This window comes from Cupressus sempervirens, chromosome 8 (genome assembly GCF_028749045.1).
Source record: "Cupressus sempervirens isolate cs-2001-9-10 chromosome 8, ASM2874904v1, whole genome shotgun sequence".
In the NCBI taxonomy this organism is placed as follows: domain Eukaryota; kingdom Viridiplantae; phylum Streptophyta; class Pinopsida; order Cupressales; family Cupressaceae; genus Cupressus; species Cupressus sempervirens.
Window position 1 is genome coordinate 618,373,065 of NC_143125.1, and position 576,716 is coordinate 618,949,780.

The 576,716-nt window shown below is 35.1% G+C and overlaps 2 protein-coding genes across 12 annotated transcripts in view; one reads left to right on the forward strand and one right to left on the reverse strand.

The window, feature by feature from the left end:
* OHP (one helix protein) overlaps positions 1–3,308 on the forward strand; it is a 13,455-nt gene extending 10,147 nt beyond the window's left edge. Inside the window, exon 4 of the mRNA XM_089798587.1 lies at positions 3,050–3,308. Within this exon, the coding sequence (XP_089654713.1) occupies positions 3,050–3,118 (69 nt within the window). The 3' untranslated portion in view covers positions 3,119–3,308. The remainder of the gene's footprint in view (positions 1–3,049) is intronic.
* Positions 3,309–65,987: 62,679 nt separating this feature from the next.
* Positions 65,988–418,034, reverse strand: ATVPS33 (Sec1/munc18-like (SM) proteins superfamily). Of its 11 annotated transcripts, none has more exons than XM_089798593.1 (23): positions 417,510–417,803; positions 417,371–417,410; positions 416,944–417,024; positions 409,179–409,376; positions 380,861–380,971; positions 380,664–380,729; positions 362,396–362,503; positions 362,222–362,266; positions 353,819–353,875; positions 333,617–333,754; positions 326,241–326,335; positions 288,681–288,732; positions 288,506–288,562; positions 259,785–259,847; positions 259,585–259,691; positions 258,875–258,997; positions 226,011–226,092; positions 225,682–225,755; positions 184,610–184,690; positions 152,805–152,862; positions 152,598–152,638; positions 95,842–95,938; positions 66,268–66,402 (listed from the first exon to the last, which is right to left on the reverse strand). In XM_089798593.1, exons 1-23 carry the CDS (start codon positions 417,560–417,562, stop codon positions 66,340–66,342), a joined length of 1,890 nt encoding a protein of 629 aa, XP_089654719.1. In that variant the 5' UTR covers positions 417,563–417,803; the 3' UTR covers positions 66,268–66,339. The 11 variants fall into 11 exon arrangements, with proteins under 11 accessions (XP_089654725.1, XP_089654719.1, XP_089654718.1 ...); XM_089798592.1 differs by lacking the exon at positions 66,268–66,402 and adding an exon at positions 81,741–82,164 and having other exon boundaries at positions 152,598–152,629; positions 225,682–225,752; XM_089798590.1 differs by lacking the exon at positions 66,268–66,402 and adding an exon at positions 81,741–82,164 and having other exon boundaries at positions 225,682–225,752.
* Between the last annotated feature and the right edge of the window lie 158,682 nt (positions 418,035–576,716).

Genomic DNA, 576,716 nt, shown 5'->3' on the forward strand with positions numbered 1-576,716 from the left:
TTTATTGCTGGCTGGTGAAGTCTGATTTGCCCTCAAAGCTGTTGCAAAATTTCCAAAATATGCAGTTAAAAATTAGATTTGTCCTGGAAAATTTGGCAACATATCGAACTACTGCTATATTCCTATTTTGTTGATGAATGATGACTAAAATTATGTGCAAAGCAGCTGGTATAATTGACCTAATACTCAAAATGTCTTATTTTCTCCCTCCCAATGTGGAGCTCAGATAGGCTTGACTGAAACAACTCAGATCCAGCTCTGTATGGTGTTATAAAATTAACCAATTTTTTGGAGATCACTGAATTAATCCTTAAATATGCTTGAACAATGCACTGATGATATTTGTTTGCAAAAACTATTGTAGCAACTTTGTCACAAGCTGTAAATATCTCAAAATTTTCCACAAATCAGCGTAATTTTGAGTCCTAGATGGAATTACCAAAGGCTGGAAGCAAGGGTTGTTGTCCTTGATACTAAATGTGAAATTCAAGAGTGTTTCATTCATATATGCCCTAGATTGAACAATCTAATGTAATATAGACACATGCTTATTTTTATGCTTGAGCACGCAGTTTGGAAAAGGGGGCCGTTCTAAGTAAAAACACCTATCCTCCAGAGAAGCTGAACAACCATGCTGGTGAAAAAGATCAAGATCAAATCCATATTTATGTGGAAGGACCTCAAACTGGCAATGCAATAACTGCATAAGGATAAATCTTATCTCAACAGACATTGAATAACCTAAAACTAATGCATTACATAATCAAGCCTATAGGTATATACCATTTATTGACATGGATAACTAAATATTTAATATAGATTAGTTTGATATAGTTTTTATTTGATGTAGTAATGACACACGTAGGGAATGCCTCTGATTTTAGTTGGTGTTTGCTAAGCCTATTTAGGGTAAGCCCATAGTCATCTAGAGATGTGCGGCAGGGTATGTGTATTGGCCCAAGGATGCCTCGTCAAAACGTGATGCCCAAACAGACGATTAAGGACATGCCTATGCTAGATTGATACAGGTAAGTGGTAGATATAGGGAAAGGTATTGTGACAGGGTCTTCGCCCATGAACTAGAGTTTTGTGATGACTTTTATGTGTAGCCATGAATAGACTAGTCGGTAGGCAGTTAAGAATTATACATCCATGCAGTGTAATATATATCTCCCTCAAATTTACATAACAAACTTCAAACACTCATACAATATTCATATCACAAGAGAAATATGTAGAACAATTCTATATTAACCCATAGTCTAAAATTACATCAACAATCTTTGCCATGAGGCCTGACAGCTAGAAGTGGACCTCAATTTTGCATGACAATAAACCCTAGATACAAACTAGTGGATGGTTCTGCAAATATGATATTATGATTTGATTTTCTATACAACACTTTCTATGATTTTCTAGACTCTTGTTCTTCTTGTTGTCTTAATCAACTACTTGTCTTATATGTAAAATGCCAACATTTATATAGAGAAGGATGACGTACTATCTTTGTGCTAATAAAAAATGTTGGACATTTCCCTAGGCACACAAGATAATGATCACAGGTCCAATGTTAAATGAATTCTCTTGTAACTTTATATTGTAACTGGACATCTTGTTATGATAGTGTAAATGACCCTTCTGATGAGAGTGGCAAGATGCAAACTATGAAGTTCCTTGTAGATTTAACCTCAAATGTCACTGGGACCGATTATCTCATTGTTAACATTATTAATTGCCATAAAATTCAAATGTATGGCACACAACTCAAATAGGCTTCATTAAGGCGTTCTTACAAGTCACACTGGTTTAAACCTCAGTTAAAAGTAAAACTTGAACAAAGATGTGGACTTGTAAAGGACACACTTATGATGCTCTGATATCAATGTGAAGGCATTCTGATGAATTTGCAGTAGCATGCATTCAATTACTGCCTGCTGGATTCTGTACTCTGACTGCAGCAAGAAATGTTGATGAAGCAAGAATAAAATGAGTCTGGCAACTAAGAAAACCTGAGAAGTACAAGCAAGAACCTAAGCTTGATGTGAATTCGCTCGTACACCTAGGATACTCCTATATGATTATGAGTTTTAACTACAAATAAATAACACCCCGAGGAGGTATAGTAAGCATTCTTTTTCATAAATCTTCATTAGAGAGAGATTATTCTCCTCACAACTCTTTCTGAATTCTATATCTATCCTTTTTTGATGTAGTGCTTTCCTGATCTGAAATATATATTTAAAAAAATTCTTCTAACAATCTGAAGCCAGATTGCTATGCAATTAATGATCTTTTTGGAAATATTGGACACAAATCCTATTTTTTTCTCGACTGAATAAAATCACCCCCCTCACCCTAAGACCATAGGCGAAATTTCCTGGTCATATATTAAACTAAGCCAGTTGCTTTTCTGACAAGGCTTACTGATTAATATAAGATTGTGCAAGATGCTGTATACTTATGCTGTCTTTTGTAAATGTCAGCAAGAAGGAATACTGTTGCATATCTTTGGTGGTTGCAAAGTTATAGCTTTCCCAAACAGTGAACCCAAGCAGAACAGGTCAGAGATTTTATGCCCCCCTTACATAGGAAAGAATCAAGAGAACCACACATCTGTTGCAATCTCTTATCTGGAAAAGGCATTGGAGAGCAGTCTTCCTAGAAGAGGACTCTCCTTTTTAGTAAGGACAATTTGAACAATGTAGGAAAGAGTTAACATGCCATATTTAGATTTTTTGGGCATAGCTGCAGACATTTTTATTATACTCTGTGCCCCCTTTCAAAATTATGCTTCCATTCTGAGCCATATCCCTCCTGTCTAGGTCAGTATGATATTTTTATGAACACAAAATGCACTTTTTTCAAAAAAGGAAGGCAGATGTTCTGTAGTTTTCTTTATGTCTTTGTTGTTTGTGTCATTTGTGTTGTCAATTTTCCTAATTAAAATGAGGATGCACATCTATCCTTGAAACTTCATTTGTATTTTGCAATCCTTTTAATATAGTAGTATCATTGTGTATTATTAATAAGTTGTAATTGTGTAATACAGATAATGCGGAAGGGAATACTACAACTAATTGGTATTGAGATTGGGAAAGGCCTTGATCTTCCTTTATGATCATTTGAGCATGACGATCTAGCAAATTATTTTACTCCTTTTATGGCATTTACATTGAGCTCTAGTGTACTACATACATCATTTTTAATTGGCCAGAATGTCCCATCCGCATCTGTTTACTAAAAGATAAAATGTACTACATGTAAAAAATTAGATGGCAATGCAGCTACTTGAATGATTTCTTGTTCCAGTCTTCTGCTCAATCTATGGATTACAAGTTTGGTATTCAATATTTTTCCATATGATCCAATTTTCAGACCGGAAAGATAAAGTACCATATCAAATTTGAGGCAAATAAAGAAAAATGAAATTGAATAAGGATGTTAGAATACCAAATGTTGAATGCCTCGGATCAGCTGATCTCTCTAGCTTTTGAGAAAGCAAGCCAGCTACAACTTTCGTCGGAACGACAACTTTTAACTTGATTGACAGGTCTAGTATATGAGCAAAGCATGTGTGCTTGTTCATTGACACTAGCAAAAGGTTTTCTGGGTTGGGTCATTTGGTAAATATCTTGCATAGGCGAAAAGTCCAATTCCATCCTTGGGAGGTTGATAGCCACTCAATTTTGCTTTCTCAAAGAAAATATCATTGGTCTTAGGTTTCGAGTCCCAGTAGCTAGTCTTCAATAAATCTAGCATCATTCAAACTGTTCCGTAAGAATTTTGAAATTTAACAATTAACGAACAAAGATAAGATGAGGATTTATATGCAATACAAAGTTGCATTACTGAATTCCTTTTTCACAATTCTTGAATTTCCATCTTTGTAAATATAGTAGCTCAAGGGTTTCACATTGTTTAAACAGAAGTGTTAAAATAAAGCTGAATGCTAGGGTTGTGTCATGAGACACTTTACACGTAAAGACTAGATTTCTTTCTGTCATGTTAAGGTCATCTATGAAGGATGATGTCGCTGTTGGAAATTTTGATGCATCGAGAATTTAAGGGCACCACTATTGGAGGTAATTTGGATCCTTGCAAATAACCACACAACGGAAACACACCACAAGATACACAATTTGATACCAAATGCAACTCTTGACTCACATGTTTACATGTAATGTGCTCGGTTGTAAGGCCTTTCGGGTTAGGGCCAAACACAAAAAGTAATTAGAAAATAGTTCAACAAGATCCCTCAAGATCCAACTCCACACTAATCCTAGCTAGTCCAGATCTGCACTCTGGAAGAAAACCCCAAGGAAATCTCAACTAGGGCTTGCAAGCCCACCAAGCAATCTCTTGATTTACCAAGCCTCATCTACTAGCCCTCCTCAAATTTTGCTCCTACACTTCATCCTCTTCTCCAAGCTAGATGACAATGACTAAAGACTCTACAAAATCCCTTACTTATACCCAACTAAGCCACAAGTTTGCCTAGCCGAATACAAATTAAAATAAACCTTTACATTTAATGCCCATGCAAGCCACAAGTCGGCTGCAACACAAATTAAATACATATACACAAATTAAATGCCAAAAGTCGGCTCATTGACAACTTGGGCACCATAGGAACCAAGACCAAATCGAGTGTTAGAGAAAACCATGTCGAGTGTCAGCGTTCCACCAGACTAAACCGAGTTCCTTCATTGATCGAGCACCAGTATGTGCTAAGTCCTCCAGAAGCAACCGAGCCCCTTCATCGATTGAGCTAACTCGAGCAACATTATTGCTGAGCTCCCAATACAAACCGAGCTTCCAGTATCTGCCGAGTGCCCCAAGCTTCGTCGAACATCTTCATTAACCGAGTCCTCGGTTAACCCAACAACCCAAGCCAACTTAGTAATGACCAAGTCACACTTTGTTCTATGTCCGAGTCCTCCAACTCCAAGGTCAACCACACCAACATGCAGGATTGTAAGCCAACCAAGCATGCTCTTGCATCAAACACCCTAGGTTCAAAAAGATGTTCCCAATAGCTGGAAGAACATCTTCTAGGATTCAACACATAAATCCCAAATTGGTTATTCACATACATATCTTCCAAGTCCTCAACTTGTACACCTTTTCCCTTGATCTTCTACTTCTTCACATCCATCTTCGGTGTGCTATAGGTCTGCTTTCCATGCTGATCTCTAACCCTCTCAGAATCTACCAACTCAACTCAGTTGCCAATACTCAGGCTCCTTCTATCGAGTTCTTTATTCTGTAAAGGAATTAGGGAATGCTTCTTGCCACCTTTCACAATTGAAAACACATTCTTGACACAATCATGCACAACCCTGCAATCATAGTGCCAAGGGCTACCAAGCAACACATGACAACTTTTCATGTCCACAATATCACACAACACTTATATTGCCCATCTTGGAAATCAACAAGGCATTGCTCCCTTATTTTCAAAGCATACTCACCTTGCAACCAGCGAATCCTATAAGGATAAGGATGTCTCATTCTCTTCAAACCAAGTTTTTCAACAAACTACTTCCATTCACAATCACCTTGCACACTTTACCACTAGCCTTACAACAAGTCTTGAACAAATTAGTCCTTTAACAAGAGTCCAGTGTCCTCTGACCAACCAGTACTCATCAAGCTAGTAAACTCTCTCCTTGCTCAGGTTGACTGTCATGGCCTTCAATCTCATTCACAACATCTCTTCTGTCACAAGCCTTAGGACATTCATAAAATCTATGTCCTACCTCTCCACATTTGTAGCAAGTACCCTTAAAATCACCTATACCTGTCCTTCTATTTTGATCAATAGGTTTTGGTTCATCTTCATCAGTCAGTTTAGCTTTTGCCGAGCTGTCCTACTTCTCATTCATTCTAGAATTACCTTGACTTTTCCTCTTCAACTTGTCTTCTACCTTAAGGGCATACTGCTAAACATCCTCAACCGAATCAATCTTCAACATACCAACCTCATCGTGGATATTGAATCTCAAACCATTGATGTACCGAGCTACCTTCTCCTTTGACAATTCTCTATGCCCAAACCGAATAGTCAACTTGTAGAACTCCTCGTTATAATCTTACTTCAAGTTGATTATTCCTTCACCCAAGTCCTGGTGCAAACTGCCTCAACTTCGACACTTGGTCTACACACTCAGGACAACTGTGGTCTGATACCATCTGATGTAGCGAGAATTCAAGGGTACCCCTATTTGAGGTAATTTGGATCCTTGAAAATAACCACATAATGGAAACACAACACAAGATACACAATCTAATACCAAATACAACTCTTTATTCATAAAACAATTGTTTACAGGTAATGTGCTTGACTGTAAGGCCTTCCAGGTTACGACCAAACACAAAAAGCAATTACAAAACAGTTCAACAAGATACCTCAAGATCCAACTCCACACTAGTCCTAAGTAGTTCAAATTTGCACTTTAGAAGAAAACCCCAAGTAAATCTCAACTTGTGCTCACAAGCCCACTAAACAATCTCTTGGTTTACCAAGCCTCAGCTACTAGCCCTTCTCAAAATTCACTCCTACACTTCATCCTCTTCTCCAAGTTGGATGACAATTACTAAAGACTCTACAAAACCACTTATCTATACCTAACTAAGCCACAAGTCGGCCTAGCCCAATACAAATTAAAATAAGCCCTTACATTTAATGCCCATGCAAGCCACAAGTCGACTGCAACACAAATTAAATGCCAAAAGTCGGCTCATTGACAACTCGGGCACCACAGGAACCAAGACGAAATTGAGTGTTAGAGAAAATCATGCTGAGTGTCGGCGTTCCACCAGACCTAACCAAGTTCTTTCATTGACCGAGCAACAATATGTGCTAAGTCCTCTAGAAGCAACCAAGCCTCTTCATAGACTGAGTTAACTCGGGCACCAGTGCAAATCGAGCTCTCGGTATCTGTCGAGCGCCCCAAGCTTTTCCAAACGTCTTCATGAACTGAGTCACTTGGTTAAAACAACAACCTAAACCAACTCAGTATCGACCGAGTGACACTTTGTTCTATGATCGAGTCCTCAAACTCCAAGGCCAACCACACCAACATGCAAGATTGCAAGCCAACCAAGGATGCTTCTGCATCAAATTTACATGCAAATGACATATCATTTGCTTTCCAAAGCTTGTGTAAATAACCTGTATGGTAGTTTGGGGTCTACAGTTAATATGGGCTACCTCACTGGTAAACAAGGAAATGGGGATCTTTAATGTGACTGGTTCACGACCCTTGTAGTATATTAACTCTAAGCTATTCTGGATCAAATATCCAATAAGCTCGATGAATAGATTCCTATAGCAATGCCATTCACGTTAGTTTTAAATCACACAATACAGATACATGTAGCCATATTGTTAATAGAGCAAGCACATGAAAGCTTGTGCACTTATATCACGATGTTATTTGCTATTTTTACAAATCTCACTAGTTCTTAAGAAGTGATTTTACTTTACCTACTGGCACTAATGAACACCAAAATTAATAGTTCTACAATTAGAAGGGAAATGTTCTTGACTCAACATAATGTGTTAACAATTATACATGAAAACATATGTCATTAAATAAAATATATAGGCTAATCAAATAATAAATCTAATTACTCATTATTAAACCCAATAAATGAATTTTAGTTGCATTGCTTCTGGATTTGATTGTGCTTGTAGTTTTTGCATCCAAAAGTATTGCAACTAAAATATGACATTAAATAAATGAGTTTGGACTCGAAACAATGAATTTTCGAATTAAATATTAAAATAAATACATTTATCTAGATAAATTGAAAAATAATGTAGAAGCCTTACACAATAGACTAGCAACACATATTTCTAAGATGTACAAGTGATTGTCTCAAAATTTGTAAATTGGTTGTGATTTATTAGTTCAAAATTATGTATTTGGAGATACTCTTATAGTGTAGAAGTGAACTCTCAGGTAGACTAGAACCTCAACCAATGGAGTGAATTAACAATAAAATGATAATTGGAATTTACTGGCCTTGAACTTCTGGCATATATGCATTTTAGTTAGGATTAGTGATATCTGCAAACATTTTGGAGGAATCTATTGAAGCAAGAGGGACATGCTCAACTCAACCAAGCCTATGTTTTAACTATTTCAGCCCAAGAACAAGATTTGAAGACATCAAGCAAGCATGCAGAAGGCTTAAGATGATCTTGGAAGCATGAAGTGGGCTTAAGATGACATGCACACAAGCAAATGTAGAAATGATTCTTCTTTAAACTCTTTGACCTAGGCACTCTTTCACATTTCTACATTCTTAAACTGATTTCAAAGTAAAATAAATGACATTAAATACACCAAGATAGTGTATATATCAGCATAAATATATTTATGTGAGTTGAGTTAGAACAATTAAACCAATAGGATGCTCACAAGAGTGTGATGCACACAGTTTCTCAAAAAAATGACACATACAATTTCTCAAGAAAATGATGCACATGATCACCTTATCACATATCCTTAGAACAAAGGCCAAATATGTCACAAGGATACATTTTAGACATTCACTCATGCAAAGAACACTAACACCCAACTATGCAACCAGCCTAAGATTGTCTATCTCTTAGAACTACATTTGTCTAGATCTTTTGCAACTTTCAATGAATAATGTGATGGGTGAAAGATAATTGTTATCAAGTAAAAGTTAATGCCACAATATTGAGTCCTAATAGCACTATGGATTACTACCCCATTCCTCATGACAATAACTTTTTCTTCATGACAATTTATTATCATCTATTGCTTCTATATATGGTATTCTATTCACTACATTGAGGTATTCCTCTCTAGGACCTGCCATCTCTTCCTCAAATATTTTGTTCTTGTCTACACTTATTGCGAGCTTAATTATTTAATTTTTTTCATCCTTACCAAATTTAGTTCTTCCTAAATATTTCATCTCAATCCATTAATACATCTTGCAACTCTTTGCTTGCTTGCTTCACCATATTTATGTCCAAGTCCAATAATCATTTTGTAAAATTGTTACCTAAGACTTTGTAGATTTACAAGAATTATATGCCATTGACTTAATTTTTCTTCTATTTCTTTTTACTTGAGATGCTTTCCACTAAACAATATTGTCCCGCCTTGTCAAGGAACTCTGAGAGAAAACATAATTCTAACCTTGGGACATATGTAACAATGTTTTCTCAAGAACAAATGGAAATTCTATAAACACAATTGTTGTAGTAAATTATAATATCTTACTTATTCACAAAGTACACAATTTAAAAACGTGGAAAGGACAAAGCATTCTTAAACTTACATTTCATGATTGCAATACTAAGCCTTTGCTTAACTCTAGTCCTCTAAGGCTTCCCTTAATGTTTTCAAACCAGAATAAGAGATACGAACAATAGGAATACAATAACAGATGACACCATAAAATATACTGTGAAAACCCTCCATCCGAGGGTGAAAAACTCAACCCCACAAAAATAGATCCTGAATACACATAATTTGAATACAATGCTTTCATGCCTAATCAGAGAATAAGCTAATTGAATACACATAATCTGAATACAATACTTTCATGCTTAATCAAAGAAATCGCTACAGGAGATACTATATTTCAGAGAATGATTACTGATACATATCCATGATTATCTTACACAGGCTTAACATTGTTTAGTGTGGAGTATATCACTGTTCAATGTGGAGTATATGCCACGATAAGAAGATCACATGCTTAGAACTGAATGACGAAGGATCACACGAAAAACTGAACAATGGAATCAAAGCATCACCCTCAAATTGGTGAGTAGTAATAATAAATAGAGAAATTGAATATGATAGCCAACACATACACTCCATAGGTGGAGCCTTCAATAGGAAGGTAAAATGGACAACCTCTTGTAACTGTTAACCTCTTCGAATGCAAGAAATAACTACTCGTGTGCCAATGTAGGAGACTCTTTATATCCCATCGATTGTCACTTAAACAATACATGGAGCCACTTCAAATGTCGTGGAAAGATCGCCAATACACGACAATACAACATTCAATCACGACGACTCTTCAATCTTCAAACATGGACGCATCATACTCTATGCAGGATAAATAAGAGTAATAGTAATAACCCCCAATGTAGATATTTAGCTAAAGATAAAAGATGTTTAAACTTGTACACAACAGTTCATCATATATAAACAAATGAAATACGAGGATACCATGCTTGACATCTCGAGCAAGAATAGCAACCAACGATTTGAATATGATACAAAATTATTCCTATAATTACAATAGTTTCACCCATTTGCAAAACTATTAATGCAAAGATAAAATAAGATAAATAACATAAGGAATCAATACACATAAGTATAACATAAGACACAAAGATTTAACATGGCTTATCCAATCTTGGGTTACATCCACCAAATAGAGAGTCCAATCTTATAATCTAGCAATGAGAAAATTATAGTTGATATATTTTACATAACTCCATTACATATTTGTAGGCCTTTGGGCAGTTTACCTATGTCAATTAACAAGTATACCCTAAAACATGCTTGATGCATCAACTTAGGGAAATGCTTGATGAGTCAACTTGAAAATGCTTGATGATTGATTAGGCACCATAAACCAATAATCTCCCACTTGGGGACTTAATCAGGCTCTACACAAAATCATATCCCACTTGGAAATTGATCCTGTGGCAACACCTCTACCTCTAAACCTCTCACTAGATTGATGCACTCTAGACTCTACTATTCCTTTTATTATTTTCAGTCCTGAAGACCAACCAAAGTTGAAGAGAAATTCAACTTCTCCTTTGTAACTACCTTTGTAAACATATTTCCTAGATTTTCATATGTATGTATCTTTTCTAGCTTTGGTTGTCCATCATCTAAAATTGACCAAATAAAGTGATTCCTCAGTTGTATGTGTTTGGCCTTCAAATGTAAGGCACAATTCTTTGTAAAATGAATGATGCTCCAGATGTCTATAAACTAATATTTTTTTGTTTGTGAGCATCCCAACTCTTCCATGAAAAATTACAACAATGTCTTCTCCTTTGCTGCTTCTATAGAAGTAACATACTCTTCCTATGTAGTGGATAAAACATTCACCTTCTACAATCAAGAAATTCAACTCACTATTGTCCTAGCAATAGTAAATACATATCCTATAGTACTCTACCTAGTATAATCCTATACAACATAACATTGTAAATCAATATTAGATCCTCCAAAATGCAAAGAATTACTTGATGTACCTCTCAAGTATTTGAGAACCCATTTTACTTCATTCCAATGTTCAATTCTAGGATTAATCATATACCTACTAACGACTCACACAATATGTGCAACATCTGTTCTAGTGCATACCGTAACATACATTAAACTATATATTGTGTTAGACATTGAACAACAGTCTAAGGCTCTCATTGAGGATGCTATTGCTTATCAATTTAGGGGCTTTTGACTCACTCTTCCGAGGCTTCATGCTTGGATGTCTAAGCATTGGGAACCATATATTATAGATTATGTTAAGATCTCTCCTTTGGCTAAAGGTTTCTTCATTGCTTTACTTGGGAAAACCACTTCCCTCTAATGGTAAAACCCTAGCATTAAGATTTTAACCTATTATGTGAATCCATTTGCAAGATGCCAATCTAGGTAAGACTTCCTAACTTTCCACTTCATCTTTGGTTGGACTCTATTCTTGAGGAAATTGGAGAGGCCTAAGGGAATTTCCAATGGTGGACTCAAATTTTCCAATATGTTTCATTCAACCTATGCAAGGATTCTTGTTGCTATAGATGCTTGTAAAGGCCTTCCGACTAAGACTAAATTGTGTACTTCAAAGGGATCTTGGGTTCAAACTTTAGATTATGATAATCTTTTTAGGTGCAGATAATGTTTTAAAATGGGCATGTTGCGAAAAAGTGTAAGATTGAAAAAATCAAAGCTAAGAAACCCTCTTCATGGTGGAAGGGTACTTCATTGCAACAGTACATAGTGGTGAAAAATTCCTCTCCCAAGGAGAACATTCCCACAAAGGCTACTATTTTTTATGAGGGATAGGAAGGGGATGGTTTTCCTTCTTCTGTTGCTATGTTGGAAGATGTTTTTCTTATTGGTTTGAGTTAGATGGAGGTTGTGGTGCCTTCTGGTTTTGCTCAGTGTAGAATTTCAGAACTTGTGTGGGATAGCTCTGTTTAGCAGAGTGTTTGTGGTACTTGAATTGCTAATGGATCCACTCAACCATCTGTTGATGGTACTCCAATTGTTGGTTCTGTCCAAGGTATTGATGTTGTGCTTGCTCTATCTGACGTGGTTTCTCTAGCGAGGATTACTTGCACTGGTCCAACCTAGGTGTCTCATTTTAGATCCTCTATTTTGGATTCTCAGGGATGGCAGTCCAAGATTGCTATGGTAGAGGATGGATGGATTCTTGTAACTGGAAAACATTTTAAAAAGGCCCCTCCTCAATTTGACATGACCCTTCGATCCCAAACAAAGGGATGCAAAGGAAAATTTTAGCTTCTCTTTTGGATGGTAGGTTGTGGGTTCCTATTGTTAAAATACCTAGTTGAATGATGTGGCCATAATGTGTATCTTTATGATTTATCTTCTTCTTATGTCTTAGGGTTTTTACTCTTTTCATTTCTTTTGGGTATAGATAGGGTTGCTAGACATTTTCTCTTATTCTGTGGCAACATTTGGCTTGTTGTTGTGTTCTTGTCCCCACTCTTTTTGTATAGGGTTTTAAGTCCCTTCAAAATCTATTTCTTACTTAATAAAAATCATACATTAAACTACCTATAGTTGTAGAATAAGACACCTTTTACATTTTATCTACCTCTTTTGTCTTTTTACACATCTCCTTAGTCAATTTCAAATGACTACACAAAGGTGTGCTAACATCTTTTGCGTTCACCGTATAGAATCTCTACAATACCTTTTATATATAATTATCTTGCCAAAGAGTTAACTTTCTATTCTTCCTATCTCTACAATATTTCATACCAAGGATGTTTTTTATCTACTCCCAAATCCTTCAAATCAAAAGAACGACTTAATTGTTATTTCAACCCCTTAATATGATCTATGTTATACCCCTTTACAACCATATTATCAACATATAATCCTAAGATAATGTAGTTGTCATTGTTCTAACACAAGGGTCTGAATGACACTAACTGTAGTCATGCTTAGTCATAAAGTTGTCAAATTTAATATACCATTGTTGAGATGTTTTCTTTAAGCCATTTAATTTTTTCTTCAACCTGCACACTAAATTCTCCTTACCTTTTACCTCAAATCTATGTGATTGTTCCATATATTTTTCTTCTTCCAAATCACCATGGAAAAAAGTTGTTCTAGCATCAAGTCATTCTAGATGCAAATCTTCAACAACCACAATACTTAAACAATAGGATTGGAAATTATTCTAACAACTAGAGAACAAATTTAATTAAAATCAATGCCCATTTTTTGTGCAAATTCCATTACAACTAACCTAACAAAGAGGGAAGAAACCTTTCAAATGGTACCTAGCCTTAGTGATCGTCTAATATTTATTGGAGTTTGTGGTAATTATTGTTTTTGTTGTTATAGAACACTATGGACTACTGGAAAATTATCTTTGGAGTATCATCCAACATGACATAATCATTTCTTTCTTCTTATTCTCCTACAACATATCTTTGTACAAACTTTATCATTGAATATGTCATCCCCTGTTCTCATAGTTTTATGATTTTCAAAATCCATAAGTGCATAGCCAAATTCATCAATGTCATATCCAAAGAATATTCAACCCAAAGGTGTAGGGTGACCTCTATTAATTAAATAAACAATAGTGTTACAATTGTGTTAGGGAAAATGTGGCCTACACTTAACTTTTATAAATCATTACATCTAGGACCATGATTAATCTAAAATAGATTATTAGTTCCTAGAAATTGACTTATAGCTTCCTATTTGAAGTGTGTAAAATATATGTTTATTTACTCTTAGAGTCTAGCAATGATATTTCACAAGGCTCACAATGGAATACAAGATTTAAAGAAGAATAATGCAATAGGTATGCAAAGACCCCAACATATTCACAATGCAAATGATTAAATTAAAATGAGATGCTAGGTTATGAAAATAAATTGAGTTTTAGCCATTTAAGAATTAATCTAGATGTAGTTAAGTTAACATGAGATGAGAGAAATTAGATTGATTAAACAAAGCTAAGATGTTAGATTGAAAGGATTAGATTCAACAAAGCAATAAGTAATATTGAAGAACAAGCAAGATGCAAGAAAAGATTATCTTATCTTACATCTTTCTTGTTTTTCAATATTACTTATTGCTTTGTTGACATCAATGACAGGACTTTCATTCTTTGAACCAACAGGAACCGCCAATTTTGCATCAATATTATTTAACCTTTGTGACATTAATGACAAATTTCCATTAATCTCCCCCTTTTTCATTGATGGCAGTACCAAATCTTCTGAATCCATCCTTTCAATCTCTCATTTTTGAGGTTGGTGCCTTTGTCCCCTCTAGGTGAAGGTACTATTCAACATAGACTGATGGATTTGTGACATGTGCTTAACCACCTCCTGTGGATCCTTGTCTCTATCTATTCTGACATTCATTGAAAACTCGAGCTTTTGGTGTAATGGTAATAGTGATTCCAGCAAGTGTTATCAGAGCACTAGGCTACAAGTTCAAATTGCTTGGGTCATGCTGAGCGGGGGACTGTTGGGAAGTTGGTGCCTCCATCCCCTCTAGGTGAAGGTACTGTTCAACATAGACCAATGGATTTGTGACATGTGCTTAACCACCTCCCGTGGATCCTTGTCTCTGGTTGTTGTGACATTCATTGAAAGCTCGAGCTTTTGGTGTAATGACAAGGATGATTATAACAATCCTTGCCAACTAGGGCGGAGAACCTTAGTGACACCACTAGGGTCCTAAATCAAGTCATGGATCCTATAAATTAGGTTTAATTTGTGAGATATGATCGATATATTTCGGAAAATAAGTTTTGGGTGATTGGATGAAGGAAAGGGAGGACTTAGGTGGTTAGTGTAATGTTTAAAATGGACACACATTATTTTGAGACCTTTTAGCCCTCCTTAATGTGGTTTTGGTCTCTTTTGCTCCTCTCCTCTTCCATTTCACTCTTCTGTGTCATCTCTTTCTTTTCGACATGGTCTTCTAGGTGTCATTTTGATACACTTTTCACCATATCTCCTATTGAGCTCACTATCTTTCAGTTTCACTTTCACCACCTCCTAACACTTTCTGTGGCCTTCTTGTCATGCCTCGGAGACTAGGTCAACCTAGGTGGACCTAGTCTAGACTAGGTTGACCAACGTCAACCTAGTCTAGGACTATGTCAACCAAGATCAACCTAGTCTAGGACTAGGTCAACCCAAGTTGACCTAATTCTTTATGATTGTGGGTTTCAAGGCTTGAAAGACCTCGAGTTTGCCAATTAGTTTAATTAACTCCCCAATCGGCCTGAGTTGTTTCTTGCCCAAAAATGAGTATAAAAGGACACTTGGGTGTTTAATTTTCATATCTCATTCTTAAGTTATTACACATTCTCAAGACATACACAAGAAAAAATTTATTCAAGTCATTCTTCTTCAAACAAGCATCTTTAAGCATTCAAGTATAAGTATCTCCTTCTTGCATCAAGCTTCTTCCTTCAAGGTGCTAGTGAGTTTGGCTCTAAGGAGAAGATCCATCATTCCAATCCATTTAATCTCTTCCATTATTCATCCATGACATGTTACATATATTTTCATACATGAGGTTTTGGCTTCTTTGATTTCCTTATGGTTTCTTTCAATCAAGGCTATTACACTTATGTACTTGATCATATATCAAAGTCAATTGCATCTTTAAAGGTAATTGTATCTATCACTTGATATTATTCATATCTTCTACATGCAAGCATTTCCTTGTTAATTATGTTTTATTTATGGTTAATTCATTAACCTAGGGCTTGACCAAGGAAAGCCATCATCAAACCCTAATCACAAATCCCTTATTTTCTATTTTATTTACAGGATACCAGTCAAAACTTACAGATCTAGAATCTAATTTTCAGGAGATTTTTGGAGAATTTAGTTACAAAATTGTTGGACTACATCAACCTGGTTGTAGGGTATTCTTCCAAGTTGACTTAGACTTTCAATACCCTTTTTTAGGGAGATTTTTGGGTATTGTTCATTTCGTGATTTTATTCTAATACTCACAAATAAATATTGAGAAAAGATTCAAATTTGTGTTCTTTGGAGCTAAACTACATCTTCCTCTATGGATTTCAAGGTGAACCTTTCATATTTTATTTCCTTTCATTACTTTACCCTAGCTCTATATCTTCATTGGGTTGATTGTATACACATGACATCTAGATTTACATTATTTAAGCAATTAGTTCAATTTCAAATTCACATTATTCTATCAAGGACCAAAGAGTACATTTCCTTGTATTGTATACCCCTTTATAATTTGAATTTAATATTGGTGTCCTTCTTCCTTTTGGTCCTAGCTAATCCAATTTGGATAATAAGTGGAATAATAGTTAGAAATCTCCCTATTTTCCTTAGATACATATTTGAATGGCTTAGTGGCCTAGAAATAAGGAGTCCTACAGTCCTATTAAAGTGTCTCCATTTCCCCCAAAATAGTTGGATCCTACCTCGATCTTTATGCCATGAAAATAGGATAATTAAAGAGGATAAATTAGGTCTTACCCCAATTCAACCTATGATAAATGTGAAGAAAGGGGAAGAAAGGAGTGATGAAAGGAGATGATAATCTCACATTAATAAGTGTTTTTGATTAAGGAAAATAGGTTTTGAAGGGTGCCTGAAACCCTTTACAAATCAAATAATATTCAATGAAGCCCAAACAATATAACAACAAACCTTAGTAGAAACAGGTCACCCGACAAACCAAGGCAACTAGGGTGGCCTCACAGATAACACAGTTCACTACTACCATATAAACAGGTTTTAAATGAGAACCTGAAACCCCATGGTAACAAGATAAGACATTAAATCTAGGACCATGTCATACTACAAAATAATAGGCCAAAGAGACCAAGATACCCAAAAGACAAAAATGAACAACCTCAAAAAGACCAGGTGCTCAATAGGAAAAGAAAACTGAGCCTCCAAATTTACCTTTAGATCCCATCTTTTGAGAACGTGAAGACATATCAAATGATGGAATAGAGGGCTTGACTTTTTTCCCTTTAACTATTGTCCATCCATCCTCCACCATTGCATCAGTCTTTAGCCATGCAAAGTCATCCACACCACAAACAATCTCCAAATCACACTCAGCCAGGGAAGAAGAACCACCACCACACGAAAGAGGGGCAATAGTTCCCCCAGGAGCCAAACCCCATGATGAGCAACAATCGAAACAACATTAGTAGCATCTGCAAGAGGGACACTAGTATTGGCCACCTCCGAAGGGGAAACATTTAAATCATGAGGAGTAGCAACATAGTCTGCCACCAACGAATCCTTAGGAGAATCAACCAACCCACCCCCAACAGAGGGAGCTTTTTGAATAGTATAATGATCATCCGAAACCCCCATCCACCAAGAAGGAGACTTCTTCGATCGAACCTTTCCAGAGGAGCAACATACTATGAGGTGACCAATCTTATGACATTTCTAACATCCAAAAGAAATGCCCTCATAATCAAGAAGCTAAATCCAAGAGCCCTTGGAGGGGCCAACTTAATCATTTTTGGGAGCCCCTTAGAGACATCAATCTCCACAAGAATGCGAGCATATGTTGTCCAAAATACATTGGAAGATGCAGAATCAACCATAAAAAATCTCCTAGGGCCTTCCCCACAGCCTCCAAGACTGAACCCAACCATAAGTGAAGGGGAAGATTAGGCAACCTTACCCACAAAGGAATCTTGTTGAAGAATTTAGTCGATGGATCAAAATCCACAAACCAAGGTTTGGCCATCAAAGTGTACCTCTCCTCCCAGGAGAAACCACGCCACAGGATGATATTTCGATCATCAGTAGAAGCAAATTTAACAATAAAAAGCCCCTTGCCACAGGGAAAATCTGGAGTAAATCTGAAATGAAAGGCTCTCAAAATTTGGAAATTCATGCATTTAGATTTGATAGAGGGCCAAAAACCCCTAAAATGAAAGATTGTAGCAGTAGAGGAGAAATCCTCTACATAAGTAGAAATCTCATCGACAAGATTAGACTCAAGATTTATCAAAATGGGGTTACTTACTACAATAGGCTCAGCAACACAAGGCCCCAGATACACTGACTAGCCACCTAGACTAGCCTCGTAGGTGGCCACATCAACATAGGTACTGGTTGACCCACCCACAACACCAAGCAACCAAAACTCCCCACCAACAACAGGAGAAGCCCTAACCTGAAAAGCAGCAAAGGGGCAGCCCCCCGCCTTGGGCAAAGGGTGAAACTCTCCCTCCAAAAATGCCTGAGAAAGGCTAGGAGAGGCCCGATGGACAACATCCCCGTCCAAAAGAACAAACAAGGTAGGAAAAATAGATGTAGGAGCGAAAGCTGCAGTAGAAGATGAGACTAGAGTGAGAGTCATTGAGCAACATATCTAACTACAAATTTTTGGGGGAAAAGTGTAGTCCTATACCCTAGGCCAGTAGAGTAGGTACTTAGCACAAAATTCTTGTAAGGGAAATTGACCTATAGCCTTTCTCCACTATGAAGGGGAGTTGAACCTATGACCTCAAGGAAGTAGGCACATACCAACTCACGTACAAGTGGCAGCTAAAAACTTTGGGTGGAAAGTCTAGCCCTATATCCCAGGCCAGCAAAGCAGGTACTTGGCACGAAAGCTCCATAAGGGAAATTGGCCTACAACCTTTCTCCACTACGAAGGGGAGTCAAACCTATGACCTCAAGGAAGTAAACCTTAAGGCACAAACCAACTCACCTGCAAGTGGTGGCTATCACATTAATAAGTGTTAACCCATCATTAAATTAAAGTTCTTCCAATTTAAGATGGTACAACTCCTAACATGGTATTAGACACTTTTAACATGGTGCAATAATTATTAAGATAATATTATGGTAAGCTCTTAATAGGGTACCTTATTACTATAGTGATGAGTTGTGGGTACCATCCCCACAACAATTTTTTCCTCTAACCAATATTTTTTCTGTGAGACCAAAATACAATATTTTTGATTAAGAAAAACAAGTTTTGATTATGAGTTTATGCATTTGATGTCTTATTACTTGTTCATTACTTTACATTTTGATAATTAACACCAAGTTTCAAATTATTGGTAACACTATGAACTATAGTAAGAGATCTCGGTGAATGCATTTTACATATTACTAGTTTACCTTGTGCAAGTCAATTAAAATTGAAGTTTTTGTGGTATTGATTACCCCCCCCCGCTCTCAGTATCCTACATGAATATTTCCAACAAATAGTATTATCAAGACTTAAACAACAATAATTATTCAACAACCAAAGAAAGACTACCAAAAGAAAAAGCAACCAAGCTATAAATAACCTAGGATACAAGAAAGATGAGTATCATTGCCTATTCCTCAACCCTTAGGTTACTCTATAAGTAATCTTTTGACACCTTCTCCCACTTCCATTCCTAGCCTATACTAACATTAGGAACATGCGTGAGACACCAAATACTATTTTAAATATTATTTCCACCCTTCACAATTTATTTATTTATTTAGGTTATCACTTGATTACATAACTTATCAATGCTCTGACAACAACTTAAAGCCTCGACCCACATTTCTAATCCACTCACCTACTATACCTAGTTTCTTTATCCATGAGATAAAAACATAAAAAGTGTATAAATTAATCACATGTCACCATGATAAAAATCTATGAGTCCCATAAGAACATATAAACATCTATTTTCAAGTTTAGGAAACCATGTATTTCCCTAGATACACTAGACAACCCTAGATCTCAACATGTACTTAGACTTATTTAAAAGACACCATGAAGCATCAATATCACATAATATAATTAATCATTAATATTCAAAGTATTTGTGATCAATACATCAAATGTTCATATTCTAATTTTCCTCTCATCTACACCTAAAACCCTAGAAAACTTCATTTCAACCAATTTTGGCCAAATTAACATGTTAGGCATCTATTTGATGAAGATACATAGTTGTATGATGAAGCTACACACATGTATGATAAAGGTATACAATTAAAATGTAGAAAAATGCACTTGACACTTTGAGAAACACAAATGCAAGTTTATATGATGCATTGGGAAATGGAATCTAAAGGAGAAAAATTGAGATCTACCACATTTTCTTGTAGGAAAGTAGACAATTAGCCCTCACATGGATCTAACATGTGCAAAACTTGATTTACAAGAATATGTTTGGAGGAAAATGAAGGAAAAACACATGGGAAGTTTCTACAAATTACTATATCATTTCTATAGTACAGACAGACAATAGATATGATTGACAAACATAAGGAAATGACATAAAAGAACATAAAAATACTAATCACATAGTCCTCTTGCCCTTTTCAAAAAACAATAATGCATTAATTACACAAACACATATAGAAACTTAGTTTCATTTCCAAGATTTGATCTTACTTGTGGTCATGCCTACTATTACATATTGAGGAAGAAAAGGATGATCCCAATACAATCCACACATCCTCCAATCCTTTATAGAAAATCCTAAAGTACACCTATCTGAAAGGCAATTAAAAATTGGCTCACATTCTCAAAATTCTCTCACAAGGTATTGATTTGAAAAGAGAAGAAAATATTCCACAAAATTAAAAAGGAAAATTGTTACATGGTATCAAAGCCATAGGAGTCTCATTTCATAGCCATGAGAGAGCTATTTGTCTCATATTTTGGAGGGTCCTAATTCAAATATTAAGTTTCAGTAGTTATTGGGAGAGTTTAAAGAAAGATCTAAGCTCACTATTATGTCAAGGTGAAGTTTCTATGAATTTTGACTATAAATTTTCCTATATTAAGAAAATATCAAAATTGAGGCAAAAATATTTTGTAAATCGAACTTGGTTAGCCTGATCTGTAGATTAAGTAATATATTTTTTAGAATTTTGTTTCATTTCCCATCACTATTTTTTGGATCTGGAAACTCAAAAATTATTTTCTTTCTAGTTTTTGGCATATTATTTTTCTATAAAATTTGTCGGCATGAAGGTTTGGGTAGTTAGTCAAAAACTACAAAGCATTGTCAAATAAGTCTCAAAATTTATAGATTTATGCACATTAGATACAAGCGGATCACATCTAGTCATCATCGTACATGGGAAAACATTAGTCCACCTGTATCTCTTTCTATACAAATAACACATTATTTATTATAAAAAATAAAAATCCTCAATTTTTTTTAGTAATTAAACAACTAAAAAAAATGCGATGGGCTCTGCTCCTACTCCCATGAATTGGGCATGTTTTCCCCCAAATCCACCTAGGTTTTACAAATAGTGCAAACATTTTTGGTGAACAAAATATACATTATTTTTCTACAAGTGACTTCTTCTATTTCCAGATGGAGAAGAATTAGATGGAAGATGGATCAAATTTTGTTGTCACAGAGAAAAGAAGAACAAAGTACAACCGAATGATGGACAAAAATAAATCCCTCTAGCAAGATTTCAAAACATTTAGGGAAGAAAGCAATTCGGTAAACATTTAAATGTCTTCACTCCTCTCTAGACTATAGTTAGGGAAGGCAATAAAGACAACCTTAATTCACCTCTTAGATCAGAGAGAAGAAAGGATGCCCTAATTTGGTGCCTCTAGAAACTATAAAGCACATGTGAGAAGTCAAAAAGCTAGATGGAGACTAAATTCTTCTTTCAAAACATGCAGTTGGATATGTTTAGAAGAGATTTAAGGATCAAGGACTTTTTGCGTATTGGACAGGACCTGGAATGGAGGTATGTAATGTAAAAAACTAGCTAAAATGCAACGTAGAAAACTAGATAAAATGTTTCCTAGGTAAGCATATCAATATTAAAATCATGGAGAAGGAATTCATATATTTAGCTTGTGATAGTTTAGATCTTAGAAATGAGCTCCTATATGGAAATTCTTTAGTTTTCAATGGTCATTCTTCTAAATTTCTAGAATGAACCCCCTTCTTTGATCTAAAAATTTAGTTGGATTCAAATTAGAGAAATAAATCTTGCTTCCCAATCTTCCTATTGAATTATTGGTTAATGAAATGATTAGGACAACTGGTTTTCCTCAATCCAAATTGATTGAGGCCAATATAATTTTCCCCATCAAGCACTCGTCATGGGTAGCAAACCTTGTCCCTATTAGGAAGAAGAATGGAGAAATTAGATTGTGTGTGGACTTTAGGGACCTTAACCAAGCTTCCCTTAAAGATCACCATCCTCTCCCTTCCATGGAGCAGATTTTGTCCAAGGTCAGTGGTTCAAGGAGGTTTTCATTTCTTGATGGATTTTCTAGCTACAATTAAGTACTGGTCAAAGAGTCTGATAGGTACAAGACTGCATTTACCACCAAGTGGGGTAACTATGCTTATTGTAAGATGCCATTTGGGCTAACTAATGCAAGTGCTACATTTTAGAAGGCAATGCAGATGGCCTTTAAAAGCATGATTGAAAAGCTTGTATTAGTTTACCTTGATGATATCATAGTGTATTCAAAGAATGTAGAAGATCATTTTGATCATTTAAGACAAGTGTTCTCAAGGTGTAGAGAGTTTGGGGTATCCCTTAACCTGAGCAAGTTTGTCTTTGCTACCAATCAAGGAAAATTATTAGGACACATTGTATCCGAGGATGGTTTAACCATTGATCCAAAAAGAAAAAAAGAAATACTTGCTCTCCCTCTTCCTAAACATAAGAAAGGGTTGCAAAGTTTCCTTGGTAGGATAAATTTTGTGAGAAGATTTATCCCTAATCTTGCCACCATGGTAAAACCCCTTACAACTATGCTCAAGAAAAGCATGGTATTTGCATGGACCAAGGAAGGGAAGGAAAGTTTTGAAGAGATCAAGGTAGCCATAGCCTTAGCCCCTACTCTCATTAATCCAAACTTTGAAAAGGATTTCATCCTTTATACCCTAGGTGGTGAGTCAAGCATTTCTGCTGTCTTGACTCAAACGAATGATAAAGATGAAGAGTAGCCCACAACCTTCTTTAGTGAGGGGCTTAAAGAGTATGAAGAGAAATACAACTATGTAGAAAAGAAAACCCTAGTAGTCATCAGAGCCTTAAAGAAATTTAGACACCTCCTGTCTCATAATAAAATTCATTTGTTAGTATCCCATGCCAGTATGAAAGATTTCCTTTTGAGCAAAGATATTAGTGAGAAGCGAGCTGGTTGGATTACTAAAGTAATGGAATATGATGTTGACATCCAGATCACCAAGCTAGTAAGAGGGAAAGGGTTATGTAAACAGATGATATCACCTAAGGAATCAGAGGAGGAAGTTGCTATGATACTAATGGAGCAACAAGAAGCAAGAGGTGATGACCCAAGGAACTGGATGGATGATATGAAGAATTTCTTATTAGGCAATGGATATACTCAAGGGTTAGATAGAACTAAAAGGAGGCAGTATAGATTACAGTCAATTCCTTATGTTATAGTTGATGGTATCCTTTTTAGGAGAGATTTTAATGGAGCCCTATTAAGATGCATTGACATAGACCAAGCTGAAAGAATGATCAGAGAACTTCATGATGGTCCTGATGGTGGTCACTTCTCAGCAAGGATGACTGCAATGCAGGTCATGAGGGCTGGTTACTACTAGTTGTCCCTATTCCATGATTGTCATCAGTATGTGAGGAAATGTGAAAAATGTGCTTTCTTTTCTGGTAAGCAAAGGCTTGCAGCTCTTCCTCTTCATCCCATTCAGGTGGACCAACCTTTTGCTCAATGGGGATTGGATTTCATAGGCCATATCAATCCTCATTCTAGTTCTGGTCATAAATGGATTTTAGCTACTACAAATTACTTTACCAGATGGACAGAGGTAGTTGCATTAAAGGACACCATAGAATCTTCAGTTATTGAGTTCCTTGATGGAATTGTGACTAGGTTTGGTGCCCGTTCAACCATTATTTTAGACAATACAAAATCTTTTTTGGGAGCTCAGATTTGTGCATGGGCAGTTGATCATAATATCTACTTGAGCACATTCTCAAACTACTATCCTCAGGGAAATTTTTTGGATGAGTCCTCCAACAAAAATCTAATGAGGATTATGAAAATAACTATAGAGGATAACCAGAGATGTTGGCATCAAAAGTTGAGGACTGCACCATGGACTGACAGAATAACACCTAAGAGGTCAATAAGAAACTCACCATTTATGTTGGTATATGGCAAAGAGGCAAGGCTTTCAATTTTATTAGAATTCCCATCCCTTGAACTAGCTTATCAGCTGCAACTAATTGAAAATGATGCCATGACAGTGAGAATGGCAGAGCTGATGGAGCTGGAGGAAAAAAGAAGTCAGGCCATGTAGACCTTAGAGACACATTAACAACAGGTGAAAAAGAGTTTTGACAAGAAGGCTAGGGTCAAAACCTTCAGAGAGGGTGATTTAGTTTCGAAATGAGATGCAGACAAGGAAAAACCAAGGAGGCACTCAAAATTTGATGCACTGTGGAGTGGTCCCTATCTGATTGTTAGTTGCAAGCAGGCTAATGCTTTTCAATTAAGTAGGCCTGGTGGTGAAATTTTGCCTATCCCAGTCAATGGGATCTATCTCAAACCATGTTTCTAATAGGGCTCAAAGCTTCTTGTACATATTAGAGTAGTTTCCTTTCTGTTGTTTTTCAGTTTTCCAAGAAGTGCATGAGCAGATGTGTTTTGTTGAGTTTGCAGAGTTGCAGAGATAGAGATTTTCAACATTGCTGCCACAGAGGTAAGGTTAGGGTTTTATAGTGCACTGATCCACATTTTTCATGACTCTGTAGCCCAATGGATGCATAAGGTCACTTGTTGTATGCATAGCCAGCTTGTGTCCCCTCTGAGTCGCCAGAAATGTTACCTATTTTGCCCCCGCCAAAATTTGAATTTCAAATGCAGGCCCACCCAATGGTCACCTTCCATCTTTAATATTATTTTATTGCCATGGAAATATCAAAAAATTAAAACGATCAAACTTTATAGTATTTCCTATATTCCCTAAGTTTATTTCCTTTGGCCTGCAACTTTTCGTGCCATCAGATCTCTGGCGATCTACAGTGGGCGCTTTCTCGCATTTTGAAAATGCACTACCTTTACGTAATGCGGGGAAGCCCCTTTGCGACACGTGGATCGGTGGGTCCTCTCGTTTTGTGTGGGCTACAGGAAGGAAGAAGGTTAGTCCAGCTGGTGATTCTATTGGCGCCCGCTTTCCTGCATTTTGAGTTCTGTCAAACTTCCTGATAATGCGGGGAAGTGCTTTTCGGTCGCATGGTAGGTGGGTCCATCTTCTTTGAGCTGCTGCAGACAGGGTGGACAAGGTGGCAGGGTGAGTTGACAGTTCGATTGGTGCTCGCATTCTCGCATTTTGTCTTTTGTCAAGCTTTCTGACAACGCGGGCATGCCCCTTTGTGACACCTGTCCCATGACCTCACATGTTCCTGGTTGTACCTTCTACCATCAGATCTTCAAGGATCAATGGCTAGCACATGGCCTCAATAAGGAGTTGCAAGGATGTTAAACAATGTGGGCATGCCCCTTTGTGACGCGTGGCTGGTGGGCTCGCCTTTCTCAGAAGTGGAGGATAGCTCATCTTCCCTGGCAGTTGTCAGGTGAGTCAGAGTACAAAAGAGGTGTTTCATTGGCCCATTCAACTGACTAGGTATGCAGTCCTACACAGATTTTGATTGCCGTAGATTCAAATGTGATCAAGGACTGGCGCTTTCCTACAATATGAAGATGCGAGGGAATTAAGGAATGTAGGCAAGCGCCTCGCTATCATGTGTCTCTATGGGACCTATTTCTTTTGTGGGTCACCAAGGTGGTGCCAGTTGTATGCCAAGATGATGCCAGTTGGGGGTCGGGTCAGGTTGAGTCAAATGTCAAAGTGTTTTGTGGGCCTAGGTTTTCGTGGACAAGCACAGTATATGAAGAATCTCTCCTAATCGTTGATCTTGTGGAGATCAACGATCAGTGCTTTCCCGTAATATGGAGATGCAAGGACTTTAAGAAATGCAAGAAAGTGCCCAAAGGACACGTGTCTTTGTGGGCTCGACCAAGGTATTAACAATGAAGGCAACGTAGTTAGGGCTGGCTGCTGGTAGTTACATCATGGTTAGGGTTTGAGGAGGTGGCGCAGTTAGTTGAAAAGATGTGGTCAACCTCATGGAGACTTTGCGGGGTGGCAAAATAAAAAGAAATCATTGGCCCACATGGCTCATTTTGGTTACAGTGTTCTGTTGATTGCTGATTTTGTTGACTGATGAGCTAGAAACGAAAGAAATCAAGTTTTCCCGTGCAATCTGATCCTTGTGATGAATTCCAACCACCCTCGAATGAATGCTAATCCTAGGAGAACACTCCACCACCTCTGATCCGATCCATCTACTTGGTCAGACAATTTAATGGGGCCGTTTTTGTCTTCTTAGGGCCCTGTTCCAACAAATATCAGATATCATTGCATCTGGATCTCCATGATTATTCTCTGTAGGACTTAATGGTAGTGGTTGTAGAGTAATCTTAGTTGAGAAATACCTCAGTTATGCTTGAGCTATAAAGGCAATTTTTGTAGATTTTGTAAAGGTCAACTCTTCTCTGACTTCTCTGATATTGCTCTACAATTTCATGTGTAAATTCTCTTTACCTCTGAACTGTATGACATTCTACCTTATCTCCTTCAACGATTGATGTAAAGTGAAAGGACTATTTGCCTCTCATTGGTGTATTATAGAGATCTGTAATCTTGCATGACTGTATCTCTTTTGGCCTATGAATGGTATATAAGTGAATCCTCTCTTTCTTTTTGTCATTCATTTGGATTTTTTGATCTACATGTGATTGTTAGATTAAAGCAAGTCTAAATGTGTATATCTTTTGGTGTCATGATGGTTCAATAGTGCATGTATGGGTAGAGATTGGTTTGAACACTCTATTTTGGTGCATCACCTCCTTAGGTTAGAGTAGGTAGATTTGTTTTCATGCCTTCCTTCTCCCTTTTCCTCCCCAAGAGTAGTTAGGTGCACCCTAATAGTAAAGGAAGCTGACCTTCTCCAGAGACTCAACCTCATAGTTCAAGTCCCACAGCTTGGAGGTTGTTTCCATGTTTCACAAGGTTGTCCTCAAGTAAAAACTTTGGATGTGGGTGCAAAATTTTGTGACAAGAGTAGTGACTAAATTGAAAGTAATCAAAAAAAAATTGAAGGAAATGAACTCATACATCTTTGGTAACATCTTTGAGGATAACCTAAATTTGGAAGAGAAATTGGAATCAATCAATAAGGAAGATGTGGAAAATGGAATGGGAGAGGTATAGTTCCTAGAAGAAAAAAAAGGTAACCTAGTAGTATGAAGAAGTTCTTGCCAAGGAAGCGGTTTTTTGGAGGCAAAAATTGAGGGAGGTATGGTTAGAAGCCAGGGACAACAACACAATTTTTTTTCGTAATAGCTCAAAACAAAGAAGAGCAATGAAACAAATTAGTACCATCAAAGGAATGAATGATGATATAAAGAACTCCATGAAGAGATAAACCTTAAAGCAATCTCTTATTTTGAGGGAATTTAAATAATGGAGTAATCTCTATTATGTCTTCTCAATGTAGTGTTCTTTTAAATATACCAAAACTAGTCTTTGAGGATCAAAATAAGTTTTGAGTACATAAAATAATAATTTAGAGGTGACATCATCCCTTAAGAAAATGCATTTGGACAAATCACCCAGACTAGATGCTTTTTTTGCCATTTTCTTTTAGAAATGTTGGGATTTCATAAGGGAAGACATTACAAAGGCCTTGGAAGGATTAAGGAACTCTGGTAAATTATTACATGACGTCAACAATACCTTTATTGCATTAATCCCTAACAAGCATAGTGTGGATTATTTTAATGACTTTAGGCCCATAGGTCTATGCAATACTCTTTATAATCTTTTTGCTAAAATCTTGACATGTACACTTTAGAATATTTTATCTCATATCATAAGAGAGGGACAAATTGGGTTTGTGCTTGGAAGATCAATATATGATGGTTTTATAATAGGCCAAGAAGCTATCCATTTGATTTAGAAAAATAAACCCCCTAGTATACTCATAAGTTGGATATTAAAAAGACATATGATAGGGTAGACATGTACTTTTCATGCAAATGTCTTGAAGCTTATGTTTTTTGTAAGAAATGGATAAAATTAATATTTGAATGTTATTATGAAAGGCTTTTTTAGCATCTCTCATGGAGTTAGATAGGGGGCCCTATCTCCCCCTTTCCCTTTATTTTGATGACAAATGCCTTAAGTAGATCAATCTCACAATATAGAAGTGAAGGGGAAATCAAAGAAATCCCCATAACAAGTAGAGAGGACCCCTCTACACATCAATATTTTGTGGATGATACTATGTTATTTGGAGAAAGCTCGATTAGGGAAGCCCCATCCTTAAAGATATTCTTGAAAATTACACCAATGCACTAGGTCAACAGATTAACAAAGATAAATTAGATATCTTCTTCTTTGATGCTGCATCTAGTATGGAGGCAAATATATACACTATTTTGGATTTTAGCAAGGGGACCCTACCCTGTAGATATTTAGGCCTTCCACTAAATTCGAGTCAAAATGTTTCAAAGCTATGGGATCCACTAATAGAGAAACTAAAATTGAAAATGGCTAGATGGAAGGTTAAATGACTATCCTTAGTAGGTAGGGAAACTATGTTTTCCTAACCTATTTACCAGCTCTCATGTGTGGACTTTCCAAGTAACAAACTCGATGACATTAATAGTTACCTCAGGACCCTTTTCTGGCAAGGTAGTGCATAAAATATTTTTTTTTTACTTCTCTCCTGGGACCAAGTTTGTAGATCCAAATATCTAGGAGGACTAGGCATTAAGACCATTAAATTTCAAGGAATGGCCTTGGGAGTGAGGTTATTATGGAAAATGATTAGATACCTCAACCTTAAATGGGTCATAATTCTAACAATCAAATTCTATCTTCCCCTAATCCAATTAATTTCTTAAGAGAACCTAATCTTCCCAAGGGGTCAAGATTTTGGAACTTAATGCTGAAAAGCAAATCTATTATTCAGGATAAAATTTCTTGGAATCTTGGGAATGATAATGAAGCTCTGTTCCAGAATGACTCTTGGGGGGATATAAATGCCTTGTTCACTACCCTTCCCTTGTGCAAATGAAATCTTATTCAAAATCCAAGTGGGGATCAAAGGTTAGAAATTATGTTCTTTTTGAGGAAAATGGGTTGAATTGGAAATGGAAGGATTTAGATTCCAAAGACATTCCCTTAGAAGAAAAAAAACCATTCTTAAATCCATCCTAAAATCAAGGAAAATCTCCTTTAAAGAGGGTAAAGACCACCTTATCTGGGATGGTGGCAATAATGGAGAATATAGTTCAAAAATTGGCTATAGGTGTCTAGAATCAATCCAAGTTTTTTCTAAGACTCTTCTTCCTCTCAAACTGTGTTGGGATAAGTTTTTCCTTCCTAAGGAAAACTTTTTCTCTTGGATAGTCCTTCACATGAGAGCCCTCACAGAAGATAGACTTAAAATTTTTGGTATTCAGGGTCCAAGAAGATTCTCTTTATGTGAATCCGAGGAAGAATCAATAGATTGTCTATTCCTTCTCTTCCTCTAGGAAGCTCATGCTTGCAATGACTCTATTTACAACTAGGTGGAGGATGGATTTTCCAAGATGTATCACTAGTACGTTATCTTCTTAGCCTTTACTTATATATGATAGCATTTACCACCCCTATGGATCTCCTCCCATTCCATATTTCTTTGGGAACTATGGAAGGAGTGAAACAAAAGGTTATTCCAAGAAAGTAAGATGATTACTAATAAACTTAAGAACAAGATTGAAACCTCAATGATTGAATTAAAAGGGAAGAGTGGATGGAAGTCTTTGAGAGTAGGTTGGTTTGAGCTCAACTTTGACAGACCATCAAGAGGGAACCCATGTAAAGCATGTATTGGATGATGTATCCATAATGACAAAGGAGAAAAAGTTGCTAACATATCCAAATACACTAGAAAAGATACCAGTAATAGGATAGAGATTCCTTCCTTAATGGAGGGTCTTTTGTTATGTAAATCACTGAGTATTAAAAATTTGGAATACAAGGTGATTATGCTATAAACATTAACACTCTAAGAAAATGGACCTTACAAGTTGGAGGCTAGATGCAAAATTGGCAGAAGCCTTAGAGCTTAGAATTTTTTATAAGAAAACTATTACTAATCACATATAATGAGAAGGAAATAAGAGAACATATGAGTTAGCTAACCTAGGGATTAATGCATTCCTCAAAACCATTGCATAAAAACTTAACTTCAAACCCCTTGTGGTTTTTAGTAAGAATGACCCTAAGAAAGCCTATAGTAACAATTTTTTATTTTAAAAAATTAGTAATTAGCTCTCTCTCATTAATGACTCCCTTGTACACTCTAAAACTTTGTGAGATAGGAAATTGAGGCCCATAGATAGGCTTTTATTATATCCTTTATTACATCTTTCATCTTGGTTCTAAAAATCGTACTATTACTAAAATTACAAAGCAAGGAGATGGATTTTTTATTCCTATTAATGAAAAACAACACCTTGTAATCATACATTCTTCAAGCCTTCTCTATTAAGAAGGAAATTGAAATGTTTGTGCCAAAATTTGTGGAGGTGATGGATACTGCTTCGTCAAATGATTGATCTAGAAACTAGAGCTTTCAATCATAACCTATGGATTAAACATCCTTAAATAGCATCCAAAATACTCAATTGAAATCATTTAATTCATCAACTAGGGGCATAGACCTTAAATGGTATCTATAAATTATATTCTCTAAACCCTCCCAGTTTCTATGAGTAGTCTATGAGGATGAAAATATTAAACTTAATAGAAATGGAGATACTAAAATTAAGTACAAAATTAAGTAACTAGTCTAGAGTGCAAGAAATGAAATACAAACAAGATTATACTCTATTTGCCTTTGCTATGGGAACAACCAATAGTTATGTCACCAATGGTTGCAACAACAATAAAGTTCTATCTATTCTAAACAACAATAAAAGACTACTCCTACTAATTAGATTCACTCACCAAGTGGCCCCCTTTGATGAGTGAATGAATATAATCTCAAGATAAAGTGTTGGGAAGTAACAAGGTCATTTTTATTGATATTGAACCATCAACAATACAAACTATAAATTGAATGATGTTGTAAATTGCAATCACTTCTGAACTACCTCCAAAGGTTCAAATTAACAACTTATTTATATCATCAAAGGAAAACCCTTCCCTAAATCTACGATCCTTCAACAAGAAAGATTTAACAACATCATTAATGAAATACATCAATGTAGAGAATGTTCTTCCTAATTGAACAAGTCTTCATCAAATGTAGCACACCATAAATTTGGATTTGAGGATGAGTGGTTATCAGTTGCATCGACCTGAACATGATAATTTGTCATTACTTCCATTGATTGTACTCCTAGTTTTCTTTGACTTGTTCCTGAAAGATATTTGTACACATGTCAAATATTGAGACATATATTCATCTCAATACCTCATAGAAAGCACAAAATGCATAGATAGACAGATCATTGCTCATGACATACATATGGCTACATGAACCTACCCCATAAAATTTTGAAGGAAGAAAGTAATATCTACCAATATACACACATATGATCTCATTTATCACACATAAGTTCTAATTATGAAACCATATTATGTCTTTCAAACCATATAAAAGTACAACAATTATGGGTTTACATAGAACATATAATAAAATGTGTTTTGAAATTAATGGAAAATACCCTTCAAATAACTATAAAACCCATAAAACTATACTATTTCATAGTCCCATCATTCCCCCCAACCTAAGGTCTTGCTGGTTCCCAAAAAGTATATGATTTTTGATTCGAGCTTTCATTATGAAATCTACTATAATACTCTCTTGCTCTTCCTTTGTCCTAGATCTAATAGTATTCTTTAGAGTCTCTCAGCTACTTTGAAATCTATACTTTAATAGCTATACCATGCTCATTTTCATCTTCATGAACACCTAAGAGTGGATGCACGAGAAGAGGGGGGTGAAATCTAATTGGAATCCAAAAGCTTTGTCTATCCCTTTCCAATAATACATACTATGGAGCTTGTCTATTGCCATAATAAACTTTTGAGGTGAATGTGGCTCTTGGACCTGTAAATCATGGAGAAGTCTTATCCATCTTTGGATAATTGATCTTTCTACCTCTTATAACTTTCTTGTCCATAATTCTTCAGATTATGCATAGGTAATATTTATGAGAGGCTTAATATGGTTCTTCCCTACTTTGCTAATTGCCATCTTCATCCAATCATAGTAGTAAGTTCGTGGGTCCCTTGCTTTAGGCCTAAGATACAGTGATGCTATCATTTACTCTTCTTTGTATGGTTTGGCTTGATTTTCTTTGGTAATTTCATTCTAGACCCAAGACATGAATTCTCTTAGCTGAAAATCTCCTACATACATCAAAGGATTATTGCAAGAGATTACTAGATTATACATTTCTATTTCACACAATTTTTTTTTGATTACCATAGAAGATTGCTTGAATGCATCATATAATTCATGAGGTGTACTCAAAGAAGTGGTGAAACTTTGAACAATTCTAGTCATTTTATAATTCAACATCTATTCCAGAATGAATGGAGTGTACACATGCCTGGGAGACCTACATTTCAATAAATTAGGTATTATTGTGGTTATTGAGGGACCTTATCCTTGAGAACTATGATCTCATCCTCTTTGTCTAACAATTCTCATTGTTGATTATTAATAATCTGCTGCAGTTTCTTTTTCTCTTCCAACCGCATGTCTTTTTCCATCAATTTTTTGGGTATAGATTCAATCCTACTGCTAATGAAGTAGAGAGATTTGGAGGAGGCATTGAACATTGATGATCAATATTAATCCATCTAGCTCCTATAGCATCTTGTGGTTCATCCTTGTCAAGCTCATCAATTGGATATTTATTCCATAAAACTAATGCTCTTTCATGGTTATCATTTACTGGCTCTTGTGGAGGATTTTTTACCTCCATTTGTTGGGCTACTTGTAAGGAAATATCTAACCCTTTATTAGCTATCTTCTCCATAAATTGATCAACAATATTTACATTGAATGGAGGATAATTGTCGCTAAGATCTTACCGGTTATCATTTGTGCCTGTAGGATCTTCCTCTTGTTAATTTATAGAAGGAAAAATGTTTCATTATTTAGAACTCCCTGTTCATCATCATATTCATGCAAAGCATGGAGATCCTTCACTTTTATATGAAATAGATAGTTATGGGGACCAAATTCGTCATTACTATTATCATCATCAATGTACAACATCTTCATCTACTTGAAATTGACCTGAATCATGTTGATCATTATGTTAAACATTTTTTGAACTCCCTCTTGACATCTGAGTTTGTTTAGAAGATTTGAGTATTTCTTTTTCAACTTTAGAAACAACAATATGAATATGATTCTCAATAGGGGTATCAATTGTGCTAGAATTTCTAGCAAATTGTTCACTCCTCACAAGTATTTCAAACAAAGTTTTTGATGTACCTTTTTCTTCTTTCTTAAATATTCTCCTTCAATAGATGCTATAGGAGCTTCTTTTTGGACATTCTTCCTCTTAACAGGAGGTGAGAAGGTGACATTAATATATTCTACATCCCATGATTCCCTTGGTTTCTTTATGTTTTTACCTACTAGTTCCTCAAGTGCTTCTTTCCCAACTCTTTTTGTAGAAGACCTACTTGTAACACATGTTTGAGGCTAAGGAGTTGTAGGGTTTTCTTCATAAATAAAATTTTCCTATCCCTTCCTCGAGTTGGAAATAGATGGTGAGTTTTCTACCATCTTTTTAGATGACCTAGGGTTTTCAGACGAGCCAGAGGGTGAAGGTTCAAACTTTTCTATTATTGTCACAATACGTGTTGCTATGGTAACCCTTCTCCCTACTCCTTGACCTTTAGGCCCTATTAGTGTGGGTGCATATCCACTTGTTGTTAAGAAATAATGCATGAAATAATAGAATTTTTTCAAAGCCCTTTGAACTAGTAATTTTATCAAACAATGATTAGACACAGAAAAAACTCTTTTTTTCAAAATACTGAATAGAATATGTGAAAGGTTTAATGACCCGTTATCATGACAAAGGCAACTGAGAGACTTAAAATGCAAGATGTGCAATCTTTGATGCCTACCCTCATTTGTAATATATTGCATGATGTAGAGGGAAAATTGATCATAAGGTTCTTGTAGAGATATATCTGTCATTCCTTTCTTTCTATCCACTTCTAACTACCTATCTGTGAGTAGGGTAAATTGAGCCTTAACTGATCTTGGGTCAGAATCTTCTTTGAAAATTTCCCCATCTTGTGTAAAACCAAGAACTTCAACAATTATGTCTTTGTTGCATTCCAATCTAATCACTTTAACTATGGCAATGCCATTGATAGAGAATTTAGAAATTGGAATGCTACTTCATCATCCCATGTTGTAAGTTTTAATAAATATTGCAAACGCTCCCAACCTTTAAACAAAGAATGACATATATCATCTTGTAGAAGAATGTCATAAATTTTTGGATCATGATTTATAATTTCTCCTCCCATGACTACTATCTTTCAACATTGCCAAATTGAGATAAAACCCACAACAAGAAACATCACAAACTTGGCAACAAAACTAGTTAAAAAAATTTATAGAGCAATTTAAAATTTTTTTTTCTTGAAACTGACTAGTGAAATAAAGAAAATTGGACGGGTTTTAAAAAAAATTTAGTTTTCTTAGATAATGTCATATCACCCTTAAACATTAACTCACTCATGTGCATCCATCACTGAATGTATTCATTTGTACATTTTGCTTGTATGAGTAGGTGTCACATCAACCTGATTTTAAATCACATAAAAAAATATGGCATGTCCTTTTAATTATAATACCAAGCTTGACCTATCATGTGAAAATGAAATCATATTGCATAATTAATAAGAAATATTACGAAATGTCCCTCCCTCCAACTTAGATAAGAACATGGGTCCCATCGTGCAAATATGAGCAAAGATCACTATGTACATAATAACACTAAGGTATGAAATTAAAGAAGATAATTATATGTACAAAGACATAATTAACTTGGAAATGTAGTTGATGAAATATTTTTTCTCTATAATTTAATGTTGAAGTGACGGTGATATGGAAAAGTGGAAAAGAGAGAAGGTGAGATGAATTTATTATAGAGAAGGTGAGGTGGTTATTATGTGTCCTTGAGTGAAGTCAAAGAGATGATGCAATCTAGGTAGAAAATCCAGATGCTATGGTTGGAGGAGTATTTGTCTCTTGAAATTAAAACTATTATAGGAATTCCTCCTTTATTTGTGGATTCTGATAGAGCTTAAGCCTATGATCGTTCACCAAAAATTTGAAATAGATAGGATCAATTGTGAAAAGTTGTATTTCACCATCGCCAAAGACTAATATTATTTCATAAGGTCCCATCCATTGTGTTTGAAACTTTCTCAGAGTATGTTGATAAAAAGAATCATACATTAGTGCTCAATTACCAACAAAAATCTATTTATCATTGATAAACCTATCGTGCCACTTCTTCTTTTGCTAGACAATAACTTCAATATTGTATAAGGCAGATTTTCTATATTCATCTAGGTAATTCAGCTATAGGATTCTTTCTTGTTTTTCCTTAGAGAGATCAATATTGAGTTCTAGGGTTGTCCTTAGTGTCTTGTGCTCAAATTCTATAGGCATGACAACTTGTTTACCATAGAGCAATTCAAAGGGACTGAAGCCAGTTGTAGTCTTCCATGTTGTCCTATAAGCCAAAATTGCTTTAGGTAGATAATATGTCCACCATTACTTTTTATGGATAGCTACTATTTTGGTCAAAATGACTTCAATTTCCCTATTGGTAATTTATTCTTGCCCATTTTCTTGAGTAGGATAATGGGAAAATGTGCCATGTCTAATAGTACATTCATTCACAAGGGAAGCAATCAGATTGGAAGTGAATTGTGCACCCTGATTAGTTACTATTTCCCCAGGGATAACAAATCTAGTGAATATTGATTCATACAAAATCTTTACAATATTTTTGTCCATAGCATGTTTCATATGTTTATCTTCCACCAATTTAGTAACATAATCTATACAAACTAAAATGTATGATTTCCTATTTGATGAATGTATGCAAAATTATGTTACTATGTCTAAATAAAAAATCTAAGCCAATAAAAGAATACACAATGAAGGATTGTAAATCAAAATCAAGTCTTTACCTTTTCTTACCATAGGCAAAGTACCTACACTATCATCCTAGTCTTGAGTCATCTTGATTTAGTGAAAGGGAAGTGGAAGAGGACTTAGTCACCTAGAGAAATATGTCTTAGATGTTAAGTAAATCAAGGCCACATCTCCTCTTTTGGCCCCATAAAATAAGAAACATGGGTTTGGACAAATATAATTTTAAATAATTAATTAAAATTAATTATTGGTGCAATTATGAGATGGCACATGACATGGACTAGAAGACTCAATCATTTGAGAGGACTCCAATAAAAACATACATAATGAAGAGGACTCTAGCTTTAGAGAGGACTCCATGGACAAGTGTCTCATGAGCCCATTTTAGTAGGATTATCTATAAGACTAAGGATAGTGTATTTGACTTAGATGAATTAGTTTAATAAATTAAATAATTTATTAATACTAATAGAGGAATATTATTAATTAAATACACAAATATTTAATTAATCAATAGAAAGAGAATTAACTTAATAAATTAAATAATTTGTAAAAGTTAATATTAAATCAGAAAATTTAATTTTTTCTAAACTAGCCTACCAGCCTATCAAAAATATATCAAACCCTAGCAATCTATCAAAAATCCTTGCTAAATCTATCAAATTGATTGACATGGATTGACTACCTACCGACTCCCCATAATCAACTGGCCATTGATATCTCCAGACTCACTCAAATAGGTGCTCTGCAATTGGGTAAGGCATCTTTTCTCCACTCACTCTACTCCAATCTCCTAACACAAAGTGTACAAATAGTGACAAACTACTTTGTCCTTATCCTACTTATATCCATGGGACCCATTGCTTGGGAGTTTAACTCTTCAACTTCCATCTGCCTACTTCTTCTTTCACCTTCGCCATACATATTTCTCCTTTTGAAAGTTTGATCAAATTAAATTTCTCAATCTTTCAAGGGGTCATCTCGTCGAGTTCAAGTCATTCTAAATACTGGGGCAGGGGCAATAGGGTCAAGCGCTAACTATCTTTGAAACAATGCATTGTCCACACATTATTCCAAAGAGAGACATAATTTATACACTTGAAAGCTACCAAGTCAATTAATTAAATATTTTACCATTTAATTAATTAAATTTCCTCTATTGAATTTTTAAAAATATTAAATTTATTAAGTTAATTCACCTCTTTTTCAATTAATTAACTATATTAATATTTAATTAATAAGTTTTCTGCTACTAACTTTTATAAATGATTTAATTTATTAAGCCAATTCACTTTTTATTTATTAATTAAATACTTCTTTATTTAATAAGTAGTATTCTTTTATTAGTATTAATAAATTATTTAATTTGTTAAACTTATTCATTTAAGTCAATTGCACTATTCTTTGTCTTCTAAATAATCCTATTAAGTAATTTATTACTTAAGTACTATGCATCTATGAAACATAGCTGCGTGTTTGTAATTGTTGGTAGAAATGAATAGAAAGCATTAAGAATGTGAAGAAAATGATTTAATTGATAGGATAGAACAATGTTCAAGTGTTTGTGTAGAAAAATGATGTGGCCAAATGTAGGTATCATTATGGCAACATTAGTTAGAAATCCCATTAGGGATAGACAAAAGATTAATTTGTCGATAATCATGCAATAAATATGTGATAGGACCAGTTGTTTGATAGAACATGTAGAACAAACAATTTTAGGGTAACTAATGTCATTTTCTATTTTTGTTTAGGAGGACCTGCCAGATATTCTCATGTCAAGGAAGATATTTCCAGACACATGGAGTTTCATGCATTTATTGACTAAGAGTGATCGGGTATTGATTGTGGCATGTTGACTACATCATGATTTTTAATTTCCTATAATTAGGGCCAATTTTGGATTATTGATGAAACTTGCAAAGAGGTGGCATTTAGAGACAAGCGTCTTTCATCTTTTGACTAGAGAGACGAGTGTGACATTGGAGGACGTTTATTGTTACCAATCAATGATGTGATGATAGTATGAGAAGCATGGGGGACTACAGGAGTGTCATGATGTTTTTGAGGATGAGGAGTTAGAGGATTATGATATTATCTAGGATTTCATGGTAGAGGCTTATGATCCATTGCCTGCAGTACTAGCATGTATGATTGTAGGGTATATTTGTTTTGATAGGAGATCTAGAGGATTCCTCATGGGATGGTGACACACATTATAGGGGATGATGGAGGAGGGTACTCAATTCACTTGGGGAGTGTGTATTAGCCCACCTATATCATGATTCAGATTAGGTGGTGTATCATGGGGGTGCATCATTATCAACAGGGGTGACTTTGTTACATTTATGGGCATGGGAGCATATAGTAGTGACACAACCTGTTCACATGAGATTTAGAGGGGGAGGGCAGGCTTATGTTCACCTATATACTTTGATAAAGCCCCAACCTAGGTTGGGACACTTAAAGCATTGGAGGTATATGTTAGATACATTGGATAGTATTACACGAAGACCTTACTTGGATTGTGAGGCATTAGATGATGGGATAGAGTTGGGATTTTGTTTTTAGATGAGATGGTTGATTAGATAGACACTACATATCCTAGAGAGACAATTAATGGGTCGTATCTAGAGATAGTTTGGATGTCTGCAAAGGATGCCCCAGGACATGACCAATTTTTCTTTGAAACATTAGGAGAGGAGGGACTAGGGACTGATGTCATTCTATGAGGTTGCAAGACATGAGTTTTTAGATATACCATCCTAGGCTTAGACCATGAGGAGGGATGTGGTAGATCTTGGTATGCCAGAGGAGTATGAGAGGTATCTTCAAAGATACCTAATTATGTAGATATTATCATCCCTAGATGAGTCACCCCTAGTAGTGAGAGCCAACCAAAGAGGACAGAGGAGGAGGAGATGAGTTAGGAGAGGAGGAAGAGGAGATGGAGGTGATGGTGGTGATGATAGAGGTGATAGGGGAGGAACATGAAAAGTTAGGACATCTAGAGTGTTGGTACAAGGTATAGGAGAGATACCAGCTGTATATGAGCAATGCTAGTATGCTAATAGAAACCAAATTTAAATAAAGCTTCTACAAAATAAACAAAATTCATAAACTTCAAGATAGACTAAGATGATCTCTCAATTGAGAATATGAGCCATTAATGGACTCTCTCAATGAGAAGCTCTCTTGTTGAGTGGCTTTGTCTAAATAGATAGGATGTATGCTCAAGCTTATGCTTCAAAAAGGCTTCAATGGATGATTGTGGATTTTTGGTGTGGGTAGATGGCTTTAGTATGGATTTGGCTATCAAAATAGCATTATAACTTTACTTCATGGATTGTGTTATTTTGCAAAGGGGAAGGATCCAATTTATAGGCAAGAGGCTTGAGGGATTGAGGGCTAAGATGCAAGGATGGGAAAAAGCTTATGGAGGGCTTAGATTGCATGAGAGGAGAGCACATGGATTGTGCTTCTTTATAGCCAATCAAGGAGTGACACATGTCACATGGTGAGAGGATGGAGGAAAGGGGAAGGATGAGTCAACAAATGAGGCTCAAGGGATAAAATCTTCATAAAGACCCTCATAATGACTTGTAAGAGCAATAAAAGGGCTTGTAAGAGTCATTTATGACCTAGTGGACTTCATAAAGTTTTATGGTTGAGATATTTTGAGGGTGATGAGAGAAATTTTGACTTGGACTTGATTAGGAAAGTTTTAAGCTTGTTTAGGCTTGTGCAAATGATTAGAGGATGGATTAGGATGGTTTAGGATTAGCTTAGGGATAGGCAAGTGGATGGCATTTAATGAGGGTGGGTGAAGGAGGAGATATTTGTTAACTTTGGCTTGGGTTAGTAAGTCTTAACCCATTTTTAGGGAATGTGACAAGGTTAGGAGGGGATTAGGATTAGGTTTAAAGACATCTTCTAGAAGAGTCTAGGCTTTGGATGAGGATGAAGACTTTCTAGAATAGTCTAGAATTTCCTAGGATGAGGATAAATTAGTTTTTTAGGAAATAAATAAAGTTTTATTTATTTCAAGGGTTTGGGTTGAGGAGATATTTATTAAAACTTTTTAAATAAACATGAGGATTAATATTTAATTTTAATTAAATATTTTCAGTTGGGGTTAGGGGTAGGAAATGATGAGATTAGCCTTTAATCGAAATTAAAGAAGGATTAGAAGATTTTGGAAGAGGTTATTGGTCATAAGGAAATTGGCCAAGTTTTGGGCAAAATTTTTTTTTAATATTTATTTTAGGATTTTTGGTCAATTTATTAATTAAATTATTAATAAATAAGGAAATAATGTTTAAATAAGATTTAAACATTTTTGGGAGGGATTCCTTAATTAAATATTTTTAATTAAGATAAAGGGATTTAATGGCATAAAAATTAATTAATTAATTAAATAATTAATTAATTAATAAATGATGATGTCATCAGGATTTTTTCAGAAAATAAAAATACTTTATTTTCTAAAGGTTTTTAGGTGTCTACACCAGCTTCTCAGCTTCATCCAATACATGGGTGAGGTCCTATACAGATGTCAAGAGCAACCAAAGAGGGAGAGTTGGAAAAGAGGTCTAAACAAGATGATATGATGTAGTGGTAGCCTCAAGATGTGGAGATGGGTGAGGGTGGAAAATATGATCTAGGGAAGAATGAGGAGATGGAGTTAGAGTGGATAGCATTGAAGGCATTTGTAGAGGTAAAAAGGTAGGTAGGCATAGTATCTTAATAGAGAGATTGGAGGGACAACTGGTGGTGGCTCTAAGGGAGTGAGATAGGGTACTAGAGAGATTAGAGAGGGTAGAGACCCTATTGGATCAGATGAAGAAGGCTCATGAATTGGGTTTGAATGTAGAGAGAATGAGGCTTATGTTGTTAGCGGGTAGGGAGATGACCTATTGGAGGGATGCCTATGAGAGAGCTATTCTAGAGGATCAGTGGATGGGGAGTTTAGAGAGAGTTCATACTATGGGAGACCATCAGCCAGGCTACAGAGGGATAGTGAGGGTGTAGCCTCGAGAACACCAATGCCAAAGAATGGAGGACATACATAGACTAGTAGGGATACTAGTGGAGCTAGATCATCGATGCCTTGATGATAAGATAGATAGGAAGAGTCAGGCAATAGTGTTAGGCATTATGTATACACTTGTTTGTACATAGACCATGTATTTCAAATCATTTTTTTATTATTATGTCATATCATCTACTATTGGACATTGCATATTATTTTTGATCATGCATAGACATAGGACTATGGACATTGGACACTTATTATTTTTGTTGTGATCTTTATGGATTCTCCATGATGCATATATATGATAGAAAATGACATGTTATGATGTAGGATGTGATATGATATGATTTGGCATGATTTCTAGTTGCAACTATATACATGATTTATGAGGCTCATATGATGTGATGCAATTGGATTTTCTTATGTTCTAGATGTTTTATTTTGATGAGATGAAAATGTGGTAAATGCAATATATGTTATGAAATATTTCTAAGTAGTTAATGGTAGATACTATGTGATTTTCTTATGTTCTTAGATGTTTTATTTTGATAAGATGAAAATGTGGTAAATGTAATATATGTTATGAAATATTTCTAAGTAGTTAATGGTAGATACGATGTGATTAATGAACATGCATTATATTTTACCATGTATGGATGCCTAAAATGACAATGATAATAGAAAATGAGTAATCAGGGATGATAATAATGAGTTAACCTAAAAATGATAAATGGATGAACACACAAATGTAAAAAAATTATAGAACTTTCTAATGATGGAAATTGACATGAAATTTAAATATTTTGATTAATGTATTGATATCTTCAATTTGGATAATAACGAAGTCTCACCCTAAAAGACCTAATGAAAGAAAACAAGAAACTTAGAAGAAATAATTTATACTCTATAAAAAGGAACTCACATAGTCCAAATGAAATGAACTTGGATATAATGAAAAATGAATATGGGGAAACATGGAAAATTAGACTAGATAGTTAAAAATGCAAACTATAAATGCAATACTAAAGCTTACATTCTCTATTTCCTTGTAACATCTTGTTTTTGAAGGTAAAGTGAAATTTTATCATCATTCGACTCTTTATTGTTGTAAGGGAACACAAGCATCATGGGATAATTAAACTAGTATGACCAGAGCATTCCTTACATGGATTTTAATATTAAAAACTTGACAAGCATCTAGGTATAATTGAATTGAGATGACCTAAGTTTCATTTGCATAATCAATAAACAAGGAATGTTTTCCCATTCATCATATGGACGAGTATTTGAGGTAAAGATATGTGTGAATGTTTATGATCGAAGTAATAGTTTGACAAACAAAGTTGTCAACATGGAATGCTCATTAGATGCACGAGAGTCATTTGGCAAAGATACCCCAAAATAAAAGTTCAATGAGTGCAATAGGAAACATCCCACAAACAACAAACACAGAAAAATATCACATTCCATCCCAACTATTCTAGTCACACTAGTAAATGGGAGTGATTAACTTGTACAAATGAGACATGTTGGAATAACATAAGAACATGATAACAATGAAATTGAATTGCTGAATGCATCTACTCTAATAATCAATCAAAACTGTCACTAGATGCAAAAAAATCTTTCCAAAGATCATGTTATGGTTTGATTTGATTATTTAGATTTTTGGTTAAGCTGAAGTTGTTAATGTGGGTGCAAGTTTTGAGTGAACATTACAAGTTATGCATCAATATTTTGAATCCAATGATAAACACTAATCATTTGTTTGTTTGTTGTCTGAAGATTGTTAAAATAGAATCCTTTTTTACCCTCTTTATAGACATGGTTGGTCAAAGGTTCACACTTCCAGAACTACGTTAAGGACATGCCCACAATTAGGTATTGGTCTGACTTATTGATGGAGAAAGAATTGAAAGGAGATATGGATGAAGATCGAACTAGACCAAGCTATGATGGAAATTCTACGATGGAAATTTATTATGGATATATACATGGTGGATAATTTATTATGAATATATATAGAATGTATGATAATTTTGGATAAATGGGATGACAGATGTAGACGAGGTGATTGAAAACTTAGAAGAATCCTAATAGATATAAGAGCTAGTTTTGTCACAAATGTTGCCTGTTGCCAGGTTTTCACCATTTTTTTTTTCTATTTAAATATTTTATGAAGCTTTTTCAATTGTTTTTTTAATTTTCCATCCCTTGTATTCGGACTTTAGGCATAAAATCTCATAAGGTGTATGTTGTTGATAGGTTCATACAATAACTCCTTGTCAAAAGTTGATAATTGATATGCCCTAGATCTAAATATTGTTGTGATAAAAAAAGGACCTAGCTAATTTGCTTCAAATTTGCCTTTCTTTTCTCTATGAGTTTGATTCTTTGGATTTTCTTGTAAGACTAGATCACCCACTTGGTATTCTCTAGGTTTAACTTTTTCATTGTACTGATGGGACATCCTTTATTGATACACTTTCATATGGTCAAAAGCTTTGTGTCTCTTTTCATCTAGTAATTCCAACTGTTGCAATCTTGATACTTTATAATCTTTAGATGGAATAAGATCCCTTAACGTCACTCTGAGATATGGTAACTTGACCTTGAGGGGGAGTATATCTTCTTTTTCAAAGACAAGGGAATATAGAGTGCCTGTAGTAGGTGTGTGGATAGAGGTGCAATATGTCCATAGTGTTGGATTAAGTTGAACATGTCAGTCATGACCAACATCATTGATAATATTTTTAAGGATCTTGATAATGGTTTTATTAGATACCTCAGGTGAACCATTTCCTTGTGGGTAATATATGGAGGAGGAATGATGGGTGATGTGAAATGTCTTGCATAGTTCTTTGATATCCTTGTTTTGGAATTGTTTACCATTATCTATGGTTATGGATGTTAGAATACCACATCGACAAATGATATAGTTAAATTTGATGAACATGGAGACTTTTTTTCCTATGGTAGTTATGAGTGGAATGGCCTCAACCCATTTGGTAAAATATTTGGTTGTTATAATGATAAATCAATGGCCATTGGAAGATGGATGAATTTCCCCAATGAGGTCTACTGCCCACTGGTGTAAGGGACATATTGTTGTAAAAGGATGAAGCTCCTGAGCTAGTGCATGAATTAGTTTCCCATGTATTTGGCACTTTTTGCATTTTTCTACATATTGAAAGGAATTTGACTCCATTGTAGATCAATAATAACCTATCCACATAAGTTTCTTAGCCAAAGAAAAAGCACTCAAGTGTGACCCACATATACCCTCGCATACTTCATATAAAGCAGTTTGAGATCATCTTGTTCAAGATAATGTAAGAGAGTAATGTCAAGACCTTGTCGATAAAAGGTATCAACAATTAAGGTGTAGTGAGATGTTTGGCAAAGGAAATTTCTTTTTTGGTTTTGGGATAAATCAGGTTGTAGTGTATTGTTTTTTAGATAGGCATGGATTTTTTCCATAAAATTAGGGAATTCTGACTGATGAGATGACATACGATTAAAGAGTTAGGATCATCATAAGAAGGATAAGATAATGGTTCTGCTAAGAACTCAAAATGAGCTTGTGTTTTTTCCATATCAAGCAAGGAAGGAATCATTGCCATAACATCTATAACTTTGTTGTCTTATCGGAGAATCTCTTCAAATGCGATCACTGTGAAATATTGTTTTAAGTCATCTGCCATACACTTATATGGTAGTAGCTTGCCATCTTTGGTCTAGTATTTATCATTAACTTGATTAATGATCAATCGGGAGTCTTCATAAATGTGCAATTCTGTTACTTTTTATTGTATTGCCAATTTGAGTTCTGTGAGCAATGCTTCATATTTAGCTATATTATTCATATAAGGGAATAAAAGTTTGTAGGAATTAGGGGTAAAAGTACAAAGTTCTGTCACCTTTTAGGTTGACTTATCAGAATGACTAAATTTGAGTATTTCTATCTAAAAATTAAAATTTCTTAAACATATGATATAGATAAATTCATTCCAGCTAAGTTATATATGGTCTCACACTTTTCCAATTGGAAATATTTATTAAATGCAGATTTTATACTAGTTTGTATCCAATTACTAAAGAAATAAATTTATTTCAGAAAAGTGGCATTTCAATAACTCTTACTTATTTTTATGTTATTTTTTTAATAACATATAAAAATCATTTCATAGAGCTCAGACTCAAGAATATTTTCATATAGAGTTTATAGTATTTTAATTAGATATAGTACATTGTGATTAACAAATTCTACAAGCACGTATTTAAAACTCGAAAAGATGTCAATTTTGAGAAAGAAAAAATAATTAAATCATATCAAAAAAATTTAAAATTATATGACGTTCTAGAAGAGAGAGCCCTCTTCTAGAATGCATAATTTTTTTCTTGGTTAGAATAGAGTTGTTTTTAAAATGTGGTGGAAGATGAAAACTATCAATTTCGAGTGAATTGAAATTTGAGTCATTATAAAAGAGAAATTATAGGTTTAAATCTGATTTTTATTTTTGATTGTTCTAGCTATATATGTTATCTATAGCATAGTATGCGATCAAAGGGAAAGAATAGAAATTTCATATAGTTTTGTGGTGGGAACTAGACCCCTAATTTTTAGAGTTTTTCAATAGCTTAAAATAATCTATAAAAATTAGGAAAATTTATCAATTCTTATTCCAAATAATTATTAAAAATTATAATCCTAAACTTTATCAATTTCTACACATTTTGTTAGTTTACTTCATTTTCAAATTTAAAATAATAAATACCAATTTCATGTTATTGATAGTGAACCATTATACTTTTGTTAGCTTTTTCCTTTACAAAAGGGTGACATTGGTTTGTGCTTTTACCCTTAGATATTGTGCATTCTTGTGGTGTAGCAAAGAATACTCCAACCCCTGTACCATTTTGGGTAAATCAACCATCAAAATATAATTTCTAGGATTGTGTCAATATTTGCACGATCTTGGCATCAAGGAGCTCAACCTATATTGGATGGTCATCTGATAGTGGAGAATTTGCTAATTGATATGCTTTCCTTTATGGTTTTTTAATCCATATACTCAATGTCAAAGTCACTTAGTACCATAACCCACTTTTCTAGTATGTCTGTTAATGTTGATTTGCTAAGAAAATATTTCAAATGACCTATCTTTGCAATTAGCATGCCTTTGTGAGATAACATGTAGTGTCACAATTTATGTGTAGCAAAGACCACTACCAGACATGTTCTTTCAATTTATGAATAGTTAAGTTCCTATCCCACTATTTCCTTCATGGTTCTATGCTAATAATTCTCCAAAAGATTTTTAGTCACTAATATGTATGAACAAGTAGTTTTTCATGAATTGGTGACATCAAAGTTAGTGGATTTGTCAAGTACTATTTGATCTTGTCAAAAGATTCTTCACACATGAAATCCTAGTGAAAATGTACATTCTTTTGTAACAAGTTCATAAAAGGATAACTTCTATCAGCCAATTGTGAGATGAATCTCTTGATGGATTGCAATCTTCTATGTAATGATCTCAACTCACTTATGTTTTTCAGAGGTAGAATTTACATGATTACCTTAACCTTACCAAGGTCTACTTCTATTCCTTTTACATAAAATATATATCGCAACAATTTTCATGTTGTAATGTCGAATGCATATTTCTTGGGATTTAATCTAACATTGTACTTTTCCAATCTGGTGAATATCTTGTCCACCACTTGTAAATAATCTTGCTTGGTTTTTTATTTTCCTAAGATAGCATCAACATAGTCTTCCATTATGGTACACATCATGTCATAAAAATTTGTAGTCATAGCCTTGAGATATGTAGAACTTACATTATTGAGATCAAAAGACATGGAATTTCTACAATAAGTAGCCTAAGGACATGTGAAAGTAATTTTCTCTTGATCTTCTGGTGCAATTTTTATTTGGTTATAACCAAAAAAATCCATTCATTAGAGATAATATTTCATGTCTAGCTATAAGATCTCCAATAGTATGAATGTTTGGTAAAGGAAAATCATCTTTTGGACAAGCTCTATTTAGATCTCTGAAGTTAGTGAACAACCTTGATAGACTTGTTTGGTTTTGAAATAGGAATGATGTTTGATATCCATTCTACATAATCAATCATGATGATAAAACTAGCATCCAATGTTTTCTTTAATTCAACTTTGATTAGAAGTGCCACATGTGGATGCATCTTTTTGAGCTTTTGTTTCACTAGTTTGACTCCTGGAGATATGGATAAATGATGCATTATGAAATTTGGATCTAGACCTGACATATCAACATAGGACCATTCAAAATTGACTTTTTTAGATTTGAAAAATTGTATAAACTCTTGTCTTTCTAATTCTAATAAAGCTATCACTATTTTAGGATGCATTGAGATTCTTTTGTTCCAATGTTGACATGCACTATTGGTTCAATGAGAATTTCTAATTTCTCTCGATATAAATAATCATGAAGAGTGTCAATCCTTTCATCTTTAGGCAGCTCAGAGAGGTTTTCACCTTTAGATATATCTTTTCTTTTCACGATTTTCGGATCTAATACTACCATAGAGTGGCTTTCACCATTAGATCTATTGATTATTTTTATATTTTTAGAGCTTAAAGTATTCACACTCTCACCAAAATTACCCATGTCATTGAGTTCAATAGGGAACCCTTTCTTGTGAGCTCCCCATGGTATATGATCTCTAATCTCAAGATAATCTATGATTACATCATTATTATAGAAAACATCCAATTCAAGAATAGGAGGTGAAGCCTAGCCAATAATTTCAAGATGTATTAGTGGAAAGATATCATTTGGGTCATGTTCCAAGGTGGTAATGGTATTATTAGAGAAGTTCTCAAGGTTTAGGAATGTATTGACAAGGCCTATTTCCATACTCTCATTTGAAGCGTCTTTTTCTTGAAAAATTTCTTTTTCTTCATGATTATCACGATTAGCAGAATATGAGATTAACTCTAAGGAATTTGACTGTGAACTTTCTCCCTCTTGGTATGTATTACTATAAGCATTAACAATGTCAATTATTTTATCCTTAGGGAGGATAGATAACTCATTATTGAAATCATCTTCATCTGAATTAGTATCTTCTTATTTATCTTTGATTTGATCTAAGAATTCTAGGTTTGTTTCCCTTTTGTTTCATATATTCAATCTTATCCACATCCTAATCCTGTGGTATCTCTTTGGTAATTTGGATTTTCAAAAATGAGTTGCAAGATACCTTCTCTCTATAAGCCAAGAGGTCCACTTCCTCTGTATCCCATTTTTACTACTATAACACATGCTTTCCCATACTATTTAGGAGATATATGTTCATACTTGATCTCTTATTTCTTTTCTTTGTAAAGGAGTTTCTCAACATTTTTGTCATTTGCTTCATTTGTTAAGGTGCCTCTACTCACAAAAGTGCCAAAGAGAGTAATGGGATGGTGCAGGAACACACCTTGGAAATCTCCATTGTTTGGCTTGTACTTGACTCTAGCCAAGTCAAGAGCATAGGTTAGTTTTCTTTAGACCTTAGAAGGCCATTTGCATTGTTGGCTACGTGAGTTAGTAACGAGGACTAATGTCACACAAATAGCTATTGTTAGTAGTTTTCAATTTCTTAGTGTTTAGAGGTAATAGTGAGTTTGAGTCTTTAAATATCTCCTCACATGTAGGATAGGTAGGAAAAATTCTTTAAGGTAATTTATGATGTTTATAGATCGACCTAGAGGGGTTAGAGGTCCTAGAAACAAGGGAAATGGCATAAGTGCAAAGATGCCAAATGTTGCTAAAAAGTTGTCATGGCAACATTTGCAATAAATTGTAAATGTTGCAAGAAAATCGATTACATTGGATCCCCTAAATATGAGGAGTGGAAAATCCATTAAGATGGCCTAAAAACTAGGAAAAAGGAATCTATCACTAATGAAAGGCTCAATCTTGAGAGGAGACATTGTAAGTAAGTTTTGAAAAGAAATAGAGTGACTATGACTATGAGCAATAGTGTAGACCAAGAATTTTCTTCTTATGTGATGTTATATGGATTGAAGGAGTTAAAATTGCATGAGATCCATGTAATAAAATTATTTTAAAGTTTTTTTCATTGTTTGTTCTTAGAGTTTAGAGTTAGTTTAGTTGCGCTAGTAAATTGTTTTGCATACAACCTGTTCACTCGATCTGTGCTGATCAATCCGTGAAGAAATGGTTGCCCCATGAAATCTAACCATGGGAAACACCTGAGGGTAGATGGAAAGGTTAGGGGACTCATCAATGTACATATCTATAGGAGTTGGAGTTGTGAAAATTTGGGAAGCCATTTTTAAACTCAAGCCCTAGGCGAGCTAGGAAGGCTCGGCTAGAGGTTTGATAGTGGTGAATCAATGATTTCATGCAGGGGATAGAAGTATTGTATAGAAAGTATAGTTCTAGGAAGGGGATATTCATATCTTAACATATTTAGGAGGTCGAGATCCTACCAATCAATTTAGGTAAGTTTCCAAGCAAGTTTGTGGTCCAACCCTAGGAAATAGGTCTTTTAGTCCTATTTGACCTACATAATAGGAATCACTTGTATGAATAACTTAGGGTTTTAAGACCTATTAAATATTTTAGGAAATCCAAAAGGGTGTTAGAATCTGGAGTTTATTTGTTAAGTTGTTTGGAGAGTTTCTACAAGAAAGAGGAATTAGTGGATTACTAGGGCTAATTGGAACTAGGCCTAATTAGGCTTTTTGAGTCAAAAACTTGAAATTGCTAAGGAAGAATTCTAAAGATATTTCCAAATGGCCAAAAATGGAAGAAAATGGAGTGATCTCATGATGTTGGATGACCCTGCAATGAGGGATGTAGTTAGGGAGCAAGTTGCAATTGGACCCTTCTAAGTGAGTGTGGAGAAGAGTACTAAAATAGAGTGTTAGTCTTCTGAGTGTAAGCACAAAGGATTAAACTCTTGGAGAGGAGTTTGGATTGGTGTTATTTAATCACCTAAACCAATCAATGACCTAGGTGGATAGGTTCCTAGAAGAGACAAGCTGGGTCTCTTGAGGAGTAGTGCAAGCAACCCTTGGAACACTCACACCATATTGGTACCAAAGCTTGTTTAGATTAGGCTTGTGGTTCATGTTTCAACCTACATAATTAGTGGGAGATAATACACCAAGTGGAATAGTAGAAGACATAACCATGGTGACTAACATTGAGTCAGCCAAGAAGGTTGAAGAACAAGAAGAAGACAACAAGTCAATAAGGGAAAGAATAGCCCAAATGGAACAACTCTTGGGTGAAGTCCAAGACAAAGCTGATAGGATCAAAGAGAAAATTGACCTAAAGGAAGAAAAAGAAGCAAGGGAGAAGGAACTAGAGTTGGAAGAAGAAGCACTAACCCCTGAGATGGTTCTTCCTGAAGAGCTATTCTTAAAGGCATTAAAAGCATTGAGTGACAAAGCTCTAGAAGGAGTACCACTATTTAGTGGAAAAATGGATCTAGATTTAGTTGTGAGCTAGATTGACAACATTGAGAACCATTTTGAATGTGATGGTATCTCTAAGGCACACAAATTTGTGGTGGCCAAGTCTAGATTAAGAGGTCCAACTCTTTCTTGGTGGAAGTTTGTGAAAATTGAGAGAGAAAAGGATGGGAAATCGTATTGTTACATGGGAGGGTATGGTAAACAAAGTGATGTAAACCTATCTTCCTGATGACTATGAAGTTCAACTTCATAGGAGAAGAAAAAATCTTAGACAAAAAGATTTGGATGTCCAAGCATACATTGAGAAATTTCAAAATTGTGTTTGAGGTCCAAGATAATTGAAGATGAAAGAATTAAACTTGCAAGGGACTTGAATGGCCTTAAATGGTCAATTCAACAGGAGATGATCCTAGTGAACTTCAAAACCATTAGGAAATGTTATCAAATGGCCTTGAAGATAGAAGAGAAAAGCAAGAGGAAGCAAGAAACCTCTAAAGGTAAGGCTAAGCGCAAGGATAATAGAGGTCAAAGAGGTGGCTATGGTGGAAAAATTTAAGATTCAAGGACTCAAGGTGATGTGAAATTCAATGAACAACAAGAAGGAAGCTCAAGTAGAGGTGGTAGAGGAAGAAACTCTAATTCTAGAGGAAGAAGTGGTGGAAAAGGAGGAAGAGGCAACTACTTTTCTAATATGAAGTGCTACCATTGCAATAAAATGGGGCACCTAGATTATAAATGTCCAGATAAAAGTGGTTCATCACAAGGAGGTGACAAGAGGAAAAACTTTGTTCAAGACGAGTCCAATACAACAAACAAGCATGTTGAAGTACCATTGAATTCAAAAGAAGGGGAGAACCTCATGATGAGGAGAAATTTGATCAAAGAGCCAATGAAGGAGGAACCAAGCCAAAGAAGATCTTTATTTAGAATAAAGTGTAAAATGATGGGGAAAGTGTGTAGAGTCATCATTAACTCAGGGTCTACTGACAACATTGTGTCAGAGGAAACAATCAGCAAGCTAAAACTAACAAGGATACCCCACACTAATCCTTACAAGGTCACATGGCTCAACAAAGGACAACATGTGTTAGTAAATGAGTAAGCATGGGTGGAGTTCTCAATTTTAAGGTATAAGGATAAAGTTTTATGTGATGTGTTACCTATGGATGCATGCCATTTTCTCCTAGGTAGACCTTGGAAATTTGATTGCCAAGCTATCCATGATGGAGGAAAGAACTCTTATACCTTTAAGAAGGATGATGTGGCTTTTAAAATACAATCATTGGCTTTCAAAATACAATCATTGATGGAAGATGCTAAAGCAAAGACAACTTGTCCAAATGTGCTCATGTTGAGTGAAAAAGAGTTCCTACAAACCATGGAATAAAGTGAAGGTGTAGGTTTTGCATTGGTGTTGAGACCAAATGCGGGAAATGAAGATAAGGAGACTAAGAAGGTAGAGTTACCTAAAGAGATTCAAGGGATACTGCAATCTCACCAAGGTATTGTAAGTGAAAGAGAAACATCAACCTTACCTCCTAAAAGAGCTATAAGCCATATGATAGACCTAATTCCATGAGCTACCCTACCAAACAAGGCAACCTACAAGATGACCCCTCAACAAAATGAGGAAATAAAAAGACAAATACAAGAACTCCTAAACCAAGGCCTAATTAGGAAGAGTATTAGTCCATGTGCCATACCCATTGTACTTGCAACAAAGAAAGGAGGAACTTGGAGGCTTTATACACATTCAAGAGCCATAAATAGGATAACCATTAGGTATAGGTTCCCTATTCCTAGGGTTGAAGACCTAATGGACTGTCTAAGTGAAGCCAAGTACTATAGTAAGATAGACTTGAAAAGTAGTTTTCACCAAATAAGGATAAATGAAGAAGGTGAGTGGAAAACAATCTTCAAGATCAATGAAGGGCTGTATGAATGGCTTGTCATGCCATTTGGATTTTCTAATGCCCCCTCCACATTCATGAGACTCATGAATGAAGTTCTCAAGGAATACATAAGCAAGTTTGTTGTAGTGTATCTAGATGATATACTAATTTATAGAAAGACAAAGAGTGAGCAACTAGAACAACTTGACATTCTTTTCAAGAAGCTACATGAGGAGAAGTTGATGATCAACTTGGAGAAGTGTGAGTTCATCAAAATAGAGCTAGTGTACCTTGGGTTTTTTCTAGCACATGGCCAACTGAAAATGAATAAAAGCAAGGTTGAAGCTATCATGAATTGGCCTACTCCAAAGTCAACAAGAAAGGTAAGAAGTTTTCATGATCTTGCACAAGATACTATCAAAGGAGGAATGAAAACCAAGTTTGTATGGAATGATCATGCAAACAAGAGTTTTGCGTTGCTGAAGGAAAATATCGCTACACAACCTATTTTAGTGCTATCAAGCTTTGAAAGGCTTTTCACCATTGAATGTGATGCTAGCAATGTAGCAATTGGGGCTATTTTAAGCCAAGAGGGAAAACCAATAGCCTTTCATTCTGAAAAGTTGAGAGGAGCCAAGAGGAAATACTCATCCTATGACCTATAAATGTATATATTGGTCCAAGCTCTAAGAAAGTGGATGCATTATTTTTTTCCCAAGGAACTCATTGTATATTCAAACAAACAAACACTTAGTTTCTTGAATTCACAAGAAAAGTTAAGTCACAAGCACATGAAGTGGGTTGAATACCTACACGCAGATACCTTCAATATAAAGCACAAGAAGGGTGCTCTAAACAAGGTGGCACATGCATTGTCTAGAAGGGCACTCATACTCCAAGAAATTCAATTGAAGAACATGGGAATATATCATTTCAAGGATCTATATGTAGATGATGAGGTCTTTGTTGACATATATAAGGTATGTGCTGAATATAAGAATCATTTTCATAGTAGTTATACTGAGTATACTTTGCAAAGTGATCTTTTGTTCAAAGAGAATTAGTTTTGTGTTCCTAGAGGCTCTATTAGAGAGAATTTGATACAAGAAAAGCATAATGGAGCTTTGAGTGGACATTTTGGGATCAATAAGACCCAAGATCTTGTTTCAAGGTTTTACTATTGGCCTAGAATGAATCTTGATGTTAGGAGGTATGTGAAAGTTGTGTCATATGTCAAAAAGCTAAGGGCAGTTCTACAAATGCTAGTCTTTACCAAACACTACCAATTCCTACTAGGCCATGGGAATGTCTAAGCATGGATTTTTTAGTTGGGTTACCCAAGAAAAGAGGAGGAATGGATAGTGCATATGTGGTTGTAGATAGGTTTAGCAAAATGGCTCACTTTGTGCCATGTAAGACCACTAGTGATGCCACTCACATAACTTCCCTATTTTTCAAAGAAATTGTGAGAATTCATGGGTTACTAATCAACATTTTGTGAGACAGGGACACTAAGTTTTTGAGTCATTTTTGGAAGACTCTTTGGCAAATATTTGGCACCAACTTGTACTTTGGATCAGCCTACCATCCCCAAACTAATGGTCAAACTGAGGTTGTAAATAAGAGCCTTGGAAATTTTCTAAGATGTTTGACAAAGGAGTACGGTCAGTAGTGGGATCAACTAATTGGGCAAGCTGAATATTCCTACAATGACACCATCATTTTTTCCATTTGCTTCATCTGTTAAGGTGCCCCCACTCACAAAAGTGCTAAAGAGAGTAATGGGAGGTGGTTCCAACCGTTGTCTTCTTATCAAGGATCTTCAATATGATCCCACAAATAGTCTTAATTTTGTGATACAAAATGTTTTTCCCAAGGTATGTTCTCCCATTCTTTGTTCCTTGACATCAATTTTGATGTCTGATGAGTTGGAAGTAGATGCTAGAATCTTATGATCTTAGCTGAGAGATGTGGATATAACCCAATTATGTGGTATTAGACAATCTATTGACAACTTCAAGGTATTTCAATATTGAAAAGGATAGGGATCCCCTTTAGTTGTTATCTCTTGTCCATCATGAGCGAATTTTAGACAGTAATTAAATGTTGAAAGTATTGCTTGCATAGAGTGAATCCAAGGACATCCTAAAAGAATATTGTAGGCTAGTCCTATATCTAGGACTTGACAAGGTAGGTCTTCGATCATGACACCAACTCTCATAGGTAGCATAAATGATCCATTAGATGCCCTTTCTTGTTCATCATAGGCTTTGATTGTGATTTTATTTTTAGCATCTACTACATTTTTGGAAAATCCCAATGCAAGGACTAATTTTAGAGTACAAATATTCAATCCAACTCCTCCATCTATAAGGACTCTTTTGATCTTATGATTTTTTACAAGGACTTCAATGTGAAGTGGAACATTATGAGTTTGATGAATGGAAAGATCATCATTTTCAGTAAAGCATATGAAATGTGACGTAGTCAAATGTCCCACCATAGTTTGGAATTGAATCTGATCTAGATTGGTAGGTACTATGGTATATAATAGAGCTTTTCAAGAATTTCTCTATGTGATGTTGATAACTGTAGAAGCTCTAATATTGATATTTTAGTTGGTATTTTCTTCAATTGGTCCAAAAGGTTGTATTGTTTGGATTTTCCAAGTGTAGACTTTGGTACATAGAGAACTTTTGTTTGAGACATAGATGGTTTGGATGAAACAACTTGTAGGGTGACCTTAGCTTGATTCCTAGTAGTAACGTTAACTGGTTCATATTCTTCCTTCTCATGAGATGTAATGAAATTGGGATTAATTTGAGAAGGATAACATTTAGATAGGTTGTTAATGTAGGTGTAGGACGTAGTATTGTAATTGGCTTTGACTATCATTTTTATTTTTAGAGGTATTTCCTATATCATGATCTTGAAGTGGATATTTGAATGCCATATGTGTCTCATTTGAGGTATGTCCATCAACTTATACTTTACTGCTTTCAAGTAAGTCTTGTATCGCATATCAATCTTTGGTAGTCACTTGTTTATATGAAATTCACAATAGTCTTCATCGTTCCACCATGGTGGTTTCACTTTTGGTTCATAATATTTCACTTCAAGAAATGTGATAATTTTTTGAGTGATTAACTTCCTTAAAGCGAATTCAAGAGATTTCCCTATGGGAGTAAATGTTCTTTTCTTGGGTATAAGAGATCTTCTCATGAAAGATTGATCGTTTTGGACATCTTGAGCATTTTGATTTGTTTGAGGTGTAGCAAATTTTTTTCTAAGATTGAGTACTAGTTGTGATGTTTGGACATTTCGATTATCTACTACTCCATCACTCACAACTTTTTTGCTTTTGTTCCAATATTTGGATTTGTCATTTTTGGTATTGGAATTGTTGTTATTTGTATTTGAAGAGCTAGCATTGTCTTTTTTCTAAATTTTGAGTTCTCCCTTTTGGACCATAGCCTTTTTCATTTTTACACCATTCTCAATGAGCTTTTTGAAGTTTGGTAGACATTGTACTCTATAACTCATGTCTAGTGTAAGATTTTGTATAAGGATATCAATCTTTTCATGTTTAGGAATGATTCTTGGATATTTTTATAAGAGGTGATACCATCTTTGCAAGAAGGTAAGGAATGGTTCCCCATTCTTTTGTTTTGTGTTGCAAAGGTCTAACATAGTCACTTCATGTCTAATATTGTAGGAATAATGTGTTACAAATATATCAACTAGCTCATTAAAAGACTTAATACCAATTGGTAAATTAGAAAATGATTCCATATTTTGGCCTCCCAAACTTCATGGAAATAGTCTCATAAGGTAAGTATTTTCATAAGCTACTTTAGTGCAGATAGTTCAAAATTCTCTAACATGGTCTTATGGATCTATATTCCCTTTGTTTTTGTCAAATTTGGGAACCTCAAAATGAGAAGGAAATGAAATCATGACCAAACTTTTATCAAAATGATATGGACTTATGTCTTCTAAGGTGTACATCTTGGATGAAGATCCAGTTTAAATTTCTTGAATTTTTTGTTGAAGCATTTGGATTTGCTATGCCAAGGGGTCTAATGATAATGTATATCCATATGGTATATTTCCTTGAATATTGATTCCTTGAGGATTTGAACTTTAAAATTTCATTCTAGGAATGTTATAGCCTTGTTGATGAGATCCTTGTAATGTTGAATTTAGTTGTTGAAAAGGACATGATTGAACATAACCTTCAGAAGAAACATGTCGGGGATAACCTTTTTGTGTAATGCCTTGTGGGGTCATCCCTAGTTGATAAGATCCTGGATATGTTAGGTTTAATTTTTAAGAAGGACCTTGTGGGGTTATGTGTTATGGACTAGGGTCTTGTTGGGTTACACCTTATTGAGGAGTACTTTTTTGGATATAACCTTATTGAGGAGGTCCTTGTAAAGTTACCATTGGTGGACTAGGACGTTGTTGGGTTATACCTTTTTGAGGATTACTTTGTTAGCTATAACCTTGTTGAGGAGATAGATTATTGAAAACCATTAACCATTTTGAATTTCCTTCTTGGCCCTTAACAAGGGATCCATTATGAATTCTGCAATATATCACGGTGATCATGGAGAGAACGAAAACTGACTAGGAGACAACCAATCATAACATGCAGACAAAATCAAACATTCAATCCCATTCTGGGTTTGCACAATAGGTTCGACATTGAACCAGACTAGGGAGAAGGTGGATTTTTCCAATAGGAGATGTCAGCCACAACACCATAACATATGCCCTTTCAAGGCTAAAATCTCAAGAACTTCGATTCTTCCACATATGCCCTTTCGAGGCTGATATCACAAGGACTTTCGATCTTTCACTTTTTAAGTCCCAAAACTCAAAACATGGTTTGTGTTGACAAGTAGGGGCCCATAACACTCTACTCTCTTTCCCTCTTCTCATCTTGAGAAGAGACTCTGCACTATTAGAGTCCAATTAAATACCTCCTCCCGTACATGGCCACTACTACCCTATCTGAGGGTTAGTAATGTCAATACAACCCATACAATCCATTCAAAAATCAAAGTAAAATACAAAGGAAAACATTTACGAAGAAACTCATTTCAATCCCTCTCAACATATTCAACACACACACAAACATACATATGCAAACAAAATAACTTAAGCATGCAACAAAACATGAACAACATGAGCTGAGGGATTCCTACTTTCAAAATTGGGTTATGGCAATTGAACAATTTGAGATGAGCATTCCCTTCCTTCTCCTTCTCCTTCAATCCTGAATTTCACTCTAAAACTAGAGGTTGGGTGAACACTCAAACCCTCTCAAAATTGCCTCTAAATAAGATCCTAAACTCAACCACTCTAAAAAGCAATAATTCCCCCACTTGCCTATTGTTTTAGAGGTTTCTAACTCAACTAGACCTAAGGCTAACCTCAAGGTGGAGTTAAAGTTATCCAACTCATGATGGAAACAATCAATTTTCGCAATAAAGCAAAAATGGGGTTTTCAACTGACCATAAAAGTCAACAAAAGGGGCTAGCGGGGTGGAAAATGCCCCCAATCCATACCCATACCCCTTGGGTACTTAGATTTCATGATTTTTGGCCTTGAGGATTAATTAGGGACCTATCAAAAGCTAAGAAATTTTAGAATTTACTAACAACCTTCAAAAAACTATTACACATTAATCCTGATTAGGGTAATTAACCTCGATTACTAACTAATCAACAAAAAAGTCACTAACCTAGTTTGAATTAGATCTTTAGGTTACTCGACTAACCCTAACTATCATGCTGGAATGCATATATAATTTATGAGTGTCAAGCGACACTGAAAATTCACTATTACGAAACATTAACACTTATTGATTATAGAATGATACATTCATACATCTCACAATACAAATAAAATATGAACAATGAGGTATGCATCTTTTATTAGACTCAACCCTGGTTTCCACAAACAATACATAGGGTTCAATTTCATTTCTCAGTTAGATTTTCTCGGCTAAAATATCCTACACTCATTGCACACATTAGTAGGTCAAGAGAATCACATACATATATTCAAAACTTATCTGGATAGTTACATAAATCAAAACATGAACCTTTCATATAATTAACTATTTAATCCATTTCTACTCATATTTAATCATTAGTAATCACATAATCAATATAACATAACTTATTCATTAAATTAGATTAAAATACTAGAATAATCATCGTTAGACATGCATATACCTAACATCATAAACATCACCAAATAAGGAATACTGAACTATCTGAAAGCACCAAACCTAATCATCGAGATACCAAAATCAACACTCTTATGATTAGGTGAAAATGCCTCATATCATTGTTAGTGAAATTTCAATGTTTAAACATATGAGATAATGTAGTAGTTCTCGAATCACTGAGTATTAAAAAAAACATGGATGTATCAACTGATCTCAATTTCATTAGGACATTCACAACATAAAACATTACTTCATATCTGATTAAATCTCCTATAACATTTTTAATGGAGGATTCATAGTTGATAAGTACATACGAAGAGGGACCTTACAGAAAGCTACCAGAATGAATAACAAATCATCAAAATATTAGAAATTTAAGATGCAATCAGAAAATTATATCAAATTCTAAATACTGAAAAGAATGCATAGTTTTGCAAAGTAGAAGCTTAGTAATAAGAAACAAAAGTGTGGACAGAAGCAAGGTGTAATGAAAATGAACAGAAGTGAAGATATATAAAATGAATGCATGGAATGAATGAATGAATGCAGGCTTCTGTTGATCAGATGTGCATTTCTAGTGAATAGATGCACAGAAAAAACAAGTGTGCCAAGAATGAACATAAGCACTGGAGTATGCAACTAATGTGTAGTTATAAATGAAAGTACAACATAAATCAATGGATGCACAAGTTTGCAGAATGGAAGTGCCAAAATGACCTATACATCACCTGCACATGTAAAAACTTCAAACAAAGATCAAACTTTGGGGTCTAGGCCCCATGGTGGGCACCAAAGATGTATGAAAAATTATGTGACTATGCCTAAATAATAAATCTAAGCCAATAAAAACATATACAATAAAGGATTGTAAATCAAAATAAAATCTTTACCTTCTCTTACCATATGCAACGTGCCTCCATTGTCCTCCTAGTCTTGAGTTGTCCTTTTTTCATGAGCCCTCAAATTATGATTAGTTCCCTTCTTGAAGATTTCTTAAAGGTGTTGGAGATTGTGAACTTTAATGTAAGATCAAATGGAATGAATCTAAAATTGCTAAATGAAGATGAAGATGAATGATTGAGATGCAAATGGATCTATAAAATTGGAGACGAATTTCTTGGATAGTCTTCTCATGCTAATTCAGAAGTTGATTGTCATTCTAGATGGATGAAATGAGGAGAGAGAGGTTCCTTTTATAGACTCTAAGTAGACCTTAGCCTAAGTGGCAACATCCGATGGTAGAAAGATGACTTTGGATTGATGAATGGATGAGACTGATTTGGTTGGAGAGATGGAGGAAATTAGGGATTTTAGTTGAGTTATGAGAGAAAAGTTAGGGAGAGGAAAGACACTTGACAACCATCTCATCAAGAGCTCTTGAGAGGAATCCAACTTTAGAGAGGACTCCATGGACAAGTGTCTCATGAACCCCCTACTATTTGCATGAGATGGACTGACACACTCCAAGTTGGAAAGGGAAGTGGAAGAGGACTTAGTCACCCAGAGACATGTGTCTTAGATGTTGAGTAAATCAAGGAATCATCTCCTCTTTTGGGCCCATAAAATATCACATATGGGCAATGATAATTATAATTTTAAATAGTTAATTAAAATTAATTATTGGTGCAACTATGAGCTAACAAATGACATGGACTGAGTAGGTGGACTAAAAGACTCGGTCATTTGAGTGAGTGGATAATTAAGTAATTTAAACAAATTACTTAATAGTATTATTTAGAAGACTTACAATAGTGTAATTGACTTAGATGGATTAGTTTAATAGATTAAATAATTTATTAATACTAATATAGGAATAATATTAATTAAGTACAAAGATATTTAATTAATTAATAGAAAGTGAATTAACTTAATAAAATAAATAATTTATAAAAGTTAATGGGGGAAAAGTTATTAATTAAATATTGAAATAGTTAATTAATTGAAAAAGAGGTGAATTAACTTAACAAATTAAATAGTTTATTAAGTTAATAGAGGAAATTTTATTAATTAAATATTAAAATATTTAATTAATTGACTTGACAACTTTAAGTGTATACAATGAAGGTTCTATTGGTCTAACAAAATCAATTCCCAATTTTCCAAAAGGTGAAACAATCTCTTGTGCCTGTAGGGGCATTCCATCAGAATTAGGTTGTCTTCCCATCATTTTCCATCTGTCACACTCTTTAGTATACTTTGTTGCATCCTTGTGTAGAGTGGGCTAGTAGTAACCGATTGTCAAAATTTTGAAAGTTGTTCTATTGGCTGCAAAGTGTCTTCCACATGACTCACCATGGCATGCTCTCAAGATGTCATATATTTCATCTTTCCCAATACATCTATGCATCACTTGATCAGGTCCAATGTAAAACATACAATCAACAATCTAAGAAAAGTTAAAAATTTTCTCTACCAACAATCTGTGCTCTCTCTAGGTAAGAAATAGGTTGGTATCATTCCTATAGTAAGATAACTTTCAATATTGACATACCATGGGTTTTGTGCTGTTAGAGAATAAATATTCATCTAGAAAGCTATCATTAATTTCTATAGGATTGTCTGGAAGATGTAAGTGTAAAAGAAAATCAACTACTACATTAGCTTTCCCTAGCTTCTCTACTATAGTCAAATCAAATTCTTGCATGAGCAACAACCAATGAGCCAATATTCTATAAATAGTAGGCTTAGTCATCAAACAGTTGATAGAAGAGTGATCTGTATGCATAGATATTTCATAACCAATTATGTAGTGCCTAAACTTGTTAAGTGCATAGATAATTGCAAGTAACTTCTTTTTAGTTACAATATAGTTAAACTCTGCTCCTTGAAAACTCTTACTGATATAATAGACTACATGTTCAACAACTCCTTCTTTTTGCCCCAAGACACCCCCTATAGAATAATCAGAAGCATTAGTATGGATATGGAATAGTATGCTCCAATCTAGACCAGGTTACATAGGTGTTGTAGTGAACATTCCCTTTAACTGATTAAATGTTTTTTCACACTCTCAAGTCCAATGAAAATCAACATCCTTTTTCAAAAGATTATATTATGGATCTGCAAGTTAGCTGAAGTCTTTGATGAATTTCCTATAGTAACCAACATGCCCAAGGAATATTTTAAAATCTTTTTTATTTTTTATGAGTTTACAGTGTGCTAATTACCTCAATCTTAGCTAGATCAACTTGAATACCCAAGGAGGAAATATGATGTCCCAAAAAAAATCCTTCCTCCATCACATGTAGTACTTTTCACTATTTAGAGAAAGATTATAATCTTGACATGTTTTGAGAACCTTCTTTAAGCTATCTTATGCATCCTCAAAGGTGGAACCATATACAATAAAGTCATCGATATATATTTCCATGCAATTAGTAGATACGTTAGAAAATATATACTAATCACAACTCTCAGAAAAATGGTAGGTTCATTACATAGACCAAAAGGTAGGAATGAATAAGAAAATGTTTCCCAAGGATAGGTGAAGGTGGTTTTATCTCGATCCTTGAGTACTATTTTTATTTGATTGTAACCACTAAACCCATCTAAGAAGGAAAAATATTTCTTACCAGCCAATATATCAATGACTTGATTAATGAAAGGTAAGGGAATATGGTCCTTCTTAGTTGCTGAGTTTAGCTCCTTATAGTCCATAGAAACTCTCCATTTACCTCCCTTTTTAGGCAGGCACTATAACCAATGGAGAAACCCATTGACTATCAGAGATTGGATAAATGAACCCTGTGTTTAATAAACTTTGTAGTTTAGTTTTCACTATATCTCTCAAGAATGGATTAATTCTTCTTTGAGGTTTTCTAACTGGTTTACATTATGGACTGATATAAATCTTCTGAGTGTAGAGTTTAGGATCAAGGCCCTTCATGTCAGCATAGTCCCATGCAAATACTTTCTATTTTTCCTGTAGCAACTTTAGAAGGCTTTGTTGATAGGTTGGGAAGAGGCTTTTTCTAACATTCAAATCTTTTCCAGGATTGACTTCAACTTTGGATATCTCATCCAACATGGCTATTTCCATTGTTAGTACATTGATTAGTGCTCCTAAGTCAACTAAAGCATTTTAAACTTGAACCTCATTAATAAAAACAATAATCACATGACTTCTAGGATTTGAGTATTTGGGATTGGATAACTTATCTAGCATCAAGTCTAACAATTGACCCATAACATGCACTATTGAAGGATACTTTTTCTTCCTACCAGGTTATTTAATGCAAGTTTCTCTAATGGCCTTTTCATATGCTGGAACCTCTTTAATAGCATCCATCAATGGAATTATAACAATCATCTATGTTACTGATTAAGTAGCTCTTCTATGAATGGATTTTTAACAAGAATAGTAGGATTAGAAAGACTTGAGGAAAGGGTGGATTCTTTTCTATAGGCATAGTTGTTGTAGGAGTGGACAATGGAGTAGGTAAATCCTCATTTTTAATAGGAGAATCATTAGCATCCATGTCAGTAATGACATGACTCTTGGGTGCAGGAAGAGAAGTGTCTAGCCGTAAGTGAATGTCATTAAGAGTAATAGAATATGTCTACTACTTATTGGTTTTCTTACTATTAAGATTGAGATTAGGTTTAGCTGGAAGGTGTGTTTTCTTTGGTTGAATTGCATTGGATACAGAAGGAGGAGGTGGTATGGTCTACTACCGAGGTAGTGGTAGTATGGTTTGCTAGTTAGCTTGGTTAGGAGTTCATTGACGTGATTGCTACCAGTTTCCTCGTGGAGGTTTCCATTAATTAGATTGCTTCTAGGATTGCTGAGGTTGTTGCCACTGGTTATTTTTCCAATTTTGATAAGTTTGATGCCATTGTTGATTAGGTTTCTGCTATTGATTGGATGGGAGTTGTTTCCATTGGTTATTCCATTGAGGTTGGGAATAAATAGACTAACTATTATTTTGATTAGGACCTTGAGGTCCATGATTTGGGAAATATTGGTTTTTTCATTGACTATTATTATAATTAGAATTATTCAAAGGGTCTTTAAGTATACTTGTCTGTGGGCCCAAGGTTTGCATTGAGAAACATAGAGGGCATCCCCATTCTCATCTATGTTTTTGAATTCATTTGGCATTGGATGAGCCTCTAGACTGGCCACCATATTACACTTGCAACTCCTCTTCTTTTCTTTGTAGTGTGGGAAAAATTCAATGAGCATTGCTTCATCTTCATTATGCTTCCTTTTTTCTTGCACAGTGTCCAGTTGTGTAGAAATATTATTTATAATGTCTTGCTTAAAATTAGATAATATATTAGAAATCACTACCTTTGATACTCTAGAACCATTGATTTTACTAGCTATAGTCCTAACTCCTCTTCGTTTCTTCACAACTTCTCTTAAGTAGTTAAGGCATATTGTCTTGATATATTGCCAACTTCTTTGAGTGATATCACCTCCTTCCTTTAGGTTCAATGCTTCAAAAATTTCATCACTAACACATTTAAGGAAAAGATATTTTTTGTGATTCTTCATTCAACTAATGTTGAGTGTTCCTTTGTAGATTGAACATGAACTTAGAGACATAATCTTCTAATGTCTCATCCTCTTTCTATGAAATTTTAAAAATTCCATCCCCTTTCATATCATAACCTCTACAATACTCCTTATATTTTGTAGGGAACAAGTTCTTTATTGCATCTAAGTTCGCTACAACATTTGCACCCAACCCCATAAACCATCTTAAAGTTTCCTCTTTTGGAGTAGACGGGAACAACTTCAGCTTGTGGGCATCAATTATGCATTCATATCTTTGGCATAAGATATCAAACTCAAATGAGAAGGTTTCAAGGTCTTCAATAATAAGGCCATAGAATTTGTCAATGTAGAAGGAGGAATGTTTTTTAGGTTAATGTTATCATGCAGGTTAGGTATAGGAAAGGGAAAGGTAGGTCGAGCTTATTGAGCCATCCTTGGTGGAGGTGGTGGTACTACTTGTTGTAGTTGGTAGATTAAAAGAGATAGATTATTTTCTTGATATTAAAGGTTAGAAAAAAGGTCATCCAAGTGCAATGATGCTTCAAATGATGGTGGTGAAGGAAAATCCTCTTGGACATTAGCAAATGAGTTTTAAAATAGTGATTCTTCAAAAAGCTAGTCTTCTTCATCTTGGTTCTCAATTTGGGGATCTTCTTTCTCAAGGTATACAATATATTCTATTTCCAATGGGTCATTCTGAGGAAGGAATATCCCAAGAAAGTCTCTTCTTCTATGCATACAAAACAAATGAAAATAGAACTTTTATCCTATACAATTTGGAAAAATGACCCTTGAGAAAGGTTTACATTAACGCCATCCTCAATAATGACACCAAAAATGCTTGGTCAATTAATTGATCTAGAAACTAGAGCTTTCACTCATAATCTATGAATTGGACATCATTAAGTAGCATCCAAATACTCTATTGAACTCATTTAATTTATCAACTAGGGGCATAGACTTGAAATGGTATCTACAAAGTATACGATGAACCCTCCTAATTTCCATTACTAATCTATGAGAATGGAAATACTAGAATTAATGGAAATGGACATATTGAACTTAAGTACATAATTAAGTAACTAGTTTAGAGTGTTGGAATTGAAATACAAATAGGATTCTACTCTATTTTCCATTTTTACAAAACAATCAATAGTTTTGTTATCAATTGCTGCATGAGCAACAAAGTCCTATCTATTCTAAAAATCAATTAAAGACTACTCCTACTAATTAGATTCACTCACCAAGTGGCCACCCTTGGATGAGTGGATGAATATAAACTCAAGATAAAGTGTTGATAAGTAACAATGTAATTTTTATTGATATTGAACCATCAATAGTACAAACAAAAAATACTGGACTATAGATTGAATGCTATTGTAAATCACAATCACTTGTGAACTAAATCGAGAGGTTTGAATCAACATCTTAGATATAACATCAAAGTAAAACCAACTTTCCTAAATCTTGGATCCTTCAACAAAAAAGATTTTGTAACATCATTAATTAAATACATAAATGTAAAATATATGTTCTTTCTGATTGACAGAGTCTTCGTCAAATGTAGTGTGCCATAACTTTGGATTTTCACATGAGCGATTGCCAATTATATTGACTTGATCTTATGTTGAATTTTTGGTATAGGGCTACCTCATGAATTTGTTGTTACTTCCCTTGATTGTGTTTCTTCTAGTTTTCTTTGACTTGTTCTTGCAAGATATTAGTACACATGTCAAATTTTGATACATACATTCATATCAATAACTCATAGAAATCATTAAATGCATAGATAAACTAATCATTACTCACAACATGCATATGACTACAAAGAACCACTCCATAAAACCTTGAAGGAAGAAAGTAGTATTCAACAATATACACACATATGATCTCACTTATCACATATACGTTCTAATTATGGCGTTACATTTATGAAACCATATTATGTCTTTAAAACCATAGCAAAGTACAATAATGATAGGTTTATACAGAGCATATAATAAAAAGACTCTTGAACTTAAAGGAAAAAACCCTTCAAATAACTATAAAACCCATAAAACTATACTATTTTATAGCCCCATCAAATACCATTTTGTGAATGCAAGGAAAGAAGTGACAACCGGAGGTTAAGGAATTTTTCACGAAAGAAAGACTGAGAGGAATTTTGTGATTTCCCCATTCTCTAGTGATGGATGTAGTAATGATAATATTTAGGGAGGAATATCTAAAGAACACCAATATAACAAGTGTGCATTTTGATATCACCTCTATGTTCCTAGCCCTAACTATGTTCTTTTAAATAGATAGAGAAGTAACAAAAAAACTATGGAGTAGTTTTTTTCGTAAGAAATATCTAGTGAACATGGAAATTGTCACTATCAATTAGGTCCCATCAATTTTGTCACTATGTTTCATGGGTTTAATTATCACCATGTTTCATGTGTTTACTTATTATTTTAAAATTTAGTTTTAGAAAATAGTGTTGTTAATAGTCATTGCTAAAAAGTATAGATTTTAGTTAGTTAATGTGCACATTAACTTGCTTATTATGATGTAAGGATTAATTTACTACATTTTAAATAATTTTCAATTTTTAAAATAGTTACAAAATATTTTAAAATTTATTAAATTTGATTGTTTATAAAAATATATAATTGCTATTAATTTTTCTATTCCATTGTATCAAAAAGTAAAATCATATATATATATATATATATATATATATATATAAAATTCAAATCTTCTTAAAATCTATAACTCTCAAATCTCTTCCAACAAAAATATAATAATTCTAAAGAAAACCTAAAAATATAAGAATGCTCTAATAATAAAAATCTAGAATTTATTAAATTGAATTAATAAATATTTGAAATTTGCAAAATTGAATAAATTTTGAACAATTGTTTAAATTTATTATTATTATTATTTTTAATTAATTATTTTATATGTGTTAAGCAAATTTGAGCTCAAGACCTCCCACATGAAAGGCTCACAAGTTACCATTGTGTAATTTTTAACAAAAAAATTATTAGTAATTTTAGAAGTTTAAAAAATAGTTGAAATATTGATATTTAAGGAACAAATTTAATCTATAAATTGCATTAAGTTTTATATTTTTCAACAATAATGAATCAATTTTTAAAATATTAATTAAATTTTCAGGTTAAATTTGTTAAAATTTAAAACTTTCATAAACATTTTGAGATGATCTCAAAAGTTAGGGACTCTAGCTCTTAAAGAGCTCTTGTTTACAAACGCCCTTTTACCTTAGACAGAGTGTATATTTTGATTACTACATATAAATTAATAATTCAAAATCCAATCATTGATTTCTGCCCTAACTCTCCAAGGTTCATGTTTCATGTCGTCTTTGGTCACATGATTCAATTCATTATTAAAACTTCCTCAAATCATTGGGTATGATTTGTCTAATGTTTCTTTTGCATTGAACCCCGTCTTCTAATCACATCCGAGAGGATCTATGCTGGTCTTGGATCCTCATTGCAAATTAAAGATTGTTGGGCTTCTATCTAGGATTACTCCTTGCCGTTGACTTAGGCTCTAGCTTCATTTATGAACTTCAGATTTTGCGTTAACTTCTGTGATGTAACTTGTTCAATCTATAAGGTTCATTTACATCGTTGGCAAGTGCAATCCAATATGAAGGTGATACTTTGCGATTTAATATGTTTACCATGTAATATAGTCAATATATGTTCTATATAACACAAAGATTTATTATATTCTACAGTTTTGTTTGATATGAATGTAATTTATTTTGCCTTAAGCTTCCATGGTGACTATTATTAATGAATCGAATCTTCATGTCGTCAATTACTTTTCATAAAGTATATTCAGCCTTACTGTTTCGAACAGTGATTCTACCCATTCAGTTCATCAATTAAAAAGGTTATGATGTTAGTCTAAAAAAATATTTCATGTATTCATTCCGTACTCTTTTTACATCTTCCATCACAGTATTTGATGACTTGGATTAAACTTCACACGATCCTTTTTGTGCTTGTCGTTCAAAACTGTATATCGTATATTGCTGGGGCTTGCGCCTTCAAGAGATCACCATGACTTCCAATTGATTTCTTATGCTTATCATGACGTATTGCTGACAATGCTGATCTGGATCATATCACAGTCTTAATATGTTAGAGAACTGACATGTGACACAAGCTATACAGACAGGCAAGCAGGCACCTCCCTAATTCACCACAACGTATCTTCCATTCATTACTATTGCCCCTTCTGACTTGGTTCACACTTGTCGCTACAGTTTGATTGCTGGAAGTAATCACGTAGCCACAACATCTTACTCTTTATATACTATTGGCTTCTTTACAAATCATGTACCCAAACCGAAGTGCCGTCAGATTATTTGTATATTGCAAATAATTGCCGAATTCATTAAGGACACCGGAACAAGTCAGTCAAGCAACTCCATTGATGTTTTATTTTCTCACTATAGCTTCAACATAGGTTTGTAAATCTTCTTAAGCAGATGTAATTCTTTGTCTTTATGTCACTACATATGAAGTTTGCTCAGAACTTTATGCATTCAGTGTCTTTCATATCACTGTATGCATTCATTGTTCCATTTGATTTAATTATAGACCAGAACTTTAGACTTGATCACCCTTATAAACTTAGTTATATGAACACAAAGTTTTCACCATTTGCTTACAAATCAAAGACCCTTTCTGGATAGTAGTGACTTCTCGTGCCTTTGGAATCATTGACAACTTCTTCAATATTTATATCCCAAAATCTATTATTGTAGTTCCATCACGTCCATCTATTTTGGGTCCTTAATATTACAAAATCCACATTTCAACCTCTATCGCCTTCAAAATATCCTCCTTGCGGACTTCACCACCTTTCAAGGTGTGTGCCACTGATGATCTTCCCAAATTCTTCCTTCATTTATTCACAAGTCTTTTGTCCTACGACGTATTGTTCACCAATCCTCACACACCTATCCACCCCTTTAATCACACCCTTTACATAAATCCTTATCCACCATTGCCTAATCCATTTTATCTCCCTTCCCACTATCCTACCAAAATCTATGAAAAATATCCAAAAGAAATAAAGAATCCAAAAATCAATTGTAAATGTCTTGAAAAATGAATAAATGAAAAAAAAAAAATGAAAAAATGAAAAATTGCAAATAAGTGTCCAATAGTGAAAATTTGGTAAACAAGCGCCTTGGACAACTACCATGATTGGAATCATGTCAAACAAGAGTCACATGCAATCCTTCCACCCCATTGCTCTTCATGCTTGGAGACCATTCCTTCTTGCTATGTAATGTTCCCCATCTTTTAGACCCTCAATGGAGTTCTTAGCTTTTCGTTCTCCAAAGGCTAAGTGGAGAAATAAACTAAATGAAAGTCAATAAATAAATAAATCTAAAGGTGACTTTATATTTAATTAATTTAATTTTCTAGAACCACAACTAATTATTGTATTGGAAAGGGGGAAGCTTCTAGAGAGTGTATTTTCTAGAAGCACAGCTAATTATTGTATTGGAAAGGAGGACGCTTCTAGAGAGTGCAATTAAATAATATTTTATTTCCTTCTAAAAGGGTGAAGGAAAAAATAAATAGAGACATGAACTTCATTGTTAGACATCTGATTATTGTCAATTGCATTTAATATAAATTTGGAAAAAAAAACCAAGAGTTTCTGATTTCAGTTAACCATTAGAGAGTGTCAAGTCTTCAGTGTTGCAACCATTTGAGGTGGTGAAATATCCACTGAATTTGGCATTCAAGAGAGCTTCATTCTAGAGTTCTATTTGTGCTTAAATTGAAAAATACATTTATTGCTGACTGCTACAGTGTTGTGAACAGTGATGTGAATAGTGTCATGAACAGTGCCGTGAACAATACCTGCTCTACAGTACTTGGCTTGATTATGATTGCAATTTTATCTCCTTCATTGGGCAATTTGTATATCAAGTTCTACAATCAATTTGCATAATTTAAATTAGTCATTTGGCATTGTAAAGGTGGCTATCATAAGTAGTTGTAGATGCACATTTTCTATCAAATTTATAATGTCATTTCTACTCAATTTTTTGGGGTTGCAAAGCCAAGAGCCTTAGAATATTATGTTAAGCATTCAATTCATATACCAAGTGTTTGATAAAATACCAAGTATGCATGCCAAGTGTTTGACAAAATACCAATTGGCTGTAAGTGCACATTTTTAATTTAGAATTCATTTATATGCATTTGAAAAGCCAAAAGAGAATTGCATATGCATTTAGTTCTTTTCTTAGATATAGTAGTAATCAATTATAGGCTTTTAGATTCCCTTTGATATCATTTCAAGCAAGCATAATCAATCTAAAACTCAAAAACATCAAGCATAGAGATCATATTGGAAGTGTTTGACAATTTTCTTTGACCTAAAAATCAACAAGTTGAAGTTCAAATTGACAAGGGATATTACAGTGGTATCAAAGCTTGTTTGTAAATTTTTCGACGAAATGTCAAACAACTAAATTACTAAAGAATTTGGTATTTGTTGAAGTTATAATTAGTTGGGGTTGTTACGATGGTATCAGAGGTTGCTTGCAAAGTGTTTGAAGAAACGTCAAACAACTGAATTAGAGAAGAATTTGATGTTTCACGAAGTTATAACTGGTTGGGGTTATTACAGTGGTATCATAGTAGTTTCTTGCCATCTTGTGGGGTAGGAAATTTATATTATTGTCAGATTTGCTATTGCATTTGGAGTGACCAACACTATAGCATTTTCTAGCCATGGACAAACATAGGAAGACTAACAATTCTAGAAGTCAGTGAAGTAATGACAAGATTAGTGTGAAGATGAATGCTTTGCAAAAGAGTATGGAGAGACTTAAGCTTCATTAAAGAGATTGACAGAGAGCTTGTTAGATCTAGAGACAATTGAAAGGGCAGTGAGGTATATGGTTTCTACCTTTAGAAGGCCGATATTCAGGTTGTAGGGAAGGGAGCTTGAGTTTTCTCCGAGAGGAGTCCTTGATGTAGATGTACCTATATTTAGTATGAAACCTACTAGCCCTATCTGTAGAGTTGACGATTACTTAACAACACTGAGCTTCAGTAGGTTAAGGCTCCTAGAGCTGTTGTTACAATTAGTGCAAAGATAGCTGATGCAGTTGTTACCACTGATACTTTTGGCTCTCTTGAGGACATGATTATTATTAGAGATTTGTATGTGAGATCTCATGGTGTTGCTATAGTGTAGGAGGTAGTTGCTTCCTCAGGTGGGACAAAGGCACATATAGAGTCACTCAATTGTGATGTTGGTGATGTGGGTATTTCAATGGAGTCAATAGATGTGAGTTTATGCTCTAGTATTACTGATTCACAGCCTGGTGCTGAGTCATGTGTGCAAAGTCAAGAGTCTGAAGTTGAGACTTTGTCAGAGATGTCGATGCAAATAGTATGGACACATCTGAATATCCATTTGATGATGCAATGAGATGTACTGGGCATGACACCCCTTGTCAAATATTGGGTGAGGACTTCGAGGAGGTTTGGGATGAGTCCCAGGATCGATGCTTACCAGATCTTACTATTGAGGTGGAAGCTGAGACATGCAAGAAGATTGATATAGCAAGGGCTTCCATTTCTTTGGATGAGGAGTTGGTTGAGGTGCATGGCAGTTGTATGTTGAATGCAGAATTGTATGAGGAAGACAACACCCATATGAGTGATCTTATGGTGGAGAGTTCTAATTTAGTTTCCTATCTCAGTGTAGTTAGTGAGATAGAGAGCTTGCATAAGAGTTAGGGATTACACAAGCATCATGTGACTTGTTAGCTAAAGGTGAGCGATAGTAACATTTCTTTAGCTCTTGAGCATTATGATGCTATCTGTCAAATGTTAGCTACATCTGGTTAAGGTGCTCTTATGTTTGATAAGCATGGTGATAGTACTCTTTCTCTAGTAGAGGTTCATACACTTCGAGAGGCTATTAGGATCTTGAAACATAGTTACTCTTAGTTGCTGACATGGATTACCTTATGGAGTGGGGTAGCACTTGCTATGAGATGTTAGGGGAAGAGGAGGTGGTTGAGCTCACCCAGGAGCTTGAGGTGACTGTGGACTCTCTTCAGTATACTCAATTGGCTCTTCAAGAGTCACAGTCATAGTTGGATAAGTTTACCATGGAGTTAGAACGGGTATAGTCGACACCAACCCCAAAACATGTTCAATTACATATTGTGGTTGGTGGTGAGTTTTTTTCTATGATTGAGAATGATGAATGTGATGATGTAGCAAACACATTCGTCCAGGATATGAGCGTAGTATGTATAGAGGAGGTGAGAGCATTAGTGGAGATGGGCTCTCATGGTGATTTTCTTCCTTCTACTAGAAGTGAATCTACTTCTTCTTTTCATACTACTGGTAGCATTAGGCAATTGGAATTGTCACATTTTCAAAAGGATCAGTTGTGGATTGCAAGGCAGAAAATTGATGCTTCCGCATATAATTTTTGCTGTACTGAGTCATTCATGTGGTATTTGCTTGAGAGCTTGGATTTGCAGGAGGTTTCATGTAGTATATCTGAGGGTACTCTCATTCAAGGCTCTCGTGCTATACAACAATTAGTGAGAAAGATTGTAGAGACCTTGGGTACAATGCTTCCCAATAGAGATTTTTTGGTTGGGTTTGCTGAGAAGCTTGCCTAGGATCCTGTGTAACCAATAGTTCAGAGTCAGAGATTGGAACCATCTTCTAATTCCCAATTTAATGATGATGAGCACTTGACAGAGATTGGGAGTTTTTATCGGCATTACACTATGAAGAGTGCTCACCACTTTTCTTTTGACTCACAACTAGAGGACTTGGTTTTCAGCATTATGGATGGTGACAAAAGGTTTTTTATTTATTATACTCGCAGAGGGCATACTTCTCTGCCAAGGGTTGAAGATTCTAAGATACAGGGTATTGTGAAACAATTGGATGTGCTAGTGAATGAGATGAATCAAAATCACAAACATATTACCCAACTAATTTTGAATCCAAGATTTGAGCAGAGTATGATATCGCTTTTTCGAAGAGAAAAATGTAATGACATAGTTGCGGCTTCATTTTTGCAGGACATTTCTTATGAGATATTGCATGAGTTGGGCACAATTGAGGTGGAAGGTGATGAGAATTCATGTCCAATTAAGTTAGATGATGCATTTGTTGGCATGAATTCCTCGGATCATGTATTTGATGGCAATGCAACAATTGTGGGAGTACAAGCATGCGAGGATACTATCATATCAACAACCACTTCTGTGTCAGTTGAACCATCCAATGATGAGTTTAGCAGTATGCATGCAATTGTTGATGTGTGTTCTAATGATGGCACACACGTTGATGATTATGAGTTTTCATCAACTACAAATTCGGTTCAATTTTCTATTGTGCCAGTTAGTGTTATTCTTGTATCCATATTTACGTGGCTACACCTATTGTTGATACAGTTGGCATGAGTGCATATGGTTTTCTTGTAGCTACATCTTTTCAACGCATGTTGGTGATGATCAGGATTCCAGTTCAATATATATTATGTGGGTAGATACAGGGAAGAAGAGGTTTCATAGATATTTTACGGAGTTATCTTTTGGTGACATTCTGACTTCTACATCATCATCACAAGTTTTGGGTGCTAGGTTGCACGACATGTGGTTGGTCCTGATGATGCTAGTTTGCAATTGGTTTAGTGTCCATAGGGATGTCACATACTACTTCATTTGGAATCAACGTTGAGGTTGGAGTTCATTTTGTTGTTGGATTGCTTGAGGACAAGCAATTTTTAAGGAGGGTGGACTATAATGTTCCCCATCTTTTAGACCCTCAATGGAGTTCTTAGCTTTTCATTCTTTGAAGGCTAAGTGGAGAAATAAATTAAATTAAAGTCAATAAATAAATAAATCTAAAGGAGACTTTATAGTTAATTAATTTAATTTTCTAGAAGCACAACTAATTATTGTATTGGAAAGGGGGACACTTCTAGAGAGTGCAATTGAATAATATTTTATTTTCTTCTAGAAGGGTGAAGGAAAAGAATAAATAAAGGCATGAGCTTCATTGTTAGGCATTCTATTATTGTCAATTGCATTCGATATAAACTTGGGAGAAGAAACTAAGGGTTTCTAATTTCAGTTAGCCATTGGAGAGTGTCAAGTCATCAGTGTTGCAACCATTTGAGGTGGTGAAATATCCATTGAATTTTGCATTCAGGAGAGCTTCATTCTAGAGTTCTATTTGTGCTTAAATTGGAGAATACATTTATTACTGGCTGCTACAGTGTCGTGAATAGTGATGTGAACAATGCCGTCAACAATACTCGTGCTATATACTTGGCTTGATTATGATTGTATCTTCTTCATTGGGCGATTTATATATTAGGTTCTACAATCAATTTGCATCATTTAAATTGGCCATTTGTCATTGTAAAGGTGGCTATCATAAGTAGTTGTAGATGCACATTTTATATCAGATTTATATTGTCATTTGTACTCAGTTTTTTTGGGGTTGCAAAGCCAAGAGCCTTGGAATATTATGTTAAGCATTAAATTAGAAAATATCTCACTAAAGGAGTGATAAGTTGCAGATCTATATATTTGATGTAATGTGCATATTTATATCTACCATGCTTGACACAATAGTATGCATGCCAAGTGTTTGACAAAATATCAATTGGCTGCAAGTGCACATTTTTCATTTAGCATTCATCTATATGCATTTGAAAAGCCAAAAGAGAATTGCATATGCATTTAGTTCTTTTCTTAGATATAGTAGTAATCAATTATGGGCTTTTAGATTCCCTTTAGTATCATTTCAAGCAAACATAATCAGTCTAAAACTCAGAAGCAACAAGCACAAAGATTGTGTTGGAAGTGTTTGGCAATTTTCCTTGACCTACAAATCAACAAGTTGAGGTTTGAATTGACAAGGGATATTACAATGGTATTAGAGCTTGCTTTTAAAGTGTTTGACAAAATGTCAAATAACTAAATTAGTATTAAATTGGTATTTGTTGAAGTTATAACCGGTTGGGGTTAGTACAATGGTATTAGAGCTTTCTTGCAAAGTGTTTGATGAAATGTCGAACAATTGAATTAGAGAAGAAATTGGTGTTTCACGAAGTTATAATTGGTTAGGTTATTACATGCTATCCATCCATTATATCTTCCCTCTTGTTCACCTAACATACCTATCATATCTTATCCATTCTTCTATCCTCATCCCCTTGACCTTTACACTTGGGGGCAAGCTTCATCCATACTACACCATCTACACACCTTCCATATTCCTCACCACCATCCACCTTCCCATTTAAGTCCATTATTCTCTCTTTCCTATCTTTGATCTCGATTGTCATATGCTTCCATTCATCAACATGCAACCCTTCATATCCCTTACTCACTATCCATGCACTATCCATTATTCCAAAAAGTCCCTTCACATTTTCGACACCTTAGACATATCCTCCATCTCATGTTCCTTGTCTTATTAACTTCTATCCACTACCCATAATGCTATATTGGCTTGTACTCTTTTCTATGTATTTAATCTTTTGATTATACCACACATTTCCTCCATTTTTATCCATATCTTCCTTGTCATTATCCCTATCCTATCAATACCCTCCATCTTATATCTCTTATCCATCCATCTTTCACTTTCATACATTTTATCTTCATAAAACTAGAAGCACTAAAACATAGATGCATGCTTTGGGCAACACAAACCCTTATTTCCCATAAATATCCTTTACACATTATCCCTTCACTTCATGCATCTAATTTTTTTCCTCCTTTCTATTCTTTATTTTCCTATCTAGGTTGGGGCATTTAATTCCTTTGTAACATGGTCCTTAAAGCCTCATCCCCCTACTCCCCATCTCCTCCCACCATTCATTTAGTTCCTTTATCTACCATCCATCCAATTTTCTCCCCTCTCTTCATCCCTTATCATACCTTGGTTCTTCCTTGTCATTGGTCTCGAGCATCCATTCTATCCATTATCCATATTTAATTCAATCCATGGAAATAATCATTTCTTATCAACTATATTTATCTTCTAATCCACTTCATTCATTCCCCTTGCATCCATTCTATCCATTATCCATCTTCTAATTAAATCCCAGCCAATCCTACCTAATTTTTCCTAATCCATTAGTTTCTCTTTCATTGAATATTCAAATCCCCCTTATCATCTCCTTTGATCTTATCTATTTATCTTTCAATCCCCCTGTCTTTGCTCCAATAATCATGAGGTTTGTCCTAATCATGACTCTCTTATAAATATATACCACACATGTGCCTCATTAAATTGATCTTAAGACCTGATGATCTCGTTGGTGTTCTCTTCATTATTTTAGCCATTAAACGTCATCATTCTTAAATCAATCTATTCAACCAAGCCTTAATAATGTATCCTTCCTAAGCTATCCCATCAATCACATTTATCCTACCATCAACTCTTTGTTCTAGGCATGAACTTTGGACTAAATGACCACTTGGTTAGTATCCTTCTTTTTTTATTTTTTGTGTTGGATGACATCTACCCTAAGTGATCTTAATCCTATATATCTTGGTCCATTTGGGATGACATAAACATGTACTCATGATTTTGTTTAGTATGATTTGTTTGTGGTGATTTAGTGTATATCTTTGTTGGTTTGGTGGTTATGCTTATGTACACCCCATTAGGGTCAGAGTCATTTGTACACTCCCACCAAGATCACCAATAATGGATTGGGTGTACTAGAGATTTTCTATGAGGATCACTACATTTGTTCTATCATGATTACTTTACTACAACTATATCGTTGTGATCACCTTGTATGCTTGTGAGTCAAGTCCACACAAAGGAACCTTGTGATTCACATTTTCTAGCATGTCATGCATAACTCCAATGCAATATTAAACCTAGGTGTGCTTTCCAACACCAACACAATACTAATCTGACATAATCTTTTGGTCAGTAGGCATATAGTTAAGTTTGCATTTGCTCAAGTTCATTTTGCATTATGCATTGTAAGGCTTTTTTGTTTTCCCTCCCTACTATATTTCCCTTCTTTTTCTTCTTTACTCCCTTCTTGTCCCTTTTTTGTGCAAATGCCTAGTGACTAGATGAGCATTTGTGCAGACACCTACTAGATGAGCATTTGCACAGATGCTTCTTTGTTGTGGTTTCTCCATCTGCTCCCAATCATGCAAGTGTCATTTCCCCCCCTTTTTAATTCTATTTTATTCTTCACATGAGTTCCTTCAAGAAAATCGCCCAAACACCTCTTCTTCTTTTTTTGTGTTATTTTCTCGAGGGACACAGCTCTCTCTGCCATTACTTAGGCACAACTCAAAACACATCTCATTTTCTTCTTGGACATGTTGCCTATTTTGCCACCACATCAAAGATGGGCAAAGTATAGACACCTAAAACTATCCTGTACACTCTAATATTATTTTTATTAATATTTGCCCTTAACACTATAGTTGTTTTTTGTTAAGTAACTATATTATTATATTTCATTATTTGTTTAATCAAATAAATTCATATTTTCCCTTTGTATTTAAGTTTAATTTGAATACTATAATATATTCAATTAAATTTAATAGATTAATCCTTCATCTCTTAATATAAAATAGATTTTTTTCCCTCCACTCAAAATTCTTCTAAACCATGATTAAATTAATCCCTTAACTATTTTCTTAATCTTATTTTCTCGCTAATTATTCTTCTAAGTACAATTAAAAGGTGGATTATCTCTAATCATGTGCACAATCACCTTTTCCAAGGTGCCATTTTTTTCCCTCCTCCAATCATTTTGAATCCTTCATTTTTTCCCTATAAAAATGGAATTAGACTTTTTCATAATTTGCCTCTTAATCCTAGCCAATCATTTATTTTGCCTCTTCATCATAGCCACTTCTCTTTTGCCCCTTAATCTTGACAATGCATTCTTTTTTCTTAATCGCTTTCATCGAGGCTTTTAAAAAGGAGGCCTCGCTCCTCATTTACAATCTTGCAACATTTATAATCTTAAGCACACTTAGCATTCTTGAGTACATATCAATCTTAGCATTTCAATTTCATTGTCATTGCATTTGCATCATAACTTTAATTTCAATTCTTACATGGTATTTTAGATTTTCTTTCTTGGTTTAGTTGAATCTTAAACTTTCAATCCCTAGTTTAGTTTTCATTTCAATATAGCTTATTCAATCTCTTGCATTTGCATTTCTACATCATAGATTTTGTATTTGCATTCACTTTGTGAAGATACGGGGCAAGTTTGCAATATTTATTTCTCAAATCCTTCTACTCATCCATTGTAGCTTGAATTGTAGATATTATCCCTCATTTGCATTTGCAAGCAATCTTTAGTGGGAATCATAATATTGTGTTTGGGGAGCACACCCACAAAATATCTATGAGAAAATAAAATAAAAATTATTGAAGGCCCTTGTCATAGGTTGTGGCAAGAGTTTCTTGTGTGTTGTATGTTCATTTTAGAAAATGTTTAGTTTAGGTTAGATCTTGTATTCGCCCAACCTTGCGTGATTTTGGCTTGCAACATACAAGTTAGATTTTTGCCACATACATCTTCCGAACATAGTAAAAACACAAATCAAGATTGGTCCAAAATGATATATGTAGATAGGATTTACTTGTTTAGAAAGTTTTATTATTATTTAATTGATAGAATACACCACTAATAAATTAGATCCAATCAAAATGACTCAACAAATTTAAAAAGGTACAAATTTCCACCATTATAGTTGTACATTGTTTTAACTTTAAATGAACACAATAATTTAGGATTAAGATTTTATTTTTAACTATATAATACTTAAGCTATTCATCTTTATATTTTATATTTATTTATTTTAAATTGAATATAACTATATAAAAGTGGGGACAATCTACAATAGAGTGCCACAAGGGGTGAAGCATCTATCCTAATCATCAATCATCAAACAAAAGGGATTTTTTTAATCGAAATTTAATTTTTTATACAAAGCCATCAATATATTAATGATATGAAATGATTAAAAATAATTTTTTAACATAACATTTTTAACTATACATTTCAAAGTAAAAACAAAAATATTACTAAAAAAAATGCTTAGTTTTGTTAATAAGATATGTATAGAAAGATTAAGGTAAAAAGGATTGTATTAGTGTAAAAGATGGGCTACTATATGATTTTATTAGGTGGTTTAATTATTATAGAAAGGTTACTTAGTTCATTATCTAAATGCAAGAATAACAAAGGAAATAACAGTTTAAGATAAAATGCTAAAAGGAAGGAAAAGTGTGAGATGGACTAATTAACCTACCACTCGTATATGGAATAACAATAATGTAATTTTAAAACACAATTTAAGTAATATTGGGAGGTTTTCTCCAAAGCCTCTTTTTTCTACCAAGTGTTGAATCTTTACTTGTGTTGCAAAATTTGTTGTGGCTCTCTCCCAAGAGGAAACCTTAACCTCTTGCTTGTGCCAAGACCTCCCCTATTGTACTATGTGGCTAATATGAACTACAAACATTGCAGGTTGGTGTGTAGAAGTTTTTCTCTCTAGCCCTCTATATTTAGCCTTCATTTATGGGGTGGTGGATTCCTTGAGATCCTTAGTTTCTAAGAACATTGAGATTTTCCCTTGTGTTGAGAGGTTTTAAATTGCTTCTTCTATTTCCTCTTATGACCAATATTTAGTGGAGCAAGATGCAAGCTTGAGACATTCTCTCCCAATCTTTCCCTTCATTTTAGGGAAATTTTTTGTTTTCAAGCCATGATCAACTCTAGAGGCCAATTCTTATAGGTGGGTGACACCATTACTTCTATGCATCTCTCCACCTTTGCACATGTATTGGTTCATATTGACATCTCCATACCTCTTCCTAGGGATGTAGTTCTCAAGGTTGGAGATAGGTCATGGACTAATCATTAGACTATGAGGGTTTCCTCTTTCAATGTTGGTGGTTCTTTTACTATTTACATGACCATGGATTGTTCTATCTCACATCATAAAGGTGTTACCACTCAATGGAAGGACGCTATTGGTGATCACATGATTGTTCTGGCTTTCAATTCTTCCTCTTATGACTCTTTAGAAGCTAATGGTGATTCCTCCCATGTTAATGCCTTTTTTGTTGGTTTTGCCTCCTCTAGCCTTATGAAGCCTACTCCACCTCTTGTTGTTGGTGCAACCCCCTCTGGTTACACGAACAATTATCTACTTCTTTCTCATGTTTTGCTCCAACCTTTGACAAATGATGTACAACTTTGTCAACATTCTAACCCTTGTGTTCATAGTCTCACATAGAGGATTTCCCCCTTACCCTTGTCATGGGGATCCTAACAATAGTATTGTTTGGATTGTTGTTTTTGGCCATAGAACATAATGTTTTTTTCCTCGTACTCTCATTCTCTTCTACACATCGTTATGAGTGAATTGTCTACCCACTCTTGATGTGGGTTAATAGTTCAACTAGCGTCTTGTAAAAATTATGTTCTAGCCTTGGCTATATGTGGCCTATTATTGACTAGGTTGTAAAGACCTTTATGGTTTGCCTTTGTAAGGACCAACACCCTTGTTTTATTGCATTATATATATTAAAAAAATAACTTTTTAAAGTAAATAAAATAGCTTCAGACCAATATTTCTAAATATGTTTTGAAATCTATTATTCCTATACAAATTTAAACATTCTCGAATTATGATGTTTGAACAAATTATTATACAATATATGTCTACGTGTCTTCATATTAATAGCATAATAAAAAGAAATTGGAATTATCTTTTAGAATGTTTTGTTGTAAACTATTATTCTTTTAAATGGTTCAAATTATATGAAATTTTTTCCAATAAAAGTTTATGTTATATATTAGTTTATAATTATACACAACATGATAAGTTGCTTCACTAAGAATAAAATTCATTTCCTCTAAAGTGGGTTATTGAATATAATCACCTTCATTTGAATTGCAAGGTCAACCATTTAGCACTATAAAGGAAAATGTATTAAAAAAGTTAAAATAAATTGAATATAAATTCTAAGTTAAATGGAACAATACAAACAATTATTATTGTAACTAGAGTTTTCCACAAATTTCACAATGGTATCCAAACTCACAAATTTATTTATACATTGTCAAAAAAGATGAAGGTTCAACACACCAAACATTTCTTTCTTAAGAAGCATTCTCTTCATGATATTGCATCAATAAGAATGAATCAATCCTATCGTTTGGATTCCCAAGAATAAGTTCTATCATCTCACAATTTATTGCACCACCAAAAATACCACTTGAAAACTCCTTACACTAGAGAAAATGGAATGGCAAAGAAAATTTACTCATGGTTGAACATCAATCAATGTCTCAAGTAAAGAAGATCCATTGATTATCTTTGTCGTGCCAACAATTAAATCATATGTCATTCCTTCCTGCAACACAATTTGAAGAATTTTAATTTTATTATTTACTCAATCAAGTTAAGATGGCACAATTATATCATGTCACTCTTTCCTCCAGAACAATGTGAAGTATTTTAATTTTAGTATTTATTCAAACAACTTAAGGTGAGGAAAAATAAAAAACTACATAATTAAATCCTAATATCACAAAATCAAATTTTGTTTTGATGTTTTTACGAATAAAAATGCATGCTAGACAACAATGGACATCTTCATTTTACTAGACATCCATTTCCTAAAAAAATGCAAAATATACTATTTTTAATGATTTATGACAGTATAGGATAAGTTACCCAAAAATAACTAATGATAAACATATACGATCATTGGCTGCCTAGAACTCTTACCAATTGTTCTTCAAAAGTTGCTTTCATATAATTATGGATGTTGAGCTAATAAGGATGGGAAATGTTTCTTTTTTATGACTTTGTTCATATATTACTTGTTTATTTTTCATATATCACTGTGAAATATCCAGTAGGAAACTTCACTAAAAGTGATTGCTATCAGGATTCAATTGTGTAGATTTTTTGAGTTAAACTCATTGACCCATGTTTCATTAGTAGTTAACATTAAACATCCATTATAAAGTACCTTAAGCTCATCAATCAATAATTAGGATATATTTAACTTGGGGCTTTCTAGTGAATGGCTTGTAAGGCATAAAACTTGGTGAAGGTTATGCAAATGGGGTTGCAAGTAGAGTGAGTGCAAACCATGGACAATTTTTTTTGTAGTTAAGTGTGCTCAAGCTGGAGTAACACTGGGAAGGGTGACCTCTTGGGAAGTATCGAGTCTTCACCTCTGTAAGCATCTCCTAGATGCAATGAGCCCTCATGAGAGATGGGTTTATGTGAACATCGACTCATGAAACATGGGTCAATAAATTTGACTCAAAAAAACTACACACTTGAATACTTATAGCAAGATCACCATTTGACTTGTGGAAAAATATCTCTGACTTATTAACTTCACGAAAAAATAACTTTAAATCAATTGGATTCAATAGAAAATCAACATGACAACAACATCGATCATATTTAATAGCAAGATTGTGAAAAAATGATAATATTGATGTACACACTAGATAATTTTTAGAATCTACCACTTTCCCAAATCAACTTATAAACTAACAATGAAATATGGTGTACAATACGGCCACTGATTAGGCATTCCGAATGATTTATTGATGCTCTCCAAACTAAATTACGCATTGTTAATGTTTCATATAATCTTGTGTCTACTAGGATGCCTTATATGACTCACTAGCCTTCTAGAGTGCTGGAATGGTACCTTATATGATTGGCATAGCCTTCTAATGAAAAATATCTCTGACTTATTAACTTCACGAAAAAATAACTTTAAATCAATTGGATTCAATAGAAAATCAACATGACAACAACATCGATCATATTTAATAGCAAGATTGTGAAAAAATGATAATATTGATGTACACAGTAGATAATTTTTAGAATCTACCACTTTCCCAAATCAACTTATAAACTAACAATGAAATATGGTGTACAATACGACCATTGATTAGGCATTCCGAATGATTTATTGATGCTCTCCAAACTAAATTACGCATTGTTAAATGTTTCATATAATCTTGTGTCTACTAGGATGCCTTATATGACTCACTAGCCTTCTAGAGTGCTGGAATGGTACCTTATATGATTGGCATAGCCTTCTGATGACTGGGACCTTATATGACTGATTTAACCTTCGACAGTATTGATACAACATCTTATATCATAGGTTGAAGACTCACCAAGTATTTAGAATAACTTTGCAAGCTTGCAAGTCCTTTTCCCAGCTGCACCGAGTTGATCAAGCTCATGAGATAGGTCTAGCAGAGTTTAACAAAGTCCAAAGAAGGATCCCCCAAGTCTCAAGCTCAAACTATTGATAACCTAAGATTAGATAACTAAACTGCGTGAGAATACCTAACCGCAATTCGTAAGAGTTAGTTCATCATTGTTCAATCATTTTTCGCTTTTTGTAATGTTCCCAATTTAAATAAAGTGACTTAATTAAGCTAATTAATTAGGTGATACCAAAAATTAAATAATATTATAAATAACTTTATTTAATTAATTTAGTTATAAAATGGGGCCCAAATTGTAATATTATAGTATCATAATATAATAATATAATAATTAAATAAAATAATAATAAAATAATGTCAGCATGTGACCTATTGCAACATTCTAGAGGCTTCTTGGAGGCTTTTACAGAGAGATGGTTGGGCATTGTAAATCATCATGGATTGCATCTGAACTCTCCTTTGTATTTTCAGAAGCTAAATGTTGAAGGTGGTTGTATGCAATATTAGAGGTGGAAGATCCCCCCTATTATGTATTTGTAGTTTTAGCGGTTAGCACCCACCCTAGTTTGTCGTTGGAGATATCATTTTGATATTACACATTGAGACTCAAATTTGTTAAGTCTTCATTTGAAAATCAATTTGGTGTAGTTTGCAATATATATAATCTGACATTCTTATATTTGGTTCATGTTTGTGTATTTTGTGTCATTATGGTGTTCATCTCTTTTATACTTTGAAAATAATAATACTCGTTGCATCAAGACATCATAGGGCATCATCTTGACTACATACTTCATCGTCAAACTCAAACATACCCTAGGTGCAAGGTTTTGTTCTTTGTTTGAAGCTGAAGGATTGATGTACGACTAAAGTCTTAGTGACTATATGACCTAGTAGACACATCAAACATTGTACATCAATATTGGAGGTCAACCATCATCAAACGATGTTGGTGCCAAGTGGTAGTGACAGGTCGCAATATGTTGAGTGGTATGCTGGTAGTGTGTTGTTGAGTGGGGTGGAAGGTTTGTACTGTTGAGGTGTGTCCTTTGGTACATCATATTAGTATCAGAGTTGGTGATCTTGCTAGCCTATCAAGAAATTCAGATCGAATCATGGCACTAAGTAATACATTGGATGGTGTGTTGAAGAAGCTAAAAAGAAGTCAGCAGAAGCTCTATCAGGCCCTAGAAAGACAAAAGGAGACTAGCAAGACACTCGAGTGCATGCTAAATGGAAGAATGAAGGGAAACATGCCACACACATCTTGAACTAATATAAGAAAGATGATGCTGATTCTCCATCCAAGGATCAAGCAGTTGGAACTGCATCCACTCACTTTTGTCGAGTCATTGAAGCAAATCAAGCAAGATTGGGTTAATGTTGGAAGGCAAATAAACATATATCTCCAAGATTACAAAGACTATTTTTTTATTCAACTAGTTTGGCATTAATATTTTACTTATTCATCCACATAAAAATAGAAACACAAAATAAACTTGAAAGAACGCTTTTATTTATATAATATTTCATCTAGAATTCATGTCTTCATAGGACATAATTATGACATTGTGTTCTTTATTTATTTCCTCTTCGAGTTTAGTTCAGGTTTCCCGTATGGCAGGCTTCATCTTCCTTTGATTACAATGTTCCTCTTGCTCTAAGTAGAAGTTTGCAAGAATTTAGACGTCAATTTTTTGTGTTAATCTCCCCCCTTTGGTTCTTAAGTGCTAGAAATGTTTGTGCAACCGTGGGAGGCAACTCATCAAGTGGTCAACAACCAGGCTAACTTTGAGTGCGCTCCAAACAACACCTTCGGGAATTCCTTCCTATGCGGCTTTTCTATGCACGCGTGTTTCTACAGATGCCTGAAGTAATGACACAAACTCCCTTGCTAACTCTAGTTCACCTTCAAACAACTCGGGGTTCTCATCATCCTTACTATTATCACCATTATCTACAAGTTGTCCCATCACATTCCCTTCCCCATTCAATCAATGCTTTCTAAAATCTTTTAAAGGCAACAACGCCAAATGTTTACTGTAATGGGTAAACTAGTTTCAATACATGCTACACAAGTAATAGAAAAGCATAAATGGAAGCAAATGCAACACAATGCCTTACAAAACCTAATTGTTTATTCCATTAATGTTTTTCTTTAATACATCATATCATAGTACAACTTAGACTAGGCACAACATAAATGATATGATCTCATATGATATGACATCTTTCTTCGTTCATGACAAGCATACATATATTGACCTAAGGGTTGTGACCCAACTGTTGCGACATAACATCGTAACTAAGACTTCTTAACACACAATTAACTATTCCCAAAATATAATATACTCGACAACACTTCCTCTCAGGGGGAGCAAAGTGGGGTAATTAGGGGGGGTTGTAATTATTTTCTAGCACTTTGTTATCATTGTCAAAGGGGAAGAGTTTGTGATGGTTTGGCATTGATTCTAGCAATCTTTTGTCTATGCTTTGTTATTGATGAATTTTTTCATCATTGACAAAAGGGAGCATTGTTAGAATGCAAGTTTGATGGTTTTCATTGATGTCAACATCTTTTACTCAACCTCTTGTGCGTTGGTGGATGCATACTAGTAGCTTGGTGTATTGATTGGTTGCATTAACTATCTTTCATTGGCAACCTGTGAACTGAGTAATTTAGTGCCCACACATAGTTTGGACCATTGTTGAGGAGCATTTTGGAGATCCATACGTTCCTCCATTTCCGAATGATCTTATAGCAGATTTTTGCATTCCACTTGATGATGCAGATAATATTCCTTGTGATGATGATACATTAGATGAGATTGCATATAATACATACATTGAGAGTTAGGATGATCGAGTGGCTCTGCCTATAGTTCCTACTTCTCCAATTGAGATTACAAATTCATCTCTGTTGGTGATTCCAGTGAATCGTTATAAAAGGGGAAAAGTTTGTGATGGTTTGGTATTGATTCTAGAAATCTTTTGTCTATGCTTTGTTATTGATGAATGTTTTCATCAATGACAAAAGGGAGTATTGTTAGAATGCAAGTTTGATGGTTTTCATTGATGTCAACATCTTTTACTCAACCTCTCGTGTGTTGGTGGATGTATACTCGCAGCTTGGTGTATCGATTGTTTACGTTAACTTTCACTGGCAACCCGTGAATTGAGTGATTTAGTGCCCACACATAGGACCATTGTTGAGAAGCATTTTGGAGATCCATACGTTCCTCCATTTCCAAATGATCTTTTTGCAGATTTTCGCATTCCACTTGATGATGTAGATATGATGATGATACATTAGATGAGATTGCATATAATACATACATTGAGAGTTAGGATGATCGAGTGGCTCCGCCTATAGTTCCTACTTCTCTAATTGAGATTACATATTCATCTCTTGTTGGTGATTCCAGTGAATTGTTATAAAAGTTATCTATTTGTCTTTTTTATTAGGATTCCTACTTCCCCGATATTGGTTCAATATTTGTGGATCTCACATTTCAGATTTGGGAGACATACTAGAGGGGAGTTCTCTTCACTTTAGTCACAATTTCATCAAAGTTGGAATTGGAGATACTTCTTCACCATCATTGGAGATTGACAAGCTTGATTCTTCTCCTTCGTTTGGTTTGTAACCTTTCATGGTTCAAATTGATGATGTAATAGATTCCTTAAGCATGGAGATACCTATTCATTCTTTAGAGATGCATATTTGGAGACTTTCCACCTCATCATTTCAATTGCACATGGATTGGCTTCGTCATCATTTAATGTATGTATTTCTTTCTAAGGGGGGACATGTTGCTTGTAGACATTGGATTCTCATATTTTTTACAGGTACACTTCATCATCTTTGGAACTTCTTCAATATGGGGGGAATATAATGTCTCCTACCATCCTTCTTATGGGGGGATGATTCTTTGCATATACATAATCTATGTAGTTCATTGAGGGTCTTGAGTTCTTCATCCATGCATCTCTTTTTATCTCTCCTTTTTTGGGGAGGGTTTTTCCAATGAGGTTTTTCCTCTTTCTCCACTTTATGAGAGATTTCATCTCATCTAGTAACTTGCATATTATACAAGGGTACTAACATGGCCTAATATCTGAGACCCATTTTGTATTGTGAGTTAAAGTGCATTCCCCTAAGTTGCACCTAAGGAGGAGCGTTGGTGTTTACACTTTACTTAAGCTTACTTAGGAAAATGCATGGCATAGTAGTTTGTCATTGAGACACATCGGAGTTTACACCTTAATTAACAACACAGTATTAGGACAATTCCATTTAGGTGGCAAAACTTATTATCTCATTCCACTTTATGTATGAGATCCACTTTTAGTGCACATATCACATTTTCATCCTCATCATGACACATATTTCATTGCACAATGGAGGTTGATCCACCTTTAGCAGACATGTTGAGATAGGTGATAGCTTATCTTCTCTTTATCATTGTCTCTTATAGCCTTTCCCATATAAGGAGGCTTATTATGCACATTTTAATTATGTCCATTAACAATATTATCATTCTTGCATCTTAATGCAATTGCCTTATTCTCTTGTGTGGTAGTTATCGTGGTCTTTTATCTGATCCTAGAGAGGTAATAAAGTCACTTAAAACTCTAACAACCTCCATTTCCTATCTACACACGACAAGATATACTTTCACCATGATGGATAGTGGCCACAAATTATTAAACATTGTATTCCCATTTTGGATCAGTTACGTTCCCTATTTTTTTGATTTTGGAAATTTCATTTAATCATTGATATTTCAAGTGGTTAGTTAAATTAGTTACTTATTTTTGAAGTCCATGTGAATGGAAACATTTGTTGATCGTTATGTTCTATATATGAAGAGGAAGATGTTAGATAAATTACCTACTATTACAGTTGAATTGGTTCTTAGTTATGATAGCTAATTTTAGTTGCCTGATGTGGAAGTATGCTTTCACCATGCTAAGTTCTTCTTGTAGGTAGCGCGGTGACGAGGGGAAGCATTGGCAGAGAGGGATTTGGGTACAAGACCACCATCCTACTACCAAAACTAACATGTACCAATCTAAACCACCATAGTCAGGGAACACACGCTAGGACAAAAGTATCTTATTGGTATTGCATTTCCGAGTGACCTCTGCAACAAAAACTCACAATTGGAGCATTCACATCATACTTACAACCATAGTTGGAAAATTTGGACTCAGCAACAATTCACCAAGCCCCCTAAAGTATATTTGGGGAAAAATTAGCCAGTTTATAAAAATAACTTGGGAAAAACTTGGGAACCTATAAAACCGCTTAAATTTAATTAGCAATACATTTTTTTTGCAAAATTCAATTAGACGATTCATATAATGAGTTAATTAAAGAGAAGACAAAAGAAATAAGTAGAATTTAGATATATATCAATGCATAGTGAGTAGAAAATCACATTCTCATGCAGAATGCTGATTGTGGAAAGCAAAATAGTAAATAGTTTTTGTCAAAGTTTCAAACTAGATGTAAATACTAAAACAATTGTCAAATATAGAGTTCAAATGCTTTAAAATAATTCAAACGTAGAGTTGAAATGCTTTCAAATGATTTGAATTCATTGACATGCAACAAGAAAACAATAGAACATTTTTTAAAAGTATAAAAACAATCTCAGCAAACTTACATGGGAAAGAGACTTGTCATCTAGAATTGGTTGGATTCCTCTTCAAATCCTCTCAAGTCCGCCTTGAATTGCTTGCAATCACCTAAGAATTCCTTGGAACCCCCCTTCTCTCCCCTCCTAAAACCTCTGAACGCACAAATGAAAACTAGTGTTGCAAAAATAAATTTTTTTTCCTATATCACTGCTGGAATTGCGTGGATGAGTTTTATCAGAAAATTGTGAGTTTTTCACAAAAACACATTGAAAAATTGGCAAGAAATCTACGATTTTTTGGGTACAGCCGAGTTTTAAAATTGAGAATTAGTTCCGCCAAATACTCATCAGGCTATAAAACTTGACGATTCCTTGCTAATCACAAATTAATTTACAAGTGTGCCAACTATGCTTACAGCATCTCATACTCACTAGGTTGCATCTTAGATTGCTCAGAATGCTCTTATTTGATATTATGTTTGGTCTATTTTGAAAGTTAGTTATCAAGCCTGCAAATAGTATTGGATTTCACATGTCTATTTCTCATGAAAGATCTGGTATAGCATGATATGAAATTGCATAACCAGTTCTGATATAAAATCCAAATGACCCTGTGACAGCCAAAGCCTTCTGTAATATATCATGGTTTTGTTCAATATATCTTTATGTATTGATAAGCTGGGAAAGCTGCAAGTACAAAGACATTAATCATCTGTATGTATCTAAGACTAGAGGGCTTACCTCTCAACAATGTACCTTCTAACATGATATTCATGATTTGAACCAGGAAATGGTCTCACAAATCTAATTTAATAACCCCTTAAGGAATGGGGAAACTTGTTCTGTAGGTAGAAATCTGTAATTACTATGATTGCTGAATGGATAGATCGATGATCATCAAGGACAACTGAGTAAGGTTGAGATGAAAGATGTAAATCATGACATCATGGACTATGTGGAAATGTCCTACATGATTGGGAATCATGTCAGTAATAATATAAGGAAGAAAAATAAAGCTAAGTCTAGAAAACTATAACCTAGTCAGCTCATGGTGGATCATTGAAGAATGTCTTGTTTGTCGAGTCGAGTGGTGGGATCGGGCACACACTGTCCATGTAAATCCTTGGCCAGTGTAGGATAAGTGGCAATTGATGTACCTGTGATCACTAGATGTCAGAATAGTTACCGGTCGGATGGATAAGCTGTTAGGAGGGAATCCAAGGTTTAGTCGACTAAGTGGTTGACACTCATAACTCCAGGATGCTTAGGTAGCTGGACGAGATGGTGTTCACCTGCCCTTCCCACACAGGGTAGGCCCATTCTCAATTTAGAGTTAGAAAGGGTACACTAGATCTGTGGTTGGGTGGTTAAGCCTCTATCAATGCTTTCTCTCTCCACCATTGCCAAGACTTGCACAAGAAAGATCGGAATTGAAATCTTAGCTTAATGCGGTTGACAAGTTTGTTATTTCCTTTCCATGTGCACCTAAGTTCAGTTAGAAGCATAATTTTTTGTGCTGCTATTGCATTATTACTTTTTAGTATATGAAATGATATTTAAGTGTATCTACTAGTTAATGATTTTTCTATTTCATGTATGCATCAATAAAATTTACGAGTTCTCTTTACCGTTTGTTCCTTATGATATTTCACGAGAATTAGTCAATCTATTATAACAGCTAATTCCCTTGCTTATGAACATGTAAATTGCTTGATCTTGAATCTTAATTAGAAGTTAAATAAATGATAGGAATTTGGGTCATTACAGAAGCAATGCCATGAAACTTCTCCAGGTTATTCTTAATCATCTCAGATACCGATGTGTGGCCCTAGTGCCTGGCTTCCACATCCGATACAGACGGATGCAGGAAGCCTCCGGATGCTTGTGGGTGCCTTCCGAGCAGCATCTGCAGGGAATCCGGGAGCATCCGGACGCATCTGTGGGAGTTAGGCGGAAAACCAATAAAATAATGTATATTTTAACTTAAAACTATGAAACAACATGTGACTAAAAGCATTTTTTAAAGCATTTTTTCACAATAAAACCCTAAAACGACCCTAGAAGACAACATAGAAGCATTCACAAGAGTCATTTTAGAATTTTGTTTGCACCTACAGCCACTCCTTCATCATGAAGCTAAGTTCAGCATTTTCGAAGAGGATCGATCGAAGAGGGAGAGATAGCTTTCTCAAAGAAGTTTAAACCATTCAAGGTAAGTGATCAATCCTTTTCTTGAGTATTTAGATGATTTTTTTTGAGTTTTTGATGATTTTTTTAAGTTCTTGAAGATTTTTTTAAAGTTTTTTTTCAAAATTTTTTTTTTTGAAAGATATGTAGAAGCAACTTTGGGTATCTATTTTAGTAGTTTTTCTCACTTCTTTCCACTTGTATGCATGATCATTGATGTTCATCGTTGTTAGGAACTAATTAAAATTTATTTATTTTTTTATAAAATAGGTTGCAAAAAACTAGGCAAGAATGGATACCGGTGGTAGTGCTAGTCAAAGTTCAGTGGGGGGCCAAGGAGGGGAAGGGATTGATAATTTCAAAATTGATGTAGGTTCTCCTTTGTGGAGACATGCAACACAGATATCACAGGTTTCAGGAGGTGGCTCATACTATTAGAAGTGCAATTATTGTCAAAGTAACAAAGGAAAACCTTTCAATAGCTCATATTCTCAAGTGAAGCTTCATTTTATGGGCCCTGCTGGCAAAGGATTTGGAATGTGCAAAGGCAAAAAAGGTACTGGGATGACTAGCGCGGAAATACTTTCATTTGTAAGAGAACAAGAAGCTGCTGATGCATTGATCAATAGATAAAAAAAAGCTACTATCAAGGTCCTTCCTCAAAGAGCAAGCCAAAGACACCCACTGAACCAATGACATCCTCCCAACACCCATTCTTGCAGGTACCTGTGTCAGAAGAGGATGAGGAAGAAGTGGAAATTTCAACCTGTAAAAGAGGCCCATTGGACACCGCGTTTAAAATGGGGGCAAGAGACTGTGCTGATGAAGCTATTGCACGTTGCCTCTATGCGAATGGGCTTTCTTTCAACTTGGTGAGATCACCATATTGGAAGGAAATGGTGGCAGCAATCAAAGAATCACCAGCTGACTACACAAGCTCGGGCTATGAAAAGGTGCGTACAACTTTATTGCAACAAGAGAGGGTACATATAGAGAGAGACCTTCAACCAATCAAAAAATCTTGGAAAACTTCGGGTCTAACTATTGTGTCGGATGGTTGGAAGGATACAAGAAACCGGCCACTGATTAATGTGATTGCAATTTCCCCCAAAGGGGCAATGTTTTTGAAGGCCATTGATTGTGAAGGGCAAGTGAAGGATTCAGAATTCATTTCTAGAATTCTCATTGAGGCCACCGAGATGGTGGGTAGTGAGAATGTGGTACAGGTGGTCACTGACAATGCCAAAAATTGCAGGGGTGCGGGTGCTTTAGTTGAGAGTCGGTATGACCATATTTTTTGGACTCCATGCACTGTTCACTCCCTTAACTTGATCATGTAGAGGATTGGCACTGAAGTAGATTGGGTGAAGAAAATATATGAAGAGGGCGAGGACATACAAATGTTTGTGACCAACCACCACATGTCACAATCCATTTTTAGAACATACTCCAAATTGGAGTTGCTGAAGGTAAATTAATTTTTTTAAATTACTAAGTTTCATGGTTTTGTAATTTAGTTAAAAATCAAAATTTATAATTATATTGTCAATTGACATATTGTTAACTTGCTTAGGTTGCTGAGACCCATTTTGCATCTCATACAATCATTATGAGACGACTCTTCAAGGTAAAAGATGCATTAAGTCAAATGGTCATCGGTCATCAATGGGGTGTATGGAAGATCTCAAATTCAGAAAGAGCACAAAGGATCAAGAACTTGATCTTGAATGAGAGTTGGTGGGCTCGTGTGGCATATGTATTGGATTTCACCGAGCCCATCATGACTATGCTCAGTTTTGCTGATACAGATACACCTTGCTTAGGGGATGTGTATGATGGCATGGACACCATGGTTAAGAAGGTAAAACAATCTATACAAGCACATGAGAGTGACCCCACACAATGTGAAGCCTTATGCAAACAAGTGTAAGCAATTATCAACCATCACTGGAATAAGATGACTACTCCATTGCACCTCCTTGCATATGCCTTATCTCCTAGGTACTATAGTGAGGAGATAACTGGTATGCCGTGTAGAGTTGCACCATTTGTGGATGAGGAGGTTGCTGAGGGGTGCCGCAAAGCCCTTTCATGACTCTTCCCACTGGAAGAAATGCATGAAAAAGTGAGGGAAGAATTTGGGTTGTTTGCTTCGGGGTTAAAGCATTCTCCATTTGCACTAAAGGACCAAAATAGAATGGGAGCTATCACATGGTGGTACATGTATGGTCAACCTTTCAAGCATCTTCAACATCTTGCAATCAAAGTCCTATCACAAGTAAGTTTTTTATTTTGTTTTGTAAATTTGTTTTAAAATTTTATGTTTACACTTGCATTGTAGAATTTAGTGTTTCACACATTCTATAAAATTAATTTGCTTTTCATTTGTATGTTTTGTGAAAACTATATAGGTTGCTAGTTCTTTTGCTGCTGAAAGGAATTGGAGTACTCCCTCCTTTATCGATTCGGTGAAGCGCAACCGGTTAGGCTCCAAGAAAGCTGAGGACTTGGTCTTTGTCCACACCAACTTGCGTCTTTTGTCACGTAAGAATGATCATTACAAGGAAGGGGCAACAAAGCTTTGGGATGTAGCCCCTGAGTGTGCAGATTTGGATGCAACACTTCATGATCTTGTTACAGTTGGAGACGGTGATGATGTTAGTGTGGCACGTGGTGCATCTAGCATAAGTGGAACCATGCTTGGTTCAAATGATCTTTCAACTGTTGGAGACGACAATGAGAATGTGGATTTTCTTGCAAATCCCTATGATTCAAAGTCAGCCTCTGATTGATTGAATCTTCAGACTTCAATCATTTACCATGTTTTTAAATTTTATTTTGTTGGAATTCATGAACATGACCTATTTGAACTTATTGTTTAAGAGTCAAGACTAAACGCTAATGTTGGACAAGCACATATTGATATTGATATATGAATATGATATGAATTTTGAAATATCTTGAATTTTGTTTAAGGGTTCAGTTAACTGTTAAGTATCATAGATTCATAGTCATATTATGCTTTATCAAATGATTTGTTTTTGTATATTTCTTGCATTTCTTTGCATATGTTAATATTATAACCCCCGCCGCGGAACCGGAATAGAGTGTCTCGTTTCATCGTCTCCTCTCCCACCTAACGACTTAATAACTATCTGCATCCGCATCCAAAAAAAAAATAAAAATCCCTGCATCCCATATCTGCTTCTGGAATCCGCTTTGGAATCCGCATCCGAATCGGTAACTTAGTTAATCATCAACTAATCCTCATTGTCTATTCCATTAACTGAGCCTCTCAGATTCTCAATATTTACCCTTTGATGGGTGGTGCAATCATAAATCTCCACTTTTATATTATCAATTTTTAAATCTCTTTTAGAGTGAAAATAGAGGCCCAAATGAATTAATTAATGTATAATGCATTAAAAAACACTTCATTAAAAAATATTTTTAGTTACTAATTAAATGCAGAGGGATCATAATGCCCCAAGAAGGTCTCAAAAGTTTAATCTAATTTCTCAATCGAAAAGCATCTTATCCTAAATTTGTACTAATTTAGCCCATCCTAAAAAGGAACTTATTATGGAGCTTCTGTTAATACTATGATAAATAAGATATGGTAAGCGCTTGAGCACTGAATACTGGGCCAGAAATCAAATCATCAGAAGATAACATGAGCTGTATGTTTATAGACAGAATTCTATCTCAAAGACTTTCTTAGTCTTTATCTGAAAAGGTTTACGACAAATTGTAATTCATTTGAGGATAAATCATTTGTCAATGAAAAAATATCAGAAGGAACAACCAAGTGAAGTTGGAAGAAAAATTCACATCATGAAAATGACACAATGAATATAAATTGCATTTGTTCTAACACCACAGCACTTGCATGTTATTTATCATAGTTGCATGCATATTTATAACTAATAGTAACAAACTAGAACTATATGACCATTTTAACTCATATAACCACATTTTGGGACTTACTTGAGCACTGAGAAAGCGAAGAGCAGATATTTCTGCAAATGTAACCCCACCAATAAAAACAACCAAGACAAGTAAGCGCCGTCCATCTACAAGTCCACTGTTGAAAAGGAGACATTTTGTCACATAGATGATAGAAGAAGTACTAAGAGCCTCTTGTCAATAAATCTTTATATTAAATATGCCTCACTGATGGCCAAGGTATGTTGAGCAGGCAATATGATAAGATGATTTATGGTAGCATGTAAAGCTAATCATCTAAACTGGGAACATATATTTCATATTCAGAAGCAAAACTTCTCTTGAAATGACATCAAACTGTTTCAAAACAAGAGACTGAATATAAAATTGTCAACAATATGTCTATATATATATAAATATTATTCTACTGACGAATCACTGTTTCTTCAAGTTTTTTTGAACAAGGAGTTTTGGAGTTATTAAAAAATCTTGATTTCAGGAGTGGCAGTGGGAAGATATTAATCTAATTTATATGAAATTTTAAAACAGAAAAAAATTTAATATAGAAAAGATCGGAATAACTTATATGAACTAAAGGAAGCTCAAATTTTACAAACATAAGCATTTCTATATATCTACTAAAAATATAAATATGAACCCATTCAAAATTATAAAACTCTTGAATATTTCTTTACATTTGAAAGGGAGTGACCATAAATAGAAGTTTTTACCTGGGTCCTTCAATCCTACAGTTTCTCACTACATAGTCCAAACAAATCAGAGCAAAAGGAACCAAAGAACTTTAAAATCAGGTATTAAAATGATTGTCATGATCAGACAAGCAGGGCACACCTCAATTCTGCTGCTCTTAATTTTGTTTTGTGAGCACTATATTGAGAATTTGAGTCTGAGGTTAAGATAAAATTTACAATTTGTAACTGACAACGTGAAAATAACTATATTGTAATAACTTACGTGTTTGTTTCTATGGCCATGAACCATATTTGGCATAAATTTTTTAAATTATTTTCCCCCATTTTTCATAAAAATTTCAGCATAAGTTTGCCAATATTTTCCCATATAGAGCTCAAGCAACTGGATTCCACTTGTACTATGATGTTTACATCAGGATCCAACAACATAGTTTGAGTCAAACTCATTGACCCATATGTCATGAATTGTGGTTCACATGAACCCATCTTTCATGAGCATAAATGGTCCACTTAGCAATCATTGCATCTAGGTGACACTCAAAGAGTTGAAGCATCATGACTTCATGAGAGGTTATCCATCTAAGTATTACTCTACTCAGTTATGCTTTGCCATGGAGTTTCTCCCACAAGATCAAGCTCACTAAGCTCGCTACACTGTTTTCAAAACATCCATTAAGCGATGTGCCTCGTGAACCATCCATTATATAGCCCCTTTAGAATAAGTGGTCCACATAGCATTCACTGCATCTAGGTGATGTTCCCAAGCATGAAGCAATGGGACATCCTAGGAGATCACCTACCCCAATACTACACTGACAAAAAATTACTTAACCATGATGTTTTTCCGATAAGATCAAGCCCATCTAACATGCTATCCCATTTGAAAGACCTTCAAATAATATTGTGCCTCATCAACTATCGATTATAGAGCCATTTTAGCTCCTTCATTGGCAAGTGGGAGGGTCTTCCCTCTACCTTAGACTTTCAAATTGCAGACATCAATCATTAATTTGCCCAGCATATTGTAGGAGGCAATTATGCAATGAATAGTGAAATAAGACTTTTGTTAGTTTATAAAACATTGTTCCCAAGGGGTGTCAATTGTGTTGTCAGTCAGTGTCGGTTGGAGACTTAACCAACCGTGTTGAGTCTATTTGTATGGAATCTAGAACAAGTGAGGGTGTGGAAAATGTGAAACCTATCATGCTATAAAATGCACATCTAAATTTGTCATTTATAGTGTAATGTGATTCAATGTTACTCATGCGATTGCTGCATTTCATTTCTCTGGTATTATGCAATTATGTTGAATTTGTATATGCTATGAAATCTCTCTCAACTTAGGCACCCAACACATAAAAGATGCAAATAAAGTTCTCATCATGGATGATTATGCACATTTATGCTAAACAATTTTACAAAGGCAGCGGTTGTAAAGGTTATGAGTAGCATTAAGAAAGGGATGCTTCTCTTATAAGAATTGTAATCTTTGTGGTGATGGCTATGAAACGATGACTCTCATCCCTTCATGAGATTATAAAAGAAGGGTTAAATTAGAGAGAGAAAGGCATTGAATGAGAAACAAGAGATGAGAAAATAAATAATCTAATCTGGACGAAGAGCAGAAGTAAATATCCAATAGCAGCAAATAGATTCAGGATAATTTATGTGAATAAAGTTCAACTATAGGTGTGCATAAATGTGTTCATGCTATAATTAATATTTGCCACAATTATTAAATATTGAGTGTAATCTAAATGTTTCTCTGCATGTTATCTGATGAAGGATTCATTTAATAACCTTTTTTGGATTTACAAAAATGAATTGTAAATTGGAAGGAAGACCAGCCTTCCCAGCTCACAAGACCCAAGTACGCCACACCAAGATGAATGTTATGCTCTTGTGCAAAGAGGTTTTGGATGCCCTTGGGCTTGAGAGACCACCAAGTATGCCAACCCACAATAAATTCTATGCTTGTGGGCCTCTGTGTGTCATACTTGGTGTATACAATACAAATATAGTCCTAAATACATATGCTCTTAATTATTGCTCTAGTAATAAATACATAAATTCCTTGTAATTAATACTGTCAATTAATCATTATAATATTATATTAATATTAATATTAATCTAGAAATATTATTGATCTATAAAAATAATATTAATCTATAAATATTATTTGGTAGTATCAACCCATACTACAATATTAATTTGTAATGCCAAAGTCAAATAATATATAAAGACATACCATACCATGGCCATCTCCCTATTCTCTCGCAGACCCTCTAAGATGATGGCCATGCAAGACAGTGACAGTGGTGGAAGTCGCACCCCATCATATTCATTTCTCCTCACTCACTTATAAGAACTTGGCAAACAGGTGATGAAACCAGCGGTAGATAACACTGAGTATCATTGCAGACTAAACAGGGACAATAGGAGTTAAAGTCAGCAAGACTAGTACAAAGAGTACGGAGAAAACAAATTATGTCTAAGAAACTCGACTATCACTACTACTGCATAGCCCAGTAAAGAATATGGAGGTAGATTTTGGAACCAATAAAATCCATACTTGTCGAATTAATATAGGAGATGACTATTCTAGTGGGTGTTGCATAGTTCAAGGGGAACATAATATTAAAAAACTAACATGGAATGGAATGAGTAATAAAATAAGAGATGAAATATCATTATAATAGCCATGACATACTCCAAAGACAAACATGTTATCGACAATGCAGAAGTAAAACATATCAAATCATTATCCTTGTAAAAAATGATCAAGTCATCGGTTAAGTGGATCAAACATGCAGATGCAAATTGTTACATCCCAAATTTTGACCTAGCTTGAAATATAGACGTTGAGGTTCACATGAGGTCAGTTGGCAGTTTAATTTGATATAATCTGGTGAAATGGTAAGATAGTCGTTATGATTTCAAGTGAAGATGACATGTTAGTTGATCGTTAATCACAAATTCATGGAATAAAGATGAAAGGTTAACTGTTATAATTATTTATGATTAAATAATTTAATTACTGAGAAATTTTTTACAGCGAGCATGTCGAAGGGGTGGGAGCATTCTTAGAAAAGAATTAGGTAGGGCATCACCATCATTGGCAGATGGGTAAAGGACCTAGCGATTTGAAATGGAATACATCTGTAGGACTTCCATGAGTTATTTAATAATTTAAATTAATTGAGTTTAAATATAAATCATATATTAAAGAATTTTAAATTACTTTTTGTTATTGTATTTTTAATAATCATTTATAAATGATCATTTAAATATAACAATGATTTAGCTTATACATATAAGATTTTAATAACATTAGAATTATAATAAATAATTATAATTCTTGAATAATAACGTTCAACTCTATTCTTCCAATTCAATATTATTTTCTTTTAAATGATAACATTTGGCAAATTGAGTTTTTCCAACTTCTCTTCCTTATCTTTAAATTGGAATTTTTGATGTTTTCATATAGTCATTTTGAGGAATTTGAGGGGGTTAATGGGAGTCAGAAAGCCATTTTATGGAAGCCGTGGATTATGATCTTGTAACCAATGGAAGCTAATAGGTCTGGCCGTATCTTTTTTATGAACCATCAACTCTCTTTTCCCTGCGAACGGTGCCTTTCTCCTGAAGGACTGAAAACAAAATCCGATTGCTTACATCATAAGACCGACTTCATTAATATCGATTCCCTTCTTCCTTCTTAGCCACGGGTCTCAGATCATGAACGGGAGTCTTTCCTACCTGCAAGACATTCAGAATTGTATTTGTTAAGGAATAAAAATGGTGGCTTTCCATGATAGATCCAGGAAGGAGACAACTCTGGGTTTTCAAAGAAGCTAGAAGGTTGACTGTATAGTCAGAGCGCATTTCCATTTTGAAATTCTCAAATCCAAACTACCGGGTTCCTCCTCAATAGTATTTGTTTGAATTCCATACTAGTCTGAAATAATCGATATGGATTAGAGTAGATTCCGTTGCCACTTAAATTCAGTTCTAAGGCCTAAGACTTTGAGATAAACATGAATGTTAAATAGTATTCAGTCAAGCCTCGAAACGCATGAGTTTGCTAAAGAATTTAATGTATTAGTCACCTAGAAACATATCAATTAAATCTGTGTTTTTCCCTCAAACGTAACGTCTATAAGGTGAGTAAACCATTTGGAATAGAAGTTTGTTGGGAGAAATTAAAGTAGAATTGCATTTATCAACTTTTGTTGAAAACTCACTCAGGGATAACGGATATGACCATCCACAGCTCATGTTTTGGAACGCTTTTGGTAAGATTTGTCTTAATGGATATGATACATCTGTTATCTTTTTGATATGCCCATCAGTGCTCAGTTTTATTCATCTCTCCATGTTAAAGATTAACACTGTTGCATGTTATATACAGTCTGAATAAATGTGCTGATAGATATTTTAATATTGTTTCTTAATTTGCAGATAGATACTTAAACATAGCATCTTAGACGAAATCTTTAGGGTCTGATATTCATGTCAGTCGTTGATTGTTAATTGATAAAATCTCACAACCATGAATAAGGAAGCTGGAATAATAATGATAGCTATTAATTAAAGATCCTGCTGAATTTATTTCTAATCTATCTTTTATTCATCATATTCAAATGTTAATATTATCATTGGCAATGATGCCACCAATGGTGAAGAGATGCAGTTTAAGAGAAATCAATTATGATTATTTAATGAATTAAACATCAAATCTGAAATCTCTAAAGTTCATAATCATGTAACCACAGTAGGTATGTAAGTAATCATCTTGAATAATTGACAGAGCCGTCTACTCTGAGAGATTCCGAATGCCTGGGACTCACCTGGTTGTGTGGTCAAGAAGAAGGGTGATGAGGTGTGAGAAAAGAACCAACAACAATATGAACCAGTACTAACAATTATGACATTTCAATATTTATCATTTAATATGAATTAATTAATAGCTCATGCATATTCCTATTATGATGATCTCCTGCTGCCAAGTCATATGGCGTGTTTATATCTTGAAGCCCAGTGAATGGCAAGATGTTCCCTAACAATTCCGGGTAGGGAGGGCCTTTCTTGATAGAGATCGTGTGGGGATATGTTGTGGTCCGAGGTTGGGTGGTAAAGCCCCTAACATTGTTTCACCCCTCTCAAGATGTCAAATATGCGTCAGACAAAGATGAGCTATGCATTCAACTATTATTGGAAATAGGTATTATCATTTGTATTTATGAGGAGGTAAGATTAAATTGAGTTAGTTTGTTGATACCGTTATTTACACCTAGATACAAGTTTTAGAATCGTGGATCATTTATATGAATATCGAATATAAGTATATTTCTAATCTTGAGTTATTGTCACAGATAAGTAATCGGAAAGAAAATAAATTTGAAGCCCTAATTGATTGTATGACAGCTGGAACCTTAAAGGATATAGTGGTAATGGAAGCCCTAAATTGAATCCGTGGTCGCAGAAGCCCTAAGTGGTAAAGCGGTATTAAAAGTACTAATTGAACTGATGGTAATTGATGCCCTAATTTAAATTATGGCGGTTTTTAGTTGTAATCATCATATGATTTTTAAGATAGCGGTTTTTAGATGATAGTCGAGTTATGAAATTGCTATAGTGTATTTGTGGACTAATCCGGGTGGTTGTAGAAGCATCCTTAGTTGATTTTCAATCTCAGATTTCTGAGGTATGTGATTTCAACTTCTGAAATAATTTCATTTAATGATATTTCAAGTATTTAATTAAGAAATTTTGTTTAAATGAATTTAACGGTAAATCTTATTCACATGAACCTGAATGATGTAACTGCCTTCCTATGATATCGAAATTATATCTATATTCCTTGACTATGTTAGATGTTAAATTAGAACCGTAAAATCAGGATGTTACACAAATATTGCTGCCAATGAGAGACTTATGAGCACTGACTAAGTAATCATTTTAGTTATACAAAAGGATGAAAAGAAGAGTCATATGGATCAGGGAATAATAAGAAAGTGGAGTAAGATCGAATAAAGAAGAATGGATCTCAAATATACTTTACATTAAGGCGAGAACAAACAATAAGAATTTTACCTATATTTATTTAGCATGGACTCATTGAATATGAATGGAGACAAAACTATTTATATATAAATATAATGACAGATGAAAAGGGAACAAGAAGATTCCCATGTGGACTAAATATTGAATCAAGAGAGGACTAAGTGAGCATAGAGAATTAAAATAAAGATACTTACACTAATACATATGGACATATAAACGCACATGTATAAATTATCTATTTATTATATATAATACTAATAGTAATGAAATACATACATACGTTCGTATGTACGTATGTATGTATACAATGGAGATTTACCTTGTGGGTAATCACAGGGGCACATTAGTCTATACTTAAGTTTGTAATGTATTTAAGATAATAATATATACTCAGTTAATGCTTTAATCACTCACTGATGCACCTAATTGGATAGGGAGTTTGAGAAGGGGAGGGTATCTGGTCACAGTGAGAAGATTCCCAAAACAAGCTTTGTTCATGAGGGTGCCTCATGGAGACTCTTTCTACCCAGCACAATAATTCTGCCATCCACATTAATGTTAGCGATTAGGAGAGGATTAAGGTATTGAGGCTTAAGTATGTATTGTCGATGAATATGATTTAGATGCATAATGAAATATAATAATTATGGGATCTGATATGCTCTTAGGTTGAAACATTAAAAATCAAAACCTCTAAGTACAATTCAAAACTTAAAAGGGCAATTTTAGAGAAAATCAAGAAATGGCCAAAAAGGATTCATTACATCATGGACCTTCGTGTTCCCTTGAGCATGAGATCTCATCAAGTATGCCACCTTGAGATAAATGCTATGCTCATGCGCCAAGGGGTTTGTGTACTACCCTTGGGCTTGAACAAAGAGGACAACCAACCTCGAAGGTGAACTAAGGTATGGAAGAGTGGCCCACTTTCCATACTTGAGTAGTACAAGGGTTGTTTACCGCATAGGGTAAGTTCAATACATGTATAACGCGATTCAATTAGAACAGGTACTTTATTCATGTATGCATTTGCAGATTACAATCCGATTACAATGACTACAATGATCCATCGATTATAACTCCTGATTCCAAAGTCCATCTCGGACATGTACATATACCTTTCCGAAGGGGTGACTCAAGCGTCACGCACCCGTTCGGATACTACTCTACTCGTCGGCTACACTATACATTTTACCGACAACATCATCCCCCCCCAAAAGAAAGGTCGTCTTCGGACGACAATTACAAAATATCTGAGACAAATTAACAACAAAATACATTAATTGACTAACTACAACAAGATAGATCTGTTTCTGTTGCATCACTTTCACATTCATCCTATGCCTGCACCAAACTGGTCTCCAACCCACGTTGCATCTGTAGCCTCTACTAACACAATACTATCTCCTTAGCTGACCTTGATAGCCACCCGTGCTGCTTTCTCTGTTTCCAACTCCTGGTTACACTGAGCCAAGTGTCGCCATACTGCCTTCAACTGGATGATCAGCTCCTCCCGAGCTCTCTACGCATCCACCAAGACAGCCTCATGCCCAACACCTACTCCAAGTGCCTCCTCTGACACACAAACACTCATGCCTACAGCAGCAGCTCTAGGTCTCATCAACTGGTCACACTTCCCATGACTGATATCCGCAACGACTAGGGGTCTAGGGAGCAACGCCCCCAGCGCGGTCGAGGGGCAGCGCCCCCGCAGGGTCCTGCACCAAGACCAAATTAGCACTCCGAAACTCACACAAAACTGCATGGAACACACTATTTCTGTCATTTTCTTCCAATTCCACACTCTTTCTAACAACTACTTATGTCTACCCTTCCCTTTGGCATCATGCATTACTCATTCCGAACTGTTTCAATTTGTCGTCATTTTTTTTCTTCTTTTTTTGCTCTTCCACTTCCTCTTTTCTGTAGACTTTCTTTGTGAATCGGCTACAGCAATTCCTCTTCCTTTCCTGATACCCTTCGTCTCTGAATATAAAGAATAGATAAAGTTATTTCAAATGAATACCTTCTTTTCCTTGCGGCTTTATTTTGGTCACCACTCTGTATGATGGCATTCGGCTTGAGACCATACGGTCTTATTCACCTTGCCCTCAATCCGTACGGTCTTATTCACCTCTTCCTCAATTCGTCTTTTCAACCACCATACGATCTCCGTACTATCCTCAATCCTCATGGCTTGTTCCTCCTTCCATCCGTACGGTCTTATTTTCTGCCATACGGTACGATTTGATTTCATTTATATAATAAAACCTCAAGGCCGTACAGTCATCTAAGGGTCGTACGGTCATTCACGACCTTTAATTTCCATCTTTAATATTTCATTCAATTTGGCACATGTTCTCTTTTGGGCCGTACAGTCATCCAACCAAGCCGTACAGTCATTTTACTACCTCCATTTTTCTTTTTTCCTGGCCGTACAGTCTTTCTTATATGGTTTCCTACTTCCTCAAATGAATTTCTAGATCTTCCAATTACTTTTATTAGTTATGGCTTACATTTTTAATTTGTCAAGGCCATACGGTCATCCAAAAGGTCTTTCTAAATTCCCTCACTTCCCAATTTATTACCATTCGGTCACTTTATTATTATTCTATTATTTGCTCAAGCTTTTTCTTCATACTTTTTCCTTTGATGATATCTTCTAAGGCCATACAGTAGGCCGTACGGCAGACTTTTGCTCCCTCTGACATTTAATATTTAACATTCCACTACATTTACTTTATGCTTCAAGTTTCCTTGTTTTAGCACTTCATACTTTTTAAACTACAATTTATTACTTGACACTTCAACTTCAATATTATACATATATACGTTATTTACATTATTTACAAACAGCTTTTCTTCGTTCAATTATTTTCCTACGGAGGATCCTTCCTGTCCTTGTATATTTTCAACTTTGATCCATTTACGGTATCTAGTATTTCTTTTCCATCTAGTGTCCACAATTTAATTGCTTCGTTATATCCAACTTCCCGTATATTGTATGGTCCAACCCATTTAACTTTATATTTTCCAGGCCTTATTTCATTCTGTCCATTATACTTCAGTACCAATTGACCGGGTTGAAAGTTGTTCAGTTTTAAACGCTTCTGACACCATACCTTCCACTTGTTTTGTGCAACTTCCACGGCCCATGCTGCATAGTTTTTATTCCTTCGGTACGGCCACTTTTGTACAGGTACCGCACCTTCGATTAATGGTATCCGGTGGACACATAGCTCTAGTTGCACTCCTTTTAAGTCCTTATACGTCCAAGCTGCCGCTTTCAATACTGGGTTCCAATCATCTCCTACAAGAATGTTCTTTGGATTTTCCTCATCACCCAAGTTTATTGTTTTCATCGTCGTCTCTTCATACTTCATTGGTTTATCTTTACTGAACATATGGGCAAGTGTTCCTTCAGTTCACTGTACTCCTTTGGAAACTCATGGCCTTCTTTTCCTTCCTCGATAATCAAAATATTGCAACTCGGAAAGACCTCATAATCTTCCATTTGCCAGTGTAGCAATCCGTTTATTGAATCTAGGTCGTCATCAGTTGACCCTCCTAATCTCAGCACCCCTTCATCATCTGGTTCCATCCTTTTTTTCCCTTCGTCATCATTCTTGCCTTCACCTTCTAAATCCGACGACGCTGCTTCTTCTCCTACCATCTGTGTATGCAAATCGATTATAAACCTCCTACCTCCTTTCTCCATTGACAGGGTGTTCCTTTTCCAATCATGCTTTACCTTAGCTTGCACCAACCACCCTCGTCCCAGGATGGCGTCGTACCCTCTTCTCTTTAATGGAATGACTACAAAATCCAGTAAAAATAGTTGTGTCCCAATTGTTACTGGCTGCGCCATCAGAGTGCCCAAGGGTTTTATCCCATGTTGATCTGCTGTTAGTAACTGAAAGGTGGGTGGCCATAGTGTTGGTTGTCCAAGTTTTTTCCAGATATCTTCCGACATCACATTCACTCCTGATCCTCCATCTACCATTGTATCCGTTAGCACCGTACCCAGAATGCCCATCTCCACCACTGTTGGGTGTCTAACTGTCGTAAGTGCTAATAACATCGGTTTTGTTGCTGCTGCTGTGGTTGTTTCCGTACTATCCTTTGCTTCCTCCGTTACTCTCAAGGACAGTGTCATATTTATAATAGCCGTACGCAGTTGTGGCATGGTGAGAAGAAGATCATTTAATTTAATTGGCACTTCCGTTTGCATTATCTGTTTCACCATGTTTTGTTCCGCCAAGTTTCTCTTCGGAGTTTCAGCAGTGTCTTTTACTTGTAACTTCTTCGCTTTCATCTGCTTCTGTATCTCTATTCAGGCTTTTTGTAACCTCTCCTTCTCTTCTTCCGCATTCGGATATTTTGCTTTCCTCGCCTGCTCCCGCGTGATCGCCAACACGTTTTCATCACATGTTTCAATACTTAATAAATTTACGCCTTGCTTTGGACATTTTGAACCTTCATGGTCCCCCGGACCACACCATTTGCACAGTAGTTGCGACGTCTCTTTCGTAGTACAGTCCCTCGCGAAGTGACCCCAAAGATTACATGCCCGACACTGTATCATCGGCCATCTACTCGCATCATATTGTATTCTACTTCGGCCTCCATTGTTATTGTTATTGTTTCCACCCCTTCCGCCTCTATTATTATATCGATATCCACCTGGAGTTGCATCATTGCCCGCATTGTTGCTATTGTTCAACGCTTCCTGCATTAGTAACACCTGCGGATGTCCTTTTGTTTTCAAGTTAAACAGGCACTCTTTCAAGGAATGCCCCGCCACCTGGCAGATGTCACAAAACTGCTTCTTCGGGCATGAACCCTTTGTATGGCCGTCCTCCTTGCAGTTCGTACACCATAGTTCTCCTTTTATTGTATCCAGATTCTTTTTCAAATTTTTGAATTCTTTCATCATCCGTAGCATGTCTTTCTGTAGCGCTTTCACCTTTTTGTTTGATTCCTCATCACTAGCACTATTCTCCGAGGATGAATCATTTGAATCAGAGGACTTATGCTTCTTCTTACTCGTCTTCTGTTCACTTTCCAAATCCATGGCACAAGTATATGCATCAATGTATGACGACAGTGGCACTATCTTCATTTTCTTTTTAAGAGCCGGTCGTAGCCCCTCCACAAACCATCATTTTTTCAACCCATTTGCTGGTTGGCTCTCCATCTTCCCGATCAATTCTTTCAATCGCTTGGCATAGGTTCGAACTGTCTCATTCGTTCCTTGTTTGGTGCTGTAGATTTCTGCCACTATTTCATTATCATCTTGGAGTAATCTGAATTCTGCTATAAATTCTTTTTTAACATTCTCCCATGTATCAAGTTTCTGAGGACCAGTGTTAGAAAACCAATCTATCACCACACCCCGTAGGGTCGCTGGAAATTGTCTTACCCAATTATCCTCATTTGTCACGCCATTTGCCGTCCATATGGTTTCACACGTTTTACAATGTCTGATAGGGTCTGCTGAACCATCACCGTGAAACTTGGGTAACTTTTCTTTAGGGCCAGCCATCGTTACTTGCCTTTGATTTTGAGGTACTTGTGTACCCGCATTGTTCTGTGCTTCCGCGTTGTTCTGGACTCCTGCGCTGTTCTATGCTCCCGCATTGTTCTGGTCTTCCGCGCTGTTCTGAATAACAATCTTGTTTCCAACAACTGCGTTGTTTGGTGAAAAGTCTTCAAGTGACGTTCTATTCGCCGCCTGTATTCGTTCGTCTGGTGTATCAGGAATGAAGAGATCACTTTACGCTCGTGCTCCCTCCGCACTTCGAGCCGTGTGAGTTGCTTCCCTTCCGTTCGGACACTCTCCCCTCGACGTATACAGGTTAAGGAATTCTTCCCTTGTTTCCTCCACCAAATTCAAGCGTTGTCGAGTTTCTTCTAGCAATTCCTCAGCACTCCTCAGCCTCCTAGGTGAGTGCACTCCCTCCGTCTGTGCCTCTTCACCCCTTCGGTGCCCCTCGGCAATCTGCTGAAGTCTTTGTCTGCGTTCTGCTTGCTGTGTTAAAATTAAAATTTCTTTTGCTGTACTTAGTTCATTCTTATCTTTCACCTTATTCCGATCTTTGTTTGGCAAATTTGGCATTAATCTTCATATCATTCGTTCGTTCCAGGTACGTCTGGCAATGGCGCCAAATGTTTACTACATAGGGTAAGTTCAATACATGTATAACGTGATTCAATTAGAACAGGTACTTTATTCATGTATGCACTTGCAGATTACAATCTGATTACAATGACTACAATGATTCATTGATTATAACTCCTGATTCCAAAGTCCATCTCGGACGTGTACATATACCTTTCCGAAGGGGTGATTGAAGCGTCACGCGCCCGTTTAGATACTACTCTACCCGTCGGCTACACTATACATTTTATCGACAACAAGGGTAACCAACCTTGAGACTATGGTTTTCACACTTTGCAACGAATATATAATGAGGTTATCTTGGGAGTCCACATTAGAATGGCTAATATCTTTATTAGATCTTAGTAAGAGAATTTTATGATGTGTATTAATGACTAGACAAATAAGATTTTTTCTTGATTTATGATTTAAAGTCAATGTCCAACTAGCTAACATGGTGTGAAAAACCTAAACTAGGATTAATATTGTTAAAAGGTTTTCCAATTGGTAAATGTACTCTTAACCCATTATATTTCTTATTTTTAATTAGAATCGTGATTTCGGGGCAAAACAAAGGAATAGCCCCAAAGGAGACATTATGCGGAGGTATTTTGCGTAGTTTGTCAAGTTACAATATTTATATTAGGATTCGACTACATTGTCTTTTAGTCAAATTCACTGACCCATATTTGATGAGTAGAAGGTTCACAAAATTTCATCTCTTATGATAGCAAAAAATGGTCTGCTTGGTACTCATTCCATCTAGGTGATGTTGACAAGGACTAACGATGCTCCTACTCTAACGTGCTTAGCTATGAAGTTTTTCCCCCAAGAGCAAGACCACTTAACTTGCTATTGTTGAAGACGGTGTTGTAATTGAAGTCAAGGTAGTATCAAGAACTTCTCAAAGGATGCCAAAATTTGCTAGAGATGTCATTGATGTCAAGATGGAATTTCAGTCGTTGAATGCTATTGTTATCATTATTGATAAGTACAAACACAGATGCAACACAAAGGGTTACTAGAATAATCATATCTACTACATTTGTGCAAGTATGGAAGTACCAACATTAATTTTCCCAGATTTGTTACTTAGAAGTGGTAATTAAACCAAGTTACATTAACATTTTTTTTAATACCGCATTTTACTGCTAGTGGTTGTTTAGGGTTGCGGTTCCAAAGTTAAGGAAGGCTGGATAGAAAGTATGTTATATTCAAGTTGCAGGGGATTTACGCTAGAGGACAAAGAAATAGAAGTGAGAGCGAACAATGTGTTTGTTGGTCAATTGTGCAAGGATGTTTCTGTCTGTGCCAAAAACTGAAAACATATGCCAGCCAGAGTAAGCGTCTGAAGGAAAAATGGGAATGAGTTCATGATAAGAAGTGCACTGGGTTGGGTTGGGTAATACCTAATTTTGGCTATGCCTCTTAAAATTGCTCCGCAATGTAATCATGAATGTAACTGGTCAAACTCTATAAATGTAATTTTGATAGATGAATAAAAGATCAACAAACTTTTGTTGTGAATTCACCCTTGTAGGTGGGACTACTAAGTGAGACTCTGAGCTTACTATGAATGTTTTTCGTTCATTAGTTTAGTTTGTATGGAAGGGCAAGTCAATTGAATTTGAAGCTATTAAACAATCTGAGCATTGCTTTTCAAGTTCAGTTCTAGTTCATTTTCCTTGTTTCTTCAGCATGGTTAAAGTAGCTTACATGTTCATTTGGTGATTGAAAATGGATTGTAGTTGATGGTGGAACTGATTTAGTTAAGGGCAATCCGAGAGTTGCTGTAATTAAGCGGGGTAGTCTGAGTGTTACTTCGATGTTGATTGTATTTCTACTTTCTAGTTGCTTCTGTAGTGTAGTGTTGCATTGTGTACTTGGGATTTGAGTATGAGTGATCTGGGGAATTGCTGTTGGTTCATCTTGTCTAGTTGAAGTGGCACTTGGGCCCATGAATGTTCATTTCTCCTTGTGCACTCCTTGCATTCAATTGTTGTAGCCATAGGGTACTTGTTTAGAATAGAGTTAGCGTAGAAGAGCTGCAAGATAGCTCATAATAGCCATAGTTGTAGGTGTTGTGGGTTGTCCAAATCATTCTCTTTGCCTAGGTTTCTTGTGGTTATGGGTAACTTGGATATCTCCTCTTCTGCTCTCTGGTTAAGAGCATACCCTAGAAACCCAGATCTAATAAAGACAGTATTCATTGCACATCTTGCACCTACAAGGGAGTTGCACCTTTCAATTCAAAGGGCAATGATATCACCCATACATGGACCCATTTGTTGCTACAGCCCATTCCTCCACCGCATTGGGCATTCAAGAGGGACAAATAGTCAACCGACAGTTTTTGGTGACTCTACTGAGGATTGAATATAAAAAGTTCTCTATGATTTTGAGGTACTTCACAGGACTCGGATAGTCTTGGCCAGACTTGGCAAGTCTCTAGGCGAGCTAGGCAAAATGAGGTAACAGGCCTCTTGACTCGGACTCGGCCAACTCCTAGCCGAGTCTTGGCTGACTCTGCTGACTCGCCAAGCCTCGTCAACCTGACTCGGCTAGTGGTCAACGTCCTAAAAGCACCAAAAAAAAGTTTTTTAATATTTTTGTTTTTATTTTTTTCGTATGTAAAGCATAAGACCGACTTGAAAAGGTCATTCTATCACTTGCAATTGAGAAAGAAGAGTTGAGGAAAGAGTACTGGGGTTTTGGGAGATAGATTAGCAAATCGGTTAGCTCTCATCTATCGATTGTTGATTGCTTGTGCCACTTTGTAGCTTGCATATAAGCGTTGAGAGGAGTTAAAAAAAGCATTTGGAAGAGACTTCTTCAAACTTGGGTTACATTTCCATTTCTAGAGAAAATTTGAAGAGGTAAGATGCATGCTTTTCTTGTTATTTTGCAAATTTTTTTACATTCGTGAATCTTTTTTTAGTTGCATGTGTTTGGACTCTTTAGATTTGTTCCATTTTATGGTGATGAAAAACTTGAAAAATAAGCAGCCCTAGTGTTTGTAAATTGGATTTTCTATATTCAAAATGCTTTATTTATTTATTTATAGTTTATTGCAGCAGCAATGTAACATACCAATTTTTCCCTAACCATTGTAAAATAAATATTTAACTATCAACTAATCCCATTTATATGACATTGACTACCATTAACTAATTATAACTAGAAAGAAATAATTGCTACTTAAACTATTTGTAATTTAAAAACTACGAATATAAAGGAAATAATAAATGATTTACATTGCTTTCAATCTAACCTGTTCATCTGTAAATAAAGTAGCAACTATAAGATTAAACATTTAATATATTCCTACATATGATTCTAAACCATATGCTTCTATGATTTCAAAGGTAAAAGAACCTATAGAAATGATGGAGAGCTCCCTTTATCTTGTTGTCCAAGCCTCGGCATTGGTGAGAGAAGAAGCATTGACATAGGCTTAACCTCCCAACCGTGGACCATTCTTATCCCCTCACATCCTATCTTAATAGAATGACCCTCCCTACCTCGGAATTGGGCTTGGGATGTTCTTAAGTCCAGCCATCTAAGCCATCTGGTGGTTTGAGTGTCCCATCAGTTATTACTAAATAACTGAAGCATCTGAACAAACAAAAAAAAGATCTCATAATCAGCACATTCGCCTATATCTACCTTGGCCAAGGATTTCAAATTGGGTTCGTAAACCCGATCTCCACCTCTCGACTTGACAACAGGTTTCATCATTAGGACATGCATGAGCTATTATATGTATTTTATTTCTTAGTTATCTGATTTCAATCTTGATTTTGTTTGCAGGTTAGGTTTTACACCTCTTCACCAATCATTGGCCTTTCTGCCAGGTGAATTTCCTTGGTGTCAATATAATCCAATTCCATGCAAGGTAGCATGTTTAAGCTTTGCAACATTTGGATACCTTCCAAATTATCTTGGTTCAAAATAAAACTGAATCATAGGTGTGAACTCAGGGTATTATTCTTATTTGACAAAATCATGAATACTCCATATATATCAGCAGATGGTATAGTGGATTATCTCTAATATTACAGTCTTAACCGACTGAGGAGGTTAAATCATTTTAGATTGAGAAAGAAAAATTAAGGTAAATGGAATATGCATGAGAATAGATATCGATTTACTACTCATTCAAATTCTCAGTCTTCCGTATGCGGATGTAAGACAAGAAACATGACTTTGGACAATTCGACTAAATTATTAATTCGGCTTTGTAGCATTTACAACATCAAAGACAATTTTCAACTTCTACAGATCTCTGAAAGTTATTAGATTGAATGATAAGGGAATACAACTGAAAAAAATAAAAACAAGGATGTAAAACCTGATCTCCAACACTGGTTTCTCTCTCCGCCAACTGAAAATCTTGATTCCTGTTGAGTATAGCCTTGATGCGATTCTATTAGTGTGGTTTTAAATGAAAAATCAAAGGAACAATTTCGGATTTGCAGGGATAGAATGGTTTAACATGAGGGTGGGATTCTCAAGAATTAAAATGTAGTAGATTCTTGGGAGAATAGAGGAAATCGCAGAATGGAAAAGGTTGCTCCAAACAATCTCAAGGATGGACTTTTAATGGTCAGCCGTGACCTTTAGGCTACCATCGGTTATCAAGAAGCTTTTGTTTTGATTTCTTCATAAATTCGAATTTGTGAAAAGAAGAAATGAGGGAAAAAGAATTAAAAGTTGAAGGGTTCAATCTTTATTTTATTATTATTATTATAAGCCCTTATGTACATTTATATGTGTATCGATGAGATGACATCAATAGATTATATAATTATAATCTATTGGTGCCACTTCATCTTTATATATATATATATATATATATATATATATATATATATATATATATATATATATATATATATATATATATATATATATTCGTATTTAAAAGTTTATGATAATGATTAAATAAGAGATTGTAAAAAATAAATCTTCCAAGGTATGATTTATATTTAATTTAAATTATTTAAAGTTTTTATTTTATTGTTTTCCTAATAGCTCATGTGGTCCTATAATGCAATCTATGGTCTTCGTATCCTTTCCAAGGTAGTCTTAGGTCATACCTGTCGATCCTGATGACTAAACCCATCGACCATCCCCTTCTGATGATCCCATTTAGCAATGCTTCCCCTCTCCTCGGTCTTCTTTTTGCAATCACCCAAGCAATACATTCTCGCCAAGACATTAATTCAAAAATATATTTATCGTTAATTCTAATCAAAATAATTGTCAATCATCTAATGATAGTTATAGGTTGCTTGATTATTTTCCTCAACATCTATATTAACTAACTCATTTCACATGAACATGAAAGAAATAATCCGTTATCAATTGGTACAACATATTTAATTAACTAACTCGTTTTGCATGATCAAGAAAAAGAAACACTCTCTTAACAGTTGATACAACGTATATAATTAACTCACTTGTTTCACATGACTAAAAAAAAGATATAATCTGTTAGCAGTTGATACAATGTATATAATTAACTAACTTGTTTCACATGAACATGAATAATTTGTTAAACCAATAGTTATGATCAAATAAAAAATTAGGGCAAAATTTGGGATGTAACAAGCAACAACATCATGTCTCAACCCGAGGGTAGTGGAACTAGGCCTAAAACTAACCCTGATGCTGACACTATTGCAGTATAAAGGGATAGGGCTTGGAAACATGTCAATCATGGGTATAAGAAAGGAGTTGTGACATGTTGGCATTGTATGACAACATATAATGGGGGAGGCATTAATAGATTGAAATATCACCTTGCACATATACCAAAGCTTGATATAAAAAAATGAAAGGATGTAACTAAGGATGTTATGCATGATATACAAGCTCTCTTAGAGGAAGCTGTAGAGAAGAAAGATGGCATAGGCTACTATGAGCCTTTCTTTTGATATATGTTTTGAACTTTTGATTCCATGGATATTGTAGACATTTGACAATTACACTATATTCCAGATTTCTATTATGTTATTCAGTTAACTTTAACTAATTTCTTTCAAAAACTCACATTTATACTTACGTGATCTATGAAAAGTTGTATATGTGTGCAAAGTAGGTTCTATTTATCTCCATTATTGTGTATTTGATGTTAATTGGCTAAATGATGCATGAAGAAAACTTAAAATCCTTAAAAATCTTTGAATTTCACAAGTTCTTAATTTGCTGAGTCCTCACCGAGGCCAGCTGCTGAGATCATGTCCAAGCCCAATTTGGGCCTGACCAAGTCCAAGGCTGGTAACATTGATATAAACAGACTTTTGTTATCCCCACCCAAGTCGCACAGTGTGCAATTTTACAATAGTTTTGGCATCTTTTCTAGGGATCGAATGTAGAAAGTTCTCTATGATTTTAAGGTACTTCATATAAACAGATTTTTGTTATCCTTGCCCAAGCCGCATAGTGTGCAATTTTACAGCAGTTTTTGTCGGCTTTGGAACAAAATAGATTGTGGCACTCTTGCACTTGTTCGAGTTGCATGTAATTAATAGGCCATGAGGAAAGATGGTACTTCCCCATGAAGGCCTAATTCCTATTATACAGCCCAACCTTGGTTTCCAAGACGAACAGGAAGACATTGCGAATCAATTGAATACACTCTATTGGAAGAGTAGAAGATCTGTGAAAGATTATAGAAGAGTAAGCTTTGTATTGGAATGAGAAGAAGCCAAAGATGAGAACTGGAAAAGGTTGCTTCAGCAGCAAAAGCTGAGGCAGGCCTAAGCACCTGTTTGGGAAAAGTTGATTCATCCTGGATCCCAAGTACACCAGGAGTGCGAAAGGATGTGGCGAGGTTGATCCTGTCTATGAAAAGCTAATGAGAGCTAACTTTCCTATCCTTGAGGACCCCCTCAGAGGCAGAAGGTGTTGTTCTAGAGACTCTGTGTTGGAAGATATTCAAAAGGCTCTACTCCCACCAACGAATTTTGCTTGGCAGAGGCAAAGCAAGTCCTCTTCTGCTCTAGTTTTTTGAACACAACCTTCGTCAGTGTGCAACACCTTAAGATTACATGGGGTTGTCACATCATCAAGCGCAACTTTTTGACTTGTACATGTTCTACCAAGAGCCATGGCAGTACCTTGGGGCAATGCTATTGGCCCACTTCGTCTGGCTCCACACAATAATCTGCCAAGAGCCTGAAGGAAGAACTTCCTAAAGTTCAATGGAGATGGGAAAGTGTTCGAAGAAAATATTGCATCATTCTTTGTGATCTGCAGTGTTGTGACCCCACAACATGAAGACGTTGTCGTGCACATGTTCGTTGAGACACTAGTTGAAGGCATGATTGATTGTTTCCAGCATCTACTAGTTGTATGCATCACAACCTGAGATGACATGCGGATGAGATTTGAAGCACGTTTCAAGAGCGTGGAGGATGAACACACTGTACTATCTCAGTTAACTCAAATCAAGGAGCCTAGTGTTCCAATGAGGGGGTTTATTGCGAGATTTAATAAGCTGGTCAATTGCATCCCTACAACTAGCAGACCGATTGCAGGTAATTAGAAGACATTCTTCATCAGTGCTATATCGCCTGATATAAGTTTCAACATCAGAAGAGCACATGTAGCTGTTTTGAAAGCAGCTCAGAAACATGGCCATAAAACTTGAAGATGATCTCATAGCCGTTGGTAAGTGGAAACGGGAAATCCAATCGGAGCATCTATAGCAACATTTCTAGCACTACCACTAATAAAGAAGCTATTGCACAGAAACTATCAAATGAGACAATTGCTCTGAAAAGACAAATTGCAAAGCCTGGTCCATCATTTCAACAACCATACTAGGACATACCAAGGAGGAGCCATGAAGGGAAGGTATTGCAATTGCCACATGTTCAAGAAAAGCTAGCTATTGAAGCCCCTCCTAAGAAGGGGAATATGTGTGTTTTCCATTTGACTACAGACCATGATGGTGACTTTTGTCCTGAGATGACAAGATACATGCAAATGAGCACTACAGAGTTATCAGGGGAATTTCCTGAAAGTGAAGACGACTCTACTCCCAATGGCGACTCTAGAAACTTTTATCTGGAGTATGAGTCAGATTCAAAAAGAGGAGGCGATTGCTTCGTCACCCTAGATGGAGCACACATGACAATGATGACCAGAGGCCAAAAAACAAGGGTCCAACCTTATCCATTCCTGTTCACAATAATGCTTTTGTGCCTATGTCAGCCAAAGCTAGTGACCCTGTGCCTGCAACTTCTTAGGAGCAAAGTGTTAAGTCTCAAGACTCATTTGATATAGTCTAGTATTGCAAGGATGCTAGAATTCAAATATCTCCTCTTGACTATCTAAAGTCAAATCCTTCTCAATTACAAAAGTTTGTTGATTACTGTAAAGGAGATAGTAGAGATGAGGTTAAGGCTAATGCAAGCATTGATGTTAATGTCATTGTGAGTCCCCTGTCTGAAGAAGAGCTTGTGTTACCTAAGCTTTTCCAAGAAGAGGAATCTACTATTTTAGCTACCTCCCTTGGTTAGAAACCCGACCCGTTGTATGTCTCCCTATTCATTAATGGCCATAAGTTGAGTAATTGCATTATATACTCTAGAGCCTCAAATAATGTAATGCCTACTACTATTACTAGACCTTTAGGACTACCTTTAACTAAGACATTTGGGCGCTGCTATTCCATGGATGCTTTAAGCAAGTCCCCCTCATAGGACAAATTAAGGATGCACAGGTAGTCTTAGCAGCTTACCCAACAAAAAGGCTGAAATTAACAATCTTGGTAGCAAACATCGAAGCCAGTTATGACATGCTCCTAGGCTGTAGTTTCTGGAGAGACATGGGGGGTGAGATTAAGCTTGATTGCTCTCGTGCTATTATACGAGCTATTATACCAATTGGAAATAAGAAGGTTAAGCTCGAGCTAGAGGACAAAGCCAAATTCACGGTCATGAAGTTAGATGATCCTAAAGCACAAATCCTTTATCAAGAAATGAAATTTGGAAATTATATGTTATTCATGAATGCACCTAATATACAAGAAGAAACAGAGCTGCCTAATGGTGAGCAAGTATGGACACTTGAATTTGATGGAAGTTGTGCATCAGCAGGCTCTGGAGCAGGTGTCGTGTTGACGTCACCTAGCAGGAAATTGACTCACCTTGTTTATAAATTGGAGTTCAAGAACACTAACAACACAACCGAATATGAATCCCTTCTCTTGGGCATAGCTGCGGCAAAACAAAGAGAAGTTAAAGTCCTAAAAGCCCAAGGTGATGTGGAACTCACTGTGACGCAAGTTCGCAATTAGTACTCAGTGAAGAATCACAGACTTCGCAACTACAGGAACAGGGTGTGGGACAAGATAGAAGGCTTTGACGCCTTCTCCATTGCAGCAGTTCCGAGAGATTAGAATGCTAGAGCTGATTCTTTGGTAGTCTCAGCATCATTACTTCTTCCACATCCAAACTTTGAAGATCAACTTTATAAAGTTGAAGTCATGTTCAGGCCCAACGTGCCTAACAATTTTGAGTCATGGCAAGTATTCGAAGATGGCAAGAAGATCCACCACTTCATGGAAGAAGCTAATGCATTTGAAGGTCAGTATTTTGAAGGAAGTGCCAATCCATGACATGATCCGACACCAAACAACAAGAAAGAGTTGGAGCAGGGTATGGTACAATTAAAAGGTAATAAGATTCCTCCCCACCTGGTATCATTAGAAAAACTTTTCAATAGACATAATGCATATGCCAGAAAAGAAAGAGATAGGAAGGGAGGAACTACAGGAGAATATGATGGGCTAAACATGAGAGATAAGCCTAGCCCAAAGATGATTAACATTGGTAAGTGTTGTACTAATAAAGAAAGGGCTGAAGGGAGGAGATTACTCCTAATCTATCAAGAAGTGTTTGCTTGGGGTTATGAAGACTTAAAAAACTTCATGGATGGGAAGTTCACGTATAAAAGTTCCCTCAAGCTTGATGCAGTGCCCTTTTGGCAGATGCAAAGAAATTATAATCTTATGATTTAGAGATATAGGCAAGATGCTTAAGACTAGGATTATTTATACAATTCAGGTGCCAAAAACAATTAGTTGTAATTCTCTATTTTCTGATTGCCAATCAAATTGTTATCAGATAATTGTGTGAGGATTTTCAGAATTATAGTAACTGATTGGAATTACCTATTGTCAATTCAGAAGTTCATAATTGTGTTTTCTACTTTCATGCAATACATGTGAATTTTCATGTTACAATGCAACAGTCTACAAGTTTACAATACCAAATCCACCATATTTTGGTAACTAGCTCTGTCATGGTATAGATTTTTGCTCATATATATCCAGTTTCTTGAGGATTGGTATTTTAAGATAGAGGAGAAGCTGCAACTTGAAAGCAATTGAAGACACAGTTCGTCTATTACATGTTGTAAGCCAGTGAGGGTTTTTACAATCAGCTTCATCTACTTCGATCTGATTGAATCTTGAGAATCCATCTAGCATTGACATCATCTCTAAGTTAGCTACGGTTTGCAAGAGGTGGTCCATGTTAGAGAGGCCATAATTGAACTTCAAGGACGCCTGGTTAAGGTTTCTAAAGCCGACTCAATAAAACTAGGGAGAAGTTTTGGTCAAGGCTCATAGTTGAGCAAGTTAAGTTGTACAAAGTGAATATCAACATTGAGGATATTGAAGACGATGGATCCTATATGAGGTCCTCAATATATGTTAAAGAAACCAAGGAAGCCTATTTGTCTACTCTACTAGAGGGATCAGTAATTGACATGATCGAAATTCTGAAGGATAGTATCATGAAGAGAACTGACAAGTGGGTAAAATGGACGAGAGCTAGAAGTAAGAAAACTGGAGTTGGTGGTTCATCTACAGGCATATCTTCAAGTGCCCAGACAACATCCGCGGCCACTTCCACCACTGCAGCTACCACCTCTACATCCATGGGTTCTTCACAATCAATAGGTGGTGGAGGTGATTAACCTTCAAATGAAAAGAATGTACAAGTACCTCCTACTTGTGGAGGAGGCTGGAAATTGGAAAAGTTGGTGATACAGAGGCAAAGAAAGAGAAAGAAAAAGAAAAGGAAAAGGAGCAATTCATTGGGAAAGACTCTTTTGCAATGACCATAATCAATCTTGATGGAGATAGTAACCAACTAGGCAATGGCCCTGATGAAGGTCAACAAGCACAAGTTACATCGCAACCACAATAACAAGGAGGAGGAATTGATCAAGGTAATCCCCCTGCTCACTCTGTAACTAAAACTGTTACTTTTCCATTGTCTAGCAGGAAGGAGACTCTCCCAGTTGCGAGGAAGTTGTTCTATCCTTCAACACCACAATCTGCATTGGACGTCCTCACAACTGACTCTTGGTTGGAGGATACTAAAGAGAGGAAGAAGAGAAGAATGGAGGACAGTGTGCCAACAAAGAATCTAACCGTGCAGGCACTATAACAACAACCATCATCATCACAAAAGGTGAAAAAGAAGACATTAGTTGCTCCTGCCACTAATGCCAATACAAAGCATATGATCATGGAAATAGCAGACCCTCAGAAGGAGGGGAGAATTGAAGAGCTAGCCCCAAGTGACTTCCAAGTAAAGGCACATAAAATGTGACATCCAATGCATGATACCATATTGAATGTATGGAAACACGGTAATGTTCAGATTGAAGATAGGTTGGAGGAGCTAATGATGGCTAAGGCAACTTTGAAGGCCTCAAATAAGGAGCTTACTGACTATATCAAACCTATGCTCGGGCCCCTTGCAATTGTATGAGCAGGTAGTGCTACCCTGAGCACATTTGATCCTACTACAGAGGAGAACAAGAATTTTGTTGTTAAGCTACAACAGGAGAGGCATTTTGGTCAAATAGGCTGCACATGGCAGAAGACTTGAAGAGTCAAGGTCCTCTTATTGAGACGAATTGGAAATTGAGTGCTGGATGCAGATAAGTTTAGAGAGGCTATATCTAAGCACCAAGTCTCAATGCAAGCTGAAGTTGAGAATTTAACAGAGGAATTGTCCCTGTTAGAGGAAGTGCTTTATATGAATACTAATGTTGTCATTAGTCATGGCATTCTAAGGACAAGAAAAAAGCCATCGCATCACTGCAAGCAATCAGCAAAATTTAGGCGGAAGAGCTCGGTGAAATCCAAGCAAGAACTAAAGAGTGTATGTGGATTAGTGACGAAGATGATTGAAAAGATCTATGTGTACCTAAAGGATTTGCACACTGAATCAAATAAGCAGTTGGTGGACATTGGGCGGATGAAGTCAAAGTACCTACAATTCATTGAGGAAACAAGCGATCACTCCAATCTAGAAGATGTGAAGATTCCAGAGCTCACTGTCATTGATAGTACCCTAAAGAAAGCATCAGAGAAGCTCCAATCCAAGGTCCCCACAATAGAAGAATTGACAAAAGACCATGACTACTAAGTAGTCAGAGCTGACAACGTGTTCGTCCTAGGTATCAAGGAGCTAAGGATAATTGTTGATGCTATGAAGGCGCATAAGGCTAAATCTATAACACCAAGAGGATGAACTAATAAGACAAAAGTGCTACATTCTTCTAATGATGGATCTTCAACAAGTTTCACTCTCTATCTCTCTTTTTCTATTGTAATCATTTTTGGCAATTCTCGTCACATGAATACTTTTGAAACATATCATTGTTGTCATACCTAATTTTGGCTATGCCTCTTCAAACTGCTCCACCATGTAATCATGAATATAACCCGCCAAATTCTAAAGAGGGCCTATAAATGTAATTTTGATAGATAAATAAAAGATCGGCAAACTTTTGTTGTGAATTTGCCCCTATAGATGAGACTATTGATTGAGACTTTGAGTTTACTATGAATGTTTGTCATTCATTAGTTTAGTTTGCATGAAGGTAAAAGACAATTGAATTTGAAGCCGTTAATGTAGCATTGATCTAAGTATTAGTGTAGTATATTAGAAGTGTAAACAATCTGAGTGTTTCTTTTCAAGTTTAATTCTGGTTTATTCTCGTTGTTTCCTCTATATGGTTAAAGTAATTTGCATGTTTATTTGGAGATTGAAAATGGAATGTAGTCAATGGTGGAATTGATTTAGTTAGGGGCAATCTAAGAGTTGCGGTAACTAAGCGGGGTCATCTAAGTGTTACTTCACTATTGATTGTATTTCCATTTTTTGGTTGCTTCTATAGTGTAGTGTTGCATTTGTGTGCTTGAAATTTGAGTATAAGTGAGCTGGGGTATTATTGTTGGGTGATCTTGTCTGGTCAGAGAAGCACTTGGGCCCATGAATGTTCATTTCTCATTGCGCACTCCTCGCATTTAGTCATTGTAGACATAGGGGTAGTTGTTTAGAATAGAGTATGTGGGTATAAGATAGCTCATAATAACCATAGCTGTGGGTGTTGTGGGTTGTCGAAATCATTCTCTTTACCTAGGTTGCTTGTGGTTACGGGTGACTTGGATATTTCCTCTTCTGCTCTCTACTTAAGAGCATGCCCCAAAACCCCTTATCTAATAAGGACAATATTTGTTGCACATATTGCACCTACAAGGGAGTCGTACCTTTCAATTCAAAGGGCAGTGATATCACCCAGACACTGACCCATTTATTGGTAACAGCCTATTCCTCCACCACATTGGGCATTCAAGAGTCAAGGCAAAACCTTAATCCAAGGAGGAATAAATTGTTAACCAACAATTTGTTTGTTTGTATCATAGTTTGCAAACTCTCCGAGTACTCTCAGAGTTGCCGAGTACTCTCAAGTTTTATTGTTGGGTGAGTACTCTCAAGTTTAACTCTCGCATATTTATAGATGTTAAAAAACGTAGGAAAACATGTTGATGCAGGGAAACATTGGATTAGATGCATTTTTCACATCATTTTAGTGCTATAAAACTATTAATTTTCTCTATTGAAATGTTTGTTATAATTAATTATTTATTAATTATTTATTCTATTTACTTAAGCTTACTTAGGTTAATGATTTTATTTAATATATAGTATTTAATAGTTGTAGAGATGAGTTGTTGACAATAGAAGAGTTTGTTCCCTTCTAGCATGTTCCACCTTTTTGTGGGTGCTTAGTTGTCAACCTTATCTTCTACCACTTTCCAACTTGTTCTACAAGCTTCCATGAGGCCTTTATATTCAAGCTCTCTCATTGTATTTTCTCAACACATTTTCATTGTAAATACATTTTCTTTGTTTTGCAATGTTCTCTCTCATGTCCGTTTAGGGTTTTTCCAAGCTCCACCTCTTCCTTCTTGGTTTCCCTTCGACAGGTTATTTGCATGCAGGTGATCTTGGTGAGCTGTGGAGTTGGATTTCATCAACTCCTACAATGTCAATTACTCATTTAATACATTTTATAATTGTATTCTACAAAAAAAAATTGTTTCTTTAAGAGATTTTAAATTTTAGTACTTTCTAAGTTGCCGAGTTTTCCCCGAGTTTTTGTTAAGAATATGCTGAGTTTCTTTGAGTTGAAAATTTTGGGCTTGCCGAGTACTCTCTGAGTCCAAGTTTGCAAACTATGGTTTGTATCATGACTTCATTGTTGTTTCTATATGCTCTCTAAATTCCTGTTACTACTACGTATAATTTCCAATCACAATCATTTATATTTCACTAATTTGATGTATATTGGAATTGCTTTAACTCCATGGAATGATTGTTTGAATTGTTCCAATGTTCTAAATGATAACAAACTTCATTAATGACAAACCATGCTTCATATCTGTAGTTGTTGTACAAAACTTATTTTTGTCTAGTATTACTCACTTAGTGCATATGATGGGTCTGCATATGTTTATGCTTTTCATGGTATGATAAGATACAGGGCATGGTAGTTGTATATGTATATTCTTTCATTCAATAACTCTAGTTTGACGTATAGGTTAGTTGCTCAAGATCCTCTCCTTGTATTTCTTTAATGTTGGTTTATAACATCATCAAATGTATTTATCTTATGTCATAAACTTACGAACACTTAGACATACCGGTCTGAAGGACTTTTGACATCAATGACAAATTTCCATCAACTAACATGTAGGCTTGTGGAAGAAGAAAAGCGAGAGGCTATTTGAAGAAAACAACGAAGACAACAAATACTGTAGCAATACCAAGAAAGGAATCAACAAGAGGAACCCCACGATACAAATAGGTGTCACACATCTAGTAACTCCAAAAATTAATGCCTCTCCTACTGAAGAAGGGATTGTAGGCCCATAAGGAGACACAGCCAGAGGATAACGAAGTCGGAGTGAGATGATCCTTAAAAATTCAACAACAAATAGAGAGACAACAAAGGTTGCAAAGCCTTGCGGAAGGGTCCCTCAACCCTCACAAATCCAATGCAAACCATACAAAGGAGTTGCAACTTGATAGTACTATCAAGGAAGAATCGCTACTAGATACTGGCTCCAACTAGGGAGACACAAATAGTAGGGAAAGTGAGTCTACTACAATAGAGCCATCTCCACACTCTATAGAAACTAGTGATGAAGAAAGAACTTTAGAAGGAGAGGTAGCCAACCTGTTCAAGAATACGATACCCTGTATAGAAGGTCTGGCCATATCTGACAAAGAGAGAATAGGGCAAACAAACTTGGAGACCTTGAGGAGGAAGTATAGGTACTACCAACGTATATACAACGAAGGTGAGAGAAGGGAAGACTTGTACCAGTCCGAAGGTACAATGACGCACTTAATTTCCAGCTAGGGGCGCACAAAGGAATAGCTGACCCACTTAACTTCTAGAATGCATGGGGTACCAATTAAGGGTGAAAGATGTCAAACACCCTGGACAAACAAAAACTTACCAAGCTTAGTGGTGATGGGTCAAAAGAACTGGCAAAGGCTTTGCAAGACATTTGTAACTACTTGGGAGGCAATTGGGTAGGAGGACAAGGATTATTGATTGAGGGCCTTTTTGGCAATCCTACTAGGAATGGCGATTGATTGGTACACTAACCTTCTTACCACTCAAATGACAACCTAGAACAATTTAAAAAATGCCTATGAGGCAGAGTTTAGGTTGTTACGGGAAGACGAAGAGGTAATAGCCAAAATATACAATACACGCCAAGGAAAGAACGAGATTACACAAGCCTACCACCACAGGCCTAAAGAGTTGATAGGCAAGGTGGCAAATCAAACAACAGATGATTTAAAAAAGAGATGGTCAATGGAAGACCTAACTCCATTTATTCGAAAGAAAATGAAGGTGGTGCCTCCCTCCATGTACAAGGAGGCTTGCAATTGGGCAATTGATATTAAAAGTGCGAATAAGACATCAAGAATAAAAAGAAAGTGACAACAACAACAATGAAGACAATGAAGGGAAATCCCAAACAATCCAAGCACTACGTAAAGACATGATGCAAATGATAATGGAAATGAGAGGAGAAAAAGTGATCAAGAAAACAAAGAACTATGGTGTATGGAATGCAGAAATGACGAGCATACAAGAGCTAATTGTTTGAAAAAAATTATTCGGCAACATTTGTCATGTATTGGGACACATGCTCAAAGCGTGTCTATTGCATTTAAAAGTAAGGATTACTGAAGTACTCGTAATAGTCGAACAAGCCATCCCACCTACCACACCACTAGAAGCCACCACCCCAAATCCCTCCCCAGGAAGCTACCAAAACAATAGGCATAGAGGCAACAACAACAATATGCCATGAAGTTGCATCGAGTACGACACGAAGGAGCGAGCAATGATACAGTGTAGGAGATGCAGTGAATAGAGTCACGTCGATGTCAAAGCAATCATGGTGGTGACAATATGTTGTGCAAATGGTGTGGGTCGGTGAATCATGAGGATGTTAATTGTCCCAAGGGGAAGATCATGAAATTGATAGTAGTAGCAAGTCCGGTGGAGGAAGTTTTAGCAATCATCAAATCCCAAACCAAGAAAGTCATGTGCCCAAATCCATGCACGAAGGACAGGCTGAAAAAAAGTTAAAAGTGAAATGGAGATTGCAATGGGAAGAGAACATAGACAAACCAAGGAGGCCACATATACCCCAACTAGGTCAGCATTTGACACTAATACCATAAAATAGATGTTATAGGCCACTTTACCAAAACGGGTGCCAGGCCTACTGGAAACATTGCTGCAATTGAAAGTGGCAATCTCCAACATGGAATACAGCAAGGGCAGCTAGGTGAAGGACAAGAACATGGATGATGGAGGTGGAAGGAGAAACTCCCAAAAGGACCCCATACTGATGGAACCAACATTCCTCACAGTTGGGGTAGGAAAGACCCCTATTGTAGTAGAACTAAAGATCATGGGACACACATTCACCAATACCATCGTAGATGGAGGATCGGAAGTAAATGTGTTTCCCAAAGATAAATGAAAAGTGCTAGGAAAACTAACACTTTGACCTCCAACATTCCAATTAACAGAAGCAAACCAATATGGAATAAAGCCACTAGGAACACTTGAGGCGTAGAAAGTGATCGTGGAAAAACAACGTTTTTCTTGACTTTCAGGGTCATTACTCTGGAGAATAAAGGATATGATACCCTCCTTGGTAGAGGTTGGCTCATCACAACAAATGCCAACCATAACTAGAAAAGAACACACTGTCTATTGACCGCGAGGGGAAAACATCATTGGCCTCGAAAGCCAAACAATAAGCCAAGAGTTGGCATTCGAATCTAGATTGGAAGAGGGGAACTACAACAAAAATGGAGGGATAGAGCCAAATGACGTGGGCATCCTAAGATTTGGAAGCTCCTCTAATGATGAAATTAGTTCTCTTAACGAGTTGTTTCACTGCCAACTGGAGGATTATGAGATATTCTAACCCAGTTGCCAGTGCAAGGATAACTTTAGTGGCTAATATTTGCCAATTGGCTAATCTCACTCATCGGGGACCCTAGATTTGCCTAATTCTCTTGCACTTTTGGGGTTTCCATGTCACCTGCACTTTACCAAAATTGGGTCTGATGCTTAGGGTAATCGCCAATAATAATACAAATGTATTTATATTTTAGTGATGACTTAGCCAATAGAATCTAATTTTTCTACGTAGAAATTCAAATATATTCACCTACAATTTTCAAGGCTCGCCTTAATTGATGGTCATATTCACCAATATTTGGCAAAAATTTAAGTAACACTACACATTTAGTATGTAGATTTGACATGTGTCTCTATTCTAAAGACTTTTAATGAAACTTTTTATCCTTTTTCACTTTGTCACAAAATAGATTTGATTGGGGACACGTGTCTTCACTTTGGGAACTTTCTTTAAAACTTGGTATCTTATTAAAAGGATGGCTTGAAATAGGATTTAGGCCATTGATCTAGGATCATCCAATAGTTAAAAATAATAGGGGTGCTTCCCCCAAACCACCATTCAATAATTTGTAGGGAAATTGTAATGATAAAAGTGAGCTAAATTTAACTTGAAAGTTTGATAATTAATTAGGCTCCATATACGACCACTAATAATAAAATCACTGGTTCTAGGTATGTGTACTTTTTTCCATGATTTTCATCAATAATGAAAGATTCGCCAAGATTTTATAGAATTTTCATATAATTGAAAAATAATCACCAATTAAATTTAAAAAATTCCTACTTAAAAATAAAAAATTGCCAATATAAATTTATTTTTTCCCCTTAAACTAATGTTCGATTCGCCAAAATTTTATACTTTTCTCTAAAGGGAGGTTTCTTAAAGTTATCCCTAGTTACCACATGCTGAAAATAATAGAGATCAAGTAATACCTGGGCAGTCGCATGTGGCAGTATGCATTAGAGGTAAAGGTTTGACGTCATGACTAAAAAGGAGTAAAACAAAAGCAAGAGGAATTAGGAGAGGGACCCACAAAGAAATTGCACGGCACACAAAAATCAACCCAAGGTGTACAAAGAGAAGTACTTAGAGACCAAAAAGCACTAGGAGTTGCAAAAGAACAAGGGAATGCAAGGTAAACTCCAAAAAAAGAATAATAGTAAAGAGAAAAATATTAAAATTGGAAAAGTGATAGAAAAGCAATTAAAAGATTGTGACTGGAAAAAACTACAAAGAAACACAAAAGTAAAGGGAACCGGACCCTAATATTGGCACGTTATGAAGACACTAGTAAGAGAAGGCACTCAATATTCTCAACGAAGGACATATGTGGGAAAAAGACCTTAAAGGAAAAGAACTCATACACAACAAGCCTTCTACACACGGCACGTGTAAGGAAAGCAACGAATTGAAGGAGGTTGTATGCCACAGAGCCACTGTACATTGAATGGGGGAAGAAGGAAAAATACAGGTGAATTGTACGCATGCACCTAAGTAAGGAGGAGGTTACGCATATGAGCAAGGAACATAGTTGGTATGCCAGACCATGCAGAGCATACTCATCTTGTCATACGTAAGAGCACAAGCATTATGCAGTTAGTACATATGTGGATAAGAGTGTGCAAGAGTGTATACAAAAGGGAGCAGAGGAGGTCATACATATAGAAGTGTTGCACATGCGGTAACCAGAGCGACGACATCACAAAGGAGGCACAAACACACATGTATGAGCAATAAGGGGTGTAGACACAGGTCCTAACAGCACTGCACATTGCAGCAAGAGTAGTGATAAAAGAAGTATATAATATGGTCAACATTAATTTTGGAAACCCTATGGAGGGTACTTTGAAGTTAGTTATAAGAGGACTAGAGTAAGCAGAAAAACAATAAAAGACACAATTGCAACCTCAAGCAAGAATAAGGATAGTAAAGGCAAGATGGATGGGGTTACAATGGCAAGTGTCACATTTGAAGGGGTCTCTAGTATAGAATACAAGAACTAGTGGGAAGGCACAACAAATGAAAATCATCAATTGAAGGTTGCATTGCAGACGGCTAAGTATCTGTACAAAACTGTCATCACATCTTATTCCCCTAAGGATTTCACCAAAGTGTTGGAGGTACCAGACAGAGGAGCACGACCAAAGGAGGCGAGTGCATACACCTAGACAATGGGTACGGATGACAGTTGTATGGACCCCAATAGCATAGATGTTGTTCATACGGGCCATACAAATGGCAACAATAGGGTTGGCACAAAAGCCCTTGGCAAAGCTTGTACATGAGAAGCTCCTATAGTTGGCAAAGTTCATACAAGTGGAGCCCCTACTGTTAAAGAAATTTGTACTACATGTATAACCAAATTTTGCACCATAGGCATAGTTCATACAAAGTATAGGAAGGCATGTACATCGTACAACACCATTACACATGAAGCTTGTACACCTAGGAGGGGAAATTGAAAATTAATGGAAAGATTGGCATACTCAAAAGGAAGCAAAGGGAGATAGCAGTTGGTAGTCGGATGGAAGTTAGTAGAGGAGAGATGGCATCGGAAAAAAATCAAGAAAATGATGTGCGCCATGGAGTTTCATGTGGTCTTGAAGGTGCTAATTTGGTCTTGCTACCCCTCGACCCCGTTGGGGGCACTTCCCCAAGACCCTTGCAAGGGGCATTGCTCCTTGACCTTGCTAGGGTCATTGCCCCCAAACCCTCCCTTTTTACTTTTGAGGTACACTACAACTTCGAGAATCTACACTTTTATCATTGGTCTTTCTAAATATTACTTGATGTTTACTAGTCATTTGGAAGATGACGTTTTCTTTTTGGGGGAGATGATCTAGGCAACAATTATGCTAGGAATAGTTAAATAAGACTTTTTTTAGTTAATGTAATAAAACATCATTTATGTGGCATATCAGTGGCGTTGTGTAATGAACCCTTTTTGGGGGTCATTGATTTTTTTACAACTTTGTATCCTTCTTGCCATATTTTTCTTGATTCTCTCTTTTGCTGCCTGTCAGGGATCCCTTTGACTTCAACACTGCCATGTAGGTGCTATGGTGTTTGTTGTTGTTTGAATATAGTCCCACTAATGAACCATTATCTGATGCATGTAACGTTGAATTGATCCCACTGCTGATCCTTCCTTTGTCTACCAACCGTTCTTCAGTATCACCTTAATCTGAGAGTGCCGCATCTATTTTGATAATGCAAAAAAAAATATTTGTGTAAGTTTTCCTGCTGAGATCTATTGCCTTCTTTCCTGTTTGAATCTCCCCTTTATTTATATGAATGTTTTATACTTCTAATAGACACACCTTTTGTCTCTTATATAATCAAGTAAGATTAATTAGGTCTTGAATATAATATCATTGTTTATTTCAAATTATAGATTATTTTTTAATAATTTTATTATATTGATAATATATAATTGGTTAATGATATATCATTATTATGTAATATTATTCTTATAATATTAATTATATTAATAAGGAAGTCATGTATTTTATTATTGTTATTTTTTTATTAATAATTATATAATATATTGTATTATTATATTAACTATATAAATTATTTTTGGTATTAACAAGACTATTATAATATTATATAATCTTAGATATTATGATAAATTATAACTATATCATTATTAAACATACCCTAAGATCATTATATCAAATAATGATATATATATATATATATATATATATATATATATCACTTATATTTAATATTATTTATATATATATATCACTTATATTTAATATTATTTATCTTATTTATTATAATTTAAATGTGATAATAATTAGATATATTATCATCTTATTGATTTACATTGTAATTATAACATTTATTCCTTATATATATTGATATTTTTTATTATGAATAATAATTTCATTATATTCATATAATTAAGTAAAATAAATCATAAATATTTATAGTTTATTAATATTATTTCTTTAGGAATAGTATATGAATTATTATTATATTTTATCCCATAATTATAGGATTCTCTTTAGGAGGGGTCATGACAAGTCCGCCCCTCTTGAATTTTCTTGTCCTCAAGCAATAAACATTTTCATATTTGTTTCACCTTATATAATGAAATTGACTACTAGATTCTATTCAAATTTTTACTTGTAATATTACTTCGTTTATTCTATAAAAGAGTCATATATGTAGTATGCATCTGAATGCAAAGTATATGCATGAATGTATGAAGACACAAAGCAAACACGAAGCATGCATGAAGTAGACGAATGTAAACACAAAGCATACACGATGAAGAAAGATGATGCATGAAGACACGAAGTATACACGATGTAGACACATGATGCATGAAGGCACAAAGCATACACGATGCAGACACATCATACACTCCTTGTTGATTTTCACAATGAAGTAGAGTAAAGGAATGAAAAATATACTTCCCCAATACTCCTTTTGGTCATGGATCCTGCAAACACAAATAATTATTAGTATATAATAACTCTAAAGAAAGATGAGTCTTGTGATGATTCCTTCCCTTCTTATTATGATCATCTTGAGATGGTAGATTTACGGTGCAAAAGGGCGCGTGAAACAAGCTACAAGTGGTTCGCTGGAGGATATCCGTCATGTGCTCGAATTTACTCCACCTCTCCCTCCACCCACTCCCTACCTTAGGATATCATAATGTGGTTGAGAAGATTAATCTAATGAACATAATTATTTGACACAGGAATCTTTCTCTCTCCTTATTACGATCATCTTGAGATGGTAGATTGACGGTGCAAAGGGCACTTGAAACAAGCTACAAGCGGTTCCCTGGAGGATATCCGTCAGGTGCTCGAATTTACTCCGCCTCTCCCTCCACCCACTCCCTATCTTAAGAGATCATGACGTGGATGAGAAAATAAATGTTAAATTAATGAATAGGAATCTTTCTCTCTCCTTATTATGATCATCTTGAGATGGTAGATTGATGGTGCAAAGGGCGCGTGAAACAAGCTACAAGCGGTTCCCTGGAGGATATCCGTTAGGTGCTCGAATTTACTCCGCCTCTCCCTCCACCCACTCCCTATCTTAAGAGATCATGACATGGATGAGAAAATAGACCCCTATGTACTATCTAATTATATGGCTTTCCCTTCTATCATAATTGGTTAAATTCTTTCTTTTTCCATTGTCTATTGTTATTAGAATACTAGGATGGTCTTGTTTATGCAAAATCCACTGCACTCTCTATCCCTTAATTCAATATTATATTTCATTCTTCATTTTTCATATATATTTTCATTTCATTTTAACTAGAATCATTGATAGACTATTCAACATTCTTCATAATAATGAATGTGTCAGTAATAAGAAAGACACTATCAATTATTTCATCACAAAATATGCACAAAATACATACCTTACCTCATTACCTTTATGAGTTGAAGTGGTGATGAAGTAATCTTCATATCCACTTAATGTCTTCCTTTAGTTTAATCCTTTCCTCAACCCCTACGGATAGCAGTTTTGCAAGCTTGCTAAATCTTCAATGATTCTTCCCTAAGAGCCTTTAGTGAAATTTGATTCTTATTGCATTATGAAAAATAAAATATATATTGTTTTGTATTTCATCATTTTCATATAAATAAAATAATCTTAAAATGGAAATATACTTACCTCAAAGATGCATATGTCTTAATAGAATCTTTCCTTTTGTGTGTTATATAAACTTCATTTTTCATATATACATATTGCTATCCCTTTTAAGGAAGTCATTATAGATCTTCTAAATTTAGGAGTAAATGAATAGTGATAATTACCATTTATTTAACTCATCATGTAAACAATTTTACTTCAGAGATATATATTAAAATTATTATAATAACATGCCAAAAATAGATAAGAAATTAATTTTACCTCTTTTGCGAGCAAGCTCAATTTCTTACCTTTTCTATTTCACGATTTGTGAACCTTCCTAGATACGCCTTCTCATTTTGGGAAGCTCATTTAGGAAATGATAAAATATTTTCATAATTTCAAAAAAATTCCTTTTGACAATATAACATTTTGTAATTAGAAAATATCAAATTAAAACAAACATTACAATTTCTACTTACCTGAGAGACATATCTTTTATTTTCTGATTCCGCCATATCGGGAAGTAAATTCATTCACCCCTTCTGATTATATGATTAGGGTTAGGTATTACGAGTACTTAATTCTGTGCAAAGGGTTGTATATACCCAATTGACATAGAAAGTTTGATCATTCCAATTTTCTTCTGTCATTGTTCCATGATTACGCCAATGTATATAACTGATGTAAGAGTTTTATTTGTTGGATAGTCACCAATGAATCTTAATCTTGCAGCTGAAAATAGCAGGATTAGTATTTTGTGATAAAACCATAGCTTTTCGGTTCATGGCTGCCTAAATATGGTTCTTACATAATATAATTTCATTTTCAATCGCACTACAAACCATGATTTTCACATGCATTGCACTGATAATAATAATAATCCTTACTCTTTCCTGAGCATAGACTATAGTGTGGATTTGCATAAAGTTTAGATATTTGAAGCATCAGATGATCGGGATGATGTTTGGAATGGATTATCCATCTTTACTATGCCCCTCCAGAACTGCTCTAATTTCTTTCATTTTAAATACACTCAACAACTTCACATGATTCTCAACATACTGCAAGAGTGTCTCTACCACCCGCTTTCCTCTTCCAGTAGCCATCTTAACTTATCTCCTCAATTTTAGCAAAATCTATTTAGGTTTAAAGGGTTGTTTTTCTTTTTCAAAAACTGTCTTAATACTTCATCATTATCTTGTTCCAAGTTTTATATGTAAATGGTATGAAAATTATTCAGTACACTCCTTTGGTCTTTGTTCCACATCTTTATTGTTAATTGTAGATGTAAATGTTAGTGTTCATGCCGCCTTGAATGCTGATGCATAGTCCTTTGTACTTAATGGTGTAATTGTCCATGAGGACGTTGTTCTTATAATTATCGATATTCATCATTGTGTAATGTAACCATTGGTGCTCGTGCCGGCTTAAATGCCACAACCTCAATCTTCTTTTGCAATGGTTTGATCAAACATTTTTGGACTCAACCAAAAACCCAAGTCCTATAACACACACCTGCAATACATCAATTACTTAGATCTTTTGATAGCTCCAAGCTCATAATATACAGAACACTAAAGAACCGCTTGCAGGCTGGCACATTCCAAGGGATTATCGAGATTGTGGCACTTAGCATTATTTATCACCGCATCTTTTGATTTTGCTTCTGACATTATGCAGCCGTATATATTTTCTTGAATTTGGTGATTCAATAATTTTTTTTTGCATTGTCTATCTTTTATTTATCAGTACACATTTCCTTTTGTACTATGGTCACTTCTTTAATTCACGTCAGCTCTTGAATATATATGTATGCATATTTCTACTTCTTTTACTCGCGATACTTTCTTTGACTCATTTTTCAGTCATATTCTTCTTAATTTTTGTTATCCATCTGCTGACTTCTTAATGCTTATTCTTTGAACAATCAACCTGTTGGATAACTTAGCGCTAATGCTTCATGATACTATGGGATCTATTGAAGATTAAATGAAATGCCAATACTAATATTTGGAATCTCCTATTATCGTATTGAAAAGGAAAGAGATTGCCTACTATGCTTAGACATTAAATTGACTCTGCCGAGATGTTGAATGCAATGAATGGCACCCATAGGGACACATTATCCCTGAGAGCTAACGTACAGGAAATCCAAAGAATCTGCACAACCAATAAAAATTATGTAAGCATTTGTTTCAAACTTTGGATTTCTATAGAAATCACCACACAGAGACTTCACGTTTCAACTCAGGCTAGGCATTTAGTTTCAACTCGAACCAATAGTTCATTGTTCTACTCAGATAGTAATGACAAACATTAATGTTTGTCCAACCAGTAAGGAAGCGAAAATTCATATATCGGTTTTGGACTATAGTGGATGGCATCAGGCGATAATTTCCAGTTCCAACGCTTTAATAGAAGGTATCAACTATAACCAATTAGGGAAACATTTCCTCACAATGCGACAAAAATAATTTATGTTGGGCATATTATAAAGGAGGCACAAATTCATTAACTCATATTATTATTATTATTATTATCACTGATAACGATGTGATGCTATTCCCAATCTGCGATATAAACTTTCCAGTCTTAATATCGATTCTATTACTGTGTCTGATCTTGGTCCTTAAACATATGCACTTATCTTTCCAGATATTTCTTATAGCGATATAATGATCTGCTACCCTTGACATATGGTGATGAAAATACAAATATATATATATATATATATATATATATATATATATATATATCGCTTATGCCAATACAATGCTATTTCTGATTTGTCTTTATGAATCTGGAACAATGGCACTAAATTTTTTATTTAACTTGATGTAAATGCAACTGGCTTGAACAAGGCCAATTGCTTAATAGAGTGATCCAATAAGGATATATAAAAGAAGCAAATGATGCAATGAATTTGGTATTCTAATAAACGTTTCATAGGCTGGCAGGATGCTAGCTCTAATACCACTTGTAATGAACCCTTTTTGGGGGTCATTGATTTTTTTACGACTTTGTATCCTTCTTGCCATATTTTTCTTGATTCTCTCTTTTGCTGCCTGTCAGGGATCCCTTTGACTTCAACACTGCCATGTAGGTGCTATGGTGTTTGTTGTTGTTTGAATATAGTCCCACTAATGAACCATTATTTGATGCATGTAACTTTGAATTGATCCCACTGCTGATCCTTCCTCTGTCTACCAACCGTTCTTCAATATGCACCTTAATCTGAGAGTGCCGCATCTATTTTGATAATGCAAAAAAATATATTTGCGTAAGTTTTCCTGCTGAGATCTATTGCCTTCTTTCCTGTTTGAATCTCCCCTTTATTTATATGAACGTTTTATACTTCTAATAGACACACCTTTTGTCTCTTATATAATCAAGTAAGATTAATTAGGTCTTGAATATAATATCATTGTTTATTTCAAATTATAGATTATTTTTTAATATTTTTTATTATATTGATAATATATAATTGGTTAATGATATATCATTATTATGTTATATTATTCTTATAATATTAATTATATTAATAAGGAAGTCATGTATTTTATTATTGTTATTTTTTATTAATAATTATATAATATATTGTATTATTATATTAACTATATAAATTATTTTTGGTATTAACAAGACTATTATAATATTATATAATCTTAGATATTATGATAAATTATAACTATATCATTATTAAACATACCCTAAGATCATTATATTAAATAATGATATATTATTATACGTATTTAGATATATACTATATATATATATATATATATATATATATATATATATATATATATATATATATATATATATATATCACTTATATTTAATATTATTTATCTTATTTATTATAATTTAAATGTGATAATAATTAGATATATTATCATCTTATTGATTTACATTTTTATTATAACGTTTATTCCTTATATATATATATATATTGATATTTTTATTATGAATAATAATTTCATTATATTCATGTAATTAAGTAAAATAGATCATAAATATTTATAGTTTATTAATTTTATTTCTTTAGGAATAGTATATGAATTATTATTATATTTTATCCCATAATTATAGGATTCTCTTTAGGAGGGGTCATGACACGTCAGTTGATGATGGTTGGAGACTTAACCAAATATTTTTGTATGGAGTTTGGAGCAAGTGAATGGGAGCGAATATTGGTATGGTTGACTATGCAATACCTTGGTACAATCAATAAAGTAATATTCTGCCAATTAAATGTGTGATAGTTTGGTCATTTAATTGTTTTGTGCATTGTTATTTATTCTGTTTTAGATGATATTGTCGAATGATAATAGTACTTGGTTTGTGTGATAGCTACTTCCATATCTAGCATATAAAGACTTCCATATATGGCATATGAACACTTCCATATCTAGCACATAACAATATACAATGTTCATTGTTCAATATTCATGTATTTAGTATTTGCAATTTTGCTATTTTACATTTGACATATATTTTCATAACTAGTATTTCAAGTACTATAGTATAGTGGATACTATATACAACACCAACCAACCTAACATCAACCCCAAACTTAGGCCTTTTGTTCCCATATCCCCCTATCTCCAACCGGCAGTGGAACATTGGTTTTTGCCTTAGTTACCGATTCGGGATATGAATCCGATTCGGGCACGTGAATCGGATCCGTGGATTCGTGATTTTTTTTTTCCCCGATTAGGATTCGTGGAAGATTCGTGAATATATATATATATATATATATATATTACTGATCTTGCCCAAACTCCAACTAGTAACAGATATATATATATATATATATATATATATATATATATATATATATATATATATATATTACTGATCTTGCCCAAGCCCCAACTAGTAACAGATATATATATATATATATATATTTATTTCTCTCATTTATTAGTATATATAATGCATAGAAAGGTCATTTTAGCACTAGAAAGCAAAAAAAAATATTTAAAAAAGTCATATTAAATAACTTACTCACTTAAACCTGTCGATCCTTGAGGATTCACACTGGATCCTTGAGGCAGGATCCTTGTTTTACATAGTGGATTCGTCCGGATTCGTGGGCCATGAATCTGGACGAATCCACTGTGTAAAACAAGGATCCTGCCTGGATTTGCACGAATCCAGGCACGAATCTGGATCCGGATCCGGCCTCTAGGGAATGAATCCGGTAACTAAGGTTTTTTTCCTTGAAATGAAGTTGAAACCAAATTGCAGCAAAAAGGAAAATTTCCACAAGAAGAAATAAACTCAATGATGCCTCTAAAATGAAGATTTAAGTTCTTTTAAAGAACTTATGGAAGTTTCTAGAGAAAAAGAAAACATTTAACATTTTAAAATATATTTCTACTGCCACTGGCTGCCCCATATGAAGCAAAATAAATTTAGTTTCTAGTTTTTCATTTCATTTTCCCCAATTTATTTAATTTATTTCTAATAAAGTCAGCTTTAAAATATTTTACTTCTAAATAAAAAAGCATAGTTTACTTTTTAATAAAAAGCAATATTTCACAATTAATATGTTTTTCAACATTCTAAAAATGTTTGAAGTGTTATGTATGCTCGATGGATCACAAAAAGCAGAGCAGCACAAACATAGACAAACTTCTTTAGAGGATATAAGTTTGGAGGCTTTAGAGGATTAATAGAGAATTTCTTAGCCTCTAACTCAATGAAAATTCTAGTAGATTTTCTATGAACAAATCACTTAGGCCTGTCAAAATTATTACTAATAATTCTATTTATGTTTTGCGCCCTAACTTCTTCATGGGTTGTGTAGAATCAAAATTTCTTTTACGGATTCTGATCTCACAAAAGCATTACAAACTATCAAATGGGAGCAAGATTCCTATCAATAAGGATATTCATTTCAAATTCTTAGATAACGGAGGCTTTAGTTTGTTTCTTATTCCCTTGGATCTTGAAGAAGGGGAAATCCTGAGTCCCTCTATCCCCTTGTGTGCTCATCCCGTTCATACCCTTTCTTAAGAATCCAGCCCTAAGCCGTCTATGAACCCTTGCTCCAGTTCCTATCTCCCTTACCCAGTCATGCATCTTCCTCTTCTATACCCTAGGTGAAGAATCCTACTAATTCGATCTAATTCAGCTCCAATTTGGTTCTACCCAAAGAACCCTCTTAGAAGAATAAAGGTTTTAAATCTGAGATAATTTATGACTTTGCTCAAACCACTTTTAGTTGCCTATCCAACCCCTTGTCACTATTGGAATGGCTTGTTTCTTCCCCTATGGATTTGAATGTCAAACCCATGATCTCTATTTTACCCCCTTAAGCAGTGCTTCCCTCCCCTTCCACCAAGGTCCCCCATCTCGCCTCCCCTCCTTTCCAACTTAAACTACCTTCCTGCCTCACATATTGATAGTCCTCCTTCCCCTTCTGGCTCCTCTCATTTTAGCAAGTCCTCTACTGCCTCTTCCTCCTATTTGTTTTCTGCTCTTTTATTCCCATTATTTCACTCTTAGAATACGATTCAAAATCCCATCTTGATTCCTTCTCCAAATCTTCCTTCTTCAACATCCAATCTTGTATCTCACTCTGCTGCTCTTTCCACAGTCAGTCAGGTAGATTTTGTTCAAAAAAATAATTCTTCAAATCAGAATACTAAAAAGTCACTAGATCCATGATTAAATTCACCAGATAGATGCCCAGACATCCATCAAGCTCAGAGCATGAGCACTAGCAACCGCAATAAGATAGACAAGTCAGATAAAAATTATTGTATAAACTTTGAACTCATCTTTGATCTAGCTTCAAAATCTTCTTTCTATGATAGTTTCATCGATGAAGATCTTTCTTAGAATTCAAATTCTGAATTAGAAGATAAAAATAGTGAAGACCCAATATTGGAGTAGAGATGGTAAAATTTTGTAAACGGATGATTCAGAACCAAAAGATGACTAACCCTATCCATATAGTCCGCAAATTCAATTTTAATAAAAATTATATGATATCCAAACTACTAACTATTAAATTTTAATAACAAAACATTATTAGATTTAAGAATAATGTAAATTCTTCTCAGATAGACTTTATTAAAAAAAAGTAACAATAGAGCCATATGATTGTGATAGGGAATGTCAGAGGGTCAAATTTCGACTTCAAAAACATAAATCCATTTATTATCAGTATAGAATAATAATTTTATATATTTGTTGAGTAACTTTACTAGAACCAAAAATATTAAATGTTTCCTTAACGTATCTCATTATTCAAAAATGAGTTCCAAATAACTAATAACTTACTCTCAATTAATGAAAACAATAATCAATTTAAATGCCAAAACAATTTATCTAACATCCTCTATTAAATCGCCTAAAGGAGACATGTTTTTCCATTAGACGAATATTATATGTATTCTGTCTATCTATGAACTTGGTCAAGTTGTGTTGAGTTTTGCAGCTACAATCAGCATTCCTACAGATAAGGTGAGGGAAGAACTCTTATTCACATTGAAGCAGTACATTTCTGTCAAATGAAAGGACTAGGAACAAACAATCTCTAGTAATATGACTAAATTATAATATTCAAATAGCTTTTGTAAATAGAGGTATGCCCTTATAACTTTATGTAAAAGAAGGTATGCCTCCTTAAGCCTTGTATATTCTGGATTTTGGATTCTGGACTATAACTTGGGAAAGACTAGAGGTTTTCTTCTCAAGTGCCCACACTGAATAGAGATTCTATATAATTAAATTTAGTTAATAAAAATTAGTTGGCCTCAGCATTTTACCAATAAAAAAAGCCAATATTCCACTCTTTATAAACAAAGTGACTTGTTGGGTTGCATGCCTCAACTATTTTATGGAATGGCAACATTACAATCCCATGTGTCCAACAGTACTTGTCCTCAAGTGATTTGCTATTGTATTACCTGGATCCCAAACAAGTTGTATAAACAACTCTGCATCACTCTGATGCAATCAACATGGCTGAAAATCGTAACTTAGTCACTCTGAAATATTCCCACTGTTTTGCTGATAATCAATGAAATCAAAATTCTAAAACTATTATCTATACACAACTTCTATAGTTGTCGTAACAACAAGAAATTGATCAACAATTTGTTGTATGTTTTCTTTTTTTTATACTTGGTTGTCTTACATACTCCAAGCTGCCTATTGAAGATGCTTCAGAGATAGGAAACTCCACATGGGATGTCATACTCAAAAAGTCTCTTGCGTCAATATCATATCCATCAACTTGTGAAACTGCCCACTCAATCTCATCATGATTGTGTATAACCTCCATCATCCTTCCTACTGTGACTGCTAATTCTCTGTCTACAAAAGACTTGACTACTATCTTCTTCTCATCCACTATGAATTCCAGCTCCATCTGCTAGAAATCCTGAATGTACCTCCCAAGAGATGACAATAGTTGAATTCATAATATGACATCGAAAGCAATAACCACAATCACTGTAATGTCCCCTTTCTAGCATTCATAGCATGATGTTGCCGTTAGCCTATTTCCCCACAGTCCTGTAGGCTAACTAAGACATTAAAGGGGCTTAGAGGCCATTTGGCCTAGACAGTTTCAGTTGCAGGTCTTTCTGAGGGGTTCTGAGGCAACTTTGGGCATACTTACTATTTATAGTAAGTCATCTTGGACATGGCCGGACATTCAGTCACAGTGGTATGTCGATGGTAATTGTTTAAAATCGACAGGAAGACTTATTTATCATTGATAAGATTTGTTATGCATTGATAAAGCCATTTTATAAAGTTAAATTTAAATATTTAACTTTATTAATGCATAGACTATAGTTTGTGGGAAATATTTAAATTAAAAGAGTTCCCTTTATTTTTATAACACATTGGAGACATAAGGTACATAAAGGGAGTTATGTTTTATCCCACATTGAAAAAACGAAGGATTGAGCTTTTGTGAGAACACTATAAAAGAAATGGAAGAGCTTTTTTTTTGTATGCTTGGATGAAGATTAATGTTATGTTGTTGGATATCTGATTATCGGGCTTGGAGGACAGAATCCCTCTTTGCTAGCATTCTCTTCGCTGTTGGAAGACACAGTCAGGAGGATCAATGGTGTTTTCAGTTCAGGAAACACACTGGGTTTCATTTGGGGCGTTCGCATAAAGAAATTTACAAGGGTTTGAGGTGCAGATCTGAAGTTAGTTATTGCTATAGTGCCGCATGAACAGTATTTTGCTACATTCGGCATGAACAGTATTTTGCTATAGTACAGCGTGAACAGTGTTGGTATCAAGTTTACTTGTTTTTCCGGTTGATTAAAAGTTTGGAAGGCTGCCGACTACATCTGCAAAATACTACGGCAACTAATTCCAGGTTTCTTCTGTCAAATTTTGATACTTTGCATAATAATTGTTGAGTACAAGTCTGAATAGTTGTTGCAGCCTTTAAGGCAGCTGTAAGTGCACATCTACATTTAAAAATCGCCCTTTATCAGCAGATTGAAAGAGTTTCCAGGTTTTTCATATATTGTTGAATGTGTGCCAAGTGTTTGTGAAAATGTTATGATGTGTATTATGCATTTTAATGTCACTTCATAGTTGTTCGTAAATCTACTCATTGGAAAGCAATTTATTGAGGAAATCAGCTTTATGAGTTTGCATACAAAGTGTTTGACAATATTCCTTAAGTTAAATTTCTACAAGTCAAAGTTCAAATCAGGGGAGGATATTACAATCACATAGAAATTGCCATTGATGTTGTAGTCATCAAACTCAATCTTTGTCTATAGTACCCTCTTTTTGTGTCTCATCTTAAATCCATGAGCCATCATTACATGGAATCTAGAAAAATTGTCCAGTAGAAGTCCACACTTAAACGCCAAACTATCACTCACAAAAGTATGTTGCACCCCTAATGACCAAACATGTCTTGTTGTCCATTCACAATTTTCTTACCTTCAATGGTTGACACTTGGGCATTCCTAGAAGAAGGACAATGGTTACATGTGTTAAGGTTGTGTTGTCTAGTTCTTCATTGGTGCTCTATGAAGTATCATTGTTGAATACAACTTCAGTATAATACATTATATCTCCAATAGGCATTTTACAGGGAAAATGTCATTGGTAGTGTAGTCACCAAACTCAATGTCCATTTGTGGTATCATCTTGTTCCATCTCATCTTAAATCCATCAACCATCATAACACAAAATCCTAGAAAATCTTCCAATGGCAATCCATTTTGATCCACCAAACTATCACTCAAAATTCCGAGTTGCACCATTGTCCATGGAACATGTCACTTGCAGTCCACTCACAATTCCTCTTAACTTGAATGGTTGATAATTGAGTATTCCTAGAAGTAGGGAAGTAGCTACATGTGCTAAAGCTTTCTTATCATGTTCTCCATTGCTACTCTCTGAAATATCACCAAAGGTGTCACCATTGTCGGATATATCATTAACATAATAAATCTCACCTTTCTAAGGCATCTATACATGAGCAGTCATACATGGTTCTTGACGAGGCAAACACAACTTATGAAACACATTCTTGGTCGTAAAATCTAACTTATCTTCTTCCCTATTTCGTTTGGATGGAATGCTTGACTCCTCTTGAGATGATTTCTTTTGCTTGGCATTTATATCCTCTTGATAGTGCTTATTCTTAAGACTGAAAAAATTCATGTCACATGCCCCCTTAATGAAATTGGAAAGAAATGAAGGATCAAAATCTTTGGCCTAACCCCTAAGAGGCTCTAACAAAATCTCTATAAACCAAGCAATCAGCTTCTTTTCAGTTACATAAAAAATCATTACTAACAACTATCAAAATTCTTAAATGTGTGCATAAACTGTCCCCACCTGTTTCAACTGAGCTAACTCTCTTGAATGTGATTATCAATCCATATAGTCGAACCGCTCTATTAATGAGGTGCAAAACTGATCATATGAAACAAAAGAACCATGACCTTGTGTTACTAATCAGTGCCAACACCACTCATGTGCAGCTCGTTCGAGGTAAGTGTAGCAAACTTGATGGCATATCTCTACCTCATTTGAATTACATCAAGGAAAGTATTCAATTTCTGAATCCAAACACTAGTTGTACCCTTGAATGATCCATTGAAGCTAGGTTCGGATAAATATACTAACCTAATCTGTAACTCAAGTTTACCTTCCCTTGAATCTATTGTTTCTTCTTTGGCTTTGTGCATTTAGTGACGTCCAATTATTCTCTACAAGTGATTGCTGCATGAAATTCTGCCTCCAAGGCTTGATACTTCGCCAAGATCTAAACATCCTCATTATCTTCTTGTGCAGGCCCATCCTCTAGCATAAAAGTAGGCATGAAAGGTCTGGATTGTGATGAACCTATAGTTCTTCTAATAGATTGTGCATTGTTCTCTGCAGCTTTGCTACATTCTTATCTCTCTATTTGCACTAAAGTCTTTCAATCTACTGTGTTATGAACTGATCAACTCAAATAAAATATGTTATCACTTAGCAATCTTAGCATTTTTAAAACATTTGTTTGGGTACTTCTTCACTTGATGATGGTCGTTGATCATTACCAGCCATTCTTGTATTTCATTTTTTCTAGATCATATCCACGTTTTCCACACATGCAAATCAATCCAAATAGGCTTCCAACACTTGTGACTCTGATACGACTGTAATATTTGAAATATAAACAAATTCTATAAACTAGGCCACAATATCCAAAAATTTATTTGCATGTAAAATCCTCGATTAGAGTCCTACATATTATCCCAGAATCAGATGTAACTTTACCAAAAGATGAAACAGTTTTCAGATTATTTTCTGAGTTTAGAAACATAAAACAACCTTACTATATGCTTAGAAATTTTCAGTAATAGAATACAATTTCTCTTACATTTTCTGAGATAAAATAGAGATAGATTTTAGGGCTTACAGATTCAACCTATCTTATAAATACGTGTACCCACGCAGCCTAGTTTTCTCCCCATTTTATTTCTACTAAAGTCACTTTGATAATATTTTACTTTTAATAAGAAGACATTTTACTTTTAATTAAAAACCAATATTTCAATTTTTATAAACAAAGTGACTTTCTGGGTTGCACACCTCCTTAGCAATTTTATTGAATTATTGTATTAGATGGGGAGATTACTGCTTCGTGGAATGATAAATCGGACTTACTCACGAGGCCATCGACCAAATCAACACCATCAATGCCATTCTCCAAGCATGCATTATATTCTAAACACTAAACATCACCTCAATCAAATGAAAATTCATCCAATGTAGGATCCATATGTTAAAGTGCTGATTGCATTGTTCAATGAAGATATGTGCCTCATCTGCAATGGATTTGTTAAACAAATCACTCTCTCCATAGGCTCGGTTTGAAAGTCACACCCAAAGCCACACATGTTAACATTATTGGATTAAGATAAAGGATTGTCAAAAGTCGTGTTGAAGTCACCAAACACTTCATCTGAGAGTTTTCTTCCCCGTGATCTTCATCTAGTAAATACTTGTAAACCTCACAAAAGGAAGATCATAGAAGTCATCAGTCTTAGAATTTTCATCAGATAAATCTGAAATTACATCAAATGTCATTGTTATTTCCTTTACTTCATGCACAATCTCAATCATAGTAACATCATCAGATAAATCTGAAATTGCATCAAATGTCGATGTTATGTCCTTTTCTTCAGGCACAATCTCAATCATAGTAGCTGCATGCATGTCTAGGGAATCATTTTAAAACTATCACAAAATCCAGATGTTTCAAGGCACCTTCTACATGTTTGGCTCTTGTCACTGTCTTAAGATACCCTTTAACATCGAGGTCCTTCATTAGAATAGAGACTTCTTTTCTACTCAAATATAGAGCCATCAGCTATAGACATCTTTACAATTTTGCTATGCAACTCACAACTCTATCGGCTGCCAGGTTCACAAGCTTTCATACCTCTCCAATGTCCAGCCTTGTATCTAATTCTATGTTTTTTGATAGAAATTGATAGGACTATAGAAGTGTTTTTACTCAATTTTCACATCATGATGTTGCATAGTTTGAAAATAACATTGCATAGAAAGAGTTTAAACTTTAAACGTATACTTGCATTCAAATCAACTAGGAAACAATTTGCAGATCTGGTAAACATGCCAAGAAGTAAATAGTTTTAGTTTTTGGTCAAATCAGCAACTAACTCAAACTCCTTGTAATATCTTTGGAAACACAAGTGATCATACATAAATTTTATACTCAGGAAACTCCAATTTCAAGAGCAGATTGAATCAAAACCCACATGCTATGGAAGAAGTGGAGCCCAATAAATATTGGAGATTTTGCCTTATAAAACCAATGCTTCTCAAATGATACAAATAACCTATCACCGTGAGTCTGAGGCAGTGAAGTTGTTTGAATCAATACCCTTAAGTCAAAATGTCTTCCTCCATGAAATTGGATCAAAACCATGATGTCAGCTATTCTAAAAGAGCACACCAATATTTAAGAAAAGCTCCGAACCTCAATCGACCTTGAACAACAATTCAAGAAGCAAAACCTCAAACCAAAATCACAATACCAGCACCAATACTGTAAATATCTTCATCTTACTCAAACAAAAACCACCTACAAGACAAAACTGCTATAAATCTTCAAACACGAACACCAACAGTTAGGGTGGATCTCTCACAACCAAAACTGGTAAGAAGAGGGTTTCCATCGTCAACTAGTGAAAGAACTCCTGAAGCTCATTCAAGCAGCATAACATTAGGTTGTTAATTCATCTATGTAATGACCCTGACTGGTTCTACTCTGTATGCCGATGAATGCAGAGTTGATTTTTTTTTTTTTCATGTTTTTTCTTGTTTTTGTTTTTATTTTTGAATATATACACACACACGTATATAAATGACAGAGCTGAATAACAACAAAATTCCTAAAAACCAGTTCTGAAATTAAATTCCTATTGTAATTTTACTATATGAGTCCAATAAACATTCTCTAGGCAATTACAAAGACATGGAAACTGTTAAACTCCAGCTTCGAATTGATTTGCAGCACAAATTCTCCAATGCAGGTCTGATTACAGTCCTTTTGTGGGTCTGAGATTGTTGTTTTGATTATAATTAAAACCCTCCAGCTAGCATTTATAACTCCCAGCTTACAGACGCTGTACTGGCTCTACTACAGGCCAAATGCACAAGGTAACGGGCCTGTTTTTGGCGTCCAAACTCCCAGCAGCAATGCACACCAAGCTCGGCGTTGTGTTGACAGGAAAAAAACACACACAAGCTCTTGCATCTAGACTCTTAGTAGAATAGGTCCAACCCCATGTGTCAAGCAGCATTAACGCCTCAAATTTCAAGGGAGATGGCTATGAAATAAACTGCCAAACTGGGCACCAAATTTGCCAACAGTCCGCTCAAGCAATTCACAGATATATGATGCCAATGCAAGAACAATTTCCCTGTTTGCAAATACTTTTGCAATGCCAGAGCACAATAATTATCAGCTCAACAATTCTCAGATATGCAGATTGAACCATGGTAATGAGAATCGCCCAAAAATCGCATGAATCATCGGTTTGGCAATTTGATTTGGGGTTCCCAATTTTTTTTGAATAGTTGAACCAAATCAACGATTTCATCACCATGAATTGATTGAATGGCCAATTCAGCTATTCATCCAAAAAAATCCAAAATTGCCTAAATGAATCGCAAAAAATCAGCCCATACAGCTTGATAAAAGGTCAAGTCAATTTTTTTTTAATAACACAACATTTTTAACAGTTTTTTTTTTGCCATTCCTCTTTGTTTTAACCCTAAAGGGCCTTCTAATTGTTTAGCATGAGTAGAAGAGAAAAGAAAAACCACGAGTTCACAACCAGCAAGAAGGAAGAGCACCAAAGACATCAAAAATCCATTTGGGGAGGCCATAAGATTGCATTGGGAGTATTAAGGAGTCAATAGCAACACTCTGTAACTTATTTGCAAGAGCTAAGTGTTGATTTATTTTTTTGTATGTTAGTGTATTATTCATTTTTTGTTGAATTGTTTTAGTTTTCATTTGCAAATTTTGAATGTTTTTCAGTTTTACTAAATTGTAAAGTAAGCTTTTTTGTTTTGTTTATTAGTTTCAAACTTTGAGGTTTTACTTGGATTTTCTTATTGTAGCAGCCTTAACTTTCATTTTCCACAATGGGTTAAAAAGATGATTGCTGGAAATATACCGAAGATTTTGCCAGAAGAACAAAATTTCAAACGAAATGTATGTTTTGTCAAGATATAAATTCTAGTGGCATTTATAGATTCACATACCACATCGCTGCCTAACAATTTGCACTCAACAAACTGCTGAGGCAAAACACACTTGTTTAGTGGCATTAGAACAATATGAACAAGAGAAAGCAAATAAGAAAAGGCAACTTAAAGGGTTAAGGGCTATTGGCTCCCAAGCTCCCACATTCGCATCTGCATCTGCATCCACATCCGTAGATTGTGTTGGAGAATGTTCTTCCAGGCCTCCTTTTCGTCCTAGTGCTAATGCTCATGCTAGTGCTAGTCGTTCTTATACTGAGATTGAGTCCAACCTATTGCAGCCTAGACTACAGAAGAACAGATTGAATAGTTACTTTGTGGCCCGAACTACTCTTGGCTCACAATCCACGCTCGAGGGCATGAGTTTGAACAAGGAGATTCATGATGCTGCTAGAAAAGAAATTTCCAAATTTTGGTACTTTTGCAATATTCCATTTATTGCAGCCAGTTAAATGATTCTTTATTATTTGTTTTCTCTAAGTTTAAAGTTCAATTTTAATTATATCTACTTGTTTAATCATAGAATCACTTTACATAATGATTTGTCATCTAAATTTCTAATCATGATCAATTTGTGATAGGGTTCTTTATTGGCAAAACAAAATAGATGCGGTTACTATTTGTAGACTAGGCTTTAAAGCCCCAATTGAGGCTGAGTTGAGTGGATACCTCTTAGAAAATATGGTAGAGGATATGAAGGTTGAACTTGAAGACTACTGAAAGGAATGGACGTTGCACCATCATGATTGATCCTTGGACGAATAGGAAGAATAGAACACTCCTCAATTTTCTTGTTTCCTCTGGAGGTGATTGATCATTCTACTTTCCTACATGCATTATGAATTGTGAATGGTAATTTAAAAATTTAAATTTTGATTTGTTGATTGCTAATTTGTTGATGATTCATGATAATTCATTGTTTTGTAGGATATATCATGTTCCTCAAATCTATTGATGCTCCCGCTTATAAAAAATGCCACATACTTATGTGAGGTTATTGAGGAAGTCATAGCAGAGGTGGGGGAAAAAAATGTGGTGGAGGTGATGACAAATAATGTAGCAAGTTATGCCGCTATAGGTAACTTTTAACTTTTCAAGTTTTGAAAATAAATTTATTTGAACTTTTTGTAATTCTAAGTTTCCTAACATATTTAAATTTCTAACTAATTTAAAATTGTTGTAGGTAAACATTTGATGGAGAGGCACCCCACTATGTTTTGGTCTCCTTGTGCGTCACATTGCATCAATCTCATGTTGGAGGAAATTGGCAAGCTTGAGTGGGTCAAATCATGTGTAGAAAGAGCCAAATATATATGCAACTTTATTTACAATCATGCATTCTTCCTTAGCACAATGAAGGACTACACAGGAGGCAAAGAGTTAGCTCGTCCAGGCATTGCATGGTTTGCCTCGAATTTCATCACACTACAATCCTTGTTGACATCAAGGGCAAAATTAGGGAGCATGTTTGTTAAGCAGGTGTGGGCTACATCTTCCTATGCTACAACCACTACAAGGGTAGATGTGGTGAATTGCATCTTTGATGAGGATGGATTTTAGAAACTTGCTAAAGAACTCCTTGAGGTAAATTTCTTACAATGTAACATTTAGTAGTAATTATTTAATTGTTTATTGATTTAGTTTTATATTTAAGTTTTGACTCAATTTTTTTTTTACATTATATGCAGGTCACTGAGCCCCTTGTATCTCTCCTACAAACTATTCATAGGGAAAAGCCCTCTATGGGCTATGTATGGATAGGGCCAAGGAGGCCATTAGAGCCCAGTATGCAGGAGTGCAGGAGAAGTATGCCCCTATTTGGGAGATCATTGATAGGAAAAAGCAGAATTAGCTCCACCAATCCATCCATGCAGCAACTTGTTATCTGAATCCAACATTTTGTTTCCATCTTGACTTCAAGGTGGATGAGGAGGTTCTCATCGACCTATATACAATGATCCAGAGGTTGAGTAATGAGGATAGCACAACTACAACCATTGACCTAAACAAATTCAATAATAAAGAAGGGCCAATTTTCTCTAGTAGAATGACCATAGATGCTCGGACAACAATACAACCAAGTAAAAATAACGTATTCTTGAATTTGAAGTTTATGGCTTATAAGTTGTGCATTTTAATGTTTTATTTTGTAATTGTAAAGTTGTAAAGGAGAATAATTATTTTCATTTTCCCTTATTTCAGATAGATGGTGGCAAATGTTTGGGCCCACCACCCCAAGAATTCAGAAAATTACCATATGTATTTTGAGTCCGCCGAGTAACACTTCTAGATTTTAGTGCAGTTGGTCCATGTTCAAGCATATCCACTCGAAGAGGAGAAATAGGTTGTCTTTGCAGAGGTTGCATGCTCTTGTCTTTGTTCATTAGAACCTCTGTCTTAGGATCAAATAGATTTTATGTGTTGGCTCCTCTTCGATCATTCTGGAGGAGATTGATCCAGAATTAGAGCGACTCACTGAGGTTGTGGATTCAGTCTTCACTGAAACAGACCATAAGTGGGTTGACCAGGTAGATAGAGAGGTTGAGGCTGTGGCCATGGCAGAGGAGGCAGCTAAAGCACATTCAGGCACTAGCAGACGCACACATGCATGCAAAGACACAGGCCCTAGTGATGTCCGTGAGCCCATCTTACATGCAAGGGCTATGGCTCAACAGTCCTCTAGGACCTACCTTAAACACCTTTGTAGAAGGCAGACAGAATACTCAAAGGCTGAGGATGAGGCTGCAGTCGATCTTGAGGATGATAATAAGGATTGAGCTAGAGCCTTGTTTTTTTCATTTTGTTTACAAATATTGATAAACATACATTTCAGAACTTCATCTTAGATACATTTATGATTTAATGCCTTATGGATCTTCATCTTACATACATTCTATGATTTGACTCATTATGATCCTATGATTTCTATTTACTTCAGCTACATTTTACATTTTACATGTAATGTATGTGATGGATTTATATTTTATGTTCCTTGTTTATGTATGTTAGCTTCTATATGATGATGTTATAGTGTGTTTAAGTTATATTCAATAAAGGGTGTATGAAATAAATTTCAAATTGTTAAAATCTCTAAATTTTAAGGGTTTTTAAAATTTACTGATTGGTGACCAATTCGATTCCGATTCATGGCCAATTCGTGTTTCAATCCGGCCTTGTAGATTCTGATCCAATTCTGATTCTAGTTACTTTGGATCAAACTCCTCAATTTGCAAATGCGCCCACACTTCACTACCAAAAGTAGCAACTAACCATTAATAGACTTACTATATATAGCAAGTACTGAGACCCTCAAACCCGACTATAAACTCATGAAGGTCATGATGATGAGCTGACCAACCCTAGCTACAGGAGTGTACTAAATTGAGGACACTACAATCTATATCCAAATGCAAGCTCAAACTTTATGAAATAGCATAAAATAACTCCCAAGATGTTTGACCTTTTTTTCAGCTCACGCCAAACAATTTCAAAAAACATTCTCTCCTTCAATCTTGGTGTCACTTGTGGAGGCAAATTATAAATCTTTTGATTAATTAATCTCCTACTTTTGCCTTGGTGTCATATTTGACGTCTAACTCATTTTTATAAATGTGGTCGCTTGCGCCAAACTGAAATAAATACTGATTCATCCCTCGCCCCCACCCCCACCCCCACCGATATTTAAGTGTAACAGCCACCCCATTTGCAAAGCCTTCAACAAGTTGTGTGCCTCATGAAAACATCATATAAATAAAAAGTTACTATAGCTTTTATAGCTGACTCTTAATTGTGGAAAAATGAAGATGTAAACTTATGAAGTCTATGATGAGAAATGAAGTTAGCAGCTGGCACATGTGATCTGATAAAAATGAATGTTGATCTACCATAAAAATATTTTACTGGTTTTGTCTCAATGAGATTTAGCATCAATGATGCCTATTTTATTCCTCAGTTTTTGTAAATCCAAAGTCCTTAAACAAAGGTATCTTTACCCTAAAAAATACCAATATAGAAGCTTCAAAACCATTGCATAGAGAATTAGACTCTTTTAGTCAAGCAATGCTGGTTATTATTCTGATCTTTAGATGCAATCAATGGTATAGAAAATCTAGCATCGTCAACAATCTCTAGAGAAGAATCCAATATAATATCTTTGTCATATTGGAAAGGGGCATACAGAAAAAGATTGTATAATGAATGATATGCAAACATTTCCTTCTTGTCTATAGTATTTAAGCTTAGGTTTTTCAAGCTTCCAACCCTATACAAGATATTCTTGTCCCAGCTGTCTATTATGTCTACAAGCTGTCCATCCATACAGACTCTGGAGAGCTAATTTAAAGAAAGAAACTCTATGCTCATTTCATATCAGGAACTGATTCACATTCATGATACATCTATATTCAATGCATATTGTCTCCACATAAAGATTAGCTTTCACATCAACAATCTCTCAGTACTATTCAGTGTAAGTACGTCTATGATAAGTCAACACCTAGGTTGGGTGTGATCACAAGTGTTATGCCACAATATGTTTCTAAATATGATTAAATATTTGAAGACACGTTGCCTTATTATAACCAAAAGTTTCATTGAACACTGTGCTTTAATTGAGACAGAGGAATAAGTAAGATACTATAATATGAAAAAATATAACAATAGCTCTATAGACTATATTTATAAATTCAAAATAGAGAAGTCCGAGTACATATGATAAACATAAGACTTTTTTTATAGAAAGAGGGAATGCATATCACAGAATCTTTACTGAGAAAACATCAGCACATCAATATATAGTAAAAGTGTATATAAAAAAATCTACAGATTGATTTCCTGAACCATACTTAAGAGTTATCTCCATTTTCTTGCATTACCTTATATCATATCACTTAAATAAGTAGCATATGACTTACATGAGGTAGAAAAAGAATTGCTTTTATATGAAATTCACCAACCATAAGAAGTTAAAAGAATAAAACCTGTCTCCATAATTACAACCTAAAAGTTTTTTTATCTCCATTTTCACGGTACGATTATGATAGCAGAACTGAGGAAATGAATTAAGTTTCTGAGTTTTTAGTAATACACTTACATATCATTACTTGTAGGAACTTCTTCTTGAGCCTGCAGGAACTTTTTCATAACGACATCCCATGTAAAAAGTTGCACGCCCACCAAAGGAAACAGTCAGAGAAATAAAATATGGGCGGTGTTACACTCTAGCATTTCTACAAACGAAGATCAATTTCAATATCAGAAAACAGTGCATGAATATGGAAACTTATGGTGGTTTAACTACCTGTTTCCGTTCAGAATGGGGTCCTGGTAATAGTCTTACAATCTCTTCAATGGAACGCCTGGTGATTATATACACAAGCAACTTCCATCAAAAGAAATATTAATAAATTTCCCATTCACATTTTGATCAAATTTAGTAAATAAGCACTTGAGTAATATAGCATTAAGCACTTAGATTGGATTTGTCACTCAATTGAGCATATGCTCAAATAAAAAAAAATAGTTTAGAAAATTAATAATATTAAAACAGGATAAATATGTTCAATGCAATTTTTTGCAAATTTTTTAATTACAAAAGAGATTTTTGTTTGAGAGCAGAAGTTTCTTACAGAGATATATTTTCATGGTAAATAATTGAGAAACCATAGCATATTCATCAAACAAAGACAGTATTGCAGATAGATAATTAGTGGATAGATGTTCATTTCCGTGCAATCAGTTATGATTTTTTTACCTGTTTCACATGTAATCAAACTCAAAATTCTATTTCGTAATGTAATGTCCTCAACCTAAACTTAATAATACCCTTAAATCTGGAAAATCGATTCACAGATATTACACAAAACATCACAAAAATTACCAAAACTAATTAGCTACTCTTGCATAGATAGGGCTAAATTAAAATAGAACTTTATATCACATCACTGAACATCATTTTTCTAATATGTGCATCCTATTATCAGGCATGATTACAACAGATACATTAATGTATTCAAGCTCCAATTGATAAGAAAAATTCACAAAAATCATTACAGCCAAATACCACCAATGTCACTGTAACATCACAAACTGACATTGTTTGATTTCCAAATGGTAAAGATAGATAAACTATGTTCTGACACAAAATTACTCACAGCAGTATACCCTGCAAGCCACATCTAGAATCACTGCAACCATATTAATGAAGCTCTGAACACACACAATAGGAAACTATTCAAACTACTAAAATCTTGAAGCTCAAATGCAACCTCTACATGAAACTGCTTGATGTGAACAGTGGGTTTTGTCCACTATCCACCTGAAACTCGTGGGTTCCTGCCCACAAGCCTCCAATCCAATGGGCTTTAACTTTTAGTCCACTAAAGAATTTTGTAAAACATGTTCATACAATGAGAAATTGAGAAGTCAAAATGACATAAAATTCCATTTTCTGAAACATTCTGTCTTTATCTTGTCATTGGCCAATTTGGTGGGAAAACCATTATCAGAAATATTGCAAATTTCCACTCCACTCTTACTTTCCAAATTTGAACCTGGTGGAAAAATCATTTATTAGAAATATTTTAATTTCCCACTCTTCTCTTTCCAAATTTTCCTTTGGTGGGAAAACCATTAACTGGAAATATTTTAATTTGCCACTCCTCTCTTGGTGGGAATGTCATAATTAGAAATATTTCAAAGTCCCCATTATGGCACAAAATCCAACTTCCCACTAAGTGCTTTCAAATATTTAATTTAAAATTTGAATGTCCTTTTGAAATTGACAATATTTGGACATTCAAGGATACTAAGCTAATTATTCCACTTCATCTTTGTAATGAGCATTGTTGGCTCACTCCTGACTATGCTGGAAAATAATTTTTTACTTTGGGAGTTCTATATTTTTTTATGATTTTTGCAATTACCAGAATATATAAATAACAGTGCTTTGAAATGCAAAGTAAATGATTATGATTCAAAACCCCAACTTTATTTTGCAATTGATCGATTACAAGTATTTACCATGCTCACACATATGTGCAAATAACTTAATTATTTAAAGAACCTGGTATGGATAAGAGACGTTGGGAATTTGATGAAGAACTAATTTGCAGCAGATGTTCAAACCCATGCCAATGATCAGATTGCAGCCCCTTGATGTAGACTACTGCCAGTGGTTGGAAAGATACATTGTTGTAGAAGAGACACAGCTAGATATGAATTAGATGCTGCCCGACTCATATGCAGCTCCATATACTGCAAATGCAGGCCAAGTAACAATGATCGCAGCTTGTGTTGGGTGTTTCCCATGCCATTTTCAGACTTTCTAAAGGATGAAATAATACCCCATACTGCCTCCGGGTATAGTAGCAATTCAACAGCGCAACCAAACAAGCAAATACATACAGATTTCAGAATCCATCCTTAGACAATCACCTTCGATACTCAGCAGAAAAGCAAGCAAGATTCGTTGGCATTGAACCAAGTCAAAGTGCAGACAAGAACAAAGACATTTCTTCTCAGCTTGAAGATTTATTCTCAAACCCTCATCACCCAATTTCATCATACATTTGCATCACCATTGAACCACAATTAGAGCCTCTGTCTTGAAGGTCTCACTGAAGACCAAATTCAGAAGTTATTTCACTTCCTCAAATGATTGCAAAATTGAAGAATCCGTGCTTTCTGATGGCTGAAGTCGAAACCTGGTTTGTTCTTCTAATAAACTTCATCAATTTCAAAAAGCATAAGTGACATGAATCATGAATTCTTACAAACAATTGCTTTTATAATAAATAAATATGACTTCTTCAGAACACCAAATGAAAGTAGCTTCTCTCGCGCACTTTTCACTAAAAAGCCTTCATCAATAGACTTTTTCGCCTAGAAGGCTTCTTCAACACACTTTTCACTTAAAGGCATTGCTTTGAAGACTTAGGATCATATTCCATGTGAAATAATGATTAATACCCCCACTAGGCACTCAAAAGCAATTTCCAAAACTTAAACTCAATATATATCACTGAAAGTGCCAATATCATCACCGACTGAGTATGGCACCTAGGCCTGCTAGAAATGGAAACCGCCAACATTGACTTACAAAAAATTGTAAGTCGATCACCATGGGTTCTCTAAACATCCTGCCAGACCACGAAGATGGGAATGATGGACTGGCCTAACTGACTACCTACCAATTGCTAAAAATAGGGGACATTACAGTAGTCCCTCCCCGAGATTGTTTGTCCTCAAGCAATTGCGAGAACCAAAGGCACATATCCATCCACCCAGATCCCAAGGAAAAGTGTGAGCAATGTCCCTAGTTCCATCTACAAACTTTTGTGATAATAACTCTATCCATGGAGCCATCCTGAACATACTGCCACCATGCCAACGATAGCGACTCAAACAAACCGGAAATTAAGAGATGGCTCCAATCGTTGACTCCGAACATGTAGTTAGGGAAGATCCTAGGTAACCCTCTCAACAAACCCATCCACAAAATCATTGTGGATAAGCATTGTAGCTAAGGTCTCTACAAACTTTCCCACAAAATGTTGAATACCACAAGAACCCTGGATGAGAGTACCCTCAAAAGCTTTGTATGGTCCCTCTTGCAATTCTGGACTCTCAAGTAGTTACTCCATAAATGACTCTGTGCAGCAGATATTATATGAAGAAGCATCAATTTGCTCCCCTGCAATCCACAGTTTATCCCTCTGAAATTGTGGTACTACCAACAGTCTATCTCTGATCCCTTTGAGAGTATAGAGGATAGGGTACATTCCTTCGTCTTGAAATACTTATACCTAACAAGTAAACCTCTCTCTTTCTTGAACTCTTTCTATTACCAAATGACTTTAACCTGCAATCTATTTGTTGGAATTAATTGAAACACCAAGAACCCAAAACATCATCCATGAGATGTTTTGAAGTTGACAGAGTAATTTCCCTTCCACTTTTCACCCTTCATCTTGTCTTCATCCTTAGAATGCCTCTATTGATGATTAAACATGTGTAATGGTATGGGATCAATCTGATGTAATAACTCTTCTTATTCCTCGAAATATAACCAAAGAAACAATTGATGACTTTACCTTCCATTAATGATGTCAACATCCTCAAAATATTTGTAGCAACACATTCATCTTTCAAATAATATTTGTTAATAAAGAAAAATTCATCCAAATCTTCGACTTTGTTTCCAAATTCAGCATGTTTCTCTTTTGAAACCTCTAACAAGATGGCTTGAAAGTCGTCTTGTTCTACCTTGTTTTTGTTGTCTAGAATCTCAATGGTCGTTCCTTCAACTTCTAGCTCTTATTCTTCATCTTTCTATGGACGCATTTCATTTACTTGATGGTCTTGGATATCCTCCTCCTTTTGATTCTTTTCATCTATTTATTTATCCTTTCTCAAATAGAATTCTTCATCTCCAACCTTCACAAAGTTCCTATCAAAATACATTACCCTTTTGAAAGTTTGAAACCTCCATTGATACTCTTCAAAGATTTTAATAATCTCTTTAACTAGACGCATAGGCCTTCCCATCCATCCTAAATATTCTTGATATGTTGGAAATTCTTTAAACTTCAGATATTCTACATACCAATCAGATATTTTTCTTCTCGTAAACATTGAGTAAAGGAAACCCAATATTAATATCAATCATTTACGCCCAGGAGACTACCAAGATTATGTTCTAATACCACTATGATGGCCTCAACCCAAAATCTAATACTATTGAATCTGGAAAATATACTAAAAAGTATTACACATAAATCCACCATAAACACCCAAACTACTTAGCTAATTGTATGCTTGTAATAATTGTTTTTAGATTATAACTTGCTAATAAGGGATCATACTAAATTAGTTGTATCGAAGGGTTGGGACGGTTGGTATTCTTAACCAACTGGGAATACTATATGTAAGGGATTACCAAGATTGTGGGGGATTATGCCTGATGTAAGATTTCGATACAATTGACAAAAATAATATTCTCCCATTCGATGTGTTTTGTGTTTGCTGTTGTATTACACTCTTGTTATTAATAGATTTTGTTGTTTAACATTAATTAATGGTTATTGTGGTTATCACACACATTTTTCATATAAATATTTTGGCATTGTTGCCTAAAGTTAGAACAAAGAGTTTAGAATAACAACAAGTGGAAGGATGGAGGCATAATGGGCCATACTTTCGACCAGCAAGTACTCATAACCAATAGTGACATCGAAGAGGAGGAAGTAACCCAGGAGGATCAATTGACATGGGACCTCATTTAGGCATGGGACATCACGATAGACGAGCATGTACGAGAGACAAAGCAAAGGGCTCTCTCTACTGGTACAGTACATTTCAAACTCATGGTGAACAGGGTAGTGTATGATCTCCTGGGAAGCCTTCTACAATTGTTGATATTCATACTAGTGGAAGTTGAAAGACAAAAAAAAGCAGCAAAGATAAAACAACGCAGACAACAGATACTACAATAGTACAAAGAGACGAACTAAAGGTTGGAAGAACCCTGAGACAACAATAGGCATCATAACAGTGAATTCTAAAAACTAATGCCCCTCTTGCCAAACAAAGATAGAAGGTGTACTAAGGGGGAAGAATGAACTAAGAAGTAGAAACTACCCTACATAGATCACTTAGAGTCCAAGAGCAGATACAAAGACGACAACAATTGCAATAGGAGGTGGGAAACTCCTTCAACCTCGCCATCCAAAGTCAAAACGTCCAAACCCATTAAGAGTGGGAGGATAGTATAGGAGAAGTACCCTTCTAGAGCATTTCGTCGAGGCATAAGGGAGACAATGAAGAGACCAACCCCCCATCATCAAAATCATTTGTGTACTTGGAGGGAAAACATAAAGAAAAAGAATTTGAAGGGGACATGATGGATCTCTTTGAGAACACCTTGCGGAGAATAGGGAGCTTTACTATATCAGAAACGAAGATAAGGAAAATAGAACCAGACATAGATGGAAAACTCTCACTTGGCAAAAACACTCCAAGAACCAAAAAAGACTTAGGAAAAGTTAAGCCAAATGTTCAAAAAAAAACTTGGGGAAAAACTTGGTAACCTAGAAAACAACGTAAATTTAATTAAAAATACATATTTATTGAAAAATTCAATGAGAAAATGCATCCAATGATTATATTAACGTGAACACAAAAGAAACACGTAGAGTTTAGATATACATATAAGTGCAAACTGGGTATAAAATGGTGCGAAGCCAAATAGTTTATGGTTTCTATTAAACTAGAAGTAAATATAGCATTGTAGTTAGTTTCTATAAAATTAGTTTCTATAAAACTATAAGTAAATACATCATAGTAAATAGTTTCTATAAAACTACAAGTAAATACATCATAGCAAAATAGTTCAAAAGTGAGCTTGAGCAATTTGCTGGAAAGTAATACTTGTCTTGGGCGTTAGCAAGTGGTTGAGCTAAGTTTATCATTACTAAGAAATATAGAATTGAAACCAAGTGATTTATGAGATAAGGTGTTTGTGGGAGATAACATTGTGGAAGGTACACTAAATCTGAAATTTGGCAAAGCCTAGGATTTTTTGAAAACCCCCAAAATCTAGAATCTCCATTTTCACTCCTATGAAGTTGAAAGCTATCTCAAACATCCTGACAATATTTATACAAATATAACTTAAAGTATCAGAAAGGATAACTAAAATGCCATATTTGTACAAATTCTCCTTCCCTTAACCTGAAAAGATGACTAAATTATCCTCTAAATAAGGAATGAGCTTCAAAAATGATGGATTTTTTTCACTTTTACATGCTGAAACAATGCTCCACAATGCTGCAAATGCAAATTGGTATCAAAAAATGACATTTTGGGCATTTAACCTCTGATTTCGCATGGGAATGCCAAAGCAATCAAGATGCTAGAAGTATGTCGTGCAGGTGGTGTGCGTCTAGGAACCATGACGATGCTCACTGTCCTAAACGAAATGTTGTAAACCTGATAGTAGTAGAGAATCTAGTAGAGGAAGTTTTGGCAATCACCAAGTCCTCAACTAAGAAAGCCACATACCTAGAACCACACATAGAGAAAGAAAGGCTAAAGGAAGCTGGAAGAGAAACACAAACAGCAATGGAAAAAGAACACAGACAAACCCATGAGGCCACAAGTACCCTGACTTGGTCAGCATCTGCGACTAATATCATAAAACAGCTATTACAGACTATTGTAGCAATACAGGTCAAAGACCTATTAGAAACATTGCCGAAATTGAAAGTGGCAATCACCAACATGGAGGACATCGATGGTGGGCAAGGAAAGGGCAAGAACACAGATCTTGAAGGAAGAAAGAGAAACACCCAAAAGGACTCCATACTTGCGAACCTAATGTTGCTCACACTTGGGGTAGGAAGGACCCCGGTTGTAACAGAAATGGAGATCATGAGTCACACACTTACCATTACCATCGTGGATGGAGGATTTGGAGTGAATGTACGCTCGGGAGAGACATGTAAGGTATTGGGCAAATAGACACTTTGGCTGCCCATATTCCATTTGGTAGGAGCAGACCAACATGGCATTAAGCCACTTGGAACACTCATGGCACAAAACATGATCGTGGGAACACAACAATTTTTTGTTAACTTTGTAGTCATTACTATTGAAAAGAAGTGGTACAATGCTCTGTTCGGCAAAGGTTGGCTCATTACAGCAAAAGCCAACCATAACTGGAAAAAAAACACGCCATCCATTGAAAGAGAAGGGATGAAGTACATTATTGACATTCAAAACCAAACAATAAGCCAAGGGTAGGCACTGGACTTTGAATTGGAGGAAGGAGAGTGTCACGAGAATAGAGGAATGGTGCCAGATGATAAGGGCGTCTTAAGATTAGGGAGCTACTCAAAAGATGAAACCAATTCGCTTAAACGGTTGTTCCACTGGCACATGGAGGACTATGAGGTATTCCAACACAGCTGCCACATGCTAGAAATAATGGAAATAAAGTCAAATGGGGATACCAGCAACAAAATATAAGAAGTACAAGGAAGGGGTAGCAAACATGGATGACAATCCTTCCCATCAACTTGGGAAGGACGAGGAAGTGAAATACAAGGAAGCAAGTATAGAAAAAATTAATCTAGAAAAGAGGAAGACCTGAAGGTGGTCCTGGCAGAGGATGATTAGGACACCGTATTGAGGACAACAACATTTAATATCTTTCTAGAATATAAAGATGTATTTGCATGGACGTACAAAGACTTGAAGGGTGCATCACCAAAATTATATGTACACAGAATACCCCTAGTCCGAGGGGCAAGACCAATACAAAAGAGTTTGTATCGTATGAATAAAAAACTATATTGTCAAGGTTCAAGAAGAAATAACAAAGATGTTGAATGCTAGAATTATTTTTAGAGTACAAATCTCGCTCAAAAAGGAAGCCAGCCAGAGTAGGATTTGTAGACTTTCGGTGTGTCAACAGAGTCACAATTAAAGATATGTTCCTGATCCCATTTAGGGATAATATACTAGAGGAGGTGACTAGGAATAAGATGAACTCGTTCATGGATGATTTTTTTGGCTACAACTAGATCAATATTGTGGGGGAGGATAAACTAAAGACAACTTTTACAGTAGAAGATGCGGTGTATGCTTATAACAGGACTTCATTTGGCTTGTGCAACGCTTACACCGCCTTCTAGAGAATTAGACTCCATATCTTCAACAAGATGTCTATAGGAAATTTCAAGGTATTTTTGGATGATTGATCAATATACAGTATGAAGGAAATACACCTCACAACATTGCACAAATGCACTCAATCCGAAGACATGTCAGTTCATGGTCCCACAAGGAAAACTACTGAGTCAACTTATCTGCAAGGAGAAATTGAGAACCAGCCCAAAAAAAACAAGAAATTATTGAAATGGAAGACCCACAAGATGTAACAAGGGCCAAGTCCTTCCTAGGCGATATGGGATACAATTGACAATTCATCAAGGGGTTTGCAGAGATTTCTTTATCACTACAAAACCTTATAAAGGTGAACCACTTAAATGGGGAACCGATTAAATAACCACATTTGAAGAACTCAAGTCAAGGCTATTAAGTGCACCAATTCTGAGCTACCATATTGGGACAAAGAAATTCATGTACATGTAGATGCCTCCAACTACGCCATTGGGGCCACCTTGGCCCAAGTGGGCATAGGGGCTAGACCACCAAATAGATTATGCCATCTGATTATTGTTGAAGTCCAAAAGGAACAACACTACAAAAAGGGAAGCACTAGGTATGATCTATGCAATACAAAAATTCTGACATTATCTTTTGGTCACACCCCTCACTTTCCATGTAGACCATCAAGCCTTAATGTACTTAGAAATAAGCTAATTATAAAAGGGAAGATAAGCATATGGCTATTGCTATTCCAAGAATTCTCCTTTAATATCATTGTACGACTAGGCAAGAGTCATGTTATGGCATATCAATTACTCTGAATAAAAATCAAGTGAGCCAGTAGAAGGGGTGAATGAGGACTTTCCAAACACTCACCTATTTCAAATAGTCTTTCTACCCTTGTGGTATGAACATATTGGTAGGTCCTCTATGGCTTCATTCCTTCTCGAAATGCAATCTAGTGCGCAAAGGAAATTGACATTAAAAAGCAAGACATTCCAACTCATCTAAGGAATACTCTACAAGATGGGACCTAACAATGTACTCTATAGATGCGTTATGGAAGAGGAGATTCCCAACATATTGTGTGGGTCACATGAGGGCCTCGATGGTAGATACATGGGGCCTGACATTACCACATGGAAATTTTTGTTGGCTGGTCTATGGTGGGAAACATTACACACGGAATGCAAGGGAATGGATATTGGGGTGTATCACTTGTCAACTTAATTACCGCATTCTTCTATTTAGGCCTGGGTCCTAGTACTGGTATAGTTTTGGTACTGGTCCTCCCGGGGTACTTCATGGGTTCTCTGTGGGTCCTTCTGTGAAAGACCTACAATGAACCTGGGCATCTAGGAAGTACCCCAGGGCGGTAGGTCTGTTTATGTATGTATTTCTGATTTGTTCATCAAAATGTTTTTTCTATCAACATTAGATACTATCTTGCAACAGCTTGGTAATATTATTCAAGCCAAAATTGTTCTATGTAATGCCCTTGGTTTATGACAGTAGTGAACAAAAATCTACTTCGATTCATTTAAAGATCAGGGATTGATTTTTTTATTCATAGATCTAAGGACGTGACTGTTGATAGATTTGTAGAAGCCAGCCAATAGTTATGTTTGTTGATCGTGTTCATATTGATGTCAGTTGCCAATGCATGTAATCTGAAACTATATCAGTAATACAATTAATTAAATATATAACTTTATTGGCCATTATGAATTTATGAGTATCACTCTTCTTTTATATTTGTAACTTCGATGTTTTAACATACATACATGCATACATATACGGACGAACCCAAACCCGCAAGGGAGGAAAAATTGTCATGCCCACGTACCTGAACCCCATATCCGTACCCAAATCGGCAACTTAGCTTGTCAGTAAACTCCTCAAGAGAGAATTCATGCCACTATTTCCTTCACAACCCCAAGAGTTGTTTGAGAGATTGGGGATAGACATTGTGAGACCCTTAAAGCCAATATGGCTCAATGTTATAGGTACTTTGTGGTCGCTATGGAATAATTGGCTAAGTGGATAGTGGCAAGAGCACTTCCAAACAATAATGCAACAAGAAAAGTTTATTTTCATTATAACAAGATCATGACAAGATTTGGAATCCCCATATACATCACAAGTGATCAAGCAGTACATTTTGTAATGTAATCCAAAACATGACTATGGAGATCCACATATTCCACAACTTGTTGAGCCCATACTATCCCCGAGCCAATGGACAAGCGGAAGCTACTAATAAAATACTAGTCTCAGTATTGTATAAGACATGTCGAGTAGAGGCAAGAGATTGAGAAGAGAGGCTCCCTTGGTGCTTTCAGCCTACTCAACAACTTCAAAGCAACAACAAGGCATACATCATTCTATATGGTCAGGAAGTTGTAGTATTAGCAGAATACATTGTACCTAGCCTAAGGGTGGTCATAGAGAATAGGTGGATAGATGTAGAAAGTCTGAAAGAACAGCTAATGAACTTAGTCAAACTGGATGAAAGAAGGTTGATTGCACAAAAGGCAATGGAGGTAGCCCAATGGTGGAAAAAATATTGGCACAACTAATGAACTTAGTCAAACTGGATGAAAGAAGGTTGACTGCACAAGAGGCAATGGAGGTAGCCCAATGGTGGAAAAAATATTGGCATGATAAACATCTTTGCTGGATGAACTTTTGGCAAGGGCAATTAGTTTAAAAATACAACGATCATAACGAAATCAAACTTGGGAAATTTAAAGTTTGTTGGCTAGGACCCAATAAAATAAGAGAAGTAGGCGATAATGGGGTTGTAAAACTTGCAACATTGGAAGAGCAACCTACTAAGGAACTTATGAAGGGATCCAAGCTAGAAATCTACTAGGAAAGAAACACAACCTACTAAGGAACCTATGAAGGGATCCAAGCTAGAAATCTACTAGGAAAGAAACATACACATAGTAGGGGTTAATATGTTTGGATACGCAACCAAAGCGGATAGGACTATTGTGCAAAAGATGGAGATTGGAGAAGATCTTATGATAATTGAAGAACCATATAGGTCAGAGCCTAACTAGGCCAGACCTATGACAACTCTAGAGGAGTGATGAATTAAGAAGTAGGTAGAAGGCATTGAAGTACCAAGGATACATAAACATCTCACAAATGCTTTATTTGGACCACCAACCCTCTCAATTAGAATAAATGGATATTAGAGATGGCAAGCACCATAGTAAGGGAGAAGAGAAGGATTTGTTGCTTATGACATTGAAGAAGAAGTCGAAGAGCAAGGGAAGAAGGAACAAGCACAAACTAAACCAGAAGGTGACTCAAAGGATGAACCTGACTTAAAGGACTTTGAAAACACCCTAGGACCATGTTTGAAAATGATTATAAAAACAAAGGACTTATTTATTACAAAGCGGATAGATATGTGAAGTGATTAATAAAAAATGTACCAAGCAAGGGGGAGAAACCCCTTACAAAGACATGTTCAATGCTCTATGGAAAGTAATCCAAATTCAAAAGGACCTCTGACAATAAAAAGGGAGGAGGTAGTATGGCACTAGAAGTACGGAGGGCCATATGTGGATAGGAGCTTTAAGAGGGTAGGGCCTGCATCCCTAGTAGACATTCTTTTTTTACTTAGAATACCTTGGAATGTGTTGTGAGAATGAATGTTACAAGAAACCCTCGGGTATCTACATATGGTAGTATGCCTTTGTGGTAAAGGTCTGAGACAGGGAAAAGAGAGGTTCAAAAGAAAGCATGATGACAAAGGATAAACAACCAAGAAATTTAAAGCAAGGAGGTAGAAGGAAAAATACAATATACAAAACAAACCAAGAGGTACAAGGATTTCTATGAAATTCTATATGGCTAAAATGAAAGTTAAAATCAAACAATTGAAGGAAGAAATAAAAAAGGTAGAAGGAAGAAGAAACTCAGGTAAAAAGGGTAAGAGAGTTTTCATAAGTCCTTCTACCCTAGCCCTAGAAAGAGATTACCCATGGAAAGAAGGATGTCTTATTAAAATCGCAGCAAGGAGCCGACAAGAAGTTAGTACACCTTGTAATAGGGAAAGAAATCAATACTAAGAAAAACGTTTGTATAGAGTAGGAGAGAAGTCATACAACCCATAAGGAAATAGGAGAATAGGACATTTTTTGTACGTAGAACCATAAGGTAGATGGTAGAGTACAGCTCGTTCCTCCTGCATAGCGACTAGAAACTTGGTTATGGCATTTTTTGTATGACTCATACGATAAAACAGGAAGACACCGCGTGTACAGCTCATACATGTATAGCTTGTACAACCTGTACAAAGGAGCAGAATATTGTAGCTTGTACGGTAAACACATATGTTGTTGTATGTGAAGAAACATGCTTGTATGGGCAAAATAGGGCACCATACAGAAGCAATGTAGCCAGGAAGGTGTTCCATTCCATATAGAGGACTTGGTAAGTCATATTGTTGTCCGTACAATTGAAGGAAAAGTGCAACAAGTGACGAGGGAAACAAGTTGCACACTAAGAAGGGGATTAAAGAATTTGGTAAAAATGAGTTATGAGAACCCTCTAAAGGGCACCACTCTTATAAAATATAAAGCTCAAAAGGGAAAATCGTTACTCAAACAAGACACCGTAGCAATTGAAAGCAAACAGAAAAGTAAGGGCAAAATGCCATATTCAAGATTGTAACAGGCATTCAATGCAGGCTATGGTGGGAGGCCATAGACAACAATCATCCATTAAAGACTGCACTACGCAAGGCATATGTAGATAAAATTATTTTCACGAATATTTAAATTTGGAGGAATTTGAACAAGTGTTGTGTACTATTGGGTGGATATTTTACAACCGACAATTTGCTCAAATTCAATTCCAAAATAGGTAGACCAGCCATACTATATGAGATAAAGTCTCTCCTAGCTTAAAGGGAAGGCTCCCCCTTCTCACCGTTCCTTGGATCAACTCAAGGTAAGAAAGAGGTTAAGAGATTTTTAGGGGTGTTACCAATATTCATTTGTCTTAGCTATCAAGAAAGAATCCACTTACCAGCAAAGTGAGTAATGAAAAAAATTAATCTCTAAACTATAATTCTAAATAATAGCTGGAAACGGTGATACTAATAAACCAACACCAAGTCAAAGGTTGATTGAAAGCATCTCGGTTTGGCTCTAAGTCATGTTTGTCTAATTCTATAGGAAAAACCTCTATCATTGGGGCACAAAGACTTCCAAAAGTAGAGAAATTCTAACCATTTTTGTGAATTGAAATGACAATACAAGCTACAATCAAAGCTTCTAGCCTATGTATCACTACAATCTCTCCCATTCAAAGCTTTGGCTCCGAATGCTTCTTAACTCGGTATGATCTATTATTACACACAATAATAACATGAATCAAAGACAATATGCACAAATTACTAAAAGCTTCTAATTTGTCCTATCACAATTGCTTCCAATCAAAGCTTCACATCCAATTGCTTCTTTTATACACTTTTCTTCCAAATTCGTACTACACAATCAAAGTTATGCTTGCACAAGTTTGGCAAAGCTTTCTTGTCTACAATAAAAGATAGATTTTTACAATGAGAGGGCACTCCTTAAATAGGCAAAGGAGTTTAGAAAAAACTGGAGGAAAAAGTAGGAGCAACTCAACAAACTTTGACTAGGTGAGAAAAATTATTGGATTACATGTCATGAGGACATGCAATCGAATTATATGCATTTGAGTTATATGCGACTGAATTATATCCAATCCATCTTTTGCATCTACAAAAGCTGGAAAACACTTGAAGAGAATGTTGAAACCATTGATTTCGAATGAATCAATCTTGTAGACGGAATCAATCTTGTAGACTTTCAGCAAAAGCCTTGCACTTCGTGATGATCATGGGATTGGGAATTCTTGTATTTTGCGCCACTGCATTCTCTTTGATGAGTTTCTAGTTGTCATTTTGAAAACTTGGTGTGATCAAGCTTTTCCTTGTTCGACAATGGTCATGAATTCTCCTTAGTAGATTGGCACATTTTACGTCTCTGACACTTTGAACACCTTCTCTATGATGTCCAAATGTAAACCTGGAACAACTTTCCCACTAGCGTCTGCAACTTCTTTTTTTTCATTTGAAGCAAAGTGCATTTCCACACAATCTCAAGTCCTCAAGCATCCATTGGAAAAATGGAGACCAAAGCATAGGCTCTTTGAAGAAGTTATAACATATCTTGAAGAGTGTGCCACAACATGAAGATGAAAACATCTTCCAATTAAATTGGATCCATGAAAACTTTGAGATTTGAGTTACAATGACAAATCCATGAGGGATGAGTGTTCGAAGTATAGATTAGATACTTATGGAACACATATGATAGTAGGAAATGAACCAGAAAGCATATGTTTTTGGGTGAAAAAGGTCAAAATCAAATTCTCAAGGGGGGATTGCATGTGGACAAAGATGGGCTTTTGTGGGTATGGCCAAGAATGCAACCTGGGACGCATATGGATGTGTGCAAATGGCAACTTTGGTGTTTAAAAGTGCAACCTTTTACCAAAATCAGATTCTCTAGATGTAATTACATGTAAAGTGTTTTACATGTAATCATGATTTGATGTAATCGTGTAATTATGTTCGAGGGATAAGATTACATGTAAGTCAGTTTGGAAAATAGATTACATGTAAATGCGGATGGAGAGAAAGATTACAAGTAAATGCAAATGCAGAGTGAGATTTCATCTAAATGTGGATGGAGAGTGAGATTACAAGTAAATGTTCTCAATATGTAATTGCATGTGAAGGAAATGGATGCAATATGTTTTGACATGCATTAGTGGAATACGAATACTTGCATGGAATCGTGTAATATACTCTCACATTCTTGGAGAAGAATGCTTAACTTTTCCAAGAAAAGGAAATCAAATAGCAAGTAAATAAAAACAAAAAATATGTAAAACAATAAACATACCTTCGGTATTTGACTCAAACATGGCAACCATCAAGCTGGATTTCTCAAATATGCAGATTTCAAATTTGGAGTTTTTGAAAAATCCAGTTGTTTGAAAATGAAGGTTCTTCATCTTATTTAAAGGAATTTTCCACAATACATGTCATGTCTTTGAACAAGTGTGCAATAACAAGCTATAAAATGCAACAAAATAGCAAGATAAGCATGAATTGACAAGCAACATTGAATTTGTCTACTTAATTAGAGATCAATGAGCCAAATATGGAGAACGAGGTTGCAACAAAAGACATCTGTCCAACTTTGAAACTTTCAAACCAAAATTTGAACTTTTCCAACCTTGCAATGATGAATCCGAAATGAGCAAGAGATGAGGCGTTTATGGATGGAGAAGCCAAAATGTGCCCTCAAATCCCCATTATGCAAGATGTTTTTGCAAGAAACCAACTATTTGGAATGTTTTTGACCAAAAGATGGTCTCAATCTGCCATTACATGAATTGGTTTTGGTATAAATGACCGTAGTTGGAGAGATTTCACACCATGGGAAAATCTAGAGTTTCCAAGCAAAAATGTGTTCTTCAAGCGCACGAGCATGGACATTTTGCTCTTGGAGAAAAAAAACATGGTCTCAAGATGCTAAAACATGTATTGGGAGTCCAAACATGATCTTGGAGAGCCATTACATGTTTTAAATGGCACAGAAATGATTCTTTATGGAAAATGCACTCTCGTGGGGAGTTTGCATGTTTTAAATAACATCAGAATTGGCCTTTTATGCAAAACGCACTCTCCAAGGCTCTTTGCATATTTTGAGACTTGCATGTAAATGCCAATCCTTCATAAACGCACTCTTGGGAAGGCATTACATATTTTAAAAATATGCAATATGTAACATGTTTTTGATGATCTTGACTTTGGAAAGCCAAAATGTGGACTCAAGATGCAATTACATGGATAGTGGATTACATGTAAAGGAAATTTTTTATGCAAAATGGACTCTAAGAAGTCCATTGCATGCATTTTTAGTGCAAAACACTCTTGGAGTGCCTTTGCATGTAAGCATGTTAATGGTTTAAAAAACATCTATATGCACAACTTAAGTGATAAATTAAGCACATGTCTAATTGATTTTTGAGGAAATATCACTTAATTGGGTCAAAAATAACATTTACACTATAATTAATATATTATGTACAAATATCATTTGAAAAAGTAATATTTAAGTTAGATGTTTTAAATAAAACATAAAGTAACTCAAAAATAAATCAAACTATATAGTTGATAAAGTCACTTAAGTGAAAAATTTAACAAGCAACTCAGTATGAAAATATAACATAAAGTGCTCTATAGTCACTTAAGTGATAAGGTAACTTAAAAACATAACATAAAGTCAGTTTATGTTATATTTTTCAAAAAGTCAATGTCAACATTAAAATATAACATGATATTTTAAATATGCAATTGCATCTCGAGGTAACACTTTTTGGGCATCTAAATTGTCACATCTTTTGACTACCAAGCCCGATTAAGCCTTGAGATATACCAAATCGAAGGGAAAACCAAAAGCATTAAAACACACACTCAAAAATGCGAAAAAAGGACATAGAAGGCTTCATAAATCAAGCAAGAGCTTAATAAAATGAAAAACAAAAAAATACTTGACGAAAGTATTTAGTATAAGGGATCACTATATGAATTGGAGTCACTTCATTGATCAATATTAACCAATTGAATAATGAATTGAACTTAGTGAAAACGGAACTAAGTTTAAAAAGTTTTGTACTATTACCTACATTTTGTGGTGACAAAATGCATGACAACAACTAGCTTTGTCTAGGGATTGTTATTTGTTCTTAGAAACAAAGAGTGACATAGAGTCCAATTCTCTAAGTGCCTTCATCCACTCCATTGGGTTATAGAGTTAGGCAACCAAAAACAAAAAAGATCTAACACAACTAAAGCAAAGCAAAGTAAATCTAGTTAAAATAAAACAAAAATCTGTGCAAGTGCAGTTATTAAAAAACAAAGAAAACCCCACCTAATTTAAACTAGCTGAAAATGCAAATTCTCAAGAGTAAACCATTTACTGGTTCAACAAAATAGTTCCTTTTTTCAGCAGCTTGTGGAACCTTGCATGTTCACAAGCAACTTCATATTGATGGAACACAAAAATTCTGGAACAATGTTGTCAATGCCCAATGTAACACTTCTTAGAAGCGATGAAAAAATTCACCTTTTTGAGATGAATCATGTGTATTGTTTCTCCAAGATAGGTCCATGAATTGAAACTACTCCTCTGGATCTAAAAATGCTTCGTTTGCTTCCTCTTCAATAGTATTTTCCAGTTCACGTACGTGTGGAATGTCTAGTTTTTTGTTAGCCTCCAACCAAGCAAGATGTCGGATTGGATATCCCCTTGATCAAACAAATTTTGTACTCTTCTTGCCAACCATCACCGACACCTCAGGATGATCAAGAAGATCTTGCGCAGGTGTTTTTGACAATGACATGCCTGCATTGCATACATCAACATACTACTCACAAACTTTTGACTTGGGAAAGTCTTTACTGTTTATGAGAAATTCCTTTTCAAGCTTTGGGGTAGAACATTTATGCAAAGTGTACTCAAGTTCCTAGTCTTGAGATACAAATACATCATTTTCAGCTTGCTTAGAACTTGCTTGCATGTCTCATTTTATAGCATGATTATTGGAAGAAATTTTTTCCTTACTTATGTTTTCATCTTTGGCCTTTAGAGATTGCATATGCCAGCTATGAGAGTCACGAGCTATGTCTTCTTCCTTTTCCTAGAAGAGAATAGCATGATCACTAGCTTTGGATACGGGATGCTTCATTGTTGTTTTCGCTAATGGTTAAGAAATTGCAAGCTTCTTTGATGGTGAAATTGACTTTTGTTGATTTCCAATAGTAGAACTACGAGCAACAATTGAAAGAGGCCTCCTTTGTACATCTTCATGACGATCAAAGAACATGCCTTGAGCTATTTGGTTTTTGAGGGCAACTCATTTACCAACCTTTGCACCACATGATCCATCCTTGTGCTAGAAGACAATGAATTAGAAGAATAATAACTTTTTTCAAACCCACTGAGAGCAATACTGGAAACTACATTAGAGCTGCCCAAGGATGGTACTTGCATAGATACAACAACATGGAGGGCACATGGCAAGAAGTCAGCATTGGCAATGAACTTGACAAGGTAGTTAGCACAGTAACTGGCATAGAAGTTGGCAAATAAATTGGCACAAGAATTGGCACGACAACTGGCATAGCAGCTGGCAAAGGCCTTGGTAGCAGGATTAGCACTAACATTACGATGGGCACAATTGCCCATGGGATGGCAGTGGAAAGAGAACAATTCGCACATAGTACAAAGAAATTGCCAACTTTTCCAAATTTGGGGGGCCAAGAGGATAGCATTCACTCCATGTCAGCTATCATCTATAGCACATTTGGTTCCCATAGAGAAGATCCTTCACACTAAGGTAGTGGGCATTAGATCACATAAGAAGGTGACTCATACTATCAGGATTGCCACTTCACAAGGGGTGGAGACAGGACAACCAATTACCCTACTAGTCAAACTAATAGGGACACTACATGCTCAAATTAGTACATCATCCCATACTGCCGTACCAATGCTCCCTCCTACAATTATTCCCTAAAAGAAGATCAGAAGCAGCATGAAATGGATGCTAAGGCTAATAGATTGTTGGCCAAATTTAAGATGGGCATAGAGGAAATACGACATTATGCAAAATGATTGCGGTTATTTTATTGACCTAAAGTCTTTGTTAAACAAGACACAACGGTTTGCATAACACTTTGCCATTTCTTCCAAGGTCTTTGTTAAAACTTAAACAAGATACATGATGGTTTGCAGAACAATGGTTTACAACATTGTGACTCCAGCGGCATGACCCTACAACTTGGTTTTGCAATTTTTTTTTTGGTTTTTGTATTCTATAAAAAGTATATTGTGCATTTTAAGGTGTTCTTTGTTTCATTATATTTATAAAAAAATAAAAAATATGTTCCAAGGTGTTAGAATTTATATAGTTTTTATAAAATAAACTTTAATTTAACATGTTTAACTTAGGCTTTTCTAAATTATATTTTTTTAATATTTGAAACAAAATTTTAGTCATTAACAAATGTTTTATTTGATTAATAATAATAAACTATTTTAAAATAAAATTGTTGTATAAGGTAGGTAGGTAGATAGGTACGTATGTACATATGTGTGTATGTATGTATGTACATACATATCTACCTACCTTTCTTTTATAAACTATTTTATTTTTAAATAGTTTATCATTATTTATCAAATAAAACATTTATTAATGACTAAAACTTTTGTTTCACATATTAAAAAATATAATTTAGAATCGCCTAAGTTAAACATATTAAATTAAAGTTTATTTTACAAAACCTATATGTTTGTATGTAAGTTCTTGTACATACAAACCCAAAACAAGTCCGAATCCAACCCAAAAAAACATTTGGACAAATTTTGAACCTCCATCCATACTGGAATCCAACCTGGCAACTTCGACACTAATAAATAGATTTTGCTGTATAACATTAATTTATGGTTACTGTGGCGATCACACTCGCATATTTGGCATATAACACTAATCTTGCATAGATAGTGCTAAATAAAAATGGAACTTTATAGAACATGACTGAACATGCTTTTTTGGATATGTGCATTCTATAATCAGGTCTGAAATTGAACTATTACAGAAGCAACATTAATATATTCAAACTCTAGTTCATAAGAAACACCCACAAAATCAATTACAGCCAAATACCACCGAAGCCACTTTAATTGCACAAACTGATATTGTTTTATTTCCAAATGGTAAATACATAGTCTATGATCTGATACAAGGTTAATAACACTATTATACCCCTCAAAACACATCTAGAATTACTGCAACAATATTATTGAATCCCTGGACACAAAATAAAAAATTGTTGAAACTGTTAAAATCTTAAAACTCGAATGCAACCTTAATGAAATTGCTTTATTTTAACAATGGGGTTTCATCCACTCTCCACCTAAAACTCAATGTGTTTCTGTCACAAGCTTCCAACCTCCTGTGGGTTTCCATCCACTAAAGAAGTTTGCAAAACATGAAGTTCATATAATGAGAAATGTGCAGTTGAAATGGCACAAACTTACATTTTCTCAAGCATTCTTTGTATTTATCTCATAGTAACATGCAGACGCGTCCCCCCCCCCCCTTTTTGCCCAACGTCTCGGAGACTTCAACACACCGGAGACTTGGGGACTCCGTCTCCTCGTCCCCAATGGCGCCACCAAATTCCCGAGGATGGGGGACATCCTGATATTCACTATTTGCAGATTTGACTATTTATGTTTAATGTTCGATGTTCCAATTCAATGCAATGTTCAAGTATTCACTCTTTTACATCTTTATATCCTATATTGCAATACATATTTTCATAACTAGCATTTTTAAGTACCATATGCATAGATATATTCACCCCTCTTGTCCCCCGCTGCCGTCCCCCCACCGTCCCCAAATTAAGGCCCCTCTGTCCCCCCGTCCTAGAAACTTGTCCCCCCATTCCACCCTCCCCCCATCCCCCAAGGTGGTGTAACTATGTTAATCTTTCCCTTGGCCAATTTGGTGGGAAAATCATTAATTATGGATATGACAAATGTCTACTCCACTCTTGCTTTCCAAATTTTCCCTTAGTGGGAAAATCGTCAATTAGAAATATTTTAATTTCCCAATCCTTTCTTTCAGTCCAAATTTTTTGGTGCTATGAAAATCAATACTCAAAAATATTTCAATTTTCCACTCCACTCTGGGTGGGAAAGAAATAATTAGAAAATTTCAAACTTCCTACCATGGCAAAAAATCCAACTCGCCACTATGTGCTTCCAAATATTTAATTTGATATTTGAATGTTCTTTTGATATTGACTGTATATGGACATTCATAAACATTAAATTATTTATTCCCTTAAGCTTTTATAATTAACCCATAGAAGAACAAAATGAGTAAGTATTGACAAAAAGCCAATATTTAATAAAAGGCGACATAACAAGAATTTGGAGAACTTCCATACTAGATACTTGCTTCACATATTGCATTCTTTAGAGTATGTATCAAAGGGTAAGAAAATAAAACAATTAAGAATAAAGTACAAAAAAATTTTGGGAGGCCAAAGAAGACAAAAATTATTTAACTCAATTGAGTTCCGATGATCGAAGAAACCACTCAAAAGACATTGTAACAGAAATTATTATTTCCATTGTTCAATACCTATAGAAGCATTACTAAGAATTTGGCTTTATTCAGAGTGCAAAGTATAGATGGAGTTCATTATAAAAGAGATGCATATTTCTAAAAATTAAAAACTAGTCTATCAATCACAACTTAGTAATTTGTGAATAGGAATGTAGTACCACAATGAAACAAAACAAAACATATAAAGATACAATATCTAGTGTTGCAGCTCCAACGTCTTGGCTCACTACAACTTGACTCTAGTCACAATCATCAAATATCTTCTCCAAGATGTCCATGCCCTTGTCAAATAATCTCTTACCAGTTCTTGGCTATCCATTGTGATTCTAGATCGATCTTTCTACATCAGTAGGCTGAAATCGTCAACATTGTTTGATGAAAACTTCGGCGCATATGCAATGGATACTATGAAACAAACTCAAAATGATTAAAACACTCAGAAGTTGCAATAGAAATTTGAAAATAACAGTTCAACTTGGCGAGCAATTTCTAAACTCAAATCATTTTATGTCATTCATAGATGTTGTGAACTGTTAAGGTAGGATCAATTTCTTTTTGTTGTAACTTGTAATAGCATTTATTAATTTTCTGTGTGTTTCAAGTTACTCTTACAATGAAATATATGTGTGATATGAAGAAGCATGTCTCCTATAGAGGCATGGTGCTTCCTAACTTCTATTAATTGTCACAATTAATATTTTCTCAATGTGTTATTATAATGATAATAATTTATATATGGAATATGTATATGTATAATATACATATATAGATTATATATGTGTATAATAATAAATCTCATATATATAATATACGTATATGTTATATATATAGATAAATACTCAATAATTTATTATCAATAATAATAATGCTCCATAATTATTAATAATAGAGAAAGATTGAAACCAAATACTTAAGGCCAATAGGCCATCCAAATGTTTGATTTCATCGATTGGAATTATCCAATCGAAGCTACAATCGTTAACACTCCCTCTTAGCTAGGGAGGATGATTTCTATTCAAATAAATAACAATGTATTATTGTTACCTTATGGTAACATTAGGAGCATTGTATGCCCCAAAATATCAACCATATAAATTTCACCATACTTGTATATTTTCCTGGTATGTGAATTGACATCATCAAAATATATGCACATGGTGTGCACTAACCATATATCAATAACCTGGATACATGTGATGTGCACTATGAGATAGTATGGCATGTCCACATATATCTTTAATGAGAAATATTCACCATAATGTAAGGCATATCCACAAATATCTTACAACAAGATATCCACCATAGTGTATGGCATATCCATGACTATCTTACTACAAGATATCCATCATACAGATCATTAGATGGTAGCGCATATCCATGAATATCTTATTACAAGATATCCACCATTATCTAATGATATTAAGAGTAATGGGCTAGGAATATCAAGTCTCATGATATTGACCAAGTACTCAAAATGTCCATATGGTATCTGCACATGTATCACTCATATGATACTTACCATAGGGACATTACAATTTATGGTCTATCCATGGATATTGAATCCACCATGATATATCTATACAATACAACTCATAGATATCTATTACATGATATCTATCTCTTGGTTGTTATTGATTTACAAGACATAATCTATCATAATCTTCTTAGACATCAACTGTATGATATCCATCATGATAAAAGGTTAGACTATTGTAAGATCATCACCTTACTATAGTAACCACAAACAAACATCAATGAAAGATTGTCACCTTCCACGATGTTTCCATAAAGTCATGTAGTAACTCACATGCCATCACCATGAACATTTCTAGAGGGTGGAACAAAGGCTTTCACCTCAAACTTCTCTTTAACAAAAATGGATGCATTAAAGTGCATCTTGGGTAATCATTGATATTGAGGTTCCCTCTCACTAAAGGCTCTGATCCATAACTCCAAGCTTGTTGTCAACAATGTACAAACCTGACTTTGGCAGAAGGCTTGGAGAAAATATCGATTGTCAAATCTCTAGTGATAATGCACTCTGAATGAATAGTATTCCAAGTATCCATCTATGATTTAGGCATTTGCATAAAGACCTTTTAGTGTGCACATATAGAACCTCATCACATGAATCATAGTCCTCTGACTACTACAATTTCTTGATCACTGGAGAATCCATCTCAACATGATCTACTCCCTTTGAATAAATGTCATCAAGATTCTCAAAAAAGTCAATTGAAACATATCCTCTATCTGCTCCCTTTGTCATGAAACCATACTTCTTTGTCCAAGGTTGACTCTAATGAAATGTCAGGCTCTGTCTTGATAAAGAAGGATACTCATCATCTCAGTCTTCAAAGATATTCGCTTCAAGAGCCTTGCTTTATCCATAATGATCATCAAATAACTAATGAATCCTAGACCAAAAACTTTTTTAAAGCTACTGTCACAAGATTGAGTCTTGCACAATCTTTGGTAGCATGCCTAATTCTTCTTTTCCCAAAAGAACATCCACAGAAACAAATGAAAAAATCAAAGCAAATAGCTCTTTATAGTAGGTATAGAAACGCAAATAAGAGAGACTACAGTGAATAGATAAATGCGATACTCAAGGATAACAAATACTTATTTGAGTGTCAACATCCATGATACAAGTTGCTCCAGTGAGGGTCCATATGCAACAGATCAAACATCGTCTCCATATAAGCATTTGTCAAATAATGGAAAAGGTACATTGGTTATTATCCACCACACCCCCCCCCCACACACACACACACACACGGTTTTCAGTAACTATTTAATCCCATGACTACACACATCAAGATCTTTCTTCCTTGAATGCAATCTTTTATACTCTTTGGTTTGCCCTTTTATATGTATTGTCCTCTTTTGGGGCTAGGTATGAAATTTACACAATCGAGAATTTCCCCATCTCAAATAATTATGAATTTGTTCAAATCCTTTTAATATCAATTAGATAAATGATGATAGTTCACTTCCACCTTCGATGGCCCCATGTGATTATATCCCTTTATAATATATGTTAATTGTCCTTCATTTTGTGCATGGGTCAAATCATCGAGTTGATGCATTCCTTATTTAATATGATTTATTTGTTACACAACATTGTTTGCCACCTTCCATGCTTGCCTACAAATTTAATCATTTATAATTTGTCATCGTATTAATTGTGTCGACTATTCAATTGCTTCCCTTTAACCATATGTTTATCTTCTCATTTCGGGTGTTATCTACTTTGCCGCTGATGGAGACCAACTCCATGTTCTACCCTTTTGGATGCATTGTCTCCCTCGTATACCTACTATGTGAATCAATCAAGACTTGACACATCCGTTGAATATTTTCCTTGCGCTTTGATCACTGCTATTTGTCTAATGCCCTATTTGACTGCATACCACCTTGACTCCCGAGTTGTTGGTACAGTTTATGACATGTTGTGCAAACATCATCCACTATGGAGAATTCAACATATGATTTTTGTTATTTTCTCCCTCAAATCTCCATATTAAAATACTGATCCTTTTGTTCATTTTGTTAAATAATCCTCCCTCTATCTTTCTCTCAATTGGTTGTAACTTTTTCAACAGGCCATCGAACGTTCTAAAGCAGTTTCTCTTCTTATATGGTAAATATTGAACTACATGTTAGTTGTGTCTTCAACATACAAGTAGCACTTTGTTTTCAAGTCCGGTGATTATATTACAGTCTAACACAGGGAATTGCACCCCCTCTCAAACTTCGAAGTACCCATCCTCGAGATGTCCCTGCTCCAGGTACTTGAGTACCCAAGTACCCCCATCTCCACCATTCCACAACCATGTCATCGCTGAGATGGGTACTTGAATTTCTATTTGAATTTTAATTTTTAAATGTTACTATTGGGTAAATAAATGTTACTATGTTGAATGTTCAATGGTTCTAGTTCACGTTGCAATTTTGTTCCATTCAACTATTCTAAGTTGGTATGTACTACTGAAACATCATTTCATAACTAACATTTCAAGTTCTATATGTATACTATACAACACTCCTCCCTGCCTCATCCTCCCCTTGCCGCCATCCCTTGGTTGTCCTCCCGTTGTCCCAAGGCCCATTTTCTCCCGTCCCGGAAACATGTCTGTGTCAACATACCCTAGTACTAGTGTTACATTGTTATACTATTGTTGTGGTATTTGCAAGAAGTTTGTTTTCATGGCTCGGTTAATACTTTCACCTAACGGATGCTAACTAGTCATGTGTTATTACAGCCATATGCTTGTGAGTTGTACACATAGAATCACAAACTGGTCTTATTCAATAGACTGTAATGATTGTTGTGGTCACACAAGCTCTCTATTGCCTTTGTATATCTTTTCCTTAGTCATTCAATTGATTGTCTAAGGATGCTCCCAAACTCAATACCATCTTCTATGTCATATTAATAGCAGTTCCACCACCTCAACTAGACACATTCTCGAATTTCCTACAATGGAGAGACGAGGATGGTAACAAAAAACGCAGGGTATTGACCTCAAGTAATTGGTAGGCCTAAAGAATGGTAAAGCCCTTTGGAATTTTGATCATGTGACATCCACAATCACTTCAATCACCTTAATGGACTTAAAAAATCTCCATCCTCTCTCCTTCAACAGGCTTGGTTATTACCACTATAGTCTCTAGCTCCTCCACCACCTTTGTTGTTGAGATTGAACGTTGGATTGAAGTCAACAATGTACCCTGCTACGTTGATCATATGCATTCAAAAATGTTTTCAATTTACATAGAGCATGGTAATCTTGTGTTCCCCTCCCCATTTCTAACCTTGTTTAAAAAGATGGTTGTTGTTGTAATATTTAGGACTACATATGTCGTTTCCAAACCACTAGACCTTTTGGCAAATAACTACAGGACAGTATACATAGGTTTAGAGTGCATTTCAAACCAAAATGTGACCAAACACCACACCATGGTCTCAAGAAAGGTCATATAAAATTTCCTCTATCCACTCATTTGAGGATTGTAAATGACCTATACACCTTTGTGCATCCAAAAAATTGCACTTTGAAATGGAGGCAAAGAATGTCTTCTGGATTGGTTGCCAGCTACACTAAAATTCAACCTTCTCATACTTCCCACCAATCCCTTGATCATCCATTGGTGCTTTCATTTTACTAGTGTCTCCCTAAGCTCTTTCATGGGGCTAAAGGATTCAAAAATTTATCTAGGCATGGTCGTGACATTGCACATTTCAAGAACCTAAGGAAATGACAGTGAGTTCGAGGCCCATTATTCCCACATTTCCCCCTGGAGCTCCAGAGCAGCCCATACCAGAGCCCCAGATCACTGATATACAGGACCAGCTGAGGAGAGATTGGGAAGCCGGAGGTATAGATTTTACTGCTGCAATTACCTTTAGGGAGTATATAGATCTGCGGATGAAGCATATGCCACATGGACATGACAGGAACCAGAGCTATGAGCTATGGAAGAAAATAAGAAAACTTCAATTACCATATTATGATGGCTCGGGGGAGTCTACAGCAAGAGCTTGGGTTCAAAAGCTTGACACATACTTTCAAATGAACCCTATGCCTGAGGAAGAAGCTATTAAGTATGCAGCAATTCACCTGGATGGGTTAGCACACGAGTGGTGGCATCATGGTATGGTCACTATGGGTCATGCACACATTACCTCATATGTAGAGTTTACGGAGAGACTGATTGAACGTTTTGATAGGCCTAAGGATTGTACCTTCCCTATGACAAGCAAAAACTTGTATGAGGAGTTTAACAGACATGCTGATTCGGTACAGGGAGACATTAGTACATCTTCAGGTAATGGTTTATCTGCATCATCTTCATAGGCAGAAGGGGTTACAGATGTTGTGCAGGTTGAGCCAATAGCATCAGAAGGTGATATCACAGGCACACCGGATTGTGTGATTGACACAGGTAGTGATTCCAGTACAGTTCGGCTAGATGAAGTTACAGTAGTTGAGGATACTGTCATGTTTGAGGATAGTACAGTTGATCAAAAAGTGAGCATTCAGGACTTTGCAGAAAATGTGTATCAGGCACAATTGGATGCTTCTTCACATGAGATAGAGGCTAGTAGCTCTTTACATGGTTTGGCAAGCCAGCTGAAGACAAGTTACAAGGATATTGTTGCGGCTTTATCTCATCATGACAGGATACATGGATTGATTGAGAATTACATTCGGATGATTCAACTGCAAGAAAGACAGAAAGGAGTCACAACAGGTTCTTCTTGTGACGACTTACAATAGATCAAGGAAGGCATGGAGGCAATGAAGGTAAGTTAAATATACCTACTTTCAGATCGTGATCATCTCCTTAATTTTGTAGGGATCTATTTAGATGCATTAAAGAAGAAGGAGGAGGAGGTTGACTGGTTTTCTCATGAGCTGGAGGATACTCGGAATTCCTTGGTGTGTATTCAGTTGGCTCTCCAGGATTCTGAGAGACATGTGGACGAGCTTTGTCTTGAGGTGAGCTCAGTTCGGGAGTTAGCACGTATAGCAGGGACTCAGTTTTCTTTTACAATCAGGTCAGATGGTGATGATTTCTCAGAGATGACAAAGTTTGCAGGAGAGTCCCAGGATCTGAGTAATACAGATGATAGCTATTCTGAGGTTACTCCTTTGGACAGTGTACCAAGGATAGAGTATAGGAGTTTGACCAGTCGGCACAATCATGTGTCTAGTCAACTGAGAGTTGGCGAGCGAGACATTTCTATCGCTTGCGAGCATTTCAATGCTGCTCGTCAATTGTTAGCAGTTTATGGATGCGGTTCTCCTACTAATGATGAGCAGGGAGGTAGTTATCTTTCCTTGACAGAGATCCACTCTTTATGGGAGGCTATCCGGATTCTAAGACAGAATTATATGCAGTTGGTAGCCGATAGAGATTATCTTATGGAGTGGGGTAGTACAGCATATGACGCATTATTGGTCAAGGAAGATGAGGTGAGTAAGCTTACTCAACAGCTTGAGGTGACTTCTAAGTTTCTTGAGAGTACACAGTTGGCTTTTGAGGAGTCACAGTTTCATTTAGCTGAGGTGACCGTGGAGTTGGAACGACTTCAGTCTTTACTAGATTTTGTACAGTCACTGACCGTGGTGTCTGGTGATCCGAGGATGTCCATGGTCGAGGTTGATAGAGGCAGTGGAGATGAGGATATATCTATCCATAACACTAGTATTGGCATATTTGGTCCGTTTCCACTGGAGGCAGGTTCAGCTGAGTTGGGCGCTGCAGCTGAGCATTGTGATATGCTTGACTTGGAGGGCACAGAGACTAGTGATGTTGTGGTTGATTCTGCACTCTTGGCTATATCATCCTCTAACTTAGCTGATGATCAGTCACAGTTGGTTGTATCACGTCTACAGGATGAGTCTTTAACTGGGATTGGTTCTTTTTACCGGCATTATACTGTAGGATATGTTCATCGGTTTGCTTTTGATCCATGTGTTGAGGAGTTGATGGTAGATAGGTTTGGTCTGGGCTCTCGTTTTTGCTATCTACCGTGTAATGACTATTCACCATCAGCAGTGCATAGGTGTTATGGTTATGAGACAGTGACCGGTAATCTACAGAGTTGTGTTAATTGCAGTAGGTTTGCAGTGTGTGGATTCTCTGTATTTGGAGCAGTTTCATGTGGGAGTATTCATCGTTGTTGCAGAATTGTATTGTACATTCCACATAGGCTAGTGGGATGTGTTGATGGTATTTACTATGTTTGCAGTTTGGGTTATCTACTCTACTTGGGTTCTGATATTTCTAGAGCTTGTTTCTCATGGGTTCCTGACTTTGGAGTTTGGGTGAGTTGTATTCGCCAATTTGATTATGGATTCCTTTTGGTTAATTTTCAGAGGTTGTTGCAGGAGCCTATGTTGACTGACAGCAGTATAGTTCATGACTACATTTGGGATCCAGGTGGATTGATTGGATTGTTGTTCAACAATTGCTTGGGGACAAGCAATTTTGGGAAGGGCGGACTGTAATGTCCCCTTTTTAGCATTTATAGCATGATGTTGTTGTTAGCCTATTTCCCCACGGTCCCGTAGGCTAACTACGACATTAAAGGGACTTAGAGGCCATTTGGCCTAGATAGTTTCAGCTGCAGGTCTTTCTGTGGGGTTTTGAGGCAACTTTGGGCATAATTACTATTTATAGTAAGTCATCTTGGATATGGTCGGACATCCAGTGGCAGCGGTATGTCGATGGTAATTGTTTAAAATCGACAAGAAGACTTGTTTATCATTGAAAAGATTTGTTATGCATTGATAAAGCTATTTTATAAAGTTAAATTTAAATATTTAACTTTATTAATGAATAGACTATAGTTTGTGGGAAATATTTAAATTAAAAGAGTCTCCTTTATTTTATAACAAATTGGAGACATAAGTTACATAAAGGGAGTTATGTTTTATCCCACATTGAGAAAACGAAGGATTGAACTCTTGTGAGAACACTATAAAAGAAAAGGAAGAGCTTCTTTTTAGTAGGCTTGGAAATATCAAAGAAATTGAAAAATTTTCTGGAGATTATGTCTCAATAGTTTGAAGGACGAAATCCCTTCAAGCTGAAAATCTTGACGCCATTGAAAGATATGGTCTTGAGATTCAACAAGGTAGCAGTCTGAAAAAGCAAATACGAAAAAGCAATCCGAAAAAACGGAACCGAAAAAGCAAACCGAAAAAGCAGTCTGAAAAAGCGGAACCGAGAAAGCAGGCCGAAAAAGCAGTCCGAAAAAGCAATTCGAAAAAGCAGAGCAGAAGGGGCAGCATTGAAGAAAATTATTACAGCCATCTACAACCAAGTTCTTTTGTTAGTATTGCTTTTTAGGGTGTTATAAGCTTTCAGCTGTAAGTGTGCATTATACCAGCATTATCATTTTGTAATCCATGCAAATGCCAAAGTCTTGGCCATATTTCATGAGCATTGTATTTTTGCATTGCAATTAAGAAGATAATAGTTGCTGGTGTCATTTAAGCAATTTAATATCATTATTTATCAGCTAGTTAGTTTGCATACCAACTGTTTGTAAAAATGCCAATTGGCTGTAGGTGTTCATTTCTCATGCTTAGATCATATATATGCATTGAATATTGTCAAAATTAGTAGCACACTCATGTTAGGTCATTGTGTAGTCCATTATAGTCTTCTAGCACAAGATTCTCATTGATGCAAATTGAAGAAAAAGTCATTTGAAGCTAGCTGAAATACTATATCAGTCATACGTCCCTTGCATGTGAATTGTTTGATGAAATTCCTTGAGCTTTCATCAACATTTTTTGAGGGCAGATTTGAGGAGGGCCATTACAGTGGTATTAGAGCTTGCTTGCAAAGTGTTTGACAAAATGTCAAACAACTGAAGTATAAAGATTTTTGGTGTTTGAAGAAGTTATAACCTATTGGGGTTATTACACTTCCCTTGGAAAATTTCTGCAGCACCTATGCCATTGCCTTAGAATACCACATAGCATGACATACACTATAATTCATAGTATGTAAATATTAAAAAAAAGTTTTAAAAATTCTAATTGTATAAATAATAAATTGATTGATGCCTTCCTAGAAATCATTTTCTGTTTGACCATTTCAGGCAACATAAGTTTTTCTATAGCTGTTAGCAAAGGGTACTTGATATTTTGATCTTGGACATATCTTGGTGTAATTTTCATGCATAATAAAGCTCTAGTGTTTTTTTATTTGCATTGAATTTGTTTCAAAGTATCAACAAGGTTATCTATAATAAAATTTATCAATATATCACAAGCCACCTAATTAAAAACATCAGATCTGAGTTCATAAAAGCATGATACATATCATCAAAAGATCTAATAGAAAACTTTAACCTTTTAAGGAATCATTTCATTCATCCAATAGGACTTCGACCCTGAGATATTTAACTGACAAACACATTGTTGACTAGAACATACTAAGTTTCAAGAAGTTTGCTGCTATTCGTGGATTCGGTAGTGTTTGATTTTTGCATCAACATTTCAGATTGCATCCCATCATCCATCATCAGGATAATAAAAGGCTAGAGGATAAAAAGACAATCGACACATGACAATATAAAGTTAATTAAATACCAATTCAGATGCATACAGTTTCTGTACAAGGTATTCAGAATCTCACCACCCAGCTCTTAGAGCATGTTGGACAAGTCTGATGCTCAATGGTGCGTATCCAGAGAAGACATATGCAATGTCACTGGGACTGAAAAATGTAACACATATTAGTAACCATCCATCTTGTTTAAATTTTATACACTTTCAAACCAAAGAAAATCATCATTTAATATATCTAAAATATAGCCTCAAAGTTTGAGATTCTGCCCTGTAAAATGGATGTACTAAAAAAAGGGAGCATTTCCAAACAATAATACCACTGGAGTTCAGTAATTTTCAGAATATATTCAGGTCCTAATAAACAAAGAGAATCAAGAAATATTCACAAATCTCTGATCATCTTCACAGTCAATGTCTAAGATACACGAAAAAAGGTTTGAAGAAAGATCAAAATCCATTCCATTCTACACAAAAACCTTTTATGGATCCAGATAATAAATCATTGGCACTTGGTGGCTGCTACTTTAAGCTCATTTTTCTTGCTAAACATTAAACATTTTTGGTAAGGTACAGTCAAGCATTTGTTTTGTCTTAAAATGGTGCTGGTATACAACTATTTGTAGGATTTAGGACAATAGATATCAAAGGCACAAACTTTACCATGTGCAGCAAGAGCTGCCAAAAGTTTGATCGAACCCTGAATATTTTGGGTTTCCTGAAATAGTCTGGACTGAACACAGACTTGGAGTTAGAGTTATTCCTATGCCAGGATTTGGGCAGTTGCAGGCCTCACTCACTTTAATTATGATTTGGCCCTAATGAATAGGTTGCAAAATGGTGAAGTATATGACTAGGCAACCCTCCTTTCATAAAGGATTAATAAACTTTTGACATTGCAGCACAAAACCTTCTATATGTTGCAGCACACAATTGGGCTTTTCTTGGATGTCATGCAAACACAGCTATCTCCAGATCAAAATGGTCATTTGCAGTGATACATTCATCTAGAGACTTATCGACCATCTAATTTTATTGAATAAGTCTAGATACTTATGAAGTCGGTATTGATATCCAATCTAGCGAGAAGTGTAGACATCATGTGGTTGTGTCTAAGAGGGACTCATAGTCAGATGAGGGGGTTGACACGAGTAACTAGGAGGCCAAGTCTGCAAATACCTCTTCAAGGATTAGCGGAGGTAGTGGTACTTTCAGAATGGTAAGCCGAGCGGAGGCAACAAATGATACTACGGAGGATGCTTTGGACTAAGCCGAGGGTACTACAGGCATGGCACCACTAGTACCCCACTTTCGGGTGGTGGCACACCTCTAATTGGGGCACCATCAAATGCCCCTATACCTTTGCGTAATGTCACATCATTAGGTGGCGTTGCACTAATAGGGATGAGGGTTGTGTTTACTCCATCTTTACACCACGTCCGCAACAAGTTGGTTCCCCCTACCACTTCCAATGTGAGTGTTTGAGTTATTTTTTCTATGTTGGGATTTGGGCAGTTGTGGGTATTACATCCCAAATTTTGATCTAATTTAAATTATTATTGTCGTTGAGTTGAATGGTTTTCTTTTCTATTTATGTGAAAAAGGTAGTTAAATATAACCATTGTATCCTATGAAATTGTTTAACTTTTAATGAGGATGGTCGTTATCCGTTATTTGTCATATGATGATGATAGTAGTTAACAGTTGCTTATTCTTGGAATTATGGTTATTTACTAAATTCTTTGTTAAATATCAATATTAAATGTTATTGTAGATTTATCATGGAACTTGGTAATATTGTGGAAAATTGTTGCACGAGTGATTGCAGGAGCAAACAAAGAGGAGAAGCATTGTTTAACAGGATCTACGGAATTGGGTACTACATTACTCCATTTACCTAATCGATAAGTATGAGCTCTAACTATCTTGGTAAGGCCCTAGCGACTTGTATAGCAAGGTACAATCATTTGGACACACATGAGCTATTAGATAAACGTTAAAAACATTAATAATTTTAACTTAATTAAAGTACATACCTTTAACGGTTTATGATTGACATTTTCATCACTTCATTATAATACATATTTATGTACGTGCACATAGATATAGAAATACACCATAGTATTATTTTTATACAAGATTCTATCTAATTAATATGTACATTTAAATACGTGTACAGGAAGATAAAATAATCTTTCAAATGAAGCATGTATTTAGATATACATATTTAAAAGATGCGACCTTGGATAAAATATATAATATGATGCCATCTTAATGAAATACATTTACGTGCAAGTAGATAAATATGTTATAAATTATCCTTTGTTTTATAACCTTCAAGTTATTTTCCATATTTATCCATTTCTTTATAAGAGGCCGAAATGTACACTCGGCATATGATATCGGTGTTGCAAGAAGACAAATCTTTTAACTCTTTAAGAGTTACAGCTTCTTGGAAACCTTTGATATATCGAATGACTATATATTTGGAAGCCGAGAGAAGCCGTGACATAATATTCTTCTCCACAAGATTTACCTCTACACTTTATACGTTACTTCTTTCATGCTCTGCCCCCTACTGAAGGTCGGAAATCATAGTTATTCTAGAAATCACATATGGATTTTCTTTCGTGAGGGAACCGGATGTTTTCACATAAATCCAAGGCTCACGTTTCCATTAATTAGACCAAGTTAAGTGGTCATCTTCCTTTTGAAATGATACATATTCATCTTTTAATTCCTGCATTCAGAACTATAGTAGAAGAAAGTACGTCCATGAAATCCTGTATTCCTTTAATAATGAGTCTAATCTTTCCGCATTGAGTCAAGACCAATTGTACATGATAAGTTTACACAACTTTGTTTTACTATAGCATATCAAAATGTATATCCTTGCAAGCTTATTAAGATCATTCTCTGTTATTTGATATACTGAAAATTGCAATGTTTCAACCCCTATTGGGGCTTAGCAAAAGAGTGGATACTCTAAGATTATAAACACCCAGGCCTCACCCGACTACATGGCCGAGGAAAAGGGTGAAGAGGTGAGAGAGAAATCTGCAATAACATGAAAACATAAATAGTTATAACATAACATACTTATACAATTTTTAAAAAAGGAATCATATGATAGCTCATGCATGTCCATTTATATTGTTCATGTTGTCAAGTCGAGTGGTGGTGATCAGGTAATTGAAACGCATCCAAAAACCTTGGCCAAAGTTGTTAAAGGCATGTTTGCCTTCTTAAGATCACTTGATGTTAGTAGTGCCAGTTATTCAAACATGTTTGTCCATAACTGTGCGGACATTCTTAACACTAAAAATGCTCAGGTGGCTGGACTAGTAGTACCCCAAGCCAGATCCTGGGGTAAGGAGGGCCTTTCTTTTCAAAAGATTGTGTGGGGATGGATATGGCCCGAGGTTGGGAGGTTAAGCCTAAGTCAATGCTTCTCTTACCTGAAAGTTGAGGCTTGCACAACCAGTTAAAGACTCCCCAGCTACTTTTTTAGTATATTCTTCTATATCCTTGCTAAGCTTTTGTTTTCCTCTTATATTATTATAGTAAAATGGAAATGATCTACTTTATTTGTTTACAAGGAATGATTAGGAAATGGTTATTTCAGTTAATCGTTATTTCAGTTATTAGTTACTTCAGCTATTAGTTACTTCAGTTAATCATTATTTTAGTTATTAGTTACTTCAGTTAATTGTTATTCCAGTTAATCGTTATTTCAGTTAATCGTTACTTTAGTTAATCGATATCTCATGAATTGGATTATAAGATGTTATGTTTTAGGAATTAGTTGAAGTATTATTCTTATTTTTACTTAGAGAAAGATGATAATTCTTTTCTTTTTCTATTAAGGAAATCCATTTGTTACAGTGGGCCCCACTCACTTTGACACATCTTGATGCAAGTATCCCCGTAGAGTAGCCAACAGATGAACTTGTGAAGCAAGAGATTGAGGCAGTTGTGGGAATAAAGCAAGAGGTTGTAGAACCTTAGTTTGAGGTAATGGAGCACCCAATAGGTCTACAAGAGATGTCAAGGGGTGCAATGGAGTAGATGTCCATTAATGGAGGTACTGCGTTGGAGGTCTTAGCCCCCACACTGTCCATGGACGCTTGGCTCACTTGTTATCAACTCATCCCCATGGCACCCATTAGACTTGTAACCTTTTCACCATAGCAGCCCGTACTAATGCCACATGAGATTGATGATTTGGAGAGGAGAGTTTGCATTTGGAGTAGTTGGAGTTGGATCCCCCGCATGATGTGGGTGTACGAGGAGAGGAGTCTGAGGACAGGGCTCTTGCATACATTTAGCATGAGATCTGAGACTCACAATGTCACGTGACCTTGCACAATATTTGGCGGATATGGAGGCGAGTGCACAGAGGATATTGGCTTTTGCCCCAAATCAAGTTAGTGGGGTAGCAGATCAAGTCATAGAGTAGCTATTGGCATTTTCTATTTGAGGCTACACTAAGTTTGTGCTGTGTTTTGACTCTTGGGGATGGCCCGCTACAAAGATCCTTGTGATGCTAGAGGACTAGAGGCTTCAAGAGCCCATGGGGGAGGGTAGGATCCACTCTTTGCTAAGAGAGGTTAAGTGGGCACCTAGAGAAGGCTATTATGACCTCAAGAGGGCCTAGCATTTAGTATCAAGGGTTGAGATCACACAAGTGGTGGCCATGACAGATTGAGAGGAGTTAGCCACTCAGCTCCAGATGGTAGAGGAGTTGGTGAAGGAGTTAGCTCAGCAGATGGTTCAGTTGCCAATGTTGGAGGTAGAGTTGGCTCATGAGACAGCTTAGAGGGCAGTAGTAGAGACTCGCCTGATGGAGCAATTAGACCAGGAGAAGATTGAACAAACAACGGTGGAGACTCATCTTGTTGCAGCTTTGGAGGAGATGGACAAGCAACATAAAGAGGTTATGGAGATGACGCTTACAGTGAAGTCTTATTGGAAGACACTGATGTTGGTGGAGTGTATGTCCCCTTTTTGGGGCATTAGGAAATTCCAAGCCAAATTAAAAAATACTAAAAGTAACTTGATCGGGAATTGAATGCAAACTATTAAAAGTCAGTTTAATATTAGAAAAGGGTAAAGGTGAAAAAAGAAGAGGAAGACGAAAGACAAAATTAGGAAGCTAAAGAATCGCTGCTTGGGCAATAAAAGAGTAACCAATTTAATTCAGCCATGCCTAGATTCAGTTTTCTCTTAATGGAACTTGGGAAGCTTTCAGCTTTCATTTAAAGAAACCTTAGGACGGAAACCTTCAGGCTTCTAAGTGGATTGGATGCAAACCCAGTTCATCATTTGTGGTGACTTCACAATAGAGCTCACATATTGAGTTACATATTCATTTTCTAGTTCTCCAATCCGACTGTTGATGTTGTATTTAGGATTGGATGTTGTGATTGTTATTGTATTGCTGAATATTATAATTTAATAACTTTCTGAGTATTTTAATTTGAAAATATTCTGATATTTTGCTGGTTTGAATTTAAAACTATTGCGTGCAATTATTGTTTATAATATCTCTATTAATTTGAGAAATTGGACAAAAATTTCTGGGCAAGATAAAACAGTGGTATCAGAGTTGGTTTTCTTGCCATCCTATGAATTTTTATGACTTCACAAAGATACCAGATTGGTAAATTCTTCTTTGGAGAGAGCTTAATTGAATGGATTCAAGAATGACAAATCTAAGGCTTTGTTAACAACTTCCTAAGATTATTATTATTGTTTTGTGGGTCTTTTTTCAAATATTATGATTGTAAGCCTTGTTATGTTGTTAAAAATAAAAAGCAATAATATTGTTGTGTTGCATTTAAGGTGTTTCGCAATACTGGAAACTTGAATGCACTTGGAGTTCAATATTTTCAAAGTTACCGTGATTCTAATAGGAGAACATTGTGATTAAATATATTCCCTTCTTGGCTATACGCAAGAAGTGTTGCTCATAGAAAATAGACAAACAATCACCTTCATGCCTTAGACCCAATTTACAGGAACCATTTTTTAAGGATATTGTGTGTGGAGCATTACTTGGAATATAGACTTATTTGGAATTGGTCCACAACAGAGAAATTAAGAAAGTGTACAAGCAATGCTAAAAAGGTTCATTAAAGTCTGATTTATATTGCAAGCTCTAAGGATTAACTAGTCGCAGGACCCAAAAATATTTTTAAAGCGTTACTTGTGTTAAATTCATCTTTTGAAGGAGACATTAATATTGCCACGCAGAAATTATATTAAGCAACATGAATGCTCTTTTCAAAACAATTATAAGGTGCAGAATATTAATAAGTTATGAAGTCTTGCGAAAGCTTCAAGTTTGATGAACATATGTATTTGGGTGGCTATATTATAAATTGTAAGGCCCGACTATTAAATTTTAAGCGTATTTAACCTGAAATTTTTGGACTCGAAAAAATTAAAGGAGTCCAGCGAATTATATGATAGAAAATTAAGATGGTTCCTGGAATAATAAGTTGGAAAATTATAATTTATGCGGAGGCCAATTCAGATGTTTGGCATATAAAACTTTAATCTGAAGAACTGTCGACTTTGGAAAATAAACAAGAGCTCCGGAGAGCTTGAGTCCCTGCCTTACGCAATGAGAAAAGAATGCATATATTGGATAAAAGGATTGTGAATTTTACATACTCATAGTTTCATAAATTATCCAAAGAATGTTGCAATTATGTCATTGCTATTAATATTCACTTATGAATGAAATTTTATTTAGTTCTTGTATACAAAATAAATTTAAATAATGTGTTAATTCTTCATTATTAAATCATGGCAAGAAACAATTAGTACAATTGTAAAATTGCTATCTTGATAGCAATGTCGCAATTTGACCTATAATGAAAAATCTCATATTTATAACTTAATATAAACAAACTTTAAATAGCACAAATTTTAATTATAATATTTTTAATAAATTTCATAATTGACTCTATCTAATTCAAATTTTATAATGTGTTTACTAGAGAGAATCCTTGTAAATTTGCTTCAAAGAGGAACATATTGTGTTGCAAGGCCCAAGCGGTCATGGATATGTACAATATTAGGTTATATAAACAATAATCTAGAATTTGAAGATATATCTAGAAAGAATTTGTAAATTATGCTAGCCTGCAATGGGGAGAATGATGAGATTTTGTTGTGTTCAAGTAAATGTCAAATATGTGTTTTGAAGTTGAGATATTTGGAAAAAATGGATATGCTAAAATTATTACATCTACTCATGAAAGAAAATAAATATAATTTGAAGCAATCCCTATTAGTATAAGGTCATTAGTAAACTGATTTCACCAATAAAATAGTTTCATCAATTATAATTAAGCATATACTAAGATTGGTTAAACTTGACTTTATATTAACCCAGGTAAACTTGATTTTATATCAACATCGAGGTTTTAGACTTTGTAATTGCTAGAAAGATGCTTTTATTTTTAAATTTTAATAATTTAAATATATCTTAGTAACGTTTTAAATTGTTTAGGCTTATTACCTTTCTAAATATAGAACTTTTTCATCTTCAAAGAATTTATTCAAGTTGTGCTGGCACGCGTATTGTGGGTGAGATGCGTGTCATTCTACAGGAAACTTCACTTGCCTTGTCATAGAGTTTCCTAGCCAAAGAGGCTGCTATACTGAAGATTTCTTTAGGTTGGTTGAAGTTTTGGTGCAAGAAAGCCCAATTCAGATTTTAAAAACTTGAAAGATTCCATGAAAATCAAGGAATTTTCATGCAGGGCATTTCAAGAATCTTAATCAAGGAATGACAGGTCCATGAGAGAGGTAAAACCTACATTTTAATATTCAATTTACAATGATTGGTTTTGGGTTGAGGATATAAAACCCCCTACCAATTTAAGTGTGGTTTGTTTGTAAAATTAATTTCGTTAGAACACACCCAATAGATTTTGGGAAAATATTCAAATTGATGTGGGATTTTTGCAGAAGTACTTGTCGTCGAATCATGAAGATGATAGTTCTTTGCTGCCTGCTGATGTGTATTCATTATTCTGGTACAGTGTGTCTAGATTTTAGAAAAGGGAGCTGTAGGAGAGCAAATGACTGGGAATTTTCTCATGGCATATTTGAATGTTGGCTTCATCTAGCTCGGTACAGAACTTAGTCATGTAAACAAATTGCAAGCGTAGGGTTTTTTTGGGTCATACGCCTAAGAAGCTCTATTTGTTGCCATGCGTTTTGTCTCCTTGGGCCTCTAGCGGATCTTCAAAAAGTATTATGGCATTGACTTTATCTGCCTCAGTTGTGAAGAAATCTCTCTCTGCATCTTATGATGGTTCTCTGCAACATCATCTTTTGGATGGGCTACTTGAGAATTTGATTCATGCTATGGTTTCTGGCATTATTCACAACTATCGTGCTTTCTTCGCATACTTCAACCATCACAGAGCACACTCACTCTCCTTCGTCATTTTCATATCCTCTTTCGCCTTCTGTTTGATCGCCTGAGTCTCCCAATGCCTCACTGAGTTCTATTAATTCTAGAAAATGTGTTCTTGTCATGTCGCTCTTTCAGGACCGTCGTCTCTTGTTGTACAAAGCACAAAATTCATGGTGGAGCAGATAAATTCTTTGGAAAATTTATAGCTAAATTCATGGCAGACGGCTCAAATTTTAGGCAACGGCGGCCACAGCTCCACCCAAGGCTCCAACTTGCAACATTAATTGACCACCAATGATCTTAAATAAAATCACCCTAGAAACTTCCGCAGTGAAGTGAAGGCCATTATAACACTAGAAACTTCCAAAATCAATCAAAGGTGTATTTTTCCTATTTTTTGAGTCTAAAAAATATGTATAACCTTGAGCAAAAATGATAACAACCAATAAGAATTGAGATATTAGTAAACATAAATATTTTTTAAAAATAATTCATTTTAAACCTTAGGTTATAAGACGTTTGTTTTTGAAAAAAATAATTGTTGTCCCCATTGAAAACATTAGTTCCCTGCCTTATAGATAAGGCAGGGACTAATAATATTTGGTGGAGCCTTATTTCTACAAGCCATCCTATGTTTGTATTAATATTTCTGACGTTGTGAATATTTATTGTCCCAACCATGGCTCAAAGGAATTGGAAACTCTTGATTAAAATGTTTGCTGAACATACATGGGAATTTGGTAATGTTTGCTCATAAACAAGATTCTCGTGGAGGAAAATAATTGGAATTTGGTAGAGACTCATATTTGCATACGAATTGGACAATATTATAATCAGGGAATAAATATTTCATTGCCCAACTATAGAAGAAACTTATTAAATAAATATTAAGTCTTCCATCAGTGTTGTAAGGACTATTTCTTGAAGTGTCAACATATCTCTTGGCGCACCAAATTATTTACTATGCCTTTCGTGAATGCTAGAACCATTGGGTGCTTCATGTTCAACATGGTATGTATCTTCGAATGAAAAAGAAAGTGCAACAGTGAGTGTTGGTTTGAATTCGATGGTTAGCATGAGTCTCTTCTCTTGCAAAAACGTTGGCTTTCAATATTCCTAACACATCTTGACTAGGCGATTTGAATCAAATCTTTGGCAACCGATATTTTATCAAAGTGGAGTTGTCTTTTATGGTGACCAATTCCAATATACTCCAAGTTTAAATTGGCTTAGGGATTGCAATGGGCATTAGAAGATATGGTAGTGATGGAGGGGTTTTGAAGCGTCATTTACACTAGAAGCTTATTGAATGACAAGGAAATTCATGAGTTGAATCCATTATCGGTTTTTTTTTTTTTTGTGAGAAAGCGAACAGTTTTGAAGATATTCTCTAAGAAATCAATCGCAAAAAGGAATAAAGTCACTTGTTCATATTTGAAGGTGTACACAAGAGTTCATTTCCTTGTAGAAGTCTTTGTATTTGTAATGTCCCCTCTTTTGAATAACTTGAAATTGGGATAATTTCTTTATTTCTTCACACTTGCTCTTTCAAATTCTTATACATGAACTAAATAATAAAGAATATGCCAATATCACTTCTTCCACTCGCTCAATAATATATGTGAAATGGTTTGATTTATGAATAATTTCCAATATGAGTACCAACTTTTGATGACTTCTTCTCAGCTAACCTAATAAGGTTAGGAACAATCACCTTCTTACTTGTCAAATGCTTTCTCTTCGATGATATAATGGGCGATAATCATTTTATAAGTCTCTTTTACTAAGTAGAATATGCACTCTTATTCTTGTTTGTGTTTTTATGTGTGTCCATGTGTGTGTCTATCTATGTGTGTCTGCGTGTGTGTCTATGTCTGTGTGTCTGTGTCTTGTTTTATATAATATCCTCTCCTCTTCAATTATGTATATTGTGATAATATGTATATAAACTATGATCTTTATTACAAGCTGCAAAGTGTGTGTGTTGTTTTATATATTATCCTCTTCAATTATGTATATTGTCATCATATGTTTATAAACTATGATATTTATTACAAGCTACAGTGTGTGTGTCTGTGTGTGTTTGTCTCTGTGTGTGTGTCTGTCTGTCTATCTGTCTGTGTCTGTGTGTGTTTGTGTATGTCTGTGTCTGTGTGTCTGTGTGTGTCTGTGTGTCTGTGTCTATGTATGTGTGTGTGTGTGCATGTCTGTGTCTCTGTTTTTGTGTGTGCCTCTGTGTGTGTGTGTGTGTCTGTGTGTGTCTGTGTGTCTGTATATGTCTATGTCTGTGACCGTGTGTGTGTTTGTGTGTCTGTGTGTGCCTGTGTGTGTGTGTGTTTGTGTGTGTGTGTGTCTGTGTATGTCTATGTCTATGACCGTGTGTGTGTTTGTGTGTCTGTGTGTGTCTGTGTGTGTGTCTTGTTTTATATATTATCCTCTTCAATTATGTATATTGTGATCATATGTATATAAACTATGATCTTTATTACAAGTTGCAGAGTGTGTGTGTCTGTGTCTGTGTATGTCTCTGTCTGTCTGTGTGTGTCTGTGTCTATGTGTGTGTCTTGTTTTATATATTATCCTCTTCAATTATGTCTATTGTGATCTTTATTAAAGGCTGCAATGTCCTTTATATGAATTGTGATCTCTTTTATTGTCTATGGTCTCAATGTATTGTAATTTGTAACCCCCTTCAATAATATTTTTTTCCCTGATATATCTTCCTTTATGTTACATCCCTAATTTTTCTTAATTTAAAAGTGTTCTTATAGCTGTTGAGATTTCATGTGAAGTCGGTTGACTGGTAATTAGTTAAACATTATGGTTTTATGTGAAATGGCAAAGTTGGTTATTCGTTATAATTTCATGGAAAGTGAAGTGGTGGTTAATCCTTATGATGTTTGATGAAAATGATTGCTTTTCATAGTAACTTTGATTTATGATGAGGAATATGCTATTATCGTGGTAATTCCTTTTTTGCGGGAGCATAATGAAGGGGGGAAGCATTGCCAAAGAGGGAATTGGGTAAGGGGCACCAATCCATCAATGAGCCAAAAGGTATGAATTCTAATCACTATTGCTAAGGGTAAACGGCTAGGCAAGCAAGAGTTTACTATAGATGACCATGAGCTAACCAAGTCAATGTGTATATTATTAAATAAAAGAAAACATGAGAATTATTTAAATTAAGAAAAAATTGTTACTTTATAAATTTGGAAATTTTCAAAGCTTTCTATTGTGTTAGGCATGTCTTAATATAACAACACCATGATACCTATATACTTATACATGTACATACATATATATGTATATATGCGAAAATGAATTAAGATATACAAGAACATATATGCCTACTTTAATATTGGTGTATATATAAAATATGTATGTTTATGATATACGCATGTATGTGTATGTGTACGTGCATATATGACTATAGATAGGTACAATGATGTCCATATATTAAAACATTAGGAGGATGAAGCTATTATTATTGTTGGTTTTTTCCAATCTTGGCAATGCTTTAATATTATATCATGTGCCGCTATATTCCTTATAATCTTCAACAGGCCTTAATATTTCTCGGTGGCTATTTTAATAATATATGAAATTACATATATGTTACCAATGGTTCTTGTCATAACTCATATTGCCACCTTCTTCCTTCTTCCTCGTAACTGACCATGCTATCAAAGAAAAAAGTTCTTATATGTGATGGTTTCTTCATGCCAACAATTGCAGTTTCATATCTTATTCTTAGTCCACTTATTGTTTTGCAAATTCATTCCATTCGTAGTGGCATATTGTTCTAAAAATTCATTCCATTCACAATCACATACTATTCTACAAATTCACTCCATATCACATTCACAGTCACAGTCAATTGCAATTCCACTATTGTATATTTATAGCTTATCTGCAATATTGTGCATCATTTGTTGAGAATACCTTCCACACATAGCTGTGCAACATTTTTGCAGATATCTTTCATACAACATCAAGCATCCTTGCTTGAGTAGCACAAGCATATAGTACTATGAGACAATATTGGAGGTTGTGCCTCTTAAATCCTTGCTCTATAATTGCAACTCTTGCTTCACACTTACCAGCAATTGCTTATTGTTCATTCTGAACATACAAAGAAGCGATAATATTTATCAAGCCATGCATTTTTATTTTTGTTCTTTACAATTGTTATAAGAGGCTTGGAAATCTTAGCTTGAGAATTGAAAGAAAGCAATGATAATATAGATAACGTCTAGCTCCGAATGGAGTGTCTTTTATTTACTCATGTGTAGTTGTGCAAACATGCATAAGAGTTTGAAGAATCTGTTACATTCAATATTAGTTTTCTTATCAGAACTTTGTTTAACTTGGAAAGAGATCCAACTAGTGCAATGCTTATATAGGGATATCATCTATATGCCTCTAACATAAGAGACAACACTCTTAGGAAGAGTCAAGAAAGACATTTATAAAGCATCATGAATCTTTTGTATTAATGTTAAGCCAAAAGCCCAGGCTAGGGCAGAATTTATTAGTTGTGATTATACAATATTTAGATAGCCACCCTAAGATTCATCAAGGATGACCAGCAAGGTCAAGATGAAGGGTGTGGGTTGATGATCAATAAATAGCAGGTTATCCCTATATGATGGGTAAGAAACAAATAATAAATATAAGCAATCTAACAAACTAAGTCATTTGTAGTCTGAAGTATAGGTCGTGTGTCAAGTTGAGCTGTGGGTGATCAGGTACATAGTACTCGTACAAATCCTTGGCCAAGGTAGGTTAGTAGGTTAATGGAAGGTATCCATAATCTAGTAAGCTGCCTAGCCAACACTCTAATACCAAGATGCTCAATGGTAGGACAATGGTGTCCCAAGCCTAATCCCAAGGTAGAAAGGGCCTTTCTCAATTAAGATTGTGTGGGGATACTTAAAGGTCCACAGTTGGGAGGTTAAGTCCTTGGCAATGCTTCTTCTCTCCACCAGATGCCAAGACTTGCACAATACAAGGATATGATTTACATGCACGATAACTTCTTTATTAGGTACCTTACTTTTATGTCTTTGCATTTTCAATTAATATATGTTGTAGATGATTAATATGGTTATTATTTTCAATAGATTAGGATCTAGTTAATTTGTTATATTTGTTGTTCATTGCATTTGAATATATAAATAGATGTTAATGTTTATAAGGTGGTCGTTATAATTGTCCTACATGACATTCTGAAATGAAATGTTTTGTTAAATTAAATCAATTAAATAGGAAAGGAAAATTTAGGTTGTTACACTTTACTACTTTGTTGTTGCTCCTCATATTCTTATTCTTGTTTCCTCCTCATTAGCTGTGTGTCGATCGCTTTCTATGACCTCACCCTCTTTTCCTTCCTGATTCTTCTTGTCATCTTGACTTAGGTTGTGTACTTGCATCAAGTAAAAGGCTTTGATTTTCTCTAAACATCACGAATCTCCCATTGTCTACATTGTTTTAAGAATAACCTCAAGTATGGTAATCATATATCCTTCTTCTCTTTTCATTTTCATTCAATGTAACCTCTGACTATATCGTATAATCTTCTCTGCTCTCTTTACATTATTTGTCCCCTTAGTTGGCCTCGCAGGCCTCATGTGTACACAAACATTCTTCTCATCCAAAGCACATGATTAGTCAAATGGTAGCTGTGATAATTCAAACACATTGAATGAATAATCATTCTTGCTGCCTCCTATTCCTTTTATCTGCATATAAGGGATTGTGGACAACATTGATTGAACTCTTAATTCCTAACTCCCTTCCCAAAATTATCCTCCACTATCCTGTGATGTCTAATTGGCTGTTGACTCGATTGAGGCTATTTTGTTCCATATTATTTTCCCTATCCACCGTGCCTTAGAGGATTCTTACAAACGATTGTCTAGGTGCCTATAGCTTATCACAGATTTCTGATACATCCTGTCAAGTGTTGACTTTGCATATCAAAGTAATTGCCATCACGTATATTTTGTTCCCCCTCCAAATGATCGATCAATTTACTTATATCCATTTCATTATTCAGATATGTTGCATCCCTTCACTCAACTCGGTTTGTATTATTAATCACTGCCTTTATGAATGATGACTACGCCAATTAATATGTCTTTACTTAAACTGACACATTCCTGAAATGGATAGATCTTTTCATGGTGAAGATATGCATAGTTTCTTGCATATGTGGCTCGTTCTTTAGCCTGCATGGCATTTGCAACTATGGCTTTTTCATAGTCTATGTGGACCTTACAAGTTGCTAGTTCATTTCGGTTTTTCTTCATTTTGAAGAAGTTGCAAGTTTCATTCCACTCCACCTTTCACCATTTCATGCAAGAGCATCATTTCATTCCACCCCCATCATTACATATCATAACACTTTGCATCTCACTCTTCACATACAATTACATGTATTTCCATCCATCATCCTCACGTACATGTAATCTCATTCTCCATTTCCACTTTCACAGATCTCACTCTCCGCACCCAATCACATGACATAATTACATAGAGATTTCTTTACATGTAATTGCACCTTGAGAACCCATTTTGAACTAAAAGTCACTTTTAAAAAGTCCAAAAATGTCATATGCATGCATTCCCATGTACTTGAACTTCACCTTTCCTCAAAGATATCTATAAGAGCTCACTTTGCCTCACTTTCTCAGGGCACATTGCATCCATTTCTTTCATATGCAATTACACTTCAAGAGCAATTACATGTAATTCCACTTTCCATGTCATGACACACTACATCTCATTCTCCATTTGTGATTACAAATATGACCTATGGTAGATAGTTGATTTCTTAGCTCTGTTATTCTCATAAAATATGATGAAATGGTCTCTCCTTTATTCATCTTGATATTTGAAAGTTTGTCACTTAATGTGATAATTCTAATGGTATTGTTGATCTCAAACATCTATTCAAGAGCTTTGTACATTTCATGTGTTGTGTCTAGCTTTGTGATGATTGGGACTAGATGGTCCTTAACACTGTCCACAATTAATTTCATGGCTTTGGTGTTATTATTTTCCTATTTTTCCAATTCATCACTTCCTTTGGGTGGTGGTTCGTATTTTTCCATGAATTGCTTTGAACCATTATGTTTCAAGGTTAACTTCATTCGCAATATCCATCCTGAAAAAATGGAGTCACCTTCAAACCTGTCTTTTAGTCTCATACCATTCACCATTTTAAATTAAAATGAATTTTGAGAATATTTGAGTGCAAAATATAGTTAAGTCAGATCAGGATCATCTAGACCTGCTCTAACACCATGTTAAAATATCAAACTTGATTTCAAGAAGAATGAATTTATTTATATTGCTCACAAATCCTTGTATATATCTCAGAATTGTATGAATCTTTATCAAAGCTAGGTACAGAGAGAATGCAACTGAAACAAATTATTTCCACCATAGGAATATAGATGGAATGAAGAAACAAATTCTTTAGCCAATTGGGATACTGCAATACCAATATATACTGCACAGATTGTAAGAATACTTATACTAAATACTTTGAATTAATAATGACCATGGCAACGAATACAATGCTGAAGGCTGAGGAGATTATTATGTGTTCATATGTTGTATAGGCATTGGGTATCATCCGGATTTTATATGCCCACGGGGAGTGATGTCCATGATGGGAAGTGACTCCACCATGGAGTTACGTCCCATCAAGCACGTGCTCCCAGTTTAATATTTATTTTATGCCAAAAAATAATTTGATCAACACAATCGAATGTTAGAAAGTTGGTCAATTATGAGATTAGCCAAACGTGATTTCTATGATCTCTTATTGTTTACTATTATGGTATAATATATATATATATATATATATTACATTGTAACATATTATACTCATCATAATAATATATAATATAATATAATATAATATAATATATATTACACAAATATATATATATATATATATATATAATGTTTTATCTTGATTGAACTAACACGTTAACAATTTGAACGACTTGGTTGCGCGGTTTTGCATAACATTTTAAATATGCATTTCATTATGAAAACACTGATTTGCTTATTTGCACATAAAATGCAATGTGCAATATCCCTCAAAAAGTGTGCTTGGGCATTTAAGAGCAATATGTAATGTGTAAAATGGCTGGAAAAAACCAACCTCTTCTTCTTTTGCCATTTACACAACATTTTCAAATATGTAAATGCTTGCAAAAAGCCCAATCTGCATATTGACTCCAAACTTCAGTATGTAAATGCTAGGAAAAAGTGAGATTTGCACTTAGAAGACCAAGATGAAATGTGTAAATGATCTCAAAAAGTGTGATCTGCACTTTACATGTATTTTCAATATGCAATGCAAATCCAAAATTGTGATTTGCATCAAAAGTGTAATTAAGCAATGTGCATTGTGGCCAAAAGAGCACAATTTGTTTGCATGACTATTTTCTTCCAACATGCCATGCTAATGAATAAACCCCAATTTGCTTAGGCATTTAAGCTACATGCTCTAGGGCATTTACATTTTACATATTCAAATACTCATGTAAAACCCAATTTTGGGCATTTCAGGAAGAAACATCATATGCAAAGACGATGAAAAGGCCCAATTTATGCCAAGACTCCATTTTAAACATGCAAAGCACTCCAAAATGTGTGATTCTCTTGGGCATTTGAAGTTATATTCATTTAGTGTTTACATATACATCAATTTAACATATGGAAATGCTTTTGAAAACCACAATTTGCATTAGAAGGCATATGTGCATCATTTAAAATATGCAATAGCACATGAAAAGAGTGATTTAGGGCTGGGAGTGAGACATTTTCAAAGGCATCGATCATCATATGCAAACACATTCAAGAAACCCAATTTTGGAGAAGAGAGTTTCATTCCAACTTCTTGCTCCAAGTTTTGCTCTTTGCTCTCAAAGTAAGTGTAAGATTTGTGTTCTGTTTGCATTTCTTTTTCTTGTTTCTTATATGATGCATTCTTTCGCTCTTTTTGCTCTATTTGTTTAGTTGTAGCTTGTTGGGTGGATATTTTGCAATCGACACTTTTGGGTAAAAATCTAGTCACAAAATAGGATGACCAGCCACAACATGTGAGACAAAGTCTTTCCTACCTTAAAGGGAAGGCTAGCCCTTCTCACCGTTCCTTGGACCAACTCAAGGTAAGCAAGAAGTCAAGAGACTTTTATAAAATGGGTGTTACTAATATCCTTTCTTCTTATCTTTCAAGAAAGAATCCACTTACTTGTGGAGCGAGTAATGGGCAGGGTGAATCTCTAACTACACTTCTATCAAGAGCTGGAAACAGTGATATCGATAAACCTTCACTAACTCAGAGGTTAGCTAGAAATGTACCAGTTCGACTCTAAGTCCGGTTGTATTTCTATATGAAAAGCTTTACAATTAGGGCACAAAGACTCCTAAAAGTAAGAAAACTATCTTGTGAATTAAGAAAGAAGTAAAAGCTATAGACAAAGCTTCTAGCTATATATTCCCACAACTGCTCCCGGTTAAAGCTTCGGCTCCGATTGCTTCTTAAATCACTATGCTCTTTTATTGAACACACAATAATAACATGAATCAAGACAATAGGCACAAATTACAGTCAAAGCTTCTAATTTGGTCTATCATGATTGCTTCCAATCAAAGCTTCGAATCCAATTGCTTCTTTTATTCACTTTTCTCCCAAATTTGTACTACAAAATCAAAGTTATGCCTACACAAATGTGGCAGAGCTTTCTTGCATACAAAAAAAGATGATTTTTACAATGAGGGGGCACTCCTTTATATAGGGACAGGAGTTGAGAAAAAGGTGGAGGAAAAAGTGGGAGCAACTCAACCAACTTTGACCTAGTCTAACTAAAAGTGAAAATATAGGTTTACATGCAACTCGCATTACATCTTTTACATACACATGTAACTCGCATTACATGTAATTACACATCTTCATGTAATACATCCTCTTCAATTACAAACATGAAAGAAGAAGAAGAAGAAGAAAGACATAAGAGAATTGAAACAATCCTAGGGATTGTTCTGAAGGGCCTTGTACTTGATGATGCAATCTCAGATGATCACAGGATTGGGAGTTTCTGTATTTTGTACCGTTGCATTCACCTTGATAACTATGGTGTTGCATCTTTTGATAACCTCTGACTTTGATGAATTGTTCGTTGTCATGTGAAAACTTGATGTGATCCAACTTTTCTCACTCAAGTTGTCGTAAATTCTCCTTTGTAGATCAGCACAAACTAGAGTCTTTGAAACTTTGAAAACCTTCTCGATGGTGTCCAGATATAAACTCATAACAAATTTCTATCAGCACCTTCACCTCTTTTCTTTTTTAATGAAACAAAGCGCTTGGCGCATGGGTATGCATGCAAATGGAGATTGCTGATTTCCAAAATGTGACTTGGGCTTTCAAGATGTCATTGCATGAAAAATGGATTACATGTAAATGCAACATTGCTAGAAATAGGACCTCTCTTCAATTATTTTTGAAGTTCTGTAAAGACAAGCTGGATGAATGGAATATGTAGTGTAGAAACAGGGGAGAAAAATAGACCAAAAAATCCAAACATAGTGCGTTAAAAGATGAATGTGTGTAATTTATGTAAATGCAACATGCAACAAGGGATGAAGGATGAGATGGAAAGTGAAAGTGAATGGTGGACGAGCTTTTACATGTAAGTGTGAATGGAAGAGATGCAAAGCATGTAATGACATGAGAAGTGGAAAAATATGTATTTGCTCATGGAGAGGTGAAATGGAAATGGGATTACATGCATGTGTGGATGGTGAATGAGATGGAAAACATGTAATCACATTTGTCGAATGAGATGTGAAGTGTTGTGACATGGAAAGATGGAAATGGAATGTGGAGTGAAGTGAAATGTGCTCAAATTCTTGGGAAAGAACTTACAATTTCTTCCAAAGGAAGAAAAATGAAAAAACAATCAAGCAAACAACGAAAAACAAACACATGCCTTTGATCTTAAACTCAAACATGTCAAGATGCAATGCACTTCAACACACAAATTCGAATTTGAAAATTGGGATAAAACCAAAAACAAGAAAATGAACAATTTCTTCATTTTTAAAGAAAAAATGCACTTTCCATGGCATTGATTTCAACAAGTGGCAATCATCATGCAATAATGTGCATTTAACAGCAAGATAAGCACGAATTGATGAGCAAGTTTGAAAATGTCCACTTACTTGGAGGTTAAAGAGCCAAAATAGCAAGTTTTATAGACTTGAAGACAAATTCTTCCTCAAATCCGGTTTTTCAAACAACTTCTTGACTTTTTCCATACTTGCATTTAACAAAAATTAATGAGCAAAGAAGGGTCGAATTTGACATGAAAGTGTCAAATACATTGTCTCCAAAGACAATTTCATGCATTTAGAACTAAAAAACAATCCCTCTTGATCAATGGTATGGGCTGGAAATGCATTTTTTTGAGTTTTTTGAACAAAAACATGGCTTTTATATGCAAAAATATGGGCCGTTTTTGCAAAAACGTGGCCAAAAAATGCATGTTTTTTAGTCATTTTTTACTTGTGAATACAAAAACAACTTCCCCAAATGCATATACATGGATCAAAATGCAAAAAAGTGGATAAAAACCTCAATTTTCTGGGCATTTTTAGCAAAAACGTGATTCATAAAAGGCATGAAATGGAAACATTTTTGACTTCTAAGTGCGAAAATGTGAGCCAAGATGTATTACAAATGATTGAAGATGCCAAAACTCATCTTTTCCTTGCAAAAACGTGATTTAAATCACTCAAAATAGATTTATTTGAAGATTTTTCCAAAAATGGGCACTTGGAAGGAGTTTGAAAAATTGTTTTTTAGCAAGATAAATCCATTTTTAATGTTAGAAAATCCATTGCCAAGCAAAAACGACCCTAATGGAAGAAATCTCATGCAAATCCATAGAGAAAATCTCAAGTTATGATCAAAATCGGGTTCTTGGAGGGCAAGAACATGTTCTTCAAAAATGGACTTTTGGAGGGTCAATGCATATATTAAAACATGTCTTTTCATCAAATTGGACCTTTTGGAGTCACACATCTTAAAACATCCATCTCTCCAAAATCACACTTTTTGGGTGCCATTACATGTTTTAAAATGTGCTCATAGCAAAAAAGGACCTTTTGGGGGAGGAAGCATGTTTTAAAATGCAACTCATCTTTTAGATGTTACGCATGAAAACTTCATTTTTGATGCAATGACATCAAAAATGTTGGCATCAAAAAGGTCCACTTATGATGAACTTTTGATGTAATGACATCAAAAAGGTTCACTAAAGTAAACTTTAACACAGTGACATGTAAAATGTCCACTTTTGATGGATTTTACATATTATTGCATATAAAATGTCCACTTATAAAGACTTTAAGTCATTTAATTCACTTAAAATTATAAAAATGTTACAAAATGGGCCATAAACAATATTTATTTATCATATTTAGAAATATAACATATAAACATCATTTAAAAGTAATATTTAAATGAACATTTGATTTTTAAAACCAAAAATTAAACTGAAACTATATAGTTATATAGTTACTGTTGATGTGTGTTTTATGACTCACCAAACAATAGAACAAAATACCAAAATATCTTATCCTCTCTTCAATAAAGTCTTGTGTATGCTAAGATTGTTAGAAGATCATACAATGACTTCAAGGTTCCTTTAATGTCAGGTCTTGACTATGGATAAGATCGGTGGTTGATGTGATTTGCTGATGATCACAAGGGGCCTTACATGTTTATTCATATTCATTTCAAGCCATACTGGATGTGGGAGCTATCTTAAGGTTTTGCAATGAAGTGCTTTTCGGATTTTTCATAAAATATGCAAAAATTCGATAGGATGGGGTTCAGGAATTCTATTCTAATCCTAAGGGTAGTGATAACAACAAATAGTATTCTAGTGGACAAATTCCTCAATTTACCAAATTCCGCTTCGCCAAGTTATACTACAACTATGCGTGAACTGGTGCAATCTTCAAGGGTTATGCCAAAGATTTTCATATCGCTGCATACACCATCATAAAGAACAATGTATACGAATAATAGAAGTTGAGCATATGCATGAAAAGGTTCAGGCTAACTTTACACAATGAATTAGAATCACTAAAACGTCAAAAGTATGAACCAAAGGAATTCATCAATACACCATCATATTCTCCATTGTAATCACCACACACTGACTATGCTAAACTTAATCTACTTGAAGAAATTTAGGATAACAAGCAAGAACTAAGATACGTCAAGTATTCACCAAACTCCAATGAAAACTTTATTATCTCAGTAACTCATAGCAACAATCTCATAAAAATCTCCCGTTACAAATGAGAAATGAGGCCTTTATATAGGTCCTCGATTACAACGGGTGGCCCGGATGATCACAATAACTGATGGCCAAGATCATGCCACATCAGCCCTAATTAGGGTTAGGGCAATGGAAAGGAATCTATATTAATGCCACAAGGAATCCACTACCATAGTGGGTAATAAATGCCCACTATGCATGCTCTTTTAAGGAGGGGTGTAATAAATGATCCCTATGCACACCCACTATGCATTTAATGCATCTATCCCTAATTTCTTCGCCTGAAAGATCGAAATCGATCTAACACTATTTCCAGCTCCTCTATACTAATGCTTGGTGCAGACTCTTGCTTGAATTCTAGAACTGCAATTGCTCTTTCTGCTTTTCCCAAGCTTTCATCCCAATCTGGTAGTAAGTCCTTAGTAGTGTGCATTGTATTTGAGAAGATGGAGAAGTTATCAAAATCATCTCTTCCATATACATTTAGCTGAAAGAATTCCTCTAACTTGACTTTCAGATTATCAGTTGTCATTTTTTCTTCCCCCAATCTTTGTGATAACAAGGATGCAACTGCATTTGATATTCCTTGCTTGATGTTATCAACAATCTTTTTCCATCAACTGGATTCCTTGGTAAAGCTCTCAAACATTTCCTTAGCCATGATCACTGCACTGTACCATCAAATAAAATCATAAACATCCCCCTCGCTGATAACTCGACCATCAATCAATTCTTGCTTTGGGGTATCCATCAGACTCTGAATGTCGGTAATCACCTCTTCTTGGTAAATATGCTCATCCACCCATGATTCCTCCATGCACTAGATCCTAGAGATTGTAGCCAATGCCCTATTGTGCACTTGCACTAACTCTTCTGCATGTTCGAAGGCTACCTCCTGAATTCCTTCAATCCAAATCTTTGCACCCTGAGCAATCCGCTTGATTCTGTCAATATCACCTACCACTTCACTGGAAACACCTGTTGGAGGGACAAATGATGGACCTTCCTCTCTTACTGGATGAGGCAAGTTATTGATGTACTGACATAAGGCCCGAATTTCTCTTTTTTGCTTTTCATACCCTTCTTCTACTTTCTTCAGCCTATCCTTCAAAGCCTGTGTGGAGTCATCAAATTCTTCCAATATTTGCTCTCGGGAGGCCCAACCAAGATTTACTTTTGTAACATGATATTCATCTGGAGCAATCTGATTTTTCCCTTTGTCAACTGTGGGAGTCACAATGTGGAAGATTCTGGATCTTGATTCTCCTCTAATGAATTTAGTATATCTTTTTGCTTTCCCTTGTTCTTCTGATTGGTTTGAACGGTCCAAAATTTCCTGTAATTCAATTGCTGGATCAACCTCCCTTTGTTGACACAATTGAATTCGTTGCCTCAACCATTCCGGAATGGGTATACTTTGGTCCCCCGGAATTACCAATTGTTCTTTCCTTTGGACCGCTCGAATGTTAATCTCCTCTTCACCTCCTAGACTATCCATTGTAACCTCAGGAACTACAGCTTCAGCACTTGGAAGATGTATTGCTACTCCTGGAGTTTCTTCCTCTAGTGGACCATCTCCATCATTAATCATTTCTCGCTCTAAGATCATAGCGAGACTTTCCTCTGTAGCCATATCTTGATCTCTCCCTCTTTCTTGCATGGACTTTTCATAAGCATTTATACTCAAGCTATCATGAATTGGCCTATCCAAATTCTCTTCTCGCTCAAATCTCCTTATACTTGTCCCTACATCCTGCCTTTCAAAAGTTTCTATCTCTTGGACACTTGGAGTTCGACTCGAAGAAGAGGGAGCATCTCCATGTTTCTGCTTCTTATTTTGAGATTCCTGGATAACTTCCTCAATCCTAGGACGCTTTTCTCGAGGTACCTCCTTCCCTTCTTTGGTTCTTACATCTTCGGATGGAGTTCCCCTTTCTTCAACAGTCCCTTCAGATATTTGTCTTGATCTTTCATTCCTAAGTGGTCTATGGCCAAGCAACCTATATGTGAATCCATTAGCTGGTGCAACTAATTTTTCAAGCTTATGCTCGATCCACCACTTTGTAAAATCTAAAACTGGTTTTGAAAGGGCTTCGAGATTTGTAATTTCTTTCTTCTTCCAATCAAATGGTTGAGCTGTCATTTCTGGATTGAATCCTTTTCGCATCACGTTTGGGTCCTCCTCCATTTGATCAAGAACCTTGAATATGTTGCATGTTCTAATAATGTTCAATGGTAGTCTTGAATGCAACCTTTTTCTAATCTCGTTCTCATCTGTTGCATTTGCCCAAAAGTCTTCAAGGTGAACCTTGTGTTGGTACTTTGATCCTCCTGCTGATGACATCTTGTTGTAAGGATCAAAATCATTCCTCTTTGGATAAAGCGGAAGGCAGAAGAAGTGGAGCTCATCTTATGACTTCTCTGTAGCTTTTAGACATGGGCATACCTCAATTTTTCCTTCTATGGAAATTGGAAACTACAATCCCAACTTCTTCTTCCCTTTCTGAATCTTGTCATAGGCAATAAGTTGTCGAGTAAGCTCTAACAAGACCATCTTATCCATTGGATACCTGGGAAGTTTGTATGGCTCCATGGAGAATCCTTGAACTCGGATGTATGAAAAGGTAGGAAACTGAATGAACCAGGCGCCACATTCCTCAACCAACTTCATTGCACCCATTGACATTCTTATATGTGGCCTCTTTTGTAGTGTTCTTACTATGCGCATGGCAAATATATCATTAACCCTCATGTAATCATCCTTTGAATACAAATGCAACTGTGGGTAACATTCATGGACTTTGAGGTGTTGGGTTCTGCTTCCAATCGGTCCTTTGCATCGTAGTCCATCATAATTTGTCCTCCGTGCTAGCATGTAGATGACATAGGAGCTCATGTAAAGTTTCCTTGTATGCTCTAGATTCATCAACTATTCATTTAGATTATCACTTATGAGCCCAGCCCAATCTATTCTGTCGCCTTCCTCCATAACCTGCTCAACAAAATACCACATCCAAGATTCAAACCTATAAGAATAAGACATGCCAAATATGTGACTCAACATCATGACCATATCACTATATTCCCTCTGCAAGTCGAGCCATACTATTTCTTTAGGAATCTTGGAATGATGCGATCTATTCTTTTTCAACCATCTTTTGTTGATTATTTCTTCACAGAAATTGATTCCAAACGTGTAGATTCTCAGTGCTTGCTCTTGTGTTTTTGTGACCATCCTTGGATTTGAAGGAATTCCAAATGCTTCAGAAATGGATGCTAGAGAAAAATCTGCCAGAATATTTCGTTCAAAATCCCGGATGGTTCTGTCTCTAGGATTGTAATGCTTGGTACATTCCACAATTAACTCTGGATGCTGAAAAGGAGGAAACCAGCTGCAGCAAAAATTCCACTTCTCACAATTTTTGTAGCCAGGTGTGTTGGGTGATAGTCATTATATCTGAGCATTCTCCGGTTAAAATCTTTCAAATCAAGGCCACCAAGACTTGTATCTCCAATTTTTGCCCACTTTGACACAATTTTGGATTCAGGATAGAATCCTCTCCTTTCATTCTTTATCAGTTGTCCTCGCATTTCTCCTGTTCCCCTGGGCTCTACCATTCTCCTTTCTGCAAAGAAAATTCCTTTCTGATAGGATTCAAAATCTTCTGTCATGAATTCCCAGAAAACTCCTCAACAATTTCAGAAAATTTCTCAAAAAATCTGCTTCCTTGAACTCCTCGAACCTTACTCCTATTCTCAATTTGCTCTTCAAATTTCTGTGTGAGCCTGAATGAATGAGAGGGTTTCTTATAGAAATCATCCTTCAAAAAAGATGCCTTTAAAGCTGTAGACTAAAATTAGGCAGTTGCTTTACTTAACCATCAAGGTTTCCATCTTTTGTGCCACTTGTTGCTTTTTGCTGTTTGATTCAAAAAGCTGCTATTTTTGATGCTCTTAGCTTCATGATGAAGCTAAGTATTCTTCTATTTTGATTTTTTTTTTTAGTTTTATTAATTATATATCAATTTTAAAAATCAATGTTTAATTAATTTCCATATTTAAATGAAAAAATCAAATTCATTTCCAACTTTTCTCCATCTTTTAATTTTTTTGGATTATTATTCAAAAAAAATCAAATTAAATATTAGTAAACTAATATTTTATTTTATTTTTAATGTAAATATAAAAAATACTTTTTTTGAAGGAACATTGCTTTTTTCGCTTTTCTCTTAACCCAATTTTTTACTTCTCAAGGAATTTCACCCTCTTCCTCTAAATTTTGGATTTTTTCTCAAAATTTTCAATTTTCCCGCTTTTCACGATTTTTATGACAAATTTTGTGCTTCAATCAATTTGCAGGAGCGGGCTTTTTGCAAATGAAGGACTTTGTCTCTTTTCAAAATATTCCTTACTCCCTTAAAACTTGCACTCCACACTTTCATGGAAAGCGGAATTTTGATGGAGTGAAGGAATTTGTCTTTTCCATGACTTCTTCAAACTTGCGCTCCACACTTTTTGGGATCGGGCTTTTTCCAGAATGAAGGATATGCAATTTTAAAATCGCTGGAGATTTTCATTAGTTGACCATTCTCTTGGTTCCGCTGACCTGTGCTCCATGATTTTCAAGAATCTTGAATCCCAAAACAGAGTAATCATGTGTACAAGGATCGAGTTTTTCGGTAGAAACCATGTACACTGATCCCATTCCTACAACTTTGTATAGTGTTTTGAAGAATACAAAGTACGATAGCGTCTCTGTTATCATGTATCGTGCTGAAGAGTCAAGATATCAGATGAGTCAAAGAAACCCACAGTACAGAACCCAAATCCGATGAAGACCATCACTACAAATGTCGGTAAGCACCTTCAAAATCTGCCTTTCCCTAATTTATACTTGAAACTCGTAGCTTCATCCGGTGCAATGACAAGAGTGGAGCCTTCAAACACCGACTCCTGTCACATCACAGAAATATAGGACCTGTTGATTCAGAAACTATGTCATCTTGGAAACCGAATGTGCCTTTGCCACAAATCTATTATAGTCAGGCCTAATGAAAAGGTTAAGTCCGGTATCATGCAGCTTTGAAAGTCAACAGGAAACTACAAAGATTTCCCAAAATGGAGGATTTTTCTTTGCATGAAATTTCCTTCACTCTTGCTGAATTGTGCTCGATCCACCACTTCATGAAAGCGGAATTTTCAAGGAATGAAGGATTCTATTCTATTCCTCCATTTCCTCAAAACTGCGCTCCATGATTTTCGGAGCGGGCTTTTTTGAATGATGAAGGATTCTATTCTCTACTTCATTGACATGCGCTCTACAGAATAAGCAAACAGCTAGCAAATTTTTTAAAAAAACAAAAAGGGGATCCCAGACTTGGGCGATGGTGACTGGCAGTCACAACAGTTACTTTAAGTGAAAAATTAAAAAGTAACTCAACATAAAACTATAACATAAAGTGCACTATAGTCACTTTAAGTTAAAAATTTAAAGTTAAGGTAACTTAAAAACATAACAAAAAGTGAATATAAGTTATATTTTTCAAAAAGTGAAAGTCAAATTGAAAATATAATATCATATTTTTAATTTGTATTGTTGCATCCAAAAGGTCCACTTTTGAAGCACTAAAATGAGCATAACTCTTGACTGACAACTCCGATTGACCTCTTGGTTAGATCAAATCGAAGGGAAAAACAAAAGGCATGACATGAGCAAAACCAAAGGCATGACATGAGCAAAACCAAAGGACTAAAAACCCACAAACGCCAACTCAAAAGCAAAGGACAGACGATAAAGGCTTCAAAAATCAAGTAAAGGCTCGATAGAAAGCAAAACGAAAAAGACTTGACGAAGGCCTTCAGTAAAATGATTTGATATACAAATTGAAATGGATCAATCGATCAGCATTAAGCAATTGAATATCAAATTCAAGCTTAGAGAAACGCGAAACTAGCTAGAAAAAGTTTCGTGTTGTTACCAACATTTTGTGGTGACAAAATGTAGGACAACACAGCCCTAGGAATTTGTTCTAAGTTGACAAATAAATTCAAAACTCTCATTCTTTGTAATGTAAAAGGGTCCTTTCCCTCTAAATCAAATTTGCTTGCAAGATTGAAGTGTTTGAAAGCCATCATTTTCTATCAAAGCAAGAGGTTTGCTCTTCTTTTCTTTTCTTTGTTTTGTAAATACTTGGTTTGTTTATTTTTGTTTGTTTTTGGTTTGTTCATGAAGAAACTGATGAAATCTGTCTCAAAGAATGCAAGTATTCATTCTCTTTTCCAGCTTTCATATTCATTCCACCTCTAAATCAAGTCCAATTTTCCAAAATATGTAATCAGACTTTTAAAACCCAATTACACATTTGCATAAGTTTAAAATAATGAGTTTTCACCACATGCAAATAAATTCCTAAACCCCAAGTTTGGGGAAAAGCTCACATTTGTAAACACAAAGTCCTCTAGCCACATGCTCCCAAGCTACATCTTCCTGCATTCTTACCCATTCAAGTCAAAAGTCATATCTTGCCCACATGCAATTCACCTAGAAAAACCCAATTTTGATCATTTTTTCCCAAAAAAGAAGTTATCCATGTTATTTCCAGCCTAAAGTGTTCAAAAAGTATCTAAATCATACTGAGAACACATATCTTTCATGGATATGCCATTATTGTCCAAAGCTTTAAACCCTCATGGATTCAATCCCATTGAAGGATATTCAGTTTTTGGAATTCTCATGTTGTAGTGAACTCTTCAAGTCAAGATATGTCAAGGTTTCTTCAAAGAATAGAGACATCTTGTCAAGAAGGCAGGCTTCGAATCAAACGAAGCAATAATTCATTTGGTCCCCACTTTCCCACTAGTTGTCTTAGAACTTAAGTTCATGTGGGAATGTGCCAAGCATTTGCTTTTGTTTTTTGCTTTTTCCAAAACCAATTAAAGACTTTGATAGAAAAGTTGTTTTGAGTTTACATCTAGATGTCACTGAGAAAGTTTTCGAAGTGTTAGAAACTCCAAAATGTGTAAATATGACAAAAGGAGAATTCACAAAAACCTTGATTACATCAAGTTTTCAATGACAATTGGCAATACATTAAAGAGAATCAAAGGCTATCAAAAGATGTAACACCATAGCTATCGAAGTGAATACAGTGGCACGAAATACAAGAGCTTCCAATCTTATGATCATTTGTGATTACACCACCAAATACAAGGCTTTTGTTGACAATCTTCAAGATTCATTCAGCATTTTCAACATTTTATTCGATGTTTGTTTAAGTATATTTTCAGTTTTGTAGAATCAGAAGATATGTTGTGTGTAATCCATTTGCATGTAACCCGATTACACGTGCCTTCAGTCATATAATCCAATAAATCTTCTTTCTTTGTTTAACATAGTCAAGGTGGTTGACTTGTTATCTTTTTGTCTCTCACTCCTTTACCTATATAAAGGAGTGCCCTTCATTGTAAATTATCATCTTCTTACATGCAAGAAAGCTCTGCAAAATTTGTGCAAGCATAACTATGATTTGTCCTACAAGTTTGAAATTTGGGAAGAAAAGAAGAAAAAAACTGTTTTGAAGCTATGTCTAGAAACAATTGTGGTAGTACAAATTGGAAGTTGTGACTACAATTTGTATTGCTATCTTTAGTTTATGTTAATCTTGTTCGTATTTGGAGCAAAGTGAGTAGGAGAACAATTTGTTTCGAAGTTGTGTCTGAAAGCGATTGAGGTGATACAAATTAGAAGGTATGACTGTAGTTTCTGTTGTTATCTTATTTTCATGCATATTATTAGAATTAAATTACTTTCATGTCTGTGAACTTGAATAACTTATGGGCTTAGAGTTTAGAAAACATCTACTCCCGGAAGTTTGTATGCCCCAATAGTAGTGCTTTACTTTCATAAAATAGAATAAACAAACATAGATCTAAGGTGGTACACTTTCAATCAGCCTATGTGTTGATCCATCTTGCCCATTTCCCACTCCACGAGTAAGTGTAGTCTTTCCTGAAACAAGAGGAAAGAATATTGATAACACCCTTTAAAATTATCTCCAAAATTCTTGCTTACTTTGAGTTGATCCAAGGAACAGTGAGAAGAGGGAGCCTTCCCTTTAAGGTAGGAGAGACTTTGTGTCACACACTATGGCTCGTATTCATAATTTGCAAAAGAAGTTATAAAAAATGTCTATTAGAAAATATCCACCCAACACAATATATGACGGTTGATTATTTTGTGAAGTCAATTTCATGTAATAGTGCAATTTTACTGATTGTTTCACTGACTATAAATAGCCATATTCTATCAATCTCATTTCATTTATGTGGTTTGGTATCAGTGATTGATGTCAAAGGGGGGGTCGTAACTTAAAGGCTACAACACTATTTCACAACAATTTTGGTTTCAAATAGAGTTGCCAACAATGCAAAGGGGGGCATTGTTGAATATTTTGTTACTGATGTCAAACGTTAACGATCAAGGTTGTATACATTTTGGACAATTACTCGTAATAGGGAACTAGGGCACTAATGCATGATAAGAAACTTGCCAGAGCTCTCCACAGGATATTGAGCCTCCTAACCAAATCCACTTAGCCTATGTGAATCTAGGAATAGGCTAATGGAAACTTCATACTGATTAGGTACAAGAAGAGGGTGTTATACATACAAAATCCAAGACTTCCTATCAAATTCCTTGATCCTTTTAACGCATGGAATATGGGTCTTAAGGAAAAATGAGCTTTCAATTACTATTACAGCTAAAAGTGTTGAATTTTTTAGGACTGCTACAAATGTACTAAGCACTACCATGTTCGTAGTATGTGTTTTCCAAATGCATCCATCTCTTTGAATTTGTATGAGGAATAAACCAAGAAGATACGTGTCCCTTCATGGGACATGTCTATTCATTAATATAATTAATTTATAATGGAAAACTTAATTAGAGTTGTATGTCTGTGTGTGTATATGTATATATCATTGTAATTATATTAACGTCTCTCTGATCTTACAAGTTTATCCTACTAAAGCTACCAAAAGATCAACACTCCCTCTTAGCTAGTGAGGATAAACATATGACCATTTATTAACTCAATGTAATATACAAATATCTTTGATCTAAAGATATTTAACATTTTGATATCACATTTGATATCATGAGTCTTGGTCTCCCAAAATATCGGCATTTGATATCCACCAAGTACTATTGATATAACATATGATATCATGAGTATTGACCTCCCAAAATAACAATGATATTCACCAAATGCCTTTTGAATAATGACCTTCCAAAATGCAAGATATTCACCAAATACTATTAGTAACGAACTCTAGGAATATCAGGACATATGATATTCACCACGTACTCTATAAGTAATGGCCTTCTAGAACATCAAGACACATGATATTCACCAAATGCTCTGTGTAATGGCCTTCCAGAATATCAATAGAATTCACCGCGTACTCAAAATGTTTATAAGGTATGTGCACACGCATTCTCATAATGCTTACCATATAAACATCTACTAAGAAAAGTATAATCTATCATGATCTGCATAAACATTGTAAGATATCCACCATGAAAGAAAATTAAGTTATTGTAAGATCGTCACCTTTCAATAACTTCTACAATTACAAGTGACATTACCTAAAAGTCGTCACTTCCTCATGATGTACACAGGGGGTAAGCCCATTAAAATCACATAATCATGAGGTATATTCATGAATCCCAATCCTCTTGACTGCTACAATTTATTGATCACTGGAAAATCCATCTCAGCGTGGTTTAATCCCTCTGAATCAGTATGACCACGACCAGTGAAGGTTGATTGAATTATATTTTTTATCTACTCCCTCTAATTCAAGGTTGCCTCTAATGAAATGTCAAGCTCCCTCTGAATCTCAATCTCCCTCTTCCTGCAAGAACATTCTGTAATTAACCTTGTCTGGTTACTGCTCTTTAACACACCAATTTTCTATGCAAAGTTACTGTTTGACATTTTGTCAAACATTCAGCAAGCAACACTAATACCAGATATTGATAAATAATAAACTAAGTTGGGACTATGAACATCCACTCATTAAATTTCAGTCTTGGTATGGATTGAACTATGATACCAAAAACAAGAGCAATATCATCTTATCATTCACTGTATTAAAAACCTGTTGCAAATTGCAATTTATTTTAAATAGAACATTGAACCTGATGATGTCGTAGTAGTCAATGAACTTAATGCCACCCTCTGAACCAAATTGCAGTCACAGGTAACACTCACGCTGGTCTTAAGAATTAATTCACAACTTGATACAAATCACCTGCAGGCTTTCAAGATTATATCATGTCCTCTTGTTCCACGATAATACAAATATCTTAGCAGCCCCTCTTAAGAAAAATTGCAATTGTAAAAGGAAGGAGCATTTGACCATTACAAACTGAATGTTGGGTCCTGTCGCAGATCACAGGCCCACAATAATTGAACACTCACCTTACTGGTACACCTGTGTTTGCAGAACAGGTCCCCACGTGGTCATAAATGAATTGCAAGCCTAATATAACTACAGCGAAACCTCTAAGAAAGACAATGAAGTGCCAAATGTGTCACAACAAGATGAAATATTGTCTTTCTGGTACAAATTGGCAACCCACAGCTCCCTAATTTCAAATGCCTTGGATACCCCAGCAAATCGATTATGATCTCTCAATGATTTCTCTTTCTAAATACCACACAATCTCCTTGGACACAGTGAGAATAATTGGCAAATTACTTTACAGCAGTAGTAATTTGAAAGCTATCCTTCAAGGCAATTCTCAGAATTCTTAGAAACTTATCACAGCAGATCTAATACAAACTTCAGCAAATAATCTTCCTTCAAATCACACAACAAAATGAATCTCTCCCTAGATACACTGAGCACAGTAAGGAGAATTGGTAAAGTACTTAGAGCTTGATCCAAAATACCTCAGTTGTGGAATCAATGAACAACTCAGAACCAGGCCCTTATACTTCAGCAAGGGCACACTATTCAGAAAACTCAGAATAAACCACATAGGCATCAAAAGCAAGTAAAAATTCAAGCGTGCTTTTCCCAATGAAATGAGCTCCTATTTATAATCCTTTGTTGGCCAAAGTTTTTTAAAAACTCCACTTCAGAAATTGTGGAAGTTTTCCAAAAGAACTCAACACTTGAAACTTTCCAACACACTTTTTAGAAATATCTCTTAATATCATTATTATAATAACATAAATATTATTATAATAATGAAATTTAATAATTAATGAATAAATAAGAGCTCATGTAATTATTAACCTTATTTATTGTAGGCGACGACCAACTACCCAAAGCCACCCACTAGACTTACTAAAAATAGTAAGTCTACCATTGAGACCCCCAAAACACCCTGTCAACTCATGAGGGTCGCTATGATGAACTAACTCCATCAACTACACAAACTTGCCAAAAACGGGGTCATTACACATTCTCGAAGGAAAAGATCAAGGCAAATAGCTCTTATAGTAGGTATTGAAAATATAAATAACAAAGACCTATATAATATTGAATGTAAAAAATTTCCAAAAAATGTAGATAATTAAAAACCAATATCATTCCCTCTTGTTGAGTTGTCATTTTGCACGATGTTGAATGGCAGAGATCCTCTCAGGTCTCTCTCTTGCAAAGTTGATCAAGGACCAACTCCAAGGTTCTAGGTGGGTATTTTTCAACCTGCCGTGTAACTCAACTGAAGATAAATGTGTATGTTCACAAGGAAGCCTTTGCTCGTTCTAACCAATGTGCACAACCTGTTGCTGAAATCTAACCACAAAAGAGATACTTTTTATATTTTATGTTTTATGATGAATGTAGTTTATTGATGCAACTATATGAACTCCTATTTTAACCAAGTGTTTGAAAAGCAAATACAAAGATAGGGTAACGAGAAATTTAAAACCAATTGCTTGAAAAGGAATCTCCTAATGGACATAAGACAAAGTAAACCAATCTTGAAAGGATCTCAAAAGGATCTTGGCAGGAAACCAATGAAATTAGGAGCAACGCTTCCTCAACTCCACTGATGCAATCGTCAATGGGAACTTCAATAATACCTTAAAGATGTTTCACGTTTCATCAAATCGCAAGGCCACTGAAAATGCGCCCACGTGAAACAAAACGCTATGCAAGAACAAAGATGATCCTTTTTCCAATTCGTCATAACAACGGAATTCGTTAACACAAGGCAAACACCATAACTAAAAGATCGCACAATCATAACAACACAATAAAACCATTGACTCCATTATTATACATGAACATGCATTCACAAAAATAACACACTCAAACAAGCATAACTACACTCAGAATAAGAGCACCAATAGCATATACTATTGCATCAAAATAACGGCCAAAAGTACAATTACATCCCTGTATTTATAAGAATTCATCTCCTCCTTTTGTGTTCGGAGTGAGAGCTCTTTAAATGCAAACTTATGCTAAAAACTAATAAAACATATCTAATTATCATCAACTAACTCTCTAAATGGTGCTAAGTAGGCCTCCACCCTTGTTTATATCCATTAATGGGTGCATTAGCCTTTACATGACACAAACGAATAAAAGAATGAGGAGATAAGAAGGAAGTTGTGAGATGATGATGTAGTCTCAGGAAGCTCTAAAAATGGAAGTTTGGCCTTCTTTAGGTGTTTCTGGGAGTTGAATTGTCGTCAAAATGCGTTTTCGACGCATGGAATGCTCTAATATAGCAACTAGCAATTAATTGTAAGTGCACGGCTTCTTCAAAACTATCGGCACACCTCTGTGAAAAGTGCACCTACACACCTTGGTGAGAGGATCAAAAAATCCAAAAAAAATTTAAGTGTCAAAACTAAATTTCCAGCATCTGGGTTTTCTTCCCCTTTATACCAAAACAATGTCTGGATGTTTATTCTTAAACTTCTCTATTATCTTTGCAACTTCACTAGCTTCCGATAAATCTAATGCATCATACTTGTTCTTTACTACTTGCAGGTAGTTACTAAGTTCCACCCTCGTCTCTGCAAAATCCTCAAACTTGGTGTCTAGTTCTAACAACGCCTCTTCAGTTCCAAATGCTTGTCTTACATCATCTTCTAACGAAGCATTTTCGAATGTATCTCTAAATTGTTGAACCACTAATTACACTGAAAAAAACTTGGTCTTTAACTCATCCTCAAAAATCTCAAGGCTAGTGGCATTATAGGACCTTTCCACTTCCAAAAATTGCTCTTGAGGTTTGTCCTTTATTTGTTGGATTCCCTTATGTAATCCTTCCATAACTTTATTCCCCAAGGATATTTTCTCTATCCAGTTGTCAAGCTTATCAAGCTCCTCTACTAAGTATACTTCCATTAGCATCTGATACCTTTGGCCATTTATTGATCTGAGTGCTTGCAGATCATTAGCCCATTTACGCACTTCATTCATTAGCCCAAAATCTTGGTTTACAATGGCAACCAACTTTCTTTAGTCTGAACATGGTGCAACAGGTTCAAATTACCCTGTATTATTTCCACTCCTCTTTATTCAAAACTTTGACGCCATTGCTGACATACATCCAAAAATGAATCCATTTGTAACCTAGCACATTTCCTTCAAATTGCATCTCTAAGCGCAATCTTTGGATTTTCTAGGTCAATGGGTCCCACCACTTCATTCAAGTAGCCTCTGAGTAGCTGGTTCTATTTTCGCAGTATTATCAATTCTGACTCATCCTAATCCAAGTGCTTGAACACCTCTTTGAGGCTTGTCATGATCAGTACTTTAGCTATGTCCACCGTGGGCTTTCCCAATATGATCTCCTTCATTTGGTAATCATTAGGAGTCAATTCTTCGGTATGGGCATGAGGAGAAGGAATGGCAATATGAGCTAGAAGGTCCTAATCTTGATTCTTCATGATGAAGGCAAGTGTTCTAGCATCACCCTTAGGTGGCTCGGGCTTCTTTATTACTTTTATCAATTCCCTCATAACTTCCTTCTTTAGTCATGATGATGCGGTCCCCTTGGTGACATGTATTTGGGTGAAGAAGTGGGTTTCGAAGCAAGCTCCTTTCTCTTATTACTCTTCTCCAAAGTCTTCTCATGTCGAGGAAGCTCTTCAGAGAGAGTTTCTATGCTTAGTTGGGCTAAGGATCTAACCTCTATATATAGGGGAATTTGTTGAGTTTCTTTTGCTATTTGCCCCTCTTCAGATACTTCATCGGCATGAAGTTGTTGATACTCTCCTTCCTTGGTGTCTTGAACTTCTGTTTTTGCTTGCATTGCCGGAGGAGGTGGAGCTACTGACCCTTTATCCATGATTGTGGCTAAATCTTGTGGTGCTGGTGATGGAATGACAAGAGGTCACTAAGGTAGAGGAGGCAATTGATTCCAATCCTCTCCTAATGGCTCATTGGTAGAAGTATCTCTTATCTTCTCACCCACCATCTCGATGCCCACTGGCATAAAGTCAAAATCCAAGAGGTCAAAAACATCTGCCCCTTCACCCTCCATCTTAGTTATCCACTTTTGTTGTTCATTCTCTGAAGTTCCAACTAGGATAGGCTCCCTTGGAGCAGATGGAGTTGTTTGAGTAGAGCTTCTCCTCCTCACTTCCTCTGTTGCTTTGGCTGAGTGGGTTCTTTGACTTAAGGGGACAAATTCTATTTGTTCCCCTTCTTCCTCATCCTCTTCTTTAGGGATGGTCTTTGGAACCTGTAGGGAGGGAGTACTTTTCTTCTTCAATCTCCTCCTTTGGACACCTACCATAGTTGTTTCTATTCTAGCTCTCTTTGGCACTGAGGGAGAGGCTTCTTCCTTTGAAGTTCTTGGTGGCGGTAGCCCTTTTTCGTCTAGCACTTCCTCCTATTGTTGCTATAGTTGTGGCTCTCATGGTTGCTCTTGATCAATTTGAGGTTGGTCAACTAGCTCTGACTCTTTCTAGGCTTGTGTTGTTTGTACCTCAGCTGCTTGTTTCCTCGCCCTAGGGGGTGCCCTTTTCCTTTTAACTTTACCATTGTCCGCCTCAAAATACTCAACCTCCCACTCCTATTGATGCACCATTTTTGGCCTCACTGGTGATTTAGCGAGGTAGGTTGGTATGGTGACCTTAGCACCTTTACCTTTCTAAGGCCTAGCCATAGCTTGCAAAGGTATGGCCTGGGGAACTGGATCCATCCAAAATGGCTTCCGGATCCATTCCCTTGTAAGCTCTACCACATGTCTGGCTCGATGATCTATGTCATCATTCTCCTCACGCCCTATTTTCGCATTCATAATTGGCCTATCAGAGATTTCATCTCTGATATACAAAGGATCCATAACTTCTCAGACATCCTTTTCTATGTCCTTTAGGGGGATTTTTATTTTTAGCACTTTTTTCTGGTAGATATAGACTCATCCTACAATAGTCCCTAATATGGACATCATAGTCATCTATCGCATTCATCCAGTGATCTTCAAGGGCTTCCTCATGGACAAATTGTTTCCCCACAAGATACTAAACCATCCCAATATTGTCAAAATATGGGCAAGGAACCTAATAGTTTTCTAAGCAATATTGATCCCACTCTGAATCAAAGGTAGTAATTACCTATTTTTGCTTTACCTCAAAGGCCCCGATGGTGATTGGTCAAACCCAAGTCTTCTTGTGTTGTTTCCTCACTCTGCCATATGCAGAAGTGAGTTGGCAGGCTATCTCCAAAACTATTAGCCAATGCAAAGGATACCTTGGGAGCTTTTTAAGGCACAAAAGAGTACCAGCTACCCAAAGATATGTGAATGCCTTACATTGAATGTAGTAGGCTCCTACTTCAATTATTCTTGATGCTGCCTCTATTGACATTCATTTAGCATAATCTCCTTCTATAAACCTGATGATGGCAAAAACGAATCCATCATTGACTACCCTATATTCCACACTCTACAATGGGAGCTTCTTCTTTACAAGTTGTATGCATAACACATACGGCCAAGCGTTTGCATCTTGCATGCTTCCCTTCCTATATAGCTCTGGGTAGTCAATGGTTCTGACTGCTAGCAAGTAGACCATGTATGATGTCATATAGAAGCAAGGGTCTACCTTGACTAAGACTAGCTACACATCCAAGTTGTCACTTAAGATGGTGGCCCAATCAATAGGCATCTTTGTGGCCCTTATGGTCTCAATGAAGTGAACCATCCACGTTTGTAGGTGAACTACTAGAGGGAAACCCATTACTTTGCTGAGGAGAACAATCGAATACCTGATGACGTCTTTCATGTACCCTCGGGTCATTTCCAATCTGCCTACTCTTCATCCCAAAGGTGTCCTATCAATCAAGAATGAGGTTTGCACCAATTCCTTTGCCTCTTTCTTGTTTTCCTTGTACCACTTGTTTGCTCCATCATAGGCTATTTGGAGGTACTAGTCTGACCTCGGGAGGTGTAATACTTTCTCTATGTTGTGTGGTCAGAGGTCAAGGACTATCCTCCTGTGACACTCTTCACGACCTTCTCCTCTGTCACATAGTGTTCTGCTAGAGTCATGATCAATTCAGAAGATTGAACTAATGTGGGGTGTGATGCAGTGTTCACTAACCCACTCTGGATCAAAGCTGATATCATTGCTGAAATGTCCTTTGGTTTGTTGTATATTGTCAAAAACGTGTTCCAGTCAATGTGATCGAGTTTGGTGTCCCAGATCTCTGTGTACCCATCTTGGAATCTAGATTTCTTGGGAACTCCTTGGTATTTGAATGCAACAGGTTTAGGTGTCATTTTCTCTGCCATGGACGATGGTGATGATGCCATTTTATCTACACAAAAGAGGCAAACATTAGTAATGCTATGTCGAAAGACCCAAAAGAGGACTCAACAAGACTCAAACTAACAAAAAAATATGCGCAGAAACTGATCAGAATTGACAAAACTATGGATTCTCCCCCTCAATAGCCAATTTTGCGCACTAGCGCACAGTGCACATCTATGCAAGGTGTGCTAGTGCACACCTTATTGCCTTTAAAGTGACTAAGTGTGCAGTTGTGCAATAGCGCACATGCGCACATACTCAAGGTGTGTAGGGCACGTACTGTGCACATGCGCATCCTGGCTTTGTGCTATGCATGAGGGGGGTGAGCTCGGTCTCCTTCAGAGTTTTAGTGTGCACTTGTGCACCTCTTGGGGGTATGCACATGCGCATGTGTGCACCTCCAAGAGTTGTCTTACCCTTGGAGGTGTATGGAGAGTGGATGTAGAGCAGCACATCAAGGGCAGGTGTAAAGGTGCGGTAGCGAGGAGGAAGCAGAGAGCAAATGGTATGCTTTTCATATTTAAATATCTATCATATATCTCTAATCACTTTAGTGATGTAAGGAACTTGAAATAATATAAAAGAGACCTAAATAATACATCCACTTACCTTCATGGGATTGAGGGCTTGATGTCCTCAACCACCCCCTGATATGTCTTAGCACTGAAGTGGTTTGTCTTAATTATGGTGCACGAATATTACCAACCATGTGGCTTTTTGCCCTTGGATCTTTCAACAGTTATTATGAAATGACCACATTTTATGTTGTTTGTGAATCGTTTTTTTTTGGCTGTCACCTCTGATACAATGCTGACATGATCTATGGACATTTTTTATGTGTTCGATCTTAGTACCACATTGCTAACATGGTCTATGATATGTTGCTGACCATTCCTGTTATGCATTCCACATAGGGATGACAGAGCTCGATTTCTCGGTAGCTTCCAATCTTCTCTGGCCATGTTCTTCTATTTAATACCACAAGTGTATTTTATGATTCCACCTTGTGACTAGACTCTCTGTGTCATCTCACCTCACGTATACATTCCTCTGACTATATTTTTTTTATTCTCCCCATATTCCTCCTTTGTTTTCCTTATATCTCCTACAGTATTTTTGCCAAATAATATTTATTTATGATTCCACCCTTCATAGAAATAGTATACAAACCCTGTGCAACACCAGATCAGATCTTTGCCAGAAGCATTCAAATATTTGGACTCCCATCAACTTTCTTTCAATTCACAAATGTGCTAACATAGACCATATCATGTTATGACTACAATCATAGTTGTGCATCGATTAAAATCAGATCCATAATGAAGAAGGGTATCAATTTTTCTTATATGGTATAATGAAAAATTCGAAACCTTTGCCAAGCGATCCCCTCATGCTCATGTCAGCAGTCATGGAATAGGCTATGGGTGTCAATTGACATATTTTGGAAAGGGGTTTATTTTCCTATGGATGTTGGAGATATCTTTACGTACGAACATGAATGCCTCGAGCACTATTTATTCCAGTGATAAGAGTTTAGGCGACAACAATAATCCATGGATCAGCCCGTTCATTTGTAATTTATACAAGTTATTTATCATTTGTATTTTGATTCTTTCCAATAGGAGTGGTCTGTGATTCAATTTGACAATTGACAATTATTTTGTTTCATTTGGGGACTCCCAACCAAAATGATATCAAGTAGAAATGGCTGATGGAATTCTAGCGCAATTTGGCCTTTCAATCACAACAAAAGATTGCTTCACAATAGCTTCCCATTATTTGTGAAATCTCACAGGCTGGTAAAGAACCTGCTCTGATACCATGTTGAATTTTTTAGGACTGCTGCAAATGTACTACCATGTTTGTAGTATGTGTTTTCGAAATGCATCGATCTCTTTGAATTTGTATGAGGAATAAACCAAGAAGATACGTGTTCCTTCATGGGACACGTCTATTCATTAATATAATTAATTTATAATGGAAAACTTAATTAGAGTTGTGTGTGTGTGTTTAGAGTTGTGTGTGTGTGTGTGTGTGTGCATATATATATATATAGATATATATATATATATATCATTGTAATTATATTAACATCTCTCTAATCTCACCAGTTTATCCTACTAAAGCTACCAAAACATCAAAAAAAAGATAAAGTACAAGTCTATCAATCATTATATTGTTGCTTGTATTTTGAAAATAATTTGGAAATTGTCAGATCTTTTAAAGTTTGGAGAACCTCAACCCCTCTCCCTTCTCACCTGCTATGATTTTTTAAAATAATAACTAAACCTGCAAGCATTTTACTAGAAAATGTGTTCATCCATTTAGCTTATTATCTTATATCTAAACAAATAAGTCTTCCCATCTCTTTGGGAATAGTTCAATAGTTAATAACTTCAAATAAAAAACTCTCTAGAACCAGAGAAAGTAAAATGAAATTGGAAAGCAGCAATATAAGATATCTTGAAGAAGCATAGATAACAAAGAGCAAATGTAAGAAAATGAAGATTCCCTGTAGCAATATTCTTACTTGGCATCATCAACATCTTCCACAACCAGATTTAGTCCCCGTTTAACAGTCACCCAGTTACTTTTGGAATCCTGCTGTAAATAAATATTAGAAAAATTAAATATGCAAAGGCAACCACACTATAATCAACAGTAAAAGTGGCAACTAAAATCATTATATTCTCCATAGTCAATAATTAAATAATTGGTGTTAACAAATATAACAATATTAAAAATGGAAACAGATTTTGCATGTTTAGTTACACACAAATATTAGAACTAAACTATGGAGCTATTTAATATATATACTGTATTCACTATGAAATCCTGCATAACTATAAAATACCAAACCTGTTTTTTAAATAAACCACTCTTTTCCAAGTTAATCAGTGTTGCCATGTGCTCAAAACCATAGCTATGAAGCAGCTCTCTCCTACAATCATAAACGATTATGAAATTTAAAAAAATTACATTTCTCCTACATAAAGACATAAATCATCTTATATGATATCAACAAGGAAAAGATGACATATAGACCAATAATCAATGAAATTTTAAAATGGCATTCAACATGTATATTACATTGAAATTCCAATCCCAGAGTCAATAGTAAATACCATAATACTTACAACTAAACACAAATAACATTATCTCCAGTATTTTGCATCTCCAAAATGTTTACACTAACATCATGGTTCACATCATCTAAAAGGAAATTCAATATTAAAATAGAAACATAAAACTGATTGCACGGAGGAATTCACATTCACACTGACATGAAATAAAAAATATTTATATTATATTTACATTCAAGCATTCAGGCTATCCAAAATTGGATCATTTGCCAAACAGGTCACAAATGCATAGTTCCGATTCATCAACATTTTTTATGCATAAGACTAAGAGAATTCCTTTCACCTTCAATGGTTCTGATCATTCAATTAAAAGGAATGAGAAGGTTCTGATCATCTGCAACCATTGCACCCGTTTCAGACCAAGAGGACCCAGACCTGGTTGATCTCTTTATGAGGGTCCCATGCAAGTGATTATTTCACATCCAGAAGGGGGCCCACTGTTTGTATTATTCCTCACCTGAGATGGAATATATTCTTATTTATAGCAGGTCAAAATAGACGATTCAAGAGAAGCAACGTATGATTTCCTTGTACAAGACTGTCCTTGTCACAAGAAGGGGCCCAGGACTAGTTGTATATTCCTCTATGATTTCCTTGTACAAGACAGTCCTTGTCCCAAGACATGGCCACTAGTTGTATATTCCTTATTGGATATGGACTGGGGCTGGCTACCTATCCCTTGTCCAAGATCAATCCATGTCCTGAAATTGCTATGTAAAGCTCTATCCAGTGCTGCTAAATTTTTTGCACTCTCTCTTACTCTTTATTACCAGGGAATTATGTCAAACAGTTGGCATAAATTCATTGATAAAGAACATTAACTTGCTGGTCTGAAATCTCGGATTTCTGATGGATTTTTGAAAGGTTTAACTTGCAAGATGATATTGTGCCCAAATATTAAAGCGTATCAATGCATAGTTAATAACCATCGAGAGTGAATAGCACAATAAATTACTAAAGAAAAGATGACAAATAGACAACTTCCTGACCTATAATGCAAGTATTATCAGTCTGGTATTGATCTGGAAATCCTTTACGGCAGACATGTAAATCACATAAACTTCAATAGGGACTGTCCCTGTGAATCTGAAAGCAAGATGAGAAATCAAGCAGCTCACGAAAAACAAAGATAGCTTTAGCTACAGCACTAAACAATAGAAAACAGATTCCTGTAAGTCTGTGGCATGGTTTTTGTCATTCAACCGTCAAATACAACTTCTCCAAACTGTCTATGGGCTCAAATAAGGTCTGCTATAGTATATGGAAGTCTGAAACCTTTCACAGCAGTATTACCAGCTTACAAAGGATTGTGATAACACAGATAAATGGTAACTTCATCTATCCTCTTCAAATCATCACCAAACTGCCTTACAAAGAAGCAGCAGCTCTACTAGAAGTTGATTAAGGCAATATCCAAGCCAAAGATGATAAAGGTTCCCATGCCAGGTAATTAAGCAAATCCCACACCAAGAAAGTAAAAACATTAACCGCACCCAAAATGTAGTGTCAAAACCCTCATGCAAAAAATAAGAAGAATTTGAGCTAGAAATGATAAAACTACACCAAGCCAGGTGTACTACAAACCAAGTGCAACATTGCTATTAAAACCAAGAAAACCTAGAGCCAAAATCTCCTGCAATCCAACCATTAAAAGAAACTACAAAAATATCTCAAATCGGAAAGCACTATTAAAAAACTACAAGATATCTCTAGGAAATACTAGCAAGGGTAGATCTTCCACCACCAAAACCAATTTCCAAAAGACATTTTTGTCCTCCAAAGGTTTGAGAAGAACCATGCTCGATTTCTGAACCACGTAAGGTTTCTTCTTCTCAATCAAAGAGAACTATCATAAATAATAAACTAGATATATCCAAAATGACAGCTAAACTCAACATATCCAAACTTAAGGCTCAAACTCCAATATAAAGAATCTTAATGAGAAATTAGGGCACCAATAGATTAAGGCAACTCGGAAATAATAAAATAATAACCTTTGACCCTTTTTTTAATATTGCACTTCTCTCCTCAAGTGAACATCCACCTATTTCTCTTATAAAATTTCATTTAAACCTCTATATTGTTTCACTTTACCTCCTTTACGTTGACGTCCACTTTATTTCACTTAAGTTATAGAGTCACTTTATTAAAACATTTACATGAAACAATAAAGTATATTTTCCCAACCTTAGGAAGTTAACCAAATCCTAATATCGAAGACTCTGCAGTTTGTATCTAAAGGGAAACTGATACTAGGACCGACCACCGAAAATGGCCCATGCTATAAATAGTAATATGCTATAAATAGAAATGTTTCCTGAAAGTTCTAAAATTACAATTGCTGCACACTAAAGGTGAGATGTGACTAAAGCTATTGACCAATTGCCAAAAATTGCAATTAATATATATAGTATAATATGCTAAAAAAATACGTCGCCCAAAACTTTGAGCTGACCTAATTGGTGTCCAAACACTAAAAATAGTATGTCAGGACAAGTCCAAAATCACTCTCAATAAGTGCATCAATCCTCTCGGTCAATCCATTTGACCACACTAGCAGCATTGAAATACTCATCGAATCGTGCTAATACAAACCTAGACAGTTCGCACCAGCTGCACTACAAGAAAAATTTGAAAATAGGGATATTACAACTGGTTAAAAATTCCTTGTCCAAGATCAACCTAGCTCAAGCATTGAGAGATCTTTTGCTGTAAAGAATCAGCCCTATTCACTACCACATTGATTAAAAATTAGTTTACATATATTTTTCTAAAACTAGATACTAAAGATATGGCTCATTAGAAATCCAATATAGGAACCCCTTATAGCAATGACCGTCAAGGATGCAAGTCTTTTGAGTGTGGTTTAAACATAGTCTTCCATGGTGATGTACTGCAAGGCAGGAGAACCCCCAAAGGAGATGTCCTAGCCCCCAGCAAATAACCACACAGTGGAAACACAACACGAGATACAAAATCTGATACCAAACTCAACTCTTTATTCAATAAACAACTGATTACACAAGGCTCTAAGGCCTTCCCGATTACAGCCAAATACAAACCAAGTAATAGTTCTGCAAGATCCCTCAAGATACAACCCAAACCTTAGCTAATGCAGATCTATATCACATCAGCAATGATAGAAACCTCCAGTGAGATCTAAACTTGAGCTCACAAGCCACCATGAAATCTCCTTGTTTCCCAAGCTACAGCTACTAGGTCAGCTACACTTCGCTCCTTCTAGCTACTCCATGTTGAACTAAATAATGGCTCAAGACTCCCCTAAACCCCCTACTTATACCCAACTAAGCCACAAGTCAGCCTAGAAAGTTACAAACTAAATAAAGCCTTATATTAAATACATATTTAAGCCACAAGTCGGCTTACAACAAATATTAAATACCAATGCCTTAGAAGGCTTACAACACTCATTAAATACACCTAGGACAAATAAACAAGACCCAAATAGGTCCACACAAATCCCCACGATTGAGTGTTAGCAACCACCAGCCAAGCACTATCGAGTTCCACAGGTGTCGAACAATCAACACACACCGAGCACTATAGTGAGTGTCGAACATGATAGTATAAGTCGACTAACAGTGTAAATGTCAAGCAAACCTTCAGCGATCGAGCTCCTCAACCAACACTACACCTAAGAACTGCCCAATAATGATCGAGCACTTGTCCTACGATCAAGTTCTCTAACTCCAAGGTCCAACCACTTCACCATGCAAAATCATCAACTACCCTAGGATGCTCTTGCATCACATGGGTTCAATTATTGACTCAACATTTATATACAAGTGACATAGACATCAAAGAATAGTAATCTTCTATTTAATTTTGGGTGTGTGCATGTCATGGGATGGGTACCAAAAAATGCATCAAGGCCATCTACAAATCTACTCCTCCCCAGCCATTCCACCAAAGGAAACAACAAATTTGATGATGAAATCTCTGATGGCACAAATAGCATGTCAAGAAGGGCCTAGGTCAATAATATTATAATATATTATATTGCATGGAACTAGTGAAGAAAACAATGTTTCTATCGATCCTTTCCATCTCACACATTCTAATTGCAGTTGAATGGTAAACAAAAACTATGTACATCTATTAAAAATATCGGGATGAGATGGACAAGAAACTCCAATTTGGACATTAGATCTTAGAAGCATGTGAGTAGTGAAAATCATATGAAACATAAGGAGATCAAGAGAAACCATAATGATGCATACACCAAATTTCTCTAGAGAACCCTTACAAGTAGAAAAACCACAACATATGCAATGACATCATTTTTGGTTCCTCCAGCTGTTAGTGTAGTTTTTTATTTTTCCTATTTTGCTAGGTTTTTCCTACACTTTTAGTAATCTTACTTAAGTTAATAAAGCATGTCTTATTAGGTGAATGGTTGTGAGGTGTCACCTTCCTACATGTGAGCATCCATTAGCTATCTTGGGAAGATACTTTTCTATCTTTAGACCAATAGATGGTTGCTCCTCATTGGTTGGTGTTGCCACCTCCTCCCTCTTCCTTGCCTATATAAGCATGCTACCTGGCTTGTATTTGTATCTCTTGTTTTTGCATCCTCTTAATGCTATTTTGCTTCCAGCATTTGCATTACTCTCTTGGAGACTAACTCTATGATGCTATTTTGATTTTGTATCATTTGCATTCATAGTTTAGATATTTATTCTTTGCACTAGTTTTTTGGGTTATTAATCTTATCAGATTCTAACATGGTATCAGAGCTTTTCTATGTGCAAGAGTAGATTTTAGTTTCCTTATTTGAGAGATTCGGAGGAGGCAAATAAACTTTATTGTAGTTTTTTGAAAAATGAAGTATGCTCTTCTCTTGCATCTTTGGATGATCCTGAGAATCAGAAAAGTTTTGACAAAAACGGTTTTTCTCTGGGGTTTCAATCTCAAATTTGACAACCAACTTGCATATTTGAAGTTTTCAATCAGTTTTGCAGGTTCCAACATGCCATTGATGGACTTAGGAAGCTGATCCAGCATTTGCATGTCATATTCTAGTTGCTGGGGTCATTTTTTGATTTTTGGAACCGTTTTTTACTGTTAAAGGCGTCTAACTTACACTATAGCAACATCTTCTGTACATCAGAAAGAAAAACGCTTTCTGGGTTTTGTTTGCAGCCCCGAAAAACCATCTAGGTATCTTTTAGATTTTGCATGCAAGCTCTATGTTTTGCAAAATCGAGCATGCAAAGCTACAGCCATAGCCATCTCCATTGGCAGTCGCAGATTTGAACACAGTTTTCAAATGTCTCGTTCTTGCTCATACGGACTCCGATTTTGATGATTCTTGTTATGAACTTGGCTATTTTTTTGTGCTCTATCCACTAGTGGAGTTGTTTTTTGATTTTCATGCATGAATTCTTCAAAAATTGTAGATTCTCAGTCGTGATTGTGCACAGTTCTCATTTTGGAAACTTCATAGGATCAAAACTTTCTCATACGACCTCGTACCGAGGTGATTTTTTTTTGAAATTGCATGATTTTTCGAGTAGATCTCATTGGTGCTATTTGTCTCTTTGATTATTGTGCCCAAGTTTCACTTCTAGCATATGCTCTTCATGAGGGTTTGTAATGCATTGAAATCAAGACCACTAAGTATTTCTTTCTAGTGGTAGTTGTAAATGCACTAAAATAAAGCGCCAAATCATATTTCTTTTGGGGGGTTCTTTGATTGAGTAAAGGAGGGGGGGGCATTGTCATGGCTGGGTTCTCTTCTTCCTAGCATTTCTTCTCTACATTTCTTCATCATCGATCAAACAAATATGCCCATCCTAACTCCATACAATTACTTTGAGTGGAAATCACCCATGACAATTCACTTAAGGAAAGCTGGATTAAATAGGATAACTATGGGACTTGAAACTGAACCTGCTAAAGATGAAGATAAGCCTAAATGGTTTAACAAATGTGATGAGGCATTTGGAACATTGTGTTTGTTTGTTTCTCCTAACTTGCTATTTCACATTGACTCTTTGGATACACCAAATGAAGTATGGACAAAGCTAGAAACACTATTTGGCACACAAGATTCAATGAGGGGTCATATGTTGGAAAATGAATTAATTAGTTTGAGTTCAGGCAATTTCAACACAATTCAAGATTTCTTCACCAAATTGAAATCACTAAGGCTGCAGTTAAAACAATGTGGAATTGAAAAGAAAGATGAACAACTGATTCTTAGTATTCTCTCTAAGCTAAGTTCAGAATATTCTATGTTTGTCTCTACCTTCTATGCTACTAAGGGTGCACTTGGTACTCAATTCACCATGACATCTTTAGATGATTTTGCTGTCAATCTCACTTGAGAACAGGACAAGCTAATCCAGATGGGCACTCTTACGTCCTCCAAGTCACATGCCTTGGCTGCCAACCAAGGCACAAAAGAACAACAAGGACAAAGTAGTAACAACAATAGTAAAGACAAGAAACAAAAGAATAGCGAGGAGAAGAAGGATCAGATATCAATTTTTTCAAAAGCAACTATTGATACACCATCTTCCAAGGGCAATAAGCCTAAGAAAGAAAAGGTCAAATGTGCCTATTGTGAAAGACCTGGTCATGATGAACATAAATGTTTGCAGAAACAACTTGATCACTTGACATACATTCTTGAGAAGAATAATATCAGTGTTCCTGAGTCTATCAAACAAAGTTTTAATGAAGGGTCTAACAAAGAAAAAGAAAACAGCAAGGGGAAAGGAAAGGGCAAGGCCCTTTTTGCAGTTGCTTCCTCACCATCCACTTGGGTTCTTGATTCGGGTACTTCACACCACATGGCTTCATCTAAGAAAGAACTTGCATCCTTGGAGCCGTGTACTATGCCTTCTATTTTGATGGGTGATAACACTCTTGTTGAGGTGTGTGGGAGAGGGTCTGTTGATGTGGGGGATGGCACATTCTATGATGTTCCTTGTGTACCCTCATTGTCAACTAATCTCCTATCAGTACACCAGATCACTCACACAGGTTTAGGCAAGTGAGTTGAGTTCACTCCTGATTCAGTGGAGATACGTGAGTTGCACAATGATTCTACAGTTGTAGTTGGGAGAGCAGATCATCAGTCATGACTCTATATGTTTTTTCACTTTGTTCCTGATCCTCCTTTGACTGTTTTGCTCACTCACTCTAATGATGTGAGCAGATTATGGCATGAGTAGTTTGGCCATCTTAACTTCCACTACTTGCATCAGCTTAACCAGCAGAGCATGGTCACAGGGTTGCCTTCTACTTTGACATTGGAGTCACTTGGAATACATGATAGATCTTCTAATGGGTCAGATTCACTTGAACAATCTTCTACCTCCACTTTTTATGCAGAGAGTGATTCAGAGGACTCACCTCCTTCCTCTCCTAGTCATCATTCACAAGTTGATGATTCTCCTCTAGATTCTCCATCTTCTGGTCCACTTTGGGCTAGACAGACCTTGCAGTTTGCAGGTGATTGGGTTAGGGATCCATCAGACACGAAGCAGACTCGTTCACAATTCCAGGATGCTCTACATATCTTCATTGCTACTGCCTCAAATCCACAGTCCTTTCATGAGGCTTCTGGTATTTCTGAGTGGGATACAGCTATGCAGGAAGAGTATAGTTCCTTGATGAGGAACCACACTTGGGATCTTGTCCTTTTTCCTAAGAGAAGAAAACTTGTTCGATGTAAGTGGATCTACCGGACAAAATTTGCAAGCTTTGTTGGAGGTGTAGGATGCTTCATCTTTTGGGGGGGCCTCTTCCTCTCACTTGGAGTCCTAATTTTCTTTGGGGAGTCTCTTTTCTCTCTCTTTTGGGAGAATTTTATGTACATGGGTACCTCATTAGGCTTGACTTGCCGGGACCCATTTCTACATCCACCTAAGCTTCGCTTATGGGGGGGTGTTAGTGTAGTTTTTTATTTTTCCTATTTTGCTAGGTTTTTTCTACACTTTTAGTAATCTTGCTTAGGTTAATAAAGCATGTCTTATTAGGTGAATGGTTGTGAGGTGTCACCTTCCTACATGTGAGCATCCATTAGCTATCTTGGAAAGATACTTTTCTATCTTTAGTCCGATAGATGGTTGCTCCTCATTGGTTGGTGTTGCCACCTCCTCCCTCTTCCTAGCCTATATAAGCATGCTACCTGGCTTGTATTTGTATCTCTTGTTTTTGCATCCTCTTAATGCTATTTTGCTTCCAGCATTTGCATTACTCTCTTGGAGACTAACTCTATGATGCTATTTTGATTTTGTATCATTTGCATTCATAGTTTAGATATTTATTCTTTGCACTAGTTTTCTGGGTTATTAATCTTATCAGATTCTAACACCAGCAATGTAGTTGTTGCCAACATTCTGAGTTTGTGATAGCTTGATTCAAGGGTGTTTTGATATTTCCAATGAGCTCGGATAGGCTAGAGAAGTTAAATAATGCTTTGAGATCTTATTTCCAGGCTTCTAGTTCGGACTCCAAGATTCTTGGAGGGAACATCTATTATGTGTGTCACCTAATCGGGCTCATTCCTCATCGAGATAACTGTTATGCTATCGAATTTCAATTTTGATGCTTTTGAATCATTTCCATGATTCAAGTGTACTATTGACTATAATTCAGTAAGTTTCTTATTGTAATGAAAATTGTCTAATGACTGTCTTAGTGTTATAGCTCATTGAAATTGAGGTGAGAATTTTTAAATCTTGGGCACATAAAACAAGGACCTTGTGTGTCAAATTATCATTAACTTAATAAAAAAGTCATTTTTGGAGCAACTAGAGAGTTTAAATTAATAGAGAAACTTTATTATAATGTCAACTTTCAATTATAATGTAAAGTTGTTTTTCTAGGATGAAAATTTTTTAAATGAGTGTTTATGCTACATTGAGAGAGAAGGCTCACCACTAGTTTGTTAAGTCTTTCCAAAGGACCCCCATCGTCCTCCAAGAGATATGTTTCTCCATAGTTGCTGGTTTGACAGCAACAACCATTTCTGAGGATGGAAACCCTTGGAAATTTGTAGATTGGACAAAAAAATAACTCTATCTATGAGTTGGACTCACTCAAGGTTCATCATTAAGCTGATCTGAGAATTTTGAGTGGATTTGTCGAAGTTCTAGTTCAGGTCTAGACATGATAATGGAATCACATTGCATGTTGAAGGTCATATGAAGATTTCTTCATTTGAGACGACCAGCAAAAATAGCAACCTCAGCATATTTAGTTGAATATTAATAATAATTCACTCGTCTTGTGAAAATGACCGAAGATGCATCTGAATCAAAATCTGACAACACAAGAGTGATCCTCATGAAGGAAAACGAAGAATGAACTAAAAATACACGTGTTGTCTTCAACTTTGACATCACAAACTTGAGCCAACCCTACACAATTTTCTCATGGATTCGTAGGCTTATCCTCTTTGTTTTAAATGCATTGATCACGCATCATGAAAACAATTCATTATCTCTGAATTGTTCTTTGTGTAATCTTGTCTATGTGTTCTTCTTAAGGTTTTCCGTCGAGATTGTCCCCAATTGTTTTTTGGTAAGAGTTTTTCTTCTCGCAATGCAAACACTCGGTTGTCAGTAAACTTTCACGTCTTTTCTTTGTTTTTCTTTGTTGTAAATAGGTTTTGCTTTTGTTTTTGTCGTCGCTGAATAGCCCTTGGAATCCTGCTCAATTTGAGCTAACTTAGGTCCAAATCAGAGTTATCTAGCTCAAATTATAAGGGAAAAAGTGGGGTTTATTTCAAATTTCAACTCAGTTTGAGTTGATTTGACCAAAGTTTTTTATCAGAGCTATCAGATTTCCACAATCCATGAATAAACAAATTGATTTCTGGGCATGATTGTGTGAATATTTTTGTCATCAACGTTTCGGATCATACTACATGATCCATCATCAGGATCCAAGAGAGTCAAGGAGAACAAAAAATATGGAATACAGATCTAGGAAGGGAGAAAAAAAGGTTGAGGTGATGGGAAGGGGCACCTAGATCTAGGAGGACATGGATAACGAAAAACAAAAGAAAATATATAAGATAAGTGAAAAAAAGACAACACTCAAAAAACATAAGGAAGAAACATAAAGTGAGTTAATAAACAAGGAGAAAAAAGAAAAATCGGAACAAATATATATATATACATCATGAAATATTATATAAAAATATATAGTTTTATATAATATGTGTGTGTATATATATATACACATATTCACACATATCCATATAATAAATAATATATTATTAATTTATATATAAGCGCATAAATATATATATACATACACACATGTATCATATAATAAATAATATAGAAGCGCATATATATATATATATATATATATATACACACACATATATCATATAATAAATAATATATTATTAAATAATAAAGAGGCGCATATATATATATATATATATATATATATATATATATATATATATATATATATATATATATATATATATATATATGCAGGCGAGAAAATAAAAATAAACGAAAAGAGGGAAATAGAGATGACCAAAAATAAAGAGAAATAAACATAAAAATCTAAAACTTCAAAAATTAAAAATATTCACACAATCATGCCCAGAAATCAATTTTGTTTAAAGTTTTTATGTTTTATGAAAATAGCCTATTTCAAGTCTATTTTTCATGTTACTTTATTGAAAGATATAGTTAGATATTAAATTCAATTACGTAAGACATCTTAAATGTGTTTAAGTGGGGTTTTTATTGTTCATTGCATATATCAACATGCAAATCACTATAGGAAAACCCACTTCCAATTAATTAGAAGTCCTAGCATCACTAAAGTGCACTTTTTCAATGCAATTACATATTTTAATGTATTAAGTGGGTGTTTAGTATGCATTTGCATATTTAGAACTTATTAAATCAATATAAGTGGAGCTTTTGAACTCATTTACATATGTTTTGTATATATAAGTTCATTTTAATGTTTTAATGCTTTTAAGTGGAGTTTTTCAAACATATTACCTATGCATTTTTAAAATTGCCACTTAAGAGGACTTTTGAGATCAATTTACATGTTATTATAACATGCAAATACATTTTTTAAGTGAGCTTTAACTTAAATAAACCAAAAGTGGTGTTTTTTGACCCTACTACATATGTCTTTGGTAATAGAAAATCAATTTCTATAAGCCAAAACTACAAGTGGCAAAAATTTATCCCAATACATGTATTTTAAATGCAAAAAGAACATGTATATGCATTGAAAAACCCTTTTTTTCACTTAAAGATCATAAATGGTGATTTTTCATGCAATAACATGTAGTTTTAAGGATGTTTTTCTCTTCTAAAAATGTGTTTAAGAAAGAGTAGCAATTTTAGACCCATTTGCATATCATTTAGACATGCAAATGGTTTCTAAAAACCTGTTTTTAAGGCTTGTAGTGCATTAAAATCCGAAGTGGCATTTCTTCTGTCCATTGCATATGTTTTGAATATGTAAATGCAACCAAAAAGTGTGTTTTACTTGATAATATGAGGTTTGTTTATCAAACACCTTAAAGTGGCCATTTTTAGGCCAAGCACACATTTTTTTGGCTCTCAAAACTTCACTTCTTGGGGCATTTTTCTCCAAAAACGGATTTTTCAGCCTTCAAATGCTCATATCTTGAGCATTTCTTAATCGTTTTTTATGATCTATGGGTCATTTTTGGCCAAAAGGGTGTTTTTTGAGTGTTTTCTTCACTTCTCAACCCATCTAGAGCACGTTTTTGCTCAAAAATGCCTAGTTTTGAGCAATTTGCACCATTAAAAATGCAAGTGTTTGGATCAAGGTACGTTTCAAAGCATTTCCTATCCTTCCTAGCTTGCATTCAAGTCTTTTAAAGCACTTGATATGCTTTGGACGCCATTTTCCAAATTCTTTCAATGTTGCACATTGCTTGGTCAAAACGGTTGCTAAAATGATGCAGTTTTTTGCTCTAACATCCTACACGCAGCAAGCTACAAATTTTGACTCATCTCTTGCAAGGATCGACTCAAGATTCGAAGTCTATTTTACACTTCATCTTGTAATCTTTCTAAATCCAAGAAATCTCTTGGATTGCATTTTCAGATTTTTCACAAGTGCTTAAAATGACTTATTTTCTTGCCTCTTGATAAAAGGGTATGATTCCTTGTTATTTTTCTTAAGGTTTTGTTGTATATATTTGTTATGTTGTGTATGCAAGTCGTATCATTTCCATTTTTAGATTTGCATTTGTTTTGTATATGTCAAGTTGTTCCCTCTACCTTTTGTCCTCTTCTCCAAGTTGCATATGCAAGGTCTCATTTTACTTGCATATGCAATCGGTTGTAAAATCTCATTCTTAAAGAAAAATCAAGTTCATTTTCCCTCACATGTGAATACAAGTTAAAACTCCACCATTACACATTCCATGTACTTCCATATGGCTGCCCTATGGTTGAAAAAGAATTTCCCACATGCTTGTCAGATACATTGCATGACTTATGCTATTGAAGCATGCTATGTTTCCATTTCATTACACTTAACTTGTAATGTCTATCAGCCGACTGGATGGTCCTAGCGGTGTTTCTGTAGCCGACGAAATGATTGTCGTCGGTGTTTTGTATTTTGTAGCCAACAGGTAAATAGTTTGTAATAGACATAATGTTTGTGGCCAACGGACTCCTCCGGGAAGGTTCGGCAGATAGCATTTATATCCCGTCTGGGATCATTGTAATTCATGATTGATCTTATCTTATCAAACATAATGTAATGTCTGGCATATGCGAATATAATTCTGCTATTTTGTTCCATTGTATGTATGCGTTCATTTATTTTACCCGTACGGTAAACATTTGGCGTCGTTGCCTGATGGACTTGGTACGCAGGCAGGCGGATGGAAATTAAATGCCGAATCTATTGAATAAAAATAAGAACACGGTGAAGGATAAAGATGAGCTTCGCGCAACTCAAGCTAATTTAATTCTGGCATAGCAGGCAGAGCGCCGACTAAGATTTCAGAAGATTGCCGATGGAAACCGAAGCATCGAAGAATCGTTCGAGGAGACTCAGCAGCGGGTGGAATTGGTGGAAGAAGCACGGGAGGAGTTCTTGAATTTGTGTTCGTCGAGGGAGGAAAATTCAGACGGAAGAGCATCAACTCGCACGACTCGCAATACCGAGGGAGCACGAGCGTGGAGTGACCTCTTCGTCCGGGATAAACTTCCACGGGAGACAATTTCAGAAGATCCTTCTTCTTCACTAAGCTTCGCAGTTGTTGAGACCTTCGGTGTGGGAGTTCAGACCTCCGGTGTGGGAGTGCAGACCTCCGGTGTAGGAGTTCAAACTGCTGGTGTGGGAGTGCAGACCTTCGATGTAGGAGTTCAAACTGTCGGTGCGGGAGTGCAGACCTCCGATGTTGGAGTAAATAGCGCCAGTGTTGCAGGACCCAGTAACGCCTCTCTACCAAATTCAATTGTGATGGCGGGACCCAAAGAAAAGCTGCCGAAGTTTGAGGGCGATGGTACAGCCGACCCCATCCGACATTGTAAGACATGGGAGATGATCTGGCGGGCAAATGGAATCACAGATGCCAACGAATGGGTCAGGCAATTTTCGGCAACCCTACAAGGTGTGGCGATTGATTGGTTTTCAAATACGGATCCACAAAAGCTAAATAGCTAGGATAACATTAAAAAGGAGTTCCTGGTGGAATTTAAACTCTTGCGGGATGACAATGAAATCGTAGCAAAGATTTTCAATACCAAACAGGGGAAGCACAAAACTGCCCGCGTCTACGCCAGGAGATTAAAAGACTTAATAAACAAAATGGAAAGCAAGCCGGCGGATGGATTGTAGAAAAGATGGTTCGTGGACGGCCTACGCTCGAAGTTGCGAAGGAAAATGAAAATCGTGCCACCGTCGTCATATGTGGACGCGTATAACAGAGCACTGGACCTTGAAAGTGAGCAGAAGACAAAGAAGAAGAAAACTAGCTCCTCTGATTCTGATGACGATGAGCCTGCCGAAGATGATAGCAGCAACGACGAAGGCAGCAGCAAGAAGGTTCGTGCCCTACAGAAGGATATGGTTCACATGATGGAGTTTAAAAACATGCAGAAGGAGCCAAAAGGCAGTGAGTTGTGGTGCACGGAGTGTAAGATAGAGGGGCATACTAAAGGATCATGTCCAAAGAACCAATTTTGTGACACTTGTCAGATCATGGGCCATTCGACAAAAGAGTGCCCCTTTAACATGAAGACAAGAGGATCTCCGCAGGTGCTTCTTACACAAGAGGCTTCCCCGTCGGGCAGTAGCGGAAATACGAATAGTGCAAGTGCCACATCCAAAAGGTACAGGAATAATAACAGAGGGCAAAATAACAACAATGCGAACAATAACAATAATAATGGGAGCCGAAGTCGAACCCAGTATGATGCAAACGGACGGTCGATTGTTCAATGCCGAGCATGTAACTTGTGGGGTCATTTTGCGCGGGATTGTACAACGGCAAACACACCGAAATTATTATGCAGATGGTGCGGACCCGGCGATCATGAAGATGCCAAGTGCCCAAAGTCTGGAGTAAACTTGATCACTATCGGCACGGATGAAGAGGAGGTTCTGGCAATTATGCGAAGGCAAGCAAAACTGCCGGCGGAGGAAAAAAGAAAATTGGGGGAAACGCAAGCGAAAATTGGAAAGGCATCATCGGCAGGGACATCTCAATTGAAGGACATCACTGGCACCTTGGCAAGGAACTTCACAGAACAAAACATTGTACGGTAGATCTGACAAACGGAGATACCGGTCAAGATAAGTGACCTTCTCACAATGCCCCAGTTACGGACGGCCATTCTGAATCATGTACCGTTTGCGAAAGCAACGGAGGACACAGGAAAGGACAGTAGAGAAGTGATGACAACAGACCCAATGCTGCTGGCACTCACATCCGAACGACATCCGGCGGTCGTTGAGATGGGGATTTTGGGAAATGTTCTGACAGACACAATTGTCGACGGAGGGTCTGGCGTGAATGTGTTGCCGGACGATACTTGGAAGAAGTTGGGAAAGCTGACATTGTGGCCACCTGCATTTCTGTTGCTCACGGCAGACCAACATGGAAATCAAACCATTGGGAATCTTGAAAGCGCAACCGGTAACCATTGGTACGCAACCATTTTTATTGGATTTCGCAGTCATTCCATTGAAAAGAAAAGGATATGATGCTATTCTGGGATGGGATTGGTTGGTGCAAGCAAAAGTAAAACATGATTGGAAACGAAATACCCTATCAATGGAGCACGGAGGCAAAAGATTCATAATTGACCTGCACACACAAACAGTAGGTGAGGAGGCAGCATCGTCAGACTCAAAAGGTGAAGTCGACAGTGATGACGAAAGAAATGACGACGAAGGAAAGAGGAGAATGGAATCGGACGAAGAAGGAATATTGAGACTAGACGGAGGATCGAATGACGACGACCTAGACTCGGTGAATGGCCTTTACCATTGACAAATAGAACACTACGAACTCTTTCAGAGTTGTAATATGCTAAGGGTCGACGAAGGTGAGGAAAAGGAGGAAAATGAGTGTCTGGAGGAATACAGAGAAACAAATGACGCAAAGGAGGTTACGGCTGAAGAAGGGAAGGACATACAATACAGACCCAGAAAAAAGAAAGATCCCACCATTCGGTACACGGTGAACGGACCGCACAGGAGGAAAAGAATGCATCACACCATAAAATTACTTGAAGGGTACCAACAGCAAGGAAATAAGCTAGATGCGCGACGACCGCAGGCACAGTGGGCGACGAAGGTAACACAGAACAGACATAAGGCGTGGCATGACAAACTCAGTAGGTTTCAGCCGGGGCAGTTGGTACTCAAGTACGACGGTCGGGATGAAATGAAACAGGAAAGGTTTAAGGCAAGATGGGTTGGACCAGATCAGACCCGGGAGGTTGGCGATAATCGGGTGATAAAATTGGAGACATTGGACAAGCAAGAGGTGCCTCCAGTAGTCAACGGATTTAAATTGCAAATATATGGTGCCAAGAAGACTCCGTCGCTGTCACAGCATGGCCAGCTAACTCCGTCATCATTGCAGAATGGCAACGCTTGGAGGCAAAATTTAGGTGTTGTATTTTTATTTTATTTTATTTTTGTAAAAATAAAATTTTAGAAAAAAAAAAATTGAGAAAAAAAAAAAAAAAAAAATTGAAAAAAAATAAAAAATAAAAATAAAACAAAAAGAAAAAAATTGAAAAAAATGAAAAAATAAAAAAAAGGTCTACGGGAGGTGCTCTGCGGGAGCCTATCCGAAGGTTCGTGGGAGGTGCTCCGAGGGCACCTGTTCGGAGGTCCGTGGGAGGTGCTCCGCAGGAGCTTGTCCGGAGGTGCGTGGGAGGTGCTCCACAGGAGCGTTCCCCCTGGACCCCCAGTCGTTGCGGATAACAGTCATGGGAGTCTGACCAGTTGAGAAGAGTTGAAGTTGTTGCAGGGATGGACTTTCTGTGTACCAGAGGCACTGGGAGTAGGTGTTGGCCGGGAGGCTGTCTTGGTGGATGCGTAGAGAGCTCGGGATGAAGCTCTCATCAAGGAGGCAGTGTTGTGTTAGCAGTGTTGTTTTAGGTAGTCTGAGCATACAAATTAAGCTCCACTTGAAATGGTTGAATACCACTTCCAAAGTGCAACCCTTCAGAAGGTCTTTCACTTCCTTAGTTAAGCAATCTCTTGAGAGGTATCGTTCTCAAGAATTATGCTGAATATTTGCAGACCTGAATGGTGTCACAAATGCTCATAGAGAATGGTAGTAGAATCATCAATTCCAGTCTGTCCAAATGAGAGGCCAAGCCCTCTATTTATTTACTTTTCTAAGAAGTTACTAAGGACTTCTAGAAGCTTCCATTATAAAATCCCATTATAATGCACTTTTTATAATTAAATAACTTTATAAAATAAAAAGTGCAACTCAACTTAGAATTATAACACGTAGGCCCAATATAAGTAATGATAAAATATAAATAAAATAATATCTCCAAGAGCATAATAAACCATCCAATCCCCAAATAAACGCCAAAATGACTCTCTCACTGGCCACTGTCTCATAACCATAACTCCCATGCATCGCTGATGGCAAATAATCATCACATGATAAATAGCAAGAACTAGAACCCAAACCAAATTTGATGGCCATCAAGTCCTTAACACCTGGATCCAATGCAAACTGATGAACTTACCCTGCAGTATAATGCTGATTAAAAGAACCAGCCTCAGTCGACAACTCGCCATACACAGGTGATGCAACCCACTGCAATTGATCACTAACCAAGCCGGAACTAACTACTACTTCCGAAGATATTGCCAAGAGAGTAGTGTCACTAGCAGGAACCATGCCAACTGTCGGCTCACCAACATCACACATGATCTCTGATACAACATCACTAGTCTTGTTGCCCTCCATAGTAGAGACCACTACCAAGTCAAACATACCACCATGCTCAGCTGCAACGCCCAACTCAACTGAACCTACCTCCAGTGGAAACGAACTAAACATGCCAATACTAGTATCGAGGACAGATATATCCTCATCTTTACTACCTCTATCAACCTTGACCATGGACATCTTCGAATCACCAAACACGGTGGTTTGTGACTGTACAGAATTTGGTAAAGACTAGAGTCACTCTAACTCCATGGTCACCTAAGCCAAATGAAAATGTGACTCCTCGGAAGCCAACTATGTACTCTCAAGGAACTCAGAAGTCACCTCGAGCTGCTAAGTAAGCTCACTCACCTCATCTTCCTTGACCAATAATGCGTCATATGCTGTACTGCCCCACTCCATAAGATAATCTATGTCGGCTACCAACTGCATATAATTCTATCTCAAAATTTAGATAGCCTCCCATAAAGAGTGGATCTCTATCAAGGAAAGATAACTGCCTCCCTGCTCATCACTAGTAGGAGAACCCCATCCGTAAACTGCTAACAACTGACAAGCAGCATCGAAATGCTCGCAAGCGATAGCAATGTCTCACTCACTAACTCTCAGCTGACTAGACACATGATTGTGCTGGCTGGTCGAACTCCTATATCCCTGGTACACTATCCAAAGGAGTAACCTCAGAATAGCTATCATCTGTAATACTGTTATCCAAATTCTGCAGACCAACTACTAAACTCGTATCTTTAAACGGAGAGACTGAAGCATCAACATAAACTTTCGTATCAAAGGAACCTGTTGAAGAGACTAAGTCCTCGACACTGTCCACAACATTCCCTTGGGTGTCATCTGTAATAATCAAATCCTGGGACTCTTTTCTAAACTCTGTCATATTTGAGAGATCATCAACCCATTCCAACAAGAATGGTCGACTGGATACATGAACAATGCCCAACACAGGTGTATAAAAACTAATTCCAGCATCAGACAAGCTGCTGGCATGGATGAGAACTACACCTGGTAAACTACTAATCAAGTCCATGATGTTGCAACAGATACTATTACCAAAAAATGATAGACATCTCTGATTAAAACATTCCCAAGTACTAAGATAAGGATCCCAACAACTAATCCATGAACGGAAATCAACTGGCAACTCAAGTAAACTCCTCACCTGAGTAATGTGAACAATACCAATTGACTTCACGCACCTGTCTACTGTACCCACTACAATCTTTGAATCCGAAGTGTGAATGCTAGACATACTCATATCATCAGCATGTGACCCAACTGTAGAAGAAAATTGAGTACCTACCATATGCGCTAACTCTTGAACTGAACTCACCTCGAGATGAAGCTCGTCGGCATGTCTCTCAGAATCCTAGAGAGCCAACTGAGTATACATCAAGGAATTTCCAGTATCCTCCAGCTCATGAGAAAATCGGTCGACCTCCTCTTCCTTCTTCAATGCATCTAAATAGATCCCCACAAGATTAAGGAGATGATCACGATCTGAAAGTAGGTGTATGTAACTTACCTTCATTGCTTTCATGCCTTCCTTGATCTGCTGTAAGTCGTCACAAGAAGAACCTGTTGTGACTCCTTTCTATCTCTCCTGTAGTTAAATCATCCAAATGTGATTCTCGATCAATCCACGCATCCTGTCATGATGAGATAAAGAAGCGACAATATCCTTTTTCTTCGTCTTCAGCTGGCTTGCCAAAACACGTGAAGAACTACTAGCCTCTATCTCATGCAAAGAAGCATCCAACTGTGCCTGATACTCATTTTCTGCAAAGTCCTAAATGCTCACTTTCTGATCAATCGTACTATCCTCAAACATGACAGTATCTCAACTGTTGTAACTTCATCCAACCCAACTATATTGGAATCACTATTTGTGTCAATCACATAGTCCAGTGTGCCTGTGATATCACCTTTTGATGCAACTGGCTCAACCTTCACAACATCTGTAACCACTTCTGCCTATGAAGATGATGCAGATAAACCATTACCTGAAGATGTGCTAATGTCTCCCTGTATCGAATCAGCATGTCTGTTAAACTCCTCATACAAGTTTCTGCCTGTCATAGGAAAAGTACTTCGATCCTTAGGCCTATCAATCAGGCTCTTTAACCACGTACATGCCATAGCCACGTACATGTCATAGGTGACACATTCCTCTTTTTTGTCCAAACCCACCATAAATCTTCTGCCAAAAGTTTAGAAATTTCACCCTCCTCAAACAAGTTTGTGAACATGATGGAGTGCATCGATGCTAATACGTTATTGGGATGAAACTCATCCATAATATTCCAAAATGTGTTAAACATCCTGCAAATGTCACCGATACAACCTATTGCCAGCATAAAGTTTTCAAATCTACACCTTGCAAATACTTCAAGTAATCTTGCCCTTTTTGTGAAATAAGGGTCCCGGATGTTGTCCAACTTTTCGAAGCTTTTTACCTGGCGTGAAGTATCTTTCTCATAATCTGATCATCATAAGAATTAAGGCTAGCTATTATCCTCATGATTTCACTAATGCAAGAGAGAGCTGCAAGTCTTATCACCTCATCATGATGTCTCAATAAGCAGGGCTTAACCAACGAACCAACTGCTAGAGATAAAGCTATTTGCATCATAGTTTAAAAAATCGGTGAAATATCGCCACTCTCGCGGTATTTCGCAAAAGAAAAATGTCAGCGATTATATCGCACAAGATTTCGGCATCGAATATTTCCAAAAATAGTAGCGATTTTTCCAGCAAATATCGCGCTAAAAGCCGAAAATATCAGTCAAAAAACGCTGGAAAACTTTATCGTTTTTAGGTTTAAAGTTTATTGTTTTCAAATGCGACCATTTTTCTATGACAAAGGCTCAGGCGACGGTGTAATATTTTCTGGCTATCGGGACTCAACATGAACAGTGTGAACTCGTGGAGTGCGTCGGCTCTCCATTTTCTTGTTAAGACCAATAGCACTAAATCCAATGTAGTTTTTACATTACATATTATAGGTATTTGTATGTTTATATTATTTTTACTTATCACTGTTTATATTCCAATTAAAATGCAAATTGTATAATACTAGTTAAATTTATAATTGTAAATTTTATCTATTTTATAATTTTTAGTAGTTATCATTGATCAATTTATAACTACGATCAATATTTATAATGATTAATTTTATAATTATCCACAGCCAATATTTATGAATATAATTTCAATTTTTTATGTTTTTTATATTTATTATTATTAAGTTACGAGTAAATATTTTAGTAACATGGTAATTATACAAAAATTATAAATAATGTTTATTTTATAATAAAATAAATTATTATTATTTATAAATTTATATAGTTTACCCATGAATATATGAATAATACATATAGATTTATTAGATTCAATTCGTTAATTTTTATAGGTTTATCATTGTACTAAATTGTTATAAGTTATTATATCAATGTGTTCTAATTATAAAGTTTTCTTTGGTAGGTTCTTATTGTAGCTTCATGGAGTTTGACTTTTATATGTATTGAACTTATTTATATTCAGATATTGTACTTGTTTTTTGGCATATAATTCTATAATTATATTAATCTACTAAGTTTTAGTTGCTATGAATTATTATTTAACTCAAAACTTTGATTAATGTGGATATCTTAAATCCTTATATATTTTCAAATGTTCGATAAAAGTGCCGATTTATTGCCGAATTTTTGCCAAGTTTTTGCCGATTCCGAGTTTTTCTAAAATTTTGGACCAGCCGAGATATTGCCAATACCAAGTTTTTAAACTATGGTTTGCATAGAATCGGGTTTTGACTGATCAATCTTGACTAAATAATTTTCCAACTCCTCCAAAGTTTTTAGAAGGTCCTCTATTCACTAAAATGGGCAATCTAATTTCTTCTTTGCATTGTGCATTCTTTCTTCCAAATCCCTGTCTTCTGTTAAGGCCATACTGATAATTGAATTCATTCTGAAATAACCCAGTCAGGCTGGCAGGAAATCGCTCTGATACCATTGTAATGACCCTGCCCAAATCTGATCCCAAAATGCTGATAAAGGTTCAAGAAAACACTTTGCATACAAGGGTCATATGACTGATATAAAATTTTGGTTTGCTTTTATGGCTCTTTCCTTCACTTAGCATCAATAAGAATGCTTGCAAGAAGACTCTGAATTGACTAAACAATGACCTAACATGAATGTGCAACTTATTTTGACAATATTCAATGCATTTATGTGACTGAAACTACTTGCAATATGCAGCTACAGCAACTAGTAATTTTGAAAACACTTGGGATGCAAAATTATAACATTATTTATGCCAAACAGAGAACCTACAGCCAATTGACATTTTGTCAAACAATTGGCATGCGAACTAATAAGCTGATCATAAATGATAAATACGTATTTAATTACACTATATCAGATCAGCAAATTATGTCTCTTTTATTGCACATAAAATGTTAACTACAATGCTAGTATGAAATGGCCAAGACTCTTGGCTTACATCCGCAAGTATAATGTTTAAATCTGTTACAACTTTCACCTACAGCCTTACCTTCTAATATGCATCTAAATGATAAGAACAATGCATGTAATATCCAAGAGAACCGGATTGTAGATGGCTGTAATAATTTTTTCCAATGCTACCTTTCTGCTTTGCTATTTCCGATCTACTTTTTCACTTGCTTTTTTTGGATCTTCTTTTTCGCTTTGCTTTTTCGAACTGCTTTTTCGGATCTACTTTTTCGAACTGCTTTTTCGGACTGCTTTTTCAGATCTGCTTTTTCAGACTGCTTTTTCGGATCTACTTTTTCAAACTGCTTTTTCGGACTGCTTCCAAAAACTCACACCCTCAAGTAGTCTGAGTTTACAAATTAAGCTCAACTTGAAATGGCTGAATACCACTTCCAAAGTATAATCCTTCAAAAGGTTTTTCACTTCCTCAGTTATGCAATCTCTTGAGAGGTATCGTTCTCAAGGATTATGCTGAATATTTGCAGACCTGGATGGTGCCACAAATGCTCATAGAGAATAGTTGTAGAATCATCAATTCCAGTCTGTCCAAATGAAAGGCCAAGCCCTCTATTTATTTACTTTTCTAAGAAGTTACTAAGGACTTCTAGAAGCTTCCATTATAAAATCCCATTATAATGCACTTTTTATAATTAAATAACTTTATAAAATAAAAAGTGCAATCAAATTAGAATTATAACATGTAGGCCCAATATAAGAAGTAATGATAAAATATAAATAAAATAATATCTCCAAGAGCATAATAAACCATCCAATCTCCAAATAAATGCCAAAATGACTCTCTCGTCACAACCACCCGTCTACGAGAGTCTGTGATAGACTGATCCGGCACAGAAAACGATGTCAGCCAAAACGGGGACATTACATAACCCTTCTTCTTAGTGGGAGGTTCATATACGTGTCTCGAGCCTATGCGTGCCAACTATCCTCCATGTCCTCTAATTTACTCCTGCATTGATAACTGGATCGGTGTTTCAAATTTCTTCCTTTATCTGCCCTTGCGATGCCATGTCACACTTCATGCACTCTATTCCTTCCAATTAATGGTTGCGATAAGTTGCGGGTCGTGATTATGATCTTTTTCTGCCCCCCTATTTAATTGATATTTCCCTTATTTATATGTCCATCTTATAGTTGCGGATTATGACTACTCGACTCGTGACTCATTAATTATTCTATTGCTAAGCATTTTATTATTTATAAATTGTAATTATTGTATTATTTAATATTCTAATGAATATGGATGTTTATCAAAGGTGATATATTATTATTATCATTTATAAATATTTAGGCTAGAGATATGATTAGAAGTAATTATAATATTGTTTATTTGAATATTAGTAATACATTTAGTTTACATTAGAATTATCTATGTATTGAAATGAGATCACTTATCATTATAATTGAAATATTTCTAAGGATAAGACATTATATATGTATTTAAGAGATATGTTTATACATTAATTCGAGCTCATGATAGAACTCCTTATTTGCACATTTTAAAGCTCGCTGTCCAAATACACAATACACTCCAAAAAAACCCATTTTTGGCTATTCTAGCCATTTTTGTACTTTCAGTTAAGTACCTATTGAAGCCATTTACGGTAAGAAAAGAGCATCACCTATTGCTGAGAGGAGAGAAATCTCATGAAATGTTGCCTAAAGTCACAATTTTTTAAGCCATAGTCAATGACATACAAAATTTTTAGCCAACAAGACGCTCCCTTCAAGATTCTTGTAGCCCAAACCTAAAGCTAGAAATAAAAACTAAGAGCATCACTCATCTCCTCTTACTAAACTAAGCTCATTGGAACCAATTGTAAACTTACTATAAACCTCAAAATGGAGCCAAAATTCACCATTGGCCACTGGAAAGCCTAATAACTCCGCAACTAAGACCCTCAAATCCCACTGTCATCTCACGAGGGCCGTGATGATGAACTGACTAAGCCAACTACATGAAGCTGCTAAAATTGGGGGGTCATTACAGTCCTACCTCCCTCAGATTGCTTGTCCCCACGCAATTCCGGAGCAAAAAATTACACCATAGTCCACTTGGATCCCAAGGGTGACACTGTCGCACACAACCTGCTCTTATAGCACCAACATGCAAATAGTGGATATCAATAACAAAATCATCTGAAAACTAACTATAGGCATTGATGGAGCCAACAACTCATCGGAACTCAACCCAGCTGAAACACCAACTCTGTCAATGCCTGAAACCCCATCTAACTAATAATCACACCCAACTGTATTACGAAGATGGTAATAACCATAAGTACCTGAAGCACTACCATCAACTCAAACCTCCAGTAAACTGTCTTGGGTGTATCGATACTGCAAGTGATCTAACTTGCAACTGTTGATCCCACCAACAAAAGATGGTGTTAACCCATCCCATAATAGATGGTACGAATATGGAGTCAACCCACACCTACATAAAACCAAGTCCTCAACCTATCGATCAAAAGTGACATCCCATAATAGATGGTACGATTATGGAGTCAACCCACACCTGCGTAAAACCAAGTCCTCAACCTATCAATCAAAAGTGAAATGACGAGCACTCCTCACTATATAATGTCGATCAAAAGCTCTAGTCTCTGTTCGAGGCTCATCAGAACTAAACCAAGAATCAAGAGACGACTACAATCTTTGACTCTGAACTACTAGTCAAGCAGGATCCCGGACAACCCTCTTAACAAAACTAACAACAACATCCCTGTGGGGAAGCATTGTAGTCAAGGTCTCTACAATCTTTCACACCAAACGTCCTATAGCACGAGAGCTACAGATGAGAGTACCCTCAAACACTTTTTATGGTCCCTCCCACAAATCCACTCTCTCCAATAGATACTCCATAAAAGACTTTATGCAATAGAAATTATATGTGGAAGCGTCAAATTGCTCCCCTACAATCAACAACTAATCCCTCTCAAATTGTGGCACTGCCAACTGTCTAATGCTATCAATTGTATGTGTTGAAATAATAGACTTCCTTCCATCAGAGAAAACAAATCTCCATGAGAGCGTCTCTCCACACCAAGTGATTCCCTATCCAGATCCAGTGAAGAAGAGGGAGTAGTGTCAGGAACTAGCACATGTCCCTCCGAAGAGTCCCCCACTGCCATGATGACTGCTAGAGAACCTAGCACAACAGGAGTCATATTGTCGTCCTCTAGTGATGCTCTCACCTCCTCTATACCTACTGCACCCATTTTTGGATGGATGTGACACCCACGTCATTACGCCCCTCATCCCCACTTGTGGAAGCAAACTCATCACCAACCACCATAATATGCAGTTGAATTGGGTTTGGAGCTGGTGTCAACTCTACTCGCACCAACTCCACAGTAATGTCCAAACGTGATTGTGACTCCTAGAGAACCAACTAAAATTACTGAAGAGAGTCCACAGTCACCTCAAGTTGTTCGATGACCTTAGCCACCTCCTCTTTCCCTAACAATGTCTCATAATAGGTGCTACCCCACTCAAGAAGGTAACCCCTATCAAATACCAATTGAGAATAACTATGCTTCAAGATCTTGACAGCCTCTCAAAGCTCATGAACCTCTGCTAGGGAAAGACTACAATCACCATGTTCATCAGTCATTAGAGCACCTCAACTAGATGCAACCAACATCTGTTGGATGGCATCATAATGCTCAAGGGCTGAAAAGATGTCATTGTCACTCAGTTTTAGTTGTCTAGTCACATGATGCGTCTATAACCTAACTCTTATGCAATCTTTCTTCCTCACTAACTACCCTATGATAGGGGACTAGATTTAAATTGTTCAATGGATGATTGCTAACATCATGTGCACTCTCGTCCTTGCATACATCAATAACTGAGGTACAGCTACTCAATACCCCGACCAACTCCTCATCCGAACTAGAAGCCTTCACAGTATCAAACTCCTCACATGTCTTAGCTTACACCTCAATAATAAGACCCTATAGACACTGATCTTGAAACCCTTCCAAAAACCCCTCGGAGTCATCACCCAACATCTGGCAAGGAATATCAGACCCCCAATAACTCATAGCATCCTCAAACAAATCATTAGGAGTGTCTATACTATCTGAATCCACAACTCTTGACTAAACATCCACAGTTGTCACCTGACCCTACATACATGACTCAATGTCATGTTGTAAACTAATAATGCAAGAGCCTAAACCAACCTCTGTTGACTCTGTCGTAACACCCAGATCACTAACATTACAACTGGGTAGCTCCATACGTGTATCAATCCCACATGTGGAAGTCGTTGCCTCTTGCACTAAATCATCAGTGTAACAACTGTCATAGACATTAGTACTCTCACGCTCTAAATAATCTCCAGTTACGATTCCCTCCTCAAGAGAGTCTGAACAATTAGTGGTAACAACTCCCTCATAGTCTTTGCACTATCCGCAACCACTCTAAAATCCTCAACCTGGTGAAGCTCGATGTTGTTGCCCACCAATGGCACAAACACATCCACATGTCTCTGTGTGGAAAGTCCATCATCAAGGCTACAAAACTAGTAGTCACCATACTAAACACAGGCTCCATTGCATCTTGAATGCCTGTCGAGATGAACTCAAGCCTCCTTCCCTCCATCCTCGATGTCGATCTACTAAAAACAGAAACCATATATCTCACTGCCCTTTCCATTGTCACCAAATCTGCCAACCTCGTCGCCAATCTCTTTTGATGAAACTTAAGTCTTTCTATACTCTCCTTGAAAGCATTTATTTTGACTATTTTCTACAATGCTCCACCGACTACCAGAAATACTAGTTCTCCTATGTATGTCCATAATTGAAAATGCAAGAGTGTTGCTCACTCCCAATACAACAACAAATCTGAAATAATAAGAAATTTCCTACCCCACAGGATGGCAAGAAATCACTCTGATACCACCATAAGAACCCTTGCTGGTCTGACTTTGACAAACCAATTTTTCTTTACTATTCAAATGTTTGACATTTCGTCAAACACTTTGCATGCAAGCTTTATCTCATTGTACTTTATTTTCATATTGTATTTGGGTTGAAATGTGAAGTTTTGGTAATGTGAAAATTATACAAATGAAGTGAATTGCAACCACAATAAAATATAACTAATTAATGACAATTATGTTACTGTTGTTACAAATTTAATGGAATGTGATCTATTTATTTATTTTCCAACAGTTCAAAATATACATCCAAATACTTTGCAAAGATTCATCCCCGAAATGAAGAATACACATTTATTTGTAAATTTGGGCATTAATGGTGACTGTTGTTGATAAAAACACAGCCTTTAGAAGGAATTCGTTCTAAAGAGAAATCCTACATCACCTCTCAAATTGATGTCACCCAGTATGCATCCTATTGTAGATTAAAACACCCAGCAGCAGATGAAATGGCTTTGCCAAAACGCTGAAATGCAGATATCTATATGCAGATTTTGAACCCCTTTGTGGCAAATAAATCCACCATAAATGCTGACAACTCCCCAAATTATAAATGCAAAATTTGAATAACTATAGGACTCAGAAGTCTTCCCAGCCACAAAATTACCAGTGATGGAAGACAACAATAAATCTCATAATATAATCCACAATACCTCAGCTATGGATTAAAGGCACAATCCATCTTCAAACCCTTATACCTCCGCAAAGGACTTGAAAATCAAGAAACTCATAAACACTTCACCAAAAACAATAAAAAGCAAATAGATAATTGGATGATCAATTCTCACAATGAGAACCATATTTATAATCTCAGTTGTGTGACTTAGCTTCAATTGCACACCTTTCACTTAAAATCTTTTTTAATTGATACTCAGGCAAATAATATAATTTATTAGTTTCCTTTTAGCTCCCAAAAATGACCTTTTTCATCCATATCATGAAATTATAATACACGAGGTCATTGTTTCTTATGCCCAAGATTTAAAACCTTTCAACCTGGTTCCAATGAGCTATGACACTAAGGTGGCCAACATATAATACCAGCAAACATAGCAACCTCAGCATATTTCATTTAATAACAATAGTTCACCCGTCTTGCAAAAATAACTGCAAAAGCATCAAAATCAAAATCTAACAAGAAAGGGGTGATTCTAATGAAGAAAAACGATAAATGAACCTGATGGAGTGACTTACTAAAAATAGACGCTCCCTCCAAGATTCTTGAAGCCCAAACTAAAGCCGGAAAAAAAAACTGAGAGCATCACTCAACTCCTCTAACTCAACTGAGCTCATCGGAACCAACTATTGACTTACTATAATTTATAAATACCAAGTCCCTCAAAATGGAGCCAAAACTCACCATAGGCCACTGGAAAGCCTGCTAACTCCACAACTAAGACCCTCAAAACTTACTATCAGCTCACGAGGGTCACGACGATGAACTGACGAAGCCAGCTGCACGAAGATGGTAAAAATGCATTGTTACAGGTATGATAACATTTGTATCAGACCCAATGGTAAGTGTACTCGGAACCCATTAATACAAAATGTGATATCAATTCTTTAATATTATCTTGTGAAAATTTTATGCAATCATTGCCTATCTTTTTCTGCAAAATCCTATTTGATTTGGCAATGACTAGATACCCAAAATACAAACATAATCAGATAATCAGAGACCAATGGGATATTTTCCAAGTGTTTGAAACTTGTCAAACTGTCTAAAATTTGAGAAAATAGTTCAGAATTAGCAGGGTTCTTACAGCATACAGTAGCTTTTCATTAACAAAATGGGCACCACCTAGATTACAACGGTCAGCAGCATATCAGATAGCACCAACTTCAATCAACTGAAGCACCAACTCCACCCAGCTGAAGCATCAACCTAAATTGAGCACCAACTCAAATTACAAAAACAAAAACAACTCCTTCCACCATATTATATATATCATAACTCTGTATCATGTTGCCTTAATAACATCAGACACAACTCTAATAAAAACCAGACACCAAAATATGCACAACTCAAACAATATATCCCAGATTCGTAAATCTTTCACACACAGAATTAGGATGACTTGAAATCTTCATCATGGTAAAACCTTATAATAACTTTGTAACCTTCGTCATTGAATGTGCATCACCAAAAAATCCCACTTCCACATTTCAATCTTAGCAAGCTTTTATAACACCAAAGAAAAAAAAAATTCTCCTTTAAACATCAACAATAATACTCTGGCAATTGCTCTGAGAATCATAATATCAAACCACAATATTTTTCGATGTTATATATTTTTGATTGCCCATAGTAAATGGGCAAATTACACACAACACAGATATCACTAAATTAAACACTGCACTCCACCATTACACACCCAGTCATTAATAGAAGACATCGTGCACCTCATCTTTTCAAAAGCAACAACTTAATATTCAAAATTCATTTCATAAGCTCTGCTCACAATGCATAGCCTCCAAAATTAGAAAAGCATATTCCACTCCATCATATCATTGCACAAGAATCATTAACAATCCAAAAAGGACACTCGGCTATATATGGAAAGATATGACTCCCTCTGTTCAGCTACAGGTACGATAATGCCCAGTTTCAGTAAATAGGTACAACTACATTCGATCCCATAGCCTCGAATAATGTAATGAACAGACAATAATAAAACGCCCAGTCATAAATTAATAAGTAACACAGCCTAAGAAATCTTTAATTCTTTTGAAATATAATACTAAGAATCAAACCAAGCAAGCAGCACCTTCATACCATGAATACAGAACAGTTTCCCTTATTTGATTAAACCATGATTCTAAAATATTTAGCTGGTGACAAGGCAGATGACATGGCAAGGAAGTAGACAAAAATGCAGCTGAAGTAGACACACAACCAGCTTAAGCACCCCAAACAGCTCAACAACCTCAACCAAGCAAGCAAGTACCTCAACAAATGTTGTGTCTGAGATTTATAGGACCTTGATCATCAACCTCTACATTAATGACAACAAATTCAACAAGCAGTTGTATTCATCGATGAAGTGTGCACATTATGGTAAAACAAAACAATTTACAACTCAACAAGGTCCCTTAGATACGTAAAATGTCTTAAAATTGAAATTTAAGAATCCAAAACATTGTAAGGAAACATCAGCAGAAGACTATTTCAAACACAAATTATAGAACTGTGTAAAGAATGCATAATAAACATGAACAGTACCAGAAGTGCAAAATCATTGGTTAAAAGGATAAAGTGTGGAAATGGCAGTATTCTCAGTAGCATTTATAATGTTAAACATCTGCAAAAGGGATGGATCTATATAAATGACACAGATTTTTACCCATGGTCATATCTGGGATCTCCTATAATCATAGTTTATAGTAATATGATTTCATGCTTCTCGAAAAAAATCTCAGTTGGATGTTGTACTGCCAAGATGCATGGAAGAAAATCCATTTAAATGAGATTTGTAAGGTGGAATTGTTACTAGTGTGGTTGCGATTGCACCAAAAGATCAACCTATTAGTGTCCAATATAAACACTAGACTATAGCATCCACATGAGGCGGCTAGTCCCTTGTCACAAATGCTGAGGGGAGCACTGACCATTTTTTCAACAATCTCCACCTTGGCGTTATCCACGGAGATATGAACCTATGACCAAGCTCTGATACCACTTGTTACAAGTGTGGTTTCCATTACACCAAAAGATCAACCTGTTGATGCTCGATACAACCACCAGACTTCCAGAATCTCAAAAAAGCTAAGTCCCTTATCACAAATCCCGAGGGGAGCGCTGACCATTTTGCCAACAGGAATGTCAAGCCACAGTATCCCACATACAAAGAGAATGTTCAAGCAGATAATAGAATGTGAAATCCTTCTTGGCTATTCTCCAGGATAAAAAAGTGAGTGTAAACACTTATTCAGGTAGAAAAGCCTCACTGTATAGCAGTGTGCATAAGTAACTGTTGCAGAAGCCACTGGTCAATTAGGAGGACTAATTTTATGTTTTGAAACCTACGGAAATATCAAATACATGGATAATTAAATTATATGTCAGGTAAACAGCTTAAACTCTTATTTGATCGTTTTCCTTGCAAACTTCATGGTTCACAAAGTTTAACCAGAGAACGAATGTTGGACTTGGGATCAATCCTGTATGGTCCCAGCACATCCAGCTAAATTATATATGTAATTGGATCACAGGGAAAGACTTCAGCACCCTCGTGGACATCTCCGAAAAGTAACAAAACAGCAAGATTGATCTGGACCTTGATTACTTCCAGAGATTTCTTTTAGAAACAGATATATGGGTTATCAAACGGAAGGCAGCATGATTTACATAGTTCAGCCATGTAAAGCTCATTTCTTTGCTGCACAAAGGCTAGGCAGACTCCTGACATCAAATAGATAGTTCAACACAAACTAAATGCTTAAATTGGCAGCTATGAAAGATAAGAGGACCAGATCATTAGTGGGACAGAGCAAGTTCCAAAAGAATGTCTTTTTAAAGAACTGAAAGGTTTTAACTAGACCGCCTAAAGTTTGATATCCTGATGAAAGAAATAGGGAATTCTACTGATCACAGAATTGATCTAAACTGTAACTATTCTCTGCAAAGCTGAAGGAAATACAAGCAAAGTTAAAAGAGGTCAAAGTAAAGCGCAGGGTTTAGAACAAAGATGTTTTCAAACAGAAAGTTCCTCGTATCTGAAATGAATCATATGAGCGCAAAGGTCCAGCAGAAGGCCTTCAGTTAAAAACTGATAACGCTAAAAGGCTGTGAGAGCATGGCTAGGAACCTCTGTCCAATCACAAAATGAATACTATGTGAAAACTGACAATAGCATCAACAAATTACAGCAAAACAATAAGACTATATGGATATCTATTAGTTTCAAGCCACCATTTAATATAAACTGTTACTGGTTTGGATAATAATTGATTCAAAACATGATATGAATAAACGAAAAGCATATAAATGGCCTTCTTGCTGCCATTTGATATAAATTGTTGCTATTCTCTCCAAAGCTGAAGGAGATCAAAGCAAAGCTTAATGAGGCCAAAGCAAAGCTCAGGAATTACATTCTAAGAACAAAGATGTCTTCAAACAAAAAAAGTTCCTTGTCTCTGAAATGGATCATATTAACACAAAAAATTCAGCAGGAGGCATTTAGTGAAAAACTCACAACTCAAAAAAGCTGTAGAGAACATGGTTCATAAACTATGTCCAATCACACGATGAATATTATATGAATGCTGACAAAAGCATCAAAAAATGAATGTAACTATTAATTTCAGGCCAACATTTGATATAAACCTTTACTTGTTAAGAAAAAATTTGATTCAGAACATGATCCAAATCACAGTAACTCAATAAGTACATAAATGGCCTTCATATCGCCATTTGATATGATTAATGAGCTCCTCATATCACCAATGAATTGAAATTATCCAGATGGAACATAATAGCCATTGCCCACCAGCTAAGTTAATCAGAATTTTAGGGCCATACTGAGAATAATTTTGTTAGTTCACCGATAAACAGATTTGCAATTGCAGGAATGTTGACTTTGAAGTTCAACAATGAAAACATTTACAAATGATAACCTAATACTGGAGTGTCTTGTTACCTTAAATAATCAAAATGTTTTTTTGGTAGGCCACCATTTGTGATGGAAAACAAAACAAGCAACCGCAAAACACTGAGAAAAGGCTCCTGCTTATGAATCATCTCCTCAATGTACTCAAAACATCTGCATCAACCGTGGCACACCATTGCAACCTTTAATTATCCAAAAATTGATTTGTCATAAGTTGAAGTGATTTAACAAAACAGAAATGTATAAAATGTAGTGTATGATCATCATTCACTACTTGACAGAAAAACACATTTGAAATTTAAAAAGAATCAAAATTGCTAAACGATAATGAGTTCTAATGAATCCTAGATCTATTCATTTGCCAAGCAAACTTAAAATTGTGAATATTCAGCTTCCAATTTATCCATTTCAAGAAATCACATATGCATTCTATACAGCATATAGACATACAATGTTTTGATAGAATGTGTTTGTCCTTTTAGTGATAGTATACCCATCCCTGATGAAAATTAAAATTAGCTATCCCTTCAAAACGAAGATCTTAGAATTGTAAAAGGCATACAGAGAAAACACTCCAGTTAAAAGATTAGTTTGGCATCAGTAGAAAAGAAAATAAGGTCAATTTCACTTGTTGCATTTCAAATAGCAAACATACGGTTGATAAAAAAAAGTGTGCTCAGCACATTCTTTCACTTCAATACAAATTTTCAAAGAGCAAATAAATTATCAATTAATCTTACATATCATAACTCTGACCCTCCACAAGTGTCTGTTCAATACTAAGACGACCTAGGAAAGTTGGCTTGGTAGTGAATGTGGACAGATGTTGAGCAAGATGTGTGTGTCTCTGCAATGGAAAAGTGATTATCATTATGAGATTGGGAATTACAGAAGTCAGAAGCATTCAAAACCTTAAGTTGAATTCAAAAGAAGAAAATACCGTCATTTCTGGAAGAGAACTCAGTTTCTTCACAAAATCCTTTAATTCTGATACTGTTTGACTCTGCACATCCAGAAAATCAGTTATTATTCTACCTAAGATTATAATTAAATATAATAGCAGTAATGAAGTAAAATGAAAAGGAACCAGATATTGACTAAACATAGACTTCATATTTTCAGCTGACTTAACAATAAAAGCAATTCAATAAATAGCAATATGACTATTGTTGTCATCAATTTTGAAATTACAAAATTGTGGCAACCCTATGCAATTTTCTCATGGATTCGTGTGTGTATCCTCTATGTTTCAACACATTGATATGCTGTGATAAAGGCAGCTCGTCATCCTTGAATTGCACTTTACGTAATCTTATTTATGTGTTATTTTTGAAGGTTTCCATCAAGCTGCTCTCTGTAAATGCTTGTCAGGATCAGATCTTCTCTGGCTACAAGCACCTGATTTTTGGCAATCTTCAAGTTTATTCTTTGTTTTTCCCTTTCTTGTTAGTAATTTTTCATCTTGCTTTCCCCTTAGGTTAATAGCCCTTGGAATCCCACTCATTTCAAGCTATTTTAGGTGTCAAACAGAGTTGTCTAGCTCAAGTTATGAAAGAAAAAGTGGGGTTTTTCAAGCCAACGGTAATTTTATTAAATATCCTCCACAAGTGGATTTTTTATTGGGAATTGCATAATATTTATTTATTACTAATATATTAAGTGGATTTTGACCCCCATTTTCAAATTTCAACTCATTCTGAATTGATTTGACATGGTCTTTAATGTTTTAATGAAAATGGCTTTTTAAGCCTATTCATGTTACTTTATTGAAAACTATAGTTATAGATTATCAATAACTACATGAGATACTTTAAATACAATTAAAGAGTTTTATTACTCATTGCATATCATTTGATGAAATCATCTCCTAAAAACCCACTACCCATAAAATCTAGGTCCTAGATGCATAAAAGTAGGGTTTCTGTATGCAACTACATATTTTAACTAAATTGCTAGTTTGGACTCTAGTTCGTATGCAGGTTCAACTGTCGACATTCTGGTTCGAAATTTTGGCTAGGTTCGGGTTCGTTTTGGGTTCGTCCGTAAAAGATTTTTCTTTTTTAAATCATATATATGTAAAAATATGCTACAATAAATAAGTTCATACACTACCATGTTAATATTAAAGCAATTTAGCAAAATACACCACCATAAATATTAACCATTTAGTTCATTAGCATGACAAAAGTCAAAATAAACCACCTATCAATGTTTCAAATCATAAACATCGTTAAAATAAAAATATCTGGTAGTAGCAATGCATTTTGCATGTATCCTATGGCTATTCTTAGATAGAAGTTATTAAAATCATGCATTTATGAATCTATGATTATCATGCAACTTTAGGCTTTTAAACTAAGATTCAAGAGAACAAGACAGCAGTGTTAAAATTGGGATTCATATGTTGAAATGTTGAAGTATGAAATGGGGAGAACATGACAGCAGAGCCTAAGATTCAAGAACAATAAACATATAGTAAATGTTAAAAAATGAAGACGCAAAAAAAGTCAAAACTAAAAATGAAAGATGTTGGAGAAATGAGTAAGAGTGGAGGAACGAGTGGCGGAACGATGCTGGAGAGTAACGATATTGTCTGATTCAAGAACAATGTTGGAGAGTAACCTCAAGCAGCAAAAATGCAAACAGAAACCGCAAAGCAGAATACCGGAAACCGAATCAAGAAAAAAGAAATGGTAAAAACACAGTAGCCTTTTAGGTTTCCTTAGAAAATTAAAAAACAATTATAAAAATTTGGCATGCAAGCAGAAAGGACAATAAAATTAATTGATTCTGCCCAAAGTTGCCTAACATTCAATTGATGTCACCAAAAGTCTCCCCAGGTTCGACTGCATAAAACCAAATTCATTTAAAATAATCCAAAATTCGACCAGGTCCATTTTAGTGAATGTGCAATGACTTTACCATTTAAAAAGCGAATTCGACATGACTTCAAACCGAATTCGAATTTATGGCAAATTGACTTCCGATTTTGCCTGTAGGTTAGAGAATATGGTAACTTAGTATTTTAAATCAAAAATATGTCATTTAACACATGCAAGTAGGGTTTTTATATGCAAATGCATATTAATATCTTATAATTATAAACCTTTAATCACTTAAAGGCTTATTGTTAAAGTCGTAGCTTCAATCGGATTGACTCGATATACATTATTGTTTTGGTAAATTATCATTTCCTATATATATTCATGTAATAATAATTTATATTATTTCCTATAATATATATATATATATATATATATTATATTATATGTGTCTGTGTGTATAATGTATATATGTATTATACAAATTATATATTAATTAAATAATGATTAAACCTTAGAGACATGTCTCTACATGTCTCCTCTCATATTTATATGAGATCCAAATCTTCATTTGGAACATACCTATAATAGTGGCAGTATAATTACATTTGCAGAAACCTATCCATGTTACTCAATATGGTATCAAAGCACCGAGCTGCAAATGAAAAATAAATAGTCAATAGAAACACATTCATAGTGACTGATAAACATTCATCAATAAGAAGACAAAAGTGGCATAATGGCCAGATCAGCCGTAAAGGAATTAATTAGTGACCACGAAGGAGGAATTCAATAATTGTTAAATAAACTCTTCAAACTCCATAATAGATCTAGAAATTAAAATAAGGCTTTTTTTAGCGGTAAATTCAATAAAATTGCAACCTGAAGAAATGATGCAATAATTAATCTCATACACAAGGATGAAGACCTTAGCAATTCCATAGGCTAATGATGCGATAATTAATCTCATACACAAGGATAAAGACCTTAGCGATTTCGTAAGCTAATGATCCGATTCTCTGCTCAAGATTGGAACTGTTAGAGATTATAAACAAATATCTGCTATTGGGTGTTGGTTGATTCAACTCAAGCAAGTCCCTGGGAAATGACAAAATACTGTTATCAAGGATGCATACAAAATATCCTAAATAGGATTACAAGAAAGTACATATAAAAAGGAGTTAATTATGAACCCATGATGGGTCATATGGTAGTCAAGGAATATGAGAAGAAAAAATAACAGTGGAAGCAAATAGGAAGGAAAGCACGAAGATAATAAAGTAATGTGCAAAGGTATAAAATTATACATCTATGAAAGTAACCTAATGGGATCGAACCATTATACATGACGTAAAATGGAAGATATAAATAGAATAACGAAGCAATTATATGAAGGAATCATTCTAATCCACCAACGTTGTTTCCACAATTTGAGCAACCCAATATTGTATGCAGGAAAAGTATAAATTTGATATTTATTATTAAAGAGGGAGGAAAACATAGTATTGGCGGCAAGCAATTTATGAACATCTCAATCTTCCCCTAGAAACAACTTGAAAGGAGCAATACAAGTGCAGAGGGAAAATTGTGAGATCAACTCTTCTCCATATTGTGTTTATCAATCATGGCTCTCTAAGAAGCTGACACACAGCCAAAGAAAACATTCCCATGACAAGGCACAATATAGCAACGCCCAATGAGGAGCAGCATTAACAGAAACATAAAATTGAAGCCATTAAGATGCTGAAAACTTAAGAATACAATTTAACAACCACTATCAAATAGTAAGCTGAAAATTTATTGCTGATCTCACGGTAATTAGATCACAAAATGACTTGGCATTATCTGGATTTGGTGTCAAGGATAATCGTATCTAAAGAAGATCATCATAAAGTTAAAAAATAGAGACATCCAGAAAACACCAAACCAATTACAAAAAGACCATGAAAATAGAAAGTTCATACAAGATAATGATGTGCAGAAATAATATTGACTTTAAGAGGGAGAGTTTCACATATGCAAGGAATAACATGGAGTAATAGTCAATATTTATCAGTTAGAAGATTGGAGACATTATCACCTAGTAAAGACCATAGGTGGCTCCTTGAACACAGTCTAGAAAACTAGTAAAAAGTGCAGGTCATTTGGAGACATATCCATTAGACGATTTAAAAATCACTGCTCTGACACATTGCTATTTTTCTAGAACTCATTGAGCCATGTGATGTCTTGGCCACATCAGCCCTACAATGTCACACGTCCCACTCTTGAAACATAAGAACATGGTAATTGCAATGATGGCAAATAGATATGAAAAATGAGCTTGAATTGGATTCGACCTTTATATACCCCTGACATGAAGTGGAATTAGGATCATAACAATTTGGGAAGTGTAACAAATTCCTTTACTTAAAGTTTTGGATCAACTTTAATATTATCTATGATGAGAGTTTATTGGCAAAAATGAGAAATTCTTTTGATTATCTAATAATTAATTCTTTTATTAATTATTATGATGCAAGCTAGGTTAGACCTTTTTAGGGTTACGATCTCCTTTATAAGGACGATCTCTCATTGTAAAAACTCATTCACTGTTGAAAATAACAATTTCACTTTTTGCTCATCAAGAATGTCTCAAGTATGGATCTAGGAATTCTAGCCTCCATAGCTTTTGCTTCTCTCTTTTTGTGATGGGTGTTTGCATCCTGGTGATTCTTGGGAGCTGTGGGGTTGATCTTTCATCAACTTCAACATGGTATAAGAGCTCCAGATCTTCATGCCCCTGTCCTGTTCTTGAGAGATTTGGCACCGATTTTCAGATCTATGGCTTTTAGAGGATTTTGTATTGGATCTAGGGAGGACCTATTTTTCAAAGCACTTAGAACACAAACAAACATCACCATTAAGCTCACAGTGCTCAAAAACCCCCATTTCCATATAAAATACATCCAATTTGGATGTTGTTGAAATCTTAGGCAAAAAAATTTGTACCTAGGCCGTTTTGACCTAGGCACGCAGACCCAGGCGAGGTATTTTTTGATTTTTTTGGATAAAAAGGTTTATTGCAAAAAGAAATTCAAAAGTGCATGTAGAAGTGTTTGGATGAGCATGATCCTGGTGCATGTTGATGGAATTCTTGTGTTTTTTGGGCCTGTACTATGACCCAGCAGTGACACCTTTATTGCAGGGTACTCGCACCTGTACCTCACATGCATAAGAACCCTCGAGTTGCGTGAATTGAAGTCAAGGCCAAAATTTTTAAGGGTCGATAGACTTGTGGGTAAGATTGCCCACACTTGTCTTGGTGCATCTTTGATTTTGGCGCCACCTACGATTTTCATGAATGGGACCACTATTTGGGCAACACTCATTCAAAGCCCTCTACCCTCTGGACATGTGCCCGCCTTGGGTCCCTTCCGTTCCAAGCACTCAGTGGCTTTCAAAGCTCATGTGCAATTTTACAAAATCTGCAATCGTGGTCGCTTTGGGCAGTGATCTCAAAAAGGCATTGATGTAGTCAGTGGATTTTTGGAGAGCATTGGTTTTGTCGATGACCCAAGTCATTCATGGGAGCCACTGTTTTAATTGTGGCATTTTATTCGGCATTTTCAACATTTTTTTGGCACCCTTCTTTGTTTTTTGGAGACCGTATAAACTGGCACCTTTAGCAGACCTTCTTAGGTGGTGTATGCACGATGGGCAGGTTGGTGTTTCCACTGAGACCACTTGTTTTGGAAATACGTCTGCTCCTTGGGTCTTTCCCTTATATGCACTGTTAGCAGAATGTCTCCCAGAGTGTGGCTTTTTCAAACCCCCTGCGGCTCCATTGTCCACATGGCTTCTTTGTGATCCTTGCAAGGCATTTTTTGAGGCCCCACTACTGTTGACCACCTCATGACTGGACCTTAATAGATTTGAGTTTCTTTTAATGCATGCGTAGAGCTCTCTACAGGCGGTTTATTCATTTCCACTGGAGATTTCAGTTGTTGTTTTGCAAGATACACCAATTCCCATGCGCAATCAACGGCTCTCTATTTTGGAATGTGCAACATTTTTGGGTGGATGCAATCAAGATTATGGATTTGTGCCTCATGCTCCATTAAAGCGCTTACTTCTAGCACTTTATGCGCCACCTACCTTGGCAATCTGTGTTTTCTATTGTCCTATCCCACAGGTTGTAGACAAACTTTGGAGATTGTGGCACTTTTTATGAAAGAAAAGTTTTTGTTACGACTATGATCTCAAGTTGGCCTCTTCTCCAAGCCCATTTTTTTTATGAAAAGTGCACTAGGCATTTTTTGCAGTTAGAGCACTCCTTAATTTGCACATAACTCCATTTTTTAGGACACCTAAACAACTGCCATGTATCCCATCTTATTCCGCATTGGTTTGTCAGATCCACCTCTCTATGGGCGAATTTTCTGCCAATCGTTTCATTGGTTTTTGAAGCGCAATGGCATGACGTGGATCAGCAAAAATTGGAGTTACTCGACCTCGACCTTGACCCTGCGCTCATGCTCTCTATTTGTGAGAAGCGAGTTTTTCGAGGAGTTTCGGTGGCTTCTTCTACTATGCACGGTGGTTTTTGCATTGCATTTGTTACATGCAAATTTGGTGTTTAATACTTTAAACACATCTTATTGTTTTGGCCATTGGATTTGTTTTTCAACAACGGCCCTTTGCCTAACACATGTTTCGGGTAGCTGGATTTTTTTCCTGGCAAGGGTCATTTTCAAGCAGTTTTTTGCCTCTATGGCCGTTTAACTATCCAATTTGGGCTCATCCCTTGCTGACATCAGCACCATGTCAGCACAACATCAGCATATCTTGTCACTCCCCAATCTCTGTTTGTACCTACCTTCGCATTTTTGCTCATCTATCAAGCATACAAACTCCTTTTTTCCGAAAACAAGATATCGTTGGAAAGCTAGTTTCAAGCCCATCACAGTGGTACAATTAGTTTTCAATTTTGATGTTTTTTTGATGGCTTTTCTCTGCTGTAAAAGTCAAGAGTTCGCTTTTGCTCTCTAGGAGACATCTTAAGCATTCGATCTCTGATTTGGGAATTCTTTATATCGTTAAAAAGGTCTTTTCGAGCTCTTTCCAGTGATGCTAGTTGTTTTCTGAGATTATACTCAAGGCACATTCTATTCAATCTTTTGCAATTTTGCATTCTGGTGGATATCTTGATTGTTTCAGGTCTAAGGATTGATTTTGTTGCTTCAGATGATTCGTCATGGGTTGTACTATCTATTGTATTAGCTTTATGTCTCTTCTGGTCTATTAAGACATCAATTGTATGCATTCTTGCAAACGCACTGAGATAAAGTACCATATTCCATCTATATTTTTGTTTCAGTAGTTTTGCCTTGTTTTGCCTTCTGATTCGAGCAGTGTCATCAATGGACACTCGTACAAATTATTGTATTTTTGGGATTCACCATATCTTGTGCCTTATTGTACATGCACTACTATGATTAAAGTGCCATGGGGGGTTTATGTTTTGCCTTTGTTTGCCATCTTTCTTTGTCTAGTGAGTTTCCTTTATGTGACATTAGTTGAAGTATCCCAAGCCAAACATTTACTAATTTTTCTTTTAACAATATAATCAGAAATAAACATTGCAAATAGTTTCCAACTCAATCGAAAACCAGTAGAAATCCCAATAGAGATTTAGTCAACTCTTCTTAGATATAACATTCAAAACTCAGATACAGGCAAATGGAAAACAATGCTATAATAAAACCAAAAGATTCTCCACAAGAATATAACCTATTATTTCACAATAACATCCAAAATGTCGAGCATATAACCATGTGTTATAAACCAGTAAGATAAAACCAACAAACTCTTATAACTCCTTACAATACATTATTGCATTATGCAACAGCAATACAATAACTAGCACTATGAATCCAATCCTTAATATACAAATTAACAGTGAAATTGGAATACAAGAAATCAAACCTGAAATTGCACATGAAACATCTCAACTGATGTCTCCCCAAACAATGGGATTGCGTCCACTATCTGCCAGCACAAGGGGCTATGTCCTCGAACTAGCTTGAAAGTTGTAGCTTTCTGAGACTCTCAAAAGAGAGAGAAAACTGAACTGAATAATAAATCAAGCATATCCAGCCATGAGCCTCTTTCCTTTTAATACACAAAACTAAGACTTTTCAAATCCCCTCTGCCTTTCGTCCCATTCCCTTGCGACTCTTCAACTTCTCTTTGATAATTTGTCTTATTCCTCCTTGACCTTTTGCCCTTTTTATAACATTAAATTGACCTTCTAATATTTTGAGTCTATGTCTCAGAGTCAATTTTAACATTATATAAAATAAGACTTCAATATTTCTAATGTCCCAGAAGACGACATTACATTAACCTCCTGAAGTGTCTTGAGATTGATCACCTCATTACATACATATGTACTCTTTTGTGCATCTTGATCGTAGTTCCTTGACATGCAGCTCTCTTGTGTTAGAATTTCAAAAGATTAATAACCCAGAAAACTAGTGGAAAGAGTAAATATCTAAACTATGAATGCAAATGATACAAAATCAAAATAGCATCATAAAGTTAGTCTCCAAGAGAGTAATGCAAATGCTGGAAGCAAAATAGCATTAAGAGGATGCAAAAACAAGAGATGCAAATACAAGCTAACTAGCATGCTTATATAGGCTAGGAAGAGGGAGGAGGTGGCAACACCAACCAATGAGGAGCAACCATCTATCGGACTAAAGATAGCAAAGTATCTTCCCAAGATAGCTATGGATGCTCACATGTAAGAAGGTGACACCTCACAAACATTCACCTAATAAGACATGCTTTATTAACCTAAGTGAGATTATTAAAAGTGTAGGGAAAACCTAGCAAAATAGGAAAAATAAAAAACTACACTAACAACCCTCCATAAGCGAAGCTTAGGTGGATGTAGAAATGGGTCCCGGCAAGTCAAGCCTAATGAGGTACCCATGTACATAAAATTCCCCCAAAAGAGAGAGAAAAGAGACTCCCCAAAGAAAATTAGGACTCCAAGTGAGAGGAAGCGGCCCCCCCAAAAGATGAAGCATCCCATACCCCCAGCAAAGCTTGAAAATTTTGTCTGGTAGATCCACTTACATCGAACGATTTTTCTTCCCTTAGAAAAAGGGACAAGATCCCAAGTGTGGTTCCTCATCAAGGAACTATACTCTTCCTGCATAGTTGTATCCCACTCAGAAATACCAAAAGCCTCATGAAAGGACTGTGGATTTGAGGCAGTAGCAATGAAGATATGTAGAGCATCCTGGAATTGTGAACGAGTCTGCTTGGTGTCTGATGGATCCCCAACCCAATCACCTGCAAACTGCAAGGTCTGTCTAGCCCAAACTAGACCAAAAGATGGAGAATCTAGAGGAGAATCATCAACCTGTGAATGATGACTAGGAAAGGAAGGAGGTGAGTCCTCTGAATCACTCTTTGCATCAAAAGTGGAGGTAGAAGACTGCTCAAGTGAATCTGACCCATCAGAAGATCTATCATGTATTCCAAGTGACTCCAATGTCAAAGTAGAAGGCAACCCTGTGACAATGCTCTGCTGGTTAAGCTGATGCAAGTAGTGAAAGTTAAGATGGCCAAACCGCTCATGCCATAATCTGCTCGCATCATTAAAGTGAGTGAGCAAAACAGTCAAAGGAGGATCAGAAACAAAATGAGAAAACATATAGAGTTAAGACTGATGATCTGCTCTCCCAACTACAACTGTAGAATCATTGTGCAACTCACGTATCTCCACTGAATCAGGAGTGAACTCAACCCACTTGCCTAAACCTGTGTGAGTGATCTGGTGTACCGATAGGAGATTAGTTGACAATGAGGGTACATAAGGAACATCATGGAATGTGTCATCCCCCACATCAACAGAGCCTCTCCCACACACCTCAACAAGAGTGTTATCACCTATCAAAATAGAAGGCATAGTACACGGCTCCAAGGATGCAAGTTCTTCCTTAGATGAAGCCATGTGGTGTGAAGCACACAAATCAAGAACCCAAGTGGATGGTGAGGAAGCAACTGCAAAAAGGGCCAAATTTTACGAAACATATCTATCATTGTTATTACACATTAAAAGTAAGATCAAGAATTTAGATTTGTAAGAATTTGGTTAATTGCCCCTAAATATAAAGGAAGTCGAATAGGGGAGACCACAATATTAATTTTCTTGCCAGCATCCTCCCAACTCACGGTTATGTGATATTCTCTATGATAATTATGATACAAAATTGGGGCTGATTATGATGATTCCTTGAAAGTGAAAGAAAATAGTGATATTATTTTGTGGAGTAAATAGTATCTTCAGCAATCTCATGACCTACTTATATTTTTGAGATAGTGAAGAACTAGCCTTGTGTTTTGATATCCGTTGTTATTAGGAATATCTATGTTATCTTCTCAAATCACAAGAGCATCCACATCCATGTCTATGGGTGTGAACATTCCTTGTGATGTTACTAGTGTTGCGATCCTTTGTGTTGCTTCTAAGGTCAACAATGTGAAGAATTTCAGAGGAAGAGATTGGGTTGTTATGTATGTATTTCATATTTTCTTGAAAGGCATTTCCTTGCCCAATTCATCACAATATTCAAAACCACCAATCAGAAGGCCACATTATTATTGAGTGTAGCAATTATAGATTTGTGAGGATTGAATTACTTGGGCTAAATCAATTGGGCTCATTTGGCCAGAATTATGCCCTTCTGGAGTTGCAATCCCTGTCCATAGAAAACCAACTGTATACATCATTGACTCTAATGAATTTGTATGTTCTAGAAAGAAGTTTGACATATTTGATGTGATATAGAATTGTTCAAACATTATAAGGGTGGAAATTTCACATTGTCAAGGGGAACAATAACCAATGTTTATATTTCCACTTGAACCATCTTTAAAACAGGAGATGTTAGGAAAGGGACATCATTAGAGTTTCAAATCCGAATCATCCTTTGATTCGATGCATATATGAGCCTTCATTAAAGCAACTTGTATCAAGGATGTACAAATTAGTATTCATTAACTTTAAGTATTACATTTATATGCTCACTGTACTCTCTTAATTGTATTTCCATATGTAGTATAAGAGTTATCTGCCTTTGATATTTTCCTTTATGTCTGGGGATGTTCTTGCAGGAAAAGAAGGTTGGTACTTTATGCATGCTACCAAATATTGTACAGACTCAATCTTATGATAGTAGCTACAAAGAAGGTGTGATCTAGAATTGATTTGTCATCTGATGATCAGCTTGGACAAAGTGAGGCTCTTGAAGCAAATATCTTTGATGATTGAGATTATGAGTATCCTTCTACATCGCAAGGGAGTCTGAAACTTCTTCGAAGGCAACATAGGAGCATAGAAGATTAATACTCAGATGGAGTCTAGAAATACATGTGTGACTGCATGATTTTGATGGGACTACTCTTGAGTACATCATGAGGAAGATTGATATTAGATTCAAAGTAAGTCTGACACGAATTCTTGGGGGGAGAGAGTCTCTAAGGGAGTAACTATTGGACCTCACTTCCTAGGATCATTGTTCAGAGGGAGAATTTTGAGGTGCAATCCTTTGTAAATGATATCTTCTCTATGAGGAGAAGTTCTAAGTGAAATTCCTTGTAATGCATTTGTAAAGTTCTAGACTACTATTCTTAAGATTTTTCACCTTAATCAAATATAATCCAACTCTGTATTTCAATATGTTCTTATTGTTATTTCTTGCAAAGCAACTTGGTATTATAAATCCTCTCAACCATTGATCAATTGATTATTCAGTAATTACAAATAATTGGAACATCAATTTATTGAACACTTTAGTCATGAATAACATTTTCCAGGTAAATATATAAATGAGCATGCACCTTTTATTACGGTAGGAATTGATTTGAAGGTATCCACTTCCAGATGTAGTTTGTAACATTGAATCTATGCCAAGCACTTTCTTTCAATAATTCTCAGGTCCTTTGGCTTCTGCGGTTACCATGTAGATTAAACTCTAACTAATTCTAATTCCTGTGCTTTTCTTCCTGCAAGATATACTGCCCTGTTCAAGAACATATTACAATCTTGAAATTGATTTCAGACGTCTGCTTGAGAAATTCGTACCCAGTGTTCATCGTGATCACACTTGACTAGTTACAATATACTTCTGTCTCCTTTTACCACATCTGCAACATATCCCAATGGAAATGATTTTTATTTCTTCCTCCAACAGTGGTTGCCGAATTCTAGCCTCCTTCCCAAGCATCACCGATAAATGTATGTAAGTTGTCGCTACCGCCTCTAACTCCACTAGGTCAATGAAGTATTGACGAAAGGAAAATAAGGTCTTCAATCTCTATGCAATTTCCAACATTCACAACCTTTCCCCCTCCCACATCATCGCATACTTCCTTTTATCATCATTGTAATCGGGTAGATCTTGTAAACTAATTTGTACTTTTTTTTATTTAAAGGCATAATAAGCATCCACCGCATTAACAAAATAAGCTTAATTTATTACTTTCAAAAATATTAGAAACTATAGACATTATTAATTAATTTATATTAGAAAGGCAAAACTAATATAAAATAATTAATATTTATTTGCTTCTTGACTTCCAAAATAAAGTCCTCACGAAGGGATATTACAGCATTCCTCTATGAGGGAGAATTGAGGTGAAAGCCTTTGTACCACCCTCTAACTTGGTTCATGGTGGTTACTATTTCGCATATGGTATATAATGAAGGTGACAATCTTTCATTGACATATATAAACAGAAGGTAATCATTGTAGGATGACAATCTTATAAATAGTAGACCTATTATCATGACAGACTTCATTAAGTTGTCCCAAAGTGCTAAAAGTCATGATAACGAATGTATCATAATAGACTTCATTAAGTTGTTGTCACAGAAAGATTAAACTTTTGCAATTGTGTGTTATGAAAGGTGACGATCTTTCATATGTATGAGGTCACTATTGTAAGGTGACAACTTTATCAATAGTTTATCTATCTCCTAACACCAAAATGTGTTGGAATAAGTGTTATCATGCTTCTTTGGGCCAGATTTTGTTGGACACCTTGATAAACAACTTATCATGGATCTTCGGGCCAAATTTTACGAAACACCTTGATAATCAACTCATCATGGTTCTTCGGACCGGATTTTGCCAAACACCATGAAAATCAATTGCTATGGTTCTTCACATCGGATCTTGCCAGACGCCATAACTTAAATCTGTCATAGACCACATTTAAAGTGGTGTTCAAATCTTGCATTATAATTGCTTCAATTCTTTTTTTTCCTTTTTTTGTTTTTTGGCTAAAGAGGGAGTGTTGAAAAATTTAGCCTTATAGTGAATTGAATATCATACTAAGATGATATCTCTTCATATACTTGAGAACATAATGTTTCTACAAATCCTCCCAAGCTAAGAGGAAGTGTTAAAGTTGTAGCTTCAGTCGGATTGATTTGATATACATTATTGTTTTGGTAAATTATCATTTCCTATATATACATATTCATGTAATAATAATATACATACATATATATATAATAATATATATATATATATAGATATATATATATATATACAAATTGTATATTAATTAAATGATAATTAAACCTTAGAGACATTTCTCTTCATGAGGCACGTCTCCTCATATTTTTATGAGATCCAAATCTGAATTTGGAACATACCTATAACAATGGCAGTAAAATCATATTTGCAGAAACTGATCCATGTTGCTCAATACTTGGAGTGGGAAATTTGAACCCAATAACACATGCATATACATATTAAAAAACCTAGATTTGTGTTTTTTAACTTATGACTTAAAAGCACAAAAGTGGGGTCTTTGAAACCAATAACACATATGTTATATGCTTTTGATATTTTTAAAGACCAAATATGTGATATTGAAGTTCAAAAACACATTATTACTCCTCCAAAAAGTGTCTTTTAACTAAAATCACTTAACGTGCCAATTTTATACTCAGAAGGACATGCTTTTGAACTTCAAAAATCGGTTTTGACTTGTTTTATCTTGTGTTTGGGCAAAAAATGCTGAAGGTGGCAATTTTGGAGTCAAAAGCACATATTATTGACATGAAAAAGTGTGTTTTAACTTTTGACTTTATTTAACTTGCCTTTGGTATTAAAAAGCAAGTAGTGGCGATTTGTATGAGGAAAGCACATGTTTTTTCAACCAAAAAGCCTACTTTTGCTCATCCCTCATGCATTTTGAAGCTGGACAGTGTTTGTTTTTGGCCATTTGAATGTGTTTTGATCTGCAAAAAAGGTTTCTCTCCTCATACTTGGGCATTTTTGTTGCAATATCCTTGAGCGACGATTTTGGGAGCAAACACACATTGATTTGCGTTCAAAACAGCCGGTTTAGAACACGTTTTTGCACAAAAATGGCCCATTTTTTGCCATTTTCTTCCATTGAATCCAAACGTTTTCTATCAAAGGTGAGTTCTTTGACATTGCTTATCATTTGCAGCTTGTTTATCATTCTTTTCAAGTTGTTTCTAATGCCCTGGATGCCATTTTTATTGTCATTGCACATTGCATTTGTTTTAGTCAATACGGTGGCTATTTTTGTGCATTTCAATTATCCAACCTCTAAGACTTGGAAAGCAATGAATCTTAACTCTAAAATGCATTCATTTTTAGAGGATTGAAAGATTCGAAATGTATGTCTCTTTGCTTCAATCTTTTTGGACTTATTTCAGATTTCGCATTGAGATTCGAATAGACTTATTCCTTTGCTTTTTGTGGAAAAGACGTAAGATTTCTTGTAAATTTCATAGGGCAAGTTGTATACATATGTTCTTTCTTTTTTTGTTTGCAAATTGCTTCATTTCATTAATAGATTTCCATTGTTTTATTTATGACATGTGCTTCATTCGTTTTTTGTTTGCAAATCGCTTCATTTCATTTATAGATTTGCATTTGTTTCATTTATGACATGTGCTCCTATCTGCCATCTTTTTTCTCCAAGTTGTATAAGCAAGTGTTTCATCTTACTTGCATATGTAGTTGGGATTAAAATACTTGTTCTTGAATGAAATAACTAAGGAAAGCAAGATCACTTCACAACATGTTTTGAGGCCCGCTTTCACACTTGCACACACCTCATCCTCACAAACTCATGATGATGGTTGCTTACATGCTTGCTTATGAAAAAAAAAAAATCACTATAAGTAAATGGTACACCGTCCATTTTCCATGCATTCTTCACCCATAAAGTTTGCTGCCTACACATGTTATTACACTGCAAAACCTCAATTTTGGGTTGTCCCATCACATTTTTGGGCCCAAATCTGTTCACCTTTTTGCTGTCCTCAGACATTTCCAGCCATCCTCCATATGCAATGCTCCCAAAAAATCCCTTTTTTGAATTTTCCCTCATTTGAAAAATTGGTTTTGCCTAAAATCCTTCTCCATTAGTTACTCAAAGGTCATACACTTATATCCTATATGCATACTCTTCTAGATATACAAAGTTTGAGCTTGAAAGACCATGTTATGGCTTTTTCTGGTGACTAAAGAATGACAACATACAAAGAAAGTGATGAAAGACAGAATCATTGCAAACATAGAATGTTTTCAAGATAGGGATGGAAAGAAACCAATCTGGTTTTCAAGAAACCACCACCATTATACTACAGAACAGGCAAGGATGCAAGTTCCTGTTCCAAATCAAGATGCTTCAACCAAACCTAAGCACATCAATCACAAAGCATTCTTGTAGCAATATTAACGCCAAACAACGTGTTGGAGCCCTAATTTTCAGGGGCTCCATTTGTGCACCATCCTTAATCTTTTCACCCCATGATTTATATTGTTGTTCTATTTTGCATACTTTAAGGCAAAATTTAGTGACCTCTACAAATTGTAAAGCATGATTAGACTTCTCCATATTCCTACAAAATATTATCCTTGCCATTTAGTAGTATTCCAAATAAAAACCACCCACTTAGGGACATCCCTGCTGCCATCCTTCTTATAATCTAACCAAAATTTGTTGCTAGCAATGTCTCTTACCGAAAAACCATTTCAGATTCCATATCTCTAATCACCATACCATTTTCAAACTGAGTCCCATCTTGCCTCTATGCTTCATGATCATTGTGACCATACCTGTAGCTAAGTGCACAACCAAAGTAGAAAAGCATATTGCGCATAGAAGCAAGAAAAATCATTACCAACTCACAATCTGAGATTATCATCTACTTAGATTGAATTGACAGAATAGACTGGAATAATGTTGTGTTATGGAAAGTCTGTGCACATGATTTGATTCTAAGATGGAACTTAGCACTAAAGAAAAAAGAGCTTGCTCTTACACATTATAACAGTGACTGTGGTTCTTGATGGATATACAAATATAATGACTTGTACAAGGTTCAGGACTATCCATTGGACAAACGAAAGTCTGCATCTGGTAATTTCAAATCCAGACTGCAGATATTAGCTGGCCAACCTGAGGTATCATCTGATATACTAAAAGTTACAATTAAATGGAAATTGAATCCATCTTCAGCAGAGAAAATTAGACAGAAACAATGATGGTGTTGCAAAGTCTCAATACCCATTCTCATCAACGAAACCCTCCCACAGATGAAGAAGATGGTGACAGGTGTGAACCGGTTGAAGAGAGGGATTCTTCAGAAGACAAGGTTCTTTACATAAATATTGTTGGCAACATGCAGGACGATGTAAAGATTTCTCTGGAGCAAGACAAATTTCAATTTCATTGTTTATGTTTGTAGATGGTCAGACCATAGGATCACTATCACACAGATCATAAAATATTCAAGGCAATCCGCATATAAGGAAATTGTTCTTGAGTGCGCAGAATACAAGCCCAGACACCTTAGATATAGATTGTTGGATAATGGAATGCTCAAGTTGATCGCAGGTGTTTGAGATCATTTCTACTAGAGCACTGTGTTCCTCTGTGTACAATCCTGGTGTATGCTCCTATGCCCAATAATTTATGGCCTCCTCCGTGCTCCCATTTGGCTTCCTAGATAAGAAGATTAGAGGTGCACCCATAGACGACAATCGTCACCAATGGATGGAGACAAAGTCTTTGGTGTTGAGGGTAATTTTTCTCCAGTTGCGCATTCCTAACATGAGTAGATTCCATTTGAGTGGAGGATGAAGCGTATGGAAAATAAAAGCTTGATGTCGATAGTACTGGTGCATAATCCCTGACGCATAGCCAATACAAAGACGATCAAAAGGCATCGTTACCACATAAAAATCCATGCCCAATGACTCAGTTGTAGAGATTTGTGAAGACATCCTACAAAAGACATTAGTCACACGCATGCAAGGGAAAAAGTCAGAGATTTATTCATTTATGGCAGGGCCCCTTGTGATAAACCACAATGAAGACTTGTATATGCGATATCAACAAGAGCTCTTGTGGAGCTTAAGTCCCTGCCTTATGGGATATGATATGATATTATAGATTTTAATGACGTCCACGAGACTAAAGTAGTCTATGGGACCCATGCAATCACCCTCCCGAGTCAAGAGCCAAACTAGTCAGTTGCAAAGTTTTGGTTAACTTGTCTCTTCTTTTCTGAATTTTGATAATCAAATCCGTTGTTCTCTTCACTTGATCTTCCTCGAATAAATAGTTGAAGTCCTTGTTCTGCAGAATTTTTGTATAATCAGATCTGATGTCGTTGTAAGCCAGGCATTCCTTGACAAAGTGTTGCTCTGTCTCAACTGTTCCCGTATTGTAGAATAAACATGTTTTGTCTGCCCACTCTTCCTTTGGAACTTGCCATCTACCAGTTTCACATCGCAGCTAATGTGAACTAGTTCTAATTTGTGCCATCAACATTTTTGCTTTCCAGTTAATAGGTGCCCTTATATAGGCCTTTTCATCATGACTAGAAGTGGGATTAAATTCTTTAATGTAATAAGATTTTTTCCGCCCTATGTGTCTTGTCCACAGAATATTGCGAAATTTTTCATTGACAAACTTCTTTATTTCTTTAATGTTATCCGGGCAAGTTTAGATGGTGATATCCCATTTTTGCATCCATTTGTCATTTTGTTTCATCCATGTGCTTTTCCGCCTCACAAGTTTTTCCTCTATTACCAACTTGGGCCAACGATGTGTTTACAGACCTTGGGTTTTCTTTAAATAGCTTAGCATTCGGATCAATGCGACGACTTCTAATGGAAAGGAACCCACCTCCGCCAAAAGGATTTCATACGGAACTGTGGTCTTGACTTTAAGATTGCATGTGATGAAGTGTTTTTGAATTCTTTCTACTTGCCGCCATTTCTATTTGGACATACTACCGCCCCACACTTCACATCCGTATAGAATAACCGGAGTGACCAGCAAACCAAACAGAGTTTTCATGGTCGTCCAATCCCATAATTCTGCGTTCCTGCACTTGTTTTGTAAAAAGTATAATGCCTTCCAACCCCCTTGGATCCTTTTCGATCTACAAGTATCCCAGTTGAGTTTGTTATGAAAATAGATGCCCAAGTATTTGTACTCTTCCACAATCTCAAGGGGGCTATTTTCAAACAGAAACTTGTCTTGTATGCCCCTATTCTTCTTTAGTGAGAAGATCATAATTTTGGTTTCGCTAGTGTTAACTTGCATTCCTACATCATGACAAAAAATTTCTAGTGCTTTCAAGTGCTCTTTCAAACCTTTAGCTATTCTAGCAAGAATTATGAGATCATCTGCATATAAGAGCAATCTTATCACGAAGTGGGCCAGCTGCACCCCCTCACCATTGGTCTTGTTTATCCACTCTTCTAACTTGTCAATATAGAGCCCAAATAATGTTGGAGAATGCGGACACCCTTGCTTAACCCCGATGTTGTTGTCAAAATCTTCTGATATCCCTTCTGTCGTTCTGATTTTAGCTTTGACCTGCTCATATAATTTGTAAACCGCTAACCTAAGTTCTTTAGGGACTTCCAGCTCTACCATTCTATCCCATAGTTTATTACGTGGCACTGTGTCGAAAGCTTTTTTAAAGTCCACGAAACAACAAAAAACCTCGTTCCTCGGAGTGTCCCAAACTTTCTCTATCAAATGTCTGAGAGTGATGCCGTGATCTATAGTGGAGTGTTTCGGTCTAAAGCCTGCTTGCCCTTTTGCACGTTTGCCTTCTGTTTCAGCCCAGTTGCTGATTTTTTGTTCTACCAAGCTGCCAAATAACTTGCCAAATAGTGGATTGATCATGATGGTCCGGTAATTAGAAGGATTGTTTATATCTCCACTTTTGTGGAGTGGGATCACCACACTTGTAGTCCATTTTACAGGAAAACCTTCTCTATTGACACTGTTGAAAATCTTAGTGATGTGTGGTGTGAGGATTTCAACACCCCATTTTAAGTATTCCGCTTGTAGCCCATCTATATCTTGCGCTTTACCAGCAGCTAACCTCCTTATGCCTTGAATAATATCATTTTCGCTGAATAACTCCCCTGTAGTCTCTGTTTCCATGGTACTACGTTCTCCTAGATCACATTCGTAGAGAGTCTTGGCATATTCCAGCCATTTGGTTCCTGTTATGTTATTCTCTATCTGAGTTTTTCTCTGCTGAAGCTCTTTCCAAAATTTTCTGGAGTTTTTTTTACCAAGATTAATCAACTCTATTCTTCTCTTGTTCACATACTCTTCTTTCTTCTTTTTAATCAGTTGATCATACTCCTTTCTACTTTCTCTATTCATGTTCTTTTTCCAATTCCTTTTTGCCATTTTGCACTCCTCATCAAACCAAGGATTGGCCGGAAAAGTGTTCTTGGCTTCTTTTGTGGCCCTAGATCTTTTACACTCCTCCAATGCTTTAATGATAGTAAGAACAAGATTATCCTTGTCCATGAAATGTTATTTTTCAAAATCAAGATGGTTTCCCGGAACCCTAGACAGCCGCAAAAGAGAGTCTTGAAAAGTATCATGGTTTTCTTGTGTCATTAAAACTTTGCCAATCGGAATCATCTTCCTCTTCTGTAAAGGTTTTGGGACAATATGTTGATCTTTAAAGTGAGTGGTCACCCTTATCAAGATGGGGTTAAGATCAGATTTTAACTCTATGGGGCAATCTTCTATCTCAAAGTTAATTATCTTTGCGACATAGTCTTGCGAGCATATAACATAATCAACAACACTTTGTCCATTGTATCTTTTGCATGTGATTCCACCTGATTTAGGCCACTTTTCCATACCATTGCATATAACCATGTTGTATAGGCAGCATAAGCCTAGTAATTCAACACCAAAATGATTAATCTTTCCCATGCTATCCTGTGAAGATCTTTCCCATTTTTGTGTCCCTTCTTCTTCGAGCCAAACTGGATCTCTGCTTTCATTGTAACTCTCCTTAAGATTGAGAGTTTGGTTGTTTGTTGTTCTAGCATTGAAATCCCCTATTATCATTATTTCCCCTAAAGAGGTAAAGGCTGCTATGTCTTTTTTTAGTGCAACGAACGGGTCTTCTCGATCCAATCTATGTTTTTTATATATTTTTGAGCCTTTTGGAGCGAAGTAACATATAGCCACCCTTGTAGAAATCTGATTCTCTGTTATTTTTATCCAAATATACTGCTTGTTTACATCTTCTTTCTCTAAGTTTACAAATCTGCTCCAAGTTTCTTTTATTAGAACGGTGATGCCTCCATGCCCCTTACCATTATCTATCTTTTCATTCCACAGTGATACCTTCTTATACCTTTCAAAATCTAGAACCCTACATCCATCATGTTCATGAGTCTTGGTAAGCATAATGATGTCATTATCTTTAGCTATCGGCCCTAACCCAGGTCCTCTTCTCCAAGGATAACCTCTACAGTTCCAACTAACTATAGTTAAATGTTCCTGGTTAAATGTTCCTGGGTGGGCCCGAGTTCCTATTTATTGCGTGTGATCTTGTCGCTGATTTGGGCTTTGCCATTTTGTAGCCACGCCCACTTGCCGTTTCCTCTTACTATTTTCACTTTTTCCCATTCCTTCCTCCTTTCTTCTTGCTGAGTTACGGTGAGGTCATCATCAAGATATATGTGTGTGCCTCTAAGAAACTTCCTCTTGCTGAAAATGTTATTTTTATCCCCTATATTCCTCATTGTCACTCTAACATGTCTATCTTTGCCTCCTTTAATCCATTTTCCGATTCTTTGAGCTTGTATGGTTGTTCCATGCCAGTCTAATTGGTCTTTAAAGAAGTCTTTAAGTATGGTATGCAACTTCAATTTCTTTAACAAAATTTTTACCTTCAAATTATTTTTATAATGTTGCAATATATATTCAATTTGCAATTGATAAAAAACATAGAACTCTGCTACAAAAGCATAGCATGTTTTTATGGCCCATGACTCATAATTTTAGACTTAAAAGATTTGATAGTTTAGTTGCAATTGTTATTTATGAAATGCATAAATGACGCACACATATGCCACAAGTAATGTTTAATCATGAGTTTTTTAATTTTATTTTATTAATTATTAATTACTTTATTTTCTTTATTATCTTTTTAATGCATAACTTTAGTCTTCTATGATTGTTGCTTATCTTCTCATGCTTTATGAATTGTAAAAACTACATAATTTTAAATAATACATTATTAGATTGTGTATGCAATGTTAATATGAAGATGAAAAAGTTAGAAGGAGATGTGCATAAGAATCTACAAACTAGTTTCTTTTACATTTTATACTTATAAAAAATACTATCTTCCTAAATATAAATATTTCATTTACTATTTTCTGAAATATAAAACAACAATATATAACATTTCTTAGAAATATTGAAACCAACCACATAGCTAAATATAAGTAATGAAAATAATTTTTTTTTTATGAAATACATTAATATATAATTAAAAAATAAACATATAAATACTTTAATTTTTTTAATTCTATTACTTTTTTATTTTTAAAACTGTAAAAAAATTCTAATATCCAAACGTAACATTATGAGATTAGAGAGTTTAGAATCAAAAAAATTAAAAATTCATAAATTTTTTGTGTAGTTAACTATAATCTTTTAAATACTCATGCGTGTCAATATTCTTCTCTACTACTTTACAAGCATATTCAAACCACGTTTATAAATTAATAAATATTCTTCTCTACTACATATTCAAACCACAATTATAATTTAATAATTAGAGACATTGGCACCAATAAAATCTAAATAAAGAAAGTAACATTGCAAAGTTGAAAGTTGAAACTGTAAATAAATTTGATGGCGGCAGAGAGAACATGAAGAGGCAATGCCTATTAATATCACATAGCATTTAATGATTCCCAATAAATGCATTCTGACAAACTTTTATTACGTTCTTATCGTTGGTTCTGTTTTTATTTTTTCATTAAAAAATACCATTTTACCTAAGGAAATTGGTCGATGGCCAATCAGATTTAAGAAATTAAACTCCTACAAATGAATTTAAAAATATGATGTCAAAAACCATAGCTTCAGACTAAAAAAAATTCCATAAAAATTAATACATATCTAGGTGCGGGGTCTAACGGGAACATTAGTTCCCTGCCTTATACAAGGCAGGGACTAACAATACAAGAAGGCTACAACTAGAATAAGAAAATCAAGAAGGCTATGATTAGTATAAGATACTACGCGTACGTTGGAGAAAGAATAGTCAAGTGCAACGATAGAAAGAGTTAACAACATATTATGCAGTGAGGGGTTAACAAAAGGAAATTTTATGTAAGAGTAAATTAAAGGAGATGCCCGGTGATTAGAGAGAAAGGGTATATTGATGCATAATTATTTGGTGTGTTTTGAATTAGGTGAATATTTAATCTAAAGAGACATAACTTTTTATTTGATAAGTCATATCTTATAATACTCAAGATATAAATATGACTTGGGTTATGTGTAAAAAGACAAGAAATATAACAAGAGACATATTCTCAAAAGAAGAAATACATTTTTATTAAAGATTCAGTTTTGTATGGAGGAAAATGAATTATAAAGTATGACTTATATTATAAATTCAAATATTATATTTTAATAAAAAATAAAAAGTCTCTTTTGTTTATATTGATTTGAGGCAAAGAGATTACAATTAGAATGTGGATTCCTCCTTTATAATCAATAAAAAGATTATTGAATTATTCTGACTGGGTTCTCTTTTGCATTGGGTATTTGCCGCATTATCTGTTCAACAAACAGGGATGGTGTGAAATATACATGTGTTTCTTTGTCTCTAGCTACTCGGACTTCCTACCTAAGAAGTTAAATTCATTTTTGGCTAACATAGAATTGCATATAAAATTTATCTTTAGCAGAGCACAGGAGTAATTGATGATATTTTGGATAAATATTGACTCATAAAGTTGTACCTATTTGTCTTCATTGCAATTGAGTGTGTTGCTCGAATGAGAAAAGGCACTGGTCATTTAATTGGAATATAATTATCGAAATTATAATTGAAGTCAGCAATCTATATAAGCATCTAATCAATTATTGATAACCTTACATAAATATTCAATCAATTCCAACACTGTAACATTCGGCTTTATTTCAAGCGAGTTCAAGGATTTTTCCAACCGGAGAACTCACAAAGTTAAATTTGCTATTTAAAAACCATTGAACCAATCAATCAAAGTTTAAGGTAAAGATATACTCGCCTAGATGTAGCAAAGCCTAAAGTGTAGGGGAATCAAGGTTATTCTCCTTTGTTAGCCAAAACTGATTGAGCAATCCTATCAGAGAAATGACAAAGCTCTTGGATTTCCAATCTATAGTTTTGGGAACCAACACAATGGATAATGTAATAGAAGTCATGTGTTGTTAGGCACTTTAAATATTTTTGTCATGCATTTGTAATTTGTAATTGACAGGTTACATGTAATAGAAAACAAGATGTAATTGCATGTGGAAGTATTACATGCAAAGTTGTAACATGTAATTAGGTTACAACTGCATTAGGCATGCATCTTTGAATAAGTCAAAGTTAGTTAGTTAGTTAGTTAGTTAGTTAGTTATGGAATAACTCCAGATGGTTAAGGGTTTTCCCCTTTTCTCTTCACTTTTCCTATATAAAGGAGGGAGCTCATTGTAAATAATCATCTTTGGGCAAGGTAAGAAAATTATGCTAATTTGTATATGCACCCTAAGACTTTGAGCTTAGATGTAAACCTGCTTTCAAGAAAAGAGGCAGGTTGTTTTGAGACTTTGTGTCAATCCAACCTATCATGTGATGATATTTTCTTGAATTGATTGTGGGATTTACTGCTTTGTTCAAAATGGACTTGAATTCAATTGTGTAGACTTTTAGTTGCCTGTATTCAAAAGTCAATTTGAACTTTTGAAGACTTTGTGCTGCACTAGGAAAAAATGTTATAGATAGTAGTGGCTACAATTGCCTAGAGTTGAAGACTTTGGACTTCAATTGTAGGCATTTTTATTCAATTTGAGAGCCTCCAGTAAGAGACTTTATGTCTTACTAGTTATTCTGCTTGAATCCTCATTTGTGACACGTGTAGGGTACTTTGGGTTCCTATATTTGTTTCACAAAATATAAAATGTAAACTACTACCTCTAGTATTGTTCTTACATCAATTCCAAGGCCACTGGCATTATTGTAGCAATACGACACTTTTTGTTAAGTTGGAAGGTTGCAGTTGTACACAAATCATTCCTTAAAAAGAAGAATTGATTAAGAGAACCTCCATTTTTGCAATTTCAATTAAGATCCTGTTGAAGCCACCTATGGTTAGAAGGGAGCCTCCCCTATTGCTCATAGGAGAGATTTATCTCACTACATCATTGCCTAAATTCACAATTTTGTAAGTTGTACTCTTAGTGACTTACAAAACATTTAGACAACTACTACAAAGGAATAGAAACAACTTATCTTTTGATTTTAGAGAAATCCATTGAAGAACATCACTAAATTATGCTACCAAGTAAAGGGATTACTAACCAACTACAATAATTATATCCAAAACTTCTTTTACATGATGTCTCCCTGCTAAAGTCTTCAATCCTAAGTGTGCATAAGTGTCTTCACAATTTCTACCAGCTCATTTAAGCTCCTCCAAGCAACTTCCCCAAGCTTGCATTAATACCTTTGTAGCTCTGAACATTTGATCTTCATCAGAGTATAAACAAATTCCAAATTGGTAAAAAAAATGAAAAAAAAAGAGCTTTCCAATAAAACATTAATATATTTTAAGAAAGTGAGTCACTAGCCTTCATAAATCATGAGTCTAGTTGTATGTTTTGGAATATGTGCTTCAACTAATTTCTCAATATTCCTTTTAGTTAAATCTTTTCTTAATTTTGTCACTTGAACATAATTTTAATTTTTTATCCTCATTTTTGGTGTTTTGTAAGACTCTGGCTGAAAAGCTTAAGAAATGCTAATAGTGGGAGGAGGGTGAATAAGTATTTCAAAACTTCAAAAGTAAATGCAACTAAAAGAACACAAAGAAAAATAAAGACACGAGAATTTATCTCGCGGAAACCCTTTTGGGTAAAAATCACGGTAGCACTAATCAATACAAATGTGGGCTACAACCCAATACATCCAAGGCTCCAACCTTCTCAACAAAAAGCAGGCTTCAACCTGATCAAACTGAGGCAACTACCTCTAGAGGCCATAACCTCCAGCTAACTGATGAAGTAACTTTATTACAACCAGTTTTTAATCATGTTGTATCATGATGTGATAAAATGTTGTAGACGAGAATACAAATGCAGCAGTAGTTTGTAGCCTCGCGATCAGACATTCAAGAATCCTACATAGAGAGTGTCAACAATTACAAAGGGTGCAGTTAAGAAATATTGCCGATGAGTTCAACACTAGGAAACTCAAAGAAACAAACAACAAGAAGGGCTTCCATGGAACTATTTCGTGTGGACTAAATATTCTCTAGTGGACTTCACTTTCCTGTGGAGAAACTTCCCTTGGACAAACTTTCCCACAGACAAAATTTCTCGTGCAGAACTTTCCTGTGGACAAATTTTCTCATGGACAACTTTTCCTGGACTTCATTTTCCCATGGAAACAAGTCAATCAACCTAGAAGATTGAAATGAAAAATACTAACTGTGGCTCTCATGACGGGTATAGCACGAGGCTTCTGGCAATAATGAAGGCCACATGAACAATAGAAGGGCTCCTGGTAGCATTGATAATTTTACAACATAAGATAGGCAAATTGCAAGTTAAAAACCAAATGCATCTTTAAACTCATAAAAATAAACTCAACTAACCATTAAGGTAAGAATCGCAAAAAAACGCAAGAAACACAAGGCAAACTAAAAGAAAGATAAGACTGTTCCATAAGTGAAAAGACAAATGCATATAAAAATATATATCCCTAGCAAGAATTTTGGAGCTCATGTCCTCACACAATCTTATCCTTCTGTGACTGATTTCTTTTCAACACTGAAGGACTCCTAATCTTTGCATTGGCATCTCTGGCACTTCCTTCTTTCTTTTCTTGTTGTTGTTGTTTGATTTTCTCAGACATAGTTTTGATGTTCCTTCTGTTGGCTATTATCCTATTGTAAACTCTTAGTCCCATAAACCTTTTTGTGGTCTTTTGTTGGATATTAATACTATTATCTTATCTTATCTTATCAAAAAAATTTAAACAAAGACAATTTAACTATGTATCTACATACAAGTGTGACAAATTTTATTGTCTGCTTCATGTGTCATCACTATGAGGTACAATCTAGCTTATCTAAAGTTAATTTTCCATTTAATATATAATTTTTGAACAAGGATTGATTTACAAACTTTAGAATAGAGATAGGAAGGTGCATACAAAACCCAATTAATGTTTAGGAAGTGAAGTGTGATTTATTCTTTGTAATAGTATGGATAGTTGCACAATTAAGGCATGCGACTTGCTCGAATTTTATGTTTATCAGTATTGTTAATGGTTGGCATTGGAAAGACTTGTAATAGAGTAGAAATAGCACAAGATTAGTTAGATAACTTGTTGGAAATATTGTTGTCATTGATGTCAAGAAATATTCATATCAAAGTAATGTTGTCATTGATCTCAAGATGGAATCATAGTTCAATATTTCCGTTAATGTTAAAAGTGGAATTATTATGAATGTAATGGGATGAAGGCCAAAGGCCACTAATTGCCATATAAAGTAAAATCAAGAGACTAAGAAGATAGTTTATGGATGCTGGCTGCCCACCTTTTGGTTTTGGCATATATAAATCAAGTTCAAGTTTATGAAGTGAATTTATTTAAGCACATTGCCCGACTTCATTATGTTTGTTATGCTAGCCATCCCATACCTTCACTCAAACCAAACCAAAAAAAAAAGGTATAAACATGCATTAGTCGCCCAAGTCAAGAAACATATGGCAGCAATGAAGATGTATATGGAAGCAATGAATAAAACATATGACATGTTTAAAGAATATTAATATGCAGCAAATAGTGTTTGAGGAAGCATAAATTATGTAATGGGTGGCAATGCCTAAAAGGAAAATATAATTGTCATGTCCAAGGTGCAATGTCTTATAAGGAGAGCAGTGACTTCATAAGATGCGGCAATTAGAAGACAATGACCTGCAATCATCATATGAAAAGATGATTTAAAAAAGGCAGCCATCAAGTATTACAAGCATTAGTAATGATGACAACCAAATCAAGAGGTGTGACTCTGTAGTGAATAAGATATAAGGTAGATCACTCTGTTCAATGCAAAATAATATATCAAGGGAAGTAAAGTTGAATGTTTATAAAGGAATAAAAGGAATATATTATAATAGAATAAAAGTGGATAAAAAGTGTGTATTAATGTGAATGAATCATGGGGATTGGTGTCTCTAGTAGGTTGGTGCCTACAAATTTAAGGGATTAGTGTCTCCTATGGGTTGGTGCCTATGAAGTTTGTAAAAGTGTTTTTATATAAGCAATGTTTTTTTGTGATTTTCTCCTATAAGGCTTTCCACATAAATAGTGTGTTCTTGTTATTGATACTGTGCAATCAATGATTATTATATATAATACTTTACACTCCACCCCATCCACAATATAATTGTGTGCTCAACATAATTTAATTGAAAAAACATCTGAGTCGACCAAGATGAACTCTTCTCTTGTTCTATCAATGTCTCTTGATTTTTCAATTCATTTTGGTACATTGATTTAATTTATAGTCTCGTCAAAATAAGCAATAAGTTGGCAGCAGAGAATAATGGAGGATTGATAGGCCAAGAAAGACAAGTTAAGAGGGGAAATGGTATTGGAAGAAAATAAGGTCGGACATGATTCAACTTGCATGCATCCATAAAATGTGGCTGATTAACTGTATGGGAGGAGACCCATATTGCAGGCAATTTCAAAAACCCAGCACACTGAAAATGTAACACCTAATATGCAATATGAAAAAAATTTGAGGGGTTGAAACATGCCTCTGGAGGGTCTTATAATCCATAAGTATTACAATGCAAATAAGATGTGTCCAGTAAGTGAAGATTGTACCCAATACCCAAACAATTGCATCTTTTGTTTAGAATGACCATGTCAATGAAGAGTGCAATCTAGTTAAGGGGTTTTAGAGAGCCACTTCATTGAGGTACATGTAGCCCTCCTAAATCAGCTATCAGGTGTTCATCCTCCAAGATATACTAGGATTCTACCATAAACGAGGAAAAAACTTATAGTATCAACTATGCTTTGAAATTAAGTTTATTTAAGAAAGCACTAACAGCATTCAACGCCATACATGATAACATAATATAATAATCTTCTGAAAATTTGTGCATATAATTTAAAAATCGATTAGATCCCAAAATGAACTCTATCACTACTTACAGTCGTTGTCACTTCTGTGTAATCCTGCCTCATCGTTGTTGCTTTTTGTCGTAATACCTTTATGTACAAAGGATATGAAGGAGCGAACGTACATCAGATCTCTGGAAGATACCTACCCGCATAACAATAAGAACAGAAAGTATTTGAAAATAACAAATAGTTATAAGAAACAAACCTGCCCAACAACTCCAAAATTAAGATCACGAATTTCTCTATACAATTTATCACTGCAACACAGTAACAAGAAGAGCATCTACAATCAGATTGCAACAAAATGTACAAGAAAATATGAAATTGAAAATCATACTAGTTCAAATTTGTATTTCCTGCAGTTTCTGAATTCCTATTTCAATAGAGAACTCATTTCTACTCTCATTTGAATGGGTTAAGGGGGGTAACTTTCCTATTGCACAAAATAATAAAGAAAAACGTGTCAATGAGTCTTATTGATGGCTTCCGCAAAAACGTGTCCTTGCTAACCAACCACCCAAAAAAATTACATTGTACACACCAATTACAAAATGCTTTGAATGAAGCCGTAAAACGCATGAATTCCCAAATGAATCAATGGGAATGGTATTTCCAGTCCACATTAAAGCAGAGATTCTAATAACTGCGAACAAGAACAGCTGTCCCAATTTTTCAGAAAGAGAAGACAATAACTCAGATTGAAAGAATATTCTATGAATGTATATAGTATATACGATAGTTACACTGCCCTGGGGGATGGGGGGACAAAGAAACGGGGGGAAGACATTTCCGGGATGAGGGGACAGAGGGGGGATGATGGCTGGGGACGAGAGGGGTTGTATATACTATACATATGGTACTTAAAATGCTAGTTATGAAAAGATGCATCACAATATAAGATATAAAGATGTAAAAGAGTAACTACTTGAACATTGCATTGATTGGAACATTGAACATTAAACATAAATAGTCAAATCAGCAAATACTCAACATCGGGACGTACCCCATCCTTGGCAGAGGTGGCAGAATCTGGTGGTGCCATTGGGGATGGGGGAACGGAGTCCCCAAGTCCCCGGAGCAGTCCCCAAGTCCTTGGTGTGTCCCTGTCTCGAGGTCATGGGGCAAATGGGGGGCAACGCTTCCCTGTGTTACTATGGTATATATGTATGCCTAATAGCTATCTACATATATGCATAACTGCATATAGAGTACATATATCCATACATGCACATATGTATATATAAATCGCTAGTCAAGTGTGCGGTCCTCATTATGAATATGACCTGCTGAGAACTTGCCAGGTAGAAGTGTTTTTGCAACACTGTCTAGAATTATGATTAACACTACAATTCTTCTCAGATACAAATCCAATTTTTTCATATCCTAACAATTCTGCTTAACAATATTCTTGCTTTGAATCTTAAGAAATCTTTACAAAAATAAAAATATGTGAGAAATTCAAAAACCAGGCATTCTCACCAGTGATAAAAAACTAGCAAAAAGAAGCTCTTCTAAAGCACTAAACTCTTTGACAGAAAGGAAGACAAATACAATGAAAACTATTATTCAATACAACTAATTTATATTACATGAAATTGACTAATTCTTTGCTTAGCATAGAGAATGTCTTTACAACATTGCAAGTACTTTTCAAACTGCAATGCTACAGTACTCCCTTCTCCAAATGATCAAACCTGATTTCCTGGTATGGAGCATACATTTATATGTGCCAACTAAATTATTCTCCTGTACTTCCAGGATACAACAATGTTATTAAAGCTAAAACTATTTTTCTCTGAAAATGTTGTTAAATTCAGCATGGCTACTAATGTGGATGAAATGCCAATGTATAGCCTGGGAACTTTAGTAAGTTTAGGTGATTTTCCTTTGTGCGATTGATCAAGCAATCTAAACATTGGCAAAGCAGTTCTAGTTAAAAATGAAACTAACACATTTTAATCTTACTACTCAAATCTTTTTCTTCCCAAACTCCCCAAATGTTGAAACACTCAGATCCCAATCTTTTAAAATCAAGAAAATTTTGCTTGTGCCCTTTGGAAATCATCTGAGTTGCCTTACCCAAATTATTCACTCAAACCGCAATTCCACCAAACTCACAAGTTGTCCAAAAACCTCAGTTTCTCACAGATACCAACATTTAACCTTTTTCTAAACCTTGCTCCAAGGTAAAGCCCAGCAGAATCCAAGCAAAATCTATTGCACCTGACTGAACAATTAAAATTGTTATGCAGTAGTTGGTTTTCAAGTATTAGTGTGCTTGCCTACTCTGCTCTTTATTGTTTCTTTGTTCCTTAAACCTGCCATTTGGCATCATCTCCACACAAGTCTGGCTAATTAATCCTAATCAGACAATCAGTGTTTGGTGGAGGTTACAATTTGAGCTCCTTTTCCTCAATCCACTCTGCTCTAAAATCAACATCCAATGGGATACATATCTCCATTGTAGTTCCCTGTTTGCAGAAGTCATAGATACTTAGACTTCATAATTTAAAAAACACTTGCCTCTACTAACAAGTCCTTCTGACCATGCTACTCCAACTGCCACAAGAAAAAGTTGGACAAGGTCATTTTCCCTCTTTGTCCTCTGAGAAACAAAAGGTTTCAAAGCTTCTTATTCTATGTCAGCAAGAACCTTTCACCTCTACTAGTCCAACTCTAATGAGGACTTGGATCAAAAGGTATCTAACTTGCTTAAATAGAAAAATATGTAAGTACAAGATTATGCTAGTGACTTGGCTAAGTTTCATTTTGATATTTACGCACATAATTTCCTCTTTCCAAATGCACGGGATATTCATTAACAGATACAAGCAAACCCAGCCATCATCAACTGCTTTTTGCACCATTTATCTGGGTCTCTCTACCAGCATTACCACAGCCTGGCTAATATGTGCATAAATATCAAAGGCTATTAGATTTCAAAAACCCTGTTCACAAGCTCAATAAGATATCTTCCAACGCTCTTTCCATTGATTTGTGAACTGCTCTAACTGCTAGGTCATGGACAATTCCTATTATGATGTTTTTATTCTCAGGACATGGACAAACATTTGATTATTGTCACACAGTTGAATCCAGAAACAGTTCTTGCTTATCATTTGATTAGTGTATGGATCAAACATAGTAGTTGCAGGTTCCGCGAAAGTCATTAAATACATGATATGAATGTGAATTCATTACTTGTGTCAAAGGATCAAGTGTAAAAATATCCATATTCAATCCCACAGATAAATCATGCTAGGATTCTAGTGTATGCAAAATTAGGATGATAAAGCACTAACCCTGCAACCATAGAAGCGGATATCCTTAAAATATGATAATATATTCCAATATATCCTTTCCCGGCAGGGTTCCTTACACTATCTTGAAAATATCACAAGTTTTTCAAATATCTGCTCAAAAACAGGCACAAAACCCTTTGTGACCAAGCGCAAGAGGCAAAGAGAAAACCCCAAACCTCTAAGTTGAGCAATTCCATTTCAGGAGTTTTCATGTGACATAACAGAAGATATTGGAATTCATGGACAGAAGCAACATTGGTGATAAATCTGCCCAGATGATGAATTTGGTGCACATAGGCATTTTCACAGGCAGATTAGAAACCAGCATAAGAAGAGTACATAAGGTAGAATCAGTTTACAGAAACCCTAGGCAATTCAGCTGTTCACATCAAACATTTTTTAGTAACTGCAGGTCCATTTCTGAGCCAGAAACATTTGTATTCCACCTAGCGCACTTGGTGATAAGCCAATGAAGCCCTTCTCAAACCACTGTAACAGTCTGGAACATATTATCTATACAAGTGAGAGGATAAAGATCATGAAATGCTAAATTGAATTCTGAAGGTATCGTTTGAGATGCTATATGTATCCATGACATCCTGGGAACATCTGTACTTTGTAAAACATTAATATATTTACTGCTGTAACAAGTTTTTCATAATTGTTACGAGACATGATCAGTTGTGAGCTCAAATCTGCAGAACTCCTGTAAAAATATTTGACATTAAATAAAGTTTTATAATTTTACTTGAAGATCTTGCATCGAGTGGAACAGTGTTTCAATATTGGCATTTAGGTAATCTGTTTGATAATTACAGCGTCTACTCCCATATCACAAGACAGGAAAACTAGGTCCGAGTTTGCTTGCAGTATCTATTAACATTTCACCAATATATTGCAACATTATTAGCAATACATCAACAGTAATATCAAAATAAATTACTATTATTTCTATATAAATATCAAATGAGTGAATTTTGTTTATCAGTCTCTGGAACTTCTATAAACAGACTATAAACCTTGAACAGTGTAGTTGTTAAGATTTCCCGCTGCTACTATTGAATAGCAGTGGGATTTGTTGCCAAGAGATAACAGCTATTTTTAATGTTGGTATTTAAAAAATCAGCATACAGCTGTGAAGGCAGTTGGTATACATGTCTGATGTTGTTGTCATTAGTGATTATCACTCCTGCCTTTGATAAAAGCAAATGCAGTTGTAGTTATTTATGATTTGTGAGCATCATAAGTCCTAGACAAAACTGCCACCATATCATGCTATCTTTTGACTTGTCATTAACATTGGATAACAGGTGTTACTGTTGACTTTGTCATTGACTTGCTGTCACTGATACGCAATAATGGATATTGGTGTCACTTGCCATTGCTTCATTTGTAAAAGTAATTGTGTTTTAAGTTGCAAGATTCACTGCGTAGCTCACCCGATACCAGTCCTAATCTGGTATGCCTGTGGGTCTGGCCAATGTCTGTGCCAAGGTGTGCTGGCTTGTCTGGGCCAACCCGTATGCTTGAGCAACCCTTTATTTTGCAAAATTAATATTTTTATGGTCCATGTCTAAACAATGAAATGAAACCCTAAAAGTGAGTTCCAAAACACTTGGGAGGTTATTTTTTCTCATTTGTTTTGCAAGCAGCTGTATTTATCTTGCAAGCTGAGTAAGAGTTTGGCTTCTAGCATCAAATAGAGAGAGTTGGAAATGCATTTTTATAGCTTGATCAAGTAATGCAGCTTCAGTCCAAGTCATTGGCAAGCTTTCATTGGCTGAGAGAAGTCAGTTTTTTCTAATCATTTTTTTCATTCATTTTGGTTTCACATACATGCAATGTTACATGTTTAATTTTTTTCCCATTCTTTTGTCTTTTGTTTTGAATGTGTTCATAAAAAAATTTGCCATAGGAACTAGAATGGCATCTATTACTTCCTCATAGGGACAAATAAACAATAAAAACACAAAACCAATCAAAACTCTCTCCTCTATGCAAAAATGTTGATATTATACAGCTAGTTCTGTTGATGTTTGATAGCTTCAATTGGATTAACCTATATATAATTATAATGTGTTCTTTATATTGAAATATAAGGTCACACACACACACATATGACACTAAATTTTTTATTATTGTTAATTATGTGATTAATGAATAGACATGTCCCGTGATGGGAGGCCAATACTCTTGATATCAAATGTGATATCAAACCTTATTTTGATTATTTGGTGAATATTATTGATATTCTAGGAGGCTAATACTCTTGATATCTAATGTGACATCAAATCTTATTTTGAGTATTTGATGAATATCATTGATATTCTAGGAGGTCAATACTCTTGATATCAAATGTGATATCAAACCTTATTTTGAGTACTTGGTGAATATCATTGATATTATGGGAGGCCAATACTCTTGATATCAGATGTGATATCAAACTTTATTTTGAGTACTTAGTGAATATAATTGATATTCTAGGAGACTAATCCTCTTGATATCAAATGTGATATCAAAAAATTTTGAGCAATTGATGAATATCATGTGTTGATATTCTGGAAGACCAATACTCATGATATCGAATGTGATAATAAATGGTGAAAATCTTCTAAGATATCAAACGATATATCCTTAAAGTTGTTATTTGTAATATTCCGTTGAAGTGATGTTTATTCTTATGTGTTTAGCCTTCTAGGCTAAGAGAGAGTGTTGGTGTTTGATAGCTTCAGTCAGATTAACCTATATATAATTATAATGTGTTCTTTATATTGAGATATAAGGTCATATATATTGAGATATAAGGTCACACACACACACACACACACGAGATTAAATTTATTATTATTGATAAGTAGGAGATAATTTCCACAGCAAGTCAAATTGTGATATTGTGTAATGTCCCTGTTTTGGAGGTAATTTGATTTAATTAATTTAATTAATTAAGTTGTCCAAAATAATGAATATTTTATGAGGATGACTAATTAATTATTTTAATTAAATAAATAAGTGGTATTAAGTTAATTATTTATAAAGTTATCAAATAAATAAATATTAAAAGGTAACTTTATATTTAATTAATTTAATAAAGTAACTTAAATAAAATAATATATCATAAAGTCACTTAATAAAAATAAAATAATTTCTAGAAGCTTCTAGATTTTGGGCCAACCTCTTGAGGAAAAAGTATAAATAGACATCATGGGCCTCATTCTCATCACCCAGGAATTGATGATTGTTTGATGTGATTATTTGGTGGAGAAGCCAGCCAGGGTTTCAGCCATTGGAGGATCTTTGGGGACGAAAACTCTCATTGGTTATGCAACTTTGAGGCTGTGAGATACCAACTGAATTATTGTTGATTGTGGGCTTTACTTCAGAAGTCCAATCTTGTGCTTCACGGTGGAGATTATTCGAGTACAATAGTTGATGTATTATTGTACTTGCAACAGCTGATGTATTGTTGCATTTGATGGAGAAGTTAGTTCAGCAGCTGATGTATTTCTGAGATTGATTATGTTATTGAGCAGGATCATTACAGACCTTCATAATCTGTTGTCATGGAGGTTGATTAGCCTATGTGAGTCTCATGTTTTTGCTCATACCTTTCGATTGAGGAGGCCAATCATTTTGGGTATTGTTGCATTCAATTCCTATCATCGAGACAATTGTTTTAGGGGCAAATTGGAAGGCGTTTGGTGCTGCAATTAATTATCTAAACTTTTGTCAAACAAGAACAGGGGCAGCAGCTTGAGTATTTCGATTTGAGCTTGGAAGTTGCCTATCACATTGGATTTTTATTGTTTCTTCATCAACAACATTGGGCGTCTACATTACTAGGTTTTTCTTGCATTCACTAAGTAGTTTGCATTGTCATCATAGGCATTTTAATTGCTGCTATAAGTGAATACTCAGAAAATCAAATTTGGCACTATTGTCAAACAATTGTAAGCCAAGAGTCTTGACCAATTCATAGCATCATTGTAATAGACATTTTATTGCAAAGAAGGAGAAATAAGTTGTTGGTCAACTACTATTGTAATTGAATATGTTATTGCCATTCATGATCAACTTATTAGTTTGCATGCCAATTGTTTGTCAAAATGTCAATTGGTTGTAGGTTCTCTTTTTTGGCATAAATAATGTTATAATTTTACATACCAAGTGTTTGTGTTAATGCCACTTGGTTATAAGTGCATTAATGCCATCTTAGGTTGCATCCAAAGTGTTTGTCATAATTACTAGTTATTGTAGCTGCATATTACAAGTAGTTTCAGTCACATATATACATTGAATATTGTCAAAATAAGTTGCATATTCATGTTAGGTCATTGTTTAGTCAATTTAGAGTCATTTGTAAACATTCTCATTAATGCTAATTGAAAAAAAGAGTCATTAAAGCAAACTGAAATGTTATATCAATCATATGACCCCTGTATGTGATGTATTTGACGAAATTCTTTGAGCCTTCAATTAACATTTTAAGGTCAGATTTGAGCAGGGTCATTACATATTCCTATCAAGATTTAACTGTGTGATTTTGAGTCAAACTCATTGACCCATGTTTCATAAGTAGTGATTCAACATGAATCCATCTCTCATGAGAATAAATGGAACACTTAACACTCATTGGATCTAAGTGATGCTCACAAAGGTGAAGCATCGGGACTTCCCAGGAGGTCACCCATCCTAGTAATACTCCAGCCTGATTGCACTTAACTACAGAGTTTCCTCCATGGTTAAACCCAAAGCTTGCAATCCAAAAACTTTATTATTATTGTTAATTATGTGATTAATGAATAGACATGTCCCATTAAGGGACATGTCTATTCATGGCATATTCTTAATATATATATATATACATATAAAGATGTTGCATTTGGACCATACATATCAATTCGGCACTACTTAGATTTACAGCAGATCCTCCATGAAAAATCAACATGGTATCAGAGCAAACTCTTGGAGGAGGATCTCAATGAAGAAATCATAAAATTGTTAACATCTTTGTAATGTTCATCTATACTTATTATGTCTGGTCTACATCAACATATGAATTCTAATTTCTCTTCTATGTGTTTGTTCTCTGACTTGTTTGAGAACTACTTTATTTGCAAATATGTTGTTAGCACTATCGTCTAAGACTTTTAAGGTTCACTTATCATGTTTTTAGCTATAATAAAATGCGTGTTCTGTTAAAGTTTGTAGCTACGATAGAGATCTTTATCTCTCGAAATCTGAACGTTACTACCGTTATTGTCATCTTCAACTGAAAGTTTAATTTGTAATATTAAATATAAATGACATGTGTCATTCACATGCATTGAGGCATGAATATTCGATGAGTCATAGTTAATTATAGGAGTTATGGGAGTTATGAGAATCTCAAGAGACCTTAGATTATAATGTGAAGTCTCCTATTGTTATATATCCGCATCAAGCAAAGAATATTGTACACTTGAACATTTCATTATCAATAAAGATATTTTTGTGTTGTGTGGCTGGGTTTTTCCCTTCATTCGCGAAGGGTTTTCCTAGGATAATTCTGGTGTTCTTTGTTTCATTTTTCTCTCTTTCAAATTACTAGTTATCTTCATGGATTCCTAGGCTCTAGTTTTGACATGGTATCAGAACTAGCTAAGATAACAGCTTAGAAAGGTTAATGTTCTTTTTCTTTATTGTGTCTTCAGATCTTTATTGGTCAGGCACGATTGAAAGTTTTACGGATTCTTGCATGGTGTTTTGAATGAACAACAACATAAGCTAATAGGTCAGACCTATGAGACGTTCCGCTATCAATTGTTGAGGCTATCAAATGGCAGTAATGATAGCCAAGGCGCTTTTGCAAAACCCATGCCATCTATTTTTTTGTGCATGGTGCTTGTTTCTTTTGAATGTTTACCTTGATGATGATCACATACTCATGTGAAAACATAAAATTCGTATTAGTAATTTTAGCTTTTTGAATCTAGATTTGAAGTTGAAAGGATCATGTGTTTTATTGGATTGTGTCAGTGTATATGAAATTTCAAGTTATCATTCTGAGTCTTCGATTATCTTTGATAACTATCGATGGTTTCCTTGTTCATTCTTTTTGCGGTTCATTGTGGAGAAAAGCTTGAATGATACAAGTTCTACTCTTGCAATTCTAAGACAAGTAAGTTTTTCATTGTTCCTTTATTGTTTGGGAGGGCTTAGACCATTCTTGTCGAGATGACTACTTTGAGGTATTTACCCCTTCAAATGGCCTTTTGTGCTTTTATCCACGTTTGTCTATGAATTCTGTGGTGTGGTTATACAACCCTACGAGAGAGTTTTCAAAAAAGAAAAACAATTGTTAACGTCTTTCAAACTGTATCTAGACTTGATGTATTTTGGTGAAATATGTTATGTACAAAATACTTTAAAACTTGGTATGGTAGGCTTCTCTCCCTTTGAGAAGCAGCCATATACTCTGGTGTTCAATTCTCATTCAAATTCGTGGCATGAGGGTTTGCCTCTACTACAGTCTATTAGCTTTTATAATAGCAATCCCCTGCATAATAATAATCTTCTACGGGCTCAACTTTATTTAAATGGTGTAATTTACTTTGTTGTTGAAGTCGGAAGCTTAGATGCCTAGGAATTGGAAGGAATTAGAGATGGAGAAGTCTTATTTAGAGATGGCAATGATCTTTTATGCATGATTATAGGTTATGATGTGAATCAAGACCATTGGAGATTTTCCATTTTCATTTATGCCTCAGTGGGCTTTATATATTGCCTCCTTGAATGGGAGGGGAATCTATTAGTCTGTTTATATCATGCAATACATTACGACTTCAATTCGTATTATGGATTATCGTTTTGCATCTATCTTCTTTTATAACAGTAGGTGTTTATGTTGTGATGAGTGTTGTTTACTTGTTAGGATTTTGAGTCTTGAAGAGAAGAAGCATGAATTATGTAGTGATGACTGCAACTTGTGTTTTTAAGCCGGTCATGGCCGATTAGGTGGCAGGACAACCGTATTATGTTCCGCCATTGATAAGCAATTCCATGTCAGAAGTTAACATGGCTTCTTATTCAAAATATCATCCTCAGAATATGGTGTTATTCTATATCAATCTGATTGGCATGTCGATACCAATCATTAGAGGCGAAATATATCATTCCTTCAAATGCAATTTGGACTGCAAAAAGTTTCTTGAACTGTCACACTTTGTTATCGGCGTCTTCATCTTACTTGTCTCCTTTGTTGGCTTGATGAGCGCCTGCTGCAAGAACTCTGCATTTTTTGGGATATTCCTAGCCCCGTGCATGTCTCTCTTTCAAGCAGGCAGTCGAGCCTTCAATGAGCCTTGCATATTGGTCTTTCTCTGTTATAACTTATGTATCTCCATTTTCGTGAAATTTGGATTGTAATGGTCTCAATAGATGGAAACTTTGTTCACCTCAAGTTTGAAGTGTATCAGGTGCATGCTTGGGCTTCGTATTCATTGTGGAGAGTGTGGGGTGAATCATTTGCATTGATCGTCTCATTTGTATCAGGTTGCTCATCTGTGTTGCGGGGGTCAATAATTTATTATCATAAAGATAAGTTTTTATAAATTTTTATATAACTGGAAAGAATGTTTTATTTTTAGTACTCATCTCCTTATATGATAGATTAGTTTACTAATCTTTTTTCGTTGCAGGATGCAACAAGAAAAGCAATGATTAAGAGGGAGATGTATTAGCTTCAAAGGGAGGCTTCATTCTTAAGCGGGAGTGTATGGAATCTCCTTCATTCATATATATGCTTGTAATGCTTATGGTATTTGAAAAAATTGAGACTTAAATTGAACTAAGTCTTATTTTTATGCATATTTCTATTCTTGTGTGAACAAATGCGATTGTAAGATCAGCTATGATAACTCTTTTGCTATGCGATAGTGAACATCATGTTGAGAGAGTCCATGATGTCATCACGTAGAGAGATTCTGTGATGGGAGTTGGATGTCATGTTCAGAGATTCCATGATAGCTCATGTTGAGAGAGTCCATGATTAAAGGCTTCGTTGTGAGTCTTACAAATCTGTCATGTTGAACAATTTCATGTTGAGTGATTCCATGAATATGAGCAATTGTTACAGGTTTTCATGTTGAGTAACTCCATGATTTATGTTTTGAACTCGTATGATCAGAATTTATCATTGACATTTTTGGTTGCAACTTTGTGTGACTGTTCAACTAAAGATCTCTCTCTTGCTAAGAGGGAGTGTTAAAGTTTGTAGCTGCAACAGAGATCTTTATCTCTCGAAATCTGAACATTACTACCATTATTATCATCTTCACCTGAAAGTTTAATTTGTATTATTAAATATAAATGACATGTGTCATGTGTCATTCACATGCATTGAGGCATGAATATTCGAAGAGTCATAATTAATTATGGGAGTTATGGGAGTTATGAGAATTTCAAGAGACTTTTGGTTATAATGTGAAGAGTCTCTCCTATTGTTATATATTTGCATCAAGCAAAGGATATTGTACACTTGAGCATTTCATTATCAATAAAGATATTTTTGTGTTATGTGGCTGGGTTTTTCCCTTCATGCACGAAAGGTTTTCCCAAGATAATTCTAGTGTTCTTTGTTTCAGTTTTCTCTCTTTCAAATTACTGGTTATCTTCATGGATTCCTAGGCTCTAGTTTTGACATGTTCATCAGATGCCAAAAATGGATCATCACGTCTATACAGTGAGTACACCGTCAAGAGATAAAAATGGTGTACTGGGTCAATGTTGCAGACTTTCGCCACACATATGGACATGGATTGGCATTGTACATATGATGTTGTTTTCTCTCAAGATACCCACCACCACATTACTGTGGACTGCAATATGCATATCACATTTATCTACTGCGTGCCAAGGATGTATGTGAATTTGATCCATTGGCAAATAATAAGACAATCCATTTTTTAAGGTGCAAGGTTTATATAACAAACAATGGAATGAGTACTGTGGTATCAACCAAACATGGATTTGAATCTATATTCCAATGCTAGTAACTAAACAAAAAAAATTGATCAAGCATCCTTATAAGTGGATATTCTATATAGTCATAGTACACAATTGAATAAGGCAATGTAACATAGACCAAGCCATATATGTAGAATTCTGCCTTCACCACAAGAAGATTTTTTATCTGTATTCATCTTAATTGGGCTATAAAGAATTTACTCGCAGTGCAGAAAAATAAGATTCTAATCAAATTGAACAATGAGATAAGAGTCGAAGAAACTATAAATTAATTTAGTGGTTGCAAATGTCAATCCGAATTACCAATTGAATCATGCTAATTTGATTTCAAACGCAATATAGAAAACTGATAGAAAAAGATTCTAGCAAATTGAGGCATTGGCAACTTTGTGTTACATCATAACATTTCAATCTCAAAAAGAGATGTGAGCTCTTGAGAAAGAATTTTTTTAAAAAAAGATTGATGACTCTGGACATCAGAAGACGCATAGGAAGTTGATAATAAAAGATTTCAAATATCATGTTTATTCATTCTATATGCGCTATGGGAAGGAGAATATTTAATATATAGGGTAAGATGGATTTAATATTAAAAGATTTCCATCGAACGAACATGGGAATGACCACTAAAGGTCATAAAGATAAGAGGCATTGTAAAATAGAGATGGAGGTATCAGCACAATAATAAGAGAGACACATCAGACATAAATGGGAGATACTATTACTACTTGCAGAAAGAAATGGACATGAACTTCTAAACAATATCAAAGTGAATATAAAATTGGCAAATGGTGGTTTGAATGGGAAATATAAAAGACATCATAGCTGCATAAATGGAAGGATTCGTGCAGAAATTAAGGCACTCGGAGGGCAGGTGGTATATTGGGCTCCGACGGGCAAAATAACTAAAAAGGAATATGCAGAGTCCACTATTATGTGGAAAGTAATATAGTTAATACTGGTGGCTCCCAATATTTTTCTGCTCAGAAATTTATTGCTATGAGGCAACCACAAATGTAAAAGACCTATGAACCAATCAACTACAGGTATGTTTATTGGTAAGGATCACTTTGTAAATATATATTTTATATTTAATATGATATGAATATTAAAATTTGAGGCATGATTGGTAATTGATTAATTATGTATGTGGGGAACATTGTAAATTTCTTGAAATTATATAAATAATGTTAATTAGAAAATTATTGATAATTTTATGAGATTAATAATATCTTATAAGAAGGGTGAAAGAAATTCAGTGTTTTATATATAAATCAGCGATGACGAGGACAATCACAGATGTAGATAGGTATTTATTTTTATTTTTTCTTGAGCATTACAATTGTTTACTTCCTTGTATTTCGATATGCACTATAAGAGCTATGTGCCTTGATCTTTCCCTCTGAGAATGTTATTGTAGGAAGAAGGGAGGTTGATGTCACATTTAGAAGGAATGTGACGCTCCATCAAAAGCATCATTGGATGAGGAGCTCAGATGATTGATATTCAGAGGGAGTTCGAAAGTCCATGTGTGACTATGATTTTAATGGGCCTACCCCTTGTGTAGATCATGAGGAAGTGACGACTTCCAAATGATCATCACTTGTATTAGTAGAAGTTAGTGTAAGGTGACAATCTTACAATAACTTGTATTATGAGATCAAACAAATTGAGTTTATGGTGAATGTCTTGCATCTCAATATTCTTGCATCTCAACATTCTGGAAGGCCATTACTCAAAGAGTATTTGGTGAATATCATTGATATTCTGGGAGGCCAATACTCTTGATACCTAATGTGACATCAAACCTTATTTTGAGTATTTGATGAATATAATTGATATTCTAGGAGGCCAATACTCTTGATATCAAATGTGATGTCAAACCTTATTTTGAGTACTTGGTGAATATCATTGATATTATGGGAGGCCAATACTCTTGATATCAGATGTGATATCAAACCTTATTTTGAGTACTTGGTGAATATGATTGATATTCTAGGAGACAAATCCTCTTGATGTCAGATGTGATATCAAAAAAATTAATGCACTTGGTGAATATCATGTGTTGATATTTTGGAAGACCAATACTCATGATATCAAATGCGATAGCAAATGGTGGAAATTTTCTGAGATATCAAATGACATATCCTTAAAAGTTGTTATTTGTAATATTTCGTTGAAGTAATATTTATTCTTATGTGTTTATCCTCCTAAGCTAAGAGGGAGTGTTGGTGTTTGATAGCTTCAATCAGATTAACCTATATATAATTATAATGTATTCTTTATATTGAAATATAAAGTCATATATATTGAGATTTAAGGTCACACACACATATGAGATTAAATTTATTATTATTGTTAATTATGTGATTAATGAATAGACATGTCCCATTAAGGGACGTGTCTATTCATGGCATATATATATATATATATATATATATATATAAAGAGAGAGAGAGAGAGAGAGATGTTGCATTTGGAACATACATACCAATCCGGCAGTACTCAGCACATTTACAGCAGATCCTCCATGAAAAATCAACTAGTTACAGGTGGGGGATGTGTTGGTATGATTACTAATTAATCATTCTGATTAGTAATCATTAGAAAAATTGTGTGTGTATAATTAATAATTGTCTAATATGTACTAATCGTAAATAATCAATCAATGAATAAGCATGTCCCATTAAAGGACATGTCTCTTTTTGTCTTAGCCATAATATAATACAAGAGATTGCTGCATTTGAAAAACACCTACAGAATAGGCAGTGCTATTACATTTCCGGAGATCCTTCACGAATCAACATGGTGTCAAAGTCAGGTAGCAAATGTGACATAATGAATAGGGTAGCCAACGAAGGAATACAGTCAACATATAAGTGGGACAGTCTACCATCTCCCATGCAACAAACATAGCGGGAAAATAATATCACTGAATAATCAAACCTTCATTGGTGACTTTAGAAAGATCGAACCCTCATCAACATCTTGAATTCACTTACACAAGCATTATTCAGAGAATAAGGATACCAACGTACCCAGCGCATGTACCAAGATAAATAAAGGGAGACTTGCATATTCAGCAGACTCACAACACAAACCAACCGCTGCATGACAACATCAAATGAAAAGCTTGGTGACTGTGTACAAAAGCGATGAATTAAGAATGACCAAGATTATCAAATTAGCGATGGATTAGAAAATATGAAGTAGTTTGATAATACAATAAGCAGAGATGGAGAATAATGTTTAAAACAGTAATTCCTCAAAGAGAATGTGATAGTTGACTTCGTAAAGAAGTGGCAGTAACATAGGATAGTTGATTACATATTGCAGCAATGTTTGTATTAGTTAAATGGGAACCACTCCTAACATAGACAAAGTACTGATCAATTATGCAATGAGTCTGATTTATATGCGCAGCAAACCATTATGCAAGCAATCCCTGTGCAATATGCTACACTTCGGTCAATTTCAGTAGAATAATATGATTTTCGAATAATTATAAAACCGTGTATTATGATATGATTTGGTCATTAAGACAAGTCAGAAAATTAATATAAAGACAAAATTGCCACTAAACTAATTGTTATTAAAGACTAAAGCATGATTTATTTTGAAGTGGTGTGACTTAATCAATAAAATGAGATATTAACAAGGAGCGATTTTGCATAAAAGGGGTGTGATTTGTTACAAAGGCCAAGCTTTGTTTAATAAAGGGGAATTAATAGTTGTGATTAAGGAAGCAATTAAGATTTATGAAGTGGCATGTCCATTTGGAAGGACATCCTCTTCAATAAGGGATGCAATTCTTCTATATGAAGATATAAAAAGAAACAAGAATTGTGAGGAGAATGTGTGTGCAAAATATAAAAGATATATATAGTTCAGAATTATAACTTTAGAGGAAGTATCGATATTAGCATCAAGAGGACAAACCAAAAAGTATAAAAGATTGCATCATAGATGTTGATTTGCAAATAAATATTTTCCTTGAGTATTACATTTATCTATTCATTGCAATCTCTCTCTTATTTTTATTTCTATACGTACTATAAGAGCTATTTTCCTTGATCTTTTCCTTTCTCTTTGAGGATGTTCTTGCAAGGAAAGGAAGATTGATATTAGATTAACAGGGTGTTCGACACTTCATTAGAGGCAACATGGGATGTGGAGTTCAAAAGAGTGACACTCAAAGGGAGTCTGAAAATCTATGTGTGATTGCATGATTATTATGGGCCTACCCACTATGTACATCATTAGGAAGTGACAGCTTCCAAATGACTATCACTTGTATATGTAGAAGTTATTGAAAGGTGACAATCTTCCAATAACTTAATCCTCTATTATGATGGACATTTTATGATGTCTATGCAAATCATGATAGATTATAACTTGCACGGTGGATTAAGTTCCTTAAACACACCCTGACCTTCTATTATGATGGACATCGTCTGATTTCTAAGCAGATCGTGATAGATGATAACTTGCATGGTGGATCAAGTTTCTTAAACAGGCCATAGCCTTCTATTGTGATGGACATCTTATGATGTTTGATACGGATCATGATAGATTATATCTTTCATGGTGGATTAAGTTCCTCAAACAGACCATGAATGTTTCTATGGTAAGTATAATTGAGGATACATTATCTATGGACATTTTTTAGTACCAGGTGAATATCATGTGACTTGATATTCTAAGGCCATTACTCTTGATATCATGAGATGATATCTAAATGGTGGATATATTCTGATCAAAGATATCCTTAAAACTTTTCATTCCTAATATAATAATATTACATTGACATAATATATATTTATGTGTTAATCCTTCCTACCTACAAGGGAGTGTTTTGTTTTTCTTTTTGATTGGTAATGTGTTGAAGCCTTGATTGTTATTTATTTATTTTGTATTATTTGTTGAAATTAATTATTATTATGCATTAAGCTTGGGTAGACTCGAACCCAAGGCCTCCTAGCTGAGAGGCTCACAATTTACTATTGTGGTGTAGGCTCTTGCCTTAGCTAAGAGGGATTATTAATGATGTAGCTTCAATCGGATCGATTTAACCATGCAATACATTGTTATGATTACTAGTTAATCAATCTAATTAGTAACCATTAGAAAATTAATGTATGTGTATGTGTGTGTGTGTGTGTGTGTGTGTGTAAGCATAATTATAATAATTTTCTAATATGTACTAATCATAAATAATAAATCAATGAATAGACATGTCCCATGAAGGGACATGTCTCTTCTTGTCTTAGCCACAATATATATACAAGAGATTGTTGCATTTGAATAACACATACTGTACAGGCAATGTTATTACATTTGCAGCAATCCTTCATAAATCAAAAACCAGGGATCTGATGTTGAATGTAATAGTTCATATTTTCAATTCGTAGGCCATTTGTGTGGAATACCAAGAAGATGCATCAAAAATGCAATGGAAAAAATGGTGTGCCTATACCACAAGAGATAGCATTAAAATATATTAGGGAGCACAAAAAGGAAAAAGAGAGAGAAGCACAAGTAAATATGCCCATTTCAAAATAAATCGAAGGGATTGCAGCCCCCATCTAATTCGAATATTGTGGTAGAAGGCCACCCATTTATCACTAGAACCAAGCCTAAAAGTGAAGGCTTCCATCGTATGCAAGAGAAAGGCAGCTTTGGAAAGTGTATTTCAAACTGAGAGTCAAGACATTGTTGACCATGATGTACCAAAATGTTTATATGCAAATGGGTAAGCTTTCAATGTTGTTTCTCTCCCATAACTGAAAAGTGTTAATGAAAATCCAACAAGGAATAAAGGCTCGGGTTTAGGAGAAGGTACGTGGCACCATGCTAGAAAGAGAAGTCAAGGGGGTTGAAGTTGTATTAACGCCCATTAGGGATTCATGGATTGAGACAGGGGTTCATTATTTCTAATATGTGGAAAGATTAAAAAAAATGTCCCTTGATCAATGTTATGGCAGTGTCCACTAAAGGGGGCAATATTTTTGAAAGCCATGGATTTAAAGGAGTAGGTAATAGATGGGCAATTTATTGCTGACATTCTCATCTTCGCCATTCAGACAATGGGAAATAATGAACAACTCAAAGAATAGTAGAGATGTTGGTTTGTTGATTAAAGAACAATATCATCATTGTGCAATCCACCCACTCAACCTTATGCTACAAAAGATTGCGTATGAAATTGAGTGTACCAAAAAGATGTATACAAAAGCCGAGGACATCCATAAGTTCATCACCAACCACCACTTAAGGAATTTTTCAATCATTTTAAAGTTTGGATCTGTTGAAGGTAAGTGAATGTAAGAGGCTGCCTTGGTTTAGGCTTTTTTGTTTGTTTTGAATCTGGGTTTATTATAGTTTTGATTATGTTTTTCAGCCTTGTATTCAAGATAAGGAACAATGTGCAAGACCTATGCAATTTATCTATATGTCATAAATTGAGAAGTTCAAATCAACAATACTCATTTCAGATTACATAGATGAAATGTCAGTCATTTTTAGTTGGGTTACAAATTCAAGATGATTATCATCTTCCAACTTCTTAATAGGTCAAAATGGTTGGAATAAAACCCAAGGATATTCCGCCAATTATTAGTTTCAACCTCTATTATGGAATTCCATGTTGATGAGGACAAGCAAGATCACTTTCTATCTGGTATATGTAATTATACCTAGTTAAGAAAATTCATGTGATTTCACTAAGTACAATGATCATTTGTTATATATTAGAAAAGTGGGCTGCAAGCACATAGTGATTAATAGTTAGATAATGCATAAGGATCGAATAAGGTTGACACCTGGGTCCGTTATCAAGCAAAAACAATTGAGGGCTTTTCATGACTCACCTATGACAGGGCACTAGGGATATTAGAAGACATATAGATAGGTGAGAAAACACTTTACATGGAAAGGGCTCAAAACAAATGTACTACAGCACGTGAGGAATGCATAGTTTGCCAACAGAATAAACATGAACACTCATTTCCTAGGGGGTTGTTGCAGCCTTTTCTCATTCCCAAGAGTTAGTGAGAAAGTGCGTCAATGGATAATATGAACTTGCCTAAAGTCCAAGGTAGAGATTGCATCTGTGGTAGTAGATTAACTAATGAATCTTGCGCAATTCTTTTCCATTGCATCAACATATACAATAGTATAGGTGGCAGAGTTATTCTGTAGAGAGATATTTAGATTGCATGGATTGCCTCAGACTATTCTCAACAATCGGGATAGCTAGTTCACGAGTCCCTTTTGGTAGGATTTTTCCAAGTAAAATGGGACTAAACAAACTCTAAGCACTAATTATCACCCCTAAATTGATGAACAAACTCAGATCATGAACAAATGGGTTGAGGGATATTTCCGCAATTACATTGTGGTTCAGCAAAGACAGTGGATGAAATGGTTGCACCTTGGTGATAACTGCTATAACACCACATACCACATGTCCGTTCAAATCATGTCCTTTAAGGCTCTCTACAGGTATGATGCATCGAATTACATAGACTTGCTCTTTAGTTACAATCGCGAGCCCAGTGCCAATGACATGTTGTAGATGAATCAGGGTGTCATTAGATCTTTGAAAGAGAATATGCAAAGGATCAAAACCAGCAAAAACAATACGCGGATCAGCACCGATTTGAGCAGACATTTGAGATAGGAGACATGATCTACCTCATGGTGCAACTTTATAGACAGTCCTCCCTTAAGAGAAGTGAAGCAAAGAAATTGAAGCCTCATTATTATGGTCCTTTTAGAGTGAACCAACGAGTAAGAGTAGCCTATGAGTTGGAGTTACCAGGTGATAGCTAGATGCATTACGTGTGTAATGTGTCACACCTCAAAAAGGCACTAGGGAAAACCGTGGCGCCTTCAGCTGAGTTGCCTCCTCTAGATGACAAGGCAAGGTTCATATTGGTTCCTTGGGCCATTTTGGACACTAGGGAGTGTATGCTTTAAAGATGGACTATCAGGAAATACTTGGTGTAATGGAAGAATCTACCAAGCAAAGATGTGATATGAGAGAATGAGGCCATCTAGCAACATGTAGGATTGGCGTTGCTTGAGGTCAAGCAATTCCAAGGGGGGCACTGTAATGTCCCCTACATCAAGTTATCCTCACAATTATTCCTAAGCCCTTCATCTTGATCCCAAAGTAGGGGCCAACCAAGGACTTAATGGCAGATCGTGGAGTAGTTGCAATTACACATGTCGAATATGGTCGAGCTCAATCAATATGGAGTTCATTAATTAAAAATTATTGATGACTAATATAACAGTGGTAAAGCCTCTGTCTTTAGTGGGAAACCGAGTTGGCAGCCACATGTTCATGAGCAACATGAACCCTACACTCATCTTGTACATGTTAAGTGTAACGTTAGGATCTAAACAGTCGAGTGTTATGGCTGTTGGGCGCAATTTTTTTGTTGGGTAAAAGAGGAGTAAGTTCATATCAAAGAAAAGCAAAAGGAACTGTGAAGGAATTAACCACAAAAGTTTCTTCTAAGTGTGAGTAACTCTGAGAAGAAACTCACAAGCCTCAAGGGACGTGAAGCCCTTCAACTGACAGTCTTGACGCCACTAGAGTTGGTGTTCTTGAGATTATTCGGAACTATTGATCTAGCACTATTGTTTTAGCACCCACTGTGTGTTTCGAAGGATTGTAGTAATTTTAATCGAACTGAGACTTCCTTATTGTTAATGTTTTAGTGTCAGAAGTAAAACATTGATTATTTGATATATTAATCTGTGTTTATGTTTTCAGATCAATTGTTATTGATGATTCTTATATATATAATATATATTATATATGTAATATAATATATATTATATATTATGCATTGTATATCTTATATATATAATATATATATGATATATGTAATATAATATGCATTATATATATTATGCATTATATATTATTATATAATAATATAATAATATTATATTATATTACATATATGGTTAATATATTAATTTTACATATATAAGATGAGTTATGCATATAATTATTTATAAACTAAATGGTGATTAACTATAGAGACATGTCTCCTCCTCTCATATTATACATATATGAGATCCAAATCTGCATTTGGAAATTATCAATTACAATGGCAATAAAAGTACATTTGCAAAAACGATTTAAGTTATTTCAACATGGTATCAAAGCCGACCTGCAAATGTAAGAATAAGAAAGAGATTGAAACTTGAAAGGAAAAGGATACTCTAAAAGTCAGATATATGAATAAAGATCATGTAATACAATTGGGAGATCATAGAAGAAATAAACTCTGCCACTATCTAGTATACAAAACCATATAGGAGAGTCAACGTATGAAGTGCACAATCTAGATATAGTGTACACATCAAGGAATAAAGGAATCATAATAATATTATTTCCTTATCGAACTAGTCAAAAGCTGAGAGAAACCAATTCCATCAGCGACCTAGCATGCATGGATGCCCAAAAACAAAGATTTTTTGATAATTGATCATAATAGTACATCTACAATATACGGTTATTGTCGGAGCAATAATAGCCTATTGAAAGAGATATATTACTATTGGAAGGAACCAAAATCAAGTATATGCATTCTCAATGGAGGATAGGATGAAGTGAGTTGCTTGGGAGATTATTATAACCCGATATTATTGCCACTTCTACAGCATGTTAAAGGAAAGTTGTAAGAACCAGAAATCCCCTTTAGTTGGCAGTCATGTAGGAAGGTGAAACACCACCGAATGTTAAAGAGAAAACGATTTAATGAAAGGTTCCATCTTAATGATTTAATGAAAGACCCACTGATATAGCAACGTAGAAACAAGCGAAAATTCCAAACACACATCTAACTGTATTGCCAATGTAGTCAGTAAAATCGCATATAATTGACAGTGAGGGAAATGTACATAACATGACATCCCAAATAGAAGGGCAAACCCCATACAAACTTGTGGATAAAGTTGATAAAAAGGGACTGAGCGCCACCGTGATCAAAGGAAAGTAAGGTCAAATCAACCGCAAGGTACAAGTCATGTTGGCTAGCGTGTTAAAAATAAATAAAAATAAAAGTGTGACCCATACCATTAGCAGGTAAGTATGAGATTCCCGAGTTCTTGCAAACATTATTTCATTAGTGTAAATATATTATTGTTTGGATTAGATATTATATGAGGAACTACATAGTGGGAAACATTTTTGAAAATCAAATGTCTCTTTACCGATTGAATACCCAATCTCAATTGCTCCATTCAAGTGTTAAAATGCGGTGGAGGTGACTTTTGAAGCCATGATTATTGAAATGTAAGTATATATAATGTATTACATTTCATGTTATTAAGGAATATATTTTTTGAAGTTTTTTACAAAGTAAGAGATGTGTCACCTAAGAACAATTCGAGGGAAAGACATAATAAAAGGACTAGAAAATAGATGTTGAAAAGAAAGTGATAAGTAATGAAAATGAAATGTACCTCTCATTGGACTTTGAACCTCATAGGATTTAATAGTCAACCATCATTAAAGGTTTGAATTTGAGTTTCTTTTCTTTATTACCAATGTTTATGATGGTTAAACTATTATAGTAACTATATTGATTATTGGAATAGTGTTAGGTCATTAAAAATTAAGTATTTCTAATGTTCTTGTAATGATAATTTTATTAATAAGAATAATTATTATATGTGATTTTTATTTTCTATAAGAGTTATATGCCTTGAGCTTTTCCTCGAAGAATGTTCTTACAGGAAAAAGAGGGAATCTTACACTTCATAAGAGGAATCAAAGGTAGGGTGTACAGAATAGGGCAGTGAATAAAGAAAGATTTGAAAATATGGATATGGAATATATATAAGGAATCTATTGTGTTTAGAGAAGCATTGAAGGGAGAGATATATACACTTGTAAAGAGTCAAAACAGTGGAGGTGGGGTTTATCTTCATAATGAGAAGTATTTCCTAAATATGTGCTTCTGAAGATTGATTAAACATTAAGAGTTCAAATATACAAGGGACATCAAATGATACATTAAGGAAAATGGGAATCTTAAGGGATCTCACGCATTATATTTTAAAATATAATATAGGAAAAATGGGAGACACATTGATGTCTCCATTAAAAGGCTTATGTGGACTAAAGGAATTCAACACACTTATCATGATTGGATGGTACAGATAGATATATTAGGCAGGGAGTCCAATCAGCAATGAAAGGGATATAACATAAACCTTGAAATATACAGAATGTCAATCCTTAACATACGACTTAACATAGTCCTTGTCATTGTAGAGTATATAAATATACACCAAAATTTCCATAGATTGATTGAAGAGAGAAATAAGGAATTAATAATAATGAGAGATACATTTCCATTTCAAGAATCGTGTGAAGAAAGTAAATGGGATAAAAACTAGTGTCAGAGGACACATGATTAACTTCGGATGTGGATTTTGCAATACCCCGCAAATAGAAAGGACCAATGTAATGTGGTGAGAAGTTTGCAAGACCATTAGTATGGATCAATAAAATAAGATGTTGACAGTAAGGATTAACAAGGGGATTAAATAAGGACCAAACTGCATATCATTACTTATCAAAGGTGATGAATTAGCCAATTCGAGTAGATAACTCATGGTAAAGAGGAGGTAACTTTGAAAGAGAGGGAGCAGATAGATGATACGATTTAGTAAATCTTCGTTGATCTCAACCATATTGATTCAAAGGGAGTATATCATGTTGTGATAGAATCTTCAATGATCGATAAATTGTAACAGTAAAGAGGACTATAATTCATTCAACTATGTGATCTTATTGGAACTACCCTTTGTGTACATCATAAGAAAGTTGTGACTTTAATCAAACTATCTATGAGTCTCTCTTTGATAAATGATAGTTGACATATGAATTGCAGAGTCATTCAAGTAACATAATCATACTCAATCAAGATATTGGCGTATTGTGGACGAGCTTATGTTAGCTTCTAGTATTAAGCTTAATGAATGGTTGGAACTTCAATGGATAAAAAAGCAAGTTGGAACTTGGAAAGAAGTCATCAATTTGATACGATGTGAAAGTGTTCAATAATATAAGAGTGGTAACTTTACATTGTGAGGGGGAATAATAGACAATGTTTCATTCCCACTTGAACCATCCTTAGAAAAGGAGATATTCCATGACCCTCATGGGCAAATAAGTACTTATATCTTTTACATTTATCTATTCATTTATTTGTAATTTTATACATACTATAAAGGTCATTTGTTTTGATCTTTTCTTTTATGTTTGAGGATAGGTATTCTTACAGGAAAAAAAGGTTGGTACTTCAATGTGCTACCAAATATTGTACAGACAAAATCTAATGTTAGTAATTCCAAAGACCCTGATGATCAAGATGGATAAAGTGTGGCTCTTGATGCAAATATCTTTGATGATTGAGATTATGACATCCTTCTACATTAAGAGGGAGTATGACACTTCTCCAAAGGCAATGCTGGAGCTTAGAAGATTGATACTTAGAGGGAGTCTAGAAATCCATGTGGGTGACTGCATGATGTTGATGGGCCTACTCCTACGTATATCATGAGGGAATGATGAGTTTGTCAAGCATCCTTGGGAAAAGAGAGTTTCTGAGGAAGTAACAAGAGGACCTTCCATCCCAATTGCAATATTTAGAGGGAGAAATTTTGAGCTACAATCCCTTATCGATGATATCTTCTCTGTGAGGAGAAGTTCTAAAGGGAAATGTTAAATCAAAATAGTTCAAAGGTAAAACTTGATATGTTGATTTCAATCTATATCTGGTTATATAATTGTTGTTTTAGATATGTAATGAAAGGTGATGATCTTTCATTGGCATATATAAATAGAAGGTAATCATTGTAAGGTGACGATCTTACATATGATAGGCCTGTTATCATGGTTCTTTGGGCTGGAATCTACCGGACACCATGATAACAAACAAACAGAAGGTAATCTTTGTAAAGCTGACGACCTTACAAATGATAGGCCTATTATCATGGATATCTCTAGACATTGCTTAAGTGCAAGTAGAGATCATATGTGTATCATGAACATCTCTAAACATTGCTTAAGTGCAAGTAGAGATCATGAGTGTGTTATGGGCATCTCTAGACATTGCTTAAGTGCAAGTAGAGATCATATGTGTATCATGAACAGCTCTAGACATTGCTTAAGTGCAAGTAGAGATCATAAATGTGTTATGGGCATCTCTAGACATTGCTTAAGTGCAAGTAGAGATCATGAGTGTGTCATGAACATCTCTAAACATTGCTTAAGTGCAAGTAGAGATCATGAACTACAAATGTGTCATGGACATCTCTAGACATTGCTTAAGTGCAAGTAGAGATCATGAGTGTGTCAAGAACATCTCTAGACATTGCTTACGTGCAAGTAGATATCATGAACTACAAATGTGTCATGGACATCTCTAGACATTGCTTAAGTGCAAGTAGAGATCATGAAAATTTTAATCACTATGGACATCCCTAGACATTGCTTAAGTGCAAGTAGAGATCATAGGAAATACTTTATGTTGCTAAGAGATTTTAATATACATTGTGTTGATTACATAATGATTTAGATTCTAATCTAATGATGTTTTACTTCTCCCTTGCTAAAGAGGAGTGTTAATGTTTTAGCATCAGTAGAAGTAAAACATTGATTATTTGATATATTAATCTGTGTTTATGTTGTCAGATCAATTGTTATTGATGATTCTTATATATATAATATATATTATATATGTAATATAATATATATTATATATTATGTATTATATATCTTATATATATGATATATGTAATATAATATGTATTATAAATATTATGCATTATATATTATTATATAATAATATAATAATATTATATTATATTACATATATGGTTAATAAATTAATATTATATATATAAGATGAGTTATGCATATAGTTATTTATAAACTAAATGGTGATTAACTATAGAGACACGTCTCCTCCTCTCATATTATACATATATGAGATCCAAATCTGCATTTGGAAATTATCCATTACAATGGCAATAAAAGTACATTTGCAAAAACGATCTAAGTTATTTCAACACTTATTCCCCTCCAAAATTTATCTGGACGAAGATCTTACTAAGGCACAGGTTACAAAACTCAAACATGCTCGAGGAATTGTGGTAGATGCTAGGCGTGCTAAGAAATGGGCTGTTATTAGGAATCTTAGAGCTGTGGTTCGAGATTCTCCTCCTACTGGTTGGGAAGAGAGGACAAACTCCAAACCGACATGACAGTTCCAACAGTAGTCTGACAAGAGGAAGCCCCATTCTCTTCTTGTCAACTGCTAGAATGGTAATGGCTCTTTTTGGTCATTTCCCGGTCTTTTTCATGATGCGGTGGGGTCCTCAGATATTTTGGTCGTTACTGAGACTCATGAGAGCCCCATGCGCCCTCTTCCAGGATATTTTGGTTATCAGTGGCTGTCAGTTTGCAAAGATGAGGTCCGGACTTCTGGTGGGGTCTTTGGGTTTGGGGGTGTGGCTTGCTTGATACGTGATGATATTTTCAGTTTCACTTCAGTTGTTAACTCTGACGCCTTTGCCAAATTTATGTGGGTCCGAATTGGTCGGCGGAAATATCGATAATTTTTATTATTGTTTGTTATTTTCCACCAACCTCCTCTCCTTATGCCATTCATGACTCGGAGAATGGATATCCTTTCTATGACCTTCAAGAGAGCATTTCACAGTTTGCGGCTTTGGGTGATATTATTATTCTTGGAGACTTCAACGCTCAAACCAAAGATCTTCAGACTCCTTTGCATAATCATGGTTCTAATTTGAACTGCACCTCTAAGTTAGATCCGACTAGTATGGGACTTCAGTGCACCTCAAAGGATGTTCCTGGACCACTCTCAGGTTATGGCTACCACCTCCTCCAACTCTATGAGTCTTCTGGGTTGATTTTGAATGGTTTATCCTTCCTTCCTGGATCGGACCTCTTTACCTGTTGCTCACACTGTGGTGGTGTAAGTGTTGTTGACTATGTCATTTCCATCCGCAATTTCACCATTTTATGTCTCCCCTTGGTTGATCATGCTCTTCTTAGCATTTCTACTTGTGTTTCACCCCAACCATCACACTCTTTCCAGTCTTCTCAAAGCCTGACTGATACAGTCTCCTTTCCTACTCGCTTTCATTACTTCGAGAGCGATGGTGAGCTCTTTACTTTCCACATTAGGAGACTTCTGACCCTTGCTAGCTTTAGTGAGTCACTTGCGGCCTCTGATATGTTTGATTCACTTGCCTCTACCATCTGGGATTCTGCTCTTCTTTCTATTCCTCATCGTTCCCCTCCCTCTCTCACAGCTAAGCGTCAAAATACTTGTCCTATGAATAAATGGTTTGATACTTATTGTAAAGCTTTCCATCGCTCTATTTTGCGCCACCTTTGAGACTCAATCTCCTGTGTTCACCCATCTGCGCCTTTCGTACCTCTGTTTTCTTCGCTAGAAGAAACGTTCTTTTGCCTCTTTTTAGTGCAGAACCCTTTGTTCCACGCTTATTCAAAATCCCCTGATCTTTTGGTGTACCCTTTTCCCTCGGTGCTCCCTCCTGTCCTCCACTCTCGACTACCACACTCTAACCTCCCATATCATTATGCTTTACGACATTCCTGGGCAGCCACCTCTTCACTCCAGTTCACCTCCATACTACCATTTGTTCACCTACTCTAGTATTATTGAGGCCATCAGATCTTTGAAGTGCAACAAAGCAGCAGATGTAGATGGTTTTCAAGCAGAACTTTTCAAGCGTAGTGCTTTGGTTCTTGGATCTTACCTTCCTACACTCCTTAATAGAGTGGTTTGCACTGGGTTTATTGAGACCTGGTTTAGACATGTGGTTTATACTATTCACAAGTATGGGCCTGCTTTCGATCCGAGTAACTACAGAACTATTATGATTGGACATACTTTTGCCAAACTTTATGCCACTACTCTGAACACCATGTTATTTAGTGCGCTTAATTGAAGAGGATGTAGAGCTGGAATCATGCCTTACGATTTTCTTTAGGCTCTTTTAGAGTTGGTTCTCACTGCCTCAGGGCTCGGACCAATCACTATATGGATCGGACTGATCGGATATATCAGTTGTGTATGTAATGTTCCCTTTGGAACATTAGAAAATATTGAAGTCTTATTTCATGCAATATTAAATTGACTTTGAGATTAGGGCTCAAAATATTAAAAAGGTCGATTTAATGTTATATTGAGGATAAAGGGGCAAGGAGGAACAAGACGAAATGCTTTGGAGAAGTTGAAGAGCCACCAGGGAATAAGACGAAACCAGAGAGGAGCCGAAGAGTCTGGATTTTGTTTTAAAAGGAGATAGTTGCTCATTGATGGATATGCTTGATTTATTATTCATATTTCCAGTTCTCTCTTGTGAGAGTTTTCAGAAAGCTTCAGCTTTCAGCCAGTGTGAGGACGTAGCCCCTCGTGCAGGCAAGCAGTGGACAAAAACCCATTGTCAAGGGAGATATCATTTCAGGTGTCTCATCGAGCTTACAGGTTCTTTCCTTGTTTTTCCAATCTGAATGTAACTTCTGTGTATAAGATTGGATTTTTAGTTGCTGGTTATTGTATTGTTGTTGTAAAATACAATAACGTTTAGTTGTTGGATGTTATATTGTTGTTGTACAAAGCAACATCACTGTTTGAGAAATTATTAGAGTTTTCTGGTTTTATCATACCAGTCTATGAACCTTGGTTGCATGTTGATATTTTAAATGTTATTGCAAATAACGGGTTCTATAAATTTGAAGAATCTTCTGGTTTATTATAGCACTGTGTCTCATGTTCGTATACCCGATTTTGAATGTTATATCTGGGGACATTTATATAATTGGAAAATTTTACTGGTTTCCGAATGTGCTGTAAATTGTCCGCAAGGTTTAATTTCTAAGGGTATTGTTAAGGGAATCCGGCAAATATCCTATTCGGAATATTACAGTGGTATCAGAGCTGGTGCATTCTGCCAGCCTGTAGGGATTATCAATTTACGGGTTATGTGGTTTGAAGAAGACCTCAGCATTTCAGACACAATATTTTACAGATAAATTTAGTGGATTCTGTGAGAGGGATTCTGAAAAAAACTATATGCATAAGAATCGTCAAAAATCTTACAAGGACGGCTTGAAATGCTAGTATCAATACATATCTTGGAGTAGAGCAAAGCAGGAGAGATGATCTTGAATCCTTGGGCTATGTGCTTATGTACTTTTTAAGAGCCTTCCATGGCAGGGATTAAGAGCAGGGACTGAAAGAAAAAAAGAAAGTCGGCACTTCAATTGAGATTTTAAGTTTGATAACATTTTTGACTGGACCATTCTGAAGTATCAGAAAACTCAAATTGCTAGCAATCCTCGACCAACAGGAATTCGACCATTATTTACACCCGAAAAGTCAGAAGCAACAGCTGGTTCTACAAAAAAGATTTCTACTGCCCAAGAGAATAATGTAACAAGTTCCTAGGTATCGGAAGGAAGCCATCAAAAGGTTATTGGAGCTACTGCTACAGTTTTAAGTTGGTTTGGCAATCAATCCAAGATCAAAGGTTCTGGATAGGAAGAAGTCTGTAATATGAGTTCTCGGCAGTGAGAAGCAAGTCAACCATTATACCCACGGCTTTGAGTTACCACAACGTATTTCAGTATTGATAGCATTACGTGTGAAAGTAGTTTCGCATCTCCAGCAGTGACGTTTGGTAGTGGTCGGCTTTGATACGCAGGCGAACAAGAAGCTCCAGTACATAGGGCAAAACGAATGAATACTAGAGCTGTCGATTTATGAAGACGGGAGTCAGGTTGTCTTACTTTGAGGCAATAACAAGATTATCACCCTTCGTAGGTAGCCAACAGGCATCCATGATTCAAGTACCATCACGTCACACTGTTACAGACATATGAAAACGGTGAGGCATTCTGGGAAGTTTACCAATCGACATGAGAACCTGTTGTGACGGCAGGATGAGTTGATATAGGGTGTTTAAACCCGTCATAGAGCCAGTTGCTGAGCTTATATACCTAGTCTGAGGTGGATATAAAGGACTTCGGTCTGCATACAGTGAGAATCCAATTCGAATCACTTCATGCATTCAACGCATATGTCCAGAAAATCGAACCCATAGCAAAAGTGGTGACCACATTGAGCAGGGTCGCCATCACGCAAAGGTAACCGATGGTGGTAGAATCGCCACTGAAGTTGAAACGCGGGTGTGGAGTGATTTCACACGGCTGGGGAGAAGTGAATTCGGAGAGAAGCATCCAAAACTGGAGTAAGAAATGCCAAAATCGACACGTTTCGGGAAGGCAGCTTGGTAACGCACACCATTACAGATAAGTTGAGTTGGAATTAACGTATTCTACCTGGCAGTAATACAGTTCATAAAAGACAAAGTGACTGTCGAGCAGGCATCCTTGGCAGTAGAGAACAGGAATATATGTATTACTATCAGCAGGAGCTGCATTCACGCCCGAATTAGCTAATGCAAGAAGACGTGTACGCTATTCACTCCATATTGATTTGTGGAGGGGAGTTGTCAAAGGAAGGAGTTTTAATTGTAGAATCTTTGTGACAGGTGTGTCAAGGCACAATTGTAATGTATACCACATAATAGCTACGACGGTGGAATTATTCTTTTGATGCTAGCTCTTCTGTACCAAGTAACAGATGTGAACTAGGAGCATTTGTCGTCTTACCTTACCAGACAACGCCAACTGCGTCAAGAATGATATTCCAAAGCCGTAAGTCTTTGTTTGTTAGCCATCATAGCCTTATTGCGTTTGGTTTTCAATTTTCCCATGAAATTCTTAAAGGGGTAAGCAGCTGCGCGGCCAGAAAATAAGCCATAGTCGACATTGAGGAAGGAGACGAGCTTCTTAGGCGAGCTTGGTTTCTACTTCCGTCAGGACCAACGCATCTGGGGTGGCCGGATTACCGCTTATTCACCATTTCTGAGGGCATAGAGTTTGGACTTGAGGGAATTTTAAACCACCAAGCGCTTCAGGAAGGGACGGAGGAGTGGTGAATTACATTGTCGAAGGTGCAAATCTTTTGATTTCTTGGCGATGAATATATTCATATTGGCACATAACCTTGCTCTGCAATAATTCCTATCAGGAGTACCATTGAATATGAATTGTTTTTCAAACTAGAAGTTAGAATGAATGGTACAGGTATGAGTTACTAAGCAATTGCTCCACCTTTGCATTCGGATTTGATTCAGTTTAATGATAGACAACTTGGTTGCAGTTTCTGTATAATCTCACCTCTGATGTCTGAAAATATAACCTAGTTATTAGTATAAACAGTGAATGTTCTGCCTCATATTATTACATTAGTGCTTTGCAGTAAAATAACAGTAACAGGTCTTTGTGAACTGAGTTTCATGACAACTGTTTGAAGTAATTATTCTAAGAACAGAGTAATACCGTGATCATTAGACTGCTGTAGGAATTTGCTCAGCATTGATTTGCAGAATGGACGGGAAGAGGTACACTTCATGGTCAGTTAACCGTCCTACACGGCCTACCTTCTTGAAAGAGGAACCACAGAGCAGCAAAAAAAGTAATCATCCCGACATTTGGGTTGAAATCAAGAAAATAGTTGATGATATGGTCAAAATAAACCATGAATTAAGTGACAAGTTGGCTGATCCAGCTACCATGGATAAGTTGACTAGATTTATACGCAGATCATCTCGCAGAACAGATAACAAGAGATCGGCTGATACAGTTACTAGGAACTCGCATGAGGAGTTTGGAAAACAGATCAGTAGCCAGGTAGAAGATTCGGTTCCTACTCAGCCGCAGGAGGAAGTGGTGAAGGATATTACGCAGATTGATAGTAACTGTCAACTTGATACTCAAGTTGAAATAGTTGTTTACAGATTGACAGAGGGTGATGTCACAGGTACCCAAGATGGTTTGGTTACAACAGACAGTGACTACAACATATCAATTTCGGATGATGATTATGAGGATGTTGTTGTGCACGATGGTGAGTTACCTAGTAGAGATGAACAAACATTGAGTATTCATGACTTTGCTGAGAGGGAGCACCAGGCACATTTGGATGCTTCATCACATGAGGTTGAGGCTGGAAATACTTCACCAGATTTGTCCAGCCAGCTGAAGGTGAACGTAGATAGTATTGTGACTTCATTATCTCATCATGACAGGATGCGAGATATGATAGAGGATCACATCCAGATGATTCAATTACAGGACAGACATAAGGGAGTTCAGGCAGAGTCTTCTTTTGTTGACTTATGGACGATTAGGGAAGGAATGGGAACGATGAAGTTGAGTTATTTACATCTTCTATCAGATCGTGACCATGTTCTTAGCCTTGTTGGAGTCTATTCAGATACCTTGAGGAGGAAGAAGGAGGAAGTTGACAGGCTTTCTCCCAAGCTTGAGGACATTTGAGTTTCTTTGGAGAGTACTCCATTGGCATTACAGGACTTGGAGAGACATGTGGACGGGCGTGACATGGAGTTGAGTTTAGTTTTATCTTGCACACTTGATACTCAACTTTCTATAGTAGGCAAATCACATGTGGTTGTTGATAGTTGTGAGAGTACACCTTGCATTCATACCCAAGATTCAGGAACAATATCAGACAGGTATGTGGAGTTAGTTGGTATTAGTCATATTACTCGGGTGAACAATTTGCTTGAGTTACCAGCTAATCCTAGTTTATGGACATGGACTTGGGATTGTTATATTGGTGTTTTGGATTCAGATGACTGGAGATTGTTATCACTCTTTGGTAGTAGTGATTGTTTGGGTGCTATTGTAGATTTGATTAGCCGATTGCACGGTGTTGTCCTTTCATGTGCCAGCAACTTGTCTGATATTGGTATTAGTTTCTATACACCGGTGTTGGGAGTTGTGTGCATTTCCAGTCAACCACTTAGGGTGCAATGGGCTTATGACAATTCAGGCACATTTGAGTTGTCAGTGATTGTGGATGAGTCCTCGGATCGTATTGGCATTGATGACATCCAAGCGGATGCAGTGGACAGTTATGGGGACTTAGTCTCCCTGACAATTTCTTTCGGTACAGAGGAATTGGATAGCGATGCTACAGTTTTTGATACTCTGTATGATGACATGAGCTTTGGAGTTGATTCGCAGAGTGTGGATGGTAGTACTTCGAAGATCAGTAATTTTGAGTCTACTCCTTAGGTTAGTGTGGCAGAGGAGGATTGTAGGAGACAGGCTAGCCAGCGCCTTCATGTGTCTAGTCAACTGAGAGTTAGTGAGCGTGACATTGCCATCGATTGCCAACATTTTGATGTTGTTCGTCAGTTGTTAGCAGTTCATGGATGGGGCTCTCCTACTAGTGTTGTAGTTATTTTTCCTTGACAGAGATCCACTCTTTATGGGAGGCTATCCGGATTCTGAGACAGAATTATATGCAGTTGGTAGCTGACAAAGATCATCTTATAGAGTGGGGCAGTGCAGCATATGACGCATTGTTGGTCAAGGAAGATGAGGTGAGTGAGCTTACTCAGCAGCTCGTGGTGACTTCTAAGATTCTTGATAGTACACAGTTGGCTTTTGAGGAGTCACAATTGCATCTGGCTGAGGTGACCATGGAGTTGGAACGACTGCAGTCTTTAACAGATTCTATACAGTCGCTGGGTGTGGTGTCTGGTGATCTGAGGACGTCCATGGTCGAGATTGTCAGAGACAGTGGAGATGGGGATGCATCCATCCTTGATACTAGCATTGGCATATCGGGCTCTCTTCCACTGGGGTCAAGTTCAATTGAGTTGGGTGTTGCAGCAGTTTGTTGTGGTATGCCTGATATGGTGGTGGTCTCTATTGTTGATGGCGTGGAGACTAGGGATGTTGTATTAGAGATCATGTGTGATGTTGGTAAGCCGGTAGTGGGCACGGTTCCTGCTAGTGATACTACTCCTTTGGCGATGTCTTCGGAGGGAAAGCTGGCAGCTGTACATCATGCTGATATGTATCCAACATGGTTTGCTACTTCTATGTCACAAAGTTCTCTTATGGATACATGGTTACAGGACGACTATGGTATCAGTCGGCATGATGGTTTGATTGGTTATCACATCCATGGGAGTTTAGCGGAAGCTGTAGAGAGATGTGTTATAGACGCTACCAGGTATTTTTACCTCTATATAGCAAATGGATGTGGGGTTCGTTTGTTTTGGGATCCAGGTGGCGACAGGTTTGACACAATGTATTGGTTGATCAGAGATCCAGGTGTTGGTTGGTTGTATCTTTGGTTGGATGAGGGTTTTATTGTGGTCCTGGTATTGATCAATGTTGAGCAGTTTACAAGAGCAGGTGCTGAGTTTTTTCAAAGAGTTATATGGGATCCAGGGATTCGGTTGATTGATAGATTGCAGGGTGACATTTGGCTTCGCAGTTGGCCAACATTATTTTCAGTTTGGATTTCATGGCTTCCTGCAGACTCGTATGGGATCCTGGAACGAATTGCTTGAGGACAAGCAATTTTAAGGAGGGGAGATTTGCAATGTTCCCTTTGGAACATTAGAAAATATTGAAGTCTTATTTCATGCAATATTAAATTGACTTTGAGATTAGGGCTCAAAATATTAAAAAGGTCGATTTAATGTTATATTGAGGATAAAGGGACAAGGAGGAACAAGACGAAATGCTTTGGAGAAGTTGAAGAGCCACCAGGGAATAAGACGAAACCAGAGAGGAGCCGAAGAGTCTGGATTTTGTTCTAAAAGGAGAAAGTTGCTCATTGATGGATATGCTTGATTTATTATTCATATTTCCAGTTCTCTCTTGTGAGAGTTTTCAGAAAGCTTCAGCTTTCAGCCAGTGTGAGGACGTAGCCCCTCGTGCAGGCAGGCAGTGGACAAAAACCCATTGTCAAGGGAGATATCATTTCAAGTGTCTCATTGAGCTTACAGGTTCTTTCCTTGTTTTTCCAATCTGACTGTAACTTCTGTGTATAAGATTGGATTTTTAGTTGCTGGTTATTGTATTGTTGTTGTAAAATACAATAACGTTTAGTTGTTGGATGTTATATTGCTGTTGTACAAAGCAACATCACTGTTTGAGAAATTATTAGAGTTTTCTGGTTTTATCATACCAGTCTATGAACCTTGGTTGCATGTTAATATTTTAAATGTTATTGCAAATAACGGGTTCTATAAATTTGAAGAATCTTCTGGTTTATTATAGCACGGTGTCTCATGTTCGTATACCTGATTTTGAATGTTATATCTGGGGACATTTATATAATTGGAAAATTGTACTGGTTTCCGAATGTGCTGTAAATTGTCCGCAAGGTTTAATTTCTAAGGGTATTGTTAAGGGAATCTAGCAAATATCCTGTTTGGAATATTACAGTGTACTATGGCAGAGGTTGAGACTCAGATCCACTTCATTTTTCGATGTCCTCTTTACTATGAGATCAGATGGAGATTTTACTGCCTTTTCAGAGACTGTTCTTCTCTTTCAATGTTCTTCAGCTCTATTGATCAGCGGTGTCTTGCACTTTATCTTCAGGAGGCCACCCATCTTCGGGAGATTACCCTGCAGTCTTTTATACCTCAGGGGCTTACTTCAGACCAGCTCATTACTGCATTTTTCTCTCCCTTGTCTCCTCCGTGAGGTTTGAAAAGGCCTTCCAGTACTTCTCATTCCAGATCGGTTAAACACCACCAGCCTCTCAGGCAACGACAATCTTATAGCGGTTCTACACAGCATTCTAAGACTATGGATCGTTCACGGGTTTACCCCTCTATTACTGATTTCTTTTTGACAAGGAAAGACCCTTAGTCTCTACCTTGCCTTCTCTCCTATTTTGTTTCTTTCTTTTTTTCTTCTTAGTCACCGTTTGGTGCTTCTACTTGGCCAGCTCTTCTGTTTGTATGCTCAGTCCCGTAAACCTTGTTGGTTTCTCGTGGACATTAATATTATTATCTTATCTCTGTTTGCAATAGAATCGACTAGAGCTGGGTACTACTTGCCGTGAGACATGATTATCATATTTGAGAAGCCACTAGTGGTAGAAGTGGCAAACTAGCTATGAAGGTGGAGTTGGGCACACACATTGGCATATATCAACTAGTCGTGGCTATCTGAAGATAACTAAATTAAAAAATACGACATCCTTGAAAAAAACCTTTACCAGAAAATTGTTTGTCAAGATTTTGATGCAGCTGATCACATTGGCCTTAGCTCTATTTGTGAGTCAACTAATGCCAATGAAGAAGGAGAAGATGATGATGACAAAGAAGAAGAGTATCATTAAATTTTTAATCCATTAGTTGAACTTCAAACAATTATACTTGAACTGTTCTTATGATTTAATTTTAATGTTTTGAATCTTTGATGCTGAACTTGAAGTATATGACTGTATGATCACAACTCATGATGCTGTGATTAAAAATATACAACTGTTTTTGTTGATTAAATTTTTTTATGACACTATGTGACATTCTAATCTTGACTCATGCTTCTAGGCTGCATAAATATATATATATACATGTTTTTGTACTAACGAACCCAAAACCCTTTTCGAAAATTTTCGTACCAGCAAACCAGTCCTTCGTACCCAAACTTCAAACTGAACCCAAACCAGCATCCTAGCTTGCGCTTGTAGATTGAAGATTTTCAACTTGCAATAGTGTCACTATAGTGACTTGAAGACATCTTCAGCTTGGTACAGGGTTTCTACAATGATTTCTTGAAGATTTCAGCTTGTGAATGTTTGGATTTATGAATCTTTGCAAGCAAACCAGATATATATATTTTCTCACTGATTGAAAGAAATTTTCAAACCATTTGTAAACCTAATAGAGTAATTTATAATAGTTTTCTACTACTGTCTGTCATTAAAACAAATCAGATCTAGGGATTCTATGTTGGGTTTCCATGTTTATTGCCACTGTCATAATTTATCCAACAATTTATTACCTATTTCTACTTTATATTTGTTAATTTCCATGATTTGTTGTTTCATATGAACATAGTGAATGATAGTATTGCTGTTCATAAAAAAATCAGCCATAATCAGAAGTCACGTTTGATATATTTGACACATACAAATCAGATCTGTTACTCATGTTGCATTCAAGGATGCATACCAGAAGTATAAGGGTTTAATTTATGGTTAATCAGCTAGGCTGTGGCATCTACATTAGTAAATTGATTACAGTATCAGCTTTCACATGTTTGCTAAATCATACATATCCTTAAGTTGTTCAATTGGGAACATTATATATTTTCTCTGGCCACTCATGTATGTACATAAAGCATATATTGGCGTGGAAGCCATTACCAACGAAAAAAAATGATAAGGGAAGTAAATCATCTTCGTACGGACACAAAAGTCTTTCAGACTCTTTAGTGTTAACAGCACACATACCTTGAATTAAGGGGTACCTTGGCTTTTTTGCCCTCCTCTTGGGCACCCATGATCGATGCATCCAGCTCTATTGCTCCATTATTTATATGTAAGAACTGCCACATAAAAGTTGAAAGCATATCTTAGGTCTCAGAGATAATGTTGGATTAGTACAAATTAGGTTCACAACTAAAAATGACCTTCTGAAAATTAATATACACGATTGAGAGATCGACATATACTTTCAAAGAAAACAGATTTATATCACTCATTGTATGTCTCCATCAAAACAATCACACTGCTCTTTGACAAATACAATGCCTTCTGTAGATCTAGGTTTGCAGACCATCTCAAAAGCTTTAAGATTCGTCAACCTTTGCCTCGAACTAAAAAAGGATATCTGAAAATGAATATGCAACGAGATCGAGAGAATATACTTTCAAAGCAAACAGATATGCATAACTCACTGCATGTCTTTTTCATCAAAATATATTACACTGCTCTTTGGCAAATACAATGCTTTCTATAAATCTAGTTTTCCAGAACCCCTCAAAAGCTTCAAGATAAATTAATATATCATCACCTTTGCTTCATTATTGTTTAAATTAATCCACATATATGATAAAACAAAGAATTAATCTCTAAAATAGAATGTATAAATTGTTATGCGACGAAAGTTGTCTTAGAGGGGAAAAATAGTTTCAAGGTAAGGTTAATGATACTCGATGCTTTGAGCAAAACAGAGTTTTGTTTTCTAGTTGTTGCTTATTCTATATCTGGAATTGTTAAGTTTAAGGATCACTGACAGAGTAAAACTATTATATCAGAATGTAACAATTGTGATTATCCTTACTTGGTATCTTTGTACTATAGAAGGAATGATCCAAACCTATGTCTTTGTATTTCAGATAATGCAATCTTCAGATCCGACTGATGTCCAGTAATCTTCAGAATTATTCACCAATGGAGTATCAACGATTTAATTGCTATAATCTGCAGAGAGGAGAAGTAGATCGCTGGACTTGTATGCCTTAGATTCAGAGAGGAGAAGTCGATCGCTGGGACTTGTATGCCTTAGATTGATATAGTTCCCAGCGATCTCTTGGCACATATATATAAACATGAGAAGTCACGTCTCCATAGAGACATGACTCTATGTGACCAAAGGTCACGTAGGGTCATGCCTCTACATAGGCAAGACTAACTAATCATAAACATAACCAATCACTGCCTAATGTAATCCATGGCAGTCGGGGGCAATCATAATAAGTCAATTAGTAATCGGGGGCAGATACGAAGCCCGGATAATCTCCAATGCATAAGCCTCATATGAATGAAGTCCATTTTGTGAATATCTGAAAACATGTGTGTGTGTATATATATGTGTGTGTGTGTGTGTGTGTGTGTGTGTGTGTGTGTGTGTGTGTGTGTGTGTGTGTGTGTATAGGTATGTATATATACATGTATATATGTATATGTATATATTTTTCACTGATGAACATACAGAATTCATTAAATCATAATTGCATGTATACAATATTACTTCAACCAATGCTATACATCAACACTCCCTCTTAGCAAGGGTGAAGCAATAAAACTCCTTAATAGACACCAGAGTACAAAAATTTGTACTTAACACATTATCTGACTTTAACACTCTTAAATAGTGACTTGTCAAATAATTTAAATCACCATGCTATGAACACTATCATAACATATGTTATGATCTCTAATTGTCCGAAACAATATATAGAATTTTTATGATAACAGGCCTATCAATTGCACATTCGTCACCTCACAAATGATTACCTTTTGAATATATATGTCTATGAAAGATCACCACCTTTCATTACATATTTGATGCAACTAAACAACAATAGAAGTATAAACACATAAATTTAAAATTTAAATTCAATATCCAATATTACAATTTGATCATACCAAGATTTCCTCTGAAGTATTCCAACTTCACTTTAGCAAGAGGCTTAGTAAAGATATATGTTGTTTTCTCATTAGTACTGATGTACTCCAGTTGAATAACTCCTCGATCCACCATATCTCTAATGTAGTGATAAGGAATTTCAATATGCTTGGAACGATTGTGGAAGACTGGATTAGCTAAGAGCTTGATACAACTCTGATTGTCGCAATGAATCACAGTGGGCTTCAAAGGTTTTTTGAACAAATCAACTAGCAACTTTTGTAACCATACAGCTTCTCTAGCTCCCAAAGAAGAGGCAATGTATTCTGCTTCGGTAGAACTTAATGCAACTGAAGATTGTTTTCTGCTGAACCAATAAACCATTCCAAATCCAAGACTTAAGCAACATCCAGAAGTACTCTTACGTTCAGTAAAGCTGCCTACCCAATCAGAATCAAAATATCCATGAAGATTGATGTTTACTTGATCATATCCAACTCCCATGCCAATAGTGCCTTTTAGGTATCTCAAGATGTATTTAGTTGCATGTAGATGTATCCTCTTTGGTGCACACATAGACTAGCTTAAGGTGTTAGTCGCATAACATATGTCAGGACGAGTATTCACTAAGTACATTAACGATCCAATAATTTTCCTGTAGTAAGTAGGAGCTATATATTGAGATTTGATCATATCATCCTTTTGCTTGTGTAGATTGACTTCCACAGGAGTAGTAGCTGGTTTACATTCCATCATTCAAAATTTTGTTAAAATATCAACAGTATATTTTTCCCTAATTCAAAAAAATGTAGTTACCCTTTTGCCAAACTTCCAGTCCTAGGAAGTAGTGTAGAAGATCTAAATCTTTCATATCAAACTCTGTTGTTAGTTCTTGTTTGCACTTCTTTATAAGATGTTCTTCACCTATTATCAACAAATCATCAACATATAACACAAGAATAATCATATCATCACCATCTATCTTGAGGTATAAGTTAGGATCAGCTTCATCTTTAGAGTATCCTAACTTTGTTAGATAGTTGTCTATTCTTTCATACCATGCTCTGGGAGCCTCTTTGAGACCATATAGTGTTTTCTTTAACTTAACTACGTAAGATTTATTGTCATGATTGTAGAACCCTTCTAGTTGCTCAATATAAACTTCTTCAATTTTACCATCTAGGAATGTTGTTTTAACATCCATTTGATGAACTTTCCATCCTTTGGATGTTGCGATAGCCAAGATAGTTCTAAATGAAGTGTATCTATCAATTAGAGAAAATGTTTCTTCATAATTGATACCTTCTTTCTATGAGAAACCTGATGCTACAAATCTGGTTTTGTACTTTTCAATGCTGTCGTCAAGTGCATGCTTAATTTTGAACAACAACTTAGAAGAAACAACTGATTTGTTTTTAGGTTTAGGTACAACATCCCATATATCAATTTTTAGTATGGAATTATATTCTTCAATCACTGCTTCTTTCCAAGGTTGGTTTGATAGTGCTTCTTTAACATTTGAAGGTTTTGTTTTTATAAGTTCAGTTAATAATGCTACATAGCATGATTGGTTTCTTGTTCTTTTACTTTCTCGAATCACTTCATTAGGTTCAACATGATTCTCTTCTATCATTTTCCTAGCCCAAAGTGGCCTCTTTTTATTGTTAACATTTTCAGAATCTTCATGATTTGATGTAGCAGTAGAAGATGGTTCAATATCATTCTCCCTCTCAATTTCTGTTGTGTGATTTTCATCTATTTCAAGAACAAGTTCTATAAATGATTCATCATTGTTTTTAGAAATATTGAAGGCAATATCTTCTTCAAATTTCACATCTCTACTAATCTCAATTGTTCTTTGACTCGGAACAAAAACCCTGTAGCCTTTGGTTGTTTCACTATATCCAATGAGTATCCCCTTCTTTCCTGATGGTTCTAGTTTTGTTCTTTTCTCTTTAGGAATGTGAATATAAACAGGACACCCAAATATTCTTAGGTGACTTAGATCTAGTTTAATACCTGTAAATACTTCTTTAGGAGTGGTTTCTCTAATACTGAGTGTGGAAATCTGTTCTGAATGTAGACTACAACATTAGCTACTTCAACCTAGAAGGAAGTATGAAGATTTTGATCATGCATCATTGCTCTGGCTGATTCAACAATTGATCTATTTTTACGTTCTGTAACTCCATTCTGTTGAGAATTATATGTTACAGAAAAATCCCTCTTAATCCCAACAATTTTGCAAAAGTTTTTGAAAATTTCGAAGATGTATTCACCTCCATTGTCTGACCTTAGTATTTTTGTTTTTTGTCCTGATTGGTTTTCAACTAAAGCTTTGAACTCCTTGAATTTTGATAATACTTCGGCTGATTCCTTCTATTTTAGGAAGTAGATCCAAGTTCTTCTACAATAGTCATCAATAAAAATTACATAAAAGAGACAACCGTTTAGTAAAGGTACAGACATTGGACCACAAAGGTCAGTGTGGATAAGTTAAAAAATAGATTTTGATTTGTGAACTCTTTTAGGTAATGACTGCTTTGTGTTTTTGCCTAGGGCACATCCTTTGCAAATGCTTAAGTGATCAGTTTTGAAACTAGGTAATCCTTCTACAATTTTTCCTATAGATGATAATGCACAATATTGAAGATGACCTAGCCTCCTATGCTAAATTTTGATAGAATTTGACGTTTCATGATTTAGGGCTAAGTTTTGATTATAACAAAGTTTATATAGACTTCCGTCTCTAAATCCAATAGAAATAGTTTTCTTGATATTTGAGTTCTTTGGCCAAGATAGAACTTTGTCCTCTTGAAAAGTGACTCTAAATCCTTGATCAGCAAGACCAAAAATAGAGACCAAATTCCTTTTTATACTAGGTACATATAAAACATTTTTGAGTTGAAGAGTAATTTCTGAATTTAGGTGAATTGAGCAAGAACCAATACCTTTGATAGGATGAGTAGAATTATCTCCAATGGTGACTTCTTCTGAGGAGTATTCTAAGAGTTTTCGAATTTGTCTCTAAAACTTATTATATGACGAGATGCTCCACTGTCTATAATCCAAGTGTTCTTGTTTGAGTTTAATTCACTTGAAAGAGCTAAATAAAATACATAGATTTCTTTTTCCTCTTTCTCTACTTTCTCTTCTTTGATTTCTACTAGGGCTGCTTAAATTCTCTTCCGTTCAAGGTAAAAGTTATGAGAGTGACCAATTTTATCACATTTGAAACATCTTACTTTGGACCAATCACGTTTCTTATATGTTTTGTCAAATTCCTTTTTATTATGTTTGAATTTCGTTTTCTTGTTTGAATTTGCATGAAGAGCTTGAATGTCTCCTTCTTGATTTATACTTAGTCCTCTTGAGACTAATCTTGATTCTTCTTGTGTGCATTCATTTTTTAGTAATTCAAATTTAGGAAGCTTAGGTTGGGAGCTTAGACCTTGAATAAATGTTTCCCAAGATAGAGGAAGTCCTCTTAATGCTATCATGCTAAGTTCTTTGTCATCAACTCAATTTTCCATTGTTGCAAGTTGATCTTTTAATTCAGAAATTCTTAGAAAATAGGATGTAATTGATTCCCCATTATTCATCTTTATGTATAGTAGATCTTGTTTTAGGGTCAACAGTCTACTAGTATTGTTGAGTTCAGATGTGTCTTTGATAGTAGGGAACATCTCAAATCCAATCTTAACATTAGATATAGAGGGAAGAATATGATCTTTCAGAGAGTCTATTATAATTTTCATTGCCTTGTTATTGTGCCTTTTCCATGTCATTTTATCTAGATCATTTTCAAGCATGGATTTGTTTGTTTCTATGTACTCCTCTAATTCCATTTCTCTTAATATTATCATGACTCGAATTTTCCATGATCAAAAATTTGATGCTCCCTCAAGTCTATCCTCTAAATTTAGTGTTTCTTATAAATCTGAGATTTTAGATTTAATTATGAATAATAGAGTTTCTTATCAAAATGGCTCTGATACCATGTTAAGTTTAAGGATCACTGACAGAGTAAGACTATTATATCAGAATGTAACAATTGTAATTATCCTTACTTGATATCTTTGTACTATAGAAGGAATGATCCAAACCTGTGTCTTTGTATTTCAGATAATGCAATCTTCAGAATTATTCACCAATGGAGTATCAACGATTTAATTGCTATAATCTAAAGTAGATTGTTGGGACTTGTAAGCCTTAGATTGATATAGCTCCCAACAATCTCTTGGCACATATGTAAACATGAGAAGTCACGTCTCCATAGAGACATGACTCTATGTGACCAAAGGCATGTAGGGTCATGCCTCTACGTAGGCATGACTAACTAATCATAAACATAACCAATCATTGCCTAATGTAATCCATGGTAGTCTGCGGCAATCATAATAAGTTAATTAGTAATCAGTGGCAGATACAAAGCTCGGATAATCTCCAATGCATAAGCTTGATATGAATGAAGTCCATTTTGTGAATATCTGAAAACATATGTATATATTATAGTGTTGCCCCAGTGCGGGGGGGCGGCGGTGCAGGGGGACGTCGGGACGATTTTCCAGTGTAGGCAAAAAAGGGCCTCAATTTGGGGACGGCGGTGGTGCGGCAGTGGGGGCGTGGAGGGAAGGGTGGGGGAGAGGGGAGGGAGGTGGTTGCATAGTATATATATAATACATATGACTGTAAACGCTAATTATGAAATGATACTTCAATATATTGTATAACATACCAAATATAGCTGAATAGAGAAAATTGAAATGTGATTCACAAACTATAAGTTCAAACTTGAAACTTGAAACTTCGTAACCATTACTAATGACCGTTTAACAAATTAACTTAGTTCAAGATGCACGATGCAAAATTTATTGTTCAAATATGAATATTATATATGATATATCATAAAGATGAGCCGAGTAGCATGAAACAATGAAATGAAATAATGTATCATAACCATATCAAAGTGAGTACAATCAACAAAATGACAAAATCTCAATAATGAGAATGGAATCATCCCAAGTGTTCTCTAAGCATGCATAAAAAACAAATTAAAAATGAAAAGAAAAAATTAATTTTTTTTTAACTTTTTGGGCCATTCAGCTGGCCGCACCCCACAAGCACCCCCGCACCAAAGCACCAGCGAACCACCCGAGTGCTCAACCGGTGCGGCCGAGGTGTGGCGGCGCATTTTCAGCCAATGGGGGTACTCGGGTGCATGACGCGCCGGCACCAAGTGCGTACATGCACCGGGTGCTTCAGGTTTTTGACTCGACTGCACAAACCCGGGTTACACTAATATATATATATATATATATATATATATATATATATATATATATATATATATATATTTCACTACTGAATGTACAGAATTCATTAAATCATAATTGCATGTATACAATATTACTTCAACTAATGCTATACATCAACAAGAATATCAACAATCATGGGATTTTTGTATTGATTTTACCGACTGGTCCAGAAAGGTTTGCCATAGAAACACCCCTTCCATGTAATAATATGAAAATTTATTGCTCTTTTCAAGACAGTGATAATCATGATGCACCAAATGTCCAGAAACATAGTACGTTGCAGTTGAAGGCTTTATCTGAGGTCGTTAAATAAGATTTGTCAAGGAATCTAAACGATCAAATTGAATTGAATAGTGACTCTATGATATGTTTTATCCAAAATCAGAATCAGAACATGAATAAGAACACTTAAGCACCAAAAATAGGAATAGGCCAGAAAGAAAGAGAAAATAAGAGTTGATACAAGACCGTCTACCTATCAAGCAACTAAGGCAATTCATCCACCAACTGAGGTAACTACAAATTTGTTATCCTTGACTATACGGCTAAAACCAAAGTCTTTGTTTGACAACTAGAATTCTTTCAAAATCAACCTAAGCAGTTCAGAAAATATTCATATATGTTAAGGAAAATCATATTGGCTTCGATTAAAGAAGATATCCAGTGTAATACTGGCATTGGGGTACATCCGGACGTCAAGATGAGTTTCTGGAATGGTAGGCGAAAGGGCCTCAATTTCAGGACGGCGAGGGGACGATGGGGGGAAAAATGGAGGCAGCAGGGTTTTGTATACCATACATGTAGAACTTAAAATGCTAGCTATGAAATGATGTTTTAGTATGACCATAGTTTTGAGACTCTCCACAAGTCGGGCAAGTATCTCAAGTCGGCAAGTCGAGTCAGCCTTGTGAGGTCCAGTACGGCGAGTTGGGTCAAACCTGCTAGTTTCAATATATGATAGCAAAAGGGTGAAGGCAAGGTAAATCTTCATAAAACATTTAAGGGTTTTGTCGCTTTGTCGAGTTACTGCCGAGTCATGACCAAGTCTGAGCCGGTTCACGAATCAAGTTACCCAAGTTGGGTCACAGTCGGGTCCGAATCTAGAGACTTTGAGTATGACACACCAAATTGAAATACTTGAACATAGAAAAATCACAACACTAACCAAAACCATTGAACATCTAACATAATAACATTGTACATACCCAATAGTAACATCCAAATGTCAAAATTCAAATAGAGATTCAAGCATACGTCTGAATGGCATGGTTGCGAAATGGTGGAGGTTGGGGAACTCCAAGTGCTCGGTGCAAGGAAGTCTCTAGGTCGGGTGCTTTGAGGCTTCTTCTTTTTTTCTGGGTGGGGAGGGGTGGGTGGGTGGGTGCAGAAGGGGTGTGAGTCCCAATCACCAAAGATATCTATAGTATTGAATCAAGAAAACACAAGCAAAATCAAAAACAAACTAACGATCAAATGAACTCATTTCCCCTTTGATGAACTGACAATTGAGGAGACACAGCAAGTAGTAAGGGTAGGAATCCAAAAACATCTAGGTCAGCAAGCAATCCTGTGGCACACAATAACTATGATAATTCACTTTGGCTCACTCTAAGTTTGAGATGTGCATTTCCATGTTACTCCTTATCAGTGTGTTTTCTAAGTTTATTTAACTTGGTCATCTCAGTGATTCAGAATCTCAGATTACATGCAATTCTCCATCAATGATGAACCTGGCCTGTTTACGTCTAATTTCCTTTACTGGACAAGTCAAGTAGACAAAAAGTTGAGAACTAGTTTGCCTAATAAAAACGTCACAAAAAGGCCCAAATGAAACAGAGCTTGAGAACAAGCATCTATTGAATTATCAAATTCAAAACAGAAGACATTAGTTACAATAAAAAGAGTTCAATTTCTCATCCATTAATATCAATTTTTGCATGTATGCCTCTGTTGCACATAAATGGTAGACATTAGTGGTATTCATCCTCCCTCAGCACATATACTTATTGCTGGGTGCTTTTTTTAGCTAGGCTTTTCTGCTAGACATGGATATTTATTCCTGGCAGTCACCTATGCTCAAGCTTTTAATTGATGTTTTCAAAACATTCTCATTTTCTAGGCATCTGGTTTCTAGTGCAGCTGTGGCATATATTCCCTGCCTGTGCTAACTGGTGTAGCACCTTCCCATTTGACTGTTACAACTTTATGAACCCCAACCATGGCTATGAGACATTAAATGCCATTACAACCCTTTATGGTGGTGTTAATTAGGAATTTAAACTTTCCTTTAAATGTATTAAAAAGGCACAGTCATTCTGGATGAGGGGCAACTGTGACAGCTTGTCCACTCACTGCTGACATCCCTCTTATTGACACACTTTTGGATGTGAGTCTTGTTATTTTCAATAACAGAGTTGCCAATTTGATACAGAGTTTGTGTATGCAGGAGGGCCAAAAAGAAAAGGCAAGATTCATAAATTCTAATCCATTGACATTAAGAGCATCAAATTTGACGTTTTGATCAATTTCATTTGAACCATGGTAAGTTACAAAGTCAATTCCACCAGACACATCATTTGTCGAAGTCAGCACAGTCAAGAATTAAATCCCAATGCTGCATCAAACCTTTATTGTAATAAAAGTTTCTTATGTGACAAGAAATCCCAATAACTAGCAGAGCTCTGGAAGTGGAGATCCTAATAACTAGTGGGGATTTGGACGAGGAGATGCCAATAACTAGTGGGATATAAAAGTGGAGATCCCTGTGGGGTTGAGGGGCCGTGTACCTCAACAGAGCTTGAGGACAACACCTCCAATGGGGTCAATGGGTAGAACCCCTCAAGGGACTTTTGAGGAAACACCCCTAGAGTGGGTTTAAGAAGTAGCACCCTTGATGGTACCCTAGGAGAAATAACCCTATAGTGGGGGTTGATGAGTAGCAGCCCCCAAAAGGGCTTGAGTCAAACATCCTCAATGGGGTTACGGGCAGTTCCTCCGCCACCAAAACAAAAATTTAAGTTCGTTTAACTTTAAGACACAGACCTTCATGGCATTCACCATGTCCCCAATATTATTACTTTAGGCAAAATTAGGTATTTGCCAGATTTCTTAGAAAAATCTTTTCAAAAATTATTTTATTTTTGTTTTAGATTTGGGCATCCTTCTTGTCCCCCTAGAGTTTCCTACATTTGGCCCAAGTTCCCCCAAGGTATCAACCAGCCAAGTTCCCTGTGGGTCCTCCAAAAAAGGTCTGACAAGGAACCCGAGGCACCCAAGCAAAACTTTGAGCAAACCTGGGCTACTTTCATCAAAAGACTAGTACCCAAAACTAGTTCAGTACAGGATCAAGACCTAAGTGTACCCTAGAACATAGGTCAAACTAAAACTTCCTCCTAGGACCAACGAAGTCACCTATGTGCTAAATCTCAGATGTATACAAATATGTGGTGAAGGCATGAGACAGAGACAAAGAGATTGCAGTTAAATATATATAATATTAGGATGGGAGATGTAAGACAGAAAAACCTTTTTTCTAAGTCTACTCACATGGCCAAGTTTTAGCCACGAGACTTACCCAGAATCAAGAGACTGGCAAATCTCAAGACTCTGTGAGTCTGGCAAGGACTTGGCAGACTCTGAACTTGGCCACCAGGGACTCGCAGACCATGTCCTAGCTCATGACTTGCTGATTACTCATGAGTTCGTGTGAGTCTCATATCACTACAAGACCAGCCAAAATTGATAGAGACATTCTGTGTAGAATCGTAATGCCTTGTGGCCTGACTGTGCACCTTTTTGTGTGGAGTTTAAGTGATGTTTGTAAGTCCCTATTGTTGAACTATGTGTCTGTGAGGCAATTTTATTATCTGAATTGATTAATAAAGAGACTGTCAATTATTATCATAGTTCCTGAACTCTCCAAGTCTTGGCACATCCCAAGCCAAGTGACCCTAGCCAAGTCCATGGGGCCCAAGACTCTCCACGGGCTCATTCTAGGTGAGATTCACTAGAAACTAGTATTAGGTCAAGTCCTTCTTGCTGAGTCCTGAGTTGGGTTGGCCTTGCAATCACCAGAGTTACTCTACTAGATTAAGGCACATTCTCCCCTCCTATCACCAGCATCAACAAAGAGCCAAGATGAAGAATCAGAAATTGAAATATTCAACATTGCTCAAACAAATTAATGACAAAACAGAAAATATAAGAAAGAAAAATGGTACATGGTGAAGAGGTTTGACATTACAGAGCTTCAAGTTTGTGAAGATAATACAACAAACCATAGAATGCAAGTTGCTGGAGACAACAAATTAGAACATAAGTTTAAGAATGAAAAACCTACAAAAATAAAGATTAGCATAATTCATATCAGATGGAAAGACAATGGATGGCCATATATGACAGTAGTAGAAAATTCATAACCAATATATTTCAAGATAGATAATTGGTTGAATGTCAAATCAGATTGGGATTTTTCAGACACTAAAAGCAATAAAGGGTATCAAAGTCTAAATATACTGTCAGCTACAGTATAGAAAGAACAAGGTGTAGAGATACTAGTAGAAAAATTGCAGCCTTTCTGGGATCCCAATGTTACACAAAACACTATGACTAAATTTAGAAAAAGAACACAGCATGATGGTCAATTAGAAAATGTAAAAATCAGCATTCCTCTGAACATAATACTACCACAAGTTCTTCCAAGGTATCTTGTATCTCCATCTCCCTGGATGATTTTTGCATTCAGAACAAGAAACTCTAAGGTTTCTTATCACCCCTTTTGTCATGAACTTCTCCTTACAAGATCGTGTTTATCCACCTGAACCCTAGCTCTTCATGAGGCAACATCATAGGGTCCCAAGTTAAGAATTGCTAACAGTTTTTTCACTTATCTCAAGAAGTGGTTAGTTTTCTCAGCATGTTAATAGATTTTCTTTAAAACCTGTAAGTTCCAATTTCTTAGTAGGCAAGTAAGCTGTATCTTTGTTTCCATCGGTATGTTTTACTCCTGTTTTGCACTTCATTTATTTAAAAGTCTTGTTTTAGCTTCTGTCTATTATAGTTTATTTGTTTCAGGCTCAGCTTACTGCCCACAGATAAGACGCTGGTCTCTCCTATGAGCCAAGCATGTCTCTTGGTCTCCAAAAAGCAACAGTTTACCCAATGAAAATCTTGCCCAAATCAATATTTAAGTGATAATCATGATTATCTTTCCTATCCAAGTGTTCAGGTTATGTAAGGTCGGTCCTTTTTGTTTCCTAATAATGTCTGCAAGATTCTTACAGGGAAATATCACCAATGAGGAAATCATCAGGAGCTCTAGAGCAGAAAAGTAAAAAAAAACTAAAAGAAATATACAATACTTACAGGAGCTCAAATGAAAGCAATATCTACCACTGCTAAACACCACTAGTAGAGAGAACTGAGGCACAATTTGAGTGAAAAATGCTAGACAAATATACTCCAATTTGTAACATAAAAGGGTCATCTTTTCAAAATGAAATTCTCACCGCAAAAAATACAATTTCAACACAAGGAAAACTCATCCAATATTTGGAGTATTTCTATTTTAGAAACTACCATTTTTGTAGATTTTTTCTTTGTGTAATGCTGAGAAGGTAGAAATTGAGTTTCCCCTTTTAGAAAGTTGCTATTTTAGAAGAGCTAACTTTTTCAAGATTGGCAATGGATGACATGGTCAAAAGTTGATGAAAATTAAGTCCAGGTTATAGCACAAAAAAATGCAATTTAAAAAGTGCAGTGGCAATAAAAAGAGATAAAATTCATCAAAGACAAGATTTTGTGGCAAAGTGTTCAAAAATGCTTCCCAAGAGAAATCTAACACAGAAAGAAATTGAAGAAAATTGCCAAGTTTATCAGAGGCAAACATCTTCTATGACATACCCATCTTCCTCCACGTGACTGTCTCAATAGCAAATCCCACCAAACATCAACAACCATTTTAGTTACTAAGTAATGACTAGTGAGCTTTTCCTCAGGGTTTTGTTGGGATTACCCAATATTGCCCACGCACCTTTTGCATACCAAGTCTGCTGATTTTCTCTCTTTGGATGCTGATCATTGCTCTCTTTGATGAGTACATGCAGACACGGAGCATACACATTAAAACATGTTCACATGATTATGTGTGGACGTAGAGAATACACATATAAACACAATGTATACACATGAATATATGTAGTCATAGAGTATACATACAAATACACATATTGTTTGATCCCTTCTCTATACATTCAACACATCCATAGATTTACCGTAGTATTCAAATATATTAAGATTTGGAGGAGGTAGCATGATAGGTCTTCTTGAAGCCATCCTGCAATAAGCCCAAGATCAGATACTTACCCCTTGGCCCTAGAGGCACCCACATTGGACATCCAATTGGAGTGCTTGTATCTGCTTTTCTTATTCATGCATCAACCCTTTAAGTCATAGTAAATCATTGCAGAGTTGGGAGACGGGATCGCAAAAGGGGACCTAACCCGTGTTATTGCTCTCCTGAGTAGAGCAGGGAGCCTAACCCAACCTTCCTGCTCATAAGACATTTTGAGCCAGAGTGTGGGCCTAGCACCACCTTGCTGCCCATTCGCCATTTAGACCCAGAAAGTAGGTCTAACCCCATCTTGCTGCTCATTAACAATTTAAAGCTAGAAAGCAGGCCTAATCCCATCTTCATCCTCCTAGGCAATTTACAGCCAGAAAATGGGCCTAATCCCATCTTCATCCTCCTACGCAATTTACAGCCAGAAAGTGGAACTATCCCCATCTTGTTGTTCATAAGCCATTTAGAGCCAAAAAGTGAACCTAAAACTCATTTCGCTGCTCATATTTCACCTCAAATCATCAAATTTTTCCTTTATGACAATGCAATCTGCATCTGTATAACTGCAAATACTTCTTTAACTTTTTCAAACCTTTCACAAAAATCTGTCCAAATCTGCATGTATAAACTCATAGATACATTGGCATATAGCTTATACACGTCTGCACATAGTCATCTATAATTTTTTAATGTTCATACATTCTTTATTTCATCCTTCATTTCTTAATTCTCGATATGCTGTAAAACTTGTTAAGAATTGAATGATATTTTTTTTCTCAGTTCACATTTCACTATTCTTCACTCCCTCCTACAACTCTCCATAGTTCTATATCTTTGTAGAGTCATCTCTTTTTACCAATGAGCATAACCCCAGGACAGGTAGCACATTTTGAGATATGCAATCTTATTAAAAAGCTGTATCTCCTAGATGTATTGCTTTCTCTTTTTATAATTTTTGTCGGTAACAGAACTGCTTCCTTATATCTTTGTTGATTTAATCAAACACAATGTCCTTCATATGATCTATTTGTTTACTGATTTAATCAAAACACATCACTACAAAACTTCAACTTTGGTAAGTGCTTGTGAAGATGTACAGTCTTACTTGCTGTTTATAACATTGCATCTTACTCTGATCTCTGCTGCCTTCACAATGAATTGCATAACTTTCATCTTCTGTTTGTTCTTTTCAATAATAAATTATAATAATCAAAATGCCAACTTCCATTGCTGCAATACTTTAAATTGCTGTTGATTAAATTTCTTCTCACTATCTCGAGCAACACTTCTGATTTTATCACAATCTTCTATTGATAATCTGCTTTAAATATCTTGTAAATCTGCTTTCAACTCTGCCATAAATAGGATAGATATTTGTTAGTTGCTTCAACTACCATTCTTCCCTCACGATGGCAAGAATGATGCTCTTCTACTAATTGCAATGTCCCCTTTCTGCGATTGCCCTAAATCTTGCCCAAGCACCTTATATACATCAAATCTGTTGACCTTCTCTCTTTGGATGCTAATTGCTGCTCTCTTGGATGAGTATTATTGCTCCATAGTTTGATCTTCCTTGATAGATGCCTTGAGGTATGGGTGAGTGCCGATTGATAAGCCCCCTTCAAGGCTTGGAATGAATCCTCACTCCTTTGTACTTTATTGGAGAAAAGGTCACCACCTTGCATAAGGTCACTTTTCATGTTGCCTTTGAATAATACATTATTCCTCAAATTAATCTCCCCTGAATGTCCACCTTAACTGAAATCTTCTCCTCTTTTGTATAATGTGAGGGAGAAACACAGCTCTTCATAATGGCCACAACCTTTCACAACTACCACCCTGTAAAAGGGTAACAGCCCTTCATCATTGCTGCCACTTTGAAAGAGTCACTTCCTTGTTTTCTTCCATTTACAGTTCCTTGATTCCTTTTGCTCCATCATTTCTTCCTTCCTCCCTATATCCTCTTTCAGGTTTACCACACCATTCTCCCCACAAAAGGATCTCTCAAGATAGCATGCCCATATTTACAACCCTATAGAAATAGAGCAAGATGAATTGGCCAAGTGATGGAGGCTTTCCCAAGGTTTCCCATGTCCGTTTTTCACCAAAGGAATGGATATCTTCATTTTCACAAATGCAGATAATTACCACTAGTGTCTTAGCATCAAATCCCAACCAAATAGAATCATTGGGTGTCTATCATTGCAAGAAATGAGTTTTGCACTATCATAACCATGAAAACTTCCTCAAATAAGCTCCTCAAAATAGCAAGTGGTCAAGAAAGCTCCTAAAAATAGAACTAATGTGCCTAAATCAAGGATAAGGATCAAATTAAATTATGGAGAGAAAATGCTAGAAATACAATTTTAGGTAACTTTATGGATAGATTGCTTTAAGATATTATTTTAACATTATTTGAAGTTCTAGCGGATATCTTTGAGAGGTGCTCATCATGTCATTTAGCCACAATAAGGTAATGAGTGCTCATGTGAACTTTGTAGTAATTACTGTTCAACAAGCCTTGAATGCTTTGTAGTAATTACTTGTTTTCATCTCTTTTTCATCATTGATGTCATAAGTGTTATGTTTAAATATTTGATCAAAATCAATTGTTAATGTCTGAGTGATTATCTCTTTAAATGCTTCATAGACATTACTTTTTTCATCTATTTTTTATCAATGAGGTCACAAGTGCTATGTTCTATTCACTTAAAATCAATTGTTCATGTCTGACTTATGATCTCTATTTCAATCGTCAATCAATATTCTTGTTCAAATGATGTTATAGTTTATTTGTTATAATTGATAGATTAGTTGGTGAGAGAGAACAGATTGAGCTCTCACACTCTAGCCTCTATAAAAAACCGACAATGGAGTTTGCTTTTAGTAACTTCCCTTGACGAGATCAAATTTGAATTCGGAAGGGGCTGCAAATTTTTATTAGTCTGCCTCATAGGCTGCCTCCCTGTTTCGTTACTTTGTACATTGATTTTGTATTTCATCATCCATAAAGGATTTCTAGCTCTGAACTTTGAAGTCTAACTATGTAGCAACGTATTATGCAAAATTACCAGTAATCTCAAAATTAATGAGCCAATATCCATATTTCAATTGTATACACATTTTTGCTTCACTTCCTATCTGTGTGATTTACTGACATGAAATTAAAACAATAGTTTTTGCGCATTGTTGTCTACATTTTTATTTCATATTACTCAAAGAGTCGTTGGCCCTTTATGTTTTGGCTCCTTATTCATGAGGGAAAAAGATATCTACAATAATTGAAACCAGGGAAACAGCTACTACAAAGGTAGTGCAAGGTTAACTGCAAAGGCAACTTGTCATGTCCCCTCCGCCGCACTAGTTGTATGGTGTCGAGTTAATCTATCTCCACATCCAGATAGATTAACAGCATCACCAGTCAGGATGCCTACTAGTCACAAGGGAGTTTTATCTTAAGTTGTCACTTAATGTATTGAAAGTGCTTTAATAAAGTTACTTTATGTTTTAAAAGTCGTTTACTTTATAAGGTGACTTAAGTGACCACAGGACAAAATTGGAGTTTAATCCCACATCTCTTATCCCAACACTTTTCCCTCACTTCAAGGTTATAAATAAGGGACTCCGTCTTGGGATTTGGATACAAGAATTTATGAATTGAATATATTGAAAGTTCTAGTTGCTTTAATGTGACTGGTTTTTCCAAAAGATGACAAACCTTCTAGGAATGAGTGAAGCTAAACGAAAACCTAGTGTTCACACTATCTACAATAGTTGAGATGGGGATGATATGCAGAAAGCTGGAACTCCATGGCAATAACAGGTACAAATGGTAGCTCAGAATTAAATCCAGCATATACAAGATATTGTCAGCATTAAGAACTAATAGCTGAGAAGGGGTCGATAGTTTTCCATACGAGATAGAGAGCAGAGGAGGAATACTCTTTTCCATAGGAAGAGGATAGCCATCAGTAAAGATGGAAACGCAGTGGTACTTGTGGTAACTCATGGAGATATTGACCAGCCGCACAGGACCACACATATTATCGGACAACTCATTCTGCTATTTCCAGGCCACAGGAAGGTTAGAGTGCAAGTTCAACTAGGCATTGAAGGTGAAAGCGGCTTCATTTTCAACACACGGGTCTGTGAACTCCTTGCCTACCTTCAAAATTCATGGTGTTGCATATTGTTTGGTTTACAAAATAAACAGTAAAACGTTATTAATACCAATCTGAATGTCCTATTACTCATATTTTTTAACATCTGAGATGGTTTCATGAGACACGAGGCATATTAAGAGATGACTGTATTTCGGTTTCTTTATTGTATACATAGCTATGTTGCATGATTACATTGCCGTATTCCGTTACTTCGAACTCTGCAAACCAAAAATATGGATGATAGGGGACAATGATGACCTGTTCGGTTTAAGATTATTAAGGATAAACAACTACAGGGGGTTATTTAATATACAGGAGTTTAGTGCATGCCAACTGTTTGGTAAAATACCTTGGAAAGAAATCACTTTTTTTTTTAATAATATCGAAGGAGGAATATTACAGTGGTATCAAAGCCACAAGACTTGCCATCTTGTGGGGAAAAACAGAATATTTGCAAACTGATTTTTATCCAAATATGATAGCTGAGAATGAGTAAAAAACATTATAAATTCAGTTATCTATAGCTGGAACAAGCAGATTCTTCAAAACATATTGAGATTGAAGATAGTTATTCAATCGATGAGGAATTAATATTTGGAACAGGTGAACAAACTGAACAAACTAAACAGATTGATCATTTTGGACAGGCAGAACAGGTAAACAACATTCAAATGGCACATAATGCAACTGAACAGGACAGGGAAGTACGAGAAACATTGCGGGCTATTAGAGATGGGCAAAATAACATAGCTGATGCACTTCAACAACTTGCAATTAATATGTAGCAGTTAGCTCCTGTTAATAGGAGAGCCCCAAGCCATCACAGTGGAGGAAATAGTGTAGCTGGATCACCCCGAGCTGTTAGAGCTCCCACACGTAACACCGACAGGCCTTTAATGCCAGTGTTTAATGCAAAAGAAGAGGCAGCACCACCAGCAACACCAAATTTACTACCGGACAATTTTATGGCAATGTATGATGAATGGGATTTGTTTCCCGATCCTATTAAGCAAATTTTAACCTTTGTCCAGTACCTAAATCAGAAAGGGGAGGCAGATAGACAACAGCAGGATAGGAGACCTAGAGCACCAAACAGAGACCTAAAGCATGTTATGAACAAGTTAACTCTACCTACCTTTGATGGCAGTAGTAAGACATCCGCTAGAGCTTGGATTCACAAGTTTGATAACTACTTGACACTCAAGCCCATGGCAGAGATGGAAGCCATTAGATTTGCCATGATGCACTTTGAGGGAGCAGCATATGATTAGTGGCATGATGGTTTAGTCACCCAGGATCATGGCCTCATAACTTCATACGAGATTTTCAGCTCCAAGCTGATTACTCATTTTGATAGGAAGGATATTGAAGTTTATTACCGGGATTTGGCTCAGTTACGACAAAGTGGGTCCTTGGATAACTTCATTGATGAGTTTCAACAGATATCAGTGATGGTACCAGATATGACAAAACAGCTTAAGGTGATGTTGTTCACAGAAAGGTTACAGGACAGATTTAGGAGTTTGGTTAATGTCCTTAAACCAAACATGTTGGATGATGCGATTAAGATCGCCCATGATTTGGATTCACCTTCTTCACTACTGCAAGCTTCAAAGAAACCCTAGAAAGGGTCTATATCGTCCAAAGGGAACAAAAACCAGCAAAAATCAAATCCTCCCAAATTGGATTTTGAGACACGTAATGAACTTAGGAGGAAGAAATTGTGCTTCACTTGTAGGGAACCATGGACTCCTGATCACGGATGCCTTGGTAAATGCAAGATTCACTATGTTGAGGTTCTTTCAGAGAATGAAGGAGAGTAGCAAGAAGGTGGTGATGTTGACGATAGCAAGGAGGAAGAGGTTGAGGAGCAGCCTCTTAAAGATAAAAAGAAAAAAAACGCTACCGAACGGCCTCCTATTATAGCCACCCTTTCTAGTGATCCAACATGTCATCCTTTCAGGGTCAAGGGTGTTGTTAGGGGACAGCGCATCGTCTACCTTTTGGATACAGGAGCATCCCATAATTTTATCAACAAACGGATAGTATCTAAGAGAGGATTGCAAACAGTCGGCATACCCAAGTTCGAAGTGAAGGTAGCAGGTGGTGAGGTTTTGAGTTGCACAAAGAAGGTATCCAATCTTCAGATATAGTTTGATGATTATCTCTTAGAAACTGATTTTTATGTTGTTGATTTGGATGGGTTGGATGCCATTCTGGGTAGACAGTGGTTAAGGACTCTCCACAGGTACACATTTGATCACGAGACAATGCAGTTGGAATTCTTACAAGGTGATCGGTTGATAGTCCTAAAGGCCATACCAGATAGTGGACCGAGGTTGATAACACCTCACAGGATAAAAGCCATTTTGAGGCATGATGATATTAAATGGGTGACACAGTGTTTCATCTCTTCTAAGGAGACACAAGATACAGGACAGTAGTACCATTGTGACATCCAGACGGTGCTTGACAAGCACAAGAGGGTATTTGAGGATTTACCTCCAGGTATTCCACCAAATAGAGGGTTTGAGCATATCATTGAGTTAGAGGGTGTCAAACCCGTCATTACCACTCCTTATCGTCACCCTAGGCATTACAAGGAAGAAATAGAGAAGATGATTAAGGAACTACTAGATATGGGACATATCAGGCCTAGCTCTAGCCCTTTGCCTCTTCAGTGGTGTTGGTTAAGAAGGATGGCACCCTTCGGATGTGTATTGATTATCGCGCCCTTAATAAAAGAACCATTAAAAATGGGTATCTGATTTCCCGCATTGATGAGTTACTGGATGAGCTTCGTGGAGCTATTTATTTTTCGAAGATAGATCTTCAATCGGGGTACTATCAGATACGAGTCCGAGAGGAGGATATGCATAAGACAGCTTTCAGATGCCACTACGGACACTATGAGTTTTTGATGATGCCATTTGGGCTCACTAACACACCAACTAATTTTCAGTCATGCATGAACCACATCTTCAAAAAGAAAATGCGAAAGAGTGTTGGTTTTCTTTGATGACATATTGATCTTTAGCAAGGTTTTCTTTGATGACATATTGATCTTTAGCAAGACTTGGGAGGAATATTTGCAGCAGCTAGATGAGATCCTTAGCCTCATGGAAGAACACCCTTTATTCGCAATGGAGTCTAAGTGCGAATTTGGATTAACTAAGATTCTCTATCTGGGTCACGTGATTGGTGCAGAGGGAGTTAAGGTACATCAGAAAAAGATAAAGGCAATCCTTGATTGGCCACCATCGAGAGATGTATCTGAGTTGTGGGGCTTCCTTGGCCTTTGTTCTTATTACAGGCGATTCGCCAAGGGTTTTTCCCAGGTAGCAGCCCCCCTTACCAATCTGACACAGAAAGGGGTATTTAGATGGAAAGAGGATTCAAAGGCAATCTTTGATAGACTGAAACAGGTGATGGGCACGTGCCCAGTTCTGGCACTTCTTGATTTTTCTAAACCCTTTGTTTTGGAGTGTGATTCTTCAGGGAGCGGAATCAGGGTAGTTTTGATGCAGGACCGTCATCCCATAGCTTTCGAGAGCAGGAAACTCAGGGGCAGCGAGCTATTATATTCTACATATGATAAAGAGATGCTGGCCATAATGCACGCCTTAGCCAAGTTTAGACAATACTTGGTGGGAAGTAAATTTACAGTGAAGACTGATCATAACAGTTTACGTTACTTCCTGGAACAAAAGGAGCTGAACAAAAGACAACAGAAATGGGTCAGCAAGGTCCAAGCATACGAATTTGACATTGAATATGTCAAAGGAAAAAATAATATAATTGCTAATGCACTTTCCCAAAGACCCCCAGTGATAGTGTTGTACCATTTCTGAGATTTCAGCAAATTGGAGGTCCCAACTATCAATTGAGTATTCTATAAATACTCACGCATGTCAGATTATGGATGGTATACTTCAGGATGATCGGTACAAGATAATGAATGACATCATATATTATAAGTATAGAATCTACCGAGTACCAGAATCTAAACTCAAATTGAAAATTATGCACACCATACATGATGCACCATCAGCAGGCCACCCCGGGTTTTTTAAACCTACAAGCAGATTAGAGAACGGTTCTCATGGAAGGGGTTGAAAGACGATGTATTGCAGCATGTTAGAGACTGCCAGACTTGTCAACAGAACAAGTCAGAACAAGGCTTTCCAGCAAGTTTACTTCAGCCTCTACCTATTCCAGCTCAAAGATGGGAGAGTATATCCATGGATTTTATTACAGGTTTGCTGAGGGTCCAGGGCAGGGATTGCATTTTTGTGGTGGTAGACAGATTGAATAAGTTTGCGCACTTCTTTGCTATTGCATCGGACTGGTCAGCCTCTCAAGTGGCAGAGTTGTTCTTCCGAGAGGTTTTTCATCTTCATGGATTACCCAGGACTATCGTGAGTGACAGAGATCGCGAGTTTCTCGGTACCTTTTGGCAGGAGGTTTTTAGATTGGCAGGTACCGAGTTGACACCCAGCATCAGTTATCACCTACATATAGATGGTCAGACCAAAATAGTAAATAAATGGGTGGAAGGGTATTTGAGGAACTACATTGCAGGTCAGCAAAGAGCATGGATCAAATGGTTGTATTTGGGGGAGTATTGCTACAACTCCACATATCATATGTCCATTCGGATGACTCCTTTCCGCGCTCTTTATGGCTATGAACCCCTCTCTTTCACTAATTTGGCCTTCCAAGATAGTAGGGCACCCTTAGCCAAAGATTGGATTTTGGAACAAGATATCCTCAGAGCCCTTAGGGATGATATTCAGCATGCGCAAAACCAACCAAAGTTATATGCAAATCAGCATCGTATTGAGCGGAGCTTTGAGATTGATGACATGGTTTATCTTCGTCTACAGCCATATAGACAAAGCTCCCTGAATAAAAGTGGGTCAAAAAAGCTTAAACCCAGATTTTACAGACCCTATTGCATCACCAGGAGAGTTGGTGAGGTTGCTTATGAGTTGGATTCACCTAGTGAAAGTCAAATCCACAATGTATTTCACGTCTCATACCTCAAGAAGGCAATTGGTCAGCAAATTGTTCCTTCAGAGGGTTTGCCTCCACTTGATGAGGAGGGTAAGCTTGTTTTGGAGCCAATAGAAGTGATTGAGACCAAGGAAAGGAAGCTGTGAAAAAAGTCCGTCAGAGAATATCTAATCCGCTGGAAAGATTTGTCGTACGAAGACACCACTTGGGAAGGTGAATCTATTTTGCAGCATCCACCATTGAGATTGCTTGAGGGCAAGCAATCCCAAGAAGGGAGGACTGTCATGTCCCCTCCCCCACACTAGTTCTATGGCACCGGGTTAATCTATCTCCACATCCGAATAGATTAACGACATCACCAATCAGGATGCCTGCCAGTCACAAGCGAGTTTTATCTTAAGTTTTCAGTTAATGTATTGAAAGTGCTTTAATAAAGTTACTTTCATTTAGTTTATAAGGTGACTTAAGTGACTATAGGACGAAATTGGAGTTTAATCCCACATCTCTTATCCCAACATTTTTCCCTCACTTCAAGGTTATAAATAAGAGACTCAATCTTGGGATTTGGATACAAGAATTTATGAACCGAATATATTGAAAGTTCTGGTTGCTTTAATGTGACTGGTTTTTCCAAAAGACGACAAATCTTTTGGGAATGAGTGAAGCTAGAGGAAAACCTAGTGTTCACACTATCTATGATAGCTAAGTTGGGGATGATATGCAGAAATCTGGAACTCCACGGCAATAGCAGGTACAAACAGTAGTTCAGAATTAAATCCAGCATTTACCAAATAGTGTCGACATTAAAAACTAACAGCTGAGAAGGGGTCGATAGTTTTCCATAGGGGATAGAGAGAGAAAGAGGAATACTCTTTGCCATAGGAAGAGGATAGCCATCAGTAAAGATGGCAACGCAGTGGTACTTGTGGTAACTCATGGAGACATTGACCAGCCGCACAGGACTGCACACATTATCGGACAGCTCATTCTGCTATTTCCAGGCCACAGGAAGGTTAGAGTGCAAGTTCGACTGGGCATTGAAGGTGAAAGCGGCTTCATTTTCAGCACACAGGTCTGTGAACTCCTTGCCTACCTTCGAAATTCATGGTGTTGCATATTGTTTGGTTTACAAAATAAACAGGAACACGTTATTAATACCAATCTGAATGTGTTGTTACTCATATTTCTTAACATTTGAGATGGTTTTATGAGACACCAGGCATATTAAGAGATGACTGTATTTTGGTTTCTTTATTGTATACATAACTATGTTGCATGATTACATTGACGTATTCCATTACTTTGAATTCTGCAAACATTAAACTAAAGATAGGGGATTGTGATGACCTATTTGATTTAAGATTATTAGGGATGAACAACTACAAGGGGTTATTTAATATACAGCAATTTAGTGCATGTCAATTGTCTGGTAAAATACCTTGGAAAGAAATCACATTTTTTTAATAATATCCAAGGAGGAATATTACACAACTTCTATTTTTACAAGTGCAAAATTTACAGAGTTTCAATAATTTATTTGTAGTTTGATTTTTTTTCAGTTGAACTGTTCAAAATTCATTCTTCGAATTTTTTCCAAGTCTCTAATTTATTTTCAATTTTGAGAATACTTGTTGCAGGGTTTTCTTTCGAAATGCTATCAAATCAACAGTTTGTAAATCAAGCTGCAAGGGAACCCTAATTTGACACCATCTCCTCTTTGGAAATATGGGACATTGACAGAAATATCATAATGGTATCACTTAGTCTTTATGTTGAGTGTGGCACTAGGAAATAACAAGAGAAATTCTATTGAGTTGTTATGCTTCACTTGATGTGTGTTACCCACCATTAAACATTAATAATTATTAAAGTATTACAACTTACAACCACTTCCTAGATGAAAATAATGTAATGACCCTTACTATAAAGGCCACTGAAACCCTCAAACTGGACTTAGGAATTTTGTCAAACAGTTGGCATGTAACCGAATAAGGCTGCAATATTACTAATTGTTGTACAACAAAACCTCAATATATGATGCCAATAATGTATGAACAACAATTCCAGATTATAACACTACCAATCTAAGAGATAGATGACAATATGAAACTCAAATATGAAGTCCAATGCAATTCTGATTTTATGACAGCAAATAGAACTGATTACAATGAGAGACAACTATGCACTTCTAATACATCAAGCTCTTGACAATGCAATGTTATGACATGAACAATAACCCAGTTCAGATTTGGAATGCAAAGGACGAAACTTTTACAACAGTTATTAATGACTGGAAATAACTATTTATGCAATGACAGTGCTGACTGTTCTAATCCATAACATGCAATATTTTGGCAATCAAAACTTCAGTTTGTGCACCTGAAATAGCTCCAATTTTGCCGGATATGAATGCTGAATTAATGCCACACGAAGACCTCACAATCTGCCCCAAACCGACTCACAAAATTGCTGCTGCTGCCCAACTAACAGGGCCGTACAGGTACGGCCTGGTACGGCTGCTAGATAAAAATATTGCAGCGTTCTTTGTCACTCCAAAAGCAATAAATCTGGGCGCCTAGGGTTGCTGAATAACCCCCTAAAATATGAAATTCATCCGTCAAGCCAATTAGGAGTTATGAGCAAAAACGTGGGTCCAAACCCTCGACTGGCAGTCTGAAAATAATGCACAACTGTGTCTTCAAACCCTGTTAATCAATCCACAAATGCTAGGGCACAACTGAAACCCTTATTCCAACCAAAGTAAACCCTTATAACTGAATCTCAATGAAGTCCAAATGAGATGGCTGAATTACCAACTCCTCAAATGCAACAATTCAGGTGATATTTCACACCCTCAAAGTCGCCAATCCAAGGGAGTGATTCGTTCCCAAAGATCAAATAATAATTTGCAGACCCAAGAGACTACAAATTTGCTCCACAATGGAAGAAGTAGAAAAAATCTCAAATCCAAGCATGTCCAAATGAGAGGCCCAGCCCTCTATTTATTCACTTTTCTAAGAAGTTGCTAGAACTTCTAGAAACATCCTTTATAAAAATCTCATTATAATGCACTTTTTATAATAAAGTAATTTTATAAAATAAAAAGTGCAACTCAACTTAAAATTATAACATGTAGGCCCCAATAACACATAATAATAAAATATAACCTCTTAACACTTCTTCAAGAGCAAGATATGACCATCTGATCCGCAGAATTGACTCTCTCTCCACACCATTTGCCTACGAGAGTCTAGAATAGGCAAATCCATGATCAATGCCATGTCGAACTAAAGAGGGGACATTACAAATAATACCACAAATGTATTGTTCCCTTTTTAGTATGACCATGATAGTGGATGGATTCAGCCTATTACTAGGTCCTTGTAGGCTAACACTGGTGATTAGAGGACCCTATTGAGGGTTATGGCTGCATTTGGTGGGACTTACTATTTGGAGTAAGTCAACGGATGGTTCTAATGAGCTCAGAGGAGTTAGAGTAGTTGAATGATGCTCTCAGTTTTTATTTTTGACTCTTGATTTGGGTTCCAAGAATCTTGGAGGGAGCATCTATTATTAGTAAGTCACCCCATCAAGTTCATTCATTGTCTTTCTTAATTAGGATATGTTGTCTAATTTAGATTTTGATGCTTGTTCAGTTGTTTTCACAAGACGGGTGAATTATGATTCTTATTTAATTAAATATGCTAAGGTTGTCATTTTTGTTTGTATTGCATATTGGTCACCTTAGAGGCATCGCTCATTGGAACCGGGTTTAAAAGTTGTAAATCTAGGGCACAGTTTACAATGATCTTGTGTGTTTGAATATCATGATATTGATGAAAAGGTCATTTTTTGGAGCCAATGGGAGTTAATAAATTACATTATTCAAATATGTGCCTCAATATAAAGCAAAGCGTATTTAAGTGAAAAGGGTCTTCATGAAGCTAAATGTTGGAATGATAAGGAAGGTTTGTTTTATTATTATTAAAGCAATGGCTTGTTGCAAATGAAATCATTCTTGGATATCTTTTGTTTGCATTTTGTAATGAATTTGGAGTTTGAGGGATTGAGCTGAAGAAATTGTGAATTTCTTTCAGACTTTGCTAGCACTTTGAATTGGTTTTCAATTGCCAATGAATTGTTCCATCTATTGCTACCGTTTGGATTAATTTTGCTGAATCGAATCATACTGGAGAAGCATGTTTTTACTGCTATATTACTGGTTTTTAGACGACTGAAAGCTCTGAAAATCTCAAAGGTGTTAGCATGGATTTCCAAAAGGGTTGCATTTTCAAGGCCCATGTTGCTGCTGGAAGGGCCATCATTAGCATTGGAGGAGACCAACATTGCATTCTTCTATATCAGGTTCATTGGATTTCAATAAACAAGTGTGTTCATTGTATATATTTGCAATACCTTTGCATAAGTTGCATGATTAAATATAGAAGAGAGAATTTGAAATTTCAATTTCTATGCATTGTTCTGTATTTCATATTTTGAAAAAGCAGAAAGACATTGGAAAAACACAAAAATTCTATTTTTCAACATAGTTTGAGTGAGAGCCAGCAAGGCTCATTACACACAAAGGAATAAACAAATGAAAATAATTTTAGATTGTCTCATTTTATGCTTTTTCAAAAAATACCTACAAATTTGTACAAAGAATTCAACTGAAAAAGGCAACAGCCTACGGCACAATGGTAAGTTGTGAGCCTTTCATCTAGGAAGTCTTGGGTTCGAGATGACTACTCTCGGCTTCTGCCTATTACCCATCAAAATTTTAAAAACTAAAAAAATTGAATTCAACTGAAAAGAAAAAAAAGTTCTAAAAATAATCATACCTCATCTAGAAGTCCTTCATAAGTCAATTGAGAACACATGGGAGTAACCATGTCCACCTGTAAAAGAAAACCATAGAATTCAAATCTCTCACTATGCACTGCATAAATATTGCCTTTATGGATCAATTAAAAGTTGTTTGTTCAAAGAAAACCACAACATTAATAGAAGCAAATCAAAATGACTTAACAAGTGACTCTTAATTAGAAATAATGACAACCTTCTATGAATTCAATCTGAATCAACTAATATGATCAAAGTCAAACCAAACTCATATAACAAATTGATAGTATGAGATAACACAAATAAAGAAATTAAACAAGAAAGTTCGATTCACTATGTTGCCAGTTTTGGTATAAGCTTCGGTTGAACTTTTGTGGTTAGTCAACTTTATTTTCTTTAGTTTGGTATGGCTGGGTGAGTGAGTGAGAGAGTGAGAGAGAGAGAGAGAGAGAGAGAGCTTTAAAATATATAATAAGAAATAGATATACATATTATTAAAAAAAATTGACCAGTGAACACTTTTGATTGGAGCTATAAAACAAAGAGATTGCACTGGTGGACTCCATCCCCAAGAGCTATTAATGGCTGAGGCATTAACACCTCCCCAATTTTCTCACTAGCCTTACTATATCCTTACCTCTCCATGGACATGTTTATTGCTCTTACCACCTTATCTCTCCATTGGATCGTTTTCTCCTTTTCCCTCCTCTTATCTCTCCTCGTCATTGCCTTTTCCTTGTCACTCCTCAACCACTTATCTGTCCTAACCACCCATATCTCTCCACTACCACAGACCCCCCTTTGTTCCTCTTATATTCCCCCATCCCTCTCTCCATCGATTTCCCCATATATTCATTCTTATGTATCCCACCAGCCTTCTGAATCACCAATGGTATGAGCCACCAACTCAGCCTTGTCTACATAACGGCCACATAAAATGTGCAACCTTTTATTCCTCCTTCAGCGAGCCTACACCCATCGACCAGCAAGTGATTCGAGCTTTAGAGGGCATATCAATACGACTTGCAATGTTGCCATTGCAATGTGGAGTCAACACTAATATTAAAATATTTTGTTTATATATATATATATATATATATATATATAACAATAAACCAAGAGATGCATTTTATTTTTTATATAAGTTAATACAAGAAACAAGAAATCTAAAAATATCAATTTGTTAACATAAATAAAATATATATTGAGGCAAAATACTGTTACAAAGTTGCAGCTATCAGAGGTTACAATAAGACATCGGTGGCTAAATTTGAAGGTTTGATGAACAGAGACTGCTATGCAAACAAAGATTACAAAGATGCAAAATTTCCATACAGATATCTGATCCGCCCATGGTACATAGCAACAAGTAAGAGCTAAAGAACCAAAGAAGAACCATACTTTGACCAGTATCCATTCTGTTTGCTGCTGGATTCCCATGTAGAGGCCTACATATAGCTATAATTCAAGTATACTGTCTGTTTTGTATGTCCTCCAATTGAATGAATAGTACAATCTAGAGTATAAAGTGTGCAAACCATGAAAGATTGATTCAAGCAGTAAGTATAGGATCCAAATTCAGCTTGATGTATTGCTCAGAATTCATGTCCAAAAGTGTTTGTGCCTAGACAAAACCCTCTTGTTGACATTCATGATTGGTGAGAAGATAAACAACAGATCTTGATTGTAATTGGAATAAAAACAATTATGAGACAAAAAATGACAGCTTAACAGCAATTAGTTGGTCCTAAACAGCTGTTTTCTACAAAGAAAAGTAATATTCTTCCGAGGTTTGCTCAAGTTCATCCTCACTCCAGGTATGTCTCACAAACTAGGTACAAATCCTAGTTGTAACCAATAAGGAGCATTCCCAGGACCCAACCCAGTACAGTTCAGTATCAACAGGGATGAGTGTTTGTGCAAGATTGCAGCTGCCGTAATTGTCAAAAGCTTCGGGCTGAGCATTAGCAGGTTCACCTAATAATTTCATGCAATATTGCTAAATATATTCACCAACTGGCAAAACACAGACGCCTCCATAAACTTGTCCATTACACCAGCAATTATAGACTTGGTAGTTTGTTCCAGTCACAGGTCACTACACAGGTTTGTCTCAAATTCTCAATACTCTAATTCCCTTTGCTGAAATTGAATGCCAATGGTGATCGCAGGAGATTTACTTAAGTCGCCACCCTATGATGTCCATGATAATGATTTCTACATTACAAGCTAGCAGTCTTCTTGATACAATGAAATATAATTTTGTTTGATTCTTTGTATGCATATTCCAACTGCCGGCACTCCCAAATTTGGATGCTGAAGTTTGAAACTGCAAATTTGTCTCTTGAGAGACTTCAGGAGTTTGTGAAGGAAAGTAGGGTGAGGAGAACCCATCAAAATTCCAAAGATGCCTTATTCATAGAGCTACAGCTGAAGCAGTTATTGAAAGTCAAATCCTCCCTGCCTGATTGCTTCAGCGAGCTCTCCTTTTACACTACCTTAGTAGAGCCATTACCCCCATAATATTTTGAATTCAAATGGATCCTTAGGAGGGAACATTACTAATATGGCTCCAATTACTATTTTACTTTTATATTTTAAATAATATCAATTAATTCAATTTCCTTTGTCCACTGAAAGAGACATTACATTGCCATTTCCCTATCATATTTAGGTGGTGATGGTAGTTCTTCAATATTATTAAGTAATTTCATTTTGAAAGCATGAAAATATCATGCATTTGAAACCTTTGCTGGCACAAAATAACATATACACAGGAAAAAGAAGGTTGTGCATTCTTTAAGAAAGCCCATTGCACGAGGTTACATCATGCCAATAGGAAAAAAAGTTATGACCAAAGCTTTGTGCAGCCTTCCACACCCATAAAAAAAAAATTTTAAATGCAGGCTGCATGCTAAAAAACAAAAAAACTCCACAAAATGCTGAAGAATGACGCACAATACCCTCAAATGAGTAGATCCTCAGAAATGCACTCAAAAATGCACTCCATGCAGCCTGACATAGAGACGATGAAAAAATAACCAGCAGTCTTCCACAAAAAAATAAACTTAGATGCTGAAAGTAACCTGCAATTTTCAAAAAATGGAACAAGAAAAATAGGGATAACTTTAGTGGTGAATATTCGCCAAATAGAAAATCTCTCATCAGGGACCAGAATTTGGTGAAAAAATTTGCATTTTCGGGGTGGCCATGTCACCCGCTCTTTATAAAAATTGGGTCCCACGCTTAGACCAATCGTAAATAATGAAACATAATTATTATATTTTGGTGGTGACTTCGCCAATGGAATTTAATCTTTCCACATGGTAAGTCAAATATTTTCACCTACAATTTCCAAGTCTTGTCTTATTTGATGGACACATTCGCCAATATGTGGTAGATCTTTAAGTTCGATTATATGTTAAGTACATATACCTGACACATGTCTCTATTCCAGAAACTTTCCAAGTAAGTTTTGATCCTTTTAATCTTTGGCCCGAAATAGATTTGAATGTGGATAAGTGTCATCTATAGACTTTCTCCAAAACTTATTGTCCTTCAACATTTTGGCCCAAAATAGGCTTTATACCATTGATTTAGGATCATCTAACGGTTATTAAAAATTGCTATTGTGTTTTAGATGATATAAAATTATGGTTTCTAGGTTTTTGTACTTTTGGTCACAAATTTCTTCAATACTTATAGATTCGCCAAGGTTTTACAGAATTTTCATATGACAACAACTAAATTGCCAATAAAATTTATTTTTTTCCTGATTTGAAAAAAAAATCGTCAATAGAAATTAATTTTTTCCCCATAAAATTATGTTCTAAATGAGTTGTCCTTTATCATCCAACACTAGTAACTCAACACATGGAGCAACTTCTTGTCCAAGAACCTTCTTTAATCTGAACACATGGAAGGCATTGTGGATTCTACTATTCTCATGTAATTTTAACTCATAAGCAACTACATTGATCTTTTTTAAAACCTCATATGTTATGTAGAATCAAGGTTTAAGCTTCTCTGCGGCATTCATTTTTATTGAGGACCATTTATATCGTTGTAACCTCAAGAATGCTAAATTGCCAACCTCAATAGATCTCTTTCTACATTTTTTATCGACATACATTTTTTGCTAATTTTGAGCATGTTGTAGATTTTCGTTGAGGGATTTCCTAATGTCTATGTTTTGTCACATATAGTCTTGTTCTCTAGGTACATTATTCTAGAGATTAACCAAGCTCCCAAAAGAGGTTGCCTCGTACCCATATAGGGCTCTAAAGGGACTCATCCCAATTGACATGTGGTGAGTAGTATTATAGCAATATTCTCCTAGGTGCAGCCATTTGATACAGGTAGTCTGTTGGCCAGTCACATTATTTATGAAGTATACTTTTACCCATTTATTTACGATTTCTATCTGCCCATCAGGTTGTGGGTGAAAACTTGTGCTACGAGTTATGTTTGTTCCAGCTAACTGAAAGAGTTCTTGCCAAGATTGACTCCGGAATTTTCTATCTTTGTCACTAATAATGTTTTTGGCCAACCCATGGAGACAAAAAACTTCTCTAAAGGATAGTTTTGTAATTTGGGGGGCCTTGTATTCTATGGAGACAGCAAAGAAATGTGCATACTTGGTTAGATTATCCACTATCACATGACTACTATCTTTCCCATTCACTTTAAGTAAGCCAGCTATAAAGTCCATTGAGATGCTTTCCCATTTATGATTGGGAACAAGCAAGGATTGTAATAACCCAACGGGTCTAGTCTGTTCCATTTTATTTCAATGACATATCATACACTCTTGTACATACTTGAGAATATCTTTCTTCAGTCCCTTCCCTGAATACTTCTCCCTAATCTGCTTATATGTCTTCTAATGTCCCCAATGGCCAACTATAGGGTTATCGTGATATTCCTTCATAATCTTGTTCTTTATTTTGGATTGTGAAGCAAAAAATACCCTTCCTTTGTCTAGAATGCTATAATCCCATACCCTGAATTCTTCATTAGGTATCTTCCCTTCCAAGATCTCATTTTCTTGAGGGTTCTTGGCAAATTCTATAATAATATCAATTTTCCAATCCCCTAAAATACTTGTGCTGGTATTAAGGCAAGGATGCCTAGAGAGTGCATCGACAATGCCATATGTTTGATCTCTTTGGCATACTCTATATCAAAATCATATGTTTGAGTTTGCCTCACCCACATTTTTGTATAACATTAAGATCCATTTGATCTCCTTATTAATAGAAGAGTGTTTTTCCACCTCTGTCAGCCTACAACTCTCAAAGGCTATGGGTTGTTTCTTTTAAATGAGCACTACACCAAACCCTTGATGAAAGTATTGTCATTGATGTCAAAAGGTTTCATGAGAATGACATAAACTACAAGTGAGAACATTATCAATGTCAAAGGTTTACGAAGATAAAAGCATTATTAAAGAAGAACAATCAAATGATAATAAGATGAGAATATGAAATGGCAATAATGATGGTGCATGAGAAGCTTTATTTGTTGATTAAAAAGAGCAGTTACAGTAATAAGAATAACAAATAAGTTATAACAATCAGTTTATAAGACTCGACAAAGGAAACCAATTAATATGTTTTCAGTCACCATCTCTGTGATACATATGCAGAGACACTACAGTGATTATGATCTCGAAGGCATCTTTCATTATATTAAAAGCATATGCGAGAGGTGTTTAAGCTACAGCGAGAAGACCATATCATTGACAAAGAGCAATAGATGTTTATTTAAAACAATAGTAGATTGAAGAAAGTGTGTCTATTGTCAAAGAATGATGGTGTGCTACACTGTGATTAGTTTGAGAACAGCAAGGACAGTATACTACATGTATAAAAGACAAAGAGGAGGACAATACCTACCTTCAAGGGAAAGGAGAAAAATTAAGCATACAAATACCATGATCAAAAATTATGATAAAGACTGCAAACCATATTCAAATGATGTCCAAGTAATGAAGTTTGCACTCATCAAAACTAATAAAATGAACTTCATGAGGTAAGTCATGCCAAGTCATCATGAGTCAAGACAATAACCTATTTAAGACTTGCGCCGAAGAGAGAACGAATCACATCGATAAGTCACAGGTATCTAAATGAGTTAATAATCAACCCTCTATTAGTTAATAATGAAAAATATAACTCAAACCTCTATAAGAAACAATGGCGCATACATAATCAACAATATATGAATAAACAATGGAATGATCTTAAGCCACGATGATAAACAAGTATCTTTTAATACAATTAAGTGCTAAGAGATACATTATAAATCAAGGCAGAACTCATCAATTTATTCCTTATTAAATGGAAGAGGCGATACCAGTTCAAAAACATATATACAACAATTTGTGGAAGTAAATTCATATTCTGAAATCATGCCAGAAATCTCAGTTTATGTTGGTCAACTGCCATAGGAAGAATAGATTAAAGAGATGAAATAGTTTATAGCAGAGATGTCTATTGAATGTGTTTATCGAATATAGAAGTCCACAGCCACAAGTATACAAGGAGCACGATGTCATGGTGCATCACATAAATCCATAGTAATAAATAAACATTAATGCAGTAAACCATATTCTAATCCATGATAAATCCTACTTAATCCTTAGGGAAGAGACTCAAATCAGATTGCTTAAGTCTCTGGTGAGAACAACTCTCAGCTAACCAACCATCTCTTTAGAAAAACTTCCCTAAGGCCTCTAGGATCACCTATAATTGGCTTATCCCTCAATACTGATCTTGGAAGAAGCTTCTTATCTCTCATATATGCATATGTTAAACGCTACAGTATATATTGTCACTAAAAGATTATCAAAATCTCATCTCTAGATTCCAGTTTGGCATCACAACATTCACTAGAATGTTCTCAAGAATATCTTGAATCTCTGGATTACCTTTAGGAACCTCATCATTCATCACAAATGCCCTCTACCAAGCTGAGCTTGAATAAGGTCTTTGTTTCAATAATCAACAAATGTAATATTACCTCTTCTTTAACAAATTACTTCTGACTGATTTCTCTGTCATTTGGTGTTAGTTCTATTTGTAGGAAGACTTGATGAAGATGACGCCACTCTAATATGGTTTTTACTGGTATATTCAATGGAATACCACTGTCTGTATCCAGAATGGTCATGTATCTATTTACTCTTGTGGGGAGTCAGAGGAAGTGGAATTACATATGTATGTGTATCTATATATATGTTTCTTTTCTGTTGATTGCAACCTGTATATTTATGCTGGTTAGACCTGACGATGCAGAGCATATATTCCTGGGATTAAATTTTCTTCCTCCTATAGCGCTTGCTGGTTACCATCTCTCTTCCTTGTCACGGGCTTTATTTCATCTTGTAGCGTGTGTTGGTTCCGGTGCCTCTTCCTTCCTTATCACAGTTTTAATTAATTGTATCTGTTATGCTGATTACTAATATTGCTGACCGATGTCGTCCTTGTAGGATTCGACCAATCCAATATTATGCCCCGTGGGGAGGAGCACTGAAAGTCGTGACTCTTGTTTATTGGGTCAACCGCTAACCCAGTCAATTGGGATTGTTTCATATACTATGTATAATTAATTATACTTCAGAAAATATGTATTTTAATATTTATATTATGGTTGTATAATATATACTTAGTATTAAGGCAAGAGTCTATAACACAATGGTAAATAGTGAGCCTCTTATTTCGAAGGTCTTGGGTTCGAGTCTACTCGAGATTAATAAATAATAATAATTAATCACAACACATAATAATAATTAATCTTGGCTTTGGCCTCTTAGCGATCAAATATATATATATATATATATACACATAGTATTAATATGAATATTATAATGTTAATAACATAATATGATAATGTCTAAAATTATATACTATGGTATTATTATATAATAGAATTTCACTATAATGTCTAATTTTTATGTAGGGATTACTTATTAAATACCGATTAATGAAAATGTGTGAAATGTTAAACATTTGTATTGCAATTGAAATTGGCATTACACTTACAAATACATCAATATATGATTTTACCATCATCTAATCAAGGGTCATCACAGCAGCTTACAAAGAATAGTAACCCAATTTTAGATAACTTTTCATTTGGACAGTTCATGGACTAGACTCTATTTTGTTTGCTCCCTATATTTCTATGGTATGGAAATGCCTTTAAATTTCAAACGCAAGTAGTTTTAATCTCTAGTTTGCTGATTTTTTCCTTGAAGGTTTTTGCTGCTATGTATGTAACTATGACAATATAGACAATATTAGTTATGAAGTTTCTAAACTAAACTACAAAGGATATAAGGATTCATATGCACAAGAATCGGGATGAGAACAGTTGGATCAAAGAATTAAAAATCTTACATGACGATCTAGTAAAATAAGTGTATCGATCTCTGGAATCCCTGCCTGAGCATTGCAAATGAAAACCATTAGCATATCATATCACAAAACCATTGTAGTACTTTTCACTTCATATTATTCTACTATGCAAAACAAAACAAAATGAGCTTAAGCTAATTCATAGTGTTCCCTCACATTGGATGACACAACAGGTTGTTCCAGTTGCATACGGCTTAGTATATCTGCAACAGTTGTGGCTGCTTTACCCTTCACTCTTACATTTGGTATGACACCAAAAGCAGACTGCAACATAGAAACAGACTATTAGAGAACTCGACATAGCCGTAATAAATAACACTACAAAATTCAACATGACGCTTTCTCACAAACCGTGTTTGCATACTTTCATAATGTATCATGCTAATCCCAGATTTATCAGATAAAACTTCAAATAACAAGAACCTTTTCATTTAGGAAACAAGAAATTGAAAGATAAATTTTACTAGGTAATTAGTTATTTATATCTGCTCTGATAAGATGTTTGTTGAGGAATGGTTTTAATCTCTTTACATTAAGGCACCTAAGAATACTTCTATCATAAGAGTGTGAAAGGTAGTTAATATGAAATTGCTAAAGATTCAAATATAATACAATGTATTAAAAAATAAAGATAATGTCTACCCCAATAGCACATGTATATTTGTACTATCTGTATGGCCATATTCCAAGGGACATAATCCATATAGCGCTCTCATTATTTAGACAATAACAAATCCTCACTTTTGTATGCTTGACCCTTGTTTTGTGACAATCAAAGGGTGCTATAGCTTGCCAAGAACCCAGTCTTCCATGAGCATACAACTTCATTGTCATTCTATACGACTTGTAGACGATGGATCAATGATGTTGCAGTATGTTCCTACTAAGGCTCAGAATGCAGACATTCTTACCAAGTCCTCAAGTCGAAAAAACTGTCATATGTGAGTGTTATATTTAGTTTATAATGGTCATTTATGTTGAATTTCATGTATATCAGATTTATCTAATGCTTCAGGCAGAAACTTCTCAACTTTTATATTCCTTTTGAATATAGTTGTATAACTATGCTTATTAATATTATTGCTCTGCACTTGTTTGACAGTTTAAGCAGGCTGTGGAGAATATGTGCTCGTATTCGATGATCTGAATGTAGATAGTATTCCCTTTATAAAGGGTGACGAGGAGTCTCGACCCGATGGGGTGACTCCAGTGTGGAGTCACGTCCTGTCGGTTCGTGACTCCTACATCACTTCTCCTTATGTTGAAGTTTAAACAAAACGTGATTAACTAGACGATTGACCATGCAATCTGTTCAACAGTAATTTGTTTAAAACAATCGATCAAGTCAGCCAATTTATTATGCAATTTAAATTATTTATATAAGTTATCAATGATATATATATTATGCATAATCATAATATATATATATATATATATATATATATTTGCAATATCTTTTATCGGACTTGACTATAAAACTTTAACAATTTATGTTATTATGATAGTATTTAGGAATATTTTTTTGTTCTTTAGTTATGATTTCTGCTTTTCTTAGTTATCGATCTTGTCCTTTACGAATAGATTATTGCAATATCCTATTTAAGGATACTTTCACTCCTTAATTGATTACCTAACATCTTAGCAATTATTCTCTATGTTCATTATTTAAAGTGGGTCCCCCTCCTACGATAATGAAAAGCTAAGAAAAATGTAGCACTTGGTATGGATTACAAAAAGCTTGAGATGCAACTTATTAGGACCTTTCCAAGCTTCAAATGATTCTGCCCTAAAATGCTTTAGATGTAAAAATCAAATCACTCTTATGCAATAGTAAAATTCTTAGTTACCAATTTGGATTTGGGTTCGTACGTTCGGGCAAAAAAAAATCCCATTTGGGTTTGTGGGTGGGTTCATGAGTGTGTGTGTGTGTAACGCGCATAATTGCAAAACTTAGTCATTTTGTAGTATGAATTTTTGTTGTTTGATTGTTGATCAATGCCAAATGTCACAGATAAACATTAAATACCCACTCATTAGTCTATGTTCATGATTGTAAAGAAAATCATATTAAATTACTAAATTGTAAAATGAAATTTCAAAACATTGTGTAGTTCATCAAATAATAAAGTTTGAAACATAATGATAAATGGCAAGTGTTTAATAGTTTATCAATGACCATTGTATCAAATGCCCTTCAAGTGTCAAATGGGTCATCAAACAATGAGGAATCGATGGCTGTATTCCTGGCTGCAGCTATATCTAGATCCTCATCATTGGAACAAACAATCTCTACAACCTTCTCTTAAAACTTGCAAAATGGGCACACCAAAATAAGAGAGCAAATGAGAGGGTACCTAAGTGAAATATTTATTACTAGACTCCTTTTAGGGTTACAAAATATAATATTTTTAATAAACCATTATTTTAAGTTGTTTCATTTCAGTTTTTGTACCCTACTATTGTGGGTCCTCCTAGGTTCGCTCGCATTCATGCCAGCAAGGACCCAGACGGACCCACAGTTAAAACCTGGACCTGCAGCGAACCCAGACCCAAATCTGGGCTACAAGGTGCGAATCCGGTAATAAAGGTAAAATTCCTTGCATTCTCATGAGCAGCGAACAGAATCATTTGCACGACAACTAAGCTTTCTTACATAGAAACTAGATTTTCTTGCTCAACAACTGCTGCAACAAATATGTCTTGCACAACATCTGTAACTTGCACAACAATTTAGATCCCATGCGCTGCCACTAAAAAGGTCTTGATTGGCCACCTTGTGTAACAACAGTAATCACTTTCCTACTAACTATGAACTCTTGCATAGCAAAGCAAATTTTTTGTGCAATGCAAAAGCTCTCAGGTAAGAGCTATGAACTCTTGCACTACAACTATGAACTCCTGTGCAATAACTATTAACTCTTGCACGACACCAAATATAAGAGCCCTTATTTTTTCACTGAGTAATTGGTAGAACATTGGTCAGTTATTTCTTGAGTACAAGTTTTGAATTATCAGTAAAGCATCATATGAATTAGTCTTCAGTATACCTTACACCCTTATTATTTATATGATGCTCCTTACAAATGGAGTCAATGTTTATAAGAATTCAACCAGAAAGAATGATATGCCTCAACAATGGAACAAGGGATTTTCACAAGCAGTCAGAAACACATAAAAGTGAATAAATAAAATCTACAAAAGGATTGGCCAACAGACATAAGGAACTAAAGCCAGCCCCAGGCATTATAAGATCTTGAATGACACCTAGAAGAGCCGAAAGTACAATACTAAAGTGTTTAATCCATTTAACCTATGATTAGAAACAAAAACATGTATGTTCATATGTCAAAGAAAGGTGGTTGAATGTGGAATTTCCAAAAGGTAACATCAACAAGTCTTGAGTCATTCTAGGTGGAATGGTGTTGGAGAAGCCTCCCTCTTTATTTTTTGTCTCCAACTTCCTATAAGATTTCTCCCAGCTATATAATCTTTCCTACTCTGCTCTTTTTAGGCTCCAATGTTTCCTTTGTTGAGCAGCTAGTTTATGTGTTTGATCCAAATCTACGAACCCTGGTTGTATTTTATCATTTGGTCAACAGATAAGGATAGAATTCAACATGAAGAAAGGTGGCTAGCCTACACAAGAAGATGCCAAGATTAACTTCAAAGGTTAAAGTAGAGCTGCCAACAAAAACATTGTCATGACATGACCATCAACCATGCCTTATAAGCCATATTTTCCAAAGTGAGTCAAGTGGCTAAAGGAACTCAGGTTCCTTCCATTGACATAAGGGAAAACATTTACCTTCGTTCATTGGATGAGTACATGACAATCTTAAAGTTTGTAGAAGAAGACAGAACTAAAATATCCTTGTCCTATTAGAGAACTACTTTAACGTCTACTGTCAATAAAGTGCTTCCCAATGGCCAAGCCCTCAAGCCATTCATCTATCCTTCATTTACCCTATTTGTTCAATCGATGGTACATCATAAAAGAATAGCATTTACTAATAGGGAGAAGAGTCCCAAGTGTATACACAACATTCATACTTGTGGGTTCTTAAGGAATTACATGCACCATAAACTTTTCCAATCTAACAGAAGGAATTTTAGCATGCAGGTAACTAGTTTAATATATTACCATCATTTTTCTCCATGTTACTGACATTGCTTGTAGGCATTTGTATGCTCTGTGGATCCACTTGCCTTATAATTTATATCAATATATATAAAAGAAATGTCATATAAGAAATGACTACTTGCAGAAAATAATCATCAAAAAGATGAGTGGGGTATAAAAATTATCTGTGCACTAGATATACAATTAATTAAAAAAACCAACTAATACTACAAATTGAAGTTCTAATTACAAAAAATGTGTTGGTTAAGAAATTTGGTAATAAAATATGCCACATACTTAATAATTTGGTCAGTCAAGGGTAACTTGAGGCATAGCATGTCAAAAGCTTTGTAAATCTAAAGCATAACTTTCAAAGTAGAATGGAGTTGACCTTGCAATGTAACAGTGAAAAAGTGGCATAGTTAATGATTATGGAGGATGGAGAGGGGAGTAGGAGGATGCTAAGTAGAATGAGGAGAGGAAAGGAGGAAGAGGAGGAGGAGGCATAGGAGATACAGGAGATCTGGGAGGAGGAGGTAGCAAGAGGATGTGTAAGAGGAGCAAAACGGCCATGCATGCCAATAGAACAGCCAAGTGTTAATACCAAGAATGAGGTCCCTGTTTTATGGCCTCACCTAGAACAAGGACCAAGCTAAAATTCCTTGATCTTCACCAGTCAAAAAAAAAATTATTTTAAGTGTAAGTCCTTAGTTGTATATGTCAGTGTGTTGATTCAATCCCCTTCCTTGTGAATGTTGCCCATTTACACAAGTGAAAAATGTGTGAATTTTGTATATCTTGCAGACTTGTATTTATTCAATATTTGTAATTTGTTGTAAATATGGAGCCACGTGGATAAGGGCAGCCTTCTTGAAAGTGATATCAAGATTCTTTGGGATTATACACTATGCCTCTGCATTTGCATCCAATATCATGACAAACAAATAGCATTTATGTCGTAGGATATGCACCAATATCTATAAAATTGTAAGATGTGTAAGAGAATCTATGATATTTAAGACAATGCAAGAAAGATTTATAAAGTAAGCATAAAAGAACATGGAAGAAAAACTTGATGAGATACATAAGAGAATCTTATAAGAGGTTTGAGTGCACCGAATTGGAGCATCCAAGTTTGGTGGGAGTGTAATATCCCATATCGGATATTCCCCCAAATTTCTGTCAAATAATTTTCTGAAATATAAATAGATAAATTATGCAATTTTTAGATTAACCAGAAAAAACTAGAGAATACCCAGATAAAACAACCTCAGAAATATTATTGCATTCAACCTTCAGCTGTACAATGACATAATCCAATCTTAAATACAGAAGTAACAGTCAAATTGGAAAACTAGAAAAGAAACTGAAGTGCAATTGTGAACTCCATCGCAAATCCACCTCAAGGGATGAGCTGGGTTTTTGTCCAATCCACCGAGAAAAGCCTGAAGGTTTCCGTCCTCAGGTTTCTAAATAGAAAGTTGATAGCTTTCCGAATCTCTCCAAGAGAGATCAGAAATCAAAACATATTCAAGCATGCCAAAAGGAGTTCCTCTTTTGTTCTTTTAAGAAGCAATCTTGTGAACCTGAATGACACTGCTTCACCTATATAATGTGTCATTCTGACAATAACAACACTAAGCTTCAAGCTAAGAAGCAACTCATCATGATACACAATAAGCAAAGCCCTCATCCTGTCAAGACTATGAGAATAGTATTATTTTAGTACTTTAATGGTCATCTTTTATATATAATGTTATTTAGTTAGAAAAGATCGATGACTTGATCTTCTTTAGTTTCTTATTAGAAACTTTCTATGTTGTACATTTGTAAAATTCTTTTTAACGATTATTTGTTAATAAATCAATTTTTTTACCAATTACTTTGCGTAATATGGTATCAGAGCAAAATTTATGTATCAAAAATTTATAATTTCGTCACTGAAATTATTTGTTAAAAACAAATTGAAATTAATCTAACAGTTTTTGGAGAAATTTCTCTAAAAACCAACTAGGGTTTTTTGTGTCTTTTTTTTGCATCAGATGGGCGTCATTGTATATGTTGGTGCTAAATCGTGGCCTATTTTCACCTGATTTTCGTTGCTGCAAATCATGGTGCTCTCCTTTGCCATCCTCTACTAAACGATTAGTGTTTTTGGTCCTTTCTTGCCTACATTCAACGGGATTTTTGAAGCCGTGGTCATTTTTATCAACTTGTGGCCATTGTTTGCACCACTTTTTTTATCAACTTGTTGAAATGTGGGTAAACACTAACCTATTTTTTTTTATCAAATTGTGGTCGGATCTTTGTTTGGGCATTTCGACCCGCTCCTACAATTGTCTTTTGCAATGTCTAGGGTTTCTAATCCACACCAAGACATTTGGCTTCCACCATCATTTTTTAAAGATTTTGTAGTTGGCTAGAGTTTTGTTCAAACCTCTTAGCTATCTTGCCAAATTTGAAAAATGGTTATATACTCTTGGTGGTTTTTTCAAGAGCTCAATTGGGTTGATCTCAGAATTTTTTGGGTACCTCATTTTTAATGCCTCAATTTGTATCAATTGATTTGAATTTGGAATTCAAATTCTTTTTGAGTTTTTACAAGGATTTTTGGCTTGTCTTCGAATTTTCCTAGGTAAAATGAAAACTTTTCTCATAATCTGTGTCAATCATACTTCATTTTTATTTAAGTTTGTACTTGCATTTTCCTTTGTTTTCAGCATAGGGTTTCATGTTTTTGAATCTATATTATCGTCTCTTCTTTGTTTCTCATTTTGGTGCATTGGGAAGCGTGCAAGATGGCATCTTTGACCAACTTAAAATTCGAAGACAACCAGAAATTCAACAACAAAAATTATAACACCTAGAAGCAATGCATGCTGACAATCTTCAAATATCACCGCCTTGATACAATTGTTTTGGACACAAAGTCTCATCCTACCTCAGTCCAAGCAGACTAGGAAAAGTTTGATGATTGCAATTAGGAAGTTTTCATGCTTCTCAAGCTCTTTGTTACAGACAATCGGTTGCCTTAGATTCCTTCTAGCAAGTCTACAGCAGACATCTCGAAGCATCTACAGGAGTTGCACATCCTACAAGAGTTGAGAGTTCTTTCTCAAGAACCAGTTGTTCTCCATCATGATGGATGAACGCATGTCCTTACAGAAGCATCTCATGAAGATTAAGGACATTTGGGATCAGCTCGAAGCTACTGGTTGGAAAATGGAGAAAGAAGATATGATAGCCATCACCTTGAAGAGTCTACCAAAATATTAAGAGCCCTTTATAGAGACTCTCAACATTACTTCTACTAATGTTGATCTAAACTTTCTCGAGTTGTGCACCAAACTTTTGCAACAAGATCGTTGGAAATAACAATTTGATAGCAATACCACCTCATCCTCCCTAAAGCAAGTCTTTTCAGCCAATACCTTCCACAAGGATAAAGGCAACTCTCAAACACTCTCAGCTATCTCAGCAAAAGGGCTACAATCAATCTCTGAATGGTTCAAAGGAGAAGGTGAAGTGTAACTATGGTCACAAATATTGCCATTTGCTTAAGGATTGTCACAATCAATTGGCATCTTAAAAGTGGAAGCAGGAAGGGTTGCAACCTAAAGCCAATGTTATTGAGCACACAAAGCAAAAGAGTCTTCTTTTTACGCCTTCATGGCTAAAAGACTTGCAAACCATGTGGAATCTTCTGCTTGGTATGTAGAGTTTGATGCTTCTCAGCATTTCACTCAGAGATGTGATTGGTCTATAGATTTTTCTTCATTTACTAATTCAGTTAAATTTGAATTAGGTGAAGAGTATATAGTTGTCATCAAGGCAACGTAAATATACAGTCTACTAGGAGGAATCTCATTTTCCTCAATGTATACCATGTTCCTGGCATGGAACTAGAAGTACTCTCTATGAGTTAGTTCACGGGGCATTCTCCTCAGCTTGATGTGGTATTCAACTCACAAAGTATTCTATTGTTGATTATGTGACACACACTACTATAGCTATTGGTATCAAGGATCATGATCCATACAGACTTGTGGATATCGGTGATTCTCTTGTGCATACCTTTACAACAAAATCATCTTCTATCAGTAGTCTTTGGCATCAACAATATGGCAACTTCAACATTCACTATCTAGCTCAACTTGGTCGAGGTGATTTAGTACTTGGCCTACCTAAAACTCAAACTCAAAACCAATGAATTTGTGGAGCTTGTCAAGCTAGAAAGAAACACAAGATGTCGCTCAAGGATGTTGACTCATGGTGAACCTCTAAGGTACTACAGTTGGTCCATGTTGATGTGTGTGGTTCAATGAAAACTCCTTTTGTTACTAGGTGCATGTATTTCATACTTCTTGTTGATGATTTTAGTAGGAAAATGTGGATGCACTTTCTTAAATAAAAATCAGATGCGTTTAATGTATTTCAGAAATTTAAGACCATAGTTGAAAAAGAGTTGGTTGTTCTATTATATCTCTTAGATCTAATAATGGGGTGTGTTTTGTTCTGTTGTTTTCTCTACTTTCTATGATATACATGGCATAAAACGTCGGTTAATCGAGCCATACACTCCTCAACAAAGCGATGTTATAGAGAGTTGCAACCGCACCTTTACAAAAATGGCAATCTATTTGGAGCTTCTCCATTATTGTTTAGGTTTTGACAGCGTAATGGTAGCATCTTTATTTCTCAAAGTATGCCAAGAACTTGCTTGACAAGTTTCATATGCAGGATTGTAAACCTACTTCCACAACTATAGAGAAAGGACTAAAGTTGTCAACTAAGTCCAATTCTCCTATTGTTGATGAAACCACTTACGTGCAACTAGTGGATAGTCTCATCTATCTCATTACCACTAGACCTGATCTCACTTTTACAATGAGCTACATTTCAGGCTTCATGATAGCCCCCAAGGTTGATCATTGGATAGCAACAAAGTGTGTACTTTGTCATGTGGTGGGCACCTCTGACTATGAACATCTTTACACTAGGTGTCATGATTCTAGACTTAGTAGATTCACAAATTCAAATTGGGCAAGTTTAGGCATCAACTTCTTAATATGTGTTCAGTTTGGGATCTGGTGTAATCACCTGAACTAGTAAGAGGAAACATGCAATCTCACTCTAAGGTAGCTTGTGAGGTAGTTTGACTTCGTCAAATGCTTATAGATATGCATTTATCTCAAGCAAGCCCTACTCCCTTGCTCTCTAATAATCATGGAGTGCTGAAACTTGACAAGAACCTAGTCATCCATGAAGGAATCAAACATGTGGGCGTTCATTGTCATTACAATCGACAGTTAGTTGAGGACAACACAATTTCCTTGCAGTGCGTTCGAACAACAGATTAGACTACAAAGATTCTCACCAAGCCTCTTGGTCTAGATAAGTTTGTTAAATTCAAGAGATAGCTTGATGTTGTCGACATATTGATCATTAGGGGCGGTTATTAGAATATTATACTTTTATTACTTTAATGGTCATCTTTTGTATATTATGTAATTTAGTTAGATAAGATCAATTACTCCATCTTCTCAAGTGTCTTATTAGAAACTGTTCGATCATTTGTATAAATTTTTATAATGATCTATTTGATCATTTGTTAATACACGATATGTTCTACCAATTACTTTGTGTAATAAATGCCTAGATCCAAATCAGTCTATCCACCGATCCTCGGAGTAGAAATAGATGTTTATCATTCAACCATCTTCTTGTAACAGCCATTTGAATAGGTAGTCCACCCAACAAATGCCAAAAATACCTCCAATATGCACAAAGATGAACCCATTAGGCCAACAAATGTTGCTGCTATAAAATATGCTAACATTGAGAATGGTGTTAAAGGTGTCACAATTCCCATGTATAGGAAAGAAATCCATCTCATGTACAATATCTAACACATAGTCATGTCTCTGTAAAAGCCCATGCAAGTCAATAACTCGTATAGACCAAGTCAAATATAAAAATGCAATGGAAGACCAAGCATAGTAGCCACTAATAACTGATGTATGGATGAAAATAAAATCACCCACCAATAAGTAAACAGCCACCATATCATAAGGACTCAAAGACTAATCTATAGATGAGTTGTAGGAGTCTTCATTACTCATCAAAGATAATGCAGCAAATTCTGATTCACTACAAGTGTAATCATTCAAACCAACATCTCCAGCGATGAAAGGATCATCATCAAATGAAATTTCAGAACTGGTATCACTTGGTTTATCCTCGTCCTTGTGTGGAAAAAGTGTTACCTCATGATATTGTGAAGGCATATAACTGTTGTTGCAAAAAACAGAATTCTTGTGGTTTTCTTTTGCCATTATTCAATTTGTCTCAAGCGCAACATCTTCTAACCATGGAAGACTTGTGATCATCGTAGTCTCTTGGCTGAAACTACCTTGAAATCTGCCAATGGAACTTATCATATCAACTCTTTCATTGTTGCATATCAGTGCCTCATACATACATTATTCATCAAAAACTCTTGTGTTTGACTTCTTACTGGTCCTTTTGTCCTTCTTCAGCATAATTTATTGAATAGTTTAAGTGGAAATATTATGCTCACTTTCATTTTCACCCAGGGTATTGATCCCTTCAAAAACTTGTATGAGTTCCTTTGGTTTTAGAATTAAGACGATCTTCCGTGTGAGTGGTTGTCATAAAATTTTGATTTTCAGCCTGGTATAATATGTAATGTCTAGCTCATGTATACAAGTTTGGACAGCCCTTGGGTTGGGAGAGTTTTGGTTATCTGGTGCACTATTTTCAAATTCATTTAAAAAGTTTGCTTGCATCACTAAATGCATAGCCTTATCTTTTATTATGTCATCATTTCTGAATGATTCATCATCCTGGGAGGATTCATTTTATTCCCTGGGAACACCAAAATGCTTGTCAATTACAACTTCCAAGTCACCAAATAAGAGCCGAGTATATCCATTACCATTAACCGTAGCTGGTTCCACTTCTTTGCAAGCTTGAGTATCATTATTTTGGAGCCACACTGTTGGATTCTTATCTTCTTCAACATTGACCTGAACTTCTTGTTGTTCTCACCCATGTGATCAAGTGACCAAGTATGCTGGCATGTGAAACAAAGATGCCCTTTTCTCATTTGGTTCTTGCTCAATCTTATGTTCAATCAAATCCTCTGTGAGCTCATATGTCATAGGTGAGATCTTATGTTCTCTCCAAATTGCCAACAAATTTTATTGCAATTGCTTAAATACGTTATCATCCTCATCCAAGATTAAGGACATGATAGTTTTTATGCAAATCCTTGCATTCTCTAGAAGATGCTCCCTAAATTCCCTTAAGAAACATTGAAACTATTGTAGAATCATTCTTTCACAACTGAGAACCAATATGATGATAAAAAATGTGGCTTTTGCACAAGTTACAAGGTCCTTACTGAAGGTAATGCTTTTGACATCATGAAATCACCATAAGCTGTCCACAACCAGTTGTAAAACCTTTTTCAAGATGCTATCATTATAAGGTGCAACAAGAGCTATTATTCTGATAATGTTACTGAGACAAGAAGCAATCGTTAGTCTCAAATCTTCACATGGATGCTTCATTAACCTGTGTTGGACTAAGGAAGCCATTGAGGTCTGCAAAGCCCAGTTCAACAACCCCAAATTTGACTGGTCCACTTTGGATAAATAAGAATCCAATTCTTCTAGTATTGAAAGAACACCATCCATAGATTTCATAGACTCCAATTGTCATCAAATGATGTACAACCCTTCCCTACTTTTTTCTATAAGGCTCGTAGCTAATAACCATTGAATGTATCATTAAATTCCTTTAAAAAAACATTGCTTTTCAGGTTTTCCATTGTTTTTATTTCATTTTGCTTTCACCAAATTTGATGCATTGAAAATTACCTCTGTTTCCACTGAAATTTTCTGCACCAACACTACTCTATGTTGGTAACAATTCTTCAAATTGTATGTTGTCATTGATATTACACAAATGTCAGTATTAACCGAGCACATTCAGTGTCAACCAAGCAGTCGAGCAATGAAGACATTCAGTATCAATCGAGCAGTCGGGCAATGAAGGACATTTAGTATTAGTCGAGTCTAGTCGGGCAATGAAGAAACCACAATGTCAACCGAGTGGTCGAGCATCAAAGGAATCACAGTGTTCACTGAGTGATTAATCCCAGCATTGACCGAGTATCAGCAAATTACATTTGTTAATTAGTTAACTAATTGAGGCCGACTAGTTGGATGTTTAATGATTATTTGAAAAGGTATTCAAGTCGAATTGACAAAGCTTATGATATATAAGAAAGATCATGAAGTGTAATGAAGTGTGGACGTATCGAATAAGATGGATATGTGATCGAAGAAAAAGGAAGAGTAGGCAAGTGTGGAAGATAAGCAGCAAAGAATATTCTAATCATCAAGGATGCAGAGGTCAAGACAAAACAGAGATTTGAATCTGCAAAGGAAGTTGCTTCATAAATCAGGTCAAATTATTGTTATCTTCTGATCATTGTAGCAATGAAGAAATCTCTTAATAGAGTTGACTTAACAGTCAGATTGTAAATCGTCTAAAAAGGTGACATTTCAAGATTGAAGTGTTTGAAGATTTCTAACCAGGCCACTCCTAACAAGGTGAGCTAAATTCTCTAACAAGGTCATGCTTAACCGTATGTATTGTAACCTTTAACAAGGTTGGTTCCTAACAGGGCTTACTTCATAAGAGTAAAAATATTGTAACTAGTTGCATGGTGGTTTCCCCAAATTGGGCTTCCACGTTAAATCTTGGTGTCATTTGTGTTCATGTTATTTGTTTTATGCTTTATATTTCTACAACTAAGTTACTAAAGGTTAAAATAGATTAACAATCATTAAGACTACTTTGTTAAATGAGTTACAATGAGAACTTAGTTTTAACCGAGATGGATAAAGAATTGCATTATCAGCAAAAAGTTTGATTTGGCAACTAGGGACAAGGAATTATTTTTGTGGTAACTGATTCACCCCTCCCCTCTCAGTTATTCTCTTCATTTCCAACACTCTACTCTATCCTTTCATCTTACAAGAGATTTATCAAACAATTTGCATGTATGCTGATTGGATGTTCCAATTTAAATAGAATTGCTAAGAAGCAATTGATATAGCTCACAGTCTAAATTCATATCAAAATGAAAATGTGAATGAACATAGATCAAAGAACTCCCTAGATTTTTCGTTTTCAAACACATTATCATTTTGTCAAACGGCTTGAGGTGTTTATTGTATAGTCATCAAATTAAGTTTTATGAGCAAAGGTTCCCATCAAACTTAACTTATGTCAGTTATCTCCTCAAGTTCTTCTCACACCAAACTACTTATTGAATCCCTTGAATTCTTTCTTCGCAAATTCAGACATTAGAGTGAAGCCAAGAGCTAGGTACTACCAGCATGTGTATCCGTTCATGGGCAATAAATGGCTGCATTTAGACTGAGCCACCACTACTCCAGCAAGAAGAACACTCACGCAAGAGAAATCAGTTTTCCTTGTGTTGTAACTCCAAAAAACCAAAATGCTGACCTTATTGATATGACAGAGTTCACTGACATGTATAGTGAAATCCATTTGTGCAATATTCTAGTTTCCAATATGATATAATCTAGAAACAGCTCCCTGCCGGAACACATTCACTATGGCTCTATCAAGGAACATTGAGATCATGGAAAATAGTGATCCTTGTTTCAAGAGTTGAACAACCCGTTCAACTATAGTCAATACCAAAGAAATTGAGCAAATTTTACTGTCATACCAGGTATAGGATCACTAACCACCACGTACAGCATTCCACAGGCATGTGTGTCTATGCTTTGACTTTAATAGACGTGATTCATTATAGATAGGACCGTAGGCAGTCAAAAAGTTGCGCAATTTTCAAAGCTCTTATTTTTGAAACAAACCTACACCACCACATGCATCAACAATCAATAAATGTCCAAGAGATATCACTTCAACATTAAGTTTGACTTTATCAACAAACAACCATATATAGGCAGAAGAGTCAACTCATGTACAGGCGTTTAGAGCTTGAATAAATCCTACTCCGTCGACACTCACAGCAAAAGAAGAAATTATTTGATGCCTTCAAGATGTTCGTAATTATGTGCATAGCCCAACATACTTTAGGAAATGAAGCTTGAAAACGGCTCAGCAAGATTCGATTTAACTGTTTTGCGTTACTTCTAACTCCACCGGTAGGGAAAACGACAATGAGAATGTCCTATTAAATATTTATATGCTAACACTAAAGTATTACATTTATTCCGGGAATAAATCAAATGTCCTTTGATTAATTTAGCTTCCTTATATCCTCCGCTCAATAAGATTTACAAAAGGTGCCTCAACATGCCATGTAAATGGCATACAATAATATGTATTTGAATAAGGGACCTACAATTTCAAACAATTTGGGCATTTTTGGCATGTCACCAGCAAAATTAACCCTTGCCAAAATAATTAACACAATGATTTTATTGCCTCTGATGCTCAATAAGATAGCTTGGAAAATTAATATTCATGTTTAAGTCTTTGATAATGCAAATGTGAAGACTTCTCCTTCTGAACCTCATAAGCTGGCAAAAGAACCACCTCTGGAAATTTATCTCTAGTAACGCTTCACAGACTAGTAGGAAAACCAACTCTAATACCATTGTAATATCCCCAACCAGATATTTCCCCAAAATTCTCTCAAATAATTTTCTGAAATATTAATAGATAAATTATGCAATTTTTAGATAAACCAGCGCAGACTAGAAAATACCGAGATAAAACAATCTCACAAATATTATTGCATTCAACCTTCACCTGTACAATGACATAATCCAATCTTAAATACACATGTAACAGTCATATTGGAAAACTAGAAAAAAACCTTGGCTTGGCTCATCATAGTGTCCCCAAAAGGTGGACTCATCATGTGGGACATTAGAATTTGAGCAGGCAAATTTGACCCCCTAAATTGGGCACCTTGGCTTGGTCCATGCTTTTGGAAACCACTTAGGTTTCCTAAGTTTTTCCTCACTCTATATACTGGATTCTTGCAATGGAAGTTAGACACATGTAAATTAGTGTAAAAACCCTTTGCCGGCTATAACTTAATAACACCAATTTCGTTTACCGAATTTATAGTTTGGCCATGTTAAAATATTTTTTTCTCATTTATTCAATATTTCCCAAGTCCAATATGCAGGAATTTTGAAATGAAGAAGTAGAATCAGATTATCATTGCAAGGAAATTCTTTTATTTTAATTGAGAACCTTAAATCAGAATTTCATAAATAACTATGGGCACCTGGACTTCAGTCAAATATGCCTAGCTGGGCTGCCAAATGTCCTTCCTTAACTGCCAATGCCCTTGCCATCAACCAATGTGCAGGTCACTGGGCACGTGCAAGCGACTTACTGCTGTGATATGTCACCCTTTCTGCCTCAGTACGGCTGCCCCTGTAAACTCGCACAGGCTTATAGCTTTGATTGCCCACGCTGTTGGTTAAAACTGGAAACACCGGCCCGTACAAATGTTCCAACCTCCTTAGATACAATCACGACTTTCAAATGATGAATCACAAGTCACAACAATGGCCGCCAGTTATGGAGAATGATCATAGACTGTACAAAAATTCGTATGGTCTCCCAATTGAACCACAATCTCTTAATTTGCAGGTCTGCATTTCAGATTTGTGTACGTTTCCCTTGAACAGCAGCGCCAACTTGTGATATCAGCACTCCTTCCTCAATACAAATTGCAGGCACTGAGAATCACAAAACTTCAAACAATTCGCAGGTGATGAGAATTATAATATCTCCCTTCAACAACAATTGAACTTCTTTGGCAATAGACCTCTCCTTAGCCATAGTTCTAACAGTAGGAGAATTCAACAATTTGTTATACCACAGCAACAATTTGCAACAACACTCGGAACAATCCACAGAAACCTCACACAAACCCTCAGCCAGACAATCAATGAGGAAAATATATAATTTAGGATTATTCTTCTCCCTAGATACAGAAGATACAGTAGGAGAAAGTTGGCCAATTGTATACTTCAGCAAGGGCTCAAAAGTCAAAAATCAAGAAAAGCCATGAAGGCACAAAGAAAAATATGTATTCAAGCATGCTTTTTCCCAATGAAATGAGCTCCTATTTATAAGCTCTCATTGGTAGAAGTTCCCATAAAACTCCACTTTAGAAATCGTGGAAGTTTCCCAAAAGAACTCAACGCTAGAAACTTTCCAACTTGTTTTTTTAGAAATATCACTTAAAGTCATTATTATAATAATGCAACTCAAAAAATAACTAATTAAGAGCTCAAACAATTATTAACCCGATCAATTGTAGATGACGACCAACTGCCAAAGCCACCCACTGCACTGCCAAAAATAGTAAGTTCACAATTGGAACCCCCAAAACATCTTGTCAGCTCACAAGGGTTGCTATGATGAGCTAACTCCATCAACTGCATAGACTCGCCAAAAATGGGGACATTACAATTAGCGAGGATTAACAAAGTTTCTCCAAATATAGGTTAAAGATCTCTATCAAAGAGTTAATACTCTAACAATGTATTGTAATCTGTGTCATACTTAATACATTAATTGCTATTTGATATTGGATTTTTTTGGCAAATACATTTTCCCAACATGCATCTTGTTTTCTGTGTTGTTCATTATTATTGAAATTGTTTGATCTGTATTTGCATACATTTTTTGTCGTATAAGGTTAGTGTAGACTTTCTGGAGTTTTTCCTAGTTTCCCTCCAAAACACCATACAAAAAAAGACTGTACATGGATAGTAGTCATTAAGGGGATTAATTGAGTACTAGAACACAACACATAGTGAGAAATCCCACAAAAAACAGAAAACAATACCATCTTACAAAAGCTCTGGTTTCAAAACATTACATTAATGGCATATTTCACATTGACATTAATTGTGAGTTGGTATTTCCTAATCTACACATGCCAAAAGCTTTGCCAATACAAAAGCATGAATTTTGTGGTGTGGAACCCTAAAATGATGGGTCACCATACATGCAGCAAAGCTTTGCCAATACAGAAGCATGTCTTTTGGGGTGCAAGTCTCTAAATTAATGGGTTTCCTCTTCTTTCTTAAACAAACATCATATAGAGGTGCTTGTGTACATTTCAGGCCTGCCTGATTCATGATCATAACTAACATACAAGATTCAAGCGTCATAGAAGAAATGACAACTCATAAAAACAGTCATCATAACTTATCAATATTAAAATCCTGTAAGTGAAAAATTCTAGAAACATTAAAAAAAAATCTCAACACTATAGAAGTTTCAATAACATACAATTAACAAGCTGTTACGATCAATTCATTTATTATTAAGCCCTTACAATATCTTCAAACATACAAATTCATCAACAATTATATCTACACTAGAAGAAGGCAAAAAAATCTATAGCATCAAATTACTAAAATAGAAACAAAAATGTAATTGTGTGATTATGAGTCCAATGGGTCAATAGTTATGACTTATATGTACCCAACCATCATACTAGCCAACTGCTTAATTCCTTCAAATTTTTTTAAAAAAACTGAATAAAGACATAAAGGTGCAAGCCCTTATGCATTGTATATTATATCCGGTATTATAGAATAAAGTTCTGATAGTTTGCAATGATGTTCTCATGGGTTGCAATATAATGAACAGATTCTGTTCATTTAAAGAAGAAATTTGCTATTCTGATTTCTGTAAGACAACAAACACAAACATGACTGGAAAAATAGGAGGAATGCATACCAGCGCACTCACTTATTTCTCTAGATCACAATACATACATTTTTAGAAGAGCATAATATGATGGCATCCTTTGATCATCCCTTATTGCTAACTTGCTAATGATTTTATGCAACCCCACCTGTTAACAATTTGCTTATTATATCCAGGCATGGGTGAGTGAACTGTGCAAGTGATTCACATTTATACATGTCAAGATGCATGTTAAGTGAATAAACCTTCCACTGGGAGATGATGCAGACTCTTGACATTCTTTTCCAGAAGTAACATAAAACTTTGATCAAAAGAATCAGAAAAATATATCAGGAAAAACAAAAAAATCAATGAACCTCAATGTCTAAACTTTGCCATGCATAGGGCACTAGGCATATGAATTGTTTTTTGGCATATGAATTGTTTTTTGGCCATTTCCTGATACTTCCAAGCAGTTCTTTGAGTATTGGGAAAAAATAAAGGAGAAGATAGATACGTAGGAATTAATACTGCAAAAATAACCTGAAGCTTGTGGATAGCTTTTGCAACATGCCAAAGTGAACTTGTATCACCATCAACTTGACACTCCTGTCATCAACAAAATACATGATGTTAAACATATTTTACATCTAAAAATGACACTTCCATATTTTGTCATGAGGAAAACACAAAATAACAGGAATAGTGTGTCATGGAAGGAGACCATCTAGAAAACTTACTTTGTATGCCAATTCAAGCTCAAAAGAAAGAACATCTTCATCAACCGGTATTATGTATAAGGGATACTCTACAATTTTGACCATCGCATGTACCTTCTCCTCTTGTAAAATCTGTCCATGGCATAAATATCCACTTTTATTTAACTTAAAAAAGTGATGATGTGCATAGTTTCTCTATTATCTAAAGCATAATGAATTATACTTTTTGATGTGTGCTTTCTCTACTTAATTGTAACATAGTTGTCCTCCAAAAGTCTGTAAATCTTAAACAACTTTACCAGAAAAACACAAAGTTTAAACATGTTGAAGTTCTAAAACAGCGTTAGGGGAATTTCTGAAGCATAATCCACCAAAGTATATCTACAGTCAATGGATCAAGAACATCTTCAATGGCAGTATAACTCGGGTTTCTGCCAAAAAAGGCAAACTAAACTTGTCAAACATTACTATATGACTATAAACATAAAACTATTTCATAATTTTAAAGTACTCCATTTTGTGGCCATGATCTTCCGACTGATATCAATTAGCATTGACTTGTGTGAAGCTTCACCTTCCACACCCAATGCAGCTAAATAGTAATTGTTGATCCATACTAAAATATTCCATGGGGACAGGTCCCCCAAGATAAAAACCCCCTCATTAATAGGATGAGGACATCCTCAGGAAGGAAGTACTTGGAGGGGATGTCCTCTTGTGTTGAAAAGACACAAGCCCCTATTGCAAATGGGGACCCCCACTTTTTTTGCTTTTTAGGTTAGTAACTTGTTAATTTAGTCTTTAGTTTGGCAATATTTTTAAGTCTAAAAGTGTAATGTCCCCATTTTTGTCGACATCGGAGTTTGAGAGATTAGCATATTATTGTGATCCTCGTATGCTAATTATTGTGGAGATAGGATCTTTTGTGGTAGTATCTTGGCTTGGGAGGGTCTTATCTTCTCCACAATTTAGCAAGCTATAGGTTGGTCTTCGTTTGGCTCAGATTGGACTTTGTTTGGGCTTAGTTTTGTGTACTTACTATTTGTGAAAAATTGGCGTTGATCGAGATGGACCCTTTCTATTTTTGGAAAGTGCATTTGGTCACATGGAGAAATAATAGGTATCACTCCTATTTCAGACAACATATTTAAATGATGAGTATTTTGGGAGTTACTATATTTTTAGTGGCCAAATTATTATTAAATAATTAAATGGCTTGTTATATAGTTATAATTTCACTTTATAATTTTACTTAAGTTGAAGGTTGAGTTATTATTGGAAAGAGCCATTTATTAATTAGTTAAGCCAAGTCAAGTGAGGACTCTAATGGAAGCTTCTAATTAATATTGTGTGGTGAAACTTCTTGAGTGAAGTTACATTTTGGCAACAAAAGGGCATCTAGAGGTTATAAATACAAGTCCATTTGTTGAGAAAAGCATGCTTGAATGTATATTTGCTTTTATTGCCTCAGTGGCTTTCCTGAGGTTCTGATTTTCAAATCCCTTGCTGAGGTATAAGGGTTTGATCTGAGGTTTTGCTCCATTGCTGAAGTATAGTGGGGGTTGGTTTCTTGTGAATTTTGTTCCTAAAGATTGCTTGAAGTCACTGATGAGGTATAGCAGTTTCATTAGGTAAATCTCCTTACTATGATTATCTGTGACTGGGAGATTGAAATTGTAAATTCTGAGAAATAATTTAGTGTCTTCCATTGCTGTATTATTGTTTCTTGGAGGACCGTTATACTGAGATTTCAAAGGTGTTGGAAATCTGGTATGTTCTGGGGCTGCCTTTAATGTGTTTACAATGATGATCTGAGCGCTCAAGGGATTCCGTTTGGACACCAGATATCCTTTGCATTTGGTGTGGTTTTACACTGCTAATATACTTGAGTCTGGAGGTTACTTGAATTTTACAAACAGGGGGTCCATTGACTGAATTTTGGACGCCCAATTTCCTACAATCTGCAAGTCGATCTGCAGGTTATTGATCCTTGGGTGGATTTTTCTAATCTGCTGGTGCTTGTATTTGGTGCAGCACTAAGCAATTTGGGCAGTGATTTCAGACTCATATCTGCCTACCTGTGAATGCTCAGGCTGGGTGAGTTAATGTTGCAAGTCTGAATGCAATCCTGGGAATTGGGAAAATTATTATAGTTGGAACTGAATCTGATCAGACCTGTGTGCAAATACCTGGGCAAGCATTTTTGCCATTAGTCACGTCTAGTCTGAATAAGACGGCAATCAACCTACAAACATTGGTTTGGAAATTTGACAAGCAGGTGCCAAAAATAGTTAGTTGTAATTCTCTATTTTCTGATTGCCAATAAAATTGTTATCTGATAATTGTGTGAGGATTTTCAGAATTATAACAACTGATTGGAATTACCTATTGTCAATTCAAAAGTTCATAATTGTGTTTTCTACTTTCATGCAATACATGTGAATTTTCATGATACAACACAATGGTCTGCAAGTTTACAATACCAGACCCACCATATTTCAGTAACTAGCTTTGTCATAATATAAAAGTTTTGCTTATATATATCCAGTTTCTTGAGGATTGGTATTTTAAGATACAGGAGAAGCTGCAATTTTAAAGCAATTGAAGACATATTCCCTCCATTAGATGTTGTGAGCCGGTGATAAGGTAGAAAGTTTGAGCACGGCTGAGATGCAGGTCAATTCCCAGTTGCATGTCAGGATCTTGTAGAGATTTAGAGGTTTTGACTGTCAAGTCATGATCCACACACTTCGTGAAACCTTTGGTTTGATTCCAAGCAAGGATCCTAACGCCTACCAGATTTCTGACTTGGAGTGAAAAATTTGTCCAAGCAAACCCCTAAATTCTGATTTGAACATGATGAATTTATAATGCTTGGTTAACAATTCAGCTCCACTTTGGCGAAAAAGCTTAGGCAAACATAGAAAATGGATTGTCTATCAAAATTCCAAAGAAGTGTACACATCTGGAGGATGTTTTATTATAAAAATATCTTAATTTTGTTCACATTCATTAGTTCATTAACTTAACACAAATCTTTCCTCTTGTTTTGCGAGGACACATGGTGAAGGTGGTACAAGTGAAGATGGCAAGCAAGAAGATGGTGAGGGAAAGCATTTCATATGCATGGAGATGATTACAACACCAAGGTCAACATGGGAACATCAAACAAGGCTGTTGCAAGTCATTTATCAAGCAAGCAAGAAGATTAAAATGCGAAAACAAAATGGAGTTGCAAATGCAATGGCCTAAGTCAAAAACAACATAAAAAAGAATTGAAAGAGCAAGGAAAGTGAATAAGTTCTACAATTGAAGGACAAAGGTTGCAACATCAAGATGAATATAAATGAAACCACAAGGCAGGCATTATAGATATTTAGATCAATGTTGTCTATCCAAATTGTTGGAAACCTCAACCAAGGGTGAATTAGTATAAGAATTAAAAAGCACTAAGTGATTCCATGGAGTAAAAAGCACACGATTATACTGATAGTGGGGTGAATTAGTATAAGAATTATTTTTACTTATTTAAACTTAAATTATCACAATGGCATTAATTACTGAATGATTACACACAAGTGAACACAACAACACATTATTAAGTCCCGACTTGTGTGGTTTTTCTCCATTGCATATAATCAAAATCCCGACTCCGTTGCTGATTGAAACATAGTCGCTGCTGCATATACAATGCCATTTTGGAAAAGTCAACCAACTTACTAATCGCTGCCTGAATAAATTAATTGTTTAATTCCATCACCCCATCTAGTTATCGCTGTTCCATGCTGAAACTATTTATGCAGTCACCATTTCGATGTTCTCTATCATACCGATGAACTTCACTATATTTATGCTGCTGATAAGATATACTACATCATTCCTAATACAAATTGCTTCTTTATTTTTTGTCTTTCACCAAACAAACTGCTGCTTTGACCATCTACATAATTGTTGACTCATCCAAATAAAATCGCTGATAATTTATATTCCATCATTTTTATAGAATTTTGCTTGCCTCTCTATTTCTTTGACCACTTGTGTGTGTATTACTTCCAATATTGTTGTCCTTGAAAAAGGTATGTGGACTTCATTCACATTCAATACCTTTTCAGCAGATGATGGTGTTTGCTTTCTTTTTCTTTTAGGATTCTTTTAAATATTGTTGTTTCCTTTTTGTGTTTTGCTATATAAAGTCTGTAATTATTTCAATCTTATGTCTATTATGGTAAAATATTTGTTGTATTAATAAATGATCAAAAAGATCAATATAAAGGAATTTTGTGTACAAAATAGAAAGTTTCTAATAAGAAACTTAAGATCATAGAATCAATCTTATCAACAGAGAATTAAATACACTACTTAATTGACCATTAAAGTAAATAATATAATAATATTTTAATACCCTCCCTTAATGGTCAATCCGTCCACAACACCAACTTGTCCCCTGAATTGAACATACCTATTTGGACCAAGAGGCTTGGTGAGAATGTATGCAATCTGATCCATCGTCAGAACATACTGCAAGTGAACAGTCTCATTTTCAACCAACTCTCGAATGTAATGACAATGAACATCCACATGTTTTGATCTTTCATGGAAGACTAGGTTCTTGGCCAAGTTTGAGCACACCCTGGTTATCAAAGAGCAAGAGAGTTGGGCCTACTTGAGACAAATGCATATCCGTAAGCATCCGACGATGCCAAACTGTCTCACAAGTTGCCTTTACAGCTCTATGATACTTTGCTTCTGTGGAGGAAAGTGAGACTGCATGTTGCTTCTTACTAGTCCAGGTGACTGTACCAGATTCCAAACTAAACACATATCTAGAAGTTAATGTCTTATCATCAACCAAACCTGCCCAATTTGAATCTGTGAACCTATGGAATCTAGAATCATGACTCCAAGTGTAAAGAAGTCTACAATCAAAGGTGCCCTTCACATAACGGAGCACATGCTTCGTTGCTGCCCAACGATCACCCTTGGGGGTTGTCATGAAGCAAGAAATGTAGCCTACTACAAAACTGAGATCAGGTCTAATGGCAGTGAGATAGATGAGACTACTCACTAGTTTCCTATAAGTGTTCTCTTCAACAGGAGGAGAATCAGACTAAGACTAAGATATAATGATGCTGCCAACAGTATGCCAAACCTCAACACCTGGACAATAATGGAGGAGCCTCAAATCTGTCATATCAAAATCCTTGTAGATATCTTGTTTGATTTCTGCTATCAAATGTGTTGAAGTGCCAATAATGATCAAGTCGTCCATTTAGACAACAAGAAAGAGAATATCATCACCAGAACGTTTGATATACAAATTACTGTCGGAAGGGCAATGCTAAAAACCATGAGCAACCAAGTACTGATCAATTTTTATGTACCACGCTTAAAAGGCATGTTTGAGTCCATGGAGTGCTTTCTTGAGTCTACAAACTTGGTGCTCTTTGCCCACAACCTCGAAACCAAAAGGTTGTGTCATGTAGACTTCTTCCTGTAACTCACCATTGAGGAAGGCACTCTTAACATCCATCTGAGGCACTTTCCATCAAAATTGAGCTGCAATGTCAAGAAGATTATTGCGTTTTCATTGTTGAATTCATGGTGAATTACTTGTGTTATTTTGGAGGGTCGCATGCTTTCCTGTCTTCTCGCTTAGAATAGGATTTGCTTATGTTAAGTAGAAGTTGTTTATTTTAAGTACATGAATGAAAGATATTATTGTTGATTCATGGTAAAACCTCAAGTTCATAACTTTTGGTACTTGTCGATTGAAAGTAACGATGCAATGTTAGGCCGAACTCGTTGTAGGCACTTAACTTCAATTGGGAATGTTCATTTAAATTGCATCAAAACTGGATATTTCGATTAGGTATGTTCATTTGGATTGCATGAAAATTGGGTATTTGAATGAATGTTAGCAATTTATAAAATTATCTACACGCCCCTAGAAGATTGCACCTTCTCATGCATAGTTGTTTAAGTTGGCGAAGCAAGGATTGGTTTAGTTTCACCACATCATCAATAAGCTCTTGCATTGATAGAAAAAGAGATAGAGGTGGCTTCAATTCCTAAACTCATATCATATTTGCACTTTATTTCAAAATTATCAGTAGAAGTCATTGAAGAGATGACATCACCAAATCATTTGCATTTTGAGAGTTGATGTCCATTGAATGAGTAGCATATTTATCATATGAGGTTTTCTTGTTCAAGAGAGGGTAGGATAGTATTTAATTCTACACATTGGGGTGATCATAAAACTCATATAACACATCCCTACACAATCCCACCACCACTACCAAAGATCTAGGGAGTCAAGGATGTTTCCCTTAGGAGGATATGTTTTTGGGACATCCTCTTTTCTCTAGAGACCTTTTAAGGACTCTAGGATAGACCTATGACATCCAAGGGTCTCCTTGAATCTCCTAACCATCTCCAAGATCTACTGTCCCCATGGCAAGAAAATGAAAAAGTCAGTAGTTTTTAAAAAATCTAAAAGTGTTTTCAATCTACATGCCACAAACCCTAATGATCTACGAGCCTCGCCCAAACCCTAAGCACTCACATGAAACCTAGACATTTGCACCTAATTTTAAATCACTCCTAAGTCCAGAATTAGTAAGCACTTAGTTTTGCAAAAATAGTGATGATAGCAAATGCTATAGATGTTTGTGCAATTTAGAAAGCCTTAATTTGTACTCCATGGTAGGATATTTGCCCCGTGATCCCACCTTGTTTTGCAACAAGGAACGCACTAGGGTCATTGAACCTCGTCCCTCTTGGGGAACCTACCCAAGCCCCATAAGATATGCTACCCCTCAACCTCTTTAGGGGTTGAATCCCTAGACCCACATGAGGGGCACTATTAACCTCCACAATTGCAATGCCCCCTCCTTAAATACAATTTTATGCCTGCAATAGATCTTCTCTTTCTTCTTCAATTCCCTTTAGGATGGATAATAGAGAGAATACATAACAAAGAATGATTAATATTATTTAAAACAAGTTGTTTTAAAAGACATAGACAAAGAGGTATGTTTGTTAAGAAAAGGGGTCTATGAGGAAGATCAATCAAGTAAAACCCCAAGGTTTGAAATTGAAGGATGAAAATCTCTCAAGGTTTGAAATTAATGGAAAAAGCCTGTTAGTTTTTGTTCCTAAGTTAGTGAACAACAACCATGATCCAACAGACTCAAACATTTCAAAGGCATTTTAGAAAAGGACAAATCACTGCAGATTGGAGGAAGGTTTGCAGCAGAGATATATTATGATACTAGATAGCTTCTATTATTGTCCATTATTATTTAACAGTTATCTATTTGCAATCTATTGTAAATATTAGAATGTTTATAATATTAAGTTAGTTGTTAGTTTATTGTTAGCTAGAATAGTATGTTTCTATTCTTTACGATAATTTCCTAAGGAAACATCATTTATTCTTTTGTATATATTGATATATCGATCAATGTTAATAACAAACAAGTATTTTACCAATTACTTTGTAATATGGTATCAGATCAAATACTTAAAAAACAAAAAAAAATCATTTTTTTGAAAAATTTCGAATGAAATTTTTCTATCTTCCGAAAAATGATTTTTTTCTATGCATCATTTTTGGGATGTGATTCTTGAAAAAACAAAATACGGTTTTTGTGACTGGGTGTTCTTGTCTGGTTCGTGCATTATGTCTAGTTTTTGCGCACAGCCATTGTTCCTCCATTTTTGTGGCCTCCTTTTGGCAGAACATGTCTATAGTGACACCATTTCTAGGACACGATCTGCAGATATTCAACACTTGCTTGCACTGACTACTTTGTTTGTTGATACTAAAGGTATTATCAAGTTAGCACGGAATTCCTTCTTCCATTAACAAACCAAGCATGTGGATGTTCACTGTCACTACATACAACAACTAGTTGAAGATGGGACAATAGGCTTGCAATATGTTCCTATAGCGGATTAGACTGCAAACATTCTCACCAAGCCTCTTAGTCCAAATAAGTTTGTCAAATTCAAAGGACAACTTGGTGTTGTGAATAGATTAACCATTAAGGGAGGGTATACAATACTAGATAGTTTCTATTATTGATTGTTATTATTTAATGGTTGTCCATTTCTAATCTATTGTACTTCTATTGATAATACTATTAAGATAATATCTTATACTTTCTATAATAGTCAACTACTTGTCTGTAGTCCGTCTTTCAGTCTAGATAGGAATGTTTCCTATCCTGTCTCTTTTTTCTTCAGTCCAGATAGGAATGTTTCCTATCCTGTCTCTAGCTTTGTTTCTAATTCCGTCTTCAGTCTACGTTGTTTCTTTTAGAAACAACGTCCTTGTAATTCTTTATAAGGAACACATTTGTTCCTCTGTTAATCAATCAATCATCCGGAAATCCGTTAATCTGCCAATTCTTCTTGAATCTTGTAACATGGTATCAGAGCTATTACTTAAATTTTTTCGAAAAAATTTATAATTTCTTCTTGAAATTATTTGTTTAAATTTTTTCAAAATTATTTCTATTGAATTTCTCTAAAACCCGCTTAGGGTTTTCGGCCTAGAGAAATTCCCGAACTCGGGTCTGCCTGTGTTTGTTCAGCACACTCTAGCCCCATTCGTCCATGCACATCGATCCTTGAAGAAAAATCTGCCATTTTTTATCAAGAAATCTGAAGTTTTTTCAAGCTTTTTTCAGTTAGGGCCTTTTTTTTCGAAACCCTAATTTTTGGGGTCGAAAAAATATTTTGTTTGCAGATTCTTGGTGGGTTTTTCGAGAGCTCAACTGGGTTGTCGTCAGTTTTTCTGGGTGCCTCGATTTTTGTGCCTCGATTTTCGAGCCAGCGTATCCAGAAAACGACAGCAGATTCCTTCTGGGTTTTTCGAGCTCTCTTCAAGGTCATTCTCTGATTCTTCTGGGTCTTTCGTATTTTTGCCTCGAAGAACGTGCCTTCACAGATTTTCACAGTTTTTCATTGGAAAACGTGCCATGGCATCTCTGACAAATATTCTGCTTGAGCATAATTCCAAATTCAATGGTCACAATTATGGAACCTGGAAGCAGCGCATCATCGCAATCTTCGAATATCGAAACACCGATCAACTTGTTCTGGGTGTTAAGCAACGTCCGACTTCTCCGGGTCCTGATCAAGGCGAAGCTGCATTTTTTGCCTTCTGAATTTGTTTTTGTTTTTCTTGGGTTTGTTGATTTTCTCCTCAAAAATCATTTCAAGTTGTCTGTAATACGCAAGGTTGCGTGAGATTCTGGGTTTGTTGATTTTCTCCTCAAAAATCATTTCAAGTTGTCTATAATACGCAAGGTTGTGTGAGATTCTGGGTTTGTTGATTTTCTCCTCAAAAATCATTTCAAGTTGTCTGTAATACGCAAGGTTGCGTGAGATTCTGGGTTTGTTGATTTTCTCCTCAAAAATCATTTCAAGTTGTCTGTAATACGCAAGGTTGTGTGAGATTCTGGGTTTTACCGTTTTTTCCACAAAAACGAAGTTTTGTAAATGCAACCTATTTTGAGTCATAGCACTCTTCTGGCAAAGCTTCTTGGTTTCAACATTCTGTAGATCCAGGGAGGGTCTCAATTATCACAGAATGTTCCGACATCCGTACGTTGACCATTAAGGGAGGGTATTAAGATAATATCTTATACTTTCTATAATAGTCAACTACTTGTCTGTAGTCCGTCTTTCAGTCTAGATAGGAATGTTTCCTATCCTGTCTCTTTTTTCTTCAATCCAGATAGGAATGTTTCCTATCCTGTCTCTAGCTTTGTTTCTAATTCCGTCTTCAGTCTACGTTGTTTCTTTTAGAAACAACGTCCTTGTAATTCTTTATAAGGAACACATTTGTTCCTCTGTTAATCAATCAATCATCCGGAAATCCGTTAATCTGCCAATTCTTCTTGAATCTTGTAACAAATACTTCTACTAAGCAGATTTATGGTATGTTTAAGAGTGATCACTCTGTATTCCTGCGTGTGTCCAAGTGTTGGGGTCTTGCATGTCCTTTCTCAAACTAGCAGTTTTTCTTTGATTATTTTTGGAGTGGGCCTAGTGAACCTAAAATCACTCACTTTAGATGGCTGTACCTATGATTTGTACCTTGTGTAATAAGCATGAAAGCTTTGACCATGTTTTCTTTGATTGTATTTATGCCAAGAAGATTTGGGCTATTTTCTTTGGGTCTCCAATTGATTGGAATAGTAAAATTGGATTTTCATGGAGTGAAATTATGGCTGGTTGTGTTAAATCATTTGATTTGTATCTTAACAGATTTTGGCTTACTCTTATTAGTGAAATACTATGGCTTCTTTAAAAAGACAGGAACAAGGAAATTTTTCAAAATGACAAAAGGTGTCCTGTTGAGTTTAAACTCATACATTTTTACATAATGTCTCAGGTATCTTTTTGCTTGGAGATTCCAAAGTCTAGATTTATGAAGCTTATGCATGATGGAGCTCTGCAAATATATAAGGCCGCCCAATACATTGTGAAGTTTCAATGCTTTATTACCCAAACAGAGATAGATGATCTCAACAGTCTCATGGAAAAATGCCATCTGGATCCAGACAGTAAAAGTGGTGATCACAACCAACAATATACAGGGAGCATGGAAGAAAGTGGGGCAAATACTTCTTTTCATTTGGCCTCAACGGTGGCCCTTGTTGATATCTCTTTCCAGCAGGGACATGGTGTTCAGAGATCTTAGTCTTTTCAGATCACTTTCAATATTTTTGAAAAGTTCGACTTGCCTTTAAAACTGTCTAAGGCACCTATGTATCGTATGTGCATAGTTTGATAGGGCTAACCCTCTATTCTAATAGGTCACCTCCCTCTATTTTGTAAGTGTCTTTTTTGTGAGGGCTGGTCTATTGTTCTAGTTTTTTCTGTTGTGACTCTCTGATGTTGGATAAACTATTTAAATACAAAAAATATATATTCTAGATATTAGAATGTTTCTAGTATTTAGTTAGTTGTTAGTTTACTGTTTTTTATAAGAGGCTAAAGCCATTGATTAAGTTAACAAAACCAATACAACCCAACTCGAGGGGCACTGAGAGGATGGATGGGGGATAGTCCTCCAGTATTGCCCTATACAGATCCAAATATCCAATGGATTACAATAAATATATAAGAACTCTGGGGGATGATCCCTATAAATCCTCTTGTGAAAAATGTGCCCTTCTTTTAGTGCTACCTGAAAAAAACACAGATCCAACCACCAACCAATACTCTATACTACATGTTAGGAGGTTAGAGAGTATCCACATAACGATTATATACCATCATGATACTTAAGGAAATATATACCACAATAGAAAAAACAATCATAAACTAAAGAAGCTAGGATAAGAAACAAATAAAAATATGTATACTGTTAATAAAACCAGAAAACGCACATGCTATTAATGAAGAAATAGTTTGGAACATGCTAATAATTAAAGAGTTAATTATTTAAAGAAACATTTCAGTTCTACATTAAATCATGTTTTCCCTAAAATCAGACAAAATTTCTAATTCTTAATCTCATTTATTGGTAAGTTTACGTAAAAGAACTGATAATATCACAAATAAAACTTGCTTGTTAATGCCTTAAGTCCAATTTGCTATTGGTAAGATCAGGGCTGAAACAAAAGCCACTCATATGGGCAGTACTTTCCCTATAGCAAGAAGATTTAAGTGTGTGTGAAGGGGATCTTAATAGATAAAAGAGAAATGCACTTATTTAAATAACGATATGAAAATCTAGGCTACCCCATGATAACTTTTTTAACTCTAGTGATAACAATTGCTAAAATGACTGAAGTTTAGATTATTAATATTTTTTAATCAATTGCAAGGGATTTATAAATCCCCAACTTCGCTAACTCATCTACCCTCCTATTCCCCTCCTGATAAATACAATTAAATAATACTCAATTGATTGATTTACATAGTTCTAATGCTTCTAAAAACTTTGCATCTGACATCCAATTGGAAAGAGAGCTCTTTGTTAAAGCATTTATAATAATAGCAGCATCTTCTTCTATTTCCAACTTGGTTAGTCCCAACACTTTGGATAAAAAAAGACCCTCTACCAAAGCTGAAATTTTTGTCCGGTTGTTTGTGGTCTCTACTATATATTTTGCTATATTTGCTATTTCTTCCCCCTTATCATTGTGAATGCAGCATCCTATGCCAGCTCTACCTAGGTTCCCCCTCGAAGCACCATCACAATTAAGCTTGAACCATCCTTTCTTCAAAACTTGCCATAGACATTCATCCCTTTTAGATATTCCTAGAATTTTCCCCTTACCCAGAAAGGGAGGGATCTTTAAACCATTCCATCGACCACGCATCTTCTCATCCCAATAAGTCATCCTAGCTTATTTGATGTTTGAGTTAAGCAACTTGTTATTTGTTAATTCAATGATTGAAATTGCTATCTTATTTATAAGTTGTTTTACATCCATCCTTTTGTCTTGAAAAATTCTTCTATTCCTCTCATTCCATAGTTCCCAATTCTTGGGAACTATGGAAGGGGAGGAGATCCAAAGGCTATCAAAGATATTCTCCAATCTACCTGTTGTGAGGTTTTCACACCATCGCCCCAAAAATTTTGGGGACCCCCTTTTTGTGATCGCTTTGGCAATAATTCTTGAAGTTGTCCAAAAATTTCCGGTCTTGGAAAATTTTACTTCTTGGATGCCTTCAGGTCAAGAGGGAGGAGGTTAAATTTATTTTTCACCCGGTTTTAAGTTTGATTTTTCAGAATGACTAATTTTATCCTTAGGCCGAACAAGTTTCAAAGAACAACACTTGGCAAGATAAGATTGTAAATTTTGTACTTAGACGGTTTTTTTTTTTAATTTGGATATAATTGTATAAACTTGAGTAATTTTCAAAAAATGAAATTTTTGTTAGATTTGGGTTCTTTGCAAAATCTTGAATTTTTTTGGTGAAAAAAATTAATTTTTTGATGCTGAAATCAAATTGCAAAATCAATTTTGGATTCTAGAGAAATGATTTATTTCTGTTAAATTAAAAATTAAAATTGCATAGCAAAATTGATCTAGATTAAATTGCAAAAATTGGCATTAAATGGATTAAATTTGCCTTGAAGATTCTGAAGTCTTTAAAGAAATTAGTAATTTGAAATTGAAAAAATCAATTTTGGCTTGCCAAATCCGATTTTTAATGATATATTATTTACTAAATCATCATTAAATGAAAAAGTTTAGCATATCCAAGGCTTTATTTATTTTATTTTTGCAATTTTGGTCTAACCAACAATTTAAAAATTCAAATTTCATTGTGGCAAAATTAATTTTTAGCTTATCATTTAATCCGGGCCAGATTTGTGCACTAGTTAATGTTTTTTTTCCCTCCTAGGTGCAAGTCAGCCAGCTAGTGAAGGAGTGTGGAGTTGAGTATAAAGGGGGTTTCCCCTTTCTTTCTTCTCTCATTCCATCAAGAAGCTTCTTCCACTCTTGGCGATTTTGGCATAGGGCAGCCTTCTCTTGTCTTTGGTGAATTATATCTTGGAGCAACTCTTTCCTTGCTTGCCGATTTTTGGGAGCTGCCTCTTATCTAACGATTTTGGAGCAGATTTGTGCGTTTGAATTCTGAATTTTTTTAATGCTTGAGCGAATTTTGAGGAAGGCAGCGATTTTTCTTAAGGAAGGCGATTTTTTTCCATTTTGGCATTCTTGCAAAGGTGGATTTCCATTGTTGGCAATCTAATTTTTTTCCATGAAGGCTGCATTTCTGCCCTAGGCAACTTCTTGTGGCAAATCAGAATTTCTTGCCCTAAAACGATTCTTGTGGAGCCGAAATTTGTGGAAGACAAAATTCTGATTTTCTAGAGAAGCTGCAATTTTTCTCCTAGAGATTGGACGATTTTGTTAGCGAAGAAAACAAGTGATTAAGTCTGATTTTTGTGGCACATGCATGGGCAATTTCAAGTGCTCAAAATTCTGATTTCTTCAGCTAGGGCATCAATATTGGCAAGAGGCTTGCACTTTCTAAAGTCTGATCCGAAATTCAAAAGAAGATCCGGCCATTGGTAAAGGTAAATTCAATTCATTTAGAGTTGAAAGTGGTCCTTAAGCAGATTTCGCTCTTTTGTTCTTGTCTAGTTTTGTTTCTCTTGCTTCTTCTTGCATTCATCATCGACCACTTCATCATCCCATCCTAGGTTAAAGATTGGAGATTGATACGGGTAGAATCCATGATAGGACATTTGAAGAGGTAGAAATAAGCTAGACCACCCTAGGTGGAAGTTGAGAGATATAAGTGTAGTCCATCCTAAGGTAACGGCGAGGTAGAAATAAGTGTTAATCCCATCCTAGGTTGAAGATTGAAGCTTGATAAGTGTAGTGATAAGACTTGGCAAGGCAAAAATAAGTGTAGAATCCATCAATAGAAAGAAGGTTGGAGATCGATAAGGGTAGTCCATATCACTTAGAACGAAGGGGCAGAAATAAGTGTTTAGGATGGTAGATGTTAGTGCAAGCAAGAACCCTAAGGGAACAAATACTAAGAAAGGCAAAAAGGATATGATGCCCAAAACAACTTTCTTCTTGAAAATGAGGTGAATAACCAATACCAATGTCGGTACAGTAAATATGATACAGGTAAAGGACAGACTAAAGGAAAGACAATCCCCTATGGAAAAGAAGATATACAGGAGTGGAATTGTACATGCAGCAGTTTTTCCTCCTACCTTGCCTTGTCCAAAATTGGTTATGGAGTGCACATCCAGGTTTGATATGATCAGTAAATCCATCATTTTTTATGAAGGGAAGAGGGTGTTGGCCAACATTGGCGGACATTCGATCAAAGAAGCATTTAACATTCCCCAGTACAAGAACATGACAGTGGTGATGATGGATCAGGCGGCCAAGTCATTTCAGGATAACCAAGAAGCTTATTTCAAGCATCTATAATAGGATTGGCTACATGAGAGAAAGAAAGGAGTAACCAAATCATCGAGGCTCACAGTGGCAAATTTCAAATCAAAATATGGGAATCTCATTGTGCTCCTCAGCCAGATCATGGGCCTGGTTCAAGGTATGCAATTCAAAAACTGGATGTACTTTATTGATGAAATTGAAAAAGGAAAAAGAAGATTTGATTGGGCTAGGATCATATGCGAGAATCTAGAGTTGCAACTTAAAACCGTACAAAACCAAAAGCAATTCTACATGGGATCCTATCTGTTTTACCTAATTGCTAGATTGTATAAAAGTTTGGGACTTAAGGCTTTAGGAGAAATTGACATCCACAGCTTCATTTGCACAACAACAAAGATTACAAAATATTTTGCGACACCTTTGCCATGAAGACAGTAAGGGTATTACAAGGGACACCTACTAAGAGACTCTCATCGGAGCATGAGCAAAGATAAAGAAGTATGGAAGTTGGTTCATCCAATTTTCGCAATTCACATACATTAAAGTAGCAGGAAGCACAGTTTGTCCCAAGAGACTTCCAAGGTACCCACCCGACAAGGTAGTTTTGATGGAATTGACTAGGCAACTTGAGCATTATGACAGAATAATGAGACTCGAAGGTAACACAGGGATTACCTTCTCATTCGGAGTTGGCAATGATAGTTGTCCCAATCGTGTTGCCTTTGCAGCTGTGGAGAAGGAATTGGAATGGTATCATCTAGGATGGTACAGAGAAAGGCAAGGATTCAATCCTAATGGTCTTATCAAGGTATCTCATGGAAATGTATTTAAACATGTTCCCACTATAGAAGACTTTTGGGCCAATGCCAAGGATGACTTTCATGTGAGAAAGCTAGCTTTCTCAAGATTGTCAATGAACATGATGAGAGATAACAGATGGAGAGGCTTTGATATTCCCAATCAACTGGAAGATGATGGAAATGTGTTGAGAGAAGATTATGATACAGTAGAAGGAACATAGTTGAATCCAACAGATGGGGATGATCATCAGGATCCTTCCTTGGAGACAGTTACAAGAGCAGCTGATTTGCATACCGAGTCATGGTACAATGAAAGATTAAGGACACTACAAAGTCAAAGGATTCCCCTTACTTATGAGAAGATGAAGCCAAAAGAAGGTCTAGCGAAATCAATCGGACAAAAAGGTGAGGGAAGTAGCCAGCAACAAGAAACAATTAGGAGCAAGAAGAGAGCTTTGGAGGTTGAAAAAAGCAAAGAACATCAAGAACCTCCAAAAAAGAGACAACATGCAACACCGTGAAGGGAAAGTATAATTGAGGCTAGAGGCCAAGAAGATAAGACAAGTGAAGAAAGGACCGTGGTAGAAGTGAGCTCTGATTCAGAGTCAAGTGGTTACAGTAATAGCACCAAGTACTCTCCTCTCTCACGAAATCAACGTGGAGATGACATGGCGGTTACTAGTGAAGAAGGAGATGGGCTGATTGATATTGAGGCAATAAGTCAGGCACTCGAGGGTGTTGGTGATGCATTGTTAGTTGAACCGAATCCAGATTTGGGGAGATGCACCGCACCACTAAGGTTAAGGCAAATGCTTATGCCAAGGGGCAAGGTAGTAACTGCCCGAACAATTGAAGACATCCAAGGACTAATAGAAAAGGGTGATAGCGAGAACCAAAAACAAATGGCAAAAACAATGGCAAAGGTAATCAAGAGCGACAATGATGGTCACCGAAAGGTTTAGATTGTTATACCAACAGTCAACAAGGCATTGGATGAGATTGTGGCTCAAGAATATGAGATAGTGAAGCATAATTTGGAAAGAAACACAGATGACATGGAATGTGAAGAGATCCAGGAGGGTATAGCTTCAATCAGAGAAAGGTTGAGGAAGGCAAATGAAAGGATCATAAAGTTGGAGGTTGAGAACAAATATCGGAGAGATTGCTAGCCTATCCAACAGTTGCACCAAGCAGCCCTTCCTCAAGATAGCGGGAGCAACCTAGAAGAGATATCGGCTCAACTGCATGAAGTCAAGGATTGGATCCATGATACAATCCAAGACGACGGAATTTCTTGCCTTCCTTTATCTCGACATTCCGGTCATTAGTGACCATTAGAAACAAATTCAAAGTATTTGAAGAGGAGTGGAAGGATTTCCTTCCGATCAAGGATTTAGCTATTCCCAGGTTAGAAGCGTTCATTGGACTACCAGAGACATATTTGGAAAGGGCCAAGTTGGTTGATGAAAGAGGATTGAGTATGGTTGAGTCTTAGTTTGTTGTCTTGACTACCAGATTGAGAACACTCGAGGAGATACAGAAGGCAGTTACACATCACAGCCCAAGCGTCGACGCCTCCATTTCAACCATGATGAGCGACGTTCGGGTGGCACTCGATTTTGAAGACATCAAAGAAGAGGACATTGATAAGGCAAGACTTGGATCAAGATTGGATGAGTTAGGAAAGGTTGCTATCAAGAAGAAACATTTGCGTACCTTTTCCTCCCTCAATGCCTTTATCGGATATGCAAAAGAGTATGAGGACCATGAGAAGACACTACAGGCAGCAAGCAGCATGATGAAATCAACTGAGCTCAAGATAAAGCATACACCTTGCCCTCCCATGGAGGAAGTCAACGAAAGGGTACCTAGGTTCATTGCCTTAGCTAAAAGAACAAAAGAAAAAGGGAGATTTATATTAGATCATTTGATGTAAGCCCAAGTGGCAATTTCTCTTTCTTCTAGGGTAGGACAAGTGTCTAATTCTGATTGGCCACTATTTTGGTGCCTTCTCATTGGTTGCTACTTTTCCACTTTTTTCATTGGTCCATTGGCGAGGTGGCATCTTCTCATTGGCCGATGGGGTGGAAACCCTAATTAGGGGTTCTAGGATTCAATCTGGATCGTCGATTTTGCTTCTTTATCTCTACCGTCAGTTGTACATTTTGGCCTCTATATAAGGCCATTTGCTCTCATTTGTAATGGTCGGAGAAAATTGTTGCATAAGATAATGCCAAAATTGCCTCTCTTTATCATTGTTGTGACTTGCATGGTGATTAAGAACATTTGGTATTGTTGCATGGTTTCTACTTCCACTAGTTAGAATAAGATTTTCATTTTAAAGTTGCTAAAATAGATTTCATTTCAAGTTGCTAAGTAAGATTAAGAGTGGATGGATAGTTGCATAGTAGCATTAGTGGATGTTTGATAGGGATCAATAACTAGGCCACTAGCATCCTAGCAGCTTGTTGGGAAGCCTTGTGTGGTAAACTAGTTTATTTTCTTTTGAATCATTGCATCTATGGAGGTGGAGCCGCTAGTTAACTTTCATTAGATTTGATCCCCATCCATCTACTAATCTTTCCATTCATAGGAGTAGGAGTAGAATAGCAAATAGTTAGGAGTTGGAGTTTTGAAGAGGAAAGTTAGAAAGGCATAAGTCCTAAGAACATTCACCCTCCATCACTATCACCTTCTCCATCAACATCATCTGACATTCACACCAAATCACCATCACCATCATTCCACCAAAGACCAAGTTATCTTCGAATGAATAACGTAAGCCCACCTACGTGATTACCAGCAAATCACATCGATATACTGAGTTAGTATCCACAGGTGTAAGGAACATTGGAGTTATTGCTTATGTCTTCATAAGTATTAACTTTTCAAGAGAAGAATTGTGTGTTTGATACTCTGTATCAAGTATTCAATTGCTAATATGTTATGTAGTGGTACAAAAACTAACATCAACAGGGCCAAGATGACAACATACTAGTGATAAAACTAGGGAAGGCCACAAACGAGCCTAGTTGATAGCATAGCCATTACCAACACGAGGAAGAGTAAGGGCAATGGAGGAAGAGATGATTAGCAGTTTCTTCCTCAAACTCACACAAAGGACACTTGTTGAGGCCTTGAAAACCAAACTTTCTAAGTCTTTCCGTTGTAAGGGCCCTCTAGTGAAGAACTATCCATGAGAAGAACCCGGCTTTAGGAAGGCAAAACTTGTCCCAGTATAATCTAGGAGGAAGAAGACTTTTTGAAAAGACTTGATGAGATTCCAAAAGCCTATAACCCATTTTTGAACCATGCTCTCCATTATTGTTGTCATCCCAAAAAAAAGGAATCCTTACCTCCTTTGAAGGAAATCTTTCTCAAGCGGAGAGTTGATTGAAAGATATTTTTATCTTCTAAGAGAATATCCTCGAAATCAAGATCTTTCCTTTCCAATTCAGCGCATCTCCCTCGAAGATCACGTAATCCATTACATTAGTGCCCCATTTGGATTCCAAATACATCTTGGTGAGATTAAGGGACGGATAGAGGTCTAGGGCCTTACATCCTCCCCAAGAGTCATGCCAAAACATAGCATCTCTACCATCTCCACGATTCCAGGTTAGTTTATTCTAAATAATAGAAAAATTCCAAAATTTGGAGCCTTTAGGAGGATTAGCTTCCCTAAAAAATGACCAGATCCGGGGAAGTAAGGTATTTATGAGTCAACGTCGACCCATTTTAGGTTAGAAAACCGGATCATCCTCCAGATAAACTTAGCTCCTAAAGCCTTCCCTTGAAGTTTACTATTCTTAATGCCCACTCCCCCTAATTCCTTAGATCTGGGGACCTGATCCCAAGAAAGTAGGGAAAACTTTCTTTCTTCTACGCTCCCTTGCCAGAAAAAGGACCTAAGATAACCATGAATGTCAATCAGTTTACCACTTGGAAGATCAATACATGAAAGTTGATATATTGGTTGCGCTGACAAGATAGAAGAAACCATGATCATCCTCCTTACAGAAGAGAGCCACTTACGCTTCCAACCTGTCATTCTTAGTTTTAATTTCTTTATGAGAGGATCCCAAAGCCTAGATAAATTCTAACCAGAGTTTAGGGGCAGGCCTAAAAATTTACAAGGTAACATGCCCTTATTAAAATCCAAAATAGAGCAAATTTGCTCCACCATACTAGGTTTGGTATTAAAGAAGAAAATGTCAAATTTGTTTCTATTATTCTCTTGCCCTGATGCTACAGTATATTTGTTCAAGATGAGTTTCATGGCTAAGGCCTCCTCTATTGAGCTTTCCCCATATAACATGGTATCATCAACAAAATGTTGATTAGTAGTGGTTCCTAATTACTAGAAATGGGGATACCCTTTATCTCCCCTAGAGACCAAGCCTAAGAGATCGATCTTCCTAACGCATCTGCCATTAGAATAAAGAGGAAGGGGGAAATAGGGTACCCCGACCTCAATCCTTGAGAGATATTGAAAAAGCCTACCAGAGTGCTATTGACTAGAATAGACATTTTCAAAGTTGAAATACATTCAAAAATCAATTCTATCCATTGTTTGGAGAATCCATCTGGCCCTAGAGATTTATTCAAGTGCATTTGTTCAAGAGCAGATTCAACCTTTGTTTTAGATTTTTTTGTAGAAGAAGCTTATTTTGTTCCTTGGAGACAAGTTTGGGGATGTTTGAAAGGCCACCTTGCAAAGCAAATAGGTTAGAACTAATCTCACTATTGTAGATTCCCTTGTAGTAAGAGATTGCCTCCAAGCTAATTTCATCAGGAGAGTTCTTTGTACTCCCATCCACCCCTTTGATAGTTGTGATTCAATTCATTGTCCTTCTCTATTTTGAGCTGTTATGAAAGAACTTGGTATTTTTATCACCTTCCTCTGACCAAACCTCCCTCGATTTCTGCCTCCAAAAAAGCCATTTGGTGAGAACTTCGTACTACTGCATAAGCTTTTTCTCTACCAGGAATAGAGATTCTCTCATCCCATGCTCCAAAACTTCATTATTGAGGGATTCTAATTTTTCCTCGAGAGTAAGCTTATCCTCAAAGATATTACCAAAGAAATCTGAATTCCACTCCAATTTACGCTTGATAACTTTCAGCTTACTTACAACCTGGAATTGTTTGGAACTCGATACTTCTATTTCCTCCCACCATTGTTGGATTAATTTAGTCTCATCCCATGCTCCAAAACTTCATTATTGAGGGATTCTAATTTTTCCTCGAGAGTTTATCCTCAAAGATATTACCAAAGAAATCTGAATTCCACTCCAATTTACACTTGATAACTTTCAGCTTACTTACAACCTGGAATTGTTTGGAACTCGATACTTCTATTTCCTCCCACCATTGTTGGATTAGTTTAAGATTGTTTTCATTTATGAGCCACATTAGTTCAAATTTGAAAGGACAAATTGTTGGGGCATTTATCCTCCAAGATTTTGAGCTCGACAAGAACGTGATCCGATCCTGATTTTGGTTTCACTTCATAATGAAATGAAATAGGAAAAGTTGACAAATCCCCATAAATAAGGAATCCATCTAATCTTTCTGCAATATTGCTAAAACAATTCCTTATATTATTCCAAATAAAGGTGTCATTTGAGCATTCCAGTTGCATTAAAAATCCTCGGATGCCATGGAGAGAGAATTGCTACCCCTACGTTTTTCAGAGGGAAGGAGGATAGTATTGAAATCCCCTCCTAGAATGGATAAACCTTCCCTTTCTAAATTTAGCCTCTACTCCACTTCCTTCCATATCCTGGATTTATTTTAATTGTTGATTAATCCATAGACTTTAAAAGCCTATAATGTATATCAGATCGTATACCTTTCATTGAACCATATATCTAGTTCCTATGGAATTCTAAGGAAGAAATAGAGACATTTCTTGGGTCCCATAACAGGGCAAGCCCACCTAAGGCACCTTCTGGTAGGGAATTCCTTACCTCCCTGCAACCTAGAGACCTCCTAAATTTGCCCATCTCTTCGCTATTTAATTTTGTTTCTTGAAGAAGAAGAATGCCAACCTTAGTAATAGAAATGCAGCACTTTAGAAGTTGTTGCTTTATAGGGGCATTGAGGCCCCTAACATTCCATGTGATGATACTTATGGCGTTGTGCAAAGGACCTCCCACTTCCCTGCATAAAGAAAATCAGTGATTTTAACCTGACCCTTGGCTACCCCATCTTTGGATCGCAATTCTTGCAAGGATTTTTGTCCTCACTTCCTCACAACTTTTGCAAAATCAAGAGCCCCTCTACTTGGAAGGGAAGCTCCTAAACCCAAAGGGCCTAGATTGTCCTTGGTTAACTCCTCTTGATTCTCAAAACCTAAGACTTCCTTATGAGTGGAAGGGAGTATTTCCCCTTCCCTTTGATCTTCTTCCAAAATTTTAGAAATCATAATAGATTTTTCTAACTTCACTTCCTCCTCATCACAGATCTCATCCAAAAACTGATTCATTAGATCATCCACTACCATGTTCTTAAGGGCTTCAATTAGCATATTGACTTCTACTTCTTTTCACTCCGAAGTTTCACATGGGAGTTCCTCTGGAGGGATTGAGTAGTTGACCAATTCCTCATCCTCCTCTCATTCCTGAATAATTTTATCTGCTTCCTTAAAGGGAGTTGCCTGTAAAGATGCCTATGGTGAGGGGCATTCTTCCTCATCATGTTTTGGTTTAATGATTACTGATTTTAGACAGGGAAGGCATTCCCCGATCTCCCCTTCCTTCAAAGCATCCACCAAGTATACTGAGAAACCACCACCCTTTTTCATTGAGAGATATTTGAATATCTGGATTGGCCCTAGGGTGAATCTAATTGCAAACATCTTGAGGAAGAAATAACTAGTTCTAGTTCTAATCTAAAGAGACCTTTAGCGAGTCTTGGCTCGATCGAGATAATTTTACCATTTATGTTAACATCTAGAGGTTTAAAATCAATAACATTTACATCTACTTTAACTATAATAATTGTACTAGAGCAAGCCATATCAGTTTCTACCATTCCTACAAAAGATCCTAATTTATGACCCATGATCCTAAGCGTATCCTTAACCAGAAATTCAATTGGAAGATTGGGAAGTAGGATAGTTTTGTGTACTTCAAAGTTCGTCGATTTCTTTGGATGGAGGAAGGGAATCCATTCCAAACAATTTAAAGGGTAATCATTCAAAACTAGGGTTTCCCCATACAGGAGTTTATTTCTTAAATCTAAGCTATCACAAGCCAAATATATGAATTCATTTTCCATAATTGTTAAATTAACATGCTTACCTAGGAGTTTTTTAAGCCAATTTGTTACAAAACACACCTCGAAACCTAGACTTATCCATTGAGCAAATAATCCTAGATCCTGGCATCTTCTTTGAACATATTTTACTTAGTGTTTTGATAAACAGATCTCCTCCATTTCCTATTTCTCTCCTTTCTAGTTGCGATTTGCAGCTGTCAAAGGTCCTTGAGTTGGGGATCCCTTCCTTCTACAGTTCTAGGAAGACGAGTTTTTTTCGGAGTTATTATTCATCATTTCTACATTTTGGAGGGAGCCAAAGGAGTTAGATCATTTCGCTGATCGCCTGCCTCCATTACATATAGGAACCTAGTTGGGGGATTGTTCCTTTCCCCACCGGAGAAATTTAACCTTCTCTTCTTCAATCTGCGAGAGTGGACCTCAATCCACCCATTTTCAAGCACATTACTTTCTGGATGCAAATGCACAGTTTGATAGAAGGGCAAGGCATACTTGGTTCACCAGAAGTGAACGCATTGCCTGTGATACCTTGGCAGATTTGAGAGAGATCTACAATTTACTGGATTCACAAAGTTAGCAGGAACAGAGGCCACTGCATCTTTTCTAATTTTAACTATTTTTTATCCTAAGCATATATGCACCTAATTTGTTAATCAGTAACTATAAATTCACAACTTATAATTTTACAGACAATAATTTTAAAATAACTATTAACCAAATCTTTAAAAATTATAATAATAATAAAAATTCAAAAGAAGTATTGAAGTTTATGTCACCTGTTTACTGAAGCTTGAAAGCTAATAAGTTTTACTTTAAAGGGCATGCCAAAAATTATTGCAGATCTCAGTCCGTTCTTTTCCTTATTCTGTCTTTTATTGGATTTGATTGAAGTTTTTGAAATATTTCAGGTCAAAATCTCTTTGCAGTAAAAAATGTCTCAATCTTATTAAGCTGGCAAGTAAGATTTTCTTTTGCTCTTCTTTCAATGGATTGACAATTAGAACTACCCAAGATCCTGCTTTTGCGAGTATTAATGTGATAAGTATTGCTCTGCTCTGCTTTTTTCAAACCCGCCTTCCCTCTCCTGTCTTATTGACTGCTATCCCTGTATATATATAAAGCTTTTACAATGGCCAATAGTAAGGGTCTGTACAAATTGCTTCACTCCTTGAAGCACTATAAGAGATTAAGATTAATTTTCTTAATTTGTTTGATCCTCACTCATTTATCGATCTGTCACTCTGCTCTTCGATATAGATCTGCTCTTCAATATCGTTTTCTGAATTCCGTAGAAGGTCCTTCCTTCGAAACTATTATAGATTCAAGGGCTACCTTGAGCCTGCTGATACACTTTCAGCTTCTTGTCATTATTTTTATAGCTAGGGCATGGCACAGGAAATATTGGCTCCGATTGCGTTTGTTGTTCTTAGTTGTCACTGCCTCTTGGCTGATCTTTGTGTCTTTTCTTCTCGTTCTTAATCTATTTTCTTCCTTGTTTTATTCGTTGCGTATCTTATTTTCTGCCTTGTTTCATTTTCTGCCTATCTTTCTGAAAGAATTCTCTGTACAACGCTGATCTAGCCTTTGCAAATCTCTGTCTTTGTCTTTCCTCTATCCAACACAAATGCTCAAACTTCTTTGTTTCAAATAAATCTCCCTACAATAATTCCAAGAATTCGAAACAAATCCAGCAATTCTACACAGCGTCGATCTACCATCCGCAAATTTCCCCCAAGCCTCCCAAATTCTTGAAGGTGCTCTACTATTTTAACTTTTTGGGGGCCTGCAATTTTATGATCAAGCTTGTTGCCGAATTCTAAGATCAACATCACTGCTGTTGTTAGTTTATTCTTAGCTAGAATAGAATGTTTCTATTCTTTACGATCATTTCCTAAGGAAGCATCATTTATTCTTTTGTAAATATTGATCTATTGATCACTGTTAATAACAAGCATTTTACCAATTACTTTGTAATAAGATAAGAGAATAAGTTCTATACTTTTTGAGATACATTCCAAGCGTTAAACTTGAACATTCAATAAATTGTTCATTTCTTAATTATGATTAATAATTATTATTTAAAGAAAAATATTATTAACAAAAATGTGACATTACAGATGGTACCGAAGCTGGATCTTGCCAGCCTCTGAGTTTATTTCCATATGCAATTAAATGACAAAGTCAGCAAAATTATTGAACAGAACTAAAAAAAACTAAAAATTCCAAGGACAAAATGAATCAATGATAGAAGCCCACCAAAACAATAATGGTTAGAGAGAATGGCAATTATGATTATGCAAGTGATATAAATAGAAAATCGTTTGCCTTATTATAGATATAAAGAGGCAAACGTTACAAAATATCAAAAAGGTAGAAATTCAAAAATCAAGAGTGGGAAAACTTCTAATAGTAACAAAAATGAGCACAAATGACAGACACAAAGAACCAAGGTTGGGTCTTTAGATAGACCCCTTTGTCCCACTTTGATTTATAGGGGAGGGAGAAGTTACTATTGAAGATGAACAAAATTTGATGCAAGATGATATAATTACTAGTTATGTGGAATGTAGAAATCCCCCTAAAAAAATGTAGAAGCTGTATCTCTCACAAATCATATAAATATAATGAGGAAGAAACAAATAAATAATGGAGCATACGAAGACAGAGTAAAAATCAAGTACGAGGAGTCAAGGCACAAAGTTATAGTCCTAATCGAGAGTGCAGATACACACAATTTTCATTTTTGACAGATTAGTTGCTAAAGAGGGTTAAAAATAGAGGATTTCAATGGATTCAATGATACAATAATGGACAGTTTTACCATCCAATGCACTAAGAGAATTTAACAGTTGTCGGTAACTTGGTTACCCTTGGTAGACATGAACTACAAGATGACTTTTATGTGGTGGCCATGAGAGACACCAATATAGTATTAGTCTTTAGGAGAAACCAATATGATTTAGTAGAGCATCCATGCTTTGGGATAGTTTATGCAGAATTATCAAACCATGGAATTAAGATTCAAATCAATGGATAAAAATGTAGTATTTACAAGGCATTATTGGGGGGACTCCTAGAGTTTTGACAGCAGAGAGAATAGAAAGATGTCTTAAGAATAGATAAGCAGCATGGGCAGCACAATGTTTTTTAACATCTCCAACCCTTACAAAAATGAGAGCTTTAGGAGCTTTAGGAACTGAGTTTTACACCTGAAGAGGTTATAATTTCAAAGAAAATAACATTAAGAAACAACACAACGAGAAAATGTTTCATTTGATGGAAGGATCTTCCTGAAGAAGATGCAACATGGGAGAGTGAGGAAATCCTCCAACATCCTAGTAATCTTGGGAAGTGTGGACTGTAATGCTTCCATCTTAAATACAAATTTATACTCTGCAACAGTTATTTTATCTCTCCCATTATTCCCTTACAGGATATTATAGGGAATGCAAAAACGAGAACGATTAATATGTCAAAAGGCATACGAATCAAGAGCTGTGTCTAGTCCAAAAAAGGGGCTTTATAAGGAAGATCGATGAAAGAAGAAAAGGCGTCAATCATTGACGATGTTTTATTGTATTACTCCTTGTGGAGAGTGAACTGAGGTTCATCAACGCACATATGAAACCCTCAAGGTTTGAAATTTAAGGACAAGAATCCCTTAATTTCTATTGTTGATTTAGTGGATGAAAACCCCTGATTAAAGCAGACTAAAACATTTCAAAGGCATTTAAATCAATAGAAACCATTATAGATTAGAGAAAGGTCTACAACGTGATTAAAAGAATAAGTTTCTATAAGCCTCAAATTGTAATTATTTAAAAAGCTCTTCATCTACAATTTCTACATTAATTGCTGATATTAATTCTGCAACTATTACCATGAGTTATATTTTATTATTTGAAAGAAAAAAAATCTAAAAGAAGGCCATCACACAAACCTCCATCTGCCATTGTTAGTGATCAATGCTCATTGCAATGTTTCTACTATTTAGTAATTTCCTAAGTGTGCCAAAGTTTCATTTGTAATTTTTCTAACTTATACATTTTTCAAAAGTAATTTTTTAGTGCTGCATGTATTTGCACTGCCCCACTATTGCTCCCTTGTCATCCACCATCTCCCGCAATCCCCTGCCATCTCCATGATGAAACTCTACATTTTATGTTTCACCATGGGTAGTGATTGAATGATCAAAGATTATTTCAATAGAGATGTAATAATGAAGGACCTGCCAAAAGGTTTGCATTTCTCAACTTTACAGGTAATCATGGTGAGGCCGTTTTTATGGATGACAAAGAGATGATTTAAAGGTGTTTCAATAGATAGTAAGGGTGCTCATTATAAACGTCTTCTCCAACAAGACACAGATAACTTTTCAAGAGAACAATTACTTGGACCACTTATGGGAGTTAAACGCTTTTAAATGATATCTTGCTATGCATTTAAAAATAAGAGTCCAAAATATTTGCATGGACATTGATTCTTTAGCCCTTGGAGCAAAAGGACACAAGCCAACTTTTCTTGCTTTCATTAGATGGAGCTTTACATTTGATTCTAATATGTATCTGACATAATGTCAAGTTTCTTTTTGGTGTACTATCATATTATTTCTTCCTAAAAGGTGTATTTTATTATTCCAAATTTTCTTGTCTGGCAGCTGTAATTACCTGATGGTGAACAAAGCATATTAGCTATCAATCAATGAGCATGTGGCTTACCATGCACATTTCTTTTCATTTATACTTCCTGTGATGGATCAATGGCAAATAGATAGCTTAACAAACTATCGATACTGAAGAAGATGGTATATAACAAGGGACTTAGATTGATACAAAGACATTACACATAAATGCACGGGAATGATTAGAAGAAGGGACAAGTGAGTTAAGAATAGAGAGGCAATTACTTCTGGGTGTGGAGGTAATTCCCTTAAAAAATATTTCTTATTGCTTACTTTATTTTACTTATACTAATATTTTTTACTTATTCCAAGACTCGACTGAATTATACACTATAATTGTGTGATGATTGGCCTCATATATCTTATTTGTAATACCATTGAATTTAAATTATTTTCTTACAAGTTATCTTACTGTGGTGTCCTACAACAAACTTCCCCACACACAAGCACAACTTTGACAGACATTTCAGAGGCAAAAACTACAAGGCACCACAGTTTCGTAGTCCAATGTGCCATCTTGACACAAATGCCCTTGTTGCCTAAGAACAATCATTAGTTCACTTTCTAGGAATCTTATAATCAATCTTAAACAAAATTGAATCAGCAAAGAAAATAGGCTTGAATTTAAGCAATAAAATCAGCTGCAAAAATGGAAAGTCACAGAGCCCCACCTTCTCACAAACAACTGTGCGACGTGGAACAAAAATCACAGTGTATTCTCTTTGATGATTTTGCCTAACATCTTGCTGAATCTGTGCAGATATCAATTTCATCAAATTAATCTGAGGACGAATGAGGTACAAAACATTTTTACAGTCACTCTGAACAGGATTTGTTGAAAGATGGCCCAGGTTTTCAACACCGTATTCCTGCATTCAGAAAAAATATATTAGTTGGATGCCCAGCAGCATGGATAAGCTTAAATGACGTAATACTCTTGAGACTTGAAGGATACCACTGATATAATACAAGTCAGTTAACCTATAGCTAAGACTGGTAGTCACATTAACAGGCAAGACAACATGCTATCATATTTCATTGCATCCTTAATGATATTGTTTGAAAAAACAAAAGAAGAAATTCATATTTCAGGTAACAGGCTCCAAAAAGTCAATTTCCAGTAAAAGTGGGTAAGGTTGGAACCTGCCACCGCTACTAAAATGATATGGATTACCAGCAACTGGAACCAGTGATTTTCAAAATGCCAACATGCAATATAATAGAAGTGACATGGTCACCGGGAAACTAATGTATAGCAGCAGGGACTCCATCCCCATATAACCATCTTCTGGTTAATATATTTGTATATAATACAGCCATACCTTTATTCATCACTAACATACCCCCATTTGAAATGGAGTCCTATTCCCATATCATACCCCCACATCTCAAGGAAATTAAGAAGCTATTAATGCTGCATCAATCATGTCATCATCATTTTTTTCATATCAGTCCAGTTGTTACCAAATCTTCAAGTCATCAGAGTGGTTAAAAGAAACATTATGTAAAACGTTCAGAGAGCAAGAACTGTTATGTTGCAAATGAGTTCAATTGAAGCAAATCATAGCATAATTTACAAAGATTGTGCAGAAGAATAAATGATTGAAATGGGCATAATATTTATATACCTCATTCCAAATCAATATTGAACTTTCCTTCCTCAAGATCATTTATATAAAGATGAAACTTTTCACTGATGGGATTGTGCAATATTAATATAGACAAAAACTCCATTAAGGATGTGCAATTAGAAATTTGCCACTAAATTTACCTCCAATTTATTATGTTTAGAACAATGTACGGGGACTTTACAAGTGAATCGCCCAATTCCACAATTCATGTCTTATAACAAAGTGAGTGGGTGAGACCATACTTGAAAATTCAGACTTGGCAATGACTCGGCTAAATAAATTTCAAACTCGACAAACCAAAAAACTTGGGAAAAAATGACAAAAACTCAGAAACAATATTAAACATTTGAAAATGTATAATTTCTTCAAATAGGAATAGCTTCAAATAAGTCTAGAATGTCTTTCAATAATAGTTTCAAATATTAAAAGTTTTCACTCTCAATTGATCAAACAAATAATGATTTTATTAATATACTAAAAAATTAATGAGCTAAAACAATTATTTATTGAATATTAAAATCATTTTTATTAATATATATGATTATTTTATTTAAAATAAGATTCTGCTCTCATTATGCGAATTTTGGCAGCGTGAGATTCATTAAATACTATTCTCCCAAGCCATGCCTCTCCTCCAGTTTCAACAACAGAGAATGGCATATTGTAGTGAGCAGGAAGGTGAAGTGCTTGGCTAATAAAGGAGAGATTTCTCAGTTGCCCTCTACTGATCATACAGGCACTAAAGAAAAATCAATAGGGCACACGAACTTCTTCAGAAATAATTCATCGACATCATGGCAATCCAAGAATTCTAGAGAAAAAGAAAAACCTAGAGGTGAATTCGCAAGGGTTTCGTGGTGGAATTTAATGTGATTGAAGGATTTTTAAAACTATGAGAAAGAGATTGGCTCTTTGGCTTTAAATTATGGCACTCCTTCGGCATTTCTAAAGAAAACACTAGGCAAAAATTTGGGTAATCCCACTACCCACCTCAGTTTTAACATTTGCTACAGGTGCAAACTGTATCTGTCTTAGTGGCCAAGAAAGCAGAATAAAAGATATTTTTAGGAATTCTGAAGGCCCCGTAAAAACAAGATGAACAACAAATTAAAAACAGGAGGTGGAAGTTGAGCCCCAAACTCAGGGCTATACAAAACAAATACAGACTATTCATCTAAAGGAAACCTGGAGCCAAGCAAACCTCAAAGGATATCAGTGGCTATTAGTCCACACATTATGAATCCTATACGTAAAACTCATAGAAATGTGGTGCAGACCAGTTTGTTCAGACAAGATATGATGAAATGGTGGGAGGATCTACTCCCCAACCAAGTAAGTTATACTCCCCTTTAAGGTAAATTTCTCATGGTAGAATACGGTAATGTAGAAATTAATAATAAATTAATGTCTTGTGAGCTGTTGAGCTTTTAAAGTTATGGATTGCATGTCTTCAATAGGTAAATTTACTGCTATAACTTCCAACTAGGCTCCCTAGTTGGAATAGTTTAGGGTATCTTCTACGGAATATATAAATATTAAAGCCCTTGAAATAATAAGAAATAAGATGGGAAATTATCTTCGGTACAAAAATCCAGACTTCAACAAAGGAGAATTTAATGTATTAGTAGAAACAAAGACCAAATCCAAAACCCTAGGAGAACTAGAGGTTACTAGAGGATCAGAATGGATATATATTAGTCTGAAATATTATTATGGACCAATCACTGAATCAGAATCTAGGGTAAAACTGAGTGACAAAATGCAACTAATGAAGCATAGCATTGTAAAACAGAAGAGACAAAAGGAATACAGTCCCCTGAAACTAAAACTGGATCCAAATGTGAATATCATACTTAAAAATAAAGGTGGTGTGGGGGGACTGGGTTGAAATCCATGTCAATGAGAGCAAAAACAAGTCTCTGAATTGGAAACAAATCAAGAAAGAGATAGAATTAACGATAAAGGTAGTACTGACAGAAAGTTATTTGGGGAGTCTTTACCAGCAAAATCACAAGATGTCGAAATGCAGAAGATAGACAAGTAGATAAATCTGCCAATTTAGGTTTAGAAATATAAGAGGTACGTAAAAGAATTGCTCAGAGTAAGATGGTTTTGAATCAACTATTATCTAAAACCTACTTCTTTCAAGAAGAAGTAAGTGAAGAACTGGAATGCTTGAACAAGGATTGAGGAAGGTAGACTAGCTGCAAGTGAAGAAATTCATGCAAATTTGGATCTTATTGATACTGCTCTTCGTTAGATTAAGGCAGTAGTGGAAAGAGATATATGGGGGATCACTTTGAGGAAATTCAGATTCAAGAAGGTCAAGAAGGTGGCACCAGGATTACCCAAGACATAGGAGTACAGGAGGTTAATTTGGGGAAAATGGCAGCTGAATTAAAGGTTGCCTATGGGATATGGGAAGATGTATTGAAGAAGCACAATTAAAAGGTGAAAAGGATGAAGAGGAGAAACAAAAGTATATTCAACAAATTATGGAGTTGATTGAGGAAGAGAAAGAGAATGAAGATGAAGAAGAAGCGAAAAATGAAGAAATTGGGAAGGCTAAGGACAAAACTGAAAAGTTGGATTTTATGTCTTGGCAGCCCAAGTAAAGCCAAATCAGATTGTGCAATATACCCTAAGAAGAGGGGTAGGAAATCCTTGTCAGAATTGAGAAACAAAGCAGAGGCTGCAATAGATCAAACCAAGATTACTTCACTGTTACATGCAAGTAAGGGGAAGTTCCTTCCCAAGCCAACCTGGAAATCATTAGGTGAAATCAAAAGCACGGTAAAATGTTGCATCTGTTCAGATAAAGCAGATAAATTAATGATTCAAGAAACTAAATTAGACAATAGCGAATCTGAGGAATTCAATAAACGGATAGGCAGTTGGAAATTGGAAGTTGTACCATCTGAAGGTGCCTCGGGTGGATTAGGCATAACTTGGGACCCTAGGAAAGTACTGGTAGGAGTAATTAATCAAATTAATAACTGGATCTGCACAAAAGTTGAGTCTTAGCAGTAACCTCAAGTTTATGCCATCCAGTATCTATGGGCCTATTCCCAACCATAAGAAAAGATAAGTATGGGAAGAAATATCTAATCAATCAGCAAAGATTCCCAAGAAAAGTAGTCTTTTGGATGGTGATTCTAATGCCATTTTGGATTTATCTGAAAAAGCAGGGGACATCAAACAGAAACCGCAATCTTTAACTGACTTTAGGAATTGAGTTAATCAACATAACATTATGGACATAAGTATGGAAAATAGTACCTTTACTTGCCATAATAGGAGATCTGGATTTAGTCAAATTGCAGAGAGATTAGACAGTTTTTTGTTCAAACGAAACTTTACAGAATTTCATTATAATTTCAGTTCATCAATCCTTCCAATATCAAGCTCTAACCAGTTTCCTATTGAGTTGTGTATTCTCGAAAAATCCAAGCCAAAAAGATGTCCTTTTAAATATGAAAAGATGTGGATGAAAAGTGAAAAGTTCCTAGATATGGTGGAAAAATTGTGGATGGAAAAGAAATCTGCTTCAATGGAACTAGGATCAATTCGGAAATATATTTGAAATCAAAGATCAATTAGAGAAAGGGGTCGATAAGTTGAATGAGGAAGTAATTATAAAAGGCATGAACCAAGAAAGCTATCTAAAGGAAAAAGAATTATTACACAAATGTGAGGATATATAATCAAAAAAGAAGAAGTCTATTGGAGACAAAAATCAGGAGATGCCTGGTTGAAGGAAGGGTATAAGAATACTAAGTTTTTCCACAAGAGCACTAAGATAAGGAATAATTTCAGAAGAATTACCAAATAAAAGACTTTCCAAGTAAGGTATTGGAAGATCCAGCAGAAATATCAAATGAAGCAGTTGCTTTTTCTAAGAACATCTTAAATAGAACTGAAATCTCGGATCTAATTGCCCAGTCCAACTTGCCAAACAATAGTCCTCAACTAATAACATCAGATCAAAAGAAAATGCTAATGAGTAAATTTACAAAAGAAGAGACTGAATCTACACTAAAACAGCTCCATCCAGATAAGGTGCCTGGACCGAATGGATTCCTGGCTTGCTTCTTTCAAGAGTGTTAGCATTCTCTAAGGGATGAGAGGGTAGAAGCATAGGAAAAGGCTAGGAACTGAGAATGATTCTTGAAAGAAATTAATTATATGTTCATCACACTTGTTCCCAGAAAAAGAAGTTGGAACACCTAGATGAGTTTAGAGCCATCTCCCTCTGTAACACCATATACAAGGTCATGGCTAAAGCCTTAGCTAATAGAATGAAACAGATTTTTTACCTAGAATTATCGTGGAAAAGCCGATAGGATTTCTACCAAATAGATCTATTTGTGGTGTTATAATAGCTTGAGAAGCAATGCATTTTGTTCAACGAAATCATAAGCCCAATATGTTAGTTAAATTAGATATTAAGAAAGCCTATGATAAAGTAGATTGGAAGTTTTTGTGTGAGTGTTTGGAAGCCTTTGGATTTGCTAAGAAACAGATCAATTTAATCTTTGAATGTATTTCAAGTCCAACCCCTAAAATATTAATATTAGTTAATAACTTAATGGTACCCTGGATGGAATCTTTGAGATCAGGGATTAAGACAAGGAGATCCCATTAACCTTTCCTCTTTATCATCATGGCTGAAGCCCTAGGCAGAACTATATTGCGATATCAAGAATTCGGAAACGAGCGAAAATCAAGGTTACTAGTAAACTTTCAGCAGTCATATACCAGCAATTTCCTGATGACACCTTGCTATTTGGAGAATGCAGTAAGCAAGAAGCTAAAAACTTCAAGACCATCTTGCTTTGGTACTCTGGAGCTTCAAAGCAGGAATTTAATAGGGATAAATCTGACAAAAAAATAAATAAAAATAAAAGTGAAGAAAGAGAGATCATTTCTATATTAGGATTTAAAAGGGGAGAACTGCCCTCTAAATATCTTGGACTTCCTTTGGAAAAAGGCATTAGATCTACAAAATTGTGGGATAATTTGTTAACCAGATTAGATAATAGATTGCAGTCATGGAAAGGTAGAGGATTGTGAATGGCAGGAAGAGTTCTAATGCTGAAGCCAGTTTTCTCATCCATACCTCGGTATCAAATGACTTGCCTCCCACTTACAGAAGGAAGGTTCAAGAAGTCGGGTTTTTGAGATGGAGGCCAATTTCAGTCTGCAAGCTACCAAGCAGCAAATGTCTTTTTGGGGCAACATCTGGAGGACAGATTGAATATTGCATTTGCCAGTTGATTCTTTCTTTCTTTCAATGTGTGGGGTGTTGGAGTTTCATACCAGAAATGAACATAAGCAGCAGAATAGAACACAAAATAGATAACATAACACACAGAAGATACCCTGGAAAAACCCTCCAACTTGAGGGGAAAAATCCAACAAAACTAGAATCACTTTAACAATGAAAAACAGAAGTCTGCTTTACAAAGCAATAATAAATTCTCCTCTGAATCTATATATCTCTGCAACAATGAATAAACTACTACAGTCGAACAATCAGGCCCGAAAATCAAGAACGGTCCCCTATAAATAACATGTCTTCGCGCATGAAGAGGTGGATTCTTCTCTATCGTTATCAATGAAAAGACGCCAAATCAAATGACTTCATTGTCTTCGAGTGTCTGTCCACATGAGCATCTGTCCATTTCAAAAGAACTGCTGTCGATGAACTAGAATATCTGGGCAAGTGTTATAAAGAGATTAGGTCATCTCAAAAATTGGATGTCTCCTGAAGCTACATCTCCAACACAGGGATTGTTGGGGACTGAATACATTCTAGCCTAGTATAAATACTGAACTAATAAATATGTATCCTCCATATTTTGAGCTTCGAGCTGGATGGAATTGGGAGGTGACAAGAGTGGTAAATTGTTGTGAGAGACCAAAATGGCGACAAGGACTAGATGCTCTTTTAGCACTTGTTGAACCAAGGCATGGTTTCATCACTGCATTGGGGGATTGGGTTCATGTCCCTGGCCATCCACAACATGTGCATCCTTTTTTGTTGTGGTTCATGGAGAACAGAGAGCAGAGGAAATGTGAAGTGCAGAGAATTTAGGGTTTCATCTGCGACTACAATCATGACTGGGAGGTGTTAGACTCTAGTTTGAGGAGCGAGATGGACGTGAGTAAACTCAGATTCAAAAATCAAACCTACTGGAGAGGCGAAAACCAAGAAAGTAATGTGAATTAAGAACACAGTGGCAGTGGGAGACAAATGAACACAGGTGGAAGGAGCATGCAAGGACGTGGGTGAGGTTGTGCACAGGATGCTCCTGGACAGGGAAGAGAAAATGCTGCCTATGGCCGTGGAAAAGGTTTACATGAAGCTAAGAATTAAGGCATGAGAGTTTGTATCTCCTCGGGGTTTTGAATTTGTTTGCTTCCTTCTTGCACAATTGCTAGTCGGGTTGAGGTTTTTTTGGTATTTTGTACTTGGTGGTAGACAATGTGCCATTGTTGACATGATATTTTGGTTGCTTTGAATTGTAATGCACTTGCCTATGGCACTAGTTGAAATATGTATAGTTGATTGTAATGGCAGAATGCCAACTTTGTTCATGGGGCAGGTAGTGATAGGAGTTGGAACTTGGTATAATCATGCTGTTGTTATGCAACCTAGCATATGAGGGGTGGTAGACTGTAGTAGGGTGATGGTGGGTTTGCTATTTTCGAGTTTGATTATCTTTCATTGTAAAAGTTTATTTTATTATTAATGATATATACCAAAAATTTACCGACCACAAAAATAAAATAAATTCACTACCTTCAACAGCGCAGTTTGAAGTATCAAAGCAAGTGAGCCGCTCAGCTTGGGATCCAAATAAAGCGTTTTCTTACCCCGTATCTGCACTTGTTAATATTGCCAAAGCTTAAGTACAGAAAATAGGCAAAACCAATGTGAACGATACTTTATCTATTAAAGTTGCAAATTCTATGGAAAAATCCTTGTCAAGGTAAAGTATTGAAAAATGTGTAAGTCAAAATCAGATTATATGGAAGAGCTGCAACAAACCTTCAAATCTTAGTGATCTTCTTATAAACATTTTTTTGGAAACTAACAAATGAAATTCCTACTCTAGATGACGATAAATTAAGGCAGTAATTTTGTAGCTGAACATTGATAATTCTCTGTAGATTTTTGCCAGAAAACATTTGCCTGCAGAAAATGTTATGTCGATAAATTTACTCACCGTATCCAAAATATTTATGAGCTCCTTTCTAGCTTGATCCCTGATCAACCAAAGCACATGATTAGATAAGCCAAAAAATGGAAAAAAAATCTTATAACAGTGATTAAGGGGAAAATTTTATCTAAAATGCAGTACTTACCTAAATGGAGATACATTAATAGGGGCATTGTCCAATTTCGGAATCTGAGCCATTTTCGCAGTCTCCTAACTCTCGCCAATAATATATATATTGGCTACTTTGGAGCCAAATCTGCTAAGTCAATCAAAACAGGTTAAATGTTCGATTTCAGCATATGGGCAACTTCACACACATAATTCTTAATTACACAAGAGGAAGATTATCCATTCTTCCTCTCGAAATGGAACGTGTTTTCGGATCTCGGTAGTTAACTCTGTCGTAAAAATAATAGAAGAACAAGACAGTTGTTATGATAAACTTCTGGAGCAACTTTTATTCTTAAATATCAGATAATACGGTTCATGGTAAATTTCTGAGCAAATGAAGACATCAAGGATATGTGATGGTCAAGTTTGCCATAGATCGATGTAATTATGTTTCACGATTTTCTGCCGATTTTTTGTTTTCTGCCCGTTTTTCCACTTGCGCACGGTTTAGCACGCCCTTCAATTTTCCCACTGAAACGTAGGGTTCGATTAATTTGGTCATTTTATTTTACCGTCTTGCTTTTCTAATTAACTTTTTAAAATTTTATTTTTTGTTATAAAATATGGATCCGCGAAATTTAGTTTTGTATCGGTTATTTCCGTTAAATATTGTTAACATAATATTTTATAAAATATAATACAAATAGAATATGTTAAATATTATATTATATTTGATAAGTATACTCTTAATATTAGACTTGTTCGTAGGCTTTAATTTTTACTGTAATTTTTTATTAAAAAATAATATTATTAATAAAATCTAAGATATTATAATATTATATTTTTATTATATTTTAAAAGTTTCTAATTTAAAACTTTATTGTATTCTAATTATTACATTGACCAATATTTATGTAAAAAAGTTATGTTATTTTATTTTCATATAATAATTATTTTCTTATGTAAGTGTATGGGTGTTGTGGAGTTCTTTCTTCTCAGCTTTGGATTTGATTGCAATCGGAAAGACCTCAAGAAGGATGGTGTAAGTGTATCTTTGATGGTGCCTTTGTACTGTTAAATTGGAAGCACTTCAATTTAATGATGGTTTAGTGCCTACTTAATGTGATATCATTTTATCCTTACATATTTCCTCCTTTCTTTCCCTTTCTTATCATTTCTCCTAAGTGGAATTGGGGTAAGACCTAATAGATTCTCTTTAATGCTCTTATTTTCATGGCATAAAGCTTGAGGTCGGTTCTAACCACCTAGGTCCTCCCTTTCCCTCATACAATCACTTGGAATCTATTTTTCACACCGTAATAATCATAACTTGCAACTAATTCCTGCAATTAGAGACCTTTTTGGGACCCCAAAAGAGTCCCTAGGGTTTTGGGTCATGGTTGCCAGGGACATAATGCATCCTTGCACTATCAAGAACATAGTGTGTCCTTGATAGGCTTGTCAAGGATGTAGTATGTCCCTGCATAGACCCTATCTTGGTTCCCTTTCTCAATCCTAAGTTTAGGTTTACCTACGATGTAGAATTTGAGGTAAGTTAGTCTACAAGAGAAAGTTAATGTCAAACCCTTTATAAACCCATCCATTTGCTCCATTTTGCATCCATAATCTATAAGCGTCCTCATCTAGATACACACAAGCACTATCAAGCGTTCATGCCCTCTAGCATTCAAGTCTTCAAGGATTCTTCAAGCAAATTGTTTCATTAAAGATCAAGGATTCTAGGATTCAAGTAATTGAAGGAGCTTATCTTCAAGATCTCCCTCAATCCATTCAAGGTCCTTTGGTACATCTTCTGTATCCATTCATCTACATTCTTGATTCTATCCAATTGGTAAAGAGAGATCATTGCAATCGATTTGAGAGATCCTATTGTTGTAAGGCAAATTGTACATTTGCTTTACATTTTTGCAATTTGATTACTTCAATTCAAGGTTAATTCCTAAATTGAGGTTTGATTGAGGCATACCCCCCATCAACAAACAAAAACCCTTTTTATTACAGATTTCATATCTTGGATCAGTGAACAAATTACAAATTTGGATACTTGTTTTGTCATTTGTTAAAACTAGGAAATCATATTTGGGATCTCGGACATAGTTGATAAGGGACATAGTGCTCCCCTACTTTAGAAGAACATTGACATCATGCAAAATTCAACCTTGCCAAATTGTCGAATAATTTCTAGGTTTTTTAGATTTAGTAGTTTTAGGCCTAGATCTGATGTTGTTTGTCTATTTAGAGCAACACGACAAGCAAAAAAAATTGATCCAAAGGCAAGTTGTAACATCTCATTTTCCATGGTTTTAAATAACCAATACCATACTCAAGAAATACAGTTACTACTTTGTTTCATAGGAAGACAGTTATATCATTCATTGTTCATGTGAATAAGATTTACCATTAAAAAAATAGTTAGACAAAATTTCTTAACTTAAAAACTTGAAGTACCACCAAATGTATTTATTAGAGAAATTGAAAACTACATACCTCAAAAAACTAAGATTGAAATCAATTCGGGACACTTCTACAACCACTCCGATTAGTCCACAAATACCTCTATAACAATACCATAAAAATGACTTCTATCCAATATTGTTAAACCAAAATTAAATGACAATTATAATTAAATACCATTATATAAAATTAGGGCATCACATACCACTGTATCAATTAGGTCATTGTTTACCTTTGGTTCATTTAGGGCTTATGATACCGCTATCTCACTTAGGGCTTCCACAACCACGAATTCAATTAGGGCTTTTGATACCATTGATTCAAATAAGGCATGCAATACAATGAATTCAAATAGAGCTTCTAATACCACATATTCAATTAGGGCTTCTGAAACTACTGATTCAAATAGGGCATGCAATACCACTAATTCAAATAGGGCTTCCAATACCATGGATTCAATTAGGGCTTCCAATACCATTGTATCATTTAGGGTTCCATTCATTTCTCAATCAATTAGGGCTTCAGATTCATTTCCCTCTGATTACTTAATTGTGACAGTATCTCGACATTAGTAATATGCTTATACTCGATATTCATATAAATGAAAAGCAATCCATGATTCTATCTCTTATATCTAGGATTAAAATAATAGTAATAATGAAATAACTCAATTTAATCTTACCTCCTCATAAATAAAAGTGATATTACCTATTTTTCGTTAAACAATTGACTGCATAACTTATCTCTGTCGAACTCACAGCTGACAACTTGGGGAGAGATGATACATTGTCAGGGGCTTAACCACCCAACCTCGAACCAAATCTTATCCCCACACAATCTCTAACAAGAAAGGCCCTCCCTACTTGAAACAAACAGGGGTCATCTTGCCATCCATAGGGTGTCTTGGTAATTAACTCACCATACGACTTGGCAACAAGAGATTACATTAACATGATTATGCATGAGTTATTATTTAATTCATATTAAAATGATAAACATTGAACTGTCATAAATGATCACTGATTCATGTTACTACAAATTCCTCTTTTCACCTCATTTCCCTTTTTCTTGGCTACACAGCCAAGGTGAGTTCCAAGTGTTAGGAATTCTCAGACAACCAGTTCTGTCAATTATTCAAGAAGATAATATGCATCCAGCATCTCACAATTTGTGATTAAAAGATTTCAAATTGAATGTTTACTTAATTAAATTAAACATAATTGTTTTCTCTTTAACTCCGCCTCTTCACCATTGTTGGCATTCTTGTCGATGAATTCCTCGGTGTCAAAATGCTCTAATTCATGCTAGGTAATATGTTTTAAACCTTGCAACATTTGGATATACATGATTATCTATGCTTCCAAAGGTTGATTTATTAATGAGGTCTCAGAGTACTATTGTTAAGTTGAAAAGAAATCATACATACTTCATATATCAACAGATGGCATAAAAGATTAATCGTAACACTTCAATCTTAACCATCTAAGAAGATTTTTAATAAAATATTAGATAAAATATGCGAGAGATCAGATAATGATTTACTAATTATTTGAAGTCTCAATATTCTGTATACAGATTCTATGATTTATCATTGCAAAACAAGAATACGACTTTCAAAATCGACTATACTCTCCAATAAACTTCTGGCTCAATATCATATACAGCTTCAAGGATTTAGGAATGACAAAGAAAATTCTAGAAGACTGTTGGTTTGTTTTTAGATTGGAAGAATATGGAAATATAAAGCCAACTAAAAGAAATATAAGTCAAGAAGTGCATAACCTTATTCTGTAATAACAGCGGTATATAAAATAGTGAAATGGATGTGGATGATGAGTGATGGACCAAATGGAAATCACTTGGAATTGTGGGCAATATGAGTGGCAATAAACCATTTAAATATATATGGACCATAGGAGACTAAAATCTATAAAACCACTTGAAAACCATGAATCAACATTTTATAAATATGAGTAATGACAGAATAAAACTGATTCAACTAGCCTGAAATTATGAATTAATGAGTGAATAAGCATATAGAATAGATATGGGTGATATGAGATTAAAATTAATCATATTCACTTGAGGTCCTGAAGTAGCTATGGCAACAATGCATTTGAAACATAAATGGTTGGAAAGCAATTTCTATGTAATAATAAAATGAACCATAACCAAGGAAGTTAATATGTCCATCCCCTGCTCCTTCACCTGTCTCACCTGCTCTATGGGTAGCTTGTTTAGTTCGTCTGCTAATGCCTTGCCTTGATCTAAAGTCATGCCTTAACATAGGAGTAGTTGAGTAGATGGGGAAAAAAATGTGGGAATGCAAAAACGAAAAAGGGTATATCAAATACGATCAAGGAGGCTCTAATAAAAAAGGTGCTTCACTCTTTGGCTACCTTCAGTTATAAATAAAACCATTTGGATGCATCACAAATACAAAAATATATAAGAAGAAATAAAGAGGGAAAAGAATAAGGAGTTGAAGAGAAGTTGGAAAGACAATTTGAATTGCCAAATGTTATCATTTAAAAGCAAAGAATATTAAATTGAAAAGAATAAAGTTGGAAGACAATAAGTCCATTATTATTAAAAATTTGAATGTTATAATTCAAATGTTATTATATTTCAATTATTATTATAATCTTATAAATGTACATGAAAGCATCGCTTTATTAAATTATTAAAATATAAAGATGCCAAACCATTTTTATATTTAAATGCACGTATATAAATAATTATTAAAAATAATATGATGAAAGATAAATTAAAATCCTTAAAGATACGTTTCATATTTTAACTCAATTATTTTAATTAAATTAATTATTTAAATAACTCATGCAGTTCCACAGATGTATCCTATTTCAAATTGCTAGTTCCTCTACATGTCTGCCTAGTGATGGTGATGCCCTGCCTAATTCTTTTCTGACAATGCTTCCACCCCTTCGGCATGCTCCCTACAAAGAATTTCTATGTAATTAAATTATAAATTATTTAATCATAAATAATCATAATAGTTAACCTTTCATCTTAATTTCATGAATTCACGATTAACGATCAACTAACATGTCATCTACACTTGAAATCATAATGATCAACTATCTTACCATTTCGCCAGATTATATCAAATTAAACTGCTAACTGACTTCACACGAACCTCAATAGCTATATTTCAAGCTAGGTCAAAAATTGGGATGTAACATACCATTCCCCTTGTGGTTCATCATCCTCAATGAACTTGAAATTGCAACAAACATTTTAAAGGAGTATTTTAAAATTAGAATGTAATGTACCATTCCCCTTGTGGTTCATTGTCCTTGATGACCTCTGCAATTTAGACACTAAAAGAATATTCCACATACAAGATATATATATATATATATATATATATATATATATATATATATATATATATATATATATATATATATATATATATATATATATATATATATATAACATTGTGATATCATATTTTTTTCTCAATTGGGTCAGAATGAAAATCATAATCAAAACTCAAGATCAATTTCTACTTTAAAGTTTTCCATAAAGATACTTGCATGGTAACATAAAATTAAACACATACTCACCTGAGTTCTCTTTACCGTAATGGTGGTCATCTTAGCATTGGTTGAGTTGATTCTATTTCATATTCATGTCATACTTATGTAGACACTCACCATGTCATTAGTTTAATTCCATATTGATATCTTCATTTAAGAGGATTTTCAAGGTTCAATGACTGAAAGAAAGATAAGTATTCAAAATTGAAATTCTTCAGCTAGCAAGTTCTTAAATCACTTATACATACCATTTGGCATAAAGCACTTATTAATGGGTAGATCGTCCTAGTAAACTTACAGATCACCTGAAAAAGATTATTAGATCCAGGTTTTTCTTTTTTCATTTATGTAACTTCGGTCTCTTTGCCTATCTTATTGCAAAATCATTTCATTATAACATTCATTTCATGATAGAATATACACTTCATCTCCAAAGCAATATACAACAACTGAATATGTAAAGTCAACATTGCATGTGTATTATAGCAGTGTGTCAAGGGTAAAAACATGATATACTATGCAAGATCATCAAATCAAGATCATAAACATCTGAAACAATTCATAATATTCTTATCGAGTGGCTCATCATTCATCTTTAAATGTTTGGAAATTCATCTTTTTCCTTTGTATAACTTAGGCTTCCATGCCCATCTCATCAAAGTTTACAACTGTAAACAAGCATTGATAGTTCCAATTATTCAAGTGTGTTTACTCCTTACACAAGTCTTCTAACTCCCTTTATCATTTGAAAATATTTACTTATTACTATATTTCATTTCCTAGATTTCATTATAGCAAGGGTTTTTGAAGGACTTTTGTATCTTTTCCCTTATTCTATTCACTAGATTTTAGCTTGCATTGGTGCTTGGCTAGAACTAATATTTCTAGATCTTGTTATTTAGAATTGGAATTGAAAGAATCAATTTCTTTAATTTCCTCTTTGAGTTGTGTAAGTGTGGGTATGTGATGAACTTAGGTTTTATTTTCTTGATTCACATTTTCCCCTTAACAACCTCTAAAGGGAATCTTGGCCCTTCTAACGTAGGATTCATAATTAGAGATGTAAAGGGGGGCCTCATTGCATGTGGTGGAAAGCATCTTCAAGATGGTACAAACAATTTGGTTGAAGTTGAAGTGACTCTTTTGGCCATTAGAGCATTAAAAAAAAACTAGGTGTGACAAAGTTGCATGTTGAAGGTTGTTCACTAATTATTATTATTGTCATTATCAAAGGTGACCCAAAAGCTTGACACCTTCAAAATTGGATCTTCAGAATCAAGGATGAGTTTTCTTTCTTGGAGGATTATAAGATTACACAAATTAAAAAGATCATAGAATAAAGAGGTTGACAAATTGTCAAATTGGGCTTTAAATCTCAACAATTTTTAAATTGTCATGGAGAATTATTTTGATGTTAAATGGGAGGAGTAAACTAGTCATCTAGCCACTTTTCCCAACTCATAATTATGGCATGCTAATGAGGGCAATGATTGGTTTTCTTTCCCCTTAAGTACTATGTTATATGTGATATGCTTTTATTGTATGACATCATTGATGAAAGCATTTGTTCCTCTATCTCCTGAGTTTGTTATATTTGGTGTCTATTTTTTGTTGTGTTTACTCTTGCAGGTGGTTTGAATAGTTGGATGTGCCTTTGCCCCTGGTTATTTCATCCCTCCCTATGTTAATTTTTCATACTAAAGAAATCAACATCACAAAATTTCATATATAAAGAATGAATAGTTGTCAAATTCCAGACTAGTGGTAAGGTTAGAAAGATCAACCTACCTTATTATAAGTGTTGTTGAGACTTTCTCCAAAAATTTGTGCTCAAACCTTTTCTCAGACTATCTCATCATCTTATCATCGGTCTCTATATCTTCATTGTGCACTTTTTCTACTATATACACTAATTGATCCAAAATTGGATGTTACTCATTCACATCATGAATATCAAAAGCATCTACAAAAATATCCTTAATGTCATGGAGTATATTCTTTTGCTTGAAATCTTGCCTTAGAAGCTCTTTCTTTGTCTTGCAACTCAACAAAGATTATAAATCTTGCATTTTCTCCAAGGTCATGTTGTTAAGGTCTTATTTTGGCAATGTGATGACCTCATCTAGATTGGTTGTTATCTCTAGTGTATCAATCTTTTGTGCCAATAACTGTGATCGAGGGGTGTTGTCACTAAGTATTGATATCTGCAATTGTTTCCTCTTAGTACTTGGTCTAGGTTTAGTTGATGTCACCTATTGAACAAGTATAATGCATCAGTTAAAATAACACTCGATAGCTGAATAAGATCTTGGATAGCCTCTTGCTCCTTAAGCTTCTCGATCTCTACCAATTCTATGTTCTTTTCTCCCTCTTTGACATCTTCTACAAATTGATGTGCCTCATCTTTCTTATCTTCTTGTCCATTGGTGACATGAGTAAATTGTGGTAGCACAATGATTTCCTTGCCGTACTACTCAATGCTTATGTCAAGAATAACTATAAATGATGTAATTTGTGTAGTATTAGTTGTTGCACTCCGAATCCGTGGATAGTCTTATATCTGTAACAAAACTAGATTGGTGCATAAAAAAGAAGTGTCTGAGGCATTTTATTTAACATTTTTCAAATCTTCCTTAGTTAATATGTTTTGATTTTGTGCTGATGAATTAGGAACATTCTCTATATTGAGAACATCTTGTTGTTTACTATTCTCTTCTAGCTTCCTCACTTCTTCAATTTTGTTAAGTTCATCATCATTTTGACTTTCCAATTCTACAACGTCTCTTCCCTCTTCCTCTTTTTCTTCTTCTACTAATGGAACTAGCAATCCAAATGCTTTCTTCCATATCACAATTCTCTCCTTCTCAACTTCATCAGCTTTATTTTTCAAAATTTTGTATGCCCTCTCTTTGGGCACAATTTTCTTTGCAAAATCTTTTAGGGTAATAGACATATGCACCTTCCCTAAATTAGACATGGTTTAGGCTAATGTCGTTTCCCTTATTTTCCTCTCAGTGAATAATGCCCACTTCCATTTTGCATCTAATTTGCTATATAAATACTCAAGAATACCTTCACCTAATTCTATAGGTGTATATCTAAATTTTATCATCATATCCATTATTTCTTTTTTAGTCTTTTCTTGATCATCTTTATTTAAAGAATCATACTTAATATTATTAAAGCTTGCTATGCCAACTAAATACCTAATATTCTCACATACCTAATTAATTGTCATGGGAGGTAGTCTAGGTACAATTTGAAGCTTGCACAAATCATCGGACTTGGTTTCCTCTTCATCATCCTCCTCCTCATCAAGTGTAACAATCAATTTTCTTCTTGGCCTCTTATGTAGGCTCTACACGGTTCCTTTAGTCTATTTTCTCTTTGTTGGGATTCTTATTGTCTTAGCGATCGGGGCTGAGCTTCCTTGGATCTCGTTAATATCCTCCTCTTTAGCTCAGGTTTATGAGGTGTTACTGCCTTCTTCACAATTCTCTTCAGATCCACCTTCACCTTTGGATCAACGATAATGATATTCTTTTTCTTGGTTGCCTTGGGCTCAACAACAACTAACTTTTTACCATTTGATTTTTTTTCTTCTTCTTCTTCACCATATTCTAAATCTTCACCTTTCCCCTATGTTATCTACAGTTATCCTATGCCATTCACTTGTTGGAACACCTTTAGAATAACTAAGAGGGGGCGGCCGAGGGGGGGGGGGGGGGGGGGGGTGAATCAGTTATCCAAGGTCTAGATGTATAAACAAAACTTTTCACAGCTTAGTGAACCCATAAAACATTCATTCTCATGCATGCATCCATAAGATTATGCAATCACTGAAATGTGTAGGTTACTATCAAATCAACTTGCAAAAATGTAAAGCATGAAACATAACAGATTCATCAACACACTTGACATAATGATTTGCGTGGAAACCCAATTTGGAAAAAATCACCAGTAACAAGCTATCCATTTTCACCCTTTTGGAGTGATGCCCTATGAAAGGCCAACCCTATTAAAGGTTACAATACACACTGTTAAATGTGACCTGGTAAAGGGATTTCAATCACCCTGTTAGAAGTGAGCCTTGTTAGAGGACTTTAGGCCATTCACTTGGAATGCCACCTAGTTAAAAGATTTTAAAATGATTGTTAGGTCAACCTTAATCCAAAGGATTTGCCCTAAACTCATACAATTGTTAGAGAGTAACAGTAGAGCTTTGATCTGATACAACTTACAACTTCTCTTGTAGATTACATATCTCTATTCAGTCCTCAATTATGCTTGGCCTTCATACTTTGTAGCTCTGATAGCTTGTTCGCCCTTCAAGCATTCATCTCTTTAAGTCTTCTTGCTTAACATGTCATTACAAACTCTTCTCTTAGGTCACTTGATGAAGCAAAACCCTTGACTCCTTGTTTCCCTTAGGTTCTCACACATGATTACTTTGCTTCATGACTAGACATTCCTATAAGTAGGAAATTAAGATATTTTCTCGCTCATGTTCCATCTTCCAAATTTAGGGTTGGATGGATTAGGTAGGATGCAATGTATCTACCCCATATTTCATTTCTCTTTTAGAAACTTCTCCTAGAATCCATTCGAATTTGCCTAAAAATGGTTTACCTCAAATTATGTGCCATTAGCTCATCAACCTTTTCTTCCACCTAGTTCACAAAATTCAAGAAAACAAACTTATTAGCTTAGATTCATCAAATCTTTGATCTTTTAAATAATGTAGCAGCTCAACATTATCAATCTTTTGATGCTTGGCACATACTACAGTGCTCGACATCCACTGTAAAATTACTCGACACCTACTAAAGTTTACTGATGCTTGACATCAACTAAACTTTACTCGACATCAACTATTTTTCTCAACATACACTAGAATGAACTTTTACTTGGCTCCAACTAATTTTCTACTTGACTTGCACTGACTTTGCCCGACACCTACTATCCACTTGGTCAAGCTTGGTAGAAAAACTTTGTGTAACTTGTTCTTCTAAACTTTCTAAGTGTAACTGACCTTTGTAACCTTAAGTAGATTATCAATATATCATGTCATCACTATCTTAACTGATCCTTGTACTTCATTACATAATCATAACTCAACCTTTCCTCTAGGTGCTATTGTCACCTCTTATTGATCAAATCCTCTTCATCAATCAACTAAGTGATAGTACTTGAATCTTATAAGAAATTGTTTTACTAGTAAATAATAGGTTTGACATCAGTGACAAAATAATGATTGAAACACATAGTATTCTTCAATAATCTCCCTCTTTCAATAATCTCTCTCAACAATGATCTTTTCAATCATATCTCAACAATCTCCCTCTTTGGCATTGATGGAAAACCAAACTTATCAACCAAATCAACCAAATTGACTAGGATAAAATAGTAAGACAATACTAAAAAAGAAAACTTGTATTGATGTTTCTCCCTCTATTAGCAACTTCTATCTTTTGATTAGGTTACACAGTTCACTCTTTCTTATAGCTCCCTCTAACTAGGTAGATTAGAATTTCTCCCTCTTTCTTGAATTGTTCTCAATCTCTCTGATCAACAATCTCTTGATGTCATCTCTCTCTTTCTCATTCATCTTTCTGATACTGGCTTGATCTATCTCCCTCTTTATTTGATCAGTAGAATATCTCCCTATATGTTCTGGCTCTTGATTAGTAGAATTCTAGCTCTTGATCAGTAGAATATCTCCCTCTTTGACAACAATGCTGAAAATTTGTCATCTTAAACATGCAAATATAAGCTTTTGTAGTTTCTTCAATTTCTCCCTCTATCACCTTGCTTTTGATTGATTTGGAGTTTTAGCTCTTTGATTACTTTAGGCAGCTCCTAAAGTAAGATCCTTTGTATCAATGTGTAACATATTAAATATCAACTTGTTTGATGCAGGGCACTCCTCTTGTTACTTAGATAGCCTTTGATAAGGGTATCACACCTAATTTACCTCTTAGATACTCATGAGCATCCTTAGGTAATGGTTTTGTGAAGATATCAACAATTTGCTCCTTTGTGTTAACATATTCCATCTTCACCTCTTTATCTTGAACTAACTCTCTCAAGTAATGATACTTGATTGCAATGTGCTTTATCTTTGTATGCATCATTGGATTATTTGATATATTGATAGCACTTGTATTATCATAATAAAGTATCACTGGTTCTATGATTTCTTCCTTCATTCCTTTGAGTAGTTGTTTGATCCATATAATGTTTGTACAATTTACAATAGCAACAACATATTCAACTTCAACAGTAGATTGTGAAGTACAACTTTACTTCTTGCTAGTCCATGTAACTAGTCTCTTGCCTAAGAAAAATGCTCCTCTAGTGGTACTTTTTCTGTCATCAATGTTTCCAGCCCAATCAACATCAATGTAGGTGCTTAATTCAAAATTTTCATTCTTCTTTTAGTACAGAACAAACTCTTCTGTTCCTTCAGATATCTCATTATTTTTTTCATAGCCATTAAATGATTTTCCCTAGGATTAGTAGAGAATCTTGCAACTATCCCTATAGATAATGCAATATCAAGTTTGCTATGTATGACATATTGCAATTTGCTAATAATAGACCTATAAATTGTTTGGTTCACCTCAATAGAATCATCATTCTTTGACAATTTGTGTCTTGTCACCATAGGTGTGCTTATTGGTTTGGAGTCCTCTAATCCAAAAGTTTTCAATATTTCCTTGACATACTTTGACTGAGTGATGTATATACCATATTTCATCTGATATACTTGCAAACCCACAAAAAAAATTATCTCTTCCAACATGGACATTTCAAATTCTTGCTTCATCTGATTTGCAAAGTCCTTACATAAAGCATCTTGACCTCCAAATATGATGTCATCAACAAATATTTTTGATAACAAAATACCTTTTTCCTTTCTCTATCTTTATGTACATATTGTTGTTATCATTAGTCCTTTCAAATCCAACTTTCACAAGATAAGTATGAAGTCTCTCATACCATGCTCTTGGTGCTTGTTTCAAACCATACAGAGCTTTGTGTAGTCTACACACCATGTTCTTATTGTCAACATCAACAAAACCTTCTGGCTATTCTATGCAAACTTCTTCCTCTAATATGTCATTTAGAAATGTAGATTTAACATCCATATGATAAACTTTGAAACCTTTGTATGCAATATAAGCAAGTAGAGTTCTTACTCTTTCCAATCTAGAAATAGGGACAAATGTCTCTCCATAGTCAATTCCTTCTTCTTGTGCATATCCCTTGCAAACTAATCTTGCTTTGCTTCTTGTGACTTCACCATTTTCATCTAGCTTGTTTCTGAATACCCACATGGTATCAATCACATTTTTATTTTCTAGTCTAGGAACTAGACTCCATATTTTGTTCTTCTCTATTTGTTCAATCTCTTCTTCGATGGCTTTATACCAGTTGACATCTTCTAGTGCATCTTTTACTATTTTGGGTTCCTTCAAGCTCAACAAACATGTTTCATTTTTCAATCTATTTCTTGTCATTGTTCTAGCATGTTTATCTATAATGATTTGAGCAGTAGGATGATGTCTTTTGACATACTTAGACAATCTTGGTTCAACTCTTGTTTCTCTATTTTGTCATTCAACTTCAGAATCACTGTGTGTATCTCTATCAGGTATCTCAACATCGCTTTCATGTGTACTAATCTCAGAATCAGAATATGCATCCATTTCATTTTGTAACTCGTCATCTGAATGCAGCTCGGTTCCTAAATGCAACTTGGCATTCATAGGTTGTGACTCAACAATCACTATAACTTGTTGTTGATTTATAACTTGATCTACAACATCTTCTTTAGGAGGCATTCCTTTATAAAAGTATACAAATGATTTGTATTCTTCAAGCCTTTTTTATAGGTTCAGCCTCATGTACTTCTGTAAAGTCATCAAAGTTCACATTTGCACTTTCCACAATTTTGTTAGTGTTAGTATTCAAACACTTATAAGCTTTACTTCTTGTGGAGTATCCTAGGAATATACCTTCTTCACTTTTTTCATCAATCTTCCCTTTTTCTGACATCTTTAAGAATGTACTTTCAAACACCTTAAAGTATTTTACATTGGGTGAGTATCCATACCATAGTTTAAAAGGTGTTGAATGCGTACCTTTCTTCATTTCCATATGCTCACAGCATCTCTCTAGTATTTTAGAGCAACATTCTTCTCCATCATGAGTGTTCTAGCATAGTCCATTATAGATATGTTCCTTCTTTCAACTATTCCATTTTGTGGAGGGGTTCTAGGGGTAGATGTCTGTCTCTTGATTCCTCTATCCTTATGGAACATCTCAAATTCATTTGATGTGAATTCTCCTCCTCTGTCAGATCTCAAACATTTTAGACTTTTACCTATTTCCTTTTCAACTCTTGCTAAGTACCATTTAAACATTTGAAAAACATTAGATCTATGTTTCAGAAATATAGTTGTCTTCATCCTAGAATAGTCATCAACAAATAGCATTATGTACTTATTTCCCTTGTAGCTTTGCACTTCAATTGGTCCACACAAGTCAGTATTAACAACCTCTAGTATTCCTTTAGAGGTATAAGTTTTACTCTTAAAACTTGATTTTGTCATTTTGCCTAGTTGACTTTGTTTGCACATTACATTATCAGGCTTCTTCAACTTAGGAAAACCTCTAACTTTCTTCATGTTTCTGATTCTAACCAATCTATCAAAGTTAACATGACATAACCTCTTGTGCCATAGCCATACACCATCGAATTTTACAACAAGACAAGTAGCATATTCTATATCAAGATAGAATAGATTACTTCTAGTCTGATCACCTTTTCCAATTAGTTTCCCACTTGTGTAATATATCTTTGCAATCTTATTTTCAAATTCAACCTTGCATCCCAGATTGTTCAATTGTAACACACTCAACAAGTTATAATTTAGTCCTTCAACATAGTAAGCATTGTCATAGGAAATCTTATCTGTGAGTTTGATAGAACCTTTTTCTTTTATCAAACATGGTATATCATTACCAAATCTTACACTATTTCCATCACAACAATTTAAAGTAATGAACTTACTTTTGCCTCCAATCATGTGATGTTAACATCTATTGTCGATGATCCATCTATCATTCTTGTTCACACAAGTCGCAAGTGTAGTTGTCTCATTTTCATTAGATTCATCCTTCATTGCAACATACACCACCTCATTGTCATGTTCATCAAAGTCATTCTCTTCAGTAATGTAGCAAGACTACTTGAATTTTTCTTTGTAATCATTGCTATCTTCATCTCTTCTACTCTTGTATTTGTCACCACCTGTGTAGTTCTTCTTCTTTGGACATCTAGTAGCAATATGACCAACCTCATTGCAATTGAAACAAATGATGGGTAACTTACCTTTGAACTTACCTTTATAGAATCTTCTAGCCAGTAGTGCTTTAATCTATTCAACATCCTCCTCATATGTATCATTGTCAGTAGACACATTTTTCTTTTTTTTTCTTCTTCTTCTTCTCACTAGGTTCCTTCGATGACACCTTAGGTCTCAAAGTAGATTCAATATTTTCAGGCTTGTAATTATCAAAGTTAGATAGCTGAAAAGTAGTGAGTCTACCTACCAGACCTTCAAGTGATAGCTTATTCCCTAGAATACATCTCAGTTCTTGAATTGCAGAAACTCTAATAGCATATATAGGCAATAGTGTTCTCAAAAATTTGCTTAGAACAGTTTCATCATCTATATTACTAGTAGCTCTTCTTATTGCATTGACAACTTCTTTTATCCTTTCAATATATTGAGCAATATTCTCACCTTCTTCCATTCTCATGTCATCAACTTACCTCTGAGACTTTCAACTTTAGCTCTTAGAACATTTGCATCTCCTCCATAGATAGTGGCTAGGGCATCCCAAATTTTCTTTTCACTGTCAAGACCTTCGATATCATCAAACTTGGCATAACTTAGGGCAGAGGCAGTTTCCATCATTTTTTGGTTGTGTTATTTCTTCTTCCTCATATCTTCAACAGTTGGGGGACCAATAGGATCAACATGTTCCACATAAATGGTAGATTGTGCTTGATCCCCAAGTCCTTCAAGGTGTAGCTTCATCAAACTTTTCCATGCAGGAAAGTTATCTCTATTAAGGTTGGGTACTTCAACTTTGCCATACAAGAAAGTTATCTCTATTGAGGTTGGGTACTTCTCTTTTAGACATCTCGATCTTTGTGCTTCTAGTACCTTTAAACTAGTTCTCTTCAAGCAGATGGCTCTGCTACCAATTGTTGGAATACTTTAGAATAACTAAGAGGGGGGGTGAATTAGTTAGCCAAGGTCTAGATGTATAAATAAAAATATTCATAGCTTAGTGAATCCATAAAACATTCATAGTCATCCATGCATCTATAAGATTATGTAATTACTAAAACTTGTAGGTTACTGTCAAATTAACTTGCATAAATGTAAAGCATGAAACATAAAAGATTCATCAACACACTTGACACAATGATTTATGTGGAAATCCAATTTGGGAAAAACCACTAGTAACATGCTACTCCTTTTCACTCTTCTAAAGTGATGGCTTGTGGAAGGCCAACCCTACTAAAGGTTATAATACACATTGTTAAATGTGACCCGATTAAGGGATTCCAATCACCCTATTAGAGGTGAGACTTGTTAGAGGACTTTAGGCCATTAACTTGGAATGCCACCCAGTTAAAGGGTTTACAAATGACTATTAGGTCAACCTTAATCCAAAGGATTTACCCTAAACTGATACAATTGTTAGAGAGTAACAGTAAAGCTTTGATTTGATACAACTTACAACTTCTCTTGCAGATTACAAATTTTTATTCAATCCTCAATTATGCTTGGCCTTCATACTTTGTAGCTTTGATAGCTTGTTCACCCTTCAAGCATTCATCTCCTTAAGCCTTCTTTCTTAACATGCCATTGCAAACTGTTCTCTTAGGTCACTTGATGAAGCAAAACCCTTGACTCTTTGTCTCCCTTAGGTTCTTGCACATGACTACTTTTCTTCATGACCAGGCATTCCTATAAGTAGGAAATTAAGATATTTTCCTGCTCATTTTCCATCTTCCAAATTTAGGGTTTAGATGGATTTGGTAGGATACAATGTATCTACCCCATTATCATATCTCTTATAGAAACTTCTCCTAGAATCCATTTGAATTTTCCTAAAAATGGTTAACCTCAAATTTTGTGCCATCAGCTCATCAACCTTATCTTCCACCTAGTTCACAAAATTCAAGAAAATAAACTTATTCATCAAATCTTCAATCTTTTAAATAATGCAACAACTCAACATTATCAATCTTCTGATGCTCTTCACATACTACATTGCTTGACATCCACTGTGAAATTACTCAGCACCTACTAAAGTTTATTGATGCTCGACATCAACTAAACTTTACTCAGTATCAATTGTTTTACTCGACATACACTAGAATGAACTTTTACTCAGCTCCAACTAATTTTATGCTTGACTTGCACTGACTTTTCTCGACACCTACTATCCACTCGGTCAAGCTTGGTAGACAAACTTTGTGTAACTTGTTCTTGTAAACTTTCTAACTGTAACCAACCTTTGTAACCTTAAGTAGATTATCAATACATCATGTCATCACTATCTTAACTGATCCTTGTACTTCATTACATAATCATAACTCAACGTTTCCTCTAGGTGCTATTGTTACATCTTATTGATCAAATCCTCTTCATCAATCAATTAAGTAATAGTATTTGAATCTTATAAGCAATTGTCTTACCAACAAATAGAAGGTTTGACATCAATGACAAAATAATGATTGAAATACACAATGTTCTTCAACAATCTCCCTCTTTGAATAATCTCTCTCAACAATGATCTTTTCAATAAGATCTCAACAAATCTTTCCCTCAAGATTTTTTATCATCTTCTTTCATTTCCTATCCATTTTGGGCACTTTGGTTTGCATTAGCATTTTAATCTTGCTTGACTCATAATTGCCAAAGGGCTCAACATTATTAGCATTTTAATCTTACCTGACTCATAATTGCCAAAGGGCTCAACATTATTCCTTTTTTGTTAGATAATAGTGCACTGCTTTCTACAATGATCTTATCTACGTTGACTTCATATTGCATTAGTCTTAACCATGCAACCCTTGGTAACATTGCTTAGGTATAGTTAAAGTTTGTGTCTAACATAAAACATAAATCATCAAAATAGTTTTCTACCATTGGTTTTGGAATCCTTGTCCTTCTTCATCTTGTTCTTAAACTCATCAAAATCATTATCTATAATAGCCTCAAAAGTTTCTCTCAATTGTTCAATGAGAACATTGATTTTTTCATTGATCAATCTTGTTTTATCTAATTGAATTGTGCTGACAGAAGGAAATAATTTTTGCACATAGAAAAATATACAAACTAGTAAGGATCCAAACTTACATGAAGTATTATTTTCCTTCTGAATTGCTCCAAGATTTTATGATAGTTGTTGAAGTTGGGCTCAACTAGGTCGTAACTGTGATCTTTCTTTACAATTTGTAACCTAGGTGGACTGTAATGCAAGGAACATTGTTAAGTTGACTAATATAATTTGTGTGCAATTACACACACTATAAACTCAATAAATGGATCTTCAATCCTATCAATGGACATTTCTCAACTATTCCACTTGGCCTTTGTCTGTTCCTCAAGAGCATTCTTCATGACACATCTCATCATCTTTGCTTTGGCCAAGCTAGGATAACCAACAACTCGGTGAATGATTTCTTTATTTATCTTTACCGGTCCACCTTCCAACCATAATTTCATGTTGTGAACTCAACTTAGTATAATCTTTATGCATTCAAATTTGAATACCTTTGGAAATTGTAAGGTATGAGCAAGCCCTTTCTTGCCAACAATCTTATTCTCATCTTTTAGAACTCCATTATCACACAACTTTTTATAAGCTATAGGCAATTCATAATGTCCAATTTCCACAATATTGCACATATAGCATGATCAAACATCGTGAACTATCAATACTCTTGATGGGATTGATGACAGGGCACTAGATGCATATCTAGTCATCACAATTTTAGGCTATGCTGTAAATTGGGGTGGAGGACGTTGAACATTTCTCACTATTATGTGTTGTTTTCTTTCAACATTTACTTCCTAGATATAGATGCAGAGGATGCCATTTCAAAACTAGGGTTTAATCAACTTCACTTCAACAATTTTGAAATCAACTTAACTCGGTACTGTGGACCTTACTTTGTTCTCCAAATCTTACCAATGGTACACTGTGATTCACTTGTTCTTTTGCTAAAATTGCCTTGATCACCTTTGAATCTCCTATATGTACTGAAGTTGCTTGGTAAATTTTTTAAAAAAGCATCAAAATTTGATATATATATATATATACCTTCAATTTTTCAAGTTAGGTCTTGCAATAAATGAATTGTACTGAAGTAAATGTATTACAATTGTCTTGATCTTTGTATGTTGTGCTCACACTTCTTTCATTTAAATACTCAATCTTCAATACTTAGCTCAGCCAATACTATTTAGTTCTTCCAACACAATAGATCGATCATTGTAAAATTTTGATCCATATTGCAATACTTGGTCAATATAGACAATATTACTAATGCTCGACATTTGATAGTGTAATTGATTCCTATCAGCCAAAGTTGCCCTCTCGCTAAAAAAACAAATTCAAATGATGATCTATTTTAACAGTCACCTAGGGTTCTCATGAAATGATTTAGTGTTGGCCATATTCTTTATTTTATGTTATGCCTTAGGATATTTTCAAGTTGTGATCATGTGATGCACCTAGTTGCAATTGGTTAAGTGATGACTAGGGCCAAGGTGGCGAAGGTGTGCTTTGTTTTATTTTCACCTGATCGCATGGTTATATTGACACGCTATGGTTAAAGTTTTGATAACATGAAAAGGGGCAAGCCTTCAATGCTCAAAATATATTTCATGTCGATGGATCTTTTAGATCTACGATAGGCGCATGATTGTAGCAAGTTAAAGGATGGCCAAGTGTTGAGTCGCGATCGAGCAATTCCCTTTGTTTCACTTGATCGTAGGGGCCCGACAGTAGCATCGAGTTAAGGTGGAAAAAGTGTGGATATAGTCAGATCTCAACCTTCACAAGTTCATGGTGGTTAGTAACAAATGCTAAGGGCAAGTAGTGAGGCAGTGATGAACTAATGGTTGCAGTTTCACAAACAATAATTGTTATCCAAAGAAGGTGGTGGCAAGGTTGCAATCACTAATGGTCATGCAGGGCATAGGGATTGAACCAATGATAGAGTGGCATAATAATAAGAAGATTTTGGTCCATGTAGCAAGACTCAATGGTTAAAACTCAGCCGATCAAAAGTCACAGTCAAGTTGGAGGTTGGTGGCTATGGAAATAGTTCTTTGAATGATGAATCTGATCTTTCTAATCTCTTATAACCACTCTTATCAATCCCTAGGCTTGATAAATGCAAAGGAGGTACTCCACCATTGTTAGTTGATCCATTCATTCAGTTAGAGATTAAATAACCATCACCCTTAACCTCTCAGAGATTTGTTTGATGCGGAAGTGATCCTCTCATGTATGGATTTACTCAATAGCGAGATCATTTCAGTTTTGTAGTAACTATTCTCTGAAGATTTGATTGTAGTGGTTGATTTATTTACCTTGTGAGGGAAGTCATCCAAGTTATGCTGGCACTATAAAGGCAAATATTGTACTCTTTCTGAGGGTCAAATCTTCTCTGTTTTCTCTAGTATTGCCTTGGCATACTATTGTAAATTCCCTCTTTGCCTTTGAATTATATGACTACCTATCTTATATCTTTCAACTATCATCATACTATGCAAGCTTACTTGCCTCACTTGACATACTGTGGATATCTATAATCTACATTTTTTTTATCTCTTTGGCTTGTGAATGATAAGAAGTGAAGCATTTTTTCCTCATGTCACTCATGTGGTTGTCTGATCTTTATGTAGTTTATAGATTAAAGCAAGTTTGAATCCATATATCTTTGGGCTATCATATTGATAGTACTATGCATGTATGGGTAGAGACTAGTCTGCACACCCTATTTTGGTGCATCACCTCATTATAATAGATTAGGTAGTTGTTTTCATGTATTCCTTCTCCCTTTTCTCTTCAAGAATAGTTTAAGTGCATCCTAATAGCAGAGGAAGCCAACCTTCTCCGAAGACTCAACCTCATAGTTCAAAAGTCCCACAACTTGGAGGTTGTTTCCATGTTTCATGAGGTTGTCCTTACGTTAGACTTTGGACAAGGGTGTGAGCTTTTGTGACAACAATTCCATTGCCTAATTCTTCTCTCAAATCTATCCTAGTGCATCTTGATTCATGCTATTATGGACTTTTAACCACATCTCTTATTAGGAACTAGTATGTAATATATCATTCAAGTGTATAGTTCCTTACATATCTTCTTTGCTAAGTTGGATGTAATGTGATCACCGAATCTATTGGATTGGGTGAGATCATCTTCACTAGATTTATGACTTTCACTTTCTACTCTCTTTTTCTAAGTTTGACTTATCTCAACCTTGCCTTTTCCTTTGTTGCATTCATTGTTTGGTGTTAGTGCTCAAGTCTTGCAGTTCTTACTAATATGTCCAACCTTGGGACAACTAAAACCTAGGCTTACATTCAACCATTTCTTGTAATTGCCTCTGAAATGTGTTCTAATGCAATTTTCTAGAATATGACCATACTCTCCATAATAATAGAAATTATTCCATGTGTTTTAATCAATTGTAAGAGTTTCCTTGCTTAGGTGCATGTGTTTTTCTTTTAGATGTCTAGTTGGATTTTGCTTTAGATATGCATTCTTAAGATCTATGTCCATATTCTTGATAGATATAACAATGCGCCTTAAATCTAGGTGTAGTGCATATATTCGCTTGCCTTTGACTTACAATCATGTGCTTGATGTCCTTGTTTCTTGCAATTAAAATAGTTCCCAGTAAACTTAGGTTTAGGATTTTGCATACCATTCTTACTTCTGCAAATGTTTGTTGTGTGTTCAAGATTTCCACAATGATAGCATGTAGGTTTTCCTTTTGACTTTTCATTTCTTTTCTCTCATTCTTCAATGACTCTCCTTCCTTAGTAGATGAAGAATGTTTGATATCTCCTAGACTAAAAGTATCACTAGATGACTTTGGTGACCTCATTGATTCTTCAAAGTATCTTATAGCTTCACTAGGTTCATTCATCCTCTCTATTAATTCCTTCTCAAATATCAACTCATTCCTTAGTTGATCACTCTGTGATCTCAGATTTGTGATTTTCCATATCCTTTCTATTCAATTCCTAATTTGCAAGTAGCAATTGATTCATTGTGTCTAGCTGAGTGCTTGTAAGCTTCTGAACATCAAATGACCTTTCTTCAAGTCTGATAGCTATCTATCTTTTTTCTTCTTTAGTCATAATTTTATCTTCTTCAACTTTTTTTTTCTAGTCACTTACCTCACATATCCTTACATATTGGATTTCATGCCCTCTCTTTAATCCCTTGACCTCTTTCACTCAAAATGTTGTTTTTCTCTAGTAGATCTGCTATTGTTGCATCACTTTCACTAGAGTCCCCATCATCAAACAATCCTTTAGTATCAACTTCTTGATAAAGTGTGTCATTCTACTAAATAGCCAACTCTCTTCTTTTCTTTAGTGACTTCCTCAATTCCTCTCTTGAATTTTCAAGTTGCTGCAGTATAAGTTGGATGTCAATCAATTGATTCTCAATAGTCTTTCCCAATTTGTAAGCCTCCATCTCCAAGATCTAAACTCTCAATATGTTAAAAAAAATTTAGAGAGAACTAGGGCTCTAATACCAATTGTTGGAAGTCTTATTGGGAAACAAGATACTAAGAGGGGGGGAGAGAATCATAATCTATAATTTTTTAGCTCCTTAAACAAAATGACACATTAACTAAATTCACTCCTATTCCATCTCACATCTCACATCTTAGATCATATATCGTATAATCATGAACTATAAAACTGAAATGAATTTAACTATGCATGTCATCCATGAAAATAGAAACACATAACACAAATATTTTGGTAACCTAGAAACCCTCAAAGGTGAAGGTAAGATTGGGGTGGTGATGACACCCACAAATCTTTATTGTTGTAACAACAAAGTTCTCCTATTAGGACTACAACTTGATCACTTCTAATGATCTACCCTATGAGGGGTCTACTTAGTTAAAAGCAATACAAGATAGTTAAGTCCACCTTGATTAAAGGATTTAAACTTACAATGAAATACACACTCTATTAGGAGATTTAACAAGGTATGATAAAACTAGTATGTTAAGAGATTTTCCCTGATACACTGGTTAGATTGTCTCAGTACATGATCCTTCATTTTGCTCTTACAAAATTGATTATGGATCTTTTCTTTTCAATGTCTAAATTTGATCTCTTTGTTTGATTTTCTTTGTTCTGCCCTTCTTTACTAGATTTATATGTTTGATCATTGTATCAAACTTAACCTTTCTTAGCATGATCCTTAGTCTCTTTCACACATTCATGATCTTCCTTCGTATCCCTTCACACTTTTTTCTTGCATATATTGATTTAGGGTTTGATCTCTTCTTAAATAGACAAATGTGGAAGGTTCTAGATCATAATCAATGATCTAGAATACATTCTTTTATCGTTTAACCCTTCTAATTTTTTGATCTGTTAATCTACCTTTCTTGGGATTAATGCCTTCTAAAAGAAGGCATAATTTTCTCCTTAACTATCTCTGCAATTCATAAATGTCACATAAAAGTTAGTTAAAATGATTTACATAAGTGTTTGTGTCATTACAAATACATATGCCAAAAACTATTTTACTTGACAATTGAATATCTTGATTCTCGATCATAACTAACATTCATGATGTCCCTTCACTTCTATAGGCTCCACATATACTGACTAACTCAGTATAAGTTATCTTTACATCACTCAATCTCCAAATTTTTTACTTGGCATTTATAGTAGCTCGGTATCTACTAGGGTGCTCAACAACCTTTGACTTGTTCGACATGAAGTGAAATATAAAGAAGTCCATGTAGCTCGACCTTCTTTGGATGGCTCGATCATAGTGATGATTGACCAACACTACCAAGGAAATGACTAAGTGTTAGACACTAATAGGAAACAAGGCTTAGAGATCAACACATTTAAATATATGTTTGTTTGATTATAGGCTTTTTTCAATAACATAGCTTATCTAAGGTTAATGACATGACATTTCTTAATTCAAAATATAAATAAAGTTAATGTTATTTCTAGATTAGATTGTGTCTTAATAGTTCAATCTGAATTTCAAATCATACTATTTGTGATATGTTATCAAAATGATAGTTGAAGCATTGATTAAAAACTAAGATAGCTTTCTACATTCTTATGGTAATTAAATTTTTGTCTCTCTTTTCTTGATCATTGTCCTATCATAAAAATTTTGATAGATAAAATATACACAGTTAAAACTAAGTACCACATAAACTATAAAACCTATTATCTTTAATACTAATACTATAATTGTTAAAAGTTCAAATCAATGTAATTTTCTTGCACCAAGGTCATGTTAAAATTTAATCTAATATGGATTGTCATGTTCATACCTATTAATATTGTAGTGCAAGTAAACACACTGTTTATAACGAAAGGAAATACAATCAAGAGAAACATGGGCCCTCACTTTGAAATACTCCTTGACTCCCTCACAGTATTTTTCATCATGTCAATGTTGGTGTCCATTGTAATCTATGATAGAGTCCTTAGAAAATTTACCAAAAAAAATATTAATCATGTGTATTGCTCTTTGTTTAATTATGTGTATTGTTCTTTGTTTAATTATATGTGTGGTTCTTTTCTTGAACATGATTCTTGATAATATTTCTGAATTAATAGTAACATTTTTTTACAATATATTGTTTGATTTACTTATAAATATCTAATTTAAATTGTGTTTTAGATTTTCAATCAAAGAGAAGCATCCATTCAACTATCAATAATGAGGTTAGTTAACAAATTAGTTAGTTAGCTAGCTTAGTGGTTGAGCACGAATATAACATAGGCATTTGTAAATCCAAGCTATTGAGTCTTTTATAGACCTATTGCATAATAAAACTTGCTACCACATGTTATACTTCTGACTATAGTGTCTAATTATGATGTTATCTTTCTTTCCTTTGGTCTTTTGTAGTTTTATATAGTTCTTGACACATAATTTTCTTTGAATCAAACTATTTTTATATAAATTAGTCATCTATTTTTTCATCTCTAAGGTTGTTTTGGTTCAATATTTTTTGGTTTGTTTTGAAAATTTTCCATGTTCGAGTATTTCAATTTGGCATATTATACAGAAACATCATTTTATAACTAATATTTCAAGTTCCACATATAACTAGGTCTAAGATGATTAGTGTACTTGCGGTATTTTTTTCTTAGTTTATGATGGTTATAGACCAAAGTTTTAGTAGCTCAATTTTATTTTCCTATGGCTTGTTGAATCATATCATATAATATAAGTGAAGAAGAAAATAGGAAGCAACTTGCTAGATTATGGTCTAACTTCACTCAAAGAGGTGATGGAAAATGGTATCATCCCTGCAAAAATTGCAAGGGTCTAAAGCTTAGAAGAGCTAACATCAAAACAACTAAGAGACACTATAGGGACCATGGTCACATTGAAGGGGGCATGATTATCATCCATTGGTAAGTTGTTCATTATGTTATTTTAATAGTTTATAGAGATAACAAATATCTTGATGATGTAATCGTGATCATAGTTTACTTGTGTTGATCATTTTTATATAGGCCAACCTCCCTAGGGCACATGCTATGGAACACTACAACATGAAGAATATGGTTTTAGAAGTGGAGGAATTTGGAGGTGTGAATATTGAAGTTGAAGATAGTGTTCCCATGGAAGATGATGATCATGCACTATAAATTATATTTGAAGATGATGGAACAAATGCATTGGTTCATGACACATTTGGTACTGACACAAGTGATGCTGATGATGATGACATGATGTTCATGATATTTCTCTACTTGAGAAGACATATGTCACCCTTATGAAGGGTCCAAAACAAATATTCTTTCTATTGTATTTTTGTTGGTGAACTTGAATATGGTTTATCCAACATAACAATGTCACATATTTCAAGGTATGCCATCTATGTCATTATAACTAATAAAGAGTGAATCATGTGTTGTTAATATTGTTTATATGAATAAATTGTATTTTTTGTTGTAGATTGATTGCTGAGTTTTTTTCCCACCATCAAATATCCTACTTCTCTCATACCAAGAATTATTTTCCATTATGAAAGATATTAGAATGGAGTATCAAGAAATAAATGCTTATCCCAATGATCATATTATATATCATAAAGTACATGAATTTTCACGAGAATTTCTTGAATGTCATAAGAGTAGATATGAAACATATCAAATAACAAAAAAAGTGTCTCACAAGGTTCTTCATTATATTCCCATTATTCCACGTATACAAAAATTATTCAAGTGCAGTATCTTGGATTAATTAATGGATTACCATGCAAATAATATAAGTCAATATGAATTTATTTGAATTCCTATAGATGGTTTGGAATTCAGGGACATGTAGGAAAAGTGGTTGCACTTTAAAGAAGAACCTTATAATCTCAAGCTTTCATTGGTAGCAGATGGTGTGAATTCATTTGGAGAGATGAGATCTATTTACTTAGTGTGGCCTAATTTAATTAGCAACAATAACGTTCCTTCATGACTATCAATAAAAAGGGAACACATCATGTTGGAAATGATTGTTTTAGGTACTTTTTTTCATTTAATATCTATATACATGTAATTATAAATTTTGCAATAAAATGGTCACAATAATTATGTAATGTTGTTGTTCATTCAACTAGGTAAGTACCAAGTTAAATATATGAATGTATATATTGAGCTCTTATTGACAAGTTGTCGGAGTTGTGGAAGGGTGTCACTATGTATGACATCTCTAGGCTAGTAGGGCAAAGAAAATTTAAATTTCATGTGATACTTGTATGGATGATACATGATACCCCAAAGATAACACATTTTAGTGGTATGTTAAAGGGTTCCAATTGTGCATGATAATTATAATTATGAAAATCAACATATTTAATCCAATTATATCATTATCTTGTAGGACTTTAAATGAAGGAAAAATTTGCATGTCCAATTTGTGGTTCAAAGATGAAGTCTTGTCATTCAAAAAATTTATGAAAGCAGACACCTGATGAGTATAGGCATTTCCTCCACATGAATCATAAGTATTTTAGTCCCAAAAACATCATTTCAATGAGAAATAAGAGACTACATCAAAGCTATGAAGGATGACATCTTGACTATGGAAGTTGAGATTTAATAGAATTGATCATCAAGGTAATTGTATACATGGAAATCTAATCTTTTGGAAGAATGCTTAAACAAGGAAAATTTTAGATGTTTGAGAAATAAAACAACTAACTATTTGAGTTTCACAAAGTAAATGCAACCAATAAAAGTAGAGTCCCATACAACCTCAGAGCAACTCAACAAGTGCACCCAAAGGGTTTTTTGGTCTGCTCAATATTGTGGAATGTGGATGTACTCTCCCAAACACAATTGTTGAATCCCAAAGTGATTGAAATGACATGAAACTATGCTAAATAAGTGAAGAACACCTCAAGAGATGGCTATGGAAACAACCATTCTTAAGAGAATTCAAGGATAATGGAGATGATATGCAATAATTAAAATAAGAATGAAAATTCTATCATGAGAATGCAAGAAACTAGAAAAACAATGCAATAACTACCAAATGGTTAGTGCTAAGCATAAAAACTCTACAAAATCTAAATGTAAACTAGCATGATAATAATGCAATGGAGGGAGATGTGAAATTCTTGAGACAAGGGTCTTAATTATAGGCTTCAAAGAGACCATTTGTGTCATCCACATAAGTGCCCCAAGGGAGACACATGGGCTAAAGGACAAGCCATGCAAAATTCAAAATGAGTTTTTAAGGTTTGAGTAGCTCAAGGTGTGCTCACACATGTCTGAGCAACCTTGGAGAAAGGAGTGTGGGAAAAAGGTGTAAGAGTACCTTTAGGAGAAGTTAATGAAAGAGGGGATACTTGGGATTGTGTTGCTCATACATGTGTGAGCAACTTTTTATGGGCTAAAATAATATTAAAAGGGGGATTTAGGCTTAATAAGTGGGATTAACTAGTGGGTAGGCTTAGGAGGATGAGAGTGATGGGTGGTAGACTAGGCTTTAGGTAGGATTTATGATTAAATTAAATAAGACTTAATTTAACAATGGATTTAGGAATTTCTAATCATGTGGAGGGATTTAAATAAATAAGATTTATTTAAAAGGGAGATTTATGGAGCACTATGTATTAAATAAACTTAATAAATTAGGGGGATGTATTTGAATTTAATTAAAGAACTTTAGGAAAGTGAACACATTTAATTAAATAGGTATAAGAATGTAAAAATAATAATTAATTAATTAAAATGCTAAAGGATATATTAAATAAATTGATATAGTGTTTGGGGCAATTTTAAGAATCTATATTTTGCCCCTCTTTGATGAAGTGTTAGAATGTCATTACATCAAACAAAACAAAATATAGGATAAGTGAGAAATGTTATAAGTTGTGTTGTCAAGACGATAGGAGAGGAGGGTTCCCCCTTGCAGAAATAGGGCAAAAAAAATCCATTTTGAACAAATTTCTAAAAAAAAGGGTCGAGAGGAAAAAAATGGGGGGAAAGATGCAAATTAAAACTTTTACGTCATTTCTGGGGTAGACAAGATTGAATAGGACAAAAAATGGGGGGGTGGGATTAAAGGGGTCCTAGGGGAGCCTATATAAGGCCTTAAAGGACCCAATGAAGGTTCATTTGCACACCTAGAGAGTAGAGACCCAAAGGGAAGGATGGATCTAATTGAGCTATTATAGCTTGGTGAGTGTGTGTGGGAATATTAAAGACTGACCAAAATGGGATCATTAGTAATTCAACTAGTCTAGGTTGTTAAGTTTTGATTTTTCTTTCAAAATTTTCATGCTTTGTGAGCTAAAAAAAGTGCTAGAAGGTGGTTAGGATGGAGATGATAGTCTCTAGGCTATTGTATGGGTAGATGATGTTCTAGAGATTATCTTCAGCATAGATAATAATCTCCAGATTGTCATCCATATGGATGATAATCCTCAGATTATCATTTGTGTTGATGACATTCTTCCAAATGTTGTCTCTGAACAAGGAAAATAAGATTGAAGTTTGCACAGATGATTATTGTTGTTGTAACCACTAATAAGGGTGGAGATGTTAAATTGGTGTCTGCACGGTTTGACATCTTTGTCGATGTAAATCTTTCTTAATTTGGACCAATCAACGATAGATGCAAGTAGGAATTGACAGGGTGTGAAGGTGAAAAGATGCCCCAGACTAGGATATAAAGGGGTTTGTATTCCTTTGAATAATAAGAGTGAAAAATAAGATCACAAACTAATTTATGACTAATGACTGCATGTCTATGTTGTAGGAGTTGATACTGATCTTTAGGTCACAAGAGCATTACTCAACAATGATGACTTTAGGTGAGAGACTTACTGAGGTAGACTGGGAACATGTTCAATGCTATAGGCTCGAGCATGTCCATGAATGGTTAGACCTACATACACGCTTTGCATAGTCATATGTTTTGATTAAGAAATGGAAAACCCCACATCTAGCTTACATCTTCCTACTAGAGAGGCAATGGTCACCTTATTACACATTTGACAGATACTACAGGTCCCTATCTGGCGGATGATGCTAGAGTATGTCTTGGAGGGTGTAGACCTCTACTTATAGAAGTGCTTTAGGAGATGAAGGCATAGGTTGCCAATTTAGTGAACCTAATTGCCTTGGAGAGAGGCCATGAAGGAGATATTTCCATAACTAGCCTTATACTTAAATGGTCTCATCTAGAGGATGGTTGTAGACCACGTAGGGCATGGTTTTCCTATTGGTTAGGTTCAAGTGTTGAGCACTCTACTACATGATGATGGAATAGTCTTCTACTAAGGGTACACTATGATAGCATATCTTTACTATGATTTATACATATGTGTGTATTAGACATAGAGGATGACATGTCCAGGGATGACTCTTCTATTTGTGTGGTCATGGGAGCACATAGGCATGACTAGGTCTATCACTTAGTGAGAGACACAATGACCTAGTGATCCCTTTGCATGTCGATATAGGCCACCCATCTAGTACATATTGACCAATCCCATGGGATTTTGGCAAATATTCTTAGATGAGATTATTATGTTTGACTGGACTCTATATGTAGGCTACAAGAGATGGGCTATGACAATCCTAGCTAGTAGAGAGGACAACTGGAAGGATTAGTTCTACCTCTAACTTGTACAGATGGATTGTTGGTTGACTGGTTAAAAGACTCACATTTAGACATGGTACATCCCCTCTAGGGTATAGTGATAGTTCAAGTTGATACATGATGTCATGCTAAATAAATTTGTATATCTAGTGGTATTATGTGAGGTGGGCCAACTATGGGGATAGGGGACTACCATCTCACTATCTAGAGCATCATAGAAAGGAGTGTAGGTAGTGTTATGGGTTGGAAATAAATATCAAGGGGATGTGGGGGTCACTTTGGCATATGCGTTGTGGTGGGCAGCTCATCAGTTAGTGAGATTTATCATTCTAGGTTCACCACCTCCAGTTGAGCAACCACAAGGAGGCAAAGATGGCATAGGAGATGGAGATAAAGGGGATGGAAGAGGATATGAAGGGTGAGAAAGAGGAGGTAGGGTATAGGGGTGATGAGTTCACCAAATAGGGGTACATAAACCACTCATTCCACCACTAGTGTTGGGGCCACAATAGGGGCCACACCAAATGCTATCTTGGGTACAATAGGTACATGTTCCTCAACAAACACCACCAACTCATCCACCATAGGGACCACAAGTGCCACCTCTTGTTTGGTGAGAGGATTATGATATTTTGAGGGAAGAGTGGGATGGTTTATAGGAAACTGCGGCTAGTGTTTAGGGGCATTTGGCAATGAAGGCAGTCAAATTTGTGATTGCCTAAGATGAGATTGCTAGATTACAAGCAGAGACAACCAGGCTATAGGTAGAGGTGCAAGCTAAGTGAGAAAGGGAAGATAATGCCCAAGAGGAACAAGCCATACTATAATCTTGAGTGGATCTTGATGAGTTTACTAATATCATTGTGCATGCTAGGGCAAAGTAGCTAATAGAGCTAGATGCCCTACACTAGGAGATGATCACCTTGCATACAAATAAAGAGATATTGCGATAGAGAGTGGATGAGGACCATGGGAAGCACAATTTGGCAATAGAAGAAACTCAGGACAAGGGGTTGGTATCCATGATGCAGGAGACTTTTTCAATAATCACTACAATATTTGGGGTCAAATTACGATGATAATTTGTGACGGTGGTGTAATTTGTGGTGATATTCATATTTTTTTTGCAATTCTCCCTGAAACCATCACAATTCCAACATTTGAGTCAAAATTGTGATGCCCTTATGAGAATTTTTTTTAAAAATGACATAAATCATTTTTCATTTGTTTTGATTGTGGAGAGTTGCACGCGAAAGAGGTGGAGAGCTATGAACATTGTCATGCCCTTGTGATTGGTGCATTTGGTTGTTGCACCCTTATGATCTTTGCATTTCGTTGCCATGCCCTTGCTCTATGATTTTATTGTCATGTCATGCCATTGCTTTGCAATTTCATTGCCATGTCGTGCCCTTTCTTTGTGATTTTCTTCAAGGGTGTGAAGAGGTACACATGTAAATGTTGTTTTTCTTTTCCTTGTAAACATGTATGTCTTTATATTTCCTTCTACACATGTATCTATTTATATAGTTAGAGAGATCTCTTTTAAGGTGCTTATTACATATTATCTCACAGCATAAAAAATGATCCAACTACATACATATTCCAGAATCCAAATAATAAAATAATAAAACTCACTCAACCCATTCTAAGTGACTTACCCCAAGATCCTGCACAAAAATAATGTAGACCACGAAAAATGGGTAGAATTTGCAAGAAATTTTACTAAAATATATCATAGCAAATATTTTTAGAAAGAAACAAGCCATAACCTAGTGAAATTGGTCTAGTTGTTGATTAGTTGGGTTGATTACAAATTCCTGTAGAATTGTCATCAATTAGGTACAATAAAATGAACAATAAACTTTACCAAAAATGATCCAGTTGCATACATAATCTAGAATCCAAAAAATAAAGCAATAAAACTCACTCAACTTGTGCTAAGCGACTCACCTCAAGATCTTGCACAAAAATAATGCAAACCACAAAAAATGGGTAGAGTTTGCAAGAAATTTTACAAAAACATATCGTAGCAAATATTTTTAGAAAGAAACAAGGCATAATCTAGTTAAATTGGTCTAGTTACTAATTAGCTGGGTTGATTACAAATTCCTATAGAACTATCATTATATTAGGTACAATAAAATGAACAATCAACTTTACCAAAAATGATCCAGCTACATACATATTCAAGAATCCAAATAATGAAACAATAAAACTCACTCAAATCATACTAAGTGACTTACCTCAAGATCCTGCACAAAAATAATGCAAACCACAAAAAATGGGGAGAGTTCACAAGAAATTTTACAAAAACATATCATAGTAGATATTTTTAGAAAGAAACAAGCCACAACCCAGTTAAATTGGTTTAGTTGCTAATTAGTTGGGTTGATTACAAATTCCTATAGAACTGTCATTAAATTAGGTACAATAAAACAAACAGTAAAGGGCATAATTCAAATCATGTGTATTATAGGTTTTTAACACATAATCTAATTTTTGGTAGGTTCTATTATAATTTAGGTTGGAAAATAATTATTTCTAATTTGAAACTCTCAATTCAAAGGATTATTACTATTATTGACAAAGAAAACTTCATATTAGAGTAAGAATCTTATCTTCACGACTTATTCCTATAGAAACTCCTAATTTTCATCAGATACCTCTCCTTACATCTGCGGATTTTTCTGTATACAATATTATTTTCTAAGATAAAGGATTTGGATATTAATATGATTAATTTTATATTTACAACATATTCACTATATATGGTTGACACCACATGGCTTTGATTTCTAAGATAAGCATTATCTTTCCTTCATTTAGAAGAAACAACATAATCTTGTGCATTATAGTTAGGGGTAATTGTTTTTAGTGATGTAGTATGTTTGAGACTAATACTCCCAAGCATAACTATCTCCCCATAAATGATTTCCCTTGGATATTTCTCATTATATCTCAATGTATTCTTCTTACTGAGGGTCAATTTTTCCATGTTTCTAGCTTATCTTTTGGTATAGATTTTAAGTTTAGTTTCCTTGATGTCTAATTTTTTTAGAGTTAGATGATAGTTCTCTATTATTATTTTAATCATATAGAATCTATTCTTTTAGTTTTGTCCTTTCTCCATCATGGACCATATTGACTAAATAAAAAGATCAATATTCATAATAGATCAATTTGGATAGTACATGGGAATTTTTGCATCCTAGACTAGAAACCTTCTCCTTTTTTTGGTCTATCACGAGGGTGAAAACCCTTAGTATATACTAGAAAGGGAATGCTTCTTGTCCTTCAATATACTTCTCCCATAGACATTATTTATCTTTACGCCCTACATTAGATATGAAGGTATTATGTGTATTAAGATTCTTGGATAACCATCCATATTTCTAGGAAATGATTTTACTTTATTTAAAAGTTAGTTTGGACTATCTTATATACTTTAAACAAATTAATCCTTAGTCACTTTCAACCTTTCAATTCTTTGGGTTTTGTTTCACTTTTTTTTCTTTTCTTTTTTCCCATTTTGGACAAGATATCTATATAACATACAATTGATATATTAGTATAATATAGGGTCAATTTAAATTAGGTCCAAGTATGGAAATCATCATTAAGCTTCATGGACCTATGTATGAAATAGTATTCGATGGGCGTATAGTAGAAATCATAATCAAGGAATGTTTTTGTCTATGCATTTTTTGGTTCTTAGAATAGTATATCAAAAACTAGGAAAGGAGTTCATTTTTAATCTTGACAAATAAAGAGTTCCCTTTGACATTGCATCAATGTTCGTTGAAATGGTCTATATGGTGGGAGAAAAAAAATACATAATAAAATTTTTATGCAAGATAATTTTTTAGAATGTGTATTTAGGCAATTTAGAAAATGACGCAAGGGCGGTGTATATTGAAACTAAAAACTCAAACTTAATCATACAACAAGCCTTGCTCAAAGTTACACATAGAAGTGATATAAATATCACATGAAACAATGGAAACAAGATCCATATAAGACTAGGAAATTAGCAGCCACACCATAATTAAAAGAAGTTTATTAACCTTCTCGACTGTGAGGCCTTCCAAGTTTCGATCATATGCAAGGAATTCATGAAGTTAGAATCCAAATTTGCATCCTATCCATCTTCTCCATATATTTTATATCATCCTCTACTTCTTTCTATCTCTAACCAAGCTTCTTATATAGCTAGCTAAGCAACAAGTTAGCTAATCAAGCATTTAATAATATTATAGGTCCAACCTAGGAAGAGTAAACCAAAACCAATGCTAAATGAAACATAAATAATTGAGCACTCGTAGGCGAATCCATACGTATCATAGGAGTTAGATCTTAACTTTGCAACATGTCATGTTAACATAAGAAATTACACCAAAAGAAACAACACTCCACATTAGAAGGAAAATGTAAGAACAAAGACCACAAAGAATGGTTCATAAATCAAGAAATATAAAAAATCAAGGGTTGCACTCATAGGAGGAGGATCAAGGATAGATCCCCATCATCATGGTAACCACGAACAACATGAAACCAACAATAGCAATGAATACATCACAAACAACAAACTGGTATAGAAAACAAGAAATATTCTTGGTTGATACAAGACTGCTCAAAGACCCAAGATGATCCTGCATTAGACACCTGGGGTTAATAAAGAATTGATGTCCATATCAGGCATTAGACACCTGGAGTTAGTAAAGACTTGTTCCTATAGAAACTCTTGATTTCATCGAATAACTCTCCTTACATCTGCAGATTTTTCTATATACAATATTATTTTCTAAGATAAAGGATTTGGATAGTAATATGATTAATTTTCTATTTACAACATATTCACTATATATGTTTGAAACCACATAGCTTCGGTTTCTAGGATATGTTGGCCCAAAAATGGAAGCCAAGGATGTTGAAGAATAACTTCAGTGAAGAATTGAGTGAAAGGAGTTGAAGAAGCAAGTTCTGCTTCTATGTAAATGCCATAATCATAAGGCTCATTCCCTTGCAAAAGCCTCTACCACAATGACATTACCTCTAAACCTCTAAACATATTGAGAGGCATTTTATGGTTGACATTGAGGCCCTTTCAAATGATGATCAAATAGGGCCTGTAGTGCCCACCCATGGTTTGCCTTTATGTTCTATCTCCTTAACTCTTTTAGGCATACTTTAATGTATGTGTTAGTTTCAGATATATTTGATTTATAGTTATATGACATTATTCCATGACTTGATTTAATGTTTAAATTGAATAATTTCATAATGATGATGTTTTAAGGATTTTTGGTTAGCAATTACAATTTCTTTTATGATGATGTCTTGCAATGTGTCTTTAAACAATGATGATTGTGTATTCATGAATGTGAATATTTATATAGAAATATGATATTCCTTGTACTCATGATTAATTATGGTACTTACCTTATACTTGCATGTGTATGGTGTGTGTGTGTGTGTTTGTTTTACTTTTATATCTAATGTGTCTGATGTGGTTAAGGGAGGGAGTCATAGTCATCTGCTTGTTTAGTTTAGTGTGTACACACACACACACACACACACACACACACACACACACACACACATTTTTAGATTTTATGCAAGATTTACGGTACCAAGCATCGACTTCCCTAAATTGTCAAGATGAGCATGCCCTATCACAATAACTCAATGGTAAGAATGGGGAGATAATGTTCAAGTCTAATCATAGCCATAGCCTAATTACTTGTCCTGAGGAGGACGTGTATCTGACTTTCCACCATTTTTAAAACTAGTGAATTTGTCTTTGTTTGTGTTGTTTGATTTTGAGTTTTGGTAATGTTGCTTTTATGTGGATTTGGCTATGTGATTTATTTGGTAATTGATTTAATTATAATATTTTGGTTAATCATATAATAATGAGAATTATTAAATATTATTTGATTAAAAAAAAAAATATTAAAGTATGAGAATATTTAATTGATCAAAAAGCTAATTAAATATATGCTTTAATTTAGAAGTCTAAATTTAGAAAATTGGTTAAAGAGAAATATGAATATGATGATATTTAATTAATTATAAATTAATTAAATATGTGCTTTAGTTTAAAAATATTAATTTAAAAGTTTAATTTAAGAAGTTGGACAAAAAGAGAATTAAAATATTAAAGATTTAATATCATTTTATTATAATTATTTATTTAATAATAAGTAAATTAGAGTTGCATTTAAACAATGAGCTTTGATTATTATTAATTTAAATAATAAACCGGAGGAAAATAAAATATAAAATAATATTTTAATTTAAAAAGTTCTTTAAGTGTGCATGAAAGGATTAAATAGTAAAAGTTTATTTTAATGAGAGTTTTTTGCATGTTCGAAAACTAGAAACCCTAGGTAGAGTTAAACTCTTTATTAAGAGATTTGAGCTCATTTCTACACATAGGTTTTGGAGAGCAAAATTTAGAATTGGATCAAAAGAATTGTTGAAAGTTTCGAGGGGTCTATATTTGCTTGTGTTCATAGATTGTCTCAAATTTTAGTTGTAGTTTTGAGGTAGGGAAAACCTATTGTAAAATTTTATTGAAAGATCTGTCTACTTTGTGTCTTCTTGTGTGTTTGCATAATTCTGATTAACTATATTGATTTTTGGATAAAGAATTATGTTGTAGATTTTGAAAAAGAAAATTTATTAATCAAGAAAAAATTGATTGCGAAAAACTGTAGAAATTTATTATGACTATATTCTTTTGAAACTCTTTCTAATATAGGAAACAAATTGATTATAGAAAATTGGAAGAAAACAATAAATCAAATAGTTAGGGTTTCAACTTTAAATTTGCCATTAGAATTATGTGATTATCATAAATTTTCTAAATATAGATGAATATTCTTTTTACATCTAAAATAATTTAATTACAATATTTATTTGGAAAGAAAAAGATTAATTGAGAGGAAAACACATTGTAACTAAACATATACATGCATGTGAAAACACATATACTAAAAACAGAAACTAAATATATTATGATTACATGATATGAAAACAAATATACTAAATATAGAAACTAAGTATAGTATGGTTACATGCATGTGAACAGGCCTAGAATTTGACGCTCACCCCTGCCTGTCATATGATTTTTTTATGATGGCTAAATTTTTTTTATGCCTTTCATTCTACGTTTTGATAAAAAAATTGATTGTCAATTTTCATTTTAACTTTAAATATTCTATAAATTAGAAAATAATAATAGTAATTAGTAATATTTGCAAAACTCTCTATGAATAACTTGTAATTATAAATTAATACTATATACAATATCATAAAAGAAGTAGGTTTCTAAGTTCATGTATGTTACTTTAAAAGATTTTTAAATTTTATATTTTAAAAAATAAATATTAAAGTTTATTATATTGTATTTCGATAAGATTATAAATTAATATAAATATGTATTCACCAAAATAGAAACATAACTAAACAGAAACAAAAAAATAGAAACATCTATAATATGAAATAATATATATTTATCATACATATATATTATACAAATTGTAAAATCACATATATGTATAATATTAAATATAATACTAAATTACCTATAACGAATATTGATGGTTTAGTAATAGATTTAGTTGTCATAATGACGGTTCTCTTAAAAATTAGCCTATCAAACCATACAGTCTTACAATTTTTTAACTTGTCATATACAGTTAAAAAGTGCAAAAATGGCCAATACAACCATCAAATTCTAGACTTGCATGTGAAAACAAATGTGCTAAAAATAGGCTAAGTATAGTATGGTTATATGCATGTGAAAACAAATGTGTGAAAAAAAGAAACTAAGTATTGTATGGTTACATGCATGTGAAAACAAATATACTAAAATAAGAAAGCTAAGTATAGTATGGTTACATGCATGTGAAAATAAATATGCTAAAAATATAAAACTAAGTATAGTATATGTACATGATTTGAGAGAGCAAAGACATGCGAAAATACTAATTTCATGTTTATTTTTATTTTATAAAAATATAATATAATTTTTAGATTTATTTATTTAAAAAAATAATAATAATAATTATTAAGTAATTTTAAAAATTAAATTAATACTACTCATTTAGTTATAAAGTGAATGCTAGTATTAGTGATTATTCGAGTTACATTAAACTCTTAGTTGCATATAGATGATTTTATAATTATTAATGCAAGAGGGAAGTTATTAAATAAATATTTATAATTTTATTATATTTTAAGAGAAGTTGTGATAGAGTTCACTTTGTAATCATTTAGTTAATAACTATTTGACTTTATGAGAAGAATTATAAATAATTAAATTAAATTTATAATTTTATCTCTAGTTGCATTATGAATTAAAGAAAAAGTAAGTGTTAATATTGGACTTAAATAGAGGTCAAATTAATAAATTAGAAATGAAATTGATATCAATATTTAAATCAATTAATATACATTTATGTTAGTAATTAAATCATTTATGATTTATGATTATTTAAATTAAAAACATGATAACGTTGCATGATATTTTATATGGACAAGGAGATTTGATATTCAAATACTTATTTATTTTAATAAGTATATTATCATAACAATTTATATTAATGTGTATATTTTTACCTTATTTCTAAACACATCATTATAACCCAAACTAAACAAGAGAAATTGGTGAAATTAAATCATGTGGCCTAAAACTATGTATTTTCTAATATTCTATTTATAGTCTTGTGATATTTATTTTCTTGATAGTTTTTCTTTGTGGGTTGTTTAGCTGGCCAAGTTAAGATGTGCACTAGAGGCATTTTTGAGATTTCTTTTATGATTATTTGACTAGATGTAATAATGAACTTTATGATTTGAATTGAGATTTATGTTTTATGAGCTTTATGCTATTGAGCATTTATGAGAACTTGGGTTTCGAGAACCAATGCTATTTTTTGGGTTGCCTATTAAGGAACCAAATTCGATCAGTATTACTCTTGTGGCATGGGACACTATTGTGGTTTGTGATTTTTGGGAAGGTACTCTAGGTGCATGTCTATGGAAGTGGCTTACAATGGGGGCCTAGGGCCCAAAGTGGTTACCATGGTAACTCAGTGTAAGTTGTGTAACAAGTGATAACATAGAAATTAAAATATCTTGGCTAGCCCTTTCCTTGAGATACATTAAAAAGATAAGTAAGAGATTTTTTCTCATCCATGCCTTGAGTGCTTGTATAGACTAAGGATGAGATGTAGATGATACCTTGAGAGGTATGACTAGTTTCCTCATCTTCAAGAGAGGGTATTCTAGTTTTGCATAGAGTCACTAGGGGGTCGGGGTCTTGAGAGAATACCAGGGTAACTTTAGAGTTGGCTCATGTGATGACACTCCATAATATGTAGCCTAAGTCTCCCTCATAATTTTTTAATATTTACCTCTAGTGGTGTACTTGTTGGATATTACTTTTGATGGTGCATTTATTATGAGTTGTTACTCATTGATTGGATGCCATTTATTATTTATAGTTGACTTTTATTAATGAATGATTAGTTATTCATTAGTGATGTTTTTTTATTGTTGGAGTTAGTGATTGGTAGTTTACTTTTATTGTTGATAGTTTTTATCTATTGGTCATTGTGCTTGTGACATTTGATATTGATTTCAAGGTGGTTGTATATTTTTGCTCTTGGTATTTGTATGTTGACTTGGTATGAGATGTTAGTATTGGAATGAGTTTCCTTTCAATTTTGATTATATCTTCTTCTTGAGTAGTTTGTGTTACCCTTGAGCTAGTTTTGGCTATCAAGTTTCCTTGCCTAAGATTATTTTATGATTTGATTATATATGTGTGGATTGTACATTATCTCTCCTACGCAGTGGAAGTGGGAGTCTGATTTGGTAACCACGCGATTGAGAGGTAGTGTATTCTTACCATTTGGGTCCCCCTCAGATTGAAAAATGTTGGGTACTTGTTGATAGAGTGGTACCATTATCATTCTTCCTCTTATCTTGAAGACTTCTATTCATTTGATGTATCTATGTATCATGTGTTTTGAGGTCCTACGAGATCTTGTATTGTATATTGATGTACTTATATCTATTTTCACATACCCTATGACATGTGTAGTGGATGTTATTCATTAGATGTGCTTTCATATTATTGGTTGTACTTATGCATTTGCTTATATGATTATGTATGTGTTTATTCATTTTATGATTATGGACATTGTAATTGAGACTTAAACATATTGATAAAACTTTCTTAATTGTGACTCAACGTGAAGGAACCCTTAAGGAATTGAAATGATATTTGTAATTGATTATGTGTTCTTGATGTGTATGTATATATTGCTTTCGAATTATTGTTACTTTGATGTTGTTTAAACTTAAAAAAAATAGTTTAATAAAATTTGTAACATATTAGGTTTATTTCTTTTGGGTTCTCGAGCGGGGCATTATAGGGCCCTAAGGCGCAAATGTCTTGACATTAATTTGAGTACCCAAGATCATGATTAAGGACTTCAAAGTCATGAGGATGAACTAGGTGAGATCAACTCCCTAACATGAATCTTAAAGTGAATGTGATGGGGACAAATAATAATAGTCCAACCCATTAGGAGTTAGCAAGGTAGATCTAATATCAACACCATGTTCTTGCTTCTGAGCTAACATTTCTTTAGGTGCATTTTCTTGTAAAAAATTAATTTTGTTGAACAATTGTAGACTCTTAGAGAATACATTCTTGTTTTTTATTACCATTGATGAGCTTCCCTTGAACAAAATCAAAATGAAGAGGCACAAATACACCAAAAATTTCTTTCAAAACCATATGTGTAGATATAAACATTAAGTACAACATGTCTAATATTTTTCAATTATACACATTAATTACACCAAATATTTCTTTCAAAACCATATGCATAGATATAAACATTAACTACAACATTTTCAATATTTTTGCAGATATAGACATTAATTACACCAAATTTTTCTTTCAATACCATATGTGCAGATATAAACATTAAGTGCAACATGTATCATATTTTTATGGTATGTTATGCTAAAATCTATTTACACGCAATAATACTAATTCCAGAAATGAACATATTGTTGGTAAACAAATTTGTTCTTTTGATTATGAACTTTTAATACCCAAGTTTGGAACAATATCTAGTTACAAACAGTTAAAAAGCCACTTAAGGATAAACAAGCTTTTCTCTGAATTAATAGGTACAACTCCCTATGAAAGATCTTTAGTGAATTAAGTTTTCTTCCTAAACTAATTCTGGGGTATGTTCTTGACCTAAGAACAGAAGAGGTATAACCAAGCTAGACCTAAATAGAATCTAATTCAGGCGAATAGACATTTTTGAGTACCAAAATAGGTTTATGCACTCACACATCTTATGAGTTCATAAAGCTTTTCCAAATAATAACTAATACAGAACTAAGCTAATTTGAATCTGAATTGTGACTAATAAACTAGAAATGCTGGAAGGATTTCCTCTTTGAATGAACAATAACAATACCTATCACATTCGTCTATTGTTTCAAAATAGGGGAAGTGAAACTCTGTTCTTTCCTTGTTTTGATTCAAACAAAAGAGAAAAACATAAGTTCTTCAACAAAAAGTACTTCACACAAAATTTTTTTGACCTTTCATTAATCTTTCAATTTCATACATATAGAGTTTTGAGATGACAATTACAATGGAAGCTTAATTGGTTCATCTTCTGAAAATGACAAATGGAAAGATGCCAGTTTGTCATATTACAAAATTACAAAAGAAAACAAAATGGGGGTAGAATATAAATCATTTAGATTTCTTCCCCTTTTCTATTTTTGCCCTATATGCCTTAGCAGCAACTATTATTGGAATCAACACTTCATGCCTAGGTACGTGGATATTGGTATACCTTAAGAGCCATTTAGAATGTTCTCTAGCCAATTCCTTCACAACATTGGACTAATATAGTAATTCCTCTTTGGCCATATGTATACATCCATTGAGTGCCTGTAGTTTAGTGATCTTGCCTTGACTATGGAAGTTTATATCTGACAAACTATCCAGAAATCTAGAAAGTTCTCCTTCATGACATTGATTCCAATAAGTGCTTTTCCTTGGCCACTAGTTTGAGAGTCTATGTATAGTCCCCTCGTAAGTTCAAATCTTCTGTCCTATGTCTTTTTCACCTTTTCCTATGTTTCTCTGAGCCCTTTCTCTGCATACTAGATCATCTCAGTTTTAAACTGTGTGCTTTGAAGCCACTCGAACAGAGGCTCATCTCCCTTTGGTAAGATTTTAGCTTCCACTACTTCTTTGGCCTTCATTTGGATGATTATCTTCAAGAGGGAGATGCAATCTTTGTATTTCACCCTTTCTCCAGCTAGAGTATCGCTGTTTGATATAATGTTATCTTTTTCTATTTCCAATCTTAAAATAACATTACCAATTTGCTCCACAATTGTGTCTCCTTCTGATTTGAGTTTCTCGATCCATTCTTTACTGATCTAGCCATAATGCCTATCCTCTTGGAGCTGGAAAATGAGGGCTTGCACTTCAACTGCAGTAGGAGTTTGGTTTACAGACATACCAAAGATAGTTGCCAACAGAGTGACTAGTTGCCTGATGAATTTGTTCAATTCTTCTATCTTGGCTTTCATCCTGATCTTTGATAACTTAAGACTTTCTAATTGTCCTTCTATTACTTCATTACTTGACCTCCACAAGCCAACTTTTGTGTCATGTCTGGCTTCTCCAAGATCAATTGAATTCAAAGTGAAATCATTAGGTGTCATTTCCTCGATTCTCCCTCCTTTGCTTGGCTTGGCTATTTCCATTGTCAAGTGCCCTATTTTTGGATCTTGCCCAAGTATTGACAAAGTCTTTTGTTTCTTAACTTTTGTCAATGCAGACCCAGAATGAACTGCGAGAGATACCATATCTTTCATAGAAGCACTTTCATCCTTTCTCTTTCTCTTCCTTTCCAAAGTATCTTCCAACTAGGAGTCTGTTCCTATCACTTTGGAAGCCGTTCCAAGTGATTCAATACTAAACATCTTTTTCTTAATTGGAGTTACTATTATAGTAGTTGAAGAGAAATGATTTTTTGACTCTTTAGAGATGAACCTAGAAGAAGTCTGGCCTTTCTCCACCTCTGAAGTTTTCTTCACCACGTCATCTAACTCAGGAGACTTGCTGTTGCTACTCTTTCCATCTCCTAGGTCTACTATCTGCATAGAAGAACCACTTGGCCTCAGAAGTGAAGCATTCACTGATGGAATGGGGCTATGATGAGGAGATGGAACTGGAGTGGTATGAGGAACTAGGGTAGTGTGAGGAGATGGAACTATAGTGGAGGCACTGTCCTTTGACTCTTTCGTCTTCTTCTCTTTAGTACCAGCTTGGGTTTCTATGAGTGGGAGAGAACCATCATGACAAGTTTTAGCTATGGGGACATTCTTGTCTAAAGGTTGATCACCTCCTCCTAAAGGTTGAGTTGGCCCTTGAGTGGAAGCTATGGTCACACCTACTATAGCACTCTAAGATGAAGTAGGCCTTGCAACTACTAGAGAAGCTTGAGTGGCTACACCCTTACTCTGGCTCTTCCTGGTTGTCCACTTAACCCATTTCCCCGTTCTCTTGATGATCCTAGACATCATGATATCAAGATTCTCTTCCACATATACATATCACTTCAAACTAATGGGAATTCCCCTTAACTTAGTCAGATAGGTATTGCTATACATATTTTGACCATCATCCTCTAATCCTTCAACATTGAGATCGATACCATATGTCTTTACTTGTTCCACCATGAGCCTGGTGAAAGCATGATCTCAACTCTCCAACTCATCTTTGCAATCTGCCCAATAATCATCTATAGTGGTGGCATGCTTGATCACACTCCCAATTTGTAGCACCTCTCCTGCATATCCATTTGGATCGAACATGGGTCTCACAACCTCATATTCTTCCAACTTGTACTTAGTCTCAAATACCTTGAGCGTATTTTTGGCATTAGATCGAGAATCACAACTATAAGCTCCAACCTTCATAGGGAATTCATACCCTTTTTTCCTCAAGCTTGCACTCAACATGTTCACCTAGATCACTTGCCTCATGATCTCTATTAGCACAATTAGATCACTTGGGTATCTAGACAACTTCAAAGGAAATCCGTTGAAAGTTGCAAGATGCAAATACAAAAAGGATGAGAACTGAATAAAGTAGCTACCAAACTAACTAATGGCCATCATTACCTCTAGGCTAAACCTCCTCTCTAGTCATCCTTGGAGTTCCCTACAAATCCTCATTGTAAATGAGTCATTAACTCTGACATATTTTGCATAGCTATTCTATAATTGCAAGCATGGATAAAATTCATAACTTTTCACATCATTAGGGAAGTTCTCTATTTTGGGAAGGCCTGGCCACAATTATAGAGAAGCTAACATATAAATCAGGAAATAAGACATGTAGAAGGTATTGTAAAACTTTGCGGCATTGAGGGCTCTAGACAGATGCTCACTTACCTCATATGCCCAATCAACATAATGTGTATCTGAATAGATGATTTGTACTAAAAAGAAATATTGTTCAATAAAATTGAGTGCTTCTACCTCACCTTTCAATCAATGCAAAAGAACTAGAATTTCTATAATCTCGAGCTTGAGATCGGTGCCAAATAGAGTCTTAGGAACCTTACTTTTAGCTCCCTGTGGCTTTTGGAACCAGGACCTCATAATTTCCTTTCACCACACTATTTTCTTCAAAGAGAACTCGAACATGGCTCCTCCTACTGTCAACTCAAAAAAAATTTCTTACTCTAGAACCTAGAGGCAATTTACTATAGTTTGCCTGTCAATCGAGATTAAGACTATATGGTCACGAAACAAAATTTGTCTGGTGTCTGGATTGTAGTGATTTATACGTTCGACAATCAGCTCGAGAGCTTGAATTTCCACTGGAAATCTAGCTGCTTCCACTAGCCAGCTTCCTTAGAGTTTCTCTGTTATAGGGTGAATTGGTTCCATCCTTAGCCTCCTTTAGAAATCTTGCATGTCAAAGAAATAGAGTGAGGTGTCTATAACATTCTGCAATGTTGACTTAATTCCATTTAGCGCATCAAAACCAACAAATCTAGTTGCCATCTTATCTGAGATATAAGTGAGTTGAAACCTTACAATTGAAAGCAACATAGAGAGTAGGATTTGCGAGTATATTAGCTTTAAAAATGCTATACAATTCAACAACATAACAGTTCAATAAAGAAAGTGGTAATTTGAAAATGTGTTATGTTTCTCTCTATATATAAATCTTAATTCACCCATTAATCTTCAAGATCCACGCCACACGAGTGAATTAAAGGATAAATCTGTTCGATTATTAAATGTATGAGTTTCTAAAGGATTTTTCCATGTCTTTTCACTATTTTCATTGGCCCAGTGGCCACTTTCTTTTATTACATAGTTACTTTCCCATTTTTCACCAAGTTTCAGAGAATTAAGAATAGAGTACTCCGTTAGGAAAAATCCGCTCAGTCAAATTTTGCTCGAAATAACTTTCCAAATGTGATTAACTCATTTCCATTACCACTTTTAAGTATCTTGTGATCAATTTGTGTGCCCGACATGCTTGCAGAGTTGATTTCTTACTGGATGCAAAAAATTGCCTTCATGGGTTGGAAATCCACCGAGGAGAAGGCGATTTCCATTTTTCCACCCTTGCCTTTATTTTCACTTTATCCTTTAAGTCAATGTGTCTCTAAGTTTCAAAAAATCTCAAAAGGGCTATGAAAATGGAAAAGGGACCCATTTATTGTCTTTTCTCTCTCACAAATGCCTTTATCAAAAAATTGACTTCGTGGGTCAAAAGCCTACCGTGGAGAAGCTACTTTAGAGTTTTTCGCTAGAGGTGATTTTGGGCACTATGATGAATCTCGAGTGCCTCCCAAGGTAGAATACTATAATGTAGGGATGATCAATCCGTAAAACAACTCATTTCCTTCTTACTTTAGCCTATAAACCTTATTTGTTGCTTGCTGTGAAAAATATCCTTCAAGGGTCGAAAACCCGTTGAGGAGAAGGTGATGTTGGATTCTTTGCAAGATTCATTTTCTTTATGTGCAAACTATGATTAAGTTGCAGACAAGTTCATCCTTGGAAATAACTTTGTGAAAATCATTATAAGACACAAGAATCTCCATCGAATTAGGTTCTAGACTACCCACAAACTCACGTCAACAAGGAAAAACCCACTCGGTTATGTAATGCAGGAGAAGAGAAAAGGTGAAAAACCTAATGGAGAAACTTTTCACTTGAGGGGAAAGAACTAGACTTGGACATACCTTGACCAAACTAATACACAAGATCACTTTCCACTTTACAAAATGGGTACATGATGAAAAGTGGGGCAATACATATTTAATCTAATTGTATCATTATCTTGTAGGTCTTCAAACAAAGGGAAAATTTGCATGTCCAATGTATGGTCCAAAGATGAAATCTTGTCATTCCAAAAGTTTAAGAAAATAGGTGTTTGATGAGAATATGCACTTCCTCATTAATAAACATAAGTACCAAAGTGCTGAAAAATATCTTTTCAATGGGAAAGAAGAGACTACATCAAAGCCATGAAGGATGACACCTCACTTATGAATATAATATAATTTAAGGTCATCAAGGCATCAATACAAACCACCTTTCAAAGGGACTAAAATGTTATCCCAGATAATTTAGCAGGCTGCCATCTTATGAGTAGCTACAAATTATGCATTTGTTTGACACCATGCATATTGGAAATAATGTAACAGAGACATCATGGAAAATATTGGATGGAAGGCATGACAAAGAATTCTTTTTCAAAATTTGTAGTGACATTGCTGATTCCAATCATGCAATGAAAAATATCCTTGAATCAAATAGAAATGGAGACAAGATTAATGCAAGTGCCCTTCCTTGGTTATTAACAGAGCAAAAAAGTAATGCCATAAAAGAAGTCATATGAAAAATGAGATTTCCTACAAGATTTGCTACAAATATAAGCAATCTCATATCAAAGAAAAGTGGATTTGACCCAGGGCTGAAAATGCATGATTGCCATAGCTTCATCAAGGTAAGTCACAATCTTTTATATTTATAATATATTTGTGAAACCACATTCAATTTTTATTGCATTATGTTAGAAAAGAATGAAATGATCAGTTGACAAGTGTTGCAGTATGTGTTCCCCCTATTGCTTCCAAACAACTTCGATAATAATATCAAACAAGTGATATATGATCTTGGAAAATACATGAGGTAAGTAGTGATATTTGTTTAGTATATCAAATAAGTAATATATTGTAAAGTTTTGTATTTATATGTTTTTGTGTCTTGAATCCCTTATAGGTGGTTTTCATCTAAAGAAATCCATAAAGAAGATATAAAATATTGGAAGAAAAGAATTCATCTACTAATGTGTGAAATGCAAAAGTGTTTACCTTCAACTTTTTTCAATGCACAAGAACACTACCTCATACACTAAGTTGAGGAGATTGAATTATGTGGTCCTATACAACCTAGGTCAATGTGGATGGTTGAGAGACACTTAAATTTTTTAAAGGGTTTGGTTTGACAAAGAGCACATCATGAGGGTTCTATGATTGAGGGGTATATGGCATAGTAGATGATGGTGTATGTTACTCAATATCTTCCTAATCTTGCAACAAAGACCTATATAGATTGTATTTGGGATCTTGACTCCATTAGAAAGTTTGAAGGGGAGTACTTGGTGGTGAAAGGTAGATTTAGGAAAGTCAAAAGGTAATAAATTACGAGATGTTATTGTAGTTAATGAATTCTTAATCTTCAAAATAAATATGTTCTACGTCATCTATTTGCTTTTGTACAACTGCTAAAGAGTGAGATGCAATACATTTATTTATTGCAAACAATCAAAGATTAGATGATAGTATGGATTGAACAATGTCAACATTATGGTCATGGATAAAAATGAGAATCCATGTCTTTATTGGTTAAACAAGATCATTTTAATGGAGATCCCAATATTACACAAAATGAAATAGATTTAGCATATGGTTTAAGAGATCTCCAAGTACTTATAAGTTTGTTAATCAACCGTATGTTTTTGAACTTGTGATGGAATAATTTACACATGTTTGGCATTTTTATAGGTGAAACACCACAAGACTATGTTCTACAATGGATATAAATTTCACATCAAATATTTAGATGACACAAAGAGAATTTGTGATTATGGGATAAGTGCAGTCTTCTAGGTGACCAATATTTCATCTAGAAATGACTTACATCCTCGACAATCTCAAAATTGATACTATGGCATTTTAGTTGATATACTTGACTATAACTTTAATTCCTTCAAATTAGTTCTCTTCATCATCAAATGGTATAAACTATGACTCAATCAAAATGATCCTGTTAGAACTATTATTGAGCATCAGAATGGATTTCCAATGATTAATACAAGGTTGGGGATGAGCCCTATGTTCTTCCAAGCCAATATGAGTAGGTATTTGACTCAGAGGTTCCACATAAATTGATTTGGTTATTTTTTGTTAGACATGCTCCAAGGGGAAGGATGATAAAGTATAATGAGATGGAAGAAGAAGATACCGAGGAAGAGGAAGAAATGGATCATGATTGAGAGTTAGTCAATGATGCTCCTGATGCTGCTAATGATCATGATGATGACAATGAGGATGATCATGATGATGACAATGAGGATGACGATGATGATGATGATGACTATGACGATGATGACTAGGATAGTGGTGGTGCCAATGTTGACAACGACAATGATCCTGATGATGAGATGGATAAAGAATAATATCAATGTATATATAAGTAAACATTTTCTATTCAAATTTTTATTTCTGAATTATTAATATAAGTAAACATTTTAAATTTAATTTGGTGTACTAATGCAAATTTAACTATAATATGTGTTGGGATCAAGAAAAAATCTTGCATTGTAGTTGCAAGGGATGCATAGGTTGTTCCTAAGGAGCGTGTTGAGGTCCAAGCTGATGGGAAAGATGATGTGGTTGGACAAGGTAAAGAGCGCTATAATGTTCTTTAAAATCTTTGATGTCTCAATTTTAAAAAAATTTAACCCTTTTATTTTTTATTGTAGAGGACCAACCTTTGCAAAGGACAATGAGTGCATGTCCACGAGTGAGAAGAAATATCGATGATAACATGGATATACCTCTGTAACAATATAAGAAAGGATAAAAAAAGAAAAAAAGAAAAAATAAACGATTCATGTGAACTTGTGTAACTTATTTGATAATGACTAATGTTTATGTATAGATGCTTTATTTATGTTCTATTGAATGTTCATGTGAATGTTCTAATGAATCTTATGTTTCAATGTTAATGTGAATGTTATAATGAAACTAATGTGCTAATGAATGCTATCATGTGATAATTCATGAATGCTAAATTTTATTAATGGAATGAATGAATTTTAGATATTAAAAAGGAATCTAGATGTTAGGTTGGGGGTGGGGGTTGGGGCCAAATGAGCTTCCACCTTCACATGGTTGGCCTTGATTAGTAGAGAATATTAAACTATTCTTGAAACTAAGTGATGCTGAACATTAACCTATGATTGTATGACAACTAGCTATGTGAATCTCTTGGTTTCAAGTAGTGCAGAAGGACGCCATAGTCAAACTCATTTATTGATTAAATTTAGTTGCAATGTATGAAGTATTCGAAAGAATGATTTTCTATAGGATTGCCTCAAATTATTCCTAAGGTATTCTATTGTTTCTATTTATCTGCAATCATGTTTGATTGCATTTGATAACTTTTGTTGTAAATTGGGAGACATGAAGAAGAATTTGAATAGTGGAAACAAATGATATTGAATCATTCTAAAGTATACATTGATTCATGAACTATTCTCATTATTATTTTTGAGTGTGGTGATATGTTGAATAATATTACATAGAGGAAGCAAAGGATCCTAAAGTTTGATCAAAGATTTGTCTTCAAAACATGGCCAAATTAGCAAAGGAGGCCACTACAACGAGGAAAATTTTAAGAAACCCCTTTCTAGAAAAAGATATAAATTATTGGTATTTCATTAATTTGAAAAACCAAATTATTTTTATCGGCGAATCTCTCAATTTTTTTTTATTTCAAATATTATTTACTTTGATGATTGTTTTGGAATCATAATTTTTGAGTAGAAAATATTGGCGAATCTCAATAATAATAGGAAGTTCTATAATCGTCATGGAATATTACAAATCAAAATTGAACATGTTTTGTCTCATATAAATCATGAGGATAATTATATTATATTTTAAATCAATAGTGATAACTAAATATTGGTAATATATCCCTAAAGTAACTAATAATCATGATAATTATTGGTGAATTAATTTTAATTTTTTCTATAATATATAATATTTAGATGAATCAAATCTAATTACGTATCGAATATTGTGGTGAATCTTTGAGTTTAATTTTTTTAATAAAATAAATTATTGAGCGATTTTAAATATTTTAAAGCTAAATTTAATAAAAATGTGGCGATTTAGGTTGCATTAAATCTTAAATTATTAGCCAAGTTACGATCAAATTTTTTTCTAAAATTTGCAAAATTACGAATATTCACCACTAAAAAACACCCTACACCACAATACGTCGTGTACTTGAACCTATGTTTCATTTTTTTGATAGTGGGAAACACTAGTCCCTTCAGAATGGATGTGCACTATGTGTTCTATATGACATGCAATGCTTAATGGAGAAAGCATGTAACATTTATATTTTGGAGTTACTGTTTCTAAATGCTAGGTTCACCTTTTCATTTTAATAGTTTATGATATTTCATACTTTTCTGTTGGTCAAATTGTAGGCTTTTGCACAACTCTCATTTCCTACCAAATAACAACACCACAATGACACTCTTCAATTATAAATGCCAAGTTATGCATTGAGAAAAAAATATAGATCTAATTTGGGTTTTGAAATTCATTTTACATCTTTTCAATCTGAATACAATCAAAAGAACAACACATCAGAAAAAGTTAGAATCTAGTTTCTTACACACAATAAAGGGCATAATTCTCCATCCACCCTTATAAGACTCTTTCTTTTGCACAACATAATCCTCATTTCTTGAACATGATTCTTCATGCACTCTCAATGGGGACAACTGCACTGATATATCCATTGGGTCTATTACAAAAAATCTTCTTCTTGGGTATATAAATATTGTTGTTACACTCAATTCATGAACAAATCATTAATATTCTTATCACAATGCTAGATTATTGAATGTAATATGATATATTCATGCAAACTAAACTGTTACACAATCTAATTGAGAAATAACATTGCTCAATCACTACCCATAATTTATGTCTACACTATCAAGAACAACCACCATTCAACCTTTCAAATTCTGAATTTGGTTGATGGCATTGCTAAATCAACTTCTATGATTGTTATTCTCAAATTATTGCTACTTATTTTGAACATCAAACTCAATGCAAAAAAAATTACCTTGTTAGGGTTTTGTCAAGAAACATATTTATACATATAAATAACTATCATGTTAAAATTCACCTCTCTCTCTCTCTATATATATATGTGTGTGTGTGTGTGTGTGTAAACAACTATCATATCAAAACCCATTCCTGTATATATGAACATATTTAAATATTTATAAAAATATCTATCATGTTGAGATATATTCTTGTATATAGGGGCATGAAAGAACATGACCATTGGAAGGCTTGCATTTGATAAATACTTTGTACGTAGGTGCTTGTCTTTATGCCTTCTCTGTATAGATTAAATTTGTTTATTTTTATAGGATTTTAAAAGGATTTGGACTGAGTTGTCATATAGATTATGGTAAGCATGGAAGTAAAATTATTTTAATTAATAAACTATAAATTTTTGGTATGATAGTGTCTTCCATGGATATTTTTATATTAAAATTAATGACTATAGTATGAGATGTAGAGAAGCTTTAGTTATGTGTTATATAATTAATATGTCTTATTAATATCTTATAAAAAATGATTGATTTTTAACAAATATTTAACTTTAGTACAACATAAATGTATAATCTTGAAGAAGAGATGAACACCATTGTATTTGTGCCCTTTCCATATGACAATTTAGACATTTTCAGTCCTTGGGATACCACTTTCTCCATTGGCTAAGTATTGAAATACGAGTACTGCATTTTGATTAATTTTTGTGATCTAATTTCAATTAACCTCTATTAACTATTAGTTTGATCTATATTCTATTCAATGATCCTTGTCAGAACATACTAATTCAATGATGGAATATATATGCTTTTAGAGTTCAAATCTTAGCAATCATAGGGACAACCGCACCAAGAGAAGTTGTGACCAAACCCATATGAGAAAGAGGAACCTCCAAGAAAGAGATGAGAAAGGAAGACACACATCCCCCATTGAAATACCAATAGGTAGAGTAGACATGATATTTAAAGGACCAAGGAAAGGAGCTTTGGCGACACCATCAACAACAACAAGAGGAACTTGAACCATGACAAAAACAACTAGAACCATCACAATGGGTTCTTGAATCACACAATCTTCTACATAATGTTATGAGTTATTAAGCATGATTTTAAGATCATACTCATAATATGCTAGTATATTTAGTACCTTAGATATATTTAGAAGAAAATAATTAAAGTAGACCTTGTGTAATTGAGGATGTTTGCAATATTAGGTAGACCTATAAGAGAGCAAATGGAGTGTGCTTTAGAAGGAGGAAATTTGTGCTACATGAATGAAGCTGCACCACATTGAAAGAACCTTATAAAAGAAATGTTAAGCAATAAAAAAAAATGGTAAATCCCTTGGGAGATCCATGGATAAGTAAATACAACACAATATCTCATCATGTGTCAAGACATGAGATATAACAAACATTGAAGGATACCACAAGGAAAATATCTGAAGAACACATCACACTTTTCACTCAACTCTTGAGGATACACCCATGGCTAAGAAGCCAATTAAAACATATCTTTTATAAAGAGAATGATGAAAAAAAATTGCTAAGTGTTCTATACATTTTAATATGTTGTTCAGACCTACACCTCATGTTTTATAAAGACAATGATGAAAAAAAGTACTATCTTCTTTGTTAGAAATAAATTTTACTATGTTGTTCACATACATACACTGTTAAGCACAAGTCATGCAGTTTTCTCTTTGACCCCTCTCATGGAGATTATGTTTGACATTCTTCTAAGTTGTTTGATTGATACTACTTCTACTCAAGCATTTCACAAATAGTGTTGTATTTCCATTTCCTTTTTATATTACTATAGATAAGAAGCCCAACATCATGATTATTTCTCCATGCAAGAAGTCATGGATTCAACATACACTTTGTGTGCAACATTATTTTATTGAGGACTTGACATGAAAATAGGTGGACCACCATCAAAAGGCCACTTGGAAACCTTTGTCCCTACCATGAATTTCAAAATCGTATTTCTCATTCTATCATTGCCCTTACAAAGATATATTTTGAGGAATACTGGAGGCACACAAATTGTAGAAAGCCATGGTTGCCAATTTGAATCCATGGGAACAATAATTTATTCCTCCTATAGTACAATACATGACTCTCCCTCCATGCCCATACACTTTCCTAATTGCCCCTCCAACAGTGAATGCAACCTCGTTGATATCAAACAATATTGTTCTAGCTCCATTCCAACTGTAAATAAATTATGTTCACACATCATGAATTATATTCCAACAATCTCTCCACTGAGTTTCCCTCTCATGGGTTGCTTGATTCCTTTTTATCCTATAAATACTCCCTTTCCTAGTGGAAGAATAGTGGAACCATCTAATTCTTTGCCTAATTTTTTAGTTTTCCCTCCTCATGAGAAACAAGGTTTGAAGGGTCCTCCTCCACAACATCATTGTCTTCATCTACATATGTTATGAGAAATAAGGTGCATGGAATTTTAATGGAAAGACAATGATAGCAGAAATTCACAAACAAAATTGTGCATCATAAAGTCAAATTCTACTTTCTCTTCTAGCAACCACGAAGCCTAAAATTGAATGAAGTGGATATTTTGGAATGGTTTCATATTGAATGTTTTTAAAAAATATATTCCAGCAAGCCATCATAATTGTGATGACTTGGCCTGATGGAACACCATTGCACTAGCAACATTGTCGTCTCATACCCGTCACAACTATGACAGATAAATCTGACGGGTAGTCGTTGCACCCAAGACACTATTGTTGTAATCTATCTCACTTGCAACAACCTTTCCAATGGATTGTTTTTGACTATACAATGAGGGCCTTGCTATTGCGATGGAGGACTAAAAATATTAGATGTCATAATTGTAATGGTGGCCTGTCGTAATTATGACAATGTGACAATGAACTCTTGGCCTTGCCTTTTGACAAATTGCGATGCCAAAAGCCATTGCAATTGCAATGATCAAGCTTGTCATCACAATTTGTGACTCCAAAAGTATGACACCCATATGACAGGAGCCAATTCTTGGTATTCTCACTTTGGTGATGGACAACCGTCATAATTACGATGGCCTACTATCATAATTTGGGTCCAAATGTAGTAGTGACTCCACCATGAGTCTATAGCCCTCAAAGAGGCTAGATATTACCAGGCCTTGTATTATTATGTCATGCGAGAAGAGAAATGTCAAGCTAAGTTTTAGGAGGCATCTAACTCTTAAACTACTGGGGGCCATCAAAGATCAAAGCATTTTGTGGGATAGTTGAGGCCTTTGCCTAGGGGTGACATACGAGCAATGAGTCCCTCCCAATTGGGAAGTTGATTCTCAGAGTAAACATGTTGATACATGATTGACCTATATGCATATGTAGATGCACAATGTCTTGTATGTTGATGTAGTGTCTTGTATGTTGATGTACTTTTGACATATGATGTACTATACGAACAATTCTTTTGGACTCTAAATGAACTGTATATGGGCACTTATTTTTTTGATATATACATGATGACATGATTCAATGGTCTTATATGTGTATGTATTTTGTGGTATATATGTTTATGCATGTGATGGATATGATGTCTATATGTGATGCATATGACAACTTTTGTGATGCAGGATGTGTGCGATGCTATGTGATATTCTATAATGCGCACATACACACATGATGTCTAATGTGTATATGATGTAAGACCTATGTTGTGGGAATTCATGAGATGTACACATGTGATTTTTATGAGATAATATTTTTATGATGGATGGATGTATTTATAGCCTTCTCAAATGTGATGTATGGACATATTGATGAATATGTGCAAATGGATAATGATTAATGATAATGGTAAATGGATAATGAATTGAACTGAATAAGATGAATTGATTAATGAAAATGATATGAGATGTAAATGGATACGTGAATTAATAGATAAATAAATAGATTTAATGCAATATAAAATAAATGCCACATAAAGATATAGAAAATGTCAGTAACATATTAAGACTCACTAAAATGAAGGTAAAATTAAAGATAATGCCACCTAATAAAATGAATAATGACAACTAATATGCAAAGATAAAATGAAAATTTAATTTTAACAATGAAACTCTAAATGAAATGTATTACACTATAGCTCATAAGAATCAAGTAACTAATGTAGGAATGAGGGAATAAAAAAAACTCTTGTCTCAAGCAATGTGTGAAGAGTTCTATACTACATGAGTCCTAATTATATTGAGGGATTCAATTATGTCTATTTGGGAGAGCACACCCTTGTTTGATTTTTCAAAAGCAATTATGTATCAGGTGTTATAGGAGAACATATGACAAGGTTTCTTTGTGTTGACTAGACTCTCAAACACAATAGAGACATTAGGAGTATATGTAGATTTCATAGTCATGATGAAAAATATGACACACATGCACTGTAGAGATTTGGGCACACCCAAATATTTTTCGAGGATCTTAGTGGAAAGTGTGCTAATCCATTGCCCCTAGTGAGTAATGCATAACCATAGCTTAGAATTTGAAAAAATGCATTAAAGAATCATGAAATTAAATCATATTAAAAATGACACATGTAGTCAATTTAATCCATTTAGGTGATACCAATATATTAAAGGTCAAGGAAAACTTGATGAGATAGCTACTGATACACAAAGATGAATTGAACAAAAACATCTCTTGAATAAGTAGTCATTCAGTCCATAGTTCTTGCCATGAACCTTATTCTGATGGTGAAATTTGTTGTGCTATTATAGGAAGGAGTCATCTTGTAAGGCAGTGTTGTCATAATGTTTTTCATGTCTAGTTATGGTCAATATTCACTGGCAATAATTGTGAGAAGAGTAAGTTCTTGAATTGTTAGTCTTACTCTCCATTTTTTTATGTTATGTTGTAACCACTATTTGGAAAAATCTCAGTGTAATGAGATCAATCGTGGATCCTTATTGTGATCATATGATAGGGAAGTATCACATAGACTAGAGGTCTTTGGAAAATATGAAAGTGAGAAAATGCTTCCACAGTAGAGATCTTTTATTGGATATATGGAAAAGTGTAAGTCAGGTGGGAATTTTGTACAAAGTATGGAATTAACAGAGGGTTCTGTGGAAGTGAGGTGAGCATGATAGAAAATGGATCCAATTTTCTACACATGACACCTAAAACAAGTTTTCACCATATTGTATAAGTGAAAACCTTCTTTGTTGGGGGCACACATGAACAATAAAACATTAGTAGCATGTGCATATAACAATATCATAATCAAGATAACTACTAACTAACATTGTGTTTTAATACTAATGCACCCGATAAAAAGAGTCCCCATGCAACCTCATAGCAGCTCAACAAGGGTGCCCATAAGAGGCCTTATTGGTGTGCTTTAGATTGTGGGATGTGAATGTGCTCTCCTCAAAAACAACTATGGAATCCTCTGATTTGATATATGATATGTAATGATATGAAACTATGCTAAGATGAATTAAGAATACTTCAAGCAATGGATATGGAAGAAACCATTCTTGAAAGCATTCAAAGGATATGAAGATGCAAGTAATCAAACTAACAATGCAAATATAGAATGAGAATGCAATATTAAGACTAGAATGCAAACAACTACCAAAGGTTAGCTCTAAGCATAAAAAGCTCTAGAAGCTCTAAAACTAAACTAGTATGATAACAATGCAATGGAGGAGAGTAGAAATGCTTGAGACAAGGGCTCTATTTATAGATTTGAGAGAGGCCTTGGAGAGGTGGCATCTATGTGGCATCCACCTAGGTGCAACAAGGGAGACACATGGATTAAGGGGACAAGCCATGCAAAGGTCAACATAAGCCTTTTGGGTGAAAGGGATGGCTCAAGGTTTGCTCACACGTGTGAGCAACCTTGGAGAAAGGAAAGGGGGACAAATGTGTAAGAGTGTAAGACTTTTTGGATAAAATAATAAAATGGAAGCTTTATTGAATCTTGAGTTGCTCACACATGTGTGGGCAAATACTTAGGGGGTAATATGAGTTTAGCAAGGTGTTTAGGATTAGTTAAGTGGGATTAAGTAGAAGGATGAGAGTGATGGGTCATAGACTAGGTTTTAGGTGAGATTATAATTAAATTAAATAAGATTTAACATAATTATAGGATTATAGAATTTAATAAAGTGGGGGGAATTAAATAAATTGAAATTTATTTAAAAGGGGATTTATGGAGCACTATGCATTAAATACATTTAACACATTAGGGGGAAGTATTCAAATTAAATTTAAATACATTAGGGAAGTGAACCTATTTAATTAAATAAGTAGAATAATTTGAAAAATATAATTAATTAATATATAACCAATTATAGTGTCAAGGGAAATATTAAATCAATTAATATAGAGTTTAGGACAATTTTAAGTGTCTACACATATTACTTATTTGAAGTGCTTGAATTACCAAGTTTTCACTATTGTATAGATTATTTTACTTTCTCTTTTGTCTTTTTTTTGTTTCTCTTTTGACTATTTTTGGTATCTTTAAGGTGCTAGTTTACTAGGTTTTCACTAGAATGATGATTTTTAAGGAACTTTTTGGTCATTTCTTCAAGATTTTTTGGCAAATATTTTTGGATTGATAGTTTTGTGTTTTTTCTAATATCTTGACTCTTTAGGATTTTTGTAGAATTTATTTACATAATATAGGAATTGTCAAACTCAGTTATTGAACCGCTGGAGATGCTGAATATTTACTGGCTTAGGGAGTAAATCTCCCTTTGAAGTTGCAATCTGATATGCCTTAGACCCATACTTTGTTGTGATGATAAATGGTGTAGTGCCTCTCATGTTGTAGTCTATACCTTTTTGTCCATTTTTTATTCGAGAGATACTTGATACTCATATTGCTATTTGTATTTTGAGATGACCTAAGGGTCAGATGTATACTTTGATTCATTACCATAGATGCTTTACTACTATACTATTCAACTTATCATATTTTCATGTTGATGTTATTTTGAGATGATAGTGGATCTATGAGGATATCTAGTTATATAGTTTATTGGACATATTGTTGAGTATGTTATGAGATGAATTTTATGCCATGGTTATTTACTTCATTATTGTATCTTTACGCTTTCTTCAAACGTGAGTGATGTAATGGATTAAATAGGTATTTTAATACATGTTGCTTTGGCTATGATATTATATGCAATTGCACTTGATCATGTATTTTAGTGTGCATGAATTATATCCCTGGTAGTGGCACATGGAGTTAGTGATTCAACTATTCATATTTGACCAATGTCATCCGTATATGGTTGATGTATCCTTATTTTAATTGTTTTAATTAAGACCTTTTGGTGATTAGTAAATCCGAACTCATTTGCATTATGTGATTAGACTAGTGAGCATGTTTATGCATTTAGAAGTTTGCATTGTCACGAAAGTGTTAAGTGATTTTCTGTGATTTTGGGTTTTTGGGCTTTAATTCTTTTCAAATTTAATTTCTACCAGCTTTGCCTTAGGTGAATTTCCATTATGGAGAATAACCTATTTTCACTTGGGGTTGATTCAAGGTTTAACTAGTCTAACTGGTTATTTGCCCTAATTGACTATTCACTCGAAAAGTGAATAAGTATTGAAAAAAGATATTTTATTATTCACTTCTCACTTTTTGAAATAGGAAATTTGAGAGCTTCTTGAGAATCCTCTTTTGAAGGATTCAAATTTTGTTCATTCTAGGAGCTATGAGCGTAGGTTTTTCATGAGGTCAATATCGTTGGATCTGATTGGGGGAGTTTATGCTTTGCCATCACTTTCAACAGATTTGGCAGGTTATTTTTTTTATTGCGCGAGTTTTAGTTTCTTCCCATTTTGCTGTCAAGTAGGGCCTTCCCATTTTATTGTTTTTGTTAGAAATGCTTTAGAATAACTGAGAGGGGGGGTGAATTAGTTATTCAAGGTCCAAATGTCCTATTCAAACTTTTCACTAAGTATAGTGAAATCATTCAACCATTCATTCATCCAAGCTTTAACTTATCTAATTAGAAAGTTATTATAAATCAACATGTAAGCATAACACATAAGAAATCAACACATGACACAATGATTTACGTGGAAACCCTATTTGGGAAAACCACCAATAACATGCTACTCAATTCTCACTCTTTTGAAGTGATGCCTTGTGAAAGGCATGCAATGTTAAAGGCTTACAACACACTGTTAAGTGTGACCTTGTTAGAGGATTTAACTACCGTATTAGAAGTGGGCCTTCTTAGAGGACTTTAGAACATTCACTTGGAATGCCACCCTGTTAAAGGATTTACAAATGGCTGTTAGGCCAACCTAAGTCCATAGGATTTTCAGATCTAATACAATTGCTAGAGAGTATTAGAAAATCTTGACCTGACTACAACATACAACTTATCTTGCATATCTCATATCACTTCTCAGCTCATACCCTTGCCTGGCCTTCTATCTCTACAACTCTTTACAGCTTTCCCTTCTTTCAAGCTTTGTCTCCTTGAGTCTCCATACTCAATGTACCAGTGCAATCATTTCTTCATGACCACTCATAGAAGCAGAGCCTCTATGCTCTTCCTTCTCCTAGATGTCTCCTCCTTGACACCTTCTAATCACTTTGTAGATTTGGCTCTTTTGCAGTGACAATATTAGCAGCTCTTTCCTTCTTGGTCTATGACTTCTTAAGTAGAAGTCTTCAAGTACCTTTTCTCGCTCAATTCTTCCATTTTTCAATTTGAATTCGCATGGATTAGGTAGGATTCATTGCATCTAACCCATATTTTTTTTCCTTTAGAAACTTCTTAAATAATCCTTTAGAATTCACCCAAAAATGGCTTACATAGGATTCTGTGCCACCAACTCATCATCCTTATCTTCTAGCTCATTCAAAAAGTTCAGTGTAACCACTATGTCAACTTAGATTTGGTGAATCTTCATCATTTGAAATAATGCAATAGCTTGACACTATTGAAATACTAGTGCTCAACACATACTGTGTTACTTGGCATCAACTGTGTTTTTTTGATGCTCGGCACCTGAGGATCACTCGACACCAACTGAGAATTTTTTGATGCTTGGCACCTAATCTTAACTCAACACATGAAGATCACTCGGCACACACTAGAAATTTCTATTACTCGACTTCTACTTAGAATTTTATTGGCTTCAACTAACTTTCTCGGCACCCACTAATGATCTTAGTTTAAGCTTTGCAGTCAACCTTATTACAACTTCTTCCTCCAATGTTTCTAAGTGTGACCAACCTCTGTATCTTTGAGTATGTCATCAATACATTACTTAACCATTGTCTTAACTGATCCTTGCACTTCATTACAACATCATAACTCAACCTTTCCCTTAGGTGCTCTTGTTACATCTTGTTGATCAAATCCTCTTCATCAAAAAACTAAGTGGTAGTACTTGGATATTATAAGCAAATATCATCCCTACAAATAGTAGGTTTGACATCAATGACACAAAAATTATTGAAAACATTCTTTTACAACAATCTCCCTCTTTGATCTTCAACAACAATGAGCTTTTCAATCATATTTCTAACAAGATTGATGGCAAACCAAAGTGATCAACCATCAGACTAAACTATTCATCCACAAGTTTACTAGATTAGAAAAGTAAGTCAAATGCCAAAAAGTAAATTGTAACATCACATCTCCTTCTACTATTCTGATTGCTTCATTTCAGCTTCTCCCTCATTGCTGCTGTATCCTTGTTCTTTATCTTTCTCCCTCTGTATTGCTCATCTTCTGCTATTTTGATCAACCTTTGAAATATCCCTCTATCTTTATTTGATTAGTTTATGCTATCTCTCCTTCTTTTCAGATTCTTTATCTTCAACAGTTATTGATTAGTTGTCTACTTCTCCCTCTTTGACAACAATGCCAAAAACATATTAGCATCTTTAATATGCAAGTGTAGCTTTTACAGGTTTATTCAATGTCTCCCTCTATCACCTTACTTGTGACTGATTTGAAATTTCAGCACTTCTACTACTTTAGGCATAGATCCCAAAGTAAACATCCTCTGCATCAATGTATAAAATCTTCAACATTTAGCTTATTTGATGCAGGGCATACTTGATTTTTGGTTCAAGGAGCCTTAGCTAGGGATATCACCCCTAACTTACCTTTAAGATACTCAAAATCTTCTTTTGGTAGTGCTTTTGTGAAGATATCAACAATCTATTGCTTTGACCTAACATATTAAATCTTCACTTGTTTGTCTTCCACCAACTCTCTTACATAGTGATACTTGATTACAATATGCTTAGTTTTAGCATGCATTACTAGATTCTTTGATATATTAATGGCACTTATATTATCACAATAAAGTATCATAGGCTCAATTACCTCTTCCTTCATACCTTGCTGAAAATGTTTGATCCATACAATATTGGTACAGTTTATAGCAACTACCACATATTCAGCTTAGCAGTGGACTGTGAGGTGCAACTTTGCTTTTTGCTGGTCCAAGTAATCAACCTTTTTCCTAAGAAAAGTGCTCCTCCACTGGTGCTTTTTCTATCATCAATGTTACCTCCCCAATCTACATCAGTGCAAGCTTTCAATTCAAAATTTTCACTCCTCTTGTAGTACAAACCAAAGTCATCAATTCCTTTTAGGTATCTCAATATTCTCTTCACTGCCATTAAGTGATTTTCTCTTAGGTTTGTAGAAAATCTTGCTACTATTCCAACAATTAATGCAATGTCTGGTCTACTATGTACAACATATTGTAGCTTTCCAATCATTGACCTATACAATGTTTGATTTACTTTAGTAGACTCATCATTCTTGGATAGTTTATGCCCTATTGCCATTGGTGTGCTGATTGGTTTTGAGTCTTCTAACCAAAATATTTTGAGTACTTCCTTAATGTATTTAGATTGAGTTACAAATATGTCATGCTTCAACTGATGTACTTGTAATCCAACAAAGAATTTGATTTCTCCAAACACTGACATCTCAAATTCATGCTACATTTGATCAGAAAAATCTTTGCTTAAAACATCTTTTCCTCCAAATATTATACCATCAACAAAGATTTTTGATATCAAAATGTCTTTACCTTCCTTAGCTTTGATGTACAAGTTGCTATTGCCATTTTTTCTTTCAAATCCTATCTTCACAAGATATTTGTGCAACGTCTCATACCATGCTCTAGGTGCTTGTTTTAATCCATAAAGTGCTTTGTGTAGCTTGCAGACCATGTCCTTGTTTTTCTCATCAACAAATCCCTCTGGTTGTTCTATGTAAACTTCCTCTTCGAGTATACCATTTAGAAAAGAAGACTACACATCCATCTGGTAGACTTTGAAACCTTTGTATGCAGCATATGCAAGTAATGTTCTTACTCCTTCCATTCTTGCAACAGGGGCAAATGCCTCTCCATAATCCAATCCTTCTTCTTGTGCATAGCCTTTGCAAACTAGTCTAACTTTGTTTCTTGTTATCTCACCATTCTCATCAAGTTTGTTTCTAAACACCCATTTGTTACCAATCACAGTCTTATCAGTTGGTCTAGGAACTAGAGACCATGTTTTGTTCTTTTCAATCTGATCTATCTCTTCTTCCATGGCTTTATACCAGTCATCATCTTGTAGTGCATCTTTTACTATTTTGGGTTCAATCTTTCTTAGTAGACATGATTCATTTCTGAGCCTATTTCTTGTCATTGGTCTGGCATCCTTGTCACCAATGATTTGATCTGTAGGGTGATGTTTTCTCACATACTTGGCTAATCTAGGTTCAATCCTTCTTTCCATGTTTGATCCTTCAGCTTCAGAGTCATTTCGATCTTCTTCATCTGGCATTTCATCATTCCTTTCTTGCATATTGTTTTTAGAATCAGAATGTGCATTTTCTATATTCTACAACTCAGCTTCTAAATGCAACTGAGCACTCATAGGCTAAGACTCGAAAGATACTAAAGTTTGTTGCTGATTCCCAACTTGATTTGTAGCATTGTCTTCAACTATCATTCCTTCATAGAAGTATACAAAGGATCTATAATCCTCTATTTGCTTTGACTCATCAACTTGGACTTCTGCATGCTCATCAAAATTTATGTTTGCACTCTCCACAACTTTGTTATTGTTAGTATTCAAATACTTATATGCCTTACTTCTAGTGGAGTATCCAAGGAATATGCCTTCATCACTTTTTGCATCAAATTTTTCATTTCTAGTATCTTTTAGAATATAGCATTTGCAACCAAATGCTTTGAAAATTTTAACATTAGGTGAATAATCATACCATAAAATAAAATGTGTTGCATTTGTACCTTTCCTGAATTGAACTCTATTTAGTGTGTAGACTGCAATACTTACAACTTCTCTCCAGTACTTTAGTGCAATATTTTTCTCCATCATCAAGGTTCTAGTACAGTCAATCACTTACCTATTCCTTCTTTCAGCAATACCATTCTTTGGTGGAGTTCTTGGTGTTGATGTTTTCCTTTTGATACCTTTGTCATTGTAGAATGTTTCAAACTCTCTTGATGTGAACTCACCTCCTTTATCTGACCTTAGGCCTTTTAGGTTCTTTCCTATTTCCTTCTCAATTCTAGCCAAATACCACTTAAACATTTGGAATGCATCAAATTTTTGCTTTAAGAATGTAGTAGTCATCATCTTCGAGTAGTCATCTACAAATACATTATGTATATGTCTACTAGGTAGCTTTTCACTTCTATTGGGCCACATAAGTCTATATGGACTAACTCTAGTACTTATTGGAAGTGTATGTTTTTCTTTTGAAAGTAGACTTAGTCATCTTCCCTAGTTGACATTGTTTGCACATTGTGTTTTCAGGTTTCTTCATCTTGAGCAATCCTCTGACTTTCTTTTTCTTGCTGATGTTAATTAGATTATCAAAGTTAACATGACACAACCTTTTATACCACAACCACACATCATCAAGTTTAACAACAAGACATGTTATATCTTTCATATCTAGGTAAAACAGATTACTCCTAGTTTGTTCACCTTTTCCTACCAACTTTCCATTAGTGTCATAGATCTTTTCAATTTTGTTTCCAAATTCAACTTTGCAACCTTCATTGCCTAACTATGATACACTCAACAAGTTGTAGTTCAATCCTTCAACATAGTATGCATTATCACATAAAATTTTCTCTGTAAGTTTGATAGAGCCTTTTTCTTTGATTTGACATGAGGCATTATTGCCAAATCTAACACTATTTCCATCATATTGAGTAAAGGTAATAAACTTACTTTTGTCTCCTATCATGTGATGTGAGCATCCACTATCTATGATCCACTTGTCATTCTTATTCACATAGGTAACCAATGATGTTGCTTCATCTTCATCTTTGCTTGATTCATCCTTCGTGGCTACATAGACTACTTCATCATCATTTTCATCAGTCTTCTTCAACAATGTAGCATTTCTTGCCTTTCTCCTTGTAATCTTTGCAGTCATCTTCTCTTTTGTTCCTATACTTGTTTCCTTCTTTTTAGTTCTTCTTCTATGAACATCTTGCATCTATATGACCTACTTCATTGCAATTGAAAGATATGATAGGGAGCTTACCTTTGAATTTTCCTTTACCTTTATGGAATCTCCTAGCCGATAGTGCTTCTAACTGTTCCACATCTTCCTCATATATGTTGCTATCACTAGATGCATGTTTTCCTTTTCTTCTTTTCTTGCTTGATGTGTCCTCCTTAGTATCTTTCATTATCATTTTGGCCTTGAAAGAAGATTCAAGGTTCTTAGGTCTGTAGTTGTCAAAATTGGATAGCTCAAATGTAGTAAGTCTTACCACTATTCCTTCAAAGGTTAGTGTGTTCCCTTGTACACACCTCAACTCTTGGATGGCTGAAACTCTTATAGCATAGATAGGAAGTAGAGTTCTTAAGTATTTGCTAATTGTAGTTTCTTCTTCCAATTGTCCACCTAGACTTCTTATTGCACTTACCACTTCTTTCATTCTTGCAGCGTACTAAGCAACATTTTCACCTTCTTCCATCTTCATGTCATCAAACTTTCCTCTTAAGCTTTCTCTCTTTGCTCTTTGAACATTCTGATCTCCTCCATAGATTTTTGACAAGGTTTTCCACATTTTGAATGTAGTGTCACAATCTTTGATGTTATCATATTCTGCATAGATGAGTGTAGAGACAATCTCTGACATTGCTTGGCTATGCTCCTTCTTTTTATTCAAATCATCTATAGTAAGAGGTCCTTTTGGAGTTACATGTTCTATTCCAATTAAGGTTTGTGCATAGCCACCTATTGATTCAAGGTGCAATTTCATCAAACTCTGCCATGTAGAAAAGTTATCTTTGTTGAGCTTGGGAACTTCTCTCTTGGATATCTTGATCTCTCCTACTTGTAGTACCTTGAAACTAAGTCAGTAGATGGCTCTAATACCAATTGTTATAAATGCTTTAGAATAACTTAGAGAGGGGGGGGGGGGGGGGGGTTGAAATAGTTATTCAAGGTTTAAATGTCCTATTCAAACTTTTCACTAACTATAGTGAACTCATTCAACCATTCATTCATCCAAGCTTTAACTTATTTAATCAGTAAGTTATTGTAAATCAACATGCAAGCATAACACATAAGAAATCAACACATGACACAGTGGTTTACATGGAAACCCAATTTGGAAAAAACCACTAGTAACATGCTACTCAATTTTCACTCTTCTGAAGTGATGCCCTATGAAAGGCCTACCGTGTTAAAGGCTTACAACACACTATTAAGTGTGACCTTGTTAGAGGATTTAACCACCCTATTAGAAGTGGGCCTAGTTAGAGGACTTTAAAACATTCACTTGGAATGCCACCCTGTTAAAGGATTTACAAATGGCTATTAGGCCAACCTAAGTCCATAGGATTTTCAGATCTAATACAATTTCTAGAGAGTATTAGAAAATCTTGACCTGATTACAACATACAACTTATCTTGCAGATCTTAGATCACTTCTCAGCTCATACCCTTGCCTGGCCTTCAATCTCTACAACTCTTGACAACTTGCCCTTCTTTCAAGCTTTGTCTCCTTGAGTCTCCACACTCAATGTACCAGTGCAATCATCTCTTCATGAACACTCATAGAAGTAGAGCCTTTGTGCTCTTCCTTCTCCTAGATGTCTCCTCCTTGACACCCTTCTAATCACTTTGTAGATTTAGCTCTCTTGTGACAGTATCAATAGCTCTTTGCTTCTTGGTCTATGACTTCTTAAATAGAAGTCTTGGAGTACCTTTTCCCGTTCGATTCTTCCATTTTTCAATTTCAATTTGCATGGATTAGGTAGGATTCATTGCATCTAACCCATATTCTATTTCCTCTAGAAACTTCTTGAATAATCCTTTAGAATTCGCCCAAAAATGGCTTACATAGGATTCTATGCCACCAACTCATCATCTTTATCTTCCAACTCATTCACAAAATTCAATGTAACCACCATGTCAGCTTAGATTTGGCAAATCTTTATCATTTGAAATAATGCAATAGCTCGACACTATTTTAATACTGGTGCTCAACACATACTATGTTACTTGGCATCAACTGTGTTTTTTTGATGCTCGACACTTGAGGATCACTCAGCAACAACTGAGAATTTTTTGATGCTTACCACCTGATCTTCATCGGCACATGAAGATCACTTGACACACACTAGAAATTTATGTTACTCGACCTCTATTGAGAATTCATTCGGCTTCAACTAAGTTTCTTGGCACCCACTAATGATCTTAGTTTAAGCTTTGCAGTCAACCTTATTACTACTTCTTCCTCCAATGTTTCTAAGTGTGACCAACCTCTATATCTTTGAGTATGTCATCAATACATTACTTAACCATTGTCTTAACTGATCCTTGCACTTCATTACAACATCATAACTCAACCTTTCCCTTAGGTTCTCTTGTTACATCTTGTTGATCAAATCCTCTTCATCAATCAACTAAGTGATAGTACTTGGATCTTATAAAGAAATATCATCCCTACAAAAAGTAGGTTTGACATCAATGAAAAAACAATGATTGAAAACATTGTTTTATAACAATCTCCCTCTTTGATCTTCAATAACAATGAGCTTTTCAATTAGATTTCCAACAATTTTCACTCTATTTTAGCTTCCATTTCTTGTAGCGATATGTTAGGAGGCTGAGAACTAGTGTTCCTCTCTATTTCTATTTGTTGGTTTTGCCCGGTTGGACGAGTATGAACATTTTCCCTATTTTTAGGATGGGGGTTTAGGGCTTTGAGCCATTATGCTAGCCATTTTTGCATATAGTGTCCAAATTCATTTATTTTTGGATTTTTGGGGTTTTTGCACCCAAAGGCCAAATGAGTTTTAATTTCAATTTTTTTTCCAAAATTTGGGGTTTTTACCTCATTTTTTGTGCCACCTTGTTTTCTTGGGTTTTCTTGGCATGAGTAAGGTCATGGACCTAGATTATCCATTTGGATATCAGTCAAACCTTTATTGAACTTTTATGATGCATTGGGATGCATGTTGCGTCCATCCTCCCAAGTCTATTTTTGATTGAGTGACTTTCTGCTTTGTGTTCTCATTCAGTCCCCATGTTATGATCTTCATGATGGTGGTACACCACACATGAGTACATATGCATACATTTGTTTGGTGACCTACAGGGCCTGATCCTCCATGGTACTTTCAGGAGTTATGATCATTGGAATTGGGTTGGGAATTTGCATGCCTATGGGAACTCATCATTGCATGAGCATGGGTAGGGTAGGGTAGAATATGGAGGGGGCTTCTACCTCATAGCCTGGTGATCATTGTGCCTAGAGAGTTGGAAAAGGAAGTTCTAATTAAGTGACAACTGAATGAAAATATTGGGTGGTAATAAACTTAAGATAATTAAAATTAGATTGTGCACCTTCTGTTGGGAAGAGCAGCTACCAATACTAGCTTGGGCTTGTTGATGCCAAACAACTCTCCATGATGTCAACCCCTACTTAGCAGCCCATTGAGTGTCTAACTAGGACCTATAGTTCTGCATTGTTTATGTCTTGGATTCAGTAATCATACTTCTTGGCATGAGTGTTAGCCATGGATGGTTGTTTTGCGTGTGTTTGTGGTTGGATATTATCTCCATTAGCATGACAGGTGTGGACCTATGGGTTCCATGTGGTTGGGAGGCACAACTACCTTCACCATTGCTAGGGACTGGTGTACAAAGACAATCTATTATTCTAGCATGACCGTTGTTGGATGTGTTCACTTGGTACTTCAATTTCTGGAGTATACTTTCTTGTGATTTATGCTTTCACTGGGATGCTTCTTTATCATGTTTAGATGATATTATTTATTGTCACATTTCTTTATTATGATGATTAGCATGTGATAGGTGATGTTATCTACTTTTTAGGACTATCTTATGCTTTCCACTAGAATTTTAGATTTCCTTATGCTTATGATTGTAGCATGTTTTAGTAGTGATGTCCCTATTATGATAGTACTGACGATCTGATTGGTGGCTCAAATGTTATGTGCAGGGGATGGCTAGGGCCCACAATGGTCTTATGATGCTATTGACGATTGGGAGAAACCATGTACTTAGTTTGTTAGTTCCATTCATTGCAATGTTGCTTTCAGTACTTTGCGATGTTTCCTTTCGTACTTTTATTTCTTACTATTTTTTAGATGGTTAGTTGTTGTTCTTTCCATCTTCCAGATTTGGTTCAAGTCTTCCTTCCTCAAAATGTGGATCCAGTACTCCCTGCGGTGGAGGTTTTATACTTTTTTTTACCTTCTCCTTTTTCTTTTTAGTGTTTCTTGTTTTACTTGGGCGACCATGTGTTAGCATGGTGTGATTCAATAAAGTATTGCATGCACATTAGGATTCTGTCATGTGATACTGGAAAGTATCGCACCCCCTTTTAAGAACTATAGTATGATAATAGAAAAGTATTGCACATCCTTGAGAGAAGTATTGCTCAATCCCTAAAAATTTCACCCTTCTTCTTTAGAAGTATCACACAATACTAGAAAGTATTGCCTAGATTTTTGCAAAAACCTGTGTAGGCGGGTAGCAGGCACTTTTTGTTAAGACCCAAACTTTTTGGGAAGTGTTTCAAATACCCTCTTCAGTGTTCTTCAATCCTTTGGTGTCACATTTTGATTCTGGTTGTGTGTCTTTTGTAGTCAATCCTTTGGGGTTAAAAATATATCACTTAAGTATAAGTTGACGTATATTTAATTTCTTATACTTAAGATATTTTTAAATATAAATGACGATTCATTTGATATAGGTTCCAGAGCTCTATGAGTTAAGATAAAGATTCTAGAAAATTTCAGGGCTTCAAAAATTCAGACTTAGCCAAATTTTAGGGCTTCGAGATTTTAGACTTAGCTAATTTTCAAGAGTCAGATTTTGTCTTTTAGCTTGGTTGATCTCTTATGTTTTCTTGTTTGTATTTTTGGTTAGTAGTGGTGCTTGGATGATCGTTAGTCTTCTGTTGTGATCTTTGTGATCCATGTATGTTATTGTCATGTGCACTTACACTTGTAATTTTTTTTTTATCTTGCTTGTATTTCATCCTTGTTTCCAAGGATCTTTGTGCGGGGCATTACAAATGGTCCAAACCAAATAGCTTTGAACTTTCCTTTCTTTTCTTGGTTATGGATATTTCTCATGTTATGTTGCAATACAAGGTCACCAACCTCAAATTCCCAAGGTTTGAAACTCTTGAGAAACTGGAGTTGAAGGTGATGTTGATACATGAGGAGGTGGTTTAAGGTAGTGAGGCATCTTGTATTGAGGAGTTGTATATCTTGAAGAAAGCAAATCATTATCCTTTGATCATTAGATTCTTAAGAGATATTTTGAGGGAAGAGAGCTCGATTTCAATGGATAAGATGGTCTTTGAGCCATAAACAAGAAAAAATAGAGTGGCTTCTATGGGAGTGTGGATGGAGGTGCAATAGGCCCAAAGAGTAGGAGAAATTTTGAGGTGCTAGTCATGCCCAACTACATCAATAGTCTTCTTGAGGATTGTTAGAATAATTTTGTTGGTAGCTTCATCTTGACCATTGCGTTGAGGGAAGAACTTGGTAGAGAAATGTTGGGTGATTATGAATTTCCTACATAATTTGGTGAGCTCTTGATTCTTGAAAGGAGTCCCATTATTAGTCACGATATCCTAGAGAATTCTGAAATGATAGATAATATAGTTTAAGATGAACTTTGAAACCTGTTTTCCCATAGTGTAGGTTAATGAAATAGCCTCAACCCACTTTGTGAAGTACTCAATGGAAATAATAATTTACTTATGGCTATTTGTAAAGTTTGGATATATTTGACCAATATCTTAATTAAAACCCTAGGGGGAGAAGGACCATGATGTGATGGTTGGTTAAAGGTCTAGGGTGGGAGCATGCATAAAGCCTCCATGTTGCTGAAAGGAACACAATGTTTCATAAAGTGATATGCACCAACCTCCATATAGATCATTAATAAAAAAATATTACAAGCTTCTTTTCCAATGTAAGTTCACTAGAATAGATTCCAAAAATTCCTTAGTATACCACTTCCAACATTTTTCTAACTCCATTTGAATTGAGACATCAGAGGAGGGTTCCGTCAAAATGTTTTTAGAAAAGTGTGTCACCTAAGATTGTATATCAGGTTGTGCAATAGATGAATTTTTTCTTTGATTGGTGGAAATGTCTATGGAAATTATTTTATGATGGAAGTAGGAAATTTTTTTGGAGTACCATGGAGACTCATGACCAATGATTTCACACACCAACTCTAGTTTAGGTTGCTCATAAGAAGGAAGAAAAAGATTCTTGATAAGAAGCTCACACCCAAGACTATATTCTAGCATGGCAATCATGAAGGCTATGATAGCCATGCCATCTTCTATTTTTTTGTTTTTCCTTGGTATTTTCTATAGTATTATCTTAGTGAAATATTGCTTAAGATCCTCTACAACTCTATGATATGGTAAAACTTTTCATTGCATTTGATATTCATATGTGACTTGTCTGATGATGAATTGGGAGTCATAAAAAACAAGCAAACTCTTGATTTTCTATTGAATAGCTTGATGAAGTCCAATTACTAGTTTTTATATTCAAATATGGTGTTTTTTCAAGTGAAATAATTTTTGTAAGACTTTAGAATGAGGTATCCTTGTGGTGTAACAAATAAGTCTCCTACCCTTGATCCTTTCTATATAAAAGAGCCATCAAAATAGAGTTTCCATTGCATACTAGGGGTGACAATCATAATCACTAAATTTGAGAAATCAACCATGATAGGATGGTCTCCTTAAAGAGGACCTTTTGAAAGTTGGTCGATAATGCCTTGTCCTTTTATAGTCTTGTTGTCTACATAGACAATGCCAAATTCACTGAGAGTTAGGACCCATTTTGTAGTGCGACCAATGAGTGCATCTTTTGATAGAATATAATTGATAGGATCCACCTTGGTGATGAGTTGTGTATTATGATTAAGCATGTAATGGCACATTCTATGCATATAGAAAACCATGACCAAGAAAGCTCTCTCAATGGTAGTATATGTCAACTCATAACCAACCAATGTTTGACTAAGATAGTGAGTAGCCTATTAATTCCATTATCATTTAGTAGTGTTAAGAGAGCACCCAATGCAACTGTAGTAGTAGAGATGAAAAGAATTAATGACCAATCTACAACCATAAGAACTAGTACTAGTGGATTAATTAGCTAGGTATGCCTTGACTTTTTCAAATGCTTTCTAACAAAGATAATCACATTTGAACTTGGTTTCCTTTCTATAAAAATGCTAGAGTGATAGAATTTACCTGCTAATTGGGACACACACGAATTGATAGATGTAGTCGGCCTTGAAAACTATAAAGTTTTTTCCATGTCGTAGGTGGAAGTATTTCCATGATAGTTTTTACTTTCATAGAATCTACCTTGATTCCTTGTTCTAACATAATATAACGAAACAACTTTCTTGATTGTACACCGAAGACACACTTCTTAGGATTAAGTTGTATTTTGGATTTTTCCAACCTTTCAAAGACTATGGTAAGAACAATAGTGTATTAATCATGTATATTTTATTTTTCAAGGATGTTATCAACATATTCATCCAAAATCACAAGTAGAAGATCATGAAAAATTATTGTCATTATCTATTGATAAGTGGCATCGACATCCTTGAAGCCAAAAGACATGGCTCAATAATATAAATTTTTTTGTGGGGTAGTAAATGCCATTTTGTGTTGATCTTCTTCTACAATTTTGATTTGATTATAACCTAAGCAACCATCCATAAAAGATAACATTTCATGTCTGGCATTCAAATCTAATATAATATCTATATTGGGTAGTGGAAAATCATCCTTAGGAAATGCAAGGTTAAGATCTCAAAAAATTGAATAGATATGTATGCCCCTAGAGGCTTTTCCTACAAGTATAATATTAGAAACCTATTTAGGGTAATCGATAGGTCAGATTAACTTTGCCTCTATTATCTTCTACAATTTTGCTTCTACTAAGAGTGCTACTTTAGGATTCATCTTGTGTAACTTCTATTTAACAGGTCTAGCCTTTGGATCAACTGCTAGGTAATGCACAAACAAGTCTATGTCTAAGACAAGAATGTCCTTGCAAGTCCATAAAAAAAATATTTTTCCTTTCTATAGGAATCGAGTCATCACTTCTTATTCTTTGGAACTTAGGGTAGAAACAATGTAGGTAATTTATGGATTTTTTGTGGTACCTAAGTTAATTGGAATGGTGTCTTCAATCAATATAGATGATTTTTCTAGCTATATATTTTTAAATGGAAAATAAACTTCTCCATATTTTATCACCTCAAGGAGGTTTTCAACAAAATATTCATCCTTTATTTTATCTTTTTCTTCATCCAAAAGTGCCCTAGAAGGGTTTTCACTAGAGGGAATTTCTTTAATTTTTTAATTTTTTTTTCTTTAAAATTTTATTGTTTTTTTCACTTTTGTGACTAAGAGAGTTAGCATAGCTACCAAATTAAAATTCATCATTGTATTTGATCTCGTTCTTGTAGTTTCAAAGATTCTTGAGGCCAAAGAGGGCCATAACTACTTCGTTAGAATTACCAATATCAAGAGTTGGTGGTGTGTCTTGAAGGTTCCAAATTATCATGTTAGAGTTAGTAAGGGGAAGGTTGATAGATGAAACATTGGCTATGGTGATGACATGGAAATAGTTATTTAGTTCATCTTCAATGCATTAGAGGGGTACTCCAAAGAATTCCTCATCTCCAGTATTAGAATTAGGTTCAATAGTATAATATTTGTCAGTAAAATATACCTTGGGTTTGAGGAAGCCCAATCCCCACCTGTTTAGATAGATAATAGCCTCAAGGGTTTTCCAATTCCATCTTCATTAGGTCCAAGGATTGTGTTATGATATCCCATGTTTTCAACAAAAGGTGGGGCCTTGACATACTTATTTTTGGGGATCATAATAGAGCCAATCTAGGATATTAGAATCCATGTGCTCATCACAAAGGGAACCCCAATTTTAAAAGGTAATTTTATTTACAATCATGGTTTCCTTATCTATAGGAGGAAGTATTTGGTAAGGTTTACCAAAGGATCAGGGAGAGAGTGGAAGTTGTCCAATGTACAAGGAATTTTAAAACTTATACTCTTCCAATATGTGATTGGAAAATATGAACTTCTTCTTTGTAGTTTTTACCTTGAAAGATTCAACCTTCTCTTTTCCTTTAATGGAACTTGAATCCATGTTAGGTGTCTCTATATTTGTTGTGATGGTGAGAGGTTTGGGTGTTACCTTTGCAAAATCATTGATTGCAAAAAATAATATTTGGTAACCTCTAGCAAAATGAAAAATGAAAAGGATCTCTTGAAATTGTGACCTCTCTTCTCTAGTGGGGAAACTTCAAGCATTGATGATAGGTAGACATGAAAACTTTCAATGTATGTATCTAGGGTCTACTAAGAAAGATATTATATGGAAAGTCCAAGTCAAGGAAATGACATTTTATGTTGATTACAATAGGTCTTACTTGCAATGGTAGCATGATAGCTCTCTTTGATTCTTGCTCTCACTCATCATATGCTTTGATGGTTATCCCTTTTTTGATATCAAGGAGATATTTTGGAAGTCCCAAGAAATAAATCATCTTCAATGTACATAGGTTTAAACTAGATCCATTATCTATAAGGACTCATTTTATTTTGTATCACTATATAAGGACTTTAATGTAGAGCAAAAAATTGTGGTGGTGATCTAGACCTCATAAATTTTTGTCTATAAAGACAAGGTGTTGTGCAACAAGATTTTTGATCATGGCATCAAATTGGGATGCACTGATGTTTTTTAGGAACATTAGACTCTAAGAAAGCAATATCAAGGATCTCTTTGTGGATTAGCAATGTGGTCATGAGAAGCTTGAGAATAGATGTTTGTGCAGCAGTCTTCCCTAATTGTGAAAGGACATCATAGCATGAAGTAGGTCTCTATGAAGTGTATGGAACAATAGGCACATTTGGGATTGATGGATTAGAAGTCTAAGCTTGGAAATTAACTCTTTCCCATTGTGTAGTTTCACCATAATCAACTATTTGTAATGTGAGCATGTTTACATGGGTGTCAACTTCTTTAATGTAGCCACACATGGAGTCAAAGCTGCATTTATCATTTGCTTCTATATTTCCACACAAGGAGTCAAGCTTGATACATGGTTAGTATTATAGTCATAGTGTAGTGCATTAGATATGGAAGCTTTTTTGACATTATTTGTGTTGTTGTTTCCATTATTGTTTTTATTGTTATGATTGGAGAATGCTTTATGAAAGATATCTAGTTTAGCATTTCTATAGGATGGTCCTCCTTTAAGCTCAATTTCACCATTGTCTACAAGGTTCTGAACATTAATTTTGAGCTTGATGTAATATTTCTTAGTTTCATGTCCTTTGATGTGATGATAATCACAATATTCATTGTCTTTTAACAATTGTGGTTTAGAATGATTTTCATCAAAGGGTCTCATATTTGGGAAGACCATTAAGTTGTGATCCACTAGTTTCTTGAATATGAAATCCAAAGGTTCTCATTTAAGCTAGCGAATTTTCTATTTTGATCATTTTTGCAATTGTATTTGTTGTTATGAGGAAATAATTGCATTTGATTACAGGATTGCAGATTGTTCTGTTTGTTGTTTTGATTCTTATTTTGATTTTGATTGTTGCAGTTTTGATTATTGTTCTTCTTATTGTGATTTTTATTTTTATTATTGTTACCACTTTGGAGGTTCTATACACTCTTAACATCAATGAAACCATTATGTGTAACACCCTTGTTTTTGGACCAAAATTTAGGGTTTGCATTTTTGTTGGAGTCTCTATTTGACAAGAAAGAGTTGTAATGTTTAATGGAACCCTTTTCCAAGAGTCCATTCTAAATGTTATTTCCTTTCTTGACCAAGGTTGAAAATATTCAAGACCAACCATTTTCATCTAGAAAGACATCTTAGGGATCACATTTTTAATGAATATGAATACTAGGTGTGAGTCTTGAAGGTGCTTCCACCTTTGTAATAAATGAGTAAATGTCTCACTATTTCTTTGTTGTGTGTGACACAAGTCACTCAAGTAAGCATGCTTTTCAATGTTGCTTGAGTATTGTACCACAAAATTTCCTATCAAGTTGTCAAAGGATGTATAGATCCTCATGGTAATCTCATCAACCATTTAAGTACATGACCTCCAAGACTATTTGTGAAAAGTCTCTTATGGTAATCCTCACTATAGGTGACTTATTGACATAAAAAAAAAATCTTGTAGATGTGCTATGAAGAAATTTTCACTCATGTATTTGTCCAATTTAGGAACCTCAAAGTTTGGTGGAAATGGTATCATGTTGATAGATTTGTTAAAGGGGAAAGAGGAAATCTCCTCAAAAGAGAAGTCCTTCATCCCTTTGTTGCTTAAATTGTGGACATAATTCCTAAGTTCTTGTAATTCCTAGGAAAAATCTTGGTTTTGATGTGCTTTTGATGATTGCGGATTGATGTTAAAACCTCCTTCAATTTTATATGAGTTTCAAAAAAAACATTGTACGGTGGAGGTGGAGGAGGGATAGGTGTTGTATTGTGGCCAATGTATTGGTATGCTAATGTGAGAATTGGAACATATGTTTTCAACATACTTGATAGCATGTGTAAATATGAGGAATATATTAGTTGAGTCATGGCTACCATTTTTTGGATAGGTACTTGCCCATTATTAAAGCATCCTACAGTTGGACCCATTAAGGTGGAATACAAATTACTAGCATGTGTATTTGTGTTGGGAATAGTATTAATGATTTTTTGAATATATTCTACACTTAATTGGAAAGTAGGTTTCTCTAGAGATGATGTAAGTGCATAAATTTTTTCCATTATGGGTTACTTTCCTTTGCTAGACATTTATGCCCTAGTGGGATTTGGTAACACTGGAGTGCCATCATTGGAAATTTGTCTAAAGAAACTACTCTCGTCAAAGTTTGTATGGACATTAATACCATCTTTGATAAGGTTTAGGAAAACATTAGTCTTATTTTCCCTAATATATTTTTCTAATATCTCCAAGTTATATGGGTTTGCAAGAAAATCTTGAACTTCATTAGGAGGGTTAGCATCTTGAGTAGGCTCTTCATCTCGATAAGGTTCTTCCTAATTTTGCGTATCAATACCTATAGTGGTGTTTCGAAAGGGATTCTCAAGTTCCCTTATTGGTGTAGATTTAGTAATGTTGATGTTTTGACTAGAAGGGGATGGGTCCCCAATGGTGTTGATTTAAGAGGGAATGGGTTCTCCAACTTCTATTGTCTTTGTGTTTCTAATAAACAAGACATGAGATTAAGTGTGAATTTATTGGATCATGTGTATACCATACAAGTGTGACCAAATGATGGATTAAATATTGTGGAACAAGTGGAAAGTATGAGAGAGAAAATGAACCTATGTGGAAAGGAGAGCAACCACTTCAAGGATTGAATAATTTAGATTGATGATCAAGGACTTGTTTGATTGAATTGATGATTTGATATGTTGTTGAAAAATAAATAAGGTATAAGACAAATTATGTGTGAACATGAGACCTTGTGAATTTTCAAACCAAATGGATATAGGATAATAGAATCTTTCTCCTATAAGAGATTAAAAAATGATCTCAAGAAAGATAGGACACCAAATAGAGGACTCAATATTTAGAGATGGACTTGTGATCCCAAATGAGTGAGTGAAACTAAAATAAAACTTTGCTATGGATGGAGGTCTAATATTGTAAGTTTAGATGCCTTGCTACCTAGGATTAGATTTGAAAAGGTTTCTTTTTTTGATATTTGATAAAGGATCATGATTAAGATTCTCTTTGATTCAAGGATTAAGGTTCAAATGATAGAGAAAGATTTGAAAATGGAAGACTAAAAGGTTTCAAAATATGTTTGGAAATATTTTATTTTGAAAAGGTGGATGGTATGGTCACTATGTAGGTGTATAATCAACTATCTCTGGAAACAAAAATCTTCGATTTACTCTTGGGACATAAGAGCATTGTAGGAATTTGGCATCATACTCAATTTTTTCATAACATTCTCATCTATATTCTTAAGATTTGATATCCTTAATGGCATATCAAAATTGTTTATCACTATGTGCTAGGTTCTTTCTTTCCTTGTAGGCAAATGGTTTTGATGGTTTCACCTTCTTATGTTTGATCACTTTGGACATGGCAAGAGAAAAATCTCAAATGTTGGACTAAGCACAAAGAGTCAAGAAAATGTTTAAAGACAAAAGGACTCATTCATAAACCAATTTTATCACTAATGTTAAACTCACCATCTCACTCATCTTGACTTGTTTGATGTTTGGTTTTGAAAAAGAAATATGTATAGTAGTAAAAAATAATCCTACTAGGGACAAAGCAACTTGGATGGATGATGTGAGACAAGTGATAGTATTTTTAATACAAGTAGGTAAAAATCAAACACTCATCTCCTAGGCCAATTGGTTTTATGGGGTAGGGGGTAATCCAATGCCATGATCCAACAATGAATGGGGGGTTTTACCTTTTTCTATTCCCATGTACGATAGGAGCTCAACGATATCCTAAGGGGTGGTGGGATTATTTTCCCCTTCTATTAAAGATAGAAGTAAGTGCACTATTCATTGGCTCACAACTTGATGTCTCCTAGTTCTAGTGCAATATTTCCCTCTCAATATAAGAGGTGAGTCAATACATGAGTTGATCGACAAAATTACACATCTAAGAACCTTCAAGGCATAGAAAATAAAAGTCCCCCTTTTGTGGTGACAATTAATCTTGAGGATGAAGTCCAAGTAGCCTTATGCCTCTACCAAGGGAGCACAATGATGAGTCACTTCAAAGGATTATTTTTTCTCTTGCACTATTTAAACTAATGGAATATGAGAAATCCCACACTACACTCATTGAAATAACATACCAAGGATAAGGGTGACTACTAGTTGGTTCATAATAAGATCTATGGTATCCCCCTAATCAACTAGTATGTGTGTGGTTCACTTAATAGCCTAGTAAACCACGCCAAAATCATAAGAATTTTTTTAAACATAGGGCTACCATTTACACACCTTTCTTAAGTGTAGGGGATGAGATTTTTTTTTACCTTACTTCTCATTTATAGACAAGTAAGAGGGGTTTAATAGATCAAGTTGTTCTCCTAAGGGGACACACATTTCCCAAAGGATAAAAATATGTAGAAGTGAACCTAAACATGAATATATCTTTCTGTTACACCCAAGATGCATGAAGGAAAGAGGACAGGGCACTCAAAAAATAGCCAACTTTGTTCTAATGTCATGTAATTTAATTGGATTTCAAGAAAGAAAATGAGCTCAAGGTAGTGTTGAGAAATACTCCTTCTAACACACTAGACATTTTTTTCATTCCCTATTTGAAGCTTTAAGTTCACTAACAATGCTTGTAGACACTTGTGTCTAACATGTAAGGTTCTTTCCAACTTGACAATGTATGTGTTCTTGAAAATAAATTTCTAGAGCTTTGAAATAGGAGGGAATAAGAACAAGTTTCTTTATATCATTCAAGAGTGAGTGTGTTTATTTTAAGCACCAAGTCCAAATGTTCATGTGCAATATTCATTATCCCTAAAGAATTCAATATTTGATGAAATTATTTTAGAGCCAAATTGAAGTTTATTTCATAGCATTGTTCTTTGATCTTTAGGCATTCAAGAGTCTACCTAATTTATCAAATCAATTGCAACATTCATTCCAAGATAAGTGTTTGAGCATTCAAGTTTATGCCATTTCCTAAGTCCAAGGTCCTCCAAATCTATCACCTGCGGTAAAATTGACTTGTAATTTATGTGAATAAAATAAACAAGATAGTCAAAGCAAATAAAAATGTGCTTAAATTACTCAACTTGCAAAAATAACATAGACAAAAAACTATAGCCATAAATGCCAAACAATGTAGATGATAGAATGCAATCGATGATGAATCACAAAAAATGCAATACTTAATACTACTTTGTTAGAATACAAATGATAGAGGAGATTTAAAGATGCTAGAACACAAAGCTGTTAGAATTCAAAGATGTCAGTCTAGAAACATCATAGATGACCAAGTTCACGGAAAGCATAAAAATAACAATTTGATTTGATAAAATAATAGTTTTTTTCAAGATTATTTGTGCAAATATCAACCACTCTTAAAAAAATGAAATCATATGTTTATAAAAAATGGTGGAAAAGAAAGTAAAACTAGTTTTGTTATCATAGTCGCAGACAATAGAACAAAGAAGATGACAAAGCATAAACACCAAATTATATAAACAATTAAAGAGGTCAAGGTCTTAGATAAACTTTTCTTTTATCTCAAATTTGGAATGGAAAAAGGGATGTGTGTCCCACTAGGTGTGCCAAAATGTATACATCAAAATAAAATATGTTGGGAGTATGCTTAAACAAAGAAAATGTTAGTTGTAAATCATATGCTCATATATCATATTTGAGAAAAAAAAAAAAACTAACTACTTGAGTTTTACAAAGTAAATGGAACCAATAAAAGTAGATTCCCACACAACCTTAGAGTAGCTCAAAAAGTGCACCCAAAGCGCTTTTTGGTGTGCTCAAGATTGAGGGATGTGGATGTTCTCTCCCCAAAGACAACTATTGAATCCATAAGTGATCAAAATAACATGAAACAATGCTAAATTAGTGAAGAATATCTCATGAAATGGCTATGAAAGCAACCATTCTTGAGAGCATTCAAGGATAATGGAGATGATATGCAATAATACATTAAGGATGCACATTCTACCATGAGAATTAAATAAACTAAAATAATGCAACAACTACCAAAGGGTTAGTGCTAAGCATAAAACCTCTACATGCTTTAAAGGCAAACTAGCATGATAATAATGCAATAGAGAGAGAAGAGAAGTTCTTGAGACAAGGGTTATATCTATGGGCTTGAGGGAGACCTTGAGGAGGTGGCATCTATGTGACATCCACATTGGTGTCATAAGGGAGACACATGGGCTAAAGGACAAGCCATTCAAAAGTCAAAAGGAGCCTTTAAGGTTTGAGTAGCTCAAGGTGTGCTCAAAAATGTGTGAGAAACCTTGGGGAAAGGAGTGGGGGACAAAGGTGTAAAAGTACTTTTTGGAGAACTTAATGAAAGAGGGGCTTCATGGGATTGAGTTTCTTATATATGCAGAGTAGCCACTCAGGGGCTAAAAGGGGATTAAAAAGGGGATTTAGGCTTACTAAACAAGATTAACTAGTGGGAGGATCAGAGTGATGGGTGGTAGAGTAGGCTTTTGGTAGGATTTAGGATTAAATTAAATAGGATTTAATTTAATAATGGCTTTAGAAAATTTATATCATGTGGAGGGATTTAAATAAATAAGATTTATTTAAAAGGGGGATTTATGGAGCACTATGTATTTAAAATAATTAATAAAATAGGGGGATGTATTTGAGTTTAATTCAAATACTTTAGGGAAGTGAACATATTTAATTAAGTAGGTAGAATAATGTAACACATATAATTAATTAATAAATAATAAATTAAAGTGCTACATGATATATTAAATAAGTTAATATAGTGTTTGTGACGATATTAAGCATCTAGAGTAATGTCAGTCGACATAATGGTTTATGTTTGAAATTTATATTTTTCTATTGTGTTTTATTTACTAATGACATATCTAATGATCACGAAGGTCATCAAGGGATCAATGACTACCTTCCAAAGGGACTAATAAGCTATCCCAAATAATTTTATAGGCTTCCCTAGTATGAGCAGCCATAAGTTGCACATTTATTTGATATTATGCATATTGAAAAGAATGTAACAAAAACATTACATAAAATATTGGATGGAAGGTGTGACAAAGAAAAAATCATCAAAATTTATACTAAAATTCATGAGTCCTCTCATGCAATAAAAGATCTCATTTAAAAAAATACTTATGGAGACTAGATCAATATAAGTGCCCTTCCTTGGTTATTAACAAAGTTGCAAAGCAATGCTATAAAAGAAGTCATACTAAAAATGTGATTTCTTACGAGATTTGCTACAAAAATTTATCCCAGTGTTGAAAATACATGATTGGTATACCTTCATCAAGGTAATTCATGTTGTTATGTATTTACTATATATTTGGAAATTTCATGTAGTTTTCATTGTATTATGTTAGAAAAAAATGAAATGATCAATCTATAATTGTTGCAGTACGTGCTACCTCTATGTCCCCTAGACCACTTTGACAATAATGTTAAACAAGTCATATGTGATCTTGGGAAATACATGCGATTACTAATTATATTTGTTCAATTTGTTGTATAGGTATATTATATTCATAATTTATTTTTCTTGTTATGTAATATATTGTATATTATTTTGTAAAGTCTTGTACCTATATATATATATATACATATATATATATATATATATGTGTGTGTGTGTGTGTGTATACATATACATATACATATACATATATATACATATATATATACATATACATATACATATACATATATATACATATATATATACATATACATATATATATACATATACATATATATATACATACATATATATATATATACATATACATATACATATATATATATATATATACATATATATATATATATACATATATATACATACATACATATACATACATATACATACATACATACATATACATACATATGCATACATATGCATACATACATATGCATACATATATATATATATATATATATGTATGCATATGTATGTATGCATATGTATGCATATGTATGTATATGTATGTATGTATATTTATGTATATATATGTATGTATATGTATGTATGTATATGTATGTATATGTATGTATATATAGACACACACACACACACACACACACACAGACATAAATCTCTTGTAGGTGGTTACCACGTAAAGAAATCCATAAAGATGATATAAGATATTGGAAGCGATAAATTCCTCGTCTAATATGTGCAATGCAAAAGTGTCCACCTTCAAATTTTTTCAATGTATAAGAACACTACCTCATACACCAAGTTGAAGAGATTAAAATGTGTGGACCTATACACAGTAAGTCAATGTGGATGGTTGAGAGGAACTTAAAATTTATGAAGGTTTTGGTTCAACAAAGAGCACATCCTAAGGGTTCTATGGTGGAGGGATATATGCTATACTAGACTATGGTGTACATTGTGAAATATCTTCCTAATCTCGCAATAAAGTTCCATATAGATCGCATTTGGGATCCCAACCCCATTAACAAATTTGAAGCAGAGTACTTGATGGGAAAAGGAAGATTGAAGAAAGTGGAAGGTAAAGATAATATGTTATTATAGTTAATTAATTCTTAATATTCAAAATAAATTGTTTCTAAGTCATCTGTTTATTTTTTCTATAGTTGGTTGAGAGTGGGATGCATTGCATTTGTATCTTGCAAATAATCTTGATTAGATGATGGTATGGATTGAATGTTGTCAACACTATCATTGTAAAATAACATCGAAAGATGTATCTTCATTGGTTAAAGAAGCTCATTGTAATGGAGAGTCCAATATCATGCAAAATTAAATTGATTTAACATATGGCTTAAGAGGTTGTTAAGTACGTATAAATTTATTAATGACCTATATGTTTATCAAGTCATGATGCAATTATTTTTACATGTTTGGCATATTATTGTAGCTCAAACATCATAAGGATATATAGTGTAATGGATATAAATTTTACATCAAAAAGTTGGATGACACAAAGAGAACTTGTGATTCTAGAATAATTGCAGTCATTAAGGTGACTAATATTTCATCTAAAAATGACATACACCCTCGAGAGTCTCAAAATCAATACTATGGAATTTTGGATGATATACTTGAGTGTGACTTCAATTCCTTCTAAATGATTCTATTTGTCATTAAATGGTACATGCTAGGACTCAAAGAAAATTATCCTAATAGATATGTTATTGAACATGAAAATGGATTTACAATGGCTAATACAAGGTTGTTTGAGTTAGTTGAGGATGAAGGCTATGTTTTTCCAAGTCAATGTGATCAAATATTTAACTCAGAGGTTCCACATAAAGTAGATTAGTCTTTTTTTTAGACATGATCCAAGAAGAAGGTCAATAAAGTATAATGTGATAAAAGAAGAAGATATTAAAGAAGTAGAAGATGATTATGATCAACAATTTTTTGATGGTGATCTTGATAGAGATGTTCACGAAGAAGAAGAATAAGATGATGATGATGATGATGATGATGATATTGACAATGATGATGATGATAATGATGATGGAAATGATGATCATGATGATGAGTTGGATGAAGAAGAAAACCAATTGCATAAATGGAATGTTGAGGTATGAGATCAATTCTTAATCTATTTACACAAATTTAATTGCAATTCATTTTTTGATTAATGTAACCTTTTGTATTTCAACTCGATGGAGTTCTCAACAAGATGAGGTTGAGGGTAGACAAAATGACATGGAATATGATGTTGGACCCTCAAGTAAAGAGGGAGAAAGTTACAATTCTAAAATTAATTAAACACTTTTAACAATAATGATTTTCTTTAATGAATTTAAACCATTTCTTTCTTATTAAAAAAAATCCCCTTTGCAATAGTGAGCTTGTCCTTGGACTAGGGAAACAATGAGGACAATAGAATCTTTTATGTGCTAATGTTAATAAATGAATGTTATATTTTATTAATGATCAAAGAATGAACGAATATTAGATGTTAGTTTTGGATGTTATATGTTTACTTCATGTGATAATGAATGAATGTTATATTTTATTAATGGATGAAAGAAAGGATGAATGTTAGATGTTAACGAGGAATTTAGAGTTATGTTGGGGGAGGGGAGTTGAGCTTTGACCTTCATGTGATTATCCTTATTAAGTAGAGAATAGTAAACTATTCTTAAATCAAAACAAAGCTTGATAATATACTAGATCAAACCATTCTCTTTTTATACCTATTAATGGTAAAGTAATCCTAGGATCCACTATTCTATACAAGTTAATCACCTTCTCAAAATCTAATCACATATAGATCAAAGTCTCTTATCAATACTCATTGATGTTGAGACGTGTTTGAAATAAACCTCCAATAGACTAACAAGAACAAATTTCCACAATCAATCATAGTAGAGAGATGCAATTTTTGGATTAGATTGTGTGCCATATTTTTATCCTTTAGCTCTTCTAATCCTAATGATGGATCACAAAGTGTGATTTGAAACATTGATGCAAAAGTATGGCACACAATCTAATTCAAAAATTGCATCTCTCTCTCTACTCCAATAGACTCTCAAATAGTCATAAGATCCTTGAAAGGATCATTCCACACAACATATCCACCTTACTCCACCTTTAAATTGTACCTACCCTATTTCAACTTTCTGTCATCATTATCTTATAAAGAATCCTAATCCCTACAAGGATAGGGTGGTGAGTGAAAGTCTCAAAGGTGTTTGTGTAAAATTTGCACCAAATATGGCTTATTACCAATGCTCCTTACTGCATTCAATAGGCCCAAATGGCCCAAAATTGAATTTACCTTTTTCTATAAATTTCAATCCTTAAAAATAGGTTTCAAGGTTCTACACACTCAATTTCTAAGAAAACACCATTGACCCTACCTATTAGGCATAGTAGGAAAATTAGGCCTCCAACAACTGAATTAAATTCCTCTCTCAAAAAAATTTCAAAGAACTTCCAAAAAAAATTCACTTTCAAATATCCATTTTTGTCTATTCTAACATATCAAAAGATTACCCCACGGTATTTTGGATCAAAACCCTCAAAATGGAAAAACTGACAATTTTTAGGCCTCAAACATCCTTCTCTTGAAAAAAAAGTGTATGAAATACTTACTCCTAATCCCCATAACCTTAAAAAAAATCTTTTAATGTCTCTGATTAGCCTAATTCATAATCAATTCAGACTTATGGGTTTATTTTCTACTAAAGCCCCAAATTTGGCTTAAAACCCTCAACAAATCCTCATGAAACTAGGGCCTTTTCAATCTATCAAATCCCAAGGTTTCTTAAACTCAAATAAATTTCTTAAATATCTCCTAGGAATGATCTACTCATTCCAAAAATAAAATAGGGGTATCCTTAAGTTAGATCTCTTACTATTGCATGTTACCCATCAATTTCATACCCTTATTAACACTTAATTTGGTGATCACCAACACATTTCGGCCTATCTCTACATGAGATTGTTAGCGGAGTCTATAATACATCCAGGGATCACCATTTAATAGAAATAAAGGGTTGCATCTATGAAATGGTCATCAAATCCATAAATATACCAATAAATTGTTAAAAACTAAGCAATTTCCTGATCTGTAACAACAATAAGTAATTGAAAAGCATAGAACCTTGTTTCTATGTCATGCACCACTCAATTGGGAATAGAGCTTCAATTTTACCACATAAATACTTTTTTTTATATCTTGCTAATTGATGGTTTTTGAAGCTTTTATGGTTTGTGGGTTTTGTTTAATGAGGACACATACTATTTTTTAGTTTTATTTCTATCTTTTTACAATCATTCATTTGTGATCTATGTCTGGTTATGTTCTCATGATTAATTAAATAAGTTAAAATAAGATAAAAAGTTCTTTTCTACTTATTTTTAGGGTCTAATATGATAACTAAAAAAAAGGCTTTCTTTTAAACCCAAATGAATGTTTTTTAGTGTGTCAAGAAACACCACGAGAATGAGTTAGTTACTCTATATCACATATTTTTATCATTTGATTATTCTTATCCTAAGCTACTAAATATACATTTGGATGAATCCTACATTTTTTTTTCTTAATGCAAAAAATAAGTTTTTAATGGGTAAGAGTGCTTGCTCCCATAGGTAAGTAGAGTGTAATGGTTTTCCCACAAATGTTTGACAAAGATAGAGCCTTAATTTTTTAGATGTTATGAGCTATACTAAAATGTGTCTTAAAACCCAATGCTTATTCCCTAGACAATAGAAACATGTATCCAATGTGAGCATTTAAACTCTGATTGATATAATTAAGCAACAAAAGCAGAGCATGATGTGTTTTTTAAATGGTATATTTTTATTCTTGTAGATTTAATATATGTGCAAACAAAAGTGTTCTAATTGCTACTCACTCCCTGTAAAATAGAAATATGTGCTAATTGATTAATATAATTAAGCAACACAAATGTATTGATAATCTTTTGGTAGGGTTTCACTAAGAAACCTACACAACTCAGAGGTGGGATTTTAATTTCTCAAGTCAACATCCTCCAATAAGGGGAATCTTCATTGCTACTTGTACTTGTCAATATAGATGTTTAGAATCTAATTCAATATTTTCTCTATATTATAATTATTGGCAATGAGATTCTATCCACCACACATTCTACTATCTAGAGGAATTCTTGTTTTGTTTTTCATACATTCTTTGTTGATGAAACATAGGCATAAAACATAACAATTCATTGGACAAGAGTGAGATTATGTAATATTTTGTATTAACATAGTGAAATCATCTAGGTTACATCATAATTCTTTTAATATGTTGAGCATCTTACAAAATGTTTTCAAAATATGCTTAGCGGGTGGTATCTATATACAAGCTAAACAAGTACTAGAAATGGAACAAGTTCCTTACTACATGTAATTGATTACAATGACAACTATCATAATCAAGATTTTTAAGATAGTGAATACAAAAAAAATTGTATAACCAGCTTGGTTTTTCTTTCAAACATCAAAAAATAACCCATATATTGGGCTAACTACTCTGTCCATCTGCATCTTGATCACGAGAAATAGAATTTCCACATTTAACTCTATCACGAATACTAATATCTTTAATAAACTGGTTAAGATTGTCCATCTCCCTCTATTTGAGCCTATCCTAGTGTATATCAAAATATTGACATGAAGCAATATCATCTTTGAGGATCAGGATTTGGCCCTCCCACATTATCATCATAAATCTATCCCTAGAGATTTCCAAAGTAGCAGCAACCTATGACATAATTTGAAAATGTATGTGTTTACATCCAAACTTAGTAAGTTGTCTCCTTCTCTTCTAAAAGATCTCTACATCTCCCACCTTCCAAAGAAACCAAATAAATTCACAAGTAAAGAAAAACAAAAAATTATTCATTTACAAATCAAAATGATTAACAAAACTAGCAAGCACTTCACTCTAGGAAATACCTGGCCTACTATTCCAGACAATGGGTGACCCTAGAAAAATAGCCTAGGCACCCCTAAAAAATGACCAATAAAAAAAATGTGCTCAAAGGACTCATGGATAGAACATAAACACACATAATAGGACTACCATGACCATTAGGCAAGTTGTTACCCACAACAAGTTTTTTCAAAAGAAACAACCATCTAAAACAAGATTTTTTAGGCTCACACTGAGAATTCCAAAAAAAGGAAAAGATAAAAGGCCATCTGTTAGCCAAAACCCCCACCCTCTAGCCATGGTTAACCTTTTCAAAAATAGAACAATAATCTTTAAGGAATTTTTAAGGAGAAACATTATTGAAATGATTTCCATTTTTCCATCTGATCTTCTATGCAAACTAATTAGAGTTCATAGTATGTCTAGGAAAGACATTTCCTATAGGTTTAACAATGATGTAATAAGTCTTCTTTTGAGAATTAGGAATTTTGAACTTGTGAAAAATCTCATTCCATAACCCTAACCTAATATCACCAACAATAGAAATGCTATATCTATTCTAGTTTTTTGTAGAACAACCCTGGTTAATGCAAGAGGTTTAGCATTAGCTTCAACACCCCACCAAATAGATCTATCCAATTTTTTTTTTATAGGGGGGCCACCATCTGCATCCCTAAATGGAATAAGTTTCCAAACCTAAGCCCATGCCTTCCAAATAGAATGAAAAAATTTAGATCCAAACACTGATAACTCAAAGTTCCCCAAGACTTTGTCACATAGTTGAACATTATGTCAACCTTTCTCTCTTTTTATAATAGATCCAAAGATGTTGTTTCTAATTAAAACCTTCCATGGTTCATCCCCACTTAGAGCTTGAAGAATCCATTTAGAAGCCAATCCCATACCTTGATCTTTTAAATCAATTATCGCCACTCCTCCCTTCTCTTTAGGTAAACAACACCATTCCGATTTTACATAGTGTCTTTTTCTATTCCCTAGACCATCAGACCATATAAAATCCCTCATAATCCTTTCTAAACTATTGCTCTGATATTTAGAAAATAGCCAAGCTGAAGAGAAATATATGTGTTGAGAAGATAACACTTTTTGTACCACTTGAACTCTACTAGAGATGATAGATGAGTTTTCTATTTTAAATAATTCTTCTACACTCTAGAAAAGAGCCACATCCACATATCTTCAGTAGATGGCTAAATGGAGAATGGGATACCAAGATACCTAATAATCTTATTAGGTTCCAACCATTGCCAACCCTTTCTCCCCACCCAATCTAGAGGTGACATGACCACCCAATGATGGATGATTTGTGAGGAGCCACTTTGGCCCCAAATATGAAACAAAAAATTTTCAATCTATGGTACATATTATCAAAATTCACTTCATCCAAACCTATGAACATGGTAGTGTCATCAACAAATTGAGCATTAAGCAATATCTCTTGATCAGGCAGAGTAATACCCTTGATAGGAGGTCCTAATTGAAAAGCCATGAGAATATAAAATAATGCATCAATAGAAATTACAAACAATGAGGGAGCAATTAAACATCCTTGTCTAATAGATCTTTGAAGAATAATCCTCTCAATCAACTCCCTATTAACATCTATAACTGTAGAAGAATCATTAAGTAATATGCTAATCCATTTATAAAAACCAGGAGGAAATCCAAAGCTTGCAACATACCCATCACAAATTGCCACTCTACTTTTTCATAAGTTTTTTCAAAATCTAAAAGAACCATTACTGCATCCTAACCATCATGTTTAGCCCAGTGCATAGCTTCCTAGCTAGTAATGAGGTTTTCTAGAATAAACCTTCCTTTGATGAAACCAATTTGGCTAGGAGAGATAAAATCATTAAGAAGCCCCCTTATTTGCCTAGCCAAGACCTTAGTAATAATTTTGCATGAGAGATTTAATAACGTTATAGGTCTCCAATTCTTAACTTTTGATTTATCCCAACCTTTTGGTAGTAACTTAAGAAGCCCTTTATTGATGTCAGCTCCAAGTGAGCCAGGTTGGTAAGCATTCTCATATAATTCCAATAATTCAACACCAATCCACCCAATATTGTGTTTATAAAACTCTATAGGGATGCCATCAGGTCCAGGAGCCTTATCATTAGCTAGAGAAAGAATAGTCTCCTTAATCTCCTCCTAAGTGATGAGTATATCCAATGCCTTAGCATCTTTATTACTAATCTTTTTGGGAATAAGCTTAAGAAATTTATCTAACTTCTTTTTTTAATCAATGAATTCTAAGGTGAAAAGACCTTTATAAAATTTATAAAAGCCTCCTTAGTGTTGCTAGGATTATTATTTACCTTTCCATTTTCTCAGATAGATTCAATTAGTTCCTTCTTATGTTTAGCTCTAATGATATTAAAAAAGTGTTTAGAACCTTTATCCCCTGCATCTAGTTCATCCTAGCTTGGATTTTCTATCCTCTTATCCTATAGTACTAAATCTTTCTAAGATGAGCTTTAGTCCATATAAGTTTCTCCTCTAAACTAGGATCACAACCCTTACTCTAAAGATCTCTTTCAATGGAATTCAAAGAAGTCTACAAGACCCATTCCTCCTCATCCCTGTCCCTAGCTCTTTTCTTACCAATTATTTGATAGAATTTTTTTTCCAAGAGTCCACCAAAAGTATCCATCTATCCCTAGGGTTTAACTCTGAGCTACATAACTTACATAAATATTTCACCATATGAATGGCCCCATCATCCTCCTTATTGTTCAATAAAGATGTGTTGAGTTTAAAACCAATTTTATCTTTCTTATTGTTACCAGGCCCACTGTCCACAATAATATTTGCATAAGTGGGATGATGATAAAAAAGAGACATAGGAAAAACACTTATAGGATTATGGCCATCTTTATTAGCAATTATAAACATTGATTCCTCAACATAAATCCTATCTAGTCGACAATAGATTCTTTGCTTTCTAGATTGATTATTACACCAGGCAAACCAAATATTAGAGAATCTTTTCTTTTGAGGAGTTATGGGATCAACAACTTTGTATTTCCTCTTGAAAAAATACTAGAAGTAAAATTCATTACCTTTCCAATAGTGTGTAGAGCCTCCACTTTTATCTTCCTTATTCTCTATCATATTAAAATCTCCAATACAAATCTATTGAGATTTAGGTAAATTAAATGTTGACTATTCCCATAATCCAATATGCTCTCTATAATCATTAGGGGTATAAATGTTGCAGCCCCAATAAGCATTTCATCAAGTTTAGACAAAACCCACATAACTCTATGACATGGAGAGAAACCATTATAAAAAATCTTGTCATCCCAAAGTGGGCCAACCATGATAGCCAACCCAACTTTGCCTCTGGGATGGTTAGAATAAAATACCATGGATTAGTCCCAAATAAATTTCAAGATGTTATGAGCTTGAAACTAGACAATCTTAATTTCTTGTAAATAGATAATATCCTTTAATTTAAGATTGTTACACTATTTTCTAACCAAATATTTCCTATTGGACATCTCCAGACCACACACATTCCAACTATGTATATGCATAATTTATATGGTGGAGAGCTTTAGGTTTATTGTACAATCTATTAAAACAATCCAACATCTCATTACCACTCCTACTTTCATTAGAAATGGACTTTATTTCCACCATTTTTCTCTTTCTTTTTGCATTTTTATTAATGACTTCTGTAAATGGTTCCTCCTCCATAACAACATCTAAGTTACCATTGACATTCCTTACCACCATAGATTTTAGGGCTCTGATAGGATCTTACCACCATTCAGGGATCCATTAGTGCCCCTCCTAACTTCCTCGACACTGAAATTAATGATATTAAGGGCTAATTATTAAGCATCAAGCTTAGGGGAAAAAACACAAAACTCTTCATTACTACTATTGATGACCGAAGGAGATATAGGTTAACAAGAAGTTAGGGTTGTGGAAGCAGAAAAACTCAAGGCATGCAAAACCTCAAAGTCAATTTCAAATAAAGTATTATCCAAAGAATCAAACTTACCATCATCCCTAGTCTTTGAAGCTATCTCACTGACTAACACATCCTTGGAATTATTAATTGGTTCAACATGAACATCTATTTGAGTATCCTTTACCGAATCATTAATAATAGTGTATCATCTTAAAATGGAAGCACTTTCATGTTAAGAGCATTTAGCCATCTGAGTAACTGGTCTAAGGTCATGTCAAGCACCTTGAATGGATCTTTGCATGGATTTGGTTGTTTCGCCCATATTTTACTTCTCTCTCCCTGTTTCCAGCCTCTTTCTAACAACTTTTCTTTGTGAAATTGAAGACTTTGACTTTCTAGGTCAAGGATGACCTAAGGGGTCAATATCGACCTCAACCTTGACCTAGGTCAAGGATGATCTTGACCCTAACCTAGGGAAGGGTCGACCTCGTCCCTAACCCCAGGTCCAATTTTTAAGTTTTGGGAGTTTTGGGATATTAGGCTTTGGAAAGTTTCATTTTCCCACTTCTAGGTCAACTATTTTGGGTTTTAGAATGGAAAACTCTTAAATTTCATTTAATTGAGGTCCATTTCTAGTGGTTATGGTTAATTGGGATTTAATTCTCCAATGTCAGCCTTCTCTATAAGTTTGTACCCTATAAGATCTCTACATAAGGAAGCCTTCTTTTCTCATTTTCTCTAACCATAATAAGAACAACCTAACAAATGAGAAGATATTAGACAATTCACTATTTCCAAGCAAGCATTCTATCAAGTATTCAAGGTTTCAAGCATTCAAGTTCTTTATTGAAGATCAAGGATTCAAGCATTCAAGCCTTTGAAGGGATTTGGTTCAAGCATTCAAGATTCATCATTCAAAACCCTAGATCTAACCATCATGGTGGTGTGATCTTTCTTCAAGATCCTCTATTCATCTTCTAGATATATTCATTCTTCTCTCAAGGTGGATTCCAAGCATACAATCATGGAGGTTTTGATTACATTTTCTAATGTTATGTTCAATATTTCATATCAACATACTTGTTTACATTTCAAATACAATTGCATATCATAGCTTCATTGTTAGATTGACTTCTACTACTTGCTATTATTCTCTATTTCAATTCCATTATTAAGGTTGATTCTGATCTAAGGTTTGACCAAAGAAAACCTTTCATCCAAACAACAAAACCATTTCTCTTGCAGGTATAGGTACATGACAACAAATTAAAATGCAGATTTGGATACCCTTTTCATCAAACTTGTGGGATCCACAATTTTTTTTCATCAGAGTAGTGTAGGTCAAGGTTGAATTTTTGGGGTACAATTATGCCCTGGGTAAGATTGTGCCCCACTATCTGGGTCAAGGTCGACCTAATCTCAGAAGGACATAAGTTTTCTACATTTTCTCCATCTCAACATTTTTAGTCTAAAGAAAGTTGCAAAATTTCCCAAAACTATGGATAGACATTAGAAATCAACATTTTCTAGATTTTCCCTACTTTGAGGTTAGTATTTGTCTTTTATTCATTCAAGGTTTCAAGTAATTACTTTCTATAGTAGACTATAGGATTTCCTCCTTTCTTCATATTCTCTATTGTTTGATTCATTTGTGTATATATCACTTCCTTGTGGTTAATCAATTTGGATCATTCCTTTTGGGAATTTGGGTTAAGGGTAGATCCTATATTCTCCCTCACATCATATTTCTCCCTACATATTTTCTTCTATTCATTTTGGTGAACCTGACACACTTACCCTCTTTTCTTTTGTAGAATGAGATGCCCTATTGTGTTATGCAGTGTTAAATTTCATTTCATATTTGTTAGGTCTTTTCTTTTATTAAGATTAGATTTATTTTATGCTCTTGCATTTTAAAATTCAAAAATTCAAAAATCTATATATTCAATAAAATACAAAAAGAAAACATTTCTTGCATTTCATTTACTATGAGGATTATTAAGATGCTTTGGTGTATGGTTATGTTCCTTATTATCCTTCTTTCAACATTTCTTTACCATACTTATGATGTTTATGAGAATATCATTCACTTTATTATCTTAATGATCCTTCATTTTATTCTCGCTTATACTTTTGTGAATTTGACTGATACCACTCTTCCTACATTCAAAACTTTTCATTAAAGATTCATGTGGTAGACTTATTATTCTTTTGGATTATGTGAAGGATTTGGTAGATGATACACCATCTCTTAATCTTCCTAATCATAATCCTATCATTCCTAATCCATTACCTAATTCTCCATCCATTAATCCTTATTCTTCTCATACTTATGATGGAATTCAAGCTATATTTTAGGATAAAAATGTGCAAGACTTCTTTGATTTACCTTCTCCTCTGATTCATGATGATATTAAAGGAAAGGGTAAATAAACCTTTTCAAAACCTATTTTTCCACCTTATGCAACCTTTACTTATGAACACGATAACCAATCACCTCTTGTAGAAGCTTTACATGATATGTACACTATAGGATATAGTATGATAACTAAATAAGGTTAAAGAGGTTTAGGACTTGGAGTTAATGAGAATGTTATTGAGTATCCAGTTCACATACCCCCTAAACTAGATTTGCATGTTGTTGTTTGTTCACAATCTCAAGTTAGGGTAGGTGATGTTAATCATCCTCCTCCTCTTCATAATCTTCTCCCTACACCTACCTTGGATAGCCTTGATATTCATCAAGAGGTGGCTAAAAAGGTGTATGTTGAATTAATGAATTCCAAAAAAGAAATATTTAAACCTATATTGAAAGATGCCTTATCCAAGTGTAGATCTCCTTTTCACTATCATAATACACACTTACATGCTGATTATAAACATTTCAAATTATATGTTCATGAAAGAGCTTCTTTAGGAATTATATCTCACTCTTGTGTAGTTTTACAATTTATTCATAATTTTGATATAGGGGATTCCCCTCATTCTGATATAATATAGATCTCTTCTCCTCTTGTCTCTGGATTGGGGGGCAAGAGGCATATTTCCATCCAGTCTCCTAGAATCCATTAGGCCTTTCATTAGGCTTAATAGGTATTCTTTCCTCCTATTTTTCGATGATTTTGTATTATGCTCTATTCAAGATATCTTTTCCAAGAAATTTGTTTTGCAAAGGTATCCCTTGTCTTCATCCCTAGGTTGCAAGGTTCTTCCTTTTTTTTCTTTTTCTAGGGAACTACTTTCCTTAGCTTAGTGGTACTTATTTATATTGGAATATTATTTCTTCATATTGATAGATGTTTTGACTATGGATAATCTTTTTGTAAGGTTGTTTTCCTAGGTCATCACCTCTTCTTTATGTTGCAAATTATGTTCTTTATAAACTCTTACCCTTGCTTTGGAGTTAGAGTTGTTTTCCTCTTCCAAAGATTCTTTTTCCTCTCCTTTAGAGGAGGCTTGATGATTGAATCTTCGTTCTTGCTTGGTTTATCTTTGAAAGATGATATTTTATCTAAACACACTTGTCTATGGTGGGGGTCTTGTTGATAAGATCTCTTTCTTTGAAGATCCTTTTTCCATAAGTGACATATCCCTTTTCACAATTCTCTATACTCTTGGATGTAGGGGTCAATAAGAATACAGTATACATTATTGTTAACAGGATATCCCCTTAAGTTGTGAAGTAGGTATCATCTTCCTCTTCCTTATCCTATCTAGTAGAGAACCATGATAAGGAGGGGGGCATATATAGAGTCTCCCTTTTACTATAGTTTTTTAATTTTACATGTTAACTCTCTTAAGGTAACACACATAAGTTTCTAAATCCTAACGAGACACACATTTTCCAAATTCCAATATGCTAAATCTCGAAAGGTAACACACATAAGTTGCTAAATCCTGAAGAGACACACATTTTTTAATTTTCACTATGCTAAATCTCTAAAGGTAACACAATAAGTTGCTAAATCCTGAAGAGACACATACTTTTCAAATTTCAATATGCTAAATCTTTCGAAGGTAACACACATAAGTTACTAAATCCTAAGGAGACACACATTTCATATTCATAGTGATACAAGAAGGTGGATCTATGGGTATTCTAGAAGCTGTCAGAAGAAAAATTAAAATTGCAAGCATAGTTTATGGGTGAATTATTAGGTTTGGCCACCTGTTGGGCTCTCCCTCTCTCTTGGTGATTCATGGTAAGGTGGGCATCTTACTAGGTGAGGTAATCACTTTTTCTTTTCTTTCTTTTCACTTTCATGCTAGTAGGACTTGATCATGAAGCTATACTATTTATACTATTTCTCTTGTCTTTCTTATTTAATAATTTATGCTTTTATGACAGCTTTCCAAATATGATATTAGTATGAGAAATATTTCTTAGCAAGGTTTCTTGTGCTAGTTGATTTGGGTTTATTTAGTACTAACCCTTCTTTTGTGTTGTTTTGGTTTTATTTTTTATTTTTTGCACCTTTGTGCATGTATGTTGAGTTAGAATCCTTATCTATGGGGATTATGTCCTTAGTTAAGTGTTATTTTATCTCATTGTGAATCCACTTGGATCTCTTCTTTCTTCTCCTTTACCAAGAGTTTGCATTGAATCCATACACTTGCTAAATCAAGGGCTTAATGTATCATCTTAAAATGGAAGCACTTCCATGTTAAGAGTATTTAGCCCTATGAGTAAGTGGTCTAGGGTCATGTCAAGTGCCTTGAATGGGTGTTTTCATGGATCTGGTTGTTTCCCCCCTGTTATGCTTCTCTCCCCCTATTTCTAGCCTCTTTTTGATAACTTTTCTCTATGGAATTGAAGACTTTGACTTTCTGGGTTAAGGATGACTTGAGGGCTCAAGGTCAATCTCAACCTTGACTTAGGTCAACAATTACCTCTACCATGAACTAGGGTAGGGTTGACCTTGTCCCGGGCCTTAGGTCCAATTTGCAAGTTCTAGGAGTTTTGGGATATTAGGCTTCAGAAAGTTTCATTTTCTTGCTTTTGGGTTGATTTTTTTAGGTTTTAGAATGGTAAACTCTTAAATTACATCTAATCTAGGTCCATTTCTAAGGGTTAAGGTTAATTAGGATTTAATTCTCCAAATTTGGCCTTCTCTATAAGTTTTTTCCCTAGATCTCTATATAAGGAAGCCTTTTTCTCTCATTTTCTCTAATCATAATGAGAACAACCTAATGAACGAGAAGATATCAGATGATTTATTATTTACAAGAAAACATTCTATCAAGCATTAAATTTATTTATTGAAGATCAACGATTCAAGCATTCAAACCTTTGAAGGGATTTGGTTCAAGCATTCAATATTCTTCTTTCAAAACCCTAGATCTAACCATCATGGTGGTGTGATCTTCCTTCAAGATCCTTGTGTTCATCAGCTAGATATATTCATTCTTCTCTTAAGGTGGATTCCAAGCATACAATCATGGAGTTTTTGATTTCTAATTGATAATATTATGTTCAAGCTTTCATATCAACATACTTGTTTACATTTCAAATATAATTGCATATCTATTGAATATCATAGCTTCATTGTTAGATTTACTTCTACTACTTGCTAGAATTATCTATTTCAATTCCATTATTAAGGTTGATTCCAAACTAGGGTTTGACCAAGTAAAACCCCTCATGAAACCAACAAAACCATTTCTCTTGTAGGCACATGTACATGATAGTGAATGTAAAGCCCCGCCCAGAGATCCTTGGAAACACGGATGAAATACAAGCCATAATTTTTTTTTACAAGTACGAATGCACATGACAACATTATATAGGGATCACAAAGATTGCAACAAAAGACTTCTCCATAATCCCGGCAACCAACAGATCTTTGAACGCCACTACCAAACTGACACATGCGAACAAAAGCCAACAACCACCACCAACAAGATGAGGGTTCAAGAAACGACCACTCATCAACAAAGCACCAAGCTGGCGTAAAATGCAAAATCCTAAAATTTGGCTAAGCCTGAAATCTTGAAGCCCTGAAAATTGGCTAAGTCTGGATTTTTGAAGACTTGAAATTTCCTAGAATCCTTAACTTGTCTCTGAGAGGTTTGAAACCTATCTCAAAAGATTCATCGCATATATTAAAATATATCTTAAGTATAAGGAATTAAATATACGTCGACTTGTACTTTAACGATATATTTTAAACCCCTAAGAAATCTATTTTGAACTAGGAAGGTGTAAAAATCAAAAGGGTGCCCAAAACCAACTTTCGAACCTTCATCTGACAAGCCTAGATAGCCCCTCTTTCTCACACGAGAAAGAAAATTGGTCTCAATTTTTGCGCGAGATCTTTCATCGCTGCGCACAAGAAAGTGCGCAGCTTTGTAAGGACTCTTGAGCATCGCGTGAGGGCTTTCACTCTAGCGTGAGGATTTCCTATGCATTGCACGAGGAATTACATTCTCGCACGAAGAAGTGTATTATCTTGCATGAGGAAATACATTGTTGTGCGAGGAACTACCTTTCCACACAAGAAAACAAATCAGTGCGACAACAAAATGCAAACGAAAAGATTAAAAACAAGGAAACCTCCACACCGGGGAGTATTGGATCCACGTAAATTGAGGAATGAACACTCGAGTGCACTAACAACAAGGAAAGAGGAACAAATATCCATCTAAACCATAATAGCAAAGCACATACTGAAATAAACATCGCAATGTACATAAATACATCTCAAAACTAAATAACCAAATAAGTGTGCAGTTCCTCCCAACTGTCAATAGCATCATAAGATCATCATGGGTCCTAGCCATCCCCTGCACATAACATCCCAAGCCACCGACCAGATCATTGGTACTATCGTAATATGGACGTCACTACTAAAACATGCTATAATATAAGCATAAGGACATCTAACATGCTAGTAGTAAAGCATAAGATAATCCTACAGTAGATAACATCACCTATCACATGCTAAACAACAATAAGCAACATATATGCTACTAAAACAATTCACATCATCTAATCATATGCTAAACATCATAATATGGAAATGCGTCAAGTAAACTAACATCATCTAAACATGATATCCAAGCATTCCAATGAAAGCATAAATCATAAGAAAGCATACTCCGGAGCCCAAAGCATCAAGTGAAAACATCCAGCAACGGTCGCACTAGGACAAGACTGTCTCTGTACACTAGTCCCTAGCAATGGTGAAGGTATCTACACCTCCCAACCATGTGGCACCCATAGGTCCACACCCACCGTGCTGATGGAGATAATAATTTAACCACAAATGAACAAGAACAACATCCAAGGCTAACACTCACGCTAGATAGTATGATGGCTACAACCAAGAACCTAAGACAATGCAAGAAGTACAGGTCCTGGTCAGACACTCAATAGGCTACTAAGTAGGGACTGTCATCATGGAGAGTCACTTGACATTGAAAAGCCCAAGCTTGGATCGTGCGGATTTAGCTTCCCTCAATGGAATGGCTCGACACAACATTTTATAATCTTTAAGTTTTATTACCATACACACATTTTATTTAGTTATCACTTATTTAAAACTTCCTATCCTGTGCCAACCCTATGGGATTGAGGTCACCAGGCTATGAGATAGAAGCCCCCTCCATATGCTACCCTACCCTACCCATGCTCATCCTACAATAAGTGCCCATGGGCATGCATACTCCCATCCCAACCTTAATGATTATAACTTCTGGAAGTACCACAGAAGATCGAGCCTCATAAGTCACTCGACAACTATACACATACGTACTTGTGTGTGGCGCACCACCATCAGGAAGATCACAACATAAGGATAGCATGAGAACACAATGCAAGGAAACACCCAACTAAAAGAAACATAGGAAGGACAGATTCTGCATGAATCCCAAAGCCAACAAAACCATACATCATGAAATCACTCAATCGACCTCAATCCGAGAGTATGAATTCTACACAAATCCCAATGATGCAACAAGACCAAAAGTCATGAAATCACTCCATCGACCTCAATTTAAGAGTGTGGATTCTACACGAATCCAAGTGTCCGTGAAACAAAAGCAAAGGTGCAAGAGAAACCATAACAATAGGTAAAAAATCACTCAATCAAACACAAAGTCAGGAGTACGGGTGCGACATGCATCCCTATGCAACATAAAAATGCAAAAGTGGTCTAACTGATATCCAAGTAGATCACCCAAGTCCACGACCCACATTGTGCCAAGAAAACTTGAGAAAATAGAGCGGCATGCAAAATGAGGTAAAAACCCCAAATTTTGGAAAACTTCAAAATTAAAACCCATTTGGCCTTTGGGTTCAAAAATTCAAAAAATTCAAAAATAAAAGGAATAGGACACCGTATGCAAAAACGACTAGCATAATGGCCCAAAAACCCAAACCCTCATCTCAAAAAATAGGGAACTATTTGTACCCGCCCAACTGGTTAGAACTAACATATAGAAATGGAGGGGAACCCTAGTTCTAAGCCTCCAAACAAACGGATACCAAAAATAGAAGCAGAAACAATAAAACAAGAAAGCTCTACCTCACAACCAAAAGGGAAAAATGAGAATCTGAACCATAAAATAAATATTGTGCAAAAGTAGCTGAAAATTGTGACAATCCAAAGTTTCCTTGAGCTGGATCCAACGAGCCCAACCTTGCAACAATTCCACACCTGTAGCTCCCACAATGAACAAAAAAATAAATCCTCACGAAGAGGATTTTGGGTTTTACTCTCCAACTTTCTAATTTAAAAGTGAGAAGTGAGGAATTAAATTCCTCTTTGGATACTTATTCACTTTTTGAGTGAATAATCGATTAGGGTAAATAACCAGCCAACCTAGTTAAACCCCGAATCGATCCAAACAAAAATAGGCTATTCCTATAAATAGGAATTCATCTATAGAAAAGCTTCCATAAATTAAAATAAAATAATTAAAAAGCTTGAAAATCCAAAAACACAGAAATCCCCTTAACAACTTTCGCGACAATGCGAAACTCTAAATGCACAGACACACTGGTCTAATCGCATAATGCAAATGAGTTTGGATTTAATAATCACCGAAAGGTTTAAATTAAACATTAAAAATAAGGATACGCCAATCATACATGGATGACATTGGTAAAATATGAAAGGCTGAATCACTAACTCCATGTGCCACTGCCAGGGATATAAATCTTGCACACTAAACAACACGATCAAGTGCAATTGCATAGAATAACATAGCTGAAGAAATAAATGCATTAAATCACCTCATTTAACCATTTATTTAATTATATTAAAATAATCTATTTACATCACTCACGTTCGCATAAAGCATAACAACGCAGGAATGAAGTAAATAACCATAGCATTAATTCCATCACCTAACATAATCGGAGGTATGTCCAAATACCAGATAACCAGATATCATCATAAAACACACAGTCATCTCAAAATGGCACCATCATGCAATATGATTAACTAAACATCATATTAGTCTAATATCTATGATAATGAAATCAAAGTGAACATCTGACCCTTAGGTCCTCTCAAATATAAAGCATCACATAAGAACAGATATCTCTCAGATCAAAATATAACAAGGTAAATGTCTGCAATACATAACCAGAGAATCCAACATGAACAATCCATTTAATTACTTAAGCATTTAATAATGATTGTTTAAACAACATTAAAAAGGAACTTAAAATGCAAAAGCAAACACAGTCATAAACATGACTAACCACTACTACAGGAACCTAGTCAGTGTAGCATGGTAATAGTACATAGTGCAATCTCTGCGCACATCTCAAGGTAATCATGAAACAACCTCATGATACCACATCGATCTTGGTAACCACTGGCACAAACCTCAGTCATAAAACACACTATCACCTCAAAATGGCATCATCATGCAATATGATTAACTGAACAACATAGTAGTCTAATATCTATGATAATGAAATCAAAGTGAACATCTCACCCTCAGGTCCTCTCAAATATAAAGCATCACATAAGAACAGATATCTCTCAGATCAAAATATAATAAGGTAAATGTCCACAATACATAACTAGAGAATCCAACATGAACAATCCATTTAATTACTTAAGCATTTAATAATGATTGTTTAAACAACATTAAAAAGGCACTTAAAACACAAAAGCAAACACATTCATAAACATGACTAACCATTGCTAAAGGAACCTAGTCCAGTGTAGCATGGTAATAGTACATAGTGCAATCTCTGTGCACATCTCAAGGTAATCATGAAACAACCTCATGATACCACATCAATCTTGGTAACCACTATCACAAACCTCAATGAACCAAAAATCACATCATAATCTCATAGATAAGTCAAAAGCATAATCAAAGAAACTGATACAAAAACATAAATCCAAACACCTCGATGGTGTAGACCACTCAGGGTCACAATCATGATCCCATCACAACAAAAGATCAACAAGGTTGCATCCATCAAGATGACTTACATAAGTCAAATGGGAGAGGAACTACAGTGAATTTAAGTGCAAATTTGGGTACCCTTTTCACCAAACTTGTGGGATCCGCAAATGAATTTTTTGTCAAAGCAGTGTAGGTCAAGGTCAAATTTTTGGGGTACAATTGTGCCCTAGGGTAAGATTGTGCCCACTATCTAGGTCAAGGTTGAACTACCCTTAGAAGGACAATTTTTTTCTGGGTTTTTTTTTTGTCTCAACATTTCTAGTCTGGAGTAGGTTGTAGAATTAGCATAGACATAAGAATCAACATTTTTTAGATTTTCCCTACATTGAGGTTAGTATTTATCTTTTAATAATTCAAGGTTGAAGTACTTAATTTCTATAGTAGACTATATAATTTACTCCTTTCTTCATATTCTCCATTGTTTGATTCATTTATGCATTGATCACTTCCTTGTGGTTAATCAGTTTGGATCATTCCTTTTGGGAATTTGGGTTAAGGATAGATGCTATATTCTCCCTCATATCATATTTCCCCTACATATTTTCTTCTATTCAGATAGTATCATCCTTTTTAGAAAATTCCTTCTTATCACCATTTTTAAGGTTAGCTTTAGCCAAGGATTCAAACCTAGGGTCTTTCAAATTAACAAGGGCTGGACAATCTTTCTTCATATGGCCATTATTTTTATAATGAAAACATGACCCTAGGTTCTCTAATAAAGAGATTTCCTATAAAAAAATTTCCTCTTCTAAACTCATCGAAAGAAATTCAGGGAATTCAATATCGGGTGCTAAAGCAAGTAGTATTCTAGCATTTAAATGAAGCAAGGTGTATCTCGCATTCTCAACTAAAGAACAAAACCTAACAATTGAACAATCTAAGGGATAAACAATCATAATTTTGGCTACATATTCTTAATCTTAACCCATCTAGGGGGAGAATGAACAACCACTTGCTTAAACTTACCTGAGGCTAACCATTAATAAACCCTAAAGAGTGACTTACCAACATTCCAACAATTCTTTTTCAAAACTATTTCTTACATTCCATGCATTTTAAGAAAAACCACAAAAGACCTTTTTGTATCATTCTACAAAAACTTACTTGAATCCATAATTTTCTCCCCCATATATTAGCAATTCAATCATCAAAAAAATTACTAGAGGGAAGTGGCTCTTTATCAACACAAACAAAGAAAATGGAAATGTCCTTCAATTTTTTCTACTCCTTCCTAATAGCCACAATCATATCTTTGTTAGGAGATTTTGAGGTCATTAGGGATAGAATTACTAGTTCCACCATTGTCTTGGACTCTATCCTCATCTAGTTCTCCTTCACATCTATCTCCATGAGCTATGGGCCTTCGACAACTACTAACTTTATCATTGCAAACTCCATTAAAAGTAGCTGATGGTGGACATTTGGGCTCATATTGCTTAGACATAACATCTTTTTATAATGACCGAGAAACCCTAACTTCCTTTCGTACATTATCATGGCAATTATTACTTAGACATTCCACTTCCACATCCTTCCCTCCATCATTATAGGAGCCTCCAACCTTAGAAATGGACAATCCAAGCTGGGAGCTTAGAGGACTCAGCTCCGATGACATTAATCTAACTTTAATCGAGTACTTTCAAACACTTTAACCCACAAATGAAGCCCCACACCGGAAAAGAGAAAAATGAAACAAAAATGATAGCCACAATCGACACGACAGACCCAAAAAGATGAAGTGCAACCATGTAAAGGAAATAAAAGAGGTGACAAAGCCTATACTACATCTAAGGAGGCCATGTAGTTGCAGAGCTCCGTTGGAAAGAAAGAAAATTAAAAAATAAATAAAATTTTTGGTCTTTTATTTAATGTGAATCCTAGATTATATAATATTGATTGATAAGGTGAAAGATTAATCCAAACTTGATCTTGCATATCTTCTTACCTTCTCTTCATTTTGACAACTCCTTTGCCATGGTACGTTGTCAGTTAAAGGTGTGTTTCTCTCCTAATTATTGATATTTTACATCTCTTTGTTAGGCTATAGAATTATTTAAGTTTTGAATGAAGCTAACTGCTTTCCAATTGTACTTTTTTATACACATTTTTGACATTTATATATAATTTCAACATTTAAGTTTTTTTGGTAAGATGTACTTTAGTGATAGTAGTTTGAGGACCATTTTTTAGGCTTCTATTTAAAAGTTATATGTAAATTGAGTCTTAAAGTTATTTAGCTTATTATTCATTTCACACTTTCTTGGTTTATAATTTAATGAAATTGATCTTTTGTGCGATTGACTATCACAGAGTAGCCATCTTTGTGGCTTCAACATTTGCATTATCCTAGTCAATCAACTATTTGCATCAATTGTTTGTGCACCCAGAATCAAAGGTATGCAATGTTATCACTTATAAGTTATAACTATAATTTACAAATACTTCACATGTTGTAAGGTCCCTCCTCACATGTACTTATTAAATATGTTTTTTTTTGTTAAATTCGTTATAGGAGATTGGAATGGATATGAAGTAATGTTTTATGTTTTAGATGTCCTAATGGAAATTGAGATCAATTGATACATTCATGTTTTAAATACTCAGTGATTCAAGAACTACTATGTTACCTCAACTGTTTAAACATTAAATTTCACAAATGATGATGCGAGGTGTTTCACCTTATTATGATGATGCTAATTATGGTACCTTGATTTTTAGGTTATATGCTTTTAGATAGTTTAATATTCCTTATTGGCGATGTTTATGATGTTTAGGTATATGCAAGCCTAACGATGATTATTCTTGTACTTTAATTCAAATTGATTAATAGGTTATGTTATATTGATTAAGAAAATTTTAATGGTTAAACATATGAGTAAAAATGACATAAATAGTTATTTATATGAAGATTGATGTTTTAATTATGTGATTTTCCAGATGAGTTATATATATATGCATGTGATTTTTCTCAAACTACTGATGTGTGAATTTAGTGCAAAGGATTATTAGCCAAGAAATCTAATGGATAATCAAAACTGGACCTTATATACCATTTGTGAAAACTAGGGTTGAGTCTAATGAAAGATGCAGACCCTGTTGTTTCATATTTTATTTGTATCATAAATTGAATGTGTGTATCATTTTGTAATCTTAAAGTGTTTAATATTTTGCAAACAATGATCTTATAGTGTTACTTGACACTCATGATTCATATATACATTTCAAAATGATAATTAGGGTTAGCTGAGTAACCTAATAATCTGAGATGGACTAGGTTAGTAACCCAATACTAATTAGTTGGTAATCAGGGTTAATTACCCTAATCAAAGTTTAGTGGTAAGTTTGCAATCCTAGGGTTTTAAAAAATTCCATATATTTCAAGCAATTTAATAGGTCCCTAAATAGTCCTAGAGGCCAAAATTTATGAAAACTAAGTGCCTAGGGGGTATACATATGGGTTGGGGGCATTTTCCACCTCTCTGACCCCTTTCGTTGACTTTTGTGACCACCCAAATATCCCATTTTTACTTTATTGCCAAAATTGGAACTTCACCATGAGTTTGACAAGTTTATACTCCACCATAAAGTTTTACTTAATGATAGGGTTAAGTTAGAAGACTCTAGAAGCCTTAGTCAAGTTTGGAGTTATTGCAATTTTTAGGTGATTGATTTAGGACCCTATTTAGTTGTAGATTTGAGGGTGGAAGAGTGTTCACCCAATCTCTACATTTAGAGAGAAAAGTCAAGATTGAAGGATAAGGAAGGATAGCTCTTCTCAAATTTTAGTTTGCCATAACCATTTGTGAAGGTAGGAATCCTTCAAGTTCATGTCTTCATGCTGTGTTTTCATTGCTTAAGTAGGCTTTTTGCATTTGTGTGTTCGTATGTATAATGAAGCATGTAAGGGATGAGATTGTGATGGGTTTTCTCAAATGTTTTGTTTCATGTTTTATATTTTGATTTATGAGGGAAATTTTAAGGGTTGTGTTGGCATTACTCACCCTCGAACAAGGAAGAAGTGGCCATGTAAGGGAGGAGGGCTTTAGCTAGACTCTAGGCAGTGCAGAGTCTCTCCTCGAGAGGAGGAGAGGGTGAGATTATGATGTTATGGGCTCCTACTTATTAGTACAAACCATGTTTGTGTTTTGGGAAATTGAGAAGTGAAAGAATGAATGTTCTTATGATTATAGCCTTGAAAGGGCATCTGTTATGATGTTGTAATTGACTTCTCTTGCCTTGGAAAAATCCACCTTCTCCCTAGTTTGGTTTGATAATGAACCCAATGTGCAAACCTGGGATGAGATTAAATGGGTTGAATGTGTCTTCGTGTTAAATCTGTTTATCTCCCGATCAATTTCATTTTCCCCATGGTTACCTTGATGAAATTTGCAAATTTTATAGTGGCTACCTCATTATAGAGCCAAATAGAAATTTAGAGTTGTTATTTCAATTCAATGTGTTGGAGAGATTTCTCCTTGGGATAATGATCTTGTTGTAAAAATGTTATTGATAAACTTATTTTCAAAATGGCCATGATGTCAAGTTTTCTTCCCTAATTCTTTCTCGATAGAGTCTTTGAATCAAGTGATTCAATAAAATGAATGAGAAGTGGCTAGCCCACGTATGTTGAAAAATGAATTGAGTATTTTCCTTTGTACAATATTCCTTATGATTTAGTTATACGAATATGTTTATTAGTAAATGGATGCAATGATGTTTCACCTTTCCTATGGCATTCTTATAGTTCAAATTTGTATTCATATGTTTAAATTGTAATTAGATGAAATGATGATATAGAGAGTTATACAATTTGATTCCAAACTATCTTAAGAAAATTTGATTTTATGAAAGGAATTTTATCTCGTATTTTTGTAATTGTTGAAAAGAGAAATATTCTAATGTTATTGTATCAACATAACATTAAACTCTATGTTATAATCCAACTTTAAAAAAAAAAGCATCCCCCTTGCCATGTAAATTTAATTGCATTTGAAAATCTATCACTTTAAAAAAATATAGACCAAAAAAAAAAATATAATTCTTGCATCTTGGAGCAAAAGCTCTTTGGAGTTTGTATTGGGGAAAAAAAATTAACCCCCTTATGATAATAGGGAATATTCCTTTAAAATTCCTTTAATATATTTTTTGACACTTTTAAAAAGAAATTTTATGTAATTAAAGAAAAAAAATGAATTAAAAAAATGACTAAACCTAAATATCTACCCTATCCCTCTCCACCTAAGAAACTTTCTAAACCATAACTATTACCCCTCCCACGTGGCTAGGACTAGCTCAAGTCTTGGAGAGAGGGCAAGCAAGTCAACACACCAAAGAGGGGTAACCAAGAAAATTAAATTCAAGGTCATTGTTCCCACTACATCCTCCTGCACTCCTTCTAAGTTGTCACCTCCTTCCATTTAAAATCTATCATCCTTGTCCAACATGCTAGGGGGAGATTAAAGTCAAAACAAATTAAATGCTCCTGAACTTTTGTTTTGAAATTCTTTTTTGCATCTTTGGATGGATGTGTACTTCATGAGGGAAAAGAACTTGGGCAATGCATGGTTTGGGAACATGTGCCAAGGAAGGATTGGGGGTAGGGCCAAGTGGCCAAGTGTAGTTGGGAAAGGTTAGAAGGGAGTAAGGTTAGAGGTAGAGTAGTTAGGGGAGTTTAGTTGGGGTTAGCTATTAGGATTTAGTAAAGGTTAATTATTGTTAAGTGGTAGAAGTTAGTTAGTCTTAGATAGGTGTTTTGGAGTATGATTAGTGTATCTTTATTAAAGTGTAGTATAGTTAGTGTTGATAAATTAAGATTAGTATTAGTTAAGTAGGTTTTCTTGGTTACATAATAAAGTTAGTAATAGTTTAGATAAAGAAAGTATGTTTGAATCCTTTTTATTTTATTATAGGATCATTTTTTTTTTGAATTAAAATTTGGGATTTTTATAGGAATGAAAATGAAATTTTATATTCAGGATTTTAAAATAAATAAAGTTGTAATGGGTATGTCCTAGATTAGTTGGTTTTAGGGATTAAGTTAGTAGGTCTATGGGGGTACTTACATGGTTAATTAGTATTTTAGTGTTCATTACTATGTGTTTAGAATATGATTTTATTTTGGATAATTTCTCTATATAAGTGTTAGTAGGTGGTTATGTATTAGTTGATAAGTTATTTATGCTAAAGACTCATGATGACAGCTGATGATTTAAATTTGATTAATGATTGGATATTTGTTGAATCATGTATTATTTTGTAGTAGTGATCTTTTGACAATGGTATTAATATAATAAAAGCTAAATTTGAAAGGGGTTTTTGGGTTAGTATATGGTAATGTCACATGCTAGTATGCTCTATAGGACAAGGCATGTATTTGTGGCTTGTAGGTTATCTTTCGATTCATGTTAAAAGATGATTTAAATGTTAGGATGAATTAATTGGAAAGAGATTAGTTTATGCTTAAGTTATCATAGGTTTTTATAAATATTGGAATTAACTTATATTATACTATCAAGTAACCTGTTAAGTGTAGTTTTAGCACCTAGGAGATTGAACTAGTGAAATAGAAAAGTGTACGAAAAAAAATCAAACCCAATGTATCTTGTTATTGATCAAATGTGTTTTGAACATGATATCATACTTTTCTAATCCTAAAGCTATAGCTTCATCACTCAATTTATCCAACTTGAAACAAGTGTTCCTATATAAACCATATTATGGCTTTTCAAACTCAGAAGAGTATGTGTTCCCAACCGTCTATGGACCATCATTAGGTATTGATTGAATTCATCTATGTGTTTAAACCTAGAAGTAGGAACTAAAGTACTCTTATGCACTTTATCTTCATCTTATAACTATCATTGTGAATGTTAATGCAAATCTGCATGTTAACCCTAGAACTCTAATAAACTAATTAGAATTGAAATCAATCTTACCATATCTTTTACCCTCTGTAACCTATTCAGTGTAGCATGTATTGACATAGTGGATTATTAATCTCTAAAAAAAAAATTGTTGGTGTGTTTTTGATCCAATTTTTTGGGCATGAAACATGCTCATTCGATTCATTAAACAAAACAAATTTATAAAACAACACAATTTACCTTTTACAATTAGTAAATAAAATGAATAACCCAAAGATGAATGATACCTTTTATAGCATAAAAATCACTGCATATTACAAACTTTTTCTAAATGATGCAACATTGATCCTACAAAAAGAGTCTTCACTCACAATGGATCATATTGACATTATTTACTCCAACTCATGTGCAGTAACTCTATCATATAACTTAAATCTTAGGTAATTTATTTCTTTTTGCACCTTCTAAAACACTTCAAAGGTGTGATTGAGCATATTTGTATACCATTAAATAGATTTTTTTTGTTTATTTGAGGTGGTTTAATAATTACATTTCAAATCACTACTTTAATACCTTTTCATTGAATTATGTATAAGGTAGCTTTAACATTAGAAAATATAAAACTGTTAGTAAGACGACTCACACTTTGGTATATATTAGAATGTGATATTATAATTTTATACTACCTATTTTTTCTACATTACCTTGCTATACCATCAAAATAGACCATTGAAGATGAACAAGTAGAACATTTTATAGCGTGTAGCATACAAAGTAAAAAAATGCTATAAAATTCATGGAAAATTCCATGATAAATGATGTTAAATAATGGATCTCCTTCCTTTTTCAAATTTATGCTCAATGATTGCATATCGACTAGTAAGTTTTGTTATATTATCATTTAATAAAGTTTAACAAGATAGAAGATGTGGCCACCTAGCTAGTCCTTCATTGTGGTAGTCGGACGATGTTAGGAATTGGTGGATGTTTTGGTTGGTCTATTTTGGGGATGGTTCGAGAGTTAGAATCTTTGTTGATTGTCTATGATTTTGTATTTTATAAGCACAAGACCAATCTATTGGGCCTATTAATAATGATGATATGAGGTTTATTGTGTTTTTGAAGACATTCTTGGTTGATGCTTCATTTGTGGGGCATTGGTGGAAGCATCATTTTGATATGGTTTTTTTGTTTCTTCTATTTGTAGTAGATTTTTCTTACTTTATAGTATATTAAGGATGACTTTTCTCCTCCTATGAGGCTATCTATTTTTGTTGTTTTATGTCTAATAAGATTCTGTATCTTTTGATATGATTTTATATTTTTTAGCTCCTTTATCTTCTTATTGTTAGTGTACATAAGAAAGTGTTGGAAATCATAATTGGAATAATTTTTATGTTGTCATTGATGTTAAACCTAATGGTAAGACCAAATGTTAAAGGAAATAGGCTAAAGGAGACAAGCATAGCCTACATGAGAGGCTGAGAAGAAAACTAGTTGTTACAACTGATGAGGAGGAGGAAGATGAAGAAGGAACCAAGTCTAATGATCTGAGAAAACTTTAGGTTGTACCTAGACTACATCCCATAACCATTGATTAGGTATGTGAAAAGATAAGAAATTCAACTAGCTTAACAGGACTTAAATATATTATCTATGATTCTTCAAATAAAGATGATCAAGAAAAGATTGAAAAAACAATAATGGATATGATGATAAAATTTAGATATACACTTATAGAATTAGGTGAAGATATTCTTGAATATTTTTTCAATAAGTTAGATACTAAATGGAAGTGGGAATTATCCATTGAGTGAAAAATAAGGGAGACAACTCTAGCCTAAACAATGCCTGATTTAGGGAAGATACATATTCCTATAGGCCTAAAATATTTTGTAAAAAAATTGGAGAGGGCATAAATTTTTTTTTATAAATAAAGCTGATGAAGTTGAAAAGGAGAGCAGTGTATTATGGAAGAAAGTATTTGGATTGCTAGTTCCATCGACTTATGAAGAGAAAGAAGAAGATGACAGAGATGCTGTAGAATTACAAGATGATGATGAACTTGATAAATTATAAGAAGTAAGAAAGTTGGTATAGGGGAGTGAACAATAAGATGTTTTCACTATAGATGATATTCCTAATTCATCACCATTGAATCAAAATATATTAATTAAGGAAGACTTGAAAAATGCTAAATCAAACACCTCAAAGACCTCCCTTCCATGCACCAATCCAATTTTATTACAGATACAAGAGTATCCATGGATTGAGAGTTCCCTACTGATGGTTTTCAAGTTATGTTAGTTACAGTTATTCTTGACATGAGTGTTGAGTAATAGGGTAGGAAAATCATTGTGCTTCCATAGTTCACTCGTGTCATAGATTGTCAAGTAGATAAGAAAGAGGCAGAGGATCAATCTGAACAAGAAACCACAGAAGAAGGAAAGAGGATAGAGTTAGAAGAGCCTAAGAAACCTAAAGATCAAGAGGCTATCCAAACTCTTATTTAACTGCCAAGTGCTATTTCTACTAATGCACTAACTACTACACCTATTCAACAAATTATATAAACTCAACATGAGCTCACCGAGATGCAAACACATAGACTTAGTACAAAGGGGAAATAATTATAGATATTGGTACTAAGTGACAAGACCCCTCGATCACAAAAATTGGCACAAAAGATTGAGACACCAGATATCTTAGATGAGGTCATCACACCACCTAAATATGACCTAGACAATGTGACTCTGAAACAAATACAAAATTTATAGGCTTTTCTGAGTCAGAAGACAAAGTAAGAGTAACTAAGAAGGGAGTTAAGGAAAAAGTAGGTACTCCATGACATTAAGGATATTTTTATTGATGCTTTTGATAATCATCATGTAAGTGAAAAATACCCAATTTTGGATCAATTAGTGTATATAGTTGATAAATATACAATGAGAATATAGAGACCAGTGACGAATTGCTAAGATGGTATGAGAAGAGATTTGAGTACAAAATTTTGGAAAAAGTCTCATTAGCACTTGCAATTAGAAAAGTTGAGCTTTCTAACCTTGTAACAAGTCTAGAAGCAAATTTGATAGTTATTCATTTGTTGTATATGAAACTTTGTGATGTTTATTTCTTCATTATGGAGAAACAACACTCTATTGATCAAATACAAACATATATGAAGGCTTGTATCATTTCATTGGGAAAGAATGCAAGCTCAAGCTCACATTCATACAATACATTAGCATTTGATCAAGGAAAATTAGCCGAGTTGATGGCTAGAGATAATAGCATTAGAAATAAATTTATTTCCATTCAATTCATGCTACTACCACATTTGGAAATAATTTAGAGAGAGCTATCTGTAGCACAAAATTAAAAAAAGAAAGATCCACACCTTTTAACTGCAGAGAGCTTAATTGATCTAGCTTCTTAGCTAGAAATCGAGATTTAGGTTTTAGAATTAGCTAGAACTAGATGGAATAAAGGAAAAGAGGTGATTTTGGCTAATCAAAAAATAATTTTTTGACAAGTATAACTTGATCCTTGAAAACCCCAAGCCATATAGTGACAAAAATAAGGGGGAAAATATTCATGATGTTGTTCACAAGGGAAGACCATGTCAGAATGGTCAGAATCAGATGAGTTAGCATCAAAAGTTCATAGACATGTGTATATTGTTTATAATAGAGTTAAGTATTTGAAGTATAACAAAGTTAAGTTTTTGAAGACTGAATCACAATCTCAAGGAGAGTGCTATTTTTTGATATTTTGCATGGATTACTAATTCATGAAAATGTATTTTACCACTAATGTCAAAGGGGGATATTTTTGATCTCTAAGCCTTGTTTCCTATTAGTGTCCAACACTTAGTCATTTTCTAGGTAGTGTTGGTTAGTCATCACTGCGGCCGAGCCATCCAGAGAAGGCCGAGCTACATGAACTTGTTTATATTTCACTATATGTTGAGCAAGTCAAAGGTTGTTGAGCAACCTAGTAGAGACTAGGATACTATGTACATGCCAAGTGAATCTTATGAAGACCAAGTGATAACTTATGTCAAGTGAGTTAGTATTTGTCAAGTCGATAAAAGCTGAGAGATAACATGAATGTTAGTTATGACTAAGTGTCAGAACATTCAATTGCCAAGTAAAATAGTTTTGACATATGTGTTTGTAATGACAAAAACATTTATGTAAATCATTCTAGCCAACTTCTATATGAAGTTTATAAATCATAGAGACAACTAAGGAGAAAATTATGTGTTTTTCCAGAAGGCATTAATCCATAGGAAGGAAGATCAACCAATTAGAAAATCAAAAGGGTTAACAAAAAAAGAATGCATTTTGAATCATTGGTTATGATCTCAAACCTTTCACAATAGTCTAATTAAGAAGGGATCAAACCCTAACTCATAATGGAAGCAAGAAAGAGAGTGAGTGAATGCAGAGAAGACTGTGAATGTGTGAACAAGCTAAGGACATAACAAGGAAAGTAAAGTTTGATAAGGAGATCAGATAGAGAAACCTAGCAATGAAGGGAATAACAAAGAAAATTAGATAAGGAGATAAGATTTAGACATTGAAGAGAGAAGATTCATAATTATCTTTGTGAGAGAAAATTGAAGGATCAAGTACTAAGACATTCTGACCAGTGAATTAGGGAAAATCTCTTAACAAAGTGGTTTTAATAGACCTTGTTAAATCTCTTAACATAGTGCTTACTTCATTGTGAGTTTAAATCCTTTGATCAAGGTAGACTTAACACTCTTGTTATGATTTTAACCAAGCAGACCCACCATGTAAGATAGATCATTAGAAATGATCAGATTGTAGCCATAATAGGAAATCTTTTTTGTTCTAGTAGTAAAGATTTGTGGGTGTCATCCCCATGCTAGTTTTACCTTCACCTTGGAGGGTTTTTGGGTTACCAAAATTTCTGTGTTATGAGTTTAGATTTTCATGCTGATGGATGTTATGCTTAGATATATTTTAGTATAGTTTTATAGTTTATGAGTATATGATATCTGATATGAGATGGATTAGGAGTATATGATATCTAATATGAGATAGATTAGGAGTGAATCTATTATTTTGTTCAAGAAGTGAAAAGTTTTATAGATCCTGATTCACCCCCCCTCTCAGTATCTTGTTTCCCAGTAAGAATTCCAACACCATATTATAATTTATTAAACAATACATTTTGAAGAAACTTCAAAATTTGAAGAATTAATCATTAGCAATAAATATGAAGCATACAAAATTTGAAAGAAGTAAACATTTTCATTTCTAAATCTATTATGTATCAGCCACTTATATATACATGGTCAACAACTATGCTTGACTTTCATATCTTATAATCTACAAAACATATCATTTTAATAATTTTTGCATTTATTTTGAACCTAAATTCAACATTAATGGCTTTTCAATCTGTTAAGAATTTATTAACATGAGAAATATGTTTAGGTCCTCATCCTTCTAACTTTCACATATCTTGTTGAAATTTACATTAAAATTTTTAGTCAGTCCATTATGCTATTACCATTAACAAATGATCAACCATGTCATTAGTGGTCTTCAATTCAAACAACTTCACTAACAAATAATCAACAAACAATGATCTCCATTTCTATATTAGTATTGGCAAACCATCCTCTACTAAGCTGGGTAATACATTCATAACATCACACTTGAGTTTCTTGATGTCAAAGAAACTTCTTAGCCCATTTTACGTGTTCATTCAAAAAATTATATCTTTATGTAGAAGCATCTTGGGTCTTTAAGAAATCTTGAATCAACCAAAAATATTCTCATTTTCTATATCCATATATTGTTCACAAATTATCCATTATTACTTTTGTTTTTGTGTTGTGTGCAATTAATATCATGTCAAGGATCTATCCTAGATCCTTCTCCCAAGTGTGTGAGTTCCAATATTTTATATTCCTTGAGTTCTGCATTGTTCTTCATGGTCTTTGTTCTCTACAATTTTTATCTAGTAAACATGTTATTTTGATTGGTATGGTTTCCTATGCTTATGTGACATCTTGTATAGTTGGGAAATGACTCCTAACTCCTGTATGGACCTATCCTTAAGTGTGCTTGATCTTATGTTGTACTTTTCTTGGGTTTTTGTTTACTCTTCCAAGACTTGACCTAAATTGTAATTAATTACCTAACTAGCTAACTTGTGGCTTAGTTGGCTATATAAGAATCTTGGTGATGCATGATGCTCCTGCATTTCCTCTTTTCTCCTTTTTCCCTTATTTTATTTTTAAATTATTTTTCCTTCTATTTTCGTCACTTTCTCTCTCCTCAACTTTTTTTTTTTTCTTTCTTTTTTTTTTTGTTAAATTTAATTTTCCCATGCAAGATGCTCCTGCATCAGACTCCCTTGGTAGATAGAAAAGTGTGTCCCACACTTTGACACCAAAAGAAAGATATAGAACCATCTTCATCTTTACCACAAGCTTCCACCTCAATAGGGACAAGAAAACCAACATGCAAATCTTCCACATTTTTTTTTTGTTGATGCATGATGCTCCTGCATCCGACTCCCATGGTAGGAAAAATTTTGTGAATATGGATTCACAAAATGAAGTAGGCACTGTTGACATTTTTTTTTCTCTTCCTCCAACACATAGCTGGAACAAGTATCCGATACCGATATATTTCCTTTTTTCTTCTTTTCCAACACCTAGCTAGAACAAGTGTCTGTTGCTGAAATTTCTCCTTTGCAATGAACTCTGTCCAAGTATAAATCTCATCCTCATCCAATCTTGTTGAATTAATCACACCTGTAATAAACTCAGCAACACCATACCAATCTTCCTTTGCATACCACACATCACTAACAAGATCCTCATGTAAACCATCATCAATATCTTTTAAACTCATCTCAAATTCAGCATCATATAATGCATAAGAATTTACCTCTTTGACATATTCATCTTTTCTTGCCTCTTTCATGTCGTCAACAATGCATGTAACTACTTCACTTGCTTGATCTCCAACGGAGGCACTATACTTTTCCTCCATTGCTGCAATCTTTGAATCATCTTGATCTGCTTCAGGTTTGTAAATCTTGTCATCTTCATGCTCTTCCTCTTCTCTTTCAACTTCTTCAACTTTAGGTTCACAAATAATTTCCTCTTCATCCACTTGCTCTTCCACTGGATCATCTTTCTTTTCCACATCCAAGGAATTATCAACATCTCTTTTCTGGTGACATGCTCTTTGTTTTCATAACTCAACTTCTAATTCATTCACTTTCTTTGGAAAATCAACTAGCAATGATTGTTGATTTCTTGCTCTAAATTTTTCAAGTCGAGGAATCCTCAGAATCCATCCAATCACAAAAGTCATCTTCTTCTTTCTCTTCTCCATAATCAAGTCTTCAGAAGACAAATCTCGTCCAAAACAAGAACCTCGTGCAAACTGCCTCACAGTTGGCACTCTGTCTACACAATCAAGAACTTCTTCACAAACTTCACCCAACTCAAGCTCTTGGTGCAAACTACCTCATGTTCGACGATCTGTCTGCACGCTCAGGAACTCCTACTTTGATACCACTAATGAAGGGCCACACCACCCATACCAACTCACAACCAAAAAAATGCAACAAGATGAAGACAAAGAGATGAAAAAAATGCTTCATAAAGCATCATCCATTAATACTTGAAATTCATTAGAAGAGATTACATTTGAAGATCTTACAACTCAAGAACTTCTATTTCTCGAACTTATACTAGAAGAGCTACACTACAAGAGCTTACACTTGAAGCGCTTCTATTTCTCCAACTTCTACTTCTCAAGCTTCCTTAAGAGAGATTACATTCAAAGAGCTTGATTACAAATGAACATAAGCCTTCCTTAAATAGGGACTTACCACCCAATGGATGATTTATCCACAACATTCTAGAATATCCACAACCTTCTAGAATTTCACCTACAACCTTCTACAATATCTACAACTTACTAGAATTTCCACCTAAATACAACTAAGCACCACCATGTGGCCCAATTAAAAAATTACATTTCCTTCACAACAAATATTAAATGCATGATTCAAGGAACTTTCCACAAACTTCTAAGATGCCACCTACACACCTCGATTAATGAAATAACAACTATTTTTATTATTTTTCTATTTACGCCACCTATGCACCTTGAAAATAGAAATTCCTCTTTTCTCCTTTTTCCCTTATTTTATTTTTAAATTATTTTTCCTTCTATTTTCGTCACTTTCTCTCTCCTCCACTTTTTTTTTTTGTTAAATTTAATTTTCCCATGCAAGATGCTCCTACATCACTTGGTTAGATGATAGAAATCATCATCATAATCAATAGGGAATAAATATTAATAGAAGAATAAGAAGAAGATAGAGATGTGATATTGTACTATGGTTTTATAATTTCCTTTGTATATGGCCGCAACTCAAAAGGCCTCAGAACTGGGCATGTTGATTTCCTTATATGTGAAGTGAAATAATTACACCTAAAATATGTTGTGTTTGGCCTTGTGTTCTATTTTGTTTATTTGATTTATGTGTTTAGCTTCTATGTGTAAATTTGGGTAAGAAAGGTTGTGTTGGTATGATTTTTTATGTATTAAATTTTCTTAGAATCATGGTGAAAAAATCAAATGTGAGTTCTTTTGTTATGTCCTAGGGTTTTAGATTTTGGTCTCATATTTTTGATATCTTTTAAAATTTTTATAGAGCCCTAGATCTTGCCCTTTCTATTTTATTTTGGCACAAATTTAAAAAAAAAGGGTAAAGTGAATATTCTTTTCTCGCCCGCTTTGAGGTCTTTGTTGAGTCCTTTTGAAAGGGTTTTATCCTACTATTAGATCTTATTTGAATCTATGGTTGTCACATAATCACTATAGCAAGATGCTCAAAGATTACACATAGTGAGGTAGCAACCATCAGAGAATTATGTTGTGATGCTGAAAAATGAAGTTCGATGCTGAAAAATGTGTGTTAATATGATGGCATTCTGATCATGTGCTATGTCCCAGGCTTGTCAGTATTAAGAAGAATGCACGTGGAAAAACATGCAAGTGGTGTCACCGGAGTTCAAGTTTCTCTGGCAATTCACTAAGTCGCTATTGGAAAATCCATGCGAATTGTCGGTGGCGACGTAGTGAGTGCCCAGATTTTGAAACAGGTAGTAACCTATTTAAGGTTGATGTGACCGCAAAAATTCCCATGCAGTCTTATAAATATGCATGACTACCTTCTTTGACACTAGTTTTAATTGGAAAAGTCTCAATCAATGTGTCTTTGTTTTCCGTCACTAGAATTGTGAATCCATCGCAGGTTGCTATATCGCTAGCCAGATAATCACCAATTTTCTGGTAGTGACATAGCAAGGGCCCAATCATTGCAAAAGATGATGTTCTTTTAAAAATCAGAAATGATTTTGAGGATCCCAAGGAAAATATTGTGCCAACTTTGCTTTTATTTCTGTGCAAGTTCTGTCACTCATAGTGTTATTTCTCGGCGCAGGTTTTGATGGTTATCGGAAAGTCGCTATATTGCTAGCCAGATAGTTGATAATTTTGCCAGTAATGATGTAGCAACTAGTTGGAAGGTTGTGATGTAACAAAAAATCCTCAAGGCTGGGTCCCAACCAAGTGACTTGACAAAGTTGAGTTGTGCGGAGCAAATGACGTGGTGGCATCCTACTGAGCATCTATAAGCCAAAAATTCTGAGTTTGTTAGAATTCGCTATATCGCTAGTCGGATAATTAGTAATTTTTTTGGTAGCAATGTAGCGACCCACCTAAAAGTAACAAACATGGTAAGGCCAAGGACATGAGATGTCACTAAAGGTTTAAAAAAATATATACATGTGATTACATATTAAACCAGCTCAGCGCCAGTGGTAACTTGGACCCACTCCCCATGTATAAAACATATAAAGAATTCTGATCATCAGATCAAGCATGGATCAATGATACTTGTTAACTCACTATGAAAAGATGTGCGAAGAATATGTATAGTGAGTTAGTGAATGAGGGACCCACCATTATTCTCTTGAAAGTTGTTTCAAATGGCTACCACATGTTCAAAGAAAAATTAGTGTTTGTCGCATACTCGCTATAGCAAGATGCTCAAAATTTATGCATAGCGAGGTAGTAACTTGATGACACGTGTCCCAAGTCATCAATGGGCCCAGATTGAAATGCCAACATTGAAGGAAAGATACAAATGGAGGTAGTTTATTAGTTTGATTGCCAGTGTGCTAAGAAGAAAAGTGAGTTAGCCTAGTTTTCATTCCTGGATCGTAGGATTTTTCAAGGATCAACGACACAAATTTAAAAGGAAGTGCGATGCCACTCTATTTTTCTATTTTGCACATTTATGATGAATGAAAGCTTTGCATGTGGGAGAAACAAAGTATAATATAGGAGATTTTCATTAATGCCAATCCCACACAAACAAAGATTTCACATTTTCTGAGCACAAGAGCCTATTGATCATATTGTGTTTAGCTTGGTACGAACGTGAACTAATTCTTCATCTGTTCAAGAGCAATTGCAGAGGTTCAAAGAAGAATAAGTCTGGCAAGTAAAGTAAGTACTCATATATAATCTTTGTAACTTTCCAGTTCCTATTATTATGACCAAGATGCCTCCAAAGAAAGCATTTTTTGGGCAAGTTAATTATATGGATAGGAATGTTCACGACGATTTGTTAGAATTACTCCCAACATCCACCACTGAACCTGCACAAGTTAAAAAATTGATTTCCTTAAACCCTGGGCTCAAAATTTTTGATGGCTTATATGACAAGGGGAACTGGGTTAGGGATGCAACAACTACTCAAACTAGTCTTGTCTTGTTTAAAAAGTGGTTTTCAAAAAGGAATTTGTTTGCCCTGCATGCTAATGTCTAGAATTTTGATTTGGGAAAGCTAGTAGTTCCAAGTGTTTTCATGGATTATGATTTTCTTGAAGCCATTGCCAAGAATTATGACCAAGCTATTAGGGTGGTGAGAAGAAATGATGGCGTGCCTCTAATCTCAATTAGTCTTGAAGAAATTAGAGAGGTTTTTCACCTAGAACCATTGTCAGATTACCATGTGCCAATCAATTTGCTAGAATTCAAGAATGAATACAAAGCAAAGAAGGATGTAATTAGGGGAGGTGCACCAAGGGCACACATTGGTACAATAGGAACTCTACCAGTAATTACTATAGCCTCTAGAGAACCTTTTAAGAAGAGTCTTTTCACTTCCCAGGCTGTAGAGATATACAGGACCCTGTGCCATGTTTTTGGTGAAGATGAACATGATTTCATGCCCATTGGCCTTATATATATGATGGTTCAAATTGCTTCTTTTAGTGTATATGCTATCTTTGATTTTTCTTCCTATTGGGCTGAAGAAATTCATATTGGTTTAGTTGGAATTGCAAAAGGGAAGGTAGAGAAAACTTTTGGACATTATTCTCTATTGATGCACATGTTCTTGTTCGAAGGGGTGACTTTTTTTGGTAAAGAGATGGATTTGAATAGAGAAGAAAATGGGGAAGCATTGCTAGTCTAGTTGTGGAGTGCAAATATGACCTGGGATGCAAATAATGCCATTTTTGTTAGATTTGATAGGTATTTTGCTTCTAGATTGAGATGTCTCATATTAAGAGACAATCCCAGAATCCCTAAGGTATTAATGGACCTCCTCAGACCTATGGAAAAACCCCATAACTTGAAAGTTTCACACAATTGGGGAGATATCATTCCTTACCCTATTTCTACAATTTTTAGAATCTATGGTTTTAAAGGGAGTCCTCATGTCTTGCCTTACCAAGTACCTTTAAAGGTAGGAATGGTTGAAGTTTTGTGGCAATTAGGAGGAGTAGAAAAAATGTTTCTATTGAAAAGGCAACTAGGGTCAATTTTCCCTATCCACACAATGGCCCATCAGTTTGTGATTACCAAAGGGGGTTGGCCCTTTTTGCATAAATTTTTAGATCAGTATATGATGGTTGTCTCCCATCCCCATTTTTGTGATTTTGAGGGATTTTTTAACTAGACCTTGAGGCATAGAATTAAGCTAGGATAGGTCAAACATGATTCATATTATCCAGAGGACATTATAAGGAATGAATTCTCATTGCAAGAACAAGAAACTAAAAAAGAAAAATGAAGAGTTTACTCTTGGGTCCTAGAATTCATTCATTATTTTGATAAAAAATATAGTCCTTTAGAAAATGCTAATACAGAGGCTAACAAATTAAATAAGGTCATGAATAAATTTCTTGAAATAATGGAAGCTATGAATGAGAAGAAACAAATTTTTATTGATTCTTATCCTGATAAGGCCAAAGAAGTCATGAGGAGGTTGGCTTTCACTCCTAATATAGGAGCTGGTCAAATAATTGTACAAAAGAAGCCTGGTTACATTATAATTCAAAATAAAAGGGCTCCTGTAGATAAGGGCAAGAAAATAATGGGATCCACCAGTATAGCCCAAGAGGAGAGACTTGATGAGCCTAGTCCCAAGAGGTAGAAGGTAATGAAAGAGGAGAGGCCTCAAGTTGAGAAATATTCACCCACTCAATCCCCTTTGAGGATTGGAGAAGAACAGCTCACAGGTGAGCAAATTGAATAGATGGGATCATAGGGAGGTATCTTTATTACTCAAGAAAAATTGGATGAAGGTAACCCTCTAGAGCCTCCTCTACCAAGTTTGGACCTAACAATAGCTGATTATAGAGACAAGGAATTGGACCCTATGTTAGAACAGGCAAGTCATCAATTTTTTGGCTGATGACAATTTTGTGAAATCTAGGGCTTTTCAATAGTTTACATGGAGGGAAAACATGAATATTTTTGAGGAAAAATGTAAAAGGTTGAAAATAGAGCATCTAGAAATGGATGAAGCTTCCATCCAAAACCAAACAAAAGAAGAAATGATAAAATAATTTCAGAATATAAGCCCTAAGGATGGAAGGAAAATGGTGAAGGCATCTAACATTTTATTGTTACCAAATCGGGATATTGTTGATGCCTTAGTTTTTAGTTCTATTTCAAATAAATTGACTTTTCAAGATCAAAATAAAAGGGACTTCCAAGGTACTACATTCATTGAGGATCAAGCTACATTCGTTAGTTGGTCATTGAGAAGAGGATCTAGAGCCACATCATCACAACCAGATGAGTCTGGATTGATGGGAAACATAATTGTGAGAAGAGTTGCTGATACCTCACATGTGTAGGCAACACATTGGAATGTAGATTCATCCCAATTTCTTTTGGCAACAGGCTATGTTTGAACTATAGAGTAAATATGAAACAATTCTTGAGGCCTATAATAAGGAGGTAAAAAGGAGAATTGAGCTTGAAGACAAGCTAATGGGGACATCCAATAAGCCAAGAATAACATACCCCCATCCTCTAGTGGAACCTTTTAAATCCACCCCCCTTGTAGAAATACCAGACACACCTCAAAGGCCAGAATATTACACAACTGAGGATTTTGAAGAAGAAAAAAGCAAGCTATGGGCCTTACATGTAGAGTTAAATATGCAATATGAGGATAAGCTTAGAAGGGCTCTAATGTATTTAGTAGATAAAATTGAATGACCCTTGTTCTATGATCAGTTGGCAACAGTAACAAGTATATGGGAGGAACTGAAAACCCATGATGAAACCCTCAAGCCTATTGTTAATAAGTGGAGAAAAAGGGAGAAAGAAATCACCCTTTTATGTTATTCAGTTATAAGGTCTTCCCATGACCATATTGAAAAAATGTATGATGTTGCTAATAACTTGTTAGATTTTGATAACAGGAGAATTGCTCTGCAACTAAAAATTGTTTCTTACTTAAGCAGATACAAGAATAAAAAAATTGATTTATTTCCTTGTGCCTTGGATAGAAAGAATAAATTGAAAAGTAAGGATGAATGGAGTAAAGAATTGGATGATCTTTTCTGCATAAGGATAAATAAATTTATAAACAAAAAGGGGCATGCCTAGTGGGCCATCATGATAGAAGAATTGGTTAAATTCCAGTTATTTTTTGATTCTTTGAGACAAGAGTTTGTTGGTCTTGAAAATGAGGCTAACCACATTGAAAAAGCAAGATGATATCCTACAATTTAGATGGCCTGATGATGCACAATTTAACACCTGGATAACAAATATTCCTTTTGATGAGCAGTTAGAAGAAGGTAGTACAGATGATGAAGAGGAACAAAAGGGTGAGGTGCAGGTCATTGACGCGTCAGCACCAGATCTGACAAAAGAAGAAGGTAAAAAGGTAATATTGCCTACTCAAGGTGAAAGTAGTGAAAAGCCACAGGAAAAAATTGATCTAGAGACACCATAGAATAACCCCTCATTGGCTAGTTTGGTAGCCATGTATTCTAAAGATTCAAAATAATGGGGGACAAATCAAAAGTTGATGATTTGTAGCAGTAATAGAAATAGGCCTACCCAAAGAATTTTGATGTGCTTGGCATTCTGTTATGCTCATTTTTGTCTCTTGTTGTGATGTTTTGTTTCTTGTTTGGAGGGACACTTGTCAATCACAATTGCCCTTTGCTTGTTGCAACTCATGTCTATATAAATGAGTTTTCAAGGAATTGTGATGGTTTGAAAAACTTGGAAAATTTTGTTTTCTTTCAAGAAAAGTACATTTAATTGGTCCAATGGTATGTAGTTGTTTTGAATTTGCTTCTAATTGTACTCTCTGATGACACATTGGAATGATAGAGATAGGCATCTGTTCTGGGCTTTCAATTATTTTCTATTGGTCATTGTATTAGTCATCTGAAAGGATAATACAAAGGGGTATTTAAACTATATTTGTGTCATCAATTTGTGTCTCCTTTTTATGGGTTTTTCTACTTTGAAGTCATTTTAAATAAGGTTTAACTTGGCTGAATGCAATCTGGATGGGTTGTATGTTGATATCACTATTGCTTTTAATTGAAGGAATTATAGAAATGCTTCAATGAATCAGTAGGATTTATGAGTATATAGAAAGGATACTTTATAAGAATGGAAATGGGTGATTACAATTGATTAATTCATTTACAAGTTATTTGAATTAGATCTCCTGCCAATAATCAATTTTCTACCCAATGGATAAGGCATTGGTCACATGAGTCAGAAATGAGCAAGGGTGAATTCTGCTGCTACATATCAAATCATTTTTAAAAAATCAAAATTATTTCATTCCAATTGGTTTACAAGTTATAAAAAGCTGGTCAATACTCATTTATATCTAAATTCCTAAGTCTTAGATAGCTACTATTTCCAAGAATATTTGTAAATTCTAGGAGAATTATAACCAGATCTGCTTATAGGGGATGCATATGGATTTGAGAAGCTTTTAGAGAAAATTGATAAATTGTGTATGTGCCTAAGGGTAAAATATGAGAATCAAAATGAAACTAAGATAATTTCATAGCACAATTTGCATTAGAATTATCCCTAGGTATACCCGCCTTGGTTTAGTAGAGCCTAAAGAGTAGAAAACCATCCATTAGTTTTGTTGAAGTTGGGTCAGAGTGGTTTGTTCATGTAATTGATACTAGGAATTAGCTAATCCTTAGGTTGTGTGAGTAATTTCAATGTGATATTGAGCATTTTGTTGCTTAGTAGTTTCAAACACCAATAGGTTGGTATGTTTAAGTTGAGGTTATTCCTCTTTTATCCGTCACTCCAATCTCCTCCCTGTGTTTGGTGTTATCAACTTGAGTTATTTCTTATGGATTGAATTATGATGAACCTTATTGGATTGGTTGTAGGGTGAAATATCTAAAAATTTGTAGAAGGTTATGATTTGGTAGGAACTATTATCAAGATGGTTTGAGGTAGAGGAAATGCAAATAATGCCATAATGGATATTTTGAGGTAGATTGTAATGAGCCTTGAAGCTATGGAGATTGACCGGAGAAAAAGGTGTACATTTTGAAGATATTAGTGATGATGAAGATGTAACACCTAATCCTAATCCTGAGCTTGAAGTTGAAAAAGACAAGGAAAGGATTTTGAGAGTTTTGTCTAGGGAGAATGCTAGACCTATTGTTGAAATTAATTTCTATGATGGAAGACTAGAGACAAATACACTATTGGATTGGATCTCTAAGATAGATAAATAATTTGAGTATGAAAGTATTTCTAATATTAAGAAGGTTAAGATAGTAGTCACCAAGTTGAAGGGTCATGCTTCACTTTGGTGGGATCATTTGCAAATTAAGAGACAAAAGAGATGAAAAGAAAAGATCAAGACATGGATGAAGATGATTGGAAAGATGAAGAAGAAGTTTATCCTTTCTGATTACTAGGTGATTTTTTTTAGGAAAATACAAAATTTGAGACAAAAGGACATGAATGTGAAAGAATACATCCAGGAATTCTAGAAATTGGATATCATATCTAGACATATGGATGATGAAGTTGAGAAAGTGACTAGAAAAAATAAATGGCTTTAGCGAATCTATTCAAGATGAAATCAACTATGTTAAGTGGATAGTTTGGAAGAATTATATCAAAATGCTTTGAAAGATGAAGAAACATTTGCAAAGAAACATGATCAAAGACAAAGAGGAATATGTGACATTTCAAAGAAGTGAAGGCATAAATCATGGTGAAAGTAGTAGATCTAACAATGTGATGCAAGATAAAGTGAAATCAGAATGGAAAGAACCTACTAGAAAAAGGGGTAATTATACTAGAGGTAGCTATACGGGTTACACTAGGAATAATAATGGTGGTAAAAGGGAGGAAATATCTTGGTTTAATGATACTTATTTTAAGTGTGGAGAAGAAGGACATAGATATTTTGAATGTACTAATGCTAGAAAGAATCTTGGAGGAAAGAGTAGAAGAACCTTAGATAGTGATGAATTTGTGGAGATAGATAATAAACTTGAGAAGGGGAAGAACTTCATGTTAAGAAGGATCTTGTGGAATGAATAAGTTGATGGATAATCTATTTTAAGAAGAATTTTCTTCAAAAAAAAATGTAAGATCATTGGAAAATGTTGCAAGGTAATCATTGATAGTGAAAGTTCCAATAATTTGACATTTGAAGAGCTAGTTGACAAACTACACTTGTAGAGATTAAGACATCCTAAGCCTTATCATGTTTCTTAGATCCAAAAGAAGCATAAATTAGTTGTAAGTGAACATTTCCTTGTTAAATTCAAAATTGGGAATCATCATGATGAAGTCTTGTGTGATATTATGCCTATGGATTTTTGTCATATTCTTTTGGGCTAACCTTGGATGTCTGATAGAAAAAATTTGCATGATGTAGATTGAATCAATATACTATTTGGGTTGATGGGAAGAAACACATATTGTTTCCTTTGGTAGAAAAGTTTGATGAGAATAATTTTACCATAGTTAGAGTATGTTTGATTGAGGACAATCAATTTGTAAGAGATGTGAAAGAACAAAATGTGTGTTTTAGTTTGATTCCTAGAAAGACTAACAAACAAGATGAGTTATAATATGCACCTGAGATTGAATATTTGTTGGCAAAATTTCAATACATCATTTTTTATGATGTACCTAATGGTTTACCTCTTGTGATAAGTATAAGTCATTGTATATATAAAAATGCATGGAGCTAGTTTGCCTAAAAAATAACCACATATGCTTACACCTAATGAAAATGATGAATTGAATAGACAAGTAAAATCATTTCTTGAGAAGGGTACAATTAGAGAAATTTTGAGTCCTTGTGCAATACTAGCACCCAAAAAGAATGGATAATGGAGAATGTACAATAATTCTAGAGTTATAAATAGTAAAGTACATATTTCCTTTACCAAATGTAGTATAAACATAAAATTTGTTACTTGTAATATTAAAAAATTGGGAAAAAAAAAGTCTACTTGAGGAAAAATTAGTGAATAGCATCAGGGGTCTACATTTGAATAGGCAAAGTGGCAACAATGTAAAAGGAAACTTACATGAAAACCAACCACAAGGAAACATGAATGGTTAGTAGCATCCTAAAGAAAATAATTTTGGAGAATGCTATAATTACATAAAACATTTGGATTGAAATAATGTTTGGTGAGGAATAATTATTTAGATAATAAAGGTGAAGAAATTACACAAAAAATAAATTAAACAAGACTTTGGATGCTATATTGTCAAATATAATGTGTTATACATAAAAGAATACCCAAATCTAGAGAATTTAATTAACAAGTAGAATAAAGATTTACAAGTATAAGGCACCATATAAATATCACTAGACATTCACCAAATAATTAATCTTTAAAATAATAGCAAGTGTTCATAAGAAAAAGAGGAACGCGTGGTATAATTCCAAGTGAAATAAAGACAATGGAGGATTGCAAAAATTACACAATTATAGCCTATTTCCAAGTAGCCAAAACTTATAGAGTTGGTGTTGGTCTAACTTTTTGTGCAACAGAAGTTTTTGTTAAATTATAGAAAAGTCAGAAATTTATTTTGAAACATAGGTTTTCTAGGTAATCTATCCATAAGAAAAAACTCATGAAAACCCTACGTTCTATCTATTCATTAACTGTCGGGCGCGAAACTTTTAAATTTTCAAATGAGAAGAATATTTTGTCCATTCTAAACTTTCTATTTCCCCGAGATTCCCTTTTTCTAAATCATTCTAACTGTTAGATACAAGCAGATCTACCGCTATCGTTACCTCGCTATGAAAAATTGCATGCCTTCTAAGCCATGCGAGGTAGCGAGTGCTGAGTTTGTTACAAGGCGAGACCGAAAAGTGAAGATACGGTGGTTGGATATTGGTTTTTTGAATGATTTATTATGCAGGTACACATTGCAACTACCATCCAAACAGGAAATGGGACCTAGTAAAATATCTGAAAATGGAGCAAGAATGATGATTTTTTCGACGCTTTGCCACCTCGCTATCAGAAAAATCAGACACTTCACCGTTAGTGAAGTAGCGAGGTCCCGTAAAGTCTAAAGTGGTGGTGACGTTACATTTTGCCGGTGCCTCAACTTCACTAGGTGGCGTGACAAGTCATAAATGCCATTGTCAAAAGCAGTTTAAGTAACAACAATTATTATCTTCTGCCCCTTGCATTTCTTGATACGAAATTCTTCAAAATGTCGGATCTCGCTACCTCGCTATCGAAAAAATTAGATACTTCACCGTTAGCAAAGTAGCGAGGCCCCATAAAAAGGAAAGATCGGCGGCGATTTTTGATGAAGTAGAATGATACTTAGGACTACAATAAAGTTTTGATAGGCGCTAGCTATGCAGAGATCTTTTTTTTCATTAATGCCTTTCTGTCCAAAAGAGCAAAGAGATCCTGAATGTCAGCTTGGAATGGAATCAACGGTCCTGGCTACCTCGCTATGCAAAAGTGCATATTCTTTAAGCCATGCAACATAGCGAGTATGAATCAGAAGACCCTGTGCAGTTTCCTCACCCTTGATTGAGTATGTGATCAACGACTGTCATTTTCTCGCTATGAAGAGTTGCAAGGGAGATAATTATAGCGACATAGCGAATAGGGCCCACTATTTTCTTTTCAAGCAAACCTAATGGCATATCATTTAATTGATTCTGAATCAGATCGACGGTTGTCGCTGCTTCGCTATGACAAGATGCTTGTTTTTTATACATAATGAAGTAGCGACATGCTGACACGTGTTCTCAAATATCAATGGGTCCAGATACAAGCGCCATCAAGGAAAGAATGATATACGTGGTAAGTTCTCATTGGGTAAAGTGATTGACATGTCAAATGCAACTCCTAGTTGTTCTTTCCGTATCACATGATCGTAGGATCCTTAAAGATCGACGACACAATTTTAAACACAAAATGTAGTGCCACTCCTTGTATTAATTAGACATGAAAGCATCATCCGTGAGAAAAAATAGAGTATAATATAGAGAGTTTTCATCAGTTTCATCTCACGCGAGCAAAGATTTGAAGCCATCCTTGTGCAGAAGCAATTACTGAAGGAAAGTGTGCCAAAGTCTGGTAGAAATTCTGAAGTTGTCTGTTCGCGGAAAGTTTGCAGAAATACAGAGAAAAAAAAAGACAAAATTCAAGTAAGTAATACTACCATAATCCTTGTAGGATTTCCAGTTCTATGAAAAATAAGTCCAAGATGCCTCCAAAGAAGGGATTTTCAGGTGCAGTAAATTATTTGGATAGGAATGTGCATGATGATTTACTTGAGTTGCTTCTTGAGTCTATTGTAGAGACATCACAAGTTAAGAGGTTAACCTCATTGAACCCTAGGCTAAGGATAGCTGATGGACTTTATGATAAGGGTAATTGGGTTCAGGATGCTCAGACTTCTCAAACTGGTTTGAGTCTGTTCAAAAAATGGTTTGCAGAGAGGAAATTATATGCCCCTCATGCCAATATATGGAATTTTGACCTTGGAAAGCTTGTTGTTCCCAGTGTGTTTATGGATTATGACCTGCTTGAAACTGTAGCGAAAAGCTATGATCCAGCCACTAAGGTAGTGAGAAGAATGGATGGTGAGGTTTTAATTACCATCAGTCTAGAAGAAATTAGGAAGGTTTTCAGTCTGGGACCTCTCACCATGTATCATGTGCCCATTAATTTGATAGAGTTAGAAAAAGAATATATGTCCAAAATGGATATAGTTAGACAAGGTACATTGAAAGCCCACATAGGTAAGATTGGAAATCTACCAGCAATAACATCATCTTCTAAAGAACCTTTCAAAAAATCATGCTTTAATGCAAGGGTAGTAGAAGTATACAGGACCTTGTGTAAAGTCTTCGGAGAGGGCGAAGAAGATTTTATTCCAGTGAGCTTCATGTATATGATCGCCCAAATCTCTTCTTTCAGTGTAGAAATAATTTTTGATTTTGCATCTTACCTGGCTAATGAGATTCACAATGGATTGGTGGGGATTGCAAAGGGCAAGGTGGAAAAGGTCTGGGATCAGTATTCCCTATTGATGCATATGTTTCTTTTTAAGGGGGCTACATTTTCGCTAAAGAAATGGTTTTAAATAGGGAACAAGATGGGGAGGCACTACCAGTTCAATTATGGAGTGTAGACATGACTTGGGAGGCAAAAAATGCTAGTTTTGTCAGATTTGATAGGCATTTTGCTTCTAAACTAAGATGCCTCATGTTGAGTGACAATCCCAAAATTCCTAAAGCACTAATGCATCTTGTTAGGCCTATGGACAGACCCCACAGTTTAAAAGTGTCACATAATTGGGGAGATATCATCCCGTATCCAGTCTCAACTGTCATTAGGGTCTATGGTTTCAAAGGGACACCCCATGTACTACCCTATCAGGTACCTTTAAAGGTAGGGGTAGCTGAATTTTTATGGCAGTTGGGAGGAGTGGAGGAAACCTTTTTGCACAAAAGAGGAACAAGATCAATTTTTCCTACTTGCACTATAGCTCATCAGTTTGTAATCACTAAAGAAGGATGGAACTTCCTCTACAAATTTTTGGATCGGTATAAGATGGCAGTATCTCATGCCCATTTTTGTGACACAGAAGACTTCTTTAATTCTGCTGTTAGACATAGAATCAAGCTTCGTCCAAGTCAGCATGAATTTTATTTCCTCGAAGATATAATAAGGAATGAATTTTCTATCCAGGAACAAGAAACAAAGAAAGAAAAATGGAGAGTCTATTCAAAAGTTTTGGAATTCATTAATTGTTTTGACAAAGACTACAATCCTCTTAATAATGTTGCAAATATTGCAGATAGGATAAATAAACTCATGAGTACATTTTCAGAAATAATGGAGGTAATGAATGAAAAGAAACAACATTTTATTGATTCTTTTCCAGATAAAGCCAGAGAAGTTATGAGGAAACTGGGGTTCACCCCTAACATAGGAGTAGGTCCACTGGTTGTCCAAAAGAGGATAGGATATACTGTTATTCGGGAGCAGATGCCCATGGTAAACAAAGAAAAATAGTAAGTGAATCTACTAGTACTGTCCTTGAAGAAAGACCCCCTGAACCTTCTCCCAAAAGAAGAAAAATAATAAGGGAAGAAGAATCCCATGATGAAGGTTACTCACCTTCCCAAACTCCAATGAGAATTGAGGAAGAGCAGCTCACCAATGAGCAAATCGAACAAATGGGGTCGCAAGGAGGAGTTTTTGTCACTCAAGCAGAAATTGATGAAGGGAACCCCCAGGAGCCTCCTGTGCCAAGTTTTGAATTGACTGTAGCAGATTTTAGAGGAAGGGAATTAGACCCTATTTTGGAGCAGGCCAGTCAACAATTTTTGTCTGATAACAGTTTTGTTAGATCTAGGGCTTTTCATCAGTTTGCATGGAGGGCAAACATGCACATTTTTGAACAAAGGTGTAGGGATATGAAAGCAGAACATCCAGAAATGGATGAAGCCTCCATTCAAAATCAAGTAAAAGAATAGATGATACAAGAATTCCAAAATATAACCCCTGACGAGGGTAGACAGATGGTGAAGAATGTAAATATTTTATTATTGCCCAATTGGGATATTGCTGATGCATTAATTTTTAATTCTGTATCAAATAATTTAGGATTGCAGGATCCAAATAAAAAGGAATTCTTAGGGACAACATTCAGTAATGATCAAGCTGCCCTTGTTATGTGGTCATTAAGAAGAGGATCCAGGACTACTCCATTACAGCCTGATGATTCATGACTAACAGGGAATATCATTGTGAGGAGGGTCGCTGATACTTCAAATGTATAGGCAGCCTACATGAATGTTGACTATTCTAAATTTGCCTTGGCCACTGCAGAGAGAGAAGAAAAGGAAATGACTGATTTGCAGAATAAGTATGAAATAGTGGTGGATGCCTACAATCAAGAAGTAAAAAAGAGAATTGAGATGGAAAATAGGGTATCTCAATTGGAGAAGATACTTGGGAAAAGAAAGGTGGGAGAATCCAGTGTGCCTAGAATTATGTACCCTCCACAGTCATTTGTTGGATCAATCCCTATCATTGAAATACCTGACACCCCTGAAAGGCCACAATTCTATACTGCAGAGGAATTTGAAGAAGAAAAAATAAAGTTGCATGAGTTGCAGATAAAATTGAGAGATCAATATGAAGAAAAGTTAAAGCAGGGTGTAATATATTTGAGGGATAAAATACAATGGTCAACTTTTTATGATCAGTTGACAAGAATTATAGCCTTTTTGGATGAGTTGAATAAAGAAAAGGATAGACTGACTTCCCTAGCGTAGAAATGGAGGGAGAGAAATAATGATATTACAATCATATGTATATCTGCCATCCAAATGCCTTATCACCAAGTTGAGAAGATTTTTGATTTGTTAAATAAGCTAGAAAATTTGGGTGATAAAAGAGATTCTTTACAGAGAAGATTGACACTCTGTTTTTCCAAATATATTGCTGAAAAATTCACCCTATTTTCTTGTGCTTTAGAATCTATTGATACATTAAAGGTAAAAGAAAAATGGAATAGGGAGATAGATGAGTTATTCAATGAAAGAATAATAAACATTATGAGTGAGGCTGGCCACTGGTTCTGGGCAAATACAAGTGAAGAGCTAGTAAAAATACAGTTGTTTTATACCGCTATGAAGAAAGAATTTGATGATTTAGAAGAAAGTGCAAATTCTTTAATAAAGATACAAAGAGAAGCTCTAAGTTTTGATTGGCCAGAGGATGATGTTTTTAATAAATGGAGAAGTCAGTTTCTAGAAAAAATCTCAGAAGATGATGAGGAAGAAGGTTAAAAAGTAGCAGTCACCCCCGAAGTTAATATCGAGGACACAGAAACTCCCCAGGCTGAAGTAGATTTACAGATAAACAAAGACAACACATCACTTTGAAACCTCATGGCTACTTACTCCGAGGATGAAGATTGATTATAAGATCAGATTGTTTTTATTTGTATCTCAACAAATAAGAAGCATAACAGAAAGGGACCCACCAAGAATTGTTTGTTGTAATTAACCTTTCTGTTATTTTGTTCCTATTTTTAGAAGGACACCTGTCTTTTGTTTAGCCTGAAGCTTGTTGCATCTCACACTATTTAAGTGAGATCCCAAGGCTAAAGAAGGGTCTGAATTCTTTTCTTCTAAGTATTGTGCTTAGTCTAGTTTTTGGTCCAAATTTTGAAGGCAAGTGTGTAATGTGTTTCTCTGCAAATTTTTATGAAAGTACATGAAGATAGAATGAACTGTGTTTATTTCTGAAGGCTTTTCTGAGTTTATTGTAAAAGATGTACCATTTTAAAAGTAAATGAATACAAATTATGAACTATACCCACATCAGTTCTTTCTGAATTTTGTCTCCTACTCAATACTTGGATACCTTGATGTTGTATGAGTAAAATCCTGTGCAATTGAATGCAATCTAGTTAGGTTGTATATCCATCTATCATTGCTGTTAATTCAATGGATTAAGTAAAAGCTTTGATGAATGTGATAAGTTTCCTTAAGTATTGAAAAGGATTTTGAATGATAAATTCTGATAAGAATTGCTGATACAATTTGTTGTAAGGCAACAGATTAGATCTTATATTTTGCTGTAGACTCTGAAACCCCAATGGATTAGGCACTGATCAAGTTATTTCAGCTGAAAGAGAAGTATCTTACAAATTGTTGTTCAAATACATCATCAAATCAAATTTTTCTTTTATTTCCTGTAGATCTTCAAAGTTGGCCAGCACTTGTCTGCATGAAATCTTTTTAGCTTCAATTAGCCATTGTTGTTGAAAACGTCTGCAGATCTATAGAAGACTTTCTTGGCCATATCTATTTATGGGATGTGTTTGGCAAGATTAGTAAGAATTATATATATATTTGAGGATTTTGAAATGAGAATCAGAATGAAACTAAGAATAATCCTCATATAGTCGTTTCATTTTTGAACCATCCCTGGGTATACCCACCTTGGTTTTGCAGAGCCAAAAGAGTAGAAAACCATTTGTGGTTTTGTTGAAGTTGGGTCCAAATACCTTACATTATGCAATTGCTGATAAGTATAGGCTAGTCTTTAGATTGTGTATGTACTGTCATTCTAGTATTAAGCTTTTTGTTGCTTAGTAGTTTTAGTACCATTTAAAACACCAACAAAATGGTGACTCTACTGGGGAGTTGTCCAACACCTCTGTGAAAAGTACTGCAGTTTCTTTGGTCCTGTTGTGTACATGTGTGTCATGTGATCTATGTCTTGCCCATGGTTATAAGGGAATCTTTTAGTGTCAAACTTTGAGAATTTAAAGAAGATTGAGCCCAAGTACCATTGCTACACACTGACGTATCCAGCCTATCCAAGTGTCTTATCTAAACAAGCAAGAGTTGCAGTCTTATGACATCAGTGATTGGTCTGTCTGTGCCGTATATTTTTGTTCCTACTTGTGTGTCATTTTCTTTTGATTAGCTAAAAGTCTTATTATATTTTTCCCAAAATGGGGTGGCGACTCAGTCAAGGCTTTGAAGCTAGTGCTAAAAAAAAGACGGTAAATATGGCTGAAAAAAGGAAAAATACGAGAGCTTACATGAGAGCCAATCCAGATGTATCAATCTATACTGATTTACCCCAAGGTGGTAGAAAGAACCAAAATAAGAAAAAGATAGATCCAAATCCCACTTGGAAACCCAGAGGTAATGCATCTGTTAATTCTCGTTATCAACCAGTAATAGGAAGAGAATCTTCTTCACTTAGCTCTGAATCCGAAACTACAAGACTATTAGGAGGCATCTTCAGTACCCCATTACCAGATGAGAGGGTTTTTCAAGACAAGGACATATCTACTATGGAAATTGCTTCATTAAGACCAGATCCTGTAGCTAATGTAAATTATAGGCTAGGATTTAGGAGTTCATCTGATAATCCTTTTAATCCCAAGGCAGCCCCATATGTAGAACCAAACCTAATAGATCTGGATGACCCTGTTGATTCTGAGGCAACTTCTGTAGATCCTAAAGAAGTGCACTCTAAGATAGAATTTTTGAAAAATTGGATTGCTGAGGAAGAAGCTAAATGCTTCTATCTTGAAAAGGAGAAGGAGCAGGCCACTTTAGATGCCATAATAGAAAGAGATACTCTGTTAACAAGGATGGCTGCTTTGAAAGAGCAAAATAAAAAATTAGAAGAGAACACCACGACTCTCCATAAGGATGTTTTTGGAGATATTGATAATCTAAGAGCTAAAGTGAAAGAGCAGGAGAAACACCTAAATCGAACGCAAGAACTAGTTATTGCTCAAGTTCAAGCCTATAAACCTATTCAAGTTGATTCTGTAGATCCCACTGCAAAAGCTCCAGATAAAGGGAAAGGCAAGGCTATAGGAATCCAAATAAACGAGCCTCAAGCTATACCAAGAAAACCTATACAACCCTCCATGACGAAGTTAGATCTAGATCTTGAGAAGGCTCGAAAAGAGAGGGAAGATCTTGCAAAAGAGCTTGAGAAGGTTGAGAATGAAGCTCAGGTTGCAGAAACTAGAAGGAAAATCCAATTCATAAAGTCTAATTCTGCATTAGCTTCATGGCCCAATCTGTCTATCCCACCTATAAATACTGTACCAGTTAGTGCTCCCACCATTTCAACTCATGGAATACCCCAATCTGCCCCTACCCCATCCTCAAATGTTGGCACCCAAGTCCCATTTGTCCCACCACAACAGTCCCAAGCTGCTCCCCTGAGTCAAGCTAATATAGCTAGCACCTCAAATGTTCCTAGTTTCTAGAAGAAACCTATATACCTAGAAAAGTATAGACAGATATCATTTGCTGGTATTCCTGGTGCCCCCTGTCCCATATCTTTTGATTTAAGGGATAAAGTGGTTAAGTTTTTTGGAAATAATGCTGTTACTGGTGAAGAACATTTGAGGACTTTCATTGACATGTTGAATGATTATGAAGTTGAACATGAAGACATGGTAATGAAATTGTTTGTGCATTCATTAACAGAGGATGCAAGGGATTGGTTCAGGAGGTTGCCTGATGACAGTATTACCTCATCGAGTGATATGGAAAAGTTGTTTAAAGAGCAGTATGGAGACAATACCAATGCAGGATTCATGTTGAATGAGTTCAACAATATCAAGAAAAATCCAAATGAGTCCACATTTGATTTCAATGTGAGATTCCAAAAGGGTATGTACAAACTTTTTCAATTCATGAGGTTAAATGAAGATGTCTGTCTTACAACTTATTTCAATGCTTTTGATAGCAAAATGACTTATCAATTGAGGGATAAAGATCTTAAGACTTTGAGAGATGCCTATAGAGTTGCTGTAAATATAGAGAATAATAGAAAGGCATCTGGAAAACTAGGTAGAAGGGATGATCCTAAGCTTTTTAATGCTAGAAACAATAATAAAAGGGAGGGTGACAAAACTCCTATAGGAAAAAAGCTCGAAGAACCTACTATAGGCCAGGTTTTAGAAATGCTCAAAAAGATGAATCCCACTAGTTTCAATAAGCCAAATATTGCTGAAAGAACCCCTGTAAATAACAACAACTTCAATAGATAGCCTAGGATGCAGAATTACCCTTATACCACTCAGTGGAAAGATGGTAAACTAGTTCCTAACCAGACCCAAAATGTGAAGGACAAGGGCACTCCAGACCCTCTACAAAGGAACATTGTAAATATGAATGATGATGTACCATGGTGCATTATATGCCAATCACCTCATTCTGCTAATTATTGTGCTGTTGCTCAGTTATTTGCCCAAGCCCAAGGAGTGCAAACTGAAGATAAAAGCCATGACGATATAAGCTGCAATATGGTAAGCATGTATGATGATTTGATAGATTCTGATTCAGAAGAGCTTGAAAATGATGTCACTAGCCAAAGAATTGCTTACCAGCTACATCATCAACAAGTACTCTCAGATGATGAAGGGTATGATGCAGATAAGGTATGTGGTACATTTTTTGATGTGGGTCTCATAAGTCTAAGAATGCCCTCCAAGGAGGAAATTGACAGAATTACAGCTGAAATGATTTCACAAGTTCATAGCAATTATAATTTGAGAAATAGAGCAATAAGAAATGATGCAGGAAAGCCATCTAGTGTCTTCATCAAGGACATCACTCATAAGATAAATGATCAAGACAAGAAAGTCCATGAAGATGTACCTAAAATTAAGGAGAACAAGGGTAAGAAATGGGAACCAAAGAAGAAGGTTCAATTTCAGGTAAATGAAGCAACAAAACCAGTTGTTCAACCGAAGAAATTAGAACTGGATGTTGTAAAGCAAAATGTGGTGCCTACTGCTCAAAAGACTCCGACTCCAGGTACTATTGTAAAACCTACTGTGGTTGAACCTATTGATATGATATCCATGTTATCTCAAATTACTATAAAAGTGCCCCTGTCTGAACTTTTTAGAATTGAAGAACATAAGAATAAGGCTTTGTCATGGTTGGGTGGAATAGCAAACAACAATATTATTGTTGACCAAACTATGCCCCAACAGACCCCATTAGTAATAGAGGATAGTGGTATCATATCCCAGATCCCTCAAATGTTCCTGGATGATTCCTCAGTGGCATTCATAGAAGATATTGATCCTTTTTTCCTCAGTCTAATCATAAAAGGGAAGACCCTAAAAAATTGCATGATAGACTCAGGAGCTTCCAACACTATAATGCCTTTCAAGGTAATGGAAGCCTTAGGATTGAAGATAGATACCAAGCAAGGCAGATGCAGAGGGATGGATGCTAGAGAAGTCCCAGTCATAGGTACTATAAATGCTCTTCCATTCAGATTGGCTGCGTATCCTGAAGTAGAATTAACCATGTCTATCCTTGTGGTAGATATACCTCCATATTACGGAATGCTACTCTCTAGAAAATGGAGTGCTGCCATGGGAGGAAGCCTACAATGTGATCTAACTTATACCACTTTTCATATAGGGGACAAAGCTATCAAGGTAAATAGGGAACCAAGGGTTAGCCACATCTTAGGTGAAGAAATTGACAAAGATACTACTTGTTTCCTAGATACTGGGATTAATGCTTTCAGGGCTGAATTAATTATCCAGGAAGTTGAAAATTTACCTACTATCATTGAAAATGAGGTTGAATGTTGCATGAATTCACCAAAATTATGGACAATGTTCTTTGATGGGGCTAGTTCTAAAGAGGGTGCAGGGGAAGGTGTAGTTTTTGTGTCACCTGAAAATAATACTTTTAGGTATTCATTCACCTTGAAATTTGCCTGCACTAATAATATTGTAGAGTATGAAGCATTGCCGATAGGGCTCAAAGTTGCTATACATCATAAGATTAAGAAATTATATGTCATAGGGGATTTTGAACTAATTATTTCTCAGATCAAAGGAACCTATTCATCAAAAAATAGGAGACTGAAACAATATAGAAATGCAGTCTGGGATCAGATAGAATTCTTTGATGCATTTGGGATCGCATGGAGAGATAAAACACAAAATAAGATGGTTGATCTGTTGGAAAATGTAGCCATCAAGCCAAAAGAAATATCATTTGTAGGAATCTCCCAGATTGAGATGCAAAACAGGCCTTCCATACCTGACAATATTGAAAATTGGCAGGTTTTTGAAGATGATAGGGATATTACAAATTTTTTGTTAAATGAAGACAAGTATCACGGTCAGGAGATGGATTGTAGTGGAATGATTGAAACCATAAATGGGAAGGAAAGCATTTTTGGTCAAGAAATTATGCAATTAAAAACAAATAAGATGCCAAAGGGGTTAGTAGTCTGGGAAAATATTTTTGATAATCAAGACAGAGTGAAATCCGGAGTAAATGAACCCAAACCCCAGGAGTTAGAAGAAATAAACTTGGGTACTGTTGAAGTTCCTAAAAGGGTTTATATTGGTCAACATTTGCCTGTTGAAATTAGGAAAACATTGATTGACCTACTCAGAAAATACAGACATGTTTTTGCTTGGTCATATGATGACCTTAAGGCTTATAGGGAGGATCTTTTTCAGCATGTCATACCATTGAAGGAAAATGTAAAACCGTTTAGGCAAAAATAGAGACCAATCAATCCTACCCTTGCCCCAAAAATGCAAGAGGAACTGACAAAACTGAGAGATGGTGGAATAATCAAACCAATCAGGCATTCCACCTGGGTTTCAAACCTGGTTCCTGTTAGGAAGAAGAATGGAGATATTAGGCTTTGTGTTGATTTTAGAAATTTAAACATTGCATCTCTGAAAGACAATTATGGCTTACCCAATATGGAAGCCATGTTACAACAAGTGACTGACTCTGAATTGATGTCAATGATGGATGGCTTTTTTGGATATAATCAAGTTCTAGTAAAAGAGAGTGAATAGTTCAAGACAGCCTTCATAACCCCTTGGGGAACATATGTGTATGTGAGGATGCCTTTTGGCTTGATTAATGTAGGAGCTACTTTCCAAAGAGCCATGGATGTAGCATTTCATGAGTATATTGACAAATTTATGGTTGTGTACTAGGATGATCTTACAACGTATTCTAACAAGGCTGAAGATCACTACAAACACTTGGAAAAATTTTTTATAAAAGCCCTAGAATATGGGGTATCTTTAAACCCAAAGAAATGCACATTCGAGGTCACAAAAGGAAAGTTATTAGGACACATAGCGTCTAAGGATGGGGTAAAAATAGATCCTGAGAGGGTAGTAGCTATTGACAAAGTGCCCAAACCAAAAAATGTGAAAGGAATTCAGTCCTTTTTTGGCCAGGTCAATTTTTTGAGGAGATTCGTTACAAATTTTGCTGAAATCAGTAGACCCATCTCAAAGATGCTTAAGAAAGGAGCTGTTATAGATTGGAATGGTGAACCCTCACAAGCATTCCAAGATATAAAAACTGCAATAAAGAATGCTCCAGTATTGAGGACCCCAGATTATGCAAAGCCCATGCATATTTTCTCTTTTGCATCATTCCATATTGTAGCTGCAGTCTTATTACAAAAAAATCAAGAAGGATATGAGCAGCCTATTGCCTTTTTCAGCAAGTCCCTGCAGCCTACTGAACTGAAGTATGAAATAAATGAAAAGCAAGCATATGCTTTGGTAAAGGCTGTAAAAGCTTTTAGAAGTTATTTGGTAGGTGATATTGTTGTTGCTTTTGTACCCAATGTTGCAATCAAGGATATATTTTCTCAGCAGGAAGTGTCAGGCAGGAGATGTAGATGGATCAATAGAATCTAGGAATTTAACATTGATATACAAATAACAAAACTAGTAAGAGGTCAAGGTTTGGCCAAACTCATGGCTCAAACTAATCTAGAGGAAAATCAGATAAATCTGGTAAATGATGATCTCAGAACTGACGTATGCAACATGGACCACTGTGATTGGTACACCAATGTCATATATTATTTGCAACATATGGAAGCACCTCCTCATCTGCCTAAAAATGAAAAAAAGAATACCAAATTGCAAGCCATCAGGTACATAATTGTCCAAAATAACTTATGGTGGAGAAATTTTCAGGGAATCCTATTGAAATGTGTGGATAAAGAAAAGGAAACAGAGGTTTTGAAAGAAATGCATGCTGGAGTATGTGGAGGACACTACATGCCCAAAACTACTGCACATAAGATAATGAGGGCTGGATTCTGGTGGCCTTCTCTATTCAAGGATGCTCAAGTTATGGTTAGAAAATGTGATCCTTGTTAGAGGTTTGCTGGAAAGCTCAAATTCTCAAGAAATACTCCATTGAGACCAGTTGAAACTCAAGCACCTTTTCAACAATGGGGTCTGAACTTCATAGGAGAGATTTTCCCCAAGTCTAGCACTGGCTATTCTTGGATTCTGGTTTCTACTGACTACTTTACAAAGTGGGTGGAGGCTATCCCCACAAGAAATGCGACAAGTAAAGTGGTAAATAATTTCTTGTTGAATAATATTATTTCTAGGTTTGGATGTCCACAGAGAATTGTCACAGATAATGCTATATGTTTCAGATCTAAAGAGTTCATCAAATTTTGTGAAAAATATGGAATGACAAGATTATCGTCTACTCCATATCATCCACAAGGGAATGGACAAGCTGAGTCCACAAATAAGAGCCTGTTGAAGGTCATTAAGAGAACCTTGGATGATAATAAAAAGGGATGGGATTCCAAGTTAAAATTAGCAATATGGGCTGACAAAGTAACTATAAAGAAAGCAATTGGTGTAGCTCCATTTGATTTAGTGTATGGAATTCAAGCCAGAATGCCTCAGAACAACTTGATGGGACTATACAATTACATCTAGTTATATGATGAAGATACTATAGATGAAATGCAAGAAAGAATGGATGAATTGGTAGGATTGACCGAAACCAGAAGAGAAGCATCTTTGAGGAACCAAAAGTTGCAATTGCAAGTCAAAGCACTTTATGACAAAAGAACTGTAAGCAAAAAATTTGAAAATGGAGACCTACTCTTGATGTGGAATGCCAGAGTTGAAGATAAAAGAAAACATGGAAAATTTGATCCTATTTGGTTAGGCCCATATCTCATTGAGAATACTTGGGGTGAAGATTCTTATATAATCAAAGATATATCTGACAATATTCTTGAATTGCCAGTTCATGGACAGTTCTTGAAGAGGTATTTTTCTTGAAAAATACTTGTTTTCTTCCATGAACAGTAGTTTTAGGGTTCTGTCATTTTGCTTTCTCTGTAAATCCTTGTAAGTATCTTCATGCAGTCTGGTTCCTTGTTCTTTGTGTGTTGCTTTGTGCTCTCTGAAGAAGTTGTCATCTTGCCAAATGTGTGGTCTGCTCTCCCATAGATTCTGAAAATTCTTGCATAGACTTAGGTAGTCTATCATCCCCAGACAGAGCCACTGTTGGTCTGACTTTTTGTGCAATAGAAGTTTTTGTTAAATTATAGAAAAGTCAGAAATTTATTTTGAAACATAGGTTTTCTAGGTAATCTATCCATAAGAAAAAACTCATGAAAACCCTACGTTCTAAGTGTTCATTAACTGTCGGGAGCAAAACTTTTAAATTTTCAAATGAGAAGAATATTTTGTCCATTCTAAACTTTTTATTTCCCCGAGATTCCCTTTTTCTAAATCGTTCTAACCATCAGATCCAAGCAGATCTACTGCTATCATTACCTCGCTATGAAAAATTGCATGCTTTCTAAGCCATGCGAGGTAGTGAGTGCTGAGTTTGTTACAAGGCGGGACCGCAAAGTGAAGATACAATGGTCGGATATTGGTTTTCTAAATGATTTATTGTGCAGGTACACGTTGCAACTACCATCCAAACAAGAAATGGGACCCAGTAAAATATTTGAAAATGGAGCCAGAATGATGATTTTTCTGACGCTTCACCACCTCGCTATCAGAAAAATTAGACACTTCATCATTAGCGAAGTAGCGAGGTCTCGTAAAGTCTGAAGTGGTGGTGACGTTACATTTTTTCGGTGCCTCGACTTCACCAGGTGGCATGACAAGTCATAAATGCCATTGTCAGAAGCAGTTTAAGTAACAGAAATTATTATCTTCTGCCCCTTGCATTTCTCGGTACAAAATTCTTCAAAACGCTGTATCTCGCTACCTCGCTATCGAAAAAATTAGATACTTCACCGTTAGCGAAGTAGCGAGGCCCCGTAAAAAGGAAAGATCAGTGGCAATTTTTGATGACGTAGAATGATACCTAGGACTAAAATAAAGTTTTGACAGGCGCCAGCTATGCAGAGATCTTTGTTTTCATTAATGCCTTTCTGTCTGAACAAGCAAAGAGATCCTGAACGTCAGCTTGGAACGGAATCAACGGTCCTCGCTACCTCGCTATGCCAAATTGCATATTCTTTAAGCCATGCGACATAGCGAGTATGAATCAGAAGACCCTGTGTAGTTTCCTCACCCTTGATTGAGTATGTGATCAATGGCTATCGTTTTCTCGCTATGAAGAGTTGCAAGGGAGATAATTATAGCGACATAGCGAATAGGGCCCACCATTTTATTTTCGAGAAAACCTAATGGCATATCATTTGATTGATTCTGAATCAGATCGACGGTTGTCACTGCTTTGCTATGACAAGATGCTTGTTTTTTATACATAACGAAGTAGCGACATGTTGACACGTGTTCTCAAATATCAATGGGTTAAGATACAAGTACCATCAAGGAAAGAATGATATACGTGGTAAGTTCTCATTGCGTAAAGTGACTGACATGTCAAATGCAACTCCTAGTTGTTCTTTCTGTATCACATGATCGTAGGATCCTTAAAGATCGATGACGCAGTTTTAAACACAAAATGTAGTGCCACTCCTTGTATTAATTAGACATGAAAGAATCGTCCGTGAGAAAAAATAGAGTATAATATAGAGAGTTTTCATCAGTTTCATCTCACGCGAGCAAAGATTTGAAGCCATCCTTGTGCAGAAGCAATTACTGAAGGAAAGTGTGCCAAAGTCTGGTAGAAATTCTGAAGTTGTCTGTTCGCAGAAAGTTTGCAGAAATACAGAGAAAAACAAAGACAAAATTCAAGTAAGTAATACTACCATAATCCTTGTAGGATTTCTAGTTCTATGAAAAATAAGTCCAAGATGCCTCCAAAGAAGGGATTTTCAGGTGCAGTAAATTATTTGGATAGGAATGTGCATGATGATTTGCTTGAGTTGCTTCCTGAGTCTACTGTAGAGACATCACAAGTTAAGAGGTTAACCTCATTGAACCCTAGGCTAAGGATAACTGATGGACTTTATGATAAGGGTAATTGGGTTCAGGATGCTCAGACTTCTCAAACTGGTTTGAGTCTGTTCAAAAAATGGTTTGCAGAGAGGAAATTATATGCCCCTCATGCCAATATATGGAATTTTGACCTTGGAAAGCTTGTTGTTCCCAGTGTGTTTATGGATTATGACCTGCTTGAAACTGTAGTGAAAAGCTATGATCCAGCCACTAAGGTAGTGAGAAGAATGGATGGTGAGGTTTTAATTAGCATCAGTCCAGAAGAAATTAGGAAGGTTTTTGGTCTGGGACCTCTCACCATGTATCATGTGCCCATTAATTTGATAGAGTTAGAAAAAGAATATATGTCCAAAAGGGATATAGTTAGACAAGGTGCATTGAAAGCCCACATAGGTAAGATTGGAAATATACCAGCAATAACATCATCTTCTAAAGAACCTTTCAAGAAATCATGCTTTAATGCCAGGGTAGTAGAAGTATACAGGAGCCTGTGTAAAGTCTTTGGAGAGGGTGAAGAAGATTTTATTCCAGTGAGCTTCATGTATATGATCGCCCAAATCTCTTCTTTCGGTGTAGAAATAATTTTTGATTTTGCATCTTACCTGGCTAATGAGATTCACAATGGATTGGTGGGGATTGCAAAGGGCAAGGTGGAAAAGGTCTGGGGTCAGTATTCCCTATTGATGCATATGTTTCTTTTTAAGGGGTCTACATTTTTTGCTAAAGAAATGGTTTTAAATAGGGAACAAGATGGGGAGGCACTACCAGTTCAATTATGGAGTGCAGACATGACTTGGGAGGCAGAAAATGCTAGTTTTGTCAGATTTGATAGGCATTTTGCTTCTAAACTAAGATGCCTCATGTTGAGTGACAATCCCAGAATTCCTAAAGCACTAATGCATCTTGTTAGGCCTATGGACAGACCCCACAGTTTAAAAGTGTCACATAATTGGGGAGATATCATCCCGTATCCAGTCTCAACTATCATTAGGGTCTATGGTTTCAAAGGGACACCCCATGTACTACCCTATCAGGTACCTTTAAAGGTAGGGGTAGCTGAATTTTTATGGCACTTGGGAGGAGTGGAGGAAACCTTTTTGCACAAAAGAGGAACGGGATCAATTTTTCCTACTTGCACTATAGCTCATCAGTTTGTAATCACTAAAGAAGGATGGATCTTCCTCTATAAATTTTTGGATCGGTATAAGATGGCAGTATATCATGCCCATTTTTGTGACACAAAAGACTTCTTTAATTCTGCTCTTAGACATAGAATCAAGCTTCGTCCAAGTCAGCATGAATTTTATTTCCCCGAAGATATAATAAGGAATGAATTTTCTATCCAGGAACAAGAAACAAAGAAAGAAAAATGGAGAGTCTATTCAAAAGTTTTGGAATTCATTAATTGTTTTGACAAAGACTACAATCCTCTTAATAATGCTGCAAATATTGCAGATAGGATAAATAAACTCATGAGTACATTTTCAGAAATAATGGAGGTAATGAATGAAAAGAAACAACATTTTATTGATTCTTTTCCAGATAAAGCCAGAGAAGTTATTAGGAAACTGGGGTTCACCCCTAACATAGGAGTAGGTCCACTGGTTGTCCGAAAGAGGACAGGATATACTGTTATTCGGGAGCAGATGCCCATGGTAAACAAAGACAAACAGGTAAGTGAATCTACTAGTACTGTCGTTGAAGAAAGACCCCCTGAACCTTCTCCCAAAAGAAGAAAAATAATAAGGGAAGAAGAATCCCATGATGAAGGTTACTCACCTTCCCAAACTCCAATGAGAATTGAGGAAGAGCAGCTCACCAATGAGCAAATCGAACAAATGGGGTCGCAAGGAGGAGTTTTTGTCACTCAAGTAGAAATTGATGAAGGGAACCCCTAGGAGCCTCCTGTGCCAAGTTTTGAATTGACAGTAGCAGATTTTAGAGGAAGGGAATTAGACCCTGTTTTGGAGCAGGCCAGTCAACAATTTTTGTCTGATAACAGTTTTGTTAGATCTAGGGCTTTTCATCAGTTTGCATGGAGGGCAAACATGCACATTTTTGAACAAAGGTGTAGGGATATGAAAGCAGAACATCCAGAAATGGATGAAGCCTCCATTCAGAATCAAGTAAAAGAACAAATGATATAGGAATTCCAAAATATAACCCCTGACGAGGGTAGACAGATGGTGAAGAATGCAAATATTTTATTATTGCCCAATTGGGATATTGTTGATGCATTAATTTTTAATTCTGTATCAAATAATTTAGGATTGCAGGATCCAGATAAAAAGGAATTCTTAGGGACAACATTCAGTAATGATCAAGCTGCCCTTGTTATGTGGTCATTAAGAAGAGGATCCAAGACTACTCCATTACAGCCTGATGATTCAGGACTAACAGGGAATATCATTGTGAGGAGGGTCGCTGATACTTAAAATGTACTGGAAGCCTACATGAATGTTGACTATTCTAAATTTTCCTTGGCCACTGCAGAGAGAGAAGAAAAGGAAATGACTAATTTGCAGAATAAGTATGAAATAGTGGTGGATGCCTACAATCAAGAAGTAAAAAAGAGAATTGAGATGGAAAACAGAGTATCTCAATTGGAGAAGATACTTGGGAAAAGAAAGGTGGGAGAATCCAGTGTGCCTAGAATTATGTACCCTCCACAGTCATTTGTTGGATCAACCCCTATCATTGAAATACCTGACACCCCTGAAAGGCCACAATTCTATACTGCAGAGGAATTTGAAGAAGAAAAAATAAAGTTGCATGAGTTGCAGATAAAATTGAGAGTTCAATATGAAGAAAAGTTAAAGCAGGGTGTAATATATTTGATGGATAAAATACAATGGTCAACTTTTTATGATCAGTTCACAAGAATTATAACCTTTTTGGATGAGTTGAATAAAGAAAAGGATAGACTGACTTCCCTAGCGCAGAAATGGAGGGAGAGAAATAATGATATTACAATCATATGTATATCTGCCATCCAAATGCCTTATCACCAAGTTGAGAAGATTTTTGATTTTTTAAATAAGCTAGAAAATTTGGGTGATAAAAGAGATTCTTTACAGAGAAGATTGACACTCTATTTTTCCAAATATATTGCTGAAAAATTCACCCTATTTTCTTGTGCTTTAGAATCTATTGATACATTAAAGGTAAAGGAAAAATGGAATAGGGAGATAGATGAGTTATTCAATGAAAGAATAATAAACATTATGAGTGAGGCTGGCCACTGGTTCTGGGCAAATACAAGTGAAGAGCTAGTAAAAATACAGTTGTTTTATACCTCTATGAAGAAAGAATTTGATGATTTAGAAGAAAGTGCAAATTCTTTAATAAAGATACAAAGAGAAGCTCTAAGTTTTGATTGGCCAGAGGATGATGTTTTTAATAAATGGAGAAGTCAGTTTCTAGAACAAATCTCAGAAGATGATGAGGAAGAAGGTTAAAAAGTAGCAGTCACCCCCAAAGTTAATACTGAGGACACAGAAACTCCCAAGGCTGAAGTAGATTTACAAATAAATGAAGACAACACATTACTTTCAAACCTCATGGCTACTTACTCCGAGGATGAAGATTGAGTATAAGATCAAGTTGTTTTTATTTGTATCTCAACAAATAAGAAGCATAACAAAAAGGGACCCACCAAGAATTGTTTGTTGTAATTAACCTTTCTGTTATTTTGTTCCTGTTTTTAGAAGGACACCTGTCATTTGTTTAGCCTGAAGCTTGTTGCATCTCACACTATTTAAGTGAGATTCCAAGGCTAAAGAAGGGTCCGAATTCTTTTCTTCTAAGTATTGTGTTTAGTCTAGTTTTTGGTCCAAATTTTGAAGGCAAGTGTGTAATGTGTTTCTCTGTAAATTTTTATGAAAGTACATGAAGATAGAATGAACTGTGTTTATTTCTGAAGGCTTTTCTGAGTTTATTGTAAAAGATTTACCATTTTCAAAAGAAATGAATACAAATTATGAAGTGTCCCCACATCAGTTCTTTCTGAATTTTGTCTCCTACTCAATACTTGGATACCTTGATGTTGTATGTGTAGACACCTAAAAATCCTTTAGAAAATAAAGTATTTTTATTTTCTGAAAAATTTCTGATGACATCATCATTTATTAATTAATTAATTATTTAATTAATTAATTAATTAATTTTTATGCCATTAAATCCTTTTATCTTAATTAAAAATATTTAATTAAGGAATCCCTCCCAAAAATGTTTAAATCTTATTTAAACATTATTTCCTTATTTATTAATTATTTAATTAATAAATTGACCAAAAATCCTAAAATAAATAAAAAATTTATTTTTTTCCCAAAAGTTGGCCAATTTCCTTATGACCAATAACCTCTTCCAAAATCTTCTAATCCTTCTTTAATTTTGATTAAAGGCTAATCCCATCATTTCCTACCCCTAATCCCAACTCAAAATATTTAATTAAGATTAAATATTAATCCTCATGTTTATTAAAAAAGTTTTAATAAATATCTCCTCAACCCAAACCCTTGAAATAAATAAAACTTTATTTATTTCCTAAAAATCTAATTTATCCTCATCCTAAGAAGTTCTAGACTCTTCTAGAAAGTCTTCATCCTCATCCTAGGAAATTCTAGACTATTCTAGAAAGTCTTTATCCTCCTCCAAAATCTAGACTCTTCTAGAAGATGTCTTTAAACCTAATCCTAATCCCCTCCTAACCTTGTCACATTCCCTAAACATGGGTTAAGACTTACTAACCCAAGCCAAAGTTAACAAATATCTCCTCCTTCACCCACCCTCATTAAATGCCATCCACTTGCCTATCCCTAAGCTAATCCTAAACCATCCTAATCCATCCTCTAATCATTTGCACAAGCCTAAGCAAGCTTAAAACCTTCCTAATCAAGTCCAAGTCGAATTTTCTCTCATCACCCTCAAAATATCTCAACCATAAAACTTTATGAAGTCCACTAGGTCATAAATGACTCTTACAAGCCCTTTTATTGCTCTTACAAGTCATTATGAGGGTCTTTATGAAGATTTTATCTCTTGAGCCTCCTTTGTTGACTCATCCTTGCCCTTTCCTCCATCCTCTCACCATGTGACATGTGTCACTCCTTGATTGGCTATAAGGAAGCACAATCCATGTGCTCTCCTCTCATGCAATCTGAGCCTTCCATAAGCTTTTTCCCATCTTTGCATCTTAGCCCTCAATCCCTCAAGCCTCTTGCCTATAAATTGGATCCTTCCCCTTTACAAAATAACACAATCCATGAAGTAAAGTTATAATGCTATTTTGAGAGCCAAATCCATACTAAAGCCATCTATCCACACCAAAAATCCACAATCATCCATTGAAGCCCTTTTTGAAGCATAAAGCTTGAGCATACATCCTATCTATTTAGACAAAGCTACTCAACAAGAGAGCTTCTTATTGAGAGAGCCCATTAATGGCTCATATTCTCAATTAAGAGCTCATCTTAGTCTATCTTGAAGTTTATGAATTTTTTTTAGTTTGTAGAAGCTTTATTTAAATTTGGTTTCTATTAGCATACTAACATTTTCTCATATACATTTTGGCACGCCCGGTGGGACCCCGCATGGGTCATCTTCATTAGCTTTTTTAGTCAAGTTTTGTATGTCATTTGCTGATTTTGGCTAATTTTTCTTGTTTTTGTGATTGGTAGGATTGTATAAATTGGTTTTGTAGGTCCACATGAGCATGAAGAAGACAAAGGAACTCATAATCTATCTCATAGTGTTTGCAGATTTTTCAAGCTTATAGGTGGACAAAGAACTTGAAATTCTTCTTCTTCTTCTTGTCTATATTCTTCTTATTCCATCTACTTTTTCTTCTTCTTCTTGTGGGAGATCTTGGCCATTTTTTTTTAAGAAAGCAAAATCATGCACACTTCTTTTTAGTGCTTAAAATGAACCCCCAAATCATACTTAAATCCATTGAAAAATTAAAAATTTGCAAAAAAGAAAAAATCTTTTAACAAGTGAAACTAAACCAATTTAATCATTTGCATCCATGCAACATCAAGGTTTTAGATACATTCATGCAAAATTAGGAACACTTCATTTTTGGGAATTTAAAAAGAACTTCAAGTTTCCATTTCAAAAGGTTCAAAATCAACACTAAGTGCACACTAAAGTTCTTTTAAAAAATCTCATGAAAACTAAGAGTCCTAAATGGTTGCCAAAAATTGTCCTAAAAGCTTTGTTATTTGTTCCAAACAAATGTCTTATTGCAAAATCTTGAATGTTTCTTAGATTTTTCATGCATCAAAACAATCTAGGAATATCATTTTTGGGCATGCATTAAAAGTATCAATCTATATCATGTACAAATAGATTAAAACATTATGATATCTTAGAGGCATGCACTCATCAAGACTTGATCCTTGGTGGCCTCTTTATAACCTTTCAACTTCATTGATAGACCAAAAACCCATTGACCTAAAAAATAACTAGTTGACACAAATTCTCTAATTAAAAAAAATATTGTCCAATATATTTAGTGGTTTATTGTTAGAAAAAAGGTGCAATCAACCTTGATAGAGAGACTCCTTCAACCTTGTCCTACTCTCTTCTATAAATCTTCAAGACTCTTCTTTTTGGCATTTATAGGGTTCACTCCAAGCCCCTACAATAGCTAAATCCCTTCTACTACTCCCCTTTCCTCAAGGATCTCTTTATCAATGTATCTCTTCACTACCTTCACTTTGCTTCTAGGACTTAATTCACTAAATCCTCCACTAGCACACCATGGTCATGACCAAATTAAAATGAGATGGAGAGGCTTCCAAATAAAACATTTCAACTAGTTTTAGAGTCTTCTCATTCAAAATGTTCATGATTTTATTATCCATCTCTTCAAACCCTTGTAATAGGGCTAGTAGCCTTTTGAGCCCCAATTAGGCCTCCTAATAGAGTTTTCATTTATTATCTCCGAAAATTGCTTAATAATCCCTCACAATAAATGGAATTATAGATACCCTTTTCAAAGGACTAAAGGATTTCCAAGGTCTAAAATTCCTAACCAGTTCGTACACCCTATTCCTAGAAATAAGGCTATTTATAAGGGTTTTAGGCTTGTTTATGATATTTGACTTTAATGGATTCAAATGGAAAGAAAAATAACTAAAATTATTTCCACCTCTTAATAAATGATCCTCTCAAAATTTATCTATGTCTGGATGACCTTGATTTTCATAGATCGATTCATTAACATCTCCTTCATTACTCTGCAATTGTCAAAACACCTAGTTGGGTAGCACTAGACTCATCTAGGGCTTGATGCCAAAAATAGAAAACTTGATCATCTTTGCCCCAAATTGCATATTTAAATTATGTATAGAGTTCCTTAGAATATTCTAGAAGGCTGTATAATTCCAACCATGATAATTCATGCTAGGGCCATTTTTATGTCTCCTACTCTGTATGGACCAATAAACTAGTCACAAAGAGGGGATTTTATTAAACCAATCAAAATAATTTTACTAATACTCAAATTGAAAACCAAGAAAGTATATAATAATTCCTAACTATATGTGCACATAAATCACTTGGATCAATCCATTAGAGTATAGATGATCAAGTTGCACAATGACTGTAATAACAATTTTAGGCAAACAATATTTCTCTATTGATCAAATCCATAAGAATGGAACTTAAATATTTACTTATAACTTGGAATGAGATAATATAGCTTAGGTTCTCATGTTCCAACTATCTAACAAACCCATAATTGATTCTTGGTCAGTTTGTACAAATGTTGTTAATGTTGTCATGACAACTTTTGTAATTCTTGCATTTTGACACTTTTAACACCGATAATCACTCCCAAAAGGCCTATAATGGTCCCATTAGTATGAGTAACTACTCCTAACACCTTTCCACACACTTTGGAGTCAATTTCACCATTTGACCCACTTTGATCTATACTAACAACTTTTGCATTTACATGTCAATCTTGACAACTCCTAGGCAAACCTTGTTCCTAGGTCTAGTTTGACCACCTTAAGACTCAAACAAACACTTGAAACTCTATTTTAGTAATTATTAATTAGTATCTTGGAAAATTTTGCTTACAAGACAAACTTGTGTTAGGGTTTGACCAAAAGCCTAGGTTCTCTTGTACCATTCTCCCCTTGAAATAAAGAAGTCAAGTTACTTATGGAGATAGGAGTTCCATGTTGATTCTAAGTTTATTGAAATAAATTTTTTGTACCCGATTATCCTCTAAAGAAGGTTGGTTCCTCCATATGATTATGTGCTCCATGTATACTTTGTTCCTTGTTTTCTTTTTAACTCTTGAATCTAGGACTTCCTCAGCTTGTAGCTTAACTTGGACATGTACCTTGAGCTCTTGTGCATCCTTATCAACCTATATAATTTGTTCCTTCTCTACTACATGATGACCTCTATACTCGATTAGATCTTGTACATTGAAGATATGGGAGATATATAGTTCATTGGTAAGGTATATCTTGTAGGCATTCTATGCATACTTGGCTAGAACCTTACAAGGTCCTACTCTTCGCATCTATAACTTCTTTGGGATGCCCTTTTGAAGCCTAGCTTTGTTGAGATGTACTATTACCCAATCTCCTATTTAAAATTACAAATAATTTCTTCTTTCATCCACCTTGGACTTAAGCTTTTGGTTTTCTTTCATCAAAGTCTTTCTTACCTATTCATGAACTTCTTTAATAGATTGAGCAAAGTCATTTGCATGTCCACTGATTCCTTCCTAATTCTTCCATTCTATGAGTTCACAAACTCCTCTAGGATGGATGTGATATACAACTTCAAATGGGCTTTTTCTAGTAAACCTATTCACACTATCATTTTAAGAAAACTTTTCTTGAGGTAGTACTTGGTCCTACATCTAAACATACTCCTTGGTTAAGAACCTTAGAAGGTTTAGAAGCATTCTATTTATCACTTCAATCTGACCATCTATTTGTGGATGGTAGGCTGAACCACATGCCAAATTTGTGCCTGGTCTTTTGCATAAAGTTTTCAAAAAATGCCCCATGAATTTCACATCTCTATTTAAGACTATGTGCATTAGTAAGCCACCACTTCTTTGAAGAATACATGGGCAATGTAACTAGAATCATGAGTTATCTTGAAAGGTATAAAATGAATCATCTTACTAAACCTATCTACAACCATAAACACACTATCAAAACCAATATTTTTCCTTCGTAAACCTACTCTAAAATCCATACTTAGATACCCCCATGGTCTATTAGGAGTTGGAAAAGGTTGGTATAATCCTGCATTAGGAAGTGTTCCTTTATATTTTTGGAAAAACACACATTGTTCCATATACATCCTAACATCTTTTTGCATTTTTGGCTAGTAATATAACCTCTAAACTAGGTCCAATTATTTGTTCAAACCAAAATGGCCACAAATAATACCATTGTGATTATCCTAAATTAGTTTTCCCTCATTGATCTCTTAGGCACACATAAATGATTACCTTTAAACAACATGTCATTCTACAAATTATAGTTAACAAAATTTCTATGGAAATGATTATTAAACTCAAGAAATACCTTGTATGTTTTTGACAAGTCTGTATCTCCTTCACATAGATCCTTAAATCTTTCAATTCCTATGATTTATAGTTGGAACTCTTAAATAGTGAATAGCTTTCTTCTAAGTGCATTTTCTACCTTACTGTTCTACCCTTTCTTATTCTTAGTGTCTAATGTATAGGCTTGGAGAAACTCCATCCACTTGATATGCCTAAGACTTAACTTCTCTTTTGTGTTTATGAAACTCAAAGCTTTATTATTTGTGCGAACAAAAAACTCCTTGGGAAAGAGATAGTGCCTCCACTTCTTGAGGTCTTGGACCAATGCACAAAGATCTAGGTCAAAGGAAGGGTATCTTGACTTGGCTTCTTTTAACCTCTCACTAAAAAATGCTACTAGTCTTCCTTCTTGGCTTAGGACTACCCCCTCTACTATATTCCTTTCATCACATTCTATAATGAAAAATTTGTCAAAACTTTGCAATACTAGAATAGGTTGTGTGGCCACTTCTTGTTTCAATCTTTGAAATCCTTCATTAGCTCCCTTTGTCCACTTAAATTTAGTCTTGTAACTACCTTTGATAGTATCTAGAATAGGTTTACATATCTCACTAAACCTCTTAACAAAATTTTTGTAAAATTGAGCTAGTCCATGAAAACTCCTTACTTGAGTCCCTATTTTTGGAGTGGACTAATTCAGGATGGCTTCTACCTTTCTTGGGTCTATTTTCTATTACAATGGTTTAGAATAACGAGTGAGAGGGGTGGGGGTCAAATCAGTTATCCTTAGGTCTAGATGTACCAATTCAAATTTTAATAGCTTCACACAATTTAATCAATCTCATTAAAAAAATCTACCTATATAGCATGTAATCAACATATAAATAAGAATTTGACACCATTATTTAATGTGGAAACCCAGTTTGGAGAAAAAAAACCAAGTAACATGCTACCAATTTTCACTCTTCTGAAGTGAGCTCTTAAGATCCAACCACGTTGAAGGTTATGAAAAACACTATTAAATGTGACCCCATTAAAGGATTTAATTTCCCAATTAGGCATGGCCTTGTTAGATGACTTTAGATCATCCAATTAGAATGTCACCTTAATTAAAGGATTTACAAAATGACTGTTAGGTCAAACTTGATTAAAGGATTTTGACTACCATAATGGTTAGAATCTAATATTAGGTTTAATTTATAGAATAAAAATCACTTTTCAAATTCATATTTCCATTCACTCATATTCTTGTTCATTGAATGACCTCCATTCACATCTCCATCATGGATATGCTTGGCATGTCCTTAAGAATCACACTACACCAAACTCTTCACACTTCTCCTTTACTATTGTGCTCTTCACTTCTTCTCCTCAAGATCACCAATCACCAATGAACCAACCTTATAAATCATCTCTTATTCCTCCTTAAATAGGTAATTTCAATATTTTTTTGCTTAAACACCACCATTTATTTTAGGGTTAGGTCAAATTCATCGAATCCTTCCATCATTTTGTTTTCCTTCTTCTTCTAGAAACTTATTATCAAATCATTTCCTTTGATTACATAACAAACTCTCTTCATGTATTAAAGATTCCAAATAATCAATCCTTATCTTCCACATGCTTTAACTAATTCAAGATTTCAACTATATCGACCTCAATCTTGATTCTTTCCCAAACTACAACTTTTGTTGTCACTTATAAATCACTGCGTTCTTTTTCTTGGACATCATTATGTAGCTTGACATACACTATACTATCTCACTTGACATCAACTATCTCACTTAGCCTTTACTATGATCAATTGCTACTAATACTTCTTCATACATTTTCTCATTAGTAACTGTCACTCTGCTTCAACTTAAGTTCTTTAATCTTCTGCTTCAATTCCTTCATTGACCCACCAATACTACTACCTTTTGGCTTGTTACAAATCTAAGCTTCATCCAACTATCTTCTTCACTTCATGTGTTAATTGAACAACACATTATCTTGTCAAGGACTAACTTATCAAGTTCCCATTGTGGTTCCATGATACTTACCTTCTCATCACTCATCAATGTCACTAACTCACCTTATTACTTCTTCTTTTTAAATCCTCTCCATCAATAAAATGATATGGCACTCTACATTGTTTTTCAATATATATTTAGTGTTTTGACACCCTGTCTTACCATTAGGTGTGACATTAACAAAAACATAATAATTTCTCCAATTGTAGTTTCCAAAAATATCTCTTGTTGGTATTGATGGAAACACTACTAATTACCATGTAATCCGAAATATTCAATACTTTTACAGTCATCTCCCTTTGTGTTTTTGTTCTCTGTTTCTTCATTTCATTTTAATTCCCATCCATGCAACCTCAGGATGCTCCCTTTATCATGTCAGAACATACTCTGTCTCTAAACACACTCTCCCTCTTATTGAGAACTTTGACACTTCTAGCAACACATGACTCACTCTATGACAACAATCACTTTCTCCCTCAATATATGAATGCTATCTTGATCACACTCTCCCTTTTTGAGAAAAATACCAAAGATATCAACCATTCACACACATCATCATGTCACTATTGTGACTAAATATATAGAAATGTCACTTTAGGATTAACTCTTTGCAACTTCATTTGCTCATGATTTAGAATCTTTTTTTTCACACCTTTAGGTAGCTCCTAATGTATGACCTTCTACATCAATGTATATGATATTATGATTAAAAAATTTGATGCAATGCAAATTATATGCTTAGTTTACTTCAGGTAGGGAAATGGCCCCTAAATCACCTCTTAGATACTCAAAAGCATCATTAGGTAGTGCCTTAGTGAATATGTCAGCTAACTATTTCTTAGTGTTCACATATTCCAATCTCACTTATTTGTCATGTACCAACTCTCTCAAGTAATGATGCTTGATTTCAATATGATTAGTCTTTGTGTGCATCATAGGGTTCATTGATATATTTATAGAACTTATGTGATCACAATATATCACAAAAGTTTCAGTGGTATCTTCCTTCATTCCTTTCAATAATTTCTTGATCCACACAATATTAAAATAATTCACTGCTACAAGAACATACTCAACTTCTACTGTAGATTGTGAAATACAATTCTTGTTGTTTCTTTTCCATGAAACCAATCTTCTTCCTAAAAATAAAGCTCCTCCACTTGTACTTTTTCTATCATCATGATTTCCTACCCAATCAAAAAAAATATAGCAACATTTTCAACTTCTAATGTAATGTCAGGTCTGATATGTACAACATATTATAGTTTTGTAATCGTTAACCTCTAAAATGTTTGATTCACTTCAATAGAATCACTATTCTTTAACAATTTATGTCTAGTCACCATAGGTGTTCCAACTAGTCTTGAGTCTTCTATACCATAAGTCTTCAAAATTTCTTTGATATACTTGAATTTTGTAGTGAAATACCTTTATTCATCTGATAAACTTGCTATCCAACAAATAATTTTTTCACCAAATATTGACATCTCAAATTCCTCCTTCATTTCATTAGCAAAATATTTTTTCAATGAATCTTTTCCTCCAAATATGATATCATCAACATACATTTCAGCTAGCAATATCTTATTTTTAGGTTCACTTTTCAATTATTGCTATTGTCATTAGTTTGTGTGAAACCATTTTTCACCAAATAATTGTGTAGCATTTCATACCATGCTCTAAGGGCTTGCTTTAAACCATATAAAGCATTGCGTAACTTACATACCATAATTTTTTTTCTTGGATCAACAAATCCTTCAAGTTTTTCAATGTAGACTTCTTCCTCCAAAGTTCCATTCAGAAATGTTGATTTGACATCCATTTGGTACACTTTGAACCCTTTGTAACAAACATATGCAAGAAAAGTTCTCACTTCTTTCAACCTTGCAACTAGGGAAAAAGTTTCACCATAGTCAACTCCTTCTTGTGCATATCCCTTACAAACTAGTCTTGTCTTATTCCTTGTGACTCCACCTTTCTCATTTAGCTTGTTTTTGAAAACTTGCTTAGTTCCAATCACATTCTAATCCTTTTCTCTAGGTACCAATGTCCAAGTCTTGTACTTCTAAATCTTTATCTCCAATGATTTGATCTAGTTCATGATGTTTTCTCACATACTTTTCCAATATAGATTCAACTATTCTTTCTTATTGTTATTGTTCATTGGATTCTACATGTTCAACTTCTTCAATTGTCTTTAGCTACAACTCTGTTTCCTCTATCTAATGGTCAATAGTCTTTATGCTCAGTAGTCTACTAATGCTTGACAATTTTTTTTTGCAGCACCTCAATAATGCTTGACTGCAAATGCTTGGTAGCCACCTTCTCTAGTTCAAGTAAGGTGCTAGGTTCACCTTCATAGATATAGAAAAACTTTCTATAATATTTAGGTTATTTCTTGCACTCTTCTTCATTCTTCTCTCCAAACTTATCAACTATAACATTTTCACTTCCCACAATTTTGTTGGTGTTAGAATTCAAACACTTATAAGCTTTTCTCTTAGTGGAATAACCTAGGAATATGCCTTCATCAACATTAGGTGCATAACCATACCAAAGTTCAAAAAAGTCTTTTTTGTATCTTTCTTCTCTTGAACTTGGTTCAAAGAGTTGACTATAGTACTTAAAACTTCTCTCTAATACTTCTATAAAACATTCTTCTCCATCATTAATGCCCTTACACAATCCATAATTGATCAATTCCTTCTTTTAGTTATAACTTTCTATGATGGAATATTTGATGTACTCATTTGTCCCTTGATTCCTTTGTCATTGAAAAATATGTTGAACTCATCTGAGATGAATTTACCATCTCTATCTAATCTCAAGCACTTAAGATTCTTTCCTATTTTTTTCAACTCTAGCCAAATACCACTTAAACATTTGAAGTGCATCATATTTTTCTTTAAGAAACATCATAGTCATCATTCTAGAAAAGTCATCAACAAACAAAATAAAATATTTGTCACCATAATAACTCTTCACTCCAATAGGATCACATAAGTCAGTATGAACCAACTCCAAAACATCATTAAAAGAATAGGTCTTTCTCTTCAAACT

What these genes read in the sequence shown, in the direction of transcription:
- ATVPS33 (XM_089798589.1), bottom strand. Translation starts at nt 417,562, where the DNA reads ATGGCTCAGATTCCGAAATTGGACAATGCCCCTATTAATGTATCTCCA. An exon ending in GCACAGTTGTTTGTGAGAAG is followed by an intron (nt 380,972 to 409,178) that starts GTGGGGCTCTGT and finishes TGCCATGGACAG; the next exon opens with ATTTTACAAGAGGAGAAGGT. An exon ending in ATGAAGGACTTCTAGATGAG is followed by an intron (nt 333,755 to 353,818) that starts GTATGATTATTT and finishes TAACGACCTCAG; the next exon opens with ATAAAGCCTTCAACTGCAAC.